This window comes from Desmodus rotundus, chromosome 2, assembly GCF_022682495.2.
Source record: "Desmodus rotundus isolate HL8 chromosome 2, HLdesRot8A.1, whole genome shotgun sequence".
Classification (NCBI taxonomy): domain Eukaryota; kingdom Metazoa; phylum Chordata; class Mammalia; order Chiroptera; family Phyllostomidae; genus Desmodus; species Desmodus rotundus.
This window is the reverse complement of record NC_071388.1, coordinates 81,335,642-81,912,357: the sequence shown is the minus strand read 5'-3', so window position 1 is coordinate 81,912,357 and position 576,716 is coordinate 81,335,642. Positions and strand designations below refer to the sequence as shown.

The 576,716-nt window shown below is 38.2% G+C and overlaps 1 protein-coding gene, 2 long non-coding RNA genes and 1 pseudogene across 7 annotated transcripts; all 4 read right to left on the bottom strand.

The window, feature by feature from the left end:
* Positions 1–201,276: 201,276 nt before the first annotated feature.
* On the bottom strand, positions 201,277–205,344 carry LOC139440537 (uncharacterized). The gene is made up of 3 exons (XR_011650788.1): positions 205,223–205,344; positions 204,279–204,528; positions 201,277–201,368 (listed from the first exon to the last, which is right to left on the bottom strand). It is a non-coding gene; the product is annotated as an uncharacterized lncRNA (long non-coding RNA).
* A 13,350-nt stretch (positions 205,345–218,694) lies between these two features.
* Positions 218,695–495,341, bottom strand: ZPLD1 (zona pellucida like domain containing 1). Of its 5 annotated transcripts, none has more exons than XM_045185953.3 (12): positions 495,096–495,341; positions 405,539–405,596; positions 263,447–263,560; positions 243,371–243,591; positions 240,052–240,233; positions 238,140–238,212; positions 232,993–233,090; positions 231,580–231,660; positions 226,835–227,006; positions 225,482–225,590; positions 219,651–219,680; positions 218,695–219,009 (listed from the first exon to the last, which is right to left on the bottom strand). In XM_045185953.3, the coding sequence occupies exons 2-12, from the start codon at positions 405,570–405,572 to the stop codon at positions 218,834–218,836; spliced, it is 1,290 nt and encodes a 429-aa protein (XP_045041888.2). In that variant the 5' UTR covers positions 405,573–405,596; positions 495,096–495,341; the 3' UTR covers positions 218,695–218,833. The 5 variants fall into 5 exon arrangements, with proteins under 5 accessions (XP_045041888.2, XP_053774295.1, XP_053774297.1 ...); XM_053918320.2 differs by lacking the exon at positions 495,096–495,341 and adding an exon at positions 423,969–424,016; XM_053918322.2 differs by lacking the exons at positions 263,447–263,560; positions 495,096–495,341 and adding exons at positions 393,614–393,689; positions 423,969–423,983.
* On the bottom strand, positions 362,677–364,350 carry LOC112320528 (phospholipid scramblase 1 pseudogene; annotated as a pseudogene).
* A 5,674-nt stretch (positions 495,342–501,015) lies between the features above and the next one.
* On the bottom strand, positions 501,016–536,899 carry LOC123478450 (uncharacterized). Its single transcript, XR_006653652.2, has 3 exons — positions 536,767–536,899; positions 529,358–529,443; positions 501,016–501,592 (listed from the first exon to the last, which is right to left on the bottom strand). It is a non-coding gene; the product is annotated as an uncharacterized lncRNA (long non-coding RNA).
* Between the last annotated feature and the right edge of the window lie 39,817 nt (positions 536,900–576,716).

Below are 576,716 nucleotides of genomic sequence, written 5' to 3'. Positions count from 1 at the left end.
CTTACCATAATCCTAAGCTTCTGAGGCCACTCACTGAAGCACTGAAAATTGGTTCCTGTCCCTCTGTCTCTCCTGAGTGTGTTTTCTTCTTTTCTGCTTGTACTGACGATTGCTGGAGGAGTATTTAGTACCATAAAGATTTGACCCACTACACATTTATCCTATTAAGCATTATCAGGATCCTGAATGTTATTTGCCATCCTCTTGTGCATCCTCTGTAGAATTCTTCAGGGCCCTCAAACACCTTTCAAGACTGACTTTTACTTGAAGCCTCCCATTCTGCACCTTTTCACTGTATATCGGCTCCTTCACTGATCATGTATTCTAAGCTCCATATTTTACCTTTTTCTCTCCATTTCTGTAACTCTCTCATACACCTACAGATCTATCAATAGAGCTATCTGTATCGACGTGTACATAGAGATGTATCTGTGTACATCTGTACGTGTAGACACATCTGTATCTACATCTGTGTCTGTATAAGCTGTCTCTTCCTTCTATCTGTTGGGAGACAAGATGACCTACACATCATGATTCAGATTAACTTGTCCTTTTTGGCTGCTGAAGCAACTTAGTGCTACACAGTACTCATATTTTTCATTTTCATCAATTCAGTATATTCCTCTCCACTGAATTCATGTATCTCATTTTATACTCATTTTATATATAGGTGTAGGTATTTTAACAGGCAGAATAATGGCCTACTAAAAATGTCCACATCCTAAGCCTAGTACCCATGAGAGTTGCCTTACATGGCAAAAGGAACTTTGCAGATGTGGTGAAGGGCCTTGAAAAAGGAAATGTATCCTGACTGTCCTGGTGAGGCCAATACAATCATAAGAGGACCTTCAAGGTGGAAGATAGAGGCAGAAGAAGAAGGTCAGAGAAGAAAATGACAACGGAAGCTAGGTCAGAGTGAGGCCACGTGAGAAGGGTCTGACTGGCTGGCCTTTGCTAACTTTGAAGGAGGTGAAACAGGGCCTCAAGCCCAAGAACACCAGTGGCCTCAGGAGTCTAGATAAGGCAAGGAAATGGATCCTTCCCTGGGCCCACAGTCAGGCAGGCAGCCCTGCTGATGCCTTGATTTTAGCCCCATGAGATCATGTTAGACTTCTGACCTACAGAACTGTATTATCTTACGTCACTAAGTTTGTGAAAATTTGTCACAGCAGATTAGAAAACTTGGACAGACTTCATCTGTCTTAAGGGAATTCTTATGGATGCTAACTTCCATAGCTACCATCTTATTTCTTTAATTCCTTCTATATTTAAGAGCCTCAAATTTGCAATCTATATCCTACATTATTAATTCTTTACCTACTCCCACCCTTCTTAATAACATGAATTGTTCATTATTACCAATTTTACTAAAATTGTTGTTGTGGAGGCCCTTAAAAGGAATTTTTCTCACCAAATACGATGGAAAGTCCTCTCTCTCTACTTCTTTGACATATTCAGTGTATTTGATCCTTCCTCTTCCATCTGGAAACTACTTTATCTCCTTGGTTTCTCTGCTCTTTAAAAGGCTCCTGGTTTTCCCCTAGCCTACTGAGGCAAAGTCTATTTATTTACATTATTCAATACAGGGGTGGCCACCTTGGCTGTGCCTCAGAAAAGTAGTCCATGTCCTCTGGCAAATACTGAGAGCAGCAGTTTCCCTTTTCTCTTTCTAAGCACTGATCCCCCCGTTAGCAGGTTAAGAAAAGCTCTTTAACTTGCATCCCCAAGTGCTTTGCTCTTCTGCCCTCACCCCTTGGGAGGCACCTTTCGTTCACTTTCAGACTTTGGAACCAGGGAGACTACAATGAGTGACTGTCTAAGCATTTAAAGGTAGTTTTGCTTTTCTTCTAAAAAAGCCATATTAACTACGTTATATATGAGAAGGACATTTTACTGATTTGGGTTCATCTTATGTATCTTATTAAACTACTTTCAAAGATTATAACAAGCGGGGGAATTTCAAACATACAGAGTTCTGAGTCATATACGGCCTAGATGAGGATACCTGAGTCTCTGAGTCAGTCATTCAGTCACAGGGATTTTTTTGAAAGTATGTAGTCAGTAAGAAAATAATGTTTCTCAATATTACAAAGCAATGGGAAACCTGCTTTATAACACTTAATGCCAAGTGAAAGAATGAGTAATGAAAATGTATGATTACACATACATAAAATAAACCTAAAGACATAAAAATACTTAAAAGAAATTAACCAAAATATTAGCCAAGAGTTGTGTTTTAATACTATAGTTCCTTTAAATACTTGTATATTACTGTGGTATTAAAAAAAAAAAAGACAGGTTTTAAAACACAAGCAAAATTCAAATGGAATCTCCTGCCAGGCGGCTTGCTCTCAGCAGGGTAACCATGGCGCTCCTCCTCCATGACCGCCAGTGCTGAACACACGTCACTCACTTTACCCCACAGGCTGTGTAAAGAAGCAATTTTGAACACATTTCATGGCTATCCCCATGTTACTTATGCTTTAGAAAGCCAAGCACATGTTGGATTATTTTTATCCCATCCAGGCCAATTTTATATGCTTTTTAGGATACGCTATGTGCATTTGTATAAATAAGTAGCCAATTAATGGGATTTTTTTAAAGCTTAATGATTCAGGCAACAATAAAATATCACCAGTATGTAATAACTGAACAAAACCTGCCTTTTTTCTTCTCGGTAGCAAGAAAAGCATGCTGAAATATTAATCTTTTTAAAGACATGCATTTAAATATCTAAAAACTCACCGATTATCTCTACACAGTGAAAATAAATTGCAAGAAGTGCACGTGAAAGACATTTGTCTTCTAGAACAAAGCCCACCGTCACCACTGCAGTAACATGGTCAATATGTACTAAATAACAATGACAGATGCAGGCACTTTCTAAAATAATACAAAATGAGAATTTCAGGGAAGTATAATTTAATTTGCATCCCGGGGGTATATTTTTATTTTATTGTCAAGGAATTTACATTCATAACCTGCCATGCACAATTACAATAAAGAGAGGTTTGGGATGTTTTGTTTGTGTTGCTTTATTTTTTTTTTTTAACTAGGAAGCACAGAACAATAACTTCAGAGTGCTGACCATGGTAAGCAAATCATTTGAAATGTTTCCCTTGTCATGCTAGCAAAGGAAATAGTCCGATTTGCAAATTCCAGGGGTTTTCTGGATTACAGTGTTACTAATGTTTTGAACCATAGGTCCCTGTTGGCTCATACCTTTTCAAATCAATGTTTTTGTAGTCACTACCCTATTTCTCCCTTGCCACATAAATACTTGCACACATTGAAACAATGAGACTCTAGGCTTACCCATAGTCCTTAATCTCTCTCTTTGTGCTGCTTCTGTTCTCTAGCTGAATGAGAAAAAGGGATATGTTTTACTGTGGGTTTTTGGCTCCTTTTTCCTTTGGAGGGATTTTTTCCTTTCTGTCTTCATTTTAGTATAATTTTTTTAACAGAATGTTACTTACACTTCTTTTGAAATTGCCTTTTCAATTTATTGCATTGCTGTGTGTTGATTTCCTCCTCAAGTTTGCATGCAGCTCAACATGGTCTACAAATTTTCTGCTGGAGGAGTAGATTGCAATATTGTCCATGCTTGATCCTTCATCATTTATTATAACTGAGGTATTGACGTCTTCAATTAAACCCTCCCAAGTGGAACGTATTGTTTATAATCCTCTCTGGCTGCACTGCCCGATAGTGTAGTCATTAGCCACGTGTGGCTATTTACATTTAAATTTAAAGTAATTACATTTAAATAGAATTTAAAATTTAGCATACTAGCCATATTTCAAGAGCTTAATTACCACATGTGGCTAGTGGCTATCGCATTGGACAGCACAGACATTATAGAACATTTCCATCATCTCATTAAGTTCTATTGAACAAGACTACTTTAGAGGAAGTCTCAGAGACTGAGGAGATAGAAATCTAACCTAGCCTTCTTGAAGGGTAAGAAGTCAGAGGTTTTTCGTTCCTTATTAAATATAGTGAATTCAAAATACACCAGGTAGGATGTGTTGATTATGTATATAGATAGAAAATGAAACTACACTCTTAGGATTTATTTACCAATAAGGCCACCTTACACAAAAAAAGAAAACAAAATATCCAAGTGATGATATACTTATATTCCCTGAATCAGATGAAAACTCTATCTGACTTTTTTGTAAACAATCCTTGGTATAAGTGAGTCTTACTCATTCCTAAAACTATATCACACACCCACCATGTGCAACATTTTGTTGCTCAGAAAAAAAACATTTTTTAAATATTCTAAAGGTCCAAGATGGACATCAAAATCACAACTAAACTACAGAAAAATCATCATTCAGAGCCACCTGAAATCTGGCTGAATGGAAATCTTACAACTAGAGAATGAAAGAAGAAGCCACACTGAGACTGGTAGGAGAAATGGAGAAACAGAACTGGCTGGTCCCACTTACCCATGGCAGATAAAAATCAAGTCAGCTGCAAAGGTACCCCCTGAGGAGACAGAGGGCTCAGCTCCACACCAGTTTTTCAGTGCCAGAAAGAAGTTACAGTTCCTGTAACTTCTGGCTGTAAAAACCAGTGGGGATTGAGGCTGGGAGAGATGGAGGGCTCCTAGAGCCCCAAGCATTTTCTCTTAAAGGGCTCATGCACAGACTTACTCAGACTCATTCACTCTGGGCTCTAGTCCTGAGGCAGCAGCTTGAAAGGCACCAGAGACATATGGGAAGGAATAAAATTGTCTGGCATCAAGGCAAGCCTGGGGGTGTAGCTTTCTCCCAGACAGAAGTATTGGCAGAGGTCATTGTTCCTTTAATAAGCCCTCTACCCACAGAGCCAGCAGGTTGGTGCCCTATCTGAGACTCCAACAACCTGGTGTATACTGTTTTCCCCATCCTGGTAATTTTCTAAGGCTGTGCCCCACCAAGATTTCCAGCCCATCCAAACTATTTCCAATGACTTTTCCATACAAATGGTCTGTTTTGTCTCATGCTTCAGATTTTCCTAAAATTTCTCAAACAAGTGGCATCTGGCCTCAGCATGCCCTGTCCCTCTTGCTAAGTAGCCCAAGGCCTAGCACAAGCAGCAGCAGGCCTTGATTCATAGCTTAGCCTTACCTGGGCACCTCCAACACCAACACAAGCTGCAGCCATCTGCAGTTCACTTTGTATCTCATGACAAACAGCCCTGGGCAAAACACAGGTGGAGGCTGACCTTGGCCTGTACCTCCTGGGAAGCCTCTGAGCCATAGCCACCGGTGGACAGCTTCAGACCATGTCAAAGCACCACTACCCAACCACCTCCACAAGTGGCACACTCAAGAAGCAGACTCAGCAGGCACCGAAGCCCCACTGAAGTAAGTCCTGCCCTGTGGGTTGGGCCTCTGCACAGCAGATCCTCCCTAGTGGTCTGTGGTCACAGCCACTCCTCGTTGCTAATTGAACTGGCAGTAAATCCCTCTCACTGAGGTGCCAACAGCAATCAAGTCTCAATGACAAATAGAGGGTGTACACAGCCCACATGGGGGCTACTCCTAGAATGCCAGCTTGGGTGATGAGAGAGGCTATGTCACTGGACCCCTTAGGACACCTACTAGTTAAGGCCACTCTACCAAGCCTAGGAGACAGAGCAACTCTACCTAATACATAGAAACAAACACAGGGAGGCAGCCAAAATGAGGAGAAAAGGAAACATGTCGCAAATAAAAGAACACAAAAAAACTACATAAACAAAAAACCTAAATAAAATGAAGAAAAGCAATCTACCAGAAGCAGAGTTCAAAATATTAGTTATAAGAATGCACAATGAACTTAGGGGAATAGTGGGTGAACTTAGTAAGAACTTCAACAAAGAGATAGGAAACATAAAAATGGAGACGGAAACCACTAAAAAAGAACCAGTCAGAAATATAAAATACATTTGAAATGAAGAATATATTCCATGGAATCAACAGTAGAGTAGATGAAGCTAAGAATCAAATCAGCAATTTGGAATATAAGGAAGCAAAAAAAAACCAATCAGAATCGGAGTTTTCACCCCCAAACCCCCAGTGAAAATGAGTTTGAAACCCCAGTCTATATTTTAATGTAAATGATACTTAAATGAAGCTTAGATTAAAATATGTTCTTCTGTTATATGCTTTTCTGTACTTCTTTAAATGATTATCCCAATTTATAAGTATATATTTCTTTATTATTAAAGGAAATATGTGTCTCTTTGACTAGACTGTGTGTTCCCTGAGGCCGAGGACCCTGGTACCTCGTACAACGTGAACATGGTCCTAGAACTTGGTGAACAAAAGACAGGTGGCTGAGTGCGTGCTGCTGACCATTTCAGGGTTTCTGTCCTGTGTTGCATGCACTGATAAGCATTGTCACACATATAGCTGATTTCCACGATAACATAATTCAAAACTTTAAGTTAATCTTAAAGGGTCAAAGACACATTCACTTTATTTTATATTGGTGTAATTTTGAATTTGCAACTCAGACTTCAATAGTCACGCCTGATAGGCTTCTTAGCAGCATTGATTTCAACAATCCTCACTTTTATCTTGGATGCAAGCTATTCGAATAGGTTGATGAAAATAAACTCTTCTTCCATTTAACTAATTAAAGATTCTGCCTCCCTAAATTCCTGTTTTGTCTAATCTTAATTGACATTTTATCAGAAATAATCACTTAGTTTACCAGCAGTATCTTATCAAACTGTCATTTGATTCTAGATTCTAGAACCTTGTTATATTACATCCTTAAATTGAAAGAGACTTAGAAATATCACCTCAGGAAATCTCTTTACAGTTAACTGTCTTCACGGCTATGTATGTCATACAGATGTGGTGACAACTGTGACCCAAACAAGTTATTAGGACCCCTGAAATATCTGAGCAGGACATCCTACCCTCTTATCCTCTATTTCTCTTTAGAGGACCCCCAAATAACTTAGCTTTCCAAATCTTCTTCTCATTGAAATCGGCCTTCAGTGTTTTGTGCCCTTCACTACATTTACTCCGTGCATATGCTCTTTTTTACAAAGCCTCTTAGTGAATACCATTTCTCTTATGGCACCTCCTCAACTGTGTGCCATTCTTAAAGCCAAAAACATTAGAGGACAAAGACCCTAGGTTTTGCATTTGCCTGCTGAACCTCATAACTAAGGATTTTTCTACAATAATCTTCCCTGCTAGTGTGTCTCATGTGCAACTTCATTTGTAATAAAGACATTTGTAATTAGTGCTTTCTCCTTCTCTGACCTCTTATACATAAACAATAAAGAGTTTACTCAGTTTCAGGCCTTTTTCAACTATTAAACTATTAAACTGTTTTATTGAAATTTTTCAATAAAAATCAACTATCTTATTCCCAGTGCTCTTTAGAGCAATTAAAATACAGGCTAAACTTCTACAAAATGGCCACAACCTCTTTTCTTGACTTGCTATGCTCACTGCAGCTGTGTTAGACGCGGGCGAGCTACTTCGGAGAACAGCTATTATCTCCTGAATCTCTGTGAGGCTGTGCTGATCAATGGGAGCAGTATTAGCAAGAACTTTTCCTACTTAATGAATATGAATTGATTTAAGTCATGAATACTGGATTTAAATATCTGTGAAACTTTTCACAAACCATTCTACCATCTCCATACTATGGCTCCTGAAATACTTGAGTTTGATATTCACTGATTATGAAAAACACTCCAAAAATTTTATGTTAATTTGACTGTCATCTAGTCCCACTGATTAAGATTTGCTCAATTAATGTTTCTTCCAAGCCATAGCACTGGAAAGTGTAGACCAGTTTTACCAATATCGAAATGCATGCCCTACCTCATTCTTATTGTATCAGTGGGTTTCCTTCTTACACACAGTTATCATGAGTGTTTAAATGATCTTAATTTATATAGTTGCTGCAAAAAGCAATATCTGCAAAATTACCTTATGTGATTGATTTGCATTTTTATATCTGTTTCAAGCTGAGAAGATGGTGTGATATTTCTTTTTACAGTTGCTCATTTATTATAAAATTACTTTAAATATTCTATTGTAGCTCACTGCTGCACTTTAAGCCAGTGCCTTGTTATAGCAAACTAAGTAAGTCATTGAAATGATGAATTCAAAGAAAACACCATTCTAGTATCACAGTGATGAACATGCTTCCTACACTAGTGTTAACTACCGCAGAGTGTGACGCGTGGGACCGGGCCACTGAACTTTGTAAAATAAACTCCTTTTTGTAGGCTGTGTGGAAAAGAAAATTCTATTGTGGGCTAAGAACTGATGCCAAATGTGGTAAGAAATAAAACTAACCCCCCTTCTCACCAAAAAAGAAAACACCCCCCCTTCTAAATGGGAAGAGAATCGTGTACTTGAACATAGTATAAGCAAGCAAGGGCATAGCCAGGCTTCGTGGGGCCTTGAAACTTAATGCAATTTTAAAACCACTTAAAAACACAAGAACTCCTCAATATTGCAAATCTATAAAACTGTGGTCATGTGAATACATTGCCAAGGCTACTCCCAGGGTTTTGGAAGGAGCACGTGTTAAGTCAAGATTCCTGAATTTGAGCTTCACGACTTTACTGTAAAGTCACTTCTGGGTATTAAACAGAGTTTAACAAAGGGCTCTGCAAACAGCAGGACAGAATAGCAAAAGTCAAAAGGACTGGAGATGCCATTTTCATAGAAAAAGATTGAAAGGCAGTACTTTATATTGTTGAAATGATAGTGTTTACCCTCTGAGTGAGGAATATGTGAGGAAAGAAAGGATTGGTTCCATATTTGAATGTCTGCATTTCTCATAATTTTTATAGTGAAAATACATTCTTGTGTAACTTGTGCATAGTCTGTCTATTTGTTCACACACACATGGTGATACTTGAACCAGGCACTGAAGACTGGCTTCATAAGAAAAGATGGGAGAGTGTCTTGGCTCAGGTTGCAGTAGCAAAATATCACAGACACGGAGTAGCTTAAGGAAGAGACACTTACTTCTCACAGTGGTGCAGGCTGGGAGTTCTGAGGGTAGGGTGCAGCATGGTGAATGAAGTTCTAGAGAGAGTCCTCTTCCTGGCTTGCAGGTAGCTGCCTTCTTGGTGTGTCCTCACATGGCAGGGGGTGGGAGGTCAAAAAGAAAATAGTTCTCTTCTTACAAAGGCACTAATTCCATTATGAAGATCCCATCCTCACGATTTCTCCTAAATGTCATTAACTCCTCAAGACCCTTCTTCCTGAGACTATCACATTAAGGATTAAGGTTTCAACATATGAATTTGCAGCAGGGACACAAGCATTCAGTCAGTAACAGAGAGGATCAATCCTGAAGGAAGGAATAGAATGGGCAGGGATTGAAAATGAGAGGTAAGAGAATGTTTGAGCACCTGTGAAAAGGCAGACTATTTTCATGCCTCCGTGGGGCCATATCATGAAGTCCTCCACCTGGTCTAACAACCTCCACCCACAATCTCAGCTTGACATCCCAGGGAGAAAAGAAATGGTAGGCGTATAAGATATATTAGAACTTAAAATATAACACTATAGTTAGCTATGTGAAGTGAGAAACACAGGTCATCAAAGCCAGAAACAATTAAAATAAACTATGTATTATTATAAATATGTTCTTCAGTCTGTATGTCAGACTGGGCCCTTTTTGGGTACTTGGGCTTCTTTTTTGGCATAAAAAATGTAAATAAAAATACTGCAATTTACAAAGTTTAGCTGGATGGAAATTTTGGATAAATAATATTACAATACTTTTCTTTAGAAATTTCTGGTAAATTTCAGGACCCTTTATATATACCCTGCGAGTTTCCTGTTCTTTCCCCTTTGGAGATACTTGCTTTGCAGTTTGCTTGGTTCTGAGAGTCTAGAACCTAAATGAGCATTATAAATCAAAGCAGAATATTGCAGCTTGGCAGGACTTCTAGAAAGTCCCTGCTGGAAAAGCCTAACACAGAATAAATCAGTATGTCTCTGTAACCATAGAAACTACCTACCAGAGTCTCTTAATTCAAGGTAGGAGTCAACAACTTCATTTTTTTTTTTTTTACCCAGAACACTGATGTTTCACAAGCAGGATCAAAATTTTAACTATTAAAAATCATTCTACCAACATTTGTGAAGCACCTATTTTATGCAAGACACTTTCCTACACTAAGAATACAGAACAGTGATACATAATCCTGCTCTCTAAGAAGTCACTCTTAGTTGGAGAGCAGAGACTGAACAGGCAATTACAGGACCCGGTGAGACATTCTGTCATAGATGTTGGCGCTCTCGCTTTCTTCGACAAGGTATACTAGTGAGCTCCACTAATTAAAAGGAGGCTAAAGAAATATTAATGGGAAAACCGTGCTTAATATAAGGTGATGGGTTTTTTTAATATTAATCCCAACCATCATAATTTTATATAATATTTTGTATATCTTCATTTGTATTTAAAAAATGGTCCTAGTTCATAATTGGAATAAACTATTTTGATAAATTTCAGTATTATTAAGAAGCCTGGTGTCCCAATCAAAATACTACTAACTCTAGCTGCTTGCACCAGTTCTATTCAAAAGTACAACTGCAAAGTACTTTTTCTAGTTGATAGGTTTCCACAAAATTTATGTGTAACCCAAACGGCATATGTTTTGCTTTAGGGTCAGCCCTTTCCTTTCTTCCACTGGAAAGATAACATCACCAACTAAATTATGATTTTTGTCATTTTATTGAAAAAAAAATTGTAGTAAAGGAGAAGTACTCCCCTTTCTTCTGACCTAGCATGCAACACAACATAACTCAACTTTACTTTTTTTCTTTTTCCTTTTGCATACAAAATATTTTTCTCTTCATCCTGAAATATGGGAAGCCAGAACACAGGATACTTACTTATAAACTTTAGAGAGGGCTCATCAAATATCTTCTGAATTATTATCTGCTAGGATGATACCTTCTCCCCGTATAATTACACATAGGTGAAGCCCAATTTAACTCCCTAAATATATAGGACTATCTAACCCTATGACTCTCATTATTAGAAGAAAAGATAATAATAGCTAATATTTAATGAATATTTATTATGTGGCGGGCACTATACTAAGTTGATATAAGTAATGTTTATCTAAGCAATTACTTACACAGCTGATCCTTGAACAACGCAGGGTCAAGTGGTGCCAACCCCCATGCAGTCAGAAATCCGGCTATAGCTACAGTTGCTCCTCCACATCCGCAGATTTCCAACCACAGTTCTAAACTTTACAGTTTATATGGGTAATGTCATTTAGTCCTCAAATAATCTTATGCTCTACATATGATAACCACATTTAACATCCATAATTCTAATAAATTCATATTTTATTATATCCACAGTTAATCAGAAAACTGAAGTACAGAGGCTAAGCAGTTTGCCAAGGTCACTCGGCCAGAGTGGTAGAACTGGAACTTTAATCAGAGGCTCAGGTTCCAGAGAACAATTAATCACTTTATCACAGTGCCTCAGCCACTAACTGAATCTCAGCTCTATGCTAATTTTCTGGGGGGGGGCTACTAGTGGGAAGTTATACAGATTCACAAGGCAAATGCATAATACATAACAACTCTGTGTAAAAAGCAGGGCTTCAAAAGGTGGCTTTTGTACAGAGAATTCTTGTACAGAAAAATTAGCTGTTGACTAGGTTAGCAGTCCAGTTAGATAAGAACCAGAGAAGAAGTCCACAAGATTTCCTGTAACGTATAATATTTATCATTAAAACATATGTTCATTTTCATTGTCGTTATTCCATTTAACTAACATGTGATAGCTTCCAATTAAAGCAAGAGTGGTACTTTTAAATTCTTCCTTCCAGAGTCTCTCAAGCATAATTCTTCACGACTGAAAAAAATCTATAAATATTAAAGTAAGTAAAGACAGATGATGGCAGAAGTGGCATTATAATTAAGTAAAGTAGACATAAGCATAGTAGGTATCTGTTCAGCATTTTGTTTAGACCGTCCCGCTCAAAAACGATTATTTCCTATGGGAAAACAAATGTAGATCCCTCTGCAAAGCCGAATTCACAGTTCACAAAAGAAGAAATCATAACATCCAAAAGATATTTGAAAAAATGTTTGTTCTTGCCAATGATCAAAGAAATAAATAATAACAAAAATGAGATTATTTTTATATGAATAAAATAATAAACAAAAGAAAAAAGCAAACAAAATATAACCAGAGACATTGAAATTAAGAACAATGTAACAATAGCCAGAGGGGAGTGGGGAGGGGATATTGGGGAGAGGGGTTTACAGGAACTACTATAAAGGACACAGGTACAAAATCAAGAGGGAGGGTGGAGGTGGGGGAGGGAGGTGGGACTGGCTGGGGTGGGGTGGAGGGATGGGGAGAAAATGCAGACAATTGTAACTGAATTAAAAAAAATTTTTTTAAAGAAATAAAAAAAAAAGATTGGCAGAATTTGACAAGTGCTAATACTCAGTTGGACAAAGATGTAGAGAAAATGGGAAATTCTTAAACACTGGAGCATAAATGAGCACAATCACTATGGAGAACAATTCAATGTCATGCAGTGAGATTGGAAGCACGTTAACCTGATGAGCCTACAATTCCTTACATACCATACTGCTGAGGAACACTTCCACAAAGAACAAGTACGAGACATTCTTTAGAACATTGTTAGTGACAGTAAAAACAGGAAAACAATTAAAAAGCTCTTCAGTTGTTTTCTTTCATTTAGAAAACACTTATATTGTTCAGCCTGTGTGCTGGCACTATTCTAAAGGGTTTATAATTTATTTAATCCTTATAATAACTCCATGATATAAGTAATAATAAAATTCCCATTATATGGATGAGGGAACTCAGGCACAGAGAGGTTCAGTAATGTCCCTGGTTCCCATAGTCATAGATGGCATGGCCGGGCTACAAACCCAGATGGTGTGGCTCCAGAGTCTCTGCTTTCCCTTAAGCACTGTGCTGTGTTGCTTCTCATGCATTGGAGAATTAACTAGCATGTAGTATAAGATAACACACATCAAGAATAAATTTTTAAAAATGTAATCTGAAGAAAAATCAAGTCTCAAGATAGTATATACCCTTTGGTAGCAAGCATCTGTGTGAGGTGTGTTTTAAAGAGTTGTAGGCACACACTTTTTTATTCACATATGTGGACATTCATGCAAATGAAATAATTTATATTAATATATAAAGTGGCTAATTCTGGGGAGATGGGAATAGGCATAAGACTGGGAATAGGAAACTAAGGGACTTTTCAAATTTATATTTAGTTTTGCATTAAAGAAACCCTTTAGTAAAGTGTGTATATGTGTGTAAATGTGTGGATAAATGCCAATGTACTTGAGTAGACTCACTCCAAGGTGGTGTGGCTTGTTCAAGGTCAGAGTTAGAAAATAACGGAACTAGAAGTCAAATTCAAGTTATAATCTTATATTCTAAGTCTATTGTTTCTTTTTTTTAAACTTCACTTGACTAAATATTTGCTACATAGACAAGTTGTCCAAAAACAGTTAGAAAAAAGTTACTTAAAATGAAATATAATCTATCTTTACCTCAAAATTTTCCCTATTATTAATTTATCTATTAACTTATGCAGTAATATTTATTGAACAATTATTTTGCACCAGCCATTATGTCCAGATACTAGACAAAGGCTGAGACACCAGTGAACTATGAATTCAAGACGCTGGTTTACAAAACCGGGCCCCTAACCACCATGATCTGCAAAAAGATGTGGGGTAGCTCGTAATTTATTATTGCCTGACTGCTCAAAGAAAATGTTTGTAAGTCTGACAAGGAGTTATCTTTACACATTTCATTCTTTTTAATGGTGCAACAATAACTCCAAGCATTATTATTGTTATCAGTCCCTGTAATTATGTGATAATTATGATACCTTATTTCTAACTCTCCAGAGAGAAGAGGGAAAAAAATCCACTGGGAAGATGATGAGGGAGATTAGACCAAATGGTCTTGATAAATTTTCTATTGTAATTTTCAACAAAGCCCTAGACACCATCTGACTAATTGCAGATATTTCTGGAAAGCTTGAAGGTCTCCGAATAATTAGGCTGGGAAGAGGGAGGAACTCGGTCAGGAAGCTGCTGCCTCCCTGGACAGCACTGCGAGCTGGCAACAGGCCCGCGGGCGCGGGTGGTGCTGGCAGTGTGAGCACCGGGCAGTCCGTCTTAGCGGCTGACTTGGTCTTACAAGCAATGGCATGGCTATCCAATTTGGAAAAGCGTTTTGGCTGTGAGAAGCATTTCAAACCAAGGTTCATAGAGAGAAGGAAGAGGAAATTTGAAATTAAATTTAAAACATCTTTGTCACAAGCCCAACAAACAACAATTTTATATGCACTAACCAAAATGTTCTGTCGTTCTTCATTAGTAAGCATTACATTCAAATTCCTTTGCTGAAGAATAAAAATGTATCCAAGGGACTGGTAAATCTTTATTTGCTTCATTAAGTCTGCTGAAAACAAAACAAACCCAAAGCTGATAAAGGCATCCTATGAAGATCTGGCTATCATTAGCACTCTCATTCGGCAGAACAAATCTGATACAGTAAAAAGAGCATTAATGAAAAGAAATTTAAAAAAAGAGATAATGATAAATATCAATATTGGCAGCAGACAGGATATGTTATAGCTATAAGATCTAGAGGGAGAAAAATAGTTCTTCCTTGTCAACAGTCTTTATTTCTTTATTTGACATGCTGACTTTCTTGCAAAGATGCATTTCTTCCTGATGAGAATATTGATATTGGTTTTTGTAACAGTCACAGTAGAGTGATACAGAAATCTGTCTTTTATACCCTGTAGTTTCAATACATGCTATTACAGCCTAGATTCTAGAGTCTTTGCATATTTCAAAATAGGTGTATTAGTTTCCGAAAGCTGACATAACAAACTACCACAGCCTCAGGCTTGAAACATCAGAAAATTTTTCTCTCACAGTCCTGGAGGGTAGACATTAAAAATCAGGGTTTGACAGGGCTTTGCTCCCTTTGCAGGCTCTGGGGAGCAATCTTTCCTTACCTATTCTTTGCTTCCGGTGGTTGCTAGCAATCCTTAGGGTTCCCTGGCTTATAGCTATATCGCTCCCATTTCTGCCTCTGTTTCACACGTGGCCATCTTTCTTCTCTGTGTGTGTATGTCTATGTCTCCAAATCTCCCTCTGTTATAAGAAACTCTAGTTATTGTATTTAGGGCCCACCCAAATCCAGGAACATGTCATTTTAACTTGATGATATCTGCAAAAACCCTATTTCCAAATAAGGACACATCTACAAGCACCAAGGGTTAGGACTTGAGTATTATCTCTTTAGAGGGCTCAGCTCAACCTATCACGATAGGTTAAATGCATGTCTGTATTTTCTGAACCTGGAAAGCAGGGACAGACAAGGGAAATGGTTTCCAGTGCAGCAGCTCTCTGCAATTAAGGTAGGCAAAAAGGAGTAAATACATTCAGGTCAGGCCGAGAGCCCCTACCTAGCGGGTCACGAAATATTAGACTCAGGCTGTGGAAATAAGTTCAAGAGTTGGCAGTGGGGAATAGGAAGGAGGTCTGTTATGCCCAATGCACACACACAAAAGGAAACTGAGGAACATAAATGTTACATAAACTGTTGAAACTCAAGCAGCTAACAAGTGGAAAGATGGGAATTCAAATTCTTTCAGTCTGGCTGCAGAGTTCTTATGGTCTTCAAAATTATATTCCTTCTTAAAGAAATGGTTTAAAGAAAAATGTTGGAGTCCTACTTAGAATAGAATATCAGCTATTTCTTGGAAACTAATACCAGATCTTCCTTGCTGTCTAATTGCCAAGGAAATCTTTTAGGAGAGTCTATGGCAGCTGAAGTTCAATATTCCTGTTCCTGTATTTCCCAACCTCTGTGTACCAGAGACACAGTTGATGAATGCTTTCAGGTCACATTGTAAATATCTGGGAAAAATTCTACTCCAGTTGAGCCAACTCACGTGCATGGACCCCAAAGCCCCATGATCCATAGACCTTTGTGCCTTGCCCAAGCTGTCCACGTTTTAAAAAATAAGAATTCATTACCCTTTTCCTTTTACATATCTTTTGCATACCTCTTTGAAATTAGGTTTCAAATTGTTGAGCAGTAACCCATGAACTTCTTGAGGTCAAGAACCATGTCTTTGTCCTCTCCAAGTCCCTGGCACCTAAATCAGACCTAATGTATGGTAAGAGTTCAATAAGTAACAAATAAATAGCTAAATAAATGAAACTACCACTAAATATTAAAGTTTTAAAAATCATTATAATCTACTCTGTGGGAGGGTCAGAGCCATATTGAGAAAGGTGGCACCTAAATTAAATAATTTTGAAGATGGAGGTTTAAAAAGTAGACCCTCTTCTACCATGGAAAATTAGACTTCCATGTCAGACAGGTACTCCAGCAGGGTGTTAAAAGGCACCGATTTTAGTTGTAATTTCAGGTATGACTGTTAAGACAACCAATAAAATAATAGACACCATATTCTATGGTGAAAAATTAACATGCAGGAGTCACGAAAGGAGACTGTGAAAAATATTCTGTGATCTGAGATGATGACCATGTCCTTGTAGCCTAGAGATTGGAGAGCAAACAAAAGAGCTTGAAATTTCAAAGGATTTTTTTACAAGATTTGTTGGTGTCTTGTGAATCCCATTCTTCTCTGAAGGTAAAGATGATTGTGGGAGTACTTTACCCCTTTGCCTAAATCCTAGAAAGATTTCAGGGCAATGGCTAGTAAACTTTACTATACTTCACTTGCACTTTGGAGGACATTGAAAACTGATGCCTAGCTCCGTTTTTGGACATCTGAAAAGCAAGGTACCATTTCACTAGCTGCCTGTCAGAGGGAGGAGTACAGAAGAGCTCCCTGTTGCAACTGGAATGAGTCTGCACTGTCAGCGTGAACCAGGGCAAAGGATGGGGCACACAAGAGAATGAAAAGGTGTGAGGCGGACTGGAGGGGTAACTGAAATTGAAAGGTGGAATTTCCCATTTCACTCAGAGAAAAACGAGATTATTTACAAGAATATACTTAATCTAGGCTGTTCCTTCCAAAGTCCTTCCCCTTATTTCTACCACCTTCTCCCATTCCTCTCCCTTTGTTCACTTCACCGAGGCTGCTTCTCCCTTCCTTTTCTGCTTTAACACATTCATAGGCTGTTCTCCCTGCCATTCACAGGACACTCACTCCCTGACTTCCTTCAATTCTATGTTAAAATTTCAGTGTATCAGTCAGCTATTGCCAACCACAAATTTTAGTAGTTTAAAGCAACCACAGTTTGTTACTGATTATGATTATGTGAGTTGGCCAATCTTCTTGTCTTTGTTAGCTCAGCTGGAGCTGGATGATCTAGAATGGCCTCAGTTGTATGGCCCTCACCCTCAGCTGGGACCTTAGCTAAAACAGTTGGGAAAACTAAAAGCTCTATCTCTACCTGGGTCCTCATCCTCCAGCAGGAGAAATGAGGCTTCTTCACTGGAGGATAGAGGGCTCCCTAGTGGCAAGAGAGGGCAAATTTCAATGTCCAAACATTTTTAAGCCTTTGTTTACAATGTTTAATGCCTGTTCAAAGCAAATTGCATGACCAACCCTCTGTTCAGGTAATAAAGACACAGATTCTACTTATTGAGCAGCGAAATCACGTTGCAAAGCACTGAGCATACAGGAATGGGAAGAGCTGCAAGTTGCTTTATCAATAAAAAAATACAGTACTTTCCATTTAAAATTGCAATTTAGCCCCATCCAAACAAGCCTGATCCCTCATAACCTGCTCTGCATTTTCTTATTTCCATAGTTTATGCCACATTCTAACATACTATGATATTTATTTATTATGCCTATTATGTATTGTTCTGTCTCCTTCTTTAAATTATGTGATTCCAAGGTAGGAAACTTTGTTCGCTAAATAATCTACTTAGAAGAGTTTCAGCATATAATAGGGACTCAATAAATGGTATTTGAATGAATAAGTAAAAGGCCCATCAACAATCTGAGGCCAATGGGAATCTCGTATTCAGCCAGAGAAAGTGTCTCATTAACATCAAAGATAATGCAGATAGAAAATTCCCAGCAATGAGGAGGGGTTAGGTCAGAGTGATCTCTGAAAAACCCACTACATTATCCTGACAGATAATGTTCCATTTTAAAGCAAACAAAACAGAACAACAGCACCAATAATCTAAGAGCCTGGCACAAATTCATGACAGTGTTAGTCAAATTATAACTCTCCTGCCTCTTATAGAATTAGAAGCATAAATCGGTGGAAAGGAGAAAAGATCAGTCAGCTCCTCTCTTGCCACCCCATTAGGCAACAGCTAACCTGCAACAGAACTGAGCTCAAAAAATGAAAGTAGGTGGAGCTCAAATGAAATTTGAAGTTTTAATTATTAGTGAAATGAGACCTATAAATTGCTGACTAGAGATTTTTGAGTGTCTTAAAGTGGCCAGAATTGTCATGAAGCTTCCCCTAAATTTCGCCCAGGACAAGGGGACATGCCCTGCTGGATAAAATAAAAGAACAGTGCGGGGGTGGGAGCAGCGAGGTGGGGATGTGGCTGTGGGAAGAAATTGCTATGATTATAGCCCACAAGCCATGCTGGTCAGACAATGGTTACACTGCTGTTCCAATACTGAGAGATGCACTTGCAAAATGACGGACTCATTTTTAATTCATAGGAACACTCTTCACGTGAAGGAATGGAGGAAAAGAATGCTTATCAGAGACGAAAGGAGAGAGCTAAGATTTATTGAATATGTGCAGGGAATAGAAGCAGTGCAGGAATTACCTTATAAAATCTTTCCCAAATACTGTAAGCTAAGTATTATACTTTAATACGTGAGGAAATCTAAGCACAAAAAAATCAATGCCTAGTTCAGACAGGAAGCGGCAGAGTTTGACTCCAACTGGGTTCTGGCTGACTCTAAATGCATGCTCTTCTAACAAGCCACTACCGTCCACACTGAAGCAGAGTCAGATACAAACCCTCTACTCAGTTAGTTTATAATCTTGCAATAGCATGAGACCCTGTAGAGTGTCCATAAATTACCACCATACGAGGTCCTAAGTGCTTTAGGAGAGGCACTGGGATGTCAGAAGAGAAAGTAATTACTTCCAGCTGAAGCTCAGGCAAAAATTCCCAGAAGAAATGAAATTTTAATTTTACCCCATAATTATGACAGCACCAAAACTCTGGTTGGTTTTCTCTCCCTTTTTTTCTTTCTTTGAGAATATTGAGTCATATTTACATTTTGTCAAGTGTTTAATAAGCAAAACTCTCTTTTTCCCTTCCTAAATTTATCTTCCTTCCTTTCACACACACACACGCACGCACACACACTCACACACTTCTAAGTGGAAAACACAGAGGCAATACTCCCACATTCAATTATCTTGCATATGGAGCATACCCACCCTCAAATCAGAAGCAGTTTGGTCTCCCATTCATTACTGAAGTGATCTAGAAATGAGCATATAGGTACATAAATCATTATACATTTTATTAATTAATGTTTATATATGCTTTGACAAATGTAATTATTATTTCTAGCATTTTCCTCATTCTAAGTTTCTAAGTTGTTTATCATATTAAATTGGCCATATCAATTATATCCTTTCAAGCTGGAGGAAAGGACAAATGTAATAGACATCACCGTACATACTATGAACTGTGACATTCAAGTCTAAATATCAAGAAGCATACAGTTAAACATAAAACTTAAGGTGATTGAAAATTAGAGTGGACCAGGCACTTCATTTGGCCTAAAATACATATTTAAAATATATAAATGACTATAATTATTTTCATGATTATGTTCTCTAGGATTGTAATTTCATACAGACAAAAATGCAAATGTGTCAGAAATGGCTGTTTCTAACTTGCATAGCTTTTAATTAACCAAGAACTTCAGAGCTTGCTATGAAATAATAGACCAAATCTGTTCTATGTAAGGTGATCAAACATAGAATCCAAAATCCTGTTTAGCCTACCTAATTTTAGTCAAGAAACTAATGCATCTGTTTCAAATTGAGCCCAAACTAAGCAATAAGAATCAGATGAATTCAACCCTTTAGCTTTGCCCAAAATGTGACTTATGAATCACACAAGAAGATTTACCTCTTCAATCAGATTAACATGAAATAGAAAGAAATAAAAGAGTTATCTGTGACAGTTAGTCTTTACCAGCCCCTTTACATATATTATTCCGCTAAAGTAATACACGGTAGCTCTCAGCTGTGAACGTACATGGTCTGTTTCCAGAGCCAGGCACTTGGCCACTGCATTATGAGCCTAACATTAGGTGATAGCTGACATTTTGCACTGATTTAAAAATTACTGATTCTACAGTACTGTGAGATTTTTGAAATTGCTACCTTGCCACGTGTAACACCGAAGGTGGTGCTTCACCCTGGATTCCTTTGATTCCCAATCCCAGTACATGTTTACGATCCCTTCTAGGAACATGTTGCCTTAATCCATCTAGCAATGAAACCAGCTTTGTCTTCCATTTATTTTCCCTTTTCTTGTTCCTTTGCAGATCCACAGTTAGAAATGCAAGACTGAGAAGCACTGTGATGCCCAGAGTCCACAGAACCACATCCTCCCACTGCAGCTATGGCTCCAAGTTAAGCAAAGGCTGACTTTCCTGACTGGTCAGTACCCCGTTCACAGCCCATGGTAACATCCCCTCTCCATCTCTGCCTCCACTTCTAGAGGTTCAGCGTTACCTCGGAGGGCAGGGCTCCCACAGAGTGTCCTGCCCTGGGTCACACAAGCCGCCGTGGCAGTCCAGTAACGTCACCACCCTGGCTGTGTGCTGGTTTCAGAGCCCCCAACACTGCTGCCCGAGTGGCTTTTGCTGTCACTCTGCTCAACTTAACTCATCCACCCACCTTGTGTCGGACACTTGTAGGAGACCCCAACTGCTTCCTGATATCGGTCCCTGTATGGACCTTTGTGATCACTTGTCTGCAGTGCAAGCCCAGAGAGACGTTGCTGGACCACAGAATACAAGGATGCATAATTTGACTAACAGTTACCAGGATGCTCACCAGAGTAGCTGCACCATTCTTGTCAGAAATGCACAAAAATCTCACTGGCTATATTCATTCTTAGGGTGGTTGCCCTAACTTACACTCCATACTTGAGAGTTGTCCCCTTATTTCCCTAAATATAGCAATATTTGTATATTGAAGGTTTTATATTATGTTGGTCATCCTTCCCTGTCTCCCACTTCCAAGACAATTTTGATGTGATTTAGAATTTGTTTTCTTTAATCCATCTTTTCTAAAAACAATAATATCCTCTAGTTGCTTGACCCCATTACTTCATGTATCTCTGGTAGCACCTTGTGCTCTGATGTATCCTCTTATTTCATAACATTCTCTAAGTTTTTCAAAATGGGATTCCACGTGGTAAATATTCTGAGGCCTGATTGGATATAATGCCCTTGTTTCTACGTAACCATGTAACTATGGCACTAAAAAGGCTGACATTGATTAAATATTTTTTTCTTGTTAGATGATACGCTCATCCTTTTGGGGAGTATTTTCCATTTGTCTTTGATGTTCTGGAATTTAACTGCAATATATCTAGGTAATGATAATAACTCATAGAAAATAATGATTATTTATAAGCACTATCCTCAGGGCTTTACATATATTAACCCATTTACTTCCCACATTTTTTTAATAGTAAAAGAAACATTTTGCTCTCCCCATTTTGTTTGTGGGTAAACTGAGGCACATAAAGTTTACCTTATGAGCTATTTTAAATAAGAGGTCTGTCATCTTTTTATACTCTGGGATATTAATATTCTTTATTTTTTCAAATATGGCTTTCTTCTCTTTGTTCTCCCTCCACCAGCACCCCCACTTTTCTTCTGAGAAGATTAATTGGATATTAGTACTTTTATTTCTATTCTCCTAATCTCTTGATTTATTGTTGCATTTTTCTCTTTTTCTGTGATCTTCTAAGAGTATTCAAACTAATATTCCAGCAAACAAACCTTTTCTTCAGTTGAATTCTTTAGATTATTTATTTTATTTCTGGTTATTTTAACTATTACATTTTTCATGTTTACTATTTCCATTTGGTTATTTTTATGACTACTTCCACATGTCATTAACACCTTTTTTAATCTCTAAGCATTTCAATTAAACTTATTTTGAATTCTTACCCCATCTGTTCTAAGATTCTGTCGCATGTGATATTAGTTTGTTGCCTTTCTTTCAGAGGTTGTTCTCCCCGATATCCACGTTTTTCCCCCGTGAGCTCATAATACTGTCTCATGATAAGAATTAGGGAAGGATCTTAGTTATAGCCCTTTTGATAAATTTAAATAAAGGGAAATTGTGACCCTAAGTGAGTGCTTCAAAGTACTAAAGAATCTCTTTCAGTCACTTCTGTCTGCTGTCACTCCACCAAACACATCTTCTGAATCATGTTTCAAGATGACACAGTCTCCTTAAGACAAAATCCACCAGCCGTAACACTTAAAGGGAACTAAGACAGGAAAGTAAGATCCCTGGCAGCTGACATCTGTTCCATTAGCATCTCGCCAGCAGAAATTTTGCAGACCCTTGTCACTGCAAGGTCCAGGCCCTTGCCATGGATTTTTGTGCAGATGATGAGGCACAAACAGTCCCAATGTAATGTACAGAAAAGCAAACGCGAGGGAACTGAAAACCTCTCTCCGTGGTTTTCCGCCCGCAGCTGTAGCTCAATCAGGCTGTCCACTACACTCTGCAGCTGCTGCTCCCAGATTTTACATCATTTCTAGATCCAGACGTGTCTCTGCTTCTGTAGTTTCTCCAGGCAGATGTCGGGGACAAAGCAGCAGACTCTGCTAGTCACTCTCTTCTCGGAAACCAAACACCTCCCTTCTGATTTGTTGGTCTTTTTTATTTGGGAATGGAGTAAAAGTTGGTCAATCTCACCTAGACTTAGAAGGATGGCTGGTCAGGCAGTTTACAAACAGCTTTCTTTTTATATGTTTCAACCATCCAGCTTCCGCACCCTCGAATCAGCCGGAATCACCTCTCCAACTACCAGACGTTATGCTTCCATGACTTTCAAGCCCTCTTCTTCTGGTCATGGAGTCATCAGGAGCCTTACACACTAATATATACATAAAGTCCTTACATCGTTCTAGATAGATGGACGACACATTAATGTCAGGAACTTACAACCACAACCCATTTTTCACGTTATTTTAGGAACTACTTTGGACCCCACATTTTAAACTGGTTCTTCAACTACAAGGCTCCATCGTTTATTAAGTATACTAAAAACTGCTTGGCTATCTTAAAAATAAAAAAAAAGAAAAAAACCCCAAAACACTCACAAAAGCTTTCACTGTCTTAGATTGCTTCTGGTGGGCACAGAAGGAAATTCTCACATTTTAAATTTGTTTTGAGAAACTACAAAAGTCTCAACACAACCTTGGCTGTTGCAAGTTGAAGTTCAGGATAATCTAAATTCAGAATTGCTTCCTTCAAAACATTCTTACTGTTAATGAATTACGCAGGTATTGCACCTTCTGTGCTCTTTCATTCAAAAGCAGAAAAGCTGTTCTTTTTATCTGGAGCAGAGTCTGTGATTATGGACCCAGTTACTGATTAACTTCTGTGATATGGGACGGATGATGTAATTTTCACTTTTAGCTTTTTTCTCTTCCATATGGACAGGGTTGCTGCTTATAAACACTATGGCTGCTGTTGGGCAAAAGCTTGTTCTAAGATCTTACTTTAAGCTCATTTCTATACCTACCATTACGCTCCCTTAGCAACAGAGAAAAATTGTTAAAGTCAGCCAAACTAAGTTATCTGTTGATTTCCACATATTCTTATTTATAAAAGGCAGGATTTTTCTTCAGTATTTTCTGAGCTTCCTTCTAGCTTTTAATAAAATATCATTGTGACTTAATAAAGCAAATGACAGCATGGGAAAGAGACACTCCCTGCGCTTTCTTACTGAATCTGTACAAGGCAAAACCAGAGGGAAAACCAAGATTGCAGAAAATTCCAGCTTCTGTAAGGGGAATTGGGGGAGTGTTTCCTTACTCTGCTGTTTCAGTTAGTAGCTTATTTCACTGGTGCAAGAGGACAACTCCTGTTGTTTTATTGATTAGATAGCACTCTTTGTCAAAGTATAGAATCAAATTAAAACTAAAACTACTCAGTGACACTTGGTTTTAAAAAAAAAAACAAAAAACCTCTTAGCATAGCATTTAAACATTTTGCAAAGAAAGAGAGAAAGAAAAAGCCAGCCCCAGGCCTCTCATTGATCCAAAAGAAATTTGTCCAACCCAGATATGTTTAGACACATATACTTCATCTAAAAAATGGCAATCACATTAATATTGATAAAATTAATAAATTGCTTTCCAAAGAGGAAAGCATAGACTGCAAAAAGACATCAGTGATGTACTGCTCAAGAATTCAAATTTTAGATCCGGGACACAAGGGATGTTGGGTGATTTATAAAATGCCTTACTGCCTTGGGTTCAAGTGCCAGTAAGTATTTTAGATCATCAATACCATCATTCTTAATATATGCTTTTTAGAACATTTAAATAGCTGATGCAGTGTTTCATTTATAACCATCCTGAATAGGGTTGCTTTATGCAGTCTATAGACCCGAAAAGGGGAAGAAGCCTGGTCAAGTGGTTAAATGCACATCGGAAATCAGCAGTATTTCTGACATTGCCTATACCTGTAGTGACCTTGAGGAACTGCCATGAAATCTCAGGACCTAGAGTAGACCTTAGAGACGTCTATTCTAATCCAGCCCCTCCAGGGCCATGCTCTCTCCTCCAAGAACAGTTAATACTTCTTTGGCTTTGCTCACACCTGCTATATCACACTTAGTAGATTATAATAATAGCCAACATTAATAAGTCTTATAATACGTCAAGGACGATTCTAAATGCTTTACATGAATCACTACATTTTATCCTCAACATAGGCCGTTGAAAAACGTACCATTTCTGTTCTCATTTTTTAAGATGGTAAAATTGATTCCTAGATGTTTTAAGTTATTTATCCAAATTTACACTGACTCTAGAGCCTGAACTTTAACATTTAGAGTTTAACATTTCATCCTGCTTTGGTATCATATCAAACTCTGTTTCTAAAAATTAAGCTCCTTAAAGGCACAGATGTGGTCATTTACATTTGAAAAATTCAATAGCACTTAACACAGTGTTTTCTAGGCATACGAAGTGCTGGTTAATAAATTCATTTCATAGAAGGTGAATGCTTTGCATATTGTCAGCATCACCCAATCTTTCTACCATTTTCCACTCCACTCTGGGGCCCCAGGAGGCTGATCTCTATAGACTTCCGCTCAGGTCCTTTTGCCATCTCTGGCTGCTCATTGGGTCTGGCCAATGAAGAGGTATAAGGGTAGGAGGAGGAAGAAAGCTGAGTTATTTTCCTGACTCCATCAATTCAGCTCAGAAGCTGCATTTCTTAAGGAAAAGTCACCTGTCAGGCATCTGTCAGGTAGCCGTGACTACAGCTCCAGCTCTTTTGGGGTCCCATTAGCTAGTTCCTCCCTGGCCCTTCAAAACGGATGGTGATGATAAAGCCTCTGTTCGCTCTGAGGTGAAGATTCATCTTTTTTTGGCTTCCCTTAACCTTTCCCACAACTTTCTAATGAGTACCTTTGTTAAATTCTCTTTAATTACCCTGTGCAAGCCATCTGTTTTCTGCCAGGAAACTGAATGATAAATGAAAACAAGGCTTAGGAAACAGTAAGGTGTTTGCCAGAGATCACCATTTACTTCTCCCTTAGCAGATAACAATAGTCAGCATTACTGAGCATTTACTATGTGATGGGCACTATTCTGAACGCAAACAGGTACATGGCAATAGAGTTTAATACATTCTTTAAGAAATAAATTCCATTCTACTTTCATATACTGCCATTCTCATTATAATTGGTGTGAATGTTGGCAAGTTATTTAATTAGTTTTTGCCTCGACTGCTCATCAGTGGAAGAGGAATGATAATACCTACCTCAGATTTGTTACCAAGTATCCCACATGTGGTAAGTACTCATCAATTCCTGTTAGAATCTAGAGCTCTGAACTTGGAGTCATTGCCATTTTTCAATGAAGTTGATCCCTACAGAAACAAACAAATAAAACAGTACTATCCAGTCTACTCTCAACTTAATTCAGACTTTCCAGCACTGGACTGACTTGTTGCTTCTAGGTGAATGTTGCTCAGATGTTTAGGGAGTGCCCAGGCACTTTAGTATCGACCCCAGCCCGGGGTAAAGGTCTTTGCTGGCACAGCGCAGCCTTTCCTGCCAGAGCCTGCCCCAGGAAGACTCTCCCTTCCCCGTGGTTTACAGAGTGCCCGTGGCCCCTAAACTCGGCAACACACCCCCACTTTCCAATGATTCTCTGAAGCACAAACACTTCAGAAATTGGGGAAAAGCCCTTTTCTGCCAAGTGAAAGGGAATGGATGTGCCTTAATAATCTGATTTTTTTTAAACTGTCTCTAATTTTTAAATATTCTTTTACGTAGCTTGGAAGTGGGTGATGAGCTAAAGGTGGCAGGGACTCTGTAGATGATCCTGCACTTTTCTATTTGCTGGCACTTGGCTTATCCTTTTCTCAGCTTTAGGTCCTCAGCTATAAATTCCCTGGAATTTCATCACCAAAGAGGGCATAGCAAAACATTGGTGAACACTTGTATAGGCAAGATCATAGCAAACATATTCTTTTTTATCATTGATTCCTTCCCTTTTCTGGTATAACTCTGCCTTTCTCTTCTTTTCCCCCTCGCCTATAGAACCGTTGTTGACAATCTAATATATGTACTTGACAACCTTGATCATAACACATGAGTTTCTTTGTATTTGTTTTACACAATGCTGATCATAATCTACATGCTAATCTGTCTTCTGTTTTTATCATTTAACACAATGCCTTGGAAATCTCTCCCAAATCAACTTTCCCAGAGAAGATTTTATATTTTCCTTAACTGCTTTATTCCATGTTGTGAGTTTATAATTACTTATTCAACCATTCTCTTTTAATGGACATAGACTTTCTTTTCAGTTTTCATATATCCCAGTGGTTTACTTTTCTGCAGAATAGATTCCCAGCATAGGCAATGCTGACTTAAAGGGTGCGTACATTTTAAATTGTAATAGCTGTTGCCAGATTTGTTTATAAGAAAGCTATACTTTTTTATAATATAAAAAAGTATAGCTTTGCATTTTTACTTGCAAAGTATGGTCTTACCCTTTATCATTTGGTATTACAAAGAATATTATCTTTTCTTACAATTTTTATCAACCTATAGGCATAAGGTATGTCATTTTTTAAAAAATAAGCATTTTCTGACTAGCAGTGAGGCTGAGCCTCAGTCAGTATGTTCATGGGCTCCCCAGGTTTACTCTTCTGTGGACTGCCCATTCATGCACCTCATTCAGTTTTGTAGCGGTTTTGTTGCTGTTATTGTCATTTTCTTATAAATTTGTAAGGGCTCATATTATTCTAAAGTTGTTGATCTCTCATGTGTATGGTGAATATTTTCCTCAATCGTTCATTTATTACAGAGTTTGTTTGTGGTATATTTAGCCATAAAATGGTTTTCTAAATACTTATGTAGTTAAATATGTCTATAGTTTTTCTTTTTCTTTTTCTTTTTCCAGCAGAGATTTTTGTATTCCTTAAATAAACTTTTGAAACATAAGTGATACATAGATTTGTGTCATTTTTAAATGTTTAAACTTAATATATATAATTCATCTATTATTTTATATGAAGTATGATCCAGATTCTTTTCTTCCTCAAAGATCATAATTTATGCTGCAACTACTGATTATGTAAAACTATTACTTAACAAATAAAAAAATTATTAAATCACTCCCAGCCCACAAAGACTTGGATCAGATAGTTTCACATGAGAATTTTATAAAACATTTAAGGAAGTGCTAACCCCTATCCTTCTCAAACTATTCCAAAAAACCTACAAAGAGGGAAGACTCCCAAACTCTTTATGAGGCCAGCATCATCCTAATCCCAAAACCAGATAAAGACACAACAAAAAAAGAAAACCACAGGCCAATATTGCTGTTTTTTATACATGCTAAAATCCTCAACAAAATATTGACAAACTGCATTCAGTGATACATTAAAAAGATCATCCACCATGATCAAGTGGGATTCATCACAGGGATACAAGCACAGTATAATATTTGCAAATCAATAATGTAATACATCACATAAACAAAAGAAAAGACAAAAATTACATGATCACATCATTAGATGTGGAAAAAGCATTTGATAAGGTACAGCACCCACTTATGATAAAAACACTCAGCAAAGTGGGAGTAGAGGGAGGATTCCTCAATATAATAAAAGCCATATCCAAGAAACCTATAGCCAACTTCATATTCAATGGGCAAAAACTAAAAGCTTTCCCACCAAGATCAGGAACAAGACAAGGTTGTCCACTTTCACCACTTCTATTTAACATAGTATTGGAAGTTCTAGCTACAGTGATCAGACAAGAAAAAGAAATAAAAGGCATCCAAAACAGAAAGGAGGAAGTAAAACCATCATTGTTTGCAGATGACATAACAGTGTACATAGAACACCCTGTACACTCCATCAAAAAAGCTACACTACCCAATAGGTGAATTTGGCAAAATAGCAGGATACAAAGTCAATATTTAGAAATCGAAGACATTTTTGTACACCAACAATGAATTATCTGAAAGAGAAATCAGGAAAAAATATCCCATTTGATATAGCAACAAGGAAAATAAAGTATCTAGGAATAAACCTAACCAAGGAGGTAAAAGACCTGTACTTAGAATACTATACAACACTGAAGAAAGAAATTAAGGAACACACAAACAAATGGAAACATATGCCATGTTCATGGATCAGAAGAATTAACATCATCAAAATGTCCATACTACCCAAAGCAATCTATAGATTCAATGCAATCCCCATTAAACTATCAATGACATATTTTACAGATATAGAACAAATATTTCAAAAATTTACATGGAACCATATGACCCCAAATAGCCTCAGCAATTTTCAGGAAGAAGAACAAAGTAGGAGGGATCACAATACCTGTTATCAGACTACATTTCAAGGCCACTGTAATCAAAACAGCCTGGTACTGGAACAAAAACAGACACATATACCAATGGAACAGAACAGAGAGCCCAGAAATAAACTCAAGTCTCTATGGTCAACTAACATTTGACAAAGGAGAAAGCAGCATAAAATGGAGTAAAAATAGCCTCTTCAACAAATGGTGTTGGGAGATCTGGACAGCTACATGCAAAAAAATGAAACTTGATCACCAACTTATACCATACACAAAAATAAACTCAAAATGGATAAAAGACTTAAATATAAGCCATGGCACCATAAAAGTCTTAGAGGAGAACATAGGCAGGAAAATTTCAGATATCCCACGCAGCAATATTTTCACTGATGTGTCCCCTAGAGCAAGGCATATAAAAGAAAGAATAAACAAATTGGATCTCATCAAAATAAAAATGTCTGCATGGCTAAAGAAAGTATCAGCAAAATGGAAAGGGAACCAACAGTATGGGAAAACATATTTGCCAATAATACCTCAGACAAGGGTTTGATATCCAAAATATATAAAGAACTCATGTAACTCCACACTAGGAAGACAAACAACCCAATTAAAAAATGGGCAAGGGACCTGAACAGACACTTCTCCAGGGAGAACATACAGAGGGCCCAGAGACATATGAAAGGATGCTCAATATCACTAGCTTTCAGAGAGATGTAAATTAAAACCACAATGAGATACCACTTCACACCAGTGAGAATGGCCATCATAAACAAATCAACAAATAACAAGTGTTGGAGACAATGTGGAAAAAAGGGTACCATAGTACACTGTTGGTGGGAATGCAGACTGTGGAAAACCGTATGGAATTTCCTCAAAAATACAAAAATGGAACTGCCTTTTGACCCAGCAATTCCACTGTTGGGATTATATTCTAAGAATCCTGAAACCCCAACTCAAAAGAACCTATGCACCCCAAAGTTCATAGCAGCGATATTACAATAGCCAAGTGCTGGAAGAAACCTAAGTGCCCATCAGTAAATGAATGGATAAAAAAACTGTGGTACATTTACACAGTGGAATACTATGGAGCAGTAAGAAAGAAGGAACTCCTACCCTTCATAACAGCATGGGTGGAACTGGAGAGCATTATGTTAAATGAAATAAGCCAGGCAGTGAAAGAGAAATACCATATGATCTCACCTATAAGTGGAACCTGAACAACAAAACAATCAAGTGAGCAAAACAGAACCAAGATACGGAAATAAAGAACAAACTGACAGTGACTGGAGAGGAGGGGAGAGGGGGATAACAGGGGAAAGAAGAGGAAGGGTCAAGTTCAGGAACATGTATAAAGGACACATAGACAAGGACAATGAGGGAAGGATCGAATGTGGGAGGTGGATGGTTGGGCAGGGAAGAGGAGAGCAATGGGGGGAAATGGGAAAAACTGTAACTGAACAGTAATAAAAAAATTTTATAATTATTATATCATATTATGGGTCTCTATTCTAACTCACTTTTTTATACCAAAGGCAACATCATATTGTTTTTTATTGCTATGTTTTTAGAGTATATTTTAATCACTAGTAAAGCATACTTTTCCTCACTAATTTCCTTTTGCATAATTTTCTTAGGTATTTTCATATAATTTATTCTTTTATAGCTATTTTTTTAAAATTATCCAGTTTTCAAATATCATGTTATTTGAAAAAAGATGTCACCAAAAATATTTGAAATGTCACACCAGTCAAATGGGAGAGTTATGATTTTATAAAAATGAGTCAATGGTTTTTACCCTAGGTCTGATGATCTGTAAATAGAAAGGATTCTTCAGAAGTACTGTTGAGGCACCTGGCCAGCTAGTTCAGTTGGTTAGAGTGGCGCCCTAATATACAAAGGCTGAGGATTCAATCCCTGGTCAGTGTACATGCAAGAAATAACAAATGGATTCATAAATAAGTAGAACAACAAAGCAATGTTAAAAAAGAAAAAGAAAGCACTGTTGAATTCTTTCATAACATAAGAAAAACATAAATCCTTGAATTTCATCAGTAATTCCACAAGTACCTACTCATTCTCATGCTCATTTATCCACTCAGAATCACCTTCAGAAATGTAAGATGTTTTGGAACCATTGGTTGCTACTGAGCATGAGGACTAAGGAAGGATCTGGGAACCCAATTTCTATTCACTCCTGGTCTAAAGATGAGTTGTGTGTGTGTGTGTGTGTGTGTGTGTGGTGGGGGCAGTAAGGGGTGAATTGAAGGGTCAGTGAATCAGAAAGGAAATCAAAGATTGAAGCAGAGGAAATAATTGTAGGACTTGATATGAAAGTCACCTTAATTTTCCTCTTATATTTACTTGCAGTAAACAACTTTATAAATTTTATTTCAATAAATACAATTGATATCCCACTTTTACTTCCCCCCTTAGAGCCGCTTGTTCATATACATGGCCCTAAGCACTTTAGAAGTTATCTACAAAGAAAAGCAATAAACACCGTTGTTTTAGGAATCTGATTCCCTGGAAACAACATCAAGACAAATAAAGCCACTCAGCTTTTAATCACGGATGACATAAATCATCATGTCAGTTAAATCGAGAGTCCATAAATCTCAAAAAATGCAGATTTATGACACAAGGATGCAATTTATCAGTATAGGCATTTCAAATTCGATTAGAATGATGGGTTATAGTCAAACAGATTTTTACAATTCTACTTACAAAGGCACCAAAATGGAGGCTCTGGAGCTCACAGTCTGTCGGTGTGTTATGTATCAGCTTCACGTTTTCCCTGTTCAGACTAATTGCTTCTTTAATCTGTGATTGCTGACATACATGTGCAGTCCTGCAAGTTAATAGGAAGATGATTCTGATACTCTTCAATGTCATTACATTGTTTTTAATTTTCCTCACTGCTAAGGCACCATTACTTTATTTGATGGTTTAGTAAGCAGGAAATCCAACAATAAAGTGTACGTGTTTAAGATAAACATTCAAAGTATAATGTACCAAAACAGAGTCGAATGGGATTAATTTGAAATACAGATAATGTTGGAAAGCATGATAGAGATTTATCCCCCTGGAAGTTGCTCTGGTTTGCCCTGCTTAGCTTGTTGAGATCACCAATCTTTTAGTAAACTTTCAAAATCTATGCTCTCCAGTTTCAATCCACTTTCCCTAATCTCACAGCAGGCACGCATGCTGAGTCAAGTACTTTGCAGCTGACTGACATGTGGATGCATTTTTAGAATGGAACAGTGTGGAGCTGAACCAATGCAGTGGCTAAAATAAGCAACCAATTTAACTCCATTGTAAAGACAGCCACCCAAATCGTCCCCCAAATAATTCAAAATGTTGGGTTGCAATACTGAAAACACATATTTGTTCTTTTCTGCCATGCATTTTTTATTTACATCTCAGTCTTTCCCTCCTACTCACTAAGGATCTCATCGCCCTCTTGTTCTGGAGGTTTCAGAGCTATTATTATGTCCACGCTCTCACATAATGCCTCTGTTAAGTTTGGTTCAGCATTTCCATTATAAAACTTGTAAGCTTCCAGAACAAATTTATTATAACTGCCTATGAGGAAAAATTGCTCCCAGCTGAAACTTAGTATATATTACATTCGTTTTCAGTCCAGAAGGCACTTGTCTTCTTTAACATATTACAAAATGAAATTTCACATCATTGCTTTTACTTTAGTTGCTACGGTCGGTATGATATCACGAAAGAAAAAAGCAAGGAAGCAAACAACTGTTTGTTCCACATTTTGCCCATTTTCTCTAAGATGCTGTTTCTTTTCCATTTTAAGGCTAAGTTCAAAGTTTCAGGGCTTTGCACAGTGCCCTGCAGTCCCTTTTCAGGACTAGTCCTTGTCACTCTTAGACTATTAAGATACAGGGAGCTGGCCAGTCAGGGGACCACACAGGAAGGTGTTTATCATGAATTAAAATACATAAAATATAAAACACTAGAGACTTTCTAAAAAATACTTCAGAAAAGAACATTAAAAGAGACATTATGCCAACTAAAGACATTTCATTTTTGGATTAAGTATTTATAATAATGCAGGATATTTCTTTAAATTATTTTACTTTTTAATATTGGTGGTAAAAGAAAAGGAAAGCACAAGCAAGTTTGCAAAACGGAAATTTAGCTACTGAATATTGCTGTAGCTTTCTTCCTTTAGTAACATAAAATTAGAAGTTAAGTTTGCCCCGGCTGGGTAGCGCAGTGGGTTGCAGCATTGCCACAGCACACCAAGGTTGTGGGTCGGGGCACATACAAGAATCAGTCAATGAATGCATAAATAAAAGGAACAAAAAATCAATGTTTCTCTTTTTTGCTCGCTCTCTCTCTCCTTTTCAATAAATGAAAAACTTTTAAAAGAGAGATAAAAAGGGAAGAAGACCCATAGTATTTATTAACATACCTTGAACTTGAGAAAATTTTTCCACTGGTGAAATAGACATTTGGATTTCTATTATGTCTTCATAGTGAATATATACCAATGAAACCAATGATATTAAACTCCCTTCTTCTGTTTGGTCTGAGTTAGAAATACATCGCCTCTGGGAGACGCCTTTTAGAAAGGGAGTGCCGGGGAAGACCTGCTCAGAAAAGAAGTTAACTGGGAGCCAAGGGCTGGTTGGAAAAACTATGAACTGAGCCCTGAGTCCAGACCAAAACTGCTGTTTGGCATCCATCTTCTTCTGGCTTCACCCTGCTATCCATTCCCATTTCTAAGACTGCCCACTGAGCAGGTGATTTGTAGAGGGCTGGCGCAGGGGCTGCATGCTCCAGAAACCATGTGTAACTCTGAATCTGCCATGAAGCCACTTCCATCCGGAGGCAAAGGAAGCTGGGTCCACTGACATTCCCTTTATTGTTCTTAACACTTGGGCTGAGTGAAGGAGTTTTAAATCTGTACCCCAGCTCAATCCAGAAGCAGGTGTGTACGAGAAGCCAAAAGATAAAATGTATTCGAATTTTGCTGGGGCAGGCAAGTTGATTCAAAGCCAAGACTAAACACAAAATGCAGGCCTCTTCAGCATCCTACAGTGAAATAAGATGGACAGAACTGATAAGCCAATGTAGGTACAGAAGAAGCTATACAAACATCTCTTTCTTCGTGCAGGCTATCAGAAGATATTTAAATCTATCCAGGAACCCTTTTCTGAGAGCCTATCTCAAGCTCAGCAGTGTGCCAGGAGTTGAGGAGTATTCAGGGAGAAAAGGAAGAAGACAATGATTGTGCCCTGAAGCACTGACACTCCCGTCTACAAACCAACAGGAATGTCAGGAGTCTCAGATTAGAAAATGTTTCTGAAGCCACTTTGTAAATACCTAAGTGCTACATATTTGTTGGTAGGTACTATTAAGTAACTGCTGAAATAAAAACAAACATTTTAATTATTTAGAAAATCTGCAACTCCTAAAAATAACATCAGGTTGACACTTTCTACATACCATGGTTTATAATTTTGCTTTCATAGAAACAGACTGGACTTTGAATCCAGAAAGGCCTATCTCTGGTAATTTACTAGTTATGTGAACCTGCCAGGCAAGTTTGATCTTTTTTAGCTTAAGCTTCCTCATCTACATAAGTGGAAAATAATTTCTTCTTCAGATGGATGCTGTATGGATAATTAAATGAATCAACACACCCCAAAATGCCCAGGATGACAATAGGCACTTTCTCTACTTGCTTTTGAGAACAGAACATAATCAAAGTTTCTCCAGTCAGCTTATATCTGCATTGCGGTAATGAATGAGAATGACAAGCAAGGACAAGCGAGTATATCTTTGTTTGTTCTCTGGTTGTTTGCTGAGCAGAAAAGGAAGCATATTCTTAAATGTAACTTCTAAAACACCGAAGTGCTATGTTTTAAGTCTTTGTTGAAAAAGAAAACTGACCAAATATGAATCCCTAATATCTAAACAAAAGGTTATACAATGCTTTTAAAAGTCAGAACTTAATAGAAACAGCACATTCTAGTAAACTTACATTTCACGCTTTCATTTATTTTTGTTTTGCTCAACCCTGATAAACAAGAAATCCCTTGTGAACTTAACCTGAATCTTAATTATTGTATTGCCTTAAGTTCCCCCCAAACACGAGTCATAGACCTTCTTTTCATCTCACAAGAGTACGTTGCCTTCAGATTTCCATCCAGAACAAACCAGAGAGAGTGGGAGAGAGCTGGCTGATTGCACCTGGGAAATGGCCAACCTGCACTCCTATTTACCTCTCAGTCCCTACTCCTCGGGCTTTACCGATCATTCGGTCCTGAATGGCTCTCTTTTGCTGTTTATCACTCTCTGTTCCCATCAATTTTCATTGCTGTCTACAGCTTCTTTATCACTTTTTGTTGTCAAGAACATAACTACTTTTGGATCAGATGTTTGCCATAAATTCCGGAAATAGACATCTAGCCCATAAAGAATAGAAATGAATAGGCTGGTTTTAAATGTCACTGGTAGATAGTTCATCTCAGCAGGCGTGATTGTTAATACTTTCACATCTCTAGTTCAAAATTGAAATTTTTCCAGTGCCCCAGGCATAATTATTTTCATCTAAATGACTTGGAAGCCAGTATTACAGCATCCACCTACATATTATATTTGACCAGAACACTGACATAAAGCAAAATCACAGAAAATCTATTTACATTTGGTCCTTAGTGTTAGCAGCCTTGATTTGTTAGGAAATATCTTATTCATACGGAACAAAATTTGATAGCATAGGCAATTACTGACTTCTGCTTTCGATTAATGTTCACATGTGGGAAAAGAGGGGGGTTCTTGATTCTAAATGTTAAGAAAATGGCAATAACACTGAAACTTTATATACCATACTTCAGCTGACAGCACAATTTAGGGCTGAGTTACACACTCTTAAAATGAAAGCTTCCAATAGAAATGCTGACAGGCCCTTTACTTATAGGGAAGTATTTGCCTTTAGAATAATAGCAATATATTATATTTAAATGGATCCTTTTATAAAGCACTTTAAAAGCTGTCAACCTGTATCTCTTCTTCCTATACACATATACCTCTCATGAAAGTCAATATCGAAGCTATATATCTATTATTTATTTAGTTAGTTATTCTGCATTCATTACCTTTATGAGATTTACCCATCATTTATTAGCCTCTGGGCACCTTTGCAAGTTTCAGAGCTAAAAATATAAGAACATAGTCTAAGTCATTATGATTTGCAAGTTATTCTAGACATCATGAAACCAAGATATATTGCTATATCTAGCCTTAGTATCTTAGTTCAACACACATTAAAAAATATATATTAATCAGAAGAGAAACACTTAGACCGATGTAACACAACTACTCCATACATTAGAAAAAGAAAGCAGAAGCAAAAATATCAACTCAAAGTTATTTGATTTTTTTTATATTTATGTGTGATGAAATGTTACATAGTAAAGGTTGGTATGAATGGGATGTTATGGAGAAATTTGCATTAATAATTTATTCAATTTTCTACATCATTGTATCAAATAAATTTATATTGCATCATTATTATGTGCTTAGCATTGTGCACAGGTATGAAACTTTAATTTTAAATTGAATATTGAGCTGAACTTGCTAGTAGGGCTAATAGCCAGAAAAAGCACTCCAGCTCCAACTTTTAATAATACAATTAAATTCAAAGTTTATCATTTAAGAGTGTTTCTCCATATAAATATGTTATCCTAATAAATATCAACACATCACATGGTTTAAATATTTAAAAAAAGAAGAAGAAGAAAAGACCCCAGATACTCCCTTCAACCCCTAGTTCTCAAGGTCTCTGCTGATGTCCAGGAAAGACCCCAGATCTCTGTTCCTCTTCAGCCCCTGCCTGGTTCTCTCACTGAGAAAATACCAGGTTCAGGGGGTAAAGTGATTGGAATGCAAGGTTTTAACCAGTTTGACCTGGAGAATTAAAAAGTTACAATTCCACGCCATAGATCTCTATATCAATGTAGTAAATGACCTTGAGTTAGTTATGAACCTAGTGGGTCAGCGTTCTGATGTCTTTAGCAGGAACGTAACCTCCTTCCAACTAAGTACTCTTCAAATTGTTTCGAGATGTTGGAATGAAAAAATTCTCTATAAATGCCAAGTGCATGCCCAGTATAAAGTCCCACCCTACCTGTCCCTCTGTCTTTACTGGTAGAGCTCATCCTTCACAACCGGTGGCACCTTTGCTTTCTTCCTATTGCTATCCTTTGACTTGGTCAGGAAAAGGGGTGTGTACCTCTAATCACCTAATGCTAAAGCAACTGTATACACTAGGCTAAACCTGGTAAAATGTCCTGCACTTGGACCACTAGCAATTAAGATTCAAATGTAGCTGCTCCACAGGGGCAGAGAGCCAAAGTATTAATTTACTATACTTCGGAAAGTTCTTACCAATTCCCTGGTTCAATTTCTTCCTCTTCAGTACAAAGGAACTCCTCCAGTGTAAGATTATGAAATGCATTTGCAACTTAACCCAGCCCAGAATATACATTTGTTTTTCAGATGGTAGAAAAACAGGTAAGTGGGGCAACTATGTAATGGGAAGTGAAATAACATTTAAGAAACCAATGTTCATTTTCTCCCCCAATTTTTTTCCCATGGGATGATGTTTCTAACTAGGCACAAATGCAAAGGCATATTCCACTTTAATATCTAAAGGTATGTGCATATTACATGGCATTTTTATTACTTGCTAGTGATTTATTTAAATGATACTCCAGGGGCCATACAATAGTTTGTATTTATCTCTGAAATCCTATTACTGTCAGAATAATTTTATAAATAGTAACATTGAACACTTTCAGACCTTTGAAAATATACCAAATGCAAAGGGACAGATACGATCCTTGCATCTCCAGCTGTACCCAGACTTAAAAGTAATTTCTGATTAACCTAGGAATTTTCAGTTGATGATCAGAACACTTCAGTGCTCAGACACGAACTTCACACGTTCTTCTCACAGTGCATGTGCCTTCTATCCTCATTACCAGCTCTGATTTATGAAGTCTGCAAGCGTGGCGAAGTGTGTTGATGTTACAGGACAGATTTACATAGCTTTGTCTTTCCTTCTAAAATGTTCTTTCACTTTATCAGTGTCAGTCATTCAGGCTCCGCTTTGACAGGGACTTGAAGGCAAGAAGATGACGGTACCAGAGTAGAAGATGCTAGATTAAAAAAAAAAAAAAGACTGGAGTTTTATGAACAATTCCTGCAATTGCAGATGTTCATTTAAAAATAGAAGCACATTAATTATTGCAAGACTGTCTAAAGTATTTGCATCTGATGAAGCTAAAAGTCAAGGTGGGGAGGATGAATGTCAAGGCTGGTAAAGAAGGGCAAAGTTGTTGTGGGATTGTACCCCTTAAGCGACCTTATTTTGCATAACAGGTGTCCCAGGGGAATTTCATCTCACTGCCTTACAAGTGCAGGAAGCGTTGTATTTTAGCCCGCTACGTGCACTCTCAGCGGTTCTCCTGCTATTCCCCTGTTAGTTTGGCGAGCAGTACTGCCAAAGATGCTGTTACTCTGGTTTACAGTCGTTGATCACTGGTGAAATTCAGGCTGTAGACAAAATGGATTCCCTAAAAAATATATATTGAGGGGTCTCAGCAGCCCTCACACCTACTTGCTCTTGGACTAGCTTTGCCAAACGCTCCTCTTTAAAAGGCCATTAAGTATTTCTGAGTTTCCATTTCTGTATGGCCGCTTGCTGATTATCCAGCTCCTGTTGTCCAAACTGTCCTTCCTTATAGGAATGCTAACTATCCCTGAGGGATGAGCTCTCTTTTGCCTGTCCTGTGAGACTGGATTCCAACCAAAATGCTTACTCATGAATGCTCATGGGTTATAAAAGTTTGGTAGAAGTGTTGTGTGAGAAAGAGTGCCAGTTTTTAAACTGATGAGAGTAGAGATGCCTCCTAGCTCCTGTGTGCGTGCTGTCACTCATTACACTGAAGCATCCCTGAATCCCTCCACTGCCAGACCCCACTTCAGTGACCCAGCAGCTCCACCTGGATCATGTTTATCACTTTACTTAGAGTTTTACTGGAAGCGTTTATTCACTTCCCTGCCTTCCCTGCAAGAATATGAGACCAAGGCAGGAAGGAAATGCAACAATCTTGCTCATCATTTTATTGCCATTGCCGAACAGAAGACCTGGCACAGGGTAGTTTTCAATTAACTTTTACTGTACAAATAAATGAGTAATGGAATTGTCTTCATTAGCATGGCTGTCCTTGTTAGGTACCGCTGTAAAAGACTGATGGAGGCTATGAGAAAAATAAGTTCTCCGTGGCGCACAACCAAACAGCGCTCCAAAGGATAGATCAAACTCGGCATCTGTGAGTCTGAAATTCCACGTGTCGGGTTAAAATTCTGTAACCTTCATTTAATGGCAACTACAGTTGCAAAGCTATCAGACAGAGTTTGAAAAAGATTTTATTAATCAAGATGGTTGGTTAAAGCAAGCCTCTGCTGAAACCACAGCAAATAAATCGTGGGCATAGCTAATAAGGTCAGGAAGCCACTAGTACCAAAATCCTGGGAATATACTCTAGGTCTACAAATTGCCTTTAACCAGCTCAAGTAACTCTTTATAAATGGATAGTCACCTACAAATAGTTATTTCCGAATAAATGTTTCCCTTTCCCCTCTGGGAAAACAAGCTGTGAATTTTCTCTTGCCGTTCCATTCTGTCCCTTATAGAACACAAGGGTGCCTCACTCAAGAGTGTCTGCGAAATGGTTAAAGGGTGAAAACCCGAGCTTGTGCAGGCAGCAAGGAGTGTTACAAACCACTGCACTGCAAGGTCACGGGGTTGCCTGTTATTTTAAATGATATTTAAATTGTCTCCCTAGAGAGGTAATTTTCAGCTGACTCTCCATCTTCCCAAAGAGGCAGAATTTGACATACCCCACTGAAACTGAAGCAGTGGTCAAAAAAGACATGAATAAAAACAGAAATTCATAAAGACTACACAAGCGAAGTTAGTCTAAGGTAGCTGTTCTCAGTGTGGGGGTCCACATTAATCTCACTGGGGAATTTGGTAGAAATTCAAATCCTTGGGCCTCACTCCAAGTCTACTGATTCGGAAAGCCTATGTGTGGGGCCCATCAATCTTTAATTAAACGAGCCGCCCAGTGATTTTAATGCATGCTGAAGCTCGAAAACCTACCTTCTAAGGTGATAACTAAGTATAACCATGCATTTAAAAAACTATATAGGAGACATCAACTGACCTACCCATAGAGTTCATGAGGATTCCATTAAAATCAGTCTGTTAGGACTACAAATGCATTTATCATCCGGATATGAGAGGCACCCATGTCAGTGCAGCTGTGGGCAGAAAACACACATGAATACACACGCAGCAGAGAGAGGATGTCAAATGAACTCAGCTATCAGTAGATATCAATTATACATTATCTACAGTTATATTGTTATAAATTGTTATAATATGTAACAATATCCATAACAATAAAGACACCGTAGTTCAGCATAGGAATAGCCTAATTAACCAGTAGAAGAGAAGTTAGAGAGCCTGCAAGCCAGCCCCATACGTATGGAAGTGTAAGGTCACATAAGTCACTGGAAAGGGCAGAGAAAAAGAGTGATTAAATAAGCAGAACTTGGAAATACAATCCTGTGTGTAATAGTAAAATAAAATTAAAAGCCTATTTCACAGGAGCAACAAAAATCAATGCCAGGTTGATAGAGACCTTAAAATGTAAAAAGCAAAACTTAAAAACAATGTTAAATAAACATTTTTCACTGACTTTGGTGTAAAAAAACTTTATTTATAAGATACAAAAGTCACTTACCAGAAGAAAAATTTGAAAATTGTATGTATATATTAATTAACAAATTCCATTAATTATAAGGTATATTTTCTTAAAATGCCAAACCACATTCAGAGGAAACACTTATAATGCCCATAACTGACAAAGGATTAGTATCGAGAACATAAAAACAACTCTTACAAATCTCTTGGGAAAAAATACAATTCGATAAAAGCACAGGCAAACAAATGACGTCCATTTGGCCAGTAACTATATGAAGGGACAGTCTCACTTCCAAATAGGAAAATGTAAATCAAGTTAAGACCATAGTGAGATACCACTTCCCCCCTATTCAATTGTCTAAAATTAAGAATTTTAAAAATATTGTGTGTTGAAGGACAAAGAGATTAAGAGGATCTCTTCACACATTGCAGATAAGAATGTGATAGTTACAAGGTATCTTGAAAACAAGTCGAGATTCTCTTTACAAGCTAAACAATGACGAACTATAACTTCATACTTGCACTCCTGGGAAAACACTCAAAAAATCTTACATACCAGCATCAGGGGACAATGACAAGGACTTTCACTGCAGCACTGTCACCACTAAAATCAGGAAACAATATAAACTCCCATGAAGAGGAAGGTTAATGGCTGAGTGGCAGCAATTTAACACAATTAACTATTGTAGCGTGGAGTGATTACTAATACAAAATTGAATGAAAAACAGGTCTCAAAAGACTGCAGTAGTATGACAATCTTTTTATGAAGTTCAAAAACAAGTAAAACTGAGTATATTCTTTAGGCATATAAAATGTTCCAGAGAATGATGAACGCAGACTTTCCCAGGGAGGTGATCTCCACGGTGAACTTGAAAGAAAGTGGAGGAAGACAGAGTTTCTTGTTTAAGTATTCAGTTGAATGTTCACTATATTATATTATTTAAATTTTGAGAAAAAAAAACTTTATGTGAAAAGAAGACAATGCCTACAAGAAAGATATTAGTGCATAATGAACTAAAGATTATGATTAAAATAATTCAATATTTCTGAAGTTCCTAAATTTAAAAATAAGTAAGAGAGAAGGAAGGAAAGAGTAAAGCAGGAGGGAAGGAAAGGAGAGAGGGAAGGAGCGAGAAAGAGAAAATAAATCAAATGTCAACATGAGAAAGCAGTTTTGCCTGAATTATCTTAAAGATGCAGGGCTATGCATTTTCTAACTCCTTAAGAGCAGCCACAAGTTGGACGTGGCTGGGCAGGTGGTCCACAGGAACGCTCTGTAACATCCTCTCGAATTTGCTGTGCTCCTAAAATGTCTCTAAAAGAGTGTCTTTAAAAATAAAAGTGAGTAAGAGTACTCCACTGAACACGGTTTAACATTCCCCAATAAATTATATCTAGTCTGTGTTAAATTCACGATAAACTACATACAGCGCTCCTTTGTAGTGTGGATAAAGACACTTAAACATATTCCGACTGGATGGAACTCCCATTTTGATTAGCTATCAGTGAGAACCGAATCCTCCACTCACAAACAGCAGGCAGGTCGGCTTCTAGAGGCAATAGGGTCGGTATCCAGAGAAAAGTGGCAAAAAAGAAAGGAATATCGGTTGAGTCCAGACTGGATATACCAAAAACCACCAAAGCCCCGAGACCCCTCACTTGAACAGGCAGCTAACAGTACAATCACATGGTCAGATGTTATTAATACACATATGCATATACTAATACAAAAGTAAGGTGTTCTGACCACAGTCAGTAGAAACAGCAGTTTCTGTCTACTCTGAATTACCCCATTGCGCGTTCCTCCCCACTGGGGTGGTCTGGAGCGGCCGCAGCTACTTTGGAAACCCAGTGACAGGGAAGCTTGTTGGGTGTGCGTTTGGTGTAGTTAGTGTAATATACATAGTTTTGCGGCTTCATATTCTTGTCCATTCTTAATAAGTTTTTGCCAGCCCTCCCAGTGTAAGGAAGGTTTCTAGGAATGCCCCTGTCACCTCCTGTCGGATCCCCTCCCACTTTCATGTGCTGCTGCTACACGGATGTTTCCCCGGTGCGCTCCATCGAAGTAAGCGGTGAACGGGAGAGACACATTTGGAAGGTAATGTGTCAGAAGCCAATCTATGGAAAGTTCTTTCAATCACCAGAGATGTGCAATTATAAGCAGAGGATTTAGTTCTTATTAATACCTAGTCAAAATGGAAGTTCCATCCTGTCAGAAATATACTTAATAATGCATCACGTGCAAACAAAATGTATAATATATTTTAATAAAAATCACACAAGATAGAATATATGGAATCTTATGTTTGAGGTCACAAGCCTGTAACGATCTTGTAAACTACAAGCACACCTGCGTGTAAAATTACCTTTATGTTCCCCTGATATCAATTAAAACGTTTAATCGATCGTGGTAGAGGAAAGATTCAAAAATTCTTTCATTCTTCAGATAGAAGTAATATTATAAAATCATTGTCACATAAAGTGCCAAAGGGAATGTAGTCAAGACATGTTAGAAGGAGCACTTCAAGTATTCAAGAGAGTTGATTAACAAAAATGTTAGGGTTTTTGTAATTTGTTTGTTTGTGTTAGATTTTGGATGTTTGTGGCACTTCTCAACTTTTGAAAATCACTTTGGGTTATTTCTGTTCTTATCTGAAATAAATGTTTTCTTGTTAACCTAATTTTATACTCCTAAATTCAATTTTTTAAAGAGAGCCCACCAAAATATAGAAGCTTTAACACATTCAGAATCCAGGTAAACCCCTGCCTGAGTCTCTTAAACACGGGTGGCATAATCTCTTCTCTTATCCCAACCCGAGGTGCCCACTCCTCCCCTCCCCCTGCTCTCCTTAGCTGTGAATGTGCGGGAGGCAGGCCCACACCAGGGTACTTAATAAAGGCCAAAATTTATTCCCCGGCAACAGTTTAGGGAAAAGATGTAAGAAGGAATGGTTTGGGAGTGAAAAACCTTCTCTAATATGTGCCAAGTATTATATTGATTATGTTGTTTCTCATTTTAGCCCTATAAGCAAAACTGTGCCCCCTAATATCCCAAGATGAAATTCCATTTTTCCTGTAGAAGTGTCATTAAAGGTGCTGTGTGCATGTCACACTAATCACCATTCAGAGCTACATTGTGGGTGGAAGTTATATTAACCAGGTGTTTTGAATGTTTTCCCACACAAACTCAACCATTATGCACCACTTGACTTCTTATGGGGGAATGAATTCTGAGCTGCAAACAACAGATTACAAAGCCCTTGGAACAAAACCTTTTCTCTCAATCAGAAGCTGAAGTGTCTCATTGTGCTTCTTCTTCTTCTTTTTTTTTACCTCAATTTTCATGCCAGTAATACAAAACAAAAATCCAACTTGTCTCCCAGGAAGAAGATGAGAAATGAATGGGATAATTAAGACCTAAATCTATAACCTGCTTCTATTTTTTTCTGATTCTCAAGGCCACAAACCCTATGTGTGAGTAAAGTCTTAAGAAGAAGAAATATATTAAAAACTGTGAAGACAACTTTTTTAAAAGAGCGAAAAGATCAGTGTTCACTGAAACTTAAGATTTGGTTCTATTTCTGGCTTTTTCATTCACTTTCTTGGGGTTCCTAGAGCTTGGGAATGTCCCCCAACTCCTCCAGTCCATACGAACAGCATCATAGTAACAGAGATTTGAACCATGGGGTGTCTAACTTCCATTTTCGTTTTTACAAGCTCCTATTTTTGTAAATAATATGACCATAAAAACACTCATTTTAAAATAGATGTCAAAGAACAGTATTGCTTTCACTAATCCCAAAGTTAGAGAAAGTAAATTCCTGTGGCATATGAGGCTGTTGAAACCCAATTGTCCCCAGGAACAAGAATTTTGTATTTATGGGATATCACTCAAAGATCCATTTTTTTAAAGTTTGAGGGCTTTTGAAAAAAGCAAAATTCCACTTCAGTTGTCAGCTCTGTATGACTCATGACATCACTGACTTATGAAAATAAGAGGTAAATAATCCTGATAACAGAGTAAATACTTAGCGATCATTTTTTTCATTTTCAAATACTTCATAAAAGTCAAGACTAAGGAGTAGCTTACAATTTGCTGTAAACTTGTTGCAATTAAACATTTCAAGTAAATATGGTAACATTTACTGGAAAGTTAAGCCTAATGCAATAAAGAAGACAAATATTTTTTAAAAAGGTCTTAAGAAGACTCATACTTCTGAGGCATGAACACTTGAATTTGGAATGTAGTTATTTTACTGCTATTTGAATGACTGTTTCAGTTTTAGCCAAGGCAAGGAAAATTAAAAATATCCAGGCAGTATGTATGTCATAAATGTAACTACTGTTTATTTTAAATAGTTTCATTCCCTTTTATGTTTTTTTTTAGCAGCTGTTGCCATTGCTACATGTTTATACCAATCAATCAACCCCTTGCTCCAACATTTGCAACAAAATCCAGAAACCACAAGCTGCAATGTGTCAATCTACTCATCTTGGCAGCAATGAAGAGAAATCAAATGAAAAGCATTTTATGTTAAGGGGTAAAAGTTCCACCTACATTTACATTTATATGTAGCTGTTTTGAGCTTGCAAGCTCAAGCTTTGGGATGAAATGGGAGCACAGTTTCTGAAGTCTTGGCCTGAGAGACAATTGAAATCCATATGTTGTCAGAAAGGCATAAATGTTGCATTCCCATTGTGCTTTGCCTGTAAAGAAAATTCTCCATCAGCACTTTTGCTGAATTTTGAAAGGAAGATTTATGAGAACATTCTTGTGAGGACTTTTCTTTACCACATATAGCTGAGCAAGATACAATATATGATGTGTGGCTGCTTCTCTGAATCCCAGAAGAACTTTTTTGAATATTCTTAGTGATCAACTTCCAGAATTCATAGACAGATAACTAACGGGAGGGAGGGAATGGGGGGTGGGGGGGAGACTCAATAGAAGCAAATGCCAGATATCTGATAGCCTACCAAATCTTATTTTGAATGTCAAAATAATAATCATTCTCTAAAAAAAAACACATTTTAACAAACATCATTTTTACCACTTTAGAGAAGGGAGTGGGCAAATATCTACTTATTTGTATAAATCCTGTCTTCTGTTTTGATTTTGCATTTATTATGAACTGGGGCAGAGGAGTAGGGAAGGCAAACTTTGTCTTGGGCAGAGGAGCCATAGTCCGTCCTTATCTTGGGACAACCGTGCTTGGGTGGAGGTTGCTGTCTCCACTTGCTCTGCACACGAGCTCTGCACCAGACACAGCAGCCTAGGCCCCACTGATTTAGGGAACATAGATGGAAGAATTCTGTACCCACATAACAAAGGATTTCTCTCTGCGCAAAAAAGAATAATTAATTCTAATTAATACTAACCGTAAAATGTATAGTACTAATTTATAATTGTTTCAACCACTCAAATATAGAATTGATCCTTGAATATTGTGGGGGCTAGAGGTGCCGGCTTCTGCACAGTCAAAAATCCGTGTAAAACATTGACTTCCTCCAAAATTTAACTACTAATAGCTGACTATCGATCAGCATCTCTTCCAACACCATACACAGTTGATTAACACATTTTGTATATTACATATATTATATACTTATTTTTAAAATAAAGTAAGCTAGAGAAAAGAAATGTTATTAAGAACACAACAAAGAAGACAAAATACATTTATAGTACTTACTGAAAAAAATCTGCATATAAAAATTCTGCAGTTCAAACCTCTGTTGTTCAAGAACCAACTGTTAGCTCCAGGAGCATTACCCATCTTATTTACTGTGCTATCCACTCTATCTAGAATACAACTAAATAATTTTCAACAAACTTCATTGTTGAATAAGTATATGGGCTAAGTTTTAATTAGGAATATACTGACATTTTCCTAGTAGGTAAACTTTATAAATAATTGGCTAAGGTGATAAACATGTTTGTATCTGCACGTTTGTGACGGAAGAAAACAGCACAGGGGGGGGGAGGTAAAAGATACATGTGCGTTTCACGGGAGGCATTCATTACACTGGTTTGTTTCCCTCTTCCCACAACGCCACACTGCCTTCGACTTGAAAACCACCAAGTGCATATACGACTCCCATTAAAACACACCGTTTCAAGTGCTTTGAGTCCCATGGAAGTTGCAGCAATTTTGATCTTTCTGCTTTGTGTTGTCTACCCAACTCTTAGCACAGTGCCTGACACACAGAAGATGTGCAACACTTGTCAAATAAATGAATAAAATATGGATGAATGAATGAATGAACATCTCAAATTATACATTCATCAATGGAAAATGTTATCAAAAAGTGAATTCTATTTGTTTATTTGTCAGCCTTCTGATATATGGCTTTATCGACTCTTCTAAGGAAAACCATGTACTTCTAATCACCAGTACAGAATAACACAAATAATGTATGAATAATTACAAAGTACAGTTTTACATTTAAAATTCCATTATTTTTTTTCAAATGTTCTGCAGAAACAAGAACCAAATGACTGACACACACTTAGATCCAGGTGCCATCCAGGGAGCTGAATATTCGCAAGATAGCAAGAGAGCCCTGAACACTCACCCTTCTCCAGAAGGAGCTGAGGACACATCTAAAGCGGATGGGAAGTTGGGTCATCACAGCAAGGGACAGCATGTACCAGGTGCTCCCCTTTACTCAGTCCCATTCATTGCTAAGCAATCGATTATCCGTAGCGGCAAGGATAGAATTCATTGTGCTCAGAGAAGACTAGCTTTGCAGAAGTTACCATTTCCAGGACCAAAAAGAATTCCAGAGATATACGAGCTGGGGATCCCCCCCAGAAACAGAATTATCTTCTTGAGGGCAAGCCCCTTGTAATATATAGGCTTCCCCCACTGAGTGTTCTAGGAACCCATCTATATCAGTGTACCAGCTGGTGTTGTTGTGAGAGGCTGTGGTCAGATTCAGTGAATTTTTTTTGAAGAGTCTTTCAACACGTTTGCCCATTTCATGATGGGTGATTTATGAGCACACCTGCCCACACTGTGCTGAGTGTTCAGCAGTTTTTGACCAAAAAAAGGCATGAACCGCCATGCCCCTCCCTTCTTATTCACCCAATCTTGCCCTTAGTGACATTTTTTTGTTTGTTCCCCCAGGTGAACAAAGTCCTCAAAAGGAAACATTTTGCAGATGTGGAAGGGGTGAAACAAAAAAACAGCAGAAGCACTAAAAGGCATCCAAATCAGCGAGTTCAAAACCTGTTTTGAGCAGTGGAAAGAACATCTCGATATGCGCATTGCATCAAATGGAGAGTACTTTGAAGTTGACTTAAGCTTAAACGTGTAAGAATGAATATGCAATTTTTTATACATAAATTCCACTTTTGGGTCCCCCTCACGTATCTATGTTAGAACAGTGCTGCCTTTGGTTTCTTCACTGAACTAGAGAAGAAGGTAAAGGAAAATGTCCAGCTAAAATTAGATACTTGTACATAAGACCAAGTTTTAGATTGGCAAACATAAAAAACAATGAAGTTGTGCAAATAGGACCCAAACCATGCTCGTACTTAATCCGCTAGGAAATAATCAAATGAGAGAAGCTGTACCTGTGGAAGGAACTAAGGAGTGGATTCTGAGACAGGGGTAGCAGTCAATGTCAATAGCAGAACTTCTGCACAGACATCTCACACAGATGGCTGGGGCCAAGCACAGAAGGGACATAGACGTGGAAGGAAAAGGAGTATCAGTGTGAGGAGTGCCTTCCAACACGGATAATGAGCTCTTAGTAAAGATGAGAATGAACGCCAATTCATTTAACTTATTTTCTTCAGTTAAATGGAACAAGAATTTTAGGGAATTCTGTGTTTAACAAAAATGGAGTTCTCCTTTCCCTCAACTTTAAAAATCTTGGAGGAGTACTTTACTCTACAAACTTAGGATCAATTCCTGACACCTCCGTGTGTGAAGTTTTGCAATTCAATGGTTTTACACCTGTGAAAAGAAACTTCCTGTCCTGAAAAAGAACCTGTCGCAGCCGCTAAAATCCCACCTCCAATCTTTGGGAAGTCTCGTGAGCACCTGTCCTTACTACTGGCACCTGGCTGTCTTTGCCAGCAGCCCGGAGAGATTACCACGTGCGAGATGCTCGGCCTCGCGTCCAGGGCGAAGCAAAGCGTGATCAAGGTCTGCGTCCTCACCAGCCCAGCCCCCGCTGTCAGGGCATTGCCCCCCCCCACCCCCGCCCCCACCTGATCCTCAGCCCTGGCAGCCTAGAAAATTAGTTAAGCTTTTCACTCACAGCACCCCTGTAACAAACGTGTGAAGCGCCGCAAGACTTCTTCCACCAGCTGGTTTTCCTGGCATTTAATAAAAGTAAATATAGAAAACAAAACGGGAGAAGAGAAGTGACAAGCTGAAACCGGGAAGAGAAACAGGACCAGGTACAGAAAATTGGCTCCGGGATGCCAGGAAGGGGGTGGGGTCTGGTGGGCTGATACTGCCATCTAGTGCCTGCATAATACCCAGAGAAAAATGCAAAATCCATCTCCAAACAGTGATGCGTTGATACTTGTTCTAGTTCCAAGGAAAAAGAAAATACTTTTAAAACTGAGCCGGGGCCGTGATGAGGACAAACGTTTCTGCCTTATTAAGTGGCTCTCACCTGCACGGTGAACCAGGGACGGATATAGAGAGAACCTCCCCGGAGCCGCCTTGCTGCCCAGAGTGGGTTCGCGGCTTTTCTGTCTGGGACTTCAGGAGGCCTCTTCCTGGTCAACTACTGGATTCTTCTCACCCTGGGGCTGCCGGATTTAGAAAAAAAGACCTTAGTTAAGTTTGAATTTTAGACAAATAGGTAATTATTTATTTTTTTAGTATAAGTATGTTCCATGCAATACTTAGGGCATACTTATACTATGAAAAAGTGTCATCCTTTATCCGAAATTAAAATGTAACCATTTTGCGTTTTATCTGACAACCCTAGCTCACCCCTAAGTAATGACAGTCTTTAGCCAAAATTTTAGATGGCAAGTTTCTATTAGGACACACCTGCACTGTCTCTAAGAAAAATATATTACTTTTATCATCATCTTTGCTATCATAACTATTATTACAGGCACTGGTATGATAAGTGCTAGATAAAGAATAATCAATAATAAATGCAATATTGTCAGTATCAAATTAAGTCTATATTGATCTTTTGTTCTGAATTCCCATTTATTCTGTGACACATCTATGACCTAAATGCTGGTGAGAAGCAGACAAGGTTTGAAGATCTAGTCATTAAAATATACCCCAAACTAATAACTACACGGTGATTAAAAACCTATATAAATGTGTTAACATGACCTTCGTGTTGTTAGTTCAGAGCTTATGTGTAGGTGAATGAAGAATTATGAAACGTGAGTAAAAAGGGGTGCTGCCTCTGAAAGAACTTCCACTTGCCGGGAAAACAAGAGTGTATAAAATAAGAGCCTTACCAGCTTTCTGTCTCACCTTTAACACACTTGACCACTTAGATCAAATTTTGCTTTTAGGTTTTGACGTGTGATGAAAACATTCCTCCATTCCCTTTGCTGAAGGACGGGGTTTAAATGTTGCCCTGAACAAGGACAGCCTGTCAACTGCTGCAAAGATGCTGTGGGTTGAATGATCCGGTGTATGTAGGACAACCTATTCAATTGACGGATGAGGTCAGATCTTCCAGAATTTACTGCAAACATATTTTGGATGTTATAAAGTTGGGCCATTTTTCAGCTTGTGTCAGTCATCGATAATAACAGACGGGCTCCCTAAAATGAGGAACAATAATCTTATTTGGTGTTGAAACAGCCGCAAACCCAAAGAGTACTACCGAGTAAATGATCAGCACTGTTCGTTGCCCTTTGGCTGCTTGCTCTCATTCACTTCAAGCCGCCAGGAACTTCTGCTTGCTTTCTTGCTTTATTTTTTATTATTTCTTGTAGAAGCTGAGATAAAATAATGTGAGCTGCTCTGCCCCCACTTCTCATACACCCCCAACACGGTGACACAATATCAATGCCTTTTCTTTGTTCATTAACACTAGACAAATAACCAACCTTCTGCAATTTAATTTTGTTCATCCAAGTGGGATGGAATCTAACCTTCCTTATCTAAATAAAAAAGCTCAGTTTTAGTAAGCAAATATCTTTGAAATTCCAGGAGTAGACCACATTCATTAGAATTTAAAATCTTCCAATTATTAAAGGGTGGCTTGGCCCCAGATTGATCACACTGGGAAGTGTCACACCTTAAAAACTGGGAAGGTAATACATTATGCATGTAATGATATTTTACCGCAGGTTTACATTGCTTAAAATAATAGATGTAGTCCTTCAAAGGGTATTGATTTAGTTCACTTTTTATATTGATTTATAATATAAATTAGGAAGTACATTATCTTTACTTTTATTTCTTTTTCACTTTCCAGTGATTGCCAACACATACCCTATACTTAGCACCTTTACCCCTGGTCGATTAGCTAGTAAAAATATGCAAAGAATTCATACAGTATAAGAGAAAAACCTTTTTGTATTAATCCTTTCTTTTATAAGAATTATTCCCTTTAAACATCAATTTGTGTATCTGGGATTTTTTTTTTTCTCAAACACCAATATATTTCATCAGCTAAATTATTTTTTAGGTCATAGAAACTACATTAGTCTTACCTAGCCAACAGAATTATAAGTAGAAAAGTCTATAAAATAAAAAATATAAGATTCACCCTATAATCGATAGGATTTTTGTCAAATGAGATACCAAGGACTGTAGGAAGTAACATATTGTGGGAAGATGGTTTTTATGGGTCCCCTATGTGTATATGCATGTCTCGTGAACAGAGTTACTAATAACTTTTATTCCACATTGTCTTTTCAAAAATGCCTTGTCAAGGAATTCTTTTCATGAGTTTCAAACAGCCTTGGGAGATAGAAATAGCGTCACCCTCCTGGGAAGGGAGCAGATTTGTTTGCTGCCCAGTATGATAAAGACAATAAAGCATGGTGAGCTCGCCCTCTGGGCAAGGTCGGCCGGGTTTGCCTGCAACCCCTTTAAAGACCGGCATTCTCAGCTGTGGCACAAGCCCACTGCATGCGCAGACCCTACCTGGGCCCATCATCTGGGGACTCCCGAGGGATCTGGGTGTGGGTCAGGGAACCAGTGCAAACAGGAAGCTCACTCTCTGTTTTGCCGTAAATAAGTCTTCTGTCTCTCACCCAGGAATCTCATGTCTTCTTTTCTAGCATTCATGAATCTATGGCAGCCTAACTTGTTAGCTCCTAAGTAGGATCATATCTCAGACCCTCAGAGTTCTAGACATGAAGACATTAATGTGAACTTTTTAAAAATTATCTGTAGGTCTTTATAATTCTGAATTATTACACTGGAGAATTGCCTGAAAACTGACAGAGTATATGCCTCTGTGTGCATTCGGGTCTAGGTGTACTGAGGGTAGGGGAAAGTAGCTGAGTCATCCTCTCCCCATGGTAATCCAGCGAATGGGAACAACACTGGACATGGCTCTGCAGCCAGCGCCTTGGCGCACCAGCCCCACCATTTCTGCCGCGTCCATACAGCCCCGGCGAGGAAATGCGGTGCAGAGGTTGGGAGTGCAGACCGGGTGTCAGGTTATGCCGTCTAGCTGGCCACTCACTGGCGGTATGACCTCCAACAAGTCACCTACGCTTTCTTCATGGTTAGTAATATACACCTCAGGAGGTTGTTGATAAAACCTGGTAGTCAGGCTTTTACGGTTTTTACCCTCATAAGTCAAGCAAATCAAATGATTAAGTTTTGTTTGATTTAACCAAGTCACAAAGATTTGCGGAACACTACTTATTGAATAAATCTGACTTAATGCCTTAATTTTATGAAATTCAATGGCTTTTTACTATTTCTCTGTTTAATATCTTTTTCATTAGTTAACACCCACCTTCACTAATATATCAATGTCTCCTCAAATACCTCCATAATTAACATAGCAAAATCAACATTGAGATTTCCTCATAATCATTAGCAAGTCTCTTTTTATTTCATTTCTTACATAATCTTTATGTTTCTTACTATCTATGGTATAAATATTGTATGTACACATAGTTTTTCAGATGAAGATTTGTTGACATTTACTACATATTGCCTTTTCTGCCCAAAATCGGAAAGCCATATGGCTAAGACACTCCCAAATTTACCAAAAGTCTTCTAAAAGCAATAATTATAATGAGGGAGGGAATAGAGTTTCATCGTGCTATAGAGTTTGAGACTCGCAAAATCAAACTCATTTTTCCTCTGGGAATTTTAGTGTTAAAAGTAATTTTCATAGTTAAAAGTTATTTTCATTACATTATAAATTTATTGATTAAAGATGGAAACAAGTGACTAACCAATTATTTGTTGCCTTTCAATACACATTATGTGAAAATCTCATAAAATTTAGCATATAATCTTATAATATCCAAATAAATCTTAATGTAATTTATAATTACCTTCAGTAAAGAAAAAATATATCATAGCAATTTAGTAGCCATAACTCATAAACTCAGAAGAGTAGCTGAGTGCATTTATGTTGCGCATGTAATCCTTTTTTCTTTAAGGTAACTACTACTTTCCCAATATCCTTAAATGTTCTTTTTGCCATATACAGGGGACACTGCAGTATTTAAGCAGGTGCTAATTATTTTCTTCATAAACATGATTAAATGCGGATCTGAGTCAGTGACACTCTCTCTACACCCTAAGAAAAACCCAATACGTTTTGATAAATGTTAAGAAGTCATCAGGAAGGAATTTTATTGGAACATCTTAGCCTGTTAATCAAGAAAACTGAATATATTTTATATACTGATATTCTCTTACCCTGTTTTTCTTCTTTCTACCTCACATGTCAGACCCACCAATTTCCTGAAGAACTTACACATGACAAGTGGTGAATGAATTGCTGTATGTCTGCCTAGCTGTGTCAGGAACACAGCAGCCTAAGTAGCCATTCCAGGAACTTGGAGTGAAGAAAAGTAGGCAGACCTCCAGATACGTTCCTACAGAGTCTTAAGGGCTATCTGTCCCGACTACATGCCACCCTCATTCCATGGGCTCAGCAGGCTGAAACAGAGATGAAGACACTCTATTGTCCTCTACACTCCTTCAGCTGAAGAATCAGCAGAAGCTTTAGGTTTGGAGTTTTGCTTGTTGTTTTCCCCAAGCACATAAACAGGTCACTGACGAAGGTGATGCACAGTGCAGACCACTTTACCACCAAGGGTTCAGGAAAGTGCTTTTCTCTGGGGCGGGGGGAGTGGTGGGGGAGTAAAGGGAGACAACTGTGCTTGGACAGCAATAAAAGAGAGAGAGAGAGAGAGAGAGAGAGCCCCGCACAGCTAACAATGGGTGGGGGGAAAGAACATCACTCATGTTCATGCTCACTTTTGCTCACATTTTCTTTGTTTTTGTTCTTAGGTTTTAATGTCAAATAGATATTGAAGACATAAAAAAGTCCATTAAAAACAACAACGGTGAGGGCAGTGTGATGAGAGTGGTGCACGGACAAGTGTGGACTCCGAGCCTTGAGTCAGTGATTCCGGGGGTCAGTTTGGAAACACGTGGGTCCCGAGCACAGGGCCACTCTGAGCACTCTCTCCGTGTGTTCTGGCCAAGGGCGTACTAGTGCGCGCTGCCTTCCTGCAGCCACCAGTGCAGCCCAGAGAAAAGCAAATCAGCCATTACTGCAAACATGTTATTGACAAATGAAGTATTTTAAAGGCTTGCTCTTAAAATGTCCCTTCAGAGCTGAATCTTGAAAAGCTCTACCCTTCTCAGTTCCCGGGGAGGGAGACTGAGGCATGGGGAGGTTAAGTGCGTTGCCCAAGGTCACCCAGGAAGTCAGTGGGTTAACCAGAAACAGCACCCAGGACTCCTGCTCCTACACCGCAGCAACAACCACCGGACGGTGTTTCCTGAGGGCAGAGAAGCATTAGACCACAGCGTCTGCCAGCAACATCAAAGAGCATTTTGCCAGTGTAATTCACCTCTTTCGGAATTAAGTAACAACACCATTTTACCTTAATCTATCACCTTTTGTCCCAGAGGAGCCTCAAGTGCCAAGAGCTTTAGTTATGAGTTTTAGTAGCTTACATATAAATCACTTCACACACCATTAAAATGCAGCTGTCCTTGGAGCCCGCGCTGCAGCTGTTAAACATAAGTATCCCAACGTGGAACATTTATTGAGCACCAACGATGTGCTAAATGTTAGAGAGGATGCAAAATTTGAATTTAGGGAGTTCATAGAAACTAAGAAATAGAGGGAAAATACTTAAAATGTTGATGACATATAAATAGAAATCAGGCTACTGCCGGAACACACTTTAGTTTCTAGTGAGTATAATCATCAAGGGGTGTGAAAATCGCCTTTGGTTGTAAAAAGGGCTCTGAAAACGTGAAAGCAATAGTTCAGACCACAGTTAATGCTGTTTCGGACTCATTCCAAGGTATTCCACTAATCTTTACCTGCTTCTTCACTTTCCTTTCTTATTCTTCCTTGTATTCCCAGGCACTTGTAATGACAAATTTTAAATAGCCAAGTCCAATAAGTTTTAATGAAGCCTGGCCTGATTTTTTGATGGAGCTCCATTATGTAACTAGACATTTCTTCCAGGGGTTGGTGGGGCAGGAGGGGTGGATCCAGAAGAGAAACAAAGGACACTTGAGAACACAGTAAATAATGACCTGATTAATGGAAAAATAATAATTGTATGATAAGTGACTGAAATAGAATTATAAGTTTTTTGACAACAGCTCCCACACCATACACTTTAAAATATCATGTGCCATAAGCTTCATGCACTTACTAAATGTGTGATAGAAATTATGACTGGAACTCATCAGGATTATTTGCCTTTTTCCACAACCACGTAAAAAGTTAGGGGAAATAAAGGAGAGTTCAAGGGAGCAGAAAATTCCACATGAAGAAGTGAGTTTCTACTACAGCTGCCTGTGGCTGAGAACATACTTGGGTTGCTCAGATGTTACTTTGTGGCACTTTGTGCCAAATGATTGCTCTGAAACAATGAACAAGCTGATTTGAGCTTCAGAGAGGAAAAGACACAAAAACACAATAAAGGAATCTACTTGATGTGCTGCAGACATGACCCCACAAAATGGGTCACTTTGTCTAAAACACAAGCCTTGGGAATAAGAGGAGAAGCACTTTCTTCCACCACCGTACTTTGTGATATCAAAACAGAACAAAAGCAAAACAAAAAGTCTGCTTTGCCTTGTTGGCTATTAATTCTTGGGTTCTAGATGGCTGACATTTCAGGAAGTTTTATATAAACAGCTAGTAAAATCCCCCTGGAGGAGGGTAATGTGAAAGAGAAAGAGTCTAGGTATAAGAAATATTTTCATTGTTTTCAGGGATCTGCTGCATCATGACTTAATATAAGGTCTACTCTGGATTAATAAAAGGGTTTAAGTAATTTGGAAATATTTTTAATTACAATTTGTTTTTCAGATCCTAGCCTTTCGATACATGCATAGGGATATGTGTGTGTGTGTGTGTGTGTGTGTATACACACACACATAAGTATATATATACTGGAGAAAACCTAAGCAAAAGTGGAAAGGTCTCAGGAATGTAGATTGGCCAGGTGCTCAGCATGGTGCCGCCTCCTGGTGCACCTGCCACAAAGGCTGAAGGGAGTCTTAGTCTGCAGTCGATGATCTATGTACTTCACATTGTCTCCCAAGTCTCTGGCTTGTGCCAGACATGGAGGAATCCAGTGATGAATAACACATTGTTCTTGTGGCAAGGGGCTTAGCATTTAGTGGGAAAAAACAGGTGTAAAATAATAATATTGAATGAATGAATGAATGAATGAATGAATGAAATCGCCATTAATATGATATATGCCAAAATAAAGTTGTATATATAAAGTGATACTTAAAAGCAGAGGAAGAGGAAAGAAGAGATATAAAGGAAGATATCTATTTAAATTCTAAAGAATAAATAGAATTCCACCAGGAAAAAGAGGCTCAGGTGTGGAAGGGGCAGATTTTAGAAGCTGAGTATCCAAAAACAAGGGTGAAAATTCTCCCGTTCTGCTTGATGTAAGTCAGACTCCACCTGGTTAAATGAATTATGCAGAGACCTCTGCCATGACAGGATTTGGAGGCTTCTCTTTATGAAACAATCAGAGTCTTTGGAAATGCTGATTTTTCAAAGAGGAGAACAAAAGCATCTGAGTAATCTTCAGATAAAGATTCTCACGTGAAAAAGAGAAGAACAGCTTATCCTGTTTAGCTTCAAAGAACAGAATAAGGAAGAATGTTGGGGAGACATTAGAGCAAGGCAGACTTTGGGTTGATTCATGGATGGACTATACCTAGAACTGCTCTGGAATACACTGAGTTGTCACCGTGACTGGACGTGTTGAGGCTGAATGAACGATTGACAGGGATCTTGCAGAGGAAATTCAACCACCATGTGGGTGAACTAACTCACATCCATGATACTTGTCTCTCCTGGAAGGCTGTGAAAAGTACTGTGAAACCAGCCTGCACAGTGGTGAGCCTGGCTTGCTTTACAAATACACTGTTGTCTTAGTCAGCTAAGGCTGCTTTAGCCAATTATCATAGACTGGGTGTCTTAAAAATAAATAATAATAAATAAGTCATTTCTCACAGTTTTGGGAGCTGGAAGACTAAGATCAAGGTGCAGGCATGGCTGGGTTCTGGAGCGAATTCCCTTCTGGGTTGCTGACTGCTGACTTTTGTTGGACCCCCTCGCGTGCAGAAGAGCAGAGAGAGGGAGAAACCACTCTCCTGACTCTTCCAAGGCAAGAATCCCACTCAGAAGGGTTCCACCCTCACGACCTCATCTAATCCTATTACCTCTCAAAGGTCCCACTTCCTAATAGTGGAGAATAGATTTTCAACATGTAAATTTGGGGCTACACATGCAGTCCATTGTAATTGTGTATGTTACGTTAGGTTTCTGATTTCCTGGTGAGGCCCAGGAGCTGAGGGCAATGTATCATACATGCAAAGTTTCTCCACAGGATATTCTAAGGGGCAAACAAAAGCACACTTACAAACCTCAGGCTACCTCTGCCCTATGGAAGGAAAGATAAGAAATTCCAGACCCAGAAAGGAAAGGATAATGAAAGGGAATGAATAGAAATAGAGTACTGTGGCATTTGCTTCCCTTTGTACAAAGGAAGGGGGGAGAATATTTCTCCTAATTCCAAGCTGAGTGAGAGGAGACAGCAAGTCGCCCTCTGAAAAAGAAACTGAGGGTGGGAATCACAAGGAAATCACAAGGAAAGGGTATTGACCTCCAGACTTACTATATTTTGGATGCCAAAGTTTGGATGCCACCTGCTATATAGACTGAATGTCCACCCCCAAAATTCATATGCTTCAATCCTAACCCTCATTATGATGATATCAGGAGGTGGGGCCTCTGGGAGGTGTTTAGGTCACCAGAGTGGAGCCCTCATAAATGGGATTGGTGTCCTTATAAAAGAGACCCCAGGGAGGTCTTTGGTCAGGCCTGACCTGGAGAGACGCAGAACTTTCAACTACATGGAAGATGGAATTTCACGGTTCTTTCAGATTAAAGTAACTACTTAAATCTGAGAAAGGATAGTGTCCTCCTACCAGAATAGTTACATCATCTGCCAAAGATATCCTCAACATGCGATGAATGGAGATGTAATATAATTTGTAAAAGGAAACAGGGGAAGGAAGAAAAAAACACTTTCTGAATGCATTCCTTAAGTCCAAGACATTTTTTAAAACTAGCAAAATAAACATATCGCATCATACCCTCTCTAGGCATTTCATTAATTCAAAACATCCCTTATTAATTTATTCAGAATATTTCTATAACCTTCAGTATTGTCTACCATATTTTATAGCAAACTTTTAGTAAACTCTAAATTAGAGTTTATAGTATATTAAAAGAAATGCATTAATGTTTGCATGTAAAGCTTCTTTATAAATGAAGATACTATGTAGCAATTGGGGGAACCAGGTTTAGGGGAGAGGAATGAGAGAGAACAAATAAAGCACGGTGATTACGTTTTTGCTCTGATCTAACTTCACTCTTCTTTGCAATGAAAATCAGCAGGATGAACTTCCACTCTTGGAAACGTTGACTGGTGGTATTGGTTATTGTGTGCACACTCCCTGCTTACAGGGTGAAGGTTGTCTAATCACAGGAGGAGCTAGTACGGTTTTATGCTATAACCCTGTATTACAATGGAATGACTTGGTAATATAAAGCCCATCCAGGAGTGTGTGCGAGAAGGTTTTTATTGAGTATCACAAAATCCACACTGTGCATATAATTTAGAATCTGTCAAAGCAGATGAGGACATATTAGGCTCACTGTTATGCGGAACAGTTTCAATCAGCATCCCCAGTCCAGCCCATTATTAGTGGCCTCCCATGGCACTGTGCTGAGAATGCTTCCATAATCACATCCGGGTGCAGCAGGCATACCCTGAGTAATTAGCAACATGTGCCGTGAACATGGAGAAGGGAGAAGTAGCAAGTGGGCTACTTATTTGTTATCTCTGAATTAAAGTCTACTTTCCTTTCACTCTAGCCACTGATATTGAGGTAAAGTAGGCTGTCACCCTGGCTGGGTGTCTAAGTTCATTGTGGCATTGTCCCATATAACAAAAGTTTGTAGGTTCGATTCCCGATCAGAGCATACACCTAGCTTGCTGGTTCAGTCCACCATTAGGGCACCTGGGGGAGGCAACCAATTCATGTTTCTCTCTCACATCTCTTTCTTCTGAAATTAGTGAATATATCCTCAGGTGAGGATTTAAAAAAAGAGCAAGCTGTCAATTTGTCAACTCATTTGGAAATGGAGAGAAAACTATGGTTTGACCACAGACAAGTAGCATCAAGTCATTCCACAATATCCACCACAGCGCGCCACTTTAGATCTTAGCTGTTTGTCTGACTGTTAACCCAATATCAGCAGCACGTCTCTAGAAGGAGACGCGAGGCATAGGATGGGGAAAATCAGCAATTGAAGACGCAGGCATTGCAAGTTTGTGGGCGCACAGGGGGCACAGACAAATGCTCAAGGAGCCACCACTCACCCCAGCTCTCTTGGGAGTTAAACACACACACACATTTATCAACTCTTATTATTCACAGTAGTTTTGTGTGATAAAGTCACTATGAACACTGAGTTAATAAATACTAAAGAGTTGCTCCTAGGGGAAATACAAGGTTGGGTTCTTGAGAGCCTCTGGTCACATTTCCTCAACTGATCAATACACAAATTTATGTTATGGGTGTGTTTCTGTTTAAAGACATCTCATTTAATATATATTGTGATTCATTAACATCGAGCTCACGCCCAGCAGCACCATAACGCGTACCAAAATGAAGCTTTTCTAACATATTTTCTTCGTAAGCCACATCACAGTCTCTTGCACCTAGAAACACTAGGCAGCACTTTTTCACTATGCTTGGGGCACTGAAAACAATGAAGCCACCAACAAAAAGTAACGGGCCGTAACTAGACCGTGAACAGGATACTTGTTTATGTACGAGAGCAGAGCATACACATTGGGGAACTCAGATATTTGGGGGACTTTCTGCATGTCCGCAAATGATTACGAAGGCATTACGAGTATTGATTTTGAAGTCACAAGTAAACTTTAGCAAATAAATGAATTTGAAAATACAAAATCTACAAATAATGAAAATAAGCTGTGTGTGTGTGTGTATCTGTAAATGCTAGAATACTAGGACTTTTCAATTAGAAATGAAGTTGCAACATTTAATTGACTTCGTGAGTTTACACTTCATTAAAGAATTAGGACTAGCACAATAAAATATTTGCACAAATATAAGCTGAATATAGAAGGAGACTATACTTGGTCACTGAAACGCTACTTAAATATTGGAAGATGAGTCTCTGGACGCCTCAAAGCAGACATACTTTTTAAAAAGTGGGAATTTTTCTGAGTTTTTGAGTCTTGCACAGAATTTGTGTAAAGGGTGTAGTAGATAAGATCTTTGTGAAGGTCTGGAGTGAACAAGGGGCTGGAGGCAAGAGTGATGATGCCTTGGGGGTCCCCTACAGTGCTTCGTGATCCACAGACTCAGCAAAGAACAGAGCAAACAGGACCCCACACAGCAGCAGCCCTGAGGCTGTCACTGTGTAGTCAGAAATAGCCACCAGACTGACCTTCATGTACTGATTTTAGGCTCAGGCTCCTACAGAATAATGGCTAGGCCTTTTTTGTGTGTGTGTGTATTAAACTAAGCATGGGGCACTCTGTACAGAGGGCACTTGATAAATTTAATTCTTGGTTATGCCTTTCTCTCCTGCCTCATACAAAGGAAGTGAATGATTATAGTTTTTTTTCCCCTTTCCCCGCAGTCTCACAGTGTGGGAGCAGAGCGTTCCTTCTCATTGCCATTCCCTCTCCCCAGGATAAAGGAGAGGAAAGGACTGGAGCCATAACAAATATCAGCCCAGGTACATTACTGAGCAGTCCCAAGGGAGTGGAGACTAAATAAATCTTCTGTGTGGCTTTTAGAGACTAAATAAATTTTCTGTGTGATATAGTCAGGGGCAACGTCCATGAGAACTTTATTTCTGAGCGCTTTCTGAGAACGGCCCCGTAATTAAGCTCTGTGCCATTGTTCAAAATGAGGGGCTTCAACACTCAGCAACTAACATCACACTAGAGCATCACTGTCTTCTCTGCAAAGTGTTTAAATACCCTTTATTGAATGTACAACTTTATTTTTATTTTTTATAAAAGTAATTACTGATTTTATTAAGATAATACCTATATGATAGTTATAAAATCACATTGTACTAAAAAGCTTACAACCGAAAAAGCAGTGCTCACCCTTCTTCACTCTTCAGTCCTGCTCCTGGGAGGCAACCAGTTCCAGTCCTTGTTGTAAATGTACTGTTTTAAAGCATATAAATGTTGTATATATGTTGCTGTTGCTACAAAAGTTTACAAAAAGAGGGTAAGCAGATGGCTGTTGCTGGGGCAAAGCGGCAGATTCAGGCAATCCTGTTGGGCATAGGTCAGCAGCATTTTTTTGTGTGTAAGTTCAAATAAATACTTTAGGCCTTGCCTGAGAGCAGTCTCTTTCACAGTTACTCAGCTCTGCCTTGAGAAAGCAGTCACAGGTAATATGTAACTGAGTGAGCATGACTATGTTCCAGTAAACTTTATTTATAGGCATGAGTATTTGAGTCTTAAATACTTCTGACATTATAAAATATTGTTTTTCTTTTTATTTATTTCAACTGGTCAAACACGTAGCCACCATTGTTAACTTGCAGGACATACAAAATTGATTTGACACGAGGGTTGTACTTTCCTGACCTCTCTTTTACGGTAAAAGAGGGTAAACACATTTCAGAGGCTCTGAGAGAGAACCCTGGGGCAGGCTAGTGGTGTAACCGTGAATGCAGGTGAGGACAGGTTCTCGGTCTCAAAAAGGCTTAAGTACTGCCCCAGGGTATTCACAGGCTTCAGCGGCTTTGGCAGCCTATGAAGATATCCCAAAGCAACACCAAAGTGATTGCTCTAACAAACAACTAATGCTGCCTTTCAAACCAGTCCTACTCAGGCTTCATTCCGGCCTGCCAGTCCAACCTCCTTTTCAATTAAATTATTTTCTTTGGCCTTTGACAGGCTTCCCTCTTTGAAATTGTCTTTCAGAAAGTGTACTCCCCTACGGGAAGATGGTTATGGATTCTTGGCCATCTGATCATCATTAGAGAAGAGCTCTAAACAGTAGAGATAGATTTCCATGATAAGAGTTCTAACAACAAAGATAATTCAACCTGAAAAAAAAGGGTGACTTTTGAGTGTGGCTTTGCATATAATAAAAAATGAGATTTCGTTTTACAAAGATCAACTCTGTGAAACACTCTATTTAACCCCAAGTGCTATATGCCGTCTTTGTCTTCAAGATATGCGAAGGAGCTGTGTTTGGCTGTTCATATAAGAGCAGTCTCCCTATCATCATTGGAGTAACTAATGAGTTTTAAGGCCCCAGTGTGCACCAGGAATTTCACATACAGCGTTTGATTTCTACTTGGCAAGACACTTGACCCTGATCACCGTTACTATGGCTGCTCTGAAGATGACTAAAATGAGATTCCTAAGTGCTGAGTGACTTAGTCAAGCTAGCACGTGACAGAAACCCACGTCTGCCTGGCCCCATTACAATACGCTGGCTTCCTGTAGGTTTATAATATGAAAACATTAGTAAGTTACACCACTTTCTGAGGGTTTGGGGACTTAAGGTTTCTAGAATTCAACTAAGAACCAGAAGGCAAGTTTGAAAGGCCTCTAAACAGCCCCAATGAATGTCAATATCCAGGAATTCAATATTTTGAATTTTCACTTGGAGACCACCTACTTTTACGAGAAACATCACTTTAATCAGTTTGGTTATCAGGTTTTCTGATTCCAAACGGCACCTTACAAAAGAATTGAGGACAATCTGGGAGAATAGCTTATTTGATAGCTTAACAACTGGAAAAAGGAACAGAAAATAATTACAACATAGGGATGCAAAACATATAGCCATGCGGGACCATTTAGTGTGGTAGCTATACTCTCTTTTATATTGTGGTACAGTAGTTAATTTTCAAAATTAAAATGAATCATCAAGAAATGCTTAAATTTTCCTCATCATGTTCTGCTTATAAAAGCAAGAAAGTTTGTGAAACATTTTAGGATGTTTTAAAATCAAAACTAGTTTAAAATGTTAAAGAAAGTTTGAGAACTCAAAAGGATACATATCAGTTATAGACGAATCTTATTCTACCACCTACCAATGCCAGATATTCTTTGCATATGGACAAGTCCAAGCCAGGAGACCTTAGTAACTCGCTCAACAAGTGTCCAGGGCACCTATAGAGCTGTTTGTAAGAGCTGAGCCAAACGACTCCTCACCAAAGGAGTAATCCTTAGAGGCACCAAAGGAAGATATAAAATCAGGAACCAGGAAACAGTTAAAATTCAATTTCCAGGAAAGTCATCAATCCTTCCTCAAAGTTGAAGAGTTGAGGCAAGAGAAAGATAAACCAGACAATGGGGGGGGGCAGTCCAAAACACAACAGTGGTTAATAAAAATTAGATTTTGCAGATGAAAAACCATTTTTGCCTTAGAGGAAAGCCAGAATGATGCCTCATCCTGGTCCTGGACTTCACAGGCCCTCTGCTCTGCTCTAGCCAGTCTGCTACAGGCAGCCCCGGCAGCACTTCCCGTCTACGCCCGCTCTTTCTTTTGCAGATTCCTACTCTAAATCCTTCCTTCCCTTCCCTTATCTCAAATTTACCATATCCTTCATACTTAACACATATTACCTGGTACTGTAGTTTTTAAATTATTTTCATTCAAATGCATGGATTTTCTTCTTTAAACATTGTTAGCCACTTGGGGAAAGAACTCTTCCTTATAAAGTGTGTGCTCTCCTAAGAATCGGCATGTGGGGCTCTACATAAAGATATTCCCTAAGTGCAATAATGTAGATTAAAATGGTACAGTAAGAAGTCCATGTTTACAGAGGATGGCACTATGGGAAAGAAGCACAAATCTGAGTACTAAGGAAGCATTAAATTTGACCCCATCACACTGTTTTGTTTTTTAACCAAACCATAGTGAGATCAATGCTCATAAATTATTTGGAAATCCTTGGGTAAATGAGAGTTTATGAATGCAGAATACAAAGAAATATTTTCAATTGGAAAGAAAAGAATCATGAAGTAAGAATTTATTAATAGTCTGAATAATATAAAGAACTATATTTTTATTTTTAAAGTAAAATAACTGAAAGTTTACAAAGTATTTTTTATTAGGGACTATAGTAAAATGATTTGTTTATATGGAAACAACTATTAGTGAGTTCCAGCTTGAAGTCAAGATTTATTCTTTAAGCCCTGGCTGGTGTGGATCAGTGGTTGAGTACTGGCCTGCAAATCAAAGGGTCATGGGTTCGATTCCCAGTCAGGGCACATGCCTGGGTTGCAGGCCAGATCCCCAGTAGGGGGCATATAAGAGGCAACCACACATTGATGTTTCTCTCCCTCTCTCCTTTCACCTCTCTAAAAAATAAAATAAATAAAATATTATTTTAAAAAGATTTCTTCTTTAGTCATTTGAGATATTTCAGTAGTCTTCAGCCAAAAATAGTAATTTAAAAACTGTAGATTTCTCTATGTATAAAGAAAGAATTTGCTGAACAAGATGAAGCATAGTTCAATCTCTTTCTAAGTTAATTAAAATCCCTCAATCTTAAGTAATGATTTATTTTTCTGATGTAAACGTGTCTAAGAAATAAAAGAAATAGTTCTATTTAGAGAATCTGGTTACATATGTATTTTTAGTTGTGGCCTGCAACTAACCAGTTTTATAATTCACTGCATATCTCTATGCTCATCTAAAAATGAGATTCTTAAATATATGATTTCCATGTTCCTTTTCATCGGAAATAAGAAAAGTATTTTTGAAATGGAAATCTGTCTCTGAGATGAAAAGCCTTAGCGATTGTTGAACTACACCAAAGGGCAATTTGACATTTCCCCAGTAGTTTTTGGACTAAGTCAAACCTTTTGAACTTTTAAAGGTGATAGAAAGAAAATGACTCCGGCTAACAGTTTCAAAATCTGCCTGGATGCTGGCATGCTTGACAGAATTATTTTAACCCTAACCCTGTCAGAACTTTCTTTTCAACAAAGTATTTCTTTACAATCACACCTGTCCTTATAAACTCTTTGTAAGCCGTCTACATATCAAAAATATGTTTTGACCTTGACTTCAATTTGGGAAACATTCCATGCTGTGATCCACTTTAAGGAGAGCCTGTGATAAAGGAAGCTGTTGCATAATTTCTGGCTAGTGCTTCATAAATTACTTACACAACCCCTTTTCTAGGAATGAAAAAAACAATGTCTATTAAAGTTTCTCAGAGATTACAGTAGCAATCCACTTTTGGCTATGTATTTTCTTCCTGTTTATGTAGGTCTTTTTAATGCCCCCTTTGCTATGAATGTTCCTCCAGTCCTAGGACCCATGAAAACTATTAAATAAGAGGATAAGAGTTCATTAAAATGAGATTAATCCCATGCAAATATTACTGAGGATAAAGGTAATAGAGCATCTTTTGGGTTGGCCCTTCCTCATGGAAAAGATGTGAGTGAGCATCAACAGATGGCATGATTATCAAATAATTAAGAGAATTACAACCTATGGCCATCCTGACGCTGATCACAGACACGGTTCATGCTTTTCTGTGTGTATTGCTCATTTTGGTTGTCCTTAGTATCAGGGATAATGTATTGTTAGAATGACTTTTGAGCCATATTGACCAAAATTATGGTTACCAAAGTATCTAAATGAACTCTCATTAATAGTTGTTATTATTATGTAGAGAGGCAGAAACTATAGAATTTGCCCATGGATCCCCTGCATCTCCGGAAGTATATCTGAAAAGTTTCACAAAGAAGGAGCTTAACAGAGTTGTGAACCTTCTGGCACATCTCTATCCCTAGGGTAGGCAATGAAAATTGCATCAAGAACATCATTTAGTCACAGATGACAGAATAATGACATCTCAGCCTATAGATTTCTTCTGCATCACTAACTTTAACTGAAGAATTGTCTTTTGCCAAAAGTGTGGTAGATAATACAGCTATAATGTACTTTATCTCTAACTCTATCATAGCTGTTTAGCAATTTGCTCCATATTTTCATTTTTCTCTTTAAATAGAAAAACTAGATGTTAATGTTAAAAAACAAAATTCAACTAAGTAAATTTTAAAGATTTTATTAGCTTTATTTAATGACTCATGAATTGGACAACAACCAATCTAGCAGACAGAAAGGAGCTCTGAGTTGCTGTACAACATGAAAGACTTTTATAGGTAGAAGGGAGCAGAAACTAGGAAATTATACTAGGCAAAAATGCAAATTGGTCATTACAAGGTTACTTGCCTTTAGGTGATGTTAGGCAGGTGACCTGACTAGTGTTGATGAGGTGATTCATGAGTGACTGGTTTAAGATTCCATTTATGAGAGGGCCAAAACTGTATTTAAGTCTTAGTTTTTAAATCTACAAATAAAAAGAATGGTCCAATAGGAGAGAAGAAACGGCTATATGAATATTTGAAACAACATGTACAAAACTCTTTAATAGAGACATGTACAGTTCACACTGGTAGCACAGAGGAGGAAAAGACTAACTTTCTTTATATTGGGGGAGGGTATCAGAATTACAGGGTATATTTGAGACAGTTCTTTGAGATGAGTAGAAATTTCCCAAACAGACAACTGAGTAGCTTGATAGGATCAAAAACAGGAAGGCATGAATCACTAAGTTGAAGAGCTCCAAGGGAAAATTAGAGGGCCTATTGTTCCAGGAATTTGGGGATTTATGCCCTTAGCAATGGGAAGCCACAAATGCTTTCTTAAACCAATAAAATAGTATGATCATGTTCACTTTTTGATGAGATCACTCCAGTTGAAATATATAAAATGGACTAAGTCACATCAATTAAAGATAAAATTACTGGTTTGCAGTCTTGTTATGACAGAAGCCCAAACTAATGAAGTGGAAGAGGGTGAAAGGAAGGGACTAGTTTGAAAGGCCATCAGGGGGAAAAATGGACACATAACAATGACATTAAATGGGATGGATTCATTTGTGTCTTCTACCCATTACCTAGACACATTACTCATCCCTAAGGATGCAACTAGCTTGAACCGACAGAGAAGTCATGGCTTAACAGGAGAGACAGAACATTAAACAAACCTTTACAGTGGGGTGGAAGGGCTATGATGCGGCAATAGGAGTTCCTATGACAGCAGAGCACAGCTTCTCAAAACCTGTACTGGAGACTAAGAAATGTTTTCCAGGAGAAATAAAATCTAAGACCAAAAAAGAGAAGGGGTGAGAAATGGTGGAGGGGAGATTTGCAAGGAGAAGAGCATTTGAAGGTCCTTGAAGTGAGAAGTGGTATAATAAGAGAAACCTAAAAATCATGTGTGGAGAGATGAGAAGAGGCAACAGAGGTAAGCAGAGGCCAAAACACTGAAGATCCTGAGGCAATATGAAGGAGTTCTACACTCATCTGAAGGGTCTTGTTGAGCCACTTTAATCACAGGAATAACACGTGTATTTGCATTTTAAGAGAATCACCCTGGATGAGATATATAGAGGTCATAGCTAGCAGAGGCCAGCCCTGGTTTGTTCTTTGTCACAGTATTCATCACACTTTACTCAGCATATGTGTTTACAGGTTTTTCCTTCTACTAAACTACATAAATCATTAAGGCAGAGAAAACATCTTTCTTGTGCATTACTATATTCCTACACAGGTACTCACTATTTGTTTAATTGTTGGGAACCGCCCTGCCTGGTTTCAGAAGATGTAAACCCCCATGGCTAAGGCTGAGTCAGAGACCTTGGGACCATAAGCCACTAAAGAGACAAAGCTTATCCTCCCTGGCAGGAGTTCTGCCTCTGCCTCCTTTACTTCACTCTGCCTTTACTTCACTCTGCTTGGCCCTGAGCCTGACCAGTTAGCCAATGATGGATAAGATTCCTCAAGGGAGGGATGACCTAAGACAGGCATGGTCCTGAAAAGGCCCACAGGGAAGTACTTGGGGGGCTATAGAAAATGGGGGTGATGGACCCTCACCCCTTGGCTTTGACATAGCCTGAGTCCTCATTCTGTCTGCAAGAAGTCTCCTAATCTCTTGGCTGCCTTACTTCCCCTGCCTGACTTAAGCCTGAAACAATGACAGAGGTGGGTGTGGCCCTGTGCTGGAAAGGGCAGGTTCCCCGGGGTGATCAGGCCTAAGAAAGAATGCATAAAACCCTGTGAAACCTGCTTTGCTAATACCCTCAATTTAAATGATAAGGGTCCAAGCCTGAAATGAGTTTGTTTCCCAAAGTCTTATAGCCCTTTAGCTAACTGACCCTGACTCAGAATAAGCCCTCAGAGTTCTTTGAATGTTATCTATTGTTTGATCCTTACTGCCTAACAATGATTGATGAGCTATACCTGTATTCCCATGCAAATTGAACCCAATAAAAGCCCTGGGGAAAAGGCTCTTGGCCCTTCTCCTTTGAGAGATCTGCCACATTTCCTCCCCAAGCAGATCATGTCTTGGTAGACTTATTCTCATCCATGGTGGCCGGGGGGGGGGGGGGGGGGGGGGTCCCTGAGGGCAGAGCCCTCCCACATTTAATGAAATAATAAACAGATGAATAAATAAATGGATGAAGAACAATTAGGATACCAGTCCATTCCACAACGGTAATATGGGGGTCCTTGGAAAGACTAATGTAGTGGCCATAAATATAATTGGACAGACTCAAGAGATATTTAGAAGTAAAATTGACAGGTCACTGAAAATGATGGGAGTAAAGTCATGAGCAGACAAAAATTTCTAGTTTCCTGCCTTACAAAACTAAGATGATAGTGATGCCTTTGTCAACTGTCTCCACTTAGCTATCTAACTTATTTCCTATAATGCTCCAGCTCTCAGCCTCATGCTTTCCTCCATTTCTTCTCCATTATTATTTAGCCTGCCCTGCACAATTAGCTACCATCTTCAGATTGCAATATAGTTCCCTTGAGCTCCTTAAAAATCAGATTTAAATCCACACTTTCCGAAAGTCTGAGCAAAGAAAAAAAGTGATTAAAAATAAGAAAAAGTTTATAAGCTAGTGGTAAGAAAATGTAGCTGACATTCAAATTTAAAATAAAAAGAAATTAGTGGCCATCACCATTAAATATCATTATTGAATGCTCTGGCTAGAACTTCCAATACTATGTTGAATAGAAGTGGTGAAAGCAGATGTCCTTATCTTGTTCCTTATCTTAGTGGGAAAGCTCTAAGTTTTTGTCCATTGAGTAGGATGTTGGCTGTAGGTCTCTCATATATGGCCTTTGTTATGTTGAGGAATGCTCCCTCTACTCCCACTTTGTTGAGTGTGTTTATCATAAATGGGTGCTGTACCTTATCAAATGCTTCTTCCACATCTATTGATGTGATCATGTGATTTTTGTCTTTCCTTTTGTTTACATGATGTATTACATCTATTGATTTGTGAATATTGCACCATCCTTGTATCCCTGGGATGAATCTCACTTGGTCATGGTGTATGATCTTTTTAATGTGCTGTTGGATGCGGTTGCAAATATCTTGTTGAGGATTTTAGCGTCTATATTCATCAGCAATATTGGCCTGAAGTTTTCTTTCTTTGTTGTATCTTTATCTGGTTTTGGGATTAGGATCGTGTCGGCTTCATAAAAACAGTCTGTGAGTCTTCCCTCTTCTTGAATTTTTTTGGAATAGTTTGAGAACGATAGGGGTTAGCTGTTCCTTAACCGTTTTCTAAAATTCTCCTGTGAAATTGTCCAGTCCAGGGTTTTTCTATGCTGGGAATTTTTTGATTACTACTTCAATTTCACTAGCTGTTATTAAAAAAAAACAAAACAAAACATGCACTCCAATGTTTATAGCAGCTTAATTTACAATAGCCAAGTGTTGAAAGCAACTTGAGTGCCCATCAGTAAATGAGATGATCAAATAACTATCATACATTTACACAATGGAATACTATACAACAGAAAGAAAGAAGGAGCTCCTACCTTTCACAACAGCACTGATGGAACTAGAGAGCATTATGCTAAATGAAATAAGCCAGGAGGTGAAAGACAAGATACCATATGATCTCACCTACAGGTGGAACCTAATCAACAAAACAAACAAGCAAGCAAAATATAACCAGTGACAATGAAATAAACAACAAATTGACAGTAACCAGAGGGGAGAGGGGAGGAGGATAACAGGGGAAAGAAGGGGAAGGGTTATCAAGGAACATGTATAAAGGACACATGGACAAAGCCAAAGGGGGTAGGATTGAGTGTGGGAGGTAGGGATAGGTGGCGTGTGGGGTGCTGGGTACAGAGAAAATGGAGACAACTGTATTTGAACAACAACAAAAAAGAACAATTCCCTAAAAAGAGGCAATACCTTAGAGCATATTTCTTAAAAATTAAGAGCAGCTTCTGGCTGTTTCATCTTTCCTAAAAAAAACAATTATTGAAGATAAATTATATGTAAGACCCTGGGTAGAGATAATTAAGAATTGTATTGTTTTAAAGATAAGACATTTATGTCCCATAACGCATAGGTGTATGAAGAATATAAAGCAGTACATGATAAGTGCCAAATGAGATGGAAAGAGAATGTCTACCTGCCGTCAACTGGTGAACATACGTCTTTGTACTGACACACAGGTAAAGATAAAGAAAGGACCTGAGAAGTTCCAGATGTTCTAAATCTCTTCTCAATAAGACGTTGAATCCCTGTTAATGACTACATCAATCCCTTTTGTTATTTTCCATCAGAGTAATCTGATGGAAAAGTTCAAGGTTTTTGTTCCAAACAAGAGCTAGCAATATTCCTGGGCCGACATAGCTAATACCCAACAGCTGAATATATTTGGATTGATATTCAAAAATATTTGTGGTGCCAAATGTGAGAAGCACTAATATTCATGCCAATCATCAAGTGAACAAATTAGTTATTTCATTTTTCCAGTCCTCAGAATCTCAGTACCATCATATCTTCTTGGCTACAGAAAAAAAGTGTTATCTGGAGAAGTGAGATAAAAATCAGAACGTGTCCTCCTTGTACACATGGAAACTAGTCCATTCACATTAATATTTCTCTGTCAGTTTGCTGTGTTCATCTTAATAAAAATACCAGAATAGCGAGCAGTTTTCTTCCTAGCTCCTGGGGAAATAAAATGCAGCAGAATCCTAATACTTTTAACGTGATCTACCCACTTTAGACAGTCTAAGGTGTCATGGGAGAAATGAAAGGGAGAGAGAAAATCATTACCAAAACAAAGTTACATAATGATAGGTGGTGTAGTAACTAAAAATGGGAATATGCAGAAAAGAAATAACCATAGGTATTTGTCTGCATATCTCTTTGCTACACAAAACTTGTGTGTGTGTGTGTGTTGCTAGTGTGATTGATGTTACTTTTCAGTGTTAATGAGAAATAGCCAGCAGCCTTTTCTTCCTGCTAGATATTCTCCAAGCAGCAAATTAAATACATATAATAGAAATAAATACAATTAAATGTGCCTTTCATAGGAGCAGAAAATTCTATAAAGGGGAGGGCAAAAAGGGTAATAAAAATGAACAAATCAGAAACTAACTAATATGAAATTAAGGTGGGACTGAGAAAAGAGAATACAAATAACTAATTTTGGAGAAATTAAAATGAAGTAAAACTATAAAATTTCAAGCAATGTAGGAATTCAACAGAGAAAAATCAGTGTGGATGTGAGGGCTCTGATATCTAGATGTCTTGGTATATTATACTGTTAGTTTTCATGACAAGAATTTTATGGAGTTAAAATGAATGAATAACCTTAATCAGACCAACTTTTGTTTATTAAAAGGCTTTTTAGGTCATCTTCCATAAGTGACTGCCAACTAAATCCTACTACCATTAGGAAATGTGTGGAGGTCTCCGAGCCTTACAGCCCCCTGGAAGGTGGGTCTGCAGAGCAGTAAGTGGTAAGCAGCGGAGAAGCAGGACATGCTTACTGGAGAGGCATGGGGTAAGGGAGCAGTTGACAAAGTTTCGGAAGGAAAACTGAACCTAAACAACTGAGTTGACACATTAACACAAAACTGCCCTTGCATGTCTAAGTAAATAGAGAAAAATCAGCAAATAGCTTAAGCTAGGTTCCTTGAAAGACAATAACGCATGGAACTAACTTTGAACCTGTCCGAAAAACAATTTATTTCCGCATCAAAGCTCTATGTGAGGAAGCATGTTGCGGAAGGGTAGAGGTGTGACAGAGAGGAACAAACCTGGGTTTGAACTTTAGCCTTTTCCTCATTCACTGTGTGACTTCTGAGTGATAACTTACCTAAGCCTTCTCTTCCTTCTTTACAAAATGCAAACAGTAACATCTAATTATGCAAGGGTGTTTTCACACATGAATACAAATAATTCGTTCATTCAATAAACATTTTTGTAGCGCTGATGTGACAGTATGGACCAACTACTGTCACAAGTAAGCATTGGAGGTTCAGGGGTCAGGAAGCAGAGATGGTCCCTGACTTCATGGAACATTCTAGTAAACAATAGAATAAATACATGGAGCTCAACAAACTGCAGATAGTACTTTGTTCTGTAAAAGAATAAGAATGACACTCAGAGTAGTAGGAAAGAAAATCCCCTATATGCACCCCATAAACTATCACCTGCAAGTTGATTGGCCTTTGTTAAATGAAAATCAAATGTGGATGATTTGATGTAAACTGTGCTCTTTTGACACGTGTACAAACAAGTTTGACAGAGTAAGAAAGCTAGGTGATGGAAGAAGTAGATGGATGAGGACAATGTGCCTGGCTTCATATGTATGTATGTGGCACCTGTAAAAACTCATCCCAGCCACCCACTACATATTCAGCAAGATTTCCACAATTGAGGTAGCAAATACATGTTGTGTTACTGCTCCCCTACAGGCCCAATGTGAGTATCCAGAGAGTTTCCTGCATAATAAGACAAAACTGAATACCTCCCTGGGCTGGTGAACAGGTTGCATTATTTAGCTCATTGTAGTAATAGAAAATTGACTTATTCAAAAGGATCTCATGGTCCTTGCTTCTCACAGTTGCTAAGTCTAGGGGAAATTTCCTTTCTCACTGCACATCTACCAGAGCTGCCAAAAGCAAAGACCTTGAAATTGAAGGGAGTCTTCCTGTAGTTTTCAAAAGTCTCTGGCATTTAACTCCAGCTTCTAGGGATTCTGTTTTGTCGACAGGTAATACCCCACACTAATTACTTCACTCAGAAGAAGAGCCTTTCAGAAAGCCTGTGTAAATGCTGCAAAGCCTTCTTTTTTCTCTTGCAAGATTCTGCTTAGGTTGTCATTATTACAGTGACAGCTCTGTTGCGCTGGCTTCCAGTTCCAGAGGCCATCTTTAAGCTGGGGCATTAGAGGAGCTCCAAAGGAAGCATTGCTCAATGCTGAAGAAATTAAAAATACTATTAGTCTAGAAATCTCCGAGACAGAAGCAGCTCTTTCTCTTTGGAGGATCCAGCAAGAGCCCAAGTGAAATTTCTTGCTGAGATTCCAAGAGCATTACTGAATTTCTATGATATTGTGAAGAGCTGCAGTGAAGAAAATTTAGGAACGGTTCCCTATAGAAATGAAATAATGAGGTGGAATGGAGTTAAGGAGGCAAGGAGAATGAAGATAGTTCTTTACAGGGATGCACTTCTTTGATAATTGAACAACTCTCTTTGATATTTGTTAAAAAGAAACTGTGTGATAACCAGAAATATGCCTACAGTCAATTCAGTAAATAATACACCAAAAACAAAACTGGAGTCAAATCTGTTTTTTTAGAATTATAGGAATTTGGGGGCTTTTTGTTTGTTTTTTCTTATTTTGTCTTTGGTATTTTCTCTTTTTCTAAATGGTGATATAAAAATTTGGTAAATAAATAAAATTATTTTAAAATAAAATGAACTGTATGGCCTTATAATTCTGTATGTTCCATGGCCACATATAAGGCTTTCTTCTCAGTGAGCCTTGTGATATAATTCTTTACAATTTACCCACTAATTTCACATTAAACTCAGGACCTCATTATCTCTCTATATGAATGAAACAGGGTGCATATCACAGAAATCACTAAACTAGGATAATAAAAGGGAAGTGATTTATTTAGTAGTAGAATAGGGGCTATGTCTTGGAACACAAAACCAAGAGAAGTGATGGACTTGAACAGGGTTTGGAATCACTAACTGAATCCAAATTATTCTCTCAAATTTCTCTGGGATTGTTGGTCTCCCCTCTGTGCCTCTTTCTTCATATGCTACATCCATTTTTTCTTTTGTAATTAAATTTATTGGGGTGACATTGGTTAATAAAATTATATAGGTTTCAAGTGTGTATACCTATGGTACTGATCTGTATGCTGCATAATGTTCTCACCACCCAAAGTCAGATCATCTTTCGTCACGATATATTTGGCTCCCTTCACTCTTTCTGCAAAGATGGCACTCCTCCTTTTTTGGTCACATACTGGAAAAGTGACATCCTCTTCCAATTGTTTATTATGCCGTGTACAAGACCCAGGGGATACACAGAGAGGCTGTAGTGACTTGAGTTCAAGCACTGGCCTCTGTTCATTATAGTTGGATTTTTTTTCCTGTAACAGTAAATTTTGCTCGAGGTCTTCGATGGTCACAAACAAATGTTAAAAATCTTATTAGGTCCTACTGCTTCATCACATGCCATCTCTATAAAGCAGACAGTAAAATTTAGCCCATACTCCTAGGCTTCTATGACTAAACAAAAACTTGAACTAAGCCTTTACCCACTTCTAATGTTCTAGAGCTAAAGAGCCTAATAGACTCAGCTCTCTACTCTCCGAAATGGCCATTTACAATCTTTCCTCGTGCTCTTTTCTTAAAATGACTAACACATCCTTATACATCATTTAAAAAGATGTACAGCCTGGTGAGAATTACTTTAAATTCTCACGTCCAAACCTCCATCTGCGCTCTGTATTTGCACTGCCCAGCACACCAGCCACTAGTTCTATGTGGCGGTTGACACTTAATAGATGACTAATCCAAGTTGGCATGTGCTATAAGTACAAAATGTACATCAAATTTCAGACTTAGTGTGATAAAAAAGAATTAAAAAATCACAATAACTTTATATTAATGCAAGTTCAACTAATAAATGATAATTTAACCCCTTATTTTAATATGTGGGGTTAAATAAATATATCATTTAAATTGATTTTAGTTATTTCTTTTTCATTCTATGATGTGGCTCTAGAATATTTTAACTTACATACGGGACTCATAATTTCTGTTAAACAGTACTGCCCCAGATCCTATCCCTTCTTGCCTACCCACGGTCTTTGCCTCTGCCATTGTTCCCCCTTCTTTCCAAAATCAGTTTCCTCACTTCTGGATCATTGTCACTAGCATACATACTTACTGTTTTTATTCTTTTTAAAAAATAAGAACCCTCTTCAATTTTTCTCCTCATTTCATCATAACTCTTCAGCACAGAATTCCTCAAAAGATTTCTTTGTCTATAACTACTGTCTCCTTTTCTCTCTCAAAGACCACTCAAGTTGGGCTCTTGATTCAGATCACGATGGCACCCATCCTACCAATAGTATGGTTGGTCCAATCTTGTCTTCTCAATCAACTTCTCAGTAATACTGACATGGTTAATCGCTCAGTCCATGAAATACATTTTTCCTAGTCTTCTCTGACTATATTATATATTATAATCCTCAGTGTCCTTTGCTGGCTTCTCTTTTTCTTCCTGACTAAAAATACATGAGTGAGCAAGAGCACAATTTTAGACACCCTTATATAAATTCACTCACCTAAACTTCACTCACTCACTTAGTTTTATTTTTGGCTGTCACTATTCTCTATATGTTGATAACTCCAAAATTTATTTCTGTACTCAAAATTCATACATGAGCTCCAAACCCATCAATCCACTTGGATTGCTAATAGGCATCCTAAGCCTTGCAGAACTAAATCCAGTTCTTGCTATTCATTCCTCAAATCTGCTCTTCTGTCACCCTTTTCTATCTTAGTTATGACATTATATCTATTCAGATGCTCAGGCCACAAACCTAAAGGTTATTAGTCACTTTCTTCCACTTTACCCTTGCATCCAATGTCACATTCATATCAAGTTAATTCAGCATGAGATGCCCACAGGAAAAACATGGAGTAACCTAGTAAAATTGGGGTCCTCCATCACTTCCAGTTTCTCCCTCATCCTACCGTTTGCTGAACTATGTAGTTTGGTCACAGATGTGCAAGAGAGCAAAGAATTCAATAGCTACAATTCTACATAACATTAAACTCATTTCTTGCTCTCAAATTTATAAATCTCAGAATTTAAGACAACTTACAGGCAGTCAGAGCTTTCCATAAAAGGTTTCCATATTTGCAAAGCTATATATACCTTTATTCTCTGGGCTGGCAAGCTGCCTTTCCTAAACACCCAGTTTTAGTGTGTGCCAAGAAAATACAGAGACACTTTATTGTGTTTCACCATCCATAAGAAAGACCATCCCTTGCTTAAAATAAAGGAATTTTCGCTTAATGTCCCACAATTCTTTTCAGGGGTTTATTACTTATGAGCCTACTTCCTGAAATATTTCTGGCAAGTTACCATTTGATAGCAAGGCACATAAACTCAGTGTAAGCAAATCAGAAAATGTATCGGGATAATACCAGAAATCTAGCCAAGCACCCCTCAAAGAGTGAAATCAGTTAGGAACAAAAATTACTTTATTCAATTTTCTATTTTTTTCTGCAAGCTTGTGATAGCCTCCTTTCTTTTTGAACAATGACTTTTTTGTTTCTGATTCTTGAATTAACATAACAGAAACTAGCCACATCAGTTTCCTGTTTTTTATCATCTTGTGATTTAAGTGCCAGAAAAAACCAAAACAATTCTGAGTTAAAATTTCAATATCTTGGGAAAGGGAAATCTATTATTCTAGCTTACATCATTACTCTATCTCTGGTCCAATGGCTATATTATGGGGTTACCTGATCCACTGCCTCCTTAGCACTTGTTCTGGGTATAAACTTTCTAAATAGAGAGCAAATACATGGTCTTTAAGAAGGGGGCAGAGAGATGATGAAAAGTAAGATGTTTTGCAAGTCTGGTATAATAACCGACATAGAGGAAAGCCTAACTGCAGTTGACTGCTCATTGCTTCCCTGGAACATTTAATTTGTCAGGGACCATGTGTGCCTACTTCCCAGTTCAATACCCAGTGCCGAGTACTGTAAACTATGTAAGAAAACCCCAATAAATATGGGTTTCATAAATGAATAAGTGAATTAATAGCAATTTGTAACACAGAAGATGATGCAGAAGTAACTATAAAATAGAAAAGTATAAGGCAAAAGTGAAGTAGAAGAATCATGGAACTCTGTCTTAAAGAATGAATAAAAAATTAATAGATATTGGGGTAAAGAAGCAGAATCTTTCAGAGATAATACAGAAAGAAAATTTTCAAACTATAAAAAAAATCATTGAATTCTTAAATAAGCAAGGCTTTACTCATTAAGGAATAAAGAACCATTGTAATAGTATAAATTATAATCTCTCTGTCTTTTTATTTAATCTTTATTGTATTTTCTCATTACCATTTAGACCCCTTATATCCCCTCTCCCTGCCCCCCAGCAATCACCACACTGTTGTCCCTTTCCATGAGTCCATTTTCCTTTTTGCTCAATGCCTCTCCCTCCTCACCTCCCCACCACCACTGACTGTCATCCTGTTCTCCACCTATGAGTCTGTCCCCATTTTCCCTGATCATTGGATTCTATATATGAGTGAAATTATATGGTGTTTGTCCTTCTCTGACTGGCTTATTGCACTTAGCATAATGTTCTCCAGATCTATCCATACTCCTGCAAAAAGTAAAATTGTCTTCTTTTTTATGGCCAAGTAGTATTCCATTGTATAAATGCCCCATGGTTGTTTTATCCACTCAGCTATCAATGAACACTTGGGCTGCTTCCATATCTTGGTGATTGTAAATAATGCTACAATAACATAGAGGTGCTTATGTTCTTTTGAATTAGTGTTCCTTCAGATATATTCCCAGAAGTAGGATTGTTGATATGAAATTATACTATAAGGCCATTGAAATCAAAACAGCATGGTACTGGCAGAAAAACAGACACATAGATTAATGGAATAGAATAGAGCCCAGAAATAAACCCATACCTTTATAATAAATCAATATTCAACAGAGGAAGCAATCACATACAATGGGCTAAATATAGTTTATTCCATAAATGATATTGAGAAAATTGGACAGTTACATGCATAAAAATGAAACTGGACCATCTTCTTACAACACACAAAACAGTATATTCAAATGGATCAAAGGCTTAAATGTTAGACCCAAAACCATAAAAACTGTAGAAGAAAACATAGGCAGCAAAATCTCAGACATTGCTTATAGTAATATTTTATCAGATATATCTCCCCAGGCAAGGTAAAGAAAAGAAAAAAAAACTAAAAAGGTTTTGAACAGCAAGGGAAATTATCAACAAAATAAATACAATCCACAGAGTGGGAGAACATCCTCGCTGGTATATCTGATAAGGGGTTAATATCCAAAATTTATAAAGAACTTACAAAACTGAACATCAAAAAAGCAAACATAAAACAATTTAAAAATGGGCAAAGGACCTGAATAAACACATCTCCGAAGAGGACATACAGATGGCCAATAGACATATGAAAAGATGCTCAATGTCACTAATCATCAGATAACTGCAAATTAAAACCACAGTGAGATATCATCTCACACCTGTCAGGATGGCTATCATCAATAAATCAACAAACAACAAGTGCTAGCTAGGATATGGAGAAAGGGGAACCCTTTTGCACTGTTTGTGGGAATGCAGCCTGGTGCAGCCACTGGCGGAAAGCAGCATGGAGATATCCGAAAAAATTAAAAGTGTATCTGTCTTTTGATACTATTACAGTTGATAAATTATTCTCTAAGACTCATCTGTGCAATCTGCTAAGACTATCATTACAATGATCATTATAGATCTGTAGGAAATAGGCAAGATACCCGAATGATATGTGGAAGATGCTAATGACAGATTCCACATTACTGATGGTAACTTTTATTTTTTAAAAGATTTTATTTATTTACTTCCAGAGAGAGGGTATGGGAGGAAGAGAGGGAGGAAAACATCAGTATGTGCTTGCTTCTTGCATGCCCCCTACTGGGAACCTGGCCTGCAAGCCAGGCATGTGCCCTGACTGGGAATGGAATCAGTAACCCCTTGGTTTGCAGGCCGTCACTAAATCCACTGAGCTGCATCAGGCAGGGCTGATGGTAATTTTTTTTTTCCAAATACATTTCATCTGTAGAGCTTTCAACCTTTCTCCACACAATGCTTTAATATTTTTCTCTTTTCACTTTAAGCATAAGATCACTAATGGCAAGCATATACCCTACACAATAGGAGCAGTGGCGCATCATTGTTATTTACAGAGCAGAGGTGTTTACAACGTTTATAATTGGACAGCGGAGAAGAGCTCAGAGATAAGCTGTACGCTTTCTGAGGTGTTTATACATATCACAGAAGAAGGTAAAATGAACAGCTCATTGTTTACTCTTCAAACAAAAGAAACCATGATAAACCAAAGCTTAGAGATGTGCCTGCCTCTTAAAAAGGTGACTCAGATATTTTTAAATCTGTTTAATATACCAGTAATGTTGTTCGGTTTGAAAGGCATATTAAAATAAAGTGGATGCCCGTGATTCCTCTATTTACAATAGTGAATCTATTTAGATTGTCAATAACACAGTTTCTTCAGTTCAAATCTCTAAAGTGGGGCTTTGTTATTTAGAATTGTTAAACACTTTGTACTTAATGTGTTTTCCAAGAACACTTCGCTTATATTTTTCTATTTTACCTTTACAATCATTCATTACAAAATGTAAGTTTGGCAAAAGTATGTTGTTTCACAACACATCAAGTATTATGTAAACTAGCTTAAAAACACACTCCCTCTGGTAAAACAGCCATGTAATCATAAAACCCTCAGAGAATTTAATGAGAATTAAACTAGAAGATAGTAAGGGTGGTCTGTGTGTGCCTAATGTACACTGGGAGGGGCTTAACCAGTGAGGAGGTAAAAACCAGCCTTATTCCTCAATGACAAGAACTAAGGAGCCAGGCAGAGAGGATGAGATAGGCTCCTGGGCGAGTGGAGCAGAGAGAGTTCTGTGCCAATACTGTCCATCTGACCAATGGTCAATATACGCTTTCAAGCACATAGTAACTCCAGGACTAGGACTCATATTTCCTCTATTTTGGCACACTTACGTTCTACTATCTTACACCATATCCCTTGTACAAGGGGATTTTGTGACAACATAAAAAATTAGAAGACTGAAATTATCTGATGATTGTCATTTATAGAGTTCATTAAAATCTGAACTGAAAATGAAAACTCATGGCCCTTTTAGCACTTTGATGTCAGGTTTATTAATGTTTAAGCACTGTATGTGGATTATCTCATTTAATTTCACAAAAATGCTAAGAAGTTTGCACTATTTTCTTCATTATATAAACGATAAAATTGAAGCAAAGGAGGGTTAAGGAACTACCCCAAGATTGCACAGCTATGAAGCCGCAGGGCTAGTATTTAAATTCAGGTAGTTTAACTTAATATCTGTGTACTTTTATAGTACATTATACTACCATATTTTTCGGACTATAAGATGCACTCCCCCCCCCAAATTTGGGAGGAAAATGGGGGTGCATCTTATAGTCCAAATGTAGCTTCCCTGGCTCGCTTGGGGGTGGGGGGGTGGAGCGGTTTTCTTTTCCCTATTTTCCTCCTCTAAAACCTAGGTACGTCTTATGGTCTAGTGTGTCTTATAGTCCGAAAAATACAGTAACAGACTCATCTAACACTACTATATAGCTTTACGAAATGAGTAAACAAGAGCCAAATGAAATGCTATGTCATTCGTGCTTTTTCTATGTATTTTATATCGTCAGATAATAATGCATGTGTGTTCATGTTTGGAAAGAGTTGCGAGAGCAAAAATCCTGAAATAAAAGAAGATCACATGTAGGAAGGGCTCACTATACAGCTGTGAAATAGACCCCAAAGGAGCAACATTGAGACCAAACTCAGTGCAACTGTTGGACTTTAAAATAAGAAAAGTAGTTCTATAAATATACAGAAAAAGATTCAAATTACTAGTAAGGAAAAGAAAAGTAGATTTCTACTAGTGTTCTCAAAAAAAAATTTTAAGGAAAGAAAATATGAGTAAAATATCAATAAACAAAAGAAATTATAGTAAGAGCATAGGGTATCTAATTGCCCTGAAGTTAGTTTATACATTTAAAATTGGTTTTATAAAAATATCAGTCACATTATTTTCTAGAGATATACAATTAATATGAAATAACAGCCCAAGAAAAAATGGAAAGAAAACTAGAAAAAAAGAGTAATGTGGTGGAGAGAGGCTAGTTCTATTGGATTTTAAAACGTTTTTCAGGGAAGCCTTATTCATTATTAAAATACATAGAATTTGATATATGACGAGGTGGTGATATATTCAAAGTGACTTTAATAGGTTCTTTCCAAAATTTATGTCCACTTGGAAGCTCAGAATAAAATGTTGTTTGAAAGTAGGTCTTTACAGATGTAATTAGTTAAGGATACTCAGATGAAATCAATTATTTTGATTTGGGATGAGGCCTAAATCTCATTACTAATATCCTATAAAAGGAGGAGTGGACACAGAGACATAAGGAAGACTTGTAAAGACAGGGGCAGAAATTGGAGTTATGAGGCCACAAAGCAAGAAATATCTAGAGTTACCAGGAACTGGAAGCGGCAAGATTCTCCCTTCAAGCCTTCAGAGAGAGGAAGGCATTGCTGATGCCGTAATATTGGGCTTGTGGCCTCCAGAACTGTGAGAGAATAAATTTCTGTTGTTTTAAACCACTAAATTATGTTGATAATGGCATTGTAGTTATATCAGAAAATATTCATGTGTTTTAAAATTACAAAAAAATGTTGTTGGGTAAATTGACAAGATGTTTAGGATTTGCTTTAAAATTGTTTAGCAAAGAAAAAAATTAAAAAAGTAATTTAAGCAATGGAGAAAATCTTGACAATTATTGAATCTGGATGATGGATAAATGGGGTTTCATTGTACTATTTTCTCTACTCCTTGGAAAGTTTAATAGATTTCTAAAATAAAAACATTAGAAGAAATTATTGAATATTTAGCAAACCTCTTTAAGGCTGAGATAATGTTCTGAGTTTAGAAGCAATAAAAGTGGTCACAAATTAAAAGATCAACTGATTTGACTGAATAAAAATGTAAAACTTAGGTAGGTTTTTAAAATGTCCCTCCAAAAACAGACTAAGTACCTGAAAAACAATCTATGAAGGGCCAAAGTATTTATTATTTAAAGACAATATAGTTGATTCCAGTTCAAAAATATAAAAGTACTACAGTTAACCAAACAAAGAAAAATTCAGTTTAGTTAATTTTTAAAACTCTATTGAAAGAAAATAATATATAATATAGAAAAGGATACATATGTGAAAATATTTATTATATATAATTTACAGTAGCTTAGAAGGAAGGAAGAAAAGCTGGAAGGGGCAGAAGGAGGGAGGGAAGGGAATCAACCACCTTAATCCAAAAGTAGGATATGACCTACTCATGACCATAGGTCATGACCTATTTTCTTGCATGGAAAACTATGAAGTCATTACCAATGATAGTTATATAAATAATACAAAGTATAAATTTATCAATTATTGTTTTAATAAATTATTATACCACTTAATATGTATCAGAAAGTATACTAGGCATTGGGAATATGATAATGAATAGTAACACTATTCTTGCCCTCATGGATCTTACCATCTAGTGGAGAAGGCCTGTAACTAAACAACCCCATAAATAAATGTAAATACTATAAATTTTCAATATTATTGGAGAAGTTCATGTGCTATAAAAACTTATGAAAGGAATTTGACCAAAAAAGAAAATAAGAATTTACATGGTCAAATATAGATTATCTTAAGTTCTGAAGGATAATGTGTTCACTTGGTATAAATGGGTAGAATATTTCAGCAGAGAACCATGTGCAAAGGTCCTATGGCCTAAACAAATGGGGTAAATGTGAAGAGCTCAAAGAAGGGCAAGCTGTGAACTGAATTGTATCCCCCCCAAATTCACACATCAAAGCTCCAGTTCCCAGAGGCTTTAGGTGGTAGTCAAAGTTTAATGAGGTCATAAAAGTGGGGATCTAATCCAGTAGGATCTGTGTCCTTATAAGAAAAGATACCAGATAGTATATTCTTTCAATTTCTCTCTCTTTCCCTAACATATGACTACACGGAAAACAGGTAGCTGTTTTTTAAACCAGTAACAGAGCTCACGCCAGAAACTGAGCCCTACTGAGGAGGAGGGAAAATAAGAGATCCGGGGGCGCTGACATGGTAAGGGTCCTTATCTCTGCCAACCTAGTCCCTTTACTTGCAGCAGTCCCAAAGGGACAGTATTCCAGCCAGTTCAGTCTCCGGGTTAGCTCACCAGAAGTGTAGGGGAGTGAAAACATAATTTTCTCCCACCTTTCTAAGTTCTTCTGTCTGAACTAATAATCAAATTAACATGAGACAGAATAATCACTTTATACATAAGGATTTCATAAGAATATAAGACCCAAAGACACACTGAGCAGTTAAGGCTCATTTGCCATCTATAGCTAAGGAGTAGGGGGAAGAGTTTGGTTTGGGACTTCAAAGAGCAGGAAGGCCATTTATATGTAGATGGTAGCAAATATTTGGTAAACAAGTGTTTGATGGCCATCTTCAACAATGGGACAGAAAGAGGGCTTTGATGAAACGGCCCTTGCTAGGTTCCTCTCTGTCTAGCACACACTAGTTCATTATTTTAAGTTGGTTATTTTCAAGAAACAAAGACTCAGAAAGAATGTTTCACCTTCCCCCAACAGCCTAAAATTATTTAGGTGGAGAGTCTGCTCCAGGAAGCCAGATATTGAAGCAGGGTGCAGCCAAGAGGAGGGCCCCAAGAAGGGATTTGTAATGGGGTCCAGGACTCGGGGTGTCCAGGAAATATTAGAAAAATGTATATAGGATGTCTTCACCCCCACAGGCCTGAGCCAGGGGGGATGGGACACATGGAACAGGGCCATTCAGAGCTGTTTTGGGTAGCAAGAGCTTTGCAGCTAACCCCTGGCACAGTCATTTAACATATCTATAACCTTTAACTGGTTTCATGGATGTGTTAAGTAGCTGTGGCCATGCTTTGAGCCAGGGGGATGGGACCAAATTCCACCCAGGATGGGACTGGGAAGTAACTCCCCCTGGTTACAGGGCCTGCGTGAGAGCGTGGAGATGATTGGCTCCACGCCATGGGGCCACACCTGCCCAGACTTACTATGGCAGCCCAGTAAAGCTGGAAGAATACGGGGATGCTGGCAGGTGTAACTGACTGTAGGAGGAGTCAGAAATGGGGCTGCAAAGGAAGATGGGCACTGGGATTTAAACCTAGGCCCGGCAGCCATAGAGGGAAGAAGAGACCACGCGGCTCCAAAGTAAATGGGGAGGACCACAAGGTTTTGGGGGAGAAGGAGGAGACCACGCGGCTCCAAAGTAAATGGGGAGGAGACCATGCAGCTCTGAAGGAAGGAGTGAACCACGAGGCTCTGAAGCAAGTAGACAGATAGAGGTCCATGTGGTTCTGAAGTGGGGAAAAGGACCACGTGGTTCTGAAGGAGAGTAGAGAGGACCACAAGGTTTTGGAGTGCTTCTTCTTGCCACGCGGCTTAGGCAGCAGGAGAGACTTTGCAGCCATAGAGAAAGGGGAGAGAGGACTCTTGCTGGTGGGCCATGAGTGATTCCCAGAGTGATTCCTAGTGTCCCTTAACACAGGTTGGCCTGTTGGTTTTATAGGCCAAGGTTAGGACTTGAAGCCTTTTTGGTGTGAGTTGGTGAGTGAGTGATATGGTAACATTGGCCTCCAGGTATATACCACTGAACCATGCAGAGTTCCTCACATCTGGACTGGGGAGACCCCGAGAGTCCAGCTCTGGGAGTTTGTCCCGAAGGCCTGCAGAGCTCCACTCTGGGCGGTGTGCCCTGGGTCACGGTGGTTCTTGGGCTCCAAAGGGGAGAAGGGCTTCAGCTTTGTCCCAAACTGACATAGCATTTTAGCAGTTCAAATATGTGTTCTCAAAAAAATTTTTTTTTTCTTTTTGTAAACCAATGGGTGTGCTTTCATTAACATTGTTTCTTGTGAAAGCATGAAAAGGCCAGAATGCCCAAGTTGGTCGTGTTTGTTTACAGCAGGATGGAGCTCAGTCTCCCTGCGAGGGGCTCCTCTTTGTGGTACCCTGATCAGGGCCAAGGGGCAGATTCTCTCCACCTCCTCTCACTGAAGCGCCAGGGGTTTGAACTATAATTGACTAAGCAGAGCCCGCATTTTGTCCTAGTATCATTCATGCTTGACCAGCCAACTGACGTTTTTGTTTTGTCAGGGTCACTCCCCAAGGTAATTGAAATGTAGCTACAGGTTTTGCTAAGATTTTGTGTAAAATCAGTACAGTGTGAGAGGCCTGGCAGTAGGAACTATCTATGACATTAAATAGGCCACAGAGAGTCTAGAGTAAAAGGAGTGTCCCAGCACGAGAAGATCCAGACCCACGCACAGCTGAAATCATTACCAACAAGGCTTCTTCCCTGGTTAATTTTCTTGAGAGAGGTTTTTTAACAGACAGGTAGGCAATTATGCCTCTTTTACCTGAGGCAACTTTTCCAAACCCTCTAAGGCTTTGATTCATTTATCACCTAAAAAATAGGGTCCTAACAATAGCTTCTCTTGGAAGTACTTGAGGTACAAAGAGGTAAGGCAGGTATAGTCCTTGGAACAGTGCCTGCTGTGTGCTAAGTGCCCAGACTGGTAGTACCAGCAGCAGCAGTAAGAGCGGTAGTAGTAATAGTAATGGCGGTGGGGTAGTTGTTGTTGTTGTTACTTCTCTCCACATTTACATTTTTTTAAATTTTTAATTACAGTTTACAGCCAATATTATTTTGTATTAGTTTCAAGTGTACAGCATAGTGTTTAGACAGCTGTGTACTTTACAGAGTGGTTCCTCAGTATTTCAAGCACCCGCCTGACACTGTACAGAGTTATTACAATATTATTGATTACATTCCCTAGACTGGACTTTATATCTCTGGGACTATTTTTGTGGCTACCAATTTTTACTTCTTAATCTCCTTACTTTTTTAACCACTTCCCCAAATCGCCTCTTCTGGCAACCACCAGTCTCTCCTCTGTATATTTTGTTTGTTCACTTATTTTGCTCTTTAGATTGTACATGTAACTAAATTGTATGGCATTTGTCTTTCTCTGTCTGACTTATTTCACTTTGCATAATACCCTCTGGGTCTATCCAACCTGTCACAAATGGTAAGATTTCATTCTTTTTTATGGCTGAGCAATATTCCATTGTCTCTATGTACCACCACTTTTTTATCCATTCATCTGTTGATGGACACTTGAGTTGCTTCTGTATCTTGGCTATCATAAATACCACTGCAGTAAATAAAGGGTGCACATATTCTTTCAAATTACTGTTTCAGGTTTCTTCAGATAAATTTCCAAAAGTGGAATCACTGGGTAATAAGGCAGTACCATTTTCAGTTTTTTGAGGAACACCCATATTATTTTCCACAGTGGCTGCATCAGTCTGCATTTCCAGCAACAGGGCACACGGGTTCTCTCTTTCTCCACATCCTTGCCAGCACTTGCTGTTTGTTGATTTATTGATGATGGACATTCTGACAGGTGTGAGGCGATACCTCATTGTGGTTTTAATTTGCATTTTTCTGATGATTAGTGGTCGTTAGCATATTTTTATATGTCTATTGGCCATCTGCATGTTCTTTTTAGAGAAGTCTTTATTCAAGTCCTTTGCCCACTTTGTAATTGCATTGTTTGTTTTTTTGGTGTTGAGTTTTGTAAGTTCTTTATAAACTTTGTATATTAAACCCTTATGGGATATATTATTTATGAATATCTTGTTCCTGTCTTTTCATTTTGTTGATGACTCCTTTTGCTGTGAAAAAACTTTTTAGTTTAATGTAGTCTCATTTGTTTATTTTTTCTTTTGTTTCCCTTGCCCAAGGAGATATATAAGAAAAAAACATTGCTAAGAGAAATGTCAGACATTTTACTGCCTATGTTATGTTCTAGGGGTTTTATGGTTTTGAGTCCTACACTTAAGTCTTTAATCCATTTTGAGTTTATTCTTTTATATGATGTGAATAGGTGGTATAGTTTCTTTCCATATATATATATGTATATATATATATATATATATATATATATATATATATATATATATATCTGTCCAGTTTTCCCAAAACCATTTATTGAATAGACTATCTTTAATCCATTGTATGTTCTTGCTTCCTTTGTCATGTATTAATTGATCATATAGGTGTGGGTTTATTTCTGGGCTCTTTATTCTGTTCCATTGATGTGTGTGACTCTTTTTATGTCTGTACCCTGACGCTTTGATTACTATGGCCTTGTAGAATAGTTTGATGTCAGATAGTGTGACACCTTCACCTTTGCTCCTCTTTCTCAAGATAGCTGAGGTATTCAGGGTTGTTTGTGTTTACATATAAATTGTTGAATTATTTGTTCTAATTCTGTGAAATATGCCATTGGTATTTTAATAGGTATTGCACTGAGCCTATGTATTGCTTTGGGAAGTATGGATATTTTAATGATGTTAATTCTTCCTATTCATGAGCACAATATATGCTTCCACTTATTTGTATCTTCTCTAATTACTTTCCTCAGTGTCTTATAATTTCTTGAATACAGATCTCCCCCCCCCCCCCCCCAGCCCAAGCATGTGCCTTGACTGGGAATTGAACCAGCAACCTTTTGGTTCACAGGCTGGCAGTCAATTCACTGAACCACACCAGCCAGGGTGGTAAGAGTTTTTAATTGTTAAAGGTGTTTAACTGATCGAGATGTTTCTCCTGCACACTTGCACATTGATGTTTCTCTCCCTCTCTTTCTCCTACTATTCACCTCTCTCTAGAAATGAATAAATAAAATATTTTTAAAAAATATTTTATTGATTATGCTATTACAGTTGTCCCATTTATTCCCCTCCACCCTGCACACCCTATCCCACCCTCATTCCCCCCTTTAGTTCATGTCCATGGGTCATACATGTAAGTTCTTTGGCTTCTACATTTCCTATACTATCCTTAACTTCTCCCTGCCTATTTTCTACCTACCATTTATGCTACTTATTCTCTGTATCTTTCCCCCCTCTCCCCATCCTGCTCCCCTACTGATAACCCTCCATGTGATCTCCATTTCTGTGATTCTGTGATTGTGTTTGCTTAGGGGTTTTTTGGGGGGGTTTTTTAGGTTCAGTTGTTAATAACTGTGAGTTTGTTGTCATTTTACTGTTCATATTTTTTATCTTCCTTTTCTTAGTAAGTCCCTTTAACATTTCATATAATAAGGGCATGGTGATGATGAGCTCCTTTAACTTGATCTTATCTGGGAAACACTTTATCTGCCCTTCCATTCTAAATGATAGCTTTGCTGGATACAGTAATCTTGGATGTAGGTCCTTGCCTTTCATGACTTTGAATACTTCTTGCCAGCCCCTTTTTGCCTGCAAGGTTTCTTTTGAGAAATCATCTGATAGTGTCATGGGAACTCCTTTGTAGGTAACTGTCTCCTTTTCTCTTGCTGCTTTTAAGATTCTCTCTTTATCTTTAATCTTGGCTAATGTAATGATGATGTGCCTTGGTGTGTTCCTCCTTGGGTCCAGCTTCTTTGGGACTCTCTGAGCTTCCTGGACTTCCTGGAAGTATATTTTCTTTGCCAGACTGGGGATGTTCTCCTTCATTATGTTTTCAAATAAGTTTTCAATTTCTTGGTCTTCCTCTTCCTCTTCTCCTTCTGGCACCGCTATGATTTGAATGTTGGAACGTTTAAAGATGTCCTGGAGGTTCCTAAGTCTCTCCTCATTTTTTTTGAGTTCTTGTTTCTTCATTCTGGTTGAATGTTTCTTTCTTTCTTCTGCTCCAAACTGTTGATATGAGTCTGGGTCTCCTTCTCGTCACTGTTGGTTGGTTCCCTGTAGATTTTTCTTTATTTCACACAATGGCACCTTCATTGCTGTCTGGGTCTTTTTTATGCTGTTGAAGTTCCCAGAGAGTTACTGGAGCATCCTGATAACCATTGTTTTGAACTGTGCATCTGATACGTTGGCTATCTCTTCATCACTTAGTTGTATTTTTTCTGGAGCTTTGAACTGTTCTTTCATTTACGCCTTTTGTTTGTTTGTTTTCTTCTGTCTTGGTGCACCTTGAGTACAGATCTTTTACCTCCTTGGTTAAATTTATTTCTAGTTATTTTATTTTCTTGATGCAGTTATAAATAGGATTGTTTTCTGTAGTTTCCCTTTCAGATAGTCCATTATTGGTATATAAAACTGCAATCCATTCCTGAATATTTATTTTGTATTCTGCTACTTTACCAAATTTATTTAGCAGCTCTATTAGTTTTTTGGTGGGATCCTTAAGGTTTTCTATGAGAGTATCATGTCATCTGTAAATAATGACAATTTTACTTCTTTCTTTCCAATTTAAATGCCTTTTATTTTTTCTTCATGCCTGATTGCTCTGGCTAGGACTTCCAGTACATGTTAAATAACAGTGGTGATAGTGGACATCCTCGTCCTGTTTCTGATTTTAAGGAAAACATTTTTAGTTTTTCCCCATTGAATATGATGTTAGCTGTTGGTTTGTCATATGTGACCTTTATTATGTTGAGATGTATTCTCTCTATTCCTACTTTGCTAAGAGTTTTTAATCATAAATGGGTGTTGGGTTTTTTTTTAAGTTTTATTTCTGCATCTCTCAGTATGATCATATGAGTTTTATTCTTCATTTTGTTTATGTTGTGTATCAGTTTAATTAATTTGCACATATTGAACCATCTTTACATCCCAGGAATGAATCCCATTTTATCATGGTGTATGACATTTTTTAATGAATTGCTACATTCAGTTTGCTAATATTTTGCATTTTTTATGGCCTGATGTGGTTAAACTAAAATGGTTCCTACCTACTTAGTTATGAGATGTAGGTTTACATTAGGAAAAATTATTTACATTGAATGGGAAAATATCAGTTTAGAGGGATTTTATAAATAGATCTTTGTTTAAGTTAGTGGAAGGACTGATTTGTCCATGCAAGATGGGCAATGCTTGATACTCACAAGTGGAATCTTCTGTTAAGATGACATCTGATCCTTCTTGAATGAGAATACATTTTTTTAACCATAAGAGCAATATCAGAAACAAATTTTTAAAAAAACCCTAAATCCTTGTGAAATGATTTCCTAGCTATCTAGAGAGCCTTAAAAGATCAAAGGTAAAGGAAATGAAGTGATAGTACTGAGAAAATTAGTCAACATGATTCTCAACAATATCAAGGCACTTTAAGTGAGCACAATGTTTTCTAAGTTGTTTTTGTAAAATAATGTAAATAAAATGCACTTTCTGAACAAATGGTGCTTTATCCTTCTTGTTGTTCATTCAGTGATAGACATATCATAGGTTGTTTCTCAGAAATGCATTGTGGGTCCGAGGAAGTATTTAGTATCAAAGTTCTGGCTTTATGTATCATCTCCATCTCCCAATGAGCTGAAACTAGTAGTAAGTCAACTTGACATTGAACCTTAGTGTACTCATGTGCAAAATGAGGTGCAAGACACCTTATTCTCATGTTTATTGTAAGAAGATTTAAGTAATGAAAAATATTGAAAATACTTCTCATATGGTCGAGTACATGAACTCACAAAATTGTATTTTCCCTTTCTCCTTTGTTTAATCTGTAATAATTTGTGGAACATTTTGTCCAAAGAATATGTACAAAGGTGTATAATGGAATTAAACATACAGTTTGAGATCCTTTCCAATTTAAATTTTATCTCTATATGGATGCAAGAACAGGAACTAGATGATTATTTTTTTTAAGTATAATTTCTCAATTAGAATATACTTAATAAGTAGACATACTTTGAAAACATGCAAAAAGCAGATTTCATTGATATGTGATGGATACATTAGATCCAAAATTAAAACTACACTAAGGCATTCCAAGTCCAGTGCTTTGTTTGTTTGTTTGTTTGTTTGTTTTTACTCTCTTTATTCAGTTTAGCTAGAAACCTCTTCCAATGTCTATTCAAGGAAAGCATTTTGAAAGGCGTATTTTAATAAGACCCTTTGTGTTCCCAGTGCCTTGCTAAGTGACAGGTTATAGACAGCGGAGATAAATATTGTTTGAATTGAGAGTATAAAAAAGGAAACCTTTTATAAGTTTATCATGGTCTCACATTCAGTATGAACTAGTGTTTCCAAAGTATGCCCAAAGTATAAAACTTTAAAAGGAAGTAAATCACTATTTCCACTTTTTTCAACAAGAAATTTTAGAGGTGTCATCTCATAGTGTTACTTTTCAAGCATCTCTTGTTTCAGGGTTTCATGAAAAGTTTTGAAGTAAGCAGATAAAAGATTTTCCTCTGTTTTACAATACTAACAAAGTTTATTTATTTCAAAGAGTTTTTTATATTTTTTCAAGATTTTCTGAGTCTATTTATGTAGATCTAGTTCAAAGCTGATGCACCATAATCTCTGTAACTGAAAAATTGTTTAATCTGCAAGTTTATTTTGCCTTATAATTTCCTGGTACCTGAAAAATACTGATAAATGACTACCTCCTATTGTTCTAAATACCAAGTATAAAATGTTGCTGTCTATGCCTGCATTTAATATTGATCTTCAAATGAAAAAGGAATCCATAATAAACACAGGGGAATCAAGAAGGCTTTTAGACTCAGCAGTAGACTCAAGTAGAGAAGGGAGTCCAGAAGTGGTTTTAAACGGCCTGGAAATTACTGTGTAATGAAAAGGGCTAGGAATCCACGATCTGTTAGTAAACCCAATTTTTATCATGAGAGCTGTCGAATCACTGATACACCATGCTAGTTTTGTGTTATTGTTTTTAATAGTTTATAATCTATTCGTATAGAATCCAATGATACAATAGTTCAACTCATTTCATGAAGCATTGGCTTCAGATCATCTGCAATCCCTCTTTCTTTCTTGTATCTTTATATCTGTCCTACAAAAGCTTTCAACTTGAAAGAACATCTCTACTCCATGCAGAGTATAGACAAAGGCGATTTCTTGGGCTCTGTGGCAAAGGAGTCTCTTTTCTTAAAAAGGGCAGGTGGAAGTTTAGACTAATTGAATCATTTAGTGGCTGCCTGTCTTTAAGTGCTTTCCTGGTTGAGGGGCCAAAATCTATATTAATACCTCTGCCCTTAGCAATGCAGTCTTTCAAGACAAGTTGCTTTGGCCACAGTCTTAAAGGACTCAATAGAGCTCACTAAATAAATAACAAGCAAGTGTGAATTGTGACAGTATAATGGATTATGTTGGATCAGAACCAAAAAAAAATAAAAAAGAAGAGGAGCTTATACCCATCATAGTCACTTATAAAATGTCTCTCCCATGCCTCCTCCAAGCCTGAATTATTCACATCTATGCCATTCGAATCAGAATGTCAGTGTGTTTTGTCCAAATGAGTCAGTTGATCTGTGAATGTTAATTTGTCAAAGGCATTTGGAAAAAAATTTAATAGCATATTGTGCTACTCAAAATTTCTCCCCTACATCTCTGTTTGTCTTAAGCATGTGGAACTAAAGGTTTAAGGACCAGGTAAGATTGGAACAGGAAAAGACACCAGCATTCGTGTTGCCTGTCATGTGCCAGACTGGATAATCAGAAATAGGGATCGAATCTTTATGGACACTTTATTCAGATGGCCAGCAATCTGAGAAGATGGCAGATAGGTACCCTAACAAAACTGTCTTCACATTTTTTTTCCAAGCCAGCCTTCTATAACAGGGCATAAACAAGGTGTGGGGAGGGGTTTTAAAATTCAGGGAAAATTAGGTAAAAGAAACTGCAGCATTCTCATACTGGACAGTTAGCTGTTCCCAGGGGCAGTGGTCACCTGTCTCTCCCTGGAACACAATGGCTGGGATGCCTCCACTTGTTCCTCAGGTGGTATCCCTAGTGGTGCCCCAGGAGGCTAGCTGTCTCTCCCAGGAATGATGGACCTTATCTGCAGTTCCTGAAACAATAGTTTTAACCTATGCATTACCTACTAGACTCATTAACTATTTACCTTAAACTAAAATTTCCCAACTCTTAGACTCATTAACTATTTACCTTAAACTAAAATTTCCCAACTCTTAAGTCCACTATCAAGGTTGACAGTACTCAGCCCTGGCTGGTGCGGCTCAGTGGATTGAGTGCCAGCCTGCGAACCAAAGGGTCTTAGGTTTGATTCCCAGTCAGGGCACATGCCTGGGTTGCAGGCCAGGTCTCCGTGGAGGGCACATGAGAGGCAACCACACACTGATGTTTCTCTCTCTTTCTTTCTCCCTCCATTCCCCTCTGTCTAAAATAAATAAATATTTTTTTTAAAAAAAAAGATGGACAGTACTCAAAAACTGGTCATGCACCTGGCTAGGTAACTCAGTTGATAAGAGCATTGTCCTGATACACCAAGGTTGCAGGTTTGATTCCCCAGTCAGGTCACATACAAGAATCAACCAATGAGTGCATAATTTTTAAAAACTGGTCAAGCAGAATATGTAGGTACCCTTTTGAGACTTTCCAGTATGGGGAAGGATACATGTTACAATACTGATTTCCCAAAAACATTTTCTAAATGTTGTCTATTATTTGTCTCTATTTTCTACCTTGTTTGTGTCCAATTGAATTATTTCACAGTTTCTGCTCTTTTTTCTCTCCTTTAGCATGCTTGATTGCAAGATTACCTTGCTTTATATACTGAATCAGCAGTTAATTTTTAAATGTGTTAGCAATACATGTTTTCAAATTTGATCAAATTTTTAAAAAATTCACCTAAGAGAATAAAAAAATGAAGCAATACCTAGCATTTATTGTGTTCATATTGTGTGCTGTCAGGTATGAAATCAAGCACCCAACAAATATTAAACAAGAATAAACGATGAATGTGATAGTAAGACAAATTTTTAAGCTACGACACATTGAACAGCTTGTCAGAGTCGGTCACATATGCATACACATATGGAGTAGATTTTGATTTAGGTGATATTAGGAAACCCCAAACCTACAGTTTCTCTCTCCAAAAGAAATTTGAAATTTTACTAATCAAGATATGTTTTTTGGATTCTGTCATTATCCCTCAGGAATATTTTAAGCAGAACAACATTCCCAAGTTCTACTTCCCTAAGGTACTCTAAATCTCTTTCTCTTTGCTATATCCCTTATTTTCCCATTCATGATTCTCTTTGTCTTTGTACATTTTTTTTGGCCTTCTATAAGTTAATAGCTTGCAAAGAGTATAATGAAGTCCCTAGACATTCTCCTTATATTAAAAGAAATCTCACCCCTAGATGCCATATTCAAATTATTTCCCAGAATGAAAAAAATAATCAGATCTTAGAAGAGCTCAGCTTGCTTCTCCCTTTCCTTCTTTCCCTGTTTTCTTTCCTCCAAAATCCTATTGTTAAAGACCGAAAGGCCTATCCATGAGCTGATCTGGGCATTGGGGGTAGGGGACCTGTGTGCCCATTTGTAACTTCTAAAGCTTCCTGTGACTATTAGGGCAGAATGGCTTATAAAATGCTGTCCTATCAAGATTCGATCCTCCAGGGAGGATGGATCCAAGTTTGTATATTTTTGGAAGGCTTCTTCTAGTTTGTTTCTGAAGAGAGCCGGGTTCTCCTCCTTGCCCTGGGTGATTTCCCTAATCTTTTCATCGTTACAGGCTTCTTGATGTAGTTCCTCATTCCCACCAGTAGGCAATCTATCCTTGCATCGGTGCTCCAGGTCACCGCCTGAGAATTGTGTCCCCAGTCAGGATTCTGGTCTGGGACGGCTTGGGCAGCAGGCTGGTTAGTGCTGGGGTTCTGGGTATGCAGCTGGTCTGCTTATTTATGAGCCTCCTCCCAGATCCACTGTTTCTCATCTGGGAAACAGCAGGTGGTCAGAATTATATGCATATCCCACCATGACATACTAAATGCTAAAGTGCGTATGGAAATTGCCAGTGAAATGTGAAGGGTCCTCCAAAAAACTCTCTAACCTGTCTTTATATTGTTGTGAATTGGTTATAGAGAAAGGCACTTGTGCCCTTATAACTCCTTCAGTGCCTGCTACCTCCCTCAAGGGTAGGAGTGTAGGAGTGGTAGGGAGATAAGAAGTGCCACTCTCAGTATGGCCCGCTGGGCTGGGTTTTCCCTCAGCTGGTGGTTTTGGGTAGTCTGTATAGTAAGGTGGTGGAGAGGTTGATCCCTCTGAGGTAGGAGAAGAGGCTCCAGAACTCTGGGCTCCCCTTAATTCCCTCTGAGAGACAGGTGGGGAACTAAGGAGGGTATCTTCTAATTGATCAATACTTGGGCCCATAAATTCTATCCAGGTGGGTCCAGAACAAAACAAGAGATCATGGTACAGAGCCATAAAGACCTGCATGTAAGGAATTTCAAACCGTTAGCCTTCCCTCTGGCAGAATAAATCTAATTGTAGTATGGTATTATAATTATTGCTTCCATTCTTAGGCCATATCTCTCCATCCCCTAATTTATACTGGGGCCAAGCAGTGTTACAAAAGAAAACTAATGCCTTCTTTTAAATTTTTAGTGTCAAATTTATCCCAATTGCTAAGAATGCAGCCCAATGGCAATTTGGAAGGGATGGAAGGTGTGGTTCCCATCTCGACTGCGGTGATGCTGAAGAGTAGGGAAAAAGCCCACAAAGATACTCCTTTGCAATGTAGAGGCATCCCTCTTTGTTTGCCTCAGGAGATTTCCTAGTGGGCCACAGGGTGTCCCTCAGGATCCCACTGACCTACCAGACATCTCTGGCAAAAGAAATCCTAGTGAGTGTTGGCTATTAGAAATCTAAAAGACTTGAGAGGATCACTACAGTCTACCTTTGCTTCTTTTCCTATGCTTGATTCAGAGGTTCCACGTTCCCTGGACACTATTTGTATAATTCATGAACCCATTGAGTGTCTAGGCTGCAAAGAACTCTAGGGAGAGAACCCCTCCAGCATCCTTGAGCAATTGCCTATAATCCTGAAGACCCCAGACCCATTGCTCTGCCCAGGTGGCCTGAGTATAGGAATTTCCATTCCTATATTCTCCATCTACAGAGACTCTCATCATTCTGTAAGCCTTCAGATCTGCACCAAAGGAGGTGTCTTACTAGCAAAATAGTTTCTGGCCCTACAAACCACCAAGAGGGGCATCAAGATGACCTTATTATAAAATGACCCTTTTCCAATTCAAGAAGAGGACACTTGGGTGTTCTATCTAATTTTTCCAGAGCTTTAAGAAATTGCACTTGAGTCTGAAATTTCTCCAGAAGGGACCTCAAGAGGTGTCTCAAGTTACCCCCTTCATACAAGAGGTGGATCTCATAGCAGGATGATGGCCCAAGAGGGCCAGTTAACATGCCCCTATAGAGGCAAGTAAACCACTTTAGAATTTCAAATCCATCTAATTTGGTAAGAGTGGCCTGACATGGCCATTGGGGGTAACAAATAACCAGCAGGCACTGTTAAGCGGCTCTGGCCAATGTTGCCGTTTGCAGTGATAATATATACTTAGCAATGAGACCACTAGTAACCCTGAAATAGACATTCTGGGTACAAATACAACAGGAACCCTTCCTATACAACAGGCAGAGTATAGATGCAGGTGTGAGGGACAAAAATCAGCTGGGGAAACAAGCATAAAAAGCTGTCTGTGGGCCTGGCAAGGAGACTTCCAAAGGAAGTCATAGTAAAGGCAAGGGGGTAACTGCTATCCCATGTGGAAGGTCAAACTATGCCTATAGAGGAGCAACCATGGGTGGGGCAGTGTCTTGTGGTTTTCATAGTGTGCCTGATCAGTGTGCAGACATTTCCTTGCTCCTGGTGGGGACTAAAGCTAACCCCATTCCATACCCAGGTTATCCTACCACAGGTGTCTTCAAGCGGCAGGCACCTTTGTGGCCTTTAACTGCCTGACCTGTGCCCACAATTTAGCAGCCAACCTTCCATCAGGGGACATCAGCCTCAATGAAATGGAATAGAAACATACAATCAAGTAGATGGTGATGGAAAGTGGGCACACCTGGGCACCAGGGCAGCAAAGGCCGCTTACCACTCCACCTTCTTTTGGCCATGGCTCAACAAAAACTCACAGGTGGGCACAGGTAACCAGGTTCTTGGTGATCACAAACAATGTATTGAACCAAACCCAGAGGGTTTATAGCAGAAAGAGACAGAGCAGATTTATTAAGTGATAGTACACTCCACAGAACATGGGAGCAGGTCAACACTGAGGAGAGATTGACCCTCAGTGGCTGGAGGGATTCTGTTCTTATAGAGCAAATATTTCCTGGCTAGTTTTGGTGAGCTTTTATTGTACATGTACAGGTAGTTATATAGTTATATTACTTTTAAGCTACTGCGCATATGGTCTCCCATGATTTTCCTTGATTGCTCACTGGGGGAGAGGGGGCTCACCATGCTAATTTATTATGATGCTATTATAACAGGGTCATGTAGCATCTTCTGTGTAGGTGCAGTCATGATTCACCATGATGCAGCACTTTTCCAGAAAGCGGGAAAGACTGGTCTCAGAACAGGGTCTCTGTCCGGTATAAATGTCTCTTGTCTTAGTCCTGGGGCACCTCCCGAGTTATTTCATTCCTAAAGAAGCAGTCATAGAATAAGGTCTCTGTTTTGTATCGGTGTCCTTTCTCTTAGTTCTGGGACGCCTCCGGAGTTTCCTCACTCCTGACTATCTCCTGCCTCAGGGCCTCTATTCAGTCAAGGAATGGGCTCAGTCAACCCCACAAGAGTTCTAAAGCTGGACTAGTCCTTCAGAGTGGCCCTGAGTTGAAGCAAGGGGCCTGTGTTTGAGAGCCTCACTGGACCACAGATTGTCCCTGAGAAGAAGATGACCTTGGGCAATATGGGTCTCCTCAGCTAAGGCAAATTTCTAGAAAGATTAGACAGCTGAGGACTATTTATGTGGAGTGGATGTAGGATACGTCTCTAGGATAAGTCTCAGCATCTAGGATAGGTCTCAATGTTAAAGGGAAAGAAACTATTTAAAGTGGTTTTGTGTGTGATTTTGAGATGCAGATTTCCACTCCCTCCCTCTATTCTCTCTGTACCAGCAGGGGAGGTTCTGGCAGCGTGGTGAGTAGAAATAGCCAAAAGAATTTCCAAACTTAGTATTTCCATATTTTATGTGCAATGTGGAGACTAGGGTTTGAAAAAGGTGAAGAAGAGGACTGAGGATCCTACATTTGTAGGGAGCTAGTCCTGCTCCTTGGAAGCACTCTAGGAAGAATGCAAAAAAAGAATCTATGTGGCATTTCTAAGGAGAGGGAACTGGGGCGTCAGAGTAAAGGCAAGGGGTAAAGGCAGAGTAAAGCCAAGCCTCATGAGATCACTCTGTGAGGAGCCGAATCTGAGCAGGTTGTGCAGATGAGCACAAGGGACACCCTGGCAATCATTCGTGTGGTCACACACCGTTACCAAAGGGGGTCCCCTTCCCCCACCCACGGAATCAGTGGCACTGTGTAAGAGCCTGTCATCTGTGAGGGAGGAGGGAATCATAAACATGAAAAGGCTTGACCGTCTTACCAGCATGCAGGACGAGGGCTTAGAATAAAAGTAATGATAGGTCATAGACAATGCAAAATTACAGTATTTCTTGCAAACCTAAGTTTCTGGCCTGAGCTCTATAACTGGTTGAAACCTATGCCAAACTAGCTCAGAAATGGAAAATTGAAACTGTGCAACCCCTTCACCAGTATAGAATGCTCCAAGATATTTTCATACCATATTTTAAAATTGTTGCTAACATGGATGGACAGTCTGTCTTCTACAGAAAGTGAGGTACAGGCGATAATGTTCATATTGCTAGAGAAATAAGAGGCAGAAAATGATCTGGTACAGTTTTCTGGTAACGCAGAAAACTGTATTTGAACAACAATAAAATTCAAAAGTATTTAATAAAAAATAGAGAAAAATAAAGAAAATGATCTGGGAAGTCCAAATGACTTGTAGAAGACCTGAAGATATTGATCCAAGCAGAACAATAACAGAAACACAACGGAAGGGGCCAACATTTGAGAGTTCACCTAAAAAATGAAAGTAATCTTATAAGCAGTATGTGCTGGCAATATTTAATATTTCTTTTAGAATTTTAATAAAAAATCAGATACTAAACAAACAAAAATTTTTAAATGAATGAGGAAATACCTGGGTGCCTCTGCAGTCAACTACATGTCTATTTTTGAGGAACAAAAGAGTTTTTGCTGAGTCCAACCTAGAAAGTGTTGGAGATTATGTAATAAATATATAATGACTTTAGCCCATTTGTTTCAGTTTTTTGGTGTGCCTATGGAATAGCAGCCTTCAGCACTAGGATATTTATATATTTCAAAGGAGTGTTAAATTCTGTCAACTTGAAGCCCATTCAATGTGCTTATTTTTAAAAATTCAAGCATACATTATGTATTACACAAGTTCTCTGGAAAAATCAATGATACCAGCAGGGGAGAAAACAAAGACTCTTAAAGAAAAGCTGAAATCATAAAATAAAGATAGTTTATTAGTGATACTACTGTATATAGAAAAAATTTGAATTTAGTATCTCAAAGTGTAGCAAATTATTTAAACTTCTGGATAGAATTTTGTGAGATGTAACCTAAAATTGCATTATAAAGCTTATGTTATACCAGCATTTACATGTAGCAATTTTGTTCACATTCCATCAGTATTGACCTTTATGAATTTGAGGCAAAGTTAAAAGAGGTATCAGCTCTTCTTGGCCTGAATGGAAAAGAAATGTTGATAGGTTGCTACTGGAGGTCATTAAGCAGCCGGATATGGAAATCAATAAAACTATGCATTTATGTAAGAGAAGGCTATTGAACACAAAATTACAAGATTAACAGTAAGGTTCTATTGAGAGGTTTGTATTCAAGTTAGACTTCTCAGAAGCCCTGTCATGCTCAGAAATAACTATAGCAATATGCAGGAAAGCAGATGGAATTTGGCACCATTTCAGACTCTACAGATTGGATGTTATGTATTAAATTACATGCAATTGGGAAATTATGAATGGGTCTTTGAGATATAAAATGTCAACCATTTCCTGTTACACAGCAATTGGTTTGATTTATAAAGACTTTATAAATAGTGAAATAAAAGGAAATGTATCTACTAAAATATTAGAGCAGAATAGGAAAAAATCAGTGAGGTTATCAATTACAAAGGAGGCCATTTCTTTTCAAATGGAAAATGTTGACATTACCTTAAGAGATGAAAGTAATGAATCAGTTTACCTTGTATTACCATTCTAGCAAAATGTAGAAAACATCGTGATAGCCAAAAGACCAATAGACAAAGATACAAAATAAATAATGCAGGACAAAGTCTAGCTTTGAAATGGAAGAAAAAGCCTAATTGCTATTTTCCCCCATTGTTCCAAAGCCCATCTATTTGTTCTCTGATATATCTGCAGAGTTTATTTTGCTTCTGACTGTGTGGTAATCAAAGTCTTGCCCCAGGTATAGCTAAATACTCAACCTCTGTTTTAGGGGAGCCAGTAGTAAAAATAGCCAAGCACTGGGATTTAACGTGTGGACTAAAAACTCAAGGACTGCAGCTTGGCGGGAGTGCTGGTTTTTCTAGGCAGTAATTTCACTAAGCAACACAAAGCATACTTGGTTTATATAGTAATTGAGTCAATGAGCCAACCCACTTTGTATTTACATATCATGTTCTCTTATGTCCCTTATCTTTAAGCTATAACTCCAGGGCTCTTGCTGTTTAATGAAAGTTGCAAATGAAACCTCACTGCAGTAAAATTCACCAGAACTTGCCATTTGTCTGAGAGAGCATTTTTGTAACAGTTTCTTTCATCAGAATCCCTAGTTCTGAATGATCTGAATAGGTAATATTGCTTTATTTCTCTTTCTTTAGGAGTAGATATTATCCCATATCCAGCAATATAATCATGGATGTCTTCTGGTCCTAAGTAAACTCTGGATGTTCAAAAGATGTAGAAATGTATTGAGCCATTACCCAGGTCTATTTAGGCTTTTCTCTGGTTTTCCAAAGCCCTGAAGAGTCCTTTAAAGAGGCATTTAACACATGCTCCTCCTCTGTCCAATTTACTCCAGAGGCAATTCCTATTATAGGAGATGGATAAACCCCAGAAAGATTTAAACAGTAGTCTCTTCTCTCAGCCCAAACACAGAGTTAGTTGATATATAAAATAGGTGCTTAAAGTGCATGTGGAGCAGAGAGAAAAGAGGTCCCCCTTACAAACCATATGCAAAATAAACAAAAAATATTTTAGAAACAAATTTGTCAGCCTTGTAAAATAAAACACATTCTGGGCTTAGTAAGGAGAGACCTTATTCAAAGGAATAATTGTAAGGGGCGGGGGGGTCACTATTAGAATAGGAACTGGGGGACTGTTGCAGCAGGGGGAACACTATAACCATAAAATCTACAGTCTTGTAACAGCACAGGAACTTTATTTAATATGACTTTTTCCTTAATTCAAGCTAGCTTTGTCCGGTCTACTGGCACCGTAACATACTGCAGGACCCCAACTTCCTTCATCAGTAAGCCCTTAATACATCGGGATCTGGTCAGCATCAAACTGTCTTAAGAATAAAGCTACAGATCTATTGATCAACGGAACAGAGTTTCAGTTAAACTAAAGATGTCTTGACCTCAGTTGTTTTTCAAGCAAACAGGCCCATGAAAGCTGCAAAACCCTGTGGCCACATCCTCATGAAACCAGGCAGAAGGACACCGTGGCCAACATCAGGACCTGATACAATGATCCACTACTCCCTACCCTGTTCCCAACCAATCAGTAGATCCCATGACCCCAACTCCATTAGTCACCATGGTTAATGATTTTCCCTGTGTCCAACCTGCCCCTGTGCGAGCCATCAGGGAGCCAGAGCTTAGAGCACTAGCTCACCTACGTCTCTGGGCTTGTCAACACTTCCTTAAAAAAACCTCTACTTTCTTTGCTGCAAACTCCTGTTCATGTTTCATTTGGCTTTGATGTAGGCAGGCACACAGACTCCTTTCGTCTAGTAACAGTCCTAAAAGCTAAGCAAAGATGATTTTCTTTTATAGAAAGGAATCAATAAAAGTAGGTAGAGGATAAGATGTGGGGAAGTGGGACGAAAGGTGTGTGGAAAATAAAAGAGGTTCTATGGAAAGGTACCTCACAGGGTGATCTTACCATGAATTTTTAACTGGGCAGGTCATGGTGTGTAGTCACACCCAGGCATTTAACTTTTGGTAAAAGGTTTATGTTTGCCTTAAACAAGCTCTGTCCATTGTTTCTATGCATCTAGGTTAACAAACCTGTGAAATACTATAACTACTCGCAGAGCACTTAATCTTGTTAACTATCCTGTAATCCAATCCTTGTTTTGCTTTCCTCTACTTCCCTGTAATCCTTCTTAAATTCTCCCCTTGATTTCAAATGCATAAAATATTAACTGCAACACTGTTATTCTCAGGAGCATTTGAGATCTTGCCTCCTAGCGTATGTGGTCAGTTAAGCTCAGATAAACTCTTATAAAAATTCTCCATAGATTTAGATGATTTTTATGTCAAGAGCTGGTAGGATCTAATAGCAGGTCAGAGAAAAGGTTTTACCCTGAGACCAACCTATTTTCCAGTTCTTCAGGAGGGGCCCAGAAGAAGGGTTTGATGCTATATCAGGTTGAGGGCAGGCCAAAGTGCAAGGACCTGGGGGGAGGATTGAATTGTACCAAAATTTGGTTAACAAGCACTTTCTTCTAATTAATTAGTGGGGACAGAAGTTCAGTTAATTATTTATGAGATGAAAAAGGGAAGTTGGAGGGTCTGTATGTGTCCTGTCTTAGGGAAGCAAAAGAGGCACCCCAGAGCCTTACCTGAGTGTACAAGTCATATGGGGACACGTGGATCTTTGCAGTGTTGTTGTTGGTTTTTTTTTTTTTTCCAGAACACAGAAGGGTGAGGATGTTCCTTCTAACTTCATTGTTTATCAGAGCACAGAGATCAGGGAAAATTCGACATTTTGGTCTTTTATATAAAGACATATTTACTGATATGAGAATTGCTCATCTTGGATTTCCAGTCTCTAGTGTTGGCCTGACACATAACAGATTTTCAGGGTTTTACAAGGTCAAGGGTAAGATCTCTTATCTTCTACAAGCAATGTTATGAACATCTTATGTATTTTCAACACCATTTCTTCCTTGGCATAGGCTTACCAACAGGCAAAAGTCTGAATGTAGGAGTACAAAAGAAATGAAGTATTCTCCAGCTGTCTTTAAAATCCTTAAAGTTAGTACAATCCTATTTTTGACATATTTGACAAGGGGTAGAAGGAGGCCTGTGATTGCTAATTAAGATCACAGACCACCACAAAGGTTGGTTCTTTGGGAGAAGTGTGAATTGATTTTGTATGAACACAAGCCAGTTTAAATTGACTTAGGAAACCACGTCTGCAGACACTCCGACTTTTTACTCAGAGACACCTCCATCATCATGGCCACACTGCCTCGCTAGATAATTGAGGTCATTTGTTGTGGTTATTGGTGTCACTTGTGCTACTCTTATCCTTCAGTTTCACACTGATCTGATCTTTCCACAGAACATGAGGAATATTAAAATACCCAACTGACCTTAATGGATTCCTTCACTCTTTCCTGCTGAAACAAAGGCCCATGGTGTACTTCAAGAGTCTACATAACTGGAGATGACACAGTGACTGGGGATTGCAGAAAGGAGAGTGGGGGCTCTGCACAAAGCAGCACAAGTCTTAGGAGAGAAAAGAGATAAGTTCAGATCATTCTATTTCTTATTTCATTTAACCTCTGCTACACAACGTCTCTTAATGCCCAAAGTCTTATCGACTTATTTATAAATATCTTTCAAAATAATGTTGCTGAATTAGGCCCTTTACTTTATTCTATGTATTTTTCAGTCTCTATGAGTGATAGTTTCTACAAAGTCAGAATGTATTCTTGCACATATCTGCCAGTAATGACATAGCCAAAAACAAACAAAACAGTTTGGTTACGGTGGATAAATCATTTTTTTCCAGCTCACTGATGAAAATGATTATGTCTCTGGTAAATAATGTTGACCCTGAATAGATACGGCCCGACTTCCTGAGCGCCAGAGAACAAGTGCCCTGCTGTTCTCCGCAGCTCTGCTTGTTGTACCACCTGTTCTCGCCTTTCAAACCTACACCCCCAGGGACTGATCAATCAACAGATGCCATGGGCTTAATGCCTCCCAAGCACCTCCTCAGGTTCTTCAGGGACCACCCAGGCGAAGTAATTATGAAAGACTTTATTGGTGACTCATGGGTGCTGTAGACGAAAGGTGAAGTGGCAGCATGGGGCTCGCAAACAGAAATCCAGAACTGCTGCCAGGACTGAGTGTTCCCCTAGAAACTGGTCCCTAACCCCCGCTTGGATTTTCACTTTCAAGACACACACACTCACACACCCAGACGTTCTGTGGTCTTTAGTGAATGCCCAAATGGTTTCATTGTAAATACACTTTTAACCATTTCAACAGAAAACACTTTCTCTACTATCTTCAAATTTATGATATGTATATATTTAAAGTTTAAATATATTTATATTTACATACCTACATAAATTATTATACATGTCTATAAATTTATATGCATGTATACATTATTATATTAAATATACATTACATATATAGAATGCATGTATTAAATTATATGTTATATATAAAGTAATTTTTATACATATATTTAAGTATTTTTGCTCCTTCTCCTCCTTTTGGTGAGATGCTTGATAATTCCAGTATCACTTCACTCCTGGGTAGACCACCCCTGAAAATGAGTACTGGGCTCAGATACATTCCTAACATTTCGTGAATCCTTCACCTAATTAATGAGAGGTGAGTCTCTTAACCTATTGTCCAGGTCCCATGGCAGATTATTAGCACTATTGCTTTGATGGATCTTTTTAAGTGTTCCTCTCGGGAAAGATATTTGAAAGTCACATTTAAATAAAGATCCAAAAATTACCGAACATTAATTCTCTTCTAGTCTCAAATGCTATTTCTGGCGAAGGTTATGGAGGCAATTTTAACGGGAGAAATACACCATTATTTAGTTACCCCGATTCCCAATATGCAGCAAAGGACTTTTGCTAATCTTTTATTCCCCGACCTTCTCTAATGATATAATGGATTTCATTCATCTTGGAAACACAGAGAATGAAGTGAAAGAAAAGAACTAGCGCTCATGGAGGTTTATTTTATCTCTTCAACCCAAACACCACCCTCAGGGAGGCAGCATCTTGATCAAAGCACTCACACGCCTTGCAACTTAATGTCGCATCCAAGAAAATCCTTTCCCTTCTCTCTCCCCTCTTGTCCTCAATTGATACATTAGAGTGAAACCAAAGAGATTTTTTTTCTCACATAGAATTAAAAAGCAGAAAGAACCAAAATCCAATTCACTCCAAAAGGGAGACAAACTCAGGGAGTATAAGCAACTTGCCCAAAGACATAAGCTTGTTAGCAGCAACCAGGACTGGAGAGAAAGTCTCCTGATACCAGCGTTCTTCTTCCTCCCTCAGGAGGCCACTTAAGGATAACTTATGAATTAGTCATTTAAAAAAAATCAAGCATCTATCCCGTCCTGTCCTGCCTTAAGACAAAAATTTAAAATTAAGGAGGCTTAGATGTCAAAAAGAAAAATGATGGACTTGCAATTACATTTAATTTTTCTAATACGTACAGTATAAACTGTTTGTGGAAGAAAAACAAAGGGGAAAAGAGCTTGGAAATGTTGTTAAATTTACAAAACTTTTAGGTAAAGTACAACAACCAAAATACTAACCAATGGTGGAGTAAGACATCAAAAACACAAAGGTATGCTAAATACAACTTCACAAAGTGTTTCTACCGTCAGGAAGGCAGGAGGAGCCCAATGAAGGAAGAATGAGAATATTGGTGGGCAAGACTGGAAATGAAGATGCTCTGGATGGCAAAATTCATCTATTAAAAAGGCAAAGAGGAATATAATTCGCATATTAAATGAACACAAAGTTCTGTCATCAAACATTGATTTTGCATTTAAGCATCATAGGGGACCTCAGTCAAAAAGCAAAGATAAGCCAATATTGCAAAGCCACAGAACTAGAGAGGAATGATCAGAGAATTTTATTTCAGGGAAAATGAGAGAACAGTTAATGTAATAGTTAAATAAAAGGCTGATTCATCCCTCTGTATACACATGTAAATCCTATTATCTTCGAAGGGAGTTGATGCATGTCCAAAAGAGCTGCTGCTTTCTGTCTTGGGCAAGCAAGTGGGACTGTATGAGTAGCAGCATGCGGGCAGGGATTACAGGTAGTATTAATGAAATCAGGGCATGGATGGGACTTCTTCTAAGACACTCATCCTCAATGGAAAAGGGTTTTCAGATATAAGCCATGGATCACCTAGGTAGCACAGATTTACATCCAGTCCTCAGCGAGAAGAGCACTGAATTTGCCTTCCACATCCTAGAATTCTATCACAAGTGGCTGCTGCAGTTAAGACACAGGAACCTTTTCAGGTAAGCCCCAATGTCTACCACGTCAGATGTACAATATTCTCTCTTAGACTTAAAGTTAGTATTGACCTTATTTATAGTAAGTCTTCCAAAGTGTATATTCCACACCCTTTTATAATTACATACAATGCTTAAATTAATTTTTAAAAATGCCACCTTTACTCTCCGCATGCCCACACCGATTTACTACACATCTAATAAATAACACAGAAATTCATGTGAAGATTTTCCATGGCCACCAGTAAATACCACTACATAAAAGTGTACATAACTATAATTAATTGAAAGTAGTACTTTAAAGTCTCAGAGGCATCAGTGTTAATTTTTAGGACAAATGCTAATCACATACTAGGAGTTAATTAGAAAGCTCTCAGCTGGTAAAAGTTGGCAATTCAAGCTTTATTTGGACTCCATACCAACTGGTAAGAGGCTATGCGGCTAATAGAATACTTGCCCAAAAATAACATCTGCCAGTTGTGGTATCACAGAGGATAGGATCTAGTCTAATGCTCTGGCCAGATATTGCCCCACTTGTATTTTTTGTAGCCAGGATGCTATGGCCAGCTTACTCCCTATGTCCACCTTTTGATCCCTAATGAATGAGGATGTAGAGATTTCTTGGAGAAACTGGGAAGGTAATTTGGTCACCAAAGATCAGCTCTAGGACAACAAAATTATAAAAGACAGAGAGAATAAATGAAATCACTTTTGAATCTCCTATTGGACAGGTGAGATGTTCCTGCAAGGGGAAACAGAAATACCTTACTGAAGAGGAGGGCTTCAGGAGCCCTGGACTGGATCCCGGGTGCTAGCTGACTATTACTGAGGAAGCCAACTTTAGCATGGTGGTTTTGCTCATAGTTGATGCTATAGACTTATATCAGCAGTTATGAGGTATTTATGTATTTACTTTATTTTTTTAATTTTTAAATATTTTATTGTTATTCTATTACAGCTGCCCCAGTTTTTTCCCCTTTGCCCTCCTCCGCTCAGCCCACCCCTTCCTTGCTCCCACAGTCAATCCCCACCCTGTTGTTCATGTCCATGGGTCATTCATACATGTTCTTCGATTAGTCCCTGTATTTTAAAACACTCTAATTCCTTTTCTTCCTATGGGCTTTCCTATGAAGTGGCAGAAAAAGAACTTATACCTTGTATGTTTGGGGTACATAATGCTTGGGACACCCCTGGTGATATGTTCTCCTTATGAATGTCATCAGTCCCTCACAGTGCACCAGCTAGGGTGCACCACTCAGCTGGTGTCATTGAAAGTCATTTCTCCAGTTTGGGGATTGATGACATTAGAGGTTGGGAGAAAAGGGAAACGGAGAGAACAAGGCAGTTGTGGGCAAGTAAATGAAGAAGCAGCACTGTGTGAGCAGAGTGTTCTCTCTTCTTCAGAAGAGCAGCTTCCACTTGGGGAGCTGCAGATGGCTGGGAAAATTTTAAATCAGAACTAGTGTCAGGAAGCAGCAACTACACGTCAGGTCATAGGACCGAAAACAGGACTGGTTGGAGCGGCAGGAAAACACAAAAATAGCATGGAAGAATCCAGGATGATGTCTGCTAGAGACAGGGACTTTGTTCCAAACCCAGGTGCTTCTACTAGTTGAAGACAACAAATCAATCCCCCGAACCAGGGAGAGTTAAAAGAGAGTTAAACACTCCTTCTTCTGTGTGCTAGAAACATGTCTTACAATGCATAATAAATGGAATTATTCATCTACTTAACTGTTTCCCTCGCTAAATTGTTAGCTTCTAAAAGAGCTGGGACCATGTCTTCTCTCTCTGCCTGTCCCCTGCACCTCAAGTAGTTCTCGGCATAAAATAGAGGCTCAAAAATGTCTATTGAAAGAGAAAGTATATAGGTCCTTGGAAGAGGCAGCTGATTCGGAGCAACAGCACCCAGGGGGTGTTTAGGAAACTGGCGTTGCAGTTCTGTCTCTGGCAAAAACCAGCTATGAAAAGCTGGAAAAGCCATTTTCTATTTCTGAGACATTTTATTATTGGCAAATAAGCCTATTTTTCCAGATAACTTTACAGTTCTATTAATTTGAAGATAACATATAGGGTTTTATGAGGGGCGGGGTTCCTTATAGTAGCTAACTATCAGTTTTTACTCGATATGACACCTCCAAAATGGTAGAAGTTAAAAACCCAAATTTTGGACATTTTAACTCATTTTAGTAAGTATATTGCACACTTAAAATTAAATCAACTACTACCTCAATGATAATGTCAAGTTGTGAGAAATACATCCTTAATCTCTCCAAATCTCATGATAATATACTGTTCTTACCATTCCCATGTAAAAACTCAGAAGTTGTTATTATTTTGTACTAGTTTCATATTTTCTTTTATTTTTAATCTTTACCCAATAATATGTTTATTGATTTTAGAAAGAGAGAGGAGAAGAGAGAGGGAGAGAATAAGAGAAAAACATCAACTGGTTGCCTTTGGTATGCTCCCAGCCGGGGAACCAGCCTGTGACCTAGGTATGTGCCCTGACCAGGAGCCAAACCGGCAACCTTTTGCTGCCCAGGGTGACACTCCAACCAAATGAGCCACCCGGCCAGGGCTGTACTAGTTTCATTTCTGATTGGAAAGATAAGTATTAAGGTTGTGTGTTGAGTTGATGAGTCCTATTAATCTTCCAGATGACGTCTTTGTAAAAGAAAATAAGCACAAGCGTGAAGGACTGGCTCAGCTGCCTGTCCTCTGCAGGACTACGAGCACCCGCAAGCCTGAGGCTGAGTGCAGCCTGCCCTTTGTGATGGATAGAAGTCTGTTCTTGCCTCTGATGACGAGCTTAATAAACAGCACTGGACAAGGAAAAAATATTTTTAAAAAGAAAAAAAAAGTCTCATGTTTTCTGAATGTCTTTATTCTTCCAAAATGAGGAAGTTTTATAAAGACTGGGAATATTTAAAATGAATTGTGTAAGAGCATATTTATTTGTTTAATTATCTGTGTAAGCCATAGTATAATGAAAATATTATAATTGCACCACTTTTCAAAGAAACACTGTGGAGAAAATTGTAAACATCGTGGATGGGGGAATTACGCACACAAAGACTAATAGCTACAATAATGTTATTCAGAACTGTGCTGGTTATTTGCCCCTTAGGGGGTAAATTTGGAAAAAATATGTGTAAGGTTTAATCATGTGACTATCACTTAATGGGCATTGTATGCAGAAGTCACAGACACCACAGTGAACATTTAGTGGCAATTATTTATTTCAGTTATTCTCCTGCTACTTCGCTAGTATCTGCAATCACCATGCTCTCAAACACAGCAGCCTTTGTATGGCACCTGCCCAACAAGTAAGATGTGCTGGTGCTTATAACATAGAATTAACAATTAGAGATTTTTTTTTCTTTCAACACTTCATTGCTGAGGCCTTATTCTAAAGAGGAAAAGTAAAATAAAATGAGTAGATGTAGTTCTTCTATCCTGAGAATGAGGAATCTCCACTGGTAGTCTTTTTATTAAGTCTTTTACTTGGGGATTATTTGTCAATTATGTTAGAGAAAATGGCTTCTTTTATGGATAGAAGAGCAATCTGTGTTGTTTGTGAACTGTGCTGATTATTCTACGTTTGCCAGTTCTTTTTTTTTTATTCTCACTCGAGAACAGTTTTTCATTGCTTTTAGAGAGAAAAAGAAACATCAATGCAAGAGAGAAGCATTGATTGGTTGTCTTGCATAGGTGCCTGGACCAGGGAATTAAACTATAACCTATGTATGTGCCCTGACTAGGAATTGAATGCACAACCTTTTGATTATGGGCCAACACTCCAATCAACTCAGCCACACTGGCCAGGGCTGCATTTGCCAGTTCTTTTTATATATTCTTTTCTCTTCTCATTCTGCTCTATGCCTCAGGAGACTAACTCTTATGCATTGCATCTCCCACGTGCACCTGCCCATCTCTGAGTACCATGTCGTTCCTATAGTTCCCTTAACTTGTCCATGACTCTGAACTGCCACTTTAATAGAAATCTTATTATTTGAACCATCTGAGGTGAATTCTCTCTTTTTCCAAGACACTAGCCATAAGTCCTAATGTTCTTAATAATAGTTAATGATGCATGATTTTTAGAATGTTGAGTTGTTGTTTGATTACAGGTCAAATATTGCTATTACAGTTATCTGTGTGCTATTTCTTTCTCTAACAGTGTACTGTAGTGGATACCATGGTACTCTAACAAAAGAAGTAAATGGCTAGATTAAGTAGAGATAAAAAGTACTTGCTCTTTGTTTCAATTCAGGCTAACTCTGAGAGTCATCCCAACTCCAGATCTTGCCATGAATTGCCTAATGCCTCATTACTTACTTCACATGGGTCAGCTCCTTTCTCTGCCCAGTCTTGCAGATCTATCTCCTGAGAGCAGCCCCCAATAAATTTTCTGCATGCAACTCTCAGTTTCTAAGCATTTTTTCCCAAGGAATCCAATCTTGGTTGTGCAATGACTGAGGTCAGCCTGGACCTGAGTTAGTGAGGAAATATAGCTACAGCCCCGAATTCAGCAAACACTTAGACCATGACTATAAGAATCAAATCCTCCTATAGTCTATCATTAAAAAACAAAACAAAACAAAACAAAAGCACTGTAGCTACTAGTACAGCTATTACTGATGTTACAGAACCAGCCAATGGTGTTCTGGAACAGCCATGGGGTTTGATTGCCTGCCGCCAAGAAGTGTGACTCTCTAGGCAAGAGTTTGGTGGAAAAGGAAAGGGGTTATTTTTCTAAAGGTTATACAGATTTAGAATAATGGCAGATTTCTGCCATTAAGTCCTGCTTCTTTTAAAAACACCCAAAAACAAGTAGTCCTGACTTCCTTTGCTAAAGTAGGCCAGTTTCAGAATATGCCACTCAGAGGAACCATCTTTAGAAAAGCAGAAGTCTGAAGCTCAGCATTCCCGGTCACAGTTCATCCCCAAGCATCTCTCATGTCTCTTTGTAACTGGCCAGGCAGGTCGCCTCAGCACCACCAGCCCTGCTGCCATCTTCCACAGGCAGACCTCCTGGCAGACTTCCTGGCTGACCCCCTGACCTCATGGCAGCCTTCTCTGCAGACCTCTTTCTAGACTTTGTGGCTAACTGACCATCAGACTTCCTGCTCCAATTTTAAATGCTCGGCTCAGAACTTCCTGCGTGATCTAACGTTGGGCTCTTCCTAAAGTATGTTAATGTCCACCATTTCGGTCAGCTCACCATTGTCTTTGACCCTCTTTCGGCTGCCATCTTTAGTCAGGGCAAGAGTTCCTAGTGACACACAGGCATCTGGGGAGGACAGCTACTCCTCTCCCCCGGAGCTCACACAGGCACTGGATGAGCTTCCCCCCCGGCTATGTCACAAGTCACTGCATGTTCTCATGGTCACTGCACAATTCTGCAGCTTCTGAGATCTTCCTTTCAGGAAGGCATGGGTTGTTAACCTGCCTTTGTAATGCAGTGTGTCTTAAATCCTGTATTTTCTGCTCTGTGGGCACCTCCCCTGCCCCCTACCTGCTCACGTGCAAGATTTGGGGGTGACAGTAGGGCTCCGTCACCCTCAGAGACCCATGCTCTGTATGCCATTACTGGGACTAGAAAACACACTTTCTTCTTTCCAGTGTTAGAGCTCTTTTTATTAGGCAACCCCAGAGAATTGACTTCAGTCTCAGAGAAATTGTGTTGTGTTCCATCAGGGACTGGGTAGGTGGACATTTGAATTGTACCAACCAGTTACCTCCTAAATCATCTCTCTTGTCTCCTGTCTTTATTATCTCTTATTTCAAGAATGTGCTTGTCATTGCTTCTTGTAATGGGTTTGTTCCATGAAACCAAATGAGAGCATAGGTTTCTACCTGAGGCAGCCAGCTTGTTATGACTATTAGGAGTGAAGCAAGTCAGTCTTGAAAGAGAGCTGATAAAAAGTAATCACTGGGTCAAAAAATTTCAGAAACAGGTTTAAAGTTTGAATTGCAAAAGTAAGAATATTGATAGGGATTGGTTGGGGCAAAAGCATGTCAGCAACAGGTGAAGAGACTTCTGGACATCTGCAAAAAAATTCGTGGGCTTTAGAGACTTGCCTACAAGTGTGTTGATAAGGGTAGATAAGGCATAAAAATTTTTTAAAGATTATTACTAACCTCATAATCTCTCTTCTCCCAATGACTCCTGAAGCAAGAATCATTAGTATGCTGATGATTGCTTTCAACAAGGAGCCAGGGAGGCTCACAGGAGCTACAAACAACAAGGTCCTCAGCACAAGCTACTGCAGTCAGCTAGATGAAACCAGAGCCTTGGCAGCGCAGAATGGAAAGGAGGAAGCAGAGAAAGAAGGTGGGCATGGAGCCTTTAAATCTATGACAATGTAATTAGCATCAAGAAAGAATGTCAGCATAACATGCATATAAGGTAACTGGGTATCTGAAATCACATTTTAATGAATGAAGTCTATTGAAATGATCAATAATAATTTTAAGGCTTCTTTATAAAATCAGCCTCACACAACTCTTCGTGGACTCTTTCTATGTATAACAGTATGAAATGAAATCAAAACAGAGAAAAAAATAGTCAGTGATTGAAAAAACCCTAAATGACCAATTTTCTTTGGAAATATATGTTTAAATACCATAGCTTAGAAACTCACATTAGTCTCTGTTTCAGTGTTTGAAAGTTAGCAACAGAACAATGCAATTTTCCTTGCAATGATAATATTGCTTCACCTACTTAATATAAACAAAAGATACAATCGCTCAATAAACAAAATGTGTTCATGTACCTCCCATTCTCCTCAGCAGTCTAGCTAAACAAGACAAACAAAAAAAAAGTAATCTAAGGTTATTCTTTCATGGAAATGCTTTTTTAATGAAAAATAAATCTATTTTAACTAGTACCCATTTAAACAGATTTAGAGTTAAGAATCCTCTTTGAATTCAGGCTAATAACTTGGGGTTGATTCTAAGTACTTGTAATCTAAATGGATTTTTACCGAAAGATTTGTTACTATAGCAGGCCAGGATTAGAGGGATTGACCCCACAAGTATGGATACTCAGAAACACTAAGAGACTTACTTACTCACAAAGCAGTCTTAATGAACTACAACTAACTGTGATAACCATTTTTCAAGGTGGTTTCTGCCTAATTTAATCACATCCATGGAGGTAATATTTTTAGGAAGGGGTGACCTTCAAGTTTTCTTTCATTTTAGAAACTCTCAATAATCTTCCAGGTATTTTAAACTCATACTGCTCTATGCAGGTGGCCATGTTTTCCCATAGCATTGCAATGAGGAATAGCAGATTTGTGTTCCATTTTCCTAGGAAGGCTGTTGACAAGGGTAAGGCACATGGTGCCTTCCATGGCATGCTTCCCCCATACCAACCCATTCCCATTATGGGTGCCAGGAGGGGCCATGGAAGCCTGAAATCTAAGATGCCCCAAGATTTCCACCCCATTGTGTATGTGCCCGGGGAAATTTTCCACTGGAGTGTCAGCAAGACCTGTGAATGTGATGGGATTGTTTCTCCTGTGAGTAAGTTGTACTATGAGGCAAAAGTGATGGGATTGTCACTCCTTACTCCTACAGACTTAAAGAAGAACGTTGGCATGTTGTGAAGAGGGTCCTACGGCAGGGAATAGTAGGTGGCTTCTAAGAGCTGAGGGCCTCAGTCCTACTAGTGCAAAGAACTGAATTCTGACAACAATCACATGAGTTTGGAAGAGAATCTCAGGCTCCAGAAAGGCAATCTCAAGTCCAGATGACAGCTTAGTTTTAACCTTATGAGACCATGAGCAGAGGACTCAAGTGGGATGCCTGATTTACTGGAGATGATAAATGGATGTTGTTTTAAGTTGCTTAGTTTGTGTTAATTTGCTACAAAGAAACAGAAAAGTAATACGGAGTGGGGGCATGGGAATGGTTGGGACATTGAATAATAGTAATGATCCTCATGTGGTATGTATGTAAATTACTTGGAGTTTCTCAAAGCTGCCTTGGCATATGTCCTATTAGCAAAGAAGGAGGCAGTATTGTCTGATGGATAAGAGAATGGACCATAGAGTGAAGTTACAGAGTTTGAATTCCCATTCTGCTACTTAATTACTGTCTAAATTCAAATAAGAAAATTAGCTTCTTTGTACCTCAGCTTCCGCTTTTATAAAACAGAGATAATAATAGTTCCTAGGGTTTTTGTAGTTATTAAATGGCCTCATCCATACAAAGTGCCCACCTGGGTGCGTAGTAACCATTAAATAAATTTTAGCTGTTAGGAGACTTATGTTGCAGGAATAGAAACTTCAATACACTAGCATAGGTGAATGTTTTTTTCTTTTTGTCTCAGCTAATAGAATAGTAAATGGGGGTGGTTTCAACGTGATGGGCTGGGACATAATGTCATCAGGGTATAGCTATCTATACCTTTTGTTATTCTTTCTTCTTTCTGTTGTCTTTATGCATTTTCTCATGCCCCTAATGGTAGACAGGTGACTTGAGTAAACGCAAAGGTCATATTGCTAAATCATACCTCATCTCTGTGAGAAAGAAAGGAAGGAAGAAAGGAAAGAGGAAATCAGAAAAGGAAGAAGGAATGAAAGAAAAGGAAGGAAGGAAGGAAGAAGCCTCTTTTTCCCCCCCAAAATCTAGCAAATCCCTGCTAGCGTTCAACAGTTTTGACTGAAATACATACAAACCCCGAACCAAGGAGAGGAGCCAGGGAGATGGAGCAGGATACTCTAAGGCACTCATGATTATTTCTTGAAATTGAGAGTGAGTCGATTCAATCCTGTTTAAAATTTATGACTGAGAATTGAGAGTATGATAGTTTCTCAAAAGAAAATCAATCCATTTGTTATGGATCGAATTGCGTATCCCCAAAAATAATTGGTTAAAGCTCTAACCTCCAGTACCTGTTAATGTAACCTTTGAAACACTTCTTGAACTCAGGGTCACTGGAAACTCAGTAAATAATTTGGCTTGTCTCCTTCTTTAGGAGACTTTCAAGAAAATTAAAGAAGAGATTCCAAAAGAAGAAATATAAAAGTGTATGAAGTGAAGTCAGAAATAACTCCTCAGAAATGAGTTAAGTGACCATAGGGCCTTCAAAGAATATGTTTTGGAAACCACTGTACATATCCTAGGGCCCAGAAAGCAGTATACACCTTCAATTACAGAGTCACGTTAAGTTGAAGTAGCTAATACATATAAACTTTACTTCTGTTCCTCTTAACACAAAGTATGTGAGCATGTGTATTCCTGTATTGGAGAAAAAGAAAGGAATACAGAAAAAAACCCTCAATCTACAATAAGCACCTACGATGTGCCCAGCTCTTATTTCACTTGATCACTGCAACAAGACTGTTAGGCAAATATCTGTGCTTATATTATAAGTGAAGAAAGGATAAAGGTCAGAAAATTAAGGAAGGTTTATAATATACTGTTGTAGGCTGAATATTGGTCCATAAAATAATGAGGATGTAGTCCCAGGAACCTGTAAGTTTTACCTTATTTGGAAAAAGTCTCCTTATCTTAAATTATCTAGGTAGATCCTAAATGCACTCACAAGTGCCCTAATAAGAGAGACACAAATTGAGACTCTACTACATGCAGAAGAGAAGGTGATATGAAGGTGGAGGCAGAGATAGGAATGATGCAGCCACAAACCAAGAAATTCCAGCAGCCACCAGAAGAAGCTGGAAGAAACAAGGAATATATATTCTCTTAGGGTCTCCAGAGGGAGTGCATTCCTCCCCAGTAAAACTGTTTTCAGACTTCTGGCTTCCAAAACTCTAGTCGATACATTTCTATTGTTTTAGCCCCAAGTTCATGGTAATCTATTACAGTAGCCATAGGAAACTAGCACATATATCTAACCAATAATTATTAGTGCTTTGTTATGTGATGAGCTCTGTTTAAAAAGTATTATGCAACAAACCTAAGAAGTAGGTAGTGTCAAAATTCACATTTTATAGTACAGGATACTGAAGCACAAAAGATTACCTAGTTCAGGTCACACAGCTAGTGAGTTAGAGTTGATGTCGGAGGCTCATGGGGAGGCCAAGAGAAGCCTAAACCCAGTGTCAATGTCCAAGTTCTTGTCACTGTGTAAGAAAGAATTCAAGAGTGAGACAGAGAAGGTCAGCAAAACACAAAGATTTCATTGAGGCAAAAGTACACACTCAGGTAGGGAGTGTTGGCAGGCTTCAGAAGTGTGTCACCCAAAGGGTCTTGGGAGCTAGGCTTATATTTTGGGCTAGTGCAGAGGACCTCATGAGGGGTGGAGCTGGGCAGAGTGGGTGAGGCACTGCCACCTTACCAACAGGAGGAGGAGTTTCATCCTTATTTGGTCCTTTCCAGAACTATCATGTCATCGGTGCATATCTGCAATGCTAATGATATTATAATGGCATGATTGGCTACAGGTCATCTTTTGTTCAGGGCACCTGGCCCAGCTGGGTAGAATGGGACCTTATTTGTTTCTGTGGTTTTCCTTGCAAGCCTGTTTCCGTATAGAGGGGAGGGAGGAGAGACCCAGTACCTCAATCGAACTATCCTGCTTCATGGTTACATATTATATCAGTTTGCTCAAAACTGTCCCAGTTATAGCATTGAAATTCTTATATTTCAGGAAATCTTTCCATCCCAAAGAAATCTGGATGGTTGATCACCCTATAGAGAGATTTGAATCCCGACACCCTTATGTACATAGGGTGTTCTTAACAACTCCAGCCCATACCTTCCATTTCAATTGCTGTCATTTAGGTAGTGAATCATGACGTGATTTGAATCACCCATGACTGATGTAAAGCCCATGCGTTGTTATACTGTAGCACACCACCAGGCACCTGGCGGAAGCTTTACTTTGCTTCCAAAGAATGGAAGCTACCCTGCTAAGGAATGCGGCAACAGGATGCCTCCCTCCCCAACCCCATTGTCAGGACCACCTCTCAAAGCAGGTCCTTATTTGTCCAGAAGTTTCCATGGAGTAAGGGCAAAGTTTTTGTTCCCCATGGGCTTCTGTCTTGAAATAAGACTTAAGACTCACTAAGCTCTGAGTGAAGAGTCAGGAGGGACAAGTTAGCTACTCACCTGGTCTATGATACTGTGACTCAACCTCAGCACTTTATTTCAGGTCCGGTCAATCTACAACATTGAATGCTCTTTCTGCAGTATGGATTTTTTCTATAAAAAGACCTTATAATTCTACTGATATCCATTTTCTGATAGCTATTGCTCTTGTTAAAAGTCCTGTGCCACAGCTAAAGTCATCTTTAAGTACATTACCAGTCATATTAGAAGAATAATTTCAGGCATTCTCTTGCATTTCCTTAACCTTCCTGAACTAAAAGCACTTTACTTTTTGGAGGTATATCAGAAATAAAGAAAGAAGACCACTACAGGCTGGATTTCTACTCCTCTAGTTCAGTCCTCTTAACTCTCCCCACCATCCATGCCTTTCCCCTCCCACAGAAGTCTCCCTTATCCTTCCTAGTTCATCTCAAATCCTGTCTTCTCCAGGAAGGTCTTCCCAACCTTATTTATACACCAATAATAGTAAAATAAAAATTTATACAATATTGTAATATCTTACTATGTGTCAAACACTGTGCTTTGTAAGTAGATAAATAATCTTAGATTAAATATACATGTAATCTTATTGAATCTTCACAGCCACCCTATGAAGTATGTAGTATTTTAATTATCTTAATTCACATATCAGATAATTAAGTGACAAAGAAGTTAGATAATTTGCCCAAAGTTACAATGCTCAAACCCAGATCTGTGTTCCCAATCTGTAAGCACATCGTGATAATTCTGCAAACATTCACTGAGTATGCTACTGCTTGGTGGTGCAGCATATATTCCTGGTTGTTGTTAAATAACTTTTCATACACATGTCTAGTTTATCCCAGGTGTATCTAGAAACTCCTAAATCATAGGAACTCTACTCTACACCTCTGAATCTTCAGCACTTAGCACAGTATCTTGCCTAGTATGAACACTGGTTTTTACCCAAATCTAACATGATGGCATGTATCTTGGAAGAAATTCAAGTACAGGAAGCAAGTGGCCTCTAGATGGTGGGAATAGCCCTGAGTTGACAACTACAAAGAATTGAAGTCTACCAAAACCCCAACTGAGACAGGAAAGAAATTCTTACCTAGAATTTTTGACAGGCAAGAGTCCTCCCAGATTTATGAACAACAGAACTGTAAACTAATAAATTTGTGTTATTTTAAGCCATCAAATTTATGATAATTTGTTATGGCAGCATAGAAAAACTAATGTAGTAAGTATCCAATAAATATCTGCTTTTGTATGTAAAAGGTTCACCTCAGTCTGGTGAGTTGAATGGGTGTTTGAAAGCATAATACGGTACAGCCTCCCTTCTTAAGGCACGGAAATTTCTCATTGAAACAGGACTCTTTGTTACCAAGCATAGTAAGGGATGTTAAAGGATAAAGACAGCATCGCTTCTCTCTGTAGGCAATTTCAGTGCTTTATCACCCATATGCTCAAGAAGTTCTTCCCATGACCAACACAGCTCTTTCTTGCCATTGATTTAGGATTATTCTCTCTTGACCATTTCCTTGTGGACATAGTTTATAACTGGTCAGCATCCTCCTACTCTATGTCCTACAAATTCTCAGATAGTAATCAAGTTTTCCCTTAGAGTTCTTCTCACCAGAATTTAACTTTTCCTTTAATGATTTTTTGATTTACATAATTATTTTATTTCCTTTATTTGGATGCCTTTTTAAATGGTTAAATAGGTGGCAATATATTTCGTTAGTGCTCAGGCAGGGCTAGAATTATAAAACAGATCCCTCACTTGCAAACTCTTTGTAGTGACAAACCATGCAACTTCCACAGCTGTAATATGTTGTATGAGATTTTCCAGCTTAGGTAAATATTTGTTCAGCAATAATTCTTCCTGGCTGCTTTCGATTTGTTTGGACCAAAGCCTACAAAATTCACATCGTTTTGTAAAATCTTTGGCCGAAAGAATTGAAAGGAGAGAGATAGAAAGCAGAGAGAGAGAGAGGGGATGAGAAATTATATTTTGAATGAAAAGACATTGTTATAAAAGTAGGTATCTTTTCTAGAAACTTTTATAAAGATATTCCTCTATCTGTATAAGGGCCAGCCTTTCCCAATCAAAGATTTGGCTTCTCGACTTCCTTTTAAATCTCAGTCAGCATTTCAAAAAATCAATATGCTTTAATAATAATTCATAATTCTTTCTGTGTTGCCTTTGTTAGCCAGTTGGAGCAGTTATATCTTGCTAGCTGAGTTTTTAGGAAAATACTCAACAGCAAAGCAGCATACACAAATCACAAGTGCAGAGTTCTAAGAAGCCTGCTTATTCTGCTGGGTATTGTAACAGTGTGAGCCAAGCATATCCAACAACTTTGACATAAGCAAAATCAAAGTCTTCTCTGGAAAAAGCAACTGGCCACTTGCCTAATGTTCTTGTTGTGCCCCTAGCATAGAAAGGTCATGGGTCCTGAAGAACTACCTTCATCGATCTAAGTCTATGGAACACCACCTATGCTCCTTGACCCTTAGAATGCCAAAGAGCCTCTTCAATTCATATACATGCCAAAACGCTTTTTGTAGAATGAATGAATGAATGAACGAATAAATAAAATATCTTTTAGAAATATGTCCTTGTGATAGTTTTATGTGTCAACTTGGCTGGGCTCTAGTATCCAGTTATTTAATCAAACACTAATATAGGTGTTTATTATGAAGCTATTTTGTACCGATGGTTAACGTCTACAATAAGCTGACTTAATTAAGGATTAGCCTCTGCAATGTGGGTGGGCCTCATCCATTAAGATGAAAGGCTTTAAGAGCAAAGGGAATTTCCGTGAAAAATTCTGCCTCAAGACGGCAACATCAGCCTCTTCGTCAGGAGTTTCTAGCCTGCCAGCCGCCCCACAAATGTTAGCCCTGCCAGCCCCACAGCCATGTAAGCTGTATGTAGCATAAATACTAGTTTAGTTTCTCTGGAGCTCTAAATAATAAAATATATTTTTGAATGTTTGTAGGTAATATCAGTGTTTAAATACATAAATTGATTGTAAATAGATTCCTGAGTAATAATATGCGTCACTATATATTTTTACAATTGATGAAAAAATACTAAAAGAATACTAGTACTAATGAGATATGTAAATTGTTGACATTAATCAAGGGTTTCTATACTGAAAAAAATTGGAAACTGTAAATGACTGCTCAGTTTGGGGAAAAAATTTCACCAACTCTATAGTACAACAGACCATACACATGACTAAAAGGTGAACTGAGTCTCAGAGTTTGAAATCATAGGCTGCTTTCAGCCAACTGCTGAGCTGCCATTATATGTGCTGCCTTCAGAACCAAAGCCCCTCCTCCTTGCCCTTCCATTTGTCACAGTATTACAACTGTCTGTATTCCCTCAGAAGCTCCAAGAGGACTACAATATCCACTCATAACAGTCAAAATAATAACTACCATATCCTGAGTGCATCCTACATGCCATAACTTTTTATAGAGTATTCCATGTATATGAGTTATTCTGAAAACCCTGCAAGATAGGAGTTATTTGTAACACTTGTTTTACACATGGAGAAAACTAGACCTTGGAGCAGTAACTGCCCAAAGTGTCCTTAGTTTTATGTTGACTCCTGCGTGCTCATAATAGATGTCCATTAATTACTTGGTGAATTAAGTAATACAGGTGCTCTAAAGGGAATTTGATGCAAATCATGTATTTAACAGATGAGGAAACTGAGTCCAAGACAGGTAACTGGCTTGTTCCCTAAGTACAGAAAATTAATGGCATTGTCACTACCAGAAGCCAGCTCTCTCATCTATTAGGTGAAGTCATCATAGATTTCATGTTTCTGCTCCTAACAGCTATAGCTTCCGAGGCCCTTTGTACTGGCAAGATATCCCTGCCCTGGCTAACCAGATATCATGCTGGGTCTGTCAGAGGGTGAGGGAAGTTAGTTGCTGATCTCTTTCTCTTATCCTCCCAAACCACCTCTATCCACAATCAATGCAGTCCCCAACAAAAGTAGATCATTGATCATTTCATTCTTCTCTTGATTAAAAACAACAAACAAATAAACCTAAAATTCCTCTTAACCCATCCAATTAGTAAGTTATGTATTTGAGTTTATAAATGTTACTTAAACCCTCCCAGTATGTGCAATGTTTGCACAGAACATGTGTAACTTCCACCCAAAAACTAGAAACCCCCCCCAAAATTGTGAATGTTCACCAGCCAGTGATTCTAAGAAATGATGATACAAATATCTCTTAGGCTTCTCAGTTCCCCAGTTCGGGACTATTTTTAGAAGTGTTAACTGGGAAAGCTAATTTTTGGTGAGAGACATGACCTAGAAATTAAAAGGGACCTTCATGTTCTATAGGGTCTAATCACTGGGATGTACACCTGAAACTAATAGAATACTGTATGTCAATTATAACTGAAAAATTAAAAAATGATTTATAAATAAATTTTAAAATTAAAAGGAAAATGATACAAGCTATAAGGTCTGGAGGTGAATTAAAGATTACTGGTGGTGCTGGTATTTTGCTGAATGTATAGATTTGGAACCAAACGCATACATCTTAAGTGTGTATATTGGAGAAAGTGTAATAGAATAAGCAAGCCTCAAATTCAGAGCAAAAATCCTGGGTTGAAAAAAAAAGCACACAATTCCAAACTCTCAGAAATTCTAGAATTAACAAATCTCTGGGCCATTGGAACACCTGAGTATCCCAAATATAAGTTATCTATTCATACGTCTTAGAGAGGTCTCTAAGCAGTGACCTGGATAGAGCCATTGGAGGAACCCACCCATCGATAAGCAATTATCTGTAATGAAGATAAATAAGCTTCACTTTTCCAAGAGTAAAATGAAAAGAGCTATAAGCTTCTACCCTTTCAAGCTCTGGTTCTTGGCCTATAGAGATCATCATTGTCCATCCAGAAATGTAAGCCTACAAAATTACACCACCTTTGATAACCAAATACATTGTCTTATCTCCTGAAATCCTCTAGCATAGGTGGAAATAATTAACTATGTACATTTTTAACCTGCCATTGTGATAATCAACTTAGACCTCTTTACCATATTCCAACTCCAGTGATTTTCGTCAGATTCTTCCAATATTTTAAGCATCTTCCTGCACCAGGTTTATTAGAATTTGTGGGGTTTTTTGTTTTTGTTTTTGTCTTTTCACTTGAATACTTTCTTCTTAACCTTCAGGTCCACCTAAATATACTCTTAGGAGTGGATTTCTCTGATCATACTACCTAAGTTAGCTCTTTTTACCTGTTATTCTCTATCATAAGCACATTTGTTTTCTTATAGTTCTTATCACAGTCTGTAATTTTTTGACGGCTTTTTTTTTTCCTGTTTTCTTTTGTAGAGAGTAAACTCATGGAGGTCAGACATTTTTATATCCTCAGATTCTATCAAAGTAACTGGCATAAAATAGATGCTCAATACCTATGGGTCAAATAAGTGTTCTGACAAAAACAGAAATGTGCAAAAATAAACATTGTACATTTGTGTCTGGTCTGAGATCATAGACCTGGTAGATGCCTGCAGTTCTGAAGTCTGCTTTTCCTCGTTCTGTGCAGACATATTAAGTTTGGGGCATTTTATCTAGAATTTTTTTACAAGACATACATAATATATGTAGTCAGTTTGGCATAAAATTCAGCACCACAGAGAATTACAATTCTTGAGAGACCTTAAAAGTTAAAAAGGACCAGGAATTTGGTCCTGACTATGTAATCTTAGGCTAATTATTTAACTTACATAAAATGCTTAAGTTAATTATTTTAGTTTCCTCCTCTGTTAAATAGAAATAATAATAATACCTTCCTGATTAAAAAGGTTATTGCCAGGATTTTTAAAAAAGCATATAAAAATTTTCATATGACAATAAAAACTCAAAAAAATGGTGGATATTTTTACTCTGATCATTTCAACTGACAATTGCTGTTCAGTCAGAAGAATCTGGTGAAGGATTCAGACAAAGAACATGTGTGCATGAGCCACGGACATGAACAGCAGTGTGGGGATTGACTGTGGGAGTGGGGGCAGGCTGGAGGAGGGGGGCACGGGGGGGGGGGGGAAATTGGGACAAGTGTCATAGCATAAACAACAAACTTTTAAAAAGTAAAATTTTAAAAATTATAAAAAGGAAGGAATCTGGAAGTGGCCCATTCACATGCTTTCCTTTCTCTAGACAACATTTAAACAATTTTTACAAAACTGAATATGGCAAGAGGCATAATAGTATTTTCAAAAAAATTTATATGAATTACAACAAGATATCTTACCCCTAGTTTTCCAAATGCAGATGGTAAATTTTAATGCCTTGGCCTGGTCGAACCCTTGATGTGGCATCAGGGAGAACATTTTCAAGAGCCGGTGATTTTCTAATCCTAAATACAGATTTGCGTTTGTTAACCAATTTGCTAATAACCAAGATCTTAGAACTGCCACATCAGCACTATTTACTTACCCTTCCACAGCATCCCTCCTATAATCTCACATTTCTCCACCAGGTGAGGTTGGGATGCGCACGGTTTAGTTCTCCTGCCTTAGGTCTTCTTTCTCTCTGAAAGTCAGTGAAATGCTTTTGTAGATAATGCAATCTTCCACTAATACCTCAATGGTAACTGAAACTTACAGTCCAGCTAATGATATGACCTTCCAAACTCAACCTCAAACCTTTCTGCATTCTTCTGAGTATTTTAAACTTATTTCTTTCAGTGCTTCTTTGTGACTCCCATCAGCAAAGGTTATTGATATAATCTAAAAACAGTAGGAAATGGGACATATTTGTCAAAAGCTTGTGTTCCAGCTATATATCACATTAGCAAATTTTAAAAATTCCATTTGCAAGTAGAAAATCCTGTTGGTGAGATATTTATAAGAGGATATTCTTGCCCATACACAACTTAAATTGAAAAATCAGAAGTGAAAAGAAGATTGTTTTTCCATATCTATAGTAGAGAAAAGCAAGGCACTACTATCAGTAAAGTCGATACTGGGTAAATTCAGTTTTGTATGCAATATAGCATGTAGGAGTATATAACAAAGTTAGAGTATAATGATGCATATTAACAGTGGTAACTTTTCAAATGTATCTTATAAGTAAAGTGTAACATAGGAGAACTAAAAATAAATTGATATTACCATCTAGACAGTAGCTATAGTGTCCTCTCTTTATCTACAGTGTCCTCTCTTTTCTGGCTTGTTTAATTAATAAAACAACTTGAAAACTGCAGGCTGATCTCTAAGGTCATCTCTACACCAACCTTGGATAATATGTGGGCCAGAGATCTCTGAACCCTCCACTTACTCTGCCTTTAATGGGGGCTGAGCATATTGGCATAATAAAGCATAAGTTTGGTCTTTGAAAGGCAAAATACATATATTGAGTGGGAAGGGTTTATTTGTGTTATCATAAATACAACTGTTAAATGTTGGAACAAATAGGGTTTTGGAGCATTGATCTCAAAAAATAAATGGACTTCTTCTCTTGGGGCACAACAGGTGAGGTCAAACAGAACTGGTAACATAAAGAAAGAAAAGAGACTAGAAAAGAAAGGAGGAAACATTCAGGTAACTTTTGGCAAACAAATACTTTTCCGTGTGCCCTAAACTCTGGAAACTGTGTCTGCAATTCACTGTGAGTAATTGTTGGCTTATTTCTGGTGATGAACTGAGCCCACACACCCTTCTGGTCACTCCAGAGAATAAACCAAAGCTTATAAAATTATTAATTGGTGAGTTGTCAGGTGAATGCAAACAATATGTACAGCCATACTCAGACTTAAGTGTAGAACTTTTTTGGCCAAAACTCTTATAGGCTTTACCTGAACATTCCAGACCATTCATAGAATGTGTCACTGTTAACTGTGTTAAATAGCTCAAACTAATATTTACAATTACTGAAAAAGGACATAGTAGCAACATATTATTTTAACCTAGTGGTTTTTATTCCTTCAATTAACCCAACTCCCCTAAATGTAAGTCCACTGAGTGACTGTTATTATAACAGCATAATTGAATGGTCAGAAGAGATCATCTTCTATCACTAGGCCTGGGCAGGTGCAGTCCTAACCTAAGGCCAAGACTTTGCCTATATTCATCACTAATTGAGATAAATACCAGATAATTCTGTGTAGAACTATCTATAACCAAATATATATAGAAACCAAGTATATAGAAAGTAGAGCTATATAAGACTTAACTTCACTACATAATTTCATTTCCTTTTGTTTATGTAGACCAGGCTTAGTGTACGAAGAGATAATAGCCTCTCTTTCAATAAAAAGGCTTTATAACTTTGAGAAATTTATTAATTACAAGTATTTGGTCCTTCAAGCTGCCTTATATTATTTGTCTATTTTCCTTCGGATGGCATTTTCCCATTTCTGAACATTACTGCTGCTGCAGGCTATTCAATAAAAATATTATTTCCTCCCTATAAGTGTCTGTTCTGATTTACTTTTGTAATGTTTCTTTAACCCCTATGCAGTTTTATCCTAAGGTGACATATTCGAGCTGAAAAGGGTAACTTTACTTGGCATTATACCGGTAAGTATTACTGACACGAAGCTGCACAGTTTTAAACCAAGTTCAGCAATGACAAAACAAAAGAATAAGAAGAAGGGAGCTGGTGTTACTGAAAAATGTCTTCCAGTCATCTAACCCTTAATGGATACTATTCTTCCTGTATGAGAGTGAATATTTTTGCTTCAGTCTAATAGGTACTATAGGAATAAGCTTTGAGCATGGAAATACTGTTAAAATAGTATACTATGATACACGGAACAGATTTGTGGCCGTAATACCTGTGGGTATTTTAATTACCAAAGTGCGCTGTAAAATCAGTTGCATGATTCTCTCTAGAACGAAGGAACTTGCTGAAATGTTTCAGTCATGGAGAAATGGTCACATGCAGTTGAGGAATGACCTTCAAACGAGGACTTGCAGTGGTTCTCCTGCTAGAGAAGAGCTCAAAACAGACACACTGAACTGAGTGGAATGTGTGGAGTAACAGAATCACAAAAGCTTCTTTTCTTACCAGTCTGTCCCGACCACATTGTCCTGCTCACTGTGAGGGAACCCTGGGAATCACACAGATCGTCAAGGTTTAAAGATCAAAGGGAAACTTTCCCTTTTCTTCATTACCCCTCCGAAAGTTTGCATGCTAGCAGAGATCCCAGGGCAAACTACCACAGTCTAAACTTTCCAAAAAGCAAGGGTTTACACCATACAAGTAAATGGTTGTCAGTTTTCAGCAAACCAAACTTCATGGGTAAGAGATTGTCTAATCATAGCTAGGTGAGGCCACAAATTAGAATGGTTGAAATTCCCCCCAGAAAATTATGAATATGATACCTTAATATAGGAAATAAAATATTATTTGGGTGACTACTGGCCTATAGAACAATTTGCCTTCTTTTCCTGATAGGATATATGAGAAGCTAATGGATGGATATATATATATAGCTAATGGTCACCAGTAAGATGAGGATCATGCAAACAAACCACCCATAAAACATCAGAGGAATGATCCCCTGCCTAGGAATCTGCGGCCACCCTTCCTTCTCCCAAATTTACTACTTAAACTTTCACCCCTCCACCCCATGTCAGGTTAAAGTTTCTAAGAAGTATCAAATGTGAAAAGCATAGTAGGTAGGGAATGCAAATTGAGATTCTGACTAGAGGGAATTTATAAAGTTCAATAACTCTGACTCAGCTTTAGCAAATGTACTTTAATGTGTTTTAAGTTTAGCAACGGAACAGCTTCTCTGTAAGTCACACAGTTGGCATCCATAAAATTACTGATAATGACCACACTGTAATGAATCTCACCACTGGCACTTATAACTGCACTTCACCTAATATTTTGCATGATGTGATGGAATCTGGTGATGTAATACAACTTCTGAATTCTCATGGGTTCTAGAACATGAAAAATTATCTGAATATTCTTTGCAGGTATCCTTCAGGCCTGTTTTCATATAAAACACCCCCAACTTCAGCTTGAAAATCTGCAACCAAAATGTGCAAAAGGAAGAAGGTACTTGGAAAATGTGGGACTCTCAAGGAATGATACAGACCTGTGTTGGGCTTAGGATAGTATCAGGGAAGTAACAGTTTAGGAGTTGGAGAGAAAAGCACCAGAACATAAGAGATAAATACAATAAAAGGCATGGCAGATATTAAAAAAAAAACAAAAACTTCTCCTATTTCCAAATTTTGCTTAAGGATCATCTTGTACCCAATAATGTTTTTATATAAATATCACTCATTGACCACAAAGTTCAGCCTACTGTCTGCTATGATTTCTGGTCCTATTTGCCTAGTTAATCAATTTATAAATTGTGTTAGCTAACCTATGAATAGGCTTTGTGGACTAGTTTGAGCATTCAATCACCACTTACTATTTTGCACATATAATAAATTGCAATTCAGATTTAAAAAATACTTAGTACACACTTTACTTAAAAGTCAAGGGAAAGGAAGGAGTGAAGAGGTACTGTTTAATGAGGAGAGAGCTTCACTTTTGCGGGATGCAAAGAGTACTGAAGGGGGACGGCAGTGATGGTTGTGCAATATGAAAAATTTAATGTCACTGAACTGTACACTTAAAAAGGGTTTTGATGATAAATTTTATATTATGTTTTTATCACATTTTTGTTTTTTAAATTAGGGGCTGTTTCAGCATATCTCTATGACTAAAATAATTTGTACCTAATTGGATTCAAAGGCAAGTCCCTAAAGCTTACTTTATTTTCCTGTATCTGAAACTATAAAACAAGCCAAAAGTATACTAGATATAAACTACAAGAAAAATATGAAGTTACAAAAAAGGATTATTGTACATATTGCAGATAACTTACCACTCTGGCAGTGCCACTCTTTTATCAACTGGGATTTTCTTTATCTGTATCTGTTTGTTCAAAATGAAAACACAATCTTCTTACCACATTTGTTAGACCCCAGAATAGTAAGGTTTTATATCTGCACTTGATCTGCATCTTAATTAAACCATTATATGTTATCTCGGTTCATATAGACATTAGTTATGCCTTCTCTGTCTCCTTTTCATTTTGAGGTTTCAACCTAAAATTTTTAAAGAAAAGTTTAATAAGTGAACAATAAAAGCCAGGCTCTAGCATTTATAGATTAACTCTTGTCTAAGATTTGCTTTTTTTCCTTCGGCTTATGAAGTTATTTGTTCAAGGATTAGTCATTTCATTCCCAAAGGAGATTTTACAAATGAGTTTTCAGTGGTTTTTATCAAAAAATCATTATAATTTTTTACAGCTCCTAGATGACAGAGAACAATTAATTTCTCCACTACATATAATACTAGAAGTGGATAAAAGAACAACTGAGATGTTTAAAGCAGAATTGGCAGTTCTAGTTAACAGCATGTTGGATTGAAGATAGAAAAGTTTGAAACTGATATTATTACCCTCTGGCTTTGGATTCGGGCCCATTTAATTGAAACTCTTTCTTCTCGAAGTGATTCATCTTTCTTCGTGATGTCGTATGTTTGAAGAAGACCGTTACTTTAGGTTACATGTCCCTCTTAAGCATTCCAATTACATTATAAATATTACGCCAATCAGCACACCCATAGTAACCTATTTCTTTGTCTTTCCTTCCCTTTCAACTGTGCACAGTGTTGATTCTATGCTCTTATTTGTCTTAGTTTCAAGTTCTACTCTATTATTTATCATGTCCTTGGAATTAAATACATAAGAATAAAGAAAAAACAAAAAAGTTACTGTGTTTAGGTCACTATTCTAAACTTTTCACATTTATTAAATTCTCAAGTCAACCTTTTGGGTGGGCATTACTACTATCATATTTCATAAGTCAGGAAACTGAGCAACAGACAAGTTTAGGGGACTTGAATTTGTTTACGGAGATGGTAAGTAGATGTGGTGCATAACCACCACAATAAATTACATAAACAGAATAATCAGGGCTAAAAGGCATCTCTCACCCAGATCCATGGGGGACTTAAAATTCTACAAGATGAAGGGCTGTCTGAAAATAAAAGAAAACTATTCCTTGCCCCATCCCCATGTTTTATATCAAACAAGTAAAATATCTTTGTTGATGAATAAGATTCAAAGGGATTTAGATTATCACCATGCTACCAGAGATAATCAGTTTGCATTCTGATTCCAATCCTTTCAAACTATTAAAGATATTTTTATACAAAATGGGATCATACTATACATATTTTGTAATAATCTGCTTTTGACTCAATATTGTATACATCTTTCTACAGCAAGAGTTATAAATTTTCATCATCATTTTTTAGCAGTAGTGAAAAAAATTTTTAAATGCATTGTGTCACTATCACATTCTATTAGGTTAGCATAGAAATGTGAAAACAAAATTATTCTCAAAAGTAGAGATGTTAGGGGAAAGAGCAAAGCTGAGATTTGAGAATGCCATGGACAAGAAATTAGCAAGAGACACTAAAGAAGAAAGTTGAAGTCAATGATTGGCCCCCACCAATAAAGCAGTATATGGTGACTCTAGTAGTGGTTACACCGGAGGGAAGTCACCAGAGCGCCCACGTACCACTTTTGTATCTAGGTTCACAAGTATGCGCTGCGTAGCTGGTTTTGCTAAAACTTCCTCATCGACACAAAAAGAATCAAAGGGCCTTTAGGACATCTTTGAGAAAACTAGTCACTGGTTAAATATAGTTAGTCATTCAGAAAAGTTAAGGCAGCATTTGGTGCTTTATATTTCTCAAAATGTGCATTGACCTAGGAAGAGCCTGCCTAGGTCAAGGATGCTTAGCTACAGCTGAACATATGAGTAGCAGAAGGACTGATTGCATTATTGACAAATTTTAAACAAATTCATAGCAAGTGTGTTTATACATTTAAGTATCTCGGGCATTAGTGGAGCAGGAGCTAAAGACATGTCTCGATAGGGAGTGAGAAGGAGAGACACTGAGAACACTCACACAGGATTGCACATTTTCCTGTGACACCAAAGTAATGGCACTCAACCCGCACATGAAACACTTTTACAAGCGGATCTCTTTCCAAGGAAATAAAAAGACATGCTTAATCTGAAGAAAAATAAAACTTCCTGGGGAGAGGTCTCAGACAATTGGGTTTAAAGGTTCATCCTTTTTCAATTGTGGTATTTTGTTTTAACGAGGCACATGGAGTGCTTCAATTTATTCCTTTGGCACCTCGAAACCTTGTTTTAATTCACACATGACCTTAATAAGATTTTTAGAAAAAAAGACATTCCTCTATTTTGATGAAATTCAGCCATATAAAGTAGCTCAAGCCTCATAAAGAAGAGAATTCCTGGATCACTAACTAAGGAAGTAACCACATCACAGACAGTTGTCATTCAAGCTCTGTGGTAAGGAGTAACCACGGCCCTAAATTTTAGAGCTACCTGATTTGGTTGAAATCCTTTTCAGGATCTGTGGTGGGAAATGAAGTCATTATTTTGCATATGTTTCACTACTCTCCTCTCTCGTTCACTTTCAACACTAGCCCTCTCTACTTCACTCTTGTCTCTTATTCCACTCAGAAAATAGAAAACCAAAATTAGAAGGGAGCCCCAGCAAAGGCGAACAACTTCCCTTCCTCTATAGTCCATCAAATAGACTGTTCTCATTTCTAAGGATTGGATCTTTCCTCTTACACACTGATCCCAACCCTCTCCTCTCATTCTGCAGGACTTTGCTCCTGCATTATTCTCCCTTCTTTCCCCATTACCCTCTCTCCCTAGAGGATCGCTCCTCTTTACATGAGAGGCAGTGCCTTCCATGTAGGAGAGTGCAGGCTCTGGAACTGGAGTGCTGGGATTGGAATCCTGGCCCCGCCCTGCAGTGGGTGCAGGTCTGTGAGCCCAGTACTAACCCTGGCTATGAGTCTACTTCATCTATAAGGTAAAAGCTTTTCATGAAAATTGAGAATTAAAAAAATTGACACTTGTAGAACATTGTTTCTGGCACATGGTAAACTATGTAAGTGTGAGCTGATTTTATTCTTCACGTAGAAATATACTTCAATATTTTCCATATTCACAAATTTCTCTTTAGCTACTAGGTCACCTTCCATCTACAGCCCCATTTTACCAATCTTCCTTCTAGAAAGCTCTTCAAAATAATCTTTCCTCATACCTCTATTTCCTCTCCTCCTACTCTTCATCTCCAGTCTCCCTCCCCTCCATGACCCCACTGAATCAACTTCAAATTAATGTCACCAGTGGACTTCATAATGCCGAAGTGAGTGAGCCCTAGTCCAGCAGAAGCAGGACCCAGAGACTGATGTGGACTATAACCACCCAAAGTTTGCATAAACCCCGGAGAGCATATCAGATTACCTAAAATGTGAGATAAAACTGTGCTAATGTTATCTTACTAAAAAGGATGGAGTTCAAATGCAGGCCCTCACTGTACTTGGAATCACTGACCCCCTACAATTTAGTTTATGTCATCAAATTTGGTTGGTATAATGAGACTCTTTGTCCCTTAGCAAGTCCTCTAAAGATCTCACAGCACTCTCTTTGCTTTAGATTTCACTGGACCCTGTCCTAAGATCAGGAGAGATTCAAATGTGTTTGTGATCCTTAAGTGTGGGCAAGTTATTTGTGAGGACACTCAGCGTATTTTTCAAATAAATACATAAAACTAGAACTGCATACCAGGATGTGTTGCCTAACTCCAAATATAAATTTTAATTGAGATTCCACTCTGAACTAGACAGACTCTTAGATACAAAAGTACATTATGAAGTATGGGGATTTGTAAATTTCTTTGTATTTGCACCTCAACATTATGATCCTAAAGTTAGCTTCAAGAAATGCACAGTGAGATAAAAGAACATCCTTTGGGGTATCTGATCGGATATCAATTTCTTTTCATTTTCATGTAAATGTTCAGAGAGTTATCCAGAATTCACTTTAAATGACTGTGCACAGCTATGCTAATATCTGTATGACTAGTTAGCCTCATTTGTACATGAACATGTACATTAATAATAATATAATAGATGTTCTGATTAAAAGAGTTAAAGTCAATATGAATTTGAACATCTGAGAATGGAATCAAGTCCAGTAACTTTTATTACATAACATTCTTACATACTTAGGCTATTATTTAATAGCAGAGTGATAAGAACAAAGAGCACTTGAGTACAAGATTTGTTTCCAGGTGAGACCGTTATCTCCCGTAGAAGTACTAACCTGTAAAGACAACATATATTACATACACAACCACCTATCAAATAGACCCCAATATTTCTGAACATGTATGCTTATAAGTTATCTTTTACTTAAGAAATCTGCAAGTTAAAATGCATTGCTATTGAAGACATATTGACGTGATCGCTAAGTTATAACCAGTCTATTCTGAAGAGCAGCAAAATATATATATAGATAGATAGATAGATGAAAATTAACAGATGTATGAGTTATTGCCTATAGTTAAGTTATAAAGAATGTTAGGTACACTATAAAATGTTAGGTACTTAGTTAGTGGTAGCCTTTAATAAAATGAGTTTTATTGCTAAGATTTATTAACTCTATTCAGCTTGAATAGTCATTCAGCACAAACTTTAAAAGTTTTCAAAATATCTAGTATCAGCCTGGTTTTAATATAAGTAATAAAGTGATCGTAAGAAAGGCTGCACAGTTCAATTTCCAGAAGTTTATCAATCTCAGGTTAATTTGTAATGGCCCATCAAAGCCATGGGTCAAGTCTATGACCTGGTGAGTGAAGCTGGAATTATCCTCTGAAGTATAAGGATATACCTACTGTCTGTCATTTCGGGTTGGGTTAATCCTGGAATAGATTATGGGGCAAGAATTTGAACTAATGGAGAGAAGGAACTCTTTCCTAGGGTTGTAACCAAAGGTTCACGAGCTCTTTATTAGTCAGGGTTTTCCAGAAAAAAACTGAACTAATAGGATATGGATAGCTGGATGAATGGATGGATGGATAAATGGATGAATAGATTAAATAGATACATACATAACTGATAGATAGATGAAGAGGATATTGATCATAGGAATTGGCTCATGTAGTCATGGTGGTTGAGAAATCCCATGACTTTCCCTCCGCAAGCTAGCAAACAAGGAAAGGTGGCAGTATAATTTAGTCTGATCCAAAGGGCTGAGAACCAAGGTAGCCAATAGTGTAACTCCCAGTCTGAAGCAAAAGGCCAGAAAAGGGCAGAGGGGGATCACTGGTGTAAGTCCTGGCATCCTAAGACTGAAGAGCAAGAGCTCTGATGTCCAAGGGCACAAGATGGCTGCCTCAATTCAATAAGAGAGCGAGAAACTTTACCCTCCCTCTGCCTTTTTGTTTTATTTGGACTCTCAATGGTTTGGATGATGCCATGCCCACTTTGGTGAAGGCAGATCTTTTTTATTCAGTTTATTGATTCTAATAGAAATCTTTTCTAGAAACATTGTCACAGACACACTCAAAAATAAAGTTTTTATCACCTATCTGAGCAACTCTTAGCCCCGTCGAGCTGACACATGAAATTAACCCTCACAGACTTCAAAGAGTGGGAAGGCCTGGAGTGACCCCTGGTGTGCCATAGCACTCTCCTGGCCTCGAAGAAGCGGGTGTTCCTGAGCAGAGGCACTGAGTTTTCACTCTTGACCAGCATTATGGCAAGGAAGTACACGGGGTCTTGTGCCATTATTGTGTGAGTAAATAAAGTACAACTTTATTTGTATTCATAGGCTGGGAAGAAACGTGGTTATAATATATAGATAAATAATTAAGTTATTTCTATTTGGGATCCTATGAGTTCATTTTTCTATAGTCTGATAACACTTTGAAATACATTTCTTAGGAATTAGAAAGATAAGGACTCATTTTTAATTCCTCCATAGAGAAATAAAACTTAAGAATATGATGCCAAAATTAAGTTTCTAGAAAATCAATTAAATTAAAACTTAGGGGAAAAAAGCAAGTGATTATAAAACTGATTTTTATTGTCAAGGTGTACCCATTATATTTACTAGAACACTCAACTTCTGGTTGCAAAAGTTTCTGTAACTTTTAGTTCTGACATGTTTTTTTTTTTAGAGCTAAAATAATTATTTATTTTTATGTTTGACCCTTGTGTTTCAAATCATAGACCCTCATATATTTCTTGTTTGATTTAAAGGACAATTTCTAGCATTTTTAAAGTATTGTGCTTTACGAAGTATTCTCTTATAATCATTTTATTTCATCTTATAATGACCCTGTGATATAATTACTTTGTGATCATTTCATTTTTATTATCATTATATTAGGAGTTTTTTACATATAAAAAGGATCAAAGACATTGAAATTTTTCTTAAGATTAATGAAGTACTGATGATACTCAGAGACCAATTATCCACATCATAAAACTCTCCTTTACTTTACAAAGAGCCTTCAGAGTGTTATTTTTACAAATAGGGAACTTTCCACAAATATCTTAATACTGGAAAAAACTTATTATAGGCTATATTTTGGGATTCACATTGTTTAAATAAAGTGAAGACACTTAGACATTTGCATAATCCTTTCAATTGAATAATGTCTTTCAAGTAATGGGACTTGATTTACATAAATATTTAGAAAAGAAGCATGGATATGCCATATGAGCTTTATCTCCCTGATTGTACATAACAAGAGAAATTTTTAATCAAATTTGGTAAAATTTAACTGTCTAAATTACAAAGAATTAAGAGTAGATTCCATTAAAGCTAGAGCTCTGCATATAAAGCAAAATGGAGAATTGAAGCCAAAGAGAAGACATTTCAAACTCTAAAATTTATTTGAAATGGTCTCAAAATTGTAATCAAAGTAATTTCTAAAATTTTCTGGAGATGTGTGTATGTATATATATATACACATACATACACACATCACTATATACATATCTATCTATCTATATATAGTCATTCAACAAATGCACAGTGAACATTAACATTGTACTAAGCATTGTGCTGGGTCAAAAACTACATTATTTGGGAAGATAGACTACCCAGAGATGATCATTTGGTAAAGGAAAAGAAAGCAGTGAAAGAAGGTATAGAATGAGGAGGTGAGAGAGTGGATACTATTTGGTAAAGTGCAAACCAGGCAGGGCCTTTGCTAAAGAAATGATACTTAAAAAAGTGAAGACACCATAATTTAATAAAAAGAGTGTCCGATGTCCATTAAAAAAAGAAATCTTACCATTTGTGACAGCATTGGTGGACCTAGAAGATATTATGCCCAGTGAAATAAGTCAAAGAGAAAAACAAATAAACAAATACCACATGATTTTGCTTAAATGTGGATTCTAAAGAACAATACAAACAAACAAAAATGAAACAGACACAGAGACCAGACTGGAAATACTCAGAAGTAAGTGGGATTGGGGGCTGGGTGGAAGAGGTGGAGGGATTAAGAACAGATAGGTAGGTACAGACTAGTCACAGCAAAATGAAGTACAGCATAGGGAATGTAGTCGATAACATTGTCATAACTATGCATGAGCCAGGTGAGTGCGCAGTTGTCAGGAAGACCAATTTGTGAAGTCTATGATTGTCTAACTACTATGCTGTACAACGGAAACTAATGCAAAAAGATGCAGAAAGTAAACTGCAATTGAAAAATTTCAAAAGTAAATTATTTTAAAAGAAGAATGAGGAAACGACCCTCGACAAAAACTAACTTAGTGCATTCAGAAAATATTAAGAAGGCCCGTAAGTGACAGAAAGTGACAAATGAAGTGGGAGGGCTCGACTGGACATGTAATAAGAACTTGCAGAGCACTCGGAGTGTGATATTTTGCCACTGCAAAGCTCCGAGCACGGATGAGAAATGAACTGAAGCATATATGTGTTCTCTGAATTCTTTGAAATTGAATTTAAAATTTACATAAAGCAAAATGAGAAAAACCTTAGCGTATAGACCAATGACTTTTTACACATGTGTATACCATCACCACTACTTGGAATTATGTCTAATCACTGTAGGGAGCTGGGGAGAATTAAAGCACAAATAAGAACATGGAGACGAGTTAGGAAGAAATGGTTGTAATTTATGTACAAGAGATAGTGCAGCTTGGAACTAGATGGTAGTTTTTTGAAAAGGTGAAAAATGGAAAGTTGGAAATGGGAATTTACATGTCAACTTAGAGCCAACTGACACGTTTTGCTGTATCGGATGCAGGTGTGAGGAAACAAGAAGTATGAAGGGTGACTGCACAGTTTTGGTTCTGAACTGTGATAGCAGTTGCTGTTGTTGAGACAGAGAAGGAGTCGATTGAGGGTGAAAGATATAAAGGGTTGAGTTCTGGCCATGTTGTGCTTGAGCTGTCCAGTAGAATCCCTGGAGTCTGAAGCCACAGGGGAGGTTGAATAAAAGGGGCCACCGAAAGTAGGAGTAGATAAAGCAGAGAAAAGCAGAATCAGAAAATGTCTATGCAAGAAAAGCCAGGGGAGCAGCAAGCAAAATCGGATGCTGTGAAGTTTGGAGAAGCCACAAGTATACACAGGCAATTCTCTGTGGGAGAAAGAGGGACAATGGCAGGGGCTGAACTATGTCCCCCAAAATTATATGTTGAAGTCTTAACCCCCTTTGCTTGAGTTACTCAATAAGTTTTAGCCAGAATACACAGAGCCTCCCTTGTATCATGTAGTTAAGTTTGGCCCAATGAGATATAGACAAAAGGGTTTCCAAAATGCATCATTAGAGAGACATACATCCTTTTAGCCCTTCCCTCTTTCCTACGGTCTGGAACGTGGACGTGACGGCTGGAGGTTCGGCAGTCCTGTGGTAGAATGCCACCTGCTGAGTAGGGCAGAGGAGCAGGAAAGCAGTGTGGTCCTCGACACCATGAAGCAACATGCCAGTCCTAGAAATAAACTTCTATCTTGCCTGTCATCATTTTTTTTCTGTTACTCATAATCAAATAATCTTACCGATGTATCATCAGAGGCACCTTTTCAGTAGTATAAACAAATGCAATACAATGAAAGATCCTGTGTCGTTTCTCATCCAGGTTCATTTTGATCAAACACTGAATTCCAGACTTCAAATCTGGGCACGGAGAGGGGCACAGCTTGCACATCGCACCTCCACGGGTCTGTGGGAACGGCACTGCTGGGGTTGCACAGGACTGGGTGTGATGATCCCCATTTAACGTGAATAGAACTTTAACTTTCCATAATGATATAAATCGTACCTTTAGAAACTGTCATATAGAAAACAATAATCATGTCTCTAATAATTATTTAACTGACTTTGCTTTTTTATTAATCAGATGTCATGTATTTACTATTGAAATATCATAGTTTATGTATGTGTTGAATGTTCCCCAGTCTACAAACTTTGCTTTGAACACATGTGGACTGTGAATGTCCTAGAGTAGCTGTGAGCCCCACCCCCAGGGTTCAGGGCACAGCTGTTAAAGCTACTAACAAAGTATTTGAGCTGTGACAACCCTGAAGTTCACATAAAGTGAGTAATTTAGGGTAGCGTTTTAAGTACAAGGGCTTTGGAATCAGAGAGACATATGTTTCAGTTTCTTTTCCACTTAACCCAACTAAGAATTGGGGCCGCTTTAACCCTCAATGTCCTCCTATTTAAAATGTGGATTCTAATAGTTGAGAGAATCAAATGAGATTCACATACAAGCACTTAATACCGAAACTGCCAGAGAGTAAGTACCCAGTGCATGTTAACAATTATTACTGGGTGTTCAACAATGTTGTTAGTGATTCAGTGAATGACAATAGTACTCCTTCATTTTGCAGATGAATAGACTGAGACAATTTATGTCCCTGGATGCCTGTTCCACTTTTGCCAACTAACAGCAAAGCCCATGCTCTTTCCCTTAAACATCACAGGGAAGCGGACTCTGAAGGCAAAACTTCCTGTCTGAGGCAGCTGTTGAAACAAAATTACTGCCATTACCATCTCCTAGAATTTTGGTTTTTTTGGTACCTGCTTTATGTAGCAAGACTTCCTACTGCCTATATGCTTTTAAACAAATATCATGTCAATAACAGATTCAGAAATAATGTGTTTTATGCTGCAAGTCTAATTTCTAAAAAGCAAATTATCTCAGATGAACAATTACTTTAAACAATTTCCCAAGATTTGAAGAGTTTTTAAATTGGGAACATTTTCTTTACATATATTGCATTACTACCTCACCAGAATGCTTCAGTAGTTCTTTTTTTTCCCCAGCAAGCAAAATACTCACAAAATATAATCTCTCGGTCAGGGAAATATGCACCATACATAGTAGACAAGCATGTTTTCTTAACAGGGTTTCGAGGGTCAGATTTCTTTAACACTAGGTCAAGGTTATGCACAGAGTTGGGAAGGGCTGGATTTTGACTGGCAATCATTCTCATGATTTCTAAGTACAAAACTCAGGGATGAAGTCTGGTAGTATAAAATTGTTACTTGTGATATTAAAAAATGATATTCATGACCACCAAACCTTAAATGTGTACCTGGATTATGATTCTACTCATTTCATTTTCCACATTCTCAGGCACATGTATATTGATTATAGGTGTAGATATAGATACAGATTAATATTCACATGTCCAAACATTAATTTTGGGGCCAAAATTCATCTTAGCCAAATATACTCAGTATGAATCATCATCCTCAAAAATCTTGTTTTTTTTAAATAGAGTCCACCCTTGCATGAAGTATATTCTCAACAAATGGTTTTCAAGCAAGTGAAGAATCAAAATTCAAGTATTTCTTAATGGGGGAACTTACAGTCTTACATAAAACAAAAAATATGCTTTATTCTTAAACAAAAAGTCACTGATAATACACATGGGTCTATGGTAAAAAACAAAAAAAAACAAACAAAAAAAAACACTTTTATATTCATCCCCAGCCAATTCCACATTTTAAAAACAGTCATGTTTAGCCACCTCTGGATGTGTTTTTTTCCCTCCCTCAAAAACTGTACTATTATTAATATATTAACTTTTGGCTTATTAACTCTGGACATTGTCTACTAACTTCTTACTATGCTAAGGGAGCTTTAATTCTCTCCTGGCCCACCTTCATTCCTCCACCTTAATAGGGGTGACCTCTGGGACCTCAAACAACATTCTTAAATTACCTCTCTTGTTCCATCAACTCATAGATGGTCTTTTCGATACCTTTCTCAGTGCAGTCTAATATCTTACCCCATTGCCTTCCACCGACCAGCCTCATCAATGGTAACTTTACACTGGCATTCATATTTTCTCCTGTAATCACTTAAACTATTTTATAGCTTATCTGTAATATATTTAAAGGCTGAGTACCAGAAAACCATGTTTTCATTAGTATGACTATGTAGCTCTCTTTTCCTGAAGCATCAAGTGGCATATTAGCATTATATTCCTTTCTTTATAGGTCAATATTATGGGCTTCCTGGTCTCTCCTTTACATTTCAAATAAGAATTTTATTGCTCTTGCTTTGAGTTCCAATGGATTTTTCTTTTCATAATTTGCCAATGGTATTTATCAGAACCTTGAGTTCTTTAAACTCTAACTCATCACTTACATCATAGTCCCTTTTATCACAGACAACTGCCTTCCAGAGACTACTTGAAGGTTTACAGTGAATATTAATAAAAACATGAGTATAGAGTTATTAGCAGCAGATCTGGCTACTAGTGAAAAATATTATTGTAAATTATTTTTGTAAGTTCTCAGCTAGACGGAAGGTACCATTATATTAAAGCCCATTTTTCTTGATTACTATTATATCTTTCTCATCTAGCGCAGCACCTAATTGTAGCTTTTCATCAATAGTTGATGAGTAAATATTTGATGCATATTTCATAATGATCTATCAGAATTTAAAAAGTTGATTAGTCATCTTGGTATTTAACATTGCACATAATCAGCAGGGTCATTTGTTATAGAAACATTTTAATAAAAGCTCTTTTTACTTTTTAAAATTTATCTGTATTTTTGTTAATCATTTGAAAAAATATATTTTAATGTGCTAAAAAAATTTTTAATATATCTGCTCAAACTAACTCATCCACAGGCAACATGATAAAAAGAAATATTTTCCTATGCACTTACAGAAAGAAAGTCTTATACAGGATGTATTACATTCCGTGGCTCTGTCCTGCTGGATTAATATAAAACAAGTTATACTTGTAACATGTTGGCAATTTTATGAACACAGTTCATAAGCATAATAATAATTCAGAATTTTTCTTTTGGAACCATGGGTAGATGGCATATAAGTGAAGGCCTATTGCTTCCTGCTCTGTAAAAAAAAAAAATGACATGGTCTGAATTTTTCCATAATTTCTCAAAAATTTCAATCTCTTAGCTTTTACAATGTTTAAATATCAATTTTCAAGGAAGTGAATAAAAAGTAATGTATTTTATAGATGGTGGAGTAGACAGACATGGCTCGCCTCCTCATACAACCACATCAAAATTACAACTAAAATATAGAACAACCATCACTCAGAACAATCAGAAATCAAGTTGAATGGAAGTCTGACAGCCACAGAATTAAAAAAGACCACATCCATCCAGACTGGTAGGAGAGGCAGATACACAGAACAGTTGGTCCCACATCCATGTATGGTAGATAAAATTTTGAGAGGGACATCTTTGGAGCAAGGAGTCTCACCTCCACCCAGGTCCCCCAGCCCAGGATTCCAGTGCCAGGAAGATAAGTCTCCAAAACTTTTGGTGGCAAAAATCAGTAGGAATTGAGTTGGTGGGAGGAACTTCTGGAGTCCCAAGAAGTTCCTCTTAAATACCAGCTTAAAAGGCCCCAGTGGCATATAGGGAGAAACTAAAGTGTCTGCCATCAAGGTGAGCAGAGGCGATTGTCCCTTTTCTGAACCCTCCTTCCACAGAGCCACACAGACAGCAGGCAGGTACCATATCTGAGGCTCCATCTACCTGACTAATACTGTTTGACCTGCCTGGGAGAACCCCAGAGACTCTATCCCACCCAACTTACAGACCCACTCAAACTACTTTTCCATATGAATGTCTGGTCTTGGCTCATGCTTCACAACTTCCTAAATCTTATCACACAAGCCACAGCCAGCCTCAGTGAGCCCCCTGCCCCCATACTTCTGTCTGTGTATCCCCACGCCTGGCACTAGCAACAACCAGCTTGGATTAATAGCTTGGCTTCGCCTGGGAATCTCCAAGCTCAGCACAAGTAGCAGCCATCTCAGATTGCTTTATTGCTCAGCTCAGGAAGGACAGCCCTGGGCAAAACACAGGTGGGGGCTGCCCTTGGCCTGCAACCTTGAAAGCCCCAGAACCTGCGCACCCAGTGGACAGCTACAGCCCAGGTTGGAACCTTACTACCCTGCGCTGCACAGCTAATCTTCCATGGAGGGTAGACATTGGAGGTCAGTGGTCACAGCCAGTCCTTACAGCTGACTGGCCTGGGTAAATCCCTCCCATTGACCTGCTAACAGAAATCAAGGCTCACCTACAAGAGGAGGGGGTACTTAGCCCACAGGAAGGGTGCAGCTGGAGTACCCAGTTTTGGTGATAGGGGAGGCTGTGCTACTTGAACCTTCAGGACACCTACTACATTAGGCCATGCTACCAAGACAGGGAGTCATAGTATCTCTACCTAATATGTAGAAACAAACACAGGGAGGCTGCAGAAATGAGGAGTCAAAGAAACATGACCCAAATGAAAGAATGGATCAAATTCCAGAAAAAAAACTAAATGAAATGGAGATAAGCAATCTATAGGATGCAGAGTTCAAAACACTGGTTATAAGGATGCTCAAGGAATTTAATGAGGACCTCAGCAGCATAAAAAAAATCTATTCAGAAACGAAGGATACCCTAATTGAAATAAAGAAAAATTTACAAAGAAACAACAGTAGGGTGGATGAAGCCAAGAATCAAATCAATGATTTAGAATATAAGGAAGCAAAAGAGAACCAGTCAGAACAACAAGAAGAAAAAAGAATCCCCCCCAAAAAAGAAAAAAGGATGGTATAAGCAGCTTCTTGAACAACTTCAAGCAGTCCAGTATTTACATCAAAGGGTGCCTGAAGGAAAAAAGAAAGAACAAGAAATTGGAAATCTATTTGAAAAAATAATGAAAGAAAACTTCCCTAATTTGGTGAAGGGAATAAACATGAAAGTCCAGGAAGCACGGAGAGTTCTAAACAAGATGGATGCAAAAAGTCCCACTCCAAGACACATCACAGTTAAAATGCCAAAGGTTAAAGATAAATAGAAAATCTTAAAAGCAGCAAGAGAAAACAGGGGAATTCCAATAATACTGTCAGCTGATTTTTCAAAAGAAACTTTGAAGGCTAGAAGGAATTGGCAAGAAATATTCAAGGTCATGAAAAGCAGGGACCAACACCAAAGATTGTTCTACCCAGCGAAGCTATCATTTAGAATCAAAGGGCAGATAAAAAGCTTCCCAGACAAGAGAAAACTAAAGGGATTCATCATCACCAAACCACTATTATATGATATGTTAAAGGGGCTTATTTAAGAGAAAGAAGAAGATCAAAACTATGAATCTTAAATGGCAATAAATACATATCTATCAATAATTGAATCTAAAACAAAGATGGAAGAGAGGTGTAGGGGAATGGGTGAAGAGGTAAGGAGATTAAGAAGTACAAATAGGTAGTACAGAATAGCCATGGGGATGTAAAATATGTATAGGAAATGGAGAAGCCAAAGAACCTACACATCACCCATGGACATGAACAATAGTGTGGGGATTGTCTGAGGGAGTGGGGTACATGGGGTTGAACAGGGAAAAAAATGGCAACTGTAATAGCATAATCAATAAAACATAATATTAAAAAGTAATGTATTTTATGATATTCAGAATTGTTTTATCTCTTAATTGAGATAAGTATAGATTCTCATGCAGTTAGAAGTAACACAAGCTGTTAAGCCCTTTGCCCAGTTCCCCCAACAATAACATCTTGCATAACTATAGTACAACATCACAGTCCAGAAACTGACCTTGATACAATCCACCAACCTGATTCTGATTTCACCATTTCTAAATGCATTCCTGTGTGTGTGTGTTTATAAATTGTCACATGTACAGATTCATACAACCATCACCACAGGCAAGATATGGAGCAGTACCATTATAGTTGCTATTGTTTTTTAACTTGAGATTTGCAAGAGTAAATGTATATGCTAACCACATTTTAATTATGGCTCCACATTCCAAACTCAAGCACAATTAAACAAAATATAGTTTTTGGTTCAGTTTCAACTTATATAATCTTTTTAAACTGTAAACAATTGCACAAATAAGAACCATACAAAATATGACTAATTACTAATATCTAGCACTATAATTTTTGAAAGGGAAATATTTTTCACTTTAGAAATGAATTTCCTACAAGATTTTTTAGACATGCATTTCCTAGAAGCATCTTTTACAGATAATTCTTGACCAATCCTCAACATGGCTGTCAGTAGTTCTTGATTTCCTTCAAATGTTGGTAAAATACATCTTTCTAATTCAACCAGGATTTGTTGGCAACTCTGAAAACTACAAGGAACTTTTAGGGGGAAATCTGAAAAGTATACTCCCAGCTATTAATTTTGTCTTTTTTGAGATAAGTCTTATTCAGCTATGTCTTAACCTGAAATGTATTCAGCAGCCTTACTTGTCCAGCAAACTTTGAGCACTAGCTATCCCTCCCATATTCCCAAGGACTCCCCCCACCCCCACCTCTCCTCAAGACAAGCAAAATGAAAGAGAAATTAGAGAAACATCACGATGCTGCTGGTCTGCATGAAAACACCATGATTATCTTTTTCTAATCAGATGGGAGTAATTTTCTTGCTCTCCATCTGACTAATTTTCTCCACTCTTTCCCCTCCCATCAAGTATCTGGCTGCTAAATGTTTACAGATTAATTTGCATGAAATGGTCCCTTAGCAACAATCACTCACAGGACAAATTCTTCTGCAATTTGATACAAACATTTTTTTTATGACACACCTGCTTTTTAAATAAAGATTTAAAGTTGAAAATGAAACTCAAATCCCAAAACATCACCTACTTAAGGCCACAGCTTTTAAAATCAATTGAAAAGAAGATGGTCTTTAGACAGATAAAAGTATTTTCAAGCCCCAGAATATTTTACCTGTTTTAGATTACATCTATGCAACAGAAAAATTTATATAAGGCCGATTAGTTTTAAAAAACACAGTTGCAGTCTGCTGTCAAAGTGGAGTCACCAGGTCACCAGATGTCACTCTCTACCTCTTGACAGCTCTGACTCCTATGCCCTGTAGGATGAGGTAATTGATGACAGCAGGAGGGAGAGGGAATGGCAATAACCGAAGTTTATGCACTAACAAAACTGGCCTTTCTCAAGCACTAGTTGATTCTATGGTTTTGTCAAATCAAAGACAACTTAAAGCATTAGCTTGCAATTCTGTCAAACAATTATTACCTTGTTAACTTGATCTATCAATTGGTTTTAATCCCAAATTACAGCCAGTTAAGGGATTTTGGAGGACTTGAGTACAAAGGGAATCTCCCATATACACAGTAGGGCAAACAGTGGAATTTTTCTTAGTAAGGAAGAGATGCCTGGGTTAGGAGGGTACCCACACTGGCCCTTTCTCCAACCAAATCAGCAATGGCTTTCAGCAATAGGATCCTTGATCTGTGCCAGTTAATTGTCAACTACCAGCTTTGCCATAGTTTTTGTTGTTGTTGTTCAGCCTGGTTCCCAGAAAGCTCAAGATTAAAGGAAAATTCTTACTCAGTTATTGATTTAGTTGCAAAAATTTTAGCTTAATGTTTCAAAATAAATAAAACTGAACATGATTTTTTGTTTTTATAAGAACAGGCCAGTTACCCTCTGATATTAGAGTTTTGGAGAGGTTTAGTGCCAGGACCCTAGTGATCTGAACCTTTATGTCTTCACTAACCCAAAGGGCCAGAATTCACCTAGAGCAGCTTAATGGTCTAACCGTGGAATACTGATGTCACAAATTGCTCTAGGAAACTTGGGGGAGGAAGCACTAAACTTGCTATTATTGAGTATCAACACAGCTGCCATTAGAATATTTACAACAAACTTGGGACTTCCTCAGACTGTTTGTCAGAGAGGCAGAGCAGAGAATACTGCCTCCATTTTACACATCATTGACGTAGTATTTGTATTAGGGTGAGAGAGAGAGAAAATGAGAGAAAGAGAGACACACACACACAGGGCGGGGGCCGGGAAGGAGTAGGGGACTCAGGACAACCAATGATATAGTTCCAGTCTAAAGGCTGGTAGACTCAAGACCCAGAAAGAGCTGATGTTTCAGTTCACATTCAAAAGCAAGAAAAAACATCTCTCTTTAAAGACAGCCAAGTGTCAGAAATGCTCATTCACTTTGGGTGGGAAGGGGATAGTCAGCCTTTTTGTGCCAGCCAGGCCTCCACCTGATTGGATGGGCCCCACCCACTAAGGGAGGACAATCTGTTTTACTCAATCTACGGATTTCAGTGTTAATTACATTCCAAAGTAACCTCACAGACACACCCAGAGTAATATTTAACCAAATACCTGGGCACCTATGGCCCAGTCAAGTAAACACAGAAAATTAACCATCACACCATATTAAATAATCTTATTGTTGTAATCATTTCACAATATATACATATAACAAGTAATCACCTATTACCTTAAACTTACACAATATTATATATCAGTTATTTCTCAATAAAGCTGGAAAAATTAGTGATGACAATATTATGTCAACATATGCATTAAACACACACCACCAGAAACATCTGCATCCCCTGCAGTCTATTTCGTAAACTTCCTATTTAGTGACAGTAAACCTGGCTTGACAGAGAGGTCAGCGGAGAATATCCGTGAACATTTTGCCTATTTGTGATATATGGCATTACGTTCCTGGGGGAAATACTGTTTGGCATAATCTGCAGTGCCACCATTTTTCAGATTAATTGTTCTGACCTTGGTCCACAAGCGTAAACAGAAATGTATTTCAGATAATTTTAGTTTCTGTCATAATTATATTCTGTGCACATTCAGGTGGAGAGGAGTTAAGTAGCATCTGTGTTTGCCAGAGGGAATAAGAAACCTTGAACCAAAAACAAATGCATAAATCTAATCTTAGGTAGGATGCCGCCTATTAGATGAACGCTGGCCATGGACAGGGAGATGGGAAACTGCAAATCTTTACGCATCCAGAAGGTAACATTAATGATAAATTACCATAATCTTACTCCTATAAAATGAGTCTTCTGAATTGGCTTGAAAAGCTATGTGTGATTACATCTATTGGATACTGGGTATGATAAACACCTTTTAATATATCCTAAAATCTGCTGCAGGCTTGCCAGTGTTGAAAATGAACAACTGTCAGAGGACTGCGTGTGGAGGGCGCTCCGAACCACACCGCATTCATCAGAAGTCATTCTATTTCGGGAATTTACAAAGTTGCGATGACAACATGGTGATTGATGATAATTGGAAAGGAATTTAGGATCCTACAAGTAACTTTGCAATTTATAAACATTCGGTTTACAAATTTTTATCTGATTTACTATATATTAGAAATCACTGTGTATCTGATTTTCAAATTGTGCAGGCAGGTTTATTTCAAATGTGTGTCAAAATAATATAAATTGCGAAGGGCATGATCATGCCCCAGCTTCACAGAAGGAAATAGAGTGACTATGGGATGCTTGGAGAAATAATCTTTTGTCCAGCAGAGAAAATAGTCACAAGGTTTGAAACAACCAAGGCAGTTGTTTATAAGCCTACAAGGAAGGCTATTTTTCATTTTGCTGACCACAGGGTTAAGAAAGAAAGAGAGCAAGCGAGGAAGGATTGTTTGTGCCTTTCCACAACGTGGAGCAGAACAAACCCCATGCAGCAAGCAGCCTGCTTTCCCTTGCAATGTACACCTATAAGCAGAAGGCAAAACAAAATTATCCCACAGGAGCTAAACAGATAGCTTAAAAGTTTTGATTCTACCCTGAAATATGAAGCAGCTGCAGCATTTATAACAAGATGTATTATTGCAAAGGATGAGAAGCAAAAGGAAGAGTCAAGTGGCATTTTGTGCAGACATCAAATTAAATGAGTGAGAAAAATTAAAATTGCTCTTATGAGTAAGGATAAAAGTCAATATTCAACTAAGCAATTATTGACAACATTTGATTCAGTGAGTAAAAATGCCATCATTGTATTAAGATGTTGTTCTTTAAAATATACTTTACACTGAGTCCTCTTGTCCCTCACTGTAAGAGAATATACAAATTTTCTACTGCTATTTTGCTAGTTATGCTCCACATTTCTCAGTTATCCTGAGTAATCTATACATCTAAATCCAAAGTACCTTTACCTAATGTCAGCTTCAGAAAAATCAGACAAAATTTCTAGAAAAAAATCCATTTCTGTTGTGTCATTTTCCCTTTCCAAACACATAAAGTTTATTAGTCAGAATATTTTAAGTTACCTGTGAATGAAACATAGCTAAAACTGGCTTCAGTAAAAGGAGATCGAGCCATATAACGTTAAAGTCCAAAATGAAATTCAGGTATGGCTAGATCATGGAGTTCAATGAGTCTCTTTCCACAGTTTGGCTCCATTTTTTGCTGCTCTTTGTATATTGGCCTCATTCTCTCCCTCAAGCAACTGACTCTCTCTATATGCAAAGATAGGAGCTAGCTGCTCTAAGCTTATATTTTTATAGTTTACAACCTGAAAAGAAAAGTTTCTCTATTTCAATATCATATGTAAAAATTATAGAAAGGTTTTAATTGACCCTATTATAGACAGATGTCTTTTCTACTGGTAATAATAAAAGAAATTTCATATTGAAAGGTGTCTAGGACATAATACTTATTATCAGGAACTGGGGGAGACAAGATTAATAGACATGTTATTGCATGTTTTTAAAAAGGGACCATCTCCCATTGGAATAAAACATTAGAAAGGCCAAAACCATAAATTTCAACAGCTTTAAGTGACAAAAATTTCCATAAGACATATTAAATTTCTATTTCTCTTCCTCATTTGACTCCAGGATCCTTTTCATAAAACTAGAAATCTGCAGTTCCAACATAATGCAGGTATTTATTCATAATGCAGCCATCATCTATTCAAAATGCCATATTAAACACTACAAATAGTTATAAAGGAAGATAAAATAATTCATCCAATAACCTTACAACTTGTGAAGCTGTTGTGGACAAAAACACGGAAATACAATGTCTTTTAACAATTATTTTACATCATATTCCACAAAACAAAGATCTTATATAAATATTCCCACTTATAAGTAAGCATTTACTTATTTTCTTTATTTATTGACTTAATTATTTCTCTTCCTTAGGGTTCTATTTGGCAAATTAACACACCAGGAAACTAAATGGTACTGATGTAATCTGAAAAAATTTAGAGACCTTTTGATTTGCCTACAACTCAATTTGCCCAAAGGTGACCTAATTAAGTAAGCTTTAAAACACTCCCAAGAGAATGCTCTTGTTACTGAATAGAGAGCTATAACACAATATTTCTATTAAATAGCATTTATTGCCCTGTTCCACATAAATACTTCAGCAATAGAAAAATCTGGGCAGCTATATCTAAGAAAAAAAGACATCAGGATAAGAATTCAAACATCATGCCCAAACATATTTTAACAACACATTGCTGTGCCTCCCTTCTTTCATTAGCCTTTGGATTATAGATTTTTTTAATGTGACCATTGGTCAATAAATCAATAATTTTCTGGAGTGCATTACATTTATCTGTCACTAAATGTTTCTATAAATTTATTTTTTCCTTCTGGACTTGAAAGAGAAGAAGGGCATGCCAGAAATAAAAGTATTAGCAGGAGAAAATGTTTAGACCATAAGCCGTTCTGCATCATTGAGAAAATATTGAAGTAAAGATATTACCCAGGGAGGAGTTCTGCCAAGCCATCCAGAACAACTTTTACTAAAATATAATTATAGGGGTTGTAAATATATTTGCTTTAATGGATGGTACTACACCTACAATTACAAGCACTCCATTTACCTGATTCACCTTTTAACAAATAATATAATAAAGGGCTTTGAAATATTGGACAGCAGAGAGTGCTTCTCGCTGATTCTCAGTGAGTTACACCTGCGACAACAATCTCAGTGACAAAGAGGCTGTTAGCCTTCATGCCCTCTATGGTGAAGCCACACCTCAAGTACCACTGAGTGCTCCAGACATACCCTCACTCTTGTTTTTCCTTTCTGACTCCTGGGGCTGTTTTTACAGCTTTTTCAAACTCAGGATACCCTAGGAAGCCAAAACAACAACCTAATTTTTTCTTTACTCTGTTAATCTCTCTATTTAGAGTTTTATGTACACAGGAGAAATCAGAAGAATAAATACACTCATTGAGCCTTCTCACTAATCATAGACTTTAGCATAAATGAAGAGATCACATCAGAGATAATAGGGTAAGAAAGTTCAAAAGTACAAACCTAGGGCCTAAATGGATTAAGTTAGTAGAAAAATGTGAAAATTTTGTATGGCAAAATATCACAAGTCTACATCCCCTCCCCTAAAAGCCAAATGTATTTCAGAATTCAGATTTTTCCAATTTTGAGAAGATAACATGGAGATCCAAGATGGCAGCAAAGTAGGTGGAAACTACACTGACCTCCTCCCAGGACTAAACTGGAATTACAACTAAATTATATAAAAATCATCCTGAATAGCCAGCTGAACACCAGCTGGAGAGAAACTTCATAATCAAGTACCCACAGAAGAAACCACATCACGACAAAAAGACTGGTAGGGAGTGCGGAGGTGTGAGAGTGCTGGCTGCGCGCCCATGGGCAGCAGCTGGGGTCTTGGTGGGATATTCAGTTGCTGGGAATTTTCCCCTGAGAAGTGTGGGGTCTAAACCCAAGTTCAGCTCCCAAGCCTAGAGCACCAGAACTGGGAAAGGAACCCAAATAAGAACCAGCTAAGAAAAAGCAACAGGATTTCTATGTGCTAGTAAGAGATGGCTAGAAATGCAGAGAGCCTCTTCAAGGGCCAACACAAAAAATTTCATTTGCAGCCACTTACCCTGGCTCCGGCAGAGGGAGGGCAGTGCAGACTAGAGCCATATGAGTAGAGTTTGGGGTTTGTGGCTCTAGGGAGAGAGCATAAGGGTAAGCCAGGAGAATCCCAGTGTTCAGTCGTTCCCCACACTGAAGAAACCATCTTTTTCAGGTAGAGCACAACCCTCCATGAGGCATCAACAGGGGGAAAGCAGTAGCCCTGTCCATGGGTATCCCTCTCAATCCACTCTGTCAGCTTAAGCCAGGCTGCTGAGAAGTACAGCTGGAGGCACTTTCAGTGATTAAAACTAACAAAAAGCCTGCAGAAGCAGATCTGGGAGCTTTGAGAATTTAACTGACCCTCCCCAAGGCTTGCTACTGATGAAAGCTGGTTTTGATGGGCAGCTTGGTTCTTTCTCCACACAGCCAGGCCCAGCAGCTATAAGCTGTGGATTGCTGACAGTTTCAAACAGGTTGCCCAGAGCCAGTTACAGGCAGCATCTGACACAGGTCTAAGCCAGAGTTTTTGCAGCTCTACCTAATACATAGAAGCAAAGACAAAGAGGCAGACAAATTGAGAAGGCAAAGAAACAGGCTCCAAATGAAAAAACAAGAGAATTTCGAAGAAGAAAACCTAAATGAAATGGAGTATAGCAATTTTTCCATTTTTAGAGTCTCTTAGATATAGAGTTTAAAGTAATGATTATAAGGATGCTGAGCAGCATTAAAAAAAAAAGACTTTTAAAAGACCAGTCAGAAATAAAGAATGCAATATCTGAAATAAATAATACACAAGAAGGAATAAACAGTAGATTAGATGAAACAGAGGGTCAAACCAGTGCTTTGGAAGACAAGGTAGAAAAAAACACCCAAGCAGAGCAGCAAAAAGAAAAGAAAATTAAAAAAAAAAAAATGAGAAGAGTTTAAGAGACCTTGGGACCAACGTGAAGCACAACAACATCCACATCATGAGAATACCAGAAAGAGAAGAAGGTGAGCAAGGGATTGACACAGGAATAATGACAAAAAGTTCCCTAACTGGGTGAAGGAAAAAAACATACAAGTCCAGGAAGTGCAGAGAATCCCAAAAATATGGGCCCAAAGAGGCCCACAACAAGATACTTTACAATTAAAATGGCAAATTAAAGCCACAAGAGAAAAGTGGGTAGTTATATACAAGGGAGCTCCCATTAGACTGTCACCTGATTTCTCAAGAGAAATATTTCAGGCCAGAAGGGATTGTCATGAAATACTCAAGGTGATGAAAAGCAAGGACCTACAATCAAGGCTACTTTACCAAACAAGACTATCATTTAAAATTGAAGAAGAAGGGGACTTCCAGACAAGATGATGGCAAAGGCAGACATGGTTCACCTCTTCACAAAACCACATTGAAATTGAAACTAAATTATAGAACAACCATCACTCAGAAGTGTCAGAAATCAAGTTGAATAGAAGTCTGACACACCAAATTAAAGAAAACACATCTTTCCAGACTGGTATGTTGGGGGGGGCACAGATGTTGAACTGCCTGATCCCACAACCACATGTGATGGATAATAATTCAGGAAGGATATCTCAGGAGTGAGGAGTCTCAGTCCCACAACAGGCTCACCAACCCAGTGTTCCAGTGCCAGGAAGATGAGTCCCCAAAATTTTGGCTGAAAAACCAGCAGGGATTGAGTCAGTAGAAGAAACTTCAGGAGCTCCAAGCAGTTCTTCTTAAAGAACCCACACATGGACTCACCTACACAGACTCACTCCCTCTGAAATCCAGCACCAGGATAGCAGGTAACTTGAAAGTCACGAGTGGAATACAGGGAGAAACTGAAGTGTCTGCTATTAAGGGGAGCAGAGGCCATTGTCCCTTTTCTAAACCCTCCCCCAACAGAACCAAAGAGCTGGTAAGCTGGTGCCATATCTAAGACTCCATCAATCTGGCTAACACTGACCTGCCTTGGATGTCCCCAGAGACTCTGCCCCACCCAACATATGGACCCACCCATGCCCTTTCCATATAAATGACTGGTCTTCACTCATACTGCATGACTTCCTAAATCTTCTCAAAGAAGCAACAGCTGGCCTCAGTGAGCCCCAGACAAGCACTAGCAAAAGCCAGCCTAGATTCGCAGCTTGGCTTTACCTGGGAATCTCCAAACCCGGCACAAGCAGCAGCAATCTCAAATTGCTTTATAGCTCAGCAGGATGACCCCAGGGAAAACACAGGTGGGGGATGACCTTGGCCTACACCCCTGGGAAACCACAAGCCAGCATACCCAGCAGACAGCTGCAGACCACATCAGAGCACTAACACTCTGCTGTGGTGGGTGAACTCAGCCCACACAAAGGGTGCACCTTGATTACCCTGCTGGGGTGATAGAGGAGGCTGTGCCACTGGACCCTATAGGACACCTACCATATTAGGCAAAACTACCAAGACATGGAGTTAAAGCAGCTCTACATAATACATAGAAACAAACACAGGGAGACAAAGAAACATGCCCAAATGAAAAAAACAAATCAAAACTCCAGAAAAAGAGCTAAATAAAATGGAGGTAAGCAATCTATAAGATGCAGAGTTCAAACCACTGGTTATAAGGATGCTCAAGGAACTTAGTGAGGACCTCAGCAGTATAAAAAAGATCCAATTGGAAACGAAGGATACCCTAATAGAAATAAAGAAAAATTTATAGAGAAATAACAGTAGTGTGGATGAAGCCAAGAATCAGATCAATGGTTTGGAAGATAAGGAAACAAAAAACAACCAATCAGAACAACTAGAAGAAAAAGATTAAAAAAAAATAGAGATGGTATAAGCAGCCTATGGGACAACTTCAAGCTGTCCAACATTCCCATCATAGGGTACCAGAAGGAAAAAAGAAACAGCAAGAAATTGGAAATCCATTTCTAAAAATAATGAAAAAAAAACTTATATAATTTGGTGAAGGAAGTAGACTTGCAAGTTCAGGAAGCACATAGAGTCTCTGACAAGACGGATGTAAAGAGGCCAACTCCAATACACATCATAGTTAAAATGCCAAAGGTTGAAGACAAAGAGAGGCACTTAAAAACAGCAAGAGAAAACAGTTACCTACAGGGGAGTCTCATAAGACTGTGAGCTGAATTCTCAAAAGAAATTTTGCAGGCTAGAAGGGATTGGCAAGAAATATTCAGTCATGAAAAGCAGAAACCAACAGCAAAGATTGCTCTACCCAGCAAAGATATCATTTAGAATCAAAGGGCAGATAAAGAGCTTCCCAGACAAAATTAAAGGAGTTCATCATCACCAAACTATTATTATATGAAACATTAAAGGGACTTATTTAAGAAAAAGAAGATCAAAACAATGAACAATGAAATGCAAAATTTCATATCTATCAACAATTGAACCAAAAAACAAACTGAGCAAACAAGGAGAACAGAGACAGAATAATGGATATGGAGAGCGTTTTGATGGTTGCCAGATAGGATAGGGGTGTGGAAGTGGATGAAGAGATGAGGAGATTAAAAAGTACAAATAGGTAGTTACAGACTAACCATGGGGATGTACAGTATAGGAAATGGAGTAGCCAAAGAACTTATACGCATGCTCATGGACATGAAGAAGATATAAGGATTTCCTGAGGGAATGGGGAGTGCTCGGTGGAGGGGGGCAAAGGGGAAAACAGGGACAACTGTAATAGCATAATCAATAAAATATGATTAAAAATAAAATAAAATTGAAAAACAAATAAAGAGCTTCCCAGAGAAAAAAAAGCTAGAAGAATTTGTTACCACCAAACCATTATTGCAACAAATGTTAAAGATCTTTACTTAAGAAAAAGAAAAAAAAGAACAAAGAGGAAAGTTGAAAATTAAAATGATAAATATGTACCTATCGATAATCACTTTAAATGTAAATGGCTTAAATGCTCCATACAAAAGACACAGGGTAGCTGAATGGATTAGAATACAAGACCCACACATATGCTGGCTCCAAGAGACCCACCTCCAAGTGAAAGATACACACAGACTAAAATCAAAGGGATAGAAAAAGATATTTTATGTGAATAGAGAGAAAAAAAAACTGGTTAGCAATACTTATATCTGACAAAAAGACTTTAAAACCAAGGCTATAGTAAGAGACCAAGAAAGATACAACCTAATGATTAAGGGAAAAATACAACAAGAGGATATAACATTGTAAACATTTATGTACCCAACATAGGAGCACCTAAGAATGTAAAGCACATCTTGATAGAACTAAAGGGAGAGAGTGACAGAAATATAGTGACATCAACGGATATATTTTCCAGACAATGGATGTATTTTCCTTCCAAGTAGACAGTGACCTTCAATGACATGCTAGACCAAATGGATTTAATTGATATCTTCAGAGCATTACATCACAAAATAGCATAATATACAACCTTTTCAATGGAACATGGAACATTTTCTAGAATAAGCCACATGTTAGTTAGTACACAAAACAAGTCTCAATAAATTTGAGAATATTGAAATCATATCATGCATATTCTCTGACCATATTGCAATGAAAGTAAAAATCAATCACAGGAAGAAAATGGTAAAATGCAAAAAGAAATGGAAAATAAATAACATGTTATTAAACAACAAATGGGTCAACAATGACATCAAGGAAGAAATCAAAAGATACCTTGCAACAAATGAAAATGAGAACAGAACAACCTCAAATCTGTAATACACAGAGAAATCAGTCCCAAGAGGGAAATTCATTACATTAAAGATCTATCTCAAGAAATAAGAAAAAACTTAAATAAACAATCCGATTTTACACTTAAAGGAACTTGAAAAAGAACAACAAACCCAAAGTGAGTAGAAAGAAGGTAATAATAAAGAATAGAATTAAACAAAATAGAGTAATAAAACACTACAAAAAAATCAGTGAATCCAAGAGCTGGTTCTTTGAACTGAAAAATAAGATAGAAAAACCTTTAACCAGGTTCATCAAGAGAACAGAGAGAAGACCCAGATAAATAAAATCAGAAATAAAGAGTATAAATAACTGACACAAAAGAAATACAAAGGATTGTAAGAAAATATTGCAACTATATGCCAACAAACTGGACAACCTGGATGAAATGGATAAATTCCTAGAAACATGCAATATTACAAAACTAAATCAGGAAGAATCAGAGAATCTGAATAGGCAGATTACACCTAGTGAAATTGAAGCAGTAATCAATAAACTCCCATCAAAAAAAAGCCCCGGACTGTATGGTTCCTTATATAAATTTCATCAAATATTCCAAGGAAACTAACACCTTCTCAAACTATTCCAAAAGATTCAAGGGGAGGGAAAACTCCCACCTCATTTTATGAGTGCAGCAATATCCTAATTCCAAACCTGGAAAAAGACACTACAAAAAAAAAGGGAAATTATTATGGGTTAATATCCCAGATAAATATCAACGCTAAAATCCTCAGCAAACTATATATAGCAATACACCAAAAAGATCATACACCATAATCAAGTGGGATTTATTCCTGGGATACAAGGTTGGTACAACATTCACAAATCAATAAATGTGATTCACCACATAAACAAAATGAAGGATTAAAATCACATGATCATCTCAATAGATGCAGAAAAAAATTTATAAAAACCATCACTGATTTGTGATAAAAACTTTCAGCAAAGTGGGAATAGAGGGAACATATACAAACATAATAAAGGTCATATATGACAGACCCATTGCCAGAATCATTCTGAATGGACAAAAACTACAAGCATTCCCCTTAAGATCAGGAACAAGACAGGGATGTCCACTTATACCTCTCTTATTCAATGTAGTACTGGAAGTCCTTGCCACAGCAATCAGACAAGAAGAAATGAAATGCATCCATTAGAAAAGTTGGAAAAGAAGAAGTAAAACTGTCATTATTTACAGACGACATGATGCCGTACATAGAGAACCCCAAAGATTCCACCAAGAAGGTACTAGACTGATAAATGAACTCAGCAAAGTAGCAGGAAACAAAATTAATATCCAGAAATCAGTTGCATTCTTATATGCCAATAATGAAGTAACAAAAAGGGTAATTAAGAAAACAGCCCCATTCACAATTGCCGCAAAAAAATATCTAGTAATAAATTTAACCAAGGATTTAAAAGACCTGTACTTGGAAAATTATAAGACACTGAAGAAAGAAATTGAAGAACACACCAAAGAGTGGAAACACATACCGTGTTCATGGATAGGAAGAATTAATATCGTTAAAATGTCCATACTACCCAAAGTCATCTATAGATCCAACACAATTCCTATCAAGACACCAATCATGTATTTCACAAAACTAGAACAAATATTTCAAAAATGTATAACAAATCACAAAAGAATCTGAATTACAACAGAGATTTTGAGAAAGAAGAAAAAAGTTGGAGGAATCATGCTACCTAATATCAAACCATATTATAAGACCATAGTAATGAAAACATAGCATAGTACGAGCATAAAAACAGACACATAGATCAATGGAACAGAATAGAGAATGCAGAGATAAACCCACGCCTTTATAGTCAATTAATATTTGACAGAGTAAGCAAGCACATAAAATGGGCTAAAGATAGTTTATTCAATAAATGGTATTGGGAAAATTGTACAGATTTGTGCAAAAAAATAAAACTAGACCACCTTCTAATGTCACACACAAGAATAAATTCAAAAGAGATTAAAGTCTTCAATGTTACACTCAACCATAAAAACTCTAGAAAAAACCAGGCAGTAAAATCTTGGACATTGCTTTCTTGTAGACATATTTTATCTGATATATCTCTTCAGGCAAGGAAAGAGAAAAAATAAACAAATGTGACTACATCAAACTAAAAAGGTTTTGCACAACAAAGGAAGCCATCCACAAAATAAGAAGACAACCCTCAGAAGGGGAGAACATCTTCTCTGGTATGTTTGATAAGGTGTTAACATCCAAAATTTATAACGAACTTATAAAACCCAACACCAAAAAACAATAAAGTTAAATAATGGGCAAAGGACCTGAATAGACACTTCTCCAAAGAAGACATCCAGATGGGCAATAGACATATGAAAAATGCTCAACATAACTAATCATCAGAGAATGCAAATTTAAACCACAATGACATATCATCTCACACCTGTCAGAATGGTTATCATCAATAAATCAACAAACAAGTGCTGGGGAGAATGTAGAGAAAGGGGGACCCTTAAGTACTGTTGATGGGAATAAATACTGGTACAGCCACTGTAGAAAGCAGTATGGAGTTACCTCAAAAATTTAAAAATGGAACTGACTTTAAAAATGGAAATGACCCAGCAATTCCACTTCTGGGAGTTTTTCCAAAGAAACCTGAAACACTAATTTGTAAGGATGAAAGCAACCTTATATACATTGTGGTATTATTCATAATAGCCAAGATATGGAAGCTACCCAAATGCCCATCAGTAGATAACTGAAAAAACAGCTATGGTACATTTACACAGTGGAATACTACTTGGCCATAAAAAAGAAGGAAATTCTACCTTTTGCAACAGCATGGACGGCCTGGGGAACTTTATGCTAAGTGAAATAAGCCAGTCAGAGAAAAACAAATATTGTACTATATGATTTCACTCATGTGGAATTTAATAAACAAACTGAACTAGAGCAAAATACAGCAAAATAGAGACAGACTTCTAGATACAGAGCAGGCAGACAGCTCTGGTGGTGGGCTGGGGGGTGGTTGAGGGTGGAAGGATTGACCAAAAAGGAGAAAGGACTCATGGACAAGGACAACAGTGTGGTGATTGTTAGGGGGCAAGGGGTGGGTGGAAGTGGGAGACAGAAGAGAGGGATAAATGATAATGGAAAAATACAGTAAAAAAAATAAACTATTAAAAGAATGTCTTAAGGTGAGGATAAAAAATATACAGTATGGAGTCCACACTATGTATTTTGTTAATCCCCTGGCAGGTTGTGGCGCAACCCTTGTAATCAAACACTCTGACAATCCACAATGACTCTTGGGAATATTCTACAGGGCCAACTGAAGACTCAACATATGCATCACTAATTCACTTTAGATTTTCCACTAAATGTGTTTGCATAAATCAGGAAAAATCTGTTTTCAGAGCTGTTTGGGTTTGGAATTAAAAAAAGGGGGGGAATATTGTTCAACTTCTCACACCTGGCTCCTTTGTCTGCTCAGTCCTCTTTCCTCAAAGCTTTTACACCCTCTTTGGTAGTAAGCTCTGTGCAGACCTGTCTCAAAGCACAAGCTGAGATCTCCTGGTGAAAGTGTGGATATTCAGGGGAGGAGTCTTTAAGTGCTTGAATCCACAAAGCACATTTGTATTAACTCCCTACCTCTCTTGAGTTAAATGCATTCAAAGAACCAACTACCACAAGAGTAAATATGTTTTGTAATAAGGCTGTTGAACATCTAAGATGCCAAAATATTTTTCAGATCAATTGTTTTATTTAGTGAAGTCTCAGCCAATTGACCAACTTACTGAGATGACTTTGTTTAAGGATAGATTGGGATAAGAAACAGGCACGCTATAGGCCCAAGTCAGATGTTTCTGTCTTAGTCCATCAGGCTACTAGAACAAAATATACAAGCTGGGTGGGTTATAAACAACAGAAAAAATATTTCTCAGAATTGTAGGGGCTGACCCCAGTGTGCCAGCCTGGTTCTTTGAGGACTCTCTTCACAGACACAGACTTCTCCTTGAATCCTCACATTGTAGAAGGGACTAGACATCTCTTTGGAGCCTCTCTCTGTAAAGGCACCAATCCCATTCATGAGGGTTTCTCCCTCATGACTTAAGCACCTTCCCAAGTCCATGCCTCCTAATACCATTATCTCTGGGGGTTAGGATTTTAATATGGGAATTTGGAGGGGAAACAAACATTGAGACTTTAGCAGTTGCCATGAAGTACCATCCTTAGTCAGAATTCCTATTTAATATTTTATACTTAGCACTTATAGACATATGAATTGGGAGGTGCTAAAAAAAAAAACACATACAGCAGACTGCTGATACGTATGCATTTAACTTGGCTATTTCTATTCCATGCACTTTGGAGAAAAAAAGAGAGGAAGAGAAATAATTTAAATAACACAGGGGAGTCCTGTCATCATTTTGCTCATTGAGTGGATAGCCTAGCCTGGCCATGAGATGAGGGGAGAAACCTGGTCTTCCCCCACTCGGTCTGGGTAACCTTGTCCCACATTACACAAACGTGCCCTGTGCTTCCTCTGATTCTAGTGTTCAAAGCACTTCTATAAATAAAACACCCATATTGCATTTGTTTTGTGTCATATGGCCCCTAAAACTAGGACAGATATTTTGTATAAAACCAATTCAAGTTGCTCTGATGCTATCCTTTATGGGGCATTTCAAGAGCAACTCTGTCTAGGACTTTTACTTTATACTCTTACTCATAGTCTAGTCTGAGAAAGATGCAATTATTCTCAATATGTAAGTCATTCAGGGCATTAATGAACATCCTTTTATTAGCAGACGATTTTGTTTAAAGGTGGACTGAGTTAAGAAATAAGTATGTTATAGACCAAACTCAAATATATGGATGATTCCAAAAAAAGAGCAGAAGACACACATACATTTTTAAATTCATTGCTTCCCTTTGTACTCATCCTAATGATTCATACAGAAATACAGACTCATCTCCAATTACCATACTCTCTAAAACTACTAAGTCCTTAAGAAAATACTATGAAAATTAAAAAATTTGCTAACTAGGCAATTGCCATACTTATGGATTATAATCATTTATGGATTGAGTCTCAGACCACAGATGACCTGTAGCCACACCTCTTAGTCCACCTTGTGCCATTTCACGAATGTGTCAGGATGATACTAATATTCCTTCATATGAACTTAATGTTAAAATTCAGTTATTAAAGAAATTACTAATATCCTTCTCAATTCTTGTTAAAGAGCCTTGGCCAGGACTTTTAAGTCTCCTATTCTACTTTGGTATTTTTCTTTACAATCAAAACATTTCCACTGAGATTCCCTATAATATACATCTAATAGGCATAGGATCAACCCTTTTAGGCCAGTTTTCTCATGCATAAAATGAAGCATTAAGTTAAATGATATTTAAGATCCTATTTGATCATATACCCTAACAATATATAAACCTATGAGCCAATGGATTGAAAGAGAATTTAAGAGCCTGTGACCCATTCTACACAAGTACATTCGAGCTACTTATTACTCACTATTAGATTACGTACTGAGCTTTGTAGACTTAATAGTTGCAATTGAAGCTTTGACTCTCCAAATTAACACCCAAAATCTCTACTCCGCCAGTTTTGAGAGTTCTCCTTAGGAAAGGATATTGTTGAGCTTCCTTTGTTACCTCACTTCCCAACAAACTATGACTCTGAATCCATTTAAAAAATGGCAAGAAATGAAAAATACTAACATTAGAGTCAGAAGACTTGCATTTGAGATCTATCCCTGCAATCTTCTAGCTTTACGATCTTGAGCAAATCATGAATTTTTCCAAGTCTCAATTTTCTACATTAATACAATGGAAAATCACCTCTATTCATTCACGAACCCACAGTAGATGTGAGAGCATTTTGTAAACTCATAAATCTTATTCAAGGATGAGGAAAAATTAAAACTAGTGTACATGTCATTCCCAGGAAATTATTTTCTCCAGGAAATATGAGGTACCCTGAATTAAATGAAAATTTTCAGAAAAATGAGTTTTCCTCTGGAAACTTTCTCCCAGGTGACTTGTCATCTCGCTACCCCTATACAGTGGCCTAGGGTACCCCTTCCTTTTTTTTTTTTAAGTCTATTAACTCATATTGGGCTTCCCGCTAAATACATACCCTATGACTCCTCAGCTTACACCACACAAGGGAGTTGCATCAATGTTGAGTTTGTGCGTCACATTCAAACCTCAGTTTATTCAAATGGCTGGTGACAAATTTAGAGCATTTTTATTTTTCAGCAAAAGGAATAGGTCTACAAATGTAGGTGTTCATCCCCTGGCCTTCCAAATAAAACTTCTTTAAATTTGAAAGCCTTCAGAGAAGAAAATTGCATATTTACTCCAGAGATTTTTTTTAATGTTAAACACCTTCTCCTACCAGAAATTCTCTCCTGTATTATCTAACCCAACCAGAATTGTTCTTGCTTCGGTGTCTCCCATCTTCCTAAGAGGTTGGGAACTATTAGAGAAGTTTACAACCTTCAATAAAGCTTCAAAACAATGTTCAGGTAAAAGAAAATAAAAAGAAGCTAATTTTGAAAATATATTATTTCATTTGTACTGCTGAAAAACCCCACAATTAATATGGTTCTAACCTGAAAATGTAGAAGGGACCCACACACAGTGAAAGAAGATGGATTAACTTTTTGAAGCCTGAAATTTCTTGTATATCTCAGCAGATAGCTTTCTAACCAGGAGCCTAATTTCTCATAAAACATTATAGTACTAATTTCCACTTATTATGAAACAGCTTTTTTGCCTGTATGACATTGCCACTTGGACCCCGTACATGACTCTAATTAAGATCTAAGTTATTCATGACTATAATTCAGATCTAACAACCAGTCTAGTCAGATTGGGGTAATTAGTCCCAGAGGGTATTATAAGAGAGCTCATTTTTCTTTTCATCTTTCTATTTTGGCAAACAACTTGAGGTACTGTTTCATTTAAATAATTCTGTAATTCATAGAACCCAAAAATGCAGAAGTGAATTAGCTAAATAAATTATTTTAAGAGCCTCTTATATATAGGGCTCATGTGCTGGTTAATTTGGTTTGTGTACCTTTACTGTGGTTCGGAACAGAAACAATCAGGATGATGAACCAACATCAAGCTAATAAATTTTTAATAACCTGCTACCAAGTTTATTAGAATATTAAAAGGCAAGAACTTAACCCTTACACATCACAAGCCTGATTGAATTGAAGTGGATTTGAAAGAATATCCCAGTTTTAGTTTTTGTTGTTGAATATTCTACAATATTAAGAACTTCTATATCCACTTAACTGGAAAGATGAAACATCTTATATAGACCAAGGTGGGATAAAACAAAGCTATTTTCTCATTTAAAATGTTGCTATTACAGTGTTCCTTTTCATACTATCACTGCCTAATGTTATAGAACATTCCAGCTTATTCTTGTTATTCACTGCACTTGCAACCACCTTCAACATTATAGAAGTCTCCTCCTTCCCCTTTTATCCCTCTCCATTACCCTTATTTTATAACACATTAGCACAGTAATTCTGGATATTATAACCAGAGAACCCAGAGGCTCAAGAGCTTATAGAATATGGCTTATTAAATTCCTAGCCTAACATCTACTTAGCTCATTCTGTTTAGGTTAGTTCTCAATATACTCTCAAGAGAAAGGCATTTAACCAAGAATAAATTTTAAGATTCAGAATTACTCAATGATGTGTAATACACTCTGTTTGGTCCGTACTAGGTAGATAGAAATAATATAATATTTCCAAGAAAAAAAATATGAGTAGTGTCATGTGCCAAATTAATTTAGTAGATAGTTACTGTTGATGGCCACAACCAAAATTTACAGGACAGTATCTTCCCATCCAAAAGACAATCGTTCAAAGGGAATAGAGCTAGGGCTATAAATCAGGAGACCAAAATTACCATCTCAGTAACATCTTGACCCCATTTACTTCTTACCTTATCTCTAATAAGGCATTAATCAGAGCTGTTGGTAGTTTTGAATTGGAATGAGGTAAACTTTGAGTCTTAAAACTTGAATTTAAATTCTTGCTTCATTATCCTATTAGCTGCATAACCTTAGAATTGTTATTTACTTTTTGAGTCTTTTATGCTTCAAACTAAAATGGAAATAGTGATTCTAACCTCACAGGATTGCAGCAAGTACTGAATGAGATAATATATGCTGATTCGGGAAGAAGAATACCTGGAGAAAAGTATATCTCTTCCTCCTTGCTCCTTCCCTGCTTTCCTTCCTTCTTCCTTCCTTCCTTCTTTCCCTTTTATCCTCCAGGTGGTTCTCAACAAGGGATAATTCTCCTTCAATTTGCTAGCTATGAATGTGGGTTGCCAAAATTATCTTTGAAAAGAGTTGGTGTAAGAATTTCCTTTCTCCTCCCCTCCTTCCCATTCCTTTACCTTTTTTCTAATTTCTTATCCTTCATCAGTCAAACTGGAAGAATAATAATAGCTGACCCTCTTGATTATAAGGAAATAATGTTGAGAATTATTTAAATTGTGTCCAAATATTATTGTAACAGCCACAGTTAAGTTTTTTCCTGGATCAGGTAGAGAAAAGAGCATTTACAAAAGCCTACATCAAAGGGCAGGAATGTCCAAGGAATAGTGAGGGATCCAGAGGGTAGGGAGACAGTAGATGAGTGGGGCAGGAGGTGAGGAAAGAGTGTGTGTAGATGGATGGACTGAGCTAGGAGGCTGAGACCAGGTAGAGAAGTGTGTTTTGTGTCTTATAAGTCAAGGTTTCCTTTGCATTTATTAGATCTGCCTTAACCAGTGGTCTGTAGTGATAACACCAATTATGTTTAATATACAAGTCTCACTCTCATTCTCGTCTCACTCAGAAATTAATTTAGTTCCAAAAGTCCCAAAAGGAACTTGTCATATGTAGTAGATTTATCTATACTGTGGTCCATATCATTAGGAAATTATTGTAAAAGTTATTGAAGAGAGAGGAAAAGTTTTCTTTTTAATTTAATACTTATTGTATTTTTTCCATTACTATTCAGTCCCCTTATGTCCCTCGCCCCCCAGCAATCACCACAGTGTTGTCCCTGTCCATGAGTCCTCTTCCTTTTTGCTTAATCCCTCCAACCCCTAACCTCCTGACCCCCTAGCTGTCATCATGATCTCCATCTATGAGTCTGTTGAGGGGAAATTATTTCTATGTAAATAAACATACATCTGGCAACTCATAATATATCTATTATAGAGCCATGATGATTGATTATTAATTGAAACATAATTGGGAACTTAATTGTATCCTCACTTCTATTTTAATTATTTTAATAAAAATGAAGTCAAAAGGCATGGAATTTGAAAGAATGAAGGGGATCTATTTTGTGTTTAATTGTTGGAAACTTCTACTGAGATGGGTCTAAAACTTGAATCTACACAGTCACAGGCAGCCTAACACGACACACTGAATAGACTCCATCACCCCGATCCAGCTTATATTTGCAGCCAGTTCTCCATGTGACCCTTCTCCTCTATTGGCCCCATACTTACAACCACATGAACTCACACTTCACTATTTATAGATTACTGAACTAAGTCACCTGTCTTTCAAGACTTTGTCCATGTTACTTTCTCTGTCTGTACTTCCTCGCCAGATACACCTGACCAAGACTCAACTGTCACTTTGTTTGAGTTGTTCCTTTAGAGTTTTGTCAAGGCACGGCATGAACAAGATAAATGTACGATAACTGTTGGATGGTCTGCGTCACAGGTCAGAGGAAGGTATTGATAGGGAACGTAGTAGATCTGAGGTAACGCGGAAATCAGTGACATTTCTGTGTTAATGAAGTTTAAATGCCAAGAACCCAAGTATTTATGAGGCATCTACCATATATGTATATTCTTTGATAACCATGCTCAAAGGCTTAAAAAAGTCTCTTATTGTAGAATCTCCCTTTCCTGCTTCTGCACTTTCCACCTACAACTGGACTTCATTACTTGGCTTTTTCATAGCTGCATTTATGTTTTTTGCTTTTTCTAAGTACAAGCCTGGTTCTTTTTTTTTTTCCCCAGGTTGGATGAGTTTTATTTCTATGACTTTTTTTTAGTCCATTAATTTAGTCACTCATTCAAAGGTTGTACACTTGCTTAAGTACTGAGGGGATTACACAAAGGATGAAGACATGGTTCCTGATTTTTTACGTCCACTGAGGAAAATGAGACAAGATGGCAAGCATCAGGATAAAATGTAACCAGTGATTACCCTAAAGTCCTCATACAGGCTTGTTTTATGTCTAAGAAATTTGTTGAAACCCCTGTGATATTGCAGAAGTACCAACATCTGTATGCCTATCAATAGGGAGAATGGGAAGTTACCTCTAATACATGCATGCTGGAGAATACTACGTGACCATTAAAATGTATGACCTGGCCCATGAGAATTGCCATAGAAAGTTAATTACCAGTGCGGGGGGGGGGGGGGGGGGGGGACAAGGAGACCATAGAACAATGCATAAAGTAGACCCCAGTTTATAGACATCTGTTAATAAATCAGAGGTTGTCAACTTACAGGCTGCATTCATTTGGCCTATGCAGCATTTCTAAAAATTTAGAATTCGTTGCCATCATACAAGCTTGGTTCCTAAGCTCAACTGTTATTGGTCATCTCTTCGTAAAGTCCAAGGCCACTATTTTTCTAGATCAAGATATTTAAGTCCAGAAACCTGTGGTGACTTGCCCAAAGACACATGAAAAAATAAGTACCAAAATCAGGGCCACACAGTGGGTCTCCTGATGCCCAGGTCAGTATATCCTCCCTCATCCCCCAGAATTTCAAAATGTTCAGTGAATGCGAGCTTCTTAAGCTGTTAATAGACAGTGCTTAATACATCAGTTCTGTGATCAAGTACACTTGGGAAATTCTGAATTAAAGAGAGTTAAGCATATTTATTTACTGGGAAGCCTTCAGTATGCTAATGCGTATTGATTAACTAAATATAATGACATGTCCACTTATGTCCCCTTTCTCTAACTTTTATGCAGCTAAATTCTACTACTTGTCTGAAAATAATAATAATAGAGAATCTAGTAAGCATTTTATAAAGAGAGTACAGCATGTTGGTTCAAGCAAATGTTTGAGTTCAAATTCCAAATGTTACTATCAGGTACAACTTTTGCCAAATAATTTCATTTCTCTGTGCTTCAGTTTATCTGTTTAGAAACCAAAGTAATAATAATAACACCTGCCTCAGAGGGTTTCTGTAGGGATTAAATGTGTTGTAGATGTAAAAGCCCTTAGAACAGTATCTGGTACATAGGAGTGTTTGATAAAGGTCAGCTATTGTTAGAGGAGTTGATAATTACACTGTAATCCAGGTAACAAATATTTCAATAAACCCCAGTTAATATTTTTTATCATCTCCCAAAAGCCCTCTTTGGTCTGTGCAACATGGCCCTTTTCTGTGAGTCTCTCGTCATACAGGGCTCAGCTATAGTCCTTCCTCCTTTACCTCCTTTTCATGTACAGTTGTTTCTTTGTTCTGCATGAAACTTGGGTGCCAACCAAGGCACCCTTCTACCCTGAGTTAATTTCTTCACATCTTCTTTTTAAGAAAGCAGGATGCTTCTCCCCATCGCCACAATAGAATTCTCCTACTAACTATTAAGAAGAGAATCCTTTTTTTGGTATATATGAGATATCTTTTCTGTTTCAAGATATTTAAAGGACCAGTCTTTGGGAAGTAGTGCCTTGCTGGGTGCATTCTTAATACTTAAAATCTGCAACTTTACATTCATATTTCTAGGACTTGTTACTCTGTGAGGCTTAGAATTTGCCATAATACAGTTTAGACTGCTGTAACAAAGAGACTCAAAAATATATAAATTTAAGTAAGATAGGAATTGCCTTCTCTCTTATCTACAGGTCTGCATAGATATTTCAGGACCGGTAAGAGTTTAAGAAAGCCAGGCTGCTTTTATGTCGTTGCTCTCCTCTGCTTTAAAACTTAACCTCCACCTCTTGGACCACAGTGGCTGCTCTAGTCCTACCATCATACATAGATTCCAGCCAGCAGAAAAGGAGAAAAAGGCAAGGGAAGAAGCATATGAGTGTTCTCCATAAAGGCATGACAGATATATAAACACATCACAAGTCAGGAGGCCATACTTTTCAGGAGGAAACTAGGATATAGTTGGCTGCGTGGATATGTGCTAATTAAAAAGTTCTATTACCTTACGGAGGGAAAATTGGCTCCCAGAGGACAAAAAGCAGACTCTGAGAGTTCTGTGTCTGACAGTACCCATGGAAAAGGCCCCCACAACAAAAATCTCCCTTCCCTTCCCTTCTACCCCAAACTCTTTGTTAATTCTGTCAGTCAAAATATTCTAAGCAGTCCTTCAAATAAAATAAAGATGTCATTTGGAGGGCTGAAGCGAGAATAGTTTCTAAAAGAAAGGAAGTATAAAAAATAAAAGAACGGGGTACACTTTCAAGGTTTTTTTAAGCACTTGAATTTAGTCAATTTTATAATTATTAACATTCAAAATTTAATCACTTGAATTTTTTAACGGATGATTTCTTGGTTTCAGACTCTATGCCTCCTCTCTCTGCGTCCATTTGTTTGGCTAAGGCGGATTGATCTATTTCGAATGACAAGATGAAGTAGTTTCTCTTCTTTTTTCTACTATTTCTTAGTCAAGTATCTTTTTGTTAATAATAGCCAACCTTTGTTAGCACTTCTGATAAATTTATCACTGCAGTCCCATACATAATATCATTGTCCCCATCTCATAGATGAAAAATTTGGGACTAGCAAAGGGTATATATAGCCAGGTAATCAATTGTCTATAGACACCAAACCTTAAAACCTGGCACAATATTTTATCAAGCTAATAATCTCTTTATAAATAATACCAGAGTGGGTGGTCAAACATTCAGTACCAACAACCACTACAGAAGAAATGAGATTGTTTTAAATCTGAAGACACGGCCAAAAAATAGTAACTGTTCCGTGTTTTTAATTGCATGATTCCAATGCTTCCTCACAACGACCACGGCCAGATCAATTTTTTTACTAGGCAGAAATGAAAGTTGAAAATGCAAAACATTATCATTAATGAACAGCCTAAAGTGAAATTATTTCAAACAGACAAATGATAATAAGTGTAGTTTTAACTAATCATTTTCCAAGAGTAGGTAACACAGATTGAAACAAATTCTTGACTCATTTTCTTATCTAAAATGTGTGTTTCTTCATTACATAACCCCAGATGAGCAGGAGAATGTGAGCCTTGGGTGAGTATTAAGAACGCGAGAGCTGGTGTGGGCCGCGGCCAGTCTTCTTGCCTGTGCGAATACTTCCAGAGCAAGGTGCCGGTGGGAATTGCTAACCAGAGGAGGAGAGCTCAGCATCAGGCTGACACTGCCTTTGGCCACGGATGTAGTTCTGTGCCGATTTACTAGGTGGCGATATAATCTTAAAAATAAGCATTCACATTCTGGTGCAAAAGTTTCAGCTCTCCATTTTTTCACTGATATGTTTTGTTTTGTTTTTTCATTTCCAATGTTATTTTTTCTTGCTTTCATTTTTGCTGTCTTTCACTGAAATTTTGTATCATCGCCTCCATTCTTCTAACAGAAAAACTATAAAACCATACAAGTCAGCTTGAGAAAGACAAGATCAAAATCCTGTTGTGGTATGACCTGAATATAGGACCTTCAGTCTTTTTCCATCACCGGTTCCTGAGGCTAACATTCATATTTATTCCTTATATATCTTTATATCAGGAATTCCCTTTTTTGCTGAAACATTAGAGAAGAATATGTGTCTGTGTGTTTCTCAATATTTGAAGACATAGTCCTCCCTATGACCAAGAAAAAGTCAATCCACTCTAAAATATTTTTGTAAATCCAAATTCCTCTCTTACCTCCTCTACGTATTCTATCATTATACCTCATACCTCTAGCTTCAAATTGCATAGCGAGTTTGGAAGAACTTATGAAATTATAAATAAGTAAATATCAGTACAAGTGCTTTATAAGAGCTAAAGAGCATAAAAATACTAGATATGATTTTTAAATACCTACTTGTAATACTCAGGACCGAAGGAGGAATATCTCGCATGGGAATTAAAGACATTGAGAAGCCCCCTCTATCGTTGCGACCTTTAGTCGTCCTAAGGAAATAAATACCCACTGGCCCATGGACAATGACCCAGAAAATGCCACATCTACAAGCTCATGTCAGTTACCTGCTACTACGAGAGCGCCTGCTCCATGGTCAGCATTGTGCTGGATGCTGCGACACTGAGACCCGTCAAGGATAAGCCACAGTTTCTAACCTCAAGCAGCACACATATTGGTAAAGCACAAATGAAAATGATTAGTTAAAAGTGTTTTGACACAATATATCAACAGAAATATATTGTCAAAGAAAGGAGAGAGTAGAGGGAGTGGGGTAAGTAGAAAGAAAAATGACAGAGGATTAAAACTTGGACACACCCCAGAAGACTAGAGAAGATATTGACATGTGAGAAGGGGAAAGGGGCAAGGAAAAGCTTCCAGAAGATGGACCTCGCGTTTGGGGTTGAACAAGTGCTCATGTGAGCCAGAATCAATGAGGAAAATGACAGTGGGTGACACTTAATACTGCGGAGCAGAGTGAGATCAGCAGAGTGAGGTTGGAAGGGTGAAGATAGTGAGAACCAGGCAGAGGAGTCCATTTGACTCGGCAGCAAACAGGTCACATTTCTGGAAGTATGAGAGCAACACTATAAATGAGTGGTTTGGGGAAAATTGGCCTGGCAATGAAAGTGGGAGGGGGATTAGAAAGGAAAACAGATAAAGCCAGAAAACAAGAGAGAAGTGCAAGGTGATAATTCAGGTGGGAGAAGCGGGAGGTGTAGGCTAGGAAAGTGGTAGGAAGAAGGTATTAACACAACAAAAAGCACCTTATAAGCTAGTTATTATAATCCCAGCCTCCTCGATACGAAAACTGAGGCCTGAAAAAGCTGAGTTCCTAAGAGTCACATGTCTAAGAGGGTGACAGGTTGGGCATAAAAAAATAAAATAAGATGAACTACAGAGAACAATATCAAATGAATAACATGACCAAAATCTAAGACTGTGGATGGTGAAAGGGGCAAAGCTTAGTCTTGGTAACTGGGATAGTGGTGGTTTCACTGAAAGATATGAGGAAATTTAGGACAGAAAGGGAATGAGTATGATTGTGGAAACGCCCCTTTTGAGGTGACCACGGTTTGTATAAATTCCAGGAGGCAACATGAAATGTGTTAAGGTTCAAAGTGACTGTAGTGTACGACACCGAGGACTGGTGTCCGAGGCACCTGGTAGGAAAAACAAGAAGAAATCATGAAAGAACTGTTATGAGTTTAAGTCAAAGTCCATTGGGAAGACACAATGGAAGATTACTGAGAGTCACAGGCATGGACGTTGGGTCTTGCCCATTATCTGGGGGAGAGGCAAAGAAAGCAGAACAAGTAACAGTGAGCAGACGAGCCCAGGCCTGGCAGCTCAGGGAGTTAGAGTGTCGCCCTGTGCACCAAAGTGTTGTGGGTTCCATCCCGGTCAGGGCATGCTCTGGGGGGCAATGGATCAACGTTTCTCTCTCACATCAATGTTTCTCCTCCTGCCCCCTCATCCTCTCTCTGTCTCTCTTCCTTCTTCTCTCTCCAAAATCAATGGGAATATCCTCAGATGAGGATTAAAAAAGTGAGGGAGACAAACAAACCATGAAATACAAGTGATGGAGAGAGTGCTAAGTGACAGTGATTAAGAGACAATTAGAATAGGAAGTTGGGAGGAAGAAAGTTTTAGGAAAAAAGGAAGAAACACATTAGTCTCAGAGTTTAAAATTATTTTTAAAAACTTTTGCTTATTAAAATGTAAGTATTCTATGGCAGCTAATTAGCTAGTCTTAAAACATGTCCCCAAGGAGCCTGCCTCATGATACTCAGACCAGTCCCTCCCACATTGAATCTGAGCTGCCCTGGGACTTCCATTAACCAATGATGTGACATTCTGTACCGAGACTTGAAGAGGACTGGCAGCTTCTGCTTCCCTTTGCTTGCTTTTGGAGACTCTGAGATGCCTCATAAGAAGTCAGCTCCCCTGGTACATCTACCACAAAAAGAGGCCATGCGTAGCGGAGAAGCTCTGAGAGAGAGAGAGCTCCATCATCCCAGCGTCTCAGGCGAGCCTCCACATGATGCCATTAGCCTGCAGACAGTGACACCGCCATCATCTGACTGCGGGCATGCCAGAAACCTCAGGGAAGACCAGCAGAACAGTGGCCAGCTGAACACAGGAAACTGACGGAAATGCAAGAGACGATAAATGACTGTGGGGTGCAGCACCAAAGTTATGGAAGCACCAAAGTAACCTGTCCCTAAGTAGCATTATATGTTAGGCAATTTTAGCTGGGAACATCCCTGTCACTTAGGAAAATAGGAGCTGAAGTAGTCTTATTTTGCAGGTATTTTCTCTCTTAGGACATCTGTCATTTCATGAACCATTCCTGCTCAGGCTCCTCCTGTCCTTAATATTAGAAGACACTTCTGTGGATTGTGTTCATTTTTTTCTTGTGTCAAGAATAAAATGGGGGCAAGGAATATAATGGCCGTTTGAGAATTTTAAATATTTATACCCAGAAGACAATTAAGTCAATTCGATATGGTAATGTTCTAAATGAAATTCTAATAAGCGAATGACTGTGTAATCCACCCTGTCCTATGGCAGTCATTTAACAAAGCTCAGAGTACGTTCTGTGGTTTGATACTGAGGACCAAGCTTTCAAGGGCAGTTTTGTGTGGAGACTTCATTTGGGACTGCCCAAAAGGGGCACTTGGTGAAAGCAAATGCCATATTACAGTTGAGTTATGAGTGCCCTGACGAATGGCAGTTCTTTTCCCTAAAAGCCCGTGTGGATTCACAGAGCCAGGATGAGGCATTGTGTATGAGGGGAGAGACGTCACTGTGGAGAAGCAGGCTGCAGAGGACTCGTTGACTTCAGTGCCAGCCCCACGATTTGTGAGGTCAGCGGACAAGAGTAAAATATGAGGCTGCCTGCCTGCAGAGCTGTTTAAAACTGACCTCGCTCACCTTGGAGGATAACCAAGGAGCTGATTGCTCCACTGCACTCTACAGCTGCGGACCACGAGGAGAAATGACGTCAGTGCGGATGGCACAGTCCCTGCCAGGGAAAGCTTGAGTTCACAGCCATGCAAGCATTACCAGAAAATTCCTGTACCCACAGCATGGTGTTAGCTCACTGCTTCCCTCACTGAGTACCACGCTATGTGTATAAATTTCCAGTATTTTTAACACACTCAACATATTGCTAGCCATTCTACGTGAAAGAAAGCCTCTCCTTAGCAGCCAGCCTAGAGAGAGGGTGAGTGTAGCCACTCTTGGTTCCCCAACTGATAATAACGTTCTGTCCACAGGCTTGACTACATTAATGCAGGACATTAAGAAGGAGGATATAGGAATTTTTTAGAGGCCTCTGACAAATGAGTTTGATGAAGGAAAAAAAGTGTGCTGGGTTTTCTTCCCAGAGATAATGAGACAAAAATATCTCTTCTCAAGGAGCCCAGAAACATTATAGAAATTATAAACTCGAGAGCCAGATTAGGCCTTGTGGCTGCAATGGGTCTTATGTTGTCCAATTCTTTCACTCCGCAAATTGGGTAAACTGGGCTTCAGAAAGCTGTGTTGACTTTCTGAAGGTCACACAGTGTATTACTAGTCAGAGTTCTCCAGAGAAACAGAACCAATAGGATCTATATGTGGAGAGAGATAGAGATAGAGATAAAGACAGATAAATAGATAAATTATTAGAAGGAATTTGCTCACACAATTACGGAGACTGTTAAGTCTGAAGATCCATAGCCAATAAGCTGGAAACCCAGGAGAGTCAGTGCCACGGTTCCAGTCTGACTGAAGGCTGGTAGGTTCAAGACCTAGAAAGAGCTGGCGTTTCTGTTCAAAAGCGATCCAAGAGCGAGGGGGGAGGGGGACAGGGAATGCCTCAGGTCCTGCAGGGGCGGCAGTAAATTCCCTGCTGCTTGAGTTACGGTCAGCCTTTTGGTTCTATTTAAACTGTCAGCTGATTAGATAGGGCCCACTCATCTAATCTGCTTTACCCAGGCTACCCATCCAAATGCTAATCTCATCCAAAAACACCCCCACAGACATACCCGGAATAATGTTTGACCAAATCTGGGGACACCCCATGGCCCGGCATATTGACACCTAAAATTAAACATCACACACAGCATATTGGAGGAGATTCTAGCCTTGACTGACTCTCTGACATCTAGCTCAGTCTGTTTGTACTATGCCACATTGTAGTGCGGTGCAGCCAATGGGGGACCCCAGATAGGGATGTGTAATGGGGACCAGAACTCAGGGTGTCCAGGAAATATTAGAAAAAAATATATATATGATGTCTTCACCCCCACAAGCCTGAGCTGGGGGATGGGACACATGGAGCAGGGCCATTGAGAGCTGTTTTGTATAGCAACAGCTTTGTAGCTAACTTCTGGCATTTAACATATCTATAACCTTCAACTGTTTTCATAGATATGTTAAATAGCAGTGGCCATGTTTTGAGGGGGGGCGGAATGGGAGTGACTTCCACCCAAGATATAACTGGGAGGCAACTTCCCTGGTTATAGTGCCTGCGTGAGAGCTTGGAGATGACTGGTTCCATGCCACAGGGCTTGCCCAGACTTACTATAGCAGCCCAGTAAAGCTGGAAGATATGGGAATGCTGGCAGGTGTAACTGATTGTGGGAGGAGTCAGAAATGGTGCTGCAGAGGAAGATTGGTGCTGGGATTTAAACCCAGGCTCTGCAGCCATACCAGAGAGGACCACCGGGCTTTGGTGGAGTAGGTTGGGACCATGGGGCTTGGGCAAGAGTTAGGACCATGCGGCTTTGGGGTGCCCCCTTTTGCCACGTGGCTTAGGCAGCAGGAAAGACTTTGCCTGGTAGAAAAGGGTAGAAAGAACTCTTGCTGGTGGGCCACGAGAAGGTGCCACATGGCTCTGGATTAACTGGAGATCATGACGGCGACACAGCTGATGGTGCCAGAACCGAGGGGCTGCCTGAACCACAGACTTCTACTTCTTTCCTGAGATATGGTACCCCGGACTGGGCAAAGGGGAGAAGGAAGGGCTGTGTGCATTTGTGGGTATTCTAAAGAACTTTAGTATTTTAATGAAGACATTAAGTCGTTACTTGAAGTCTGTATAACTTTTAAATAAATAATTCCCTTCCTTTTCACCAATCTCTGTCATTGAGAGATGTCTTCCCTCTGATGGCGGGCAAAGTGAACCTAGTAGGTGGGGGACAAACCCCCAGAGAAAAAGGGGGGTCCTTTTGGTAATAGTATATCGTTCACTCCCCCCACCAGGTCTGTTCTGTAATGATATTGCCAATTCAAAATAAAATTACGTGCAAGGCATTTTTATAAGCCTGGATGATTCATTTTAATCAAGTCAAGATCCCTTTACATAAATTATGTGGGACATTATTCACTCTACTGATATTTGGATTAGAAAAGTAATAATTACTGAATTGTATCTGAAGCTCTCAGGAACCCTTGGAAGAGGTATCCCTGCACAGATCATCAGTGATCTATCGACCGAGTCAGGGTTGGGATAGAGTGTGTTCCCTGCCCCACACCCACACTCCTGTAGTAGAGTTTCTAAAACTGGTACTGAGGAGACTGGCCTCTCAAACACTGTGCCCTCCCACTACCACACATGCTGAAGGTCTACAGAATTCCCCCAAACAGCACGGTGTCACGTCCATTGCTCTAAAGATTACATCAGTCAGCCTTCCTGGAACAGACAGAATCACTCACTCAATACTTTTCCTAGAAGACGTCCTGGTAAGTTTCCAATCTGTGTTCCTACAGCCCCCCTGTGACTACCTAACTCCAAGGAATTTGGAGATGGCGGATGCAAGTTATCGCCAAGATATGAACATGAATGTATAGCAGGTGTGCCCACATGTGCTTTTACCACAGAAAGACAGAATATGGGCTTAATATCAAGAAAAATTACAAACCAATGATTGTAAAGGAGGGGTGAATTTAATTATTCCCCTGGAAAGATTCAGAATTAACAAAAATAAGTATTTTATCTTTCTAAATCCATGGGAATCAAATCTTCTGCATTGGAATACACATATATATAAATATAAGGAAGGTATATATTGTCCCCCACTGGAGTAAGGGCGACTCACTTGTGCATCAGTGAGGCTCACCTCGTCTCATTTTCTGTGCACTGTAAGAACTGAGCCAACACAAGCATTTCTCCGAATGAGAAAGCCAAAACAATTATAGCATTGCTGTTTCATTTCAGCTTACTTAATAAAGGAGAAACGAGAGAGTTTAAAATTAATTGTGAGAGGCAGGCTAGTACTGGGAAAGTTAATGAGAAGCTTTTATGAGCTATAGTTTTTATTTATTTATTTGTTCAATTAATTATTTATTATATGCATTAGTTATGGCCAGTGTATAATAGCCTTCTGGGTGCATTTAATGCTGTAATTACCCAAAAACAAGCCCTGCCCTTATAACTTGTAACCTAATCAGACTCAGGAAAGCAGAACATTCACATATGGAGTGAGTGGAATTTGCTCAGCTCTCTCTCAAAATGAGATTTCAAGGAAATTTCTTTTTACCCAGTAAGAGGCCATGCAATTTCTATTAATCAATAGTCAATAAATAAATTATTAATCAATGACTCTCCATAAGGCATTGTGGGAAATAAGATGAGAAGAGATAAAAAAGCATGACATGCTGCACCTTTCCAAGCAAATCTAGCAGTGACCACCTGAGCGCCTGCATTCATGCACCATCAAAGACATTACCATTTCCATTCCCTCACCCTACAGACCGGAAAGCTGATTTAGTAGCTTGAATGACCCTTATCAAGCATTCCCTTCTTGACTGTAACACTAGCCAGACATAGCATGTGCTGCCCTTTCTAGGTAATATTGAGAAAATGAATTAACTTGCCTACATGCTGATAAAATAAAATTGGTACCTTCTAATATTGTTTTTATTAGGTGAAATTCACGTAACATAAAGCTAACCACTTTAAAGTATAAAAGTTAGTGACATTTAGTACATTCACAATGAGGACGACTTTATATTTTAATTAGTCCAACTTGTTGATGTTTTAGAAAGAGCACTCGCTGATCGATTCCCAGGTTTTGAGTTTTAGTTCTTGCTCATCTAAACCACCTCTGCGACCTTGGCTGGACTTCTCTAGAGCCGAGGTATCTCTCTGTACAATGGTCACTAATTTTCACGGTTTGCATAAGGATCACTCTGAGCAGTGATTCAAGGTATCTGGCATTGTTCCATCCCAGAGGCTAATTTAGTCAACTTGGCATCGATGGTTTTTAACATGCCAAATTTAAGATCTATCAGGCTTGATGATTTTTAAGATTCTTTTATAACCTTATGTTTTATGAGTCTAGACACCATGAGATCACAGTATAAAGCTAGTTACCAGAAAAACTACATTAAAAAAAAGAAGAAAAGGCAGCTAAAATCAAAAAGAGGGGCATTAGGTTTAACACTTGTGTAAGGATGCCTGACTGTTTAAAATAATTAATGTTATTTGGAAATTTGTATACAAAGTGGATATCTTCCAGTGAAAGGTAAAGCAAGTTGTAGAAATCAATTCAGGCAGCAAATGGTTCAGAGAAAACCCAAATTCAATTTCTAAAAATGAGCATTTTCTGATAAATATAAACCAACTGATAAATTTAAATCAAGCTGCATGTTGATATAGTGACTCATAGCGAATACACACTGGACATTTTCCATGAAGAGTGTGATTCAGAATGCCAGTTTCTTTCCAAAAGTATGTATTTTTAACACATTTTCCTGATATTTTTATTATCACCTGAGGGCAGGGAACTGTTGTAGACAGTAGTTCACTCTGTTGCAGTGTAGCTAACCAAAGAGCTAAAGGCTCACGTCACTTGTACTGTAAGACATCCACATTAACTCCTTTCTCAGCTATTTCGCTCCTTAATCTCGGTTTGCCATTCACAGCGTCGGTTGCAAACAAATTACATTATTGACTTCTGGCAAATACAGTTCATAAATGGCTTCCTCTTAGCTCTGTGTCCACTCTCTCTGTACGCTTCCCGGGTGTCAGATGTGTCAGTCCTATTGGTCTCCACTGAGTGAGTATAAATTTGTGCAAGTTGGTTCTGAATGGTTTACTTTTACTACCAGATGCACCAATGTGGGAAAGATTTCTTGGCACATAAATATGAGGGTAGAGCTGGACATTATCTGAAATGAATTCAAGTTATGATGCATTTAGTTTCCTCAGATCTAGTCTTATTGGACAACAATATTTTGCTACACTATTTTCTTCTAAAGCTCATTTTTGGTCTATGTGAGAGTGATTTCTCTTTGCTCCTTCAATGCATTTCCCAGTGTATTTTATAATAGATGTCACAGCACTTGCTTTTCCCATTATTCCATCCTGCCTATCAAGAATTACCCACTGAAGATTGTTGTTCTCAGTCTTTCTTTGAAATGTAATGCAATTTTTTTTTCCTAGTCTGCGGGCACCTTGGTTTTATTTGTACTACTTGCCTCCTGTCATAAAACATGAAACACTTCTTTCTTTTTTTAACTTCATTTTTTTTGTTGACACCATTACAGATATCCCCCATCCCCTCCCCACCCATTTGCCAACCTCCACTCAGCTCCAGGCCCCCTTCCCTCTGGCCATCACCACACTGTCGTCAGTGTCTATGGGTTATGAATATATGTTTTTGTGTTAATCCTTCACCTTCTTTCATCCAGTCACCCCTTTGTCCCTCCCCTCTGACAGCTGTCAGTCTGTTCCATGTATTCATGCCTCGGTTTCTATTTTGTTCATCAGTTTATTTTGTTTATTAGATCCCACATATAGCTGATATCAAATGGTATTTGTCTTTCTCTCACTGGCTTATTTCACTTTGCATAATACTCTGCAGGTTCATCCATGCTGTTGCAAAATGCAAGAGTTCCTCCCTTTTCGCTGTCGTGTAGCACTGCAGTGTGTAAGTGTACCACAGCGTTTTTACCCACTCGCTTACTAGTGGGCACTTGGCAATGCAATCTTTTTCAAAATGCTACAGAAGGGGCCCAAATATGTGTTTTCTTATTATCGGATCCTGATTTATTACCTTTCCTGATCTTACTAGAACCTATTACTACCCACTATTTTAATAACAAGTGTTTTGTTTTATGAAATATTGCAAAACACAGCACCCTTGTCTCCCACTTTTAACCCACCCCTCCAACACACAAAGTTCTAAATTCTTAGAAGTCTTCTTTCTCCTTTGATGAGTTTCTGGTTGGTTGTCATATTTTATTAGGACAAAGAGAGGGACAGGAGGGTGAGAGTTTGTACTTAAGGGCTATGGATCCTAAGTGTTTTGTCTTTGATTCAGCTCTGCCCACCCTGCCCCCACCCCCAGCCTACCCTACAGGATTTTTAGTTTTTGTTTGATTACATAAACCAGCCCACCTGCTCTCACCATCACTGAAACCTAGAGATCAGCCCTGACAAACCCCAAACTCCAGGGAGTCACCAGATAACCTCTCACTTTGTCCATGAGATTTGTCCTACTGATGGTCTCCCAATTTGCTAAAATCACCTGCTGTGTTAATTGTCTCTGTAATCTCCCAACCTCCATCCCAAGATGTATATCCCAAAACAACAGCCACTGGTGTTTTCGAGAAAGAGTAAAGAAATAGTACACAGCACATGAGAAACAGCCACAACCGAAATCCTTCTGGACAGCTTAAGAGTTTCCCAAGAGCAAAAGATCCCTAAAATCCAGGCCACCTAGAGGAAGCAGATAGGTGCTAATTTTGTTATGGTTAATGTTATTCGCTCATTGTTTGTTTATTTGATAACCACTAAAATTATACAAAATATGGCAATAGTAACCAGAGAGTAGGAATTCAAGGTTCACAATCAGTTACATGCACAATACTCATAATGTGCCCAAGGAAACTTTCAAATCTAAGTAGTCAGAGATGAGCCAAAGACCACAGCTGATATCTATAACCACAAGAAAACCCATCCCCTAGGTAAACTCAACCTGTTTACTTACTAATGTTTCTGAAGGAAACAGAAGGTCTCAATTGAACAAAGAGGCTTTAGGAAATAAAATTGCTTATCAAGCCAGGTTATCAGATAATACTTTCTTTCACTTAATAAACAGAACTTGTTTGAAATGCCTCCAATCTGGTAATCAACCCAGTACACAAGCTCTACTCCAAGAATACATCCATTCCTTAAAAGAGGATGGGGAGGATGTGCTGGACAGAGGTTTTTAAAAAAGGTTCCCAGGCTGGAAAGCACCTTGTATTTTTGAGAGCCCAGAAGACCAACATGGCTGGAGTAGAGTGAATGGAGAGTGACCAGAGCCATATTTGGAAGGATAGGCCAGATCTATATCCCTGCCCACCACTAAAAGGATTTGAGAGTCCCAGTCTAATGGGAAATCCCTGAGGATTTATACTCTCTGGCTGCTGTGTGTGGATAATTCGGCATGCATGCTATGACTGCCCAGTGGTTGGTCAGCATCATCCTCATGTATGACCAAGTTAACACCCATCTCATGTATGAAGAACACCTAGCCACTCTCTCGTTGCTCACATAGAGTAAATCACTCTCCCTGTTATGGTACCCTTTTATGTTATCCATACTTCTTTCACTTGACATAGTATATTTTAAGTATTTCTGCTACTAAATTATATGAAATAATGTTTGACACATAATAATTGCAAATATTAGTCCCTTCTTTTTCTCCTGAGCTATAGTCACTCTTCATTTTCTCTTCCCTGCATGGAAGAGTGGTGCAGATTTCTTTATTGAGAAATTAGTTCGCTACAATCAAGGGAATTTGCAAAGCAAGGTGAATAAGGCAAAAGAAGCAGTTGGCACATTGAGACAAAAAATGGGGGTGCCAGCAATGGATATAAAAAGCCAGGCAAAGAATCAGGGTTTTAGTGAGTAAGAGGGATGAGAGCTTGCAGGAGGTGTGTGAAGATGAGTGAAGGATACTTTTTTAGTCATACTTTGGTGACTACCTGTGACAGGTTGACTTTACCGGTGTGGGAGCAGTTTAAGTGGTCAGAAAAGAAGTGAAGAGTTTTGAATCTTCTTCACTGATATATCCCATGTCAGAGCCTAGGGCCAGTTCCAGAGGAAAAGCTCAAAGATGCTATTACACAATAATAAATAACATGTGCTTCAGGAAGCAACAAGCTGACTGAGGTGCCATCAAAACCCTCTCGAGGGAGGACCGTCGAGCCCAGGGAAAATGTCTCTACCTGGTCTTGTGTCATACAGAGAATTAGAAAATAATATGCTCTTGTTAGTAACTCTCAAACAAACATCATGAATGTAATTAAAGAAGAGTGGCCATGGCTTGACTGTTGGAAGGCAGGGAAGGAAAAAACAAAGAGAGAAAAATAGATAATTATGTTTTACCAGGAAGATTTCCCTTAAAAGAATCATGGTAAAGAATTACAAAGACTGTGGAGGCCTCTATTGTGGCTTAAACCCTTGGAGCATTTTCCTCTATGTCAGGCCCCCTTCCACTCTTGACAGGGCATCATCCTTTACAGTTTTACTTTTGGCCTAACATGGTGTCCACCCCATCCTTCTGGCAAAAGTCATAGCCTAACCATTTGAACTCAGAACCAATGTCTTTTGGGGCCATGTAATGCATAGTTCACCCATTTCAACTTCTAATTGGGGTAGAAATCTATCTAGTAGTCATTTCTAGAAAAGCTACAAAAAATTTCAAAGTTCCAATGTTCCTAAAGAGCAGGATTTCTCAAAACCCTCTGAGATTTACCATAGGAGACTATGGAAGCCAAAATCTGCCAACGGAGGAAGGCTGGAGATGAAGAACCTGCCTATATCTGATTCACACTGTGCAGATCCTCAGTTTTAATTGAAGCCTATCCCCAAGGGTGTTCTCCAAATTGGGCAATAAAAGGAAGATTTGTAGCCCTAGTCCACCCACACCCAAGTAAGGGCTGGTGAGGTCTAGGCACCAGTGACTATGCATGAATAGTGGGAGGGTTTAGGCTTATGTGAGTATGAGACAGGAGGATCACAGGAGGACAGCTTTCGGGGTTTGTTTAGTTACGCCACCATTGGAGTGGGTATCTATGGAACTACTCTAGGATTCAACATTGTGTAGCTCCTCAATAAAAGGTAATTTATTATCCTGTAACCACTCTTCTCTTCAACTTGGCACTCTCCCATCCCCAGCACACACGTGCACGCAAACGTGTACACAAACCACGGTTTGCAGAAGACCACCAAAAATCTAGCCCTGTAGCTGACAGCAAGTCAAGCCGGATAATCAAAACAAAGTAGAAAAAATGTGTTGGTAACAAATAACACACTATGCTTGGATGAATTTGCCTTATGTAAACGTTCCTGAATACATATTTTTAGATAGATATTTTTGTTCTCATTGTTCAACAATTCGGGGGAAATGGGAAGAGATAAAAGCAGCTTCCAGGGTGAGGACCTCATGCTAGGAAATGCGGGTGATCCACTGCACACTGCACACAACTCCAAACCTTGATAGACACCAGACTTGTTTTCCAACCGACGTAGCTGCCAGTTCCCTGCACACCCACCAAACTAAGACATGAATTAGATGCCAGAATACACAATGTATACAAATTTTCTAGTTAAACTCATGAGTAATAAATGATTTGAGTATACATTTGGATCTGCTAGCTTTTCACCATGATATATAAAATTATTTATTTCCCTTTGGTGAGTTAAAGGCATTCAGTTACTTAACAGCCTGGCCTGAATCTAGTTCCATAAACATTCATTGTAAGTCTTATTTTAAAAGCTCTAGTGTTTTCCTCCCCCTAACCAAGCTATAAAGTTTGGCTCTGTCGTGTTTAATGCATCCCCTCATCTCATTACCATATCCTGTTCATATAAACAGTATAAATAAAAATTTAAAAAGAAGTGAGCAGTACATTTATGGCTTCAACTTGTATAAGTTTTTTATTTAAACATAGCTAATTAACAAGTATTAAACCTGCGTATGCTATGCCTTTTTATGTTAACAAACATAATTCCTTTTAAAACTCTGCAAGCAGTTAAATAGTTTATTGGTACATTCTATCTCAAGTTTTAGTTATTCTTCATGAAGTTCAGTAATGTAATAATTAACCACCTCCCATACCTGAACTGGAAATAATAAGTCCTTTGTTCCGTTAATAGTGATGCATTTGGCAGCCATCAACCACCTTAACTCCTTGTCCCATAAGTAGTGATAAAAGTGGTATTCTTTAAAGAGCTGATACATAGAAATTTGCCTATGACATTATGAGTGAAATCATTTTTAGGACAATCATTTGAAATATAAAGAATGTTTAAAGATTTTAATGAAGCAAAGCCCTGGTCCATAGTGCACAAGATATGAAATATCCAATGAAATCTTAGTTGGTGAGCCAGAATACTTAACAATACATTCTATTCATATTTAGTTGATTGACTAAAAGCTGAGAAATTCTTTTTTTTTAATTAATTAATTTATTTTTACTCAGTTACAATTGTCTGCATTTTCTCCCCTTCCCTCCACCCCACCCCAGCCAGTCCCACCTCCCTCCCCGATCTCTACCCTCCCCCTTGATTTTGTGCTTGTGTCCTTTATAGTAGCTCCTATAGACCCCTCTCCCCACTATCCCCTCCCCACTCCCCTCTGGCTATTGTTACAATGTTCTTAATTTCAATGTCTCTGGTTATATTTTGTTTTCTTTTTTCTTTTATTGATTATGTTCTAGTTAAAGGTGAGATCATATGGTATTTGTCCCTCACCGCCTGGCTTATCTCACTTAGCATAATGCTCTCCAGTTCCACCTATGCCATTGCAAAGGGTATAAGCTCCTTCTTTCTCTCTGCTGCATAGAATTCCATTGTGTAAATGTACCATAATTTTTTGATCCACTCGTTTGCTGATGGGCACTTAGGTTGCTTCCAGCACTTGGCTATTGTAAATTGTGCTGCTATGAACATTGGGGTGCATAGGTTCTTTTGGATGGGTGTTTCAGGGTTCTTAGGGTATAATCCCAGCAGTGGAATTGCTGGGTCAAAGGGCAGTTCCATTTTTAGTTTTCTGAGGAAATTCCATACTGTTTTCCACAGTGGCCACACCAGTCTGCATTCCCACCAACAGTGCACTAGGGTTCCCTTTTCTCCGCATCCTCTCCAACATATTTTTGTGGATTTGTTTATGTTGGCCACTAACTGGTGTGAGATGGTACCTCATTGTGGTTTTAATTTGCATCTTTCTGATGGCTAGTGATGCTGAGCATCTTTTCATATGTCTCTGGGCCCTCTCTATCTCTTCCTTGGAGAAGTGTCTGTTCAAGTCCTTTGCCCATTTTTTAATTGGGTTTTTTGTCTTCCTGGAGTAGAGTCGTGTGAGTTCTTTATATATTTTGGAGATCAGGCCCTCATCTGAGGTATCATTGGCAAATATGTTTTCTCATACTGTTGGTTCTCTTTGTATTTTAACACTGTTTTCTTTAGCCCTGCAGAAGCTTTTTATTTTGATGAGATCCCATTTGTTTATTCTTTCCTTTATGTCCCTTGCTTTAGGGGACATGTCTGTGAGGATATTGCTGTGTGGAATGTCTGAGATCTTCCTGCCAATGTTTTCCTCTAGGACTTTTATGGTGTTACGACTTATATTTAAGTCTTTTATCCACCTTGAATTTATTTTTGTGTATGGTGTAAGTTGGCGATCAAGTTTCATTTTTTTGCATGTAGCTGTCCAGAGAGCCCAGAAATAAACCCAAGTCTTTATGGTCAATTAATATTTGACAAAGGAGGCAGGAGCATAAAATGGAGCAAAAATAGCCTCTTCAACAAATGGTGTTGAGAGATCTGGACAGCTAAAAGCTGAGAAATTCTAAGTAAACAAAAAAGAAAAAGTGAGCCCTATCTCAGATATCATTCTGTTAGTGGATGTGCAGGAGAATAAAAAGTTTAAAAAGTAAAACAGGGCCTAAATATTTTAAAAAGAGGAAATCAATCAGCTAGCAAACTTAGATTGCCCCATTCACATTGAATAAATTCTCTTGAATCCATTTTCATTTCCCTCAACCCTTTATTGTCAGTATCACTCAGGACTCTTCTTGTAGACAGTGACAGGCCCAGGTTAAACTAAGTCAAGGGAAAATAGGAGAATTTATTGGTCAACACCAGTAATTTTTCCAAACCAACAACCCACAAGTAACATATAGATGTGAGAACAGTTAGAATCATATTGTTGAACACAATAATGTCTCTCTCTCTCTCTCTCTTTCTCCCTCCATGTCTGTGAATGCTGCTCAATTATTCCTTACTACACATGGCAGGAAATGTAGGTACCAGCAATTCCCATGCTTAAATACCTTATAACACCATTATCTAGACTGCTTTGTTTTCTTCAGGGCTAAAAAATCCTAAGATTCCTCTATGCCCACACCTTGCTAAATTAACTTTCTTCTGATTATCCTATTTCAACTCTGCTACAGGTTTCCAATTGTAACCTTGACTGGTGTGAGCATGCAATCAAGAACCAGCTTACATTTCAGAAATAGTAATGCCATCTAAGAGGAAAAAAATCAGAAAAAAGATAACTTGTATTTGAGATAAGCATACTTTGTAGAGCAAGAAAAACAGGATTTTAAAATATTTTCTTGGAGGCTTATGCAAGAATACTGCAATCTTTTAAATAATTAAGTAGAAGATACTTTTGCTGCCAGGTAACTGATACTAACCAATTCCATTTGACATGAATAATTATAAAACTGGACAACATGTGTGATAGGCATTGGATGACAGGTAGTGAAATACTACAAACATTGAGTAAAAGGATAGCCCATGGGATGAACACTATGGGCATCTACTTTTCAGCCTGGAAACAATTTCCCAACTTCGGCAAAGTAAGCTGTAATTCAGAGAGAATATGAAGGTTCTAGTGAACTGAGGAGGTGGAAATCACGGTGTAGGGAAGCTAACTAAAGTAACTATAATCTGAAGGCCAGGGCATCACATAGGAAGAAGCTGTACAGGTGGTGAACATGAGTCTGTTTGGTGGTTCTAGGCAAGTCCTTCATCAAGAACTGGGCTGCACATGGCCAAGGAGACTTTATCAGACTTACCAGAAAGCAGCTGGTATAGGGTTCAGAGCTCAATATTAGGGTTTAACAGAGCTAGAAGTTGAAGTCTGGTCTACACAGAATGCATACCTTTTAAACACTGGGAGTACCTGGGAATCTAGTTGAGACATCACAAGGTTTAGTGCACACTATCCTAGACATGCCCAAAAAATAAAATACCAACCCCTTAAAAAACCTTAGGGAATATGCAATTTGGAAGAATCTGAATTCTGGCAAGTTAGAGTGTCTTGGAAAACACTTTGTGGTTTGTCAGATCTGCATTAACCAAGTAAAAAACCAAGCTTGTACAAGTTTAAGGTGTTTAATGAATAATTAAATTTGTTGCTAGAACAAAAATCAATACACTTAGAAAATAACAAAATCCATATTTTCTATAACATATTATCCAAAATATCTACTTTAAAATGATAAATTATATGATAACAAAGAAACAGAAAAAATGTGGTCCCTAGTCACACAAGAAAGCAGTCAATAGAAACCAGCATTCTGATGGTCTGAATGCTGACATTAGCAAACAACAATACAAAAGGAACTATTATAAACATAGTCTGAGAATTCAAAGAAAAGATATGAGAAGAATTAAACAAAAATATGGTATTAAGGAGTTAACTAAAAGGGGGAAGTTCCTTGGGAGAAAAAACAATTTTAAATAATCAAAAGATGATGTAAAAATTGTAGAGTTAAAAAGCAAGTGAAAGGGGAAAAAATCACTTAAAGAGTATATCAACAGATGGGAAATCGGTGAAAATTGTCTCAGAAAACTTGATGATAGAGCAAAAGAAACTATGCAATCTGAAAACAGCAACAATGTTAAAAACACCAAAGAGAACAATAGTGACCTGTTGAATGACAGAAAAAAAGTATATATATATAAATATATGTATACATAAATATAAATATTTATTTATTTATTTATTTATTTTATTTTATTCTGTCTGGAATGTCCAGCCATTGTTAACATAACAAGAGTGGTTTGCACAACACTGATGTAACCTGGCAGTCAAGGAGAGAGAACTGGAATGCATGTGTGAACAATGACGACTTCACTGTACTAGTCAGTGGGGGTGGTAGATGCCATGAGTGAGCATGTGCACTGTGTGGCCATTACATTAAAAATGACTGAGCAGGTAGAGTAATGAATCTGTATTTTGTATTAACTTTGAACATTTTCCACAGAAACTATTGGGATGATTCAGAAGGCTTTCAGGGAAGATGCAATGAGTGCAGCACAAATAAAACTGTGGCACAAACGCTTCAAAGATGGTTGAGACTCCGTTGAAAGTGATCCACCTTCTGGAAGACCTGCAACAAGCAGAACACCTAAGCATGTTGGCATGTGTATGGGCTGCAATCAACAAAGTTTGGCGACTGACAGTGTGAGAACTAGAAGTTGATGCGGGGGTTCCAAAAACTACTGGGTCTAAGAGTTTACTGCAAGATCTTGGCATGAAATATGTTCTGGCAAAATTTGTTCAGCAAATTTTATTCTAATCCTAAAATTTTATTCTATCCCTAAAATTGGCAAAATAAGCTACAGTGATGGAAACCAGATTAGTCCTCACCTGATGCAGGAATTTGTGGGGCAGAGAGGTCTGACTGCAAAGGACAGGGCAGACCATCACCACAGGTCTTTGTGGTGATGGAAACAGTCTATATCTGCCTGGCTAGTGGTTAGATGGGGTATCCATCAACTGTAAACATATAGTGTGAGCAATGTATTATATGTAAATTATACCCCAATAAAGTGGGTAAAAAAGAAAAAATGCAAAGACCGAGAATAGGCAAAATAATTTTGAAAAACATCAAAGTCGGATGACTGATGAGGCTTACTCTAAAGCTACAGTAATCAAGATGCTATTATTAGCATAAAGATAAGCCCAAAGATCAATGAAAATGAAGAAAGAGCCCCAAAATATATCTATACATATACATCTATTGTAACACAGATGCCAACATAATTTAATACAATTAAGATATTATTGGGTAAAAATATTCATCATTTTCCAAGTAGCAGCAACTGGAGAAGGGAGGCAGAGAACCCCCTCTCATTGACACGGACTTGGCCATAAGGATCGACGTGACTGCTAAGAGGCCACAGAAAACTTAGCAAAGCTGAAATAAGTACTACGATTTCTCAGCTTTCCGTACTTGATTTAATCCATTGAGTCATGCTATCTCTGTATTTGATTTAAAGTAGCATATTAGTTTTTCTAATTGACTTGTAGGTAATGGACAACTAAGTTGTAATTACATTTTTAAAATATACATATAGAGCATGAGAAACATAAGTAAAGGAGGAAATTCAATTTTTTTCGATCACATAGATTTAGGTTTTACTAACCTACTTTCTTGTTTAATGATAGAACTTCTTGCCAGAAAAAAATATTTCCACTAATTAGATTTAAGTTGTTTCAGTTATAACTGAAGGACCCTTAACAAAACATTGACTTTTGTTTTATACAATAAATAAGTGTAAGTAGATCATATACTTTTTGTCAAATAGATTATCTCCAATATATTATTTTTAATTGCTGAAATTCACTTTGATGGAATCATTTCTTAATGAGATTTAGCTTGATTTCAGGAAGAAAAAAAAATAACTGCATAAATGCCTCATTTGTTCCTGCTCATTTGAATAATGGCTGAAGTAATATTGTCTCAAAAAGACTTTTTTTCAAATGTGGCTTACAAAGAAATAAGTTATTGATGTTAACATTTCTAGTCATTACTAAAATCCTTTCATTCCTATTTGACACACAGGATGTGGTCAAGGTTGGGAGGCCTACATATTATTACATTTTTCCCTTTATCTCCTCACAAAGTTCAGGCAATTTAGTTTTCACTGCATCATTTTTGATAGTGTGTCACTTTTTAAGTGCCGTTCCTCCCAAAGAGCTAAAATACAAAAACAGCACAGAGAAGGAAAGTCGTATGTTATCACAGAATGCTTTTTAAATACAAAGGTCGTTATTGGTGGCAGATGGATTTTTGTTCTGAAGAACTTCATCTTCCTCTCCTTTCTCCTGCCAACTCAAAGTTAAGCATTGATAATTGAATATTTCAGTGAATTCAGATTGTGAAAAAAGCCAATTTGGATCTTGGACCATTTGGCATTTATTGTCCATGAGAGAGAAAGGTGGATGCTTCAGTCTGAACTACACTAACTGGCTACAAAGAAATTTCAAGAGACAATTGGAAATCCTCCAATAGGGCTCACATCCTTTTCAACAGACAGGAATTTTGTGCACTATTTACATTATTTCACCAAACATGTAAGCAAAAGCCTTGAACACTTTCATCTTTATTTGCTACTTTGAGCAACTTAATTTTATAAGGATCAAATTGGGTTCACTCTTTCCATCATTTTATTTTTTCTTTATAATGGGCAGAAAATCATGAAGTAGAGACAAAAAGTGCAATATATAGGAAGTTCGCTGTATATCAAATCATTTGCATACTCTTGAAATAGAGACATCTTTGAATTGTGTCTCCTGGTTTGCTCTGACATTAACTTCATCATGTAAAGGGGCTAAGTCATCATTAATGTAACTATTCAACCACTAAGAGTGGCAGTAAGGACCTTCAGAGAAAAGGACTCAACTCAGAGACGCTGAGTTCCAAGCTTCCAATAATACAACTGTGCACTGACATATTTAAGGCTTCATCACACAGTAGTTTTTATCTCTTTACAGTTAGATTATACTGGCCATTACTTCCCATGAATTTCCTACCTAGAAGGTGCATATTGCCAGAGAATGGCAGTGGAAATTACCCACGCATTTTGAAAGAAAAATGTGCCCCAGAGCTTGCCTTTTAAAATGACAAACTTCAAGGATCTGAAACAGGATGATAAAAACCAGCACCCTGAGGTGGTGAAGGGTTCTTCTGAACTGTGGAGCCAATCCTTTCAGTCACCGATCTTTATTAATGTCTTCTCTCCGGCTTCTGTGCCTGATTTGGCCTCTAGTAAAACCAGTGCCATGTGTGGTTTGTGCCTCAGTGGGCTTGCTGTGCAGATGAGGAAGCCCTCCCCTTCTCTAGGTTTCTTAGTACTAACCTGAAAACAAAAATACCTAATTTTAGATTACTAATTGTAAAATTTTTCTCCTAATATTTACCATCAAAGTAATAACAATGTACTACTATCTGTTGACAGTTATTGAAACAGCAGAAAAATCCCTTAAAAATAATTGTCACAAAAATACAGTTAGTGGACTCTATCTTATTAGACTTTTTAAAAGAAATGTTTACTATTTTAGAGAAACATGTACTCACTTTGTTTTGTTTTTATTCACATGTTTTTATTGTTGTTCAACTACAGTTGTCTCCATTTTCCTCAGTTTTCCCTTCACCACTTCCCCCAACCCCAGCCACCCCTACTTCCCACCCTTGATCCTACCCCTCTTTGGTTTTGTCCATGCGTCCTTCATACATGTTCCTGAAAACCCTTCCCCCTCCCCTCCCCCCCATTATCACTTTCCACCTCCCCTCTGGTTACTGTCACTTTATTTTTATTTGATCCAAGAACCAGAATATTACCAACAAATTCTTTGTCAGAACCATAACTGTGAGGTAGTTTTCTTGTGTTTTATTGTAATTATCTATTTCTATACTAGTACGTGTGTGTGTATTTTCACCCATTGACAGCTTGAGCAAAGCAGGAAAGATGAATTATTTTAAATATGCACAAATTCTAGATGGGCACATTATATCCATTTACTGACACCAGGCAGGTCGGAAGACTGCTGGTGTAAATGGTTCTATTTTTCTAAACAATCCTGATAAATCTTATTTTATGTATGTCTGCAAAGAAACTTTGAGTCCTACAGGTATTTTATTTTCCATGAAAATAATTATCCTGGAAAGGAAATAAGTATCCCCTCATTAATTTGTTTTATAGACTTGAAATTGAATTGATAATATTTTCTAAGATGAGTATATATGTCTCAATGTTGTAAAGAAGGCAAACCACTTCTTTCAAAATGGAAACCTCTGGCTTTGAAACAACTTGTCCATTTACACAATCTGTGATATAGGAAGAATGAAAACGAGGGCTATTGTATTAGCAGAGTTTATGACTGATAGCGCCATTAAAAATCATAAATAAATTATAAATACACTGTGTGTATCTCTGCTTCACCTGTTCTGCCCCTAAACCGGCGTGTTTCTGTGAGAACGTCCTGCAGCAGGAGGCAGGGCTGAGCTGATGCGACTGCGTGTAATGTTCACAGGCGTCACATTACGGGAGGGATTAGGTCTGGGATACGTAATGACATGCTGTCGGCAATGTTGATGTTGGCTCAGAAGCCGTTGGAGTTGGCATTGCTCATGGCACTTTTGCATACTAAGATGTTGCACATAAAGGCAATACTGAAGAAAATACTTCTGCTGGCGTCACACCACTCCCACCCCCAATTGTCAGAGGAACAGATTAAGTGGAGTTTAAAGGCATCGTTTGGAAAATAAAGGGCTGGAGCGTTAGGAACTCCACAGTCACCCCAATATCTTGTGTTTATATATCTTTATTGTGATTTTAAGCCATTTATATTATGAGGACGTAATTCCTGTGTATGCTGTTGGGTTTTATAGAGGCTTCTTTTAGACATTTACATTGGGAATTCAGTTTTGAAATGAAAGTCACTCCCAAATTAGGCCAATGTTGTTTATTAATATGAAACTCATACCCAAACTCCCAAATGGCTCTGATGGTAATTAACCAAAATCAAGGACTGGAATACTTTAAAACCCAAGCTGACAATTTTTAAAAGGTGACAGTTGCCTTATATAGATCAAATTCGATGCCTTTACTTAGCCTGCCACCATTTCAAGAGCTTTGTCAAACATTTCCCATTTTCCCAGTAAAAGTAGAACAGTAGAACATTAAAGATCCCTCTTTACAATGTTATTTCTTTGTTCAAATGTGCTGATTGAGCTTATTTACTTTAGCTCTTCACTTCCAAATGCTCATTGCATTTTATAATATAAGCTAATTTTAGTAATCACAGTGTCTCTCTGTAGCACCGGTAGGTAGAAAATTGCCTTCCTATTTTCCAGCTAAGTAACTGAAAAAAAAAAAAAAGAGTAAGTCACTTTTCCCAGGTCACTCAAATGAGAAAGAGCATAAATACCTAAACAGAATTTATGACCAAAACACCTGCAACTTCTAGAACACATCTCATAACTCTTCTGAGTTTTCCTTTTGCTAACTTTGTGTAAACAGAATTCCCCTAGTACATAGTGCTTAAAGGTTACAGGAAACTTTAATATGCATTAGTACACATAATCCCCACAACCACGTGAAGGTGGATATTTTTATCCCATCTTGCTCATGAGGAAAATGGAAGCTTGAAAGAGATAAATTGACTTTTTCAAGGTCAAATACACGGTAATTGGCAGAGCTGGGATTGGAGTTCAAGTAGACTCAAAAACAGCATGCTTTCTTCACCCCCATTACTACAATTACCTTTTTCTGAGTCCTTGCGGTCTCTGCCAGTAAAAGCATATTTCATTTTTCAAGGTCTGACTCAATGCCACCTGCTCCACAAAGTCCCCAATGCCCTCATGTTCCCACAAGGAATCTGCATACAATTCTGATATGTGGCTTATCTCTTTTTCTAGAATGAAGCAGTAAAGGACTGGCTGGCTGTGCATATAGCACTTGGTCGAAGAATACAGATTGAACAAATGGATGAACTAATGAATGGAATCATTAACTAAGGGAAACAATTATTTGTTTTCATTTTTACATAACAACAGTTACAATAGTTGACAATATGTTTAGAATATTTTCTGGCCTCCCCTCCAAGAAAACGTATGTAGGAGGATCTACTCTGGCCTGAGTATAGGAGAAGGCAGGTCTAATGCTCAGCTGTGGCAGAGAGAAGGAGGGGAACTAAGTCCCAGTCTCAAGTGAGGGTAGTCTGGGAAGTGTGGCAGTTCTGACAATTCCGTTCTAAGGGAGCAGGCGGGGGGGATCCTGGGTTCTACAAAACTGTGCGTACTCTACTCGCAACAGAAGCTTGTCAACCAAGCTTTTTTTTTTTTTGAACCAAGAAAAGTTCTTCCTGTCTTAATAAGTTATCTGAAAAGGGTCCCAGACTATTCCGTGCATCTAAATTCCCCTCCATGTCTGCCATCTCAGTCAGGCAGAAGTTAAGACAGAAGAAACATCACTTGTTTGTGACCTTATTATACTTCGGTCTTTGGGGGCCGGGACAGTGTCTTGATTATCATTATATCACCAGAACAAAGCAAAGTGCCTGACACTTTAAGCATACTTAATACCTCTCAAAAAATAAATAAACAACCAAAACCCAGACTACTGTAGCAGCAGGGGCCGCCTGTGCCAGTCTATTTTGTTCTCTTCTCAAAATGCTTTGCAGGATGAGATTAGTTTAATAATTTCCCATGGTACAGCATCTGCCCTTCATCTGAAAGAGGGTGAAGCCTTATTTGTCAGCACTCATAGAGTGATTTGTCTTTCAGATGCTGACTTGCATTAACTTAACTCTCAAAACCAATAAAGTCAGAGGGACAACTGATTTATTTTAGTATAAAATTGACTTGATTCAGTTTCTCAATTCTAGCTGGCACATATCTCCCAGAAAACAAAATATATGGGAAGTCCAAATGTAGTCCAAATGTTCTTGAATGTGAATACAACGGGAAACTTGGATATTCATAAAAAACCACCATCTTACCACAAGGAGGTTCTTGCTGAAAGTGGTAGAAAGTCAAATTCATCGGCCAAATGGCTTTTTTACTCACCAGACTGTGTCAGCATGGATCTAGTCCCTACTACCTCCTCCACTCTTTTTTTTCCTTTGTCCCGAAAGCTGTTAGTGCTCTCCTTTGATACATTCATCTGTTTTTTAAAATCTGTGTTAATGTATTGCACTGGCTTACTACCAAGTCTTGCAGTAGAAGTCTGCCTCTTTGGCAGCTTTGAGCTTTCTCACCTCTATTGACATTAAAATTTTACTCTTAGGGCATGGAAGGCAATTAGGCTTACCTCATTTCAAAGTTCCTAGGGAAAGCCCCACTGTATCATGATGTCATAGCAAGAATTAGATAAAAAGAACAATCGATAAGATAAAAAGTGATTTTGAGTGGCCTTTACTGAGTAGCAAGTCAAAGTAGCACATTGCTAAGAGAATCGTAATTGCTAAGGAGCCTGATCCCGTGGTGATCGCCTGGTCTCACAGGTGAGGCAGATGACTCCACCTGCAGGCAGGCCAGGCACACCTGCATCTGTGATCAGGCAGTCTAAGTTCTTGCCCCACATTCTGGGTTTCTGTGCCCCTTGTTTCAGCGCCTGCTCTCTCTCTCTCTCTCTCTCTCTCTCTCTCTCTCTCTCTCTCTCTCTCTCTCTCTGTCAGAACTCTTACAAGAGTAAGACAGGTGGGCATCTCATATTTCCATGAGACTGTCTCCAGCAAGTCCTCCAGATACTCAGTGAGACAAGGGACACAGGCAGCTTGACATAAGGGAGGGACCTGGGGGAATACATACTTGGGCCTCACTTTTCCCCTGCTCCCTTCCTAACCTCCCTCTAACTTCCTCCCCCCTGCCCCTTAAGGCAGAGAGCAAGGAGGAGAAGGATCCAAGGGGCAATAGAGGATATCCGACAAAGCAGAGAAAAATACAAACAAGTAGTGGTAATTTGGTCAAGTCCCTTTACTAAAATTCAATTTATTTATTTCTTTAGAATAGGAATAACAAGAGCTACACAATTACTATAATAATTAAATGAGCTAGTTCATGGAACAGTGCTTTACAAAGCACCTTGTGCATAGTAAGTTAAGAGCTTTAAATATGCCAGCTCTCTTGCCGGTATTACCATTGCAGCCACTGCCACAACCCACTCACTTCTGCCCCCATTCACTTTGAACAATCCTTCCAGCTAAGACCCATCTTCCTGAGGCTGCATTCCTGTTCCTGAACCCTGGTTCGTAAGCAATGCTTCTTACCTGATGATCTTACTGAGTCACGCTGAATCCTTCTTCCTACTTTCCAGAGTCCGCATAATCAGGTTCCACTACTATTGTCACATCTTTGATTTTCCTGATGAAGAACTGCTTTACTAAATTGTCCACTGATGAATAGAGCTACGCATGTTGAATATCATAGTCTTCTTACCAGACCATTAAGAGTAGGGGTAGGGGGAGTCCCTAGGTTTGGGACTTTCTAACTACATGTCTTTGTTCTTAACTGGCTACAGTTGACATAATCATATTCCAAGATATGACAAGGAGAAGAGTTGTATTTTTAAATCCTTTCTGCTATTAAGAACCATATGCAGTACTGTAGCATTTAAGAGTGACATTTAGAGATGAAAGGATGCACCATTAGGACTTATGCATCTGTACACAAATAATACAAATGCAGACACAAAACGCCTTGGTTAAATCCTGTTTTCTTCCTGCATCTGTGGTTTATGGGTGAAAGCTTCATTGGCCATGGAAACCATTTTGGAAGGATCATTACCAATTGAATAAAAGTTTGATAGTCAAAACATATTAGGTGATCGTTGGCCATAACTTACTAAAAATATGAGCATAAGTAGAGTAAAGCTGAGACTTGAGGATTATTCTGAGACTCTGAATACCAACAGTATATTTGAATCTAGTAATTTACTGTTGCTAACTTAGTATAGCTCTATGAAGCACTTTAAACTCTATTGCTGGCTGGAGTAGTCATTTGATGGGTGAAAGTTTTTGTTTTATTGTCCAACATGTTTATATTGTTTTCTTTCCTTTGCAACAAGATTCAACTATTCCCTTTCTATCCTTAAAACCCTGCTCTTCTCTGTCTTCCTTGGGTGTTAGGAAGTAATTTAGAAAATGATTTTGGTTTTTTTAAATATTTTATTTATTTATTTTTAGAGAGAGGAAAGGAGGGAAAAAGAGAGGGAAAGAAACATCAAGGTGTGGTTGTCTCCCGTGCACCCCCTACTGGGAACCTGGCCTGCATCCCAGGCATGGGTCCTGACTGGCAATCAAACCGACAATCCTTTGGTTCTCAGGCCGACACTCAATCCACTGAGCCACACCAGCCAGGGTGATTTTATGTTTAGTATTGTGCCTCCCTCTCCCCCACCCCTGCCAAATGAGGCAGAAAGGCGAGCTGTGACCTAGAAGCAAGTAGAAAGCTGAGCTGCCTTTGGAGTGAGGAAAGGGTGAACCTAAATAAGACATTTATCTCTTAAGGTGGGTGTGCCTAAATGGACATAATTTATACTCCAGGATTTTTTGGCTTGATTTAAATCCTTGTTCTACAGATAGTTTGCTTAGTGTAACATTACCTATGGAAGGTCAAATTACAAATTTTATTTGGGACTACTTAAATAATAACATAACAAAGGGTAGTCAGAGAGGTGAAATCCTCAGCCAATGTTGCTGATTCTTAGCCTAAAGCCTTGCATCTTGTGTCTTTGCCAAACTTCAAATGTGGCCTGTGATATAGACCAGAAACAAAAAAAGAACCATGAATTGTATTGATGCTGTGACTAACACTAAGATCATATCCTTTTAAAAAATGTAAAACAGCATTAACATTTTCTTTAGTGTTAGATAAACAACATGGAGGAATAAATGAATTTGAGTATTCAACTCTGGAGGAAAATGGCTCCTTCAGCCATTTGTAAATCCTGCAGCCATTCTTTGGTCTGTTGGTTGGGGGTTTTAAGAGATGGATGATCACCCGATACTGGTAGGACTCCCCCAGAGGCACGCAGAAGCGCTGCTCACAGTGTCCCAGTGGATCACAGAATCTAGGGGAAAATGCTTTCCTACACCACTAAACTTGTTCTTCATAATGTGGTACAGCACCTGGACACTAATTAGCTGTGAGATATTGGACCATTCATTCAGCCTAATTCTTCAACTGGAAAATAAGAGATTTGGGTAAGATGATCTTATAGCCCCTTACAAAATTAAATTATGAGATTCTGGGGTACTTGTATTAAATACCTGACTACCTCAGGAATATCAGGACATTCAAATGAACTGAAGTTTATTGTCAATCTCAAACAATTTTAACAATTGTATGTTGTATTTTTGGTGGACAATTTGGTTGACAATTTTTTTAACACTCATCTAAGTTTCTTCAAGAGATAAAAAGTGCTCTTTTTAGAAAGTCACACTTTCTTATTTTCAGTTTCCAATGAAATTTAAATGGTGTGACAAACATTAATTTTATGTTCTTTTCTCTAGCCATTTTCTCCTCCTCCTCCCTTTAGTCATTATATTTCTTTCATGTCACTTCTCATCAGTTTCCTAGAATTGTCTATGCAGAATTCCGTTCTCATAAATGAAATAAGTGGCTTTTCAATAACCAAAGATTCTCAGTTCCAATGCATGTCTCACCATGCTTTGGGACAAGTCACCCCAACACCTGTGTTCTAGTTGAGAATCCCTGAACACAAGGCACTCTATCCTACAATGACCTACACAGCCTGGACACGTGTTGTAGAGATAAACATTTATTCATTGTAGGTGCTCCGTGGAAGACCGTGACTTTCTGTCCCGATTAGATCCTTTTTCCTGAGAAATCTGAACACAAAGAACAGAGAGGCACAGAAAATAGAGTGGCACAGAAGAAAACACATATGGAGAGTTTACATTACACGGGGGCCATTAGACAGGAGTAACCATGAGTACACGAAAGCCAGAAGGTAGCCTGATCCAGTCAACAGCAGAAACAGAAGTAGAGAAAGCAAGTTCATAGGTACAGATGGCAGAATTGTGGTTACCATGGGGAAATGGGGTCAGGCAAGGGTGAAATGGGTAAAGGGTGTCAAACACATGGTGACAGATGGGAACTAGATTTTCGGTGGTGAGCGCACAGTAGGGTGTGCTGATATTGAATTATAATGTACACCTGAAATTTATGTAGTATTATTAACCAATGTTACCTCAATAAAATTAATTACTTAAAAATAAGTAGAGAAAGTATTGCAGAGAGAGTACAAAACTGAGTTGAGGAAATAATTCATCACTAGAATTGTTAGACCACTAGGGCAGCTTGAATTCTTACTGATTTCCAGTTCTTCATGAGGCCCTACTATGTATCTGCTGAGACTTTGTTCAATGCTTGCTGAATCCTCGGTGAATCCCACCACAAATTCATATTATACAAAGAAACCCTTCTGTTTCTGCAACCTGAAAGAACTTGACATAGGCAAGCTTCAAAAAAATTGACCTGTTGTATCTGGTCCAAAACAGGTTTATTCCTGAATATACAAAAGCCTAGTACATGTCAGCAAGGGTAGGCAGGCAGAAGGAAGCGATGGTAGCGTTCACATCAGTCTATATTAAGGTTTTAGTAAAGTTTTAGTAAACAGTTAAGAGGTCAAGGAATCTAAAACCAAAACTAAAGTTTTATCTGAGATAAATACGTACAAATGGCATTTACTCATGCTACCCCTGTTCATTATTTGCAGGAATATTCAAGATTGAGGTAAAATAATATTATTTTTTAAGATTTTTTATTGTTATTCTATGACAGTTGTCCCAATTTTCCTCCTTTCTCTCCGCCGCCCATCCCACTCCCCACTCCCACAGTCAATTCCCGCCCTGTCGTCCATGTCAGAGAGCTAATGCTATTACTTTCATGAGCCCCTGGTATCAGCAGTACAGTTTATCATTTCATACCAGAGACTGTCAGAAGAACTGTATATATTAGACTACCGAATGCTTACTCTGTCTACTGGTTGTTGAAGTATTTATCGGCATGTTAATTAGAGTCCTGTTTATGAGGCTGAAAGAGCTCAGGACCAATTTCTCACTAGCTCCTGTTGGTGGGCATAGTTTCCAGAAAAGCATGGTTGTGCACAGCTGGTGTGCACCTTGTAGATCAGCATTAATACTGTATTCATTTTATAGCTAGCAGCAGTTTTGAAGGCGATATCTTTCTGAAACAGTGGATTTAGTACAAATAGCAATGCAGCTATGATATGGTTGCTCCGTTCTATCAAGTGGAAAACTTTAAAAGGAAAACCTGTGTGATTTGAATATCCTTGTAAACCGTGTTTAATGCACCTTTAAATGAAAGGAGAGGGGTTGATCACAGAAGCAAAAGCATTCAATATATTCCTCGCCCTGATCCAATTCAAAGTAAAACTCATGAGATATCAGGAGAATGAAAGCCATCATTTGAAGAGCTTTCAGGAACCAAGGAGCCCAGAACAATATCTGATGCATGGGAAAAAGGGAAACATTTTCTCCACTCTGATTTATTATAGTTTGTCAGTCAGGCAGTCGGCCAAACAGCAGATTTATTTGTTTTGCCCAGTATAATTGCTAATTTGAGGATGAATGTATTTTTCTTTTTCCTTCAATCCATTTTCTCTTATGTTTAATCTGGGATTCAAAGCAGGAGGGATTAAGATCATGCTTCCCTCAGAGTAAAAGATGAGCAGTTTTCCATGTCTATAGGTCTGAGCAAGATGCAACTGTAGCTGCTGACCAATTCTATTTACGTATTTGGAAAGATGTATGGCTCTGGATGGATTTTAAAATCCGTCAAGGGTCAGTGCCATTTACCCATTTAATTACACCACCAGAGGTGTGGCAAAGCCTTATAACAGTGTCTTGCCCATGGCCATCAGTGCTCTGTCCCCAAATGGCCCTTTCTATTGCATCTTCCCCATGGTTCACACAGTGTCCTGCGATTTACATGAGAGATGAAAGATTTGAGAAGCATGAGGTGATGCTCACAGCATCACTTGATTGATAGACCTGTGAACATTGGTAATCCTGCACCTCGGTGGTGTTGAAGGCCAAGGAAGTATTTTCTAACTCTGCCTTTTAATCTTCGACATCTCACCAAGAAAGGCAATTTAGTGCTAAAGAGAACCGTAAAATATTGGGATAGAGATAGGATGCAGAAAATAAGGAGAATGGCCATTGATAAAATGCCATTTTTTTCTGTGATAAATTTTCACCTTACTCTGAATACCCAACTGACCAGGTCAAGCTAAGAAAAGCTGCTATCAAATGGGGAAAAAATCGCAGAGTTCTTGGCGCGCTTTTTTCTTGCTGCTACACAAGAGTGGGGATTTGTCAAAGGTCTTAATAAAACAGAACAAAGACAGGAGTCCACAGTGGCACTTTTGGTTTGCAGAGAAATTTTGTTTCTCCCTCTATCTTTTCTCTATCACTTAACTTTTTATTTTAGTGAATTCTGGTTAAAATAAATATCAAAAGAATGTATGGCCTAACAGGAGTACATGAGAAAGAAAAAAGAAGATTGAAGCCAAACTCTGTCCTCTCTAGGCTTGAGAATATTTTTTTATCCAGCTCTATCTTTTGTTCTTTTGTTTCTTCACTACAGCTCAGCATTAGAAAATACACCCATAAAGAAAAGGACTTAATATTTCTTGTCCTGATTTAACACTTGTCTTGTCAAAGATGTTCCGCCAGACACCGTGGAGGGCAGAAGAAAAATGGCGATCGCATACTTGCCTTCCAGACTTCTCAGATTATAATGTAAATGACAGACTAAGGTAGAAGGGTGATATGGTCTTTAGCATGGAGAACAGGTGCTGAAAAGGTTGAATCTCACATGCAAGATTCAAGAAGGCTAAATAGAAAAAAAAATAAGCAAAACATTAGAAGATAGAATTTGAAAAACAGAAAGAGAAATAGACCACCTGGTACAAAGAGAAGGCATATGAAAAAATTTAAAAGTATTTACCCAGTTAAAGAGTTAACTATTGATGCAATATAAAGCAAATTTAGAGGAGAGCATCTTTCTGAAATGTTAACAGCAGAGTGTTGGTGGGATGTGAGGGCAAATATTGGAATTTAAGGTTGTAAAGAGAGACAGTAACCCACCTCGGTAGAGTGTTGTCCATCATGCTGAGGGGCCGTGGAAAGTCATGGAAGACAGGATCAGTCTAGAAGACCCACTCCAAAAGTCACCTCTGGTAGCACTGTTGGGAACGGACAGGAATGTTCAGTGTCTAATGGCAGATGCCAGTTAAGTGCTATAGTTCTGCTAATTTTCAGTAAAATGTCAAAAATAACAATTCCATAGTACGTTAGAATTTACAAAGTTTTTTCACACACTTTCACATTTGAACGCTGCTTGTTATAAATGCAGAAAGGCAGCAATAAAATAAAGCATAGACGTGCGATATTTAGGGATGCTTTAGATACTGAAGGATTTGACTACCGCTTGAATATGGACAAGAGAAAACTGTCAAAGGACTTTGGTCTGAGCTGAGAGCTATACCGCATCATCAACACCACCCGTATTTTGAAGACAGGCTGAGTGATAAGCCCTGTGCTGAGAATTTGTATTAGATGATCTTATTGAATCCTCTCCATAACTATATGTAGTCGTTCCATTTTATAGATGAGAAAACTGAGGATATGGAGCTATTAAGTAATTTGTCCAAGGTCATGTAAGCTAGCAAGTGACGGAGCCAAAACTTGTTTGAATCTGAAGCTGTCCACCAACATTAACGTGTAGCACCGTCCTTAATGCTGGCCAGTGTGGCAAGCATAGAAGCAAAGTCTTTGTTTATATCTGTATGTTTTATGTAAGATATGCAAATCTTATAAAAATTAATTTGGCTTTTTTAGGTTATTCATTATTTGATTCAAGGATAAACAATACTTTCTTTTAAAGTATTAGCCAGGAGTCTGTCAGATTTGATTATAATCACAACAGATCCCTTTTAAAGAGACTTGGCAATCTCTTGCCTCCTAGAATTTGATTAAAATGGTGCACAAATAACGGGAAGCTTTTCTGCCAAGATACTGTATCATCATGATAGAGTCACCTTCACTCTCAGACACTGGTTCCATCAAAAACCCTCAATCCTCAACTGAAAAAAATGTTTTTTCCTTTTACTACCTCGTCACGTATGACAGTGTATACATTCCCAAAGTAGTCATATGCAGTCACAAAGTCATTTTCAACATGTGTGACATTCGGCACACCTACGCAAACTATTGTGAGTTCCTTCTGGAGCCTAACTGAAACCCTTCTGCCCAGTGGGACCCCTTAGAGAGTGATTGCTTCAATGCACCAAGGGGGCCCTGGTGACATGTAGCAATTAATGACTTGTCCAGAAACGCCTCTCAATAGATTAAATCAAGAATAAGAACGAGACTTTCTAATGCTAAATCTCGTACAACATAGTTTTATATGTCTAAATGTGTACACTTCTGATGGGTTCCGTATACATTTTACAGATGCTGTGCTTGCAATCACAGGCTGCCTACTGAGAGTTTCTTTTCTTTATGTATTCGGTTGGCCAAAAGTTCATTTGTTTTGTCTGTAAGGTGGCTCTCTGGTAGCTCTTAGTTGTCTTTAACTTTGCTCAAAATAATTTTGTTAGATGGTATTATGACAGCTGTGCATTAAAAAAAAACTTATCAAATTGGTGAATTTTTGTGTCATTATTTTAATATTTGAAGATGGAAGAAATACTCAATATTTTTGTCATGGTATGATTTATTATTTCAAGAAAGGTAAAAACACGGTTAAAACACCACAAATGATTTGTGCAGTGTATGGAGAAGATGCTGGGACTGATTGAATATGTCAAAAGTGGTTTGTGAAGTTTCATGCTGGAGATTTCTCTCTGGACGATGTTCCACAGCCAGTCAGGTAGACCAGCTGAAGTTGATAGCAAACAAATTGAGACATTAATTGAGAACAATCAATGTTCTACCACATGGGAGATAGCTGACATAACACAAAATATCCAAATCAATAAAGTTATTGGTGAACATGAAAAATGTGTCTTTTATTTTACCGAAAAAAATAGATGGAGTTTTTGTACTTTATTACTTACACAATTATATTCTGTAGAGAGAGTTTGTATTTGAAACTGTCTATACAAAGAAGATTTAAAGCTGCAGAGTCATACTATTATGAGCATTTAGGGTTCCTAGTTAAAATGATAAAATCAGTCAGTCACAAATATTAAAAAAATAATGAGCTTTTTTTCACAAGTAGATATTACTATGACCCTTATCTCATCGTTCCCTTGTATTGGTGTGTTACTCATTTTATTCACAAATTTGTTGTTGAGTAAGAGAGGAAATAAACAACAGTCTGTATTAAAACTAATTCTTTCCGGATAAAGTATAAGCAGTGGGGGAAACCTATTTAGAGTATCATCTCTGTGGTTAAGCAAGAAATGAATTTGCTACAAAGGGTTGAAACATGCTCTGATAGAATTGAAGGTAATTAAAATCTAATGGTAGAATCTAACCATTTAAATTGCAACTTAAATTGCAATTTAAATTGGTCAAATAGGATTGAAACCAGAATACCTGACAACCTTAAACTGGGACTCTAAGAGATGGACTGTGTGCAAGTGAAATATTTGCTTACTCAAAATTGAAATAAACACTGTGTGAATGGAATGAAATGGTTTCTAAATTTATGTGACTTTTCATTTGTATAAAAAGATTGTTGTGAGGATGTCTTATGTAATGACAAAGAACAACTGGCATAAAATTAAAAGCTTTCGATAATGAACAAATGATGATTAGGTATTTGCTGTTTATGTAATCTTATTCTTGCAGGTATAGTTCATTACACAGAGTCTGAGGATGGGAGTTTTAAATTATCAAATTACATTTATTGCTGACTTGACCTAAGGCTGCATGGTTAAGCTGAACAGTTACTCCCTCCAAATGAAGACAACTTAAAGTTACAATGCATGTTTTCATATGTAATTATACCATTTTTACTAAAATATTAATAGATTAAAGTAGTTTGACACATGAAGTAAAAGAAATGCTGTTTCCATTTCTTACCGGAAATTAATAAAGTACAATAATAAGGAATCTAATGGAAGTTTAGAGAGATTACAACTCACCTAATTGAAATTTTTGCCCAGCATTTTTCCTCGCGATCAGTAATTCCCACTCCTTGGGAAGTTACCTACGGCCTTGGGTTCGACTTAGTTTTATTGCCAATCACCAGCTGCCCTGTGTTGTTGATGTGCCACCTCTGCATCTGTCACACTCCACGCTGTTCCGGATGACCAGAAAGAAGACTATCAGGCCTCGCTGGCAAATAAAATCTAGAGCTCTGGACAAGGCTGTGAACTGTAGAACTGTAATGCACTGAAAGGATAAAATACTACTAATAAAGACAGATATGGGTAAAGACCATTTTTATTTTCTATTTCAATAGCATCCTTTCAAATTAAAATTGTTTTCTAATTAAGGATTTGTTTGCTTGTCATATGTTTATACATACAATCTTCCCCATTCCACAAACATACATGAATTTTTTAAGAATTGTAGCTTCTTGTGCTTCACTTATAATAAAAAGACTCGGCCACCAAATAATATAATCATATAACTTCAAGGGAAATCATCATTTCAGAATGGAAACAGTTAAGAAAAAAGTTCCAATAGAAATTTTAAAAAAACTGGGTTTCTCTAAATTCGTTTTATAGAAATCATAGACAAACAGATATTCATGAAAAATGGTGCATTTATGTATTTTCCCATAAAAACAATATTTCCTATAGAAATTGAAAGCTGTGTTCTTAACAAGAGACTTGGCATAAAAGTAAACCTAGATTAAGTCAATGGTGTCATAAAAACAAACATAAAATTTTTCCATATATTTACCAGTAAAATTATGGTTGGAGTCCAATAAAATGAGTGTAAATATTCTGTACACATTGATTATACAAGAGGGCACTCTTTGCTATAAAGATAATGTGCTATACTATCAATTAAAAGTATTTAAATAAATATGCTAGCTATAATAAAAATTAAACATTTAATTAATGATATTTTTACTTGCCTTCTTAGAAATTTTGTGATTTAAATGGCCTGGGTCTCCAATTTCTGTCTAGGGAAGTTTGAAATGACTCTTTTTTTCTCTTCGAGTGATTACATCTTCACCTAATGATCCAAGCTGTAAGATGCTGAGACCGCTCAGCAGAATACAGAATGAGAGGTGCAGCTGAGAATAAGCATGGTTCTTACCCATGAGCACTGGGTCCCCTGAGGGCAGTCAACCATGGGAAATTCAAAATGAAACTTGAGACAGACTTAGACATGATTTGCACTGATATAAAACTCCATGGGGGAAAGGAGAGAGAAAAGGCCCGAAGGAGGAATCTTCCAGCAGCAGCTCATGATTCTAGTTTACAGTAGGGCAGGACGTGGGGAGCAGCTGATAGAAATAGAGGGGAGAAGGGGGCTATGCAGGCTGTCAGAAGAGGAAAGACTCGGTCAGGAATTAAAACTGAAGTCCAGTCATGAGATGTGACAAATTACAGGCGCGAGTGTAGTCTAATGGACACACAGATGTCCAGAGAATCCCCAGAGACCCAGTGGCAATGGGTCTTAGAAGTAACAAGACAAAACTTAAGACCCAGTGTCACTCCTGACAGAGAAGGGGCCCCTAACGCTGCCAGGTTTGTCTTCTGTTCTTCCAAACTGGATCCCCAGTAACCTGCAGTTCTGTGGCCTGGAGCAGGCAGGGACCCGCACTTCCCCCAACACACAGACACACAAGTGTTGCTCATTGACCCCGACACACAGGTGCTCAAATGTCGTTCAGTGCTCAAAACCAAGTTCTTGCTTTGGACTTTAGTCTTAGTGGTAGATAAACCTTCTTTCCAACAAATAACCTTGAAAATTCACGCCATATTTAAAGCAGTTTCTAGAGCTTTAGGTTAAGCTTTTGCAAAAGAAAAAAAACCTTGTGAATTTGGTCTGCTTATTTATTTCTTACTTTTTAAACCATTTGTTTTTCTCACTCATCTCATTCTTCTAAGAGCACTGAGGCTGCCAAAGCAAATACAGACAGAGGGCTGGGCATGTGTTTGGAAAAGAGGAGCGGTAGCTATTCTGCACTATCTCAAGGCTACGCTATCTGGGGAGGTGCTTATGGTTTGATTATACGTACATGGTCTTGAAGCTTTTCATTTCAGTTTTTGGGATCTCATTTGTTATTTTATTTAAAAAATTCTAACATAAATGAGAGGGAATTATTATTCTTGGTTTAGAGATTAGGAAACCAACTTGGAGAAGCACGAAGTGGTAAACGCAGATCAGTGCTTCAGATCCTTCAGACAGGATCTGTGCTCAATTCCTCTTGTATACTAGTGGGTCCTTGAAAGTATCGGCTACATGAAGGGATTAAGAGATGGTTTTCACCACCAAAGTACTATGTCACAAGAAACAAAAGTCAAGTCACAACAGGATGTTGAGGAATGAGGATAATAGTAATAGCTAACATGGATTGTGTCAGTCATTGAATAAGTACCTATATTCGTTTATTCCTTAGAACAACCGTGAAAGTAGGTTGTGTTACTTTGGATACTGTTCGCATGAGGAAACCACAGGATGTGCTGGGATCCAAAGCCAGATAGGCTGACACCACAGCCCCTCCTCTTAATCTCCTACCACCCTATCTAGTCAATAAAAACAAGTTAAGAATACAGAAATCGTAATAATGGCAAAGAGCAGGAGCGATAGTAAAGGAAAATCAGGCAAGGTAGATCTACTATTTGCTGGGTGCCAGGCTTTTAGGTAGATTATCTCTAGTCCTCCAACCTGGAAAGTTGTTACAGAATCTTCACTACATACGTAAGGAAGCTCCGTGACTTCCCTCAGGTCATGCAGCTAACAAATGGCAGAACTGTGATTCAAATCAGGTTTCTCTGATTACAAAGCACATACTGTTTTTCTATTATACAATATTGCAGAGACCACTTCCCTACAATCTAGACAACAGGAGTTTTCCGTGTGCAGGCTCAGTCTCAGCCCCTAAGGCATGTAGTGAAGAAGAGCAGAGGATCCTGGTAAGTGTATGTCTTGACCAAAGAACAGTCTCCATCTAGAAAGTCCATTCCCTTTAACTAAGCATATAAAGTACTGCCTCCAGAGAGCGAATACAGAGCCTTGATGAGGAAAGTACACACTGTACAGGCAAGTCTGCTGAATCAGCTCTGGTGATCAATAAGTGAAAGTGCAATCAATCAGGTTAAAACACTCTAGATAGATGTCGTAACAGAGGTACATGGTCTGGCACTTTCATTCCATTTTGGGATACAGAGATAATGACACATATCTATGGTGATCTCTTTTCAGCTCCCTGAATTTGTCTTAAATCTTATTCCAGAGCAGTGGTTCTCAAATGTTAACATACAGCAGAATCAACCATAGGGCCTGGTTAATAGAAAATACGGGGCTCCCCGCCCTGCATTTCTGATTGAGTAGGTCTGGATTGGCTTCTGAGAAATTATGTTTCTAATAAATTCCCAAGTAAGACTGGTGGTGCTGGTCAGGGGACATAGACTTTGAGAACTATGGTTCTAGAGTTATTGCAAGTTTCTAACTTCTTTTACTCCAGACCAATGTTGGCTACAATATGATTCCAGCTCTCAGGAATGAGCGATCTGATTTACAAGCAAAGTGCTCAGTTCCTTGACTTCAAGTAAGGTTCCAGGAAGTTCTAAGTACTGATTTGCAGAGTGTATGCATTTTGTAATGAGTTCCACATTTTCCCTGAGCATAGAAAGCACAGACATAGATGAAAACTAAGATGAAAGTTAAAAACAATCGTGCCTAAACCTTTGTGACTTATGTATAGGTCCTCAAAACTGTTCTGTCCTATGTGGTGAGGATTCCTCAGGGCAACCCTGTATAATCATTATAATCTAGAAAGTTTCACCTAATCAATAATGTAGGGCTTGTTCATTTTTCATCCAATAATCAGGTAGAACTAAGGTTTTGCTCATGTTTTACAAATTATTTTTTAAAAACTAATTCTCATAGCTTCACTGTAAGCCTTAGAGTTTTATAGTTGTCAGAGCTCAGCTGGAGAAAGTTATGACTGCCTGTTTCATTCTGACAGTTCCTCTGGAGCAATTATTTAATGTGAGCATTATTTAAATGTGAGGATAGCGTGAATATATCTTGGCGTAGTTTTTAAAATTTAGTCTCAACATCTTATCTTCCATCTACATTTAAAACAGCACATTATTCTTTGTTTCTTGACTTCCATTTAGAGTTAGCGCAGAGTTTAGATATTGGGGGGAATCATTTAAGCTGAAGAGCAAAAGATACACATTGATGTGCTATCTTTGGCTCTGTTATTTCCTTAATCCTACACGAAGAAAGAAAAATGCTGATTTTAAGCTGAGGCAAAACATGATTCTTTTTGAACTATACAGTTGGCAATTTAGAAAAGAAACTACCATTTTTAAAGCCTTATTTCAAACCCTCTGGGTATGTATAAAGTTACTTTCACTGGTTTCCATTTTGAGGAAAGATCCATTTTTGAAGAAAAATTAACTCAAGAAGTTAATGAGTTAGTGGAGGAAAGGTGCTGGATCTTTATTCCTCAGACCTGCAGGAATTTGGACGTTGGAGTTTTATTTACAATGGTGTCCTGGCCATCTATTCTAAGGTAAGGGCAGAAACAGAAAGAGTCCACAAAGCAATTATCACTGTTCCGATGGGGAGATGTGATAAGGTAAAAGTGCATAGAAAATAGTTGCTTCAAACCATGGGTAGTGGTGGAGTAAAAGGGGGTAATCCGGAGAATATCTGTATGTCTTTTTTACAGGCCATTTCTCTCAAGAATTGACAGGCAGTGGCATTAGACTCATTCTGCAAATTGCCCGTATGGACAAATCACATTGGTTATATGCAGCTTTGCTGAGCTCTGAAGGGCAAGAGAAAAAGAGATTATTTGTGAAATAAAAAAATAACCCTGGCATGGTATTTTTTTCCTTGGGGTGAGAAGGAAAATGTCTGGATATTGTTTTCCAGCCATCAACTCCAGAGAGCATGGGCGAACATAATGTTCATTGTCAATATAACGAAGATGATGATGCTTTTTAACCATTTCCCGGAGCAGAAACTCATTTTCAGTGTGAGCTTGGCTGTGTGACAATAACAAATGCCAGCGTATAAGAAAAACAAATGTGCAAAAGAAAGACAGTGAGTCAGACAGCTCATTCATTGCCACCCATAGAAGCCAGAGTTTGCAAAACTCTGCTGAGTACCTGCCCCTTGTCTAATCTGAAGTGCATTGCAGACCCTTTGCGTGTTGAGTACAAAGTTAGAATTGTTTAGGAATAAACAAAGCAGTCGCATTTTCACTACGTCTCAGAAAAGTTTGGATTTCTATTTTCTTTGTGTATATGCTTATTAGATTAGGTATAAAGAAATTTTTTTCAGTAGATGAAATTACATAAAGTTGAGAATTGATGCAATTATCTCAATAATACAGATAAAACACTTTCTTCAACTTCTAAATTACCAGACAACTAAAATTGTTTCTGATTTAAATTAGCTGGATATTTTCTTTTAAAAAGAAAACATGCTAGACAGTAGTATAAAAAGATTAATAATAAAACCAACTATTTTTCCTTACTGACCAAAGCTATCATTTCTATCAATTTCCCTCCTGGCTTATTTCTGTGTGAGCTCATTTTATATACACAGTTCTTTATCCTGCTCTTTTCCTTTCAGATTGCAGCATAAGCATTTTCTCATTTAGTAAAAATGTTTATAACTGATTTTCAATGTCTATATATTCTTATATCACAGAAGATTACCATAATACATATAAGAATTCTGCGTTTGGGAACATTATGTGGCATCTAATATTTTTTATAGAAAATAATACAATAAACATCCTTGTCCAAAACACAATTATCTAACATTTTAAAGCTATGGGTAAATGATGACACTACTGGGTAACATAGGTGTAGGAGAAATCCTCTGATGCCCGCTGGCCTCATTGTCATGCAGAGTAAAAATGGTATTTCCCAGATGCTCCTGCTGGTAGCCTGACCATGTGACTAAGTTTTTGCCAGTTGGAATATGAGACAAAGTGTCCTGTGGCAGCTTCCAGAAAGGTTCCTTAGACTATTGGGATCTGCCCTTGGCCTCTATTTTTGGAACTTACTACATTTTGGCCCATAAGCCTACAGTACAGCGATTGTAGAGTATGAAATAAGATAAATTATCATTATGTATCTATTGACAAACTGGAAAAAAGCATTAAACTTTTAATATGACTTTTAATGATAGACAGTGTGTCACCTCTATTTAATTTGTATTTTGAGAGTGTAGGCTATGCAAATAAAACCCTGATTTATCTTTATAGTATTTAAGAAAGATTACTGGGTTCAATTTCTCTTTCAATGGGCATCATTCTTTGCCATCTAATTTTAGAAACAACAAAATATTTGTTACAAAACAATAGTTTTTAAAAAACAAATCAGTCCAATTCCCAAGTAGTAAATAATTTTCAAAAAGTACTGTATTTCCTCTAGGGTAATTTTTCACTGTACTCAATTATTTGCTACTGTAAAAAAAAGTTACAAACTACATAAAAGAGGAGAAATAGCTTCAAGACCTGTACAACTTTGAGGCAGAGTTGTGTGAATTGTCCAACCACAGCTCTCCCAGGCTCTTCCAGTATGACAGGGTTATTGAGTAACGGATTCCACTCTGGGCAATGCTAATACAGCTACGCTCCAGATGAGAACGAACCTCAAAACTTAAGCCACGTTGCCTTTGACTAAACTTCCATATAATGACAGCACTTCCTTTTCAACAGAAAATGAAAGAAAAAATCAAGGTAATTATACCGGCAATTTTAGTAAAATAAGGAATATCCAGATACTGAGGCAAAAAGGAATTGCAGGTTTGAATATGCAGATAACAATCTGAGCTCTCAATTTCACTTTGCCAACAAAGCATTTTTTCAAATATAGTTTACTGAGAGGAGATTTCCAAATATTATGTCTAGTGCCCATAAGTAGAAAACCCCCAAACCAATTCCCTCCTTGCTACCTCAGTAACATGTGGCATTAATCAAGGCTTTTTTTTAAACGTTTTTTTATTGTTGTTCAAGTACAGTTTTCTGCCTTTTCCCACCACTCTAACCCTCCCCGCTCCCTCCCCTGTTTCCACCTCCCCCTCCACTTGTTATTGCCCATGTGTCCTTTATAATTGTTCCTGTAAACCCTTCAACCTTTCCCCCCATTATCCCCTCCCCTCTGGTCACTGTCAACCTGTTCGCAATTTCCATGTCTTTGACTATACTTTGCTTGCTTGTTTGCTTTGTTGATTAGGTTCCTGTTAAAGGTGAGATCATATGGTATTTGTCTTTCACCACCTGGCTTATTTTGCTTAGCATAATGCTCTCCAGTTCATCCATGCTCTCCCAAAGGGTGGGAGATCTTTCTTTCATTCTGCTGCATAGAATTCCATTTTGTAAATGTACCATAGTTCTTGGATCCACTCATTTGCTGATGGGCACTTAGGTTGCCTCCAGCACTTGGCTATTGTAAATTGTGCTGCTATGAACATTCGGGTGCATAGGTTCTTTTGAATTGGTGTTTCAGGATATAATCCTAGCAGTGGAATTGCCGGGTCAAAAGGCAGCTGCATTTTTAGTTTTCTGAGGAAATTCCATACTGTTTTCCACAGTGGCCACACCAGTCTGCATTCCCACCAACAGTGCATTAGGGTTCCCTTTTCTCCACAACCTCTCCAACCTTTGTTTGTTGCTTTGTTTATGATGGCCATTCTGACTGGTGTGAAGTGGTATCTCACTGTGGTTTTAATTTGCATCTCTCTGATGGCTAGTGATTCTGAGCATCCTTTCATATGTCTCTGGACCCTCTGTATGTCCTCCTTAGAGAAATATCTGTTTAAGACCTTTGCCCATTTTTTAATTGAGTTGCTTTTCTTCTCAGGCTGGAGTCATGTGAGTTCTTTATGTATTTTGGAGATCAAACCCTTATCTGAGGTATCATTGGCAAATAATCAAGGCTTTTTTAATTAATAGTTCTCCTGTGTTATTCAAGTTTGCAGTGACTGAGGCTGTTTACCAATAAGCAGGCAAGATAGTCTCACAAACATGAAAATATAACTTACGTTTATTCAGTTTACACTTCATTTGAGCCTCTGGAGGAGACAGACCACCATCATGAGAAATACAGGCAACAGCTACCAAAGATTCTGCTTTTGTCTCCTACCAGTGAACTCGTTCCCACTGAGAAGGTGTCTCTCCTCACAGTGTCCAGCACTTTCCTGTTTGCATTGGCCCCTCTTACCTCTGCTGTGCTGTTTTCTGCTCTTTACTGCTTCTGGCCTGTTGTCATCACTGATGTCATCCTTCACTGTGCTCCAGGGACTATCTTGCAGGATGTGGGGCCGTTAGCACTGCGAAGCCAGGCCTCCTTCTGCCTTGTTTCCCCTGAGGATGTTGATGACACCTTGGGTGACTTCGGAGCTCGTCACTGCACCCCAGCTGATGCCCCTGTCTTTTCTCTGTCGGATCTACCGTACTTTGTCATGTATAATGTGCATCCATATTTTTGGCCCATACTTTCAGGGAAAAAGTTTTTTCATTTTAATTTTTTAATTTCATTTTTATTTATTTAAATTTGGATACTTGTTTTTTGTATTACAAAGGAATTTTAACATTTGTTTTTGAACATATTATGGTACAAGAGATTTTATATAACAAATCTTTACAAAACACAAGGACAGATACAAGGTATTTTGATCACTACCCATGTATAATACACATCCTTATTTTTCTCCCAAAAATTTGGGCAAAAGGTGTGCATTACGCATGGCAAAATACAGTATTTAGTTAGCTAATGTAAAAGAGAACCTCTGCTCATCAGCCCCTACCTCCAGACATTAAATATTTCAAAATCATTTTAATTGTAGACTCTCAAATTTTGTAACATTTTAACTTACCCATTCCCTTATTATTCGCGGGTTGACTAAGACTTGGTTCTCAGCAGGGTGATACATATTAATGATGGGGTTACAAGTTTGCCAGCTGTGATGATTCATTTTGTGTCAATGTGACTAGGCTGTGGGTTGCCCAGACATTTGGTCAAACATTATTCTGGGTGTGTCTGTAGGGTTGTTCAGGATGAGACTAAAATTTGAATAAGTGAGTAAAGCAGATTGCTCTCCCTAATGTGGGTGGACCCCATTAATCAGTCGAAAGCCTGAATAGACCAAAATGGCTGACCCTCCCATGACCAAGAAGATATTCCTGCTGCCTGACTTTTTTAGGCCGGGACAGAGACTTATTTCTGTGTTGGACTCAGATATAAACAATATCTCTTTTTGGGTCGTGAGCCTGATGGCTTTCTGACGGGAAATTCTCGTACACCACCAGTTCTCCTGGGTCCTGTTGACTACAGAATGTGAGACTTGTCAGCCTGCATCACCACGTAAACCAAGTCCTTAAAATAAATCTCTTTAGATACATCCTGTTGGGTCTTTTTCTCTGGAAAATCCTGACTAATACACCAGCTAACTCTGGTATTTGTTTTGACTACTACCCAAGTATATATTTTTTTCTAAACTACAAATTGGGATTATTTTATATTAAATGTCTTCCCACTAGTAAATAATTGAGGGATCTTATTCTCAACAGCAATTTATCTAGGATCAGCTTGCCTTTTTTCTCATAAATATGGAATGAAAGCAAATGTGTGTTGGCCTAATAGCCCCTACTGACATGATAGAAGGCTCTCCGTCTTGTTCCAATTCTCTCCTGCCAAGTGCTCTGGGAATCCCTCAAACTATTCCTCATATGTTTTCACAAACAAGTGCTCATTTCTCACTTCTAAAAGTTTACTGTCTTACATTTTCCACAGATGGCAATGCCCCTTCATGAACCATCATGTCTGTGATGTTTCCAATGCTAATTGCCCATTTTTGAGGACCCAGAGAAGTACCCACTTCTGTAAGATTGCATTCTGCCTGAGTGAGGAAACGGACTTCTCCTTGACTCTGTGTCATATCCCAAACAAGGGATGACAGTCCAACCCCGATGAAACTGCTGTAAGAAATGCAGCTCCAGGAAGAAGCTGAGCTCCTTGTCTATTCAGTTTTGACTTTCCCCTCGAAGTTTTAAAAAGTAGGCTCAGTTTTATTCAGAGCACAAACGCAAGGTAAAGGGTACTGTTTTCTCTATCCTAAGCTGAGCTCATGGATATGTGTCCTAACCAGCAAGCTCAACATGGAGGGAATGATCTTCATCCAGCTTCATTCCAAGATCGCAGCCCTTCCCTGTTGCACTAGCCAGCTTATTCTAAATTTAATCTTCCTTAAAAATTTGTGAAAGAGCAGGAAGGACAAATATCTTTTTTAAAAAGTCACTATTTGGGCAGGGAGATGAGAGGATGGAGGGATTCAGCAAAAAGGAAAAAGGACTCGGGGACATGGACAACAGTGTGGTGATTGCTGGGGAAGGAGGTATAAGGGGACTACATGGTAATGGAAAAAAATACAATAATGATTAAATTAAAAAGACACCATTTTAATGATATTCATTTACAATTATTTTATTAAACAATCATCTTTTACATGTCATCACACCTTACCCCTGAAGTGCAAAAACAGTCTGAGGTATTAAAACTGAGGAACCATTTGCATATATTTCATAAGGTTTTCACATGACAGTAACCAAAATATGTAATATAACTAAATACTACATACAAACTGCAAGCTTATAAGAAGGAAACTATAGGAAAAAATTAGGTTTCTCTTATTATAGCTCTAATTCTCCCACTTATGCTGAAAGGGTGGCAAAAAATAATAGTTACTTGCACAATGATATGCCTGTTGTTCAGTTTTATAACATGGTAGATGTAACTTAAAAGGTCAATAATGGAAACAGTAGCCATTCCAAAAAATAACAAAAATCAAAGTGACAAACTAGTTTCAACTATATAATTTTTAAAAATATTTTAATACTTTAATACAATCTACATACATTTAGGGTCACATAAGAAGCATAGTCTGTATTTTTCTTTCTTCTAGAGTTTTCCCCTAAATTATAAAATACATTTGTTGTCACAGATAACGTTCAGAATGGCCACATCAAAGTTATTTTGGAGTGACACAGAGATTTGCTTTCTTAGTGGCAGACCTTGTTACGTTGAAGTTATCCAGAGACTTTCCAGATCCCGTATCACTTTGACTGTGTCTACACCTTGAAAAAGAAAGTTGAGGACATTATGCAAGAACTGTCTGGAAGAAGCCCAGCCATTGTGAATACAATGAGAACAGCTTGTGTGAGATCAATGTAAACTAGCAGTCAAGGAGGGTGGACCAGAATGCACATACATGAACAATGAGGACTTCACTGTACTAGTCAGTAGGGGGTGGTAGTACATTGAGTGAGCATGTGTACTGTGGGGTTATCACTTTTAAAATGACTGAGTAGAGCAATGAATCTGCATCAAATTTTGCCTACATTGAGTGAGCATGTGTACTGTGGGGTTATCACTTTTAAAATGACTGAGTAGAGCAATGAATCTGCATCAAATTTTGCCTAAAGCTTGAACATTCCTCCATAGAAACTATTCTGATGATTCAGAAGGCTGCAGCTATGGGCAACTGGTGATTGGCAGCTTCATCACGACATCATGCATGCTTATGCTTCACATTTAGTGCCATTTTTTGGTGAAACATCAAATCACCCAGGTGACTCAACCCTCCTACAGCCCAGATTTGGTTCCCTGCAACTACTGGTTTTTCCCAAAATTAAAATCATCTTTAAAAGGGAAGATATTTCAGACCATTGATGAGATTCAAGAAAAAACAACAGGGCAGCTGATGTCTTTTGGGAGAACTGTGTGAGGTCCCAAGGTGCCTACTTTGAAAGAGACTGAGGCATCATTGTCCTATGTATAGTATTTCTTGTATCTTCTTCAATAAATGTCTCTAATTTTCATACTACGTGGCTGGATATCTTCTGGACATACCTTGTATAGTTAATATACCTTGTATTGCTAAATATAGCTATTGTAACATAAACACTTTCTTCTGAATTATTTAGGCAAATTGGAGAAAAGGCACTTTTTGATTTGATGACTGCATTAATTACACATTAACTTGAGAGCATATATACTTCATGTGAAACAAATCTAAAATTACATGGTGATCTGAATAATAGGTCACAAAGGTTGAGTAGAAATTAGTTTCTACAGCAATTTTTAAAATTAACACAACAATTCTAGGATTTGGTGTTTGTCATTGAACTCTTTTATTTGTTCAATTGTGTGGATAGCTTGAGGAAAGGAAGGGTTGGGTTTTTTGTAAGAACAGAGTCTATTTACAACTTGGCTTTAAAAAACTTTTTTTGCAAAACTGAAAAAGAACCAAATGCTTCTTACAGCTTATTATGAGAGGAAGATACTGTATATTCTGAGGCAATTATGACACCTTCAAGCAAACAACTGTAAAAGAAAGCCTCCTTCATGCTGTTTGTTTTGCCAGCATCAAAATTGTAGGAAAAGGAACATTTTTTCCCCTGGAGACTACAAAAAAGTTCTGCAAAACACACTTAACCTGTTTCCTCTTTGTTCTAGGGAAAAAAATAACAAACCTAGATCGTTAAAAACCCACATAAGGACTCTATGCTTGTATTTGAGGACAATGTCCTCTTCCCATAGCTGCAGTTGGCTTCCCCATGCAATGGTTCTTGAATTAAGAATAATCTTTGCAGCTGTCTCAGGGCTGGAAGCACAGCTGCTGCAGGAGAGTCAACACATGCTGATTGGAACCAGAAGGGGAAACTGATCACAGCCAAATGAATAATGATCTAGGGTCACTGAGTATCTTTCCAAGGTTAACAACTCTTTTTACTGTTTGTTCAGAAATGGATGCTCCAGTACATTTCCTCCCAGCTGGGTGAAAAATGTGAAGGGATTAATCGAAGAGAAAAAAAAAACCTCATAGACACAGACAATAGTATGGAGATTACCAGAGGGAAAGGAGGGTGAGGGCAAGTAAAAGAGGGTAAATGGGGGACAAATGGTGATGGAAAGAGACTTGAGTTGGGGTGGTGAACACACAGTACAATATACAGATAATGTATTATTGTACCCCTGAAACATATATAATTTATTAACCTGTGTCACCCCAATAAATTCAGTATTTTTAAAAGATATATTTCCCAAGAGGTTTTTTTTTTTTTAATGAATGTTGTCAGACATGGAAATCAGCCAAAAACACAGGAGGTCATAGAATGAGTAATTAAATCTCAGACATCTAAATGGCCAATCCAATTAAAGCATATCCCCAAGCTGAAATTGTCTGGAACAAAACGAAGAGCAATGTTAATTTTAGTACTGCAAATCTAAATGTGGGGGGAAGCTCTGCCTGCAGAGGCCCCCACACCCCCTTCCCCCATCTGCCATGGAGGAGAATAAGTCTACCAAGACTTGATCTGCTTGGGGAGGAAAGGTGGCCGATCTCTCAAAAGAGAAGAGCCAGGAGCCTTTTCCTCAATGGGCTTTTATTGGGTTTAATTTGCATAGGAATACAGGGTGTGTGTGTGTGTGTGTGTGTGTATGTAAAGCTCAATCATTGTCAGGCAGTAATGATCAAATAATACATAACATTCAAAGAACCATGAGGACTTATTTAGAGGCAGGGTCAGATAGCTAAAGGGCCATAAAACTTTGGGGAAACAAACTCATTCTACGCTTGGACCCTTGTCATTTAAATTGAGGGTATTAGCAAAGTAGGTTTCACAGGGTTTTATGTATTCTTTCTGAGGCCTGATTGCAGCGGGGAACCTGCCCTTTCCAGCCCAGGGCTGCACCCACCTCCAGCATTGTTTCAGGCTTAAGTCAGGCAGGGGAAGTAAGGCAACCAAGACATTAGGAGACTTCATGCAGACAGAATGAGGACTCAGGCTATGTCAAAGCCAAAGGGTGAGGGTCCATCACCCCCTTTTACTATAGCCCCCCAAGTCCTTCCCTGAGGGCCTCTTGGTGACCATGCCTGTCTTAGGTCATCCCTCCTTTGAGTAATCTTACCCTGTCATTGGCTAACTGGTCATCCACTGGGGACCAGGCAGAGTGAAGTAAAGTGGGCAGAGGTGGTGCTCCTGCCAGGGAGATAAGCTTTGTTTCCTTAGTGGCTTATGGTCCCAAGGTCTCTCACTCAGCCTTAGCCATGGGGGTTACAGCTTCTGAAACCAGGCAGGGCGGTTCCCAACATAAATGCCATTGCATTGGATTACGTTTATAGGGAAAAATGTCAACAAATTTCATTTTCTCTATGCCTATTTTTTATCTCTACAACCAATAATCAAAAGAAAATTGAAATAAAATAAAATATGACATCCTATAAGATCTAAGTCCTGAATATTGTGTGTTTATTCTCAATATAGTTATTGGTGCCATACAAATATGGCTGACCACATCCATAAGGGACAACAGCAACATCATCAACATTTTTTCACTAGCATAGTGCCGAAGAGCTACACTTGAAACCTACCAAACCTATAAATGTCAAGTTCTGGCTGGTGTTCAATTCCGATGGAACACTGACTGCAGTCACACATGGTACAGTTAATGAGCCTTCTCTCTGCAAGGACCTGTGACAGTCAGTCAAAGACTGGGTTCCTTATGCCATTCAATACCAAACTAGTGGGTGCCTTCCTGCGTAGAAGGGCCAGTGAGCAGAGGAGAAGGGAAAAGCTCAGGACTCCCAGAATGACCATTCCTGATATTAGTGCACTGGTGATGGCATTCAGCTGGAAAGGAGCTTCATTAGGAGTACCTGCAAGTAATAAAACAAACAGATAGGAAATATCCAACATCAGATTCATCATACCATATCCCAGTATATACATGCAAAACATCTGTCATCAGTATCTTATAGATTATCAGCGTGACACTGGATCATGCAACAACCTATTGGACTATATTTCAATCCAATGACTGAAGCATTGTATGGTTTAGAAGCCTGGTATCCCCTGGGCACCCAAAATATAGTCATCTAGAAAGTTCTATAAAAATTGACCAACAGGTCACATACGAGTTCAAAAATCTTCAGTGATCTGTTATTTAAAAAATATATATAACAAACTTGTGAAAGCAGAGTTCAGTGTATTTAGTTGATTACAGATTTGCAACTGATCACAAAAAACTTAAAATTTAAAAAATCATACTTCTAGTCCAGCTGGTAGAGCTCAGTGGATTGAGTGCAAGCCTGTAAACCAAAGGGTCTCTGGTTCCATTCTCAGTTGGGTCACATGCCTGGTTGCAGGCCAGATCCCGGGTGGGGGGCGTGTGAAAGGCAACCACACATTGATGTTTCTGTCCCTCTCTGTCTCCCTCCCTTCCCCTCTCTCTAAAAATAAAATAAATAAAATCTTTTAAAAATCATACTTTTAGTTTCAATTATGTTAATTATCTTACCAAGCTGTGAATTGTTGGTTGGAGTCTCATCTGGAAGGGGGGAAAAAGAAAAACAATATTGTGTCTCCAAATATTTACCTATGTTCAGTGTAATTCTATAATTACTTTTACCAACGTGTCTCCTCACCTTCACCCATAAGCTCCTGGGGGAAGGCAATAACAAAAATTCTTCTAAACCATTCTGCTTTCCCATTTTCTCTTCTACGTGTGTGAAATTTCATCATCTATCTATTCCCCAAACCCACACCCTGCCACTGCCCTGGGCATACAGATATAACGGTGAAATACACTGTGCTCTCTTCTTTTCTTCCAGCTGTGCTTCATCATTATCTCTTTACTCATGTTAGTGGGGGCAATAATTGTTAACAGTTATTACATTTTTTGTAGCCCTATACCCTGCCATTTGTTACTTTGTTATACAGAAACATTCACTGTTTGCTGCCACTCTATTTTAAGTGTTGCCAATTTGCCCATTGTAATCCATAAAACCTTCATTTTAAACTCCAAGAAGATAAATTCACACTTAATAACTAAATAAAAGGAAAACGTGATGTCTGAGCTTGAGTCGTTTTATTTGCATCTGGGAAGTACAATATTGAAGCTGTTGATTTTTTCACTTTTTTCCTGGCAAATATAATAATAGATGCAATGAACGCATCCACTTCGCTTCACAATTTCTGTTACCCATTTTGTAATCATATAACAACCCTTGAGCTTGTAGGACGAGTGAACTTCACATTTGTATTAAATATGTGTGTGTATGCATCTGTGAGTGGTGGTTATTTGAACAATGAAATGTGTGCAGCGGACTGTTTTGGGAGTACAAATAGTATTACAATTAATATGTATGTAGTGCCATACAGTTTACAAAGTGCTATTTCATATGTTGTCACATTTAATCCTCATAATAATCATATGGTTTTGATATGATTGCTACCCCCAACTACAGATGAAGAGACTTCCATCTGTCACAGCCTCCATGACAAAATAAACATATGTTTAAATAAAAGCTCAGTTTCTCCATCTTTTTCTAACATAATATAAACTACCCAGGTATGAAAAATATTTTCAGTCACAGAGATTAGTACCTCAAGCTACAAGACTCTAGGGTTAGTATTTGAAGCCATTGATGGTAGAACTCGGGGAGATATTGATAAAGCATCTGCCACCATTTCTTTTTAGAGATAGGAGTCCTGGCAGAAATGGCGGCTCTCGCCATTGATCCCTGAGGCACAAAGCCCGAAATCAATGGAGCGCGCGTTCGCGGGCGTCTTTACAACGGCGCAGCGCGTTGTTACGGGGCTGAAAGAGAAACCGCTCCAATTTTCCTTCTAAGGCACCCTTAGGAAAACCCTGACCTCCAGCCAACACCATTTTATAGACGCTTTCTTCTCAGGGAGAGAGATGGGATGAAGGAATTGTGATTAATTCCTCTAAAAGGTCCTTGTGGCCTTTTCCTAAGGCAAGCTGCCTGACTGGAACACAGAGAAGAATATATAATACTCTAAAATTCTCTCTAGCAGTTATTGTTCATTTATAAATCACACTCATTTGCTCTAAAATGTGTTTCTATTAAGGAATAAAAAGCCCCTTCCTTGTATGTGTCCCAAAGTAGGCAAAAGTGCCCCTACTATGCTCTCTGCATCCAGAAGTGAATAAAAGAAGTCAGAATCTCCCCTCTTCTCCCACATTATCACCAACACTTCTGTACGAACAATATCCCAGGTGTCGCCCACAAGAACTTGGCTGTGAAAAAAATCTCTGTGTCGGGACAAAAATGCCGAACGAGCCAAACCAGCTCCAGGTTCCCGGGCCCTGAAATTAAAATCATCCTACCTTTGACAGGTGGCTGAAATCAAGGCATGTAATAGTGGAATATTGTTCAGAATTGTATTTGATAGCGGGTAAAGGTGGAGGGAATAACATTATCAGGTTGCTGTTTCTGGTGTCCCGCAACCGCAGTATCATTGCAATAATAAAAAAAATAAATCAAAGCACTGTTAAGCCCAGAAACAAGAGGTGGAAATTTTCCAGATTTTTGGCAACACACACTTCTGCATTTTTCTCACTTCCACTTGTTCTTAACATAGATATACATGCCAAAAGAAACCTCCTGAAATTAGACCAGATTAGAATACAAAAGCTGGTGGGTTCTTCAAAAAACGCAAAGTTATCTGAGGACCAGAGGAGAAAAGTGGTAGCAGCAACAGCACAGCTGTCCCAGAGCCAGAAGTGGCAGATAAACTGTCAGCCTCTGCTTTTCTCTCACGTAAGTAGCTGAAATAAACCAGGAAAAGAATGTTCGTACAAAGATATTTGCAAAATGAATGTTTTTATCTTTCTTAGCACAACCTATTTTTTACAAATTTTCAATTACCTATGTGGTAAATGGACCACATATTCAAGTTTAGACGCTCTACCAGGGGTGTCAAAATCATTTTCACCAGGGGCCACATCAGCCTCGAGGTTGCCTTCAAGGGGACGAATGTAATTTAGGACTGTATGAATGTAACTACTGCTTAACAGTTAAGGGAGAGCTTGACGCTGCCACCAGGTAGAAACAAGGTGCCGGCCGGATGAAACAAGGTGGAGGGCCGGATTCGCCCATGAGCCTTGCGTTTGCCACCTGTGTTCTACACTTCTTCCTTTTCGCCCTGCTGTGCTTGTTCATAGTCTATCTCTATCTTTGAACTCTGAGCCTGTGGCCCGTTCCCTATTGAACTCCAAGTTCCTACCAGAGCTCCTGTCCCACGGAGAAGCTAAATAAATATGCTTCGATGAATTAACTACCCCTAAAACTCTATGATACTAGTTAAACAAGAGTTTGGCTTGAACTTCTTTATTGGAATTTATGTTTAAAAAAATGACTAGTTACCATTGTTTTCCAGGGATGGTACATTTAAATTTCCATAATTGTACCTCATGATAAGTATTCCCTTACCAAATAGTTTTAGTGTTTGGGAGCTTAAAAGAAGAACACCAGGAATTTTGTGGATTTTGAATTTTAGAGACGTGAATTTTTCCAAAATCAACTAACAAAATGATTTACTAATGTTGGATAAAAATATCCAGAATGGATTTGATCTCATTAAAACACAAACAAAACAAAAGCTTGGCCCTAGTTGGTGTGGGTCAGTGGACTGAGTGCTGGCCTGTGAACCAAAGGGTCACCGGTTCAGTTCCCAGTCAGGGCACATGCTTGGGTTGCAGGCCAGGGCCCCAGTAGGAGGCACATGAAGAGGCAACCATACACTGATGTTTCTCTCCCTCTCTTCCTCCCTCCCTTCCCCTCTGTCTAAAAGTAAATAAATGAAATCTTTAAAAAATAATAAATAAAATAAAAAACAGAAGTTCTGAGGTTTAACATCTTATTGAACTTGACCTGAGCCGGATGTCTGGGTGAAAGGACTGGCTCAATGAGTTAACAAAGCAAAAATCCCAAGTATCAGAGAGGTTTGAAGAGAACAAGTCAAGCCTGAAATTGGACTTCTCTAGAGAAAATCAGCCATGGGACCTGGAGAAATAAATCCCGCTGACCTAAGGTAAAAACAGAGGGAACCCAAGGAAAGAAGGTAGCCTTGGTCATTAAGCAGGACATTAAGTTTATATTGGGTTTGTCTGTGGATGGATACAGCTGGACTTCTAAGTTCTGTTTTTATAAGGAATTTAAAATATCATTTTTGCATGGATGTCATAGTATTAATGTAAATACCGGCATGTATGGTTCTCTACTCAGTGAAGTCACCATGATCACCAAAAAAATGAGGAACACCCACCCTACTGCTATTTATCTACTTATGAAAACTAAGCCAACGGAGAGAGAGAGAGGAATGAAGGGGACCTGCAAGACTGGAGCACGATGCTTTGGAGGGCTCGCCAGTGGGAGACTGAGATGACGAAGAGACCACCTTAGTGTGCTGCAGAACAAATGCCGCCCTTCGGAGCTGGAAACATGTTGAAATTGGAAAGGAAGAAGTCCAGGCACGACGTCAGGGGCACTGTGACTGAAGCATTAGCTCCTTGGGTGTTTTACATAGATATTTTAGGCGACTAGATAGGATGTGGGTGAAACCTCCAAACTTGGAGAGCTGGCTAGCTGTGACAGAATTAGAAACTTCTACTTGGTAATTTTTACTGGAATTTGGGGGGTCTTAGTAATTTTGGTCTTTTAAAAATTATCTTACACTAGCAAATTATTTAAAATGTGTAATATTTAAATTTGAAAAATGAAAAATAATAAGTAAATATATTCAATTTGGTCCAGGTAACAAGGAGGCAAGGAGGTTAATGTGGAGGAAAAGCCACCTACCCAACATGAATAGAGAGATGCCACTTTCATGGTTCTTTTCTTACAGCAAACTGACTCTAGATATGCTCCATAGGGGTCAGAATACCTTTGCTCTGCCTACCCCAAAGCCTTCCTAATAACCGGCCACAGGGCTGAGTTTCCATGCAGTGTGATTCTATAAGCTATACCAGACAGCTAGAGAGAGATAAGATTTGGGCCTGTCACAAACCGCAAACCAATCATTTTCAAACCATTCAAAACACCTACCATACCCTCAAGGAGTGTGGACTAAGTTTGAAATTTGATATTTAATAAATTTCTGCATTATTTAAATGGCCTATTAGTTTGATTCTAAATAATGCTATGTCTATACAAACACAAAGGAGTAAATAATTAAGGCAATTAATTATCTGGATTTTTCAGGCCCAAACCACTTTTTGCTTAATTACCTATTTCAGGCAAAATTTTCTTTTCACTGTGGGGTGGGAAGCATAAAAGAAAAGGTTAATATAATCTAATTGAAACATAATAGGCTTATGGCTAATGTAAAATAGAGAAAAAAATTATTAGAATATAATCCAAATCAGAATTTTGTTTTGTTTTGTTTTACAAATTTAGAACTATGGAGTTAGAAAGAATCTTTAATGTTATTTCTTCAAAATCTTTATTTAAAAAAGCAAGAAATATTGCCCAGAGAAGTGAAGTAAAACCCCAAGTCACAAAACTTGTTGAGACAAATCTGGAACCACCCAGTTTTCTAAACATTTAATTTGTATTATTTACACCGCATATCTGCTTTATTTGGGATGTGTCTGGGTTCATGCTGATGTGAAGCAGTATCACTTTATGGGGGGACAGAGAGAGAATGCATGCATACACAGATATTTGCGTACAAGAGGGTACTCCTCTATGTGTATGAACACGGGTCTATTAGATGCATGAGTATGATCAGAACACTAGATGGGGTTATGTAATATTCAGGGTCCCGGAAGGAAACAAATGGTGCTCAAACTGGGCAATTTAAGAAGAGCTTAATAGGACTATTAATAGAGATGTAGTATAGGGAATCCACAAGAGGAAGGAAAGTTACCAGAGCTGTGTGTGAAGGGTGGGTACACAGAACTGAGAGATCAGCTCTATGGACCTTCACTCCCGTTCTCTGACAGCACCACCTATTGGCCAAGCACAACCACAAACTAGATGGGAAGGTCACCCATGGACCAAGTTCAGAGACAAGTCTTCAGGAGTAGGTCAGGGAAAGGTATTGTAGACTAGATCCAGAAAGGCAAATGAAAATGTCCAGGATAGAATACTGTGTGTGTGTGTGTGTGTGTGTGTAAAAAGGGAAATGTGGTATAGATGATATTGCCCTTTGTCTAAGCTGAGTAAACAGGAAAACACTGTGAAATTAACATTGTTTGGCAGTTTATCTTGTCTCACAGTTAATTAGAGCTCTTTAGGAACTGCTTTGAGTTCCCCTTAGAAGCCAAGTAACAAGCCATTTTGAAACGATTGCGGCACAAAAAATCAGGGGCACTCTTACCACTCCGCGTAATTATGGGCCCCGCAGAGAGGATGGCATTTCCAGAAGTGCTCTGGGGTCTCCAAGTGGTCCTCCTCCCCGCATCCCTCCTTTCTCTGTGGCTGCAAGTCTGAGGAGTTAATGAAAACAAATGAAATTCCACGCTAGCACAAAATCGTTTCTTTATGGCCATTTGGAAAGCAGATTCTTTTGGAAGAGATACCACATGTTTAATTTTATTCACTTACTTGTGTGCATTTATTTAATTACTTTACATATAACTGCTACAGTGTTACTTATCCTGGCTTGGTCCACATTTCTTATTTCCCCCAGTTATAATAGTTCATTGCCTCATTAATTTACATAGCTCAGTGGCTCTCCTGACAAAGAGCTGTGTTTATCAAACTTTCCAACTTTTATTTCTCTCAAGACTTTAATAAATCTTTCCTTGAAATCTTGGTCAGCACAGAGCCAAGGTAATATAGACTCTCCTTTTAACCCTATCTGATACAGCTAGTGAGGACTAAACTAATCAATAACTATAAAGAAATGCATGATTTGAACATAAATATAAACATACTAAAATTGTTTCAAATTAAAAAACATGCCTGCATTTTTCTTCAGTTAATATTGGTGTGAGCATAGAAGGTCTGTCAGAAACATAATTTGTTTTCACTAGTAAATGGATCTGTATTTTATGTGATGGTTTTACGCACTTCACATCCACACTTTCCATACCTTTTAATTTTTAATCCAGGGGATTCCCAGGTCGTCGGGCCCCAATCTCCCTTTCTATTGGCAGCCATGCCCCCTCCTCAGGTTGCCCATCATCTTCCAGTCCGTTCCATAGCCTTACTGAAGCACTGGAAGTCCCCTGGTTACTCTGTTTTATGTGTTTGTGACTTTGACTGTTCTTTGGCATGGAGTGTCTCTCACGTCTCTCACACTCTTGATTTTGTGCCTTTGGGATTCGTCCATCTTCAGGCACCACCCAAGGTTCATCTCTTCCACCAACCCTCCCAATATCTCCTGCTTCATCTCTCAGACAAGGGTGAGCACTACGTCTTCCTACAGCCTGTGCCTATGTCTGCCTTTGTGCCGTAACTTTTTTGTTTTGTTTCATTTCACGACTACTTCCTGCTCCTACCCGATAAGTTAATTGAATTCAGAATTCATTCATGCATGTCTGCATTCCCAGTATAATGCTTGGCACAAACAGGCATTCAATAGATCTTTGCTGGATGAATGAATAAATCCTACTTCAAACAGTTTGACCTGATGCATTTCCACTCAATGAAATCAGTGCCTAGTACTTGATAGCCTTTCAGCTTAGGCCAATTTGACAATTTAGAGTAAAGTTGCTCGGAAACATACTGGCATAAGGAAAGGGCAGTCATCGGCTCTGCAGAGCTTGGTAACGCAGTGCAGGAAGACGGTGGACATTTTCTGATTCTTGTGTTTCACAAACCGGAACACTTCAAAGGAAAATCGGCCCTGCTGGCTTCTGCCGTTTTCAATAACGGTGGTCTGAGGATCTTTGTCGCAGCTACATTTTAGGGGAATGTGAAAACAGGATATTACTAGAAATTACCAGCCCACTTGGACTCGTAAAAAAATTTCTGCAGTGTTAAGAGTACCCCACCACATTAATAGCTAACAAAATCATGCCATGTTATTGACATTTATTAAGAGAATAAGCTAACTCAACAGACATGACCTGTATCATAACACATAAATAGATCAGTTTCTGATTATACTATTACTGGTAAACTTTAGAGGTAATCTCACACAGTAAAAATCCAAAAGGTCTAATACATATAGTGAAAAGTCTCCTCCCATCTTTGGTCTGGTCCATCCCATCCGCATCCATATACAAACCTGCCAGAGGCGGTCTCCCCTGCACGGCGACCTCCCAGGATATGTGCAAATAGAAGCACAGACAATACTCTCTTATTGTTCCTTCCTTTTTAAACAAACTACAGCACAGTCTATATATTTTTATATCTTGCCTTTTTTTAATTTAGCAACGCATCATAAGAAGTCCTTCCATATCAATACTTCGCAAACCTCCTCGTTGTTTATCGACTTTTGTATAGAATTGCATTGTGCACACGTGCCAGTTTATTTACTTCCCTATCTTTGTACCCTTGAAAATTTTGCTTTTTACAAAGTAAATAATAGGCAGCTTTATACTATAGCATTTTGTACATGTGCAGGGCATCTGTACAATATATCTGTGCTTGCCACATTACCCTGTATAAATACCGTTACATTTCCTCAGTGATGTATGAAAAATCCCAGAACTACATCAACAAAGCCTATGGGAAAAGTTTGGATTGTTCCCTGTTTGATGGGGAAAATAAACTATCACTATATAATTTCAATTTACATTTTTCCTAGTAGAAATGAATATGTTCATCTTTTCTTGTACATTAAAGCCACTTGGTAAAGTCACTTTTTACTTTCTTTTAGCGAAAGGGGAGGGGAGGGAGAAAGGGAAGCAGAGAAACATCCATCGGTTGCCTCTCATCTGCACTGAACCCACAACCCAGGCGCGTGCCCTGACTGGAAAGGAACTGGAGACCTTTCGCTCTGTGGGACAACACCCAACCGAGCCACACTGGCTAGGGCCACTTGGCGTTTCTCAGTCTGAACACTGTTTATGTCCTTTGCCCAAATTTCTATTGTTGGCCTTTTCTTTCTGATTCTTATATGTGGTTTATACGTTAGGGAAAGTGGAAGCCTTGCTTGTTCTATAAGTTGCACATTGTTTTATTTTGTTGTTTGGCTTTGGCCCTTCCTCACACTGTGCCCGTGTGCCCACTCATACAGTTGATTTTTATGTTTCCAATATTTTATTTTATGGCACCTAGTATTTGGGCTGAAGACAGATTTTCCTTACCCCAAAGTTGTAAAAATATTTCTTACGTTAATATGAATATTTTCTCCTACCACACTTAAAGTTGTAGTGTTTACACTTAAATTAATAATCTATGTAAAGTTTATTATGGTGTATTGAGTGAAGTATAGGTCCAGTGCTTTTTTTTTTTATAGTATCCACTACCCAGCACTATTTTTAAAATCTCTGATTATCCCACTGGTTTGTGTTATCACAGTCTACCATTTAGTAAATTCCCTCAGGTTTTGGATCTATTTCTCAGCTTACTATTCCAAATAGTAATGTATTTTTGTTCATGTATCTACTCTTGCAAAGTATCACATTAAAAAATAATTTTAGAATTTATTACTATAGTATCTGGTAGAGCCATACCTTTCTCATTTCATGTTTTATTGCTGTTTTTTTTGTGGATTTGTCCTTTATCACTTTTTTCTTGATTAAAGTACTTGTGATTCTTTTGTTTTTTCAAAGAACTTAACCTGTTCTTTATTTTTTGTGAAATGTTGAGTCATATTTCCATTTCTGGTCCAATTGTTATTTAAGAGTTTTAAACTTCCAAGTGGTGGTGACTTTCTGTTTTCTGATATTGTTTCAAATTGCTAGCTATCGATATATAGCTTATTTATTATGTCATTTAGATCTTCTATATCCTTACTTAATTGTTGGCCACCAGAAGTAAGTTTCCTGAGAGAGGGTAATTAGTGTCTCATTTTTATTATATTTCTGACTATGTCTTTTTATACTTCCCCTAATTTCCACTTTATGAAGGCTTCAGTATTATCCAAGGCATCCTTTCACTATGTTCATATAAATTTCTTTTAATTTAGGAAAGTGTTTCTAGGTTACATTTTTAAATATTTGTTCTATTCTATTATTTTGGTCTCTTTTAGGGGAAACTGATTAGGCATATTATACAGATATTGGATTCCTTTTGCCACCTTTTATTTCTATTGCTTCTACTCTAATCCTTTTTAATCTTTTTCCTTTGTCTGTGTTTCTTTTTAATTGCATTTCTTATTTTTATCTGCTCTGTCCCACACTGAGTCTTTCTGCTGTGTCTATTCTCCCTTGCACACCATCTAATTATTCCATTCTGTATTACATTTGTTTTTCCCATTTCATCTAAAATTCTTACTATTCCCTTTTCACATTCTCATTGCCTTACCTTTTACTGACCTTTATTTCTTACCTGAGTTCTTATAATTGTATCTTTATATTATAATTACTTTTAAAATTGTAAAACAAAATTAATGTTGGAGTGTTCAATTACAAATCTATCTGTTCCATGGCAACATTTTCCCAGTGAATTTAATTCATCTTTAAATATTTTTTCTGCCATTTTTCACATTTTTCTTGTAGTATGCAGCAACGCTGCCAAAAATGCCCTCATTTGTCTATCATTCACATCTGAAAGAGTTGGCATCTCCTAGACCTGTTTTTTTCAGAAACCCCTAAGGCAATGTGGGACGTGAATGACCTTCCTCAAGGGTTTCCCCAGTTCAAGGGCTCCATCCTGTTTTACAGTGAAAGGCAAGTTTTCTCTGAAAATGATGCAGTTGGGTAACTGAGTTTTCTCTGCCGCTCCCACCTGAAGATACTCATGAGGGCATCAGCCCGTGTGTCGCAGGTCTGCCCTTGAGCCCCTTCCACCGTCCTCTCCTAATCTTAACTGCTTTTATCAACATTAACACATATCTTAGAATTTCCATGGGCTTTCTTTCCTCCTAGTTTTACTGAAAATGGCATTTGGGGAACTTCTTTTAGCTGTGAAGTTCACTCTTCTTTACTTTCCACAAGAAACCTGAGAAGATTGAGGCCTAAGCTAAAGCCACAGTCATACTGAGCATGAGTCTGATCATTGTAATCCACGTTGTCAGTTTGTGACTAACATAGACATTTGGGGAAAAGAAAGTCGTCAAAACAAAATTATCCACATTTTCAGCATGTGTAAGTAACCACGGTGAGCCTTTTCGTGTTTCTCCTTACAGTCTTTTCTGTCATATATATAATGACATAAATGATGTCGATGGTACATGCTGATTTTTTCCTTCATATTTAATAGATTTAAATTTGAAGAATTATATATTTCCAAGGATAGAAACATTGAGAAGACAGAAATGAAGGAAAAAGAGAGAATCAACATTTTTTCTAAATTTTTTATTCGTATTTTTTATAAATAATTACACGATCGCAGTGCCCGTGGGAGCTCTCAGTTTAATGATTCTCCACAATTCACCTGCCATGTCCTTACTGCTGAACGTCCAGGATGTCCCCAGGTTTTACTATTTAAATAGCACTGGTAGACCAGAAAATCATAAATATTTTAGAACATGCTTTCTAATTTGTAAACACAGAATATGAAATCTGTTAAGGCTTTTGATAGATTTCCCCCCAAATTTTGCCCAGATTAACCTTCCAGCTATATGATGTGAGTAACAGTTTGACCGCGCCCTCTGAATGTCATCTAAGCAGTGACTAGCCAATGAAACACGTCCTTTTGGTTTCCCACCATATGACTCCCATCATGTGTCAATAAGCAGCGGTGATCTTAGCCAACTGCATCTCGTAAGCACGATTAGAAGACTCTCAAGTCTGTTCTACTGTCAGATAAAAATGCTGAAAGAGAACTGAGATGACTGAATGTTTTTCTGACCCATGCTCCCTTTCCCCAAATGTAGATTACATTCACTCTATCACTGCCTGATGCGGAATGAAGTTGAAGTTATTGGCTCTGATAAAAAAGGAGTGGTAGGCTGTTTCATACTTTCATATGAAATACTGATAAATGAAAAAAAGCACTTTGGGATCTAAATTATCTAGAACGTTGCTTTAATTCTACTCTCCTTTCGACATGCAGTTAGACAGTCTAGCTGTGGGTAAACGGTACCCTCCCACTGCCATTCTCTCATTGCCAGTAATAGCCAGCCATGCTTTTCCTGATACAGTGAAATATTCCCACATGACCTATCCATGAATAAAACATCTTTGCTAAACCTAACTTACTTGCAGCTCTCATTCAACAATAGCCTTATCAGCATTTTGTGTTGAAAAATGTTCTCAACCTTTGTACTTCTAGCTTTATAAGGACCAAAATTTCAAAATGTAAAACTTTAAACTTAAAAACTATAAAAGTACCTTATAATTTGTTTCTCGGACACATTTTCCACTTGAATTATTTACAGTTGGGTCTTTGCTATCAATGAAAGACTTAGACACCTACCTAAGGAAGAGATCATACCGAATGTCATCATTTGGGTTCCCTGACGGGGTCGTGTAGCAATAATCCATTAGGACATTCCATCTGCAGGAAGAGGCAAGCATAATCCAGAGTCAGAACTCCTTTTGAGTGTTAGTTACTAATCTAAGGCAAGTAAATATTGACAAATGTCTTACCCAATGGAATATTAGTAGTTATTTGCAGAGGATTCTTAGTTATTAAAACATTATTCTAAACTCAAATACATTTTACAATCTGCAGTAAGATGATCTCCTACATCAAATGAGGTTAAGAGTAATAAATACAATACCACACACACACAAATTGTGTACAAGGCAAAAGGATAGTAAAAGCCTAAGGAAACAAACCCAAAAGTGAACTGCATAGATGCTTTTAAGTTCACTGTGAACAATGGCCTTTTGTTTCCAGAAGTTACTGTCTGTAACAGATGACAAAGTATATTATAATACCACATGCAGCAAAGGAGTTTGGTGCATAAATTATACACTCTAACTTATGCCAGAACCAGTGGGGGTGGGAGTCCACACAGACACTGTGTTAGGTATTCAGAGGGAAGCCATAAGGCAAAGACACAGCCTTCCTCCACGAAGCCAGGTTGTGCCTACATTTGTATAATACTCCATTCCAACTCTGGTGTTATAAAAATTACCGGTCCATAGGAACTGAATGCCAGTAAAAGGAAAAAAGAACTCTGCATTTAGTAAGACTATTTTAAAAATCACATATATCCAAGAATAAAAATGCCAAGATGACAGAGAGGGAGAAGTTAAACCAAATTTCTAGAGTATACTAATCTCTTCAGGATATGAAGTTTAAGTAATAATATGTGAGAAATCCAAAATAAGTCATATCATGCTACATATTTTTATAGGGCAGGATTGGATCTTTAGCTTTTAAATTCCCTTTCAATTGATCATTCTGAATTTTCTAAGTATCGTGAAGATTGAATTTTTTTTGCAGAGTTGTTGCTGGGGATTGTTTTATATAAATTTGGCCCAGATTCTTACAGAGGGAGTTCTTGACTTTTTAATAAAAGTTTATTGAATAGTAACATAGAGATAGAAAAGTACACAAATCATAAGTGTCCATAAAATGACTGCATCTGACTAATCAATTTTCAGATGAGAAAATTAGAACATTCTGGCATCCCAGAAGATCTCTCATGCCCTCTTCCAGTCACTACCCCTCTTTCTTTATGGAAAAAGTTACTTTCCAACTAATGACATAAAATGAGCATCACCCTTAATCTTCATAATTTGTTACTTCTGTTCATTAGCATGCCTAGATGATGTGGCAGCGACAGTATCTTTGAAATTAAAAACGAATGCGCTTTCTGATTCATGAGGTTTTAGGCAGCCAGATGTTTTAACCAACAAAAGATGAGTTTGAAAGTACCTGCCATCCAGATTAGTGGCTTGCACAGCTGCAAATACTTTGGTTTTTAAAGGTAATCCTATGCTCGGGATAATTAACTGCTGGCTGTAGGTTGAATCCTAATAATGAAAAAAAAACAATCCATCATTGCCTTTTTAACAACAGCATATTTACCACTTAAAACCATAATGTCATAAAAACACGGGCAAATCAATATAAATTTACCAAACCAACTCCATAAAGGACCTAGCTAATCTTCTACTTCTTGTCAAACCCGTCCTAAACCATATCCAAATAACAAATTCATGCCCATGCATAAATTTTTTCCAAGTTTACAATATATGATAGTAAATGTTCAAAATATTTAAATATGCACAACTGTTAATAGTCAATGGTTAATATTTTCTTTGTTTAATATTCAACTATCAATATTCAGTTTACTTAATTTAAAATTCCACTTATTTAAAAAGTTTATTTGAATTACATCTGCTTTAGTTTAAGCCCCTCACCACTGGAGCTGTATAGCTTTGTACACATGATACCATTTATCCAAAAGTACTTATTTGGCAATTTGAAGTTACCAGGTTTAATAGAAAACCAAAAACGAGACCAACATGTTCTCCAATTTGCCAAAATGCATGCCCCAGAGTTCCTGAACCAAATTTCTTGATGGTTGCTTAATAGAAGAATAGATACCTCAGGACAGCATTCTACCTTTTTGTCTGTATTTGACACCAGTTCTAGAGAACTTATTGATATCACTCCCCAATGTACAGTAGATTAAAGTAGCAGATTAGAAATTGAGAGGTGACCTCTTCAAGTTGTTAATAAAGAGAAAGGAGGAAAACATGTAGAATACGAAAAAAAATCTCCTAAAAATCTATATTGTCAAATCATTTAGTCTAGAGGCAAATTGTTTCCTCAAATTCAGTAATTCTGAAGATATTGTTATTTTGCAGCAAAGGGATATATTTGATATTCATTATGAAATCTCAAGGTCATCAAGCAATGCAAAATACAGAGCATACTCTCTCCTGAAGTCAGGAAAGAAAGCAACAGATTATGAATTTTTTAAATTAAATCACTTATAGTTAGTTTGTATGCTTCATTTTTTAAAAAGTTGCATTCATGTGGAATGTTACATTCCCACAAAATCCAGGTAAATGAGGGATTATATGCTGTGCTTATTTTCCATATTTCTGTGATAAATAATAATAGCTCCTCTAGCTATTTCTTATAGATATTTTTATTTAATTATTTTTCTGGCTCCCTTTTCCAACTTCTCTAAGTAATCCATTCTTCATTAACTATACAGCACTTTCCACTTACATATGCATTGATACTGCCCAGAAGAAACTTGCTTCTTTACAGGTGTGATGCTGTTAAGTCACTTGCAAATGATGTGGCTCAGCTGAGGTTTAACTATGAATTATCATTTTTTTCTCCTAAAATTGTTTCTAAAAGGTAATTTACTGACTTTATTTTGGATTGTTGCATTTACTCTTGTTAGTACAATATTGTCCCTAAAATAAATTACATTTATTTTAGATTTTTTTCAACTTTCAAAAACATTCATAATCAGCATAACTTTATATCAAATTTACTGGTTTTGTGTCTGCTCAGATGACACAAATATTTAGATACAATTCAAATTCACAAGGTCATGCTCACTTTCCATTTTGGGAGAGGAGAAAACTGATATATTTATATTTCTCAGAAATAAAGCCACAGTTCAACTTAAAGCAGGCCACATATATGGAAATTGCATAATCAATACAATCCTTACTTTTTTGGACAAATTTTCCTAAGTACCTTTCCTGAATCTAAGAACACATACAAACCAATTGCACTAAATCCAAATTAGGTAGGTACAACTTTCCTCTCTAAATGAATAACCAGAGAATAGGAGTAATAGGTGTGTACTGCAACTTTTTATCATTCCTAAAGGTTAGAAATAAGAAACTGCATGTGAAATAGGAAAACTCAGCACCTCATGATTGAGAAGGAATATTTAATTTGAAATGCTATAATAAAATTACATTTGGGTAGCTAATTGTTAGTGTTCAGAACAAATAATAAGTATGATTTGGGGCCAATTAGTGAAAGTATACTAAAAGCTTTTTCTATTACAAATTAATAGCTTTTTAATGTCCTGTAACATGACAAAATACAATGATGGTACCATGTTAAAAAAAAAGTAGTTTGGCACAGTGAAACTCTTCTGTAATAATGGACACATATCATAGACATTTGTTAAAACCCATAGAATATACAACATTATTAATGAACCTAAATGTAAATGATGGACTTCAGTTAATAATATATCAACATTGGTTTAATAACCAACAAGTATACCCTGTAATAATAGAGGAAATTAGGTGCAGGCACAGGTGGTCTGTACTTTCAAATGAGTTTTTTTGTAAACCTAAAACTGCTCTGAAAAGTAAAGTCAGTTAAAAAAAATTGTTTGTGGGGAAATGATTGAATCCTATTAAATAACTGGTTTGTAAATGACTTTTAAAATTCAATTTAATTTTTATTCAACCATTAGCAATACTGGTATTGCAAACTGATTAAAGACAAGAAGCATGTTGGCACTACCTGTTTCACTGAGAGTCTGTTATCCAACAATTTGTTACCCCTTACTATAGAATTAAAATCTTAAGGTTATCATTAAATTATGGGCTTTTGTTTAGCATTAGGATTCTAGAAACTCTTTGAAGAATTGTATCTATGATTTCCTTTCCTGTGCAAAAACTTTTCTAGTTTGATGTAGTCCCATTTGTTTATCTTTTCTTTTATTTCCCTTGCCTGGGGAGATATACCAGATAAAATATTGCTACAAGCAATGTCCAAGATTTTGCTGCCTATGTTTTCTTCCATGATTTTTATGGTTTTTGGGTCTAATATTTAAGTCTTTAATCCATTTTGAATTTATTATTGTGTTTGGGGTAAGAAGGTGGTCTAATTTCATTTTTCTGCAAGTCTCTGTCCAATTTTCCCAATGCCACATTGAATAAATTATCTTTAGCCCATTGTATGTGCTTGCTTCCTCTGTAGAATATTAGTTGATTGTAAATGTGTGGGTGTATTTCTGGGCTCTCTATTCTGTTCCACTGATCAATGTGTCTGTTTTTATGCCAGTACCATGCTGTTTTGATTACTATGGCCTTATAGTATAGTTTCATATTAGGTAGCATGATTCCTTCAACTTTGTTCTTCTTTTTCAGGATCGCTGTTGTTATGTGGTGCCTTTTGTGGTTCCATATACATTTTTGGAATATTTGTTCTAGTTCTGTGAGATGCATCATTGGAATATTAATAGGAATTGCATTAAATCTATAGATTGCTTTTTGTAGTATGGACATTTTAGTGATGTTAATTCTTCCTATCCATGAACATGATATATGCTTCCATTTATTTGTATCTTCTTCTACTTCCTCCTTCAGTGTCTTATAATTTTCCCAGTATAGGTCTTTATATACTTGGCCAGGTTTATTCCTACATATTTTATTCTTTCTGAAGGAATTGTGAATGGGATTATTTTCCTGTCTAGTTAGCAATGGGACAATTACATTATTTCTAATGATAAAGAAAAGACCTTAACAGCAAAGTTCTCCTCAAATTCACACTTTAAAATTTTGATTTTCTTCTTTTCCAGTGACAGAATAGTTTAATTTCACAGAAAATAATGTTATCATTAAATGCTCTGTGGGTATATTTTTCACTTTTTTTTTAAGATGAGGAATTGTCATTCTTATTTCACTCAATTATAACAAATCACACTAAACTCACACAAGTCACTTTAACTCAAGGAGCTTACACATATAAATGAATGAATAGAAACTTTCAATTTATTTTTTTCTTACTTTCTTTTTTAATTTATTTTAAGTATTATGCTATTACATTTTTTCCAATTTTTTTCTCCCCTTTACTCCCCTCCACTCTGCACCCCCCAACCCTTCAGCATTCCATCCCCACCTTACTTCATTTAAAAATATTGTTCACAACAGTAATTATCTGGCCATCTTGGGAACAAATATTGGCACATACAGGAGTAAGCAAAAGTAGATTTACAGTAATGAGGATGCAAAACACAGTTTATTCTTGTATTATTAGTTATAATTATTATATCATTCTACACATGAACACCTGTTTAAACCTACTTTTGCCAACTCCTGTATTTGCTGAGATTGTAAAACCAACAAACTTGGCAGCTTCTTACAGAAGAAAGTTTGGAAGTGACAGAAAATCATACCAACAAAAGCGATCTTCATTCCAACACATTTTAATTTGTTGTTTAGAGCTCTGTGGTATCTGACTACAAACTTATAAACATGTTTTTTTTTAAATGCCTTTGGAAAATGTCCTACTACAGTTTTTGTAGCTCATTATATTCAAAGTGTAACACACTGACTTTTAAATCAGTTGCGTGAATTATAACTCAGCGCCATGATGACATGAATAATACTGTAAAAATCAGATTCATAATTTACACAAATGTTGGCTGATAGATTGAAAAATTGATATTTAAATCAGACATTTGAAATGTATGAATAAAATTTTTAATCAACATGAAAATATCATTTAGAGGATTAATGTTAGAGTTATAAATAGAAATCCATGTATTTTTCACATTTTGCTGCCACTGTTGATATTTACATGACAAAAGTTTGACAATACTATGTAGTCAGACCAAATTATTTCAAATGTGGTAGAATTGACATTAATCAAAAGCCATATTAAAAATATTTAACACATTCATCACCAAGCTTGCCTCCAAAAGTATTATTTGGACTTTACCTATATTTTATCATAAAATTATTATTCCCCAAATCTTGACCCTGTCTATAGCCACACACACACACGCACACACACACACAAATAAATATATACACTTAAAAGCAGACAGGCACTTGAAATAACTATGCAGGATCAGAATCACAATTATGAAATGAATTTAAATCATTTATCAACCTTTAGGAAAGAATGAGGTTTCTATTATATCTATTACTAAGGATATGGATATGGCAGGAAAGCTAGATAAAGGTTAGCAAGGTGTAATGAGGTTAACGTGGCTTTCAGTAGAATTCTATGTAAAACCCATTCACATAAATAATTCCTGAGACTGGTAAGAGAGAAAGTAACATCTCTCACCATCTACTTACGTTATAAAGGAGCAAGTTCAAAGTGCTGACAAATGTACCATTGTTCTCTCTCACAGAAATAGCAGCTGAGGACCTAAAACAAGGTTAGAAAAAAAGAAAGTTTTGAAGAGATTTTAAATTAAAAGTTTCAGCTATCCTCTACTGTTGCATTTCAGGCACTAAAACCCTTGAGTAAGCCTGACATACTGTTAAGTAGGCTTGGAGAGGGCATGTGGTTTAAATGATTACAGGTAGATAATCAAAAAGAAAGTGTGGCCCAGTAAACACAAACTGTTCTTTATGATATTTTTATGTATAAATGCATCTTATTTCTATTTTGTGTTACTTATATGCCACTTTTTGCAGAAAAATATCATTCTAAAAGAATTTGAATCTGATACAAATATATTTTCATCAATTCCCTTAAAATAGAAGTTTCATGAGATCAAAAATGTTGTTTTATTTTGTTCAGTGCCAGAACATTACATAGTACCTATAGGTATAAAATAATTATGCATTAAATAATTTAATGATCCCTGGCTGGTATGGCTCAGTGGACTGAGTGCTTGCCTGTGAACCAAAGGGTCACTCGTTCGATTCCCAGTCAGGGCACATGCAAGAAGCAACCACATATTGATGTTTCTCTCCTTCTTTCTCCCTCCCTTCCCCTCTCTCTAAAAATAAATACATAAAATCTTAAAGGAAACAATTAAATGAATGCTCATGCACAGTGAAGCTCAGATATGTTTAGTGGGGCAGGAGACGGGGCAGAGTAAGAGGCTGAGACACCCTAATGACCTACTTTCCTCTATCCTGTATCCTTTACACCCAAGGCCTTTCTTTTATTCTTTGCCCCATTAAAAACTTATGGTGGACCAAGGTGGTTATAATCATCATGCCATTAAAACCAGCTATGAATACTTTTTTATCTGAAGCAAAATGTGTTCTTCATATTCCCTTGTAACTAAGACTAAACAATAATTACACATTTATAATAGCAAGCCCTAGAATTGGAGAAGGAAAGTGTTCACTCAATTGCCCCATTTTATTAAAAATATTTAACAAATCTAGTTGATTATGTTGTAATGTGGATATAACTCTGTCTTGGAATATGTGCTTTGGCAATAATGAATGAACACATAAGGCTATGTAAACAAAGGCTATGACCTCGTTGTGTATCTGGAGCTCTTTGGCTTTGGGTGATGCCATCTTTCTTTGTTAATCGTCAGCTCCTGTGCAAGTGACACCTCAGCAGAAGGAATTGAGACCCCAGATTCTGAGACAGCAGAGTACAACAAGGAGAGCATATGGCAGAGACTGAAGCCAAGCAGGACCCAATAATGTAGTGACTGAATGTTCTGCACTCTTGGAATATGACAGATCTTCTGTGCTGCATAAGCACCCAGAGTACCTAGGTTCTTGGGCAGTTCTGAAGGGTGTGAGGAGAACCCAAGGCAGATACCTGATTAGCTTGAACTAGGCTTACTTTGGGGGGAAACATATAAATAAATATGTAAAATATATTATATATATTATGTCTTTTGAGCTGTTGGTGTGAATCATAGCAATTTAGATGATAGATAAATAGAGATAGATACATACATAGATAGATAGATGATTGATAGATACATAGATGATAGATGAAAGAAAGAAAGAGAAGAAAGAAAGAAAGAAAGAAAGAAAGAAAGAAAGAAAGAAAGAAAGAAAGAAAGAAAGAAAGAAAGAAGAAAGGAAGGAAGGAGGGAAGGAGGGAGGGAGGGAGGGAGGAAGGAAGGAAGAAAAAGACTAGATATGGTTCTCATTGCATTAGTCTGGCTACTTTCAATAAATCCATCTGAATAAGTCCTTATAAATCTTTGTAAGTCCCTTAAGGATAAGAAATGATTCAAACATAAAGACAGTACAAGGCAGCAAGAATAAAATGTGAACTTACGAAGCAAGCTGGGTATTATTAACCAGGTATTCCAATGGATAACTACAACTAAATTTGTAAAGAAGCCCAGGTAGATAGCTGATGATAGTTGGTGGATCTGGAGTATCAATATATCCTGAAATATTTCCTATTTGTACTGAAGTTGTGTTTCCATAAGCACTGATGCCAGGAACTGTGGATACCTGTTAGACGGTAGATCAAGTTCAACATTTAAATAGATATATGTAAATCTAGGCATTTCATATTCAAAATAAAACATTAGACTAGATCATTTCTAGGCTGGCTTTCAACTATAACATATCATGATTTGGAGATTAAACAAACATAATGTTATCTTTAAGTGATTATATGTGTCCTAACTAAATGAAAATGTATATTTTCCAATGGCAGTTTATAGATGAAAAAGGAGAGAGGTTATATGTTCAGAGTGCTTTAACAAGTAATTTGCAAGTGTTCATGATAATTCCCAATTCTGTGGCATGGTATCAAAGACCCCTATTAACCTGATCTTGCTTTCTACTTTAGCTTCCTGTCTCCAGGCTCCCACTTTTGTTAATAATGTCCCGGCCCCAAAGCCCTCATGGCTCTGGCCTTTGTGCAGGCTCCTTCGGCCTCCTCTTTCCCCCACTTCACCATGACACACTCTACTCCTCTCTGGATCTCACCTTCACTAGGAAACTTCTACCTCCCCCAGGTGGTGCCTGGCCCCATCATAGCAGCGTCACAGTGCATGAGGAGCCTGCTGACCGGACGGTCCCCCAGTCGTCATAGGCCCCCTTGTTCACCTTTGCATCTTCAACGCAGCACAGTGAGGCCAGCATCGTGGGGCCCCAAAGTAAACTGTGAAGACATGACTTAAGGCCCTAGATTTTCTAAGTCCATCTTCACAGTCGGTTTTCCTCTGTGGTCCATGGAGAGTCCCATCTCCTTCCTGGGCAATAGTTCATGCGTGGGCTTTAGGGGGATTGCGAACTCCCCAGAGTCATAAAATAGTGTTGTCCATGTGTGTATTTTCCTGGGCCTGATGAGCTTTCTTTCTATTCTCCAATCCCACTAAAATCTAAGAACTACTATTTTAAGAATAATCAATAATATTCTTGACCTTCATAAACCATACAGGAATTCAGTTTCTTTCACTATGTCAAATACCCATGAAACTCAATAAATGTTTTAGCACATATTATGGAGACCTATAATACTTAGTTTTTAACAGTAGAATAAATGATATGCATGAACCTAGGAGCAGATAGGCAAAGCTGAGGCAATTATCTAGCTAATTCATGAATAGAGCCAGAATCATTATGAATGAAAACACTTTTATTCTAACTTAGTGATTTAGTACTCTACTTAATTTTTCCCATGTAGGATTGTCCTTGGAACAGAATCCAAAGCTGGTGACATCTAAGACAAAAATAGAAAATAAGAAGATCTGGAGAGCATCATGCTAAGTGAAATAAGCCAGGCGGTGAAAGACAAATATCATATGATCTCACCTATAAGTGGAACCTAATCAACAAAACAAACAAGCCAGCAAAATATAACCAAAGACACTGAAATTGAGAACAGACTGACAGTAACCAGAGGGGGAGGTGGGAGGGGATAATGGGGGAAAGGGGGGAGGGTTTTCAGGAACAACTGTAAAGGACACATGGACAAAACCAAAGAGTAGGATCGAGGGTGGGAGGAGGGGATGGCTGGGGTGGGGGGAGTGGTGGGGGGGGAAATGGACACAACTGTACTTGAACAACAATTAAAAAAAGTTAAAAAAGGAAAAGAAGCAGATCTTCCTCTCCTCTCACCACATACCTGACTGACTAGCTAAAAATAACAATCTGTCTGTGAAATATATGTGCACACACAGAGGAGAATTTTTCAAGCAGAGTTATTGCACTCTATAAAAAGTAAAAGGCATGCACACACACACACACACACGCTTTGCCTGGCATTGCATGTGAACTGTTTTGTAGGTAGCAGGGCAAGACTACCCAGAAGATAAAGCCTGGTGAGGGAAAGGACTTGGGCCGTGGTGGGAGGAGAGGAAACGCTGCTGCTCGCCACACGGGCTCCCTCTCTCCACAAGGAAACACAGACAAGTAACAATCAACCCGCACGGCTGCTCCTTAGGCCCACGTCATAACCTCTCTGCACACAACTCAGAGCGATGAGTAAATGTTTTTAATAAAGATCAACAATACTCATGCTGCAGGCTTAGGATGGTCATGGGTACAATATTCTAGCTGACCTCTGGGGAAAAAATAGAGAGATCTTTCTCCTGTCACCCCTCTCTCACCAAGTCTTAAAAACCCTGCCCTTAGAATAAGCAAGCCTTCCCCCTTAACCCTAAACAATAATTTATGAAGAGGAAAGGCCGATTTCTCCTTCTTCACTAGACTAAGTGGTCAGGCTGTTATAGCTCCTTTTTGTCTTTGCTAGGATTTATCGATAAAATTATACTTAAACAGGCAAAGTGAAAAATAATACTAAATGAATTTCAGCATAACACTCCCCAAATCATAACATTTCTACTTCAATTAATTTTAATTCTCAGGAGAGTTAATGACTTATTCAATTCTATTTTTGGTGTTCGATGCATGAATAAGTAAATGAAGGCGTAGACTAGCAGTTCTCATTCAAGGTGGAAACATTTGAAGTGATGTTTTTATATTCTCAAAGACTAGAGAGAGTGCTACTGGGATTTCACGGGTAAGACTGAGAATGATAAACATTTTGAACTTCAAAGGACAGTCTCACACAATGGAGAATTTCACACCAAATACACTGACATCCCCTACCCTTTATTTTTACAAAACAGTGGTGTGAATTATTCAATGTTAAATATAAAACCCAGACAACTCTAAGTTTTCCATTTGGTATTTCATTTTTCTTTCTGAATGAGGTCACTAAGAAGTAATAGTCCAAGTGATTCATTGCCAAACTCACTGGAACAAACAATTTTTGTATGATAAGATACTTTCATAAAGAGCACGAAGAACATAGCTAATGACAAACTAGAGAGAAATATCCGACAATGTCACTCACACCAAATAAAGTTGCTTTGAGTAGCACAGCCCATCTCAGGCTCCCCAACTGCCCAGCTACAGTAAAGAAAACCATTTTTGGAAAATAAAACTGTATGTTTGGGAGCAGAAGCCTCAAGCAGGCAAAGGAAAATGATTTCTTCAGTTTTATTGGAATTTTTTCTTGAAAGATAGATTGAACTTCTGATTATTTCATGAAATGGGAAGCTGTTTATTTTTTTGTTGGTTTTTTTTTTTTAGTTATGACCCCAACCTAGCACACTATTTCACATGAATCTTACCGCTAAGTTATTGCCACAGCCCTCCAAGGTGCTGAGATTGATGATGAAAATAACCACTGCGGGAAAGGTATTGTTATTGACGAAGCCCCTGCAGTGGGAATCCCCGTGCCTTCCGTTCAGGGCCAGGTCTGTTTCAGAATAACCGGAGAAAAGTACTGTGCAAAAATTAATCTTCATCGTGATGGCCTGCACCCCACAGTAGACACTGATGTCTCTTTCAGCTGAAATAAAAATACGTAAAGAAAAACATAAGTCACAAATGCATAGTAGAGGGACCAAGAATAAAGTTAATATCCCTGATGCATTGATTTGCTCCCCCTCAATCTTTTTAACTCATTACTATGTTTGAATACACCCTAATCCAACATGACAGGTGTTAAGAAAAGTAGCTAGGAAAAATAGTCTTTGATATAGTTATTTAGGAAGTGGTCTTTAAGTATAGAGATTATAGTTCATCTCTGTTTTCCTATGTAGTACATATGCACTAAATGTTGGTTGCGCATCACCAAATGATTAGAGAACTGAGTGGAAGAAGTCAGGTTACAGGAAATTCAGAACTAAAGTAATGGAATTATTCAGGTCTCCTGTCTAGAGCAGCGAGGCTTACGGCAGTGACGCACGTTCCCGGGGTAAGGAAGAAACAGTTAAAATCCCTCCAAACCCAGAATTGTTGAGCATTTTGCCATTTTGTAACCTATCTCATTCAGGCTGTAGAAACGAAAGCCACCCATCAGAATTCCATTTTATTTTACCTGTATTACACTAGACAAAGGAAGAGAAAAAGTGTGCTGATATCACAAACAAAAATGCATAGCCTACTCTACGAAACATTTGCCAATCACCATGCCTCAATAAAAGGAGCTAGGTATGAAAATGTAAAACGCAATTGGCACGGTTTTCCGTGACCCTGGCTTATCAGTGATGAGATCCATTTTAGGTCTGAAGAGGTGCGCGCACACGCACACACACACACACACACACACACACACACACACCCGCGCTTTTCATACCTCTCTGTTTCATTATTTTTCTACATGTAATGAAGAAAATATATGTAGAAAATGAAGATGTTGCCTGTTAGGTAAGTCGCCAGAAGGAAAAGCTTTTACTTGTATTGGTTTTGATAACTGTTAAAAGTTGAATCGTGCCCCTCCCCCCAGACAAAAAAAAAAGATGCGGTAACGTCCTAACTCCCAGTACCTCAGATTGTGACCTTCTGTGGAAATAGGGTTACTCAAGTACAGTTAGTTTAGCTAAGGTCATACCAGAGTAGGGTGGGCCTCTGATCCAACATGGCTGGTGTCCGAAGGAATTCCATGGGATGGGACAGAAACACAGAAAGCATGCCGTGTGGATACAGAGAATTGGAGTGATGTATCTGTAAGCCAGGGAGTACCAAAGGTGGCCAGCAAACCATCACCAGAAGCTAGGAAGAGCCAAGGAAGAGTTCTACCCAGAGTCTCAGAGGAAGCATAGCATAGCTCTGTTGACACCTTAATTTTGGACTTCTGACTTCCAGAATTGTAAGACAAAACATTTCCCATGTTTTAAATTATCCTGCTTGTGGCACTTCATTATGGAAGCCCTAGGAAATTAATGCAGTAACCTTGCCACTTTTTTAAAGTAGATTTTTTTAATTGTTTTTAATTTATTAATTTTAGGGAGAGTGAGAAAGAAAGGAGAGAGAGAAAGGAGAGAAAGAAGGTGAGAGAGAGAGAGAGAGAGAAAGAGAGAGAGAGAGAGAGATGGATTTGTTCCACTTTTTCATACGTGCTTTGGTTGAATCCTGCACGTGCCCGGGCCAGGGATCAAACCCACAATGACAGCATATTAGGATGATGCGCCAACCAGCCGAGCTTCCTGGCCCAGGCAACCTTGCCACTTGTACCTCTCTGTTTTACCACTTTGATAAAGAATCTGAAACGTGCATTAGGGTTCCAGATTGTGGACATAAAAAAACCTGAGTAGACTATTTGGAAAAACGCACTTGATTGTTAAAAAACAAAGAAAAGAAAAGAAAAACAAGTAAGTTAAAGTTACTTCTGGTAAATGATAGAATGTTCACCTAAGTAAATGTAAATGTCATTCAAGGCATTTTGGCATAGAATTAATTTTCTTAAATACTTCAGTTCATACAAGGGTACGAGTAGAAGTTTTCAATGGCACATTTCTTTGGAATATTTGTTCTCTACGCTGTTTTTTTTTTTCTGGCAAAGTGAATCATATTTTGAGGATCTGAGTATGTCAATAGGGAGACTTCTATGTTTGCTTATGATTTTAAACTTATTACAAAACAAAGAAAATCTTTTTTCTGGCTAAAAGGCTATGTTAGGCTAGTTATCATAGAAAACCCCAAGAAATATTCCCCTTTTAGGTGAAAAAATAAAATGAATTCATTATATAGTACACTCTACTAACATAGAAAATAATAAATATGATTTCAGTTGGGAGGGTATATTAGCCTTTAACAAAATTAATGGTTAAGTGAAACCATGAGTATTTTTATTATATTATATTGATTATGCTATTATAGTTGTCCCAGTGTTTCCCCATCCCCGCCCCTTGCACCCAGCCCACCCTACTCTCTCAGGTAATTCCCCCACCATTGTTCATATCCACGGGTCATGCATATAAGTTCTTTGGCTACTCCATTTCCTATACCGTACTTTACATCCCCATGGCTATTCTGTAACTACCTACTTGTACTTCTTAATCCCCTCACCTCCTCACCCATTATTCTATAGACACCTCCCATCTGGCAACCATCAAAATGCTCTCTGGATCCATGATTCTGTCTCAGTTCCTTTTGTTTACTTAGTTTGTTTTTTAGATTCATTTTTGATAGATATGTATTTATTGCCATTTTATTGTTCATAGTTTTGATCTTCTTTTTCTCAAATAAATCTCTTTAACATTTCATATAATAATGGTGATGATGAACTCCTTTAGTTTTTCTTGTCTGGGAATTTGTTTATCTGCCCTTTGATTCTAAATGATAGCCTTGCTGGGTAGAAGAATCTTTGCTGTTGGTCTCTGCTTTTCATGACTTTGGATATTTCTTGGAAATCCCTTCTAACATGCAAAGTTTCTTTTGAGAAATAAGATGACAGTCTTATGGGAATTCCCCTCTAGGTAACTAACTGCTTTTCTCTTGCTGCTTTTAAGGTTCTCTCTTTATCTTTAACCTTTGGCATTGTAATTGTGATGTGTTTTGGAGTGGGTCTCATTGCATCCGTCTTGTTTGGGACTCTCTGTGTTTCTTGGACTTGCATGTCTATTTCCTTCACCACATCAGAGAAGTTTTCTTTCATTATTTTATCAAATAGATTTCCAGTTTCTTGCTCTTTCTCTTCTCTTTCTGGCACCCCTATGATGTGAAAGTTAGAATGCTTGAACTTGTCCCAGAAGCTGCTTACACTATCTTCATTTTTTTTAATTCTTTTTTCTTCTTCTTGTTCTGATTGGTTGTCTTTTGCTTCCTTATGTTCCAAATCATTGATATGATTCTCAGCTTCATCTACTCTACTGTTATTGCTCTATATAATGTTATTTATTTTAATTAGTGTATCCATCATTTCTGACTGGATCTTTTTTATGTTATTGAGGTCCTTGCTAAGTTCCTTGAGCATCCTTATAACCAGTGTTTTGAGCTCTGCATCTGATAGACTGCTTATCTCCATTTTGTTTAGATCTTTTTCTGGAGGTTTGAGCTATTCTTTCATTTGGGTTATGTTTCTTTGTCTCCTCACTTTGACAGCCTTCGTATGTTTGTTTCTATGTACTAGGTAGAGATGCTATGACTCCCTGTCTTGGTAGCATAGCCTAAGCTAGTAGTGCCCTGTATGGTGCAGTGGCACAGCCTCCCCTATCACCCAAACTGGGTATTTGAGGTGTGCCCTTCATGTGGGTTAAGCACACCCTCCTCTTGTAGTTGTGACTTGATTTCTATTGGCAGATCAATAGGAGGGATTTATCCAGGCTAGTCAGTTGCAAGGACTAGCTGTGACCACTGATCACCAACCTCCACCCTCCGAGGAGAATCAGCTGTGCGGAGGCAGGGAGGTGATTCTCTGATGTGTTATGTAGCTGTCCACTGGGTGCTCAGGCTCTGGGGCTTCCAAAGTGGTGCAGGCGAAGATCACTCCCACCTGTATTTTGTGCCCGGGGCCACCTTGCCTGAGCTATACAGCAATCTGAGATGGCTGCTAATTGTGCTGGACTTGGAGAATCTTAGGCAAAGCCAAGCTGTGACCTAGGCTGTTTGCTGCTAGTGCTGGTCCTGGGACCCCTTTAGCCAGAGGTATGGGGGATGGAGGCTTACTGCGGCTGGTTGTTGCTTGTTGGAGAGAATTTAGGACATTGTGAAGCATGAACTAAGACCAGCCATTCATATCAAAAAGCAGCTTGAATGGGCCTGTAGGTTGGGTGGGGCAGAATCTCTGGGGATCTCCAAAGTGGGTCAAACAGTGTTAGCCAGGTTAATGGAGTGTCAGATATGGCACCAGCCTGCTGGTTCTGTGGCTCTGTGGGGGAATAGTTCAGAAAAGAGGCAATGGCCTCTGCATGCCTTTCTATCTGGGAAAAAGCTATCCCCCAGCTCTCTCCTTGATGCCAGACACTTCAGTTTCTCCCAGTATGCCTCCAGTGCCTTTCAAGCTGCTATCCCAGTGCCAGAGCTCAGAGGAGGTGAGTCTGAGTTAGTCCTTGTGTGAATTCTTTAAGAGGAACTGCTTGAGACTCCAGAAGTTTCTTCTACCTACCTAATCCCTGCTGGTTTTTGCAGCCAGAAGTTATGGGGGCTTATCTTCCTGTCACTGGAACCCTGGGCTGGGAGGCTCCCAAGATATCCTTCCTGAATCTCTATTCACCACACATGGTTGTGGGACCAGCCTGTTCCATGTCTCCATCCCTCTTACCAGGCTGGATGGATGTGGTTTCTTTAATTCTGTAGTTGTCAGACTTCCACTCAGCTGAATTTCTGATGGTTCTAAGTTATGGTTGTTCTATATTTTAGTTGTAATTTTAATATAGTTGCATGAGGAGGCAAGCCATGTTTACCTATGCCACCATCTTGACCAGAAGTGGAACAATCCATTATTTTTTTTTATTTAATTTTGGGGGGGAGGCATTGGTTAATAAAACTTTATAGGTTTCAGGTATAAAATTCTACAATACATCATCTGTATACTATTGTGTGTTCACCACCCCAAGTCAAGTCTCCTTCCATCACCATTCATCCTCCCTTTACCCTCTCCTACCTCCCCCAGAGGAGTTTCCCTTCGTCAGTCACCGTACTGTTGTCTGTGTCCATGAGTCTTTCTTTTTTTCCCTTTGCTTAATCCTTTTACCCTTCTCACCCAGACCACAGCTGTCAGTCTGTTCTCCTCACCCATGGGTCTGCCTCCGCTTTGTTAGTTTATTTTGTTCATTAGATTCCACATATAAGTGAAATCATATGTTATTTCTCTCTTTCTGACTGGTTTATCTCACTTAGCTAATACTCTCCAGGTCCATCCATGCTGTCACAAAAGGTAAAGTGCCCTTTTTTATGGCTGAGTCTCATTCCATTGTATAAATATACCATGGCTTTTTTTATCCATTCATCTGCTGATGGACACTTGGCCTGCTTCCAGATCTTGGCTATTGTAAATAATGCTGCAATGAATGTAAGACAGAGGTGTATATAATCTTTCAAATTAGTGTTTCAGGTTTCTTTGGATATATTCTCAGAACTGGAATCTCTGGGTCATAGACAGTTCCATTTTTAAATTTTTAAGGTAATCATGACTGCTAAATAATTCTCTTTACTAAAAGAATAAAGTTCATTTTAACAAAGGTTTATTGAGTGGCTACCAACTTCAAAATGCATCTTTTTTTAATGCATCTTAAATCCATTGATTTTTCTCCATTTTCATGCTATTGCTTTGTACATGCCGCCATTATCTTTCCCCTGAAATATTGCATTAACTTCCTAGCTGGTTCCTTTATTTCTACTCTTAACCCCTGTCATTAGTACAACTGCCAATACATGAATCCAACCGTGTCACCTCTTTGCATAGATTGATGAACAGCTACTCTCATGGGTCAAAAATCCAAATCGTGAACCAGACCCTGAAGCCTCTCTGTGTTCTGCCACCTGCCTGCCTCTGCATCCTCATTTCTCTTACTGCCCCCCTTGCTCCCTACATTTGTTTCATTGAACATTTTCAAGTTCTTTAAAAACATCACACTGAGTGGTAGAGGCCAGAATAGTGGTCACCTCCTGGGGCAGAACTCTCTAGAACAGAAGAAACAAGGACATTTTAAGGGGTGATAAAAAATGTTTTCTACCTTGATCGGGGTAGGGGTTACAAGAGTGTATATTAAAATTTCAAGATATACCATGAAAATTGTTGCATCTTATTGTATGTAAAGTATTCCTCGATAAACTATGGTAAGAATGTTTAAAAACCTAATATAAGTTTTACACAAAAAATCTTCAGTCAGTGCTCTTTCCTCTGCTTGGGATTCTCCTCCTATCCCCAGTATTTGTCTGAGTAACTCCAACTCTTCCTTCAGGTATCAGATTTAATAGTCCTTTTCCCAAAGACTTCCATGGTTTCCAATCTGAATCATGCCGTTCTGTTGGAAGCTGTTATTTCTCCCTGGAATCATACATGTACTTTTATATTTGCCTTTCCATTAAGCTTTTCATTAAAGCAGGTAACTATGATGTTTGTCAAGTAATTAATTAATCACACACTAGACTGAAGCAACAGACAGCACTGAGGATGTACAAAGTAGTGGTCCTTGTTGTCAAGTCGTTCACAGTGCTTACAGAGGGGCAGACACGCCCCACATCATCAGAAGGGCTGGGCAGAAAGCTATGGGATAGCGTCGAAAGCGGACCTCACCCAGACCAGCTGGTTAAGATCGGCTTCTAGAGAAGAAGGCATTGGGCTGAATTTTGAAGTATCAACAGGAAATAGATACACAGATTGAAGAATGTATAACACAGAGGGGACAGCGTAAACAATCACAGGAGGGTGAATATGCTCAGGCCGGTTGAGAGCTGGATGGTTCAGTTTTCATTAGGATTTGAAATGCAAATGAAGAAAATGCAGGGAATGAAAGCAACTGACAAGGACACAATCCAGATCCCAGGAAGCCTTTATGTATAAAATGGTCTCTGTAAGGTAACAAAGTGTCTACCTGATGTCCCATCAAATTCTCAGCCACTACACAGTTCACTAAGAACTCTCTTTATGCTCAGTGATATAGAGAACAAGTAGCATTGCCTTATTTGGCATATCATAAATGTATCAAAGTGAATACATAACATTACATGTTACAAAAGAGAAATATCATTAACTTAAACCAACTGAAGGCTTTAGCTTCTTTACCTTTGTTTGAGAGCAATTAGTTGATGCTTACAACAGCTTTAGAAATGGCAGCGATTACTTTGTTCCAATGTGGAGCTCTCTTCTCTTTTCTGCTTTGTTAGTGAAGACTTGTAACCCCTGCAATGGAACTGAATTTGCTACAAGCTGATCCCACTTGGAGATATGACAACAAACTAAAGGCTTTTTACAGTGTAAGAGAAGAGATCTGTTCAAATCCATCCTAACCCAGTTTTCTAAAGACTTTTCACTGCCCCTTCCGAGGAACACATTTTTTCCTGGCTGGATTTGCTAAAGTCATCTATTCAGCACAATTTTTCCATTTGTGGGGCTCTGAGGGGTAAAAATGTTACTTCAAGTTACCAATGGGCAACTTATGCCAAAAGTAGAGATTTTTTTTAGAGATACTGAATATCAGTTGCACTCAATAACTAAAGTTGTTGAGCCTTCCTATTATTCAGTCCCTGGACTGAATTGTGAAACCCCTTGGGACAATACTCGGGTATAAAACAACCCAGTTTGAGTATAAGCTAACAAAGAAAAATCAATGAATACATGCCTTTAGATGTTTGATTTTCAGTGTTTTGTGTTTAAAAACACTATGTATTATACCTAGTATGTTTAAGATGACAAGCCTGCTCACAGAGTTGGTGTGCTGTTATGTTGCCAAAATGCCATTTTTCCCTTGATATTCTCAGCAAGCCAACCTTTTCACAGAAATTTAAAAACACATTAGTCAACTGACTTCAGGTTAAAACAAAGAAATGTTCTGCACTGGCTTAGAACTAATAGCATCTAAATGAAGCTAATAATTCCTAGCTTGTGATAGACTGAATAATTTTCACCTCATGTCAATACTGTTAAGTTTGAGAACATTTGCTTTTACTAGTGTAAGAATATTTATTTCAACATTCTTTATTACTACCAGGAATAATAAGGGCACCAATCGATGCAATTATTCAAATAATTTGCACACACGTGTTCTACAATAAAACAAACAGCAACACCCCAAAGCGGGCCGTCCGCTTGTGCCTGGCAGTGCAGCGCAGTCGCTCAGAATGTTCCCTCGCCAGTGATATAAAATTAAACGGGTAAAAATCTGTACGATAAGCAATTCAGGGGGGCCAGTGCATAATATACAAAAAGAATGAGATGCGCAGGAACAGGAATTGAAAGCACAAAACCAGTGCCATTGGTTTTATACAAGCTAAAGGCTATTGGTTCTATTTATTTCAAGGTCTAAAGTATATGTGACTTCATGCCAACAATAAATTCAATCTGAGTATTTTTTGTATACATATTATGTAGCAGTGTCTGTGCTGGACTGAAGATAAAGACATTAACAAGGCTCCTTCACTTCAAGGAGCTTATGGTTGAGTAGAGGAGACAGAAGAAAACCAGACGATTGTAATGCAGCCTGATAATGATACAGTGGAGGTTTGTATACTGCATTATGTACAGCCATGACTTAATAGGGCAGAGATGTTTGGAAAAGATTGTTGGGAGGAAATTGAACAGTTCCAACTGGCTAAATTTTGTAAGAAATTGAATAAATGCTGTCACGAAGAGAAAGGGATGTTAAACTGATACTCCGGTTTCTAGCTTCAGCGCCTGAGTGGATTATCAGGAAGGAGAAAGATAAGCTCCTGTTTTGAGAGGCTGGGGTACAATGGGACAGTCAAGCGAAATGTACAGCAGGTAGTTGGAAACATGAGTCTAATATTTGGATGATAGAAAAGAGTAGAAGATATAAATTTGAAAACCAACAAATACTCAACATATCAATAATAAACAACAAAATAATAAATGAACTTACCTATGAGAGCATTCAGATAAGAAGAGAAATGGGCTGAGAACAAAAAGAAATAATATCTACCTTGTCTTTTAATGAGACTTTCCCTCATTCCCTGATGGACTACAGTCATCCTTCTGTGCTCTTTCTCCCATCAGCGTCAGCTGTGAGTCTGCCATGTTGCTTGCATCCTATCTAGGAATGGATATTTACTTTCTCACTAAATTATGAACTCACTGAAAGCTCTGCGTTTTCCCAGAGTGCCTAGGAAATACTCAGGAAATGTTTATTGAAATATACTTGATTCAATTCTTTCACAAACAGCATGCACGGTTTCTAACTTTTTAATATTAAGTTCCAAGATTCACAGGCAAAAAAACTATGTACACAATTAATAGGGACTTGTCTGGACTGTTCATCCAGAACTCAGATTACCTATCTGTATTCTGCCAACTGCCTGAGATGATTCTTGTGTTCAGAGTTTTAGACAAAAAACCAAATCCTTAACATCAGATATTTTCTGACTTCTAATTAAGAAAATTCAACCCATTAAATAATGTGAACATAATAAATATTTATTAGTTCTTTGGATACCTAACATTTTTAGATGCATTAATCTTAGAGATAATTTCTTCCCTCTTTATTAATAAATTTTTAAATTTTTCCCCCTTAACAGTGACAGATTTGCTGATCCCTATTGTTGTTAATAGCAAGCAAGGGCCTGGCAGCCTCGGAGGTTTGCATAAGCACAGTGGTTACGTAGCGACACAGAGCTAGCAGAACCTCCTGAGCAGCATGTCTAACCAGCACTTACACTTGACCGTGCATATGTATCACAGAGTCTTATTAAAATGCAGGTTCTGATTCAGCAGGTCTGTGTGGGGCCTGGTTTGTGCATTCTTCACAGGCTTCCAGGTGATGCCAATGTTGTGAGTCTCTTACGTAACCAGCTAAGTTCCTTAATCACAAATATATATTTTGACTGGGCAGAAGCCAACCCTTAGGTGGATCCTGTCTGGTAGGATTAAACACTCCCACCAAATGTCTTTCTGTATGATTCACATACTTGCAAGACGGAGAAATTAAGGACAGAAGAGAGGAAGGGGGAGAGAGAGAGAGAGAGAATGCATCATAAAGGAGATGGACGTGTGGCACCTTTCTTCCTTTTCTGAGGAACTAACTGGTGTTGAATCTCAGCGAAAAAAGTTTTATGAAAAGCTTAGTGAGACTGAGCCCAAATAAGTCTATTCTAGTCATCAGGTGGATGTGTGGAACAAAATTGGAAATAGGATTCATCTTCTATCCCCATCTCTACTCCATTCCACAAGCCACAGCAGTTTAATAACTGAAGGAACTAGACAGTCAGCCTCACAGGGCCGCTGTGCCCTGGGCACTCTCTGAAACTGTGGGGGGAGACATGGGGAGAGGAAGGGTGAGTCTACTGTGAGCAGATGAAGGCTCTGTTGAGGTTCAGGTGCAGCTATGCCCATGAATACGATTGAGCTTGTATCCATGGTTTATATCTTAAAAGTAGCATTGGTTCAAAATTGACAACATGAATCAAAATCTCTTCAATAGGGGGAGCCCTTTTGTATGTGAAAGGTGCACTGCTTTGTAGTGCCATTGAAACCTCACCTGGAAATAATTTACTTCCTGGTAGATATCCCAAAACTAATATAGACCAGCTAATCAGATTACAAGAGGAAGTTATGTATCATTTTTATTTCTATCTTGCAGAACGAGAGCAGTAATGTTTGGTACTACATAAGCAGAAGTGCTTAGAGAACGGATGCTATATATGCTTCTTCAAGTCATTTTTTAAAGTTACTTTCCTCTTAAGTTTTTATACAATATTGAGGTTTTGTTGCTACATGAAAGGGCAGCAGCTGATAAAGAATTCAAAGTGGGTTAGAAATTTGTTTTCTCTCTCTATTGACCAGGTTTCTTGCCACCTTCGTTTTTCACATCTGTTTCTCCTTAGCACAGGCAAGCTGTTGTTTTCAGGGCTGTAGGAACGTCATAGGCAGTCTGAGGCAAACTTCACACACTTATATTCACACTGGCTTCTCTGAGCTGAGAGTTTGGTCATCTTTTTCAGGAAGAGAAAAGCATGTGGGTTTTACTTTTACAAGCAGAGGAAGTGAAAAATTCATGCAATAAAGAACTTTGTTATTAAAGTAAAGAAGGGTCGGGACTCTGAATTATTCAGTCGTTGAACTTGCTGACTAATTGCTCTTCTCTCCACTGCACTTTATCACTGCGGATTAATCAGGATGGGATCGGCAGGCGCTGCCCAGGTCGGTTCTTCTGCCTCTTCTGGTGCCGTAATTGCAGTCAGAGATGAAAAGCAGGGAGCAGGCCTCCCCTTCACAGCTTGAAAGACCAAACCACAACTACAGAGAATGCAGGAGAATCAGCCTTTCTTATCTACACAGAGGGCCAGACCATATCTCCTAGCATAATCATTCCATTATCCACTCCCACTTCATCTTTGGGCACAGAACAATGCCATGGTTAAGCAACGCCTAGCACAAAATCAGACATTTCATTTTGCTTGACCCACGCATGAATTATATTGATTAAATGGGTAATTCTCTATTTTATTTCCTGTGGACCACTAATGTTCCCTTAAATACTTTTCCCCCCTTGTGATCAGAACTTTTAGGATTTACCCTCTTAACAACTGTCAGATACACCAGACAGCAGTGTTGGCTGTCGCCACCATGTCGTCTGTAACATCCCCGGGACCTATGGACTGTATAACTGGGAGTTTGTACTTTGTAATCCCTTTCATTCAGTTCTCTCACCCTCCACTCCCACCTCTCTGTAACTCAAATCTGGTCTCTTTTACTGAGTTTTTTTTTTTTTTCTTTTTTCTTGCTTGCTTGGTTTTAAGATTCCACGTATAAGTGAGATCATATAGTATTTGTCTGTTTACCTCTCTCTGTCTGACTTATTTCACTTAGCATAATGCTCTCAAGGTTCATCCAAGTTGTCACAAATTGCAGGACTTTCTTCTTTTCAATAGCTGAATACATTATATTGTGTGCATTTCTATACCACAACTTCTTTACCAGTTCTTCTGTTGATGCACAGTTGGGTTGTTTCCATGTCTTGGTTATTTTAAACAATGCTGCAATAATCATCGAGGTGCAGATATATTTTTAATATAGTGATTTTGTTTCTTTCAAATATATGGTCGGGGGGAGTGGGGAGGGGACAGTGAGGAGAGGGGATTACAGGAACTACTATAAAGGACACATGGACAAAATCAAGGGGGAGGGTGGAGGTGGGGGAGGGAGGGGGGTTCAGCTGGGGTGGGGTGGAGGGATGGGGAGAAAAGGCACACAACTGTAATTGAATAACAATAAAAAATTAAAATTATTAAAAAAATTGTTCCCTGCAGTTTCAATGCATTATTTTCTCAAAAACCCTCCTGATATATTTTTTCTAATTATACCCCAAAATAAACACTAGTTATATGATTGTAAAAAAAAAAAAACAAATATATACCTGAAGTAGAATTGCTACATAATAGAGTGGTTTTATTTTTAGTTTTTTGAGGAACCTCCGTACTGTTTTCCATACTGTTTCCTACTAAGGGTGCAAAGGGGTTCTTTTTTTCTCTACATCCTTGTCAGCATTTGCTGATTCTTCTCTTTTTGTTGGTAGTCATACTGACAGGTATAAAATATCTCATTGTGGTTTTGATTTGCATTCCCCTGATGATTAGTGATGTTAAACATATTTTCATATACCTGTTCACCATCTATATGTATTCTTTGGACAAAAATATTTATGCAGGTACATGGCCCATTTTAATTGGATTATTTGGTTGTTTGTACACATCACTGTTTAAACTTAGTATTCAAACTTCACCTTTAGGCGCCATGATTCGATAGACAAAATCCTAGTTGTTGGTGTTTCTTTTTTAATTTATCTTTGTCAATTGCTAACTTTGCAGCATTAGACAAATTCTATTCTTCAATTTTCTCATCATAAAATAAGGATTAAAAATGATTTTGTCTTCCTGACATTCTCTCCATAATTTCAAATGTATTTTAAAAATACTACAAAACTATTACTCTCTGAAGCATTTTACTCCATCTCACTCCATGGCATATGTCATCAGTTTGGCTCAAACATAAACTCTGACAAAAATTCTTTAAAAAATAGTGTAGTATGTTTGTTATAAGAAATAAAAGAGAGAATTATGTAATGTGACTAGCATGCAATATGTGGAACCTATTATTTTCATCCTTATTAATAATAGAATACAAATAGATTCTATCTATTTCTATTCTATCGATTTTGTATTTTAAACAGAATGCAAAAAGGTAAGTCAGGTAACACTGACTTCCATTCAGTTTCCCGTGACTGGTCAGCGCACAATGAGACGGCGTCGGGCCACAAAGGTGTTGGTGCCATCAACTGAAGTTCTCCTTGATTGTGCCTTTATCATTAAAGTCTCCTTTACAGATCTGAAAGTTTAGGCTAACCCTTATAAACTATCATCTTCCCCCCCAAAGGGCCTAGTTCCAGAAAGTACCCACAGAGGTCAGATGCACTTATCTGTACGTTTCACTCTGGCCAAATAATTCCTTGGTACCCTAAAAGTCAACTGTGGTTTGAGTTTTATTCTGGGAACAGCACAACTACAATGTTATTGGGGCAAATATCTATTCCCTGCTACTAGCTTGGAAAGCCAAGAGTTAACTACCTTAAAATTAAATGGTATCCCTTTAAATTTGAAATGAATTAGACCCTGGTGTTTCCTTTGACTCAAGGATAAATGCCATGGAAATTAAAGAAAATAGTTCCAATGTCGGAACACAAAGGTCAGACAGGGTGAGATGATCACTTTTGTCGATATTAACATTACTTTGCATTTAGATAGCCCCGCTCCTTTGCCAGACTTGTTCTCATTCCAGCCCACCGCTTAGCATCTGAGCAGCTTGTGAGGTTCCTACTGACAGAAGGGCGGCCCGACATGGAAGGGGAGAGTGAATCAAGGCGGTGTGAGCAATTAATCATTAGGCTTTCCTTGTTCACTCTGGACTTCTTTTGCTAACAACCTGCAAAAGTGGACTTAATTTATAATAATGCCCATATAAACTTAAAGCTTCTCCTGGAACTTCTGATTAATCTGGATTTCAGATTTTTACATATAAATTTTAAATTGCAACTGTGTATGTGTGTCTGTGTAGGTTTAGAAAGTTTGGATATTTGTTGTCTAAGCCAGACAGTACAAAAAGTGCCAAGATATACGAGGTCAAACACAAATAAAAAATAAGAGGCTTAATTCTCCCTATTAAAAATAAAGGAAAACACTTCTCCTCTTTCCGTTTCTTAGATCCTTTGCATGAGAAGACTGAATAATGGTGGAAAGAAGGGGAAGGGACTAGTCAGAGAACACGTATGAATGACCCATGGACACGGACAACAGGGTGGGAATTGACTGTGGGAGCAGTGGTGGGAGGGTGGGGAAGGGCGAAGGGGGAAAAATTGTGACAACTGTAATGGAATAACACCAAAAATAATAAAAAGACTTGTAATTATAAGTACTTTCTCCTGTCTTTGAAATATATATAAATCCTGTGGAAAATTAGTCAGCTCTTTTGTCAGCTTTATGACCTAGAAATGTCTTTTTTGAGGACTTGGAAGCATCTTTTGGAAATGTAAGCATTAAAGAAGAAAGCACCCCGGTGGGAGCGTGGGCACCCAACTTCAGGGGTATCCTTCCTCCAAAGAGCAAAAGCACCTCTTTTCGTAAAGACATGAGGGTTGTATTTTCCCTCTGGGTAAAGCCAATATGCTAACACTATTACCAATTTTATGATAAACTATATGTGACAAATGGTGCTGTCAAGTCCTCCTACTGCGGGTCTCGTTATTGTTTACCTTGAAAACATCCGCAGTGGGTTGCATCACTTGGCTATATGAAAAAGTAAGATTTCCTTCTGTCTTTGCAGCCTCTTAGTGAATTGCCTCTAAGAAAGCACCACATTCTGGTTTAATGCTTACTCAATGATAAAAGTGTTTTCATCCTCTGTCTTTGTGGAGAGTATTTCTGGGTTGAAAGATTTTGGTTTTAATTATGTTTCCCTATCACATGACTGAGCCATTAATTGGAATAATGGACTCAAGAAAATAATACTCTGTTAGTTGTTCTTAACCATAAATGTATATTTGATTCATCTGTAAGGGTTAATTTTTTTAATTTTAAATTGATTTTGAGAGAGACAGACAGATGGACAGACAGACAGAGAATTCATTGTTCCACTTATCCCTGCACTCATTTGTTGATTCCTGGATGTGTCCTGCCTGGGGATCAAACACATGAACTTGGTGCACTGGAGATGACACTCCAACCGACTGAACCATCTGGCCAGGGCATCTGTAGGGTTTAATATACAGATTCCCAGCCCACAGTAACAGATTCTGCCGCTAGATATTTGAGGTAAAGTATTGGAGTCCGCAGTTTTAACAACTAGCCCGGGTGATTTTGATGCAGGTATTCAGTGGGCACTACTGTAAATGGACGATTTAACAGAATTGTAAAAATTTACCATAGGAAAAACTTTTCTTTTACTGTCCCAGTCACTCCATCACTCATTTACATGTTTTATTTATTTTTATAAGTACATAACAACAGCTTCAGCTAATCCTCTCTGCTAAGCAATCTTTTTACATTTTGGCTTTTTTTTTTTCATCCATAATGCAATGAGGCTTGGCCACCCATCCCAGACCCTGGGCAAGGCTCTGGCCCATCATTCTTCAAGTGAGGCTTTGCATCCCACTTCAATATGGAGATCAAAGCAATCTATAGATTCAATGAAATCCCTATCAAAATACCAATGACACATTTCACAGATATAGAATATATATTTCAAAAATGTATGTGGAACCCTAAATGACCCCAAAAAGTCTCAGCAATTTTGAGAAAGAAGAGCAACATAGGAGGAATCACAATATCTGATATCAAATTATATTACAAGGCCACTGTAGTTAAAATAGTCTGGTACTGGCATAAGAACAGACACGTGGACCAATGGAACAGAGCAGAGAGCCCAGAAATAAACCCATGTCTCTATGGTCAATTAATACTTGGCAAAGGGGGCAGCAGCATAAAATGAAGTAAAAATAGCCTCTTCAACAAATAGTGTTGGGAGATCTGGACAGCTACATGCAAAAAAAAATGAAACTAGACCACCAACTTACACCATACACAAAAATAAAATCAAGATGGATAAAAGACTTAAATATAAGTTGTGACACCATACAATTCCTAGAGGAAAACAAGCATTAAAATCTCAGATATTCCATGAAGCAATATCTTTGCCAATATATCTCCTAAAGCAAGGGGTATAAAGGAAATAATAAATAAATGGGACTATATCAAAGGAAAAAGCTTCTGCACGGCTAAAGAAAATATCAACAAAATGAAAAGGGAATCAACTGTATGGGAAAACATATTTGCCAATGATACCTTGGAAAAGGGTTTGATCTCCAAAATATATAAAGAACTCATATGACTCAACACAAGGAAGACAAACAGTCCAATTAAAAAATGAGCAAAGGACCTGAACAGCCACTTCTCCAAGGAGGACATATAGGGGGCCCAGAGACATATGAAAGGATGCTCAGCATCGCTAGCCATCAGAGAGATGCAAATTAAAACCACAATGAGATACCACTTCACACCAGTGAGAATGGCCATCAGAAACAAATCAACAAACAACAAGTGTTGGAAAGGATGTGGAGAAAAGGGAACCCTAGTACACTGTTGGTGGGAATGCAGACTGGTACAGCTACTGTGGAAAGCAGTATGGAATTTCCTCAGAAAACTAAAGATGGAACTGCTTTTTGATCCAGTGATCCCATTGCTGGGATTATACCCTAAGAATCACCAATTCTAAAGAAACCTCTGCACTCCATTGTTCATTGCAGCCTATATTTACAATAGCCAAGTGCTGGAAACAGCCTAATTGCCCATTAGTAAGTGAGTGGATCAAAAAACTGTGGTACATTTACACAATGGAATTCTATGCAGCAGAAAGAAAGAAGGAGGTCCTACCCTTTGCAACAGCATGAATGAAACTGGAGAGCATTATGCTAAGTGAAATAAGCTGGACGGTGAAAGCCAAATACCATATGATCTCACCTTTAACAGGAATCTAATGAACAAAACAAATAAGCAAGCAAAATATAACCAGGGACGTGGAAATAAAGAGCAAACTGACAGTGATCAGAGGGGAAGGGGAGGAGGTTAACAGGGTAAAGAAGGGCAGGGACTTGTTAAGGAACATGTATAAAGGACCCATGGACATGGGCAACAGTGTGGGGATTGACTGAGGGAGTTGGGGCAGGGCAGGAAAGAGCAATGGGGGAAAATTGAGACAACTGTAATTGAACAACAATAAAAAAAATAAAAGAAGAATAGTAGCATCTCTCAAGTTCTCTGACTGTGCCTTTTACTCCTCCTTCTCTCCTAAATCAAGGAAACAGCTACCACTTATTCAAGATTAACTCTTCCATGTACCTTAAAACTGTTCCATATTTTATTTCCTCATTACCTCAATTATTTCATATTAGTATTCCCAATCTCTAAATATTTTCCCTTTCCCGATGTATATACTCAGGTGTCTCTAGTCCTCTGATCCTTTCTTCTCATCTAAATAGTTGAGTCAGGTTATACCTTTTCCTTCACACCAAAGTTGTTTAGCTAGTAGTCTATTTTCATGCCTTTCATTTCCCTATTCCCCTACTTCTTGCTCACTTACTGCACAGGGATTCAACTCTCACATAACTATTTTTAGTTTCAACCTCTCTCCTCAGAACCAAGTCAAATATTTCCTACTACTAGACAGAGGCTGCCACTTTAAGTTTTAAAAGCACCCCAAGTTTATTTTTTCCAAACCCAGACTTTCTTTCCAAAATATGCAAGTGCCCTATACTTTTGTTTTCAGTTAACAGTAGCAAGCTCCAGTCATTCAAGTTCAAAAGGTCCTCTAGTCTTCCCTTTCTCATACCTCCCAGATTGAATCAGTCCTCAAGTGCGGGTGAGCCCGCCACAAAGTGTCTCTTACTCTCCCCTTCTGCTGCTCCCACTGCCACTGCCTCCATGGTACTTCTCTCTCCCTCCAGTCTCTCTAAACATGATTCTATACTTTTCCCAATGTCAGCCTTCTCAAACAAAACGTGTCTACGTCAAACCCTTAAACAGATATGTTTAAAAAGACTTACTGGCTCCTTATTTTCTATAAAGTAAACACAAAACACTTTTATTACATAAATAACAAACCAAGTAACCTGTTAGAACAACTGAACCTGACTTGACTCAAACCTCTAGCTTTAATTAGTTTATAAGATACACAGGAAAGGAGGAGCATGTTAAATGACACGTCAGAATCACAGTCAACCGGATCCCGAGTGTCAGAGTTCTACGAAACCAATGACCAAAGTACTTAAAGGGATAGGTAGCTTTTTAGAAAAGCAAAGGACAGAGAGTAACTGTCATAAATTAAAATAGACAACACACTTATTAACAAATGCACTGTTTTAGAAGTAAAATGGCTGAGCATTAGATGATATGAAAGAATTATTGTTAAGTTTATTGATTGTACACATGAAATATAATGATTCTTAAATTATTTTTTATTCTACGTACATTATATATATGCATGTATACAAATTTATTTTAAAATATTCCAGAGAAGGGGGTGGTAAGGACAGAAAGATAATACACAATTTATAAATTTTAATAATTGATAAAGTACATTGATTACTATAATCAATAAAGTACACTTTTCATTAATTTCTATTTTTGCATATGTTTGAAACTTTCCAAAATATAAAAAAAAACAGAAACAAACAAAAAACACACGTCATGTCCAGTGTTCAAAGCAATCAATAACCCTGCTGTCACATGCCTTTCTGAACTTACCTTTAGACATTCCTATCCTGACCTTCATGTTTTACTTAACCTGCCAAGCACTTGCAGTCTAGGCCTGGGCCATGGAGAGACATTGCTGCACACTCTAGACTTTATTCTGGAACAAACCAGATTACCTCTCTGCAGATGAACTCAAAATCTCACATCAGATCCGTAACAACCTACGGAGTGCCCTATGCTCGTGTGTTGCTGCCTGGCATGCTCTGCACATGGGAGTACCAGCAGGTTTGGAGAATATAAAATGGGGCAGAAGGTATTTCAGTTTGCATGGCAGACATGAAAAAGTAATTTCAGATTTACTAACTTTGATTTTGAAATGTTGATCTGTGATTTTATAATTTTATCTGATATGAAATAATGAATACTTGAATGGATCATTCAATTACGTCTCATTGAGTGCAGACTTTAGGAACCTGAGAGACATGTCTATCAAAATGAACAAAATCTCATATCTGTCACCATATTGATCGGTTGCTGTGAAATGCACTCTAAAGCTGGCCTTTGACTTTAGTGGTGACCAACATTTTATTGAAATAGCATCTTTTGAACATTGCATAATATTTCACAATCATTTTCTTAACTATTATTCCTAAATAAGTCTGTTAGCATACATGAGCAGTTTTGAGAGTCTGAATTAACTTATGAGTTAAAAAACGGTATAAATTAGGCAAACTTTGAATGAACTTAACCTCTCCCAATTTTATCATCCACTAGCCAGTATTTTCCACATCTGTGAGCAGCCATTATAATGATATTAACAATGATGAACACTTCATATGTTAATGTGGATATAATTTACAATTCCAGGAAAATGTCTTTTGTCATTTGCCATTTGTTGTTATCCACTTAATATCCCCACCCCATTTTTCAGATGTATTTAAGTGATTTACTTTTCAAACATAGTAACTCTTTCCAGACACAATCACAGACAAGATTAGGCCCAGACTTACCAGGAAATCTACTGTGGAGGTTGGCGTCACAGTTGTAGCCATTGAACTGAGCAGACCCCGGAAGCACTCTAACTGTTAGAAGCAACAGCAACCATATCTGTTCCATTGCAAAACCTGGAAAAGAGTTATGTATGTGGACGTCACCCGCCTTCACTCTCACACGCTGGAAAGACTGAGACTGTTCTCAACTCACTGGTGGATAGTAAGCAGACAATACTTACACAGTCAAAGCTCATTAAAGGCCTAAGGCTTGTAAGAGATAATCATTAGTAACGAGGCAGAGATTTTGGTTACAACATTGCAAAAGTATTTTCATTTTTTGGTTTCAGTTTGCTAAGGGTGACAAAGCCAGGCTTGTATAAAGAAGAGCTAGGTATAAGTCATAAAGTTTGTAAAAGAAAAAGTTTATTATAAATAGGAAGAACTCAAACCAAGTACTTGGCAGATTAGAACAGCATAGTTAGGCAGACCGAACAATTTGGAGGCAACTCTGCACTTCAAAATACCAATATGCATAAAGGCAGAGGAATTTAACACTCAAAACTTGATTCTCAGAGTATTCTAATACTCTCAATGACCAAACAATGTCAGGAAAAATTTCCCCTCAACAAAGGAATTCCAGACTACTGCTACTTCTCCAAACTGATGGTTTGCATACCATTTTGTCAGGAAGCACAGGAATAAAGCCAAAGGGAGAACAGACCAGCCCTGTGTGTAGAATGACACCGTGGTTCTTCCACCAACGGCTGTTCAGTGGTGGGTGCGGAGGATGGATGTAAATACACGAAAACCTTGAATTCTTAGAAAAAAAGTAAAGGAAGGTGATTTTTTAAGTTGTCAATGTGGGTTGAATAAAAGAATATAAATTGACTTTAATACTTAATCACCAGTCTAGTGTTTAATCTTTTTTTCCCCCTCAAGGCCTCTTTATTGGCCAGTTAAAGTTTTTAAAACATCTTCTAGGCATTCCCAATGTATCCTTATAGTCTGTTCACTAATATATATATATTGAGTTGGTGGTTTAGGTTTATGCATAAAAAGCAAAAATAAAATAAAATTGTAAGTGGTTTGTTGAAATAATTTAGTGCACTTTAAAAGCTTGAGGTTTGGGGAAGAAAATTATGTTTTAGATGTTCTTAAAGATCTGCCCTTGGATGATTAATCAAGTCTTTGGCAAAAGGAAGGAAATAAATCTTCCTTTTGAATCATCATTTTAATATAACAAGTTTATGGTGAACGAAGTCACTTGGGTGAGGATGTGGGAAAGGAAGGCCTGATTTGATGTTCAAAAATAGACTGCAAAAGTATTAACGCAACAGGAGCTTCCTTCCTTCAGCATCATAACACGCTGCTCAGGCACGACCCTAATGACTTTTGGGAGAAGAGCCACATGGCTGGTTAGCTCTGCTCCCCCAGGACAGTCCCTAAATGAAAGGCTTACACAAATGGCTCTCCCGGGCCCTGGGCTGGCTTGGCCACACCTACACCTTCACTGTCTAGCTTCTCAAGACCTGTCGGAGAGCTTGTCAGCCCTGCCCCACGGGAGACTTTGGACGACTACCAGGAAAAACAGCAACTTGTTTCTGGGTGGCACCTTCCACTCCCCACACAGCTGGCTCAGCCCTACCACCCCCTTCTCACGTCGGGGGCCCTGAGTTCCCAGAGTTTGGCCCCACATGGTTGTCTTCACTCTAGAGATGTCCCCCACCCCCAGGCATTCCTAGAGTCAGGAATTTTCAATGGTGAGTTATTTTATTATTCTACAGTGCTTTCTAGGTTTTATTTACAGTCTCGGATAAGAGAACAGTGGCATTTATCGAGTGCACACTGGACACATGGAAGGCACCGTGTGCCAGGACGTTTATCTGTAGTCTCTCATCCATGCTCCATATCATTCATTACTTGATGATATTGGAATTACCACTCCAGGTACAGAGAAAGGAAAATAAGTCTTAGGAAGTTTAAGTGACATGGAAAACAAATAAAGGGACTAGAATTCAACTTCAGGTCTTTCTGATGACAGAGTTTCCTACAAAAACTACCTAAAGATCTGTTACTAAATGAGTCCAGTGGTTATTTTTTCGGATGCTATTTATCACCACTTATTTTCTTTAGATTTTTAAATTATGCACTCTTTAACAGATGTCTCAAATAAAAATGAACAAATTCTTATGTGATATGCTTAATAGATGCATATAATTATATGGGCATAAGAGGGAGAAAGTTATTTTTTAAAAGGGAAAGGAAGCTTTCATTCTGAAGAGTGAGAATCATTATTATAGACTAAACTGGATACATATGTGTTTATCAAAAATGGACGAGACACTCAAGCCACTAGAAACAGCCTACTGAGAGCAATAGCAAGTCTTAGCTTTACCACTTTAGATGCGATCTGAGGTTGTCCGAAAGAGGTATGCCTCTGCCCTTCGCACTATGAACAGGACCTCCAGCACTGCCGTGGACACTAAACCCTTAATAAATATTTCTGATGGAAAGAAAGTAGAAGTAGAAGGCAGCTTGCTTTAACAGAAAATATTTGATTGTTATATTAGCAGATATGGATACAAATCCCCTCTCAGTCATTCTCTAGACTGGTCATTTGAAAATCAAGATGGTGATTAGAACATAGCATAGTCTGGACATCCAGAAGGTATGATAGTATTAGTGTCAGGGCCAGCACACAGCGATGTGCGCAAGGACATCCGAAGGAGACAGCTGGTGGCAGGGCCGGTACTCCTTTGGCTAAGCCACATGCTCTGGAGGTAGACTGCTTGACACAAAGGTGTCCCATGGATAAGTGGCAGTCCTGATTGGTTAAATCACATTATTGTATTTATGATGTTATTTGCACTGGCCTGTATTTTAGCATTAAGATATACTAAGCGGGGTATTTTTAAAAGACACCCACATGCCTTGTATAAGCAGTATCCACATGTTGGTCCTTATAACATCGGCAGTGCTTATGGTATTTTCAAGACAGTGAGAGGCTCTTTATATATATCCCACCCACAAGTTAAAGCAACAGGTTGAACTATTAACTTGCAAACTTCCTGTTCCCAATCCTATCTCCATCAATTCCCCTGCACATAGAAGACCTGAGTATCATTCACAGGAACAAAGTCGGGGGTGCTATCTTGCCACAGTTACCAAAGTTCTTTTGTGAAATAAGATTGCTTGGGATTTGGGAACTATGTTGAGACTCAACTCTCATCAAATCATAATGTCCTGTTTGCTTGGACTCCCGGCCCCTGGGCATGTGCAGTTCTAGGTGTAGTACTACTGTCCTGGTCTGGCTCAAAGACCTCAGCAGGGCTGCATGTCACAAGGTAGAGTCTGATGGCTGTGGTCCACTGTGCAGCGACCTGAGGTGCCTGTTGTCCCACTGTGGCTCCCGCAAACTCTGGTTAGAGAACCGGAGCAGAAGCATTTCCCACCTTCTCCACCGCAGCCGAGTGCAGAAGCCAGCGCCCCACTTCGGTGCTGGCAGTGGTGTGCAGGACTGCCCAACACAGACAAGGCACAAATTCTAATCTCAGGTCATTAGGGGATAGTCACCTTGGAGATATGTGTGCACAAAGTTTTTGTACACGTTTCTTAATTTAGTCCTTTCATAAATGAAAATGGATGAGGACAGGGGGAAAGGCGGATTGTACATACCACATTGAATTTTAAGGAATTCAGAAGTGTTGATTTAGAAAAGAGACATGCAGATCTCTTAAACTGGTACTTACAGGCTCTGTATTTTATACTTAGTAATGTAAGGGAAATACTAAGTAATTTGCTGTCAAATATGTCAATATTTCTCATATTAAATTTTCTTTTAAATAACTTCTTCCAAAATATGGATTTCTAATTTACTTCGTTACGATGGAACTCAGAGTCAGAGAAGTATAATCTCACTTTCAGATCTTACTCAGTTTTACTTAAAATGGCACAGTGCTGTCACCAACAAGGTTCTGTAGATTTTATATATTTGATATTTTCAACTTTCCTTTTATTGAGAGTTGCTATTGCCAGGCACTGGGCTGTGTTTAATATTTAATGATCAACACAGTTTTAATTTTTACTCATGTTACAAATGTGGAAACAGAAGCCCACAGTTTTTCATTGACTCACCAAGGGCCACATCCCTAGAAAATGTCAGAGCAGACTTCAAAGCCAAGCGTGACCTTTGGAATCGTTATACTACCATTTCACTTAATTGGAATTGTCAAATAAATAAAATTAACGTCCTGCTAATTTTCAGAAAGTAAATTATACTAATAATGTATGCTTAAAATGTGCTTTGAACTAAATGATTTAGATGACAGAGGCAACATATTTTTAATTTCTACCTAATTGTCATGTCTCTACTTCACTTAGACAATGAACACACGAAGAATAATGTTCTTTGCACAAATCGATTTAACGACAGCACTAGTGAATTTTAAGTGCTTACAGTTTACCAGAATGTACTTTCGTTGTTTTGTTAGTCACTTTGTACATGACATAGGTAAATCACTCTCTTATCTTGGGGATGAGAAAACTAAGGTGCAGAGACGTTACGTAACCTGTCCAAGGTTAAACAGACAGCCAGTGTCAGAAGCAACAGCCAGTGTATGGTGACTACAGAAACCACCTCGACTCTTAAACGGCACTGCCTTCCGGGAAATGATTCTCAGAACAGGAAGTCACATGCAATTTGGCAATTGCTCAGTAAATTTGAATAATAACAATTTATCCCTACGTTTATTTATCAATTGTTAGTGAATGCTTACATGTGCCTGGTACTGTCCAGGGAAGCTGAGGAATTGACATTAGAAAATTTTTATCTGCATAGAACTTACATTCTAGTGAAAAAGGCCAGAAAACAGGCTTTACAAATAAGATACAAAGTATATTTCTGGTAAGCACTATGGAGAAGAATAAAGTAAAGAAATGATAGGAAGTATTAGGGTAAAGGGAAGGGAGTATTGAAATTTTAAATTGGATGGCAGGGGATATAAACCAATCCATAGATATAAAGCTCGAGGGGGAAAGAAAAAGGAAAAACTTTAGTTATGGACCACCAGATCTGCTTGTCTTTAATTTGCACTTCACTTTTTTTTCTGTTTAGCGTCTTCCCAAATAAAATAGACTTTTAGTGTATAAATTATCTTCTGGGAATAACTGGGACACTTTGAAGAGCTACGTTAACCTTTCCCAATGAATAAAGGTACCAAGAAAAGCAATTCATTAAATAGCACCCTGTGACCTGAGGAAAAAACGGAACATGTTCAAAGGTGACTTTATCTAACCTTGAGAAATAACTTTTCCAAAAACAAATGGGGTCCACAATTTACCAGTTTCATATCTCTTTAGTTTTATTGCCTTGATATAGGCCAGTCTATATCATAATGTCCTGGTTGGGGAGAAAAACAGAAAACTTAAACTAAACAGCATTTCTTCAAATGTCTAATTATCAATTTAAGATTTATGCATTTTTCCACTAAACTAAATCTGTTTGTTTGGCCATCCAGATTCACGGGAGCATGGAATGGGCTGCCGGGCACTGGCAGTGGCCCAGTTCCCTCGTTCTCAGTCTTCCTCTGCACTGACCGACCAGCCAGCTCCTCGGCACCACCTAGCTCGTCCCTGCAAGGGGCATATCCTCACTTCTGGTGCTTCTGTATCACCCATCCAAGCCTGCTCCTCAGAAATGATCAAAAACAGTTCATTAAGCTTGAAGTGACTGAAAATAGTTTTAAGAATTTCCAGGAAAGAGGAAAGAAATGTGTGTATTTTAACAGAGATTGAAGTTTAAGTTAAAAGAATAAAGGCCTGCTCTAGCCTTCAAAACAACCGACAGGACCCAGGCAAGATCTGGGGTGAAAAGGCACTGAAATTACAAAGATAGGCAACTATCTTGCTTAGTTAAATCTCGAGGTATTACATAGTCTTGCCTCCAGCTCACCTTCCAAAATCATCAGTTTTAAAGTGCTGCAAACCATGGCTATTTAATGAAGAAACATGTTTTCTGATGGAGTGTCTACACTGTAGTTCTATGTTCTTTATTTCTGTGGTGCATCTGAACATTAGCGTCAACATATATATTCAAAGGAAAATGAAAACATAAAACTTTCATCAGAAATATCCATTATTATATACATACACATCCTTTAACATAGCATGTCCTTGTCTTGCTATAATAAAACACACTTGTACTCTTCAGAATAATGCCTCAAAGATGGAAATACATTTAGCCATCAAGAAGACATTCAGAAATTTTATAACTCTAAAGATGCTGATGTATACCAAAAGGAAATATGAATGCTCAAGACTGTTTGTAAGAGAAAAACCTACTGTAATTTTCTCTGACACAAAGTGAGTGTTCATTTATTTCCCTTTGCTTGCCTTCCTCATTTGTCTTTCTGTTCAGGGTTTTCTTAAATAATCTATAGCATTTAAATGATCTACAGTGTTTAGTTTAGAACATTTGTTCTAGCACCTTAGTTTAGAGCATTTATTCTAGCACTTTAGTTTTGGAGGTACTGACAAATTGAACCAAGTCATTGTAAAAGCTTTTTTATAATAATTCATCAGGTTCATTTTCAAGATACATGTATATTTTATTCTTCTGAAGCAGCTTTGAAGATGTTAACATGTTGACTTCCTCCTTTTATGAAGCACGATAACAAATTAATAATTAAAGTATTTATATTAAATGCTCATTTCCTTTTAATTAATTTAACAATCAACTATTGCTGTGATTATTTAAATGTTTCTATCTCAGTAAGATGATATACAAAATATTTATGAGCAGCCACAGCACAGGAATTGGCAATCAGAAGGTACGCCATGCTGATAGATTCTGGGTGAATAGCAACCATTTCCAAAACATCAAATGTATTTGTATAGTAATGAGAATAGAAAGTAATTTCATATCCTGGTGACTCTTGTTTAAGAATAAAAGAGTGCCTATCTATTCATACTCCACTACTTTATATTCTCCTGTTAATTCATTCAATTACTTATTCATTCCACAATTATTACTGAACAGTTTCTAGGTGTCAGACTCAGGGCACTAGGAATCCAGTAGCGCAAAACAAACATGATCTTTACAGGGTTTACAAACGAGAGAGGGAAATAGACATTAAACTAGTAATTGCATAGATCAAAATATACTTACAAAATATACCTGGTAAGTGCTATGAAATAAAAGTATAGTTCAAGAAAGTATAACCGCCAAACCTAACTTAGGTGGGAGGTACCAAGAAAGGCTGTCTGAGAAGTGACCCAGTTGATAAGAATTAAAGGATTAATTTGAGTTAGTCACATGAAGTCTGAAAATTGGCACTCCAGGTAGAGCTCACAGCATAACCATGGGTCCCAAAACATAAAAACAGTGTGTGTGTGTGTGTGTGTGTGTGTGTGTGTGTGTGTGTGTGTGTGAGAGAGAGAGAGAGAGAGAGAGAAAGAGAGAGAGAGAGAGAAATCTGAAAGAAGGTCCATGAGGCAAAGCAATGAGGAAAGGCCAGGGGAAAGTCTGAGGTACCCACAAGGAGACCGGGGTGCACCGTTCTTCCTAAATGCAATGGGAAGTGTTCGAAGGCATTTAAGTTGAGGACTAGGATTGTAATCGCATGAGCAAACACATTTAGAAAGTTATTTTTAACAGAAAATAGCAGGTGTTGGTGTTGCATTCTAAGTGCAGTGTGAATGAATAAGAGGAAGGAGTCCAGGACTCCTATCAAGTTTGTCGGGCTGGGTATACCACAGTTCATATACTGAGATGGAAAAAAATTTGGAGGAGGCCCTTATGGGAATGGGAGCACGATGCAGAGGGGACCGAGATATCAGTGGATTAGGCCCAAATGCCTGAGGACCTAATTTTTCTGTAATAAACTGAAATATTATAAAATATGAAACACACAGTAAGAGGCAGTATAGCAAGTTTGCTTTAAGTTACAAGGGTCAGCCTTTGTTGCTTGTCCCCGAGGGTCTTACATAAACATAAGATGTACTGACAGGAAAATGTTTCTAACACAGTTGGAGGAATAGCATCTTATTGAGCAGTTAGGATCAAAAGCTACCTCATATAGTCAAAATTACCCCTGAAACTTCTTAAATTTCCTGTCTTTTTGTGAGATTCAAGAGTAATCAAATAATGTGTTCAATTAATTTCCTCCTGATCATTTCTGTTGCTCTACCCTTTGAGGGAGGATGAGACTAGAACCTACATAAAAAGAAAAATATTGCCCAATTCTGACTTCCAAATATCCTTATTTTAAACTCAAAGTAGAGAAAATAGCCATAAAAATTCATGGATTTTGCCTGCCACAGACAAAGGAGATGCTGGTTCTCCAGAATCCGGGCTTTAAGAGTCAGGTTTGGAGATCCGAGCGCTGCGTTCGCGCTGACACCCACAGAGAAGATGTGAGATAGGACGTGTGGTGCATGAAATGCTCCGCTGCACGAGGAGGAGCTTGGAGAGGGGTGGGGAAGTAAGAGTGTTGAGATTTTGATATGGGGTTTACTTTCGGCTCCCCACTTTAGATAAAAACATTCAGGCAGGTACAAGGAATATGGAAGTAAAAGGAACACAGGCCTGGCTTTTTGCCTGCAGTGTGGTGGGGAGGGTCTGTCTGTCCAAGTGCCTGTACCTACATCGGGAAGGCAGAATTGAGTGGCTACGGTGATAGGACAGATCTAGACATAAAGAAGACTTGGTATAGCTTCCCATACAGTCTCCCAACTAGCTTGGAGATCCCTCAATAAGTTTTCGGAGCCCTTCGAGATAGAGGAGATAACTAAAAATCAGGATGTGTTGTACCTTGCTGAGAAGCCAGTAGGAGGTAGAGAGCTACAAGATAGATGGCCCTGGGCCAGGGAAAGCTGGGGAATGTCAGAAACTCTGAGTTCCACCATAGCAATAAGCGATTACAGGTATAAGGGAGGAGACCTAGTCACTGAAAAAAGATAGGGTAAACCCCTGTGCTTTCACCGTTTTGATAAAAGAGATCATAAGTTATGCCAGCCATGGTTTACACGGCAAGGGCAGCAGTGACACCTAAAGACCAAACAGACAAGAGAGATCCATGAAGCCCAATTAGAACCACAAGATGGAAAATGAAGCAAATACCCTCAGCACTGCCAGGACAATCAACGTCTTAAAGTAGCTGATATACACAATAATTAGTACGATTTATTTTATTTACATACATTTTGTAGCTTATTATTTATATAATTATTAATTATTATTAAATGCTCTATATTAATATTACCTTTTACTTCACTGAAACCTCATGAGATAGGTACTATAATTGCCCCTATTTTACAGGTGAGAAGCTCGAAGCACAGAGAGGTTAAGTGTTGTACTCTGTGTCACTCACCTACAAAGTGGCTGAGATAAGATCTGAACCCAGACAATCTGGCTCCAGGATCTGGGCTCTTCAACCTGCACCATGCCATCTCCCTGCCCACCCTTCCACACATGAAACAGGAGGAAAATAGAAGAAGGGGGCGAGGTGAATTTTGACCATGAGAGAAGAGTGAACCGCAAAGAAATTAAATTTCAAACCAGCAGTGACTACTTTCTGAACCAGAATTACCTTGAAATGGCAAGATTAGATGTTTCCTGTCATGGGCAAAAGCAGTTTTTTGCATAATTTGAGTTCACTTAGTGAGAAATAACAAAAACTTAATTTGGTGCATCCATGATACAAATGAACTTGATGTACAAAACCCTGTACAGAAAAACACGTGACCCGTGAGCTCTCTTCAGCTAGTTTTTCTTCTCACAATTAAATAGATTACTGTCTTTGGAGACGAGATCTAAATTATCAGGGTTATATTCTCAGAAGCTGAGGCCACCACAACCAACACAGCCTTGAGATAAAGAGATTCCAGTCAGATATCATTTTTTCTCATATTTTTATCTTACTTTCTCTACCCATCCATCCATCTGATGTTATGCTGATGGTGATTTTCAAATAATTTGGAATCAAGTTTTAGACATTTTGATCCTTAATATTTTAGCCTACATCTCATGAAAAAGACTTTTACCACATAACCACAAAACTATTACCTAATCCAAGAAAATTATAATTAACTAATAATAGCACCTAATGTCTCTTACATATTCAGATTTCCTCAATTCACAAAACAATATATATTATACCTGGTTTTTTTTCTTCCCCACAATCCAGGATCCAAAAGCCAAGATTTATTCATGCATTTAGGTTGCTATACCCCTTTACTCTCATATAGTATAGAAAATCCCACTGCTCTGATGCCATTCTATGGTCCTACCAGACCAAAACAAATGTGAGAAAATACAAGATTCTATCAAAATAAAAAATATTTAAAGCTGAATAAAATTTATTCAAATATCTTAAGAGTCAATAAAATGCAAAATCTAGTCAAATATTAAAAGTTGCATGGTTGGGGTCACAGAGAGAAGAATTGGGTCATGTGTAACATAAATTTAAATGTTAGAACTGTGGGTTACATGGGATGGATGAGTTACATGGGTTGTAACAACAGTAAAACCCACCTCTTCTCTAATTCACCAGGTCCATGTACAGGCAATAATAAAGTGATGTTGCATGATGGTTAAAGATAAGATTCTACCCATCATCCCAGTCAAAATCTCTGGCTAATAAGCAATTGCAGTCAGCTTAGAAGGTAACTGTTTTTCAAGTATGTTAGCAACTCTTTAGCCCAAGAATGTGTAGCGATAGAAGTATTTAAGATAATCAAAAATTAGAGAATCATTTTTTTGTGGTAAAGAATCTATGCATGTTGATATTTTTAATAATTCAAGTGTGTTAGAGAATTTGACTAACAGGTTACTCTTTTTATTCTTATTTAAGATGTGTAAATAAGAAAATTGAGACTTTTATGTGAAATTGACATGCTACCAAGATTACATATACTATTGTGATACTTACAAAAATATAGATTAAACAAATTTAAAATCTATATTTTATTGATCAGCATGAAATAGTTGAGATGCTTGTTATAACAGATAATTAAACTCATTCAAACATTAAAGTTCCTTCAATAAAATTTAGAATATTTGATTTTCTTCACAGTACATGAACTACTTTTGCATATAAAGTCAAATATTATTCAAAGATCTATTAAAAATAATTGCTAGTTTACTGGGCTTACAGATACAAAGTTGAATTTTTGAACCTAAAATCTTTAAGAATAGCTAGGTTTCATTATTTATAGCTTTAATTAAATATTAATCCTTAGAACTTTAGAATATGTTTTTCAATTATTCAATATACAGCATCAAGAAAACCTCACCTTTATCAGAGAGTAAGTGATTGTTATGCTTCAGGAGCCATGTTAGACAAAGAATTCCCACCTGTAAACACTAAAAGCATCCATCATATGTTGAGATGCTTGCACTCAGAGTTATGGAGGAACTAAGGTCAATTGAAGGATATCAGTTTGATGTTGTCCATCTCACACTTACATGGAGTCATAAATAAATTCATTGTCTGGAATTACAGGAACACTGCACATATCATTGAATTAATTACATTTCCCTTTTTTCCCCAAGATTATGGAAATAAATTTGTTGATGATAAATGCCAGTTTGATGTAACTTCACTAAATGCACAGAGTACGCACTTCTGAAGATGAGTTTCTGCCTTTAAAAAAGTTTTTAATCAAAAGGAAAACACTTTAACTTCATAGGCTTAACTCCATTAACAACATTAAAACTTCCAGAAGTTAATTTAGAAGAACATCTTTATGACCTTGGGGTAATAAAAAACTTCTTTGGAAAAAATATTGCTTTATCATAACAAACTTTAGGCTGTGTCTCCCAACAGCTTCTTAGAGGCTGACTGAGATATTTTTGTTTCCTGTTGCCTATTAATTCATATAACATGACATTTATGCAATGTAAACTAGGATATCCTTGAATAAATAAGACCATAGGCTTGGGCTCTGGCTCCCATTCCATCGTGAATTATCTGTGTGGTCCCGGGGAAGTCACATAATGTGCCTTACTCCAGGCGCCTCATGTGTGAAATGAGGTGTTGGACCAGAAGATGACTAGGATGACTTCCAGCTATAAAGAGCCAATGAAACCATGACATTCTAATAACAGCAGGAGAAAATAGTGATAAATTCCCAGAGGCCTTCTTTCTAAAATCATCTCCCTTATCAGAATTTAGGCTTTACTATATCAGGAGGTTTTAGAGATCTTCTACCATTCTCTTGCCCTATCCTTGACAATCGATGAGGTGGCAAATGGTGCTGCTAGAACACCCTCATATCCATCTCTTGTCGTTTTATAAGAAATAAAATCAGCAAGCAGTCTCACAACCTAATCTCAGCGGTGTTAAAGGAAGGCTATAACCCGTCCACTTTCAGATGGCTTTGTCCTTCCACAGACAAAAATGGCAAAATTAAAATTACATGAAATAAACATAAACAAGTTGCTATTAGTTTTATACTTTTGCTTTCCCCCCCTTGCATCTACATTCTTGTTTCTCAAAGGTTTCTAAGGCCTTTAGGACACAATAATCACAAAATAAAATAGGCTGCTGGTAATTTAAACCAGCACTTTGTTCCTCCTCAAATACATTTTCAACCCTGTTCTCATTAATGTTCATGATTCTTTTTTATTATTTGTTGAGCTGTTTGGAGGATGTAATATTAACCTTCATGACATCACTCTGAGAAATACATTGAAGCAAACAAAGCAGCCTTTGTTTTTCACACGTGGGAATTGATTCCAAGTGGCTAAATATTTTCTCAAGTAGTGCAAACTTGTTATAGATGATATTAAAAAGATAACTAAAAGCAGGTTCTGAAATAATAACTTCTAATATCTCTAACTTAGCTGTTGCTTAACAACAAAATTTCATCCACAAAAGACAATACTTTTGGGCACAGTGAAATTACTTTCACAAAAGTTTTAGCCAGTCGGGACAAGCAGCATGTATGCAAATGCATTATTTAACAACTGATGTTCAAATCAGGGAGAATCTAAAATTTAAATACTTCTAGTTAAACATTTCAATTAGCACCATAATAATTATTTATTTTATGAATTAAAACAACCATTCATATATTACTGTAGGTGATCATTACATCAAATCCTTACTCTGAAAATCAACAAATAAAAGGAAATACTTAAACATTAATTTTGACTTTTAAATAGCAGCAATATTTCTGTTTCAAAATAACTCACAAAAAATGTGTGAGCAGGAAATATGGCAAAATATTAAAGATTATGTTTTTATTTTAATCTCATATATTTGAGATTTATCATTAAAAAACTCAAAATCAAGTGACCTGTATGCAACTTATTCTAACTGTGGTACCTAAAATAACTCACTTTTCCTCTCTAAGAGTTTCTTATTATCTGTAAAATAAGAACCTACCTGATCTAAGTGACTAAATAACTAAGAGGGAGAACCTAGTTTCTTTAAAGGACATTTCATCCTTTAGCTAGTAGAGTTAAGGAGAAAGAGTGAGAAATCAGCCTCACTTATTTATATGGTTCAAGACATTGGAAAGTTACCACTAGAAAGTTACTACTAGAAGGCAGCTTATGAGCATTTATGTCTCGGATAAGATGAACATAATTCTAATAAAATCATAACCCTGCAATAGCAGAGTTAGCACCATAAAGTATAACTCTAAACACAACTTTTCAGCTCCTGTTTCATAAACCAAATGGTCTCTGGGATCCAAAGCACAAGGCAAGATCCAGAGATGGCCATGGGCCATAGCAGGCAGGTGAGCTGTCCTTGCAGCAGATCTCAGTCAAAGGTGAGTACAGGCGGAAGGAGGTGAGCAGGACATACTGTGGATGAGATGTCAACAACACTGTGTTATAACTAGTAAAGCAGGGCCTTTGGAAAAATTGAACATGAATCTTTTCTTGCACGGGAGTTCCACTTCTTCTGGATAATTTATTTCACTTTACTTTGGTAACTAGTCTATCAAGAACAGCATAAAAACCAAGGCTTGTCATGACAAAAAAAAAAAGCCTCTGACTCAAAGATTTACACTAAAGGTGCCACCCAGCAATACACAATTAACTGCTAAGCAAATTTCAGTGGTTGTTTAGTTTGGTTCGTTCACTGGATGAATCCATGAAAAAAAATACATATGGTACTTGAAGAAGAGTAAGAGTTAGGTCTTTGAAAACAAAATAATCTCATTTTCTCCTATATATGATATTTGACCATCTAAATAAGTCACCTCTCTTTATTAAACACAAATGAAAGTAATGGAATAAAGTAAATGAAAGCTTTGTTTTCAAACTATCTGCACACCCTGGAGAGTTTTACTAAGCCCCTTCGGAAGATGCTGCATCCCATAGATCCTGCTGAATATCATGGGTTAGATTTTAAAAATAATTATTGTGCTAAGATATTAGTGTAGTAGGTCAAGAACAGCACTTCTCGTGAAATAGAATAGGATACTATATTATAGGTTGGAATGGAATGAAATGTTTTTGTAAAATATAAAAGTGCTGTGTTTGTATATATGAGTATATGTATACTAGATCACAATATAAAATATCAGACTGTGAGTTATAGTAAAAAAAAATTTGAAACCCACTTGGTTTCGGACATGGTAGTGACATGCTACCCACAGGCTCCATGTCCCTAATCCACAAACATGTTTTGATGAACCTCACAGAGGAAGCAAGCAGAAGAAAAATAGCATTCTAAGACTGAACTACCCACAAGAACAACTGAGAGAAAATATATTTCCAATGTTCTGAGCAAGGACTCAAAGTCAAATTACAGAGTCTAATTGATTATTTATTTGTTTATATCCTAGGAGGATGTTTGTTATAAATTTACATTAAGGAAGTAGAAGCAATAAATACTAGTTTAAGAAAGTTCATGAATTGAAAGAGAAAATTAAGAAAGTTTTTTTTTCACAAAGGGAACACTGATGACAGAGAAAACACATTCAAAGAAAGATATTTAAGAGGCTGGAAGAAGACAATTTATAACAATAGTGTTTTCTCTTTTGCTCACTGGTACAATGCCATAAACAACCCATAGAGAATGAAGACTGAAACTCCTTTTCCTTTCTGTTTCCTGATAGAGGGCAAAAGGTCATCCCTCTTGCATAAAACAGGTAATAATTATCTGTTGAATAAGCAAAGAGTTAGGGTTGGTAATTTTACTTTTTACAAGAATGCATTAATATTGATACAATCACAGTAGCACAGTACAATCTCCTATGACACATTAACAAGAAAACACCACCTTTTCAAAGCTGCTGTCTAGGGTGGGGGTGTAATCTACAGTTAAAGAATAGATAATGGGCTATAGGAAGACCAGACTCAGGTTTTACTTCATTTCACCATTCTTACAAGCCTTAACCAACCAATCACAGAGCTGGGCAATATAAAATAAGACATTTTAAAAGCATAAATATCACTGTTCAAAACACCATGTTCCAATCTCTAACTATCTCTCTGCTACCTATGTGAGACTCACTCAACTTGTAAATTTATGAAAAATTTACAAGTGACAAATCAAACACTAGTTCTGTCTTCTTCTATAACGCTGTCAGAAAGCCACCATTTGAAAGTTGGTGTATACTCAGAAAACTGAAAAGGCAATTAACTTTTAATGGAAATAAGACAGTATGTTTACTGGTGAAAAATTTAAAATAGAAATCATTGCAAAGCCAAGTAAAAATGTGAGGTTAATATTTTGTATTCATAGCAGAGTTCCCTGAGTTAACCTAGAGGGTAAAAAAGAACAGATATTTAAATCTCTCCCCACAGTGATTCTAATGAGCATTCAAGGTTGGGAGCCACTGAGACAGAGAAACAAGGTTTTGCTATAATTGAGATTCCATTTGTAGTTGTCTTTTTTTTTATTGGTAAGCAGATTCTTTTTTTTTCTTCACCATGGCTCCACCACAAGAATCGGAAAACAGATTCAAGAACAAGAAGACAAGGAAGGGCAATGCTACCTGATGCTGTAACATAGCAGCTTAGTCCACAAGAGTCAGCCAGTCAGTAGTACAGTGAACTTATGAAACTAAGAAAGTGAATTAAGGTTAAGTTTTTTACTGCTTTGATATAGTTTTGACAAAGTGAGAGTATTGAATCAGAAGCAAAACATTCATGGAAAAAGAAGTAAGGATTCTTCTTTCCCCCTGGAGACTTTTTCCTCCTGTGGCTCTTCTCTGATTAAATGACGTAGGATGTTGCATTTCCTTAAATAATCATGATCCTTCACATTTCTACTTAATGAGTCCTACAAGTAAACTGCCTGATCTCATGTCCCTGCTCAAAATCCTTTATCATTTCCAACACCTGCCTCAGTCTGGAAAGGTCCCCTCCCCTTTCTACTCCTCTGTAGGAACTTCTCTGCATCCAGCCTTTCAATAATCAACTCAGATAGACATAGCTTCTCTTTCAAACTACCCCTCCATGCAGACAACCCTTCTTGCTTTGTTGTATTGTCAAAATGATCACTTGTGTTCCATCAGAGTTTGTACATCGTTTTAAAAATGTGTTACACTTAGATGAAGCATGACTGACATTTTAGACTTGGATAATTCTTTGTTGTAGAATGTTTTAGCATCATTGTAGGATGTATAATAGCATCCTTGGTTTGTACCCACTACAGGCCAGGAGCATTCTCTCTCAAGTCATGACCCCCAAAACTCTCTTCTCTGCATACTGTCAAATGTCTCCTGGGGTCAAAATCACCCCAGTTGACTAAGATGTACACCTTTGTTCTCCCCTAATAAACCTGTAAGCTTCATGAGGGCAAGAACATTACCTTCACCTTTGTATTTAGGATCGAGCAGAGTGATGGGTCCACTATAGATTCTCAAGATATTTGTTAAATTAACGATTATCATGATGCAAAAGGGGAAGTACCATACTATCGCAGTGCAGAAAATTAATGTACCAACATCTAACACTGATCAGGACAATGCTTCACTTTTTAAAGATTACATCATTAACAAAATTAAAATTTCCTATTTCATCTAAACAAATTAAAATCCTCAAATTGACCAACCCATCACTAGAAATAATTTACATGGGTTTTTATATGGTTTTTATACAAAATAAAATAAATCTGGGGTCTAGAACTTGATTTAAAATTACAGCTATGTATGTAAAACTTGGATTAAAAATTGCTTAGTCTTAGGGTATAATCCCAGCAGTGGTAACCAGAGGGGAGGAGGGAGGAGGAAAACAGGAAAGAAGGGGAAGGGTCATCAAGGAACGTGTATAAAGGACCCATGGACAAAGCCAAAGGGAGATAGGATTGAGGGTGGGAGGTGGGGGTGGCTGGGAGGGGGAGAGTGGGGGGGGAATGGAGACTTGGAGAAAATGGAGAACTGTACTTGAATAACAGTTAAAAAGAAGGAAAAACTAAGCTATAAATTTTTAAAATAGCTTTAGCCGCTTTATTGGGGTTTTTAAAAAAAATGTCCAACTAGTACTTTTATGTTCTCTAAAGAGCTTTAATTAATTAACTTTAAAAAATATTCAGTGAGTACTTTTTATGCCCTGTAAATAATATTTGCATTTTTTAATTTTTATAAATTAAAAAGCATCAAATTTAAATAATACAATCATTTGCTAAGTATCCTTCTCACTCCACTAACACTGATAACACACATTTCTGTGATAGAATTGATAAAGCAGGAAATTTTAGAAACCAGAAATATATTACTTTAATTTTAAATGCTTATTCAAAATAAGTTTTAAATAGAATGCCATGCCAGAAGTCAAATACATGAGCACAAATACATGTAATACATAATACACATAAGTTTTGAAATGTGTATATTCTTTGGATAATGATTTAAAATTTCTAGAATATTAGTATTTTTAAATTATGCAATTATTTAAACTTCTTAAGTCCAAATTATAATAAATTACATTTGAAATAGAAAGAAAAAATAACCACAATTCCAATTCTACAATGTATCTTACTTAAAGAAAAATGGTTTAATTTGAAAGTACAATTCATGTAATGTACAGAAGATTTATTCAGTGGTTTAATGATGGTATATCCAAGTGAGAGACAGTGTAGTTATATGAACTCCAGGTATTTATTAGATAAGCATACTTGAGCAAATATTGTACTTTAAATTCTGATATGTGACAAGTGGTCTTCATTCTTTCCTGCGCTCAAGGTGCAATTTTCTGTTGTGTGTTACGTGCCATTGAGGCAGCTGTGAGTCCTGACAGCCCTGTGAAGGAGTGACGTCCACAGTGTCACATCCTCAAGAGCCTTGCTCTGCTCCTGTAATCTCAAGCCTATGGCTTCTTTTATGGAGTGACCCATCTCATATTTTCTTCCTTTTTTCCTACTGCCTTCTATTTTTCCCAGCATTGTTGTCTTTCCCAAAGAACCCCAAATTCCTATGATGTGCCCAAAGTAGGACAGTTTTGTCATTTATGCATCCAGCAATATTTCAGGCTTATTTTTCCCCAGGGCCCACTTGTCCGTGTTTCTGGCAGTCCAGGATATCATACCTCCTCCAATACTCCATCACTATACGTTAAATGAATCAATTTTTTTCCTGTCAACCTTCTTCACTATCTTTTGCATCCATACCTAGTAATTGGGAATATGATAACTATAATGTTATTGGAAGTTTCAAGTTAATCTCACTTAATAATCTTAACTTTATAAACAAATAAAGCCATTCAAATTTTCATTTAGCCTCAACTACCTTTTAACCAAACTAAAAATATTTTTCATATTTAGCATTTGAATTTTTCACATATATAGCAATAGAAATAACAAAATGGTCATATTAATCTGACTTTAACTTTGCTATTCTTGAAGCTTAGCAACTTTTTCCCAAAGTTTACCTCTCTATTTTCTAAATAATTTTGTCACTTTAAAAAAAATCAAAAAAGATCCATGTATATAATTTTGTTGTTTCATATTTCTTGAAGTATCAGTATGTCTTTTTATGAGTCCAGAAAATTAATGCCTTAACCCGGGGTTTAGTAAACCCTGCAGGCTGAACTCTACCCATCACTTATTTTTGCATAAAGTATTCGCAAAAGCGGTTTTTGTATTTTTAAACAGTTTTAAAAAGTCAAAAGAAGAATAACACTTAATGAAAGACAAAAGTTATATGAAATTCAAATTTCAATGTCTGTAAGTGAAATCTTACTGGAGCACAGCTATGCTCACTTGTGGGCGTCCTTTCCATACGGCTGCTTTGGCGCTCCAGTGACAGGTTTGAGAAGTCATGACAGAGAGCCACAAAGACTGAAATATTTACTAGCTGGCTCTTTTTAAACAGTGTGCCAGCCCTGCTCTAAACGATCAGTGGGTGGTTATACGCGCACGCACCACATACGTCTGGGGGACAGGACACAATATATCTCTAAGAGGACTTCTTTCAGCCAATATCATTTGTTGATTTTCTCATTAATATATTTTTCTGGGAGCCTTGGTAAAGGCCATTGACCAGCAGCAATAAAATACTTTCTTTTTTTAATTTTAAGTATATTTTATTGATTATACATAAAATACTTTCTATGATGTTCATTTAATATTTGGAAAACTATTAGTATACTAGTCAAATCAATCATTTACTTTTTTTGCATAAGATACTTTAATCTGTGTTTATTGTTGTTCTATTACTGTTGTCCCAATGTTCCCCTGTTGCTCTCCTCTGCCCCACCCAGCTCCACCCTGCTCCCAGAGTCAATCCCCACCCTGTTGCCCATGCCCATGGGTCACTTATTTATACTTGTTTCTTCACCTCATAATTGGAGTCCTGAGAGTTTAGGAATCCTGTAATTCCCACTTGAAATCAACTTAGACATCTAATAAACGTTGGCAACAACTCTGAATCTGTAAAGCGGCTTAATGTTCCCTTTACCATGTCTTGGTACAGCTATATGCCTGGCTTCCAAGTTGCACCACTTTGTAATAAAGACAAAACACAGCAAATAATAGCAAACTCAACTAATAGTTTTTATCCAGTTTATATTCCAATTTAAATACAGAAGAAAGGGGAAAATTTGGTAAATTAACCAAAACATTAAATTCCTTGCAAGCAAATATTGCTAATAGGTATTTAAGTGGTACATAAGATTATTATTCCCTCCTAATGAACTTAATGCCATCCAAGCTATTGAAGAAAGCTACAAAACATAAATCCTCCATAATTCACTATATAATGCCATAATGAAATAGATTATAGTGTGAACATCTGCTCATGCTTCAAAAGTTACCTTTAAAATAAGATTTCCTAGAAGAAATTTCAATTGTTTATTACCTTTGCATCATTATTATAGGCCTTTTTGAAAGGGGCGGGAGAAACTTTAAATGTCTTTAAATGTCTTGAAAAGAATGTAGAATTTTCCATTATCTCTAGCATGATCTCGCTACTTTATTATGTGGCTGTTAACAATAATGATTACTGTATTTTATTTTGAGGCTATTTCTAAAAATCTCTAAAATGAAAGTAGTAATTTTTATATGTAACTATTGTAATAGTAAAGAAAACTACAAAATCACTTAAGGACATTAAAAATATGTAACTAGAAGCAATGCTTCAAATAATAGTTCTGATATGTGTCTCATAATATGAAGATGGTCTCTGCAAAATAAAATAATAGGTATTTCCTATTATGTACTAAAAGAAATACTAAGTTTTAACTAAATTCAATTATTTTGTTGTTGCTGCCAATTTTACATAAATTGATGGTTTAGAATTTTTGTCCCCTAAAGTGAATTATAAAAGGCCAATTCAGAGTAGCAAAATAAATAATGTTATACTCTTGAGAATCATAATATTATTATCTGAAATACATGAACCCAAGAAGTAAGGTCTCTTCCTTAATACCCAAAACCACTGATTTTACCAAAGGCAATCTTGGAATGGAAGGGGCCTTAGAGAGTACCCAGGAAATGGAAATTGTAATGTTTGCTCTTAGTCATGGATGACTTATCCCAGGTTATGTAAGATTCTTTGTCAATTCTAACAATACTAGGTTAATCATTAAAATAATTTCATTATTTTCAGTGATCATATATCATCTTTGTAATTGGAGATGATACGGTGCTTCTCTGGTATGATGGAACCCTGTTAAGAAATCTCAAATATAAACTGTCCTTTTGCTTCCATTAATTGAACACCTGTGGGCTGTGGCTGGCTGGCAGTGGACTGGAATGAGACTTAAGTCAGAAATACAGGGATGTGGCAAACCCTGCACAACTCTTGACCTCAAGCTCTAACCGCAAAATTGAAGAAGCTGCCAACTCAGTCCTTCCTCCAAATCTCATCAAACTATTTGGAATGGTCCTGCAGTTTGTAAAATAAAATTTTGTTTTGACCTTTCTACACCAAAATATAGGAAGCCGCTTGCCTCTTCTTTCTGCTATATTTACGGTATTTCCCAGCCGAACCCTTACCATCAGTGGAACTCCATCGCCAGAGGAGTTCTACTGGAGGTTGCCTTGTTAGAAAAACATTATTAAAATAAAATGAGGTTTCTGTGCTCACTAAAAAGACAGCGTTTGCAGTCACTTTAGGTGGCTTCAGTGCCGGGCACTTACCCAAGTCCCTGGCTCTGTGGAGTCAGCTGTCCTCCATGTGCCTGGCTCTGCTGCATGTGACTGAGTGTCCAAACGTCTGGCCTTACCAAACTTTTTCAGAAAAGACTCAACCCTTCAAGTGAGAGAATAATTGCTCATTATGAGAAGTCTTTTTTAAAAAAAGAAAGAAAAAAACTGGATTTTAGACAGGCAATTGCTTCCACGGGTCTCAGAAGGTTTTGCAAGACTAATCATCACCAACATGAAACTTGAGCTCATCTTTTATAGACCTTTGTTCCCTTCCAACTACATTTCTTTTGGTTTTCATTTCATTCCCTTACTCTTTTTTTCATACCCGTTTTTGATCTTCTACTTTATACTGTGCAGAAATCTTGAGTGGCATGTGTGAAGTGAGCCATCATCAGCCCGATGGTCTAAAAAAAAATCATAAAGTAAGAAACAAGGCCTGAGATTGGATCAAGAATTACTCTGCATGGTTATCAATTCCTGCTGTGCTTCGTGAAAGACGCCTGGTCATTTCAATACTACATGTCATGTAGTGATGAAAATGGGATATGGAATATCATCGTGAAAACTGGTTTGATTGAGAAAATAATGACGAAGAGGCTGTCAATGCAAAAACCCCAACAGGACCCAATTGTGAAGAAGAAGCTAGACACCGAGCCCACTTCATAAGCTCTGCTTTTGTTAGGGGCCTCCATACAATTCTCACCCCACCAGCCTTTGCAGCCTTGGACCCAGTTTGGATGTCATCTAAGGATTCCACTCCAATAGCTATTCTAATTTCTCATTGGGAAGAAAAATGGGAAGCTGGGACTCAGGTGCCACAGGGAAAGCTTTTCAAGGTACTCTGACCTTAGTAAAGCTTTACTTTGTGCACTACCCAGCTTAGGGATGACTGTGGGAAGATTGAAGTCCAATGTGTAGGTTTATATTACTCTACTCACTGTGTAATAAGAATAGCTATCCTGAAAAAGCACTTTGCTTTACGAGTATTACCACTAGAATAGAACTTGAATTTTATTTTGTTCAATTGGCTCAAAATACTTAGAACAACATTTACATTGTCAATTGCTTGTGTGATAGAGGCAAGTGGCCTATGGCTACTGTGAATGGAGATTAAAATACAAGTTTTCAGCCTTTCAAGATTTCTAGTCAGTCCTCTGAACCAAACTCTTTCCCCAAAGAGTAAGTGAATTTAAAGCTAATGTAACTACTGCAAAAATAATAGCCAGAAGCTATTCACATTGCCTCTCATCTCCTGTTTAGTGTTGAAAGATTTTGGTGCTTCCTACAACAAATCCAGGTTCATGCTTTTCAGGGGCACATCAACTCCCCAAACAAGCATACTTACAATGCCATTCCACTCATGAGCGAATACGAGATACACGAGTCTACCAATTGTTTAATACCGTTAGTAAAAATGTCCTTGTATTTTTGTGGTTAAACACTCTTATTAAAAACATAAAAACAATTCTAGGGAGGCTTTTCCTAATTTTGTTGACAAGAATTGCAGTTTTGCCTCATTCTCCAGTGGCTGCTTTACTCTATAATGAAGCTTTTGAGCTAGATGTTTTCAAGAAATGTTCCAGGTTTTATCTGAAAACATGGCCACCATGCCCTCTACAATTTTAAAATTAAAATCGAAATGTAATGGGTTCAAGTAGGAATTAATATATTCTTTCATCTATAGGGAAAAAATCAGTAGCTTCTATCCTATGAGAAAATGGACTTTTCATAAATATTGAATACCACTACCCACATACTCTACAAGTTGGTTGCCTACAAAGACGGTAATTCCATTAGAGGCTTTCAGCAAGGAAAAGATAAGATGGTTGAGATAAAGTAACTGGCAGTCTTTGTTACTCTGTTACTGTTTAATTTTTAAAATGTAGTGAACAGCAATGTTGTACATTTTGCAAACTTTCAAAAGAAAATTCTACCAGTTTTCTGATAACTCTGAGTCATTTATTAGGCGATATCTTGTTTTACAAGCTGTGTGACTTGGTTGAATATTTGATTAGTGGTACATGCATCATATGCTTCTATCAGAGAATAATTTTAGCCATATAAAATATTCATCAGTATCTGATACCACCCGAAGTGGAAATCTCAGCCATTATCTCGTCCAGAAAAGGACTTAATATTTCATAATAGGAGAAAAAGTGACCAATATCCTTTATTTCCTAAAGAAAGCTGAATTTAGACTAGGAAGCCACCCTGACTAGTAACTGTTTTCCCAAACTAGTTACTTCACTCCCAAGTTCCTTTAGAAATCATATAACTAAACCCTCAATGACTGAATTGCCCCAGCTAGAAAATGAAAGTAAAACGCCCCCTGGTCAGATAGAGCCATAATAAAGCATAGTGAATGAGTCAGTACTTTAGGATCTTGTTTACAGGAAAGTTATGTCCTTTCTAGCTTTAACATAAGTATCTTTTCAATATGGGACATGAAGGTGAGTTTTGGGTTTTTTTTTTTTTTTATTAGAGTCAAACCTAGAATGATAAAATTGACGTTCACTAGCAGTGTGTACAATGGGTGGGGAAGAAAGTTGATTTCCACTTGTCTCACCATGTGACCTCTCAGTGACGGAGCCCAGAGGTCAGTCTTTGCCCTTGTCATCTCCCTATAGACTAGGAATCTGATATTGACTTACTTCCAAGATGATTACCATTTTCTCACGTGCTACATAATGTACTTATTTATGGGTCTTATCCCTCCAGACACATACCTGAAAATAATCCTCCCATGGGTTCTCCTTGCTCCCTAGTGCTTTCCTTGTATTCAGAAGAAGGCCGGACACAGGAGGCACTCGATAATAGTCAAATAAGTAAATGAATGAAGAAAGACAGTAAGGGATTTCAGAAGATGATGTAACTCTTTACTACACTTTGAAAGTGGTGAACTACATTTCTCTCAAAGGTAAAAGAAAAGGCAGGTGAGACCAGTTTTAGCATAGTTTTCTATTTAAACAAAGTCTTAGCTTCACACTAAAAATTTGTATTATAAAGAATAAAATAAATGTGAAAATTTTGTATCTCTAAAACTTTGGGATTGATGAAGTTTGTACCATCCAAATGCTTAGCCTCACTCACAGGGTTCCTTTTTGTTTTCAAATGGATCTGAATGCAATGATGTAAAGAACTTCATAAAATACATAGACATAGATTTTTATCTTGATTGGTGTAATCGATTCATCCAGCAGCCCAAAAACAATTTTGACCTCATAAATCTGCCTTCTGCCACTTGCTTTACTTTTCATTCTCGATAGCACCTGGCCATTTTGTGGATACAGCCTAGCGGCTTTCCACCTACAGAGCTGAATCGTGGAAGAGCTGTAGGGTTTTCGGGCACTCGCAAAACCCACTGCAACCCAGGTACTCCTCCACACAAATGAATTGGTTCCGTGTCCTAATGGGATTTCAAGCCAAACAACATTGTGGACAAATTATAAAAACAGATTCAGCCACACTTGAAAAGAGGACCCAAACAAACTTTATACATACATACAATTGATTTCCCAGCTCAACAAATAATTTAACCAAATATTTCTAATCTCAGGAGTCTAAAACTGAATAAGTTAGTCTTGCATCTTGATCAGCATAAATTGTTAGTTGATAAGTTAGCAAGCAGATATAAAGCTAACGCTATATTGTATTGAAGTATTTTTGTACCACAAAAAGGGAAAATGTTATTAAAGGAACATTGAATTTATTAATTTACAACCATCGGGGAAATACTGATGTACTGTTGCTCATATATCACATGATATTTAAGCCTTTGTTTGTTTTTTCAGGTATTTTTAGAGATTTCCCCTCACATACAAGATTTACTGATGTGCGCCCGATGCTTTCAATAAAGAATTCATAGCTATTATGGTATTTATAGTACATAATTTCTTGGTAGTTATTAATTTACAGATGACCAATTCCAGGAAGTAGCTTTACTAGATATCTGGTATTGAATAACCTTAAGAAAGCTTTTAAATCATCCCTAGATTTATAAAGCATTTCCTTGTTTCTTGGATTACTTAAGCACACTAATTTCTGGAAATGCCTAGTCAAAAGCATTAAATTTAAAATAATTGTAAGTCAGAGTGTTGATGGTTATAAAAGTGCAATTACTGTACAGTTCACAGATACAGCCCTATCTACGAATAAAAGCACTGAGATTGTGGTTTGTATTTCCAGCAAATCATTGTTGAAAGCTACAAACTGGATAATGGTAGGAAAAATTGTTCTAATCATATCTCTATTGTCATAATAAGACATGCCTATTTTTTTTTAAAAAAAAACAAGGATTCTAAGAAATTTCTAAGCCAGAAACTCAGGCTACCGCAATAGTTTCAATACATGTTTTAGAACAATGGCAGTTTGTCCCGAACTCCTTATTTAAATTGAACGTCACCTCTTTTCTAGAACAGGAGACAGACTTCAAGATCTACAAGGGCCGGAAGGTAATGTAAATAAGTGATGTGAGCCACCTGGTGAATGGTCATGTGGGCCCATGGAGTGAGTAGCTGAAACCATGGCCAATCACTAAGCACCAAGCTTGCATAAATGCAGCAATGACTACATTATTTTTGAGATACATAACCCAACATTGCCAGAAATTCCAGTGTTTTAAGAAAAAGTCAGATTAAGGTTTTTATTGGCAACTGTCCGAATTTTATATACTGTTTTATGTTTTTAAATCATTTGCACATATTGGACTTACTTACCATGTTTTTCAGACTATATGACGCACCAGACCATAAGACGCACCTAGGTTTTAGAGGAGGAAAATAGGGAAAAAAATTTTGAAGCAAAAAATGTGGTCCTGCTTCTGCCTCCTGTGACCCCGCTCCACCGCCACCCACCAACCCCAGTGAGCCAGGTAAGCTACATTTGTCCTATAAGACGCACCCCCATTTCCTCCCAAATTTGGGGGGTGCATCTTATAGTCCGGAAAATACAGTAAATCCTTGAGAAACCAGTTTTCCACCGTGTGTAAAAGTCTGAAAAGTCAACAGTATTTTCTTAACTAAAGACTAATGAGATACTTTCCTGCTAAAATCTCATTCATTTAGGGCAGTGCTGCCCAATTAGCTGGTAGTGGCATTTTCCCCAATTACAGAGTGAATTTCCTATGCCTAATTATGCAATCATTCTACTGAACATCTGTGAGTCCCAACATCAGTTTCATGCATATACTTTTATCATATTAAACAGTACAGCATCTTGAAGGAAAAATGGTAAGTCCCAATGTACCATCTTGATATTAATTTTACTATAATTACTTGAAAGAAGATTGATCATACCACCATAGCTAATTTTTGACACATTCAGGAGGGTATTTTGGTGGCATTATCCTAGCAAAACGGAGCATAGGAGATCCAGAACAAAACTAATGTTTCCTAGTTTTTTAATTTCAAACCCTATGGCTTTTAACTCTAGAAATATATCAGTTATGGTCGAAAATGCAGTATTATGAAAAAGTATTCACTCTCTATACTTTTCATCATCAATGGAACAAAATTAATCAATTTTATCAATCATCATTAAAAAATGTTTCTACCTTCTAACCCTCACCACATAACTAACATGAAATTTAACAATGAGAGAGAGAGAGAGATGAGAGACAGAGAGAGAGATCTTGTTGATTCTGTGTTTTTGGAGAACCTGAGTAACTACAGCAAGCTAATTTTATACATGTTGCAGCTAAACTCCATCTCTACCATCTTATAACTTGACACATTTTTCTTTTTAGTTTTTATTTGTCTGCAATTGAAATTAAGGAATTTATATTTGTTCACAATAAACTTTATTGTATTAGAGTCAACTGACTATTCTTGGCTTAATGTTTCTTTAGAGGCTTAATTCAGGTTTCCCACATATTCACTGTCTTCCCAGGTTTATCTCAAACACAGAGGATAGAACCGTACTTGCTTCAATCGGCTTACTTTTTGAAGTTAGGTCAATGTAAGTTACTTGACTTTCTAAAAGAATGGTCTACACCGGACATAGCCATTGTTGAATGTTAGATGTTGTTCTTGTTTTTCCCAAGCATAAAAAGCTACCTTCATAACTTTTGAATTGTACTAGACAGATTGTAATGGTCAAATTGAATGACACAGTTTATTCTGACTTAGCTTATTAAATTCTCAGGAGAGACCAAATCTTTTGAATGAATAATTCCAAATAATTCCAAGTATTGAATTGAGCTCTGTACCCCAAGGGGATTTCGACCATCTGCTAATTCTGCTAGGCAAAGGCTTTTACATCTCTCAGCTTCGGAGAGGTAGAATCCAATTTTCTTCCAGCTCCCCGCTTTCATCCCACAGGTAACCACTTTGTCTATGTAAAACGAACTTTTGCAGCCACCTTGTGTTTTTGAATCCAATGTATTTCTTCCCCACAATGACAATAAATGGATATATTAAGACACAGAAAGAGTATTGTTTAAATAGATAGAGTTGTTTCAGAGAATCTGATGTCCTTTAAAAATTATTTCCTGAAGCATGTGTTCACTTTTACATAAACAATTATTAGGTCAAATAATTCTTTTCATTTTGCCCAATAACTATTTTGGAAGGTGAATGTTGTTGAATTTTGAAATGTCACAGAAATCTATTGGTATCTTTACCTGACCATCCTTCCAACCCCCCTACCCCTTCTGGGCACAGTCATGTGTAGCAAGCCTTTCAGGAACAAGGAATCCATTCAGGACTTAGATACCTGGGCCAGTTTCCACTCAACAGGTTTCCTATGCACTTCTAGGTACCAAACAGCAACTCTCGTGTTTCTCCAAAAGAATTCTTAATAGAGAGGGGATTAAACTCTAAGTGGTCTCCCAATTTCGCTATTTCTGAAGCCCAGTGTTAGGTTGCTGAAAGTTTACTTCATTTGTACCTTCATTCATCAGGAGCCTCACATGCTTTAGAAACCGAGTACGTGATACAATGATTTGTGTGTATGTGTGTGTGCATGAAATATTGGAGTAGCTAGTAATTTGTTGTGTTAAAGGCACATACACATGTTTGAGCACCTCTTTATCTTTTGAAAAAATCCTTCTGTGATGTTCTTAATTTCAGGTTTAAAGAAAGAATGTGAGATGAAAGTTACTGTAATTTAAGTAATAATCAATATAGTGACTTAAAGACAAAGGTAAAGAAATACCTGTATGTATTTGCTCAACTCCACTCTAAACAAATATTTACTTGTTATCTGAACATAAAGAGTAAAAGGTCCTCAGGGCTGGAATGCACCAGTGAATGTCCCGTCCATAAATGTCAAAAGCCAGATTGTGGGAATGGTTCCACATATTTAAGTTCAATCAGATAAATATATAGTCAAGATGAAAAAGGAAACTCACACTCAATGGGGACTCCCCAAATTTGCAAATGTGAAATTGAATGGGAGAGAAACACTAAAACTATTTTTTTATGAATATAATCTGTCATCTGGAAAATGAGTTTTATACAGATGTAATGAATTCCCAAGAATAATTTGTACAAAGTCCCACTGATGGTGTGAAGCTTGTGTGACCCCCGGCGAGTGCCATCTTTGTAGCGGTTTCCTAGCATTGCCAGCATCGCCTGTGCTCTCTGAGGCATGGGACTGCTGACAACCCACATTTGAACCACGTGAGTCTACAGCCATACCTGAACTCGCCCAATCTCATCTGAACCACGTGATCATGCAAGATGATGTGTGAACACGTATTGAACTTGAACCCACAGTTGAGCTCTCACCTTGAAATCAAGAAGGGGCATTGCTGGAACAAACAACGTTGGTAGAATCAGCTTGTAATCACTACTTCAGCAAGACATGGAAATTCCATGGGCAAGAGTAATTTACTGGTATAATCCTAAATCAGTTTCCTTCTTCTCAAGTTTAAAGAAATGCAAGCTAGAAAGACTAAGATGGGTCAGGAAACAAATATTCCCTGAAATCTGAAATTAATGGATAAGGTGAATATCGTTGATAATTTAGCATGTTTTTAAATTTATTTTATTTTTATGATCCCTTTATTACAAGGGTAATATTTAGGCCAGTGATATATGTGTGTCCCTTTTTGTTAACAGCCATGTATTCTGTTTATTGAGGACCAGCTCAAGAGCCATTGTACTAAATATCTGGATAAGAAAATATTTTAGAGATCAAATGCTTTTCCCCTCATGCTCACTGATCATCACATTTGTTTATTTCCTTTCCAGTCATGGCTGCAGTAGGTGGTTTCCACCTACTTCTAAACTGATTTAAGGGATATTATAAGTAACAGAAATAGATATAATAAAGCTATCATAAAAAAATTTAAAGGATAGTAAAAGAGAAACTCAGTTTAATGGTCTATAGGAGCACTGACTAAAATTGAATAGTATCTTCAATAGCAGCTTTACAAAAAATGAAGAACACAGACATTCTTTTTTATACTGTTCTCTATCAGTGCTGTGTAAAAAGAGTGGAAAAGAAAAGGTTAAGTGATAGGAATTTTTTTTTTCTTTTCTGTTAATCTCACAATGGTCTTCAGAGAATTTTTCTTTCAAGTCTTAGTTCTCATTTTCTTCAGAAATCATCCCTGTGCCAGTCATTTTTAATTGCCCTTCCAATATCGATTCATTCCACTTCTCTTTCTGATGGAACACAAATTAGTTTAGTGGGTAATGCTTCTGTTTAAAAATACTGAGCTTTCCACAATCCCATGAATCTGAAGATGGTCCTGTGACCCAGTTCCGGGCAAAGCGGTATAAGGGGCAGTTGAGGGTTGGGCTCCACCAAGTGTTAGTGTCTTCCTGAAAAACTGGGCAAACCTACTAATTACATCTTCTTTCCCTTTCCTTTTTCCCTTTCCTCCTTCTTAATTGAAAAGGGGTGCCTCTTAGGGCAACAGGGGTTTTTTGGAAATGTGAGAATGCCCTTTCAGTAAGGATGGCAATGTTGAAGATTAGGGGCAGTCTGCGACCTCCATGTCATCCTGTCACCATAACAGCTCTGGACTACTGTCTGCCTCCAGGCTCCATGCCACATCAGGAATTGAAATAAAATACAATGAAACAATAAACCCTTTGAGTTTCTGTGACACACAGCTGAAGACAACTGTAACTCAGACTTCCTTTGTGTCCCCACTCCACTCTGGTTTAGGGGCTCCTCCTGGTTTGCACGGCGCCTCCTGCAACCCCAGCACAGCATCTTCTGTCCTCACTACCTCATGAATTTCAGGAATACAGATACCATGTCAGTCTTTCAGTCAAGTATGTCCCTAGAACTTTGCCCATGTCTACATAGCACATAGTAGGTTCCCCAAACATTTGTTGAATGGGGAAATAATAAGAAATTATATTTACTACTGACATGATAGACCAAACCCTTTCTTTTTTCAATCCAGACTACTGAAGTAGCTTTCTCATGATTCTCCCTGCTTAAAAACCCTTCCCTTTGCATTAAATATCATTTTATTCTTGTTTTCTGTCTGTGGGTATCTTTCCATCTGAAGTGTGTCTCTTCTGGCGATAGATGTATGGGTCTTGTTTTTATTGTAGCATTACTTACAATTAGAAGCAACATAAATGTCCTTCAGTTAACAAGTAGATAAAGAAGACATGGTACATAGGTACAATGGAATATTATGCAGCCATAAAAATAAATGAAGTCTTGCCATCTGCATCAACAAGTATAAACCTACGAGGTGTTATGCTAAGTGAAATGGTCAGACAGAGAAATATAAGTGTCATGTAATTTTACTTATATGTGGAATCTAAAAAAATAAAACAGAAACAAATTTCTAGACACAGAGAACATGTCAATTGTTACCAGATGGGGGGATGGGTGAAAAAGGTAAAGGGATTAAGAAGAAGTACAAATTGGTAGTTACAGACTAGTCACAGGGATGTAATGTACAGCATAGGGAATATAGTCGATAATACTGTAATAACTACATATGGTGCCAGCTGGGTAGTATACTTACCAAAGGATCAGTTTGAAAGTGATCACATATATAAATGCCTAATCCTTATGTTGACTAATGACTAATATAATATTGTGTGTCAACTGCAATTGAAAAAAGTATTTTATAAAATCTTTCCATATTTTCTCATTTACACTTAGAATAAAACCCAAATCCTTTTACTCTTCCGTAAAGCTTGGCATAATCTGGCTACGTTTTACTTCTTTAAATATATCTCCTTCCCTTCTCTTCATTAGACTCTAGTTACATTGGCTTTCTTTCAGTTGTTATAATATTCCGAGTTGTTTCTCACCTTAATATCTTCATGCCAGATGTTCTGTTTACACAGATGTCCACATGGCTGGCTCCTTCTTGCCTCAATCTACAGAACCTCATCAAGCACTCTATTTTTTTAATATATTTATTGATTATGCTATTACAGTTGTTCCATTCCCCCCCCTCACTCCACTTCATCCTGCCCACCCCCTCCCTCCCACATTCCCCCCCTATAGTTCATGTCCATGGGTCATACTTATAAGTTCTTTGGCTTTTACATTTCCTACACTATTCTTACCCTCCCCCTGTCTATTTTCCACCTATCATTTATGCTACTTATTCTCTGTACCCTTCCCCCCACTCTCCCCCTCCCAATCCCCTTTTGAAAACCCTCCATGTGATCTCCATTTCTGTGGTTCTGTTTCTGTTCTAGTTGTTTGCTTAGTTTTCTTTTGTTTTGGTTTTAGGTGTGGTTGTTAATAACTGTGAGTTTGCTGTCATTTTTACTGTTCATATTTTTTATCTTCTTTTTCTTAGATAAGTCCCTTTAACATTTCATATAATAATGGCTTGGTGATGATGAACTCCTTGAACTTGACCTTATCTGAGAAGCACTTTATCTGCCCTTCCATTCTAAATGATAGCTTTGCTGGATACAGTAATCTTGGATGTAGGCCCTTGCCTTTCATGACTTGGAATACTTCTTGCCTGTAAGGTCTCTTTGGAGAAATCAGCTGACAGTCTTATGGGAACCCCTTTGTAGGTAACTGTGTCCTTTTCTCTTGCTGCTTCTAAGGTTCTCCTTATCCTTAATCTTGGCTAATGTAATTATGATGTGCCTTGGTGTGTTCCTCCTTGGGTCCAGCTTCTTTGGGACTCTCTGAGCCTCCTGGACTTCCTGGAAGTCTATTTCCTTTGCCAGACTGGGGAAGTTCTCCTTCATTATTTGTTCAAATAAGTTTTCAACTTTTTGTTCTTCCTCTTCTCCTTCTGGCACCCCTATAATTCAGATGTTGGAACGTTTCAAGATGTCCTGGAGGTTCCTAAGCCTCTCCTCATTTTTCTGAATTCTTGTTTCTTCATTCTTTTCTGGTTGGATGCTTCTTTCTTCCTTCTGGTCCACACCGTTGATTTGAGTCCCAGTTTCTGTCGCATCACTATTGGTTCCCTGTACATTTTCCTTTGTCTCTCTTAGCATAGCCTTCATTTTTTCATCTAGTTTTCAACCAAATTCAACCAATTCTGTGAGCTTCCTGATTACCAGTGTTTTGAACTGTGCATCTGATAGGTTGGCTATCTGTTCGCTGCTTAGATAAATTATTTCTGGAGCTTTGAAGTGTTCTGTCATTTGGGCCATTTTTTTTTCTTGGCGCGTCTGTTACATAAAGGGGAGGAGCCTTAGGTGTTCACCAGGGTGGGGTAATGCTGGTCCCTGCGCTGTGACGCTGTACATGGGGGAGGGGCTCAGAGGGAGCAATGGCGCCTGCTCCACTCTCCACCGCATTTCAGTCACTCCCTCCACCACCCACAATCAAATTGGGCCCCTCTAGTGCTGGTTCCCGAGTGGGTGGGCTTGTGCACGCTCTAGGCCCCTGTGGGTCTCTCCAACGACCTCTCCTGTGAGGCTGGGAGTCTCTCCTGCTGCTGTCCCAACCCCCACAGGTGTTTTCAATCAGAGGTTTAAGGCTTTATTTCCCCACCCTGGAGCCCTGAGTTGCGTGGTCTGCTTCGCTCCCCGCCTTCATCCGGGTTTATCTACGCGTGAATGTGGGGCCACAGGGTGCTACCCACCACTCTGCCTGCCCCGCCCTCCGCCACTCTGAGTCTGGCCCTCTCGGTCCACCCGTGCGCGAATGTGGGGCTGCAGGGGCCGCTAGTGATCGGACTGCCTGCCCCGTTTGTCCCACACTCCGCCAGTCTCCGTCCCGTCACGGCAACGTGAGTCCTCTCCGCCCTGGTTGCCCATCTCCACCCCTCCTACTGGTCTGGATGAATGTTTCTTTTTTATCTACTTGGTGTTGTACTTCCTTGCCGTTCGATTTTCTGTCAGTTCTGGTTGTGCGAGGAGGCGCAGTGTGTCTACCTACGCAGCCATGTTGGTTCTCCAGCACTCTATCTTATAACCCTCCCATGGGCCGAAGAGAAAATATTTATGTGGCTGAGCAATTAGGGCTTTCTGAGAAATGTTTACTAAATCTTGAGACCTGGGCTAAACCATAACCCTTACAAGGTAACTTATGACCAAATAGACAGTGTGGGCTGCAGATGTATGTGCTTACATTTCAATAGGAGATGAGACCAAGGACCGTGGAGACATCCCGAAAGGTGAGAACCCAGGATCCCAGGACCCAGTTTCTTTTGAAAGAAACTCTTTCAAAAAGTGAAGGAAAACAGCTGCTTCTCTCTCCTGAATAAATGTCCAAATTCGTTGATTAGGTTTTTTGGGGTGGGGGGCAGGTTACTCTTCTACGATATAGACACTGTAGTATATATAGAGTGACCTCTGGCTCTCTTTGCATGGCCCCAAAAGGAGGACATTGTAGCACAAGGAAACCAGCACATTATTGGCTATAAATAAATAATAATAAATGTGCTCTGTTCCAGAAACACCATGTTGATGTTCAAAATAACATTAATAAATGTAGATTAAGAACCCAACACTCCTTTATGTTTTTACAGTTCTCGTCATTATGTGATACTGCATATTGTACATCACTCTATGGTGGTCCACGAGTCCAGAGTCATTGCTACGTTTATAACTAGTGCCAAAAAGAGCTTATAGAAGAAGATGAATGAATAAATGAATAAATATCTAAAAGACAATATTTTTGAGAACTAGATTGTATAGCTTTCTACTGATTTGGCTTATAACAGAGGCAAAATTATACATTTTTTAAAAAATATTATTTATCTCTGAAAAATGGTATGTGTAACATATATTTGAAAATTAAGTTTTTATAAAGGCCTGAAATGAAGACATTTTGTCTTTTTGAGAAACTGATTCCTTTGATTTAGCTACCAGCTGTATAGTTAGTGATATTTATATTTTTATGTAAATATTGAATAATTTATCTGTAGTCCTGCTTAGCAGCAGAGCAACTAAATTGGGCAGAAACAAGACTTCTCTCAAGCTGTTTTAGCTCTTCCAAAAGTTCTGAACAAGAGCACAGTTAAATCTTCAGAGTTCTGCACCATACATTAACTGGAAAACTTTAAAAGATCATACTGTAGTAATTCTCCATCTTTATTATATGAGTACTGACAACAATTTAAATTTGTGGACAACTCCACCTTAATGGCATTTCGAGATGACTTACTCCCAAAATACACTTTGCAGAACCTTCACAGTGCACTTGTTAAGCATCATCTACTGAGTTACTGAAAGTCTTCAAAAAATGATAATTTATATCTTAGTGGAGTTGATATTGAGCACTCTTATATTTGCATAATTTGTTCAAGCTGACCATCTAAAAATATAATAAATATATTGACACCATGAATGTCTGAGAAATATAATTCTCAAAGATTTCACTGAAAGAGAAAATAGGCTCCAAATTATGGTTGTGGCTTAAACTTTTTATCCTCTTTAAACTTTTATCATTTTAAACTATTTCTTACAGTAAAAATCATCTATTCTTTAAAAACTGCTAAATGTAGCAGACATTTTTAAATTCTATCATAAAAAAGTAGTAAAAATTACCTAGAATTTGAGGAGGAAGCAAGCAAAATGTACATTTCAGAAAGCGAAGCTAATCATAACCAACATATTAACCAGCCATGATTATTTACAAATGTGTTGTAACTGTGGATAATGGTGTATAGACTAATCTCATGGGGAGGATACCCACCAAATGTAACAGAAAAACTGCATGTTGGACATTGTAAGGTAGCAACACTAATGCCTGCAGAAGCGGGAATCCCAGGTAAGCAAGAGCTGAGAATGAACTATCGTGGAATCATGTCTCTAGCGCACTCCATGGAACATGGGCTTCTCCCCATCTCAGCACTTACATCCTTGTAGTGAAGAAGGGCGCATGTTAATCTATTCCCATTGTTTCTAAAGATCATTTAAATCCTTTTTGTCTGATTTTTCTTAAAATCATCTGATTTACCAAACAGATATCTCTTCTGAGAAGAAAGGGTGCTGGTCCCTCAATATCAGTATTTTCAACCATTTATCAATTAAAAATAAATTAATCATGAGCCCTGATCAGTATTATTCAGTTGGTGGGTGTCATTTTGCAAAGCGATTCTCTGTCAGGGCATGTGCCTAGGTTGTGGATTCAGTCCCTGACTGGGGAGCTTATCAGAGGTAACTGATCGATGTTTCCTTCTCACATGGATGTTTTTCTCCCTCTCTTTCTCTTTCCCTTCCCCTCTCTCTAAAAATAAATAAATAAAATCTTAAAAATAATTAATTAATCATGCTATTCTTGTAAATTGGTAGACAGGAATCAATCTTCTAGAGGCTAATACCTACAGAGAAAAGTAAAAATTAAGTTGCTGAGCTTAAAAAACTGAGAAATAAGATTTGGAACCATAGTGATACCATAAATAGCACTACATTATACATTATACATATAATTATACATCACATACCTTATATATTATATAAAATACAAAGCAATATTTAAAGAGTGATGCTCTTGCTACTTCCTAATCCTCACAAAGAAACTTATTTTTGAAGCCCTGAGACAAGAGCTAGATGCATAATTGTCAGGGCTTAGTGCAAAGTGAAAATATGGACCCCTTGTTCATAAGGTAAGTAAAAAGCTTTTCCATTCTTTGGAGAAATGCACAGATTAAGAGATGCATTCAGCATGACTTCTATTTTGGGATCATCATAATACCAAATGATTTTCTTATGAGTCCACTCCAGTTTACAATATTTATTATGCAGAAAATAATAATCTATAATCATTATTGTCAGGCAAAGAAATATTAGAGCAGCTGTTACTAGCTTGAAAGACACTGCTGTCTTCCTAAAATACCTAAAAACATTTTTTTGTTTCAAAGAGTAATATATACTGCTAAGCTAGGTGGCCCTTGGGTAAAGGGGTTTTCTGTCACATAAAATGTAATTGCATGTTTTAGAAGACCACTTGGCTGATGGAGTTCTTCCCATTGGGACGCCACTGTACCGGGTGGGTGCTGTCTGTTTGCAGAGAAGAAGTAAATAGCAACTTTCTTCTAGCAAAGCATTTAGAATTGAACTGGAAACAAAGACCACATAGGAGGTAGCTGAAGGGTTAGTATACCCCACCTTCACCTTGGCTCTGGTCTCTGTGTAGAGCCATGTCACCGCTTAAACCTAGACCAACAGAGTTTTGTTGATGCCGGCAGAGAGGAATTCTCCGTCATACGCTGTACTGAATCCTGACAGAAACACCCGGAGCACAAAAGCAAAAGCAGACACCGTCAGCTCACCCTTACCTGAAACGTTACCTCAGGTCTAACTTCCACTAACACACAATCCCTAGAGTTATTCTCTGGGACAGTTCCTAAACTCTCTAGAATTTAGAATTTTTAAATTAATGCCTCAGTAAGGGCAGAGTACCCAGGCAGTGTGTGCCTCACAGGCTCAAAATGAAAAAGATAACTATGGAAAATAAATCAGTTAGATTTCTTAGTGGTAAATGCCTCATTTTCTTGCTGTGTTTACCCTTCTGACCCAACAGAACAGTAATGTGTATCCTCTCACTGCATTCTGAATAAGGTTATTTATACTGCATATCCTATGAGGGTATGCCCTGTGCAATAAATCCTCAGCTCTACAACGTGTGTGAGGGTGGAGACGTCGTTACTGGAGGAATTAACCTTGTAAATGAGGGGCACCCTTATTGAAACCCTGGACTGTGATTACTCAAGAGGGACACAGGGATACAGGCAGCTTTCTGCAGAATTATAATGATCAGCCTTGCAAACAGCCATTACTGCGAATAAGTAACAGTATCTTGACAAGCGAAGAATTCTGACTTCATTTAAAAAATATCCCTGTGTTGGTGTGTAATCTTCAATGCCAACAGAGAAAAGAAATATTGTGAATATCTCTGATATGTAGAATTAAGGGCTTATTCATCAGTAGTGATCTCTCATTTGAATTAGTTGGGCTGAGCAAAGCCAAAAAGAGGATACATAGGCAGAGTGGAACCTTTTCAAGCCACACTGCTCCTCACAGCCTCCAATATGCCCCAGAGAGTCTATGTCCCAGCCTCCACTCAACCACAGTGATACAACTTCAACACTCACAGCTAAGACATACCAGGATAAACTCAAATCCTATCAATTGCCTGATTCATTAAGATGTTTTAGAAATCTAAGGGTAAGATCAAGCTACTAAGTTATAGCTCAGAAACAAGTTTCGAGGGGCCAAAGAAGAAGCAACCATGCTCTCATTCAGGTACTCACATATGCCTGAGATAGATCATCAGACTTTAATTCCAACCATTTTCTTTCCTTTTTTTTTTGAGTTTACTATCAATTTTTATTCTATTTTATTTAAGTTAGCCTTCTCTGCTTACTTTATTTTTTATTTTTTTAATTGTTGTTCAAGTACAGTTGTCTCCATTTTCACTCCACCATGCTCCCTGCCCCACCCTAACCCACCTCCCACCTTCGAACCCACCCCCTTTGGCTTTGTCCATGTGTCCTTCAAACATGTTTCTTGATGCCCTCCCCCATTATCTCCTATTATTCCTCTCCCCCCTCCTCTCTGGTCACTGTCAGTTTGTTCTTTATTTCAATGTCTCCCTTTGCATTTTGCTTGCCTGTTTATTTTGTTGATCATTTTCTAACCAAAGAAAAACACTGAGAATTGATGTGGAACTTGGAGATTCTTCCTCTCCTTCTGCCTTCTCTAGTTCATGATAGCTATCTCATCTTCCTTGTACCTTGAAGAAACACAGAAGAAGATATTTCGGAGTCAACAATTTAGAAGAATATTAAAAAGTTTGGAAGCAAAAGCTCATCCATCTAATGTACTTTAAACCTTTATATAAAGACCCAACTGCCAAGCCTAAGCATCAAGGAATAGATGGATTGAGAATTTCCCTCTCTTCCATATGAGTACTACAAAATTTATAGTATCACAATAATAAATATAAATCCCACTGCTAATCATGTTATATATATGAAGCTACAGGAGTATACTAATATGTGAAAATTGTACAACTATAATTTGTGCATTTCAGTGCCTTTAAATTTATCTCAAAAAAGATATATAAGTATTAATAATAATACTTACCAGAGTGGGGGTGCAGAGTGGGTAGAAACAAAGGTAAGACAAGAATAGCTGAATATTAATAATATTTAGCTGGGTGCTAGCACATAGGAGTTCATTATACTACTCTATTTATCTTGTATATGTTTGAAGTTTCCCATAATAAAAGGTTAAAAGTACTGTTTCAGTTCTATCACCAACCCACAACCACACTTTTATCAATAAGAAAATCATGATTAAAATGCACCCGTACATTTAACATGTAATAATGCAAGCTGATGATACTACTATCACTCAAGCCAACCTGAAGAAAATAGCTTGATATTTTTAAATTTCTGGCTCTTTGCTTGGATAAATATGGGACACTAAAGAAACTTGCTCATAATCATCAAATATTATTCTATTGGCCTAGAAAGTAAAGAGCACCAAGTAAACCACCTTGTACAGTTAGGGTTTTCTTGGTCTGCAGTGTTGTATTTCTTTACGCCTTCAATAGATTGAGGACATCTAGATTTATTAAAGTTCTTTCACTATTGACTTAGCCTTTATTTATTCTACTATCGCCAACATTCTCAGATTAGAAATTCTCAGTATTTTTATGGTACATTTACACAATGGAATTCTACACAGCAGAGAGAAAGAAGGAGCTTATACTTTTTGCAACAGCATGGATGGAACTGGAGAGCATTATGCTAAGTGAAATAAGCCAGGCGGTAAGGGACAAATACCATATGATCTCACCTTTAACTGGAACATAACCAACAAAGGAAAAAAGCAAACAAAATATAACCAGAGACATTGAAGTTAAGAACAATCTAACAATAGCCAGGGGGGAGTGGGGAGGGGACAGTGGGGAGAGGGGATTACAGGAACTACTATAAAGGACACATGGACAAAATCAAGGGAGAGGGTGGAGGTGGGGGAGGGAGGTGGGTTCGGCTGGGGTGGGGTGGAGGGATGGGGAGAAAATGCAGACAACTGTAATTGAATAACAATAAAAATTTAAAAAGAAAAGAAATTCTCAGTTTTTTTTATCATTATACAGTATCCCATTTAAGGTGCCAATATGTAGATACTAAAGTGTTTCTAAAAATGTTTACTTGATGTTCAAGCATTGGAATCATCCAAAGATGAAATGGCTTTATAAGTGGCATGTTTTCATATTAAATGAGAAAGGGTTAGTGTTCAATAAATGTGTATTGAACACATTTGAATGTAGAAGAGACACTTAAATAAACAAAAGTATTTTATAATGAACTTCAGAGACAGAAATAAAGAAAAGCAGTAAAATACTTAAGCCATAAAAAGCATTTGAAAAGATTTTAAAATTAAGATCATTAGACAGCATTTATGGAGATATTGTATGCCAAGAAATGCCACAATATATTGAAGCTTTAAAAAATTGCATATAATGATCTTTGCTTCTAATAAGGTCTATTTGTTTAAGAGCTGCTAAGAGAAGTATTCAAATCCCTAGGAAAAACTTGCTTTTGCCTACAACACATTTTATTATGGGGATAACCTTAGTTTAAGTTTGTTTTTCGTTAAAATTGGTTTCAAAAGATCTAACTTTGGAACCTAAAATAAGACAAAAAGTTTTGTGGAGCCTACGTTGCCTGGATAATTACCCTTCTCCGTCCTTCACTCTTTACCTCCCCTTTACCACAGCTTCTGTACCACGTACCTGAGCAGCCGCAGCGCGAGAGCTCAGATCACCCTAACCACTCAGAAACGGGGGCCAACGTCAAATCTGCACCAAGCAGTCTCCACAGTGTTTTCTCTTCATAATAAAGGGCAGCAATCCAATAATTGTCAGTGTCAAAGGCCTACCTTAATAAATTAAAATTTAGGCAAAATCAGCTGGTTTGGAGGTTCTGTCGTGACTCCTAGTGCCTAAGTAGTGCCCAGTCTCTCATCTCAAAGAGCACTAGACACAGCCAATGCTCTCTTTTCTAGGAACAGGTGAAGGAAGTACCCAGCCTGTTAAAGTATATTGTGAAGACAACCTGTCAATCAAATGACTGTGTCCATAACATGCAAAACCTTCAGAACAGTTCTTAATGAAACCTCCTTGCATTGTATGCACTTTGTAAACAACTTACGATGACAATTAGCTTCTCAGCAGCAAAGATAGAAAATTGTGCAAGCCTGTCAAATGTTACTGTATTACTAATCCAAGACATACAAACATCAATAATGACTGCATCTAGAAATTTTATTTCAGCAGTATATATATATTCTCATTACGGAGGAAGCATACTGTAGTTGACATGGCGTGTAGACTGACCATATAACCCCAATTTTCTCACTGGCAACTTTTTGATGCCTTTTTTGCTACAGGGCTGTAGTTTGTTTTCTTCTTGGAGTCAGCTTAACAATGAGTTGTAATGGAAGTTTTGCCCTAAAAATGTTTACTCAAGTGTTCAGTTGGTTAGAAAATAGCTAATGAAGTCAAGGTCACAGGCTGACATTGCTAAGAAATCCATATGAAAGGAAGTATTCCACACCTGAGATCATCTTCTGGAATGTCACAGGCCAAAGGGACACTGGGCTGAAGAGTGATCAGAGGTACAGATCCTATGGGCTGCAGTGGACAGTCAGTGACAAGTTCATTCTTACCTTTCGCATTAGAATGTGTGAGTTGCTGAACTAGGTTTGGAAATAAGAAGAGGGGTGCAGCAATATCCCTACCCCTGAGCACCACACAACCCGAGTAAGGGAAGACTGTGAAAGAGATAAATAATAAATGATGAACTATAGCATATTTTTAGGACCAATAGTGCAGCCAGCAAGCATGAAAGGAGTGAAGAAAAAAGAAAGATTGCAATTTTTGGCATAGTCAGAGGGAACTTCTGGAAGAAGCAACTTTTGCTAGCCCTTCTGAGCATGGAGAAGGCAGAGGGTGGGTACTCAGTAAAGTCTCACTCCCATAGAGAAACTTGTGACCCTCCACCCAGGTAAAAATATGGTCAGGCTTTTCAGTGTGCATAGCAGGAAGTCAAGTCTTGTTTTTACTCCAGTACCAATAAGCCTGTGGCTCATCCTTTAGTCCTCAAGGAAATGCAGGAGGCTGCAGTCAGAAAAAAATTTCCTATTTAAAAACCTGCTAAGAAAAGTGCAAATCGAGGAAAATCATTAAAGCCCTCCACTCCTGAAGGCTTTTTAAGCTCTATCTTGGATCAAGTTAGAACTTCATAAAGCTATAATTCATGACAACTTAGCTTAGTCCCTAACATGTCCTTCAGTGAATTATGCTTTAAAATTAAGCTCTCTGAGTAGGAGAGTCGTTACCAATGGCTGAAGAGTAGGGAAAATGTGGAGATGTTAGTCAAAGGTACAAACTTTCGCTCATAAGACAAGTATGTTCTGGGAGTCTAGCGTACAGCATGGTGACAATAGTTAATGCAATGCATATTGTATACTTGAAACTTGCCAAGAGAATAGATCTTAAGCATTCACACACACAAAAAAGTGATAATGTGAGGTTACATGAGGTGATTGGGTGATGGTTGGGTTAATTAAGTGGGATGGGTGAGGAAGGGGAGGAGCTGAAGACAGAGATGCACGGTTGAAACAGTGCATATAGTCCCGAAGGTGATGGTGGAAAATGGCATTGTATCCTCATTATAATGCGAAGCAGTAAAAGACAATTTTAAGCAGAGGCCATGGTTTACTTTTTAAAATAGTCACTCTACCTTCTGTATGGAACTTGGATTGCACAGGACTGACAGTGGGGTGGGGATGCAAGGTAGGTGGCCATTGCATAAGTTTGTGCAGGAGACTTGGAGAGGTGGAAGTGCAAGTTTGTGAAGTAATTGGTGAAGTAATTTTCTTACTAGAAACATTCTAGTGAGAAAATACTTATTTTCTCTCCCGTCACATACGTTTTTTAAAAAGATTTCCAACATAATGGTATTCTTATGCACATGAATTCTGTGGTCTCAGCTGTGAAAGCAGGTAGGACGTGAATACAAAGTTTTAAGTAAAAGAACATGTGTGTCTGTGTATCTGCGTGCCTGCGTATGTGTAACGGTAGGAGCTCAGTCGCAACAGCATGCATATGCATGTGGAAGGAGCAAAAGCCAAGAATCCAGCAGACCTGCCTTCAAACTTGTAGTTTTAAAGATTTCATTTTCTTTGTATTTAACAGGGTGTGAGCATTAATAGCTACCCTTCTGGCAGTATGAAAATAGAGCTAATATTAAGAGTGCACATTACAATGTCTAGCACACAGGTGGAGGCCCATGGGCTGAATCCGGCCCTCCACCTTGTTTTATCCGGCCCTGCACCCTGTTTCTACCTGGCAGCAGTGCGGAACTCTCACTTAACTGTTAAGGAGTAGGTACATTTATACAGGCCTAAAATTACATTCAGCCCTTTGTAGGCAACCACGAGGCTGATGTGGCCCCTGGGGAACATGAGTTTGACACCCCTGGTCTAGCACATTGAAGATGGGCAGCAATTGCTTGGGATTAAAATGGGGAGGACCTTGGATGTCATACCATGGGGAAAAATCTAGGGATTTATGAGAAGTGGGGTAAGGTACCAAGCAGTGTTTTAGGAAAGTAGCAGTACCTAGTTCTAGAAGGTGATATAGAGAGAGGACAGGCCAGTTATGCGTCCTCACAACATCTGTATTAGAAAGGGGAAGAAGAGATCTCATTTTCACCATTGACTGACAAACAACAGAATGGCTTATCTCACGTCAAACTGCAAATCAGGAGCAGAAATGAGACTGGGCTGGAAAATCCGGTTTCCTTGTCTAAGTACACTAATTCTCTAGTCCCCTGATGCCTATATTATTCAAATACAGGCCTTTAGTTTACCAAACCTTTAGAACAAGTAAACGTTTTCACAAATACCTAAGAGTAAATATTGTAATCAATAAATAGGAGAATTTAAGAGTCTCGGTGATTAGTGAAGAGAACAGGCCACCCTATGAAAACAAACCACAGTCACTTAAGATGCTTCAGGGAAATATTACTATGATTTCACAGGGCTTCAGTGCACATCCAAATAAGGGAAATGTGAGTGAGGCAGTATCCAGAACAGGTAAGGAGTAGTAACTCACATGAACTTCCCTCATGTACACTGTACCAGACCTAGACATGCACCTTTGGGGACAGAATAGAGGGAACCTATATGACAAAGTCTAAATATCCCTGATTTTTAAAATTTGAGACTATAATCCTTAAAATACCTTATCAGAATTATTCTCCTCACTTCCAAGTTACAACTTACAGAGGGAGTAGGCTACTTTTGAGTATCAGAGCAAGACTGATGGACACACTGATCAGAAAGTCTCCTTCAAACGACAGTCACTCACAAAGAAAGGACCTTACTTAAGTTCTCCCATTGATTCCCACTGGAAAAGACTCTCTCTTTGACCAAACTTCAGTTAGGCTCCTCTCAGTCTTTTTCTCAATGAGGTCTTGACCTTGGCCTTCCGTGTCCATCCCTGCTAAACCCACTTTTATCAAAAATTCTGCTGCACCCTTAGTATCTGATCACCTGTTATATCTGACCAAGCTCTTCACCTCCCTCCTCCACGTTGATATTTGATCACCTTGCCGTCAGTAAAAATCTTATTAAATTGGTTTAACAGGAATCCTTCTACCCTTGACATCTCCTTTTAGTAATTTTCTGCCCCCTGACTCTCTCACTCTGCTCCTTGGCTGTAAACCCCTACTTCTTCTTGTTGTATATTCAGTTCCCTATTGAAGCCTCTTTCCCCCCATTGTGAAAATACGAAGTAAACTTTGTCTTTACTCCTTTATCTAGTGTCTGGCTCTGTTTTTCTTTGACTCTAGACAGCAGCTCTCCTGACAGTTTGTGTAACACCATTAATTTCCCTGATGAGAGTAAAACTAGCACTGGGCATGTACAAGGTCAATGGTCAAAAAAGGTTTGTGGGCTGTAACTTAATAGAAGGGTATGAAATGTAAACTGGGAGGAGTGGTAGAAGTGGTTGGAAAAAATAAGAAATCTTTTATTCTTATTTTCTTACTCTTCTCCTCCTTCTCATTAAGTATCATTTGTTATGTGTCTCTCCTTGTTACTCAACGTTATATCTATACTATTTTACGTAATCGTCACAACAAACCTATGAGATATGAACAAAGCAATCTGTTTTAGAAACGAGGCCACCAAAGCTTAGCCAGTCAGTGGTGGGGCCATGACTCTGGTTACTTGAGTCTAGAGCACACTCCTTTAGCCACTACACTTAGAAAAGTTGCCAGATGGAGAAGTGGAGACCGTGTGCCCACCACACAGAGGCTGAAAAGAGAACAGCATGTCCATGAATCACAGAGAAGTTTAGTATAGGTTGTGGCAACAGGAAAGGGGGTAGGTAGGGCTATGAAACACCAATATAGGCACCCCTCTGTTCATAGCAGCATTATTTACAGTAGCCAAGATCTGGAAACAGCCCAAGTGCCCACCAGTAGATGAGTGAATAAAAAAGCCATGGTACCTTTATACAATGGAATACCATGTGGCCATGAAAAAGGAGGAAATCTTATCTTTTGTGACAGCATGGATGGACCTAGAGATTATTATACTAACAAAATAAGACAGTCAGAGAAAGACAAATAGCTTATGATCTCATTTATATGTGGAATCTAATGAACAAAATAAACTGATGAACAAGACAGAACCAGAGGCTTGGAGACGTGGAGCAGACTGACAGCTGTCAGAGGGGAGAGGAAGAGGGGAAACTGAATGAAAGAAGGTGAAAAGAGTAGCCAAAGAATACATATGCATAGCACATGAACTCAGACGACAGTGTGGGGAGGGCCAGAGGAAGGGAGGGTGGGGTGGGGGTGGAGGTAGGCAAAGGGGGGAAGGAAGTGAAGGACATTTGTAATAGTACCAACAATAAAAATGTTAAAATTAATTACTTTTTTAAAAAGCAGGCTTTAGAAAGATAGCCCCCATTACTCCATCTGATTGCTACCTCTTCTAACACTGTGATCTTAGGGAAGTTAAGGATCTCCCCGCCCCCCCCCAGCCTTAGTTTCTTTATCTGCTCTATGTTATAGAAGTGATTATTCATACTATTAAAATATTTCTTGGATCCCAAAGGGCAAGGTTTTGAGTTTGATGTCTCCAAAATTCTAGATTTCATACAATCAATATAAAATAATCTTTTCATATGAAAGGCAGAGGAGTAAGATCCTACCCAGCTGCTTTTGTCCTGAGAAGAGAAAACCAGTCTGCCTAAAGGAGTTTTTTCATTAACTCCTTTGAGTTCTTGGCATTGGAAGCATCACATGAAACTTAATTTTCACTGAAATATGGACCTCTAATTGTCACTTCAATGTCTTTAAAAGAGGCTACACTATGAGGACTATGAAGCGGCTTGAGTATGCAGAAAACTGTCTGTCACACTCAGGTGCAATTAGAGACAGAAGACATCGCCAGTGTTTCAAAATAAATCATCAGGCTGTTAAAGGTAGTGAAGCATAGCATGGCTGATTCATGCATCATAAAGGACTATCACTGGCCACTAACATCTGCCTGGCAAATGCATCTACTAGGTTTCTAAGAGAAGCTATTAAATTTCCAACAACATGTAATTCAATTAAAGAAAAAAATGGAACTATAAATTAACAAGAAGCAAATGCAAACAAAACATCACAAAATGACAGTTTCTATCTTTGAGGAAATTGTGAGTGTGGGTTATGAAAAGCGGCACATCAAGGTCAAACAGTTTTCAATAGCCCAAAGAGAATCGGAAGAATCATTAGATACTGACTATAAGGAAGCCTTGCATTTTAAGTTTGATTGTCATGTTAAAAAAGATTAGAATATGTAATTATATTGATTAAGATAAGCTAGTGTTAACTCATGAAACAAATGTTTGCATTTTGCGGTCATGTGCAAGTCTTTTACAAAATTAATTTTGTGTCTTACAATAGATGGCATCTTCGAGAAAAAGTAATATGATGTTATCCTTATTAGTGTGCAGAGGTGTATTAGCTTCCTTATTGTGGTTGTAACAAGTTACCACTAAATTAGTGGCTTAAACCAACACAAATTAATTATCTTATAGTTCTGGAGGTCAGAAGTCCAAACAAGGTTTTACGGGGCTAAACTCAGAGTGTCAGCAGGGCTGCCATCCCCCTGGAGGCCCTAGGAGAGAATCCACTCCTTGTTTTTCTAGCTTCCAGAGGCTGTCTGCATCCTTTGGCCTGTGGGAAGTCCCATTTCCAAAGTGTAAGTCTGACCTCCGCTTCCATCTCTGTGTCTCCTTCTCTGACTTTTCCGCCTCCCTCTGTCCCTTGTAAGGACCCATATGATTACACTGGGCCCTTTGGGATATTCCAGCATAATCGCCCCATCTCAAAACCCTTGATTTGATCACAACTGCAAATACTTTTTTTGCTATGTAAAGTAACAATAGTCCCAGAATCTGGGGGTTAGGACCTGACGTTTCTGGGTGTCCATGATTCTGCTTACCATGAAAGATAAGCTGGAGGTGACCTTTGCTTACCATGTCAAAGTTTTGGACTTTAGACCATAAGCAGTAGAGTATCAGTAAAGGAGTCTTTTTTCCTTTACCCCACTGAAGTCTTTGCCATCACCTACCAGGGGCGTCCAAACTTTTTGCCATCTCTGGGACACACTGGAAGAAGAGGAGTTGTCTTGGGCCACACATTAAATACATTACAACATGTAATCACAAAAAAATCTCATAATGTTTTAAGTAAATGTATGATTTTGTATTGGGCCATGGGCTGAAGGTCAAGTGCCTCTACCTCTGATCTAAATTTACATTGTTTCTAATCTCACAACTCTGGTGTTTTCTACTGCTGTGTTCTTCATCTTCTTCTCTCCCTTTTCATTGTCCTTATTAAGAATAGTCTTTTCTCCTGCAAGTGTGGCTCAGTTGGTTGGAGCATCATCCCATAAACTGAGAGGTTGTGGGTTCAATTCCCAGCCAGGGCATATGCCTAGGTGGTAGGTTCGATCCCCAATCAGGCAACCAGTCGATGTTTCTCTCTTGCATTGTTTCTCTCCCTCTCCCTCACTCTCTCTCCTCTCTTCTTCTCTCTCTAAAAAAGCAATGAAAAAATGTCCTCGGGCAAGGATAAAGGAAAGTAGTCTCTTGAGGCCCTGACCAAAAGGCTCAGTTGATTGGAGCATCATCCTTGATGTGTCAAGGTTGGGGGTTCGATCTCTGGTTGGAGCACACATAGTACATAACCAATGAGTGCATGAATAGCTGGAACAGTGTGTTGATGCCTCTCCCTCTCTGTCTTTCTCTCTCTCCCCCCGCCTCTCTTTTTCTAAAAAAATCAGTAATAATAATAATAATAATAATAATAATAAAGAGTAGTCTTTTAAAAGGGAGACCTACCCACTTAAAAAGCTTTTCCCAAGTTAAAATCTACCACATATGGACATATCACTATCTCCTAGTCCCTTTCAAATCGTACTTCGTAAAACGTAGAAATCTACAAATGTGACACAGAGTCAATGTCTTCAGGGAAGGCAGCTCCATGTTCAAATGAAAGGGTCAAACCACCCCACCAGGCTCATGCTCGGTGACACACACATCCCGAGGACTGGGCTCCGGTTCTGGTTCTTTCTACCAGTCCTGTAGTAAAACCACTGCAGTGAGCTCTGTGGAGTCTGAGGGTAACTCTTAATTCTGCTAACAACGTCAGTGGTCAATGGACAACATCTTTTTCACTTTCTTCAAAAATAAAGGAAGGAAATGAAAAACAAAAATCTATGTCAATGAAACTTTTAAAGTTTCCAATTTAAACATAAAAGCCAGGAAATGCAAGTTAAGTATCTCAAGAGAACATTAGCTTGTTCATATTTCATGGGCTTCATTTTAAGGTATAACACTTAACAGCATAATTAGCAATCAAAAATATTTTATCTGTGCACTGTGGGTATTTGATGTTATTATGAGATCCTTAATTTTTGCATTTCCTGACTTTTGTGTTTAAATGTATAACCTTAATGTTGCATTATTGTTGTGTCTTACATTAGTTATTGATGGCTTGTAAATGAAATAGATGCCCCAGCAGGTTTCTACCTCCAACTTCCGTAGATAATTTCTGCAGACACGCATTTTATGGACCAACATTATAGAAGCTCTATAAAAACCATAATGGAAAACAACACAATTCGCGCTGAAACATGTGGGGGTTCTAAAAGGTTTTTCACTTTGTAACAATTATGTTGAATCTCTGAAAGGTTGTTACTTGTTATGTTTCTTTATGTCATCACATTGATTTTCACCTTGCATTGAAAACATATTTGAAAAAATTAAAACACCACAGCAATTTTCAACCTATCCAACACTTTTTAAATGTAGCCTTGTAAGGCCTACATTATGTTGTTCTCTCGAAAACTCACCCACAGCCCAGAGAAAGGCCAGGGAGTCAGCACTTAAAGGCACGCTAACCATAAACACCACTCCCTCGATATTCATGATTCTCCACGGACGCATTTCGGTGGCAAAAGGCAAAGGGGGCGTAGTTTAAATGTCAAAGATATTTCTAATTGAAAGCTCTACAAACTCAAAACTCTAGCTTTCAAACACAGTAAGTAGTTTTATAAAAAGAAGAAGAGAAATTCCATAGTACAGGTGCAATGTCTCAGCATCAGTTTATCTGCTCACAAGTCAGGTAAGGAAGATTTCTGCCATATCTACACGTCCTCAGACGGCTCCCCACCCCACAAACCCCAACTCAATACTGAAGAGTAAACAGGATGCAAATCCCCTAACTTCTATTAATGTCTGTCTAAATCCAAATACTATTAAATTAAAATATTTTCATTCCTTATAGAATACTCAGAACAGTTTGTACATCAGCAATTGTTGGATCTGTAGACATATGATGTAAATATCTGTTCAATGCAAAAGCAACTCTGAGAAGTGACTTTCTGGCCATGTCCTCTGATGTTACCAGAGCTCTGAGGCCTGGGAACAGCACAGCTGCTCAGGGCTGTCCTGGGCCGGCAGTGGCTGCCGTGGTGTCTCGACGTATCAGTCAGTCATCTGAGAAAGAAATGCTGGGATTTCTGGTGTTATGTGTTCACATGTCCTAGTCCAACTTTGATCTTAGAAATCTTTAGTTCTAATCTATAATTATAATATACAATACAAACATGTATGAATGTGCTTCCCCTCAAATTCATTATTACTTCAGCATCCGATAAGAAAATATAGATGCACCAGAAGTGTGTGTGTGTGTTTAAATAGAGAAAATATTTAGTATGTCTCTTCCCAGATCTCAAGCAAATGTTTTCAAAATTTTTCCTGCTCAATAATTTATGATTCTAAGATATGTAACACAGAATATATTCTCTTAAACTATGGTTTATTGTGTCTTTTTATGTTTTATATTAATTTTTATTTTTTATATGTTTAACATATTAGGGTAACATTATTTAATAAAATTATAATTTTATTATAGATTTTAGGGGTAGAATTCTATAATTCATTATCTGTATATTGTATTGTATGTTCACGACCCCAAGTCTCCTATTACCATTTATTACCCCCTTACCTCCCCCCTGCCCCACCTTCCTCCTGGTAATCACCATACTGTTTTCTGTGTAAGTTGTTCTCTCTCTCTTTTTTTGCTTAATCCCTTCATTTTTGACCCAGCCCTCCAAACACCCAACCCTCTGACAGCTGTCTGTCTGTTCTGTGTATCTATGATTCTGTTTTAATTTTGTTTGTTAGTTTATTTTGTTCATTAGATTCCACATATGAGTAAAACTACATGGTACTTGGTCTTCACTTAGCATAGTAATCTCCACGTCCATCCATGCTGTTGCAAAAGGTAAGGTTATTTTTAATGGCCGAATAGTATCCCATTGTGTAAAAGTATCACTGCCTTTTCATCCACTCATCTACTGATGGGCAGAATAGGTGTCCCCAGCGGCTCCCTCAGGGCTGGTGCGAATGTTCAGGCTATTGGCTCTTTTCCAGTGGGAGTCTCTGTGGAGTTGCTTCTCTTTTCTCCAGCATCTCGACTGTTCTGACTGCCCCAAGAGAGCTAAGCAGAGCAATATCACCTTTTACAACTAGCTTCATGACATCGTCTCTGCTGTAGTCACAAGTCCACCCAGAGTCCAGGAGAGGGAACAGAGGGTTCCTCCCCACCCCAATGGGAAGAACATCAGAGAATGGAATGTGACATGGGAGACATCACTGTGGCCCTTTTTGACATGTACACTCTCATAGTACCCAAGCGGATTTTTCAAAAAGATATGCTCTTCTCTGGGCACTTGCTGGTCAAATTTCCTTTCCTTGCTTCCAGTGTGGGGCAGGTTTAAGCAGAGTTAAGTAAATAAAATATCCCTTGTAGTCTAGTCTTAGAGAAGTCTTTGAAGTACTTTATAAAACTTTCTGCAAGTCTAATGAATTTATTTGCAGGATTTAAGTGTGGAAACTAGACTCCACACACTTCTCTCAAACACACACACCCACAAGCAGAAGGTCAGCTCTTCAGCTTGTGTAAATGAGTTATGAAAGTCACGATATCAGCAGACCGAAAGAGAAGCATGTGTTAAATGGATTATTTCTCCTTCTTGCTGCTTTCCCAAGGAAACAAAAGTGTACTTAGTCTGTAACTTAAAAAGGACATGAGGTTTCTTTCCAATACTTTCATTTGAAAATCTAGAATATTACTGGGTTTACAGATTTATGGTTTGAGATGCTTTTCAATTTTAGCAGCTTAAACCTGCCTGTAAATTGCTTCACTTTGCAACATTCCCATAAGCTTTTACAGGTTGGGATATCGATCTAGACACGTGGCGCTGAGCGACGAGTTCAACAGCGCGCGGCGGTGAGGAACAGACAACCTGTGGCGTGCACCGCCGCCCATCTCCGCAATCAGTTTAGAACGCCACCACCAAACCAGTCGTTTAGAGATCTGTATCATCATAAAGACCCGGAGCAGCAAACCATGTGTTACATGTTTGTTCAGCTTTGATTTGATTTTCTGCTGCTCAAGGAGGGAGCTGACAGGCAGCCTTAATGGAGACATCTGCATCGTGTGAAATTGCTCGGGTAATGCACACAACTTAAACACCTGTTGTTTGATCTAAATATCTGAGCACACCAGGCTTCACTGAATTAAAACTTTCAAGACATGTTTTTATGGATTTTATAACACATATGCCCTGTTTCTCAGCAGATTGTTAGTACAGATATGATTAGGAATTGTGGTTACATGCTGTTATAATATTTCCTTTGATAATATGCTAGTGTTAACAATTTTTTTTAAATAGGAGAGACTTTGAGTAGAAATCAGGTTAAGATTTGAAGTTGGGAACCTGCTTTGAAGCTATTTAGAATAGAAAGTACACTCTTATTATATTGTGTGTTTATTGCTCAAGCTTAAAATTACCTTTGTGGGAAAAGCACATGATTCTGACATAGATTGTATATTTGGGGTGGTTTAGAGAAGTCTCCAGGAGACTGCTGGGACCTAATTCCCTCCTTCAACAAGTATGCCTTGTCATTGTGGGGGAGGAAGTACTTTTCCTATTACTCTTCTAAGGTATCCCTGGGGCCCCTGCAACAAACCCAGATTAACAAAAGAAAAACAAACAAGTTTATTAACATGTATAACTCGTGTATACATAAGAGGTTCCCAGGGGGAAAATGAGTAACTCTGCAAGGTGGCTTAGAATTCAGGCTTAAATACTGTCTTAACAGAGGAAGGCAAAGGGTAATGTAGGTCTCTGAATGTACAGGAAATGATTTTTAGGAAAAATAGATGGGAAGTATAGTAGTTTGTGACACAGTTTGTCTGGGTGTGGTGTCAACTTCTAGTCTCCTGTGCTGTGATGTGATCAGTCAGTCACCCACGAATACTGTGAGTCCCCCTGGAGGGGGGTGGTCCCACTGAGCTCCCTTCTTTGAGCAGATGAGGAGGACTTCAGAGACAGCCACTCTCTGCATTTGCTGTTTTTCAAGTGCCTTCAGCTCAAGGTAATATACAAAAAGTGGAACACTTTGGAATGACATATCGTGCACTCCGACAGTCATACGTTGAGCCGGCCTGTCTTGCCATCCTTCAGCACCAACTCTGAAACTGACAAACTTGCCAATACAACAAGGAAGGTATGAAAAATCGGATATCCTGTTAGGCCTCATTTACACGCAACCCTTCAGAGGCCTCCCTCAAATCCAAAGTACATTTACATTTTTTCAATATCCAATATGCTATCAACCTTACCATTTTCACATAATGCAAATAATTCTTTTTTCAATCAGCACCAGAAAACCATGACACTCAAGATCTCTAAGAATATAATCGTTAACTTTCTGTTGCGTTATCCAAAGGCCTGGCTAGGGGGGGAAAAAGATATTAAAAGTGACCATCTAAGAATATGCCATCCGTCTGATTCTTGAGTTATAAATTAAATCGGTCCTATCTTTGTATCAAGTTATAGAACCAGAAAGCTGTATAAATGAGCCACATTAACCTAGACCCATGCAGAATCACTTTCCCTGAGTTATGTCTCAATATTCAGCCCTAAATTTATACCTGGAGTCTAAATGAGAAAGAAACATGAAGCACACTGCCAGGGCACTATAAAGTCAAGCTAGAATTATGCCTTTTAGATTATTAAGAACTCCCTACATTGAAATTTGTTAAATAGGAAACACAATGTTTCCCTTCTAATGTGGCTTGAAGTAGCTTGGGCATGGCAAAGACACGGTTTAACCTAGAATCTATGTTCATTTAGGTAGCTTGGAAGAGTCTAATGGAAAGTAATAGGACCTACATGCCCCCACCAAGAATTAACGAACAAGCAAAGTAGAAACAGACTCATAGATACAGAGAACAGACTCACAGCTGTCAGACAGGAGGGAGAAGGGGCTGAGTGAAAAAGACAGAGGGATTAAGGACAAAAACCCCTCAGAGACCAACAACAGTATGGTGATTACCAGAGGGAAAGGAGACAGGAAAATTCACTAAATTAATTGTAAAGAAATAAAACATAACAACTGAGTAGCGGCAATCCCTCCCGTAACAAGTCATAGCAGCCCTATTCGTACTCCGTAAGGACTGGGCCTCTTCATTTCCTTCATTAATTCACTTGAGCCATACGGACACTTCAGCGTGCAGCCCGTGTCCACAGCAATGAGGGAATCCCACAAAGGGAAGGCAGTGCAACCAAAATGATGTTGCGGGGAAATGAAGCATATGTCTAGGAAAGATAGTTTGAAAATTGGAGGTTTGGATTTGTAAACACCAAGACAAAGGTAAGACCTGGGGGTAAAAGTAGGAGCATTAAGTAAAAGACAAGTTCCCACCTCCTCTGTCATCATCTGACACTAAGGTTAGCTATTGCTTGGATCAAAAAATTAAAAAGTCTCTTCTCTAAAGTATTCCCTAAGTGCCAAAAAGTTTCTCAAATTCTGAAATTTTTAAACATTTATAACACTAACATACGTGCCCAAATGCTCTAAAGTAAACCTACCAAAAGCCCCAACTGCGCACTAAACTTTGATGTGCTTCTCTATTGGCTTGTTTTTAAATATGAATGGGCAGCAAGCACGAGATATTTGAGGCAAGCCTGCAACATAGAGCACCTAATGGTAAAGAGAAAAACGCATTCCAGGGGAAATGGACAGAATGTAGGGCTTAGAAGACAACACTAAAATAATGGAAATATCCTCAAAAATAAATTAGCGTATATAGAAATAAAGATGATACGTAGTTAGGTAGGTAGAAGATAGATAGATAGACAGACTATGGTGGAGGAAAACCAATAATATCTCCTTAAATTTGAAAAATGATAGCTTAAAAAGTAAATTAAAATCATTGACAGATAAGCCATTTAAAATATTACCAAAAGTCTAGATAAGGAAAATAGAAAATGGGAGAAAATATAAAAGATATGAGAGCATATGAACATGCTTCATGTAACCAACCAGAGTTCCGGTGATCAAACCATAGCGAAACAGATAAGAAAATCATAAAAGGAAAAGTGAGGGAGAATTACTCAGAACTGAAGAATGTGATCTCAGGAGTGAAATAGCAGAATAAGTGCTCAACATAGTGAATGGAAAATTACCTACATGTGCCGTTGTACAGCGAAAATTTGGAGTGCCAAAGATACAGAAAAAAGTCAAAATGATTCAGAGAGAGGCTATAAAATTTATGTACAAATGAAGGAAAAGACCAACAGAAGACATCATCAATACTGGATGATGGAAAATCATATAGTAATGCCTTCAAAATAGGAGAGAAAATGATTCTTTACCTAGAAGGAAATCCCAGGATTATAGCTTTTAATCAAGAACTGGTGTTGATCACCAGAGCAAGAAAACCACCTACTGATTAAGGCTAGTGGTCTCTCAGAAAGGGGTTCAAGAAAGAATACCTAGTTTTTTAAATAATGACATGATATAAAATACTAAAGAAATGGTAGCAGGCATTTCAATGCCCAAAAGCCTGATCTTCTTTTCAATTCACTATCTTTATATAGTCAGATTAATGTGAAAGTGTATATTAGCTATCAAAATTTGGAACAGCTACAGGCAAGATATGAAAAATATGCATGTTATAAACTGGAATATGTGTTCACCAAGCTTGAATGCAGAAGTAAAAATGATAGACATTGGAAGATGCAGCAGAGTGGAAGATAAGGGCATGGGTGCTAATATTCTTGTCTTATAAAGTGAGGAGTCAAAAGATATAGCTATGGGTAAACTATAAGATAAATAATGTACATGTATAAATTAAAATTGGAAAAATAGCCAAAAGATGATTCAAAAATAATAATGTAATTGAATAGGAGGATGGAGGAAATGTTGGGGGAGGGTACATGGCTAAATCCTTGTTATCGTGGCAGAAAATAAATAGATGTCAAAAAATAATTCATAAAGAGACAATAGCATAATCATATTATTTAGAAATGCTAAGATGACAAACAGGACAAACAGCTGAAAGAATTAAAAATGTATACTTCTGGAGAGGAAGATGGGGTAGGTAAGTCTTGTTTTATTGTAAATACTTCTGCATTACTTTATTTTTAAACAAGTGTATATATTTCTTTGATAACTAAAAATAGTAGCTTGATTAAATATTTACAACTGCCAAAATAATAACAAATGTACTGTTTAATATTTAATACATTAACTTTTTAAGTATTATGGTTTCCATGTATCTTTCATGTACCTGTTTACTTCCAAAGCCTAGCTTTGGGGCTATGAGACCTATATACTATTTTTTAAAATCATTTTAGCCAATTTATTCTAAAGTATCAAGGAAGATGCAAACATCATCTTAGTTTCTGAAATTGCTGATCAAAAATAAGCTTCCAACTTAAATGTATCTTTCCTCAAGAATTTTATAATTTCAGAGAAAAAAATAAATCCATGTACAAAGAAAGAATGAAAAATATTTAAAAGCATATTCATAGAATTATGGAATGATGAGTACCCCTTTGGTGGTTTCTGGAGAAAAAGTTCTCAAACCTGGCTACACAATGGAATTGCCTGTATTTGAAAAAATTAACCCCATTAAATCAACTCCCTGGGGTCCACCTTCCAGGCATGACTATTTCAAAAATAGCATCCAGGTGAATTTAAAGTGCTACCAATGTTGAGAACCAAAGTCCTAAAAAGTGGGGCTATTTTTTAGTGTTTCTATAAAAAACCTCTTCCAAGCATTTCTGGGTGATTTATATGTTTCTTTGGAATCTGGAGAAAAATTGGTTGAGAAATGGCAAAAACAGCAAAAAGTGTAATTCTCCTGTAAGAATTAAAACATAACAAACAGCATAGAGACAGCACTGGCTCTAAGAATTCAACTAGTCAACCGGAAGTGGGAGCAGGAAACAGTGAGCGGAGACTCAGAAGTCCTGGAAACTGAACAGGAGCGGGAAGGGAGAAGTTTCCTGTAGGGTGTGGCTACTGCCATGATATAAGTGTGTGTTTATAGCATTCTTTGCTACTAACAGTGAGTCATGCTTGCAAATAAAATAAACATTAATAACAGTATATGCATGTGTTATATAAACAAACAAATCCTATGAGCAATGTCATAAGGAATAACAAGTTTAGTAAACAAAATAAGTCCTTATATCTGCAATTTTGGTACATGATACTGTGCAGTAAGTGATGCTAACTTTGCTAAGAGTTGGAATGCTCCATTAGTCGAATATAACCCAGTATTTTTGCTGGTTGAAGTAAGTTTCAGTATGACTATGCACTATCAGTTACAGCTCTTTGTAAATACTACTCACTTAAATCTTTCATTTGCATTTGTAATATTCTTAGATATCCATAAGAACTATGAAGAATGTTGGAAATATTTTAAGGGTCATTTATAATTTGTTCAAGTCCCAAAATTCCCAAGAATTACAATTTCATCAGCAAGTCCTGAACATTAGTATCTGTTGTGAATTTGGAAACATTACATCTTTCTTTTATACTAGTCATTGTAGTACCAACTGTGGGTACTTGCACTTGCTTCAAAACTCAAGGCTTTACACTTCTTTCAAATGAGGTCTTTTTGACTGGTGAGCGATGGGCTTTGTGAAGAGGTGTGTGTGTGTGGTGTTGGGGGTGGGCAGCATTGGCATTGGACCGAGAAGGAAACAAGTGGACAGTTGTGGGAGGGACTGAAGGCAAATGTCTACATGGGTGCAGTCACTAATGAAGAAACCGAGGCAAGGCAATATAATTCTTCTTCTGAATTCACAGAAAAAAAATTATCAGCCATTTATCTCACTAGTCCTTCATTTAGCCTGCTTTCTTTTTCCCCTAATTTCTAAAACAGAAAGCCTCCAGTTCCCACCTGGAAGGAGTGTTCTGACAAGATTCCCCATGTTTGTTAGGAAAGAGATGGTCAAACTGGTATCGGAGAAATAGCCATTTCAATCTTTGATAATGCTTCATCTTCTCTATCGAATTTGTAATTAAGTTTTAATTAAAATCTTAATGGAATCAATAAAAGAACTTAATATTTAATATTAGAAACATCAGTACAGAAGAAGCTAGTGAGTCTTCTTTTCTTTTCTCAAATACTGGTAATAGTGTCACCTACTGTGTTTATCTTGTCACCTTGTCCATCAGGACAAAGAGAACTTGAGAACTAAGTGCTGCAATTAAATACCAGGCCATTTGTTTAGCCTAATTATTATACCTCCTTTTATTGTTCATATTTTGATAGTTCTGCTTCAGATATTATTGTATTTCTGTGCTTGATGGTAAGCCACCTCAATGGAGTACAAAGAAGCAGAAGAGAATACACATTTATCAAAAGTATGTAATTTTTCATACCATTTCTATACTTTATATAATACTCAAAATTACCCTATTAGGTTTGTATTACTATTTCTATTTTACAGTTATGAAAACAGATTCAGATGGTTTTAATGGACTTGCAAAGGAAATTAAAGCTAATTCTCTGTGACTCCAGAGCTGAAATTGAAGCCCACATGTTTCTTACTAAAAGGCCCGTATTCGCTCTCTCTACTGTATTACAACACAACACCATTCTTCTTTCCACAATTGCAGTTACTAACAGAGAATCAAGGACAGATGTTTTACCTGGTTGTGGTGATGGTATTATTAGAGTAGATATAAGCATATTCTCTCCCCAGCCCCATGCCTCTGTCTCTGACACACACACACAAACATGCATACCCTTAAACTCTAAAGGATACATGAGCAAGACAAGGCAGGAAAAACAAAACATTCACAAACTGGTCCTGAGCCCCTGATTGACTCCTGTACAATGACATCTTTGTTCACTCTCAAACCAACCTGGGAAAGTTGTAAAAAAAAATGGACGTCTGGTCTAGGGGACCATGCAAAGCAAGAGAGGGAGTGAGGGTTCTCCCCACTGGTAAACTCTGAAGAGTTGAAGGACTAGGGTGCAAAGTAAGATCAGAGGTTTCTCCAAAGTTTTGGCATGAGAAGCCTTTTTGTTTTTAATTTCTCTACAATGCTGTGGATCTACCCCAAGAGAATGAAACTGGGAAAATTTATCTTTCTGCTGTAATACTGCCAAACTGAATAAGATTATTAAAATATGTGAGGGGGAGATCAGAATGGATGAATGTATAAAATTAAACTGTTAATAGATAAATCCGAAATGTTGTAAGTGGGTAAGATCCTATGAAATACATTTTCTACAAATATAAAGCTTCAGATTTTGTCTATTACAGTCTCCTTCTAGAAACAGGAAAGGAAAGCACAGTCACATAGCTTTAATTTCCCTTCACTTTACTGGAGAGATACTGTAAGGTAGATATTAGAGCAATTTGCTATCTATGATTAACTGCAATCAAAGCAAATGCTATTAAACAAAATGAAACATTATATACTATTATAATCAGAGAAGCACAACTTAAATAATCCACAAAAGTTTTGAAAAACAATAAAAATATTCTTATAGGATTTACAGCTCCATTTGTCCCTTTTCCCTGTACCTGGTGGATTCATCTATCTACTTATTTATTTATTTAACTACTGTAATCAAGGGAACTGCCCCATCGTCACCTTTCATTAAAGTGGTCTCAAGCCGAACACAACAGAAGGAAGCCATGATTGTGTTTTTCATCTCCCCTACTACACGCACTGAAATGAAATGGCTCCATCACTGATTAAATAGATTTTTATAATTGAGTGGGCTTTACTTAAACTAGTAAAAGTGACTGACAAAAATATGTTCCTCTGCCTTAATCAGCATTGGCAAGCCCTGGTTTGTATCCTGGATTTTTTAAATAGCTATTTTTTAACTTTAAAAAAAAATTATGAATAGTTTTTCCTACATCCAGAGCAATTATTTAGTTTTAAAGTACTTCATAGGGAAGGTTCAAAAAGTTGTTTTTATTGGCTTCTCTGGAAAGTGGGTCAAGACTATCCTTTCATTTGCAAATGGTGAAGAGGCTACACTAAGCCTAAGTGAATTGATCAAGATCTAATCATAAGAATAATTTATGAATGAATATTTTAAATTCCAGGATGTTATCAAAGAGTTAAAAAAAAAAAAGCATAGTATGAAGTCAAGCTATTTTATTACTCCTTTTTAATGAAGATGGTTAGCATGATATCTCAGAACCAAGAAATCGAAGGTGACCTAAAAATATAGGAAATTTTAGGATTAATAATCAAACAAACTTTTATCAACTACAAAGACCTAAAGAACTAAAATACACTTCCATCCAAATGGCATTTATAGACATATCACATATAACTTACTTAGCTCTATCAGCATTGTCAGCTTTGACACATGCAATGAGAGATTTTTTTTAAATATTCTTACTGTCAGAAATAATTAACGAAATCGTATACAGTTAAGAACCTCAGAAAAATGAAGGCTGTGCTCACCACCCAGACATGGACTCCATATTTCAGTATGGCCCTCATTATGCATCTCAGCAGAGTCTTGATGATATCCCGCAAGGAAAACATGCTTCTAATTGATTCATCTCCCAAACCAGCCCCAATTCTTCTGTTGGCAATTACAGCAAACAGAAAGCTGTGTAAATTATTCACAAAAAAAGTGTTGAATTACTTTAATACTGACACTATTCTGCAATTCTTCACTGGAGATTAAAAGAAGCAAAGAAACTGGAAAATCAAGAAAGAGAATGAAGGTCACATAAGAAAAAGTAACTAAAAGTTTTTTAGCGCATCCATTCATTTGTCCCATGAATACTTATTGTTCATTTCCTACTAGACAGGAAATAGTTGCTAGAGATACCATGGAGAGAGGAAACAGACATGGCCCCTGTTTGGCAGGGCTTACCATTTGAATGTGAGAGAAATTCCTTAACTCTACTTAATTATTTTTATTTTTAATATATTTATTGATTATGCTATTACAGTTATTAAAATTTCTCCCCTGTACCCGCCTCAACCCTGTACCCCCCATTCCTTCTGGCAATCTCCCCCTTAGTTCATGTCCATGGGTCATGCATATAAGTTCTTTTGCTGCTCCATTTCCTATACTATTCTTAACCTCCCCATGACTATTCCATGCCTACCAATTTGTACTTCTTAATCCTCATTCTCTCCCTTCCCCCTTCCAACTGATAACCCTCCAAATAATCCCCATAGCTAACATTCTGTTTCTGTTCTGCTAGTTTGTTTGGTCTGTTTTTTCAGATTCAATTGTTGAGAGTTGTGAATTTTTTTGCCATTTTAATGTTCATAGTTTTGATCTTCTCTTTCTTAAACAAGTCCCTTTAACATTTCATGTAATGGCTTGGTGATGATGAACTCCTTTAGCTTTACCTTCTTTGAGAAGTACTTTCTCTGCCCTTCCATTCTAAATGATAGCTTTGCTGGACAGAGTAATCTAGGTTGTAGGTCCTTGCACTTCATGGCTTTAAATATTTCTTGCCAGTCCCATTAGTCTGCAAAGATTCTTTTAAGAAATCAGCTGACAGTCTTATGGGAACTCCCTTGTAGGTAACTATCTGCTTTTTACTTGCTGTTTTTAAGATTCTCTCTTTATCTTTAAACTTTGGCATTTTAATTATGATGTGTCTTGATGTGTTCCTCTTTGTGTCCATGTTGTTTGGGACTCTCTGTGCTTCCTGGATTTGTATGTCTATTTCCTTCACCAGATTGGGGAAGTTTTCTTTCATTATTTTCTTCAAATAATTTTTAAATTTCTTGCTCTTTCTCTTCTTCTTCCAGAACCCTGTAATTGCTTTTAAAATTAAGAATAAAGAACAAAATATAGCAAAGACAAAATTTCATTCCTCTTCCATCCCTTTTCTTTCTAGTCATCAGATGCTGAGGCTAGAATCCAGCAACCATGACCTCATAATTGCCCCTACTTAAGGGTTATTGTAAAGATTAAATGAGTTAATCAGTGGAAAACACAATGTAGAACACTTTATGGCATATAGTAGGACTTCATTAATGTTAGCAACCTGTTGTTATAATAGTTATAATTTCCATCACAATTTTTCACTTGTATTCTTTAGCAGTTAAAGCAAAATTCATAAGAGTTAGTGACAATCACAGTGTTTCAGTAACAACCTCAGTGCTACAAGTCCTAGTAAGTAAAGAGCTAGCTCACTAACAGACACTCTGTATCAGAGTTCTTCACATATGCAAGTTTAGTTTTACCTGTCATAGGATTGGGCAAGTCTGCTCTGGATAACTGGTGGCATATAAGACATGGGTGGGCACTGTGGACAGTAGACAGGCCCACAGCACACTTGACTAGTCCAGTTCCTGCTTTTGCTTCTAGAGCCCACATGAACTCCTCCACGGTAAGCCAGGGCTAAACAGGGCACCTACAGAAAGTACCACAGAAAGAAAAAAACACTGGTCCCCAGAGGTTGTATGAGACATCCATCCTTCTTGGGAAACCCAGTACATTTGGATGAAGGATCTGAGCATTTCTAGACTTTCTACAGAGCAGGCACTAACATATTCACACACACACAAAACCCTGACTTGTGCCTGTTACTTTGATGTTGTTGTTACTCCTCAATTTATGTGGTTAGAATATTCCAATTCTACTGCTCCTTAATGACTTCGGAAACTTTTTAATGAGTAAATATATTTTAAATGTATTATTAAAGTGTTTTAATTCCTACCTATAGCTTAGAAGCAGCAGCAATGATTTTCTCACTTATTTTCAATAAAGAATAAACCTTATTTCCTTTCCTGGAAAGTAAAAAGTGCTTAGGATTAGTTTTATAAAAGATAAGCTTTACTGTAATGAAGCAATTCCCCATCCTGCATTATTTTTGGCACACTGATAATACTACTTTTAATTTGAGCTATGATTTAGTAACTATACTCGCAAAGAATATTGCTTTCTAATAGTTGTCTCCAGGATAATATAAATAATCTGGGAAATAGACTCAATGCTTGAGCAAAAAATGACTACTCCTCAACTAGGGGAAGTTTGAAAGTTAAAGTTAGGCACTCAGAGCTCAGTGTCTAGCTGTTGGTCTCCTGCTAAACTGAATGATGTTTAGTAAGTGACTTTTTAATAAACATGCTGAGGTATGATTCCCAGTGAGCACTGTTCTTCAAAACAAGATTAATATATTTGAAAACGACTTATCTCAATGAAGTTTGTTGTTACTCAAGCCTTGATTAGAATTTATTTTGGAGATCTTTTTAAATCTAGTTTATAAACTACACAAAACACCAGACCCCAATGTAAATTATATGGTCCTATCCTGACTTTCAGTGTAACTATCAAGGTTAGTTCACAATCCCCTCTGACTTCAGAAGCACAAAACCCCCTAAGTAAGAATAACCTCCTCTGGTGATGTATGTGTTACATTAACTTGATGGGGGGAATCTCTTCACAATGTATGCAAATATCAAATCACCACATTGTACACTTTAAATATCTTACAATTTTATTTGTCAACTGTACCTCAATAAAGCTAAAAGAAACTGTTCAACAAAAAGGAAAAATATATATCCTCTGCTGAAACTTATCAGGAGGAAATTCCCTAAAAGATGTGTCTAATGAGAGGTGCAACAATGTCTTGAGCATTAATGAGATAGTTATAATATGTTTTAATCTCCTGATGATTTTTAAGTATAAATCTCTCATTTCTACAAGCTTGAAAATGTGCCTTACAGAATACGTATAATTTACATATTTCCATTGGAAACATGAGTTTCAACAAGGCTTACACAAGGAACTGCTTTTTGGAGTTGGTCATTTTGAATTATGACTGAATAATTGTAAAAATAGGCAATTGCTTTACATAGCCCTTTGTAAAATCCTTTGTTAAGATTTGCGGTTGGGTATTTTGCCTTAAACAAAAAAGTCAAACCAGTGGCTTTCCCCAGATCTAGCCTCCTCTTCACAGCCTTTCTTGACTTCAGGTTTGGTATGGTGGATTTTGCAGTGGGTTGTCTACACATGGTAGTCTGTGTATAGATAGAGTTGTTATTTCCTGGAAACCCTGAGTTAGTTTTAAGTTTACAAGTTTTCTATTATTTCTAAGAATCCTCACACAGAGAGACCCAAGTAGGCTAAAAATCAAGCTGACTATGGAGGTTATATTCTCTCGATGTATTTGATGAACTCCTAGTAACTCTAAATGGGAAAGTGATTTCCTGAACTGCGATGCAATGTATGTACTGATCTGTGTCTATCAGGAAATTCTGAAAACCATATATTCAATGAAAAGCACATTTTCTTAGAAAGAGGCTCATTCACAAACAACCTGAATAGACTTTTTTCCAAAGAACCTGCACATGGCTGACAGGTACACAAAGAAGCACTCATCACTGATCACGAGGGAGATGCAGTTCAAAACCACAGTGAGACATCACCTCACACCTGGTAGAATGGCCAGTTTCCAAAGGACAAGATCTAACAAGTGCTGGCGAGGATGTGGAGAAAGAGGGACCCTTGTGCACTGTTGGTGGGAATGCAATTGGTCACTAGGAAATTGGCAGCCACTAGGAAAAACATTATGGAGGTTCCTAAATAAATAAAAATAAAAATACCATATGATCCAGCAATCACACTTCTAGGTATAGATGCAAAGGAAATAAAATTTCCTTATCAAAGAGATTTTTATTCCCTGTGTTCATTACAGCATCATGCACCATAGCCGAGACACAGAAACAAACTAAAAGTCCATCACTGGGTGAATGGATAAAGAAAAGGTAATGTAAAAAAAAAGATCAAAAAATATCCCCCCAAAACAGAAAATATGGTCTATATGTATACAATGGAATAGTACTCGGCCGCAGAAAAAGAAGAGAATCCTGCCATTATCAACAGCACGGACGAACTTAGAGGGCATTATGCTAAGTAAAATAAGTCAAACAGAAAAAGGAAAATTCCATATGATCTTACATAAGGTACACTCTGAAAGAAATTACACTCAAACAGAGATTAGGTAGATGGTTGCCAGTGGCCAGAAGGCTGGGGGAGAGGGAAATGGATAAAGATGGTCGAAGGTTACAAACATCCAGCTATAAGATGAATAAGTTCTGGGGATGTAATGTAGATAACGGTAACTATAGTAAATAGTGCTGTATTATATACTTGAAAGTTGCTAAGAAAGTAGATCTTAGAAAATGTGTGAGCGTTGCTAGATGTGTTAACTAACATCACTGTGGTCATGGTCTTGCCGCATACACTCCAGCAAGTCCACACACTGTACACTTACCTTACACAATTGTGGATGCCAGTTAGAGCTTAGTAAAGTGGGAACAAACAAGAAAACACAGAAATGGGCTCAATCACATAAAATAAGGAGAAATAATTATTTGAGCTTCTATCACAGTCCTTGAATCAGACGGTTTGGTTCAGAGGTCTGGGGCATGATAACTTTGTCACAAATACAAAACTCACCACTGTTTGCCCATAAAAGTCAGTGGGTCCTGGCTCCACCCGGGAAAGCAGAGGACAGCCACATCAGGGCTAACCTGTTATAGACATATGGAAGATGTATGAATTAAGCCTTCTGATGATAAAGAAGGAAGCAGGAGCTGGAAGACAACCAAAAGCAAACAGCTTTCCTTCTCTATACAGGCATGTATGCAAAATAAATCGTTCCTGAGATAGTGATTAATGTTGTATATTTTCCTACTTCTCCTCCCAATAAAATTAAATTAACGTACATCTAGTTACTTATGAGACTGACTTCTTACTGCCTTCTCAAAGGCTAGTTTACTATTTATGAATGTGGTTAGCTGCCGTGCTTTTTATATCTCCTTAATGGCCTTGATAATGGCAAAGACATTAGACGTTATTGTGGCTTCTCCATTTAATGGGCTTTCTCTTAGAATCCCTGGGGCCAGGGTGAGTGGTGATCTGACAAACAGACCCATTTCTGTGTTCCCCACTCTGTTTTCTCCCCATGTCTGGTAGGGGTGGAGTCCCTGCTGCTTTTAATACAGCAGCCCATGTGCACAATGCTGTTCGTCACGGGCACGTTGATCTGAAGTGACACTTTCGGGAGATGTAGTAATCATCTAGTGTAGAGAGTTGCTGGCATTCTGCCTCATAACTTTATGTAGCTTCATACACTGTCACTTCAGCTACATAGTATTGGTATTGAATTACAAGTCTCTTTCTTTGAATTCTTAACCAAGATTGGACCCTGTTTACATCAAATGGTGATGTGTAGATGTCAATGTTAATAAACTGTCGCTGAGCCTTATTCCTTTGCTCTGTGATTGAAGTGTTTGAGGTAATACCATAAAAAAAAATGTGGGAGTCCGGCAAAGTCCCAGGTATCCTCCTCATTATCTGAGTGCTCTGGTTGAGATCTTTAATCTCTAGATCTCAGATTCCTCCTCTGTCAAATAATTAAAGTAATTGTCTGCCTCATAGTGTAATTGTGGGGATGAATGCTTACACAGTTAGAACATGTAACACACGATAAGTAAAACAAATGGTAGCCATAATTAAATATTTTCAATTTTACAACTACTAATATATCAATAAACTCAAAAACTCTATAGAACTAATTTACAATTACAAAAATATTGATAAACTAGTAAACTCTATAACTTTAATTTATTATAAATATGATATATCAATCATATGTATTATGTATTTTCTCAATAGTCACCTAACTCAGATGAAAAATAGTTAAGATTTCATTATCTTGAATGTGCTTTTAGAAGACTGCTGGTAATTGGCATAATGTAGCAGAGAATAAAAATAATTCAGAATAGAAAGTACTTCACAGCTATGTCTAGGTGTTATCAATGCAAGGCTCACAAATGCTCAGTTTTATAAAGATAACCACAACCTAGAACCTATTGTGGTGGCAATAGGCAATGGCATGCCTAGCCATTGTAACTAGGTACACAAACTTCTAATTTTAAAGTACGAGTTTGCTTCTGTATCACCCTAAAACATACTTTCATATTTTCAGGTACCAGATTTCAAAGATACTAAGTTTTATAATATTGTATATTATATATAATTATAATAATTTAGGCTAATCAGAACATACTGTAGACTTTGTCAATCTAATAAATGCATCCTAGGTAGTTTCCATGAATGTAATCTTCAAAATTAGGAAAACTCGTATTCCCATACAAAAAGATACAGCAGTCAGTGGGTTGATATTCCAAATCCCTCTCCAGCACATTATCAGGACTTCCAGGGGTAGAGGGTGGCATAGTGATGGGACAGAGGGAAGATTGCTGCATCTTTCCTGAAAACTTTCCTGTTATTGGGATGTCTTTCCTCTGACTTACACAGCAACTGAGGCAGCTAAAATATAAGACTATGAGTTTGAATTTAAAGAATGACTGTTTAGTAACAAGACAGACTGAGATAATGTTCAAGAAGACGGACAGTTCGGTTTTAAATGAGTGGTGAAAATCCTTCTGAATCATCTTTCATTCTAGGAAGAGGACAAGGCCTTGCCCACCCCAACCAAACGGCGTAACGTGGACTTTGCTGAAGAAGGGGAGGTACTGAAACTCAGACCCGACACAGAGAGCTCAGGGAAAGTATAGTTGGTGGTGGAAAAGAACAAAGTGGACTTTCTTGATGAGTTGCTTAATAAAGATAAGTCTGTCCCTATGTCAGTAATAAATTCACATTGTTATGAAATATGATCAGTGGGCCAGCACAGGACCAAGATGTGTGTTCTCTCATCTCAGACTAATCGGTGTGGTACAGCTGTTTACACACAGTAAGACAGTCAAGTGAGAAGTCACAGCGATGGGGCCTGACACAAAATCTACCCGCTGGGCAGACACAGGACCCAGGTGTGAGGACAGCACAGTCTGGGAAGGCCAGGCATGGTGGCCAGGAGCTCATGAAATCCTAACCACAAGTGGGTAACTTACAGGTTCTGAATTGCCAAGGAGTATGAAATATGCCAGTAGGCAGTGAAAAACAGTAGTGAGAGAATCCAGAGGACAGTGACATTCTAAAACCCAGATGGGCACTAGGCATCAGGGAGCACTGCTGGGTGTTAGGAACTGGCCTTTATCTCCAAGAGGAAAGCAAAGCTCCAGGTTTTAAAGGGTGTCTGGGGAAATGCGGAATTTTAGTACAAGGCGTGAAATGGCGATCAGTACAGAAGGGCAGTGCCATAAACCGAGGAACATAGACTGACCCTGGACTCGGGAAATCGGGCGCAACAGACATGTTCGCTGTTAGAGGAAACTGTGATGTAAGAACCATGTGAGAATGTTAGTGATGAGAAGAGAACAGATGTTCCGGGTGAGTTTTGAAGCAAGAATGTCTCAGTAACTGTCTCCTCACCCAGGATAGTAGTGAGGAGGGTGATCTAAGCAAAGACCCAGCCGAAATGGGAGAGACAGACTGGAGCTCCTACAGTTCTTTGCTAATTACAACATGTTTTTTAATTGAATCCATTGCAGTGACATTGGTTAATGACAGTACAGTTTCCAGGTATACAATTCCATAATTCATCACCTGTATATTGTACTATGTGTTCACCACCCCAAGTCAATTCTCCTTCCATCACTATTTACCTCCCTTTTATTCCGCCCCTTTCCCTCTTCCTCTCTCCTACCTTCCCACCCTCCTTTCCCTATGGTAATCACCATACTGTTGTCTGTGTCTATGAGGTTTTTTTTTTTTTTTTGCTTAATCCCTTCAGTTTATTCACCCAGCTCAGCAACGCTGCTCCTCTCTGACAGCTGTCAGTCTGTTCTCTATGAGTCTGTTTCTGTTTGTTTGTTAGTTTATTTTGTCCATTAGATTCCACATATGAGTGAAATTATATGGTACTTGTCTTTCTCTGACTGGCTTATTTCACTTAGTACAATAATCTCCAGGTTCATCCATGCTGTTGCAAATGGTAAGATTACTTCTACTGTCAATTAATATTTGTTAAAGGAGACAAAAACATTCAATGGAGTAAAGATAATCTATTCAATAAATTATCTTGGGAAAATTAGACAGATATGTGCAAACAAAATAAAAGTACATCACCTTCTTACACCATGTACAAGGATAAACTCAAAATGAATTAAAGACTTAAATGTGAGACTCATAACCATAAAAATCCTAGAAGAAAATGCAGACAGAGAAGTCTCAAATATTTCTCATAGCAATATTTTTCTGATATATCTCCTTAAGCAAGGGAAACAAGAGAAAAAAATAAATGAATGGGACTACATCAAACTAAAAGGTTTTTTGCACAGCAAAGGAAACCATCAGCAAGATGAAAAGACAGCCCACAGAATGGGAGAACATATTCACCAATGACACATCGGGTAAGGGGTAAATTTCCAAAATTTATAAAGAACTTATAAAACTCAACACCAAAAAAAAGCAAACAATCCAATTTAAAAATGGGCAAAGGACCTGAATAGACACCTTTCCAAAGAGGACATACTGAGGCTAGCTGATAGGCATATGAAAAGATACTCAATGTCACTAATCATCAGTGAAATGCAAATTAAAACCACAATGAGATATCATCTCACACCTGTCAGAATGGCCATCATCAATAAATCAACAAACAACAAGTGCTGGAGAAGATGTGGAGAAAAGGAAACACTTTTGCACTATTGGTGGGAATGCAGACTGGTGCAGCCATTGTGGAAAACAGTATGGAGTTACCTCAAAAAATTAAAAATGAAACTTCATTTTTGACCCAGCAATTCCACCTCTGAGAAAGTATCTGAAGAAACCCAAAACACTGATCCAAAAGTATATATGCACCCCAATGTTCATTGCATCATCATTTACAATTGCCAAGATATGAAACCAGCCCAAGTGTCTATCAGTAAATGAGTGGATAAAAATCTTTAGTACATTTATATAATGAAATACTACTCAGCCCTAAGAAAAGATAAAAAGAAAAGAAGAGAAAACAAAACAAAACAAAACAAAAAAGCGATCTTACAACATATGTTTACAAAGGAACCAGGATACGACCTATCTGGGAAGGTAGGAATGGTATCTAGGGATTGAGCAATCTGTGGCAAATGAGGCAAATAATAGATCTGAAATGACAACATCCTACATGTGGAGAGATCAGTGGGTTCACTTGTGGAAAAGCTGGGTCAAGCAGAGGAAGGGGGGTTGACATGTGAGTCAATGTAGGTGGTGTGACAACTACACAGAGCCATTGCATGCAGCTACAATGATGAATATGCTACATCATCTGAGAATGCTGGAGAGAACAGCATCTATTTAAATCAGAAGAAAAAAACCCAAGGAAGCTGAGCCTCTGAAAGACACAAACCTTCAGCGATTCAGTGGTTCTTAAAATAAGTCAAGACAGACCTCAGACAGGGGTATGTAAACATGGTACAAACACATTCTCAGAAGTTAGCTGTGTATACAGGCCCTGTTCCTTCCCTTCTAGAAGCTTCTTACTAGCCCTCCAAAGCCTGCTTCTTGGTACACTCAGACTATCCTCACCCCGTCTTGCAGTAAACTTGAAGTTCTAACACATTCCGGGGTCTCTTTGGTATGAAGCTGTGGTGTGTTTGGGGGGGGTGTACATATGCGCGTGTGGGTGGTGTGGAAAGCTGGTGAGAGAAGCAGAGGAAGTCTGGGTGAATTGAATACGGCCATGATCGGTAGCATTTCATTTTCCATAATTTTGACAATGCATTAATCCATTTATAGAAGCAAGCTTGTGTATTGATGGATGTATGTCAATGTTAATGATCAGAAAAACAAAACCATGTGTGAGGGTGGAGACTGAGACACTGAGATAAAATCAAAGTGGGCACTACCACAGAGACATTTTGGAAGGAAGAGAATGTTACTGTGTTTCAGTGGGGTGCTTATTTGCCATGTCTAAGTAAAGCACTGAGAAAGAAGGGAAATTTTTTCCAAATTTCAGGGCTCTCATAACCAATATCACCATGTTAATCATTTGAGAGTGTGAAAAACGCTCAAAATTTGATGTTTTTTTCTAACTGAAATGTGTCTTTGTCCAATGATATCTTTATTTTTATCTACACTGGTATTTATGTTTGCTATTAAATATCCTTCCTTACAAATAGAAATATTATGAGTTTTTTTATTATTAATGTGTTATTTACTTTCAAGAAATTATTCAGGTTCATCTGCTTTAGAGACCACTCCATCTTTAGAATATACAATATGTCACCAAAAAGTATTTTAAAAATAACTGATCTGTACAAGTGTAACACAGAGAGGACCTAGTAAAGTTTAGAAAAGGAGAAGCTTATTTATTTTAAGATGAATGGTGAAAAATGAGAAATATAATGAAGTGGTAATGTACAGAAGTTGCTATATTTTTAATTTAAACTAAATAAAAATGTATTTAGTTATGGTGTAATCTGAAATGAGAAGAGAATATTAGAAGAGATAGTAAAGCAAATGCTATAAATCTCTTTTAAAGAAATTAAAGAATTTTCAGGAACATGTATAAAGGACCCGTGGACAAAACGAAAGGTGGGTAGGATCAAGTGTGGGAGGTGGAGATGGCTGGGGGGGCAGGAATTGGGGGAAGGGGAATGGAGACAATTGTACTTGAATATCAGTAAACAAATGTGAAAAAACAAACAAAAAAAAGAAACTCAGAGGCATTCATACATGGAATAGACTGACAGATCTAAGAAGGGAGGGGAGTAGGGGGCCTGGATAAAAGAAGGTGAAGAGATTAGCCAAAGAATATACATGCATACGCCATGGACACAGACAACATTGTGGTGAAGGCTGGGGGAGGGGGGGGCTGGGGTTGGGTAGAGGTGGGCACAGGGGAGGGGAAATGGGGGATATCTGTAATAGTGTCAACAATAAAAAAGAAATAACTCTTCAAATAAATAAATTGACTTATTGTTTATGAGGTAAAAATTAAGAAATTAAATAATTTTTTTAAATTTTTATTGTTATTCAATTACAGTTGTATGCCTATTCTCCCTATCCCTCCACCACACCCCAGCTGAACCCACCTCCCTCCCCCACCTCCACCCTCCCCGTTGATTTTGTCCATGTGTCCTTTATAGTAGTTCCTGTAATCCCCTCTTCCCACTGTCCCCACCCCACTCCCCCTGGCTATTGTTAGATTGTTCTTAACTTTAATGTCTCTGGTTATATTTTGTTTGCTTTTTTCTTCTATTGCTTATGTTCCAGTTAAAGGTGAGATCATATGGTATTTGTCCCTCACCGCCTGGCTTATTTCACTTAGCATAATGCTCTCCAGTTCCATCCATGCTGTTGCAAAGGGTATAAGCTCCTTCTTTCTCTCTGCTGCGTAGAATTCCATTGTGTAAATATACCATGGTTTTTGGATCCACTCGTTTGCTGATGGGCACTTAGGTTGCTTCTAGTACTTGGCTATTGTAAATTGTGCTGCTATGAACATTGGGGTGCACAGGTTCTTTTGGATTGGTGTTTCAGGGTTCTTAGGGTATAATCCCAGCAGCAGAATTGCTGGGTCAAAGGGAAGTTCCATTTTTAGTTTTCTGAGGAAAGTCCATACTGTTTTCCACAGTGGCCTCACCAGTCTGCATTCCCACCAACAGTGCACTAGGGTTCCCTTTTCTCCACATCCTCTCCAACATTTGTTTGTGGATTTGTTTATGTTGGCCACTCTGACTGGTGTGAGATGGTACCTCATTGTGGTTTTAATTTGCATCTCCCTGATGGCTAGTGATGCTGAGCATCTTTTCATATGTCTCTGGGCCCTCTGTATCTCTTCCTTGGAGAAGTGTCTGTTCAAGTCCTTTGCCCATTTTTTAATTGGGTTGTTTATCTTCCTGGAGTGGAGTCGTGTGAGTTCTTTACATATTTTGGAGATCAGGCCCTTGTCTGAGGTATCATTAGCAAATATGTTTCCCCATACAGTTGGTTCTCTTTGTAATTTGGTGCTGTTATCTTTAGCCATGCAGAAGCTTTTTATTTTGATGAGGTCCCACTTGTTTATTCTTTCCTTTATGTCCCTTGCTTTAGGGGACATGTCTGTGAGGATGTTGCTGCGTGGAATGTCTGAGATTTTCCTGCCAATGTTTTCCTCAAGGACTTTTATGGTGTTACAACTTATATTTAAGTCTTTTATCCATCTTGAGTTTATTTTCATTTATGGCATAAGTTGGTGATCGAGTTTCATTTTTTTGCACGTAGCTGTCCAGATCTCCCAACACCATCTGTTGAAGAGGCTGTTTTTGCTCCATTTTATGCTCCTGCCTCCTTTGTCAAATATTAATTGACTGTAAAGACTTGAGTTTACTTCTGGGCTCTCTGTTCTGTTCCATTGGTCTATGTGCCTGTTTTTATGCCAGTACCAGGCTGTTTTGATTACAGTGGCCTTGTAATACAGTTTGATATCCGGTATTGTGATCCCTCCTCTTTGTTCTTCTTTCTCAAAATTGCTGCATCTATTCGGGGTCGTTTATGGTTCCATATAAATTTCTGAAATGTTTGTTGTGTATCTGTGAAATATGTCATGGGTACTTTAATAGAGATTACATTGAATCTATAAATTGCTTTGGGTAGTATGGCCATTTTGATGATGTTAATTCTTCCAATCCATGAGCATGGTACATGCTTCCATTTGTTTGTGTCTTCCTTAATTTCTTTCTTCAGTGTTGTGTAGTTTTCTGAGTACAGGTCTTTTACCTCCTTGGTTAGGTTGATTCCTAGGTACTATATTTTTCTTGTTGCTATATCAAATAGGATATTTTTCCTGATTTCTCTTTCTGCAGTTTCGTTGTTGGTGTACAGAAATGCCTTTGATTTCTGAGTATTGACTTTGTATCCAGCTGTTTTGCCAAATTCATTTATTAGGTCGAGCAGTTTTTTGGTGGAGTCTGTAGGATTTTCCATGTACACTATCATGTCATCTGCAAACAGTGACAGTTTCATTTCCTCCTTTCCAATTTGGATGCCTTTTATTGCTTTTTCTTGTCTGATTGCTGTGGCTAGGACTTCCAATACTATGTTGAATAGGAGTGGTGAGAGAGGGCATCCTTGTCTTGTTCCTGATCTTAGTGGGAAAGCTCTAAGTTTTTGTCCATTGAGCGTGATGTTGGCTGTATGTCTCTCATATATGGCCTTTATTATGTTGAGGACTGCTCCCTTTATTCCCACTTTGCTGAGTGTTTTTATCAGAAATGGGTGCTGTATCTTATCAAATGCTTTTTCTGCATCTATTGATATGATCATGTGATTTTTGTCTTTGCTGTTGTTGATGTGATGTATTATGTTTATTGATTTGCGAATATTGTACCATCCTTGCATCCCTGGGATGAATCCCACTTGGTCATGGTGGATGATCTTTTTAATGTATTGCTGGATGTGGTTTGCTAATATTTTGTTGAGAATTTTAGCGTCTATGTTCATCAGCGATATTGGCCTGAAGTTTTCTTTCTCCCTTGTGTCTTTATCTGGTTTGGGGATTAGGATGATGCTGGCTTCATAAAAAGAGTTTGGGAGTCTTCCATCAGTTTGGATTTTTTCGAATAGTCTGTGAAGGATAGGGGTTAGCTCTTCCTTAAATGCTTTGTAGAAATCTCCTGTGAAACCATCTGGTCCAGGGCTTTTGTGTGTTGGGAGTTTTTTGATGACTGCTTCAATTTCATCTGCTGTTATTGGTCTGTTCAGGTTTTCTGCTTCTTCTTCATTCAGTTTTGGAAGATTATATTTTTCTAGAAATTTGTCCATTTCACCTAGGTTTTCAAATTTCTTAGCATACAGTTCTTCGTAGTAATTTCTTACAATCCTTTGTATTTCTGTGGTATCAGTTGTAATCTCTCTTCTTTCATTTCTAATTGTGTTTATTTGGATCCTCTCTCTTTTTTTTCTTGATGAGCCTACTTAAAGGCTTGTCGATTTTGTTGATCTTTTCAAAGAACCAGCTCCTGGATTCATTGATCCTTAGAATTGTGCTTTTAGTCTCTATGTCATCTAACTCTGCTCTGATCTCGGTTATTTCCTTCCTTCTGCTTGCTCTGGGCTGTCTTTGTTGTTCCTCCAGTTCTGGTAGGCGTAGGGTTAGGTTGTTTGTTTGAAATGTTTCTATCTTTTTAAGGTAGGCCTGTATTGCTATGAACTTCCCTCTCAGGACTGCCTTTGCTGTGTCCCATAGGTTTTGGGTTGTTGTGAGTTCATTTTCATTTGTTTCCAGAAAGTTTTTGATTTCTTCCCTAATCTCGTTCTTGACCCATTCATTGTTTAATAGCATGCTATTCAGTCTCCATGCTTTTGAGTGTTTTGGGTTTTTTCCTTTGGGGTTGGTTTCTAGTTTTAGTCCCTTGTGGTCAGAGAAAATGCTTGATATGATTTCAATTTTCTTGAATTTGTTAAGGCTTGCTTTGTGTCCTATCATGTGGTCTATCTTTGAAAAAGTTCCATGGACACTTGAAAAGAATGTGTATTTTGCTTCTTTGGGATGAAAAGCTCTATATATATCAGTTAAGTCCATTTCCTCTAGGGTGTTGTTAAGTGACACAATATCCTTGTTGATATTTTGTTTGGAAGACCTGTCCATTTTTGATAGTGGGGTGTTAAAGTCCCCTACTATAATTGTGTTGCTGTCAATATCTTTCTTGAAATCCTCCAAGATTTTCTTCATGTATTTGGGTGCTCCTATGTTGGGTGCATATATATTTACAATGTTTATGTCTTCTTGGTGGATTCTTCCTTTGAGTATTATGAAGTGACCTTCTGGATCTCTCTTTATGGCCCTTCTTTGGAAGTCTATTTTGTCTGATATGAGTATTGCTACCCTTGCTTTTTTTTCCTGTCCATTTGCTTGGAAAATTTGTTTCCAGCCTTTCACTTTCAGTCTGTGTAAGTCTTTTGTCCTGAGATGGGTCTCTTGTAGGCAGCATATGTGTGGGTCATGTTTTCTTATCCATTCAACTATTCTGTGTCTTTTGATTGGAGCATTTAATCCATTTACATTTAAGGTTATTATCGATAGGTAGTTATTCATTGCCATTTTTTCCTACCTGTGTTCCTCTGTCTTTCTCTTTTCCTTCCTTTCCTTAAAGCAGTCCCTTTAGCATCTCTTGCAGAGCTGGTTTGGTGGAGCTGTATTCTTTTAGACTTCTTTTTGTCTGGGAAGCTCCTTATTTGGCCTTCTATCTTGATTGAGAGCCTTGCTGGGTAAAGTAGTTTTGGTTGCAGGCCTCTGGTTCTCATTACTTGGAATATTTTTTGCCATTCTCTTCTGGTTTGGAGCGTTTCCATTGAGAAGTCAGTTGCTAACCTTATTGGGGCTCCCTTGTATGTTACTTCCTTTTTCTCCCTTGCTGCCTTTAAGATCCTCTCTTTGTCTTGGAGATTTGCCATTTTAATTATGATGTGTCTTGCAGTGGGTCTCTTTGGGTTCCTCTTGCTTGGGACTCTCTGTGTTTCCTGGATTTAGGTGGCTTTTTCTCTCCTCAGATTAGGGAAATTTTCCATCATTACTTTTTCAAACAGGTTTTCTATCCCTTGCTCTTCTTCTTCTCCTTCTGGTATTCCTATTATACGGATATTGTTACGTTTCATATTATCCTGCATTTCCCTTATTACCTCTTCATTCTTTCTGAGCCTGTTTTCCTTTTCTTGCTGTTTCTGGGTGTTTTTTTCTACTTTGTCCTCCAGCTCACTGATCTGATCCTCTGCTTCATCAAGTCTGCTTTTCATTCCTTCTATTGTGTTCTTCATTTCAGAAATTGTATTCTTCATTTCCTCTTGGCCTTTGTTGATAGTTTCTATTTCCTTTTTCATGTTGATATAGTTTGAAGTGAGTTCATTGTAGTTTCCCTGTAGTTTCTGGTAGTTCTCTGTGAGCTCAGAGAGCTCAGTGAGCTTCCTCATAACCATTGCTTTGAACTCAGTATCTGATAGTTGACTTGCCTCTTTTTCAGTTAGCATTCTTTCTGAGGCTTCCTCCTTTCCTTTCATTTGGGAATTGTTACTTTGTCTTCCCATTGTTTGTGAGACTCTTCTTGTTAGCCTCTGCTTCTTAAATTGATCTATTCTGACTCCCTGGGTTTATGGTATGAACTTCTATGGTAGAATGACAATGGGGTTCAGTGGTGCTGTCTCCTTAATCTCCTGTGCTCACTGGTCTTGAGCTGACATTTATGGGTGTAACACAGTCTAACTCTGGTCTTTTCAGCACTCCAGGTTTTCTTGTCTCACCGTCTGATCTTTCAATGTCCTCTATCTTTGGTCTCTGATTTTCATATATGCTGGAATACTGTTGGCTATTCACTCTGCTCCTCAGATCAGCTAAGTATTTCACTGGCGTTGAGGGGAAGTGGACTCTGCTCCTACCTATCTCGCCGCCATCTTTAAATAATTTTTTTAATTAATGTTAAAATATGATGTCCCTCCAAAAGGTATCCAGCCATGTAATATGAAAAATAGAGATATTTATTGAAGGTATAAGATACAGGAAACATTGTACATAAGACAATGACACCTCAGTCCTTTTCAAAGCAGGCACCTTGGGACCTCAGTTCTCCCAATCACCATCAGCTGTCCTGTCTTATTTTCCTGATAGGCAGTCTGAAATCTCTTCTCTTTCTTTTTTTTAAATTTTCTTCACTGATTTCCAATTACAGATATCCCCATTTTTCCCCCATTGCTACCCCTGCCCTGCCCATCTCTTTCAAACATGATTTTAGTTTGGGGGAAAACCAGAAGTCACAGGCACCATATCTGGGCTGTAGGGGGGCTGAGCCACCTGGTTGATTTGATGTTTTACCAAAACACTCTGCATGAGACCTGATGCATGAATGGGAATATTGTCATGAAGAAGCTGTCAATCACCAGTTGCCCATAGCTGTGGCCTTCTGAATCATCCAAATAGTTTCCGTGAAAGAATGTTCAAGCCTAACACAAAATTTGATGCAGATTCTTTGCTCCACTCACTCAGTGATTTTTGAATGTGATAACCACATAGTATACATGCTCACTCAACTTTGTCTACCACCTGCCCTGACTAGTACAGTGGAGTCATCATTGTTCATGCATGTCCATTCCAGTCCACTCTCCTTGACTGCCAGGTTACATAAATGTCACACAAACTGTTCTCATCATATTAACGATAGTTGGATGTTTTCTGGACAGACCTCATATACCCAGTGGAACTATATAAAGTACTATATCAGGATCCCTATATTTCCTGGAATTGGAGGCAAAATCTCCAACACATTCAGAGAGAAGAATCAAAATAAAAATATACCATAAAAAGTATATAAAAACTTAATTCTCACTAAAGTGTAAAGACAATAAATGAATAAGCATAGATTAAAGGAATAATTAGGACAGAAACCCTACTAACAGCAAGAGAAAGAGAAATTCTTTGTCAAGGCAAATATTACCTTCTTTGTCACTTTGCTCTGGGCTAGCCCTGATGACCTGGAACTCAGGGACACTGAGGGGCAATGTGCAATGAGGGTAGATACTCTTGGCAACAATTTGATTTCTTAAATGCGAATGAGTAATGTCTGCCCACATATTTATTATTCATTGTTATTCAACCATAAACAAGTATAAAATCTTCTGACATTAAAATGTATTGGTTTACTCTTTATTCAATACCTCAAACTATGAAGTTTCCAGCATGATGTCTATCATAAATAATTATTAGGTTAAAAGTGGTAGCAACATAGCCCGGGGTGGTGTAGCTCAGTAGAGTGAGTACAGGCCTATGAACCAGAGTCACAAGTTTGATTCCCAGTCAGGACACATGCTTGGGTTGCAGGTCAGGTCCCCCAGTGGGGGACGAGCGAGTGGCAACCACACATTGATGTTTCTCTCCCTCTCTTTCTCCTTCCCTTCCTTTCTCTCTAAAAATAAATAAAATCTTTTAAAAAGAAGTTGTAGCAATATAGAATTTAAATATGCAGAAATCATGTTTTTGTCATTGATTTTCATGTCAAGAGAAGTTTATAATGGTTTCTCAATATATATTAGAATTGCCTGATGGGGACAAGGGTAAATTAGGTTGAACAAAGAATCAGTGAGAAAAAATAGAGTGCAAGTAAATATTGAAAATATAACTTATAAAATACATTCATCTTCTTTTCCAAGACATATGGCAACAGTTTTACTTGGAATACTGGTCAAGGAATTAGTAAGATTATAGATTTTATTTTAAACTAACAAGTAGTTCTAATTATATGGAATTTCATAAGGTTTTTTTTGTTGGCATATCTAAACAACAAAATCAATATGGGTCTTTATTTTTTTAGATTACCCTGAGGAATTCTTTCACTTGAGCCTCTTTGCTGCACAAGGTTTCCACAGAATTAGCTAGCCACAGACTGTAGATCTCACCCAATCATTGCCCCCAGGGGTGTTGCCTGGGATGATGCCTGGCTTGCTGTAACCTTTAGAGAAAGCTTCTGAGAGGTTCCAACACAAGCAGCATGTGTGAGACTCAGAAGATTATCCTGATTTCTGGCTGCAAGCACAGGGATCCAAGCTAACCCTGCTTAGACTCAACTCCAGCAGACAGTCTCTTAGGAGGCACTAAGGATTCTGAGTTCTGTGCGAGGTATGGGTTCTACAAATCCTAAAGACATTAGGAGATTGTTACTCAAGCTTACTGATTCTGGTTTTCTAACATAAACATATGCCTTTTGATTGAAAAGGAGAAATTATGTTAGGTCACCAAAGAGGACTAAAATAGAATGGTCCTCCAATGATATGTAAATCCCCATTCAGATAAAATGCTCCACCACCCCTGAGGAGCTTGGAGGCAATACGATGAACAAGGCCGATAATATTAGCACTGATAACTCAAGCAAAGTTTTATGACATAAAGAGTACTTGAAAAAAATAATAACTTATGAAACTGGACAACTTACTTTCCATCTTTGATCTCTAAGCATCACATCCAGAGAATGACAGAAAAGATAGGACAATTGTGAGGCTTAAAAGATTCCAATCATGACAGTTACATATGTGAGAACCAACACAAAGGTGGTGCAGGTAGTGCCAGAAAGGAAAAACTATCTTAGGTAAAATTTTACTAGGCAATAAAAAGTGTAACTCTAAAAATTAAATAATATCAATAAAATATAAAATTGTGTTTAAGGAGAAATGTAATGCTCAATTCCATGTTAGAATGAAATTTTATTTCTGATCTCGAGCCCAGGTTCACAGGATACATTAGGTTGGAAGGTACACAGCAGTGTGAAACTAAGAGGCATAAATTCATGTGGCAGAGACAAGGATAAAATCAAGATGATGTATCATTTGTTTCCTTCCCCAGAAGTAAGAATAAAGGTCAATCTATCAAACACTTAACAAATATTCAGTTAGTTCCCACTGTGCTTTCAGCAGTGCAAATTAGCAGCTCGGCAACCGTTCTAATTTTAACCGATTCTACTGGGAGACAAAGAAGATTCTTTTCTGTTGACTTTGGATTAATTTATACGGTTATACCTACTGGAAAAATGAAATCAGAAATTCTATTCTTAATTCCACATCTAATGTGATTGCGCATATGTGCTGTCTCTCTTATTTGGAATCCCAGTGTTACGCAGTCTGCTTTTCCAACATATGGTTGATGGAAAGTGCTTCTGTGTTTCAGTAATCTATTCAAAAAAGAAAGCTCATTTATGGCTCAAAGATGAATCTAACACTGGATCACAGTGTGTTGGTTTTTAGCTTTGCTATGACTACTCTTCATTGTGAAAAGGAAAAAATACTCAAAACACTATCTTGCTGAATAATAAATGAGAATGATTCATTTCCGTTTGTTTTCTTTATGAATATAGTGGCTTATGGAAAGGACAAAAAGTACCCACTTGGCTTACATTAGCTTTTGATAACATTCAATAGATTCATTTCAAAGTAGATTTTCCCACGATACTGGTTAGAGACAGTGCAAATCTCCCTGCTAAGTGGTTACCAAGACTGTGAGATTGAAAAAGAAGAAAAATTATCCACAGCATGAAATAATGGTTCTTAAAATGCAAAAGTTCAAGCTAATTTCTAAGAATGTTTGGAGACAAAGCAAAATTGGAGAATATAGTGTTTTGTTAAACAAAAGCAAAAATCTTTAGTCGGTTGCTTGAATGGATGTTTCCATTGGGATAATGTTAATGAAGAGAAATGAAGGCAGATTAGAGGAAGAAAAGATGTTTCCTTTGTAGATTTAGAGTATACTTTGCTTTACTAAAAGGCAGATGAAACAGAAAAGAATTTCAAAAGCGTTCCCATGACAAATGTTTAAATGTAATAGCTGACCCTTCTTTGAGCTTCTTATTTACTTACATTTAAACCAGTTTTCTCTAATTGGAATAAAGCTCCATATGGAGGGAATACACAGAAAATTCAAATCCAAAACATATTTTTCATTAGAAATATTTGGGAAAAACTAAGGACAAAGTAGGATTTTTTACCACTATAAGCAGTACACAGCTGAGAATAAACTTTGACCCAGCCTAAATCTAGAAAAATATGATAAATTAAATAAATAAACCAGATATCCGACCTGGCTAACCCCCTCACCACCTACAACCCTATTCAAATATCACCTTCACAACAAAGCCAATGACGACCACCCAATTTAACACTATAACTTACCCCCTCCTTGGAATCTTAATCACTTTATCTTGACATTCTCTATTTTCTTTATTCCATAGCATTTGAGAGTTGAGAACATCTGCAGCCACAGAGCTTACCCATAGCAGTGAGACCTGAGGCCCAATACAAACAGGACATGGGACATTTTTGCTCCAGAAGATAAGGTTGCATATAATAATAACTTCAATCTTTGCTTCAGGTGATGCAAACTGATTAAGCCAGGTAGTATACTTATTTGGGCAATTGTCTCTCCTATTAGGCAATAGATTGTTCACACTTACTAAAAAGGACTCTACTTTTTGAGAATCTCTATTGACCCAGACTATTATACTACAAACTTGCTCCAATTCCAGTGGATTCCCCACCATGACAGACAAGTCTTGAGCCACCTGATCCCAGGCTCCGATCATTATAAAGACCCTTCACCAATCTGCTGCCTTTTCAGACACTACTGAAACTCTGTCAAGGTGATGTTCTCCATTTTACTGCATTAAGTCAAACAAACTTAACTTTGCTTAATCAAAAGGTTCCCTGTAGCCTTTTGGAGAGTCAGGAGTCAGCACATTTATCACTTACAGGCATACTATACTTTACTTTTCATTGTTGCTGCTTGCTTTAGGTCTCTTTCAACTAGGAACAAGTTCCATGACAGCAGGGATTTCTTCTGTTCATTGATGTCTTCTAAACACCCAGGACAGTGCCTGCAACTCGGCAAGTACTCGACACACTGAACACTGAGCCCAGTAGCAGCAGGGTTCCCATTCCTCTCAGCGACACAGGGACTGCTTTTTTTTTTTAAATTTTAATTTTTATTGTTATTCAGTTACAGTTTTGTGCCTTTTCTCCCCATCCCTCCACCCAACCCCAGCTGAACCCCCCTCCCTCCCCCACCTCCACCTATTTATAAAAGCCACTTGGACAGCGATTAATGGATGCCAGAACTATTCTTAATATATAAATATATATCAACTCGTTTAAAACTCACCATGATACCTAGGAATAAATTTAACCAAGGAGGCAAAAGACCTATACTTGGAAAACTATAGAACACTGAAGAAAGAAATTGAAGATGATACAATAAGTGGAAGCATATACCGTGTTCATATATTGGAAGAATTAACATCATTAAAATGTCCATACTAGCCAAAGCAATCTATAGATTCAATGCAATTCCTATTAACATACCAATTGCGTATTTCACAGATATAGAACAAATATTCCAAAAATTTATATGAAAGCAAAAAAGACCCCAAATGCCCTCAGCATTCTTGAGAAAGAACAAAGTTGGAGGGATCACAATACTTTTTATCAAACTATACTACAAGGCCAGTGTAATCAAAACAATCTGGTACTGCTGTAAGGACATACACATGGATCAATAAAGCAGAATGGAGAGCCCAGAAATAAACTCATGTCTCCATGGTCAATTGACATTTGACAAAGGAGGCAAGAGCATACAATGGAGTAAGGACAGTCTCTTCAATCAATGTTGTTGGGAGAACTGGACTGACTGGTACATGCAAAAAAAAGTGACCAGACCTCTGTCTTATACCACACACCAGAATAAAGCCAAAGGGTTAAAAGACTTAAATGTAAGTTGTGATGCCATAAAAATCCTAAAGGAAAACTCAGGCAGTAAAATTTCAGATATCTCACATAGCAATACTTTTCCCGATATATCTCATATGGCAAGGGAAATAAAGGAAAAAAATAATAAATGAGATTATATCAAATTAAAAAGCTTCTGCACAGCTAAAGAAACCACCATCAGAATGAAAAGGAACTGACTATACGGGAGAACACAGTTGCCAATGGGACCTTGGACAAGGGTTTAGTATCCAAAATATATAAAGAACTTATACGACCCAACACTAGAAATACAACTAATCTAATTAAAAAATGGGCAAAAGATCTGAATAAACACTTCTCCAAGGAGGACATACAGATAGTCCATAGGCATATGAAAACAAATGTTCAACATCACTAGCCATCAGAGAGATACAAATTAAAACCACAATGAGATATCATTTCACACCTGCCAAAAATGACCATCATTAATAAATCAACAAACAAGTGCTGGAGAGGATGTGGAGAAAAGGGAACCCTAGTGCACTGTTGGTGGGAATGCAGACTGGGGCAGCCATTGTGGAAAACAGTATAGAATTTCCTCAAAAAACTAAAAATGGAGCTGCGTTTTGACCCTTCGATTCCACTGCTGGGAATATACCCAAAGAATCCAGAAACACCAATTCAAAATAATTCATGCACCCCTATGTTCATAACAGCATTATTTATAAAAGCCAAGATTTGGAAACAGCCTAAGTGCCCATCAGTCGATGAGTGCATAAAGACACCGATACATCTACACAATAGAATACTATGCAGCAGGAAGAAGGATCTCCTACCTTTTGCCACAATATGGATGGAAATGAAGACTATTATGCTAAGTGCAATAAGCCATTTGGTGAAAGACAAATACCATATGATCTCACTTATAAGAGGAATCTAATGAACAAAATAAACTAATGAGCGAAATAGAACCAGAGGATTAGAATCATGGAGCAGACAGACAGCTGTAAGGGGTTGCGGGGAGGGGGAGAGGTGGGGACTGATTGAAAGAAGGTGAAGGTATTAGTCAAAGAACACCTATGAAGGACCCAAGGAACTATTTATGGAAATGGGGAGTAGGTTGAGTGGAAGGGTGAAAGGGGGGAAAAAGTGGGACAACTGTAATAGCATAAACAATAAAATAAAAATTAAAAATTCAATAAAACTCACAATGAGTCTCTGAAGACGATGATCTTAAAAACATTCATTAACAGGTACCATATGAGCACACTGACCTGTGAGGCATATTTGAACATAGTCCTGGGAAAGGTCCTGCAGGCCGCCTGCTGAGCAAACAAGCCCTTGCAAAATCAGTGGGGAGAGCAAAGGCATACTGAGGCAGGAGGGAGAAGGAGAGGCATTCCGGGGGCTTGAGGATGCAGCTATTTACCAATCTTTGTGGAAGAATTTCAGAGTTTTAACAGTACACAGAAGAAGTACACAGGTATATGTCAGCCCTTGAGATTAGTAATATTATTCCCAATTCATAGATAAAAAAGATGAGTCCCCAGAGAGTTGAGTGATTTACCCAATGTCATACAGCCATTGAGTGGAGGAGGTGATATTTGAACTCAGGCAGTGATGCCAATTCCTGTTCTTATAACTGCTATGCTATTCTGCATCATATTTATAAAGCAAATAATTGGCTTTAAAGACAATGAATCATTATGTAGCAATTAATGGATTCCAGGAACTGTGGAGGGCAAGTTGTAGAGATGGATTCAAACATCAATTAAGTAGAATTGCAGAAAAGGTAATGGTTCTAGCAAGAAATGTTAAAAGTCAGGAAAGACTAAGAGCTACAGATTTTTCTTCAACAAAATGAAGGTGAAAATGTACTGTTTGCACATATTATTTGAGTAATTGCTCCAATTTTCCATCATGTTGTATCAGAAGACAGTATTTGGAAACAGGAATTCGTCAAGTTTCCAGTAACATCCCCAGGGATGCAGCAGCAGCAGTTCCAAATGCACCTTGGCCAACTTCCTTCCTTTTGGAAGCAAATGATTAGCCATGATTGGTGGCAATTGCTAATGACAACAGGAGAAAACTGGATCAGTCATGCCAGGAATTCTAAATGGCATGAAGGAAAGCAGATAGAACACTTTTTTCCTCATTTTCTTTATTTCTTAGTATTTCCCCATGGATGGCACTCTTCCTGGTGCTGTGTTCAACTACCCGATGCTGGTTCACCATAGAATGTGGCCCAGGGTGTGGGTTCAAGGGTCTCATAAGCCATGTTCACCTAAAATGGGTCAGCATCACGATTTGGAAACAAAATGTGGCCATTGTTTTAAATGCTAGATTAACCATTCATTATCGTTTAAAAAAACAATTTGGGTTTATCATACCTCCCATCAAATTATTTACGATGATGATAAGCTGAAGGTGCTGATGAGGCCACCTTTCTTTCAATTAGAAGAGATTTTTAAAAACCACAGGCACAGTTTCTTTGTAGTAGTTTCATGATATTTTTAACAGAATATCAATACAACCAAAAGTTTATCTGAATATTTGTGTTTGTCAAATAACAAATAACACAAAAATCAAATGATGATAATTTCAATACAATGAGAAATTTGATCAACATTTAATAAAGTAGAAAACAATATCAACTGGAGCTGAGAAACTAAATCCCGTAAGGACAGCTTTCATTTCCAATGATCTCCAGGTGGCTGCTAGCCAATTTGCCACATGAAAATAAAGCCTGACACTTACTGGAAAAGACTCCAACTATTTTTTTGAAAAAAAAGGACACTCAGTAGAGAATAGACAATGTTGTACTAAAAGGCTATGTTATTTTGCCAGAAAAAAATTCAATCTGTGTGCAAAATACCTCTTCCCATGTCTTTTGATCTAATGTAGCACTTGTCCAAATGGATGGGCTCCCCAAAGGGAAAACCCATTTCAAACATTGAGGAGCTCGAACAAATGCACAGCACTCAACCTCAGGCTTAAATATCCCAAATGGTCTCTTGCTGGTAATATGAGAACAAAATCAGTGTTTCACTCAGAAAACAGCTTTCCTGGCTTTTCTCCTCTGCTCCATTTGTGCATTGATATGAAGATCAGAGTCATCAACTTGAATGTGATTTAGAATCTCGATGCAAACAATGAGACATTAAACACTTTCTGGCCCTCTAAAATTTGTATTCCGACTCTTCTCTTTTCAGGGTGTAATCACAATTCCATCAGTATTCGAGGGATTTGAGCACAAGCACAGACTGCCTCTGTCAAAACTGAGCCACTTAATGCATCCTCATATAGCTTGGTTGTGAAAATAACCACCTCAGAAGGAGAATGTAACTAGTATTTTGACATATGCTGTTTTATATAGACCTCAATACCTTTTGTTTGAAAGCCTTTGGGTTTCAACTTAATCACTTGAAGATTTGGAAAATAAAATTGAACTTTAAAAAAAGGATGGCCATGATGATTTAAACTCACAAAGAAAGGAAGAAAAAGACCAAAATCATTGCCCTACTATGGCTAAATTAAGAGGAGCAAAGAGTCTGAACTTTCCCTCTTGTCTTTTCAAACTGATAAATAATGTTGCTAGCATTTATTCATTCCCTGAGACTTAACAATATGTTCTATTTTTTTCATCATGTTGCCAATTTTCCTCAAATAAAATTACTACTTCAAGCTCTTCTTAAATCCTGTAACTTCTATACATTTAGTCTCCTCGTGGGTAGAATGGAGTAACAATGCCTCATTTGTGGGATTGGTATGAGGGAGAGAAATAATATGAAAATCACCTAATGCTGCCTGGAACGTAATGGAAGCTGTCACTATCACTATTGCCCAACAGCTATATCTGGACACGTAAATTGGAATAAAACACTGAGGCAGTTTTCATGCTAATTCAAACATAAAAAAGAACACATTTTCTTGAAAATTCAAGATAATTGAGGTAAATGTTAGAACATTTATTTGAATTATCAAGATACATAGATTGTTTCAATTTTCCAATTTACAAGTCCAGACATGCCTTTTGTGAACAGCCCCAGAGTAATCCAGGGATTTTCGAAACTTTACCCATTACCGAACACACTCAGCATTAAGTTTAACCAGCCTTGATATGCAGCTGCCAATAGACTGCAGGACACTCTTCATTCATTAGTAGGGTTGATGACTCAGATATCAAAAACCAAGAAAGCCAATCAAATATATAGTTCCAGTAACTATCTCTCATATCATTTAAATCAGTAAAGTTGAGATTTGCCAGAATGGGGAGTTACAGAACAATAGGCGATTTTCAGAAAATATCTTTGTTCTGAGTCAGTATAATCTAGGGTAGTCTAAAACAATAGCAAGGAAGAAAATAAAACATGTAAGGAACTAAAGAAAAATGATTTTCATAGACACAGACAACAACATGCTGATTACCAGAGGGGAAGGCGGGTGGAGGGAGGTAGAGGTTATAGAAGGGGATAAATGGTGATGGGAGGAGACTTGACTTATGGTGATGAACACACAGTACAATAGGCAGATGATGTGTTAGAGAATCGCACACCTGAAACCTATGTAACTGTATTAACCAATGTCACCCCAATATATTCAATGAAAAAATAAAATTAAAAAATTATTTTGCCTACCTCAATTTTTTTTTAAAAAACTGTGTTTTAGTCTCTTGCAACAGTCTTAACAGTTGTTCAGGAAAATGGGAAATATAATAAAAGCTTCTCTTAAAAAGGTGGGGGATAGTTTTTGAAAAGAACATATAATTGCTTTTAAGTGTAGGTAATAATTAACAAGTTATTTAATAGCTCTAGAATTCTGTGCATATATGAAAGATTATTCAATAAAATTGGCCCATGATAATTATTGACTCTATATTTATATCCTAAATAATAGCAGAACTTCAACATGATGTTTGGGTCATTTGCACTGACCCCAAATCATAATGCTTAGTTATCAGTTCCTACTAGGGCACTAAGCAATCCTAATGGTCTCATTATTTCCATCTATGAAATGAGGGGATCAGACTAAATTGGACCCCTCTTATCCCTTCCAGCTATAACATTCTATAACTCCTTTACCATGTATTTCACCTTTGGTTCAGGCCAAATAATCATAATACAAAGTTAAGGTTAGAAACACAATTATTTTTGTTACTAGATTGTGCTATGTGGGGACTCCGTGAACATAAAATTAGTGAGGAGGAAGCTCAGCTCCACAAACATGGGAATCAAGGATGAAGGGAAATAGAAAAGCTCTGAGAGGGGATAAAAAAAGGAACTCTAAAGGAAGGGGCAGTGTGATTGGAGAAGTTCATACAGGAACCACCAAAAGGAGCATATTATTGTTCAGAGGCGAGTCAGCTGGAAAAGACGTGTAAGGTGGCAGTGCATGACTTTTTCTGTACAGGTAGATCAATATTAGTTTTGCAACAAAATTGTATTTGTTAGATATTGGGTAAATCTCTTGGAAACCACTAAGTCAGCATTTAGGTAATAAGAGAGAAGATTTGATTTTGAACTATTAGTCTGAGAACCAGCAAGGAAGACCGCGCAGCCCAGAGATGACTGGTCAATACAAAGAGATATCTAAAAGAATTCTCTGGGTTTCACTCCTCCTTTCTACAATGTGTAGCAGCAACTCCATTTCCCCTTGATAACCGGGATTGGAAGCCCAAGGCAGGAAAGCAACTGCATCATTTGTTTGTTGGTTTAGTGGCCTAAGGAGGATAAAGGAATCAGATGGCCGTCTCAGCTTCCAGTAAAATAGAACTTTGCAACGACATGGATGGAACTGGAGAGCATTATTCTAAGTGAAATAAGCCAGGCTGTGAAAGACAAATACCATATGATCTCACCTATAAATGAAACCTATTCAACAAAACAAACAAGCAAGCAAAATATAACCAGAGACAGTGAAATTAAGAAGAAACTAACAGTAACCAGAGGGGAGGTGGGAGGGGATAAAGGGGGGGAAGGAGGAGAGGTTTTCAGGAACAGGTATAAAGGACACGTGGACAACACCAAAGGAAGGTTGGATCAAGGGTGGGAGGTGGGGATGGCTGGGGTGGGTGGGAGTGGCAGGGGGAAAGGAGACAACTGTACTTGAACATAATAAAAAATAAGTTAATAAAAGAAAATAAAGACCTCAGCCCTGAGATCTGGATAACCCCATGCTCCAATTTACCACACTTACTCTCTCTGCCATACTTTTCTCTTCTTATTACTTTCTGTAAAATAGACTTTTAGAAGAGGAAAACTGGAAGGATTTTATAGGGATTCCCTAAGCTTGTATTTCAAGAGGAAATAAAGTAAATTGCCAGAAAAAAAAAATAAGAACCTTAGTCTCCTGTTATGATTTTTTTTGGAAATAAGACTTTTTATACCAGTAGAACCAAAAGATGAAGGAGGAAGACGTATAAACTTTATGAGAGGATTATTTGGAGTAAGAATGAATAAATGTGTTGGGAACCATCCTGCCTGGTTTCAGAAGCTGTAACCACCCCCCATGGCTAAGGCTGAGTAAAAAGACCTTGGGACCATAAGCCACTAGGACACAAAGCTTATCCTCCCAGCAGGGGCACAGTCTCTTCCCACTTTACTTCACCCTGCTTGGCCCTGGGTTTATGACTGGTTAGCTAATGATGGGTAAGAGTCCTCAAGGGAGGGATGACCTAAGACAGGCATGGTCACAATGGGGTCATCAGGGAAGGACTTGGGGGGCTATAGAACAAGGGGGTGATGGACCCTCACCTCTCAGCTTTGACATATCCTGAGTCCTCATTCTGTCTGTATGAATTCTCTTAATCTCTTGGCTGCCTTACTTCCCTGACCTGACTTAAACCACAGGTGGGTGTGGCCCTGTGCTGGAATGGGCAGGTTCCCTGGGGAGATCAGGCCTGAGAAAGAATGCATAAAATCCTGTGAACCTGCTTTGCTAATATCCTCAATTTAAATGATAAGGGTCCAAGCATGAGTTTGTTTCCCAGTTTTATGGCTCTTTGGCTATCTGACCCTGACTCAGAATAAGCCCTCATAGTTCTTTGAATGTTATCTATTATTTGATCATTGCTTCCTGACAATGATTGAGCTTTATGTATATTCCCCCTGTATTCCTATGCAAATTAAACCCAATAAAAGCCCATTGAGGAACAGGCTCAAGGCCCTTTTCCTTTGAGAGATTGGCCACTTTCTTCCCCAAGCAGATCATGTCTTGGTAGACTTACTCATCTGTGGTGGACAGGGGGGTTCTGCAGGTGGAGCCCCCCACCTATAAACCCACTCTACTTAAACCTCCTGGTTCCTGGACTCTGGTATTCTGGCTACAGAAGAAATATATATAGTCGTTGGCTCAAAACATATATTGCATCACATATGACAGTTCTTCAGCTCCACAAGTGTTGTCACCCAGGCAGCTCTGAAACCATGTCTCTAATAGGCCATCTCACTGTTCAATTAGGCCACCTGTATTCTGATACGAAGACATATATGATAAAACCAGTGATCTCAACTAATAGGGTTAGCCTCGCAGGGGTGTCAAACTCATTTTAACTGGGGGCCACATCAGCCTCACAGTTGCCTTCAAAGGGCCAAATGTAGAGCTCCTTGCCCCTAGTTAAGGAGTAGTTATATTTATACAGCCCTAAAATTACAATACCTTTGCCTCTACCCTTTTATTGTACAATAGCTTCCTTAGTCAAAAGTAAGATTACGTGGGGTACCTTGAGGCATTCAGTTAGCCCTGGATGATGTTACCAGAAGAAACACTGAAGGGAAGAAAGGCAGAGTAAATGTCTCCCTGTCAGGACAAATGGCTGCTCCCTCTGTGCCAGAAGAGGCCCAACGTGATCAATATGCCACCTGTTGGCTGGCATGTCCCCACAGGCAATGGGTCATTATCAGGGGCTTAAAAATGGACCCTGCTATTGGCAGGCTAGGTACATAGCAGTGATGACAGCTAGATTAGCCTTGGTTAAAGCAAGCCCACATTTTGAGCCCATGAATAATAACTTCTATTCCTGCAGCCATAGTCACTTGCTCACTAGCCCACTGAGCAAGCGCAGGATGGCTGGAGAAAGAGGCTGACTGGCACGGATAGGTCATTTTGTTACCTGATACTCAAAAGTCTCACCTGCAGGATGAACACTCACATGTGACATAAATATTCTCCATGTCCCTGTATTATTCAGGGCTCTCCAGAAAAACAAAAAGGGGTGTCCTTTAATAGGACAGATTAAAGATAGAGATAAAGATAAATGATAAGCAATTGATTTGCACAATTTTGGAAGCTGAGAAGGCCCACCATCTGCTCTCTCCAAGCTGGAGACCCAGGCAAGCTGGTGGTTTATGTAGCTCCAGTCCACATCTGAAAGCCTGTGAGCCAGTAGAGCCAATGGTGTAAGTCACACTGCAAGTGCAGGAAAAGATTAGGAAAACAGGCTGAGAGAGTGATTTCTCCCTTATCCCACATTTCCTTCTACTCAGGCCTCCAAGGGACTGGATGAAGCCCACCCACATTCTGGAGGATAACCTACTCACTCTACCAGTTCAAATACGAATCTCTTCTAGAAACAGTCTGACAGACACACCCAGAATGTTCAATCAACTTGACACTAAAATTAACCGTTACAGCCTCCGTGAACAAATTAACAATAACAGTCCCATTCTAACAGCCCAATTTGCATGCTCTTTCCCCAGACTTTTTGTCACCAATCCTTTGACCTTATGATTTCTAAGTTCCTAATCACCTAACCAAACTGTTAACGACCTGCCCTGTAATCACATTAGATGCATACTTTTGGATACTCCTCTTTTCAGGCAAGTAAAACGATGTGTTCAAAATTCTGCCCAGGGGACATTAGTACTAGAGTAAGTTGACTCTTAGTTGTGTTGGCATATTATGCAGAAGTGTCTGTAAACAAGGCCAAATGCTTTCTTCCCCCTCTTTGTCAACTAGTCGTAGGGAATCATCTGTGAGGCTGTAGTTGTGGGATGAGGAACAGGCAGCAGTGAGGCCAGAGCAGGGCCTCCTGCTCACGCCGACATCTGCCCACTTCTGATCTCATATGCCCCCCGGCTCCGTTATGAGCCAGCCCTGTTGCCCAGGCCAATCATGGCTTTGGTAGTTACATAACACATGGTTCAGTGTGCAGTTCAGGTTCCACAGTCTTCTTCAAAGGAGGATAATCAGGGAAAGAGAGAATGAAATGTTTTCTCAAAAGCCTCCACTTAATTCTTTGCATTCGGTTGTCTAAAAAGTGACAAGACTATAGAAGATCACATGAGATGTTTTAGGGGTGGGCCTTGGAGATGGCATTTAAGACAGTACCCACATTCCATCGGCCAAACTCACTTTCAAGATACTATTGAATACCAGAGTGTCTTAGAAATGTGGTTTAGCTCCCTCCCCTCCACCTCAAAGACACAAGCACAGCTCCCCCAAAGACAGACAAATAATACAATCCAGATATACTGGTGGTTCTCAAAATGCGATTCCTGGATTGGCAGCAACAGCATCATATACCATATGCTGGAATTACTAAATCTGAATCTCTAGGGATGGGATTCAGCAATTTGGTTTTTAACAGTCCTCCATGTGACTCAGATGCAGCCCAGTGTATCTTTATTGGTCTGGAACCAAATGAGAAATGACACCAAACTTCACACCATCTTAATAGCTTTGCATAACCCCTTCTAGCCTCCCAGAAATAAGAAATGATCCTATTGTCCCCTCAAGTCTTTACAACCTTTCCTTTAGCCACTACGCTAACTCGGAGGGAGCCCTGGTAAAAATTCTTAGGCAAAGATCCACACTCTATTTAGTTTCGCTGAGCTGAAGGGAAAAGGGGGTCTCCTTATGCTTTGGGGTACATCAGACTCTTCCAGTGATAGCCACCTAGATCTGTTTTCCTAAAGTAAAAATCAGTTCACTAGGGTTATGAGTGGTACAATTTTAAATCTAAAGATTCAAGAAGGAATAATGACTGGCCATCTGAAACTGGCAGAGCAATAATCTCAATGACTCTAAAATTTCAGTCTATTGCCTTAATTTAAAAATCAGCCTAAATCACCCCTGCAATTCTTTTTAATTAAGTTGTGGTCTCTAAACCATAATGATTTGGAACTATATTATATATTTTGAAGTTCAAAATGATTACTTGTGAATATTAATTTGAATTCATTTTAATTTTCATTTATTTTTTCATTAATAAATTCAATAATATAAAATTGACCTTTTATACTTGAGAAGCAATTAAGTTTTTATTAAATTATGATTTTGCCTTTTTTAATTTGGTAACTAGAATGATGTATACCATAAATTTTCATTAAGGCTAGATTTTTTTTTTCAGTAAGTAACCTATTTTTCTGGATATAAATTGGTAATTAAACTACAAAGTTGTCAGAAATCTTTTGGTTCTCAAACACTCATTAACTAATATATTTCAGTGAAACTGAAAAATTGAGATGATCAATTCATAATCAGAAATTATTCACTAACCCATGAACTCCTGTCTTCTACATTTTCGAAAGACCATATACATAGGTGATTTATTGCTGTGTAACAAATTACCACAAAATTTAGCAGCTCACAACAACAATAAGTATTTATTATTTCATAATTTCTGGAGGTTAGAAATTTCAGAGTAGTTTAGCTGGGGGGACTGGCTGAAGGTCTCCAAGGAGGTGCAGTGAAGAAGTCGGTCAGGGCTGCACTTCCTTCTGAAGGCCTGATTAGGGGGAGGATGTCCTTCCAAGCTAACTCATGTTGTTGCGGGAAAGCGCCACTTATTTGTCAGCTTCAGGTCACAGGTCATTATTTCTCTTCACATAGGCTTCTCTATGGCTGCCTGTGTATTATCACAGTATCACAGCATTGTCAGCTGGCTTATCCCAAAGAGATTCATCTTGGAAATGACTTACCCTCACTTCTGCCACAGGCTATCAGTCAGAGAAACCAAGCTTAGTACATTATGTAAGAGGTCTCCACAAAGATACGAATACCGGATTTGGAAGTAGACATTTTTCTTCCAACAGCCTTTACCTAAGATGATTATTATATAATTCTAAAATGCCTAGGTACATTCTGGAAACATTCTTCTAAAAAGTTTCATGTGAATGTAGTATTTGTCAATGTCTATTTTTCCACATCTGTCCTCCTTCCTAGCCTGTGAATTCATCAGGGGAGGTACTCTTTCCTATTCATGTTTGTATTCCCTGCTCCTTGAACAGGGGCTAAGATGGAAGGTTTCTTAAATACTTATTAGTTGTGCTGAATTGTCTTATATTTTAATTCTCAGAGTAGTTTGCATTTTTCTCACTTTTTGAAATTAAGGTGTAATTTACATAAACCAAAAACACAATCTTAAGTGTCTGTTTTGATAAGTTTTGAAAATTGTATATACCTTTGTCACCTGGAACAAGACATGGAACACCTCTGTCAACCCTGAAAATTCTCATGTGCCCCCTTTCCTCCTCTTCCACCCTCAGGCAATAACTTTTTTATTTCTGTCATCACACAATGGTTCTACTATGACTGAACTTTTAATAAATGGAAAAGTTTTATGCCACATGTTTATGTGTTTGACTTTTTTGCTTAACATATATTATTGAAAAACATATTGTTGTTGCTTGGATTAGTAGCTCATTCATTTTTATCGCTATATAATATTCTAATGTATGAATATGCCTCAATTTGCTTATCCATTCTCCTCTTGCAAGACATTTGGATTGTTTCCACATTTGGTTATTACGAATACAGCTGCTGTAAATACTCTTTTATGACTTTTTCTGTAGATACGTGATTCCATTCCTCTTGGGCAAATAAATAACAGACAGTGGGATTTCTGGATGACATTGTGTTGAATTTATCAAAAGGCTTCTTTGTCTTCCAATCTATTTAAGAATTTATGACTTTTAAAAAATCAGCTGTATCTAAGTCCCAGAGAAAATGAAGAGCAAGCAGAATTGGAAAGACTAGTTTTTACACTAAGTTTTTAGAGGGATCAAGAGCAACACACAACATCGCTTTGTACAAAGTTCATGTATAAAGTTGGGGCATTGCCCTGGCTGATGTGGCTCAGTTGGTTGGGCACTGTCCTGCAGACTGAAAGGTCACAGTTTCTATTCCCAATCAGGGCACATCCCTGAGTTGCAGGTTAGGTCTTGGTCAGGGCATGTGCAGGAGGCAACTGATGGATGCTTCTCTCCCTCTCTTTCTCCCTCCCTTCCCCTCTCTCTGAAATCAATAAAAGAAAAATAAAATTAAAGTCATGGCTTGAATTCTCCACACTAGGAGAGAGGCCCCTTTGCAACATTCAAAGACTGTGAGATATGAGGGAACAATACATTGACAGGAAGCAGTAAGAGAACCATAAACCATGGCATCATAGGCAGAAGTGGGCCTACTCTCCATTTTCTTTGGGAATTAAACACAAGTCAATGGTGACTGTCTTTCAAATTCATCTTGCCTGTCTCCAATTTCCAGGCTTTCTGACGAAATGCCTTCCTCTTGTCATCGATATGCTCCCCGTCAGTCCGTGCTGTTATTCACCTATTCAACATATACTTACCAAACATTTGCTGTTTAGAAGGAGCTGTTCTAGAAGCTAGGAAGAACAAAACAGACAAGAACCCCTGCCTTCATATAGCAAAGTATATTTGCATAATATGATCAAAATATATATTTCACTTATATTTTTCACCTAATGCATTAAAATCTTAACATACCCAGACACATTGGAATATTGGTTCTAAGGCCAGACATAGCATCTCTCACATAATAAGTGCTCATTACAGATTTGTTGAATACATGAATGAATAAATGTCCCAAAGTATGAAGAATGAAATAGTAATTATTATGTAATAAAGGTTCATTCGGTGAGTAAATAAATTAGGGCTTTCCAGGAGGCAGCTCAGAAATACATCCAGTAATCCACCCGGGCTGGTGTGGCTCAGTGGATTGAGCACTGGCCTGCAAATCAGAGGGTCACCAGTTCAATTCCCAGTCAGGGCACATGCCTGGGTTGTGGGCCAGGTCCCCAGTAGGGGGCATACAAGAGGCAACCACACATTGATATTTCTCTCCCTCTCTTTCTCCCTCCCTTCCCCTCTCTAAAAATAAATTAATAAAATCTTTTAAAAATATGATAGGTTCTTATATATCAACTTTGTACCTATAAGCTAGCTGACTTCACTTACTGATTATAACAGTTTAAAAAATAAAAAGAAATGAAATATATCCAGTAATCCTATTATCAAATCCTTTTTGGAAGTAGTTGGGCTATACAACAATTTTGCCACATAGCACATGGTCTCAATCTCAGCTAAAAATAAAGCTCGCTTTTCCAAAAAAAGTTAGACCATTTTCAGAATGAAACTAAAAACCAAATTTAACTTAATAATGTCAGACATGTATCAATAGCTTAGTGACCGCCAAACCAAATTACTTTATACTTGGCTTGTGGTTAAACTTTTAGCACAAATATATTTCTAGATACAAAGGGAAAATAGCATTTTACAAAATTCACCTGATTAAAAAAAACCACATCTGAAAATCATTCCTCTAAGAAAGCTGCAAACCCTGGTCTTTCAGGTTGAGCTGCTTTTAAAGCAAATGTAGCAAATGGCATAAAGGGCACAAGAAATAACTTTCAGACCGCATGACATCACATCAAGGGCTTACCACAAGTCCCAGGGTTAGAAGACAGGTCATCACCACGAAACTGAACTGTTTGTATTGTGCATAGCCTTACTTCACACCTGTCATGTAAAAATCAAGCATATAAAGTTACAAAGGTATAAAGAAAAAATGTTAAAGTACCAGGATAATCACTGATACATGTTAGTGAATCTCCTTCTGATCTATTTTTTGCACGTGTTGCAGTTAGTTGAGATCTTCTATGTATTACACTTGTGACTGGTTTTCAAATCTATCACTGCAGCACAAGCTTCCCCCCTCGATTATTACAGGTGTCTCGTTCCACACTCTCTTAGTGACTACATTACAGTTCACTCCTTTCCCTATTTTAACTATTAACATCACTTTCATTTTTTCACTATCTGAAATTAATGCTACATTAAATGTTTCTGGAATTTGAGGAATTTGTTGGTTGTGTTGGTTTTTGGATATTGGGCAGGTAATTCAGATTTTTTACTTAGGGTTCATCTATCCTCAGGAGCGAAATTAAAACACATATATTGCCAGTTACTATACAGCCTCATAAATGTGCCAGACAAACAGAGAGTCATTCCCTATTCCATGTGTATCATATTCTCTGAAAACCAGTTCTAACCTTATGAACCCCAGTGATCTGACACCAGGATTTGATATAGATCCAGGATTCATATTTTCATATTTTAATACATAATTTAACCTCACTGAATTCTGTAATAATTTTTATAGATATGTCAATATTCTCTAAAAGGCAATAAATGTCCTTTTCTGGGTCTTGCAGAATATTGCATTTTAAAACTGATTTTTACTAGCTATAGAAACATTTCAATAGGCAGAAGATAAATTCTGAACTTAAATATTTCATCTCATTAGTTTCAATTGTTTGTATTCAAAGGAAAAGATACTTTTTCTTAAACCTAAACTGATCTTATCTAAAGTCTAACCTGTTGAGCTCTGGCTGGTGTGGCTCAGTGGATTGAGCACAGGTGAACCGGAAGTTTGCTGGTTTGCTTCCCTGTCAGGGCACATGCCTGGGTTGCAGGCCGGGTTCCCAGTTGGAGGCATACAAGAGGCAACCCATCAGTGTTTCTCTCACACATCAGTGTTTCTCTCTTCTTTCTCCCTCCATTCCTCTCTCTCTAAAGTAAATAAATAAATAAGGTCTTTTAAAAAAGAAAGTCTAACCAGTTGATACAGGTACATCTATATCCCTTTCAGGACACAATGAAAGTACAGACCTGTCCCTCCAGACTGAGGAAAGCTTATCTGCCCAAATTTCCACTTTGTATCCTTAAACTACCCCAGGACTCTGAACAGGAGAAGCCGTGCCAGGAACACAGCAGGTACAAGAAAGGACAGTTAGTGACAGAACAAAATGGATGAGCACACAGGAACATGCACCTGGGTCAAAATCTTAAGACATTTTTCATACCTGACCCCCACAAGTTGAGGCGATGGAAAATACATTTTGGGGTCATTTTTCCTAGAGCTTCAGGATAGTTTGAAGGCCTGGGCATTGAGGAATCCTCATTAACACAATGGACTCATTTAGAACATGTGATAAAACACTGGAAAATACAGGCATCAAATCTGAAAGACTTTTCTAACAAACTTTCACAACTGAAATGAAATGCTGATGTCAAAACATGATTTCAGCTGTAATTACAACAAATGACTCTGAACGATAATGAAACAGGTAAGGATACTAGAAACAAAAACACAGTGGTGTAACTTCAGGCAGATCTGAGAGATGCCTGGGTGTTCCTAAGCAGCTCTTTTAATTCACGTGTCGAATGGACTCTGTAGAGAAACCACTCCACATCCCATTGTATCAAGGGCAGAACAACAAAACCAGAATAATTGTAGTCATACTTAATTTTATCTTGTTGTACAATTTGTTGGAAGTTTCTTTATCTTTTTTTTTCTTTTCTTTTTAAATTTAATTCAACAGACATATGCTTAGCTCTGAGCTAAGTACACCGATGGGTACAGAGGTTAGAAAGGTGGGTAAAATATTTCTTCCTTCAAGGCATTTGTGTCTAGCACTGTTTGAGGGCATAAGATAATAGCTGCACTATTACCAACTGGGTTATGTCAGAAGCATGTCCGCAAATGTCCATTCTCTTGTACAGACACAAATAATATAAGTCAATCCACACAGACATTATTGCACTTCATGCCCACAACAACTCCAAGTAGTGAGTGTTATTGTCTTCATTCAGTAGGTGTCAAATACAGGCTTGGAGAGTCATAGGGCAAGTACAAAGAAGGGCCAAGATTCTAGGCAAAGCTCCAGTATGACAGTCAACCACAGTGTCTTAGATTCAGATAATTACCTCAGTTTATTTGGCAGGTGAGAACACATCACTTCTGACACTGGAATCATTACACTTACAGACATCTTAGAACATAATGCAATTAAATAGCCTTCATCACTGGGACACATGAAAATATCATCTCTTCCAGACAATTATTCTATGCCCACACAGTGCTTTGCCGTCCTCTACTATCAGCTGAAGACTGTACATTCGTGGCTATCTCCTTTCCTGGATTAATATATACCCTTTACCTATTACTATGTTTCTTGCACTTCTCTACGATGAAAGTTGTTTCCTTCCTTAGTTATGATTCACTTTCAACCATCTCTAATTTGGCTTTTATTCCTAGCACCACAATTCACTTGCTCTTTTCAAGAACCAGTGGACACTTCTGTGCCCTCATCTTATTGCCTCCCAGCCACAGTCAACAAAGCTGTTCATGTCTTTCTTGACTCACCACCATTGCTGTCCTACCAGGACACAGCCCTGTGCAGTCTCACTCTACCAAGCACCCTTGTCCATCTCCTTTGATGGCCTTGCCTAAATATCAATGACTCATTTCTTAGTCCTGAGCCTCTAAATTTCTCAGTCTATACATTTCTTCTGTGTAATTACAACAACATCTATAGCTTTATATGCTGTCTTGATGCTGAAAACTACCAAGTTTATATCTCCCAAAGACCCCTCCTCTGGGTACAAGATACAGCCCATTTCATAGCTGACATTTCCACTTGGCTATTGAATGACCATCTTAATTCCCACTAACTTCTTCCCCAAAGCATGCTTCTCCCCTTCACCTTCCAATTTCAGAAAATAATGTTATCTTATGCAGTTGCTAGATAAAAACTTAGGAAGGCATTCTTGAGTCCTCACATTTCCTACTTTTCTCAAATTCAACCCAGCAGCAAATGCCATCAATTATACCTTCAAAATAAAGCTTGAAATTCTCTTCTCTCCATCTCCGTTTTCACCACTTTTGTCTAAAACACCATATATATCCCACATGGGTTCTTTTATATTTTTGAGGAGACTTTTATTAATCCATTACCACACTCCTGCTGATCTCTGGTCTTTGCCTGCACTCCTTTCAAAAACCATGAAGTCAACAGGGAAACACACGGCACACATCACAGCTCTCACTTTCACATCGGGATCGAAAGGGAACTGGATCTCAAAGTTATTGGCATCTATAAATTACAAAACCAGCCACTGCTGGGAAGTCTTGCCAACCACACTTTCTTCAAGATATTTAATCTCAAAATCAATATCTTCACAACAGCTGGACAATAAGATATAGGCCAATAATTTTTAGTGCATCCTCTCTCCTCTATATTTGAACTGTAAATTTTGGCAGTCATGGGTACCCCTTCTGAGTAATATAACCTACTGGTCCACCAGGAGGAGCATGGATTTCTATCTCCTGAAGGCAGCAGGGGCAATAACCACTGGCACAACTTAGTGGTCTCTCCGGAGTTATGACTTCTTTGCCCATATTATCAAGAACCCTCAGAGCAAAAGGCGTAGAAGCCCCACAGTAGTTTCAGGTACAAAAAATCACTATCTTCCACTGCAAAGTGAATCCTCTGTGCAAGGATGTTGTTAATTTTGTATTTTTTACTATTTTCAAAAGTTGTTAAGACTTCCAGAAGCTCAATTTGCTGATGAATCAGTACCTGATCTATCTGACTTAAATATTCCAGCCTTGTTGGACAATCTGCTGGAGTGCTGGTGCTGGGATCCATGATATCCCAGCACCTTTACCTGACTGATTATACACTGGCTGGTGATGGATAAAAAGTCTCACTGGATCAGCACCTGAAAAACAGGGTTGGAATAGCCAGCCTGGGTCTCAGGATAGGCAGCCGGAGGGCAAGGGTACCCAGCATGTTCTGGAGGTCCTTAGATATTGAAGAGGATATCAGCTGGTAAATGTGTTCTTGGGTAAGGATCATTTATTTGCAAATTTTATTTGTTCATCATTTAAAGAGTTCTCTGGCAGTGGCTGCTCTATGCCACTCTGGGCAGTCATTCTGCTCCCCTGGTCTCTTGGTGGCCCTGCTTGGCTGGTTATACAACCTGACCTGATGTCACCAGGAAGGGGCCTCTCAGCAACCTAGCAATCTAAAACTGAAACCTTGGATTGGTTTCATTTCCTGGATCCTACTTACACAAATGGGCTTCCCTACCTGATTCCCGGGATGCTTGGGGTCCGGGTGGCTGCTGAAGTGCAGGAGAGCTGCAAGTGATCCCACGTGGCTTCCTATCTGATCCTACTGCTCTACTTAAGACCAATTCCTCCCCACCAAAATATCCATTGATTAATTCAAAGAAAGATATTAATAACAACACAGTCTTCCTAGGGGATTTTAACACCCCCCTGTCAGCAATGGGTAGATCTTCCAAACAAAGAATCAACAAGGATACTGTGGCACTGAACAATCTTCTAGACCAAATGGACTTAATTGATATGTATACACAGCAACTTTCACCTCAAAGAAGCAAAGTGTCCATTCTTTTCAAATGCACATGGAACATTTTCAAAGATAAACCACATGACCACATGATAGGACACAAAACGAGCCTCAAAAAATTCAAGAAAACTGAAACTATATCAAGCATGTGTGTGGATCAAAATGGACTGAAACTAGAAACCAACCTCAAGAAAAAAACTCAACAACATTCAAATACATGGACACTGAATAACATGTTATTAAATAATTAATAGGTCAACAATGAGATCAAGGAAGAAGTCAAAAATTATATAGAAACATGAAAATGAACACACAACAACCCTAAAGCTATGGGACACATTGAAGGCAGTACTTAGAGGGAAGTTCATAGCAATACAGGCCTATCTAAAGAGGATAGAAAAATCTCAAATAAATAACCTAACCCTACAACGACGACAAAAAAAAGCCCAGACTGAGTAGAAGGAAGAAAATAACCAAGATCAGGGCAGAAATAAATGACATGGAGACTAAAAGAACAATTCAAAGGATCAATAAATCTAGAAGCTGGTTCTTTGAAAAGATTTACAAAATTGGCAAACCTTTAACCACTCATCAAGAAAAAAATAGAGAGGACCCATATAAATAAAACCAGAAGTGAAAGAAGTGAAGTTACAACTGATATCACAGAAATTCAAAGGACTGTAAGAAATTACTATGAACAACTATATGCCAAGAAATTGGACAACCTGAGCAAAACGGACAAATTTCTGGAAACATACAATCTTCCAAAGCTGAATCAAGAAGAACCCAGAAAGCCTGAATAGACTGACAACAACTAGTGAAATTGAAGCAGTAATCAAAATACTCCTGGCACACAAAAGCCCTGGACTATATGGTTTCACAGGTGAATTTTACTAAACATTTAAGGAAGAACTAACTCCTATCCTTCTCAAACTATTTCAAAAAATTCAAGAAGAAGGAAGACTCTCAAACACTTTTTACGAGGCCAGTATCATTCAAATCCAAAACAAAGTAAAGACACAACAAAGAAAGAAAACTAAGGCCAATGATAATAGATGCTAAAATCCTCAACAAGGTACTGGTAGCCAGATTCAGAAATACATTAAAAGGATCATACACCATGATCAAGTGAGATTCATCCCAGGGATGCAAGGATGGTATATCTGCAAATCAATAAACATAATACACCACATAAACAAAATGAAGGACAAAAATCACATGATCATATCAATAGATGTAGAAAAAGCATTTGATAAAGTACAGCACCCATTTATGATAAAAACACTGAACAAAGTGGTACTAGAGGAAGCATACCTCAACATAATAAAGGCCATATACAAGAAACCTACAGCCAACATTATAATCAACAGGCAAAAACTAAAAGCTTTCCCACTAAGATCAGGAACAAGACAAGGGTATCTGCTTTTACCACTTCTATTCAATATAGTACTGGAAGTTCTAGCCACAGTGATCAGACAAGGAAAAGAAATAAAAGGCATCCAAATTGGAAAGGAGGAAGTAAAACTGTCATTATTTGCAGATGATTGGATAGTGTACATAGAAAACCCTATAGTCTCTGCAAAAAAACTACATGACCTAATAAGTGAATTTGGCAAAACAGCAGGATACAAAGTCGATATTCAGAAATTGAAGGCATTTTTTGTACACTACCAATGAAATAATATTTATTAAAATTATACTATGTGCTAGAGGCTTTTCTATTAGCTGGTGATATAGGAAATGACAAAAATCCAGTCATTAGAGAACTTCATCCTAGTAGGAATGGCAGATAATAAACAAAATGTAAATGTATATAGTATGCCACATAGTGGTAAGTGTGAAGGAGAAAAATTAAGCAAATAAAGGCAGTGGGAAATGCCATATGAGGGTAAGCTGTAATGTAAATAGAGTGGTCGAGTCCATTCCACAGCAGAGAGGAGGTTACAGTTTATTTTAGAAAAACTAGTTCATGCCATTGTGCACCTTAAAACTCTTCTGAGTCACATTAAAACCTAGAGTAAAATCTAAAAATTCATACATTTGGTCTCCTACCTACCGTTCCAACCTCTCCTTCACCATAGCCTCCAGAAGGTTCCATTCAGTTTCGCAGCACTCTAAATGTTTCTGCCTCAACATCTTTGCATTAACTGTCCCCTCTATCTGGAACATTCTCTCTCAGGTCTGCTTTCAGCAGGCTTTTATGAGTTATCACCTCACATGAGTTGCCTTTACTAGGCATTCTATCTCAAATAGTGCAACCATCTGCCAAGATGTGCTTACCTTATTTGGTTTCCTTATAGAGCCTGTCACCATCATTTTGTGTACATATTTTCTTATTTTTTTTATTATCTGTCTTTTGCCACTAGAGTGCATGCTTCATGAGGACAGAGACTCGTGCTCTGTCTAGTCACTGCTTCATCCCCAACCTAGTGCTGTATCTGGCACAGGAAGCTATCTGTAAATACTTGGTCATTGATTGAATCAATGAGTGAATGCAAATTCAAATTCTAGTTATTTTCATTCAGAAAAATGTATTGCACACACACCATGTGCCAGACATTGGCACAATTCTTTTTTTTAAAGATTTTATTTATTTCTTTTTATTTTTTTTTCATAGCAATATTTTTTTCTTGTATATTCCCTCAGGCAAGGGAAATAAAACAAAAAATAAACAAATGAGACTACAGCAAATAAAAATGTTGTTGCACAGCAAAGGTGGTGAGGGACAAATACCATATGATCTCACCTTTAACTGGAACATAATCAACAAAAAAAAGCAAACAAAATATAACCAGAGACATTGAAGTTAAGAACAATCTAACAATAGCCAGAGGGGAGGGGGGAGGAGACAGTGGGGAGAGGGGTTTACAGGAACTACCATAAAGGACACATTGGCACAATTCTTGACATTTGTCTGGACTGTAGAGTCCAGGCTAATTGTCCTACCTTATTCAGAATTAGAGAAATATGTAATTCTAGTGGTAAAAGTACTTTTAAAATGACTTTTTAAAATTCAACCACTCCAGGAAACTGAAGCTAAAAGATGTTGAATAAGATGTTCAAATCTTATAACTAACTTAAAGAGCACAGTAAAAACTTCCCCCAGTAGAAGACATGTCACTGTGAGTCCATCGCTTCTTTCATGATGACAACATCGTAATGAGAAAGTGAGCAGCAAAACGTCTCAGGCTCCGGAACAGTGTAAATTTAGGGAATGTTCACACGGGATGTCAAATGATATCAATGTTCAATATAAACCATAGGTTCTTATATATTTTATGTAAAATGAATAGATAATAACTTTCCTTTGCAATTTTTTGCTGTGAAGCCCTGAATGGATATACTTAAAATGTATTATGAGGATCACATTTTCAGGTAGACTGTGGATGTCCAAAGTCAAAGCTTGGAAACAACAAAAATTTTGTGTTTAGTACACCTTTGATTCAAGGACTGACCACCATTATCTCCTTACTCTCCCAAGATCCCAGTAAATAAAGCTACAGGATTTAAAAAGGTATAAATATCAACCAAGAGAATGCGGTTAAGGGAGGAGCATCAATAGTGAATAAGTTCCAAGAATCCTCTGGAACACGAGTGGATGTAGGTGTAAAGAGGAAGAAGCCAAAAGAAACACAGTCTAGTGCTTGCAGAAGGACACACGGATGAGGGAAAACCTGTTTTTCTGCAGAATCCCAGGAGGCTTATCCACTCAGAAATGTCAAGTGCTTAGGAAGCCAAAGGTAAGAACTGATGTTAAAAGCTAGGAGATAAACTGAAAGTTTGTATAAAAAAGATTTCACAGGACACGTGATGTCAAACTTTACCAGCTAAATGAACTTCTCCTAGGCGATGAACCAAAAGTCCACAAAGTAACAGCCAGATGGCCACTCTCGTGGTGTCATTTCAGAGGACTCAGGCCATCTGGCTGCTATACTGTGGGACTCGGCACATGTCAGGGCGTATCTGGGGCTGTTCATTTTCTTTAGGGAGGAACCTTTGGTTCAGTTGGACACAATGAGGTCAAAGGCTGGATTTTAACTGAGGAAAAATATCTGGAAGTTTTCATTAACTAGAAGGCAGGTTTGGATTGCTAGAGGCCATCGTTTTCACCATTTGGTAAAACGAAACCAATATAAAGCGAAGCAGAGCCTAAATATAGGAAGAAGCGAAGTCCTAAAAACCTCATGGAGCACCTGGCTACAAAGGTGCCTTTACTCAGAGTTACCAATGGAATTCAAGAGTAAATCAAATGCATATTTTGCTTAATGAAAATGTTCAACATCACAGAAAATACATGGGGGGACTCCCAAAACAAGAATTTATTTATGAAAAATTGTGTATTTATTCTTATATGTTTCTCTCGCCTTCAAAGTACTCTCCATTTGATGCAATTCAACTAATGAGATGTTTTTCCCACTGCTCAAAACAGTTTTTGAACTCATTGATTTTGATGCCTTTTAGTGTTTCTGCTGTTTTTTGTTTCACCTCTTCCACATTGGCAAAATGTTTCCCTTTAAAAAGGACTTTTTTCTCCTTGGACACTTCTCTTATCCAAGGAGGACCCACAGAGGGCCCAGACGCTTATGAAATGATGCTCAACATCTCTAGCCATAGAGAGATGCAGATTAAAACCACAATAAGATACCACTTCACACCTGGCAGAATGGCCATCATAAACAAATCAACAAACAAATGTTGGAGAGGCTGCAGAGAAAAGGGAACCCTAGTACATTGTTGGTGGGAATGCAGACTGGTGAGGCCACTGTGGAAAACAGTACAGAATTTCCGCAGAAAACTAACAATGGGTCTGCCTTTTCACCCAGCAATTCCGCTGCTGGGAATATACCCTAAGAACCCTGAAAAAGCAATTCAGAAGAACCTAGGCGCCCCAATGTTCATAGCAGCACAATTTACAATAGCTAAGTGCTGGAAGCAACCTAAGTGCCCATCACTAAAGGAATGGATCAAAAAAAATTTGGTACATTTACACAATGGAATTCTATGCAACAGAAAGAAAGAATGAGCTCCTACCCTTCACAACAGCATTGATGGAACTGGAGAGCATTATGCTAAGTGAAATAAGCCAGATGGTAAAAGACAAATGCAACATGATCTCACCTATAAGAGGAATCTAACCAACAAAACAAACAAGTGAGCAAAATATAACCAGAGACAATGAAATAAAGAACAGACTGACAGTAACCAGAGGGGAGGGGGAAGAGGAATAATGGACAAAAATAGGGGAAGGGCCATCAAGGAACATCTATAAAGGACACATGGACAAAGCTTAAGGGGGTAGGTTCGAGGGTGGGAAGATGGGATGGGTGGGGCAGGGGGGATGATAACTGTACTTGAACAAGAATAAAAAAAAAATTTAATGACTTTTTTCACCTGGGGAAATAAAAAAAATTTGCCCGAGGTGGCATTGGGTGAATAGTGAGGATGGGCCATGTGGGTTCATGCTGTTTTGATCAAAAACTGCTGATCATTCAGTGCAGAGTGGGCAAGTGCTTCATAAATCTCCCCTTATGAAATGAGCAAACACATTGAAAGAGTCTTCAAAAAAAATTTCATTAAAGCCAAATGCAGCCTCTCACAACAATGCCAGCTAGTTCACTCATACAGATGGGTTCCTAGAGCACTCACCTAGAAGGGGGAGCCTGCACTACAAGGGGCCTGCTCTCCAGAAGACATTCTGGTTTTTTGGAGGGTACCCCCTCATATTATGAGATCATTTTTCATAATTTAGTTTTATTTTTCCATATTCTTATATAAATGGAGTATGGATTAGAGAAGGAATATATTTAAAGATATGAGGTGAAGTGGTACATAGTCTTCTGTATTTTGGGAGATTTTATTTACTTTTATAAGTTAAAGTGTTTTTTAATAATAGCAATAAAACTTTTTAAGGAAAAAATATGTAAGACAAGACAAGAGCTGAGAGAGATAAAAACCCATTGGATCTAAAATACAGGCATTAGGGAGTCAGGAAGCACATTTTGGAAAGAAGTGAAAGAAATGAGGGTAACCGATGACAACGCTGAATTCTGCCTTAATGCTGTGGTCCCGGGAAGCAGTAGCAGTTAAAGAAATTACTCTACCTTCTGTGTTCCAAAAAAATTACTCTCTTTTTTGTGCTCCAGAAAGTGTCTTATTGCAAAGAAACATCGTTCCTCATAGGACTTAGATCAGACTCATAGGTGCCCCCTCTTGTCCACCTATGATAAAGCTAGACACAGATCCTCCAAATTCCCATTCTTTGTTTCCTAATGCTTAGCTAACTGTTTCGTTTCCACTAACAAGTTAGAATAAAATGCTTGTTTACTATATAGCGGTTACATTTTCTTCCTTCAGGCCACTTGCCTTTGATCTACATTCAGCCTGAGCCACTATAGGACCTCTTTTTTTTTTTATTGTGTTTTTCCCATTGAAATTTATCCCCTTATTCCTCCCCCACCCCACAATCACACACTGTTGTCCATGCTCATGACTCCTTTTACCATTTTGCTTGCTTCCTCCACCCTTAATGCCCCTGCTGAGAATATACTAACTAACCTGGGGATAACAGCCTCTGATCTACTGTCTTTTCCCAGCCACGGGCCCTCATCCCATTTCCCAACCTGGTTCTTTCCAGCCTTGCTTCCTCTAAAAGCAAAGCCCTTTTCTCACTAGTCTTTGAGACGCTTGCAGAGCTTATGGCCCAAGCATTCTCCCTATTGCAATAGTCTCCTTCCTCCCTCTTGCAATAAAATCTCTCCTTACCTAAGCCTGCTTTTGTTTTTCTTTGATACTAATTAAAAGTTCAAGGAGTAAAGATTGACTCTAGAGAAACACTAAGGAAAAAAGTCAGAAAAAAAGACAGAATTCTCAACAGAACTGAAATCAGCATGCAGATTGATGTGCGGGGAAGCTGGCTAAGTTATTGAGATTTCAAACTGATGAAAGAAAAAAAACATGCCAATTGCCCACACAGAACAAAAGTCTCCTTGGATCCCTTGATACAAAGTAGGGCTAGAGATAATGGCTCAACCCAGGATGGGAAGACGGAAGGCAGGGTTGTGGTCAAAAGAAGCCCAAAGCCAGGGCCTATGGGACACAGATGCAGTCTATAAATGAGTGGTGGCAGGCAGCACCTGGAGGATGCAGCAGTCCCCACCTCTTTATCCATGGGGGATGTTTCAGGTGGACGCCGGAAACCACAGATAGTCCTGAACCCTATATATACTATTTTTTTTCCTATACATACCTATGATAAAGTTTAGTTTATGTATTTGGTACATTAAGAGATTAACAACAATAATTGATAAAAAGAGAAAATTACAACAATATACTGTAATAAAATTTATGTGACTGTGCTCATGCACTGGCTCTCTCTCTCTCTCTCTCACACACACACACACACACACACTCACACACACCAAACCTGATAACCAAGATGGCTACCAAGTGACTAACAGGTGAGGGGCATGCAGTGAGGACACGCTGGACAAAGGGGTAATTCACGTCCAGGGTGGGACAGAGTGGGACAGCGTGAGATTTCATCCCACTACTCAGAGTGGCATGAAATTTAAAACTTACAAACTTGTTTCTGGAATTTTTTATTTAATATTTTCAGACCACAGTTGACCATGGTAACGGAAGCTGAGAAAGTGAAACTGTGGGTAAGGGAGGACTGTAACACTGTGCTAAATGTTAAAGCAACACCATCGCGAAAGTCAAAATCCAAACTGTCAACTCATGTTAATGAAAATAACTGTCGATCCCCTCCTTCCAGGCATATGTCACAGCGGCAACCTTAATGAGAGCTTCAGCGTGTGAGGAATCTGAAGTTGTACAAAAGCCATGAGGAAGAACACCTTTTAGGCTGCAGTCCTTACGATCTTACTTTTCAATAGAAGTTGTGAAGCCTCAGGTGCTGAAAACTAAGCTTTTCCTACTGCTCAATGAACATTTTTAGGACAGCTCAGCAAGAGTGGTTCTGATCTTTTGTCCTGAGGCACTAATTCTAGAAAGGGGGACACAAAAGTCAGCTTTTAATGACAAGCATTTGCAGCAATGAAAGTAAATTCATTATTATCCCTGTTATTATCATGCTTAGTGTTAAGAACAATTACAGCAGAACCTTTGCTTTCAGATCTAGTGGGTTAGCCTAAAGCAGTAATTCTCAGCTATTCTTGGTAGGACACATAAGTAGGGTGGCTGGTTGTCATAATGTTACTAATAATTCCAAACAAAACATCTATTTCATGTATTTATGTCTTCTTGTATGCTCTTAAAGCTTATTATAAATGATGGATGTAAATAAAAATCTGTTCATTGCAAGTTATTTAAATTTTGAAAGTTTGGAAATAACCAATTTGGGGTTGGCTTAAAATTTTGTAATATATGCATAAAAATACAGCATATATATTCTGTAGATCTATACTTAGAATCTATCTATATAGATCAATATAGACCTAGAAGGATAGCTGCAATATGTCTTTGAGAATAAAAAAGCAAGTTACAGGATGAGATGAGACACACACACAGATATATTCCCAAAAGATCAACGTGGAACCAGTAACTGTGGCTCCTTCTAGGAAGCAGATTTTGGGGTCAAGAGGGGTAAGAGTATGACTTACAATTTTTTGTTTCATATATTTCTGTATTATTTTTTTACAATAAATAAGTGGTGTTTTTATAATTTAAAATATTGATTTTGATTTTTTTTAATTAATGCTAGGAACAGATAAATATTCTCCGAAAAACTGGCCAGTTTGTGTTCAACATGGGAATGCACTTAGAGAATGAATGAAGGGTGATGTATAAAATATGCAACTGCTTTACAATCCTTAAAACAGCTATACCCCCAAAATAGTGAGGACATTTCAGACTCAGGGAAAGCCAGCATCACCAGAATTTAAAAATACCCTTTGAACTATGCCTCAGCCTGTGGAAATAAAAGCCAACTGGCACTCATGATTAGGAAGAAAACGTTAACAAAATTTTCTGCCACACTTAGAAATGCATTGCTTTTATTTTCCTTAATCTCATTTTGTTATTTATTAGCCCTCTGCTCACGCACATGCTTCACTAATCCCTCAGAGCTCACTTACAAAACACAATTCCAAAGATAAATTTATTAAGCCTTTCAAGAGGCCAACAACAGAATTTTTAACCAAGCACGGGGCCCTTCTGAGAGAAAGGCCCTGTGCCAAAGTGTGAGTCACACATCCTCAAAGCAGGCCCAGGACTTCACCAAGAGAAACGCAAGAAGTCGTCCCACTACCACTTATTGGGGCTTGTGGAAACGTGTCTGTAGAATATGTGCAGGAAGCAGAGGCTGAGCCACTCTGCTCTATAAAGAGCAGTCTGAGCCTCTGAACACGGCAACCACAATGGAAGTTTATCGCGTATCTATCTCTTCTGTTGTTCAGTAATGCTTTTAGTTTGTTTTTCAATACGCTATTTCATTGATAATGAGCACAAAAAGTATAAGTGCATGTTTATTCTTTTAAATAAGCTTTTAAGTTCTGTTTCTCAAGAAAATTGATGATACGCATGTAATTTGTAATGTGTTTGCCAGTGTTTACCGTCTACATTTGGAGCCATGGTGATTTTGCGGACTGAAAAACCAGATGTCAGAATTTGCTGAAGAATTATCAGCATCCACTTCAAGTGAATAGCTAATTTAAGAAAAATTTATCAAAGACAATAATTTAACCTGTACAGATGTACAACTTTATCAAGCATAACTTTTCATTAAGATCAAAAGATTTTGCTTATAAATTAATTTTACTTATTTTCATAAACTTATGAAATGTGAAATAATAGCTGTCATTGGGCTGGCCTCATTAACTGTAAAACTTTGTACAAGTGAAATGATGCCAGTTAGTTTATAGTAGTGTTATCATATGCTATAAGCAGAAAATGAATTAATTCCAATCATCATTTAATAATTTTATCCAAATGACAGAATCAAAGATGAAGTGTTTGTAAGTTCTTCCCATCAAAGATGAAACATTTTACCTTTTTTTTTCCCGTTACCATTTATGTTGTCCATGTCCGTGAGTCCTTTTCCTTTTTGCTTTAATCAACGTTACTGAAATATAATTTAAATATGATAAAATGCACCCATTTTAATTGTATTGATAATAAATGTTGGCACGTGATACACTTAGATGACTACCACCGTCACAGTGAAGAAATAGAATATTTTCATTATCCCAAACCATTTGCTAATAACTCTTAGTATTCAACTCTTTCACCGCAGGAAAACACTCGCCTGCTGCCGTTACAAATTAACTTTGCTCTAAAACTTCATATAAATGGAATTGTACGACATATATATGCTCTTTTGTATCTGAATTCTTTGACCCAGCATGACTTTTGAGATTCCTTTATGTTGTTGCAGGTGCCAGTTTGTTCTTTGTCGCTGAGTACTCTTTAAGCCTGTAAATACACCGTGAGTCATATAGCCCTTTATCTGTTGATATTTGGGTGTTTCGGGTTCGGAACTATTATGATACAAGCTCTTATGTTGTGCAGCTCTCTGGGTGGACACATGTTTTCTCTTAGATACCTCAGAGTGGGGTTTCAGGGTCATATGTTAAATGTATGCTTCATTTTATAACAATCTGACAAAATATATTCCAAAATATTTTTATACTCCTACAAGCAATGAATGCAACTTCTTCTAAATGCTGTACGTCTTTGCCAACACATAAAAAAAACTTACCATTTTTTGAAATATATTGTTTTAGCTCATTGTGATTTTAATATGCATTATCCTGATAACTAATTATGCCCAACATCTTTTTATTGGCCATTATATATTGGCCAATCTATTTTGGCCATTAGTATACCTATTTTGTGAAGTGTATATTCAAATATCTTGCCAAATTTTGTCGGGTTATTTATGTATTCATTATAAACTAGCAGCTGTTATAGCCTGAATATAAGTCCTTTTTCATATAAATGTATTACAAATATTTTTTCCTACTCTGTGGAAGTATAAAGTGGTTTATGCTATATTCACAGAAGTGTGCAGTGATCATCACTATATAATTTTAGAATATTGTCATTATCCCAAACAAAACTCTGTACCCATTATCAACTACTCTCCATTTTTTTTCTTCCCCATATCCTGGCAACTACTTTCTGTCTCTATAGAGTTGCTTACTTTAGACATTTCATATGAATGGAATAGTACAATATGTGGTCCTTTTTGACCGCTATCTTTTACTTGGCATAATATTGTCAAGTTCATTCGTGTGGCAGCATGTTTCAGTACTTCATTGCATCGTCAGATAATATTCACTATGTGGATATGTCATTATTTTAACCATTCATTAGTTAATAGATATTTTGGTTTCTCCCACTTTTTGGTATTATATATGATGCTGTTATGAACAGACATGTATAAGTTTATGTGTGGAAATGTGTTTTTATTTTGTGTATATACTGAGGAATGGAATTGCTGGGCACTGCTTAACATTTTAAGGAACTACCAAACTGTTCCCCAAAGTAGTTGCACTATTTGACCATATTACCAATAATAAATGGGTGTTTCAATTTCTCTACCTTTTAGACATTTCTTATTGTGGTTGGTTGTTTTTGTTTATTTGTTTTTTGTATTTTAGCCATCCTATTAGGTGTGAAGTGCTATCTTGTGATTTTTATTTGCATTCCCTAATGTCTAATGACATTGACCATGTTTTATATAATTATTGGCCATTTGTAGACTTTTGGAGAAATGACTTCTCAAATCCTTTGGCCATTTTTAATTGAGTTTTTGTCTTTTTATATTTGAGTTGTTTACACATCATGAATTCAAGTGTCTTAATATATGTATGATTTCCTAATGCATTGACATCAGCCTGTAGGTTGTCCATTTTCTTGATGGTGTCCTTTAGAGCACAAAAATATTTTTATTTTGATGATGTGCAGTTTATGTATTTTTTCTTTTTTGCTTATGCTTTTGTGTCATATCTAAGAAGCCATTGCCTAGTGCAAGGTCACAAAGATTTAACTTAAATATTTTTTCCAAGGTTGTTACAGACTTATTTATTACAATCAGTTCTCTGAAGTAATTTTAGTTAATTTTTTATATACGGTATGACATAGAGGTCTTTTTTCATTTTTTGCATGTATGTGCTCAGTTATCCCGGCACCAGCACCATTTGCTGAAAATGACTATTATTTCTCCATTAAATCATCCTGGTATCAATGCATATAAATATACAAGTGCATTCTAAAGGGGCCGCAGCTTTTACCTCCTGCGTAGAATTGATTTGTGTGTTTGTGTGTGGGTGTGTGGAGGAGCATGCAATATATATAATGTTAGGTGTGTATTCTCTTATCCCTGGTACAAAATGCATATTACTTCTAAAAGAAAGACAATACTGTGACCAAAACATTTATTTTAATTTAAAATCACTGTCTTGTTTTCAAAGCAATTGGAAGAAAAAAACTTTTTTTCTTCGTAAAGATAAAACTTCTAAAAAAAACAGGTTTTAAAATAAAAATACTAGTATACCATAAGGCACTGCATTAAAAAGGATTATAAGCAAGGAAAGAAATTCACTCACATGAAAACTTAATAGTTCCTGATCTCAAACACCAAAATAGAAACCAACTTTTAAAAAAAGAGATGCTAGCTGTTGAGAAGGCTGGTTTAGTACCACCAATGTACTCAACACTGTGAAAGAAATATGAATATAGTCTGGCCTTACATCTTCTGAGCTTTGCTGATTGCACTATATGGAAAGATGCATCTGTTCCTCTCTTAGAACAGATAGTAGAGTCTTTAAAAGAATACTCAAAAAATCTACAGGGATTCTGAGGCAGGACCGTTAAACATAGAACTCAATGCATGTGGCTGTTCACTTGATGCTGTGCATACCACACACCCTGCTAATGTTCATCGACGCCGTCTCCGAAACATGGAAATTAAGGCTTCATTTAGTGCTAACAGTGGCAACATTTCAAAGCCAGATATTACTGAAGACAAATGGATACTTTGGCCTGAAATATTGAGCTTTTACAAAAGCATTTCTTCTCTAAACTGAGGCTTTGCTTATCTGTTCACCTGTAAGAAAAGAAAAAAAAAGTGTCTACTCTCTAATTTTTTAAGAATAAAATGAATAAATGCAATAAAATGATAAGTACATGAAGAGTTTTGTGGGAGACAGAGGTTTATTCAGTTTTAAAAACATACTTTCTAGGGGGCTCCCATCAAGGTAGCAGCATAGGTAAATGCAGTACTTCAATCCTTGCACAACCGCATTGAAATTACAACTAAACTACAGAGCAACCATCATTCAGAACCATCCGAAATCTAGCTGGAAACAAAATCCTATTATTAAGGATATAAAGAAGAAGCCACATTGAGACTGCTAGGAGGGGCAGAGACTCAAAACAAGGGGGTCCCACACCCATGAATGGTAGATAAAAATCAGGAGGATATCACAGTTGCAGAGGTCCCCCCATAGGACTGAGAGGTCCCAGCCCCATACCGGATCCCTCCAACGCCAAAAAGAGAAGTCTCCATAAATTCTGGCTGTAAAAATGAGCTCAAATTGTGGCTGAGTGAGATGAAGGGCATCTGGAGCCCCAGACATTTCTCTTAAAGGGCCCACACACTGACTCACTAGGACTCATTTGCTTGAGCTCCAGCACTGGGGCACCAGGGACATACAAGGCAGAACTGAGTTGTCTGATATCAGTTGAGAGCTGGAGAAATAGCATTCTCCTTGACAGAAGTGCTGGCAGAGGCCATAGTTTTTTTCTGGGCCCTTCTTCTCAGAGAGCTGGCAGGCAGACACTAAGTCTGAGACTTCATCAACCTGGCTAACACTGTTAGCCCTGCCCTCTGATTTCTTGAGTCCCTGACCCACCCAACTTGCAGGTCCAACTGAAGCCATTTCCAATGGCATTTCTTTAAAAAAAAAAAAAGGTGTATTTTTCATAATCATTTAGTCCCCTCATAGACCCTCTCCCTGCAATCACCCCACTTTTGTCCATGTCCATGACTTCTTTTTCCTTTTTGCTTAAACCCTCCACCTCTTCACCTCCCCCTTAGCTGTTATCTGCTCTCCATCTGTGATTTTGTCTCTCTTTTGCTTGTTAGTGCAGTTTGTTTATTAGATTCTACATACGAGTGAAATCATAAGATATTTGTCTCTCTCTGACTGATTTATTTCACTTAGTATAATGTTCTCTAGGTCCATCCATTCTGTCACAAAGTGTAAAATCTTTCTTCTTTTTCATGGCTGAGTGGTATTCCATTGTGTAAATGTCCCATAGTTGTTTTATCCACTCATCTATGGATGGACACTTGGGCTGCTTCCATATCTGGGCGATTGCAAAGAGCACTGCAATGACCATGGGATGCTTACATTCTTTTGAGTTAGTGTTTAGGGTTCCTTCAGATATATTCTCAGAAATGAGATCACTGGGTCAAAAGGCAGAGCCATTTTTAGTTTGTTCGGATATCTCCATACTGTTTTCCACAGTGGTTGCACCAATCTACATCCCCACCAACAGTGCAAAAGGGTTCCCTTTCTCCACACCCATGGCAGCAATTGTTGTTTGCTGATTTCTTGAGGATAGTCGTGAGATTGTATCTCATTGTATTTTTAATTTGCATTTCTCTGACGATCAGTGGTGTTGAGCATCTTCTCATATGTCTATTGGCCATTTGTATGTCCCCTTTGGAGAAATGTCTATTTAGGTCCTTTGCCCATTTTTTAATTGGGTTGTTTGGGGGGTTTTTTGGTGTTGAGTTTTTTATGTGCTTTATAAATTTTGTTTATTAACCCCTTATCATATATATTGGCAAATATGTTATCCCATTTTATGGGTTGTCTTTTTATTGTGTTGATTATTTCCTTTGCTGTGCAAAAACTTTAAAATCAGTAACAAGACAGGGATGTCCACTTTCACCTCTCTTATTCAACATAGTACTAGAAGTCCGAGCCACACCAATCAGACAAGAGGAAATAAAAGGCATCCAAATTGGAAAGGAAAAAGTAAAACTGTCTTTTTTTGCAGATGACATGATACTCCACATAGAGAACCACAAAGATTCCTATAAGAAACTGCTAGAACTGATCAATGAATTCAGCAATGTAGCAGGATACAAAATTAATATCTAGAAATCAGTTGTGTTTTTATATGCCAATAATGAACTAACAGAAAGGGAAACTAAGAAAATAATCCCATTCAGAATTGCTTCAAAAAGAATAAAATACCTACAAATAAACCTAACCAAGGATGTAAAAGACCTGTACTCAGAAAATTACAAAACACTGAAGAAAGAAACTGAAGAAAATACAAATAAGTGGAAGCACAGACCATGTTCCTGAATAAGAAGAATTAACATCATTAAAATGTCCATACTACCCAAAGCAAACTATAGACTGAACACAATTCCTATCAAGATTTCAATGATGTATTTCACAGAACAAATATTTCAAAAATGCATATAGACCTACAAGAGGTCCTGTGTACTAACAGTGATCCTGAGAAAGGACAAAGTTGGGGGAATCACACTACCTCATATCAAACTATACTACAAGGCCATAGTAATCAAAACAGCTTGGTATTCATATAAAAATAGAAACATAGATCAATGGAACAGAACAGAGAGGCCAGAAATAAATCCACACCTCTATAGTCAATTAATATTCAACAGTGGAAGCAAGCACATACAATGGGCTAATGGTAGTCTATTCAATAAATGATGTTGGGAAAACTGGACAGATGTACAGAAAAAAGAAACTAGACTACCTTCTTATGCCACACCCCAAAATAAATTTAAAAAACAAGACAACAGGCCCTGAATGGAGCCACTTAGACCCCCTTGCTGTAAATGAAGACTTAATAACTACTCACGGTTAACATTCCCCAGTCATCTGAACTTTAACCAGCCAACTTGGAATTTCCTAGTCAGCACTGGGAGGAAACCTTCAACAGACCTCTTCCTTCCCCCTAAAGCAATGCATTCTTTGCTAATCTTTTCTTTTTTCCTTTCCCTCTCTCCCCCTCTCTTTCCTTCTCTCTCTCTGCCTTTAAAAATCTTCCCTTTTCTGAAGCTCAATGGAGTTCCTTTCTATTGCTAGGTGGCATGCTGCCTGACTCATGAAACATTGAATAAAGCCAATTTGATCTTTAAATTTACTTCACTGGGTTTTTGCTATTTAATACAAGTATGCCTTGAACTATACTAAAATATACAATTCTCAAAAGTAAAATTGTTTTTTGCACCTTTGAAAAATAACCAACTATGTTTAATATAAAACCTCAATATTAAGAGACTTTTATCAAGAATGAATTCTCTTCCTTGCCCCTAAGTCAAATTTAGCTGTTTAAAATGATAATGTTTTCATTACTTTCCTAAAGTCTTAGCATTTCAATGGGGAAAATATTCTTAATAACTACAAATGTGATGCCAAATAGCATTGTTTTGGAAGTTTGAAGTCTCCTTCCTGGTAGATAGTTTCAAGGTGAACTTCGTCCTCTTGAGTAATCCATATTTTATACATACAAAATTCATGTGAAATTCTGATTTTCCAGTCACTTTGCTTTGTGAAAACCTAACCACTCTCAGTTAAATCAAAGCAAGTATGCAAGTAAATATTTGTATCTCTGTTCTCGTTTTCTAGAATCATAAGTTTAGGAAGGTGTCATCAGAATACTGTCAGCACAAAGTTTCTTTTTTAATAAGTCACAATATTTATTTTATGATCCCTGCCATTTGCAGTAATTCTTCTTCCAAAGGGTATATTCTTTCTTTAATAAACTGTGTCATGATCTCTACATACATGTAACACATTATTTCCCATGACAACATGATCAGTGTGCTCCTCAACTGTGAGTGACTTGCAGTGCAAATGCAGAACAGTCCACGTCACCTCCCAACCCGTAGCGAGAAGCTCTGTCATCCTATTTTTTAATTTTGTCTAGAGATGACCTATTGTTCCTCAGTATCTATGATTATTTCATTTTATGTTGAAATGAAAAGTGCAAACCATTGAATAGTTTGTAACAATCCTAGTATATTCAGTTTTATAGAATTAGCTCATTTTCCTATTTAAAATCAGAATATCATTCTTTTTCCTGATTGTAACTAAAAACTTTTAGAAGATGATTATCTTAAAAATTCTTAAGTTTCTTTTAAGATTAATATTTGTTGGGCCTACACTGCAAAACTGAAGCTTGGAGAAGTATAATGCCCTGAATGGCTAAATCCGGACTAACGATTAGACCAAGTGTTACAGAATCCAGCCTACCGATGCATTTCACTTGACAAGCTAAACGTTTAAAAACAACTCCATCACAGTCTTCCTTACGGAGGCATGAACTCTCCCAATTGCCATGCCACCACCACTTCCTGTAATTAGCCAGCCTCTTCACACGTTTCTATTACTTAGTTGTCCCACAAAGGCAGGCAGTTTTCAACACCCAATTAATAAAGCATCAGAAGTTTTAGATTAAAAGAATGTTAGTGTGTAAAGGATCTTAGAAATAGATTGTTCATTCCTCTAACTTTACTAACAAGGCACACACAAACGACTTGTTCAACATTAAATTAGTAGCAGAATAGCAGGAAAATAAAATTTCTCACTCCTGATATTTCCCTTTCATTGTAACACTTCATCTTCCAAGCCCTAAGTCTCAAATTTTCTTTTAACATAATGGAAAACTCAAGAGAGTAGAACCTTTTAGTGCCTACAAAATTATGTATTCCTGAAGCCTAAAACCGTAGGAAAAATTTAATAAGCAGTCAATTTTTGTTAATTAAATGAGTAATGAGTGCTTAGTCAGAAGGGCTGTGGGAAATAAGAGAATTAATATTGACTTAGGTTGCTTGCCAGGTACTTCATATATTTGATTATATTTAATCATTCCAAAAACGAGGTAGGGGAGAAATAATTGCCCCATTTTATAGATGAAAACTGAGAACTAGTGGGTAACAGTACACACAGTTTGCCTGAGACTAAAATCTTACACTCTTCACAACAGTGTTGCGCAGCTTGGCAGGGCTAATAATAGAATTCTTGAAATCAATGTACTTATACTGTCTAGGCAGGCTAAAACATACTAAGAGTCCTTATAATATCATAGGCATTATGCTAAGCTTTTTATCATTTAATACTATGCGTTAACTACTATTTTTATTCCCATTTTCCTGATGAGAAAACGAGGTACAGAGAATTTAAAAACTTGTTTAAAATCACATAACTATAGGACAGGATATAATATAAACCCAAAGATGTTGCTTCAATATCCATGCTCATAATTATTGTATTAAACTGGCACATAGACCAAGACGGCAGTTCTCAAAGTGTGGTTCCCTGATACGTAGCAGCAGCGTCACCTAGGAACTTGTTAGAAATGCTCATTTTAGGGCCCCATCCCAGACCTATTGAATCAGAATCTGTGGGGGTAACACTGAGTATGCTGTATTTTAACAGTTCTATATGTGATTATGAGTGGTGCTAATGTTTGAGAACCTATGAACTAAGAAGTGACACAGTTATTTTTAAGATGACCTTAGATCTAGCTTTACATATACAAGCTTCTAGAAATTATTGCACATGTATACAATTTAAATATATATATATATATATATATATATATATATATATATATATATATCCAATTGCACTGTATTGGAATTTTTTTATCTAATCAATATGTCATAAATATTTTCATATATTGATAATTTTTTTGAGAACTTAACTTTCAATGGCAGCTTAGCACCTGCTATGGACTGAATGTTTGTAAACCTCCACCAGAAAAATTTTTATATGCTGAAGACTTAATTTTTAATGTGATGATATTTGAAAGTGGAACCTTTGGGAGGTAGTTAGCTTTATTTTTTTTATTGTTGTTCAAATACAGTTGTCTCCATTTCCCCATCACCACTCCCCCTCACCCTACCCATCCCCGCCTCCCATCCTCAACCCTACCCCCTTTGGCTTTGTCCATGTGTCCTTTATATGTGTTCCTTGACAATCCTTCTCCTATTTTCCCCCCTTATCCCTCTCCCCCTGCCTCTCTGGTAACTGTCAGTTTGTTCTTTATTTCCATGTCTCTGGTTCTATTTTGCTTGCTTATTTGTTTTGTTGATTAGGTTCTACTTACAGGTGAGATCATATGGTATTTGTCTTTCACTGCCTGGCTTATTTCACTTAGCATAATGCTCTCCAGATCCCCCCATGCTGACATGAAGGGTAGAAGCTCTTTCTTTCATTCTGCTGCATAGCATCCCATTGTGTAAATGTACTACACTTTTTTGATCCATTCATTTACTGGGAACTTAGGTTGCTTCCAACACTTGGCTATTGTAAACTGTGCTGCTATGAACATTGGTAGTTAACTTTAAATGAGGTCATAAATTTGGAGATTCTACAGGATTAGTGCCCCAATAAAAGGAAGAGATCAGAGCAGCCTGCTCTAAGATTGTACCTCTATCTATCACATACACATACCAGAATTTACTAACAAAGTCCCTATTGTGTCAAGAATCAGGAAGGGTCTGAGACTTCACCCTACTTGTAAGCTAACAAGTTAGTCTGTTGCTGTTTCATGGATACTGGCAGAAGACACAAGACTCCTGAGTCAGAGGAAAAGATTGTATCACTTGCAGCACACAAAACAACAGGAGCGCCAGCATATCTGCATTTGTTCCCTTTGGCCCTAAGTCCCACAAGGGTGTGTCATGGTTCTGGCGGATACCTGCGTGCACAGAGGTTGTGTTACAGAGAGAAACCCAGAGCCAAAGGTCAAGGACTCCTTGATACAGAGCAATCATTGCAGCAATTAGAAGATAAGCCAGGCCCCCTCCTCTAGAGGAACACGCTATTACATGCCATCAGGCTATGGTCACCCTGACTGCTTAGCTGCCTATGAAACTATGCAATATCACAAGACACGTAAGTCTTGCAATCTTGTACACTTTGTTTGAACGTGGAGGATCTCAGGGCCCAGAACAGACTGCCCCTCCCAACGACTGTTGGACATTTAGACCACTTAATTTTTTTATTCATTTAAATAATGCCACCGTAAACCATCTTGTATTTAAAGTCTGTATCTCTTATTATTTACTTGAGATAAATTCCTAGAGATAGAATTACATGATCAGTAATTTTTAGCGTTTTTTAAGGTTTTGATAAATATTCCACTTAACAGATTGAATTAAAAAGCTTATTTCCAGATCGGAAGATGGCGGCAACATAGGTGGGAGTGGAATCCACTTCCCCTCAACGCCAGGGAAATACCTAGCTGATCTGAGGAGCAGAGCGAACAGCCAACAGTATTCCAGCATATACGAAGATCAGAGACCAAAGATAGAGGACATTGAAAGATCTGACGGTGAGACAACAAAACCTGGAGTGCTGAAAAGACTAGAGTTAGACCGTGTTAAACACATAAACGTCAGCTCAAGACCAGTGAGCACAGGAGAGTAAGGAGACAGCACCACCGAATCCCATTGGCATTCTACCATAGAAGTTCATATCATAAACCCAGGGAGTCAGAACAAAACAATTTAAGAAGCAGAGGCCAACAAGAAGAGCCTCACAAACAATGGGAAGACAAAGAAACAATTCCCAAATGAAAGGAAAGGAGGAAGTCTCAGAAAGAATACTAACCGAAAAAGAGGCAAGTCAACTATCAGATACTGAGTTCAAAGCAATGGTCATCAGGAAGTTCACTGAGCTCTCTGAGCTCAAAGAGAACTACCAGAAACTACAAGGAAACTACAATGAACTCACTGCAAACTATATCAACATGAAAAAGGAAATAGAAAATATCAACAAGAGCCAAGAGGAAATGAAGAATACAATTTCTGAATTGAAGAACACAGAAGAAGGAATTAAAAGCAGACTTGATGAAGCAGAGGTTCGGATCAGCGAGCTGGAGGATAAAGTAGAAAAAAACACTCAGAAGGAGCAAGAAAAGGAAAAGAGGCTCAGAAAGAATGAAGAGGCAATAAGGGAAATGCAGGACAACATGAAACGTAACAATATCCGTATAATAGGAATACCAGAAGGAGAAGAAGAAGAGCAAGGGATAGAAAACCTGTTTGAAAAAGTAATGATGGAAAATTTCCCTAATCTGAAGAGAGAAAAAGTCACCCAAATCCAGGAATCACAGAGAGTCCCAAACAAGAGGAACCCAAAGAGACCCACTGCAAGACACATCATAATTAAAATGGCAAATTTCCAAGACAAAGAGAGGATCTTAAAGGCAGCAAGGGAGAAAAAGGAAGTAACATACAAGGGAGCCCCAATAAGGTTAGCAACTGACTTCTCAATGGAAACACTCCAAGCCAGAAGAGAATGGCAAAAAATATTCCAAATAATGAGAACCAGAGGCCTGCAACCAAGACTACTTTACCCAGCAAGGCTCTCAATCAAGATAGAAGACCAAATAAAGAGTTTCCCAGACAAAAGAAGTCTAAAAGAATACAGCTCCACCAAACCAGCTCTGCAAGAGATGCTAAAGGGACTGCTTTAAGGAAAGGAAGGAAAAGAGAAAGACAGAGGAACACAGGTAGGAAATAATGGCAATGAATAACTACCTATCGATAATAACCTTAAACGTAAATGGATTAAATGCTCCAATCAAAAGACATAGAACAGCTGAATGGATAAGAAAACATGACCCACACATATGCTGCCTACAAGAAACCCATCTCAGGACAAAAGACTTACACAGACTGAAAGTGAAGGGCTGGAAACAAATTTTCCAAGCAAACGGACAGGAAAAAAAAGCAGGGGTAGCAATTCTCATATCAGACAAAATAGACTTCCAAAGAAGGGCCATAAAGAGAGACCCAGAAGGTCACTTCATAATACTCAAAGGAAGAATCCACCAAGAAGACATAAACATTATAAATATATATGCACCCAACATAGGAGCACCCAAATACATAAAGAAAATCTTGGAGGATTTCAAGAAAGATATTGACAGCAACACAATTATAGTAGGGGAATTTAACACCCCACTATCAAAAATGGACAGGTCTTCCAAACAAAAGATCAACAAAGATATTGTGTCACTTAACAATACCCTAGAGGAAATGGACTTAACTGATATATACAGAGCTTTTCATCCCAAAGAAGCAAAATACACATTCTTTTCAAGTGTCCATGGAACTTTTTCAAAGATAGACCACATGATAGGACACAAAGCAAGCCTCAACAAATTCAAGAAAATTGAAATCATATCAAGCATCTTCTCTGACCACAAGGGTCTGAAACTAGAAACCAACCCCAAGGGTAAAACCCAAAACACTAAAAATCATGGAGACTGAATAGCATGCTATTAAACAATGAATGGGTCAAGAACGAGATTAGGGAAGAAATCAAAAACTTCCTGGAAACAAATGAAAACGAACTCACAACAACCCGAAACCTATGGGACACAGCAAAGGCAGTCCTGAGAGGGAAGTTCATAGCAATACAGGCCTACCTTAAAAGGTAGAAACAGTTCAAACAAACAACCTAACCCTATGCCTACAAGAACTGGAGGAACAACAAAGACAGCCCAGAGCAAGCAGAAGGAAGGAAATAACCTAGATCAGAGCAGAACTAAATGACATAGAGACTAAAAGCACAATTGTAAGGATCAATGAATCCAGAAGCTGGTTCTTTGAAAAGATAAACAAAATCGACAAGCCTTTAAGTAGGCTTATCAAGAAGAAAAGAGAGAGGATCCAAATAAACAGAATTAGAAATGAAAGTGGAGAGATTACAACTGATACCACAGAGATACAAAGGATCGTAAGAAATTACTATGAAGACCTATATGCTAAGAAATTTGAAAACCTAGATGAAATGGACACATTTCTAGAAAAATATAATCTTCCAAAACTGAATGAAGAAGAAGCAGAAAACCTGAACAGACCAATATCAGCAAAGGAAATTGAAGCAGTCATCAAGAAACTCCCATCACACAAAAGCCCTGGACCAGATGGTTTCACAGGAGATTTCTACAAAGCATTTAAGGAAGAACTAACCCCTATCCTTCACAGACTATTCGAAAAAATCCAAACTGATGGAAGACTCCCAAACTCTTTTTATGAAGCCAGCATCATCCTAATCCCAAAACCAGATAAAGACACAACAAAGAAAGAAAACTTCAGGCCAATATCGCTGATGAACATAGACGCTAAAATTCTCAACAAAATATTAGCAAACCGCATCCAGCAATATATTAAAAAGATCATCCACCATGACCAAGTGGGATTCATCCCAGGGATGCAAGGATGGTACAATATTCGCAAATCAATAAACATAATACATCACATCAACAACAGCAAAGACAAAAATCACATGATCATATCAATAGATGCGGAAAAAGCATTCGATAAGATACAGCACCCATTTCTGATAAAAACACTCAGCAAAGTGGGAATAAAGGGAGCAGTCCTCAACATAATTAAGGCCATATATGAGAGACCTAGAGCCAACATCACACTCAATGGACAAAAACTTAGAGCTTTCCCACTAAGATCAGGAACAAGACAAGGATGCCCTCTCTCACCACTCCTATTCAACATAGTATTGGAAGTCCTAGCCACAGCAATCAGACAAGAAAAAGCAATAAAAGGCATCCAAATTGGAAAGGAGGAAATGAAACTGTCACTGTTTGCAGACGACATGATAGTGGACATGGAAAACCCTATAGACTCCACTCAAAAACTACTCGACCTAATAAATGAATTTGGCAAAATAGCTGGATACAGAGTCAATACCCAGAAATCAAAGGCATTCCTGTACACCAGCAACGAAACTGCAGAAACAGAAATCAGGAAAAAAATCCCATTTGATATAGCAACAAGAAAAATAAAGTACCTAGGAATAAACCTAACCAAGGAGGTAAAAGACCTGTACTCAGAAAACTACACAACACTGAATAAAGAAATTAAGGAAGACACAAACAAATGGAAGCATGTACCATGCTCATGGATTGGAAGACTTAACATCATCAAAATGGCCATACTACCCAAAGCAATTTATAGATTCAATGCAATCCCTATTAGAGTACCCATGACATATTTCACAGATATAGAACAAACATTTCAGAAATTCATATGGAACCATAAACGACCCTGAATAGCTGCAGCAATTTTGAGAAAGAAGAACAAAGCAGGAGGGATCACAATACCTGATATCAAACTGTATTACAAGGCCACGGTAATCAAAACAGCCTGGTACTGGCATAAAAACAGGCACATAGACCAATGGAACAGAATAGAGAGCCCAGAAATAAACTCAAATCTATACGATCAATTAATATTTGACAAAGGAGGCAGGAGCATAAAATGGAGCAAAAACAGTCTCTTCAACAGATGGTGTTGGGAGATCTGGACAGCTACGTGCAAAAAAATGAAACTCGATCACCAACTTACGCCATACACGAAAATAAACTCAAGATGGATAAAAGACTTAAATATAAGCCGTAACACCATAAAAGTCCTTGAGGAAAACATTGGCAGGAAAATCTCAGACATTCCACGCAGCAACATCCTCACAGACACATCCCCTAAAGCAAGGGACATAAAGGAAAGAATAAACAAATGGGACCTCATCAAAATAAAAAGCTTCTGCATGGCTAAAGAAAACAGCACCAAATTACAAAGAGAACCAACAATATGGGAAAACATATTTGCCAACGATACCTCAGACAAGGGCCTGATCTCCAAAATATATAAAGAACTCACACAACTCCACTCCAGGAAGACAAACAACCCAATTAAAAAATGGGCAAAGGACTTGAACAGACACTTCTCCAAGGAAGACATACAGAGGGCCCAGAGACATATGAAAAGATGCTCAGCATCGCTAGCTATCAGAGAGATGCAAATTAAAACCACAATGAGGTATCATCTCACACCAGTCAGAGTGGCCAACATAAACAAATCCACAAACAAATGTTGGAGAGGATGTGGAGAAAAGGGAACCCTCGTGCACTGTTGGTGGGAATGCAGACTGGTGAGGCCACTGTGGAAAACAATATGGAATTTCCTCAGAAAACTAAAAATGGAACTTCCCTTTGACCCAGTAATTCCGCTGCTGGGATTATACCCTAAGAACACTGAAACACCAATCCAAAAGAATCTGTGCACCCCAATGTTCCTAGCAGCACAATTTACAATAGCCAAGTACTGGAAGCAACCTAAGTGCCCATCAGCAAACGAGTGGATCCAAAAACTATGGTATATTTACACAATGGAATTCTACGCAGCAGAGAGAAAGAAGGAGCTTATACCCTTTGCAACAGCATGGATGAAACTGGAGAGCATTATGCTAAGTGAAATAAGCCAGGAAGTGAGGGACAAATACCATATGATCTCACCTTTAACTGGAACATAAGCAATAGAAGGAAAAAGCAAACAAAATATAAACAGAGACATTGAAGTTAAGAACAATCTAACAATAGCCAGGGCGGGGGTGGGGGGTGGGGGCGGGGACAGTGGGTAGAGGGGATTACAGGAACTACTATAAAGGACACATGGACAAAACCAAGGGGGAGGGTGGAGGTGGGGGAAGGAGGTGGGTTCACCTGGGGTGGGGTGGAGGGATGGGGAGAAAAGGCATACAACTGTAATTGAATAACAATAAAAAAAAAGCTTATTTCCACAAATTTATATCAATAATAGGTAATTTTTTTGTATTCTTAAAATTTGGAAGTTTTCTTAAAAATCACATTATTAATGCTAATTAGCACTTCATTGATTATTACTGAAGTGAAATTTTAATACATGGGTTGGAATTTGTATTTCTTTTATGCATAAACTGTAAAAGTACTTCCTTTTTATTCTTTTGGAATTATATATTTTCTTATTGAATTGTAAGAATTATTGATATATTTTTAATAATGTCCACAGGCTTGTCCTTTATTCAGTGATAACACTATAGATATAGATATCAACACCTATTTATGTCCACAATTAATTCAACATTAATCTATTGAAAGAATTAATGATTTTCTAATTATTGCCAAGAAGAAGAAGCCTCTTGTAAAGTATCTTATTCCTATCTCTCTAGGGAAATTACTTTGGAAAGATCACCCTGCTGAACAAATAAAACCTATCTTTCAATATGTGGGATTGGGAGTTCTTTGTAGGTTCAGCAGGAATTCAGTAAGAAGACTGAAGGAAAGCCCCAATAAACTTTTCTTCTAAACTTACTTAGGTCCTTCTTTGCTAATGATTTAGTGCTGATGGTTCTTGCTCATCTCTAAGGAGTAATCAGTCCTGTTTTAACTTAAGCTCATGGTTTAAAATAAATAATTGGCACTGGCTATCAAAATCTTATTTTAGTTCATGTGTATAATTTCTATTCTATCATGAATTTGTTTAACATTACCTGCTGTTTCTGCTTCTGATTTCCACTCTGTCCCACTACCCTGCCAGCTACAGGAGAACCATACCTAACGGAGTTATGAAGAGTAGGGAAGTGCTATTAAAGGCGAAAATTTCACTAGTCTCAACTCTGCTGCTCTTCCCAGCTCTTCTGCTATCTTTATTTTTGAAATCGTTGATCCTCTTCTCACTTCCCTCGTCAGCCACCTTACACTGACGACAACAGAGCTGTAGCCCCAGCCACACCGCACGGAAAAATGCAGTCTCAAAATACAAATAAGCTGGAGGAGTGGTTTTAGGAAAGAATTTGTTTAGTTTCCATACCTGTAATTATAACAGATTCTAAATGGTCTTCTTATCCTCCTTCATAATGAATTATGCTTTTCCTGAAAACTACATTTTATGAAAGAAATATTTATAATACATGGAGTACAATAATGGAGATATTGATGACCTTTTAGCCTTTAGACAAGATCAACGGTCTCCTGAACATGTATTGACTTTGACATTACCTTAGATGATATTTGGCTCAAATCGATAAATCATGATTGTTGATATCAATGGTAGTCAATATCTGCTTATTCCCAGGTAGAATACAAATGAGTAAGCCAGAGTTCAAGTGAAGACTGCTAGTATCATTTAGGTTTTCTCATTATAAGATCTTAAATCTTGGTTCTAAAAATGATCTAAGTTGAAATTACTAAAATTTGTAGAATTAAGTCCTTTCTCTATAATATGATGGGTATGAATCACTATCTAGGAATGATTATAAAAAGCAAAGAACAATAAATCATATTAAACTATTTGCCATAAAATGAAGTTTCATGGGTCTATTAAAAATCTGCAGAGAAGTTGACTGTGTTACCCTGGCCAGAGCTGGTCCTCAGGCACCTAGCGAGCAAGAAACAGTCCTCTTGTACACAGGTGAGCCAAGACTGGTAGGCCGGCAGGTATGAGAAAAGGTATCAAAGCACCACTGTGACCACAGACCTGGAGTGGATGGTGTCTTCTCTGAGAAAGCCACAAGAAACAGCCCTCCGGATATAGGTGAGCCAAAGCTGGGAGCTGGGCCTTCAGAGCGGGTAAGCGTACCTCTGTAAGCCCAGGCTTCGCCTTTGCATTGCCTCCATCAGGAGGATCGCAGGAATGTGATCCTCAGAGCGAGACCTCTGAGAAAGAGTGCACTGTGGGCACACATCTGGGGCATAGCACCATTGGGTGTCCCCACACTCCTGTACAGGTCACACATTGTTCAGCATTACAAAGAAAAAACAAAACGTAGCACACTGGACCCAGCAAGAGAGGATCGCACACTCTGGTAATATCCCTCCAGCAACATTTTGTCCTACTGACAAAGCTTAATATGATGCTTATGTGAAGAGGAAGGTGTAGACAGCCCAGTCCATTATTGCAGAGTAGGTACTGAAAGCTGAATTTAGAGCTATGAGGCAATAATTTAATAACTGTGTTGTTGAACATTTTTGCATGAGGTTCATTGGTGTGTATTCTGTTGCAAGTTGTCTGTTCAAGTCATTATCAGATTTTTCTCTTGGGATTTTATATGTTTTATTTCTACAAATCCTTTACATGTTACAAATATCAATGTTGTTTATACTTTATACTTTTAGGACATAGACGAGATTTAAATTTTTTGTAGGAAAAAATTTATTCATTTTTTTCATTTTCTCTAAACTTTTTGTCTACATTTCTTCTGTCCAAATACTTAGAGATAATTTTCCTTACCTAAGAGCAGACAAATAATCACCTGTTATATTCTGGTATATTTTATGTTCATTTAAAATTTAACCGAGGGAATTTTCTTTTGTATATGACATAAGGTAGAAATCTAATTTTATTCTCCTCCAAATGTTTTCTAATTATCCCAAAGGCTAAGTGAGCTGTTATATTCCCTCTTTTTTATGTTGTGTTGTGTTATTAAATATTTGAAAGCAACAGAAATGATTTCATAGGTGCCTATGAAGCCATCACACAAAGGCAACAGATGTTAGCATGTTACCATGTTGTTTTAATTTTTTTAAGGGAATAAAATGTTATACTGTATAGACAGCCATAACCCCTCTCTCTTTTTTACCCTCCTCATTCCCCAGAAGTAGGAAACATCTTAAAGTTGCAATGTATTATTAGTCTGCATGTTTTAATATTTTTATTATATGTTTGCATACATATTTGTATATTTAAGAAATGTAGATAAATAGTATACTCTATATACCCTTTAGCAACTTTTTAACTTAACATTATATTTTTCATATATATATCCATGTTCACACACACACACTTTATTCATTTGACTACAATGTGGTATTCTAGTTTACTTTTTTTTAACCTTTTTGTTCATTCCCTACTACTTAGAAATAATGTGAACTAGAAAGTGTTTTCAATGACTCACCCTCTCACACACAACACATGAGGTCACCTTTTCAGGAGGCTCCCACAGATGGATGTTGTCATTTATTTTTGTAGACCTGTCGGGTATAGAATGTTATGTCATTTTTATCTTAATTTGTATTTTCCTGAGGAGTAGCGAGTTTATATTTATCGGCCATTCAAATTTACTCTTTCATGAATCAACTATTCAAAAACTTTGCCCATTTTTCTTATAGAAACATTCAATTAGGAGGTCAACAGCTTTGGTACACAGGGCTCTGGGATGAAGGTAGACTAATTTGTATAGAGAACTCAAGTTCCTCTTAAGAGGAATACAATGGAAACACTAAACCTGCATCACAGCAACCTTGCCACATTGCCGCACCTTTGGAAATGATGCTGTATCACTAGAAGCAGTAGCAATAGTCATAACGATAGCCGCAGCAAACATTTCCACAGATCTCAAAGGTGCCAGATACTCTGCTCGTTATGTATTTTCATTTAATTTTCACAACAACTCTGTGACATGAATTCTATTATTATCTTTATTTTATAGATGAGGAATCTGAAGCTCAGAGAGTTATATTACTTGTCCTAAATCACACAGCTAAAACCAAGCAAAAGCAAAATTCAAATCTAGTTCACCTGAGCCAGAACTCAGAATTTTAACCAGGCAATCTATATACCGAACCCAAGTGTGTAGGAATGCAGCGTAGGCACTTAGACTAGATATTACCACCAAGTAAAGAATATCTATAGAACACAACAGGACCATTCTTCAGTAGTGACAACACATGGGAATGAGAAACCGTAAGTAGACGACCAACGTGAACTTGCAGTTATCTTGGAAAAGTGATTGATAGCCTCTGGTCCAAGAGCAAGTTGGGATAGTAAGTAAGGAGAAGCACTCAAATGGGGATGCTGGGCTTCCAGCTAACAAGAGCACATTGTTGCTTGAATGATTAATAGGCAAGATAACAAAGACGTGACATATTGCTACTCCTAGTTGGTGAAGTGAGTCATTTTGTATGTGTAAACCTAATCTATAATGTATATTTTTATACATTAGTGGAGTGAAGATTTATAACTGCTTTTTAGAGGAAGGTGGTGATGTTTGGAACACAGCCTTAGCCTTTGAGGTGATGGAACAAGCGGTAACTGTGTTTTGCCATAACGTAGTAGCACAGGAAGTGCCGTCACCTAGAAAGGGCAGCAGGGATGGCAGGGCAACGATGATATTTCCTGCTTTCCTACTGTGGCATGTCACTTTGAGTCAGAGACTAGTCAGTGACTTATAACCTAGTGTAAGGTTTTAAATCTTAAATTTTCTATTCATAGTATATTTAGTACTAAGTTTTAGAAAAATATAAAGCACTTGCTGTTTCTTTTTGTTTGGAAAAAATGCCAGTTTCAAATGAGCTTTACAATTTTCTTCATGAGGTCTATGCATCTCTATGTCAATAGTAACTACTCAATTATAGTTAATCATTTTAGAGAACACATTATTGCTTTTTATAAATCAGCTGCCTTTGCTAATTTTACAAAATGCACTTTGATGAATTTTAATTTATACAGTTGTCATATTTCCAGTTTTTAAAAGTTCCTTCTTAAATTAGGGTTAGGGTTGCAAAAGACCTTAGAGATCCTCCAGCCCAATTTTGATAAGAAAATTGTCACACAGACAAGTGAAAGAAATTGTCCAAGGTTTTATCTTTTAATAGTGGCAGACCTAGGGCAAAAAGCTGATTTTTAGAGGGGTTCCAGGTTATTCCATCAAGTGCTCTTTCCACTACTTGCAATACCCCTTCCCAAACCCCAACCTAGAATAAGAAAAAACATATCTCACTCACAATTATACATTCAGCATTTCATTTTTTAATAGTTGAGGATAGAAGATATATATTTATATATAATCCTTTAACTCTTTCACTCTCCTTATCTTCTCCCTTAGTTGCTGCACAGAGAATAGTCTCAATACTGGAAGGAGGACCCCAGCATCCCATCCTCAAAGGATACTTCCAATTAAGCAAGGCTCTCTTTGAATGAGTGAATAGTAATCTATTATTTTATCCAACATTTTTAAGTGCATCATATTTTACAGACATTCTTTTGGGGCTCAAAGAATTCTAGTGTGACTATAACATCTAAACTGCTCTTTCTCAATAAACCCGTTGTCTCTCAAATCCCCGTGTATGTTTTGTTAATGTGATTTTTCCCCCAGTAGCAACTATAAAAGAAGTAGTGATGGTGATGGCATGTACCATTAATGGCTTTAATTCATCACCCCTCCCTTTTTCACACCTTTTGCCATATGACTTTCCCATCTCTCCATGTAGGTCGGTGAATGAACAGTTATGATGAGACCAAAGACTTTGAAAAGCACCTGACTGTTGGACTTGCTCTCTTATACCTCTGTCATGCAATAAAAAGAACACGTTCAAGGTAGCCTGTTCTCCCAAGAAGAGGAAGAAAGACACATGGAACTGAGGCAACCAACCCGGCTAGGCCAGGTCTGGAGCAAACCCTCAGGTGACCCATACAACCATGAGGAAAAATGAGAGCTGTTCCAAGCCATTAGGTTTGTTTGTTTGTTTTACTTGTTATTTTATTGTGGTAAGAACCCCATGTGAGATCTACCCCCTTAGCAAAATTTTAAGAGTACAATATATTATCGTTGACTGCAGGTACAATGTTGTACGGTAGATCTCTAGAGGTTATTCATTTCATTTAATTGAAACTTTATGCCCATTGATTAGTAACTCCCCATTTTTACCCCATCCCAGGCCTTGGCAACTACCATTCCACTCTTTAATTCTGTTAGTTTGACTCATGTAAGTGGAATCACACAATATTTTTCTTTCTGTGACTGGCTTACTTCACTTAGCGTAATGTCCTCAAGGTTCATCCACGTTGGCACATCGAGGCTGTTTGTCCCACAGAAGTTTGTGGCGATAGGTTACTGTTACTCTAGGGTGTACAGGCTGTAAGAAACACATCTGACACATGTTGGGAAAATGCCTATAAACTGTATAAAACAGACTGTTGGGTTTTCTCTATTATAAACCCTCTTTTGAACAATTTATATTCCAATAAGGACAACATTTAGGGTAGCCATTAAGAGCATGGCTACAGGATGTGAGGGTGACCTGGCTGCGACATCTGTCATCCCATTGATCGCAGAGTTGATTCGGCTGATCTGGCTGGTTAGGCAGGTGCCCCCTTCCTCCCTCCCTCACTGATCCATGCCCATCACTCCCGAAGCTGAACGCTGGGTGGAAGAGGACGACCTTCCCAATTATAGGAGAGGACAGGTCTTTGGTCAAGGGTATAGGAGTAGCTGCGCTCCCCTGCTAGAACCTCCAAACTAGCTCTCAAAGTCCATTTGTAAGAGAACATGGGGTAGTCAGCTTCAAAGACTCCAAACACATCCAAATGAGGCAATGCACACGGCAGTCTGCCTTTCTTTAAAAAAAGAAAGAAAGAAAAAGAAGAGCATAGCTAAAAAGTGAGATTGCCCAGCTTTGTCCCTTGCCAGCTAATGACTTTGGGTAAATTGCTCAATCTCTCTGTCCTCATCTATAAATGGAGACAATAATAGCACCCATCTGGCACAATATCGGACACGGAATAAGCCCTCAAATAAGATTAGCTACTAATAATAGTGCATTGTCTCACTATATAGTCTTGGGGTTTTGATTACTACCTTTTTTTATTACATAACCAATTTTCCCTTTTCAGCTTAAATTTTAATTTATAATAGTGTTCCTCGGTTTATGTTCCTAAAACATAATCAGTCTTTAGATATATGCTTATATATACTCACTATCACCAGAAATCTCCCAAGTGACTTACACTTACACTTAGAATAATTCCTTATGCTTCTAGGCTTCTTCTATTTTAGGGACACCTTCTTAACAATTGTGGCAAGCTCACACTCAGTTCATGTGAACAGACTATGATGATTCAGACTCACTGATGTCATATTGTTAGCTTCATTCACCACTCATATCCCATGTCTTCTCTTTCTTTATTTCCTTTTTCATCTTTCTAGGGAACATTCTGTAGTAATTTATTTTTTCAGTGAGGGTCAACTTCCCATGTTTATTTTGCTCTCACATGTGAATCATAGCTTTTCCTAATGGAGACTCAAGATTTGAATCCCTCAGGATTTCACAGATATTGCCCCATATTATCCTGCATTGTGTTGGAAAAACAAAACACAGAAATACCTAACATCATTCTGATTTTCCTTCCTTACTAGAAAACCTCTTTTTTTTCTCTTTAGAAACTTATAAGATTTTATCTTTCTCCCAGTAGTTCATAATTTTCATCTTAATTGTGCTACATTTCTTTTTGCAATATTGTTGTTCTATATTCTGTTATTTTTTTAACTAGGCAACTAGTTTTTATTGAATATTGACTCCATGGAAAAATGGAATCACTAAAATGAAAGTAAGTGCATTTTAAATTGTAATAGATTTTTCAAATTAGACCATTGAGTTGTATGATTTCTACATGCTATTCTCATTAATAACAAAGTCCTCAAAACTATCGCATGAGGTAGTTACTATTACTGTCCATATTTTACAGATGAGGAAACTGAGGTGCATAGAGAGTAAGTGACTAGCCCAAGAGGACAGAGCTAACGAGCACTGGTGCTGGGACTTACATGCTGGCCCACATTCTTAACCCCATCACCGTGCCTCTCCTTTGTGCTGCCTTATGCTGCCATCACCATCTTTCACATCCCGAACATTCTACCCTTCCCCACTGAAACCCTGAGCCCATTTACATCAATGCCCTACTGTTCCCTCCCCCAGCCCAACAACTACCACTCTGCTGTCTGTCTCTAATTCTGCCTCCTAGTTACCTCTTATAAGTGGAATATATAGTATTTGTCCTTCTATGGTTGACTTAGTTCATATGTCCTCACGGTTCATTCATGTTATAGATTGTGTCAGAATTTCCTTGCTTCTAAAGGCTGAATAATATTTCATTGTATGCATATGCCATGTTTTGTTTTTCCATTCATTCACCAGTGGACATGAAGTTGTCTACATTTTGATTATTGTGAATAATGCTGTTGTAAACATAGGTGTACAAATATCTGTGCAAGTCCTTACTTCTCTTGCTTCAGAGTTTATACCCAGAAGTGAAGCCACAGGACTGAATAGCAATTCTATGTGTAACTTTCTAAGGAATTGCCATACCATTTTCCACAGTGACTCAATAATTTTACATCCCATCAGCAATGCACAAGTGTTCTAATTTCTCCACATCCTTACCAACACTTATTTTGTATTTTGTTTTATTTTTTTAATCAAAAGACTAATATCAACTCTCAGGTTGGAGAAAATATTCTTCTATTTTTGCCTTAATTATATCATTCCTTCCATTTTGTCTCATTTCTCCTTATAGGTGTTTTACAAGGTAGATACTGGGATTTTAAAACATATTATATGCTTTGTGAATATTTATACCTCATGTACTGAATAACATCCTTTCTTCCAAGTTTATCTCACAGTTTTCATCTGTGACTTTTTGCGCTGCATTCTAGAAAACTTGGCTTGATCTGCTGTAGAACTGATTTGTTTTTCAATCACATCTATCCGTTTTTTTCATTGATATTTTTAGGTAGTCTGATTTACTTCAGCAGTTGAAGCATATGAATTTTGTTTGCATTTTTCAATTGCTCTATAGCTGACACCTAACTAATCTTTTCTTCAGGCAGTCCTCCTTCTCCCCAAATTTCACAAGAATCCAAAGAGTTTGCTCCAGGCTGCCATATTAGCTCTTTTGTCAACAAGCTGATAAAGAAAACTTGAGTGGGATGAGTCTGCTAATTGCTCTGTCATTGATACACAAGGACACTTTTGAAAACTACTCTGGTACCTTCTCAGTCACTACAGTTATGACTGCAGAGGTACAGGTCCCTGCACAAGTTTCACTTATGCCCAAGACTTACCCTCCAAGAATGTAGGTCTTTCAGTTCACATTCAAGCTTAATCATTATTTGCTGCCATAACCACTCTGTCAGGGTGATTAGGTTCACAGGTATTTCTGGTCTTGGCTGCATGATATCCCATACCCAACCTTCCCCAACTCAACCCTTCCTCTTATTCACCTGTCCAGATTCTATCTTCTCCCAAATGAGACCCTTCCAGGAAACCTCAGTGCCCTGTATGCCACTGAACCTTTAGCTGACCTGGTTAGTCAGAGACGGGCTAACAACACTGAACCTCAGAAAGGAGAGAGTGGGCCTTTCCTCTAGATTAATTGCTTCTACCCTATGCAAACATTCTTCTCCAGTAATCAATTCAGCACTCCAAAGCAAGATTAAAGGCAGCTTTTGGCAGCCAAAGGAGTTCATATTATTTTGTTTCACTTGGACAGTGGTTTAATTGTGTACATTTAGGTGGCCCTTTTCTAAACACAAATTAGCTCTAGAGTGACTGATCTTATCTATATGTATGAAAAAGCCTTGGGAAATTAAGAATTTTACATTTTACATCATCATTTGCTCTGTTACATTCATTTCAACAATTGTGTAGAAGTTTTTAAGTTTCTATAATTTCTCTCTTATTCTTTACTTTTTAAAATTTTTTTTTATTTTTATTCAGTTACAATTGTCTGCATTTTCTCCCCATCCCTTTAGTTTTCTGAACAGCCTGTTCTAGCTATATGAATGTGCTGTCCCCTCAAATCTTCCTGCAGATACCAATTACATTATTTTAATAATCTTTTCTTTATTTCTACAGAAAGTTAATTCCCTCAAGAATTACTTTGATTTGTTGAGTTTGGTAACTCATTTTTATGTTGTTATTTTCCTTAAATATCTGGAGATTCTTAACTGTTTACTTGTACTTACAAGAGAAGTTTTAGGATGTTTAATACAAGTGGCCAATGTGAAAGTCACAGTTCCCTTGATAGTGAATTTGATTGCAAATGACAGAAGCCATGGATATACGGGGGGTTGGGAGCTTGCTGTCTGGATGTGGAATGGTTGCAACTGATACTACACGGGAGCACCACCTAACTTCTCTCCGTAGCTCCAGCACTCACTGCACAAGTCCCCTGCCCATTCCCAAAGGCAGAGTGCAACCACTCCTTATTAATTCTCAAATGTTTGTATCAGCTCTGCTGGAGCTGGGTGGGTATGCCTTTTCTAGCTGTTTGGAATGTCCTAGTTTTTTGGTCACCCTATTAAGTGTTCAACAAATGATTCCTGCCCCTAGCTCCTACTGACTATGATCTTGCGGTTTTTCCAAAGTAGTTCTGTTTATAAGAAAAACAAAACAAAACAAAAAAAAAACCTTCTTTTTCCCTCCATTACTATTCTCTTTCATTTGTATTGACTGCATTTATTAGTTTTATTTGGTTACTCTATTGATCCAATGCCATCTGCTTCATACCAGAAATGTTTTGCTTCTGCTGGTATCATTTGTCACGTTTCCTAGTACTGTTGCATTGTTTTTCCTATTTTTATATGTATTCACTCATCTCAGTGGAACTATGGGGACAGAAAAGGAGATGTGTGTGCTTAGTCAGTCAGGCAGAAGGCACTTAGCTCCCACATGACATTTTCTCTGTATTTTTCTTTTCCCATTTATTTTTATTTCATTGCTTTTTATTTAGTTGTTTGAGTGCCTTTTTAGACACAAGACACTGACAAGAACACTGGCATGGGAGCTATGATTCTCTCATTCTAATCTTGTTTTGCCATTATTAAACAGTGCCTAGTGTATAGTAGGTGTTCAGTATGTATTTTTGTACAGATGAATGCAGGAAGTAAAGTAACATCCTTTCCAGACTTCAGCTTTCTCTGATGTAAAATTAGGAGGCCTCTGCAAATAATAGCAAGTCGTGATTCTTGTAGGGCTGCACAGAAAGCCTTCATCATCGGTTAACAGGAGGCGCCAAGAGGAGAGAGGCTCCCCGTGTGTGCACAGGAATGCAGTGAGGTACAAGCACATAAAAGGCAACCTAAGACAGAAAACTGTGATCAAAAACCTAAAAGGAAACCTCTGACATCAGAGTCTTAGGAGGTTCAAAGCAATAATAATTAGGCTTAACAGCTGACTCTCGGGGGGACCGCAGAACTGTGATCAGGCCAGAGGACAGCTGAGCACCGAATTAGTCCAGAGCAAGATAAAAACACAGTCTGCCTTTAGAAAGGCCCTTGTTAACACCCTCTCCCTTTTCCTAAATCCACTTCATAAACACTAGGGTAGGTAAAATCCTCTTGACACGGGGCCTGACAATCCTGCTCTGAGAAATTCTCCACAGCCCTGCACCCTTCATCCAGACTTAAACACGCTCTACCCAGTTTCCAGTGACGGCACGGTTTTCAAGTCAGGTGGCAAGGTTGCAAGTCTCACACAAACAGGCACAGTTGGGGTAACTCTAGACCACATGCAGCCATCCAAAACAATTCATTAGTAATGATATTGTTTGATAAAACTAAGTCAAAATCATAAACAATGTACTAGTGAGTTCTTTACATTTTAAATCACCTTGCTACTGTGATAACAGGTATTGTATTGTTCTATTTCTGAGACACCTAAGGAAGCACAAGAGTTTACAAATTTGACACCTGCTTAATGAGTAATCTTCAAACACAATTACTGGGGGGGACTTGTTAAAGCACAGACTGTTTCCCCCCACCATACCCAGTCCTTTTCTGATTCAAGAGGTTTAGGGTAATACAAAAGAATTCGCATTTCTGGTAGTTTCCCTAGTGAACAGCAGCTGCCTTGGATCCAGCAACTACAGACACACAGAAATCAACCATTTCTGAGTCTGGTCTCTCTGTTTGCTTTGACTCTTTCAGACTGTTTTTCCTTGCCTCTTGTAATTTTTTGTTGAAAGATAGACATGTTGTATCGGACAATAGGAACTGAGATAAATAGGCCTTTAGTGTGAGGTTTTATGTTTACCTGACTAGGAGTCTGATGTTTGCCGTAGCTGTAGGGGCCAGAGCCTTTAGTTTCCTCTAGTGGCATCGTGTTTGTCTGCTGTTTGCTTTGTGTTTCCCTAGAAACTCCTTCACTGACAGTCTGTGTCTCAATTGCAATTCACTGTGAGCATACAGGAGCCTTGCTGATGTGGGGTTAAGGTATAAGGGAACATTCTATTATCTTAGGATTAAGTTTCCATTGTTTTTAACAGGCCTGAGTCCCTGAGTTATGACTTTCAGAAGTGTTTTTAGCCTTTTCCCCCACTTTCTGTGAGGCAGAAAAGCTACAGGGGGCCCAGTTGTCTAATTGCCCTCCTCTTTGTTAGATGAGGCTCCGGTGGAGCTGTTCCTGGGAGCCCGGACCCTCGCCATGGCAAAGCTCTGGGCTTCTTTCAAAATGGGTACTTTGGTCCTGCCCAAAGAATAAGGGATTTTTCTCTGATATTCACTGTGAGAACTTGATAAATCTCATAAAAGTGTGAGGGCTCTGCCCGAATCGAGTCCCCAGGAGTTTTTAACTTGCCAGGTTGTCCACACTCAGCCTCCAGCAGTTGGTCCATGACCAGCTGTCTTCCCATCAGGAACTGCAGCAGCTTGTACTTCTCATACGCTGCGATGCCATGTACTTGCCTGTCTCTCCAGCTTTTTATGAGCCAGTTTGCCCTGTCACCTCAATTTTCTGATGGTCCTAAGAATAGTTGATTTTCAGTTTATTCAGTGTTTTTCTCATTCTGAGGAAAGGAGTGACAATTTCTGAGAATGCTGGGAGGACACCAGAAATCAGAACTTCTGGGAGACTGTACTTTGAGAATCACTGGCCTGCTGAGGAAATCACCACCTCAGTCAACCACGGAAGCTTTAGGCTCTACTACATAGTAACTCCAATACCCACCTAATTACATCATTTTATAGCATTATTTTCCTCCATGTAATGTCTTGTATATCAAAACCAGCACCATAATATCAGAAAAAGGAGATGGGACTCACCACCCACGACTGGGAGAGGGTTTCATGACACGCACGATTGAGCGTGGTGTTGCCTCCTCCTCGTGCACATGCTCAGGTGTATCTTTTGGGATGTTTTCGCTGCAAGTATCAAAAAACCCTGACTAACACTGACCATTGGCTAACATAAGGGGAAGTCTAGAAGCATAGTGGAATTCAGGGTAATGATCCCAAAGGCTCCATTATCAAAGATGCAGGTTCTTTTTATTTTTCACTCTGCTATCCACATCATTCACTTCATCCTAAGGTCAATCCTCCTTATGTTTTCGTGAAGTTATCAGTAGAAATAAAGGCATCCCAAAACCAATAATTGGTGCCAAAGGAAGTGATGGGTTAATTGGCTTAGCCCTAGGTTGCTGAACTGTCATTTTAAGAGGGATGAGACATATGTTTGGTTTCAATTAATCAAGAACTAACCAAGAGCTCAGGCAACTCTGCGATCTACAAATGGAAGAGTGAATTGGCAGGGGTTGGAGGTGGAGGGGTGGTAAACTATAATGTTTCATAAGCCAGGGAAGACTTGAAAGGATCTTTAGAGCATAGAATTTTTAATATAATTTTGACACATACTAACATGAGTCTAAATTTGAGAGTACACAGCAGTAGTGACTAAGAATCATTTCAATGACTCATCTTCAAAATTGCTGGTATTCAATATACAAAGTGCCTTGGACATACCATCTTCAAAAGTTAAACCAAAAGGGGGTAGGATCAAGGGTGGGAAATGGGGATGGCTGGGGTAGGGGTGGGAGTAGCGGGGGGGGGGGGAGGGAAAGGGAGATAAGTGTACTTGAACAACAATAAAAAATGTGAAAAAAGTGAAATAAAATAAAACTTAAAAAAAGTTACTGAAGATATTTCTCTGAAGATATTTTCATAAGAAATAAAATTTGTTCTACTTCCTTCAAAATCTTCAATTTCTTGACTTTACAACTATTTAGCAGGAGAAATATCAGATAAACTTCACATTCCTTTCCTATTTGAACTCCTTTAGAAAGTTGTAGAGCATTATTTTCCTTTTGTATTTCAGCAATTTTTAGTGGGCTTCTTTCCTTTTTTCCTAAACTGATCATTATGGATAAACATAAAATCTCCAAATAGATTTTCCTAGTCAGTTAACCATATTCTTGGGGGAAAACATAAGGTAGAATCATTATTAAAAAGCTTTCTCAGTAATACACACATCTTTATTATGTCAGTCTTTGCCCAAAAAAAAAGATAAGATTGATAGTAAAATCCACTTAATTTTTTGTAGAAAAAATCAAGCCACAGAATCAAGCCATCTGCCTCAAAATATACCACCAGCCTTTGTTAGATGAATTCACACATTTTAAAGCCCCAAAGTAACTATTTGAATGGAAATTGGACACTTCTTGTCATTTAGGAAGCTTTTTTTAACTGGAAAGGCTTCTCGTTTGTTCAATTAAATGTGTGTATATGTGATGCAGTTTATGAAATTTATCCCAAAACAGCAAGGACTGAAATAATATTTGAAACAGATGGCACAGCTGCCGTATTTAGAGAGCTACTTGTGGACATGGAGGGAGACATTGAGGGAACTCTGAAGTGCAAGTCAAAATACTGTTCAGTCAAGACTCTCAGCCGCAGCCATTAGAGATGGGGAAAATCTCTGTAATGTCAACCGCTTCCCTAATGGAGGTGTGTGGAAAGTGCTAAGATTTAGTCAAGTGGAATTTATACCCTTCTCTGGATGAATTCTTTGCTTCTCAGTTGAGCCTTAAAATTTGAAAATGCTGGATATGCTGCCTCAAGTTTACTCTCTCTTGAATACTATTTGAAAACCGAGCAACATGCGGAAAGTATGGTACCCTAGGGGATGTTAAGATAGTTATGTATGCATAGCAGAGAAAAGCAAAATAGAGCATTTAGAGCCGGGAGGGGAGATGGGAGAAAGACCATAGAGATTGTTTCATGATTGTCCTAAATTTTGAGAGGAAAGAGGCCAAAGAAGGTTAAATGGCTTACCTCCACCCCACAGAACTGGTCTCTTCAGACACATCCAGGGCAGCCTCTACCACAGACACTGTTCAATAGTAAAAAAAAAAAAACAACTGTTGGGTACATTTGAATTTATTTCACTTATTTTATTTCATTTTGAATAAGAGTATCACATCTTTTTTAAAAAGTCATAATTTTTTTAATAAGGGAGATTTAGAATGGTGAAGTAGAAAAAAACATCACCTTTCTTAAAATTATATTAAGGTAAAAACATTTCACAAAAGTGAAAGTATATATGCTCTAATTTCTGTAACTAATGTATGTATGTTAACAGGCTACTTGGCTAAATTTTTTATTTCACATTAATCACTCAGACACAAGTTGCAGCTTGCTTTAAAGTACGGACACAATTCTACATCTTAATCTAATCAAGGAAAGCAAATATTCTAATGCGAAATTCTTGAATTCAGAATTCCTGAGTAGGTGAAGTACATCTGAGCAAACACACACAAAAAGCATAAACAGCAACCAGGAGGAACGTATTTCAATTCCATAGCAACAATTCTTTTTAGATGCAGCAGTGTCTGGAGTTTGAAGGTGCACACGTTTCCCTCTCAGTTGTAGTTTTATAGACATGAGTGTTGAAAGCAGATGCCCTCAGTTTATTTCAGGGAGATCCCTAAGCTACTGAAAATGACAAATCTTGGCAATCACATTTAGGCTCCCATACCCTCCTATGTTGAAAAGAAATGGATAAAACCCTTAATAAGAAAAGCAGCAAATAACTAAGTTGATCCATCCTCTTCTCTGCAGCAAGAGCTAAGGAAACAGAAATGAAACTAAGTCCATCTTCAGTGGAATTTTCCCCAACAGACTGTGTTTGTGTACTTCAGTGGAGTCCTCCTAGAGAAAGCAATTCTTCTTCTAAAACGTCCTTGGTTATTCCAGGGACAGAATAAAGTCACAGTCTGATATGTTAACCTTCCACCACATTCGTAAGACTAGGTCCCTGCGACCGAAACAAAGGAAGACTTGAGGCCACTTCAGGTCAGAAAGTCTATTTAGGCTTGAATGCCTCCAACAATTGGTTCATTTACCACCTTTGCCTCCCCAATTATTTCACCGTGGCTCATGTGAATACATGGTGGAAGCCCAGTCTTTGTTTCTGTGTAAATCAGAGCAGTAGTTCCTAAAAAGCAATACCTGCACGTAACTAACATGTTCACTGACCCCGTCTAGGGGTCTCCCCTGAATAACATTCCACTTCTCTACCTTTTATACTCAGGAGTAACAGAGAGGCTGCAACCTCCTTGTTTCTATTACATAATACTTTTGACAATTTTCTGTAAAGAGTTTTAAAATCAGAAAAGCTCAAGCACGTTATTCTTAAAATTTCTTTTAAGTTACTGACATTTCATTTCTCACATAATAAGTGGTGAAAGCCAGTCAACAACAAAAGAGTGTTTCTTTTTCTTTGATGTGGTCTTGTGTTTTTTATTAAACTCACTGAAATTCATTTCTATAAAGTTATATATTAAGATGTGTGAATCACCAATATAAATGCACATTCATTAATATATCCATTAATGTGGAAGAGAGAGAATAAGAGAATTTGACTTGGAAAAAAATTAGCACAGCAAACCTACCACTCAGTCATTTTAGCATCTCATTTTTCTGTCAGTATAGTGGAAGGCCTACCCACAGGCACCACGAAGAACCAATCTACCACATATTTATTGCCAGTAGGTCTAATGTGATGGGTAGGGAACTCAGTGTAAGGTAAGAGGGCATCCAGGTGTTCCATACCATTTGGGGTCATCTGCAGCTACATACATACTGCAAGAGATGACGTAGGCTGCTGAATTATATAGTGTTGATCAAGGGATCTTACGATGATCCACATACCCATAAAAGGTTATGAGAAACTGAGAGAGTGAGCTCAATGAAGGAGTTTCAACACAGGGACTCAATAAGAAACAAAGAATGAGGCCCATGACTAGACTAAAGAAAGTACTAAGACACAGGAGGAGGGTGGCCATCTTTCATCTGTTTGATGAAAAGAAGAGCAAGGATTACTACAAAAAAGAATAATGCCATTGAAATGGGTGATAAATCCCTGAAGACCTAAGAAGTCAAAGTGACAGTGGAAGGGCCAGTGCAGCAGGATGGTCCCAGACAGGTGTTAACAGAATTCAAGCTTCCAAGCAAAATATGTAGGCCACCCTGCAAAATTAAAGTTGTGTTTCTTTTTCCTCTACTATGCATTAGTAATCCATCTAGTTCTATTTCCTTTTTAATTTTTTATTGTTGACACTATTCCAGATATCCCTCATTTTCCCACCCTTTTCCCCCTCCACTCAACCCCTAGCCCCCACCTTCAACACATTGTTCTATGTGCCCATGGGCTATGCAAATATGTATATAGGGGGGTCTGTCCAGAAAGTATCCAGCCACACACTATGCAAAATAGAGACATTTACTAAGAAGATACAAGAAACATTGTACATAGGACAATGACATCTCAGTCTCCTTCAAAGTGAGACACACTTTGGGACTTCACACAGTTCTCCCAAATTGCCATCAGCTGCCCTGTCGTATTTTCCTGAGCCTCACTGATGGTCTGAAATGTCTTCCCTTTCAAAGGTGCTTTTAGTTTTGGGAAAAGCCAGAAGTCAAAAAATGCCAAATCTGGGCTGTAGAGAGGCTGAGTCACCTGGGTGATTTGATGTTTCACCAAAAAACTCCGCATGATGCATGATGCATGAGTGGGTGCATTGTCATGATGAAGCTGCCAATCACCAGTTGCCCATAGTTGTGGCCTTCTGAATCATCCGAATAGATTCTGCACAGGAATATTCAAACTTAGTGCAAAATTTGATGCAAATTCATTGCTCTACTCACTCATTTTGAATGTGATGACCACGCAGTACACTCAACAGCATCTACTGCCCCCACTGACTAGTATAGCGAAGTCATCATTGTTCATGCATGTGCATCCCAGTTCACTCTCCTTGACTGCCAGGCTATACCAATGTCATACAAACTGTTCTCATTATATTAACAATTATTGGACTTTTTTCTGCATTCGCCTTGTATGATCTTTGGCTAATATCTTCCATTCCTCCTCTTACCCCTCTGAGATCTGTCAGTCTGTTCTAAGTAGCCATGCCTCTAGTTTTATTTTGTTCTTCAGTTTTTTTGTTCATTAGATTCCACAAATGAGTGAGGTCATATGGTATTTGTCTTTCTCTGACTGGCTTATTTCCCTTAGAATAACATTCTCCAGGTCCATCCATGCTGTTACAAAGGGTAAGAGTTCTTTCCTCTTTACAACCATGTAGTATTCATCGTGTAAACGTACCACATCTTTTTTATCCACTCATCTGTTGATGGACACTTGGGCTGTTTCCAGATCTTGACTATTGTAAATAACAGTGCTATGAATATAGAGGTGCATATATTCTTTCTGATCGGTGTTTTGAGATTCTTAGGATATAGTCCCAGAAGTAGGATTGCTGGATCAAAAGGCAGTTCCATTTTTAATTTTTTGAGCAAACTCCATAATGTTTTGCACAATGGCTGCACCAGTCTGCTTTCCCAGCAACAGTGAAGGAGGGCTTCCTTTTCTCATCTTCTCCAGCATTTATTAATGGTAGCCAATAGACAGATATGAGGTGATACCTCATTGTGGTTTTAATTTGCTCTGATGATTAGCGACATTGAACATATTTTCATGCCTATTGGCCATGTGTATGTCCTCTTTGGAGAAATGTCTATTCAGGTCCTTTGCCCATTTTTTAATTGGGTTGTTTGTCCCCCTAGTGTTGAGTTGTGTAAGTTCTTTGTATATTTTGGAGATAAACCCTTTATCAGATGTACTAGCGGCAAATATGTTCTCCCATTCAGTTGAGTTCCATTTTCATTTTATTGTTCATTTTTTTTCTGCTGTGCAAAAGTGATTCTATTTCTTGAAAGGATGTCCAGACTTCCCTTCACTGACTAAGACCTTCTGTCACTTCTCCATAGACTTATGCAGTCTCCAACCTGAACCATAGCTGTACAGTTATGATAAATGCATTTCCTGTAAAAATAAAAATCAGGAACATGTATAAAGGACACATGGACAAAACCAAAGGAAGGTAGGAGCAAGGGTGGGAAGTGGGGATGGTTGGGGTAGGGGAGAGTTGTGGGGGGAAAACGGAGACAACTGTACTTGAACGACAATAAAATGTGGAAAAAATAAAATAAAATAAGAAAAATATATAAATAAAAACACAATGATGACAAATTACCAAACAAATATGTAAAGTAGGTCAGATAACTGCTAATCATATCTTCTGTTTCTAAGGAAAACTGTTAGTTTGCTCAATAACTTCTTTTCAGTCTCCATTTTCTAACACAAGAAGATCTACCTTCCTCAGAGCTAAAACTGAGCCCTGTGCCCAGAGTTCATCCTCCACAACCTTATTCCATTACGAACACCAGGATCTCACATGGAGCTATTACCCATTTATTCCTCAATCTGTAATTTTTGTGTCAGGAGTTGGCATGCTAAATTTAATAAAACTTAAATTTATTCTCCTATTCAGTTTCATGATGTGATCTCAAGCCACTATAAGTTACTAAGGCCAAGTTATTTCACCTTAATTTCATATATATTTTAAATATCTTACAAAATATAAAATCACTTTACATTCTCCACTTTAAACAAAAACTCCTTTCACATATACATAAACATACAAACATTCACTCACGCAGTCTATAAAAGTGAACAAATAAAAGGCCAACTTGAAGTATGACTATAAATAAAAATCTAAAGCTAACCAATAGGAAGTAAAAAATCCTACGATCAAGTCCATTTGGGATAATTGCATACACCACCAGCACATTTAAATAATTTCTTAAAATCAAATATCTCACTCTATCTTTCCAATACATGCCACGCAATCAAACGCACCCGTGTACAGAACGGACCACATTCCCCTATATATCTTGACACCACTAGTTTTAAAAAAGGAAGACAACTTCTTGGCAGCAAATGCATGAGGTTCCATATGGTTCCTGTCCATTTCCTTTTATTTCTGTAGCAGTTAGGATCCTTTCCCATATCAAAAGCATGATGAGACTGACAGTTTTCTGAAGTCATAGCTAGTATTTTGAACAAAGTCACTCCTGGTTTTCTACCACTAGGCAGCATAATGAGGCGTAAATTGTTGGTCACAATGGCCTGAAATTTTATCCACTTCCTTTAGGCAATTGTTTTTCCCTGACACAGAGTTAAACTTTAAAAAGTATGTATGTGTATCTATATATACATTATAAAATTTTCTATTTAGAAATAACATAATTCCTGTTAAAATTTGTTTAAAAAATTATTTACAAGGGTGGGGAAGATAAATGGGAGTTATTAAAAGGTAAAAAGTAGCTTGAAATGGGCATTAGTCTTGAGAATGTAAATGAAGCAAATATCATATTTGAACTCTACTTACTGAAAAACTTAGAATTTCATATTATCCCAAGGTCAGAAATTTGAGTATGCTTCAATGACACAAAGTTATTTCCAGCACCATTTCCACATGCTCCCCATCAGCTCTTTCGTGAACTGGTCTGATTAGTACTAAGCTGTCTGCATCCCCATTATAGCTACTTTTCAAGGGACCAGGGAGGAACACACTCAGCCAAAATCTACTACTCTTCTCTTTGACATTTTTCAGACTGTTGTTGTGTTCTACACGCCTCTCTTTCTCTTCGGAAATCTCAGACACTGACTCTGATATTTCTTAAGTGTTGTGGCCAGTCCTCTTCCAGGTCCTAACACACCTTATTGTTAAATAATATAAATTATTACAACCAATAACTTTATTATGGTTATACTAATAACAAGGTCACCTGCCCCCAAATAATTTTAATGTAAAGTAGAATAATCACAAAGACTATGATATTGATACAATCAAGCCAAGTCCCATCTCATAATGTTATTCAGTTATATCTCAAGTCAAGTGGAGCCTAAATCTGAAACTTGTATCCCTGAATTGCTGTAGCGCTTAGATATCACCTTTAAGTGGTTAACCTATGCTAAATAAAGACAAAGATTTAAGTATCTACTTCCAGTCTAACATATGCAGACTTTATTAATGTATTTAATTCCATACAGACTGTCAATTATTATTGACTTTTTGGGGACATAAAATTATGAGGAAATACATTTATTACTGCCTTCTTCAGAATGATAGTAATCAGTAATGAAGCACAAAGAACCCACATTCTCTACTGAGAAGATTTCTGACATAGTTAGAAGAAGCAAATGCTAGTTTGAAGGGTGCCGTTTAACTTTCTAGCGCTATTATACAATCTTCACAGCAGATAACACTCGAAGAAAGGGCATTAGTACCAAGCCATGGAAAGGGAGAATATCTGTAATATTGAATAAAAAGATGTTTAGATCTAATTGTCTTCCTCTTCCACAACATAGAAGCAAACAAAGCAGCATTTTTATTTATGAGGCTTTCATCTCTTGTCAGCGGGAAGAGCCTAGAAAGCTTTCAGATCAAGATGCTAATCTAATTCTAAGAAAGCTGATGCATTTTATCAAAGTTCTATGAGAAGATGGCTCATGAATATGGCCAGATGGAGAGCTGCATAACTTTGCAGGGGAGAAATTCACATGAGAATTACAATGAGAGGAGGGGAGGAACCCCCACAAGGCTTGAGTTTCCAACAGCTCCTAGCATAAATTTAACCAAATTAAAAGCTTTTCACATGGGTGCAGCTGAGATAGCCATTACTATAAAGAAATATATTAGAGCAAAAGCTATTTGGAAGCACTGAAGTATTCCCAGAGCATACCAATAGGAGTATAGAACATTTTTTTCATTCACAAAGACTACACTTTCATTACTGCTCATTGCCATAGACTCGGAAGGGAAAAGAACACTTGGGTTTTCCCTCTCTGGATTAACCAGGAGAAACTTTGCTATGATGATACCTGAGATACCAGCTCAGGTTGGGGGCTTTTATTTCTAGTGGTTAAATGGCCCTGAATGAGGTAGGCCACTAGAGAAAAGGTTTGCTAAATCCCCATAACGTAAGCTAAGGAGAAGAAAAGTGGGTCCAAGATTAAGAACAGTAACTTCCAGGCACTCTCCCTCCTGGGAGCAAGCTGGTGCCTTTCTCTTCCTACTCTTCTTCCCCCTGCCCAGGTGTGTTACCTTTGCCTTTCTCTCCCCAAGGGCCCTTCTTTTGCTTCTGTAACTTGTTTCCTGAGCCTGCACAGCCCAGGTGGCTCTCTTCCACTACCTCTGTAACTTTCTAAATAAACTTTCTCTTATAACTTGAAGAAAGAAAAAAACGGAACAGTGACTTCCAGTTGCTAAAAGTTGGACACCCTCAAGGAGTCGACCAGACTTCTTAGCAATAGAAGCAGAGGAAGAATGTTAAAGATAACAAAAAGGCAACATGTCCATGACTTTTTCTGTCTGTTGCCCTCTCTTCTTCTCTACATATTCTTTCAAAATTATCTTCCCTATATGTCTGCCAGCAAATTTTACCATAGACTCACTATCTCTGCAAGGGCAGACTGCTGTTTCCAAATGTCTGCTATACGGTTCCACTTTAAAGCCTTAAATTTAACATGTTCAAAAATCAGACCCTGACCATCCTGGGTAGTTTGTCTTGTCTTTTCATTACCTGTTAATGAATTACATTCTCCCAGGCCCCCAGGCTGAAATATCCCAAACATCTTGTCACCCATTTATTCCTTTCCTCCTCCTCAACCTAGTCCAATCAATCACCAATGCTATCACCTTTCCATTGTTTCCCTCTGTAATGATACCTTAAAAATAAAGCTGACGTCTGTTCCTTGTGAGAAATAGTTTAAAGAAAGGAGTCTGTAAAAATGGCTGTAGAAGAAAGAACTCCACAGAAAACGGGACACGGTTGGTAAAAAGAAAGGTACGGAGAGGAAAAGCAAACTCAGGGAAATTATTTCTACCCCTCCTGGAATAACTAACAAGTTTTTGAGATGTTTGAAGTACAAGTTGCTCACAGCTGAGGCAGGCGGCATCTAAGTTTTAAGGTAATGTATCTCCTGGAGTGGAAGTCCAACCATCCCAGGGATTGTGATCCAAGCAAAGAAGGTGGAAATTTTAGGGGATTTTCCTAAATTCTACTCTGGTCTGACCAAGAAAAGCATTGGGGAAAGAGAGTTACCAATTCATTTGCCAGTCATTGAAGAAATGTGTTTCAACTTAGTTAAATGGCTTGAAAAATAATTTTATGTTGAGCCCATTTGCCTTGCAGTTCACATTTACCCAGAGGTTCACAAGATAGGAGAACTTGACCATGAAGTAGCATTTCTTGAAAGAAAGATTACAGAAAATGGGTGCAAAACTTGACTGGCATCCGTGCTGCGTTTTATTCAGATGGATGCTAGTACCTCATCAAGACAGCCCAGTGGCCTCCTAACTCTTCTCCTGCCAATTAACCTTTCTCCTCTTTCTTCCCAGCCAGTTCTCCTTTTTAAAGTAAGCTTTGACCAATGCTTTCATAGTTCAAAAAGCAACAAGTTTTTAATCTATGTTAAATAAAAATAATAGACTGTGCCTAATATTCAAGACTTCACAATCTCGTTCCAACATAAGCTACTACATTGGTTTCTGAATATTTTATAAATTTGTGATCCAATAAAAATATTCAATAAAAATAGAAATATTGTAGCAATGTTTACCTAACTATCCATACCACACCACCTATTAATCAATTTATACCCCAAACATAATACATATTGTCACACTTGCTTGCCTCGTTAATCCCATTCCTTCTGCTGTAATTTGTCTTCCCCATCTCTACTTTATGAATTTCTTGTTTTTGTATATTTTATTGATTACACTATTACAATTTTCCCAATTTTTCCCTCTTTATCCTCCCTCCACCCTGGACCCCCTAACCCTCCAGCATCCCCCCACCCCAGTTAGTTCATGTCCATGGGTTGTACATAGAAGCTCTTTGAATTCTGTTTCCTATACCATTCTTAACCTCTCCCCATCTATTTTATGCCTACCAATTATGCTTCTTATTCCATCTTTTCCCCCCTATTCCTCCCCTCCCCCTCCCCACTGAAAACCCTCCGTGTGATCTCCATTTCTCTGATTCTGTTCCTGTTCTAGTTGTTTGCTTAGTTTTTGTTTTTGTTGTTTTTCTTTTTTTTAGGTTCATTTGTTGATAGTTGTGAGTTTGTTGTCATTTTACTGTTCATAGTTTTTGATCTTCTTCAATTTCTTAGATAAGTCCCTTTAACACTTCATATAATAAAGGCTTGGTGATAATGAACTCCTTTAACTTTACCTTATCTGGGAAGCACTTTATCTGGATAGAGAAATCTTGAATGTAGTTCCTTGCCCTTTATGACTTCAAATACTTCTTTCTGACCCCTTCTTGCCTGCAAGGTTTCTTTTGAGAAATCAGCTGATAGTCTCATGGGAACTCTATCCTTTCCTCGTGCTGCTTTTAAGTGCTCTGAGACAAAGAAACAGGGCCCAAAAGAAAGAATAGAGCAAAACTCCAGAAAGAGAGCTAAGCGATGAGGAGACAGCCAACCTGTCTGATAGAGAATTTAAAGCCCTGGTAATCAATATGCTCACAGAACTGATTGAGCTTGATCGAAAAATGAAAGAACAAATGAAAGATACCCAAAATGAAATAAAGCAAAATATTCATGGAACCAACAGTGACAGGAAGGAAACCAGGACTCAAATCAATGATTTGGTACTTCTTGAATTTCTATTGAGGTACAACCTCAAAAACCCAGGTTAAATACCCCCTCTTTCTTGAAGTCCTCCTTCATCCCTCTTTTGCCCTCAACTCTTAGAGAGCTTTGGTCATGTCTCTATGGCACTTCCCATATTTTGCTTCAAATTGTCAAAGTTGAATTGGAAAAATATGCAAAGTGACATATTTTGGGGCTAAAAGTCTAATATATATAACTCCTTGTTCCTATAGGTATAGTTCTCTACTGCTGTCATAACAAATTATCATAAATGTAGTGGCTTAAAACAACACAAATTTATTATTCACCAGTTTTATAGGTCTGGAGCCTAGGGTCTCACTGGGCTAAAAATAAATCAGCAGGATGGCATTCATTTTTAGAAGTTGTAGGGGAGAATCCATTTCCTTGCCTTTTCCAGTTTCTAGGGGCCACTTACATTCCTTGGCTTATGAGTCCTTTTCTCCATCTTCAAAGCCAGAAATATCACATCTCTCTGACCCTTATTCCCTCATTACATCTTTCTCTGACCAAAGCCAGGAAAGGTTCTTCACTTTTAAGGACTCATTGGACCCACCCGGATGGTCTAGGTTCATTTCTCCATCTCAAAGACCTTGCCTTTAATCACATTTAAAAATGAATTTTGCTGTGTAAGTCAGCTCAGCAACAGATTCCAGGGTATCAGGCCCTGAAAATTTGTGAGGGAGCCATTATTCTACCTTTCACACTATGGAATGTAAGCTTCTATTGTAAGCTCCTCACAATAGAATGTGAGACTTCTATTGTGTCTCAATAGAAACAATATTTTCTATTTCCTCTCCACAATGTCCAAAGTGCCTTCTCCAAAGTACGATAGGCACATATCACTAGTAAGGGTATCACTGTATGTGTTTCAGTCTCTGTTTCATGTGCACCTGCTCTGATCTTTATTTCCTTCCTCCTACTAACTTTGGACTTAGTTTGTTCTTCCTTTTCTAGTTTCTTAAGGTGTGAAATTAGGTTGTTTATTTGAGGTTTATCTTTTTTCTTAAGGTAGCTGTTTATCATTATAAATTTCCCTCTTGGTACTGTTTCATTACAGAGGACACATTTTGGTAAATTATTTCCATTTTCATTTATCAAAAGATATTTTTATTTCCCCTTTGATTCCTTCTTCGATCCATTGGTTGTTCAGAAGTATGTTGTTTAATCTTCACCTATTTGTGAATTTTCCAGTTCACCACTTATCATTGATTTCTAGTTTTATAGTATTGTGCTCTGAAACAATGCTTACTGTGATTTCAGTCTTCTTAAATTTATTAAGACTTGTTCTGAGGCCTAACATATCATTTTTCCTGGAGACTATTCTACATGCACTTGAGAAAAGTGTGTATTCTCCTGCTGTTGGGTGGAACGTGTATGTCTGTACGTGTTTGTTAGGACCACGTGGTCTAGTGTGCAGCCTAAGTCCAAAGTTTCCATGCTGAGTTTCTGTCCATTGTTGAAAGTGGGGTATTAAAGTCTCCTACCATTGTTGTATTACTATGTATTTCACCCTTCAAATCTGGTAACATTTGCTCTCTATGTTGAGGTGCTCCAGTGTGGGGTATATAAATATTTATAAATGTTATATCCTATTGATCAATTAACTCCTTAATTATTGTATCTTTCTCTCATTACAGTCTTTGTTTTAAAGTCTATTTTGTCTGATACAAATGGCTATTTCTGCTTTTTATGATGTCCATTTTTATGGAATCTTTTTCCATCCCTTCACTTTGTGTATCCTTAAAGCTGAATTGAGTCTCTTACAAGCAACATAGGGTTCGGTCTTTTTTATTTACCCATTCTTCCACTCTTGTCTTTAGATAGAAGAATTTAGTTCATTTACTTTTAAAGTAACTATTGAGAGATATGGACTGACCATTGCCATTTTGTTCATTGTTTCCTCACTATTCTGTAGTACCTCTGTTCCTTTTTCCCTGTTTTTGCTCTTCCTTTGTGATTTGATGACTTCCTTTAGTAGTATGCTTTGATTCCCTTATCTTTTGTGTATCAACTGTAGGTTTATGCTTTTTGATTACAATGAAACTTACATAAAACATCTGATAGTTATAAAAGTCTGTTTAAAACTGATAACAACTTAACTGTGAATGCATAGAAAAGCTTTACATTTTTGCACTCCCCCCTTCTGCATTTTATGTTTTTGATATCAAAATTTAAATTTTTATATTGTATATTCACAATATGCATTGGAATATTGGTATATTCGCAAAAAAACAATGGGCATTTTTGCCCACCCCCTCTGCACTGAGCCCTGAGGGAACAGACGCAGCAAGTGTTTGCACATCTGCTAACCACCATTCTTTTGATTGCCTTGTTCCTGTGGAATGCATGAACACAAGCCCCACTGGCTTTCAGAGCTAAGTGATTCAGGGAACCTATTGCCCATGTGGCAGCCTGAAAAGTTGTGTCATTGGAGAAAGGAAATTTGGGAGCTTCCTATGTCACCATCTGGGTCCAGAGTCTACTTGTACTTCAGTAATGGGCAAGCAGGGGTACTGTGAGAAATGTCATCTACCCTGGAGACTTTACCAAACTATAATTAAAATTTTCCTCTTTTTATTCTCTGTTTAATTAAGGACTGATAAATCTGAAGTAGTGAGTAAGAAAAATAACCACTACTTTATGTCTGAATAATCTATCCATTGTTGAAAGTGGCGTATTAAAGTCTCCTACTGTTGTATTACTATCTGTTTCACCCTTCGATAAGTAAGCTAAGACAACAACTAGCCATCTGGAAAAAAATTAAAATAATTTCCTACCTGATTCCTTACTACAATATATATTCAAGATGGATCAAAGATTTAAATGTAAAAGAATTAAAAGGTAAAAGAACTATAATAAAATGTGAGTGAATATTTTTTATAAACTTAGAATGAGAAAAGGTTTCCTAAACATCAAACTCCAGAAATTCTAAATGAAGAATTTGATCAAAGTTGGTATATAAAGCATTTTAACTCAATGTGCAAAAAATATTATAAAGTCAAAATGCAAAGAACAAATTAGGTATTTTTGAAATATGAGAGGATGATGAATAATTTCCTTAATATATAAAAGGTATGACAAAATCAGTTAGAAATAGTAATCTACTAGTAAATTAGTCCTTTATTAGTAAACTAGTCCAAGGATATGAACTAGCATTTCAGGGAAAAAAAAACATAAATGAAAACACAGAACAAAGCCCTCGTCTCACTGTTTCTTAAAGACATACAAATACAGAGATGGAACACCGTTGCTCTCTATCATGTAATTTGATAATACACCATTCCACTGAGCGTATTAGCAGACAGTTCGTTTCTTGCACTTTTGTTATACAGGAAAAGCTGATACACCTCTGCAAGGACAATTTGAAAATATGTGGCAAAGTGTAATACGCACATTCTTCATCTGGCCAAGAAAAACTGTTTGTAGGAATTTTTCTTTCAGTTATACTCACATGAGTGTGCAAACACATATACAGGGAGATCGATTGTAGTATTGTTTGTTTTAACATGCATGCATGTGTGTACACATACACACAAAAAACACACATGACAACAGAAACAACATAAATATTTCTCAGAAAAAACTGGTTCAATAATTAGAATAAAAAGCCCTGGCTGGTGTGGCTCAGAGGATTGAGTCCTGGCCTGCGAACCAAAGGGTCGCTGGTTCAATTCCCAGTCAAGGCACATGCCTGAGTTGCCATCCAGGTCCCCAGTAGGGGGCGGGCAAGAGGCAACCACACACTGATGTTTCTCTCCCTCTCTTTCTCTCTCTCTTCCCCTAACTCTAAAAAATAAATAACATAAAACCTTTAAAAAAATAATCAGAGTGAAAACTCAAAATCAAATAACCTACCACCATTGAAAAAGAGATAAGTCTAAAGGTACTGATTTGGAAAGATAAGTGACTGAGATATTCTGGTAAGTAAAAAAGTCAAGGTATAATATAAAACAGTATCCATGTCAGCAACCAATTTGTATAATCAAAGGAGTTTGGGATGTATGCTATATAATTTTTGCATACACACAGTAAAATGATCTTATAGGAGCATATAAAAGAAAGCTAATTGTTAAACTCTAGGGTATTAGAGTCTGAGAAAAATATATTTTTACTTTTCATTTTAAACTACTCACATAGTATATGAAGTTTTTACTATGTGAATGATTTACTTTTTTATCATTAAAAAACTAATGTGAGGAATGAAAATATGTTTTAATTAAACCAGATTCTAAAAGATATGATCTCAAAAATTAAATGTTTTATTGCCTTAATCACTGAGGTTAATTTCTTTTTTTTCTATTCTTTTTGGATAAAAATAATTTTTGTCAGAACAAACAAAAGAAGACCATTATGGCTATAATTAAAATGTTCTATAAAGTTAGTTCTCAGTTTGTACAAAAAATATTTCAAGTATCACAATTGGCAATGAAAGAGTTTTTATGAAAAATAAATCTGGATTCAAGTCCTAATTTCACTTTCAAGTGTCTACGTCCATAGGAGAGTCAGCACTTTAGTGAGTTGATTACAATTCTCTTCTTTATATTTCCCCACCTGCATAAGTCCCAGAAGTCCAGGAGTCATGTTTACACTTTGTAAAGCACCTTGAGTCCTTTAGAAAAATAAATTGATGAAATAACTGTGCAAGAGGCCTCTTAAAGCTTTTTTCACCCTTTCATAAGTTCTCCAGAATATGTTCCTTACCCCAGTACAACCTACCTTACCAATACAGCTATTTCCCGTTTCCCTTCTTTCTACAAGTTCTAATAATGCTGTTTTTATGTAGCCAAACTCCCACTGATTTTAATCAGTCCAGCATTTAGTTTTAGTAGCAAGTTACTGATAATATTTCTCAGACATTGCTTTTTCAGTATGAAGCCATTTCTCCAATCTCCTACTAGTGTTGCTGAATTATGCCCCAGAGATGTTTCTGATAATGTCCCATCCTTCTTTCCCAAACATCTATAACACTTGCAATGCAATAGCAATTTTCAAACAATAAAAAGTAAATACGAGGAATTCAACTCTTTCTTGCTTTGCTGAGAATCTCGGCTGAATGGGAGTTACTGCAAAATGCGTTCTCGCCAGGAAAGAGCTTCCGTTTATAGCTCACGGCCTCCTCTAATCATGCATTGCTGTAACGCCCCAAATGCTCAGGAGCTACAACCATGAAACAGAGCTGTCTCTTCATATCTTTTAGGCAAATATTTGATTTCATTGGAAGCTTATAGTTTTAAATTGTCAATGGGAGCTAATAAATTTGAACATATGGATTGTTTTATTTGATAGAGGTATTTGACTCCAAAGTGAAAATTTGCCTCCAACCTGATTTCCATACTCTCTTTGATGAGTTGTTCTAAAATCCCACTGAGTCCAAAGAGATGTCTTTTTATGGAACAGATGTGTATCAGTGAGAATTAGGCAGACACTCTGAAGACTATTATCAGGAATAAATTTTTTCCAGGAAACATCATGGCATGAATATTTCTATTCCAGGCAAGTTTTTCCCACAAATGAATCTTCATAACTGCCTGTAGGGGAGAAGATCATTTCAGTTGGTGAAACATGGATAAAGGAATTGTCTGGAACAAAAGGAAACTATGACCACATCCTCACCACAGCAGGCAATTGAGAAAAAGGTAATGGAATGATTGGAAACAGATATAAATAGGAAATTTCCAAGACAAGCCTTTTGGGATTCTCACTATGTGCGTAAGATTGAAGGAGACATCTAAATCCCTTCTCTTGTGAGTTTATGGCTTAGTGATAAAAGAGACATTTTATGAATATCTTCCTTGCTTAAATCACAAACCAGATTGACGGGAAGTGGGACAATGAGACTTACCAATGGGGCGAGGAGACTGTGTCCATGCCAATGACTTGGGCACCAGCATTGTGGCCCTGGGCCAGATACAGGCAGTGGCAATTTAGAGAAGAGTGGGCAGCACCAGGCCAAAAGGAGGAATGAAGCCCTATACAGGGGCCTCTCATCTATGCAATGCTTCCTACTTCACAAGAGCTCTTCCACTTATTTTCTTACAACAATCCTTCCTACATGGAGTTAGAATGGGAGTCACACCCTTTGGGCCAATGATGAACCCAAGACTCACAGGGGCTAATTTGTGCCACGAGTAGGACCTTCTCTTAGGGTGGAGGCTGGCTGGGACTGAAAAATAAAATTTCACGGCTCTTAGTATTCTTCCAACGGAATCCTCTACTGCACAGACACACTGCAGATAAGCGAACGGCTGGGAGTACAGCAGGTGTTTAGTAAATATTTGAGGAAATGGAGAATAAATAAATAAATGAGTAAATGAATGAATGTTCATTTTTTGTAACTGTATTTTTCTTCAAATTCTGCCTCACTTACACATTTTTCTTCCCCAATTCCCCATAAAAAAATGTTAAGGGGATAGACTGTGTCCTTTCTATCTTTGGGCTCCCAGTGGAAACACACGAGTCTAACCTGACCCTCGGTCCACAGCACGTGACCGCCATCAGTCCTTGCAAATTCCCTCTTCAATCTTCTGAACGCTGGCTTTTTGCAGCCACTCAGCTATGATCCTTGGTCACAGTCCTCTCTTTATTCGTGTACATATAAGTACCCTTAAACTATATTTATTCTTTTATGGGTATATTTTAATGCTAATAAATGAGGTGTCATGCTATATGTCTCAGTTTGTTTTACATCTTTCCCGAACATATTTACAATATGTAGTTCATTGCTTTTGACTGAAGTGTGCGTTTTTATCATAACTTAGATTTATTTATTTTTATCCATATTCAATGGATATTCAGTTTGTTTCAAATTTTGGGGGTATCACCAACAATACTGTGGTAAACGTCTTCATATATATCTACTTGTGTACATGTACAAGAGTTCGTTTTTATGATTTGAATTTGTTGCAAATAATTAAAGACAGTAACTTTCATGGTATTTTCACCTTATTTTGAAAAATGGAAAAATTCGGCAACTCTGAACTTTGATTCCCTCTGAGAAATGCTGACTGGAGCTGAAGAAGAGGAGCCACGTGTCGGGCGGCTCTCTCCAGGCTGCCACTGTACGACCAGTGGTCACAGGATGCCCCTTCTCTTCTTTATGTTATTTGCTGTACTTGCTTCCTATTAATTCTCTAACAAATAACCACAAACTTAGTGGCTTAAAGCAACACAAACTTATTATCTAGTAGTTCTGGAGGTCAAATTCCAAACTAGGTCTCACTGGGTTAAGACTGCGGCATTGGCAGGGCTGCTTTCCCATCTGAAGGTTGCAGGGAAGAATCTATTTCCCCGCTTTTCCAACCCTAGACTGCAGGGGTGCCAAACTCATTTTCACCGGGGGCCACATCAGCCTCACAGTTGCCTTCAAAGGGCCGAATGTAATTTCAACTCCTTAGCAGTTAAGCAGTAGTTACATTTATACAGTCCGAAAATTTTTTCAGTCCGAAAATTTTTTCAACACCAGGGACATGTCACTAGAGGACCATGCAATACACAATTCCAGAGGGACATCACTCACATATTAGTACGCAGTCCGCGCTGGTATTCCTCGTAGCCCTAGCAGCATGCTAAATACACTATTTACCTTGCTCTTCACATCCACAACATACACTGGAGTCTGTCCCATATTAATACTAAAGAAAGACATTCTTTATTAGGGTTGCACAGCATTCCTTGCTTTATGTACATTAAGTTGTCTAGCAGTTTCCGATTCAGAAGACCCTTAATCTAATCTCCCCTTGTCTTCTCTATAATTTAAATCCATTAGCTAATCCTTCCTTCTCCCATATAGTAGTCAGTCCCCTCTTATCGGCAGGTGATACATTCCAAGAACTCCAGTGGTTGCCTAAAACCAGAATAGTACCAAATCCTATATATATAATGTTTTTACCAATACATGCATACATACCTGTGATAAAGTTCAATTTATAACATAGGCACAGTAAGAGATTGACAATAACTAATAATAAAATAGAACAATTATAATAATATACAGTAATAAAAGTTATATGACTGTGGTCTCTCTCTCTCAAAATATCTCATTTACTGTACTTATCCTTCCTGTGATGACGAGAGATGACACAATACCTACGCAATGAGGTAAATGAGGTAGGCATTATGACAGCTACGGTTAGCAGTTTTTAGCTATAAGGGTTTCTTGGACACAAGCACTGAAATATCGACAGTCAATCTGATAACTGATTGGCTACTCAGTGATTAATAGATGGGTAATGTATGCAGTGTGGATACACTGAACAAAGGGGCGATTCACATTCTGGGTAGGACGGAGCTGGATGGTGCAAGACTTCATCGTGCTATTCAGAATAGCATGCAGTTTAAACCCCACGAGCTGTTTATTTCTGGAATTTCCTATTTAATATATTTGGAATGAGGTTGACTGCAAGTAATTTAAACTGTGGAAAGCAAAACTGTAGATAAGGAAGGGCTACAGGTATATCTCAGAGATATTTCAGGTTCAATTAGAGACTACCACAATAAAGCAAATATTGCAATAAAGCAAATCACATTAATTTTTTGGTTTCCCAGGCATATGAAAGTTATGTTTACACTATACTGTATAGTCTATTAAGTGTACAATAGCATTATTCATTAAAAAAATCAACATGCCTTAATTTAAAAATACTTTATTGTTAAAAACTGCTAACCATAACTCACCTAAGTTGGGGGTGGAAGGTCTTGCTTCAATACTGAAAACACAGTACCTGCAAAGTGCAATAAAGCAAAGCATACAATAAAATGAGGCTTGCCTGCACTGTAGTTGGTTTCCACAGGTTAAGCTAAAAAAAAAAGTCCCAAACTGAAGATACAGATTGACAATGTGTACGACAAAGTTCTGCACAGAAAAAGTTAAAAAAAAAATTCTAAATGTTAAAGTTTTATTTGTATGATGAGATTTCTACTAATTTATTCTTCCTTTTCAACTCAGCTTTTCCATGATGAACATTTGTTACTTTCATAATCAGGAAAATTAAGCAACTTTTGAAATGTATAGTCGTCAAATCCCACTCGGCACAATGAATAGATTTAGCTTTATAGTAGGCTTGATGACATTTTCAAAATACCATATTGGAGTAGCTCTAAACTTCAAAACTGAGTCATCTGTCTTCCTTCTCCCAACAACAAAATAAACTATCCAATATTTTCTTAATCACACAAGGTAGGTCTCTAAGGGCTGGAAGAACACTGACATTTTTTATTTTTTAACCAATGCACCAAGTCAGGAAGCACGGTGCTGAGGGATATCTTGGGGCATCAGCAATTAGCCTACCCACATCTACCACTTTGCAGAGTTAGTTTACCTGCCACCTTCGCTCCGCCCAGATTCTCCTAACTTTTTAAATGTGAATTGTGGCAGTTCTGCAAACCAGTCTAGTGGGCAGTCTGTCGAGAAATAACTGCTCCTGCCCATTACATTTTGTCTTTCCTAATGGAGTTATCTGGGAATATTTCAGGTTTTTAACATTTTTAAATTGACATGTTTATTGATTCTTGCTGTCTTTATGGGCACTGCACATGGCGCTGGCTCCCATGTCGAAACGCTCGACTTCCCACCCTGACACTCACCACCACAGCAGGTAACTTCCTTCGGTTATTAGCAAATGTCACTTATGCAATTGAATAGTGAGTATTAAAATAAAGTGTCTGTCTTTAGGCCATCTCGATCATTTTAAATAGTAATTATATGCATTAGTGATACTTTCTGACAATAAAGCTCTTAATTTTTTTAATTCGAAGTGACTTTTTCTACAAATTCTTAGCAAAAATGGAAAGAAACTGCAGTTAGACTGTTGGGACCATGTTATCTTCATTCATCTTCCTTCAATCCAAAACAGTGGGTGATAGCAGAGGGCCATTTCTAAAGTTCTTTAATTGGAATGAATTCTTATCAAATTCCCCACCCCTGAAGCACCTTTGGCAAAGCTGCAAATGGCAGATAATAGAATCATTAATGCTTGGATCCCCTAAAAAAATTTGAGCCTGTTACCATTGCTCATTCCCTTCTCAGAGTTTATTTAATTTTGCTTTCCTTAATTCAGAACATTTGTTTTTAAATGGGAAATCATGTCTGGCCCAACAGTGTGCCTATTACTTATACAGCAAGAGGAATATAGTTCAGGAATGAGACTCAAAAGACAGTCATTCTGTTAGACTCTGAGAAGTGTTTCCTTCATTTTCCTGGTGCTGTGATATTTAATAGGATTAAATTCCCACATTACTTAGTGAGATTTACTGAGAATATGTAAATCTTTTTCTTTGAAGACTTTCTCTGTTCTGCAGATCTTAACAGTATGCAAGTGCATTTATTACATCCTACAATGAGCAGGTACAGAAGAGAATTATAGGGTGTCCTTGCCCCACAGAGCTTATGATTTCAACGTGAGCTATATGACTATTTAATATACACCTATGAGAGATTAGAAAGAACATAAATCAAACTAATCTCAATAGCAGTTGGTAGATTATTAATATAACGAGAATTCAGAGAAGGGGAAAATTCAGGACGTTCTTGAGTGGTCTTAAAAAGGTTGCCCAGAAACTGTTGAATGGGACACTCTTAGAAAACAGCTTGAGACCGGGAGTGTGGGGAGGAAGGAGGTACGCTAATTCCTGGTAAGATCCCTCATCTATCTCACTTTGGGCTTTGCTTGTTTTTTACTGACACAGCTGCCTATGAATTTGTAGATAAAAGAGACCTCAATAAAGAAAACAAACACTGGAGAAAACCCTGAGAAAGCCATAGTCTTAATCCAACTTCTTTTCCTACAGAATGTAGACTTTGAGGAATTGGTTTGGGTCAGGAAAAAATAAAGTTTTGTAGATGGCCAGTGGGTCAAGGAAAATGCTTAAGAAGCATATCTGTGACCAATTGATGGGGTAAGTGTCATATCTGTCTTGTTAATGTTTAAGTCTTTACAAATAGCTTCATAAGTCTTCACACCCTGCCTCCCAACACCATTTTTAAGGCAAGCGCCAGCCAGCTCTAACATTTCAGCCATCTGCATGCCTTATTTATATGAGACCATGAGATGCAAGCTAGCAGAGATTTCCTGGTCTGGGTTACAAAGAAGACTGCAAGACAATAGGTCCTCAGCAGTCAGAAGCTGCAGAGCAATTCAAAACTTTAAATTAAATACACCAGTAAAAACTTTTAAATAGCACCTCCTTGCACCATGACAGAAAATGATTTCTTTGAGGATGCTTTAGGTTTTGCTTTATCTTCAAGTTTAAAATACTGTACTTAATACTTTTGCTCCTCTGGCTTAATTCAACACTTTATATGAAAATAAATTAATTTCTGGCTTGAAAAAACAGTAGTCCTTCTGGTTTGTTTTCAGTTTGGTGTCCAGGATTTATATGATGGGGCTTCCCTTTGCAATTTATGTTCCTGCTTCCCAAAGTGTAACCCTGGGATAATTAGTTCTTTCCGAGTCACTTGATTCTCTCCAAATGTCTCTAAAAAGTTGTTACAAAAATAAATCTTCGGAATTCATTTATGCTTTTTGTTTCCCCTTAGAAACTGCTTATGATATTGATGTTTCACATTTTTCTTGAAATTTCACAAATGTCTTTGATTGTATGTATATTTTCCCTAAGTGTTACATCAATAATATTGTTTACAAATGAGCCATATTTTACAAATAAGAACACAAAAGCAAAACCACACCAGAATTTGGGTCTTAAACATTTGGTTCAGTGATCACTTTACTTCTAATACTAGAGTAAAAATTTAGTCATTGCTATATAATTATATAACCCTAAGAATTGGTAATTTATTCAAGGGAGATGGTGGCCTAGTAGGTGGAAGTCCACTAGCCCTTGCACTCAACTTGGACACTTGGCCGATCTTCCAGAAAAAAAAAAAAAGAATATTCAACAGAATCTTAGCTGATATGAAGTTTGGAAGCCAAGGAGTACAGAAAGACACTCACAATGGGCGATGAGGAGATTTATAAGTGCACGGAGAAATACCCGTGGTGCCTGCAGCCGCAGAGAGCCTGGCAGAGATCGCAGCTTTGTGGCTCCCTCCCCTCCCAGGGCAGGGAATCTCCAGACCTGGGCCAGCAGTGACTTGGATACACAAAGTCAGGGAAATCCAAGCTATACACACACATAGCAAGCAGCACACCCATAGTTGCAGCAGCAAGTGCCAACTGGGAGAGTGCCAGGTAGAGAGAGGGGGATGCTATCTGCACCTGGGTCAGGAGGAAGAGGCTGGCCATGGGCAGCTCTGACTACAGGAGACTCTTGACTTTTTGGGAGAGATAGCATGTATGGTAAGCCAGACAGTGACTCAATGCTGCAATGCAAGCACCTAAAGAGACTTTTTAAAAGGGGAGCCATGCTGGGCATGCTGGGTGTGCTGGGCAGGGACCCTGTGTGCAGCTGCCCTGTCAGCAAGGGGAAAGGACTGAGGGTGAGGTTTGCTTCTACTCAGTGCAGCTGGGCAGATTGACCAGGAAGGTGAAAAGCAAGGGAATTTCTCAGCCCCAGCCCAGAGCAGCTGGCAGAACAGATGTGCACCGAGTGGAGACTGTGGGCCTCTGTCTGCTGCAAGAACAATGGGCTGGGAACTGTGCACCTGAGATTATTTAAAGCCAGACAGGGCCCCCTTCCCTGGTGGAACCTCAGGGAAGGTCTCATCTAGCCCTCACCTCCTGCTGGAGAAGGGAAGATTTGCAAAAGAGGGCAGGCTCAAGAACCATGCAGGGTGCATTTCCACAAGCGAAAGACAGCAAGAGGAACACCTAAAGGGTCCGTTTTGAACTTCTCTCAGGGAAATAAAGTACACTGGTTCCTAGGGCCCTATTTCACTGAGGCCAAAAAAGCAGGAAGATCCGAAAGCAGTGCAGCAAGGGGAAGTCAGGGCCCTGCCAAGCTTCAGCTCGCACACAGAGCTGCCATCAACACCAAGCAGGAGAGAGTGGACCCTCTTACACAGATTGCTCCCTCCCATGAAACAGACAGCTAATTAATCAGAAACTATACATTATTGCAAATAAACTGTGACAGATCAAGAGGGGTTGTTCAGGGACAGGGGGAACACACTCACAATTTTCCCAGAAGATTGAACAGTGCCTCGCAGGGCAGACGTTGGGTCCTACCCTTCCAATCACAAGAGAAGCCCCCTCTAGAGGCAGGTGAAAGTGATACAGGTGGTGTTGCCAGAAGTTAGACAACTCACCCTGGGACCTTGAGCTGATAAAAAACTTGGAGATCCAGATGAAGAAGTCGGAAGGCAAACACCAAACGCCTGAGACAAATTCCACCTCGCTTTTCTTCAGAATTTCTGTTTTTTTCCTTCCTTTCCATAGCCTTTTAATATTTCTTCTTTCACTTCAATTGTATTCCAACTAATTTACTACTCTTTGTTTTTTTATTTTGTATTCTTTTTCCAGATTTTATATTATTTTTCATTTTATTGTTACTTCAAATCTCATAGCACCCTTCCCTTGATGTACTCCATTTTGCCTTCTTCCTGCCCTCTTATTTTCATTGCAAATTTTATTTTCTCCCATGCTACACCTCGTTCCTATTCTTTACTATTTCTCCTCTCAAAAGCATTCTTCCTTCCTTTAATCAGTTTACATTCTTTTTTCTCCCTCTTATAATATTCTTATTTCCTTCCCACCATAAATTGTGGCTTGTTGGGCTTAGATATTATCGTCATTGATGTTCTTTTTCAATGGTATTCTTATTGGTTCACTATTTTTCACACTTCACATCTCATAGGTTACTCTCCACTTGTCTTACTTCATTTTGCCTTCCACCTGCCCTAGCTTATTTGTTAGGAATTTTATTTTTTCCTTTTCTTAGCCTGGATTCTATTCCATATTCTTACTATTTTTCCTCCCCTTAGCCTCACAAAATAGTTTTTCTTTACTGTAGACATCTCATATTCTCTTTGTTCTCTTGTATGATATTCTTATTCCCTTTGCACCTTCAGTAGTCTTTGCCCACCTGTCGCTGATACTGACCCTGCTGTGGTTTTTCTGTTATTTTGTTCCCTTTGGTTCACTACCTTTTAAATTTTATTTCAAACCTCATAGTATATTCTTCCCTTTTCTTATTCCATTTTGCCATTGTCCTTCCCTGTTTTACTTATGTTTTAGGGTACCAGACATAGGGCATTAGAATGGATAAGAAAACATGACCCTCTTAAATGCTGTCTACGAGAGACCCACTTCAGAATGAATGATCTACACAGACTGAAAGTGAAGGGATGGAAAAAATATGCCAAACAACTGGATATGAAAAGAAAACTGGGGTAGCAATACTTATATCACACAAAATAGGCTTCAAAACCAAAATCATAAATAGGGACAAAGCAAGACACTACATAATACTTACAGGAACAATCCAACAGCAGGATATAACCCTTGTAAACATATATACACCCAACATAGGAGCTCCTAAATATATAAAGAAAATCTTGGAGCACCTCAAGAAAGATATTGACAACAAAACATCATCATAGGGTGTTTTAATGCCCCACTGTCAACAATGGATAGATCTTAAAATGAAGAATTAGCAATGATCTTGTGGCACTGAATGACTCTCTAGATCAAATGGACTTAATTGATATATACAAAACCTTTCACCCGAAAGAAGCAAAATATACATCATTTTCAAATGCACATGGAATATTTCCAAAAACAGACCACATGCTGAGCCATAAAACAAGATTCAACAAATTTAAGAAAACTGAAATCATATCAAGCATATGCTTAGATTACAATGGATTGAAACTAGAGACCAATCTCAAGGAAAAACTCAAAAACGTTCAAATACATGAAGACTGAATAATATGTTATTAAATAATAAATGGGCCAATGATGAGATCAAGGAAAAAATCAAAAAGTATCTGGAAACATGAAAAAGAACTCACACCAACCCAAAAGCTATGGGACACAACGAAGGCAGTCCTGAGCAGGGAGTTCGTGGCAATACAGGACTACCTAAGGAAGATAGGGAAGTCTCAAATAAGTGACCTAAACCCACATCTAAAAGGTCTAGAGTAACAATGACAAACAAAGCCCAGAGGGAGTACAAGGAAGGAAATAATCAACATCAGAGCAGACTTAAATGACATAGAGACTAAAAGAACAATTCAAGGATCAATAAATCCAGGAGCTGATTCATTGAAAAGATTTTAAAAATTGACAAACCTTTAACCAGACTCATCAAGAAAAAAAGAGAGAGGACCCAAATATATAAAATCAGAAATACAAGTCACAACTGCTACCACAGAAGTACAAAGGATTGTAAGAAATTACTGTGAACAACGATATGCTAAGAAATTAGAAGACCTGGGTGAAATGGACAAATTTCTAGAAACATACAATCTTCCAAAGCTGAATCAAGAAGAACCAGAAAGCCTGAATAGACTGATAACAAATAGTAAAATCAAAGCAGTAATCAAAAAACTCCTAGCACACAAAAGCCCTGGACCAGGTTGCTTCACAGGTGAATTTTACCAAACATTTAAGGAAGAACTAACTGTTATCCTTCTCAATATATTGCAAAAAATTCAAGAAGAGGGAAGACTCCCAAACTTTTTACAAGGCCAGTAACATCCTCATTCCAAAACCAGCAAAGATACAACAAGGAAAGAAAAGTACAGGCCAATAGATCTGATGAACATAGATCTAAAATGCTTGACGAAATACTAGCAACCCAGATTCAGAAATACATTAAAAAGATCACACACCATAGTCAAGTGGGATTCATCCCAGGGATGAAAAAATGGTACAATATTCACAAGTCAATAAATGTAATATACACATAAACAAAATGAAAGACAAAAACTACATGATCATATCAATAGGTGCTGGAAAAGTATTTGATGAAATCTGGCACCCATTTATGATAAAAACATTCAGCAAAGTGGAAATAGAGGGAGCATACCTCAACATAATAAAAGCCATATACAAGAAACCTCAGCCAGTGTTATACTCTGTGGGCAAAACTAAAAGCTTTCCCCTTAAGATCAGGAAGAAGACAAGAATGTCTGCTCTTACCATTCTTATTCAGCATAATACTGGAAGTCTAGCCACAGCTATCAAACAAAAAGAAGTAAAAATCATCCAGTAAACAGAGGAGAGGGTGGAGGGGAAAAATGTGGGAAAGAAAGGGAAGGGTCATCAAGAAACATGTATAAAGGACCCATGGACAAAGCCAAAGTGGGGAAGGATTGAGGGTGGGAGGTGGGGGGAGGTGGGGCAGTGGAGAGTATTGGTGGGAAAATGGAGTCAACTGTACTTAAACAATTTTTTAAAAATCTGAAAAGAAAAGGAAAAAAAAATCCAAATTGGAAAAGAAGAAGTAAAACTGTCATTATTTGCAGACAACATGATTGTGTACATAGAAAACCCTATAGTCTCTACCAAAAAACTACTAGACCTAATAAATGAATTTGGCAATATAGTATGATACAAAGTTGATATTCAGAAATCAAAGGCATTTTTGCACACCAACAATGAAATATCAGAAAGAAAAATTCAGAAAAAAATCCCATTTACTCTAGCAACAAGAAAAATTAAGTACCTAGGAATAAATTTAACCAAGGAGGTAAAAGACCTGTACTCAGAAAACTACAGAACACTGAAGAAAGAAATTAAGGAATACACAAATAAATGGAAGCATATGCCATGTTCATGGATTGGAAGAATTAACATAATTAAAATTTCCATACTATGCAAAATAATCTATAGATTCAATGCAATTCCTATTAAAATACCAATGACATATTTCACAAATATAGAACAAATATTTCAAAATATATATGGAACCAAAAAAGACCCCAAATAACCTCAGCAATATTAAGAAAGAACAAAGTAGTAGAGATATCAATACCCAATATCAAACTATACTACAAGACCACAGTAATAAGAGTAGTCTGGTACTGGCATAAAAACAGACACATAGGTCAGTGGAACAGAATAGAGAGCCCAGAAATAAACCCATGTCTCTATGGTCAATTAATATTTGACAATGAGGGCATGAGCATACAATGGAGTACAGACAGGTTCTTCAATAAATTCTGTTGGGAGAACTGGACTGGTACATGCAAAAAAAAAAAAAAAAAAAAAAAGAAACTAAATCACCAACTTATTAGAGTACCCATGACATATTTCACAGATACAGAACAAACATTTCAGAAATTTATATGGAACCATAAATGACCCCGAATAGCTGCAGCAATTTTGAGAAAGAAGAACAAAGAGGAGGGATCACAATACCTGATATCAAACTGTATTACAAGGCCACTATAATCAAAACAGCCTGGTACTGGCATAAAAACAGGCACATAGACCAATGGAACAGAACAGAGAGCCCAGAAATAAACTCAAGTCTATACGGTCAATTAATATTTGACAAAGGAGGCAGAAGCATAAAATGGAGCAAAAACAGCCTCTTCAACAGATGGTGTTGGGAGATCTGGACAGCTACGTGCAAAAAAATGAAACTCGATCACCAACTTATGCCATACACGAAAATAAACTCAAGATGGATAAAAGACTTAAATATAAGTTGTAACACCATAAAAGTCCTTGAGGAAAACATTGGCAGGAAAATCTCAGACATTCCACGCAGCAACATCCTCACAGACATGTCCCCTAAAGCAAGGGACATAAAGGAAAGAATAAACAAATGAGACCTCATCAAAATAAAAAGCTTCTCGGATCCAGGATGGCGGCGTAGGTAGACACACTGCGCCTCCTCACACAACCAGAACTGACAGAGAATCGAACAGCAAGGGGGACCAACAACAAGGAAATAGAAAATAAACATTCATCCAGACTGGTAGGAGGGGCTGAGACGGGCACCGGGGGGAGAGGACTCGCGTGGCTGTGGCGGGACCGAGACTGGCGGAGTGTGGGACAACGGCGCAGGCAGTCCGAGCACTAGCAGACCCTGCGGCCCCACATTTGCACAAATAAACCCAGAGGGCCGGTCTCAGAGTGGCGGAGAACGGGCCAGGCAGAGCAGCAAGTAGCACCCGGCGGCACCACTTTCGCCCACAGATAAAACGGACGAACGGTGGGGAGTGAAGCAGATCTCGCAACCCAGGGCTCCAGCACCAGGGAAATAAAGCCTCAAACCTCTGATTGAAAATGCCCGTGGGGGTTGGGGCGGCAGCAGGAGAGACTCGCAGCCTCACAGGAGAGGTTGTTGGAGAGACCCACAGGGGCCTAGAGTGTGCACAGGCCCACTTACTCGGGAACCAGCAGCAGAGTGGCCCAGTTTGATTGTGGGTATCAGAGTGGAAGATTGAAATCCGGAGGACAGTGAGGCGAGCGCCATTGCTCCCTCTTGGCCCCTCCCCCACGTACAGCGTCACAGCATAGCGACCAGCGCAACCCCGCCCCGGTGAACACCTAAGGCTCCGCCCCTTAAAGTAACAGACGCGCCAAGACAAACAAACAAACAAAAAATGGCCCAAATGACAGAACACTTCAAAGCTCCAGAAAAAATACAACTAAGCGACGAAGAGATAGCCAACCTATCGGATGCACAGTTCAAAGCACTGGTTATCAATATGCTCACAGACTTGGTTGAATCTGTTCGAAAAACAGATGAAAAAATGAAGCCTATGCTAAGAGAAACAAAGGAAAATGTACAGGGAACCAATAGTGATGAGAAGGAAACTGGGACTCAAATCAATGGTGTGGACCAGAAGGAAAAAACAAACATCCAACCAGAAAAGAATGAAGAAACAAGAACTTGGAAAAATGAGGAGAGGCTTAGGAACCTCCAGGACACCTTGAAACGTTCCAACATCCAAATTATAGGGGTGCCAGAAGGAGAAGAGGAAGAACAAAAAATTGAAAACTTATTTGAACAAATAATGAAGGAGAACTTCCCTAATCTGGCAAAGGAAATAGACTTCTGGGAAGTCCAGGAAGCTCAGAGAGTCCCAAAGAAGCTGGACCCAAGGAGGAACACACCAAGGCACATCATAATTACATTACCCAAGATTAAACGCAAGGACCTACATCCAAGATTACTGAATCCAGCAAAGCTATCATTTAGAATGGAAGGGAAGATAAAGTGCTTCTCAGATAAGGTCAAGTTAAAGAAGCTCATCATCACCAAGCCCTTATTATATGAAATGTTAAAGGGAGTTACCTAAGAAAAAGAAGATCAAAAATAGGAACAGTAAAAATGACAGCAAACTCACAGTTATTAATGGCCACACATAAAACAAAAACAAGAGCAAACTAGGCAAACAACTAGAACATGAGGGTTGTCAATAAGGGAGTGGGAGGGGGAGAGGGGGGGAAAGGTACAGAGAATAAGTAGCATAGATGATAGGTGGAAAATAGACAGGGGGAGGGTAAAAATAGTGTAGGAAATGTAGAAGCCAAAGAACTATAAGTATGACCCATGGACATGAACTATAGTAGGGGAATGTGGGAGGGAGGGGGGTGGGCAGGATGGAGTGGAGTGGGGGGGGGGAAATGGGACAACTGTAATAGCATAATCAATAAATATATTAAAAAAATAAAAAATAAATAAAAAATAAAAAGCTTCTGCATGGCTAAAGAAAACAGCACCAAATTACAGAGAACCAACAGTATGGGAAAACATATTTGCTAACAATACCTCAGACAAGGGCCTGATCTCCAAAATATATAAAGAACTCACACGATTCCACTCCAGGAAGACAAAAAACCCAATTAAAAAATGGGCAAAGGACTTGAACAGACACTTCTCCAAGGAAGACATACAGAGGGCCCAGAGACATATGAAAAGATGCTCAGCATCACTAGCCATCAGGGAGATGCAAATTAAAACCACAATGAGGTACCATCTCACACCAGTCAGAGTGGCCAACATAAAAAAATCAATAAACAAATGTTGGAGAGGATGAGGAGAAAAGGGAACCCTAGTGCACTGTTGGTGGGAATGCAGACTGGTGAGGCCACTGTGGAAAACAATATGGAATTTCCTCAGAAAACTAAAAATGGAACTTCCCTTTGACCCATCAATTCCGCTGCTGGGATTATACCCTAAGAACCCTGAAACACCAATCCAAAAGAACCTGTGCACCCCAATGTTCATAGCAGCACAATTGACAATAGCCACGTACTGGAAGCAACCTAAGTGCCCATCAGCAAACAAGTGGATCCAAAAACCATGGTATATTTACACAATGGAATTCTATGCAGCAGAGAGAAAGAAGGAGCTTATACACTTTGCAACAGCATGGATGAAACTGGAGAGCATTATGCTTAGTGAAATAAGCCAGGAAGTGAGGGACAAATACCATATGATCTCACCTTTAACTGGAACATAATCAACAAAAAAAAGCAAATAAAATATAACCAGAGACATTGAAGTTAAGAACAATCTAACAATAGCCGGAGGGCGGGGGAGGGGACAGTGGGAAGAGGGGATTACAGGAACTACTATAAAGGACACATGGACAAAACCAAGGGGGAGGGTGGAGGTGGGGGAAGGAGGTGGGTTCAGCTGGGGTGGGGTGGAGGGATGGGGAGAAAAGGCATACAACTGTAATTGAATAACAATAAAATTTTTTTAAAAAAGAAATCACCAACTTACACCATACACCAGAATAAACTAAAAAGGGATAAAAGACTTAAGTATTAGTTGTGATTTCGTAAGATTCCTGGAGGAAAACATAGACGGTAAAATTTCAGATATCCCATGTAGCAATATTTTTGCTGATATATCCTGTAGGGCAAGGGAAATAAAGGAAAATGTAAACAAATGGGAATACATCCAATTAAAAAGCTTCTGCTGGGCTAAAGAAACCATCACCAAAATGAAAAGGGAACTGAGCATAAGGGAGAATATATTCGCCAATGATACATTGGACAAGGGGTTGATCTCCAAAATATACAAAAATCTCTATGACTCAACACCAGGAGGACAAACAATCCAATTAAAAAATGGGCAAAGGACTTGGACAGACACTTCCAAGGAGGACATACAGAGGGCCCATAGACATATGAAAAGATGCTCAACATCACTAGCCATCAGAGCGATGAAAACAAAGCCACATTGAGATATCACCTCACACCTGTCAGAATGGCCGTCATTAATAAATCAACAAACAAGTACTGGTGAGTATGCAGAGAAAAGGCTGTGGGAGTGGGGGTGAGATGAGTGGAGGAGGGCAAAGCAGGGGAGATTGAGACAACTGCAATGGAATAACGATAAAAAATGGTTTTAAAAAGTTTGTAATTTATTCTAAATTCCATTCTTAAAAAAAATATATTAAAACTGAGTTAAACCTCAGAAAAAATATTTCCAAACTGGAGTTTCACAAGGTTAAATTATCATTTTGGTAAAATAAATACTTTACCATTTCTCCCTAGCATCTGAGATTCTTTTCCAGTTTCCATTCCGGTGGGTTATAATTCTGGTGCATTTTGTAATTCTCACCATTGCCATGTATTGCTCCAAGCTTCTCCATGGACTGGCCTGGAATTAGCTGTTTGGTGTATCAAAGTCATCTTCCAGAGTGCTAAGGAAGCAAGGTAGGATGGTTTCAGTGTTCACTGAGTAACAAAGACTAGTTCTCCTTCATTACAAACCTAATATAAAAACTAAAAAGGAAAATCAGATGGCCACTGAAATTAGACCTTCCATCAATGTTACCTCCTCATAGCAGTTAATAGTTTAAAAGTATTTTGACCTATGGTTCCTCTTCAGCTCTTCATTAGAACTTTGTGGTACACAGGAGGCTCATACTGGAGAGCGTCCTGAGCTGTGTGCTTTCCTTTTCAGCAAATCTGGAGTGCTCAGGACCTTCACCCCCTGCTGCCACCATCAGACCCTGCTGCCCTGCTGCCTGGTGACAGACACAAGGCCACAGATGGCCACAGAAGTGTTGCCCAAGGAGCACAAATATCTTGAATCACAATGAACGTCCTATGGTGCTATTGGTGGCAGGCTGAACTCACAGCCCCAGTCTCAAGGTCAAGTTAAGCAAAACTCTCCCAGCATGTGGCAAGGACTTTGAAGTCTACAAAGCATTTTCACAGTCAGCTCTCAAGGTAGCCAGGCTCACAGCAGCGTAGTCATTGGACCCCACTGTCCCAGCCTTACCCCGAGAAGCTCCCAAGCCATTCCTCCACCCTCTATCTCACCTTTAACTCTGTCTGTATTTTATAGAGGAGGACAGTGAGACTCAAAAAAGTCATCCACTGAAGGCAAGTCCTGGACTTCTAACTCCATACCCAGCAATCTTTCTACTTTACCACGCTACCTCTGTAATAGCATTCAAAACATTTTTATGGATTTGGACCTTGGCAGAGAAGCTTGGGCGGGGGGGGGGGGGGGTGCATGTTGTGTCAATAACTGGGTGGGGTGTATAAAAACACAGAAGTAGCAAAGATAGAAAATTAACAAAAACAATTGAACAAGTCGTAGTTTTGACACTTAGGAGCTTCCAAGTTCTAAGCCTGCCACTAACCAACTATAGGTTCTTGGGCAAGTTATCTTTCAATCCTCAGACCAATGGCCTATAAAATCTGGGGTTGAACAGGATAAATTCCAAAGTGTATTCCAGCTCTAATAACCTATGATTCCATGCTTAGCTCTGGAAGGAAGTTATGCCAGACCCTTACCCAGGCCTGCTTCTGAGCCAGCATCCTAGCAGGTCTTTATCCGGATGTCACCCTTGCCCTCTTCATGCTGCCACATAGGGAAGTCTAGGTTGAAACCCATCTGGATGTGCAGCCGACATGTAAGTGTCCCTTTTAGCTCTGTTCCAAATCCCTGCCTGGCACCCCAGCCCTGGGCAAAAACGATACATCCCAAACCCCTTGTTCTCCGTCCCTCAGTCCAAAATAAGAGCGTCTGAGGGCCTGTGGCATCACCCCTCAGACCATAACCAATACCTAACCAAGAAGATAACAATTACTGTCCAAAATGCCAGAAGACATCAATTGAAATTGAAGCTGAGAATCTGAAGGAAATATTGTAAAAAGACATCACTATATGTCTGGGATGCTTTGCATATATTTAGTTTTGTTTAAGGCAGAAGTATGGACTTCGCAGACTGTTATTACATTCCACAAATTCTGATTCTAGAGTTTATATGTGAGAACAATATGAACTCAGTACCACCTAGAACCTCATTCCTCTAAGGCTACTGCCTGGCCTGCTTGTGGCTCTGGGGCAAGAACATTCCCTCCTTCTATAATCCAGGAGTGGCCGTTTCTTCCCCATATATGAAAGGGAAAAACAACAAGGTCTGTCATATTTAATTCAACATACAATATAGAGCATCTTACTAACCAAGAACAGGGTATATAAAGTAAATCTGATCCCTATCCTCAGATAATTTAAACTCTTAAAGAAAACAGATATTCACAAATCATATTCTGTGATAAGTTCTTTAATAAAACTATGTACAGAGTCCCTTAGGAATGCAGCTATGGAGGAATTAATTATGCAAGAAAGAGGGGTGGGAGGGAGTGATATAAAGATCTAGAAAGTAGGTGACCTGTGAAGTGGATCTTGAAGACTCATCAGGAGTATGCCAAATGGACAAAGAATGTGAAGCAGCGAGAACGTGACAATGCATGACCAGTAAAAGAATACATTGTATTTGGAAAATCCAAAGTGGGCCAGATTAATGCGAACCTGGGACACAAGAGAAAGGAAGAAATGGGGGGATATCAAAATGAGACTGGCAAGGTTAGGAAAAGCCAGTGCAGAAGGGATCTATATGCCATGTCCACAAGCATGGACTCGGGGACACAGAGGGAGCTTGCCAAGAAGGGCATAACCCCATGTGTGTTTTATGGTTTCTCTGGTCACAGTATGGAGATTGGACTGGAGGGGCAAGAAAGGAAGCAGAGATACTTGATTGGAGGTCACCTCCATGGACCAGGAGAAAAACTAAGGGGACTTGACTTGAGGCAGTGGACATGGAAATAAAGAGGGACAGAGGATTGTTGAGAGCAATGTTTCAGGTCTGAGCAAATGAATTTAATTAATATGGGAAGTAAGGAAAGGAATTAGAAAGAATTCCTTCCAGGTATCTGTTTAGGCAGCCTAGTGGGGTCTGGTGATGTAAACCATACTCTTCAAGTTTCAGAAAGAAGCGAGCATCAGTGTGACCTGCATTTCTTCTTAAAACGCCCAGCCCCAGAGCTTCTAATGCAGTAGCCCTCACTGGGACACCACTGTAAAGTGTGCTAGGGTAGGAAGGTGGAGGTGCAGGTTTTAAGAAATGATAACGCAATTAAATTATTTAGTGAGAAAAGAATAAGCAGTCTAAATTTCTTAAGGGAAAGAGCTCTATGAATTTACAGTAAGCTGTGTTATCTTTAAAACAAAACCTTTGTCAAAAATTAATCAGGTTTGGATTAATTGTTTTTGTGTATCTGAGAAATTTGTCAGAAAATGATGTTATTGACCTGCACCTAGCAGCTACTTCAAACCCAGAGCATCCTAATGTCAACCGCAACAAAGCTTTACCAACGTAGAGACAAGGAGACTATTATGCTAAGTGAAATAAGCCAGGCAGTGAAAGACAAGTGCCACATGACCTCACCTATAAGTGGAACCTAATCAACAAAACAAACAAGCAAGCAAAACAGAACCAGAGACACTGAAATAAAGACCAAACTGACAGTGACCAGAGGGGAGGGGAGAGGAGAATAACAGGGGAAAGAAGGAGAAGGGTCAAGTCAAGGACCCATGGACAAAGAAAATGGGACAGGTGGGGGATTGAATGTGGGAGGTGGGGGGGAAAGAGGGGACAACTGTAATTGAACAATACATAAATAAATAAATTAAGAGATGCAGCATTATTTTAGCTAAGAAAAAAGATTTAATTAATTTTATATCAATTACTAAAATAAACATGTTCTTTCATTTAAGGGGAGGGGGACATAAAGAGGGTGAAATCCCTTGTGTGAATTACCTGAAATTTATTTGTAGGTCTGAGATTGTGGAGACTCAGGACAGTTCCTAATCATGCCTCAGTGATCGCTTTCCTTTCCACCTATCCGTTTAAAATGTTTACGAGTGCATGCTGACTCAAATGGTTATCTGTGCGAATGCATGGCTCCGAGTATTTTTTTGTTTGTTTTACTGTATAAGCAATAACGAGATTATCATTAACTGGGAAGTTACGTGTAAGGTCATCATTTTATAGATCCCACTGATAGTTGAAGGAAAGTTTGAGAGTCCTGATGATGCAGCTAAATCCTGCATAGTCCAGGCCCATTTGTCACATGACCTTGGTTATGAGGACACATGCCTTTCTCACCAGTGCATAAAACTCAAGGGAGCATCTTAGACAACTTCACAAGTGTCCAGAGGAGAAGAGAAAGTCTGGAAGATGGACAAGCTGTGCAATCACAGTGGGGATGAAGCAGCTTCTCTTCTGCTACAGCTCACCCCAGGAAGAGAAAAGGAATCTACAGTGGCTCAATAAGCCATCATTGATCTATTCATTCATTCCCTTAACTATTGCTTATTGTGCACTTACTATGTGCCTGGTTGTTGGCTCTAGGCTACAGTCACAAAACGCTTTCTACCTCCACGATCTCTATTATCGAGAATTTAAGAACCCAAGCGGTACTTGGCAATAGGTGGAGTGTCCTTACACTGATGCAGCTAACAGATTAGAATGTAAGTAAGTGGATCTATAAATCCCTGAAGCACAAACCTAGTATTGCTACTATTTTTTAATTTGTCTTTCTTTCCTACAGAGCAGGCACTTCTTTGACTGGCAGCTCAGCCCATCTTGCCCGTTGTTATGAAGTAGCCAGCAGCCCGTCACTCACATGCAGGACACTTCAAACACCTCTGTTAAGACAAAGGAAAAGAGAGTTTGCCTTCCAACGCCCACATGGCTCATGTTTCAGGATGAAAATTTGAGACTCAAAGAAATGTAATGTCTTCCCTTTAGTAAGTTAGCCAGTCAGTGGAGAGTTGGGTACAGAATGCCGGTCTCCCAATTCTTAGTCCAGAGTTATTCCCATAACTTCTCCAACCGAATTGTTAATTATGGCCTTTTGACATGAGCTAATAATCTGTGTTTGCCTGTTTATGAGCATGCTGCTCTCGCCTGTGTACTATTTTCCCTGATAATGTAAACACATGGTCACTAACCCAACATCACTGTGTGCTGAGCCGTTTTCCCAGCCCTGGGGAAGAGTTTTAATCAATCTTTTTATCCATTCTCACCTGGACTGATAACACAACATCATTGCCAGCAGAACTCAAGAATAAGCTTCACATATATGTGAAATCTAAAGAAAAAAATAGAGCACAAAACAGAAACAGACTCATAGATACAGAGAACAGACTGGTGGTGGCCAGAGGGGCGGGGAGTTGGGGGACTCCACACCAAAGGTGAAGGGATTAAGAAGCACAAACTGGCAGCTACAAAATAGTCATGGGGACGTAAAGCATGGCTTATGGAAATAGTCAATAATATTGTAGTAACTGTGTGTGGTGCCAGGTGGGTACTTGAATTGTTGAGGGGGATGGCTTTATAAATTATACAATTGTCCGGCCACTATGCTGTACATCTGAAAAGAAAGTAATACTGAATGCCAACTGTAATTGAAAAATAAAATTTTTAAAAAGTAAGCTTCACAGTGATGGAAGAATACTTTTCAATGTAAAACTGACCAAAGTATAAATCAAACCTATGTCCTAGCCCCTGGTGACCCAGAGTGAAGTTGGTGGAACATCAGGAGCAGGTTAGAAATGCTGGGTCTCAGGTCCAGTGGCAGACCTACTGAATCACAGTCTGCTCTTTAATGAAATATCCAGGTGCCTCGTATGTACATTAAATTTTAGGGAGCCTTGTCCACGAACACCAAGCCAGCAGACCTCCCCATCTGCAGTGTGACAAACAGGTTCTAGTTGCACTGAGCTGACAATTTCCTCAGTTCATCAGAGGTGGGTAAAGCCTGGATTATTCGGAGCCTCTGGGCCAGGCTCCTCCAGCCACAGGCAGCCTCGTCCCTCTACCCTGTTGTGATACAGAAACAAAGGCTCGAATTTCCTGCATGCATTAGGCACTCACAGGAAAAGGTTATGTACTGTTCATGAACTCTGTACAAGAAAAACATTAAGTAGCAAGTATTGTCCTATCCAACTGAGTGAACTGAACAAGTGTTAGAAACATGAATTCAATTTAGTAAAGTCCTTTGATGTCATGAAACGTGTCATAAAACCACCGAGTGGTTGGACAGCAACACTAACAAGACACACTGGGATTCCAGCAGCAGCCTAGCTCCGGCTTTGTTTCAAAGACTGACTCTCTGGCATCCTAGGAGCCAGGATGATATCACAACCAACTGCTTTCTGAAAGTGACTTTTGGAATCGGTTTGAGGCATCTCTTTTCATCTGATGGGAAATGAAAGCCACTACATTGCATCAGAAGGTGAATGAGAGGAAGCCAGGCTTGTAAAACAACCCCTTATGTTTTCCTATTGAGAAAACATCCACATCTTACTTCTTCTCCAGAAAGATACGATTTTACATGTTTGCTAGAAAGGGAGCATCAGTATAAATAAAGGAATGTCAAATCCATAACTCAGGTTCCTTGTAACGCAAAGCACTCCAGGACGAAACATCTAATGCATTCAGCCATCTTGTCTCGGCCAAATCCGTCTCTTCTGACCGTTCTAACACGGCCCAACAGACCAGTCCGAAGCCACATATGGCTCTTCCAATTTAAATATAAATTCATTTAAATTAAACAGAATAAAAAAATTCAGTTCCTAATTTGCATGTACGACGTGACAAGTGTTCAAAGCCACACTGAGTAGTGGCTACCACAGTGCATGAGCGGATACTATGAAGCATTTCCATTACCAAAGAAAGTCCTACTGGAAGCGGCTACTCTAGTTTCCAAATACAGTATGTTCCTCCCATAAATTCCTACAGGAAAAGATGCAAAGGGCCTTTCTTTATCATATTACTATTCTTAACACAACTGAAAAATCCAGTAAGATAAAATGGTGAGCCAAGCATATGTTTACTCCAAAGAGTCTCCTCCCTCCCACCCCAGCCCCCAGGATAAGGAGCAGACCGCCCGACTGCTGCAGGAAGATCATGGACCCGGGGCACGTTCCAGGAGAAATATAGTCAGAGTTTTCTAACCATGTCCCACGCCCTCCCTTCACAGCAGAGCCTTGGAGCATGCCCACTCCATCCCTACACCACCCAAAATGCTCTATATCCAAATAGCCACCATTAAGAGGAATTTAATTATGTCTGTTAACTCATTCATTCCATTCTCACAAATAGTTCCATTCATGAGGTTGTCCCTTCAACAAGTATTTACTGAATGACCGCAGTATCGCAGGCCCCATGCTGGGCACAGGAGATTTAGTGATGGACAGGACATGGTCTGTTTCCTCCCGGCCCTGACCACCCGGCAGGTAACAGTGAGCAAGTGATGAAAAGTGTGATAAGCACAGCACAGGGCAAGTAGCAAATGATCTAACAGGAAGGCCTGACCTCCTCTTCTGGGTTAGGGGAGGCCTCTTGGGCAAATGATATTTGGGGTTAGGTTTGAAAGATAAGAGACTAGTTAGAGAAAGGAGCGGGGAGGGGGGGAGAGAGGATAACACTCCAAACAGTGGTAGCACCATGGTCCAAGGCTTTGAAGGTGGAAAGGACAAATCAAGATTTAAATATTCAGCGTGGCTTGCTCATAGAGACTGGAGAGGCATGGCAAAGGTCAGACTAAGGCCAAAAGTCTCACCATCTGATTTGCATTGTAAAGGTCACTCTGGATGCAGGAAATGAACGGGAAGGAAGCAAAAAGGGATTCACAGGGATTATTTCAGAGTGTCTGTGCAGAATCATGTACTAGAATGAAGACATCGTAAAAGTGGACATCGTAGTAAAAAATTTGGAGGTAAAAGAAAATCAGAACAGCCTAAGATTGAATGGATATCAAGAGCGAGGAAGAGAAAGCAGGTTAAAAATGGTTTCCAGGATTTTAGTTTCAGGCATTGGCTAGGTGGTGAACTGGCAAACCCATAAACAGAGTAGGTTGTGGGGTATCAGGTATTAAAGTTAAGTTAGGGACTAGTGGAATTAAAGATGTGTATGAAACATACTAAAATGGGTGTGTTTGAGTAGCCCCAGACAGATCTGTGGGTTATCATCAGGGATGTAGAGATTTAAACCACTGGAGTCAATGAGACCACCTCAAGAGAGAATACAGACTAGGAAGGAAAAGCTGAACTGCCCCCCGCCCAAAGAGCCCTAAGGTGCCACATGCTGGGCAGCATTCTGAGGGGGGCAGTTCTGAAAAGGTCTACAATCTAATAAATAAATATTCCATTCAGAATCATCCAAGATCTAATCTCAGCATTTAAGCACTTGCAGCTGGCAAGAGGCTGTTTTTGCAAGGCTTTCTGAAAGATTTGAAATACTTGAACACTTTCAGATTCTCCTCCCTGTCTCTGGCTTAGAGGAGATAGTGCTCCTGCTACAGATTCCCAGCAGCCCACTGGCACAATGGACTTCTTGCCCCCAATTCTTGAGGCGCACTGCCATCTAGTGGCCATGATATGGCAGAAGAAATATCATACTCCCTTATTTGCATTGGTTTTTGAGGTCTGCACACTTTTTTAGGCTGCCTCCTACCTAAACTAAGCTATTTTTAGCTTCCTTGATGGTATCATTGAACCTGAAGGGTAATTGGGCAGGAAGGTTAAGCAGCATTCAAAGCAATGGCACACTTTATTCCTCTCTTTTCTTCAAATATTTTTTATGCAACCATCAGAACATGAAGGCTTTTCTAATGAAGACAAGAAATATGGACAGCGGAAGAGCTCATAAATTGTGATAACACCATAGACACGTTCCTACTTATGATACTAATCATATTGTTAATTGATTTATTAAAATCATTTAACTCATGGTTGTGTGTGGGGGGTTGTCTTCTAGCATTAAATCAAACTCTGGGCAAAAAGAAAAAACGTATTTACTGGCTGATAAAATAAAGCAATATGATTGTTTTATTTCATGGTTTCAGGGTCATTCATGGGCTTTAGAATATAGCTCAAGTGTTCACAGACAAAAGTAAACAAACTCATAGAATACTTTTCTATTTTTTCCTAATAATTCTCCTTTAATAATATGATAATATATAAAGGTAGTATGTAAAATTATAAAAAATAAATGAGTTTGCACTTTCAGGGATGGGCTTAGTAATGACAGTGGCATCCTCTGTAGGAAATGTTGTAATCTACAACTCTAATGAAACAGGTTTCGATTTAAGTTAAATAGAAACAAAAAGCAATGAACTTAGAATTATTTGTATAAAGATACTGATAGCATCACCATTTAATGTAATTCAGTGAACCATAAAAAGAGTCTACTGCTGATTATTGTTTGTTCAAAATTCTCAATTATCTACCACATAAATAATAACATAGACTCTTTTTTTCCGAGAATTTCTAATTGACAAAAGATCAAACACCCTGTAAGCATAACGTTGAGTTGTTTTAAGAGAGATGATATTCAAAGTCACAAATCAAAGCAAAATTCAACAAATAGCATGAAACAAAACAAAAGGGCCAATATTAGGCACCTGCTTTGTTTAACTATCCGAGTTCCCCAGAGTTCTGATGTTCATAAAAATACCTCTGGGGAACATGTTTGGTCGTTTATCTGCAAGATGCCTAGAATTTTTATTCCTCTAAAACCTACCATAATCATCAAATGAATCATTGGTAAATAAATGTGGAGAATGCTGGGTGGTGTAGTACCAGGAGGTGAATTAAATAAAGCAATTCCTGCCCTTGCAATAACTTGAAACCCGGTGCAGCCAATGCATAAATCAAATGAAATACAAGGTGAGCAAGCACTCTTCAAATTACATCATGCAAATCCGAGGAAGCATCGTCCTCGTAACCAGGAGCGTCACCTCACAAACGTCACCCTGAACGAGAGCTCCTTTAGACACACGCGCACCATGTGACCACGCTGATGCAATGAATTAGACAAGGAAATACACAGCAGAAGTGAAAAACTTAATAGCATCTGTGAAAATGAGACTCAGCTTTATACTCCCACTAATTTTTGGTTTGAGGTTTTACTGTTTCTGAGGCAGCTAAATGAAGTCCTCTATCCTTGTTTTTTATGTTTTGTTTATCATAATTCTTTGATTTTTTTCTATCTTAGTTCCCTGAGTAACTATGGAGCAGCATCCGAAGAGAAAACAGGAGGCCAGGTTGCACGCTGGGCCTCCCCAAAGGCCGCTGTGCAGCGCAGCGAGCAGTGCTGTGTGCCCACGGACACGCGCGGTAAATCATGGGAAACACCCGTCCCCGAGTGGCCCGCGCTGCCGCATGAGGAAGTTCACAGTGCCTGCCTGAAGGATCTCTTTGCTCGGGAAGGTTTAAGCAAAGTTCAAGCAAAATTTGCTCCCCAGTAGATGATCTTAAATCAAAATCTGGATGCCACGGGCTTGATGCATGAGCCTATAAAACCCTACGAGTCTGGACAGGCAGAGACACAGCCTGGGATCCCTGGCGAGTCCTCCTTCGCTTTTTCCTCCGACAACATCGACTTCCCCCGGGTCATGATCAATTCCGGCAGTTTGTGTAAGAAGTCAGAATGCAGGGAAACAAAAAAGCCCCTCTGATAGAGTGAGTTTCTTTAAAATACTTGAATGTTCTCTAGGATGCTTATGGGGGGATAAATCTCTAACAGGAGCCTCTGGTCCACAAAGATTCACTTTCTCGCTGCTGTGTTTTGTCACACAAAATTTGCAGTGATCTGCACCACCAAGTACTCCAGACTTTCACGGCGAATGGGTTAAATTAGGCAGCCGACTCGCCATGTCTGCCTAATTCAAGCCTGCATTAGTCAGCTCAGTGTGCATACTGAGATTCCACAGACCGGCAGCTTCTACAACAGGAATTTATCTTCTCACAGTTCTGGAGGCTGGAGGGTTGCTTTCTCCTGAGACTCCTCGGCTTGCTGGAAACGGCTTCTTGCTGTGTCCTTACACAGCCTTTCCTCTGTGCTCGTGCACAGAGAGACAGAGTTCTGGTGTCCCCGTCTGTTCTCACAAGGACGCTGTTTTATTGGATTGTGACCCCACCCCACGACTTCACTTAACATCAGTTATCTCCTTAAACTCCCTATGTCCAGATATAGTCATGTTGGAAGTTAGGCCTTGAACATAAGAATTTTGGGGTGCTCTGGCTGGTGTGGCTCAGTGGTTGAGTGCTGGCCTGCGAACCAAAGGGTCTCCGGTTTGATTCCCAGCCAGGAAACATGTCAGGGTTGCAGGCCAGGTCCCAAAAAAGAGGGTGCATGAGAGGCAACCACACACTGATGTTTCTCTCCCTCTCTTTCTCCCTCCCTCCCCCTCTCTAAAAATAAATAAATAAAATCTTTTAAAAAAAAGAATTTGTGGGGGCACGACTGTGTCTACAACAAACCCATATTTATTGACAACTTACTATGAAAAAGACATGGTCCCAGACTAAAGGGAAATAAGACGTCATCCCTCGGCTCACAAAGTGCACCCCTTGCTCTGGCCACTGAGGCTCAGTTGGTTGAAGCCGTGTCCTGCAAACCACAGGTCACAGGTTTGATTCCCTGTCAGGGCAAATACCTAGGTTGGGGGTTCAGTCCACGGCTGGGTCATGTAAGAGAGACGACTGATGTTTCCCTCTCACATCAGTGTTTCTCTCCCTCTCTCTCTTTCTCCCTTTCCCCGTCTCTAAAATCAATAATCATGCCCTTGAGTGAGGATAAAAAAGAAGTACATGCCTTAATGTGGGGAGATCAATGTGTTTACAACTATCTAGAGCCCAGGTCAGCTGCGAAACGTGTAAATATTAGAATCTTAGAGAGCAGTAAAAGGCTATAAAAGAAAGAGAGCCAGCAGTTGAGTTTAAACTAGGGTGTGATGTGGTAATGCGTCCTTTGGAATGATCATTCAGGTAGCAGTAAGGAGGGTGAGCTGCCTAATGAGGCCAGCAGCACAGAGGAGAGGTAGCGGTCTCCTATAAACCCAGACGACGAAGAAAGAAAACCTGAACTAAACCAGAGAAATATGATTGAGGACGAAGAGAAAGATTTGAGAGACTTTCAAGAAAGAAAGCCAAGAATATTTGGGAAAATTAATGATTTCTGTCACAACAGACTTCACAGAGAGCATTACTTTAATTATTTTTAATTTTTCTCATTCAATTAGCATTTCCAAGTATCCTTGATTTATATCCCTGTTAGTATATGGTGAAAAATACCTTTAATTCAGTCTAACTTGCTTTCTAACATACTATGATCACTTTTCCCAAGTATACTTTAATTTTATAGATTTTCATATTTAGACATTGTCAGTGGGTATCAACAGTAAGACCTATGAATAAATCTCCAACAGCCTTCGCTACCAATGTAGAGGGTGGGGAAAATTAAGTTGACAGTTGTGAGTATGTGGAACAGAGTTGGTTCTTGTATTACTATTTGTTGATTATTATATCATTTTTCATACAAACAACTGTAAACCAGCTTTTGCCCCACCCTGTATTCCTTAATAGATACTGAGCAATTACATCTCGAAGTTAACTGTAAACTCTGAATTTATCTTACTCTCAAAGCTAGAGTCACATCTCCTGTTCCTCCTGCATGTTTGTGATTCTGCTGAGCGCCGAGTTCTTTGCCTTGGAATCATCGTGGACTATTCCCTCTCCGCATAAGTCACTGAGATCTTCAGGCCTTCCTTCACATTTTAAAGTACAAATGGCTTCTCTGTACAAAATAAAGCAGTAATCTTTATTTCCCATTTCCGGGCCCGATCCTCAGCAGTACCAGCATTCTTCAAATTCTGTTTTGTATTTGCTTGAAACAACCACATACCTTCCAAAGACATGACTCTGTCCAGGCAGTCAGATGTTCAGATGTGAGGCCTCCCTGACCCCCTCAGGCAGAGCTAGTGAATCATAATCATCCATTTGTATGTGTTTTTCTCCAACTAGACTGTGAAATTTTGAGTGCAGGAGCCGTATCTTACAGAATCAAGTCCACAGCATGCTGCTTCGGACCATGTTTGTGCTCTGGCAGCTGGACCACGTGTTGGTCGGACAGTCCTTGTGCGGCCGGCGCGCCCAGAGATTCTATGAAACACAGTGCTGCATGAACATATGCGGCTTCTCCTATTCACGTGTTAAGTGCTTGGTGCCAGGCCGGGGTGTTCAACTTCTTTATACCCCAGAGAATGTAAGGCAACACCTTAAACCTACTAGGTGCCTGGGGGACACCTGTGTTTGAAGTAGGTAGCACGTCTCCACTCAGCAATGCACAAAGTGGCACCAGGTTGGAGCCAAAATACGTTTCCCCCTTCCTCTGTATTAATAAGTTCTGTGCAAGAGATCATTTAAGATGAGCATTTCTCGGATCCTCTCCCAAAATGTAAAGAGCCAGCATGAAGAATTAGCTGGTCCTTGAACCCTATAGAGCTTCTATCCCTGCTTTAATTGGGAGGGAAGAGTGATAAAGGGAATATAGTCATTGCAGGAAGTCAGAAACCAAACTTAAAAACTGAGTTTTATAGCCAGCGCCAACCGCTACTCTTCTGTCTTCCTTGAAGCGCCGTCTTGCCCAGGCTCCTACCAACCTTATGGCATCAACAAGCTGCCAACCGCCAAGTCACCCGATCATTTCAGAGCCAAGCAGTTGAGCTATGGGAATGAAAAATAAGCCCTGTCCTCATCCCTCTTCCAGTCCCTTTCTCTAAACTGAAAATGTTTTATTTATATAGGCTGCTTTACTGGAGGAGGCACAAACCATGAGTAACTATAGACGGAACTCGGATGTTTTCTAGGATGTTGCCTTTGCATTACGAGAAGCCATATGTTAACTTGGTGCCCCCAAAAGACAGGACTAAGTTCATACGCAGCCAATGAGGGCGAATGGAGGGTTGCGTGTAGTTCAAATGGCTTGTTCATAACAATGAGAGGAGATGGTTATTAAGGCGGCTCACTGTGTACCTGGCACTACGTTGAGCGCTTTATACACTCTCTGTCCCTTTGTGCTCATTCCACTCCATTTAATCCTCACAATAAGCCCATGTCTGAGCAATTATTCCTACGTGTGGATGGGGGCAATGAGGCTAAGGGAGGCCTGGCTGTGCCAAGTCACTCCCTGCCTCTCTCTCTGAAATCAATAAATATAACCTCGGGTGAAGATTTTTTAAAAATATGGATGCATATTAATATAATACAAACTTCTTTCAAAATAAAATAGAAGGCACCAAAAAAATCATCCTTTTGAGGTGTCATCCCACCTGAGGCTATGTCTCAGACGCTCCCTGCTACCTTTTCTCTGCCTCCTCTTCCCACTGCCCTGGGGTATTTATTTGACCCTACACTTACTAAAAGCCTCCGGCGTGACCAAGAGAATGGCCCACACTAGGAAATACATTCCAAGGACAGAGGCATATTGGCAAAAGATGGCAGTGGTCAGTTTTATTTAGGTAGCTGTTCATGTTTATTGGACCGTAGCCTCCAAGCAAAGGGCAGAGGACTGAGTACTTGGCTTCCATCACAGGTGGAATTCCACACAAGAACTGGGTACAAGATCCTGGGCAAGGTAAAACTGGAGTGGAAACAGAGAAACCAGTGCTGGAAGGGTATCAAGGATTTGCCCTTCAGGTTCCAGATTCAGAACCTGCTGGGCAGTGAAGAAGAGAAAGAGAAAGAGGAGAGACAAAAAGAAGGGTAGGGAGAGGGAGGGAAGAAGGGCAGGAGGGAGGAGAGGGAGAGAGAGTAGAGAAGGAGAGGGAGAGAGAGAGAGAGGAAGAGAGGGAGGAGGACAGAAAGGGAGAGAAAGGAAGGAAGCTGGGATACTAGTTAGTGCTTAAGTATCTTACCATTTATGTGTGACCACCTGAATTCAGTTTTGGTCAATGTTCCAAATTCATTGGCATTTATTACCTGAACGAACGTCTCATTTTTTCCTTGTTTGATGAATTCTTCACCATAGGAATTGTGTTAAGGGGCAGAAACTAATCCCACCTGACCAGCTGGAAATGCCAGCCCCTCAGATATATGACCCCAACTCTGCCGACCAAATGCACCTGCACAGAGGCAGCTGCTGTCCTGCCTGTTGCGGGACATCCTGTTGGTGTCCTCAGGACTTGGGGCTGGTGTGGGCTCCGAGTAAAGCCCATCGATAGACCCAGCTGTTACATTTACGCAATAGACTATTACTCCGCTATTAAAAAAGAGGAAAGAAAATTATTCCCTTTGCAACAGCATGGATGGACCTGGAGAACATTATGCTAAGTGAAATAAGCCAGTCAGAGAAAGACAAATACTATATGATTTCACTCATATGTGGAATCTAACAAACAAACTGAACAAACAGACTCATAGATGGAGAGCAGGTGACAGCTCGCAGTGGTGGGCGGGGGTAAAGGGATGGAGCAAAAAAGAGAAAGAACTCGTGGACACAGGCAACAATGTGGAGATTGTAGGGGTGAGGAGGTGGATGGAGGTGGAAGATGGTATAGGGGAGATAAATGGTAATGGAAAAACACAATAAAAAATAAACTATTTTTGAAAAATTAAATCCAGCTGTAAAAAGCTGAAAAAGGCTAAAATCAGACAAAGGTAGGAACTGCTAGTTGAAGGTGATTAAAGGAATAGAACTTTTGCATAAAATCAAAACATCTTCCAAATAGCCTTATGACTCAAGCCAATGTTTTCCACTACTATTTGCGAGTAGGAAATCCATAAAATGTACCTGTAGATCTTACCTAATAACAAATCAGCTTCCCCCTTAGCATCTCTGCAGTCAACTTGATTAGCAGCCTAAGATGTTTTCCTATGCTCCTCTACCGCCATCTAGTGGAATGAGAGCCAACTGCAATTCTGGCTTCCCTCTAATCCGCAATGGGTGTAAGCTTTCCCCTGGGTCTGTAATTGCAGGTCTGTTCAGGCTTTTGTGGCTGGGAAACACTCCTACCTCCCATGGGACAGAGTAGCCATTTAGCTATGAAAAACCAATACCTTTAGGTACCCATTCTGCCCAGGGCTAAAGCTGCAATTCTGAACATGTTGATTTAGCGATGTCTGGTAAAATTGGTTTTGTGTTTACAGTATTTCCTACTCAAAACTCTACTGTTAAAGTATTTTCATCTTGCCAGGAGTTTCTGCTGCACTGCAGCACACACGACGATGATAATAAATCACAGAGCACTGACAGAAGAAATACAAGCCGTTGCTAACAAGTGGGGCTCTGAGTACTCCCTGGGACCTAGCTTGCATAGAAGTCAAAAGGAAATGCAGTAATAAGGAAGCAAAGAATTTTTGAGCTTAGGAAATCCTCATGACGATCTGGGAAATATGAAAAAATAAAGCAGAGCAAAGGGAAGACAGGAGATGTGTCCCAAAGAACTCAGTCCCAGGTGTGAGACCGCAGTGCAGATTCTCTGACCTGCTCTGTCTCCTTCTCTCCCTTCTCTCAAGGGGATTCCCCCTGCCTATCCAGCCCTTTCCACCTTCCCCAAATTTATCTCGGGGTTTTTTCCCCCATCAGCTAAAAGCTACGTTTTCTACTGACATGTTATTAAAACATACAATTACAGAATGTTTGAGCAAAATGTGTTGTACCCTGGCTGCTGTGACTCAGTGGATTGAGCATTGGCCAGAACCAAAAGGTCGCGGGTTCGATTTTAGTCAGGGCACGTGCCTGGGTGGGGGACCAGGTCCCCAGCTGGGGGCATGTGAAAGGCAATCCCTAGATGTTTCTCTCACACATTGATATTTCTCTCCCTCTTTCTCCCTCCTTCTCCCTCTCTAAAAAAATAAATAAAATTTTAAAAACTGTTTTGCAGACCATCTAGTCCCGCTTCTTGCACATTATGAACAGGATCTAGGTACTTTCAGTAAGTTGCCTACAGTCATAAAGCCAGTTAGTCGGAGCCTTTGGAGGGCAACTCCCATCAACTGCAGCACGCGGAAAGAGAAAGGGCTGCCACAGGGTAACCGCAGCCACGCGGAGCAAAGTCCGCAGGAGAACTCTTACAGGAGCAGCAGATACCAGCCTTTATTTCTTCCCTTTTCCCCCAGATGTCAGTTTCCACCCTGGAAAAATGCCTTCAGGGAACAGGCAGGTCCCAGAAATGTCTGGAACCATCCATGCTGGAATTGGCCCACCGAGTGGCAGACGGTACCACTGGGAAAACTACAGAGCATTTGCCCATCTGAAGGTGTGCAACTTAAACACCGTGCACCCAAAGCTGCCCGAGAAGGCCGCTTCTGAAGGCCCCATTCAGCTTGACGGCAGCCAGGTCACAGCCTGTAGTTTACGGCATCACTAGGGGAGACTCCCAGAGCAAGGCTTCCAGAAAGACTGTCAATAAATCGTTTCCAAGCAAAGAAACTGCACTCTACTACTACACCCATTCTCTCGAAGTCTGCATTAAAGAGGGACAAGGGAGACGGGAGAAAAGCAAGCCCTACAGGACCTAACCCAGTAGTGCCCTTTTAAAGCGTCTCTCCCAGGTAGAACGAGCCTGCGGTGGAGCGGAAGCGGTAAAACAGCACATGCTCTGTGCGCCATCTGGTATACCAGACTTGCTTCTTGATGGCCACAGGACATAATTATTTTAAAATACAATCAATTTGATTACCAGCAATGAAATTTTTTACCTACACAAACTAGGAGAAGGGCAATGGGACAAGAAAAGTGCTCAAGTTTCCAAACCCAGAATGCAAGATGTACCATTCAGAGGCCGGAGAGAGGAGCCCATCTGGGAAAAGCTGGGATTTGTGGCATCCACCTCATTCACCAAATGCCAACCCCACTTCCAGAAACCAGAAGTTGGACTACGCTGAATGTGAACGTCCTCTCTTATGTACGTAATCTGCTGTCAGAGATTTTATCTATTGATTAAACTAGGGGACTAGAGAAACTATTGCTTGCTGAGGTTCTATTCAATATCAGGCAGCTCGCTAGATACACCTTATTTATCCTCCATTTCAACCCTCACAACCAATTCTGTGAGGGAGGGTAGGGTGACTACAGCAAGCCTGCACAGCTGGGAAGAGAATGCGGTGGGCTGAATAATGGCCCCCAAAGATCTCCACATCCTAATCCCCGAACCTGTGAATGTTATCTTACATGGCACAAAGGACTTTGTGTGATTAAATTCAGAACCTCGAGATTAGCCTAGATTATCCGGTGTCCTCTACATGCCAGTATGTATATCCTTATAAGAGAGAAATTCGCAGAAAATGACGGGGTGGTATGACCACAGGAGCAAGACTGGGGTGAGGGAGCCGGGAGCCAAGGAATGCCTGCATCTGGCGCAGGGGAACGGGGAGGAAAGGACCAGCCCTTGCGGCCTGCAGAAGGACCCGGCCCTGCTCGCACTTTGTTGTCCTGTGAGGTTCACTTTGGAAAATGTGGGAGAATAAATTCATGCTGTTTGAAACCACTGTTTGTGGTTAGGTGTTACATCAGCAATATAAATTAATAGGCAGATGAGCCGGAATTCTAACCCAGCTCTGCTCAGACTTGGAGGCTGCCTTCTTGTCACTCCTTCATACTGCCTGTAATTTAATTAAAGATTCTGGAATGAAGTACACACAAAAGTATTTATATCTTGTCCCAATTTAAACATGGCCACGCTCTGAAACTGAGCATTCAGCTTGGTGACTGAACGTCGGCCGGACTACATCGTCAGAATTGCCCCGCTCTTTCACTTCTGCCATGATGGTTCTAAGCAGCGGGTTCAGAGAGAAAAGCATCGAAGAAACTCACCTTTAAGTATGGCTGAACTGAAGTCAGTGATTGTGACTTCAGATACATTGAGCTAAACTAGTCAGATATTGAGCTGAAAGTGCTTTGATGCTTTTCGCTCACATTTTTCAGAAAGACATGAAGTTTACACACCGAAGCTTGTCCCTATCGGCATTTTTACCCATTTGCACATTGGTTTACTCTGATAGCACTGTCCTGAGGGTGTGGGACTCTGAAAACCAGCATTCCTTTTTTTAAAAAAAATATGTTTTATTGCTTATGCTATTACAGTTGTCTCATTCTGCCCCCACCCCCCGTAATCTCCTTTGCCCGGCATACCCTCTCCCACCTGCATTCCCTCTCTTAGTTCATGTCCATGGACCCCATACGTATGATGGGGTCCTACGAATAAAAACCAGCATTCTGTCATTACTGATTCTCCACCAGTTAGCTCTCCGATCTTGACCAAATCACCCAGCATTTATGGACCTCAGCGTCCTCCCCTGCAGAGCAGGGCACTGGGGGGAAGCTTGCCAAGCAGATTATCTCTAAGGTTTCATAGTTTTCACATCAATTCCCACAGCAAAGCTTCTGATGGAGTTCAAGTGTGCTCATTATTACAAAGTGCCACTAGAGGTCAGACTAGGCTTGGTAATGCTGTGTGACCGGGACTGCGGTGCCCAAAGGCTTACCTTAGGTTGACGCCTTGCCCAGCAGGCCTTCCCCTAGACCTTTCTGAGCTGATGGATGTTGAGCCCAGTGTTATAGAATTAAATAGGAAAACCTCTGAAAACAGAATGCTTATCTTTCTTTGCTTGCCTGAAAGTCGTTCACTGGAAATGCCACCTAAGGCTCCAGTGCCTCACGTTTGCCCACATTACTGTGCTAATCAATCAGTTGCAGGTAATTGGGGCTGTGAAACTAAAAGAACGTTATCTACATGCTCTTCATGCATCAAGGTGTAACTGTGTTAAGAATATGTAACTGCCTGTGTATATGGCATTCAACTCATTCAATTACACACAGTGGAGTGTAAAGGAATGAATGAAAAAGAATAGACGAGGCAGAGGGAATACGCACCATCCTTGGACATTTGCTTTGTCAAACTAGCAATCAGGACCAGCTCTAGGCACAACTGTGAATTCAGCACAATTAGATTTTTTTGTCGCTACCATTACCCAGGTAGTTTTCCCTTCCCTTTGTCACTTGCACTTTCTCTCCTCTCAACATCCCTAGCCAAACAGCTCTCAGCAAAGATCCAAAGAACTCAAATTCAGTAACATATAAAATCTGATGCACTTTTGCTCTCCTGGAACACCTGAATTTTGTCAGAGAAGAAGGCCTGGTAAAGGGTGAAACTCCACAAGTAGAATTATAATCATCCAGAAAGCTGGTAATTCGGGGGAACCAGATAATTAACAGCATCTTCAGCATCATCCCACAGAGCTGAAGTCACAGGCCAGTGACAAAGGCTGCCTTGTCTCCCATTAAGGCACACGGCCTGAGTGTCTAAGTCAGTCTTTTTCAACAGCATTTATTGAGTATTCGCTGATGGCAAGGTTCTGTGTGAGAACCCAGAGTCAGGTTCCTACACTTGAGAAGCACCCTCGACTGAGTTCCTGATCCCAAGCACTCCTAGTCGGCTTCCCTACCACAGGAGATCCCTGCCTGAGGATCTAATGACTTCTCCCTGCACAAGGCACTAAGATGCAGCAGGAGTCTGGGCACCACCTCCATGATGGGGACCTGCAGGGATCTTCCTCCTCTTCCCCCTGTCTCCCCTACACAGCATTAAATGGCAGTGGCAGTGGGTGTGGGATTCTGAGAATCATGCTAAGGGTCCTGACCTGACCCCCACCTGGGTGCTTCACATTATCCATAGTTTCCAGATAGCTCAGTGGGTTAAGGACAAGGCAAAATCTCCTAGTGGCTGTTGTTTAATAACACCGGAGGCAAGCAAATCTCAAAGCCTTGGGGGCCGCTAACCTCCCAAGGTGTCGATGCACTAACACGTGGGAACATGGACTTGGCAATCCCGTCTTCAGCTTCTTCTGTGTGGGCTCATCATCACGGTCACGTCCACCTCACAGCACAGCTGCCGCAGCGAGGGCACAGTGCAAATTCTCTGTGACATTTTGTCTCTGACATGTCAGTAAACAGAAACAACACCCTTTATTTACCTAGCACCTGGTAGTTTACAGAGTGACTAAGAAAATCCACCTGTGAGATTAAATATTGTTATACATATTCTTATATCTCACAGATTCTTGGAGTTGGTAGGAGACCATCGTACCCTGCCCTTCCCTCCCACTTCACCCTCTCACAGTGCCGGATGAAGTGCCTGACCCTCCTGACCCACACCCCTTCTCTTTCCACCCCCCGCCACCTTTCCTAAGCACCGTTTTCCAGGTGATGACATTCAGACTCCAATAAGTTAGGTGACTCTCAATAGCAGAAGTTATGCAAGTGGAACAGCAGGGTCTTGAACTGGTTGAGGGATTTTTCAATCCTCATTGCATAAAACTTCTCAGCATCATCCAACACTGTTGACCTGGTACTCCTACTTTTTTTTCTCCCTCTCGATTTCTCTCTCTCTTTCTCTCTCAGGGTTTCCACTGTTCTACCCTTGATTTTTCTACTATCTCTGGTTCCTTCTTCTCATTCTCCTAAAGGATGTTAGGACTGGCCAGACTTTGTTCTAAGCTCTCTCATTTTCTTATTCTAGACTCTCTTTGATTTGCCTCTTGTTCTCGTACTTCTAAATATTTTCTAGGCTACATCCATTCCCAAATTGTTGTCTCTAAGACGTGACCCCTTTTGAGTTCCAGACTTATTTGTCCAAATGTCAGCTTGTCACTTCCATGTTGATATTTCCTCATGCCTTAAACTGAACTCTCTGCTTTCTCACACTAGCCACCTCTACGTCCTTCCTCATTTCAACACACAGCATCCCCACTCACCCAGATAATTGAGTTTTATCTTCAAACTCTTCTCTCTTTTCTCTCCCACATTCAACTAATCAAACAGAAAGTACTGTAGAGCCTACTACCAAAATGTATCCTCAACACATTTTTTTACCTTTAAAAATAAAATTATAAAACAATAGAAAAAAAACACTAAACACTAATAGAAATTAAACACTAAATATTTAATAATGTTTAAAGTGTATTACTAATTTTTGTGTTTAATATTATAGCAATTTTTAGAGGTACATACTGAAGTATATACATAAAACGACGTGTTGCCTGAGACCCGATTTAAAACAGTCTGAGAGGAGAGTGAGCAGGGAGGTAGAAATCAAATAAGACATTCTGTGCAGTGATGGTTACTGAAACGGGGGGATGGCGCATCAGCGTCATTACGCTCTTCAGTTACGTATGTGTTTTTTAAACTCCATAATAAAATTATAGAAAACACTTTAAAGGGTTGCCTCAAATAATGTAAGGAAATAATAAAATTTAAGTTGTCAGCTTTAAGAAGTAATAGAATGGCAATTTAACCTTGCAAGATTTTGCCCCAAATAATTAAAAATTATCAGAAGGCTCTATGAAATATACATGTATATACACTACCTTTAAAGATTGGTCTTGCCCTTAACAGATATTGTATCTTGAAATATTAATTAATGGTAGTTTGAAAGCCATCATAATTCCTAAGATGCATACTAGTCATGAAGGCAAATGTCAACAGTTTTTTTAGTAATGCTAAATAGTTAACCTGGGCCTTCACAATGCTTCCCTAAATATTTAACACAGTATAAACCTCTTACTTAAGGACAAAAGAAAAATCATATATCACTGGGAAATATTGTCCTTCCTGCAGTGAAAACAGCTGAAAAAATACATGGGAAATGATATGGCTACATATTAAAATGTATATGATTTTGTCAGAAAATACAATTGAAAGATACAAAACCACTGCAGATTTAAAGAAATAATTATTACCCAGTATGGGAAGTTCGCTGTACAGTTGGATGAAAGTACACCTGTCCACGCTCAGGGTATACTCTAGATTTTTTCCAATAATGACATACTTGTATACGAAGTATTAATTTTCTAGTGAACAACTAAAGCACGAGGGTGTTCAAAGATGTATTCTACTTGGTAAATTACTTTTCTAATGTATGTATGAAAATAGTTTAAGGTAATGATTGATGGAGTGGAAGCTTTGAATGTAAGGAAAATAGTTAAGTCCAGACTAAGTTATGGAGAGAGCGAATCATGGGATACTTAAGCACTCTGCCATTCCAAACCAAGCGCCTATGGCGAGGAAGGTGAAACAGAAGTTCGCAAAGTGCTGCCGACTGTCATTGACACCATCGAGTTTACAAAATCAGGACCTCTGTGACACTTTGCAACGAGATGGAGAGTAACCGTGACAATCTCCGGTGCTTCGTGAAAGTCCCCTGGTTATTTCATAGCGAAGTACTCAATGTATAGCACACTTACGGATGAGATATCCATTTTTCTTTTACAAAGGACAAGCAATAAACTTTGGTAAGCTATTTTTTTAAAATCCTCACCCAAGGATAGGTTTACTGATTTTAGAGATAGAGGAAGAGAGAAAGAAAAGTGGAGAGGGTGGGGGAGGCAAAGAGAGAGAGAATGAGAGAGAGACATGGATATCAGAGAGAAACATCAATCGGTTGCCTCTTGTATGTGCCCTGACAGAAAATCAAACCCCCAAACTAGGTATGTGCCCTGACTGGGAATTGAGCCCACAAACTTTTGGTGTACAACTGAGCAACCCAGCCAGGGCTGAAATTTTTTTAAAATAACATGGGGCTATCAGTAGAAAGCACCCTCACAGTTAATTTCTTAAATAAATTAGTAAACAAAATCTGTCTCTTCAAGTTTAAAATGATGCTTCAATGCTAAGGGAGGAAGTGGCTGATTAAAAAAAAAACTATAAAAAAGGATTCTGAAAGTGATATTTTTCACCATTACAGACTTGCGTTGCTATAAGTGATGTATATACCACTTATAACAACTTTCATATCTACACACTTTAAAACACAAGAACAAAATTATTTAACCCAGATATAAATCCTTTAAATGAAGTATTTCAGAGGTATTGAACCTGTTTTGCTGAGTTTCAAAAGATTGATTGTCATAAGGGAAGAAGGATATTATAAACTAAATTGTAATCCAACTTTAGCATAATTGATGTGATGGTAAAAGGTGAGCATCACATAAAGCAATAGCAGCTAATGACATACTTTGTCATTTGGATTTCTTTGTCAATGTGAGATATATTTTTAACCTATCACCAATGTCATGCCACTAAAACCAAGTACTGAATTATCCCTGTAACTAGGATTCCCACTATCACATTGTTTCAAGATAATAAAAACAGTCAACCACAAAAAATATTAGTATTGTTGTTATTGGCAAGGTAATTATTTCTATCATTTAAAAAATATTTTAAATATGATTTATTTATCTCCCTTTTTTACATCTACACAGGCGTTTTATAATACAAAATGTATATTTGCATATTTTATACCTATAGTAGTACATCCATATAAAATAAGTATACATTTTTGGGATAGGTGGCTAATTTGTTTCATCTGATGGAGTGCCTGCAGGATTCAGGTTGGAGGGCAGAAGCTGGAAGGAGCCTCATGTTTTACCTTGAACAGTTCTTCAGGACCTCCCTCCCTCTGTTTGTAAAAATGAAGTCAAGTTACAGAGAATTCAAAGGCAGCCTTAGGGTGACGAGGAAGAGTAGAAAATGCCATGAGAGTTCATCACCTAGACTGTGTTTAAAGTATTTGTTGCCAGGTAGCCAGAACATGGGCCTTGGTAAGTAAGCGCTGACTGAAATGGGCTGAGGAAATCGCACCTGATGGTAAATAAAGAATTCTAACAGCTAATCCTCTCCACTACACTAATATAAGCATGTGTGATCCCAAACTTTCCTCATGTACATGGACAAGAACCAGTAAAAACATTCATTATACAAGGTTATTATTATTGTTGAGAATGTGTCATGATTAGATCAACTCAGCGAAACTGGATGACAAGTCTCTTATGCAATCCTCTGGTAATGGAATTTTCCCCAAACTTTGACAGAGTGGCTTGTTAAACAAACAAGTAATATAAAGAAGAGCCTTCTCAAAAGAGAAGGATTTAGAAGTATGCTATTAGTATGTTAAGTAAGACATTCGCACCTAATTATTAAAATACAAGATTTTCTAGCACACCAGCTTTTTAACTTTCCGATGAAGACACACAGCAAGAAATGAATTGTGCATCCTGTCCCAGCACACACAATAACATAAGATTGGAAAGGATTTCACAAAGCAACTTTGCCCTTGTTATGTAGGACATAATACAGTATACTTACTTTGTTGCATTTTATTCCATTATTTGGAATTCTAGGCATACCTTCCTGAACTGATTTCCCTTTCCACAAGTGAGCCTGCACCTGCAGTTAGAAACACCCTGCTCTAGCACTACCTCCCAGCTCTGCATCCCAGCCACAGCATTGTTCCGCGTGTCTGAAATAATACCATTACATTTCCGAGGCCTGTTGGGAAAAAGTTGAGCCACTGCTAACACAACGAGAATGGTTTGCATGGCATCGATGTAACCTGGCATCCAAGGAGAGTGGACTGGAATGCTCATGTGTGAATGATGACGACCTCACTGTACTAGTCAGTGGGGGTGGTAGACACCATTGATTGAGCATGTGTATGGTGTGGCTGTAGTATTCAAAATGACTTGAGCATATAGAGCAACAAATCTGCATCAGATTTTGTGTTAAGCTTGGACATTCTTCCACAGAAACTACTTGGATGATTCAGGCAGCTATAGGCAACTGGTGGTTGGCAGCCTCATCAAGATAACACGCCCGCTCATGCATCACATCTCACGCAAAGTGTGTTTGGCAAAACATCAAATCATCCAGGTGACTCAGCTGCCCCAAAGCCCATATTTGGCACCCTACAATTTTTGTCTTTTCCCAAAACTAAGATCACCTTTGAAAGGGGAAGAGATTTCAGACCATCAATGAGATTCAGGAAAGTATGACAGGTCTGCCGATGGCAATTGGGAGAACTGTGTGAGGTCCCATGGTGCCTATTTTGAAGGGGACTGAGGCGTCATTGTCCTATGTACAATGTTTCTTGTATCTTGTATCTTCTTCAACAACTGTCTCTAGTTTTCATAGTACATGGCTGGATACCTTCTGGACAGACTTGTATTACTTTAATATTATATTATTTAATACTTTTAAGATTCAAACAATTTTGTCACTCCAGATAACAGTCAGTTTGTAAAATTTCACTATTCCTAAAAGGCCTGGTGGAGGACCCAGAGTCAGGTGCTTGGAACTTAGAGGACAGAGGATGTGTACCCCCACGGGTGAGTGGGGGTGCTGCCCACAGGGGCCCAGAATGTGGCACAAATGGGCAAAGCCTCCTGGGTCTGAGAGAGAACACAATAGCATGCCCTTGACGATAAAAGGCAGATGATCACAGACACAAACAGCACTTGCCAAGCACTAGGTCTGTTGTAAGCCCTTTACATACATTGCTATTTATTTCTCTAACAACTCAGTGAGGTAAGGACTATCGTCACCCCATTTTATAGATGAAGAAAATGAAGGCCGGCTTGGACTATTAATGCTTCCACAGTCACCAGTTCGTAAGAAGCCTAATTGGGATTAGAACCGGGGCTCTCTGCTCTAAAAGGCATGCTCTTAACCGAACACTGTGAACCTCCACATCTTATCTGAAATCCCCCGCTTACAAATATTAATACAGAATTATTTTATTTTATTTAAGTGCAGGTCCAACAAAATTTGTCCAGGGGTCAAGTGTGGGCCCCGAGATGACACTTTGTAAACTCTGAGACAGGGAAACAGAAGAAAGGAGAGCCCCACGTGACGCAAGAGCCAGAGGATGGAGCTCATTCCTTCCTCTGCCTTGCTGCGGACTTTCGGTAAATCATGTTGGCCTGCTGGGCTTCTGCACTTTTACCTTAAAAATGAGCAACTGGAGCAGATAATCTCTAAGGACCTAGCACTTCCAATATTCTATGAGGGTAAGGTGCTCAGTTGAAAAGGAAGCCCACATCGAGAGAGAACGGAGGAAGTAAAAAGATGTCTAACCTGGAAAGGGCAAAGGAGGTAGGAACGGGTGAAAAGGAAGAGAATGGTGGCAAAGCAGACACGAGAAGACCCATAATGAGGAAAGGTCCGTGGGTGTTGAGACTGGATCAGTGAGCTCTCCTAAAATCCTATTAAGGAAAGTATAATGTTGCAAATGATATTCCAGTTGAAGAATATTTACACAAGTTTTTTTAAAAAATAAGGATGGAGAAGAAACACAATGAAGTGAAGCAGACACTAAAGATATGGTATAAGTGTGGAGCAGAAAAATGTCCAACATAACCTAGGCCAGTTAACTGAGAAATTGGCACAGGGTGGGGATTTGGGGATGGAGATGCAAGCAGGGAAACAAGAATCTACAAAAAGATCCAGGGCAACCTCAGAAAAGCAATATGTCTTACCAGCTCAGAACGGGGATCTGAAGATAATTCACACGGCCGAAATAACTCCTGTCACGGGGCCATCTGTTCTGAGTTACTCAGTTTTTCCTCAGAAACGCTTTTGGCAAGATGGAGATGAAACTCAGTCATGGAATGCCCAGGACGGAATTCATCCTGAAAATTAATTGTTTTTTAAAAAATCCATCTGTCTGGAAAGATTTTGAAAAAAGCCTCCTAGAAACCGGAGTCAAGCAGATGGTCCTTGAGCATCCCTCCCTGCCCCGGGGAAGTCTATCCCACCTCCTTCCGGGACTGAAACAACGTTGAAATGTGTCTTTAAAACTCTCACAGGATGAGAACTTTTTTGTGAAAACTAGTGCCCTTGATTTTGTACACAAATTAGACTAGTTTTCTTTTCTTTAGTTGTGGCTCTTGTTTAAAACAATCACAGGGGTGTTAAATTGAAATGCAGATGCACAGGCTCCACTCTCTGTGGGTGGAAGCTGCCATTTCTACCAAGCTCCCAGGCATAATGCAGATGGAAGTTCATGGCTAAGTCCTCTCCCAGACGTCATTCCGAGAGGTTAACCTGAGGCCCGCAGGCACGGGAAACTGCTCGAGGACCCGATAACGGCCAGTAACAGCATTTGCAACTTCACCACTTACAGCGCTGACCTTGCTTCGCTTATCTGACAAGTGAAAATTTCCCATCCTGGGAGGACTTTCCTTTTCACCCGAGATGTCTGAAAACTTCCCTTTTCTTTGAGTTATTACACATCATTCCGGTGTTGTGTGCCTACCTTCATGTTTTCCTCCTAGTCACCATCCTTGAATGACTGCTATGTTCCAGAACATTCTTTGTATTGGACACACAAAAGTCCACCCTCATGGAACGTATGTACTATTTAGACAGAAAATAAATAAATAATAAATAAATAAAGTGGTCCAATTGGCCTCATTGTGAAGGTGAGACTTAAGCAAGGGCTTTAAGAAGGCAAGGGGTTCATTTAGAAGGGAATTCCAGGCATAAGGAAGAGCCAGTGCTAAGGCCCTAACTTGGAAATGGACTTGGTTTGGCTAGAAGGTCAAGGTGGCTGGAACAGAGTCTGAAGTCAGTAATGCAGTGAAGTGGAGCACCCGAAGCTCTTAGGGGATTTTGAAACCATTGTGGAGACTTTGATTTTACTCGGGTGAAATGGGAATTAAGAGAGTCTTAATCTTAAGAGAGTCTGATGTGACTGCCTTGCTTTTTAGATTAGGTTTATTGCAATCTATCACATTGGTGGGTCACATACAAACTGATGAATTTCTAACAGGGCCAGACACCATGAAAGCTGGGATCCGCTGAGCAGACATTATTTACATTTCTTTTTTTTTAAATATATTTATTGATTATTTACATTTCTACTGAACAAAATCTACGACAGAGAGTTGAGGTTATTTTCTCTGGAATGCATGTTTACATGTTTTTATTTTTAAAATCAAATGAGCGGTTACAGTTTGAGTTTCACAAAACTTTAGCAAATAAATGGGCCAGGACATTTTTATTCCCATTTTATAGTTGACAAACTAAAGTATAAAAAAGGAAAGTGGTATTCTCAAGATTTGAATATATAATAAATGGATATATAAATGTACCTATTATTTAACTAATAAATAGATATATTAATTTAATAGATGGCAGAATCAAGTCTTTAGAATTATTTTTTTTATTAATCATACAGTTCACTTAGAAAACTTGGAAATAAAATATTAAAGGAACCACATACTTACATTCTCATACCTTCTTCTGATAATGGTATTCACAAATACCTGATATAAGATAGGAAAGGACTCACTTTAGTGTTTAGAGATTGTTGTTTCTTAAGCTTAAGGAGGTTGACCAGGTGCTCAACCTTCTTAAGTGTGAACGCGAGAGGCAAAAGTACTTGCCCAGTGTTACAGAGATAGTAGTCACTTGTTACATGTTTTGATGCAGGAACCGTGATTTATTAGTTTTTCTCTTCCTAACATCTGAAAGCACAGAATAGACATTCAATAGACATAACAGTCCTTTATGGAAAATAGTCCTTTTGGAAAGCAATAATTTTCCAAATGGAATTCTCTTCCTGTTGCCTGCTTTGGAGTTAGCAATCTACGCCTTTGGCTCTCCATGGCCTGATGGTGCCTCTGTATTGAGGGTGACAAACACAAGGCCCGAGGGCCGGATCCAGCCCTCCATCTTGTTTTATCCGGCAGCAGCACCGAGCTCTCCCTTAACTGTGAAGGAGTAGTTACACCTATACAGTCATAAAATTACATTCAGCCCTTTGAAGGCAACTGCGAGGCTGATGTGGCCCCTGGTGAAAATGAGTCTGACACCCGTGCTCTGTATCCAGGCTCGCTCAGTGTTGGTGTCAGGTTCCACGGGCAACTGTATAAAAGGGAGGTGGTAAATAACAGTGGTGGAGGCTACAGGCTGCCCATCACCTGTGCCCACAGGTGCTCTTGACAGGAGATCTGAGTGGCACATCTCCATGTCCAGCACAAGTTGTGAAGAGGGCAGAAGGTGTAAAATAATCATCTGGAATAGAGGTCAATGAATGGCCAAGAATACAGGTGATTTCTCAGTCAGCATCAAGGGCTTGTTGATAATGATGCTCTGACTCAAGTGGCTGCATTTTTGCCCAGATATACGCACTTGCTTAGGCTCAGGTGCAGAGCAGATAGAAAATTGGTTTTAGTCGGAGTGGAAGTATTTACAAGTGAATACAATGAAGCAAGAGAGGGGTATGTATTTGAGGCTATGTGCACAGGAGTGAGCAATAATTGACATAGAATTTAACTTACATGAAGAGGTAAACAAAGGAATAGGGAGGAATAACTAGTGAAAAGGCAGAAGAGTCAATAAACTGAAACCCACACTGGGATCAAGGGATACATGAAGTTTGAGCACTAGAAAGAGTGAGCTGGAAATGCAGATCACTAGAGGGAGTGATCAGAGGGTGGGCTGTGTAAAATCAAAATTATGAATAGTCACTGGAAAGTATAAGGCCTAGGATATTAACAAGGAGATGGTTAAGGTAGAGCAGAAGGCAGTACCTTCAGTGGAGAGGAGTGCCAGAAGTGAGGAAGGCAGAATGTTGGAGGCACCGTTTACACGTGTGTTGAAGTCACTGAGCAATAAGACAGGAATAGTACTGAAGGGAATAATAAAGAGCCAGTCATCCAGAAACGGATAACTACAATCATCCAGAAATGAACGACCCAAAGAGTAGATGAGGAGTGTACACAAAATTTAAAGGGTTTAGGGAGAATGGAGGGAGAATGGAGGAAGAATGGTCTGAAAATGGCAATAAGGAAAGAAAAGGGGAGGATACCTACTTCACACCTAGACCCAACAGGAGAAATAAACTGTACCAATGGAAAGGGCCACAGAGGAAGGAGGATACTCAGAAAAGATGTTGGTTCTGGTCAGAGCAGGAAGGTGAACAAAACTGTATCATCCCAGATCCAGTCAGGAGATGAGAGCCCACAAAAGTACTGGAAGAGCTGAAAAGATCAGCAAAATACGGTGAAGAAACCGACATTAGCAAGAGCAGGCTCCTATCACTAGTTTGGCTAGAGAGTCCAGAAAAGGAGGTGTTGGTACCAGAATCCAGGAACTGGGCTTCCCAGCAGGAACTGGAACAAGAGGGAACTGTGGCCCCAGAGGACAATCATCCACAGGGAACCAGAACCAAAGACAGGCTGTAGCCACCGCCGGAGCCTGAAGGGGAAAGGATGGAGAGGAATGACCTCTTCTCCTTTCCTGTCACCCCTTAATGTCCCACCAATACTTCCTATTGGCTGAAACTAGATGGCATCCAAATGACAAGGGAGCTTTTGAGGAGCTCTGCCACCCATGATACACAGCACGGGGGGGTGGGGGAGGGGAGGTCATGGGCCGGAAAACATACAGACAAAGGAATCTGTGTTGATTTAGCTGTGGTGTCCCATGAGTCCCAAAGTGTCCAGTGGAGGAGTTGGGGAAGGAGTGGTTATGGCACCAAACTGGGGATTTGCAAAGTTGCAAAAGAATGTAAGCCAGAAGTCTGGGGTTTCTTATAGCTTCTGACACAAACAGGAATTAAAAAAATAATGAGATTGCTTCTGGTGGGTTCCAGACAGACAATCCTAGTGAGGGAGGGGTGGATTCCGCATTTTACTTTGTTTCAGCCTTAATGTTAGAAGAGACCTAATCATTTACATAGGCCAAGGGGAAAGGGGCTACAGCAAGTGATAGCAAGGGATAAAGCAAAATAAAAAGAAGAAAAGGAGAGAGAGAGAGATGGAAAGAGAGAAAGAAAAATGGAAAGAAAAAAAGATAAAGTTTTTAACAATATATGGTGGTGAATGTTAACTACATTTATTGCGATGATCATTTTGCAATATACAAAGTATCAGATCATTATGTGGTACTCCTAAAACTAATATAACATGTCAAACATACATACATAAATAATAAATAATAGCATAGCTAACAAAGCATGGCAGATACATAACTTAGTCCACAAATTCTGATGTGTAAGAAATATAACTTTATTTTTTTCTAGAATCCTGTCTCTTTCTTGGAGACCCATTCTGCAGGGACAGTAGAAATGTAATTTCATCTTTCCTGAGTTTGGTTTTTATCTGAATTCTAAAATCTGACCCAGTGCTAAGGTGTATGTGTATGTATGTGTACATGGTTGGTGTGTACACGTGAGGCTGGAATGTGTGTGTGTGTTCGTGTGACTGCACGACTATGTGTGTTTCTGTAATGAGGTTGGCAAAGTGAAAGAGCACTTGCATTTGAGCCTCAGTCATCTCTCCACACTGACACCGGCTGATTCATCCATTAGCCCATCTCATTCTTGGTGGCTGCTCCATCAGGGTGCCTGCAGAAATGTCCTTGGCTTTAACGTGCACGGTCCCTTCAGAAACTCCTTCTATGCCATTCTTGGATGCTAAGATATTATCTACCTCTCTCAACAAAATACAGTGTGAGAAACTCTACAGGACTTCCAAAGTCCCCTCTGGCTAGATTAATACCATGGAGCCATTTTCTCTAATGTCTCACTACCCATCCAGAGTTGTAAAGGGAAGGAGGCTTGGGCCCCTCCTGCTCTCATACGTCACAAGCTATCTGGAGCTGCCGCCAAAGGCCCATGCTTGGCCCAGAGCAGGACACAGAACCTTTCTCAGACACCCCCCATGTTTTCCTGCCTTTCTCATCCATTTCTATTCTGACAGCCCAAGGAATCCTTAGTGGTGAGAAGTGAGAAGTTCTACTTTTCGAACCACCTCTGTCTAGGAATCTCTCTTCCCCTAATCCTTAAGGAAAAAACAAAATCTCAAATCCTTTTCCCTTTCCTGAGGCAGTGAATATGGGCTAGTCAAGGAAGAGGTAGAAAGAAAGACAGAGACAATGAGGGAAAAGCAGCACTGGTTAATATTTCACAAATACCATATCCCACAAAATCAAGTTCTGAGAGGCGGCAGGCTGAGCTGAGAATTATAGAGGAGAAGGAAAGTTGGGGAGTAAACAGACCTTTTTTGAGATAGAGATTACAATTCACTCAGGAGCTACATTTTTCTTAGATGTTTCCCTTTTCATGGGACGGAATTTATCGGTCAGGAAAAATGTGAGATGCTTTCTGAGACAGAGTTGGAGAAAGCTCACCAAGAAAAACAACCAACTGTGCATCACTATCATATGAATTTCACACAACAAATGGGTAAGCTTGGCATCATAAGTCTCTTTCACAGATAAGGAAACTAAGGCAAAGAAAGGTTCATACTTTGTCCAAAGTCACACAGACCAGTGGGGGTGAGAAGACTTCAGGTGAATAGAAACATTTATCCCCCCCAAATTAAGGGCTTGCTTCTTCTCTCATAATTGAGCTTAAAAATAAAACATGTTTTCAAGTGTGTAAAACTCTCTAATCAGTGACAAAATGTTCATGTCATTGACAATAGATGTTATCGGACTTGAGAAAATAAAACCAGGACATGACTCAGCATGGGAAAGTGGGAAGTGATTTTGTGGGAAAATTTTTTCTATGGTAACCATAGAAGACCCCAGTTTTGCTGGGGCTTCAATTTTCTAATTAGCAAAGGTTCAAAACTTCCTTAGAAGCATCTGTCTCCATCACATGACTTCTAAGCACAGTACTGTTGCTGAAGCCCCTCGAACGGTCCAGCAGGAGCATGTCCTTCTCATGGGACTGGTGCCCCAGGGGTCAGGCTGGGTGGGTGGAGGTTGAATATGTTACAGAACAGCCCACAACCAGAAGAGTCAGGGCTCTGCAATTGCTCAGTCTCTGGAGAGCACCAGAGATCAGGCATGGGAAACAGAGTTTAGTCCGGGAATCTAGAGCAGATCAGAAACTGGACACACAAGTCAGAAGCTGCACAGAACTGAAAATAATAGCCAGTGGGTGGGTCAGACTTCCATTCTCTACAATCAGCCAGTGGTTGGTATTACCAAAGAACTAGGTGGTATGCTTCAAAGACCAATACCATTGTAGAGATTTCATTAACTTCTTTTCCTTTCAAATAAAAATGGGTCATGCTAGGCACAGAGTTTTACAATCTGATTTTTCCCCTTACTATATCATGAATATACCCTTTCAGTTTTTAACCCATAGCACTTTTGGTTTTTTACCACCACTGTTCCCTTGAGGAGCCTGACCAGGAAACCAGTGATAGAATCATTGCTAAATCTCTTGGCCACCTCTGAGCCTGGCTGTCTTTATCTTCCTTGGCCACTCCTTCCGTAATCAAACATCCCTCCCTTGACTTCTTAACATTCCTCTCCCCTGGTTTCCCATCCACCTCTGGCTGTTTCCTCTGATTCCCTTCACGATTATTTTCTTCTTCTAATAATTCTTGAACCTGGAAGACAGTCCCCTAGAAAACGCTTCTCCTCTCATTTTGAATTCCCTCTTGGACATTCTCTTTTACCCACCAGCTCTGCATTTGATGCACAAGTAGTTCAAATCTTCAGCTTTGACCTCTCCTGAATTTCCCACTGACTCATTAAACTCAACACACCCAAAGCAGAACCTTTCTCTTCTTCCTTCTCAATACGATAGGGTATCTCCCTTTACACTTGGAGACAGAAACCCCACAGGGCCGGCTTGCCTCTTCACCTGGGCAGCACTAATAAACACAGAGCTAACACTGATAGAACTCAAATACTATGTTAAGAGCTTTACAAACACTATTTTATTATTTAATCCTCATCTAATCCTCACAACAAACCTATGAGATAAGTACTTTCCTCACCCTCCCTCTACAAGGAAACCAGAGCCCAGGAGGGTAAAGACACTCGCTCAAAGGTACCCAGAAGTTAAGTGGCAGAGCTCAAAGAAAACCTAGCAGTCTGTTTTCATAGCCCAGAGCCTGTGCTCTTACCCCACACTCCGATGAATAAAGACTCAATCAGACTTTTACAAAAGGAATTTTTTTCCTGAGTAACCATGTGAAAACAAAATTCAAAATGTAAAAATTGATTAACATACAAAGCACATACTGTTTATTCACATGTAACAGTGTCTACCTGGCTAGCTTACCTTGGCACCCAGCCCCAGTTCCTTCTTACCATAATCCTCTCTTTTGGATGCTAGACCAAATCAATCAGCTCTTAGGTTGAGGAAGACCTGGCTTCCAGATCCTGTGCATTCCTCTATTTATGTGAAAATCATATTTGAGTGGTAAGGGGATGGGTAAGGAGAGAAGGGCTGGGAAAAGATGGCGTTGTAAACGGTGGAGACAGAGAATGCCTCATTCTTCATCCTCCAAGGGAGAGACCAGCATGCCTTCCAGATCTCGTGTCTCTCATAAAAGTTAGGCTGATCCTTCTCTCTTAACGTGACAAAAGTGTACCCAGTGCCTGGTTGATTCTAGGTATACTCTTTCAAGCAGTCGTACTTCTCTTTTGTCAGCAGGAATGCCCACTGAGGACCTGACATGAACTCTGCTGCATTTCCTTGATTTTCCTCCAAGTCTTCATTCAGGTGCCCTAAGTGAACTTTCAAAACACCCTTGGGAGTGTAACTGGTCTGACCCACTTTCCCAGTCTGAGGTACAAACAGTTACATCTATTCATTTTTTCTAATCTATCACTTAAATCCTAACTAGTTTTCCCAAGAGAACTGCAAACCATGAGGGAATACCAAAAGACAGTGCCTTTATAAATTGCCCCAAATTCCTTGGGACCCTTTCCTTAAAATATCAGACTCCCATGTTTACACAACTGAAGGGAACCACTTTTGATATTTCAAGTAAGTATAAAAATTTGATGCAAATGTAACTTACTATTTCTGCCTCTATATTTGGAAGAGGCTAGAATGTTAATTTTTGAAAGTATGCTATTTCCATTAGCAGTTAGGGGAGGAGGCTCATCTCTTCACAGAAAATCAAGTTGAAGAAATTTACAAAGGACTTGAATATTCCTAAAATAGGTTTTAAAAGCCTTGGCTTGTGCACGTAGTAAAAATGAAAGAGGAGGTAGAGATAAAGGACCTAGAAGTCTGAGCTACAGTTCCTCCAGAAATGGAGGAAAGTTCTTTGCCTTTCCACATCTTCCATTTTCTTTCCTTTAACTTTACCTTCCATAAGGGAGAGCCAAGATGGGGAGGAGAGATGCTGGGCTGAACTGGAATAAACTATAGAAGCTGGATTAGAAGAAACTGAGCTGGCCAAAAATATAAATCATTTTTAATTTGCAGCCTTCCAAACTAGTCCTGACATCTCTCTTCAGGCATTAGCAACCTATCCCACAGCCAGAGAGCCACAGCCAAATGCTGGGGAATTTCAGTGACGCATAGCCATTCATCTGCCCTCAGCAAAATGCACTCCCACAACCTCCTACCTCCTTGTCACCCAGCCTGGTCCTGGCGGCACCTAGAACTTGGCATCCCATGAAGCCATTCCTCCCAGCAGAGTCGTACTTCCACCAACCATTCCAAGCCCAAGATTCCCCTTCCTGATCACTCTGGGCACCAATACATCCTCATGCTTCATCTGATTTCGGTTATCAACTCTGGATAAAAAATAATGAGACCCCATTTATTTATATCTTAGAAAGAAGTTAGTTAATTAAAATACATTTCTCAGAAAAGGAATATATGTTTTATTAAGCTTCAAATTGCTGTATGAAAATTTTGTCTCATCTAATTATTGAAAAATATATGATACCCACATTATTCAGCTGAGGACAGCTACACCTTTCTGTTAGTTTTTCAGGTGACTTGTAGCTGTGGAATGGGGTTCAGTCAAAACAAAGAACCAAACACTTTGGTTTCACAGGTGTATGCATATGTCCTAGTTCATCAAATTTATACGTTAAACATGTGCAGTATTTTGCATATCAATTATGCCTCAACAAAGCTTTTTTTTTGTAAAGAGCCATTACTTAAAAGGAAGTGAGTTTTGACCCACAAACTCTTCACACCCTGTTGGGAAGTGCAAAGGATTCTAGTGCATATAATAAATAATAATAATAAAAAATAACAACAAATATATATTTACAATGTACTTTACATATATTATCTCATTTAATGTGTAACAATTCTATGACAGAAACTATGATTGCAATTTCACAAAGTAGGAAATTTCTATTTTAACTAGTCCTTCAAGTATCAAAAAACTTATTCTAGTGTTCTACTCTTAGAACCAAAAATGTGGGACTTTGGGGCCAGAAAGACTGCTAATTAGAGTGGGTGGGCTCTCCCACACACCACACCAACAGGCAGCTCCCTTCCCTTTCCTGCAGCGGATAGGTCTCATCATATTCCACAGATGGGATCAAATGATTTAATATTGCTTTCAGCAGTTACATGAAGAGGCACATGATTAAAACAGTCTGTTATCCTGATTTATCAACAACCCCACAATACTGCATTGATATAATTCTCCGTTTGAACTAATTTCCTTTGGCTTAAACTTCTTTGCAAGAAAAACTGCCTCAAACAAATTAGTTTTCATGGTCTCCTTGGAATAATCTTTTGTAGGCATGAGTATTTATTAAAACAAAGACCACATTGTCTGGTAATAAAAGCCAAGGCGGAGTATGTATGAGACTTAATCTCCTGGTAACCATGGATAGGATAACCCTGAGCATGTACCCACATGTAAAATAATAATAGAACACTCCCAAGTCAAAGTCTTTCCTGAGTGACAACTAAAGAGAAGCCAACTTGAAGTGTTTTATTATTTTTTTATGGTTCTGCATAGGCTTTTGCATTACCTGTTATTACACTGAGCTTACTGATTATTGCCTAACAGGTAAGTGTTCATGGTATAAATTAGAGAATCAGAGTGTTTAAATGGGCTAGATATTTTGAAGAAGAAAAAGCGAATAAAAAGAGAAAAGTGAGAAAATCTTTTCAGGAAATATTGTCTTCAGTTACACTTCCTGTAAAACTTGATTTCCACTTTCTGTAAAAGATTAACTTTGAATGTTCTTGCTACATGGCGAGGGTAAAAAATCTTTTTTTTGTTTTGTTTTTGGGTTTTGTTTGTTTGTTTGTCTTTTAAATTTTTTATTGTTATTCAATTACAATTGTGTGCCTTTTCTCCCTATCCCTCCACCCTACCCCAGCCGAACCCCCCTCCCTCCCCCACCTCCACCCTCCCCCTTGATTTGGTCCATGTGTCCTGTAAAAAATCTTTAGAGACATCTAAAACCAAAGGCTTGACTGAGCAGACCTATTCTTTTAAAAAAAAATGTTTTATTGTGGTAAAAACACTTACATGAGCCCTGGCTGGTATAGCTCAGTGGACTGAGTGCAGGACTGCAAACCAAAGAGATGCCAGTTCAATTCCCACTCAAGGCACATGCCTGGGTTGCAGGCCAGGTTCCCAGTAGGGGGCGCACGAGGCAACCACACAATGATGTTGCCTTCTCTTTCTCCCTCCCTCCCCCTCTCTCTAAAATAAATAAATAAGAATTTTTAAAAAGCACATGAGATCTACCCTCTTTACAAATGTTTTAATGTTCAAGACAATATTGTTGATTTATGGGTGCAATTTATGGGTTGATTTACAGCAGATCTCTAGAATTTATTCATCTTGTTTGACTGAAACTTTATGCCTGTTGAATAGTATTTCCCATTTCTCCCTCCCGCAGCCCCTGGCAATCACCATTCCATTTTTCAATTCTATAAATTTGACTATTTTAGATATCTCCTATAAATGGAATCATGCAGTAGTTGTCCTTCTGTGACTGGAGTATCTTAGTTAGCATAGCATTTTAAAGGTTCATCCAGGTGGTCCATATTGAAGAATTTCCTTCTTTTTTAAGTCTGGATAATATTTCATTGTATGTACATATTTTCTTTATTCATTCATCAATGGACATTTAGGTTGTTTACACATTTTGGCTAGTGTAAGTAGTGCTGCAATGAAATGAGAATGCTAATATACGTTAGCATTCTATGTATAACCGATTTAAATTATTAGGAATTAATACCCAGAGTTGGTACTGCTGTATCATATGAACTTCTATGTTTAACGCTTGCACAATTTCATACTGTTTCCACAGTGACTGCACCATCTCGCATTCCCATCAACAATGTGCAAATGTTCCAATGTCTCTACATCTTTGCCAACACTTGTCTCTGTTTTTATTGACAATAGCCATCCTGATAGGTGTGGGGTGATATCTCATTGTAGTTTTGATTTGTATTAAATTCCAATGGCATTTTTTACAAAAATAGAATAACAATTCTAAGATTCTTATGGAATCACTAAGGACCACAAATAATCATATCAATCTTTAAAAAGAACAAAGCTGGAGATATTACACTTCCTTATTTCAAAATATATTACAACTCAGCAATGAATACAGTATAATACTGGCATAAAGACAGATATATAGACCGATGGAATAGAATAGAGATTCCAGAAATAAATTCAAGTGCATATGACAGTGATGACAGTACAAAGAACGTACAATGGAGGAAGGATGGTCTGTTCAACAAACGGTGTTGGGAAATCTGCATGACCACATGCAGAAATCGGACCCCTATCTGCCACCACACGCAAAAGCCAACTCAAAATAGAGGAAAGAATTAAATGTCAGACCTCACACTATAAAATTCCCAGAAGAAAACAGGGGAGAAACTTTATGGCATTGGCCTTGGCAATGATTTCATGAATATGACAACAAAAGCACAGGCAACAAAAATGATAATCAACAAGTCAGGACTCTATCAACCTAAAAACCTGCACAGTAAAAGAAACCATCAAAAGGGTTAAAAGTGAACCTATGGAATGGGAAAAAATATATTTGCTACCATATATCTGATAAGGAGTTAATACCTAAAATATGTAAGGAACTCATACCACTCATATGCCACAAATAAGAAAGAAAAAGAAAACAACAGATTTAAAAAATGGGCTATGAATTTGAATAGCATTTCTTCCAAAAGAAGACAGCCTTCCTCTTCTTGCTTCACCTATCACATTAGCACTTAGAGATAGTTGTGGGGTGAAGTGTTAAATGATATTTTAATATCTGAAGAAACCTTTAGGTTTGGACGAATAATAGCTCTTTTTTGTTTGTTTGGGGGGTTTTTTGCATTTTTAAAATGTTTTAATTGAAAAGCTGCAAAAGTTACAATCTGCATGTGAAACTAGCAGAGACATGGGATGCAATGGGTGTGATTATGAGAGGGCATAAGGGATGCTGGCGATCCCATCTTCATTCTTTATTTTTAAATTTTTATTGTTATTCAGTTACAGTTGTATGCCTTTTCTCCCCATCCCTCCACCCCACCATCTAACAATAGCCAGGGGGGATTGGGGAGGGGACAGTGAGGAGAGAGGATACAGGAACTACTGTAAAGGACAGGTGGAGGAATAATAGCTCTTTTAAGACAGGAACTCTATCCATCTTTCTCATCCCCAGGCCTACCACAGTGCGTCACACCAGGGAGAGGATGACTATTTGATGAATTTACTTGATTCAAAATTATACCCATCTAGCCTATGCCCCTGCCCAGTAAGAGGATAAGTTTATTGGGGTATAGGGAGTCAGCACAGTAGTGACAGACCCAGAAGAATTGTTGGGTCCTTCCCAAGTGGCATGAGCAGGATGTTATTAATTAATAAGTAAACACGAGATACTTTATGCTCTAAAGACAAAGGAAATTATTTTCAAAAAAACATCAAAACTAAAAAATAATTGAAGTAGCCATGCATATACCAAGGGAATATTAACAGTTAAGTTTTCTGCGGCTGATCAAGGTTACTATACATGGGCAATGTAAACACCTGAGGTCAACAGACAGAATATTCCTTGTTACTAAATTTTCCAGAACTGATCCCAAAAAATCAACAAGATATCTAAAATCTGGGAAACTTGTGTGTACTGCCTACAGTAATAAATCTACTCTTTTGGTTTAATTCTTAATTTTTTTAAATGTGGTTACCATTATTCTTAGCTTAATGACATCTGAAGCTAAAGGCAATCTTGAGGAAAAAGGGGGACAAGTTTTTTTCATAAGCCTCCTACTTTGAGGAAGATATTTCTTGCTGAAACACTAGCATAAAATATTTGGCATACCTTTTCTCAGCCTTAAATTTGTAATATATGGAAACTCTTTCTCACTATACTAGTCAAGCTAAAAGAAAGCATCTCTCTGGAAGGAGCCAGAACACATGCCAGATACCCCGGGTATTGCAGGTGTCACCAGAGAAACAGATTGTGTGGCTCTGATAGACAAAGGGACTTGCAATCCTGAGTCCCACAGGACTGAAGCAAATAAAGAAACAGTTCTTAACAGGCATGCAGCACTCACCACAGCTATCCCCCCAGGGCTGAGAGAAGAAGGAGCAGGCAAAAATGTCCATCTGCCCGTCTTTCATTGGAAGTGGTTTCACTACGTATTTCACAAGCTGCTGCTTGAGGGTTCAGCTTTTAATTAGCACACATCCAGGTGTTGACTATAATTCTTCTGGAGCCCAAAAAGGCAGTTTGCCCAACTTTTCCCTCTTATTTGCTCAACCAAACAAAAAAACCCAAATCGCCAGTACCTCCCTAAAAGGAGCTTGTACACATGTTTAGCACCCCAAGTTTTACAGCTTCTACCCAAGGGAACAGCCTCCAAATCACTGAGCTCTGAAGCCAACAAAGCTTGTATTCATGAGTGCACAGGGCTATAGCAAACAAGAGCAGTTTTAAATAGGCGTACCTCCAGCAGCTATACACTCAGGCTCATCACAGAGAGAGCAGGCAAAAATTCTCATCTCCTCATTTCCCAGGTGCTATTTATAATCAGACTACCTCTAGGTTCTGACTGCAACCCTCCCCTTCGGGAAACTAATGGGTTTGGGCACATCCTCAACTACTTAGAGCCACTAAGAGCAAAGATGGAGGGCTGGCCCATCACAAAGGTTTGAGAGACAATCAGGGCCTCAGCCTGGGCTCATTGATGAAGTTCATCTGCATAAGACCAGTCTGTTAAGACTGGGAAAAGTGGCTGTTATGTCTAGTGAAAGATAACCAACACAAAAAGTCAAGGAAAATGAAGAAACTAAGGAATATGTTCCAAGTAAAAGAATAAGGTATCCCTTGACAGGTGGTTCAGTTGGTTGGAGCATCATCCTGTACACCAAAAGGTTGTAGGTTTAATGTCCAGTCAGGGCACATACAGGAGGCAACTGATTGATGTTTCTCTTTCACACTGATGTCTCTCTCTCTCTCTCTCTCTCTCTAAAAATCATTAAAAGATAATGAGGATTTAAAAAAATAATAAGGTAAATCTCCATAAATTAATCATAAACAAAGATAAGTGATTTAACTCATAAATAATTCAAAACAATGGATATAAAGATGCTCATCCAGTCAGGAGAGTATAAATGAACAAAGTAAAAATTCAACAAAAAGAAAATATAAAAACTGTACCAAACATACTGGCATAAGAATAGACACATAAACCAATGGAACAGAATAGAGAGCCCAGAAATAAACCCAAGTCTCTATGGTCAATTAATATTTGACAAAGGGGGCAAAACCATAAATGGAGTAAAAATAGCTTCTTCAACAAATGGTGTTGGGAGATCTAGACAGCTACATGTTAAAAAATGAAGCTCTATTACCAATTTACACCATTCACAAAAATAAATTCAAGGTGTACAAAAGACTTAAATATAAGCCATGACACCATAAAAGTCCTAGAGGAAAACATAGGCAGGAAAATCTCAGATATTCAACACAGCAATATTTTCACCGATATGTCCCCTACAGCAAGGGACACAAAGGAAAGAATAAATAAATGGGACCTCATCAAATTAAAAAGCTTCTGCATGGCCAAAGAAAACAGCATTAAAATTAAAAGAGAATCAACTATTTGGGAAAACATATTTGCCAATCATACCTCGGACAAGAACCTGATCTCCAAAATATATAAAGAACTCACATGACTCCACTCCAGGAAGACAAACAACCCAATTAAAAAATGGGTAAAAGACTTGAACAGACACATTTCCAAGGAGGACACACAGAGGGCCCAGAGACATATGAAAAGATGCTCAGGTTCACTAGCCATCAAAGAGATGCAAATTAAAACCACAGTGAGATACCACTTCACACCAGTGAGAATGGCCAACATAAACAAAGCAACAAACAACAAATATTGGAGAAGATGTGGAGAAAAGGGAACCCTAGTGCACTGTTGGTGGGAATGCAGACTGCTGCAGCCACTGTGGGAAAACAGTATGGAATTTCCTCAGAAAACTAAACATTTCCTTAGAAAACTAAAAGAAAACTAAAAACTGCCTTTTGACCTGGCAATTTCACTGATGGGATTATATCCTAAGAACTCTGAAACACCAACCCAAAAGAACCTATGCACCCCAATGTTCATAGCAGCACAATTTACAACAGCCAAGTGCTGGAAGCAACCTAAGTGCCCATCAGTAAATGAATGGATCAAAAACTATGGTACATTTACACAATGGAATTCTAGGCAGCAAAAAAGGAGCTCCTACCCTTTGCGACAGCATGGATGGGACTGGAGAGGATTATGATAAGTGAAATAGGCCAGTTGGTGAAAGACAAATATCATATGATCTCATCTTTAACAGGAACCTAATCAACAAAGCAAACAAGCAAGCAAAATATAACCAGAGACATTGAAATTAAGAACAATCTGGCAGTAACCAGAGGGAAGGTAGGAGGAGATAATGGGGGGAAACGGGGGAAGGGTTTTCAGGAACAACTATAAAGGACACATGTACAAAACCAAGGGGATTGGAAGCAGGGGAAGGAGGTGGAAATGACTGGGGTTGGGGGGGAGGCAGGGAGTGGTTTAGGGTAAATGCAGACAACTGTACTTGAATAACAATAAAATATATTTTTTAAAAAACTACCAAACATCATAGAGTTGAAGAATAAAATAACTAAACCAAAAAATTCAATGGAGGTGTTCAAGAGCAGATCAGATCAGTAGAAGAAAAAATTAAAGAATTAAAAAACAAGGCAGTGGAATCCATCTAACCATAGATGCAAAAATAAGAAAGAATGAAAAAGAGTAAATATAACTCAAGGGACTTATGGGACAACATTAACCTAAAAGGAGGAGCGAGATAGAGAGAGGTCAAAAAATTTATTTAAAGAAAAAATGGCTGACAATTTTCCTAAACTAAGGAAAAGAATAAAATTCCTTGGTCCAGGAAGCTCAAAAAATGTATTAATAAAGATGAATCTAAAGAGACCTTAGCTGAAACACATTATAATTAGTTTTTCAAAAGTTAAAGGCAAGGTAAGATTGTTAAAAGTAGTAAGAGAAAAACAACTTGTTAAGTACAAGGAAACCCCAAAAGCCTATCAGCAAATTTTTCAGCAGAAACTGTGCAGGCCAGAAGTGGGTGGCATAATATAGCCAAACTGCTGACAGAAAAAAAAATGCAAACCAAGAATATTCTACTTGACCAAGTTATCATTCAGAATTGAAGGAGAGATAAAAAGCTACTCAAACAAGTAAAAGCTTAAGAAATTCAGCACCACTAGATTAACCTTACAAAGAATGTTCAGGAGCTCTCTTCAAGCTGAAAGGAAAGGATACCATTTAGTAACTTGAAAAGATAAGAAAGTATAAAACTCATGTAGTAAAAGTAATTGTATAGTTAAATTCAAAATACTCCAAGATTGTAATGGTGATGGTTCAAATCACTTATAACTCTAGCACAAAGGATAAAAGATAAAAATATTTAAAATAACTATAACCACAATAATTTGTTAATGAGTACACAATGTAAAAATTAAATTGTGACGCTGAAAACACAAAATGTGGAGAGAGGAGAGTGTAAAAATGTAGAGCTTTTATATGTATTCAAAGTGAAGTTATCAACTTAAAATAAAGGGTTATAACCATGATAGTTTAAAATGTAAGAATGTACAAAACACTAGAAATTACATTTGCAATGCAACTACTTAAACATGTAACAAAAACCTGTAGGTGTCAACTTCAAAATATATGATAAGGCTTAGTATTATAACCAAGTGTTACTTAGTATGATAACCAAGTATTGTAAGGGGTATGTGAGCCAAAACTTTGACCGTTATTGCTCTTTTAGTTGAATGTGGTTGTATCTTGGTTAAAAACATTCAAATTTGGGTTTAAAGTCTACTTTGTTGGTTATAAGTATTGCGACCCCAGTTTTTTATTTTTCTATTCACATAAAATATCTGTTTCCATCTCTTTAATTTTAGTCTGTGTGCATCTTTCATTTTGAGGGGGTCTCTTGGAGACAACATACATATGGCTCTGGTTTTCTTATCCATTTGCCACCCTACATCTTTTGATTGGAGCATTTAAGCCATTTACATTTAAAGTGGTTGTTGACAGATATGTATTTATTGCTGGTTTATTTTTTAACCATTTTCCTCGGGATTTTTTTTTCTTCTTTTTAAAGCAAGCCCTTTAACATTTGTTGCAATAGTGGTTTTATGGTAAGAAATTCCTTTAGCTTTTTCTTGTTGGGAAACTATTCCTCCTCCAATTTTAAATGTTAGTCTTTCTGGGTAAACAGCCTTGGTTGTAGGTTCTTGTTTTTCATCACCTTGAATATTTCATGCCAATCCCTTTTGGATTGAAATGTTTCTGTTGAGAAATCAGATGACAGTCTAATGGAACCACTCTTATATACAACTACTTGCTTTTTTTTTTTTTTTTTGCAGCTTTTAACAGTCTCTCCTTGTCTTTAGGCTTTGCCATTTTAATTTTGATGTGTCTTGGTGTGGGCCTCTCTGGGTCCATCTTGTCTGGGACTCTCTGTACTTCCTGGGCTTGTATGTCTTTCTTTCACAAGGTTAGGGAAGATTTCAGTCATCATTTTTTCAAATAAATTGATTCTCAATCCCTTGCTCACTCTCTTCTCCTTCTGGTATACCATAATGCAGATGTTTGTTATACTTAATGTTGTCCCAAAGGTTTCTTAAACTATGTTCATTTTTTAATTCTTTTTAATTATATTTTTATTGATTATGCTATTACAGTTGTCCAAATTTTTCCCCCTTTTCTCCCCTCCACACAGCATCCCCCCACTCCCTCAGTCAATCCCCCCCACCCTTGTTCATATCCATGGATCATGCATACAAGTTCTTTGGCTATTCCATTTCCTATACTGTACTTTATTTCCACATGGCTATTCTATCACTACCTGTTTGTACTTTTTCACCCCCATAATGTACTTCTGTAACTATCTATTTGTGCCTCTTCGCCCATTCCTCTACACCTCCCCAGCTGACAAGCATCTTTCCATATTCATGATTCTGTCTCTGTTCTTGTTTGACAGTCTAAAGGGGCCAATTCAATTGTTGACAGGCATATATTTATTGCCATTTTATTTTTCATATCTTTGATCTTCTTTTTCTTAAATAAGTCCCTTTAACATTTCATATAATAATGGTTTGCTGATGGTGAACTCCTTTAGTTTTTCCTTATCTGGGAAGATCTTTATCTGCCCTTCAATTCTAAATGATGGCTTTGCTGGGTAGAGCGATCTTGGCTGTATTTCCCTGCTTTTCATGACTTTGAATATTTCTTACCAGTACCTTCTAACCTAAATTTCTCAAAATTTTCTTTTGGGAAATCAGCTGACAGTTTTACAGGAACTCCCCTGTAGGTAACTAACTGCTTTCTTCTGGTTGCTTTTAAGATTCTCTTTTTATCTTTAATCTTTGACATTTTAATTATGATGTGTCTTGGAGTGGGTCTGTTTGATTCCACCTTGTTTGGGATTTTCTGTGCCTCCTGGACTTGCTTGTCTATTGCCTTCACCAAATTAGCAAAGTTTTCTTTCATTATTTTCTCAAATAGATTTCCAATTTCTTTCTCTTTCTCTTCTCCTTCTGGCACCCTGATGATGCAAATGTTGAACCTCTTAAAGTTGTCCTACAGGCTGCTTACACCATCCTCTTTTTTTTGGATTCTTTTTTCTTCTTATTGTTCTCATTGGTTGTTTCTTGCTTCTTATATTTCAAATCATTGATTTGATTCTTAGCTTCATCCACTCTACTGTTTTTTCCCTGTAAATTGTTCTTTATTTCACTTATTATATCCTTCGTTTCTGATGGGATATTTTTTATTGCCTCACTAAATTCCTTGAGCATCCATCCTTATAACTAGTATTTTGAACTAAGCATCTGATAGATTGCTTATCTCCATTTCATTTAGCTTTTTGCCCTGGAGTTTTGATCTGTTCTCTCATTTGGGCGATGTTTCTTTGTATCCTCATTTTGGCAGCCTCGCCGTGTTTGTTTCTATGTATTAGGTAGAGCTTCTTTGACTCCATGTCTTGGTAGTGTGGAAAATGTAGTAGGTGTCCTGTAGGGTCCAGTAGCACAGCCTCCACTATCACCCAAGCTGGATACTTGAGTACACCCTCCTTGTAGTTGAGCTTTATTCACTGTTGGTGGATTAATAGAAGGAATTTACCCAGTGCAGTCAGCTGCAAAGACTGGCTGTGACCAGAGGCCACCAGCTTCCACCTTCCCATGATCTTCCCATGGAAGATCAGCTGTGTGGCAGCAAGGTGGTGGTGTTTCTACGTGGTCTGTAGCTGTCCACTGGGTGCTCTGGCCCTGGGTTTTTCTGGGTGGTGTAGGCCAAGGTCATCCCCGACCTGTGTGTTGCCCAGGGTCACCTTGCCTGAATTATAAAGCACTCTGAGATGGCTGCTACTTGTGCTGGGCTTAGAGATTCCCAGGCAAATCCAAGCTGTGAATCTAGGCTGGCTGCTGCTAGTGCTGGGCCTGGGGCTCACTGAGACCAGCTGTTGCTTGTTTGAGAGGATTGAGGAAGTTTTCAGCATGAGCCAAGATCAGCCAATCATACAGAAAAGCAGCTTGCACGGGCATGTAAATTGGGTGAGGTGGAGTCTCTGGGGATCTCCAGGGTGGGTCAAACAGTGTCAGCCAGGTTGATGGAGTCTCAGATATGGCACCAGCCTGCTGGCTCTGTGGGGGGAGGGTTCAGAAAATGGACAATGGCCTCTGCTCACCTTGATGCCAGACACTTCAGTGTTTCCCTGTATGCCACTGGTGCCTTTCAAGCCGCTACCCTGGTACTAGAGCACAGAGGGAGTGAGTCTGACTATGTGAGTCCATGTGTGGGTTCTTTAAAAGGAACTGGTTGGGAGTCCAGGACTTTCTTCCACCGACTCAATCCTTGCCGGTTTTTATAGCCAGAAGATGTGGGGACTTATCTTCCTCTGGAAGCTCTGGAACCCTGGGCTAGGAGGCCTGGTGTGGAGCCAGGACTCCTTGCTCCCGAGATATCTCTCCTGAAGTTTTATCTACTACATATGGGTGAGGGACCAGCCCATTCCACATCTGTGCCCCTCCTACCAGCCTGGATGGATATAGTTTCTTTAATCCATAGCTCTCAGACATCTGTTCAACTCAATATCTGATGGATTTGAGTGATAGTTATTCTATATTTTAGTTATAATTTTGATGTGGTGGTGTGAAGAGGTGAACTCTGTCTGCCTACACCACCATCTTTACTGGAAGTCCCCTAAATTCTTTTTTTCTTTTTGCGGCTCTGCTTGGGTATATTCTTTTACCTTGTGTTCCAAATCACTGATTCAATTCTCTGCTTCATCTAACCTACTGTTTATTCTTCCTTGTGTATTATTTATTTCAGCTATTACATTCTTTATTTCTGACTGGTCTTTTTTATGGTTTCTATGTCTTCAGGCTTTTAATCATCCTTATAACCACTACTTTTAACTGATTAATTGCTTACCTATATTTAATTTAGTTCTTCTTCTGGAGAACTCTCTTGTTTTTTTTTCTTTTGGGGCTTATTTCTTTGTCTTCCCATTTTGGCTTGTTCTTTGTGTTTATTTCTATATATTAGGTATATCTGCAAAGACTCTGATGCAGACCTGTCAGTTGCTGCCTTTGACTAGCCCCTGGGCAACCTATTTGGAGCTATTAGTGATCCACAGTTTGTACCTCCCCCTTCCCTTACCTGCTGGCTGACCATTAGGCTTGATTGCTGAAAGTGCCTCCAGCTGTACTCCTCATCAGTCTAGCTTAAACTCCACAGGGTGGGGTGAGAGAGATTCCTGTGTGTGGTCCTATTCCACCCCCCCAAGCTGATGCCACCTGGAGTTACAAGGATGGAGTTATAACTAGTTAGCCACTTTCCATGGCAGCATACAGGCCTCCATTCCTGCTCAGATGCCTATGGCTTTACCAGAATAGTCCAACAGGGCTCAAAAACCAGCCCTTCCACTTGTTAGCTACGTGACCTGGTGTGCATTACTAATCTCTAACTAAGCCCCAGTTTCCTCATCTCTGAAATGGAAAAAATTATAATAACCTTTGTCATAGAGTTGTTATGATGATTAAACCAAATGATGCTTATACACACCTGACACCGTGCCAGGTGCATAATAAATATACAACACACGTTAGATGAAATTGAATTTCTAGCTAGTGTTTATGGGCTTTTTCTTGGGCTCCATAGAGCACATGGCCTAGACTAGAACATTGTCCTAGTCTGATAGGAAGTCACTCTCTGATCAGGATACTTTAGTTTAGTGCTGAATGCAGCAAAGCAAACCCAAATCACCAATGTTGAATGCCTCCTTTGACTGAAAAATAACCACAATTGTAAGCTTGGATTGGGGTCAAGAAGATTTTGATATTTCTGTGTTAGTGACATAGTTGTAGAGTTTTGCCTTTTGAAAGAAAGCAAAAAAAAATCTTATGAGGTTGCCATATGAAAGATCTAAGAAAGACCCTGCCCCTCAGCAAAAAGAAGTTTCATTTAATAGAGCCTGAACTTCTCAATCCAAGTTGTAAAGAAATTTTTCTCAGATGAACAGTATCAGTGTTTGCCTACTGACCCAACCACTAGGTTCGATTTGAAGGTAAAATATTATCTAGATGGATTAATTATTACATTACATTGTACTGGATTCTTCTACCACGGGTCACTTTTCTTGATTGGTCACATATTAACAATCATCGTCTTGACATTCTAAACATGCCGCCCCATCAGAAGTTCCTGGCAGCAGTGGCTGATAGCAGTTCCTGGAATCTCTGCTTACTGGGTGGTTACATGATATCTACACCTAGCTGCATGGCTAGTCACGGCATTTCAGGTCGTTTGGGCTGAAGAGTATCATGTTCACCAGACTTATTATTCACCATGGTTTGTATTTTCTACCTTTATGCTTTTGCTCACTCTCTTTCCTCCATCCAAAATGACCTTCTTTTTCTCCGATTGTTTAAATTTTAGAAGTCTTTTTAGGTTTATTTTACTTCCTTTACAGTGCTTTTTGCTTTATAGCTTGTATTTTTCTTCCTAACACAATGTTTTGTGCACAATTAGCATTAATTATGACTCTGTTGAAGACATGAACTAGTGACCCACTACAACTAAGGTTACTATAAATCACTTGAAAATGTAAACAGACATATCTTGATGAAAAGAAAACAACCAACCCCCTATGAGGAAATCCTGCTTTTAACCAACAACTAAGTTGCCTTCTTGCTCCTGGGCCTCCCAACAGGCTTGGGAAGGAGTCTCTAAGCAGAATGAATTCTACAATCTAATCTCTGATTTATTACTCAAATAACGGCCTTGCTTACTCCTTGGATATTACAACACTGCACTCAGCAAAATTCAGAATTAGAGAAACTTGGAAATAATGGATTTAAGTTGGTATTTTAAGCTGAAAAAAGAGCAAAGATGCTCTCCATTTGTTTCTTGTATCGATGTACCCATTCCCAGAAGTGAGAGTCCTCCAGGGCTGGAGATGACCTAGAGCTAGGTCAGCGTAAAAACGGGGAGGATAATAGAGGATATTTATGTAGACTCAGTGTTACACGGTATTAAGAAATTATTTTCAGTTTTGTCAGACTGAGTAACGGCATGCTTGTTGTGAAAGATAAAGCCTTATCAGTTAGAGATGTATGCTAAGCAGAAACATAGTTTCTTGGATTTGCTTTGAAATACTCAATAGAAAAGAGGAGGAATGAAGAGAAACAACAAGATCAGCAAAATGTTGAAAACTGTTTAGTTAATTGATCAGCATAGGGAAGCTCATTATATTACTCTGTCTACTTTTGTGTGCTAGAACATTTCTACACTAAAAAATAAATTTCAAAGAAAATATTATTTAAGAAAAATTATCCTCTCCAAACAAGGTTTTTATCTGAAATGACAAATAGGGAGTGTAAAGGGAATTTTTATTATCTACGTCACACTAGACTCTGTCATTTGATTTAATCCAGACTACTCTAAATGACTGCTGTGTCATGTTCTCTGTTACTAGGTCAGAAACCTACACATGTGCAGCATAACCTGGAAGAGATATCTGTAGCTTAAACTTCAGCACACTAAAAGTTATTTACAGTGTCCTTAATGAAGATTTCAGCCTTATCCCAATGGAGCGGCTCATTGGTGTTTGTGTTTTGTTTCTTGAAGTCATAGTTATGTTTTTTTAAAAATTGGTTATACTAAAAAGATGGGGGCTTTTTAGTATAAGATGGAGAAAAGGGGGATCATAAGTAACCATAGGTTAATAAATTTCCTAGCAGGATATTCTGGTAATAATCCAGGTAAGCACTTAATTATCTAGCATATCTAGCCCTAATTTAAATTTAGCTCTAAAACATTAATCAAATAAAATGTGTTTTATAGAAGTTAATTAATAAACCTGTCTCTTCTGCTATCCTCCCCCTGTGCCCCCTACAACAGACAAAGATCAAAGAAATTCAGAACTTTCTCCTTTAGCTTTAATCAAAATAGCCCCAAATTTCTATTCACTGAGTAATCTAAAGCATCAAAAGATTTATCATGTGTTATGTTAATTGTTGATATTTAAAAATACCACCAAGGATTGAAATCCATAGATACCTATGGAATACTTTTCTTAGTTCTTTTATTTATTTGTTTGTTTTGCTTATTTATTTATTTTGCTGGAATGAGCATATGTTCTTAGAAAAAAACAACTGCATTTTGGGTCCCAATTTAACCAGGTACCAAATGGTAAAAGGTGGTAGAAGAAACAGGGTGTAACTTTACTGATCTGCCTAAAAGAATTGTCAAAGCCAAATCTTGACAAGTTGGAAAAGAGAAAGGCAAATACAAAGAAGAACTTATGGAGAAAATGTAGGAATAAATACAACCCTCTGTGCAGCCGTGGTTTAGCTGTAGATTTTTAGCCTGGTGTGTATTCCTTTGAAACTTCTCAAGACGTCTCTGGAATATTTTGTTTCCTTCCTGTTTTGTTATTGGGTATGTGCCTCTGTAAATCTGTTGCTGCTATTTTGAATAATTTTATGAATAAAAATTGGGACCGTTTCTTAACAAAAAAAAAAAGAATTAGCAAAGCAATTTACTTCAGGAAAAGAAACATTCCAGTTAGACTTAAAAAAAGCAAACAACCTTAAGTAAGCCCCTTTATCAGCAGCTATTTGCATAGAAAGAATTTTACAGAGTTGGATGGCTTCAGCAGATAGAGGCTTAGAGAAGTGGAATTAACTAAACTAGGTTTAAAGAAGCCAGTAGAAACTTTGAAATGCATCAACCTGCTTTGCCACATTTCTCTGTACAACTCTGTACCTCTGTACATTAGGCTATATTTTGTAGTCATCCAAATCCTTCAGAAAAGTCATTAATTCATCATTTCCTAAATATGTTTACAGAATTAAGATATTATTAATCATTACCTGAAAAAAAAAGCCAAGGAATATCTCTTTCATTCAAAGAAACAAGAGAGACCTATTTTTCCAAAAGCCCTTCAGACGTGGATTCTGGGCAGTTACTTCCTTCCTGCTCTAAAAACAGCAAAACCAGGAACCAAGAAGCTGATAAGGAAGGAGCTGTCCTTATTGCTGCTTTTAGGTAAAGAACATTTCGTACTGTAGCAGGCTTCCTATAAATACCAGGAAACTTACTAAGACCTGGCCCTGACTTTCTGTGAAATCTGGAAAGAAGTCAGGAGGTAAATTACTTTTTTTCTTTTCTTTCCTCAACTTAAGTGAGTCTGTCTTGGCTACCTCCAAGGCTATAGCTATGTACGCAAAGAGCATTTAGTAAATTTATACCATAAGCGATAATGATCATAGCTGCCAAATGGCTGCTTGATGTGGTGAATTTGATCATTTTAGCTTGTGACATAATTACCAGTCAAAGCAATTCCACTCTAATGATCACAACTCTATTTCAATAACAACAGAAAAAATGCTAGAAATAATTGAGACCGCGACTAGAACTGATCCCTGAACTGGCCTTTAATTCCAGTCACTTTGTCCATTGGGATCATCCACACAGATATCTCTGGAGTAGTTTGAGCTCAGGATTGATACTGTAGGCTCGTTTTAACTCTTGCATTACATGTAGTCACAACTTCGGTTTCCTTTCCCATGTATCTTTTTTTTTTTTTTTTGGAAAGGAAAATTAAAGCATGTCAACCTAAGTTGTTCACATCCTTGGTACACTCTACCAAGAGCTCATTTCCTCTCACTAATCAGGAAAAGGAAAAGCAAATGTAAATTGCCATTACAAACAGTACCGACACTATAACCCATAAACCGAACATTTGCCTTGTAAATTCATAGGCGGAACAGGAAGGAGCATGAAACAGAAAGGCATAATTGAAAATCTATGAATACATTAAAGTTTTGGGAGGGTTTTATTGTTTTCTATATTTTCATTAAATAAAAACATCTGCTGTAGAATAATACATGTCTCCCATTAATGCTTGGGCTTGATTGTATTTGTTTAGTCCCTAGCAGTTATATTTGGTGATTCTATATAAGAAAAATGCTCATTTTAAGTATTTTAAGTAAGTAAATGATTTTCTTTTAGAAAAAAGAAATAAGATTAACTACACTGGAGTTATCCTACTGCTGCCACTATTTATTTTAGGGATGCCAAAACTTTATGCTAAGGATCCTGTCTCCAAAGACTCTCAGGGTTCCGCTACGAGGAATACTAGAGCAGTCAGTGCTAGATGCTAAGGGGAAAATAGACTTCTCAACTGTGGTCTCAGATTGGAGGCAAAGGAGCAGATAGAAAAGGTGATAAGTGACTAAGGGATATGATCAAAAGGAAATCCAGAGGACTCATCAAGGACAAGTAGGATATTAATTTTTGACAAGGTCAAGTTTCTATGTCTACATATAAGTTAGACCTGATCAATGGGATACAGTGCCTTAGGTACTCAATGCCAGGTACAAGGGCAATAGAAACAACTGGCGTGCCTCCATGACCATAGCTCCATGTTTCTAAGATCTGTACATGAAGATTTTATCTTCCTGGAATTAAGAAAAAATGTTTTTTGTAAAAGTTAAAGCTATAAACTCTAAATGTGAGCTATATTTGTTACATTCAGCAAGAAACCTTAACAACTAATCTGGAAACTCTTTGAAATGGCTCAAGTATGTATGGATAGACACACCCAGATGTGGTAGAGGTCAACCTCCAAATGGGAGACTTAAATAGACCAGGAATTTGTGTGTGTGTGTGTGTGTGTGTTTGCGTTTCTTTCTGGGCATAGATCTAACCCATACATAAATATTATTGAATCCATACTGTCAACTTGAGAATATATTTTCAGGAATACATGAGGTACAAAAGAAAGCAAACACCCGTATAATAATTTAACTTTGAATGGCATACTGCTATCAGATTCCAACTAATAAATTGATGGAAATTAGGTATTTCTCATTAATTTAAGACTAGAGAGAAAAATCACTTCCATGTAATTACATAAAAATATTTTTATGCTGTCAGCATAATTTCCTTCATATTCTCCCCTTTTTACTTCTGTTATATGAGGGAAAGAATGTTTCAGTAGAAAATTATAAAAGAAGACACTTAAAAAATATCTTATTTGGAAGTTGATATGCCAGTCCTGAGAAATCGCTATGGCTTCTGATATCAAACTAACTTGTATGAACCCTGAATTCTATTAACAGCTTTATGAAAAGATTTGAAGTGAGACAAAACAAAACATTTAATCAAAATTTAAGAATAAAGCCAAGGCTGCCCTGGCTGGGTGGCTCAGTTAGTTGGAGCATAGTCCTGTACACCAAGAAGTTGTGGGTTCCATCCCTGGTCAGAACACATGCATACTGTACTGAGTCCCCAGTCAGGGCATGTATGGGAGGCAACTGATCGATGTTTCTCTCTCATGTCAATGTTTCTATCTCTGTGTGTGTTTCTCTCTCCCTTCCTCTCTCTCTAAAATAAGCATATCCTTGAGTAAAGATATAGATAGATGATAGATAGATAGATAATAAATATTCTTAGCTGGTGGTCAGAACTACCTAAAAAAAAAAGGTCATACCTAGCTAACACCTGCAGCCTTCAATGGGAAAACTACCTCATCTTGATGCTGGGTTGGACAGGTAAGTATATTTACAGAAAGTTACTGGGGCCCAGTCCGGCCCTTCATAAGCACGGGCTTTAGTCTTCTACATGCCCGCATAATGACTTATGGATTTGCACGCTTTCCATTTCCTTTTTCTGACAGATTTACCTCTTCTCCACACAACCCAATCCAGCTTCTACATGGATCATTTCACAAAAGTCTAGATTCCAGCCTCGGCTCTGCTTGTACTGTTGTTGAAACAGTCAAAGAGGAAACTAGCTTGGCAATGATTGCCAACTGTAGAAGCTTCAGGGCTAAGATTTGAGAGTAAATCTAAGCCCATGAATACCCGGGTAAGCAAAAGTTAGGTACAATCCTGCAGGATGGAGGAACAGAGATAAGGTTACAGTGGAGAGTGGATTTCAATAAGGCCAGAGATAAGATCCAACCCTGACAGCAATCTAGCACATTCACAGGGATAAAGATAGGGAAAGAGGGGTAGGGAGAGCAGCCAGAATCCTCAAGAACCATGACCGAACTAGATTTATTGAAACAGATAAGTGGAAGACTATAGTCCTGGTGGACCAGTGCCAATAGCAGGTTATCTGAAAGCATTGTCAAGGTATTCTCATGCTATTGTCCACATGCTATTCTTCTAAGCAGGATGTATCTTCAAATAACCTCTTCTGAAGTTTTTTGGACTCAACCACTTTGAGAAAAATACCTGGAGGTTATAATAAGAAAAATATAAATTGAATCTTTGTCTTTGGGGAGTAAATATCCTGATGTGGATGAACTGGAAGTGATTACTGTTTTTCTTTGTTCCTTGCCAAAACACAGGCATTTGCCTACTTCAATAAGGACAGAAAAGACTTTATTCCATATATGGAGTGGAACCCAAGCTACTTTCATAGGCAGAAAAAATTGTGTTCATCAGATTATTTATGGAATTATTCCACAATCGGAACAATAACACTCTCCTAGTGGTTTTCCATGGAACTGGTTACGTGTCAAATACAAAGCTTGTTTAAGTGAATCCAGATCTCCATGGATATCACAGGAATAAGGGGATGGAAATGAAAGATAAATGTGAAGAAGGGAAAAGGAGTAGCATATAAGAGAACAATTGGAAAGATTTTGATGGAAGAAGAAAATCTAAAGAGAATTCTCTATTTTTGTGTAGAATAATAACTAAGTCTGACAATTCTGTTATGAAGGCAGCAGCCTCTGTGCCCTGCTTTCTGCCAGGCCGGCTTCCCTTTGCAGTCACGTTTTACTCTTAACATCCATGAGCATTTAATCCAACTAGATTCTTGCATGCAACCCTTGTTTGTTCAGCACAGATTATGTTAAGACCACACTGAAAGAATGAGTAGTGAAATTAATGTATCTTGAGTATTACTGATCTTTTTTACTTTCCCATTTCAGTCCTTCAGTTATCCATTTATTTTTTATGTTTTACAATTTGGCACTTTACAGGTCGAATGTGGAAAACTTCATTTTTGTATACAATAAGAGAATTTTGTTGATTGTATTCTGTGACCGTAGATTTTTTTTCTATATTTCATAATCAATGAAAACCAAAAAAATAGTATGTCATTTTATTTTTATATTTCTTAATGAAATTCAACAAACCCCTTTAAAAATCTCTCTTTTTCCCACTTTGCATGGATTTGAAAGCCACAATCTTAGTCAACAAGAACCATATCTCATTTTTCATTAAATGAGCTATATTTGATATATAATTTGCATATTTGATATCTGCCATTTTATGTAGACAATTTAGGCAAAAAAGAAAAATACAGAAAAAGGAGACTGAATATTACATAAAGTCTAGCACTCACAGATTTCCATTGTTAGCTAGAAATCTCTATTTTGTTAAATACAAGGTCTGTTTGGAAAAAGCTCAGCCATGAAGGAGAACTGTTCGCACTACATCAAAGTAACCTGGCAGCCAAGGCAAGTGGACTGGAATGTGCATGTGAGAACAATGACGACTTCACTGTACTAGTCAGTGGGGGTGGTAGATGCCATTAGTGAGCATGTGTACTGTGTGGCCATCACATTCAAAATGACTGAGCAAGTAGAGCAACGAATCTGCATCAAATTTTGCATTAAGCTTGACCATTCCTCTATGGAAAGTATTTGGATGATTCAGAAGGCCATAGCTGTGGGCAACTGGTGATTGACAGCTTCAATCAGCTTCAGTGGATTGACCACTCGTGCGTCACGTCTCATGCAGAGTTGTTTGATGAAACATCTAATCACCCAGATAACTCAGTGCCCCTACAGCCCAGATTTGGTGCCCTGTCACTTCTGTCTTTTCCCAAAACTAAAAGCACCTTTGAAAGTGAAGAGATTTCGGACCATCAACGAGGCTCAGGAAAATATGACAGGGCAGATAATGGTAATTGGGAGAACTGTGTGATGTCCCGGGGTGCCTACTTTGAAGGACTGAGGTGTCATTGTCTTAAGTATAATGTTTCTTGCTGGGCGCAGTGGCACGCGCCTGTAGTCCCAGCTACTTGGGAGGCTGAGGCAGGAGGATCACTTGAGCCCAGGAGTTCTCGGCTGTAGTATGCTATGCCGATCGGGTGTCTGCACTAAGTTCGGCATCAATATCGTACCCACTTCCCGGGAGTGGGGGGCCACCAGGTTGCCTAAGGAGGGGTGAACCAGCCCAGGTCGGAAATGGAGCAGGTCAAAACTCCCATGCTGATCACTAATTATAATGTTTCTTGTATCTTCTTCAATAAATGTCTTTATTTTTCATATTACATAGCTGAATATCTTCTGTATAGACTTTGCCCTGCTTTCTCAATACCTCAATGTATTTCTGTGCCTATAGACACATATGGAAATGAATATACAGTTTTACATGAAGGTGTTCTTTCTACTCAGGCTGTTTGAAACAATATTTTTTAACTCAACCATATCTCGGGAATACTTCCATGCTCATAAATATAGAACTCCTTGTGTCTTGCAAGGCTGAGTGTAATATGGCCCTGCTTACCTCTCTTACTCATCTGCAACTTCTATCTCCTTTACTCATTCTACTTCAGTCCCTGGACTCCTTGTTATTCCTCAAACACACAAAGTTCCTTCTTCTTGAGGGTCTTTATATTTTCTGTTTCCACGTTCTTACAGCACCTTTCCTACAGTTCTTCCTTTGACAGGCTACCTAATGTTTGTCACTCATGTCTCAGCTCTAAGGTCCCCTCTCAGACAGGTCTCCCACAATGACTCTCTCTAAAAGGGCCACCCAGCCACTCCACATCTCACCACTGTTACTTTCATCATGTTATCTCTGTCTAAAATTCTCCTACTAATCTATCAATTCACCAGAGCATTTTTAAGGAATTTTTAAACAGCAGTTAGATTAATAAACTGAACAACTAGCTAGACTTCAAGTAAATCAAAACATTATCAGAACCTAAAACTTTAAGGATATGGCCATTACTTTGGAATAATTGATAGATCATCAAGTTACAGTTCTTAAAAAAAAATGAAATTTCCTCCAGAGCATAGTAAGAATCTTTACAGTTGTTTATAAGTTAAAGATTTAAGCCAGCTTTCCATAGCTTTTATTATAATACTTATAAACTATTGGAAAGCTTATAAAATCTAAATTTTAGGCATTATAAGCCTTCAATAAGATAAATTCAATTTATGTTTTAAGGAAGATTTAAAGCTTACCTTAATTGATGAGGCTTCTATGACATAAAATGATAACAAAATACTTTTTTTCAAATATCCACTTATTACTGTCAGGATGGTGGCATAGGCAAACATGGTACTTGGAACCTCCCACAACCACATCAAAATTACAACTGAACTACTGAAGAACCATCATTCAGAACTGTTGAAATCCAGCTAACCATAAGTCCTTTAACTAAGGACATAAAAAAGAAGCCACATGGACTCTGGTAGGAAGGGCAGAGACACAGGAAGGTCTGTTTCCATACCTACATGTGGCAGTTAAAAATCAGAAGGGGTATCTCAGCTGCAGAGGTCCCCCATGAGGAGCAATGGGTCTGAGCTCCACGTCAGAAATGCTGTCCAGGGTTCCCATGCAAAGAAGAAAAGTTCCCACAATGGAGGGCTCCTGGAGTTACAGACATTCTTAAAGAGACCATGTAGAGTTGGACTTACTTGCTCTAAGCTCCAAGGCTGGGGCAGCCACTTGAAAGGTGTCAGGGACATACAACGAGGTATTGAATTGTCTGGCATTAGGACAAGGGCTAGGCAGCTTTCTCCCAGACAGAAATACATTGTTGAGCCTTCCCCTGCTGAGCCAACAGGCAGGTGCCATATATGAGTGTCCATCAACTTTGCTATTACTGTTCTTGCCCTGCCCTGGTGATTTCCTGAAACCTCATCCCGCCCTACTTGCAGGCCCAACTGAAGCCATTTCCAATGACTTTTCCACACAAATGGCCTATCTTGGCTCATGCTTCAGACTTTTCCCAAATCTCTCAAATAAGCAGCATCCAGCCCTGTACCTCTCTCTTAGTTGCCCCAGGCCCAGCACTAGCACCAACCAGGCTTGGTTCACAGCTTGTCCTCTTCCAGGTACCTCTAAGCCAAGTACAAGCTATAGCCATCTTCAGATTGCTTTGTAGTTCATGCCAGGTGGCTCTGGGCAGGGCATATGTGGTAGGTGACCTTGGCCTGCACCTCCCAGGAGGCCCCATAGCCATTGCACCCAATGGACAGCTTCAAACCATACTAAAGCACCAACCCACCATCTCCACAAGTGACACATTCAAGGGGTGGACTTGGCCAGTGCATGATCCCCACTGAAGTGTGTTCTGCTTTGTGGGGTTGGTGCCTGCATAGCAGATCCTCCATGATGGTCATAGCTAGTCCTCATAGTTCATCATCCTGGGGAGTAAATCCCTCCCATTGTGGTGCCAACAGCAATTAAGGCTCAACTATAGCAGGAAAGCACACAGCCAACACAGGGTGCTAGCTCCAGTGACCAGGGAGGCTGCTCCACTAGGCCCTACTGGACACCTATTATATAAGGCTACTCTATCAAGTCCAGGAGACATAGTAGCTCCACATAATACATAGAAACAAACACAGAAAGGAAGGAAATATAAGGAGACAAAGAAACATGTCCCAATGAAAGAACAAAGCAAAACTCCAGAAAAAGAACTAAACAAAATGGAGACAGCAAACTACCAGAAGCAGAGTTCAAAACACTGGCAATAAAAATGCTCAATGAACTTAGGGGAAGAGTAGAAAAACTTAGTGAGAACTTTAATAATGATATAGGAAACATAAAAATGGAGGTAGAAAATATAAACACTAATTAGTTAGAAATGAAGTATACACTAACTGAAATGAAGACTACATTACAGGGAATCAACAGTACAGTAGATGAAGCAGAGGATCCGATTTGGAAGATAAGAAAACAGAAAATACCCACGAGAACAGCAAAAAGAAAAAGGAATTAAAAAATTAAAACAGTGTAAGGAGACTTTGGGACAACTTCAAGCATACCAATATCTGTATTGTGGGGGTACCAGAAAGAGAAGGCAGAGAGCAAGGAATTAAAAACCTGTTTGAAAAAATATGATGGAAAACTTCCCTAATCTGGTGAATGAAATAGACATACAAGTCCAGGAAGCACAGGGAGTCCCAAACAAGATGAATCCAAAGAGGCCCACACCAAGACACATCATAATTAAAATGGCAAAGTTAATGACAAAGAGAGAATCTTAAAAGAAGCAAGAAAAAGATTATTAGTTATCTACAAAGCAGCTCCCATAAGACTGCCAGCTGTTTTCTCAATAGAAACTTTGCAGGCCTGAAGGGGTTGGCAAGAAATATTCAAAGTGATGAAAATCAAGGACCTGCAACCAAAATTACTCTACCCAAGAAAACTACCATTTAGAATCAAACAACAGACAGAGTTTCTCAGACAAGAAAAAGCTAAAAAATTTCATCACCACCAGACACAAAAGAATAAAAAAAGATAAAAAATAAATAATAAAATGGCAATAAATACATATCTATCAAGAATTACTTTAAATGCAAATGTATTCATTATTCTTACAAAACACATATAGTGTCTGAATGGATAACAAAACAATACCCTTACCTATACTGTCTATAAGAGACTTACTTAATATTGAAAGACACACACAGACTGAAAGTAAAGGGATGGAAAAAGATATTTCATGAAACTAAAATCCAGGGCAGACTAGGGTGGGCAAGGCGGTGGCTGGAGGACTGGGCAGTCCCACGTTTACATGTGGATAAACCAGGAGGAACCGTGGAGCGAGACAGACCACAAAACTCAGGTTTTCAGCATGGCAAAATAAAACCTCAAACCTCAGGTGGTATAAACTTGTGGGGGTTGCAGCAGTGGAATAAACTCTCAGCCTCACAGGAGAGTTCATTGGAGACACCCACAGGGTCCTAGAATGTATACAAACTCACAAACCCAGGAATCAGCACCAGAAAGACCCAATTTGCTTGTGAGTAGCGTGAAATTTGCCTGGAAAACCAGCAGAGATCTGAGTGGCATTGTTCCCTCTCTGACCCTCCCCCATATACAGCCCCACGATACAGCAATGTGGGTGTCCCCATTCTGGCAAATACGTGAGGCTCTGCCCTTCACAATGTAATAGGCGTGCCAAGACAAAAAAATATATGGCCCAAATGAAAGAATACATCAAAACTCCAAAAAACTAAGAAATGAAGCAATAGCCAATCTATTAGATGCACAGTTCAAAACACTGGTAATCAGGATGCTCACAGAAATGGTGGGGTATGTTTGCAAAATACAGGAAAAAATAAAGGCTATGAAAAGTGAAATAAAGGAGAATGTACAGGGAACCAACAGTGAAGGGAAGGAAACCAGGACTCACATCAATGGTTTGGAACAGAAGGAAGAAATAAAACATTCCACCAGAACAGTATGAAGAAAAATTAATTCAAAAACATGAGTAGAGGCTTAGGAACCTCCGGGACAACTTTACACGTTCCAACATCTGAATCATAGGCATGCCAGAAGGAGAAGAGGAAGAGCAAGAAATGGAAAACTTATCTGAAAAAATAATGAAGGAGAACTTCCCCAGTCTGGCAAAGGAAATAGATTTCCAGGAAGCCCAGGAAGCTCAGAGAGTCTCAAAGAAGTTGGATCCAAGAAAGCACACACCAAGGCATACATCATAATTACATTAGCCAAGATTAAAGACAAGAAGAGAATCTTAAAAGCAGTGAGAGAATAGGAGACAGTTACCTACAAAGGAGTTCCCACAAGTCTACCAGCTGATTTCTCTCAAGAAACCTTGCAGGAAAGAAGGGGCTGGAAAGAAGTATTCCAAGTCATGAAAGGTAAGGACCTCCATCCAAGATTACTCTATCCAGCAAAGCTGTCATTTAGAATGGAAGGGCAGATAAAGTGATTCCCAGACACTGTAAAGTTAAAGGAGTTCATCACCAAGTCCTTATTATATGAAATGTAAAAAGGACTTATTTAAGAAAACAAAGATGATGAAAAATATGAACAGGAAAATGACAACAAATTCACAAGTATCAACAACTGAAACTAAAACAAAAACAAAAACAAACTAAGCAAACAACTATGACACAAACAGAATCACAGAAATGGAGATCACATGGAGGGCATGGAGGGTTATCAGCGGGGAATGAGCGGGGGGAGAATGGAGGAAAAGGTACAGGGAATAAGAAGCATAAATGGTAGGTACAAAATAGACAGGGGGAGGTTAAGAATAGTACAGGAAATGGAGAAGCCAAAGAACTTATATGTATGACCCATGGACATAAACTAAGGTGGGGGAATGTAAGTGGGAGGAGTGGTGCAGGACAGAGGGGAATAAAGGGGAGAAAAAATGGGACAACTGTAATAGCATAATCAATAAAATGTATTTTTTAAAAACCTGGGGTAGCAATACTTATACCAGACAAAATAGACTTTAAAACAAAGGCTAGTGCAAGAGACAAGGAAGGGCCCAGCATATACACTGCTGGGTACTTATCCAAAGAAACCTAAAATATAGTGCTGAATTGAAAAGACATACACATCCATATGTTTATTGCTATGTTATTTACAATAGCCAAGATAAGGAAGCAACCTAAGTGTCCATCAATAGATGAGTGGATAAAGAAGTTGTGCATATATATTGCACAATGCATATATATGGAATATAATTCAACTATAGAAAAAGAATGAAATCTTGCCATCTTCAGCAAATGGATGGAACCGGAGGGTATTGTGCTGAGAAAAATCAGACAGAGAAAGATAAATACAATATGATTTCGCTTATATGTGGAATCTATAAAACAAAACAAAACAAAACAGAAACAGTCTCATAGATACAGAGAATATTTTGATAGCTGCCAGAGGTGAGGGGGGTTCAAGTAATGGGTAAAAAAGGTGAAAGAATTAAAAAGTACAAATTGATAGTTACAGAATAGTCATGGGGATTTAAATCACAGGATAGGGAATACAGTCAGTAATACTATAATAACTATGTATGGTGTCAGATGGGTACTGGACTTATCAGGATGATGATCACTTTGTAAGTTATATAAATGTCTAATCACAGGGTTGTATACCTGAAACTAATATGATATTGTACATGAATTATAACTGAAAACAATTTTAATCCACTGATCTGAAAACAACCTGCCAAAAAAATCTACAGCCAGTTTTTCTGTAAATATTTGTAAATATAGATAACATTATCATTTGAAAAGAAACAGTCATCTCTTCTATGAGGAAAAGTAATTCTTTTAGATACATTTGGAAATGATAACCTGGTACATTTACATAAATCCTTGGAAATCTAATAAAGAAAAAAGACTAATGATTCTTACAAATCATTTAATAATGAATGACTTATTTGGTTTTTTCTACCTTTTAATTTATTTTATTTTTTAGAGCTTTTCAATACAGTTGTCCCCATTTCCCCTCCAATACTCTCCTCCTGCCTTACCCACCCCACCTCCCACATTCAATCCCCCCCATTGTCTTTGTCTTTATACATGTTCCTTGATGACCCTTCCTTTTCTCTCCCCCACTCTTCCCCCTCCCTTCTCCCCTCTGGTTATTGTCAGTTTGTTCTTTATTTCAATGTCTGTGGTTCTATTTTGCTGGCTTCTTTGTTTTGTTGATTAGGTTCCACTTGTAGGTGAGATCATATGGTATTTGTCTTTCACTGACTGATTTATTTCACTTAGCATAATGCCCTCCAGTTCCATCCATGCTGTCACAAAGGGCAGGAGCTCCTTCTTTCTTTCTGCTGTGTAGTATTCCATTGTGTAAATGTACCACAGTGTTTTGATCCATTCATTTACTGATGAGCGCTTAGGCTGTTTCCAGCACTTGGCTTAATAAAGAACATTTTATTTCATTTAAAATAAGAATGAAAACTATGCTTCACAGGGGTGTTTTTGTTTGGGTTATTTCTTAGTTATAAACCCATAGGAATCTAAGACTCTCATCTAGAAATATCATTAGTGCATCATGAAAGATGAACATTAGGCACTAACACTTGAAAATGTCTACAATAAAAAATAATTAGTAGAAAAATTGCTATGGGAGGAAAATTAGGACAACTGTATGCTTGTAGTTCATTTATTGAAAAAATGCATTTTCCAATTTAAAAGTTATTTGAAAATTAAACATTTCCTGCTTCTCACTGAAGTGTATTTTTTTAAGACAACTGTTGATCTGCAGATGGCTCCGGGTAACTTAAATATGGACTTGCTACATCTACCCAAAACTTGAACCCACTGATGGAGTAAAACAGTTAATTTCATGATTCTGCAGAAAGTTCACTTACAGAAATACCTTCTGTAATTCAAATATTCTGAGTTTGCCAAATGAAATTAAATGGTGGGATCAATAATTTTGAGATCGTTGTTTTGTACCTCTGGAGTGAATCCATCATCAGTCATTTCATTGAGCATATTATAAAATCTTTAGTCTTCAGAAGTCTTCCCTTTACTCCCCAAATAACAATCATCACAGTCTCTCGTCCCACTTGTACAACATAACCCTCAATCTTTCACAGGGTTCTCTCTCCAAGTATTGCAGATACACACCCTTCAAATCTGTGTGAACAGTTACATATCCATTGTCAATTCACAAAGATGTTCCAGGGATCTCTGTTATGGTACTTATCCAAAAATCCAAGCTTCTTTCTTGAAGACTAGGGTATTAGAAAGAAAAACAAAGTCAGAAAAAGAAAGCTTAAAGTTGGATATCAGCTATTTCTACTCCTAGAGACAGTTGGTCATCCCTCTTCACTGGAAGTCTTTTATTTGGTCTTCTTTTTTAGTGTCACAGATTGGTGCCAATGGCAGGGTTCCTCTTACCTCTCACAGACAGAGAATTCCAAAGGACCCCTTAGCTTCCATTTTTCCTCCACTATGTCAATATGAAATTATAAATTTTTCACAGACAATCACACTGCCTACAATAGAGTCAAAGTTTCCTGTTATAGAACAGCCAAGTTCTTGTTTTCCCTAACTTTTCCATCCCATAATGACATTTTGGATTCACCAAACAAAATTGTGAGCCAGTCTTCTATCTATAAAACTTAAAATCAAATTTCAGTTTATCATTCAGTAATTTAATTGCCTGTTATATTATTATATATTAGACATAGTGAAAGACACATTATAAAGGGTTGGGACTCTATTATCTTTCTCTGAAGCATGTTGATTTGTCTTTCTAGCAGGCAATTAAAATACTAAATGTGCAAATCACGCCAGGTCCCAGACAATCCCACAGTGGTGGTAGTGACAGCCATAGAGACTGCTAACCCAAAATGACATGGATGTTAAAATTATCAGATAACACCTATTAAGGTGCTATTCTAATATGCTTCAAGAAGTAAGGGTAAATACTTAGGAAGCAAATAGAAAAATGAAAAATCTTAGCATAAAAATAGAATATGTAAAAAAACTCAAATTGATATTTTAGAACTAAAAACTACCATAATCCAGTAAAAATGTTCACTGGATGAACTCAATAGCAAATGGAAGTGATAGAAGAAAGTCTTGAAAATTGATTAATAGAAATTACTTAATCCAAAAAATAAAAAGCAAAAAAAGATTTAAAAAAAAAATAAACAGAGGCCCTGGTGGTGTGGCTCAGTGGACTGAATGCTGCCCTGTGAACCAAAGGATAGCTGGTTCGATTCCCAGTCAGGGCACATGCCTGGGTTGCAGGTCAGGTCTCTAATTGGGGGTTCGAGAGAGGCAACTGCACATTGATGTTTCTCTCGTTCTCTTTCTCCCTCCCTTCCCTCCCTCTAAAAAATAAATAAAGTCTTAAAAATATAAAAAGAGCCTCAGAGGCCTGTGGTAAAATGTCAAAAGATTTAACATTCATGCCATTTAAATCTCAAAAGAAAAGGAAGAAGAATAAGGTGCAGAGACAAATATTTGAATAAATAATGGCTGAAAACTTCCTAAATTTGGCAAGAGACATAAATTTATAGATTCAAATTCAGTGAATCCCAAAGCAGGATAAGTAAAATGAAATCTATGCCCAGCCACATCAGCATCAAACTTCTAAAAACTAAAAACAAAGAGCATTTCTTGAAAGTGGCCAGAGAAAAACACATTACATAGAGGGAAACAACAATTTGAAGGATAATAGGTTTCCCATGAGAAACCATGGGATGCTAAAGGACAAAATTTTTAATGTGCTGAAATAAAAGAACTGTCAACTCAGAGTATATATCCTTTAAAGGTGAAGAGGAAATTGAAAATATCAGATAAAGAAAAACTAAAAGAATTTATCAACAGCAGACTTACTGTGAAAGATATGCTAAAGGAAGATCTGAAGAAAGCAGGTAAATGATATCAAAGGGGAACTAGAAACTTTGAAAGTGAAGGAAGTCCAACAGAAATGGTAACTATATGGATAAATACAAGACTATTTTTCTCTCGGTACTGTAAATATTTATGATGGCTGAAAGCAAAAATGATAACATTGTCCCATGGGGTCTCAATGTATGTCAGTATAATGTGTATGAAAATTACAATGGTAAGGGGTCTTATCTATAGTGTGGTAAGGTTTCTACATTTCATGTGCAGTGATAAAATATTAATTCTATGTAGACTGTGAAAGGTAAGGATAAATATAAGCTCTAGAGCCACAATTAAAATACATACATATATACACATACAGAAAAGCATAATCAAAAACTCAATAGATAAAATAAAAGGGAATACTGATAAATATTCAAATATCATAAAAGACAGAAAAAAGAAATAGATATAAAAATCAGAGGAAAACAAGAGAAATAATAAAAGTGTAAACCTGTTTTAAACTTGTGTAAGTCTAAACAAATAATTACATTAAAAATAAATGCTTCAAATACACCAATTTAAAAATGGATATTTCAGGATGTACAAAAAGAGACACAACTTTAAATATACTCACTTTAAATATAATAATGTAGGTAAATTAAAAGTAAGTTAAAGGATTCATTTATCATGAAGACATAACAATCCTAAACATGTATTATTCAACAACAGAACCTCAAAATACAGGAGACAAAAATTTATGGAATTAAAAAGATAAGTTTCCAATTCTAGTTGAAAGCTGCAACACTCATTTAGTAGTTAATAGAATGAGTATATTTTTTAAAATTAGCAAAGATTATAGAAGACAAGACAATAATATTAACTGAGTCTAATTAACATTTATAAAATTCCATGAAATGACAATACACATTCTGCTCAAGTGCAGATGAAATATATTGCAAGATAAACCATATCCTGGGTCAAAGCAAACTTAACTATTTTTTTAAATTAACAATTTATTTTAATGAAACCAGTCAATTAAACTAAAACTCAATAACAGGAAGATAACTGAAAAATGTCCAAATACCTAGTAACTAAACAACATAATTCTACATATTCTATGAATCAAAGAGGGAGTTGTGAGGAAAATTGGAAAATATTTTGAACTGAATGAAAATGAAAATTAAACATATTAAAATTTGTGAGATTTTAGCCAAAGCAATGTTTGAAGGGATATTTATACCATTCAAAACTTATATTAAAAAAAGAATATTTCTCAAATCAGCAATTTAAAAATCTACCTAAAAATAAATCTATCTTAAACTAAAAAAAGACCAAAATATATCCAAAGCAAGCAAAAAGAAGAAACTAATAAAGGCAAGAGAAGAAACCAAAGAAATTGAAAACAAAAAAAAAAATACAGAAAATTGACAAAACCAAAAACTGAGTTTTTAAAAGCAATGACAAAATTAATCAACCTCTAACCAGACTGACAAAGAAAAAGAGAAAATACAAATATTGACATTATCAGGGACAAAATAAGGGACATCACTACAGACTCTGCAGACACCAAAATGATAATAAGAGAATACTACAAACAACTCTACACACATACCTTACAACTTACATTAAGTGGACCGATTTCTCCAAACACACAAACTACCACAACTTACCTAATGTGAAATACATAATTTGAATGATTCTATGTCTATTAAATAAATTTAATTCATAGTTTATAAACCTTCCTAAGATGAAAACTCCAGCCCCAGATGATCTTACTGGCAAATTCTATCAAAGATTTAAAGGAAGACATAACATCAATTCTACAATTATCTTCCAGAAAATAGAAAATAACACTTTCCAACTCTTCTTTACCCAAGGCCAGCCTTACCCTGATACCAAAACTAGAAAACGACAGTACAAGAAAAGAAAATTATAAGCCAATATACTTAAAGAGCATAAGCACAAAACTCCTTAACAAATTAAATCCAGTAATATATAAAAAGAATAATACACCACTACCGATTGAGGTTCATGTCAAAATGTAAAGTGGCTTCACTATTTCAAAATAAATTAATGTAGGAAAGGCACTTGACAAAATTCAAATGCTTTTCATCATAAAAATTCCCAGCAAACGAAATGGAAGGGAACTTCCTTAGCCTGATGCATCTGCAAAACTCCCATATCACAATCAATGGTAACAAGCTGACTGCTTTTGCTCTAAGATCAGGTACAAGGCAAAGATTTCCACTCTCACCACTCCTATGCAGTCCTACTGTAGGGTATGTGTTAGCCGGTGCAATAGGCAAGAAAAAGGAATAAAGATACAGAGATTGGAAACAGAGGAATAAAACTGTCCCTATTTGCAAATGAAATGATTGTCTACACAGAAAATTTGAAGGAATTTTAAAAATGGAGGGAGGACCCTAGAACTAAGAAGTAAATTTAGCACCATCTCAGAATTCAAAGTCAACATTTGAATACTGGTAGTATTTTTTTTAAATACTACTAGTATTTTATATGGTAATAATAAACAATTGGATGCTGAAATTTTTTTCAAAAAATACCATATATAACAACTCCAAACAATACAAGAGAAACAGGTATAAATCTTAAAAATATGTGTAGAATCTGTATGCAGACAACTGCAGAACACATAAAAAATAAATGAAATGTTAAGTAAAGGAATATATACAATAAATACTACTCAGTAATAAAAAAAAAACAAAGTAATGGTGCATGCAAGAACATAGATTATTTTTAAACAGTATGTTGAAATAAAGAAATCACACATAAAGAGGCACATTATTTCATATATATGTGTATATATATGCAAAATTAATATTTTCTCAGAACAGTGGTTGCCTATGGAGCATAGTGTTTCAAATGCAGCGTAGGAGACTTTCATGGTGGATGAAACGTTCTCTACCTTGATTGGTGTGGTAGCTGTACAAATGTATTCATTCATAAGAACTTATCCAATTTTACACTTAGCATAAATTTTATCTTAAAGATTATTGAGAAATTTGTTTCTGCTCTGGCCATTTACGCTTCAGAAATGTTAAAGTCAGACTCTAAGCTCCCTAAATTCTCTGCATAATTTGTTATTATATATCCCAAAATATTCTCATTCCTTTTAACCTGCTCTACATGTTCTCCTTTAGAAATTTCATATTCTGAAAATAATTTTCCAAGCTGCTCTTTCCATTGGAAGAATATGTTTAATTATTTGTATAATCAAAGACATATTTTTTTAAAGGCTAGGCTATGTAATTAATCTGGAGTCCTTCTAAATTGACAAATTTCATGATGTAGTTCCTCAATAAATTTTCAGACAAGTCTGACTGTCCGTGAAAGAAGCCAGAAGAGGTAGAGAGAATAGAATTGACATTTGGACAAAGCTCCTGACTTAGGGTTTGAAATGGATGGACCTCCTCAAGAACTCCAAGAAGCTCTTGGTGAACCTGTGGGGACAGCACAAGAGTGAGGAACAGCTTACAAAGACAGCTGATGAGGGTGAGTAAAATTCTGCTTTCACATTTCACCTTCACCTCTCTTTTCCTTATAGGTCGCTACTGAACAAAAGTGCTCTTATTAAAAGGATAAACACTGATTTTCTGCTGATAAGGAAATCAGCCTGTCCGTGTTAAAACAACATCACATTGGCAGTGAGAGAAAGAAAATTTCAGCGAAATGCTGGCTCCTTATATTTCCTGCTTATACAACATGGTCACTTTCATTTCTTTAATCACTTTATTGTTGTTCAATTACAGTTGTCTGCATTTTCTCCCCATACCCCCCCCACACCAGCCAATCCCACCTCCCTTGCTTGCTTCCACCCTCCCCCTTGGTTTGTCCATGTGTCCTTTATAGTAGTTCCTGAAAACCCTTCTCCCCACTGTCCCCTCCCTCCTCCCCTCTGGCTATTGTTAGATTGTTCTTAATTTCAATGTCTCTGGTTATATTTTGTTTGCTTTTTCTTTTTGTTGATTATGTTCCAGTTAAAGGTGAGATCATATGGGACCTCATCAAATTAAAAAGCTTCTGCAAGGCTAAAGAAAACAGCATTAAAATGAAACCAACTATATGGGAAAACATTCTTGTCAATAATACCTTGGACAAGGGTTTAATCTCCAAAATATATAAAGAACTCACACGAATCCACTCCAGGAAGACAAAAAACCCAATTAAAAATGGGTAAAAGACTTGAACAGACACTTCTCCAAGGAACACATACAGAGGGCCCAGAGACATATGAAAGGATGCTCAGCATCACTAGCTATCAGAGAGATGCAAATTAAAACCACAATGAGGTACCATATCACACTGGTCAGAATGGCCAACATAAACAAATCAACAAACAAGTGTTGGAGAGGATGTGGAGAAAAGGGAACCCTAGTACATTGTTGGTGGGAATGCAGACTGGTGCAGCCACTGTGGAAAACAGTATGGAATTTCCTCAGAAAACTAAAAATGGAACTGCCTTTTGACCCAGCAATTCCACTGCTGGAATTATACCCTAAGAGCCCTGAAACACCAATCCAAAATAATGTGGTCACTTTCAAACATAACTTCATCCCTTTCGAAAAACGTTTTGAAGTTAGGTGGCTACAGCCACAGGCCCACTGCTCTGACCCCTTTCCCAAGGGGTCACCACGTTATTGGATCCTCACCCCTATTAAGTGTCACAAGGTAGGCTCTTTCACTTCCACCCACTTCCAGGCAATTTTCAGAAAGAGTCCTAGCTCCTAACTTACATGTAAATAAAATCCTTAATTCTGATTCACATGCTTTGTGACAGCAGGAATCTGTGGAAAATGATAAAGGGATAAACTTCACATGTGGTTGGATTATAGTACAGAACAGAAACACCAGCTACAGGATGGCAAAATGATTCATGCCCTAAACCAATTGCTTCACAGAAAACAGCATTTCAGTCGTGGGTGACCACAAGACTGTGAGAATTCCACACAGGAATCTTGGGGCAGGGGATTTTTACGTGGCACGAAATGGAAAATTGACAAAGTTCTATCTTCAGGGTAACCATCTGGCATGGGAATGACATGCTAAATATTACCACATTAATTAGGAGGACCTTCTAGAGATTCCCCAGGGAATTATGTCTTCTCCTGAAAAAGAACAAAATGACTTTTCTAGCTTAGGCTGTGACTGAAGAGATTATTTTCATTCTCATCTAAATTTCATCATCCCCAACATCCTCCAAGTGATTTAGGCAAATTTTCTGTTGCCAGTTAATTAATGCTTCCTGAACAGTTCAGCCTTGATTAAAAAACATTTTTTTAAATACTTTTATTATGCATCTTAGAAATACCAGGAAGGAAAATTCTATTTCTATGCTTATATGTCCAACTAGCATCCAAGGAGAAGTTGTTGGGCGTATTTGGTTAACTGTTCCAAGCGGTGGCACTACTTCTGAGGGCTGTGAAAGAATCTCCTTCGACTCCATCTTAGTGGAGTTTCAGCGAATGTGACTTGGGCTTTACTCCTGCCCTGATGTAGGCATCAGCAGTGAACAAAAACAATCATTATTCAAAAAGAAAGAATATATCAAAACTTGCAATTTTATATTGGGAAGAGCTATTGCAGCCTTTCTCAAATATTAAGCACAGAAATCCCCCTTCTGACAGTTAAGTCAATGTTCTTCTTTCCTTCATTTGACTGTGTTCATATGAGTAAAATAAGATCAAAAAGACATGGTGAAACCAATCAATCTCACAAAATGTCATGGCAGAAGTTATTTGCTAAATATAAAATAACTTGCAATTTGTCAACTACTTATTGCCTAGAAAAATACAAAGTGATGTCATACAAACTGTGAATCAAGTAAAATGTATCTTTGGTTCTCTCACATGTTGCCTTTCTACTATGCCGCCCCCACTGGTCATCTGGATATACACAGCCCAATATGGACCACATGTGGTTATTTACATCCCAATTTAAATTAAATAATGATAAAAATTCAGTTCCTCAGTCGCACCAGACACATTTCAAGAGCTGAGTAATCACAGGTGGCTAACAACTACTGTATTTAATAGTACAGATATATATTTTCATCACTGCAGAAAGTTCTAAGGCACCATGCTGGTCTAAATTCTTAGAGTATTTGCTATCACCTCTCTGGCCAGGGCCCTTCCTAGCCAGGCCATGTCTACCCAAGCATTTCCCCATGATTTTATTCCTTCACTCTTCTTTTTTTGCTCTCATAGTTTCCCTGAGCCTTCTCATAGTTCAAAGTAGTAACTCATTGGAAGTGTAGTAGAAAATAGTATATTCAAAGTACTATTTGTAATTCTTTCCTAAAGGGCCTTCCTCTCAACATAAATAACTTGGAAAACTAATCCACACTTAAGCAATTTGTAGATACACAGAATTAATGTATTCTTCCTCCAAAGTAACACATTTGTATAGCAGAAAGCTTCTGGAAATATCACACATTTACACAAAGGGTTGACTCTAAGGTGGTGATTTTAAGTGCCCTGGTAGCCGGGAAACCTTGGTGAACAAAGCTCAGAACACAAAAGCCTTCAGCAGTCTTTCAACACACATTGCCTGTTGGCCTATTCACCCACCCTGGCCTCTGGTCACTCTGCTCTTTTGTCTCCTAGGAGTACTTGGCTATTGGATACTACATTACCATAAAGGAGGTAGTGTTATGCTTCTGACAAGGAATGGGAATAGTAGGTCAAAAGAAATGTTTGTTTTGCATGTAACTATGAAAATTGTTAGAGATCAGGGTGGGGTGTTGGTATCATAATCCATTTATTCTTTGTCCATTCTGGGCTCCTGGCCGAGTCACCACACAAACAATCATTAAAGGCAGAATTAGAGATAAGGATCTTGGTAAAAGTTTAGCAAAAAGTTCCTTCTCCCCCAACTGAGGGCTTTGATAAAAACTGAACTGCCAATTTACTGATGGGCACTTAATTGTGGTACATTTACACAATGAAATTCTACACAGCAGAAAGAAAGAAGGAGCTCCTACCCTTTGCAACAACATGGATGGAACTGGAGAGCATTACGCTAGGTGAAATAAGCCAGGTGGTGAAAGACAAATACCACATGATCTCACCTTTAACTGGAACCTAATCAACAAAACGAACAAGCAAGCAAAATATAACCAAAGACACTGAAATTGAGAACAGACTGACAGTGACCAGAGGGGAGGTGGGAGGGGATAATGGGAGGAAAAGGGTGAAGGGTTTAGGAACAACTATAAAAGACACATGGACAATAACAAGTGGGGGTGGAAACAGGGGAAGGAGGTGAGGAGGGCTGGGGTGGTGGGGAGGGGAGGGGGAGAAAGGTAAAAAACTGTACTTGAATGACAACAATAAAAAAAAAGAATATTCCATTGTTTTAGGCACAATGAAGAAAATTCCTAAAATAAACCTTAGTATCTTGGTGATGTTCTTAATTCAAAGAGAATAAGAAAATACCCTTTACTCTTTGATAATAAAACTTATATCTTATGAACATTAAAAAAAAAAAAAAACTGAACTGCCAAATACAGCTTCAGCCAGGAGACACAAGAGAAAAGAAGAGAAAAGATTTCCACCCCCTAAGTAAGAGATGATCAGGTGTGCAAACAGACTCTTGTTTGGACTGTAGGCCCCTGGCCTGAGTCGGAGAGAGGCAATGGGCTGTGGTGCCCCAGGGGAAGAGCTCTTTCTTGACTGCTTACAGCAGGCAACAAGGTGGGGAAATGCCCACCTCCTCGGAAAGACCCTGCTGTCTTCAAGTGCCTGGGGGGAAAAAGGTGAAGGAGAAAAAGCGGATGGCCAGACACACCTCAGGACAAAGTGATGAGTCTCACAGTGTCTCACATTCTGACTCGGCTGACTGCTTCCTTGAGAGGGCATTTAACTGATCTTCTGTACACAGAAATGTTTATAGTTCTGAACCAAACTGCATCTTCAAAAGAAAAGTAATAAAAATCTCTCCTATCTTCTGTTTATTTTTGGATTTTAGGTTCTTTTTTAGTTGTTCATCAAAGTATTCAATGTACATGGCTTGAAAAGTGAAACAGTGCTAAAAAATTTGTAACAAAAAAGCAGTACTCTGGTCTCACCTGACCCCTCTCCAGAGATTATAACTTTGATTCTTTTTAGCTATTTCTTCTGGTAGATACCTGAATATGTCTAAAATGATGTTTTTATATGACTACCACTTTAAAATACTTCATTATGGAAAATGTCAGACATGCGCAATGAAGTTAGAGAGTAACATGATGAGCCCACCCCATGTATCCACCACTTAGTTATTATCAACACATAGCCAGTCTCATTTCATCTACACACCTACCCATTCATTCACCCACTCACCTCAACTATATTTTTTAAAGCAATAGAAAATATATCATTTTGACCACAAATACCCCAATACATACACTTAATGTACATCATAAAAAACGTCTCTTTAAAAAATATAATCATAATCACAATACCATTATCACACATCCACATTTAACAATCATTAAAATATCATCAAATATCCAGCTCTTGATGCTGTTTTTCCAATTGTCTCATAAATCTTCTTTATAATTGTTTTCTAAACCCATGTCTTATAAATTGTTTTGTAACCCTAATCAAGATGCAAAAAACCAAAATTTTTGTTTTGTTTTATTTTTTGTTTTACTGTGTCATTTAAGTCTCCTTTCTTTTAATCTATGATAGTGGTTCTCAACACCAGGCCACTTTGTCTACAGAGATTTTTGATGGTCACAAGTTGGGGGCCAGGATGCAAAGTTCCAGAAGCAGGGAGTGGGTAGAGACAGGGAGGTTGCTAAGAAACTCTGCCATGCACATGACTGCCCCCAAAACAAAGAATTATCTGTCCAAAATATCAATAGTCAGAAGATTGAGAAACCCTGATCTACACAATACAGGATTCCATTCTCCCCACACCCTTATTTTCTTGAAGGAACCATGTCACTTAACCCCAGGCTTTCCACATTCTGGATTCTGTTGATTGCATCCCCATTTTGTCTTACAACATGTTCCTCATTTCCTGTACTTTCTGAAAGTCAGAAATGAAGAGGGAACACATTAATACATTAAACTAATACAGAACACATTGAACTAGTAAAGCCTATGTGTGAAAATGTGAATTGGGCTTCTGGCTCATGGCAATCAAACATAAAAAGGACCTCAGGGATTTTTTTTAAAAGTCCTTCCTTCTCTCTTGTTTCTGCAGAATGAGGACACTGAGACCTAGGAACCTGACTTGGCTAAGTTCACAACCAAATATCTTGAATTTAAGACTCTTCGAAATTTGAGGAATAGCTCTATTTTTTGAGAGATAGGGGCTTAATCTGATTCAGGTTTGCTTTTTTTTTCTTTTGCCTAGAATACATCATCTGTGATGATGTGTACTTGTATTACAAGGCATGTAATAACTGGTTGTCTCTTTTGCTTGTAGTTATGATGGTTCTTGTCTAAAGAAATTATTTCAGTAGGACTTCCTACCAAAGTTGTGAATGGTTTATTTCTTCCTACTGAAACATTCTTTAAAGAAAATACTTTTACTTTTTTGGCAAATAAACATAATCAATGTTCACTGATAAAAAGTGCAAATACAATATTCAGTTTTGTGTACTGTGGGTTATACCAGCCCCCAAAATAACCACTTTAAACTTTGGCTTGTACAAAGTCTGTCCAGAAAAAGTCCAGACATTGTTAATGTGACAAGTTTGCATGACATTGATGTAACCTGGCCACCAAGGAGAGTAAACTGGAATGTGCATGTGTGAACAATGATGACTTCACTGTACTAGTTAGTGGGGGCAGTAGATGCTGTTGAGTGAGCATGTGTACTATGTGGCCATTGCATTCAAAATGACTGAATGAGTACAGCAATGAATTTGCATCAAACTTTGCATTAAGTTTGAACATTCCTCTGCAGAAACTATTCAGATGATTCAGAAGGCTTTTGGGGATGATACAGTGAGTACAGGGCAAATTAAAGTGTGGCACAAATGCTTCAAAGAAGGTAGAGAATCTATTGAAAGTGATCCACATTGTGGAAGGCCTGCAACAAGCACAACACCTAAGAATGTTGAACATGTACAGGCTGCAATCAATAAAGGATCGGCAACTGACAGCACAAGAACTTGAAGCTGATCTGGGGATTCCAAAACTACTGTGTCAGAGATTTTAACACAGGATCTTGGCATGAAATGGGTCATGGCCAAATTTGTTCTGCAGCTTTTACTACCAGAGCAGAACATCATGCTACAGCTGCTAATGACTTGATTCGAACCTCTACTAATGAACCAGATTTCCTCAAAAAGATCATAACTTCGAAGAAGACTGAGGCATCACTGTCCTATGTACAATGTTTCTTGCATCTTGTATCTTCTTCAATAAATGTCTTTATTTTTCATATTACATGGCTGGATACTTTCATATTTTCCACACTGTGCATGTATCATTAGTTTATGTGATATGATGGTTTTGCCATTCTTATTTTATTTAATAATATACAGTAGAACTTTGTCCATGTCTAATACATGCATATCTACTTTTTTTTATGACTACACCATACCAAATGGGTAACAATTCCTGCTTCCCAAAAAGTTGGCTAATTTGATAGAAAGGACAATATACAGAGTAAGTTTCTTTGCTTAGATAAATTGAGCATTTTAATATACTGATTGACCATTTGTATTTTTGTAAGTGAGCTGCTTATATCCTCTGACCATTTTTCTATTGGGTTATCCAAATTCTTCTTGATTTATGGAGACTTGTTTTAATTAAGGTTTAGAAAGTTTTCGTTTTATTCAAAATATATAAAGTTTGAACGCATTTACATTAAAATGTAAATTTAAGTAAAGATTTAAAAAGTTTAAAAAGGAAGTCTGTACTTTCTTCTTCCTTCGATTTTAATGTCTTTTTATGTGCTTTTAAGATTTTTCTTTTTAAGTTTTATGAATATTTATTTGACAATTATTGAAGTTGAAATATTATACTTTGAACATTTAATTAAACTTTAATCATGATTTTGTAGTTTTCCTTTTGTACTTTTCCCCATAAAACCATTTACACAGATTTCTAATTTCTAGCACATGATATATTTGTTTTCTTTTCTTTTTTACTTACAATTTACTTTCAATATTATTTTGTATTGATTTCAGGTGTATAGCATCCTGGTTAGACAATCATATAGTTTACAATGTGTTCTCCCTGCTATTTCTAGTACCCATCTGACAACATACATAGTTACTACAATATTACTGACTATGTTCCCTATGCTGTGCTTTACATTCCTATGACCATTTTGTAATTGCCAATTTCTACTTTTTAATCCTTATGGGGCCATTTTAAAAATAGTTCTCTCTTCATTTATTTTTCTATTTTTTTAAATTATTTTTTGCCACTGAGGTAGATTAAAGACGGCTACAGATTCTTCGATGTTCCTCCAATCAAGAGTGGATTCCATGTTACTTTCTCAGGAACATAGGGGGTTCTGGGATTGTTTGGAACATGAGAATATGGTAAAAATGAGGCTGTGCCAGGAGCTGGCTCAGTCCTTTAAAAACTGGCAGCTTCCACTGTCTGTCTCTTGGAGCACTTGGTCTTGAGATGCAACCATTACATCACAAGTAAGCCCAAGCAGCCTCATAGAAAGGCTAATGTGAAGAAAAACAGACCCTCAACAGACAGTCTCAACTGAACCCCAGCGGACAGTCGGCACCAACTTGCCCGCCAGCCCTGCCAGTGGGCCATCTTGGAAGTAAATCATCCAGCCCCACTTAAGCCACTCCAGTTGATGCCATGTAGAAAAAAGACACAATTATGCCTGCTCAGCCCTACCCACAGTACAGACTCATGAACAAAAGTTTTTGTGTTAAACCACTAAATTTTAAAGCATTTTTTCAGGCAGCAATAAACAACTAGACTAGCCATAGAGGTTTCTTTTAAATTGAAGTCAGATCTATCAACCTTTTTCTTATAATTTGTAATCTTATATAGTAAAAGGAACATCATTTCCCATACAAAAATTATAATTACTTTTAACTTTTTTATAGTTTACTTTTTAAATTTTAAATCTTCAATCTTTAAATAACTTGTAAAATTATTTTTCCATGTAAAATCTATGTAAAATTATTTTTGTAATTGATGTGAAAGAGAATATAGTTGTATTTTTCCAAATGATCACTTAATTGCTCTAACACGAATCATTAGGCAATTTATACTTCCCCATTAATGCAACTATTTCATTGAAGAAATGCTAACTCTTCATATACTAAATCTTTATATATCCATATGCATGTTTTTGTGCTATTTTCATCCATCCACATATCTGTGCCTCCACTATACCATTTTAATTACTGAAGCTTTAGAGCATCACTGTCTAATAACACTTTCTGACATGATGGAAATATTCTGTATCTACACTGTCCAATATGGTAGCAACAGATCCCATGAGGCTACTGAATACTTGAAATACAGCTACAGTAATGAGAAATGTCATTATTTTATTCAATTTTAATTAAAATTTTCTTAGCCACGTGTGGTTAGTAGTTACCATAATAATGCAGTTTTAGTGTTTTTATAACTGCTAGTGCAGGCCATTCCTCATTATTTATTTAATTTTTATTATTACTTGCCAGTATTCTTCATAAACAATTCATCATCAATTCATCAGTGGCAGATTCTGATAGGCCTATTATTCAATATATAGATTATTGTTGGAGATAGTTGATATATTTATCGTTTTTCTTCCAAAACTAGTATGTGTTTTTTCTTATTTATACATTGTTTTATATTATTCTTAAAGATTTATAATTATCTCCACACAGTAGCTTTTACACAGTGCTAAGTATATAGCCCGAGGCACTTTCTAATTTTCTTTCGTTACTACAAATCCTGGGTCTTTTTTTTATCGATTATATATAACTGAGTAACAAACTACCCAAAACTTAGTGGTTTGAAACATGTTTTTTTTCAAAATTCTATTGGTGAAAAATTCAACCTAAGCTTAATTATTGAGAGGGGCTACTCTTTCTGGTCTGACCTGAGTCATTTCTGTAGCTGGGGTCATCTCTTGGTTTACTGGGACTGGATTGGCTGAGAGAGCCTTATTCACATGCTTAGTAGTTAGTGTTGGCTGTCAGCTGGTTAGTTTACTGGGTGCCAGCTGGTTTAGCTCATCCATGCTCCATGTGACCATACATCCTCTACTAGAGACTGGGCTTCTTCACATTAAGGAGTAGTGACCCCAAAAAGTCACAATGAAAGCTGCAAGACCTCTTGAAACTGACACTGTTACATGACATCAGTTTCTTCACATCCTGTTAGGCAAAGCAAGTTAAAAGCCAGCCCAGATTTATGGGACTGGTGAAAAAATTCCACTGCTCAATGGGAGGGGCTGAAAGGAATACTTCTAATATACTACATTACAACTATAATTTGTCATTGCTAATAAAAGACAATGTTTAATTGTGCATATTAATCTTGAAATTTGCCAATAAACCAAGCTTCTTTTTACCTCCAGTATTTTTAAAGTGTAGTCTCTTGGATTTTCTATGTAAAAAATTATGTCATTTGAAAATAATGACAGCTTTTTTTCCTTCCTATCTGGAATCTATATTCTTGTTTTATTTTCATGCTTATAATATTGGCTAGAATCCCCAAAATGGTGAAAATAGGCACAGAGTGAAAATATTTTTATCTTACTTCAGACATTAGTAGGAATATCCTTAAGTCTTAAACAGCTAATATTATGTTCAACAGTGATTTCTAACATGTAGTTTTTTTTCTCTCAACCTAAGGCATGAAAGTCAACTAATCAAAACTCTTGTTTCAAGACACACTTCTCATTATTGGTCATGAAACTCCTGTTTATTTTGTTAAATCTCTTTCTTCTATTCTTACTTTTACCAAGAGTTCAAAGTAGACATTAAATGAAATCAAATTCACCTCGTACTTTTATTTTATGTTTTTCTCCTGTAACCTATTATTAGATTTCTTTTTATTGTGCCATGTTCCTGGATTAAACCCTATTCAGTCTTTATTATTTGTAGAATATGCTGTTATAATTTATTTGCATGTATTTTGTTTAGTTTTCTTTTTTCATTTATAATTTTGCATGGAATTAAATGTCATTTTTGAGGCTTTTGTTGGGCTTTGTAATCAGGATAACTTAACTCCTATTTTAAGAAAAATGGAAATACAGAGAAATTATATTTTGTGAATTAGTTGGTTAACTACTTATGCCTCTAATGTTGAATCTTCATCTCTGGAAAACTTGTAAAAGAAGAAAAGTAACCTTTAAATTGAATGATTTAGGTACACTCTATCCTTCAATTTAAGATTAAACTTCAGATTACCTCTGATTTCCCAAGGAATTTTGGCTCCAACAATGAGCTCTATGCTTAGGTCAGTTTCAATCAAGTTACTATTAATGAGGTAGAGACTAAAGAAACAATAAAGAAATTTAATGGCCAGAACAAGCTGTATAGGATACTTAACTAGAAATACTATACTAGATTCTTTTATTATCATCCTATAACTTAGGTGCATTAAATTAACAAAACTCCCTATTCCTTAAAGAAAATAATTACTTTTCTTTCAACTCATAACCCAGTTCTAGTCACTGAATTTTCAAGATAGTTGTTTAAAAGTTAGTTTTTTGAGCCCTGATTTCTTTCTGCCAAAAAAAAAAAAAAAAAAAAAAAAACCTTTGGAAATTATCAAGCGTCTTTTGCATTCAGTGACAAGAATGTACTACATGGAAGAAAACTCTGTGGATCATCTTCATCATATTATCTTCAGAGTTTTCCCCCAATACACCATCTGTATGCATTTTGTGTTTCTATGTGTTCGTCACATACTAATAAGAGCAGTCCTCCTATAGTATGCCAGCTCTCTGTTCCCCATGGACGGAGTTTAAATTGGCATTGTGAATTATTTGAAAGTTCATGGGATTTTCTGTCTGTAGACTGGGTTCTAACAGTCTCTCTTCTTCTACTAATTAATTAAAGCAAGTCATGTTTAACTTCTTCCAATTGCAATAATATCTACCTACCTAGTTAACAAGTTGTCACAAGAAAAAGATGACATAAAGTATGTGAATATTCTTTGCACTATGTAAAGAAAAATTGCAAGATATTATTTCAGTAAACAGTAATTCAAAACAACAATAGCTGACATTACTGAATTATTTTCTAATGTGAGAAGTTCTGTGCTAAGAAATTTACATGAACTGTTTTATTTAAGCTTTTCAATCAATAATAAGGCAGACACTCTTTTTAGGTGAAGAACTATAAGGTTAAAAACACTAATAATTTCTGCCCTGCCTGGTGTGGCTCAGTGGATTGAATGCCAACCTGGGAACCAAAGGGTCACTGGTTCAATTCCCAGTCAGGGCACATGCCTAGGTTGTGTGCTGGCCAGGTACTCAGTAGGGGGCACATGAGAGGCAACCACACATTGATGTTTTTCTCCCTCCCTTCCCCTCTGTTAAAAAAAAAAAAAAACACTGATAATTTTTTCAAAAAACACAAGTTATGGAACATAGGCAGAATTTAAATCTAAGTTTATCTTGTTTCAAAACTGAACACTTAAACTTTGCTCTTCAAGAGGAAAGACCCTTAAGAATTATGACACTTGGTTTAAAGATGAAATTAATGACCAATAATTAAGTTCTTGAGTTCTCAGAGTCAGGCTACACAAATTAGAATTCTGTCATCCTTTCATTTCCCTCTTTTGTGACCTTCTTGACAGTATCCTAGAAATGTGCTGTTTGCCCCTGCAGAGCTATACTCATTTTGCCTTGCAGCCAGGAATGCTGCACTGTATGGACAGTATCAATGGGCCCCCTCACTCTTTGACTCTGGCTGGGCTCAGTCAGTAGGAATAACCTGTTTTGGATTTGTGTTGAGAAAAAACTTAAGAAAACATGCATAAATGTGTAGGATGTCCAGAAGTTGCATCACTGATCTTTCTTATCCTTTCTTTTTATTTTTCTGGCTTTTATTATTGTTTCTCTTCAAGACATGTCTTAGCAATGTTAACATAATTAGGGAATTACATTGTTTTTTAAAATATCAAATCAGCCTGGTTATTTTTCATATCTTTCATTATTAAATAATAACTTTTTAAATTTTGAACTTCTGTTATTTGTAGCAATATGGTTTAACTGTGAGTCAATAATAAAGAATTGTATGTTTAGCTACCACAGGCTGCATAGTAGGTAGAACAAAAGAGGTGATAGTCTGATCTTCCCTGGTCAGGCAGATAGTCTTTTTCACTTTACATTTTGGAAGGTCATTTATAGGCCAGAGCATATTCAGAGGAAAGGGGCCCAAATGATGAGGAAACATGAACTAAGCCATATAACAAGTGGCAAAAAGTCCTGAGTATGCTTGACCTGGAAATAGAGTTTTGAGGGGAGCAGGAAATGAAAGCTGTCTTCAGTTTTGGAAGGTGGACATATTAGAAAGGAATCATACTTGGGACATGTATAATAAGAACTTTTGGGCATTAAATGCAGAGTGATTATTTTCAGCTCAGTGTAAGCATGGTTTGTGTTCCAGCTTGAGCTCGAGCACAACACACCATTGAGGGTCAGACCTGCCTGGTGAACTGGTGGGACATGACCAAGTATACTTGTAAGAGTAAGGAAACTTCTGGATGTCATCTTGTTTAAAGTAAAGAGGACAGTGGGCACAAAGATATTGACTGAAGACCAAAGCCATTTTTAGCTGGAAGGATAGCGGACTCTGAGAAATACATCGTCATGTCTCCTGATCCAGCCGCATGAGGAACACATGACTAGATCTTAAGAAAGAGAAGTGGGTAGGTAGATGGGTGAGTGCCATAAGTACCCACTAAAAGTTCTATTTTTACCAACAATTCTATAAGACTTGGGGGCAAAGTAGCCTGCTTTGGAACCATACTGGCCAAAAGTTACTTAAAGGGGAAAACATTGTTTTCTATTGACTCACAGCAGAGGAAGGGAGCTTGATCAACAGGACAAGAAACAAACAGAGGCTTCTTCATGGCAACTGAACATGACTCACTGGCCTTGTTTGTGAGTGTGTGATGAGACATCCCAGAGTACACATCAACACATCGGGATTTGGGGGACATTTTAGGTTGATGGAGTCCCATGTTATCAGATGAGGTACGAGAAAGCAAAACTCAAGTTACTGGGTTAGTCAAAAAGTTTAGTTTATTCTGTAAAATAAAGGATGAATTTTTCATTTTCACCAATAACTTTTTTGATTTAGATATTTTAAGCATGTTCGCTATCTCCTGTGTGGTATAATATTGGTTGTGCTTGCGATTTGATGGCTATTAACTTCAACTGTTCTACTTGACTGGGGAGCATCATGGAACAAGAAATCTCCAGCATGAAACTTTGCAAACTACTTTTGACATATCCAATCAGTCACAGCATCTTCTCCATACACTGCACAAAACTTTTTTTTTTTTGGCATTACTGTTGCATTTTTACCTTCCTTGAAATAATAAAGCATAATATGCCTAAAATGTTGCTTATTTTTTCCCATCTTCAATGTTAAAATGACTACACAAAAACTCACCAACTTTGGTAAGTTTTTTAAAAATCCATGCTGATATGACAGCTGTCACAATATAATGTAACAAAACTGTTTTGAATGAAGTTAAAGACAACTAAGTGCTACTAGAGCCATCTTATGGGGAAAAAAAACAAGTGAATTTTTTAGCTAGCCCAATACTTAAAGAAGAGCTCTTCTACTAGGGTAAGACATCAAAATATGAAACAGCTGCCTAGAGAATACCCCTCAGGTACCAGGGAGATGGATCTTTGTACCTAATTCAGCACTGGCAGAGAGTAAGCTTTTACCAATATTTGTTCAAAGTAAATTCGGCATGTCTTAAAGAAAAATTTTCTCTCTCAAAAGCTTGAGAAAGAATAAAGAGAACCCTTAATCCGTCAATCTGTTATTATTGACTCAACTCAAATCATCAGTAAAGAACTGCTAGATGAAGCAGAGTGATAGGAATATGTTAAGTTTTCACGAACACTCCTTAGAGAATGGTTTTTTCCAGGGCTGAGGCAGGGAGAATACAGAGGAGCATAAAGTGCCCTGTTAGGAAATAAGGAAGTACTCGAGAATAAAGGATACAAACATGTGAAAAATACACAGGAGCCTAAAAGAATGCCCAGTGGGCAAAGATGGAAGAACTTTATCTTTGTTTGTATTTTATATTTGTTATCTTTAACAAATTTTAAAACAGAACTTTATATTTATCTGTAATCAATTAAATAATAGTAATATAACATTATAATCCTAATAACAAAATTAATAACCATGAATTCATCCTAATGTAAATAAACAATTAAATAAATAGATAGGAAAAAGAGACAACTCTTCCTTACAAAAGCATTTCGTGAGCTATCACCTCACACCTGGACAAATGGCTATTATCAGAAAGATAAGAGACAAGAGTTGGTCAGGATGTGAAGAAAATGAAAAATTTGTGCACTGTTTGTAGGAATGCAAATTGCTAGAGCCACTATAGAATGCAGTGTTAAAACTACTCAAAAAATTAAAAATTGACCCTAGCTGGTGTGGCTCAGTGGATTGAGCACCGGCCTGAGAACCAAAGGGTTGCCAGTTCAATTCTCAGGGCACATGCCTGGGCTGTGAGCCAGGTTGGGCCCCCAGTAGGGTGTGCTCAAGAAGCAACCACACTGATGTTTCTCTCCCTCTCTTTCTCCTTCCTTTCCAAATAAATAAAAAGAAAATATCTTTTTAAAAAAAATTAAAAATTGAACTACCATATCAGCCAGTAATCCCAGTGCTAGGTATACCTCTAAAGAAAATGATAAAAATATATGAAGAGATATCTGCACTCCTGTGTTCATTGCAGCATTATACACAATAGCCAAGACATGGAAACAATTTGTGTCTATCTATGGATGATAAAGAAAATGTGAGATAGATAATATTACATGTATATCTATATTAAATGGTCTCTCCAGAAGGTACCTAGCCATGTGATATAAAAATAAAGATATTTATTGAAAATATAAGATACAAGAAACATGGTACATAGAACAATGATGCCTCAGTCCCTTTCAAAGTAGGCACCTTGGGACCTCACACAGCTCTCCCAATTGCCCTCAGCTGCCTGTCATATTTTTCTGAATCTCAACAACAGTCTGAAATCTCTTCCTTTTCAAAGGTGATTTTAGTTTTGGAAAAAGCCAGAAGTCACAGGACACCAAATCAGGGCTGTATGGGCCTGAGTCACCTGAATGATTTGATGTTTCACCAAAAAATTGCATGAGAATTGATGCATGAGTGGGAGCATTGTTGTGATGAAGCTGCCAATCACCAGTTGCCCATAGCTTCACCCTTCTGAATCATCCTAATAGTTTCCACAGAGGAATGTTCTAGCTTAATGCAAAATCAGATGCAGATTCATTGCTATCAGTATCATATACCCCCTACTTTGAAGCACTGGGAAGGGCATATCACATCTGTGGGGTCCTTTGCAATAACGCAGAACCTCGATATAATCATGAGAAAACATACAAACCCAAGCTGAGGGGCATTCTACAAAAATAACTGACCAGTACTACTCAAAAGTGTCAAGGTCATAAAAGACAAGGAAAGACAGGAATTGTCACTGATTGGAAGATACTTAAAAATGTGACAACTTAAATGCAATGTGTAATCCTTGATTAGATCCTGTAATAGAAAAAAAAAGGCAATCGTGAAAAAACTGGTTAAAATACAAATAAATTCTGTAATGCAGTTAATAGTAATTTAGTTCTAAGGTTCATTGCATCTTGATGATTGTTTTATAATTATGTAAAATATATGTAAAAGAAACTGGGTGAAGGATATTTGGGAACTCAACAGACTAATTTTGCAACACTTCTATAAGTATAAAATGATCTAAAAATAAAGAAGTTTATTAAAATGTAATGAGCACATTCTGGAATTCCTAGGACAGGAGGAATGGAACACCAGATAAAATCAGTGTACACTCATTGGACATCGGGAAAAGTTCCCAAAAGTTCAGAGAAAAGGCAGACATAACCTCACATCCAGAGATCCTGAAGGGAAAGTGAGTGATTCAAGAGAAAAAGTGGACTCTAATAAAAACAACGATATGAGAAAGTTCTGAATCATCTTCCTGCCTCTTTCTCTCCCCCATACCCAGGGGCCACCTAATCTCATCAACTCCACTTCCTACAAATCTCTGTTTGAAACCCTCCTCTCTATTAATCTGCACTGTACTAATTAGTACTTTCCTCTTTCTCTTGGCTAATGATTTTCCCTCCCCAAGTTTCCCAAAGTCTAACATATCTTAAGTTGATGTCACCAGAACCATTCTTCTAAAAGAGGAATGTATTTCCCTTCTCTGTTCCAGAACATTCAAGCCTATTCCATTTGGAATGAATCCAAATTCCTCAGCATAATACACAATGTCCCTTACCATTTAGCAGCTTATTAACCTCAGCCTCATCTCTGTTCACTCTCTCAAAAAGTATTCCACACTCCAGTTGCAGGACTAGTCATGGAACCCAGAATATATCATCTACTCTGGCCTCGGTTCATGCTATTCATTCATGAATAGGATACCATGTTTTCCAGCTCTTCTGTCATGCAAACTCTTATTCATCCTTCCTAAAACATTACTTCTGGTTTAGACAGAGATCTCTGATTCTTCACAACCTCCCTAACCCCTCTTACATGCCCTGTCTCTCTGCTGTGCTCCCCCAGGACATTGTGAATACTCTTAATGAGCATATGCAGCACTGCACATGGCTTTAGTATATGAACTTGAGTCTCTTAGTAAAGTGTAAGTCCTTTGTTGGCAAGGTCCATGTCTAATTCACCTAGGAATCCCCAACCCCCACCCAGGGCCTGGCAATTAAGGGTCAGTCAACACTATTGGATAGTTTCAAGTGAATTAAAATATAATTAAAACTATATATCATTATGCACATTCCCATCAAACTCAAATTTTTAAGTGGCATAAAAAACTCGGGAGGAAATAAAAAGCACGTGATTGTGGATAGACATAGAAGAGTAGTATATAGCTAGAAGTATTCTAATAAAAATGCTAATAATCAGAATCATCTGAGCTTGAAAATCAAAAATGCTATTGAGAACATAAAGGGCTCCATTAGCTATGTCAACTTCAAAAAAAATGATTAAAGGGCAACTGAGTGGGAAAGATGGACCTAATGTCAAAGATAGCCTGGCCAGCTAGCTCATTTGGTTAAGCATTGTCCCAATATGATAAGGTTGTAGGTTCAATCCCCAGTAAGGTCACATACAAGAAATAACCAATAAAAAAATTAAAAATAAAGATAAAAAGTACAAAACAAAATTATTTGGTTTTTTCCTTACCTTTTTTTTCTTTCAAGGAGAATGATGTTCACATTATAAGAGGTAGAACAATCTTGCTAGAGGGAATGAAACCAGGCTGATTTGAAAGAAATGACTGTTACCAGAGTCAGTGATATGACAGGGTTTGAAAACAACTTGCTGTTATAAACCATTCGTGCAGAATCACTGTCAGAAATCTTTAGGAAATTATGAGTTGGTTTAATGAAAAAAAGAGGGAAGGAAAGACTATGCATTTCAAGAATCATGAGTGTCTCAGCTTTAAATTAAACTCCATTAGATTATATAATAATTATTATATAGACAGATGGTTTATCATATATTGTAAAGCTTTGCTGTCCAAAATGGTTAATGACTAGCCACATCTCATCATTTAAATGTAAATTATTAAAAATTAATAAAAATAAAATAAACTTAGTTCCTGAGTCACTCTAGCCATATTTTCAGGGCTCAATAGCCACGCACAGCAAGTGACTACCATCCTGGGTAGCACAGATCACAGAACATGATCGCCATGTCATGAAGCTCCACTGGACAGCGCCATTACCGTGGTGAGCACTAGAAATCAGCACCATTCACTGAGACTGCTGCCTTGGACTAACAAAATCCCCATCATTTCATAAGGTGCGATACAATATAACAAATGACTGTTCTCACAGAATATTTAATGAATAATATAATCTTGGAAAGAATGATCTACTAGTTTTTGCCAAAATCTTGTCATTGATTCTCTCTTGGTTAACATTTGTATGAACAATTTTCTGGGCAAATAAAGGGAACACTTATCAAGTTTTCAAATCTAAATAATAGTGAGATTATTTCATATCTTCCTTGGAGGGTAACTTGTAAAATCTATCAAAACATTTGCAATTTTCCTACTCTTTATATCACTGTTCCATTTCCTCAAGGAATTGTCATGGATGTTTGCAAAAAATTAGCTACATGTATGTTAATTTCAGCAAAAGATTTGGAAAAATCTAAATATCAATCAATAGAAGACCAATAAAATAAAACATCATACATTTCATTAATCACCATGGTATTTCCAGTGGCCCCATATGCTATGTACTTTGTGGTTATTTAAAAAATATATTAAATAAAAGTTGAAGGAAGCAAACAGAAACAAAAATTACAAAATAAACTATAAGGTGGAAATAAAAAAAGAGAAAAGAGAGGCAGGATGGAGTGAGCATATGAATAAGAGAAATGCTAAATACACAAAACTAATTACATATATCTTGAAAACCATGAATTGTTATAAAAACTAAAGCACTTCTATTGCTACATTCACCTTACCAGTAAACTGAAACTAGACATACAGCTATATACTCTGCAGGTCAGCCTACTTCATTCAAGCGTGCAGGCAAACTCACGAACTAGAAAAATCAACATCCCTGAGGAGTCAATTGATACGCTGCCAATCACAGACAAACATTGCCTCAAAATTCCTTCTTCAGTCAGCAAAGTAACTGCTCTCCCTGCATGCCACCATCTAGTAAATAAGTAGCAGAAATTCTTTCCAAATGATAGTAAAATTGAGAGTAAGAAACTAGTGTCCATATAGAGCCTTAGGTTGTTGCCACTGACTCAAATAGTCCCAGTTTCCAAACACATTTATTCATTCTTTTGTTTATTCATTCAATATACATATACTATGCTTCTACTATGTGCCACGTACTGCGCTACATGAGTCCTTCCCCAGCAACCTCTAGTATAGTCCCTTCTTTTTTCCAGAAAACTGTTCCTCACATTGTCCTTCAGACAGCCATCTTCAACACCACACCTATGGGAAGTAACCAAGGAAACTTAGCATCTGACTTACAAAGCCAACAGTGCCAGTGCTGGGGCCTGGTCTACGACCCCAGGGCTGGGACAATGGCTTGGTAGGGGAGGATATGCCAGCCCAAGGCTCAGGGACTAACTCATCAGAAGCCCTCCATCCAGAAGGCTCTGTTCATTCACATCAACAGACGTACATACATCTACAGTTTATGTCCATTTACAATATTCTTCTAAAAACCAATTTGATAAAGAGAACCTGGCCCTTCAAAAGCCTAGTCACTATATTTACAAGGTTCTGTAGAAATGTAAATACACAAAATCTGGAGAATGCCCTTGACATCTCCTTCCTGTGACCCCCTGACGTTTATATTTTTATTTTATTTAAGTTATGGGAGTGATGCATCTGTTTTCTCCCAATACCGCAGAAACAGTCATATACAGAAAACCTGGGGAAGTCAAGACTCCAGCTTAATAAAAAGAGCTAGATGATATTTAAAAAGAAAACAACAACAGCAACAAACACTTCCACCATAAAACCTTTCTTCTAGTAATGGTGCAGAAATATGACAGCATCTATATTTCTATATTACTGCTTGTGGGGGGTTGTATGGAAAACTTTCAATTTAGGAAAAGTAAGCTAGAACTATGGTTGGTCTACTTCTTACAGAATGAGGAAACAAAGAATCAGAATCCCTAGCAAATTTGGGATTACCTGAAAGGACACTGTACTTCTCATAGAGAACGGAGTTCTAAGTGAGACATGATGAGTGCTTCCTTTTTCAAAAAAGAATCAGAGTTCAGGCACGGAGATGCACACCAGCAGAGGAGGCCAAGACCACCACCCTCCAGTCTAAGCCCTGCGGGTGTCTTCATCTCTTTGCCTTTTGGGGGTCTCAGCAACAGTCTACTAGAAATCAGGTTTGGCCTATTACACAGCAATGGTTAAGATTGGGCCAATCAACAAACGGCAGATACATCATAGATTACCTGGGTCTCTAGCAGACACAATATTAGGAGTAGCTTGCCCTCAGAGGACTGGCAAAGACTTTTTCATCCAATTTTTCATTCATTCAACAAATATTTATTTAGCATCTTCTGTGTGCCTGGCACTGTCCTTTCTAATAGATAAACAGCAGTGAAAAAAGTTCTTCTCCTTCATGAAACTTACATTCTAATGGGGAATATCAGGGAGGAGGAAAAAGAAGGAACTAACAATAGCTGCTGACAAGAGGTCCCAAGGTAGCCTTTCAAAACAGTGCTCTTCAGTCCCACAGATTCCATCCTACCATTCTCCAGTTTCCAGTGGAAGGTACAAACAGTGTTTTTGAGGCAAATGCCTACTTCCCAGCAGCACCCCAAAATTTAAGTTATCACTTGAAGTATTAATTCTGGGCTTGCTGAGTGGTTTGTCTGCATAGTCCCATTGCCCTAGTTGCTATGAGTAGAGGTGAACATAGTGGAAACGGCATGAACTTCAGAGCCACACCTGCTAAGGCACGGCGAAACTGGGTGACTTTGAAAGGGTTATCAGTCGGAGGTTAGTCATATGTAAAGTGTGGAAAGTGACTACCTCTTTATATGAGGATAAAATGAGATAATATACAGAAAGTCTGTTGTAGCATGTCTGGCCCATGGTGGGAACTTTTGAAATATAGCCATTTATTATTATTATTATTATTATTATTATTATTATTATTATTATTATTATGGTTTGTTAGTTCTTCCTCAAAAACCTGCCAAATTACTTGCCAAACAACTCCAAGAGAGAGAGGAGTATGGAAACCACCCCGCAGGGGCCACTGGAACCCACGGGAATAGGCACATCCGAGTACACCCACAGGAAGATCTGTTCTATATAGTTTTTAGTGACCTGCCTGAGACTGCAAAATATTGCGAGATCCTTCGCAAAATGACTGAGAAGTAAACCCTGGAAACTTAATTGTAAGCCTTTCTCTATGGGCACTGAATTTGTAAGAAATATTGAATGTCTCCTCAGAGCAGAGCAAGATTTTTGGCAGGCATGGCTGGCTCAATCTACAAGTTACCAAAACCATCCCAGTTGTTCCCCAGTGGATCCCCTGGTTATTGGCTGATAACCAGGGAATGGCATAGACAAACAGCAGCCCACACTACACAGGTCATGTGGTGTGAGGTGAATGTGAGCAAAAAGACAGGAAAGGTAAACTCTCGCCAAGGCTTTGGTAATTTAGAGCATCATGGACCCAAAATACCTTGTCACCACCCTCTAATACCAAAAGACACTTATATGATTGTTGGACAACATAGAGGAGAGGCATTTACCTTTCTAAATATACTCAAAATGCAGGCAGCAAATGCTTACAGTTCTGGAAAGGATAAAATAGTAAAAGGAAAAAAGAGACAAGGAGGCCTCCTTTAGTTGGGACCCACTTAGATCAAAGTTGCAAAAGGTGTTCTCGGTGAAATGCTTGGGAGGAAGCTTAGGCTTCCAGGACACGGGAAGACCCACCAGATTCTCATACCTGGTAAGGCTACTTCAGTGACACTGAGCTGAAAGAAGAGAGGCCATCTTGGATTTTATAAGAAAATGTGCAAATTGCCTGAATTGCAGCAAAACCATCACTTTGCCTTTGTAGAACATGCAGATAATAATGCGATAGAAACATCTCAAGCCCTGTCCACAGAAGTGAAAGATTTGGGAATAAAGAAAACTCTGCATTCCCTGAGACAAAACCTGAGGCTCAATGAGACACATGTACTTCAGTTTTTTACCACCATGTTATGGCAGATGGGCAAAACAGATTGATTGTTAGAGTCTATCAGAGGAAACCCAGAAAATAATGATGTCTGGAGTGAGTACAATTCAAAAAAGCATCCTGATTTTCCCCTGCCCCTCTGGGCTGATGGAGCCCATGGCAGCCATGAGAGTCTAAGCAGAAGACAGACTATGATTCGTGGGAACTGGTGGTAGCTGATAGGATGGTACTGAAGGTTCTGAAAAGATTTCAATACTTACTTTGAATCCACTTTCATAATCAGACTTGAGGGGGGTTTTGGAGTCTCCATGGGTGTTTTCTGATGCGTGTACAGCTACTTCCATATCTAAAAATCATTTAAAGAAGCTTACAGTGAGACATGTGATCCATAAAATATTATTTAAATTATATCTAAATAAACAAGGATGGAAACATAAAATAGAGACAAACTAGAACTAAAAAAATAAAAAACCATACACACTTGCTAGCTGAGGAAGATGTACACATGTACTAGCTGAGCTATATACCCTAGAGGTTAAAAGCCCTCAAAGAGAGATAGAATCCTGTTTTAATGTGTCCTAACCTGGCAGGGATGATGGGACATGGAAAACTGATATTAATGTTAGCCTCTTTATATTCTAAGTGCACAAATGTGCTAAACATGTAGCTGCTGTCCTACCACATGACCCAGGTATACAGGTCTAGCAGAAAATGAGAAAAAAATGAAGAAATCCATTTCAATTGTTACCCTGCCTCAGTACCACTCTATAAAATGAACTCTTTGGACTAACTGGCATCCTAGGGAGTAAAAGGAAAGCATAAAGAAGTAATTAGTATTGGTGCTTATCAGAGGAGTCAAACATCTTCACATAGCTTCAGTACTCTGTGTCATTCAGGAATGGTTCATCAATTGTTCATCAACAAAAATCACTCTACAAAGGGAGTGTATTAAAGAATTGTCACCAGAATGATGTGTATAGGTGGCTATGCAAGCAATTTGCCCACTGTGATCAAAGCTAGTTGGAAACTGTTGAATTGGTAAATCTTGGAGGCAATTGGCAAACATAAAAAAGATGTTCCCTTAAACCTGAAATAGGCAATATTATTTTAAATTTTAAAGAAAAACATACTTAAGTCATTAAGCTTAATTTGCCTTATTCTGGAGTATAGTTCAGGCTCAAATATATGGAAAAGATGGGAAGAGATGGGATAGTGAGGAAATACAAATTCTTGGTGTGATTTATTGTAGAATGACTTTTGTGCACATTGCCCAATGGATCTGAGTTAAAAATGCAAATTAAATGCAGTCACAAAGTGATTGGCAAGAGATCTGCAGCTCAGCACTTTAATAGCCATACCAGACCCTCTCTCAGCCTGTCTGTCAGCCAGACTTCCACCCTCTTAACTCCTCCCTCCACAAAGTATTACCAAGTGGAGCACACCCACAGAACACATCTCTCCTAACAGATCCCAACCTGAGGTTCTTTATCCCGTGGCAGCTCCACCCTCTCTGACTCAGAGTCTGGAAGCCAAAATCCACTTGGACTCCTCACGCTGGATCCTCTCTTCCCCCTCCTCCTTGTATTCAATCAGCAGTAACATCCTGTGCTTCAGGCCCAGCTATGTTTCTTGCATGAATCTCTTATGTTCTATCATGAGCCTTCCCCTGGGTTCCCATAATGCCCATCAGAGTGTCCCCGGCATTTATTCCACCCTACACATAACTCAGATTACTTTTTTGACGACGGCAATATAGAACCCTAGCTTTTTATAGAAATGAGTGGATTCCTTTCCATCTTTCTTACAGCAGAAAGTGGAGCAGCTATTCATAGACTTACAAATTTTGAAACCTTGACTTGCTCCATGTGACCCTGAAAGAACTCCAAATAGTGCACCTCTATTAACACCCTACTCTTGACCGTCAGCGGTTCAGTGTTTTTCACGTCCCTGCATCTCTTTGGATGACCTTATGAAAACCCAACAAGGAGCCAACACAAGATGAGTAATTGTGTGGTGACTCAGACAAGAGCAAATATCTCTGAATGAAACAAAACAGTATTGTGCTGTAACCACAGGAAATCGGAAGTGGGAATCACCTTGAGAACCAAAAGGAAGTCTTGAAGCAGCACATCTGCCAATGACCAAAAAATTTCCTCACGTGGCAATTGAATGAAACCAGTGGTTGTCCTCTGAGTTAAGACAACACTGTAAAATATGCTGTCTTCTCTGATCCCATAAATAAATTTTTCTTTTGAGAAATACTATTTAAATATCCCTTGGGGGACAGAAATTTCCCAAGCTTCTGTTTTGCTGTGTGAGAGGACTAACAATCCACCAAAGGAGGGTCTATCAATTCACAACATTTTCGGCTCTTGTTATGTAGTTGGAACGCATATTGCTGGCTTCCAACCCAAAATCCATTCTTTTCTCACTTATTAACAGGGTCCACATGTTAGAGGGCAAACGGATATTTCCAGAGAAAACATATTTCCTAGCGTTCCTTACAGATGACAGTAGTCACATGATATAGTTCTGGTCAATAAAATATAAGCCATTAGGTAGTCTTCTAGAAAAATATTTAAAAGGCCCAGCTGACATACACCTTTTTGCTCTTCACCTAGCAGGAATGCGGATGAGTTGAAAAGACAGCTGTAGCCATCATTCTTGCAACCATGAAAGAAAGACTTCAGCCCCAACGGCCTCAAGCTGTTGGACAAGCACCAGCAACCATCTATCTCTAGTTTTCTCGCTACATGAGAAAATCAATCACTATGTAGTTAATTACTAACATTCATGTTCACTATTAAATGCAACTGGTCAAAAAACTGATAATTTAAGTGGGAAATAACAGAAGTAATTAATATGCTGCCCATGATCTATTATGTGTCTCTCCTTTTCTGTACCACATGCCGTGTGCATTGTGTACGTACGTGCCCAGTATACTAGACTAACCCTCAGATGCTATGATGGACAAAGTCTGTGTCCCCTGAAAGTGCACATGTTGAAACATTTCATGACGTCCAGGAATGTGATGTCCAGGATGGGATCTTGGACCAAAAAAGGACATAGAAAAATTTAAGGAAATTTGAATAAACTGTGCATTATAATAATATAATATAATACTATGTTAATATTGTAACAAACATGGAAACTATCTGCACTATCTTACAATTTTTTTTCAAATCTAAAACAGTTCTAGAAAATAAAGTCAACCTTTAAAATTCTACATATGGCAAGAAAACAACTTATGTTTTAAATCCCTGCCTGAGGATATGTTTGTTGATTTTAGAGAGAGAGGAAGGGGAAAAGAGAGAGAGAGAAACATCTGGTTGACTTTCTTATGTGCCCCTATGGGGAATCGAACCCACAACCTAGGTATGTCCTCTGACGGGGGATTGAACCTGAAATATTATGTGTAGGGGATGACACTCCAACCAGCTGAGCCACCCGGCCAGGGCAACAACTCTATCGTTAAAAGAAAAAGAAAACAATTCCCTTTGTCACCAAGTATATAAATAAAAGCTACCAAACATGTTAACAGTGACTGTGTTTGGGTGGTAGAACCTAGGTGACTGTCTTCCTAAGTATTTTTTGTATATTTTCCAAATTATCTGCCATAAACATATACTACTTTTTTAATGTAAAATATAAGCTTAGAGACATTAAATAATGTAACTAAAGCTACAGAGTTAGAAGTTAGTGGCATACAGAGTTGGATGAGAGTTCAGGATGTCCAATTCTGTGAGTCATGAGTTCTTTCCATTATCTTGGGCAATTAATATGACTCTGAATCTTAGCTTTCTTTAAAATGAGAATATTATTACTACCTATTTTGTATAGTGACTGCAATGAATAAATGTAATATTTATCAATACTTAGAGCAGCACTCTAAAAGTAAATAAAATGCTCAATAAAAGCTGCTGCTGTCATGGATCACGATGCTGTTGGCGGTGCCCTGAGCTGCCCGCAAACTCACTGTATCTAGCGATGGAAATGATACTCTAGTAGATGGTTTGTGGTGGTCATATTTTGTGTTTCGCAATAAGTGAAAATCAGCATTACCCATAAGTACATTTCTCCCCCAAAAGCAATAATGCACATGTGTTGGATACTTGTTTTTTAGTAAAACCATAAGGACAAATCAAGGAGTAAAAAACCACAGGTGGCACTCAATAGAAACTAAGTGGCCTATGATAAGAAGCTATTTATTTACAAAAGGGTGTGAAGAAAATAATTTTACCCTAATAGAACTAATAAGAAAATTATTTGGTTTCCATATTTAAAATGTTAAGTAAGATGCAGGGGTTAAAAGCTTGAATTTTTGTTATCGGACCTGGAGTCAGCACAGCTTCAACACCGTTATATTCTGTGAGCTCGCGCAAGTCCTAACTCTCTGAAAATAGTAACACTGAAGTTATTGGGAGCGTTAGCTGAACACGTATGTAAAGTGCTTAATGTGCACAAGGAATCCAGTAAGTGGCACTAGTATCACGCATTAGATTTTGAATAACTTGTTAAATTCATAATACATTACAGAGCTCTCCCCCACCCCATCTTCTACCTGCTATTTCAACTTGCACTCAGATGGGTAAAAATCCATGGTTCTTTGGTCGACTTTCCCATGAGTAACTTCATTGAAATGACCCAGCAAATGTAATTTCATTCAAGGATAGATTCTCAATAACAAAAATATTCATAATACATGAAATTAAATTAACTGCTTCTAGTGGACTAATCAATCTCTAATGACTAAAGCAACATATTTTCAATTATTATTAAAAACAAAGCCTGATGGAATAAGTTTGAGTCAACAAATTTACTCTACTTCTTATTGTAATGTATCTAAGAATTATAGGACATTGAAAAACAATGAAAAACAATGACTTGTGTTGAGATAATAAAAGACAACCAACAAACTACCCATTGAAATGTATTAACTCTAATAAAATAAATTATCCAAATTGAAAAATGGATTAAACTAAGAATAATTTAGGTGGATAAGAAGAATCCACTTCTAAAAACAATCTCTCAACCCCACTTTCCATGTTCCATTTGTAGATGAAGACAAGTGACCAATGTCTTCCGTTCATTGGCATAAAGGCAGCTCTTCTGGGATCTACAACAATTTTATTTGAGGAGTTCTCAAAAGTAATATTACATCTGAGCTAAAAGCCCTGATTAGAAAGTCGAATTATGGCCTTGTGTTCAAGGTGTTATGATTTTTAATCTCATAGAGCACAAAGCACTCAGAATGGACCAATGTGTTATAAATCATGGCCTTTCGACTGTGTGCCAAAGCAGAGTGGCTGTCGCCAAAGCACAGAGCTCCTGATTGGTAGGGAAAAAGTGACTGCAAGCACTACTCACTTTCCTAGGGCTCCAAGAGAGATGAGGATCTTTTTAGTCAACATGTTCTCACACATCCAATTATGACATAGAATTGATTGTGTAAGAGCATCCCTAACACTGAAGTTGGCCAAACTTCATTTTTACTTCTAAAGGGTGTTTGTTTCTTCATCCCAACCTAGTACAGTACATGCTCGCTTTGAGTTCTACCCTCTGAATACAGATCACACACTTCCTCCTTCAATAGTAGATTTAACAAAGGGAAATGAACTGATTGTTTAGAATATCTTCAGGTTAAAGTTTTGTGTATCTTAATTTGGAAGGTTATTTTAGTATTGGATTACTTTGTAATCATTTATTAAATAATGGTTAAAACTCTAGGCTCAAAAAGATGAATTTGAATCTTCAAGCCTCTTTGGATATCTTCTCTGCAAGTAACTTGAATTAAGATATTAAATTGAAGTTAATGTGTGGAAATGAGACCTAGCACGTCCATGTAAGAAAGAAATGGCTATGCTTAGCATAATTTTGAAATAAATCTTAATGATGTTCTCTGTATTGACTCACAGAAGCACAGGGAAAATATTTCATTCATTGGGTATATATTTGGTGTTTTTATATATTGGGTGTTTTTGAAGTAAGGTGTAAAGGATTAAAATAATATACACGCTTTTCTGTTGAAACCAGTGACAGAGTTGTCACTTCCAAACAAAATAAGCAAACAGAAATGTCAATTACCTTAATAGAAGGAAGGGTATTGACAGATGCATCATAAATAACACTAATGCATTGGACTCATTTCTATAAACTGACTTGATTCACCAGGCTATCTAACCTCAAGTCACATGAGGACCAGCTACCTAATTTGTAGTGCTCGGTCAGAATGAAAATGAGGGACAAGCCCCTTTTTTCAAAAAGTATTAAGAGTTTCACAGTGATGACAGCAGCACATTAAACCAAACATGGGGCCTTACTGAGCACATGGCCCTATGCCACTGCACGGTTCACACACCCATGAAGCCAGCCCGGGGTTGCATCTATTTGGTCAAAATTATCTACATTATGATACTATCTAGATAATGTGATCGTGTGCTTACTACACAGGAAAAAGCTAAGGTAGTGTGCTATGTCTTTGAAGGACCTTAAGCAGAGGATATGGATATTATGTCAAGTCCAATGCCAAATAACCCGGACACAGCAAAGTTGATAGAGGGATATAAAGGTCAGATGCCACCATACCCCGTGATCTCTCCCTACATGCATTCACACTTGCCAAGAAGTCTCATATGTTTCTTTGCCAAGTCCTTCTAGGTCCCCACCATGCATTTGCACCCAGACGAAAATATGCCTTTACACAGTTTCTATGTTTAAATAATCTTATAAGGCGAAAGGCACAGGAAATTCCATACATTGATACTATTGATCACTCTTTCTTAACCGAAAGACTATCCAATCTTCTAGGATTTAAACACAAAGAGGAAAAGTTCTCTGGTTTTTATTTCTTGTTGAGGGTTTTTTTTTTTTGTATTTTTATGGTTAATAAAACAGTAAGGAATTGTATAGCAATGAGGTAATCCTAGTGAATGTATCAGTGAGTGCTCTGGCTAGGGAAGTTACTACTGGATAGAAATTTCGTATGTAAATAAATACATAGTGTTGAATTAAAAAGAGATGGACAGGGGAAGATACAGGGTAGGTTAAGGGTGTTTCTAAGTGTAAAATCAATGAGAAGGCTGGAGAGACCACCGGGCATCCATAGTTTGGGGACATGGCTTGATAAAGCTGTGTGTAAATCAGAGGAGTGTTTTTGCCAGAGCCTATGAGAAGTCTCAGGATCAAAAACAGAGTCTTTAAGTAAAAATGGTTCTTCAGTATTTAAAAGATGATTCAATATTTTATGAGACATAAAAAGAGAGAAACGCAGATCAAGATTGTATTGAGATACCGTATCTAACCTATCAGGCTGGCATAAATCCATGAGCCTGACAGCCCAGTCTGACAGCCCAGTCTGACGGTGAGGCTGTGGGGAAAGAGGCGCCTGCACACATTCCTAAGCAGGGTCAGGTAGTACAATGCCTATGGAGAGCGATTTAACATTAGCTATTAAATCTGCAAAATTACTAAAGGTATATACCCTTTGACCTAGCGACCCCACTTTTAGGAATTTATTATCAGATAGATTTGCAAACATTAGAAATGATGTGAGCACAAGGTTGTTTATTATGACGTATTATAATAGCAAAAGATAAGAAGTGACCCATAGAGCTATCATTAGGAGTCTAGTTAAATAAATTATACTACATCAATAAAATGCAACTCTAACCTGCTATTATTCATGCAAGTGCCTCTCCATTCTGAAGAATCACCTGAAGAGCACAGAGGTGGTGTCTTCATTTTCCCGTGCCCACTGTGCCCTGTGCCCGGCACAGTCCCTTGAACATACCAGGCTCCTAGATTCCCAGAAGAGTAGAAACAGAGGCATTTTAGAAAATATCTAGTACATTCTTAAGAACATATTTAAAAGCAAAAAAATTCCTTTCAAATAAAAATCTATATATAAGAAACAGATTTTTAAAAAGAGTTGCTTTGGCTGAAGAGGGAGCCAGGGAGAACACACAAAGGCTAACACGATCATCTCCCCTCCTCTTCCCACGTCTCAGGATCACAGTCTGGAGACTACTGATGTAGTGCAAACTTCATTTTCTAAATGGAGATGGTCCTTATATGGTTTGTTTGTTTGTTTGTTTTTACACTGAATCAACATATCCAAGCAGGGCTGGCGAGCTGCAATATACAGGGTCACCATAATCCCCTGGCCTATGAGAATATCGGTTCTATCTACCTGAATAGGGGGAAGTGTGGGGAGAACAGAATGGTGTAGACTCTACAAACACTTATCCTTTTCCTTCCTAGTGTACATATTTGAAGGAGATCTTAGTTAAGGACAGGAAACAATATCCATTCTGTCTGGTTCTGCTCAGTTTATATCCTTTCTGGAATAAGTTAGGCAGCTGCCCCCTCTCAGGAGAAATGGTCTGGGGCAGAGAGAGCAGCGAGACAGTGGGCACCTAGCCTAGTTTATCAAGGACCATTCGTGGACATCTCCTTATTTGCCAGATTCATGCCAAAGCAGGGAGGAGAGTTCTGAAGGGCTGTTCTACAAGGCTGGAATCCATAGACAATATGGATAGTAATCCTTTAGTAGATTGTGTACTACTGATGCATCTGGCAATGTTCGGAAGGGTGGGACAGATTGATAATAAAGAAATAAGATTATTTCAAAGAAGACAGGTGCTCTGAAGAAAATAAACTAGAAGAATAGTGATTTAGACCAGATGGGAGTAGTTACGTGTCAATAACAAATAACCCCCCACAAATCTGTGTCCTAAGAGAACAAAGTTGTAGTTTTTATCTTACACATGCCCCTTTGTACCATATATCAGTACGGCTCTGTTCCCTGTTGTCCTCACACACGGATAACCCAGAGGCTGATGGGACTACACCATCACAGCACTTTCATCTATGTCGTGTAGGCTAAAACTTGTCCCACAGTTCTACCCAACTGCAAGAGTTTGAGAAAAGCATTATTTTCTCATGTGTCACGAAAGAAGATGACACAGGGGGAGGGGTACGTAGGGAACACAAGGGCTGATTAAGGCAGTCTAGCAAAGGCTTTAGAAGGAGGTAATATTTGAGCTGCGACCTGAATAATGAGAATGAGCCTACAAAGTGAAAAGCAGTAGGAAAGGCATATCAGACAGAGGGAATGGTGAGTGCAAAAGGTCCTTAAGCCAAAGTGATTGTACAATGAATGAAGGGCAGCACAGTGAGAGCACAGCAAGGGAGGGAAATCGTGGCAGGTGGTGTGGCCACTGAAGCCAAATGGTGAAAAGCCTTGAGGACCATGATCAAGGATCTAGATTTCGTCCAAAATGTGCCCCAAACTCAAGCTGACAATTGCTTCTTCTTTTAACCAAAGCAAAAAACCCATCTCTATGTTACTCAAAAAATAAAAATTCACATTTTGCTTTTCAGAGTTTCTGTTTCTCAGACTAAATTCAGCCTTTACCTTTTTCATATTCACCTCAGGTTCACCCTTTTCTAAGCACTTGAAATACCGCAGAACATCCTGACAGGCTTCACAGTGTTTCCTGGAAGTTTTTACCTCAGTTCTGCATTTTCTCAAGCCTCACTTCACAGCCTTGATCAGCACCCAGATCTGTGCTCTTAGCTGCTGACAGAACACACATCCTCTGAAAGGGCCAGAAACAAGGAAGTTACCATTCTGAGAAAAAAAAGGACAAATTTTATTTTCTTATCAGAGAAACATCTCTTCTCTATTAGAGCCTAGTATTTTTAGAATGAAACCAAATATAGAAAGCTTTTTACTCCCTAAAGAAAATATCTAGATTGATTGATGTTCTGGAGTTTACTGAGTTTCCAGAGTAGCTTTCCAGAGGAGGAGATCTTGAGACCTTTATCTTCCACACCATTTCTGTTTAATAAAAACCTCTTCAAGTCCAAAACATTGTTCCCTGCTCTCCGGGGAAAGAGAAATACCATACAATCTCACCTTTAAGTGGAACCTAATCAACAAAACAAACAAGCAAGCAAAATATAACCAGAAACATTGAAATTAAGAAAAATCTGACAGTAACCGGAGGGGAGGTGGGAGGGGACAATGGGGGGAAGAGGGGGAGGGTTTTCAGGAACAACTATAAAGGACACATGGACAAAACCAAGACTGGGTGGAATCAGGGGAGGGAGGTGGGGATGGGTGGGGTGGGGAATGGTAGGGAAAAAATGCAGGCAACTGTACCTGAACAACAATAACATAATTTGTTAAAAAAAGAATAAACATAATAAAACTAGGCAAATTCCTCTGAGCCTCAGGTTTCTTATCCATAAAATAGGCATGATCAGTAAATAGAACAAAACCGAATGTTGACATGATAGAGCTACCACCAAGTGGACTCCCCTCCCCCCACTTCTGGCCAGTTGGCTGCCTCATGAAGACACCAGGCATTTTCTCAAAGGTCCACTAGAGAAGCATCCTCAGCCCTATGGCCTGCACAACAGGAGGTTTTATGGACTATTTAGTGAAGGTCACTAATGTGAATAACTACTGTGTGAAATTTGGCTGAGCAGCTCACCTGGGAAGAATAGACTGCTAAATAGTAATATATTTTTTTAAATCCTTACCAAAGGATATGTTTACTGATTTTAGAGAGAGAGGAACGGGAGGAGAGAGAGAGATTGAGAGAGACAGAGAGATATCAATGTGAGAGAGAAACTTTGATCAGATTCTTCCTATGCATGCCCTGACCAGGAATCAAACTCACATTTTGATGTACGGGACAATGCTCCAACCAACTTAGCCACCCGGCCAAAGCTAAATACCAATATTTTTGTTTAGGGAACTCTGCTAGGGTCTCCCTAATATCTTTCCTATAGTAGCGTATAATAATTAAACATGCAAACTTTGGAGTCACGTAATCTCATATCCAATCACAGCTCAACCGCTTACTGGCTGTTATTCAACCTCTGCGCTTCATTTTCTGTTGTTTAAAAATGGGGCTTGTTTCATCAGGTTAGTATAAGGATTATGACATATTTCATGTAAATCTGTCAGCACAGTACATGATCCATGGTAAATCTCAGTAAACATTAACTGTCACCTCATCATCCTCATTAGCATCATCAACAACCGAGAAGAGTGGAGAGTCACTACTTAAGTCCTCTCACATGATTTGGGCATGGCGGTTATTTGGTTTCCAGCTATGAGGCTTAAACATTTAGGAGTTATTTCAAACAGTAGATTCCAGCAAGAGAAGCAATGCTGGAACTTCCTTCAGACTTTCGATCTTCACTATGAGGAATTTCTTCCTCAGTTACACTTTTTAAACTTTTGCCCCTCTCCTTTTGTTTATCCATTTGTTTGTGTTTTCCTTTCCTACGTTAAGGTGAAGAACCTCTTTCGTGTCACAACCCTTTGTAACTGAGGTTTGCTTTTTGACAACTCTAAGCCTTCTTGTTTGCAAATCCCAGCACTGTGTAATGCATGGGAACTGAAGTCAGGTTCTAGTTTCAAGATAATTCTATCTGATGCTATTATGAAAATTAAATAATATATTGTGAAATTATGTGTAAACAGTAGGGTTCTATTCAAGTGTGAGCCATTATTATAGTCATTTCCTTATAATTCTCAAACATTATAAAACTTTGTCACTCAAACTATAAAACTACCTGGGATAACTAGTCTGACTAGTTTTAAGCGAGGCCAGCTGCGGGTTGTACTCTGTTCTATGTCCAACAGCATTAGAACTGCCTCTGGAACAAGTCATAGAAACCAGAGGCTGGGCAATGAACTCTAGATGACAGTTAAAGAGCAGAGGTGCGCAATTTGCTTCCAATACTCTTCCCAGTTGCGCTAAATTCATAAAGCCATTAAAATGCTTAAGCCCACAACAGGTGGATGCCAGTATGGCTCCTCTGACTCAGCAGATGATAATTTCATGATTAGTAGCTTTTTCAGCTAAACTCTATTCTAAAGACCCACCATTTGGTCCAAAAAAATAAACCTGCTTTTACCTGAATTGCTCATATAAGCATTTTTACCAGAAAATAATATGTTTCTATATAAAACCCCAAAATACTAGGAATTCTTCCATTTTTTCCACCTGTTATAGTGCTAGACACCCAATGCATGGCATAAAGAAAAAGAGGAGAGGTTATCTGAGCCTGTCTTACTGCTCCCTTTTTTTTCTTCTCTTATTGTAAACACCTTACTTTAGGCTCTTGTCATATCAAGAGCGGGTTATCAGAAAAATCTCCTAACCAGATTCCATTCCTCTATGTAAGATGCTGAGCACGTAGCACACACATGTATTAATTCCTTCCCCTGTACAACTCTATCCAACTTTTACATTCATTCACTAAAATAGTCAATATACCAAAAGTAGACTCTGTGTGTCTGTGTGTATATATGTACATATGTATACATATATATTAAATATACACTAAATAAGTAAACATTTAAAATCTAAACACCAAAATTCTAGAAAAACAAAAGACAGTATATCAACTCTTTGGAAAAATAATGTTTGATGCCTCAATTAAATTGAAGAAGTTATATTAAAAAACAGGATCATTAGAACTTGATATTTATAATAAAAACAACCTAGAAATAAAGTAGACACCAATATTTCCAACAAATATTATTCACAGAGGATTCCCATCTATAGTATATTTTAAAAATCACACAAGATGGTCAGAAAAGCCATTGATATTCCAATAGATAAATTAGCAAGACACAATCGGATACTGTACCATAAGAAATATAATTTGCAAATAAATAAGTGGAGGAAGTGTTTAATGTAGCTAGCAATAAAAATAAATACAAATTAAATGGGGAAGCCAATAGAAAAATCAATAGAGAGCACAGGTATGCAGTCAGGCTCTACTTCAGATTCTGCCTTGGCCACTTCCCAGTTGTAAGATTTTGCAAAGTGTTTACATCTACTAATCTCAGTTACCTCATCCTGTGATCATAATCACATCACATGCTTATCTGAGGGATTAAATAAAATAATCCTGGCAAAGTATCTAATAAAAATACCCAACACAAAGTAAGTGCTTAATAAATGGCTGTCAGCATGGTGACTATTGCTACCATAGCTCTTACCATGCAAAACCTAAGAAGTTAACATAATGCTTAAAAAGTTCTCATTCAGCATTGCCAAGGTGGTAGTGAAACCAGTGTATCCAATCAATAGTGCCTTTTTAAATTGGTCTAACCTTGGAAAAGTTCAAGCATAAAATGTTCATATACATTATATTTTGTGAACGTATCCTAGGGTAATACAATAAGAAAAAGGTTAAGTTATTGATCTGAGCATTTTTTATAAAGTTAAAGCAACAGCATAATATTTGACAATTCAAAAAATATGTACTAAAACTCAGACACCAGTGGCAGATTATGTAGCCACTAATGACATGGTTGAAATAATATTGAATGGGATAAAATAGATGATTGAGCCCTGACTGGTGTGTCTCTGTGGGTTGGGTCTCATCCTACAAACTGAAAGGTCACCAGTTCAATTCCCAGTCAGGGCATATGCCAGGGTTATGGACCAGGTACCTGGTTGGGAGTGTGCAAAGGGCAGCCAATCCATGTTTTTCTTGCATATCAATGTTTCTCTCCCTTTCTCCCTCCCTCATTGCAGCATTACTTACAATAACCAAGATCTGGAAACAGTGCAAGTGCTGCCCATCAGTAGATGACTGGATATGAAAAAGCTGTAGTACATTAGCACAATGGAATACTACTCTGCCATAGAAAAGGAATTCTTACCTATTGGGACAGTATGGATGGACCTGGAGAGAATTATGCTAAGTGAAATAAGCCAGTGAGTGAAAGGCAAATACCATATGATCTCACTTATATGTGGAATCTAATGAACAAAATAAACTAATAAACAAAATAGAAACAGAAGTATAGAACAGACTGACAAGTGTTGGGTGGGGGTGGGGTGTTGGGGGGATGGGTGAAGGGGTTAAACAAACAACTATAACAAACATGTGTGTGTATATATGTGTATATATACATATATAATATATATGAACATACACACAGACAAATGTGATAGCTGGGGGAAAGGGGTGGGTGGAGGTGAAAGTGGGCAAAGGGGGCATAAATGGGAAATTGAAAGAGAATTTACTTGGGCTCTGAGAGCATGGATTCAGTGCACAGATGATGTTTTATTGAGTTGTACACTAGCAACTTGTATGGTTTTATTAACCAATGTCACTCCAATAAATTCAATTAAAAATTAAAATTATAAATAAATAAATAAATGTAGATTATTGTGTTTGCAATATGATTTCAATCAGGTAAAGAGGTCTTTACATTCTAGAATCAGGTTCAAGTTTCAATACTTGAATGTCTTAGAGCAAGTTAGAATTTGGGGTTATAAATGACATCTCAGTCAATTTATAGTTAAAATAAAATTCAGAATGCAGCCTGGGAACCCAACTTCAGTTCAGAATGTCACTTCTGTAAGAGTCATTAAATTTCAATAAATTCACTTAAGACATAGCATTTTAATGCCATATTTGTTCATTCACATATAGAAATACATATATATATATGACTTTTTAGTGTGATTTGATCTTGTATTTAAATAGTCTCAAAATATATGAATATAATTTGTTCCTATATAAGTCAAAAGGTAGGAAAAGCTTTGTAAAGAATGATCAATGAAACCTTTATAAGAGAAAACATAGGAAAATCCTGAGGGGATTGTAATTGAATATGTACATTCCATTAGATATAATTATTAATGCTGCTTAGATCACTTTTAATAGCATTGAAAAATGCTAAAACAACGATATATGGAAAAATATCACATAACATTTAATAGAGTGTATTTTCACTACATTTAATTAAAATAATAATCATAAGTTGAAACCCACCTATACTTCCTTTTGTGAACATTTCTCTAGAGTTCCCTGTGGCTCTAAACCCACCCTGGCTTTCTGATTTAACCATTTGATCACACTACCCTGTTCCCTGGGACATATTCTGGTGGCATATCTACTTATTCAGAATTCAAATACAGACACTTAATTGGTGATTATTACATACCAATCATGGTCCTGAAAGCTGGGGACACAAAAATGAGTAAGGTTTGGTGCCAAACCGTCACGACTTCCTGTCCAGGAAGGGCTCTGGGCTCAGCAGCACAGCAATGCGGTAAGTACAATGGCACGACTGTACGATGGGGGTGTTCGCACAGTGCTCCGCGAGCTCAGCTCTGTATTTGGTGATTCTCTGCAAAGCCTTGCGTGAGTAGCTGTTCCAAAGAGTTACTGATCACTCAGTTGACTGAAAATAAACTAAATAAATGCACTCAACTAAACAAATGATTCAGCTACAATCTTCGGAATACCAGGTCATGTCAATCAACTTAATGAATAGTAGTTGATTCTACTTCTAGTCACATACGTGGAAAAACTGCTGGCAAGGGAACCATCAGTGTCTTGAAGAAGAGAAATATTTTTAAACTGATAATCTTCTCTCATTACAAATTAGAGTTTCCTAGAAAACATTTCATGTGCATAAAAATCATCTGAAAGATTTATTTTAAAAAATGTAAACCTAGTATCTTTACAGTGAGTAACAGGAAAAAGCACCTGAAGTTATTCAGATGCAGTAATACAAAGAGCATACCTTAAAATATATCATTTAAAATAATATATAAAATATATTTTGTAAAGATAATGTTCTACACAATATCTTTGAAACAGTACCCTAATTAAGGAAAAGACTTTTACAAAACAGTCAAAGCAGGAAAATGTTAAATACTAGATTTTTTGTTTAAAAAATGTCCTCACTGTGTATGTAGGCTGTCAACATTTCATATTCGGTCACTTGTTAAGGTAGAAGACAATGTTGCGAGATTGATTTTTATCATTTGAGGTCTAGCTCTAGGCTAACCTAAAATGTATCCTTGGAAGGGCATTAATCAAATTCTCCTGTAGACCTTCTTGTCAGTGACAGGCACACCTACTGTTTTACTGACTGATGACTCAAAATCCTGAAAGCAGAAAGTTATGGGAAATAAAATTTGTAATTAACTTTGGGAACATGCCTTCCTTCTAATTGCCTCTAATTCACAAGTTAAGATTTGCTCATAAAAATTGCAGCACTTTTGAAAAGCAGTCATAGTCAAGAGAAGGAAAAGTGCTGAAGACAAAAGAGTTTTTCATGTGGAAAATCGGTTCCAGCGTGCAGTAGTGTTAGCTGGGTTGTTTGCTATAACATCTAGGTTTGTTATGCGGGATTTGTAATGTGTGTGCTGGTACCAGTGCTCACAATGCAGAGGAAGCATAATATACTGGAGGAAAAACTAAGACTTTATTTCTGGTCGCACCTCCACTACCAATAAGTTCTGCAACCCAGTTAAATCTCTTACCCGCTATGAGCATCAGTTTCCCCATTGTGGCATTGTGTTGACATTGAACAATGCACATAATGGACTGGGAATATCGTACCAGCATTGCCCAGCACAGTCTTTGTTCCTAATAAGGGCTTAATTAATATTTGGTAAACGAATGAATGAACCAGTGAAATTGCACCGAATAAAATGTATGGTTCGGTAGTTTATTTATGGTTCTATGAAATTAAGCACGCCAAATCTTGGTCAGCCAGTCAATGACCACTCACTTTGACCTCTCGTGAACAGAGGTTATAGAAGAATCAGAGGGTTCTGGTTGAGGAGACGATAAGAAGTAGGTGCTGTATCCTCAGGTAGGTGTAGACTAGAACCTGATTGTAAACCTTGGTACAAAGGAAAACAAAGAGCCAGGTCTGATAAAGGCTTCCTGAGGGAGGAAGTGGGTTGAGATCTTGAACCAGGTAAGGTTAATGCATGGGCAGATGAGGGGTCTGTGAGAAGAGATAAAAGCAGAAAAGGATAAGTCATATTCGTGACAGAACAGCCAGGTTCACTTCACTAGGAACAAGATCTTGAAACAGCTGGGGCCAGTGGATGGCTGGAAATTGTTAACGCGGAATTTTAATGACTGACAATTTGTCATCATATTTTCATCAGGCATAGCAAGGGTAGAAAAGATGTTCTCAGAACTTCACTGTCCAGTACGGAAGCTACTAATTTCATGTGGCTACCGAACACCTGAAATGTGACTGGTCCACACTGAGATGTGCTATATGTAAAGCTCACACCAGATTTCAAAGACATGGTACCAGAAAAACAGGAATGCAAAATATCATATGAATGCGTTTTTTATTAATTACATGTTGAAATAATAATGTTTGGGATATGGTAGGTTTAATAAAATGTATTGCTTAAATTCACCTGTATTGCAATCTACCTGTTTCTTTGTACTCTTTTAATGTGGTTACTTAAAACTTTTAATCATATTGGTGAATCACGTTAGGTTTCTATTGGACAGTGCCGCTGTACATAGCTTTTCCCAGTTAGTCACCAGTAGTATATTGCAGAAGTAAGAGCAAAATATCGAGGGCACTGGCTAACAGGTTCAGTAAGACACAGGAGAAAATGAATCAGCAGTTGAAAAATATATATAATACTTACTATATATTCACAAAATAAATTAACATATTAGAAGTTTCTATTCTGGAATGTCACCATTTTTATAAAACATATAGATTAAATAAATTTAAATTTATATTCGCAGATAAATATATTAGAAATTTCTAATCTGGAATAATATCATGATCATAAAATATATAAATTAAATCACATTTAAAACTCTGGACTTCCTGCCTAATAGAGAAGTTGTACCCACTAATCATATTTCTTTCATGCTTTTATAACTCTTTCTGAATGTGAGAGTTCTCAGTGACCCCACATGCCTGCTGATCTCAAGCCTGGAGATTATCTAACAACTTCATAAAGGATTTCATATCCAGTCACTTCGGCAGTTTCAAGATTTAACAGTCCAGGGCACATACTAAATGCTCAATAAATATTTTTTTGAGTGGGTGAAAAATGCATTTGAAATAAGACTGTTACAAGTAAAATAAGAGTAAATGGGCTCAGAAAGTATCCAGGAACTCCCATTCATAAAGAATATAGGACTTGTAGACAATGAGTTGACTGTAAATTCATGAAAATGCCATTTACAATATTAATTAACCTGGAGGACATTATGATAACTGAAGTAAGCCAGAAAGACACATGCAACATGATCTCACTTTTATGTAGAATCTAAAGTTGTTAAACTCACAAAAACAAAGAGTACAATGGGGATTGCCAGGAGCTAGAGGGTAGGGAAAATGGGGAGATATTTGTTAAAGGGCACAAAGTTTTCAGTTATGTAGGGTGAATAGTTCTGAAGCCCTAACATATAGCATGGTGTCTATAGCTAATAATACGGTATTTTTTTACTTGAAATTTGCTAAGACCATAGATCTTAAGCATTCTCACCACATACACACAAAAAAATTGTAATTATGAGAGGTGATGAATAAGTTCATTAGTTTGATTATGGTAATAATCTTACAATACATATGTATTTCACAACAGGTATCATACAGCATATATATATATACACATATATAATTATATATCAAGTTGTACACCTTAAATGTATACAATTTTTATTTGTCAATTATACCTCAAAAAAAGCTAAGGAATAAAAAAGCATAGGACTTAATGGAAGGACTTTGCACTATCTATTTGGGTCACTCAGAATCTCCTTGCTTCTTTTCTGATAAAGCCACAAGAAATATGTGTTTCTCAGGCCCCTCTGAGATGAAATGGGAGCCAGAACTCTGGTTTTGAGACTCTTAGTAAAGTGGTCCTCCCTCTACATCCAACCATTTCTTAGTTTTTCAGAGCCGAAAGAAACATGTAGAATTACCTACATAATGGTTCTCTGGGGATATCCATTATATAAATGTCACACCCATAGAAAACAGGTGCTCACTGTACCATATTCCACCTCTCTCTCTCCTACTATCTAGGAATTCATCTGGAGGTTGTGATGCAGCCCCTGAAAATTGCTAAGTTGGACTCCTCTATGTTCCCCGACCTATACTCTACTTCCTCCAGGGAGGGAGGGACAAGGTTCTCCCTTTCCTAGACTGCAGTAAGACCAGGCTGGCCCTCAGTTTGGGCTGCAATAGCAAAAGCTATCAACAGCTTTAGAGAGACCCTCCCTGAGCCAAAGTCAAGAGGCTGAGGAGGACAACCTGAGGATAATTCCGTGGAATCCTCCATGGCAGCTGAGACTACTTACTGCTGGGCGAAACTTCTCTGATCGAGGAACCCTTTGGAAAAAAGCCCATGCAGCCCCTGACAAAGCTCTAGGATTCCCCCATCTTTAGTATTTCTGTATTGTCCACAGTGAAGTCATAGGCCAAGAATGAGGATGAATAACCTTTCACTGGGTCAGGTTCAGATGGACACATTACTAACTGGTGATGGTGCTGGATGTTATGTTTGAACTTTCCTGTTTATTGTTAATAATATCCACACAATTGAAAAGGAACTGCACAGATAATATGACAAAAGAAAACTTTCTTTCTTGGTTATTAAATATATGTTTTACAGCTGCATTTATATTTATAACCTAATTAGCTTTTTAAGATATTGTGTGGTGATTGCAGGGGTGGGGGTATAAGGGGGGTAAATGGCAATGGAAAGCATACAATAAAAATCATATTTGAAAAAAATAAAATAAAAAATTGGCATGCACAAATTGCATTGTAACTTTAGCTAGAAAAAGACTTCATTAACCTTGGGTTGTTTTGATAGAATTTGTGACTTTAAAAAATAAAATAAAACCAAATCTCATGGCCTTGCTAGAGATGGGTCCCATAGAAAAATTTCTCTTCCAAACCTTAGTGGACTCCAGCAACCAGGAATGTAAGGGTTCCTCACAGGAAAAATAAAAATGTGGAGAAAATACTCTGTCAGTGAGGTTCAGCCAAAATTAGAACCCATGCTAACTATTTTAACCAGACATAGACTCACTATAAAGAATTGGGTGCTAATAAAACTATTGGAAATTCTGGAAGAGTGAAAGTCAGCAGGAGCTGCCATAGGTTCAGATATCGTGGTCACAAGAGAAAGGAAGGGGCTGCCACCCAAAATCGGAAACATGCAAGTAGCTTCTGCCACCTTCTCTGCTTCTTGCAGCTCCAAGACGGGTGAGATCACAACTACTCACATCTGGACACGTGGGAAGCCTACTCATAAGACCACTACCACTGCCCGGGACAGAAAAAACTATTGGCAGAGCCTTGCCAATTTGAAACCCTGCTAGTAAAATAGCTGAAAAAACATAGCTCCCCAGCTTCCACCTGTGGCATTCCATGGGAAAGTTCATAAGGGTGTGCCAGTGACAATTCTGGCTGATACCAGAATTACTCCAGCAGGCAAGCAAACCTTCAAACCCATCTTCCTCAGAAAAGAACCCGACAATACACCTCTTCTGTCACTGAGAAAACTCTAAGAACACAATTACTTTTCCAGGGCGTATGATCATCTCCCCAGGCATTTTGTGACCCTAGAAGATGAAGGAGTCCCCCCTGACAAGTTACGGAGAAAATGCTCATAGCCAGCGTAACAATATTACAGAACTTCTACCATTGAGACACACTCTTAAAGGAGCTTTGTGTAAAATGTTAATGGAACATTTTCTTCAACAATAAAAATCCCCCTTAAAGGAACACCAGAAAGAAAAGAGGAATCTCTCTGTTTAAGGTTAGATTCATTCTCCTCAATGTTCTTAGGAAATTTTAATTTTGTTTTCTTGACAGATGGTCAAATCATTCAGATCAAGAAAAATGACAAATACTTCATATATTTCCCAAAGATAGCACTTTAGGAAAGTATCATATTTCATCTTAAAGAATGTTAGGTTCTCCTTCTTCCTCTGATTTTTCGGTTTTTATTCTTTCGGTTTCAGTTAAAAACGACCTTTTCACTGGGGGGTTTCCATGCATGGTTCTTTTTCCAGAATAAGAGCCAAAGTTTTCCCAATTACACGAACTTATAAAAGGTTTTCCTTTCCTCTAAAAGAATTTTTAAAAAACTGTTCTAATGCCTTTTTTCCAAATCTTTCTTAGACTTAATATCTTAATAAGAAAAAGGCATACGATAAAGAGCTGTCAACTGAAAAAGTACCATACCTTAATATTTTATTAATTGTATCTTTCGTGTAAATCATTTAAGGACCTTTGAAAGGATGCGGTAATAAATGCACCCTTGGGTCTAAGAGTGCATCTTCTCCGTAATGGTGTAATGAATCCACCTCCACTCCACACTAAAATATATTTTTACCAGGGAATATGTATGCATGTGAAAGGTTACAGAGAAGATATTAAGTAGAATTGTTGCAGGGTTGAGGCAGGAACAAGCAAGCTAGAGCCTGCCCTACTGTTGGGGAGAATAATTTAGATTTGTTTATATCACATAGCTCACACTCTTCCCTATCATCTTCAAGAACCAGGTTTAGGATTATAAGTGGGTAACTTGCCCTTTAAGCTGCCTGCAACCATCAGTGCTAATGACAGAAGACATTCCCAGGAAGTCATTTCAGGAGCAGAGAGCTCCCTGGGGAGAACTGGCTATCAGATTGAACAGATAATTGAATTGTTCTCTGGTACTACCGGTCACAAACCTTCTGAGGGTTCCAGGCCAAGGCTGCTCAGGCCCAGAGCTTCCATACTTCTCCATCCAATAGGTGAAAAGCTATGATGGCTTCCCAATGCTGGCTTGCTCAGCCAACCATGGACCATGGCATTGACAGGACTGGCCTTATCTGCCAGCTGTGGTTTACTGACCAGTGTGAATCAAGGCCCAGAGGAAATCTAGCTTAGTTTGAACGAAATTATAGCCTTTGTCCTTGAGTGGTTATGTATAAGCTACTGCTCTGTCTACTATAAATCTTAGTATGTGCTCACTTCATAAAGGAGTGGTCCAGAGCCGTATTCTCTGGGTTTCAACCCTGTTCTGCCATGCACCACCTGTGTGACCTTGTAGAGGTTAATTAACCTCTCTTAGATTATTTCTTCACCTGGAAATTTGGGATGATAATGATAGTGCATTCCTTACGTCTTTATTAACAGGATTACATGAAGTAATGCTGCTGACATGTTTAGCACAGAGGTTATCACACAGCAAGCACTCAAAACATATATTTTTAGTACTTTTATCATACAGGATTTGTGTTTCTCATGTCTATTATTTATTTCTTAAAATGTTAGTGTGAGAGAAAGAGAAATACTATATGAATCATGGAAAGACTAAAGTTGAAAGAAATTAAATAATCAACCTAGAGCAAGTAAAATTGAAGTAGCATTTTACTAAAAAAAAAAAAAACAGTCAATTTTGGGTAATAAACAATTTGCTGGATTTTATGAGAGAGTTATTCCATACATCTGATTAACTAACAGTCCATGTTATGTGGTCAGCATTATTTTCTACCAGAACTCAATGCTGGGTTAATCAGGGATTAACCTACTTACAGGGGTGTACTTACAATTGGTCTAGAGTCTCCTAAAGTAAATAGAAAAGTTATTGCAACCACAGAGTACCTTTTCCTGTCCTTACCCTGTAAAATAATGTGACTAGCCCATCACATACATGGCTTCTTTCCACCTTCAGACCTAGAGCTTTTTTAGCGGTAACTGTTAAATCTTTATTATCTTGTATCTGAGGAATGGCTGTGAACCTTGAAATGAACAAGGTGTAAATACTGCAGGAAGATCATTTTCAGCTGATAACTATCTACTCACCTATTTCACAAGAGAATAGCCATATCAAATTCCTGAGAAGACAAACACTGTAACCTATTTTTACATGAACCTTTCCTTTGTGACTATTAAAGAAATTCACAGCCCTTCCCAGAGGCAAACATTATTTCTATTTTTTACCTCTGGCCCAGGAGCTAAATGAGTTACCCAAGGTCATAGTGATCCAATTACAGGGCCAGAAAAGGAGTCCCCTTTGGATTCTCACACCTTTGCTCTCTCCATCAAGCATCTTCATTGGTTCTTCAAACTAGGAAATGGGGTGACAGTGGGAGCATGCTGACTATCACTGAAGAGTTTTCGGTCTTTTCAAATCCCACTTGGATATATATGGGTGCATAAAATTAGAAACTTCTCTATATAATAAAGCCAAATGTTACTAGAAACACTGACATTTTGAAATTGTAATCTAAAATTTGTTAAATGTCCTACCATTGTAGTAGGTATATAACTTTTTTGAGGGGGGGCAATAATTTTTATCGACAGGTCAGAGAAGGAGCCAGAGGTAAAGGTTCTCTGCCCACACCTCTACACAGGAACATCCATCCCTCTGCTGGAGGCAGGAAGCCCAAGGAGCCGCGGGACCCGGGCAGCCTTGGTGGTGGGCAGGTTGTTGGAATAGGCATCCTGGCCCTCAAGCAGGCGGCAGTAGGTGGCGATCTCCTGCTCCAGCTGCATCACTGATGTCCATGAGCTGCTGGTACTCCATGTTCTGTTGCTCGATGTCAGCACAAACATCACTGGATGACTTCTGAAACCAAGGCGGAGCAGGACTTGCGCATGAGCGTGGAAGCTGCTATCAACAGCACGCTCAAGGTGCTGGACGAGTATATACCTTGCTAAGATAACTTTGGAAAATAGCCCTCATATATTGAAAAATATATGTAAATACAGCAAATTGCCCTCGCACTATAGAATTCCACTTCCCCTGCTCTCGTCCCCACTCACATGTTTTTCTAAATTAACTACTAAAGCTCCCTAATTTTATAGCATGTGAGTGAAATATTTAATGACTTCTTTTTCCAGTACAAAGGTCTCTTGAAAGATTGGGAGAGTTTTGCCATCCATAGCTGCTTCTGTATTATAAAACAAACGATAAGGATTAACAACAAATCTGTGAGTCAGAGATTAATGCTACTAAAAACATCAGCCATGCCTTTAGAATCTAAAAATACACCAACATCAAACTATGAAATGCTCTTGACGTCAATGGAAGACACGGGAGACAACTGAGATCATTTTATAACCCTCCCATAACTGCCTCCAAGATAAACCTGTGCTGTGGTTTTTCATGTCAGGATCATAAAAATACCCTTCTGGACTTCACAAACAGTCACCCATTAACCACACAGTGCATGAAATCCTTGTAAACTATGAGTCATATGACCAACCCTGGACAGTATACACAATCGCATGCTCTGAACTAAAATAAATTATATCGAGGGACCTAGAGAGAGGTTCCATTTCTCTTTTTAAATATGCAGCTGTTACTTTTAAGGAATTTAAGTTTGAACCTAAGCTACTGAAAAATATCCTCAAAGCTAACAGTTTTTTCAATTTGTCAAAAATTCAATAAAATTAATTCAATTGTTTGAATATCTAGTCAACTATACCAGATTTCTGTTTGTCTCAGGCTCTAAAAACATTGTTTGAAGTCACCTTTTACAGCCTAACGAAGCTACCTTTTCATCTGGAATTTAACAACAGCAACCGCAACAGAAAGAACGGATTCCTTCTCTGCTTTCCAGTGAGCAATTGCACTGGAAGCCTTTTCCTCTCTCTAGCTATATTTAAAATAAATAGACTAACGTGCAAAAAGTGGCTGGTTCAATGAGAAGGAAAACTAGCCCCAACTTTTATACTTCACTGACCTGTGGAAATTTGAAACTTAGATTGAAGCTAGAAAGCCCATGTAGACATAACTTCTGGCACACCTGATGTAGCTCATGGATTTAAGATCCCATGAGATTTTTCTCCACTAACATCATGTCCAAAGGCCAAATACACATAAACATCTTATTTGTGTGTGAACAGAATTATGGCTCTATAACACCACTTATGGAGCAGAACATAATTCATGATATTTCAGTCATTATAAACAAGAATAAAGAAATACTATTATTTCACCATAGAGCATTTAGCAGAAAAATAACAAATGTTAACCAACTTCACTATATTGCAATATATCTAATGTTCTGCATAAAATGACATTTTTTAATGTTCTTAAGATGTCAAAATAAATTATGCTGACTGGAGGTATTGATGATACCTTGGGAGTTCTACCTGGTAGCTGGTATTATGGGGTATTACACATACAATAAAGTGGATTTACAAGGTCTAGAAATTGCCTTATCCAATCTATTGGGAGCAAGCAGCTGAAGAATAAAGACAAGGCCAAGTGAACTTAGGTATTTGACTAATACAGACAAACTGGATTAGATCATTTCTAACTTCCATTGTATTATATGGCCTTCAAATTCCAGAGCAGTGGACCTGTGTTTCCCAAGTCAAAGTAACTCTGTCTGAACAAATTCTCTTGAAAAGAGAGGGAGGCCAGGTGAAAAAGTTAATAGAGTAAATAAAAAATGTTAGTTATAAAATAGTCACAGGGGGGTCACTTTGTAAATTATATAAATGTCTAACTCCCATGCTGCACACCTGAAACTAATATTGAATGTCAACAGTAATTGAAAAAATAAATAAAAATAAAATAAAATTGATAGACAAACAAGAAAAAGTAATTAATTCAAACTGAGAGATTTACTGAGGGGAAAAAAACAAAACTGAATTCCAAAAGAGGTTACTGATGGTGGGCAATGCTGATCAAAAAGAAATGAATCATAAATAATAGCACATCCAATGCCAGGACCGGGGTAATGCAAAAATATATTCAAGTACCAGACCATTGACTGCCTGGTATGCTTATGCCGTAGTCTAATCTTGTCCTCTGAGCATCCCTTGTGTCTCAGGGATAATAAGGGAGGTAATACTTTATTCTGAAGGGTCATAATTCTCTAGAATAAATAAATATGCTTCCTAATGTAGGAATAACCCCACCAATAGAGTTCAGCTATCTTAGGTTTCCTCAGTGAAGAGCAGTCTGTTGTGTATATTACTGACAACAGACCAGCTTGGTCCCGCAATCGGCCTGACAAATAGACAAAGCACAGTATCACAGTACATCAGAACTGCTCCTTGACACCAAAGGCCATGTCTTTATATTTCCCCAAATTACTTCAATCTTGCAACGCTTGATGGAATTTGCTGAACAGGTTATCTCAAACATCATTTAGTACAATTTTTCACCCAAAGCAGGAATAAATCCTAACCAACAAAAGTCCCCATTCAACTACGTGTTCATGAAAATAATGTTTTGCTCATGGGATCTAAACACTAAAAGCCCTGATGAATGAATAAAGTTTTTAAGATATATTGTTGGCCAGAACAATAGACCAAAGAGATTAAATTTAACCAATTGATTTAACCAATGAGATTATGTTGAAAAGAAATGTAATGTCCAGAATTTGGTATAAATGCATATGCTCTACAGCCTATTCAAAGAAGTAGAAGACAATTAGACTAAAGACATAGACTGGAGGATATGTCAGATCTTTTTTTTTTTTTGGTTTCATGTCTAATTTTTATTCTGAAATGTAAAGCTCTTCTGAATTAAAGTACAGTTGACACACAATATTGTATTAGTTTCAGGTGGAGAACATAGTGAGATTTAACACTTATATACCTTACAAAGTGATCACCACAAAACGTCCACTATCCATCTGTCACCATACGAAGTTATTGTGTTATTGATACTATTAATATTCCCTATGTTGTACTTTACATCCCCATGACTTATTTACAAGTTTGTACCCCCTAATCCCCTTAGCCTTTTCTCCCATACCCCCACCACCCAACCCTCTGGCAATTATCGGTTTTTCTGTATCTATAGGTCAGTTTGTTCTGTTTGTTCATTTTAGTTTTTTAGATTCCACTCCTAAGTGAAATGATACAGTATTTGTCTTTCTCTTACTTAATTTCACTCCACATTTTCCCTCTAGGTTTATCCCTGTTATTGCAAATGGCAAGATCCATTTTTTTTTATGTCTGAGTAACACCCCAGTGTGTTGTGTACTCCTGTGCACACACCCACTTCTTTATCCGTTCATCTAGTGATGAACACCTGGGCTGCTTCAGTGACTTGGTTTGTGTAAATAATGCTGCAGTAAACAGAGGTGCACGTAGCTTTTTGCACTGTTCCACTTCTGGGGGCTCATCTGAAGAAAACAATTGCTAGGTCTTTCTTTTCTCTTGTTATATAGTCTTTGTTTTAAAGTCTTTTTATCTGATAAAAGTATTACTATCCCAGCTTCTCTGGTTTTTTTTCATTGCCATTTACATGAAATTTCTTTTCCATTCATTTATTTCCAATCTCTGTGTCTCTTTCAATCTGGAGTCTCATATAGGCAGTATATGTAGGGGTCTTATTTTGTTTTGTTTTTTTAACCATTCAGTCATCCTGTTTTTTCAATGGAGCACTTAGTCAACTTCGATTGAAGTAATTATTGATAGGTATGTGCTTATTGCCATTTTAATTGTTTTCATACTACATTTATAAGTGGTTGGTCTACTATCTTTACTATATGTTTGCCTTTACCAGTATATATTTTTTCATCTTATTTCTAGTTTTGGCCTTTTCCACTTAAAGAATTCCCTTTAACATTTCTTGTAATGCTGGGTTAGTGGTGATGAACTCCTTTAACTGTTGCTTGTCTGAGAAAATCTTGATCTCTCCTTCAATTCTGAATGATAACCTTGCTGGGTACAGTATTCTTGGTTGTGGGTTTTTTTCTTTCATCATGTTGAATATATGCCACTCCCTTCTGGCCTGCAAAAGTTTCTGTTGAAAAGCCAGTCTTAGGGGAATAACCTTGTATGTAACTAGTTGTTTTTCTCTTGATGCTTTTAAAATTCTCTCTTTATCTTTAACTTTCAACAACTTAATTACAATGTGTCTTGTATGGGTCTCTTTGGGTTCATCTGGTTTGGGACTCTCTGTGCTTCCTGGACTTGGATGTCTGTTTCCTTTGCCAAGTTTTCAGCCATTATTTATTCAAATAGGTTTTCTGTCCCTTTCTCTCTCTCTCTCCTCCTTCTGGGACCCCCATGATTCTAATGTTAGTGCACTTGATGTTGTTCTATAGGTCCCTTATGCTATCTTCATTCTTTTTAATTCTTTTTTTCTTTTTGATCTTCCAGTTGTGTGACTTCCACTATCCTGTTTTCCTGATTGCTGATCCATTCTCCTGTGTCAACAGATTTGCTGTTGATTCCCTGCAGTGATTTTTTCATTTCAACTGTTACGTTCTTCAGTTCCATTTTGTCCTTTCTTTGAATTTTTAGGTCTTTGTTCAAGTTGCTGAAGTTCTGACTGAGTTTTTTCGTTTGTCTGCACAGTTGAATGAGCATCTTCATGACTGTTACTTTGAATTCTTCATCTAGTAGACATGAGCTGACCTCAGTTTCATGTAGTTCTTTTTCTGGGGTTTTATCCTGTTTTTTTGTTGTTGTTTGGAACATATTCTTTTCTATCTTCATTTTTTCTGTTTGTTTCTATGTATTGTATTAGGTAGGTAAGCTAAATCTCTTGGTCTTGAAAAAGTGACCTTATTTTCCTATGGGGCCCTTATTTTGATATCCCCCTTGACACTAGAGCCAGGTGGTCTAGAGGCAGGACTAGTATAGCCTCCTGTTGTGGCTGGGCCACAACTTCTATGGACACTCTAGCAGGCAAGGCTGGTATCTGGCCTGCTGGCTCTGAGACCTGGCCATAACTGTTGCAGGAATGCAGGGCAAGGCTTTGATGTGGCTGGCTGCAAAGCTCACCCCCGCTGTTACAGACACACTGCTGTGTGCTGGTGCTGTGTGATGCTGCCCACTGTGTGTGGCACGGCAGGAAGTGCTTTGGAGGGGTGCTACCCTGGGTAGGCCCTCAGAGAAATGCCAGGGTGGGGCAAACACCATGGGCCAGTGTTAGCAAGGTTGATGGACAGTGTCAGACCAGCCAGACTCCAGGAAGAGGAAAAATATACCCACTAGCACCTTTGGCACGAGCAAGTTCTTACAGATTCCTGTCCCTCCAGCACACACCCTGAAATTAGTCAATGTATCACCTTCACATATGACCTAGCTGCTTTTCAAACTGCTCCCTCTGTGCCAGAACTCGGAAAGAACATAACCTGGGTTTCCTACAGCCCTTTGGCCCTCCCAGATGTAAGCCTCGCTGGTTTTCAAAGACAGATGTTATGAGGGCTCCACTTTCCAGTTCAGGTCAACCAGTTTAGAGTTCAGACCCTTCTCTCTTCAGGGACTACCTCCAAGGTTGTGATAACCCTCCCACTCGTGAATCACTGCATGAGGAGTACAGAATAGGGTAGATGCTGACTAGGCTTAGTCTCTACCCCTCCTACCCTTTCCAATGTGGCTTTTACTTTATATCTGTAGTTGTAGAAAATCTTTCTGCTAGTCTTCAGGTGGTCTCAGAGATAGTCATTCTATATGTGGTTACAGTTTTGGTGTCAATGAGAGGAGGTGAGCTCAGGATCTTCCTACTATGCCATCTTGAACTTGAAGCCAGGGACCTTGCTCTTGAAGGCCAGTTTAGCAGCTTGTCCATGAAAACCTATTTATTCCCTGTGGTTGGTGTGCTGCCCGTACAAGAACCATGCCTCTGGACCATATTGCCTTGTCAGATCTTTTTATATGCCTGAAGGGTTGTCTTATGTATAGGGGGCTGAACTTGATCTCTGTGGTTTCAGAAGGCAGAAAACAGTGAAACCTCATTCCTTGAACTTAATTCATTCTGGAAGGCTCTTCAAGAAAAAATTTGCTCAAAAATTGAATCATACAGTGACTGACCATATAAGTATCAGCATGAAAGGGCTGCTGGGTTGAGAAATGAGATTTTGATCAACAACCGAGATTTTTTTTCCATGAACACCTTGGTCAAGAACCAAATTTTTTGAGATGAGAAACATTTAAGAACCAAGATTTGATTATAAAATCAATGAGTTGAATTTATAAGGAAACATATTTTAAAAGACTTTCTGATCATTACAGCTGACCAATGCAATATATTGCTTGTATTCTATTATTCTAGTCTGCTTGATGGTTCAATATGGTAACATCAAACTATTTTTTTCTTACTTAACTTTTAGATTGTGCATGCATGATTCTAAAATATAACCACAGAAGTCCTTACAAGAGGTAAACAGGAAGGTCAGAGTCAGAGATTGTAAGATGTTACACTGCTGGCTTAGAAGATAGAAAAAGGAGTCACAAGCCAAGAAATGCAGGCAGCCTCGAGAAGCCAAAAAAGGAGGGAAAGAGATTCTCCACCAGAGCCTCCAGAAGAAATGCAGCCCAGCTGACACCTTAACTGTAGCCCAGTAGAGTCCATTTCACACTGTGACCTCTAAAATTATAAGGTAATATATTAGTGTCTTTTCAGTCACTAAGTTTGTGATTTGTTACAGCAGAAAAAAAAAAATTAAAACCTCACATACCTTTTATTGAAACAAAATGTTTCACCCTGAAGCTTCCACTCCTTGGTCTTTGGTCCACATTGAATAAGTTTAATCCCTTTTCCGTATGAGGACCCTTCAAATATTTTGAAACCAAATTCTTGGCCTCACTAAAACATTCCTTTTTAAACCTTTATATGCTTACTTCCTTTATTCTTTTCTCATATGACTGGTCTCCAACTTAATTCACTTTCTTATTCTCTGTCTTCTTAAAAAAGTCCCCTTTTGTTTTGTGACTTAGAAGAGAATCCTGTTATCCAAATGTCATCTGACAAACACAATGGTATAATACTTTAGTGGCAGCAAACCCTGCTGACATAGATCACACTTAGTCTATCCTCTTATTTTCCTTGAACTGGTATTGAGCATTGATGCAGACTACACCATAACTTACTAAGTGTAATGGTGTCTGGTAATTTGGGTTAGATACAGAAAACGTCATTTTTGCATTAGTAGAAAAGTTCCTTGATGTTTCCTAACATACGGTCATAGGAACAAATTCAATTAATAAAATAAGTTCTCAATTACCCACAATTATTCAAGTATACTTTCTCTGTTTTAGAAATCAAACATCTTCCTGGTTTCTGTTTCACTGTATGTGTAATGAACTTCTGACCTTTCTTTTTCTTTCTCATTCTTTCTGGAAGATTTTAAAACCTGCTCTTTATTCCCAGTTTTCTGATATTTCACAGTGATAGAATTTGGTGTATAGTTCATTTCCATTGTGATACTGGGCACTTGGCAAAACTTTCTAATCTTCTGGTTTTATATTATTTCTTTTATACATTTCTTCCTTTCGTTTTTTTGTTTTCTCTTTATGAGATCTCGAACCACTGGGATTGTTTGTCTAATTTCTTCTGTTGTCCTATGATCTCTATCTCCTTGTTCTGGTTTGTTCACTTTGTTTTTTGGTTTTTATTGTTGTTACTCTATTTTCTGGGAAATTATCTGTATTGCTTTGCTAGGGCTACTATAACAAAATTCTGCATAATGTATATTTTAACAACAGAAACTTGTTTTGTCACAATTCTGGAGTCTGGAAGTCCACGTTCAGGTTGCCAGTGGGGTGGCTTTCCTCTGAGGCCTCTCCCCAAGGCCTGTAGTTCTCAGCCCTTTGCTCCCTCTTCAGATGGTTGTCCTTCTGTGTGTGCACATCCCTGGTGTCTCTGTGTGTTCTAATCTCCTCCTCCCCTATGGACACCAGTAAGATTCAACTGAAGCACACCCTAACAGCCTCATTTAACTTCAGTACCTCTTTAAAGCCCTGTCTAAAAATACAGTCACATGCTAAGGTGCTGGGGGTTAGGGCTTCAGCACAGGAATTTGGTGGGGGAAGTCACAACTCAGTCTGTGATATTCATTCAACTTTTCTAGCACACCTTTGGTTTAAATTTTAATATCTGCTGTCATAGTTTTTATATCTAGAGCTCTGTTTTATTATCATATTCATTTTTGTTTATTTCATCTTTGTTCATGGAATCATTATCTTTTCATCTCTCTGAGAATAATATGTATATATATATATTCATATATACATCCTAGCCTTGTCTTTGCTTCCTCTGAGATCATTTCATGTTAGCATTTCTCCTCAAATATCTAGGTACCTTTGATTGCCCATTCACATTTAAGAGGAGCTATTGAAGACACCAAGAAGCTGATTAGAAACTGTGAAAATAGGAAAGACTCGACAGTTAACTTTGCTGCAGGATGATCAGACTGTAAGCCAGCTTGTTCTCTTGAGTCATGGGAAAAGAGGATATAAAGGATATGAGAGATGAGCAGTGAGCTCATCACAAGAGTAAGATCATAGCAGATCTGCCGGTTAATAGTCGCCTGTATGATAGGAGACCCCAGGTCTCAATAAGTTCAATGAACATGAGGAAAGACTTAAAAGCAATGGTGTGGAATGGCTTTTTAGTATGATCCAAAGAAATAAACTTCAAGCTAGCATGAAACTCATAGCCAGAAAGTAGGAGGCAGGGGAACTTGACCAGGCAACAATGTAAGAATGATCTTCCGGATGCAGCAACCACAGGGTGAGCAGTATAATGCTGCAAGCATTTTGTCACACCCCAAACAAGCCATATGTTTGTCACTGCCACTTTGGCACTATTCTCTACTACCTTTGTGAAATGGGAATAGCGCAAGAAGGAGGGAAGAGCTCATTCTGCTTAGCATTTTTAAGTATTTTTATAATCGGGGGGAAAATAATTCAACTTTTAAGAGACTGTTTCAAATCAAGGTTGCTCCATATAACCCACACTCAGTTTTAATAATCTTTCACATTTGTTAAAAACTTTTCCACTTGACTGTTAAATTAATGTACTTTGTAAACTTTGTTTCATTCTCTAAGCCCTTATCAGACTGGCAAAAACTAGTCCCTCCATCCCTTGAGGGCACTAGATGGTAAGGACCTTGCCCAGATCAACAAGCCCAGAGCGGAGGACAGCTCTATTTCCTTTAAACCTCGTTCTTCCCATGTCATGCAGAATGAAAAATGAGCCTTCTGCTCTGTCACCTGACAGAGCAGAGCTGCCAAAATCAATCAAAGAAAAAATCACCTTTACTTTGAATCACACACAAACACACACAGACACACACACAAAATGGGTCTGAAAATCCCTTCTTGCTTGAGGAAAAATGGGAAGTTGATGTTATTTGCATTTTTATATTTTATTAATACAAAAAGAGTCAGGGGAAACACGGGAGGGAAAGAAGTGGAGAGCACTGAAAGTGTGCTTGTTTCCAAACTGCAGCCACTTCACCACCGTGCTTGGGGCTCAGGCCCAGAAAGGGCTCTGTGCTCACAGAGGTTAGTTTGACAAACAACCACTCAGTTATTCAGAATCAGGAAACCGAAAAGCCAAAGATGGCAAGCATTTTTACAGACCACACACGTCTGCTTCATTCTTTTTAACAAAATGTGATGAAGTAACTTTTATTGAGAGATAGTAAAGAGTTGGGTTGTTTTTTAAAGATAAAAAGATTTGAATTTTTTTTAAGATAAACAGCTCACCTGCCCCCATATTCTGAAAAAATACAGATTATGAGATTTCAAGGAAACATTTTGAACTAGGACATGTGGTTTTTCTCTGCTAAAGAGAGTTTTGCAAAGAGCACGTGTAAGAGAATAGGGCCCCACAGAAATAAAGCCTCTGAGGGCTTGCCTAGGTTCCTGAAATCCCCTTGGAAACCATTCCTTGGAATTAAGAGATTGAAAGTGCTGTTACTTCTGAAGGAGACTTGCAGTCTTACTCTGTTTCTGACACTTGAAGTTACATGATCTTTGCCAACTTCCTTGTGCTCTTGAATTTTAGTCTCTCCTCCTTTGTAAAGTTTGACATAATACTTGTCTCCTAAAATTGGTATAAGCATGAAATGAGCTAATGTATAAAAAGCACAAAGCCAGGCACTCAATAAACCATCTGTTATTGTTATTACTTTTGAAGCCACCTATCGTCTTCAGACCCCTAGACACATGCCAGTCTGATCCAGGACCTGGGGAGGAAAGGCTTAGCCACGGGAACGCTGGAGGCCAGTGTAGGTGAGCTTCCCTGTGAAGGGTACTGAGCAGCCAGGGGTCACATCAGGACCCTGATGAAGCAGAGGAACGGGCTAACTAAAGGTTGCTGAAGACGCATTCAGAGAATTGCCCAAAGCTACCCTGCTTTTGTACCTCTGCTTAAAGATTCAGATTGATATTTCAAAACTGTGCCAAATACTTCTCAAAATATGTTTAACAGTCTGGAACCTGCAAGTATAGAAGAGAGTTGAGGGAGGAGGGACTAATCAACTTTTTAGTTCCCAATGCCCTCTAAATCTGTTTCTAAACATGGGCATGTGAAGAATGTTCATTCAATGCATATTTGAATGCTGAGAACTACATCTATCTCCATTCCTAGAGGAATCCCAGGGGTTCCAGGAACAGGCAATAATGCCAACACAGACAGATAGATTGCCCTGGCAGTCCAGCTGGGTCATGAAGACTAGCATGACTATGTCACCATACACACAGGTGAGCAGACAAGTTACAGCAACTCACTTACAAGCCTGGTGCTTTGAGAGCTGCAAAGGAAGGAGGGCCTCCAATGTAGACACTGAGGGATTTAAGGGAGTGATTTTACATCAAGGGGTGTGGGACTGAGGGCAAAAGATTCTGGAAAACTCCATTAAGGATCTAGAATTTCAATTTTTACTGTGCAGACAAATCAGATTTCTCAGAAAGTCCCAGAAAACTCAGAATCACCCATGAGAACCATTAAGGCCTCTTTCTCCAGTCCAGTCACTGGTTATATCGGTCTGTTCTGTCTTCGAGGCTCTTGCATCTGCCCATTCTTTCCAGGAACACTATCAAATCCAGGCCCCTGCCCCACCATAGCCTAACTTAACAACATCACTTCTTAATGCTGTTATTTCTTCCTTCTAGTCTACCTTCTTCTTCTCAGAGGAAAAATCTTGAAGCCCTCTGAACTACATGTGAAACTGTAGCAGAATTCCCAACTGGAGCATGAGATATATTCACCTTAGGGCACCTGAAAGACTGCTGAGGTGGCCCTAAGGGGAGTGAGAAGAGGGAGGCTGACTTGGATGAAAGATTGAAAATAACTCTTGGGAAATAACTCATCCTCAGAGAAGAGAAGCCTTCACGTAAAAGCTTGACCTGATAATAAAGCTTCAGTGTTGGAAAGGAGGGCGAATTTTTCAGTATGATTCCACTTAGTAAAGTTTTCCTCTGGCCCAGGCCCCATGGACTCATGATGGAGTCCCCAAGGAGAAAGGGGCTCAACATAAAACAAAAAATAATTAAGCTACACATGAAGACAGAAAAGAGATGCTCACCCCACCAGAGAAGAAAATGAAGTGGCTGGTAGCCCTGGCCACGACACTGGAGCTGTTCAGAGTTTAGCCCTGATGATAGGATGTGGAAGATGGCAGTGCTGGGGTGTTAGGAAATTCTTCCTAACATCACCAGATGGTACTTGGCACCTTTGCAAATGGTCACCTACAGCCGAAGCAGAGAAGAACATCACAAGCTGAGTGTGAGCTGAGAATCCTGTGCTCATTAGCAGGTGTGAAATAATCTGGGGACTCTACAAATTTCAGAGGATTTCTCTGAAGGGAATTTATAAGGCCCCACTTAAGATGGTGGGGACATTCATGCTATTGTTGCGGTCCCATTTTTACCTTCAGGCTGAGATGCCCTGAGGAAGTGTGGTATTTGATTATAAAACAGTTCCCCAGGGAAGAAAATTTACATTTGTCAAATGCCTACTACATGTTAGGTACCATAAATATATTTGCATATATCTCATTTAATCTTTACAACAGCCGTACAGATCAGGTGCTTGTATCCCCCTTTTATTAAAGGTGAAGAAACTGAGCTTTAAGCTGCTAAATTACCTGCCCAAGTACACAGATCTCACCAGGATTGTACCCAGTTCACCTGAAAGCAGGCCCTTGCTTTTACTATTTCCACTTGCGTAGGAAAAATATCTACAATGCCTGCTACCAAATGGATAACATCAAAACATTATTGGCTTGCTAGCTTTCTACTTTAAGTATGGTGTCCTGAATACGCTCTGTTAGTGCCACAACTCATCCCTAAATATAAACAAACCAGATTTAGAGACCCATTATAGTACTTCTACACAAACATTTTATGTTCAGGGAGAAAAATAGAGCTAAAAAGAACAGTCGGCTAGTCCCAGTGACAGCTGTGAATCTTCTTATCTACACCATCAGAGAGAGTCTAGAAAGGATGTATTACAGTGAATTAGAATGAAAGGAACTTGACTCTGTGCCTCTGCAAGCTTCTTGTCAGCGTTCTGCCTCTGGGATTCCAGCGTCTATTGCAAACACACGCTGTTTGATTGCATTCAGCATTCTTTAACTGTAGGGAAATCTATTCTATTTTGAGACAAACAAACACATATTTGAGTAATCCTAGGATCTACCTCTAAGCTCTATGCTGCTGTGATAAAGTAACCCTCCTGAAGTGAGCAAAGCTTTGTTTCTCCGTGTATAGAGAGAATGTACATAGAAAGGGAGCCAAACGTGTGTGTTAGTGGTAGAAGAAAGTATGAAGCAGTCAAAGAAAGAGACATCTCACACTCACTTTATCAAATCTAAACTCACCAACTTGTCCTCAGTCTTGCTCCTCCTGCTGGATGTTCTACCTCAATAAATGGACAATGTCCAGCCAATTGTCCAAAGCTGAAACCAAGCATCAAAAGTGGCTTGTCTCTCCCTTTCCATTCATACCATTCATTCCTACTAAATATTTCTTAATCCCTACCTTTAACTTCAACTCCACATTTACTACCTGAAATAAAGTCACCGTTATCTCTTTCCTTATTTGCAGAAAAATTTCCCAACTGTTCTCTCTCCTTGCTTGTTCCATTAAACCATTCTCCAACTATTTCAAGGTAGTCTCATTTTTTTAAAATTTTGCTTGTAGTAAAACACACATGCAATTTACCATCTTAATCATTTTTAAGTATGCAGTCAATGGTAATAAGTGTGTTCACACTGTCCTCCTACCATTTCCACTGTCCATCCACAGAACTCTTTTCATCCTGCAAAACTAAAATTTTATACCTTGTACATTAATTCCCCTTGAAACCATCATTTTATTTTTTGTCTTTATAAGTCTGACTACCCTAGGTACCTCAAATAAGTGGCGTCACATAGTATTTATCCTTTTATGACTGACTTATTTCACTTAGCATAATACCCTCAAGGTTTATCATGTTGTAGCACGTATCAGAATTTCCTTTCATTTTTAAGGTTGAATAATACTCCACTTGCCACACACAGCCATTTTGTTTATCCATTCATCTGGCAGTACCCACGTGGGTTGCTTCCACCTTTCGGTTACTGTGAAAAATGCTGCCATGGACATGGGCGTAGAAAAATCTCCTGGCGTCTCTGATTTCAATTTGGTGGGTATATATACCCAAGAGTAGAATTGCTGGATTCATATGGTAATTATATTTTTAACTTTTTGAGGGACTGCCATACTGTTTTTCTTAGAAACTGAACCATTTTATATTCACACTAATAGGCACAAGATTTCAATTTCTCCATATTCTCACCAATACTCGTTATTTTGTGTTTTTTGAGAGTAGCCACCCAAATGGGTGGTATCTCTTTCTGAGTTTGATTTGTATTTTCCTAATGATGAGTGATGTTAAACATTTTTCGTGCATTTGTTGGAAATCTATATGTCTTCTTTAGAGAAATATCTATTCAAATTCTGTGCCCATTTTTTAATTAAGCTGTTCATCTTTTTGTTGTTGGAGTATAGTCTCATTTTTATCTTCCACTATCATTTTTAATTTCCAATTACAGTTCTATCATATTTTATGTATTTATAATTTGAGCTCACCTTTAAAGTGTACATAATGGTTAGAGTGCTATGTCTTTTTAGCAGTGTTCTTTTTATCAACATAAAATGCCAACTTCTCCCTTTTAATATGTTTTGTCCTGAATTTTATTTTTGTGATCCTAATATTGCTATAATAGACACTTGTTGCTGATGATAATTGCATATCTTTTTAACAGCTTTACTGGTAAATTGACATATGGAAACTACACATATTTAATGTATACAATTTGATGAATTTGGACATAAGCATACACCTGTGAGATCATCACCATGTCCAACACCTCCAAAAATTTTCTGGTGACCATTTGCGGCCTTTTTTTTTTTTGGAGGGGGGGTAACAGTGGTGATGATAATGCTCAATTGAAGATCACTTCTTAACATGTAATTTGAATAGACTATTTTTAGAGCAGCTTTAGATTCACAGAGAAGTTGGCCTGAAGGCACATCTTTGGTCATCCTTGGATTTTCAACCTTCCAAGAATTTTTTTTTTAGTTTTATTTTTGAATTACAGTTTACATCAACATTATTTTGTATTAGTTTCAGGTGTACAGCATAGTGATCAGACAATCATACACCTCACAAAGTGCTCCCTTTATGTTTCAAGCACCCCCCTGGCACCATCATACTTACTGTAATATTATTGACTTTTTTAATCGAGTCCCTTTTTACTAGAATATAGGTGGATTTTTAAAATTCAGTCTGGGAGATTCTTTTATTCACAAGACAAATGTCGGTATGTGCACGGCATGATGGCAAGGATCTAGGGAGGAACGGGAAGGACCTCTGCTACCTGGGTGGGTTAACCTGCCCCCACCATTATGATCGCTGCTCCTGTGTGTTTCTACTGATTCTTTCCTACTCTCCTTACTCTGTCTGCCCTCACGTTGTTTCTGGCCTTTCTCCTTTCCTGAGTTCTGTTATATTAACCTATTTCATTTTGTTACGTTTTTTTCATCAACTGTCTTAGAAAGCAGTTACAAGTTTCTATTATATAATAATTGCCTTTAAATTTTTACCACATGTTCTTAAATATATTTTTCTAATATAGTGCAATGTATTCATGATTTCTGTTTTCCTCCTGAACAAGATAATAAACAGCATGATTTTAGTTCCCTCAATATTTCCCCCTCTCATTGACCATGTGATAGTTCAGTGGAACTTCAGTCCCAGCTGTTACTAAACCCATTTTTTGGTATTTTTGCTTTTAAAATCAATTAATACCTTAATGCATCAATGTGTTTTACCGATTTCCTCATTTGCCATTGAAGCCATTACTATCAGCTGCAGTATATATACCTTAGAAGTTTGTTTCAGTAAGGGTCTGCATGTGACAAATTCCAATATCTTTGTAGTCTGAAAATACTTTAACCCCCATTCCTGATGAAAGTTTGGAATAAAAGTATTTATGTATTACAGGAGGTGTTTTACCAAAATTTTTTAGTTTTATGGTATCTAATATTATTGATGATAAATCTTATATTATTTTTTTCAACCATAGTTCATATTCAATAGTATTCTATATTAGTTTTAGGCATACAACATAGTAGTTATACCATTGGGTACTTTACAAAGTGGTCCCCTCAATATTTCAAGTACCCACCTGACACCATACATAGTCATTACAATATTACAGACTATATTCCCTATGCTGTAGTTTACATCCTGTGACAATTCTGTAACGACCAATTTGTACTTCTTAACTTCTTCACTCACCCCTCAACCCCCTCCCACCAGTCTGTTCTCTGTATCTATGAGGCTGTTTCTATGTAGTGTGTTTTGTTCTTTAGATCTGAGATATAATGAAATTATATGGTCTTTGTCTTTCTCTATCTGACTTATTTTACTTAGCATAAATCTGATACTATTTTAATGCTTATTTTTTGAGTTGATTTATATCTCTGGTAGATGTTAGGGTGTTCCCATTATATGTAATGCTCCAAAGCTTTAAACATAATGTCTAGATAGATTTTATTTTGTGTTGTTTAATACTTTATGAGATTGTTTCCAACTCAAGGACTCATATCTATCTTTCCTCCTGGAAAACTCTCATTTCTGTACTGCTTATTGAACATTCTTTTATATGTATTCATTAAGTGTATATTAAATCATTTGAATCTATTTCATCTCCTAGCTTTTCTTTGACATTCCTCTTCTTTATATTCTTCATGCTACACTCTGAGAGACTTCAGGTTAATCTTTGAGTTTAGTAATTTTTTCTTCAGCTTCTTTTATAGTTGCCATTTCTCCTTTGTTCTGGAATGATAAAATAAATGTTTATTTTACAGTCCTTTCTTTGTAGTAGCTCTAGCTCTTCAAGGATCAGTTACCTCAGTTACTCTGTTTATTGTCTATCTTTTGTGGTTTTGCTCTTCTTCACACACACAATTCTTTTTCTGTGAGCTTGTCTTTCACAGTTTTTTCTAAGTGCCTCCCAAGTTTCAACTGTCCCCCAACAGGTGGTCCTGCAGTGACCTCATCCCTGACCCCACTTCAAGGACAACCCTGAGAAGGCTGAGACCCGGTACACAAAGGATTGTATCATTTCCAGATTCTGTTCCCATGTGACAGGGGAACTTCAGGACTACGCAGGGGCAGGAGGTCCCTCTCAGCCCCCAGCCGCCCATGGGCAGATGGGACAGTGTTGGCCCTGCTTCTGAACGTTGGTAGGCTCAGGTCCTACAATCGCAGTCCCTTGGAAGCTCAATGCTTTAGGCCCTTCTACTGCTGTGCATCTCTGCCTACTCCCCCTTCCCTCATTTTTAGGCAAAATTCTAGGTTTCTGATTTATGAAGATTTCCCTTTATTTCTTGTTTTAAATCAAGAAAATTTATTTAATAATACCAATTTTAATATATTGATATCATTTCTTCATCACCAGAAAATAAGGGGGATTTTCTGCATATTCAGTTTTTTGATGTTCAATTTGCCATCTTCAGCTAGACAAAGTAATCAGCCAAAGCACAAATATGACTGCTCTTTCCAACATACGTCCCATCACAGCTCCCAGATGCTTTCTGCGTAAATCAAAAGGCTTACTGTGACTTTAAAGATTTTGTGATCTGACTTCTGCCAACCCCTTCAGACTCATCCCTCACTGTTTCCTAACTAAAGCTCTCGGACACAGCTACGAACTTCACCCTCAGACGTCTCCAGAAGCTGTTCCCTCTGTGTAGAACACTTTTCCCACCCATTTTGCCTCCATACATTAGGTCTCAACCAACCTAGGAGACAGTTTGCTCGGGAAGTTCTCTGTAACTAGGAATCAGACCAGATGTGCACCCTGAGAGTAGCCTGAGCTCCTTCTGTAGTTACTGTGCTATAGCACTTAGCACTATGTACTTGAGAGCTGGGCTGCGCGACTGTTAATTCTTCTGGGCTGTGCTCCATGAGAGCTGGGTCATGCTTGCCTCACTGCCTGGCGCACGGTAGGAACTCCGTGTGTGTTCCTCAGCGCAATATGTGTGCCAAGAAATGTAAGGAGGGAGGTGGTTAGGAAGGACATTCGAAAGGGGAAAAGACCTGGAGACTCAAGAAAGTCTTAGACTATAATGAAAATTTGACTTTTCTTTATTTTAAGATTTTAAGAGCCATCTGCCATCATCCTGCCCCATCTTTTCTCTCTTGTGCACTCCCACTTCTCAAGGAGTGCATTTCTTTTTCACTGAGCATTTCAACTGTATTAGTTTGCTAGGGTTGCCATGATAAAATCCACAGTATGAGTTAAAAAAAAAAAAAAACAGGAAAGTAATATTGTCACATAGTGCTGCTGGCTAGAAGTCCAAGATCAAGGTGTCAGCTGGGTTGGTTGCTTCTGAGAACTGTGAGACAGAAGCCTCTCTCCAAGCTTCTGGCCATCTCAGATGGTCACGGGCTTGTAGGTGTCATCTTCCTGTGCCTTCACATAATCTTTTCTCTGTATATATCTGTCTCTTCACATGCCATTATTCCTAAGGATATTAGTTATAGCATATTAGAGGCCCACTCTATTCTAATAAGAACTCACCTGAACTAATTATCTGCAATGATTTTATTTCCAATAAGGTCATATTCTGAGGTACTAAAGATTAAGATTTCAACATATAAATCTAGGGGACCACAATTCAATCCTAACACCAATCAAGATTTTACAGCCAATGCAACTGTGGCATTAGTTTTAGACTCACCTCTACTGAAAACATTGTAATGCCTCATACTAAAAGATATCTAAAAAGAAAAAGTTCAAAGCCTGTTGTTATTGCAATTGTCTTCAACAGAAATAATTTTGATGGCACATGAAAGACTGACTTCAACATACTTACTTCCTGCAGATAAGTTGGCTTCGAGAATAATAATGAGGACATAAAACCCTGATAATATATTCTATTACCAATCCAAGGAGGAAACCTTGATAAAATGGGTATTACTCATTTACATGATAAAGAAACAACTTCTTTTAAGGATGGTTTGCCTCACAAATAACCACCACTGAAGGATTTATGTCAGTAGCTACTTGTTCTCTAGAAAGAGATTTTGTCAAATGAGCAGGAAAAATTACTTTTTAACTATCGCATTTTAGAATTTATTTGCAGTGCCCTCTATTTTGAAGTCAGTAATATACTGTTACTGACCCCAGTGCTACACTATATTCTCAGCTATTGTTATTCCATAGCATCGCCAGCCAAAATGAACGCTTCACTTGGCTATTAGTAATTTTCAACAATAATAGAGTCATACGTTTCCAGAAGGCAGGTGGGTCTTAGTGTAACTGCTAATGGAGCAAAGTACTTATGCTGACAGACCAAAAAAAGAAGTATTATTCAAGGTTCAAAGGTAATAAACCTGGGAGAGATGGGTTGGATTTTTAAATAATCTAAGGTTCTAAATCAAGATCCTGGTGAATTCAGTCTTACATCAGCCTTCCTTTACCTCTTGGCCTGCCCTAGAGGTAGTTGGCTTAAACTACCCAATATGTGACTTCTGAGAATACTCAGAAGCCCATATCAGACTTCCTCTATCAGGCTTCTACCATAAGGAATAGCTCCTAGCAAGATCTTAACTTCCTCTTTAAAAGTCACATCAAAAAGATTACTCACATTGAGATACGATAAAGTACTGATAACCTAAACATATTTCTAAAGAGATTCAAGCCTAGGCCAAAGAGTTGAAGAAATCCTGTTTGGAATTTTAAGTCAAGGAGGAAGTACTTTGGAGGCCTAGGTTTCCCTAGAACCCTAAAAGTCACCAATTTCCCTACATGTAAGGTTGAAACTCACCTGTTTTCAAGAGGATTCACTCCCATACTTCACATATATGACCTGTACAAGGACTATCTGGGTTCAGAAAAAAATTTAAAAAGAACATTGGGCTGATCTCTCCTGAAAGAAAATAAATTGTACTTCACAAGAGATGTAATAACATGAAAGAAACACAGATGAGAAATTCTACCATGCTACTCCCCCACATACAAAAAAGTATTACAAAAAGGAAAGAGGAGAGTAGAGCTCAAATAACTCACCACTCAGCAACCACATTAGCTACAACCTGGAAAGGGGCTGCACAAGTTGATTTACCCAAGTCAACGGACTTTAAAAACACTGAAGAGACAACTAGACATTATTCATAATTAGGACACTCCACTGCTTGAAAATTCATTTTGGGATGACTACAAACACACACACACACACACACAAACAGTATCACACTTGAACCTGCCTCTGGGTCAAAGAGCCAATTTTGAAGAGAGAGAGGTTTAAGGAACATGATAATTGATCTCCATGATATTATGGAGATCAATTCAGCAAAACCTAGACTAGAAAACTCTATAAAACAAATGATCTAGTTTCTCTGACAAATTGAAGGAAAAAAATAGGAGCTTAATATCCAAAATTTATAAAAAATTTATCCAACTCAACACCAAAAAAAAAATCAATTAAAAAATGGGCAAAAGACCTGAATAGGCACTTCTCCAAAGAGGACATACAGATGGCCAGCAGGTATGTAAAAGGATGTTCAACGTCACTAATCATCAGAGATGCAAATTAAGAGCACAAGGAGGAATGTGAAGTCGCAGGTTCCGACGCAGTCAGGGTGCATGCGAGAGGCAACCAGTCCATGTTTCTTTCCCCCTCTTTCTCCCTCCCTTTCCATTTCTCTAAATAAAATAAATAAAATCTTTACAAAGTAGCCACAGAGAGGCTGCTTTATGATCTTTCATTCTGAAGTCAAGTCCGGGCAGGACTTTCCCGCAAGACTTTCCTTAGAGCTGGCCAGGCCGTCTGAAGCCTGTGGATGAGAGTAACTTATCAATGGCCAAGTTCACAAGGAGCCTGGGAATTTCCCCCTGGACTCTGGGGGGCTTTCGAGGCTAACAATCAAGGGCTCTCACTTTGTCTGCTTCCTCCCTGATCTTCTGAGCACATAGTGAATGGGCCACATTAGGGAAGATGGGGCATAAAAGTCAAAACAGTGTAGGAGGACAAACAGGCAGCGGCCATATTCTGTACCTCTGCACTGGCAATGCCCACCTCCCCTCCCTTCCAACATTTTAATTTTTTCTTTGTGTTTTTTTTTTCTTTGAGGAACACATTCTTTAATCAAAAGTTTATAATGGTCTTTCTCACAGTAATATCAGGCAATATCCATGTTTTCAATAGTGCAGTTTATGTTCCCAAGAGATAGATATTTTAATTTACCTGAATTTTATTTTTTCTTTTTCATTTTTTTTATTGTTGTGTTTACAATCTAATCACTTTACATAAAAGGACCAGAAGCATTTAAACTCAATTTTCATTTCTCCAAATTCATTTATAAACTCTATTTCCAATTTTTCTAAGTCCATTTGTTGGTGAGCACACCTACCTGATATCGGTGCAACCACACAAACATCCTATTTTGTGTTGGGCATCATCCATGGAAATAACCCATCACGTACTCTTCACTCACTAGAGGAACCCGCGGAGCTTTTATTTCTAACGGCTTTGTAGTGTTCCCCCTTCTTACAATAATGTTTATGATTACTTGTTTAGCTATTACTTTCTCCATGAACACTTGGATGGTTCTCAGTTATACTGCCTTTTGAACTCAAAACATGTCTGTACAAATTACTTTTTTGGTTATTTCTCCGGGTTTATTTCCTTGAGGCATAGGTCCAAGGTTAAAGGTTATGAATGACTTTACAGGTCAAATGAGAAGCACTTTCAGTGAAACAGCTGTGGTTTCATCATATGATTTCCTCTCACCAGGGTGTTTCATCAATGATGAAAGAATAAGGAAGAATTTCTCTGGTGGGAACTACCCAACTGTGGTCTCCTACCCATGGCCACTGCTGAAAACCCACTGACATTTTACTCAAATTCACTGAGACCTGGGCCCTGCAGAAATCTCTCACAGGTGAGTCTGACCCATTTACCCAGAAAGAAAGTGCTTCCCTGGGGGCAGCTGTCCCTTTTGCTAATCTCAACATGTTGCCCACCGGTCCCAGGCCCATCCTCACAGGCACCAGGTTGCACTCTGGAGCATACCTTCCTTGCCCAGGCTATCCATGAACGGTTTGCCCTAGGTCCTGGCATCTTTGGAATCTATGCAGTCCATTTTGTGAAGACTTCCAGTCCTGCCCACCCTTCGTATAACATCTAAGTCAAAACGCCCCAGATACTACTTCCACCAACCAATAAATATCTCTGGAGGGCTCACCGCTGCCTTTGGCCCCTAGTCTGTTCGCAACACAGTAGTCAGAGGGATCCATGTGAGTGTAGGTCAGACCTTGTCTCTCTTCCACTCAGAACCCACCCTTTCCCTGCCCCAAAGTCTTCTCAAACCAAAGGTCTTTCAGTGGCTACAAGGCCATGTGGCTTCTGGCTCCCTGTTCTGATTCTGACCCCTTCTCTGACCTCCCGCCCACTCTGCTCCCCAACACATCAAACACTCCCACCTCCAGCTATCTGTCCTGCTGTTCCTTCTACCTAGAACACACCTCCCCCAGAAATCAACCTTGCTTTAGGTGTCTGGCCAAATGCCGCATTTCAGGGAGCCTTCCTTGAACTCTGTTCAAAACTGCAACCATCCCCCTCTTGTCAGTCACTATTCTCCTTTCCCGTGTTACTTTTTCCATAGCATATGTACACATGTACACCTATTACACACACCTGTGCATTTGTAGTAGGCGCTCACCACCACACTCTAAGTGCCGTGACTGTTTTACTCACTGCCATTTATCTTCAGCGACCCCCAGGATGACCCATTGGCACAAGGCGGGCACCAAACATGTACTTTTCTGATGAGTTACCTTGCACAATGCTAGGAACTGGGGGAATACAACATTTTACAGGAATAGCCCCTGCCCCCCACTGACTCTTGGTTTAGTTGAGGAGTTTGACAATTGTTAATACCTCATAAAGTCAGGTTTCTAAGGCTAATACCCTAGAAACTTCTTAGTTTCTCTTAGACACTGTCGCTGCACCTGAGTAAAGATGCCTCCAGAAAGGGAGTAGTTTATGGGCTGTGGTTTTGGGGCCAAACCACCTAGTTTCACGCAAGTGCCACTGGCTTGGACAAATACCTTAGCTTTCTTGTTACTCAGTTGTGCTTTTTCTATGAACATTGATGTTTAGTTAAAATACTAGAGGATAATAATTGTCGATCTTGTTGTATGTAACCCTTGAGTAAGAGATGCCCACAGGACACAGTGCCTAATTCATCTTTCAGTTCTGGGTATATACCTACAAGAATTGAAAATAAGATCTCAAACACATATTTGCATTCCCACGTTCATAGCAGCATTGTTCACAATAGCCAAAAGATGGAGTGTCCAATGACAGATGAATGAATAACAAAGTGTGATCTACACATACAATGGAATGTCACTCAGCCTTATAAAAGAAGTTCTGACATATACTGCAACAAGAATGAACCTTGAGGAATTTATGCCAAGGGAGGTAAGCCGGTCACAGAAAGACAAATACTCTATGATTCCACCTATATGAAGTGCCTAGAGTAGTCAAGCCCACAGAAACTGCAAGTAGAAAGGTGGTTGTCAGGGCCTGGGCTAGAGTGGAAGTAGGGGTTGTTTGATGGGTGTAGAGTTTCAGTGTTGCGAAATGTAAAAGTTCGGGCGAGTGGTTGCACAACATTGTAACTATCCTTAGCGCTGCTGAACTCCACACTGACAAATGGTTAGACGTAAATCTCATGTTATCCACCTTTTTAATACAATTAAAATTCCTAAATAAAAAAACACTTAGAAAATGAGGAAAAATCTCTTTGTTGGACATTTGAATACGTGGGCACCAACTCCTTGTGGAAGCACATTGATCTCAAAATATACAAAATAATTTTTTCAAAGAAGGAAAAATCAGCAAGTATTAAAGTTCCTCCATTTTCTACTCTTCCTCAATTTCCCGACATGACTGTCTTCTGATGGAATCAGTAGTCTCTGACTGAGAGGAGTCAGGTGGAGGACACTTTCCGAACCTAGCATTCGCCATCTAGTGATAGACATATCCTCAAAGAGTTACTGGTTTACAAGGGAGGGTGCCCCTCACCAGGGACAAAATGGCCCAACAGAGAAAGGAACCATCGATCTGAAGCTCGAGGCATAACTAATGATTGACCAGTGATTAAGATTTCTTCTCACTGCAGGAAGAAGGCCCAGAACGAGGAAGGCAGGGAAGCATGGGCGTGGTGAGTCTTTCAGCACCGGCCGAGGTGAAGACTGGCCCAAAGGCAAGATCAGTAGTGCAAGAGAACACACTCTTCGTTACCTTTGAGAAATGTCTGTGATCTCTCTAAGCGAACTGAATGTTCTGTCACGGGGACTAGCACGTGAGACACACACTAATTGTTCATTGCCAGTATTGTGCTGGAAATCATGGAATATCTGGTGAGCCAATGCACAGAACTTGAATTATATCCTGTAAAAATGCCAAAACAATAAAGGGGTTTTTTAATCTTAAAGTTTTTTAAGAGTGATATAATTACATGTGTGGTTTAAGGAAAGGAAAACACTCCAGTGACATGATGG

Excerpts from the sequence above, each read along its gene's own strand:
- ZPLD1 (XM_045185953.3), bottom strand. The coding sequence starts at position 405,572 with ATGTGTCTGAAGAGACCAGTTCTGTGGGGTGGAG. Across the intron at positions 263,561-405,538 it reads ACCAGTTCTGTGGGGTGGAG|GTTTTGCAATGGAACAGATA; the intron begins GTAAGCCATTTA and ends ACTCTTTTCCAG. Across the intron at positions 219,681-225,481 it reads GCCCATAATTACGCGGAGTG|ATGAGACTCCAACCAACAAT; the intron begins GTAAGAGTGCCC and ends CCCCCCTTCCAG.